General features: G+C 42.8%; 45 protein-coding genes and 1 long non-coding RNA gene across 91 annotated transcripts; 29 read left to right on the forward strand and 17 right to left on the reverse strand.

The window, feature by feature from the left end:
- Positions 1-1,326: 1,326 nt before the first annotated feature.
- On the forward strand, positions 1,327-11,699 carry setdb1b (SET domain bifurcated histone lysine methyltransferase 1b). Of its 2 annotated transcripts, none has more exons than XM_053843922.1 (25): positions 1,327-1,641; positions 2,296-2,499; positions 2,570-2,739; positions 2,910-2,953; positions 3,162-3,288; positions 3,363-3,524; positions 3,704-3,905; positions 3,981-4,054; positions 4,599-4,789; positions 4,959-5,088; positions 5,382-5,532; positions 6,169-6,282; positions 6,367-6,670; positions 6,747-7,008; positions 7,619-7,709; positions 7,802-7,918; positions 8,088-8,257; positions 8,389-8,607; positions 8,682-8,852; positions 9,527-9,672; positions 9,756-9,778; positions 10,000-10,118; positions 10,190-10,437; positions 10,524-10,612; positions 11,488-11,699. In XM_053843922.1, exons 1-25 carry the CDS (start codon positions 1,625-1,627, stop codon positions 11,603-11,605), a joined length of 3,663 nt encoding a protein of 1,220 aa, XP_053699897.1. In that variant the 5' UTR covers positions 1,327-1,624; the 3' UTR covers positions 11,606-11,699. The 2 variants fall into 2 exon arrangements, with proteins under 2 accessions (XP_053699897.1, XP_053699899.1); XM_053843924.1 differs by having other exon boundaries at positions 1,328-1,641; positions 9,759-9,778.
- A 624-nt stretch (positions 11,700-12,323) lies between these two features.
- Positions 12,324-17,036, forward strand: LOC128746697 (meiotic recombination protein REC8 homolog). The gene is made up of 16 exons (XM_053843925.1): positions 12,324-12,448; positions 12,989-13,057; positions 13,410-13,552; positions 13,617-13,689; positions 13,861-13,975; positions 14,040-14,127; positions 14,257-14,324; positions 14,400-14,478; positions 14,539-14,602; positions 14,661-14,835; positions 15,052-15,244; positions 15,371-15,523; positions 15,685-15,760; positions 15,832-15,960; positions 16,047-16,144; positions 16,749-17,036. The coding sequence occupies exons 1-16, from the start codon at positions 12,393-12,395 to the stop codon at positions 16,844-16,846; spliced, it is 1,677 nt and encodes a 558-aa protein (XP_053699900.1). The 5' UTR covers positions 12,324-12,392; the 3' UTR covers positions 16,847-17,036.
- Positions 17,037-31,589: 14,553 nt separating this feature from the next.
- clk2b (CDC-like kinase 2b) lies at positions 31,590-35,952 on the forward strand. The gene is made up of 11 exons (XM_053887923.1): positions 31,590-31,655; positions 32,210-32,300; positions 32,999-33,065; positions 33,135-33,251; positions 33,311-33,477; positions 33,899-33,993; positions 34,833-34,962; positions 35,027-35,109; positions 35,373-35,452; positions 35,523-35,613; positions 35,685-35,952. The coding sequence occupies exons 1-11, from the start codon at positions 31,590-31,592 to the stop codon at positions 35,859-35,861; spliced, it is 1,164 nt and encodes a 387-aa protein (XP_053743898.1). The 3' UTR covers positions 35,862-35,952.
- Positions 35,953-39,880: 3,928 nt separating this feature from the next.
- Positions 39,881-42,359, forward strand: LOC128771862 (complexin-3-like). The gene is made up of 4 exons (XM_053887682.1): positions 39,881-40,119; positions 40,960-41,280; positions 41,431-41,514; positions 41,632-42,359. The coding sequence occupies exons 2-4, from the start codon at positions 41,053-41,055 to the stop codon at positions 41,854-41,856; spliced, it is 537 nt and encodes a 178-aa protein (XP_053743657.1). The 5' UTR covers positions 39,881-40,119; positions 40,960-41,052; the 3' UTR covers positions 41,857-42,359.
- Positions 42,360-42,491: 132 nt separating this feature from the next.
- On the forward strand, positions 42,492-48,031 carry LOC128771861 (cytochrome P450 11B, mitochondrial). Its single transcript, XM_053887681.1, has 9 exons — positions 42,492-42,896; positions 43,178-43,333; positions 43,736-43,950; positions 44,721-44,924; positions 44,989-45,152; positions 45,213-45,379; positions 46,014-46,092; positions 46,164-46,385; positions 47,195-48,031. The coding sequence occupies exons 1-9, from the start codon at positions 42,601-42,603 to the stop codon at positions 47,303-47,305; spliced, it is 1,614 nt and encodes a 537-aa protein (XP_053743656.1). The 5' UTR covers positions 42,492-42,600; the 3' UTR covers positions 47,306-48,031.
- On the forward strand, positions 47,368-60,229 carry pklr (pyruvate kinase L/R). 3 transcript variants are annotated; one of them, XM_053887680.1, is made up of 12 exons: positions 47,368-47,491; positions 49,707-49,886; positions 50,760-50,851; positions 50,920-51,051; positions 54,249-54,435; positions 54,510-54,783; positions 55,298-55,448; positions 57,257-57,409; positions 57,489-57,655; positions 59,113-59,179; positions 59,883-59,997; positions 60,074-60,229. In XM_053887680.1, exons 2-12 carry the CDS (start codon positions 49,748-49,750, stop codon positions 60,178-60,180), a joined length of 1,584 nt encoding a protein of 527 aa, XP_053743655.1. In that variant the 5' UTR covers positions 47,368-47,491; positions 49,707-49,747; the 3' UTR covers positions 60,181-60,229. The 3 variants fall into 3 exon arrangements, with proteins under 3 accessions (XP_053743655.1, XP_053743654.1, XP_053743653.1); XM_053887679.1 differs by lacking the exon at positions 47,368-47,491 and adding an exon at positions 47,524-47,617; XM_053887678.1 differs by lacking the exon at positions 47,368-47,491 and adding an exon at positions 48,163-48,662.
- Positions 60,230-62,535: 2,306 nt separating this feature from the next.
- LOC128771808 (potassium/sodium hyperpolarization-activated cyclic nucleotide-gated channel 3) lies at positions 62,536-79,200 on the forward strand. 3 transcript variants are annotated; one of them, XM_053887576.1, is made up of 10 exons: positions 63,751-64,200; positions 71,118-71,324; positions 71,873-72,086; positions 73,067-73,102; positions 73,187-73,228; positions 73,963-74,181; positions 74,317-74,463; positions 74,531-74,771; positions 74,843-75,007; positions 75,113-79,200. In XM_053887576.1, the coding sequence occupies exons 1-10, from the start codon at positions 63,902-63,904 to the stop codon at positions 77,491-77,493; spliced, it is 3,951 nt and encodes a 1,316-aa protein (XP_053743551.1). In that variant the 5' UTR covers positions 63,751-63,901; the 3' UTR covers positions 77,494-79,200. The 3 variants fall into 3 exon arrangements, with proteins under 3 accessions (XP_053743552.1, XP_053743550.1, XP_053743551.1); XM_053887577.1 differs by lacking the exon at positions 63,751-64,200 and adding an exon at positions 62,536-63,352 and having other exon boundaries at positions 73,067-73,228; XM_053887575.1 differs by having other exon boundaries at positions 63,509-64,200; positions 73,067-73,228.
- A 4,682-nt stretch (positions 79,201-83,882) lies between these two features.
- zbtb7b (zinc finger and BTB domain containing 7B) lies at positions 83,883-102,470 on the forward strand. 3 transcript variants are annotated; one of them, XM_053887579.1, is made up of 4 exons: positions 83,884-84,192; positions 87,543-87,623; positions 98,419-99,482; positions 100,294-102,470. In XM_053887579.1, the coding sequence occupies exons 3-4, from the start codon at positions 98,425-98,427 to the stop codon at positions 100,913-100,915; spliced, it is 1,680 nt and encodes a 559-aa protein (XP_053743554.1). In that variant the 5' UTR covers positions 83,884-84,192; positions 87,543-87,623; positions 98,419-98,424; the 3' UTR covers positions 100,916-102,470. The 3 variants fall into 3 exon arrangements, with proteins under 3 accessions (XP_053743555.1, XP_053743554.1, XP_053743553.1); XM_053887578.1 differs by having other exon boundaries at positions 83,885-84,173; XM_053887580.1 differs by lacking the exon at positions 87,543-87,623 and having other exon boundaries at positions 83,883-84,173.
- A 1,178-nt stretch (positions 102,471-103,648) lies between these two features.
- LOC128772183 (NADH dehydrogenase [ubiquinone] flavoprotein 1, mitochondrial-like) lies at positions 103,649-108,971 on the forward strand. 7 transcript variants are annotated; one of them, XM_053888343.1, is made up of 11 exons: positions 103,689-103,750; positions 103,848-103,942; positions 104,018-104,100; positions 104,539-104,709; positions 105,018-105,201; positions 105,260-105,449; positions 105,517-105,729; positions 105,808-105,974; positions 106,042-106,123; positions 106,186-106,331; positions 106,431-108,971. In XM_053888343.1, the coding sequence occupies exons 1-11, from the start codon at positions 103,717-103,719 to the stop codon at positions 106,539-106,541; spliced, it is 1,476 nt and encodes a 491-aa protein (XP_053744318.1). In that variant the 5' UTR covers positions 103,689-103,716; the 3' UTR covers positions 106,542-108,971. The 7 variants fall into 7 exon arrangements, with proteins under 7 accessions (XP_053744314.1, XP_053744318.1, XP_053744317.1 ...); XM_053888342.1 differs by having other exon boundaries at positions 105,517-105,974; XM_053888341.1 differs by having other exon boundaries at positions 106,186-108,971.
- khdc4 (KH domain containing 4, pre-mRNA splicing factor) lies at positions 105,656-113,851 on the reverse strand. Of its 4 annotated transcripts, none has more exons than XM_053888335.1 (14): positions 113,693-113,851; positions 112,994-113,171; positions 112,787-112,915; positions 112,617-112,696; positions 112,497-112,549; positions 111,053-111,231; positions 110,755-110,966; positions 110,471-110,531; positions 110,322-110,382; positions 109,936-110,216; positions 108,358-108,504; positions 107,916-108,025; positions 107,752-107,840; positions 105,661-107,180 (listed from the first exon to the last, which is right to left on the reverse strand). In XM_053888335.1, the coding sequence occupies exons 1-14, from the start codon at positions 113,719-113,721 to the stop codon at positions 106,927-106,929; spliced, it is 1,863 nt and encodes a 620-aa protein (XP_053744310.1). In that variant the 5' UTR covers positions 113,722-113,851; the 3' UTR covers positions 105,661-106,926. The 4 variants fall into 4 exon arrangements, 3 of the variants coding, with proteins under 3 accessions (XP_053744309.1, XP_053744310.1, XP_053744311.1); XR_008416708.1 differs by having other exon boundaries at positions 107,112-107,180; positions 107,916-107,997; XM_053888334.1 differs by having other exon boundaries at positions 105,656-107,180; positions 107,752-108,025.
- A 4,614-nt stretch (positions 113,852-118,465) lies between these two features.
- uts2r3 (urotensin-2 receptor 3) lies at positions 118,466-119,605 on the reverse strand. Its single transcript, XM_053843601.1, has one exon. It carries the CDS (start codon positions 119,603-119,605, stop codon positions 118,466-118,468), a length of 1,140 nt encoding a protein of 379 aa, XP_053699576.1.
- Positions 119,606-127,718: 8,113 nt separating this feature from the next.
- Positions 127,719-139,373, forward strand: kcnj14 (potassium inwardly rectifying channel subfamily J member 14). Its single transcript, XM_053888245.1, has 5 exons — positions 127,719-127,861; positions 133,350-133,467; positions 133,674-136,355; positions 137,015-137,332; positions 137,565-139,373. The coding sequence occupies exons 3-5, from the start codon at positions 135,318-135,320 to the stop codon at positions 137,727-137,729; spliced, it is 1,521 nt and encodes a 506-aa protein (XP_053744220.1). The 5' UTR covers positions 127,719-127,861; positions 133,350-133,467; positions 133,674-135,317; the 3' UTR covers positions 137,730-139,373.
- A 634-nt stretch (positions 139,374-140,007) lies between these two features.
- myh14 (myosin, heavy chain 14, non-muscle) lies at positions 140,008-164,965 on the forward strand. 6 transcript variants are annotated; one of them, XM_053844231.1, is made up of 46 exons: positions 140,009-140,292; positions 143,147-143,327; positions 144,427-144,633; positions 146,052-146,208; positions 147,554-147,581; positions 148,474-148,588; positions 149,226-149,273; positions 149,513-149,524; positions 150,309-150,401; positions 150,479-150,542; positions 150,713-150,811; positions 150,906-151,049; positions 151,135-151,349; positions 151,429-151,581; positions 151,701-151,874; positions 152,142-152,315; positions 152,404-152,518; positions 152,786-152,854; positions 153,421-153,626; positions 153,712-153,833; positions 154,036-154,105; positions 154,183-154,343; positions 154,736-154,844; positions 155,444-155,575; positions 155,647-155,853; positions 155,925-156,062; positions 156,145-156,268; positions 156,351-156,522; positions 156,594-156,806; positions 156,885-157,029; positions 157,115-157,321; positions 157,482-157,586; positions 157,676-157,828; positions 157,905-158,153; positions 158,232-158,345; positions 158,793-158,891; positions 158,967-159,179; positions 159,257-159,418; positions 159,490-159,618; positions 159,699-159,787; positions 160,444-160,567; positions 160,646-160,854; positions 160,920-161,028; positions 161,798-161,970; positions 162,130-162,153; positions 162,721-164,965. In XM_053844231.1, exons 2-46 carry the CDS (start codon positions 143,160-143,162, stop codon positions 162,905-162,907), a joined length of 6,180 nt encoding a protein of 2,059 aa, XP_053700206.1. In that variant the 5' UTR covers positions 140,009-140,292; positions 143,147-143,159; the 3' UTR covers positions 162,908-164,965. The 6 variants fall into 6 exon arrangements, with proteins under 6 accessions (XP_053700208.1, XP_053700206.1, XP_053700207.1 ...); XM_053844233.1 differs by lacking the exon at positions 162,130-162,153 and having other exon boundaries at positions 140,008-140,292; XM_053844232.1 differs by lacking the exon at positions 149,513-149,524.
- Positions 164,966-165,988: 1,023 nt separating this feature from the next.
- LOC128771540 (uncharacterized) lies at positions 165,989-171,880 on the reverse strand. Its single transcript, XM_053886941.1, has 3 exons — positions 171,859-171,880; positions 167,169-167,358; positions 165,989-167,085 (listed from the first exon to the last, which is right to left on the reverse strand). The coding sequence occupies exons 2-3, from the start codon at positions 167,354-167,356 to the stop codon at positions 166,092-166,094; spliced, it is 1,182 nt and encodes a 393-aa protein (XP_053742916.1). The 5' UTR covers positions 167,357-167,358; positions 171,859-171,880; the 3' UTR covers positions 165,989-166,091.
- si:ch211-120k19.1 (uncharacterized protein LOC563199 homolog) lies at positions 169,716-170,530 on the forward strand. The gene is made up of 4 exons (XM_053886943.1): positions 169,716-170,031; positions 170,090-170,160; positions 170,231-170,260; positions 170,411-170,530. Exons 1-4 carry the CDS (start codon positions 169,716-169,718, stop codon positions 170,528-170,530), a joined length of 537 nt encoding a protein of 178 aa, XP_053742918.1.
- rpl18 (ribosomal protein L18) lies at positions 171,137-175,083 on the forward strand. Its single transcript, XM_053886942.1, has 7 exons — positions 171,137-171,202; positions 171,730-171,816; positions 171,893-172,000; positions 172,890-172,988; positions 173,063-173,186; positions 174,302-174,371; positions 174,956-175,083. Exons 1-7 carry the CDS (start codon positions 171,200-171,202, stop codon positions 175,029-175,031), a joined length of 567 nt encoding a protein of 188 aa, XP_053742917.1. The 5' UTR covers positions 171,137-171,199; the 3' UTR covers positions 175,032-175,083.
- A 203-nt stretch (positions 175,084-175,286) lies between these two features.
- On the forward strand, positions 175,287-185,663 carry sphk2 (sphingosine kinase 2). Of its 2 annotated transcripts, XM_053886938.1 has the most exons (8): positions 175,287-175,445; positions 176,819-178,240; positions 180,399-180,548; positions 180,631-180,725; positions 180,818-180,933; positions 182,202-182,405; positions 182,478-184,002; positions 184,106-185,663. In XM_053886938.1, the coding sequence occupies exons 2-8, from the start codon at positions 177,778-177,780 to the stop codon at positions 184,166-184,168; spliced, it is 2,616 nt and encodes an 871-aa protein (XP_053742913.1). In that variant the 5' UTR covers positions 175,287-175,445; positions 176,819-177,777; the 3' UTR covers positions 184,169-185,663. The 2 variants fall into 2 exon arrangements, with proteins under 2 accessions (XP_053742913.1, XP_053742911.1); XM_053886936.1 differs by having other exon boundaries at positions 182,478-185,663.
- A 348-nt stretch (positions 185,664-186,011) lies between these two features.
- Positions 186,012-194,393, forward strand: cyth2 (cytohesin 2). Its single transcript, XM_053886940.1, has 12 exons — positions 186,012-186,212; positions 187,405-187,555; positions 188,934-189,000; positions 189,087-189,205; positions 189,280-189,360; positions 190,453-190,565; positions 190,700-190,848; positions 190,927-191,038; positions 191,466-191,542; positions 191,626-191,697; positions 191,948-192,102; positions 192,186-194,393. The coding sequence occupies exons 1-12, from the start codon at positions 186,146-186,148 to the stop codon at positions 192,271-192,273; spliced, it is 1,251 nt and encodes a 416-aa protein (XP_053742915.1). The 5' UTR covers positions 186,012-186,145; the 3' UTR covers positions 192,274-194,393.
- A 277-nt stretch (positions 194,394-194,670) lies between these two features.
- On the reverse strand, positions 194,671-201,406 carry si:dkey-283b15.2 (neuronal pentraxin-1). Its single transcript, XM_053886939.1, has 6 exons — positions 201,136-201,406; positions 197,944-198,681; positions 196,587-197,079; positions 196,204-196,457; positions 195,508-195,687; positions 194,671-195,426 (listed from the first exon to the last, which is right to left on the reverse strand). Exons 2-6 carry the CDS (start codon positions 198,592-198,594, stop codon positions 195,217-195,219), a joined length of 1,788 nt encoding a protein of 595 aa, XP_053742914.1. The 5' UTR covers positions 198,595-198,681; positions 201,136-201,406; the 3' UTR covers positions 194,671-195,216.
- Positions 201,407-204,662: 3,256 nt separating this feature from the next.
- zgc:158689 (uncharacterized protein LOC791177 homolog) lies at positions 204,663-214,488 on the forward strand. The gene is made up of 15 exons (XM_053843737.1): positions 204,663-205,083; positions 207,071-207,210; positions 207,961-208,036; positions 208,103-208,189; positions 208,771-208,832; positions 208,908-208,979; positions 209,072-209,209; positions 210,157-210,309; positions 210,508-210,684; positions 210,846-211,434; positions 211,502-211,706; positions 211,795-211,854; positions 211,923-212,088; positions 212,164-212,204; positions 212,897-214,488. The coding sequence occupies exons 2-15, from the start codon at positions 207,163-207,165 to the stop codon at positions 212,967-212,969; spliced, it is 1,947 nt and encodes a 648-aa protein (XP_053699712.1). The 5' UTR covers positions 204,663-205,083; positions 207,071-207,162; the 3' UTR covers positions 212,970-214,488.
- A 343-nt stretch (positions 214,489-214,831) lies between these two features.
- Positions 214,832-216,096, reverse strand: ndufa3 (NADH:ubiquinone oxidoreductase subunit A3). Its single transcript, XM_053843738.1, has 4 exons — positions 216,069-216,096; positions 215,784-215,858; positions 215,083-215,160; positions 214,832-215,007 (listed from the first exon to the last, which is right to left on the reverse strand). The coding sequence occupies exons 1-4, from the start codon at positions 216,073-216,075 to the stop codon at positions 214,916-214,918; spliced, it is 252 nt and encodes an 83-aa protein (XP_053699713.1). The 5' UTR covers positions 216,076-216,096; the 3' UTR covers positions 214,832-214,915.
- A 44-nt stretch (positions 216,097-216,140) lies between these two features.
- On the forward strand, positions 216,141-219,908 carry tfpt (TCF3 (E2A) fusion partner). The gene is made up of 7 exons (XM_053888101.1): positions 216,141-216,328; positions 216,798-216,934; positions 217,057-217,179; positions 217,305-217,375; positions 217,463-217,532; positions 218,870-219,028; positions 219,098-219,908. The coding sequence occupies exons 2-7, from the start codon at positions 216,809-216,811 to the stop codon at positions 219,173-219,175; spliced, it is 627 nt and encodes a 208-aa protein (XP_053744076.1). The 5' UTR covers positions 216,141-216,328; positions 216,798-216,808; the 3' UTR covers positions 219,176-219,908.
- Positions 219,909-220,167: 259 nt separating this feature from the next.
- Positions 220,168-228,020, forward strand: cnot3a (CCR4-NOT transcription complex, subunit 3a). Of its 3 annotated transcripts, none has more exons than XM_053887529.1 (18): positions 220,168-220,310; positions 220,917-220,987; positions 221,752-221,819; positions 221,898-221,972; positions 222,053-222,142; positions 222,222-222,350; positions 222,464-222,559; positions 223,010-223,229; positions 223,309-223,442; positions 223,627-223,683; positions 223,968-224,874; positions 224,944-225,049; positions 225,124-225,265; positions 225,400-225,499; positions 225,601-225,793; positions 225,859-225,991; positions 226,059-226,184; positions 226,503-228,020. In XM_053887529.1, exons 2-18 carry the CDS (start codon positions 220,963-220,965, stop codon positions 226,599-226,601), a joined length of 2,700 nt encoding a protein of 899 aa, XP_053743504.1. In that variant the 5' UTR covers positions 220,168-220,310; positions 220,917-220,962; the 3' UTR covers positions 226,602-228,020. The 3 variants fall into 3 exon arrangements, with proteins under 3 accessions (XP_053743504.1, XP_053743503.1, XP_053743505.1); XM_053887528.1 differs by having other exon boundaries at positions 225,400-225,508; positions 226,503-228,019; XM_053887530.1 differs by lacking the exon at positions 223,627-223,683 and having other exon boundaries at positions 225,400-225,508; positions 226,503-228,019.
- Positions 228,021-229,125: 1,105 nt separating this feature from the next.
- Positions 229,126-232,832, reverse strand: prpf31 (PRP31 pre-mRNA processing factor 31 homolog (yeast)). Its single transcript, XM_053888200.1, has 14 exons — positions 232,685-232,832; positions 231,687-231,890; positions 231,552-231,612; positions 231,401-231,484; positions 231,230-231,327; positions 230,928-231,034; positions 230,689-230,858; positions 230,240-230,397; positions 230,091-230,180; positions 229,895-230,022; positions 229,755-229,827; positions 229,557-229,685; positions 229,388-229,486; positions 229,126-229,302 (listed from the first exon to the last, which is right to left on the reverse strand). Exons 2-14 carry the CDS (start codon positions 231,888-231,890, stop codon positions 229,192-229,194), a joined length of 1,512 nt encoding a protein of 503 aa, XP_053744175.1. The 5' UTR covers positions 232,685-232,832; the 3' UTR covers positions 229,126-229,191.
- Positions 232,833-233,213: 381 nt separating this feature from the next.
- lmtk3 (lemur tyrosine kinase 3) lies at positions 233,214-247,845 on the reverse strand. Of its 2 annotated transcripts, none has more exons than XM_053843712.1 (16): positions 247,424-247,845; positions 245,577-245,710; positions 245,044-245,191; positions 243,948-244,021; positions 243,645-243,763; positions 243,401-243,488; positions 242,808-242,956; positions 242,656-242,740; positions 242,460-242,581; positions 242,163-242,312; positions 236,429-242,093; positions 236,205-236,359; positions 235,850-235,983; positions 235,180-235,499; positions 235,025-235,106; positions 233,214-234,476 (listed from the first exon to the last, which is right to left on the reverse strand). In XM_053843712.1, the coding sequence occupies exons 1-16, from the start codon at positions 247,512-247,514 to the stop codon at positions 234,343-234,345; spliced, it is 7,650 nt and encodes a 2,549-aa protein (XP_053699687.1). In that variant the 5' UTR covers positions 247,515-247,845; the 3' UTR covers positions 233,214-234,342. The 2 variants fall into 2 exon arrangements, with proteins under 2 accessions (XP_053699687.1, XP_053699686.1); XM_053843711.1 differs by having other exon boundaries at positions 245,562-245,710.
- A 1,212-nt stretch (positions 247,846-249,057) lies between these two features.
- Positions 249,058-251,844, reverse strand: leng1 (leukocyte receptor cluster (LRC) member 1). The gene is made up of 5 exons (XM_053843792.1): positions 251,748-251,844; positions 251,281-251,451; positions 250,465-250,653; positions 249,999-250,285; positions 249,058-249,926 (listed from the first exon to the last, which is right to left on the reverse strand). The coding sequence occupies exons 2-5, from the start codon at positions 251,410-251,412 to the stop codon at positions 249,707-249,709; spliced, it is 828 nt and encodes a 275-aa protein (XP_053699767.1). The 5' UTR covers positions 251,413-251,451; positions 251,748-251,844; the 3' UTR covers positions 249,058-249,706.
- Positions 251,845-252,728: 884 nt separating this feature from the next.
- On the reverse strand, positions 252,729-257,999 carry tmc4 (transmembrane channel-like 4). 3 transcript variants are annotated; one of them, XM_053843787.1, is made up of 16 exons: positions 257,818-257,999; positions 257,521-257,707; positions 257,290-257,420; positions 256,974-257,123; positions 256,586-256,671; positions 255,703-255,848; positions 255,482-255,629; positions 255,046-255,204; positions 254,826-254,983; positions 254,609-254,729; positions 253,817-253,914; positions 253,573-253,756; positions 253,372-253,502; positions 253,097-253,252; positions 252,943-253,021; positions 252,729-252,871 (listed from the first exon to the last, which is right to left on the reverse strand). In XM_053843787.1, the coding sequence occupies exons 1-16, from the start codon at positions 257,858-257,860 to the stop codon at positions 252,797-252,799; spliced, it is 2,052 nt and encodes a 683-aa protein (XP_053699762.1). In that variant the 5' UTR covers positions 257,861-257,999; the 3' UTR covers positions 252,729-252,796. The 3 variants fall into 3 exon arrangements, with proteins under 3 accessions (XP_053699762.1, XP_053699763.1, XP_053699764.1); XM_053843788.1 differs by lacking the exon at positions 257,818-257,999 and having other exon boundaries at positions 257,526-257,638; XM_053843789.1 differs by lacking the exons at positions 252,729-252,871; positions 252,943-253,021 and having other exon boundaries at positions 253,125-253,252; positions 253,350-253,502.
- A 63-nt stretch (positions 258,000-258,062) lies between these two features.
- Positions 258,063-263,613, reverse strand: mboat7 (membrane bound O-acyltransferase domain containing 7). 2 transcript variants are annotated; one of them, XM_053843791.1, is made up of 9 exons: positions 263,533-263,613; positions 262,504-262,583; positions 261,873-262,002; positions 261,662-261,788; positions 261,437-261,596; positions 260,967-261,162; positions 260,275-260,427; positions 260,029-260,205; positions 258,063-259,965 (listed from the first exon to the last, which is right to left on the reverse strand). In XM_053843791.1, the coding sequence occupies exons 2-9, from the start codon at positions 262,577-262,579 to the stop codon at positions 259,593-259,595; spliced, it is 1,392 nt and encodes a 463-aa protein (XP_053699766.1). In that variant the 5' UTR covers positions 262,580-262,583; positions 263,533-263,613; the 3' UTR covers positions 258,063-259,592. The 2 variants fall into 2 exon arrangements, with proteins under 2 accessions (XP_053699766.1, XP_053699765.1); XM_053843790.1 differs by lacking the exon at positions 263,533-263,613 and adding an exon at positions 263,403-263,528.
- A 471-nt stretch (positions 263,614-264,084) lies between these two features.
- On the reverse strand, positions 264,085-265,918 carry rps9 (ribosomal protein S9). 2 transcript variants are annotated; one of them, XR_008416698.1, is made up of 6 exons: positions 265,866-265,918; positions 265,312-265,424; positions 265,116-265,238; positions 264,762-264,948; positions 264,524-264,678; positions 264,188-264,333 (listed from the first exon to the last, which is right to left on the reverse strand). XR_008416698.1 is itself a non-coding variant. In XM_053888049.1 (5 exons), exons 2-5 carry the CDS (start codon positions 265,406-265,408, stop codon positions 264,156-264,158), a joined length of 585 nt encoding a protein of 194 aa, XP_053744024.1. In that variant the 5' UTR covers positions 265,409-265,424; positions 265,866-265,917; the 3' UTR covers positions 264,085-264,155. The 2 variants fall into 2 exon arrangements, 1 of the variants encoding a protein (XP_053744024.1); XM_053888049.1 differs by lacking the exon at positions 264,524-264,678 and having other exon boundaries at positions 264,085-264,333; positions 265,866-265,917.
- Positions 265,919-267,047: 1,129 nt separating this feature from the next.
- rbfox1l (RNA binding fox-1 homolog 1, like) lies at positions 267,048-274,990 on the forward strand. Of its 2 annotated transcripts, none has more exons than XM_053887835.1 (12): positions 267,048-267,333; positions 269,933-270,163; positions 272,048-272,227; positions 272,292-272,345; positions 272,416-272,508; positions 272,580-272,649; positions 272,843-272,902; positions 272,971-273,106; positions 273,183-273,222; positions 273,302-273,369; positions 273,621-273,702; positions 273,773-274,990. In XM_053887835.1, exons 1-12 carry the CDS (start codon positions 267,247-267,249, stop codon positions 273,815-273,817), a joined length of 1,146 nt encoding a protein of 381 aa, XP_053743810.1. In that variant the 5' UTR covers positions 267,048-267,246; the 3' UTR covers positions 273,818-274,990. The 2 variants fall into 2 exon arrangements, with proteins under 2 accessions (XP_053743810.1, XP_053743811.1); XM_053887836.1 differs by lacking the exon at positions 267,048-267,333 and adding an exon at positions 269,297-269,303.
- Positions 274,991-275,059: 69 nt separating this feature from the next.
- Positions 275,060-283,624, reverse strand: leng8 (leukocyte receptor cluster (LRC) member 8). Of its 3 annotated transcripts, XM_053887832.1 has the most exons (15): positions 283,304-283,624; positions 282,833-282,953; positions 280,811-280,933; positions 280,614-280,691; positions 280,049-280,454; positions 279,757-279,922; positions 279,518-279,688; positions 279,201-279,446; positions 278,978-279,124; positions 278,613-278,907; positions 278,420-278,521; positions 278,286-278,354; positions 278,080-278,209; positions 277,798-278,005; positions 275,060-277,729 (listed from the first exon to the last, which is right to left on the reverse strand). In XM_053887832.1, the coding sequence occupies exons 1-15, from the start codon at positions 283,345-283,347 to the stop codon at positions 277,567-277,569; spliced, it is 2,469 nt and encodes an 822-aa protein (XP_053743807.1). In that variant the 5' UTR covers positions 283,348-283,624; the 3' UTR covers positions 275,060-277,566. The 3 variants fall into 3 exon arrangements, with proteins under 3 accessions (XP_053743807.1, XP_053743809.1, XP_053743808.1); XM_053887834.1 differs by lacking the exons at positions 282,833-282,953; positions 283,304-283,624 and adding an exon at positions 282,625-282,809; XM_053887833.1 differs by lacking the exons at positions 282,833-282,953; positions 283,304-283,624 and adding an exon at positions 281,970-282,488.
- A 2,482-nt stretch (positions 283,625-286,106) lies between these two features.
- cdc42ep5 (CDC42 effector protein (Rho GTPase binding) 5) lies at positions 286,107-288,454 on the forward strand. Of its 2 annotated transcripts, none has more exons than XM_053844212.1 (2): positions 286,107-286,270; positions 286,940-288,454. In XM_053844212.1, exon 2 carries the CDS (start codon positions 286,945-286,947, stop codon positions 287,818-287,820), a length of 876 nt encoding a protein of 291 aa, XP_053700187.1. In that variant the 5' UTR covers positions 286,107-286,270; positions 286,940-286,944; the 3' UTR covers positions 287,821-288,454. The 2 variants fall into 2 exon arrangements, with proteins under 2 accessions (XP_053700187.1, XP_053700188.1); XM_053844213.1 differs by having other exon boundaries at positions 286,108-286,270; positions 286,943-288,454.
- grwd1 (glutamate-rich WD repeat containing 1) lies at positions 288,140-294,586 on the reverse strand. Its single transcript, XM_053844211.1, has 7 exons — positions 294,344-294,586; positions 294,151-294,268; positions 293,050-293,212; positions 292,740-292,956; positions 292,512-292,657; positions 292,067-292,258; positions 288,140-290,084 (listed from the first exon to the last, which is right to left on the reverse strand). The coding sequence occupies exons 1-7, from the start codon at positions 294,555-294,557 to the stop codon at positions 289,776-289,778; spliced, it is 1,359 nt and encodes a 452-aa protein (XP_053700186.1). The 5' UTR covers positions 294,558-294,586; the 3' UTR covers positions 288,140-289,775.
- Positions 294,587-296,426: 1,840 nt separating this feature from the next.
- zgc:174888 (uncharacterized protein LOC558116 homolog) lies at positions 296,427-298,874 on the reverse strand. Its single transcript, XM_053844214.1, has 5 exons — positions 298,320-298,874; positions 298,017-298,123; positions 297,738-297,809; positions 297,503-297,649; positions 296,427-297,162 (listed from the first exon to the last, which is right to left on the reverse strand). Exons 1-5 carry the CDS (start codon positions 298,330-298,332, stop codon positions 296,821-296,823), a joined length of 681 nt encoding a protein of 226 aa, XP_053700189.1. The 5' UTR covers positions 298,333-298,874; the 3' UTR covers positions 296,427-296,820.
- On the forward strand, positions 297,537-303,024 carry LOC128746849 (uncharacterized). Of its 2 annotated transcripts, XR_008412600.1 has the most exons (4): positions 297,537-297,674; positions 299,682-299,742; positions 301,300-301,430; positions 302,177-303,024. It is a non-coding gene; the product is annotated as an uncharacterized LOC128746849 (long non-coding RNA). The 2 variants fall into 2 exon arrangements; XR_008412599.1 differs by lacking the exon at positions 302,177-303,024 and having other exon boundaries at positions 301,300-302,154.
- On the reverse strand, positions 299,525-306,356 carry flcn (folliculin). The gene is made up of 12 exons (XM_053844210.1): positions 306,204-306,356; positions 305,889-306,095; positions 305,560-305,706; positions 305,253-305,474; positions 305,006-305,172; positions 304,811-304,902; positions 304,558-304,721; positions 304,358-304,471; positions 302,540-302,663; positions 302,341-302,466; positions 301,335-301,437; positions 299,525-300,463 (listed from the first exon to the last, which is right to left on the reverse strand). The coding sequence occupies exons 2-12, from the start codon at positions 306,093-306,095 to the stop codon at positions 300,256-300,258; spliced, it is 1,674 nt and encodes a 557-aa protein (XP_053700185.1). The 5' UTR covers positions 306,204-306,356; the 3' UTR covers positions 299,525-300,255.
- On the forward strand, positions 306,348-336,532 carry ttyh1 (tweety family member 1). 5 transcript variants are annotated; one of them, XM_053844207.1, is made up of 16 exons: positions 315,613-315,972; positions 316,492-316,618; positions 319,900-320,064; positions 323,754-323,983; positions 325,503-325,614; positions 326,789-327,123; positions 328,817-328,912; positions 329,443-329,515; positions 331,713-331,788; positions 332,119-332,174; positions 332,247-332,339; positions 332,409-332,501; positions 332,566-332,705; positions 332,872-333,039; positions 334,164-334,242; positions 335,501-336,532. In XM_053844207.1, the coding sequence occupies exons 3-16, from the start codon at positions 319,930-319,932 to the stop codon at positions 335,582-335,584; spliced, it is 1,770 nt and encodes a 589-aa protein (XP_053700182.1). In that variant the 5' UTR covers positions 315,613-315,972; positions 316,492-316,618; positions 319,900-319,929; the 3' UTR covers positions 335,585-336,532. The 5 variants fall into 5 exon arrangements, 4 of the variants coding, with proteins under 4 accessions (XP_053700182.1, XP_053700183.1, XP_053700181.1 ...); XM_053844208.1 differs by lacking the exon at positions 315,613-315,972 and adding an exon at positions 316,102-316,372; XM_053844206.1 differs by lacking the exon at positions 315,613-315,972 and having other exon boundaries at positions 316,102-316,618.
- Positions 336,533-337,445: 913 nt separating this feature from the next.
- On the reverse strand, positions 337,446-340,262 carry josd2 (Josephin domain containing 2). 2 transcript variants are annotated; one of them, XM_053888079.1, is made up of 5 exons: positions 340,107-340,262; positions 339,779-339,907; positions 338,902-339,027; positions 338,516-338,710; positions 337,446-338,372 (listed from the first exon to the last, which is right to left on the reverse strand). In XM_053888079.1, exons 2-5 carry the CDS (start codon positions 339,898-339,900, stop codon positions 338,258-338,260), a joined length of 558 nt encoding a protein of 185 aa, XP_053744054.1. In that variant the 5' UTR covers positions 339,901-339,907; positions 340,107-340,262; the 3' UTR covers positions 337,446-338,257. The 2 variants fall into 2 exon arrangements, with proteins under 2 accessions (XP_053744054.1, XP_053744055.1); XM_053888080.1 differs by lacking the exon at positions 340,107-340,262 and having other exon boundaries at positions 339,779-340,083.
- Positions 340,263-341,989: 1,727 nt separating this feature from the next.
- ube2s (ubiquitin-conjugating enzyme E2S) lies at positions 341,990-345,703 on the forward strand. Its single transcript, XM_053888348.1, has 4 exons — positions 341,990-342,167; positions 343,164-343,311; positions 344,027-344,217; positions 344,300-345,703. The coding sequence occupies exons 1-4, from the start codon at positions 342,165-342,167 to the stop codon at positions 344,660-344,662; spliced, it is 705 nt and encodes a 234-aa protein (XP_053744323.1). The 5' UTR covers positions 341,990-342,164; the 3' UTR covers positions 344,663-345,703.
- A 2,755-nt stretch (positions 345,704-348,458) lies between these two features.
- On the forward strand, positions 348,459-359,194 carry LOC128746746 (protein shisa-6). The gene is made up of 6 exons (XM_053844027.1): positions 348,459-348,930; positions 352,074-353,927; positions 354,771-354,925; positions 354,992-355,057; positions 355,251-355,436; positions 355,910-359,194. Exons 2-6 carry the CDS (start codon positions 353,188-353,190, stop codon positions 356,833-356,835), a joined length of 2,073 nt encoding a protein of 690 aa, XP_053700002.1. The 5' UTR covers positions 348,459-348,930; positions 352,074-353,187; the 3' UTR covers positions 356,836-359,194.
- A 4,614-nt stretch (positions 359,195-363,808) lies between these two features.
- Positions 363,809-374,114, forward strand: si:dkeyp-69b9.6 (gastrula zinc finger protein xFG20-1). 3 transcript variants are annotated; one of them, XM_053887569.1, is made up of 4 exons: positions 363,837-364,227; positions 364,545-364,660; positions 365,926-366,560; positions 368,649-374,114. In XM_053887569.1, the coding sequence occupies exons 3-4, from the start codon at positions 366,335-366,337 to the stop codon at positions 370,967-370,969; spliced, it is 2,547 nt and encodes an 848-aa protein (XP_053743544.1). In that variant the 5' UTR covers positions 363,837-364,227; positions 364,545-364,660; positions 365,926-366,334; the 3' UTR covers positions 370,970-374,114. The 3 variants fall into 3 exon arrangements, with proteins under 3 accessions (XP_053743542.1, XP_053743543.1, XP_053743544.1); XM_053887567.1 differs by having other exon boundaries at positions 363,809-364,227; positions 365,926-374,114; XM_053887568.1 differs by lacking the exon at positions 364,545-364,660 and having other exon boundaries at positions 363,809-364,227; positions 365,926-374,114.
- A 176-nt stretch (positions 374,115-374,290) lies between these two features.
- Positions 374,291-381,080, forward strand: dbpb (D site albumin promoter binding protein b). Its single transcript, XM_053887570.1, has 5 exons — positions 374,291-374,800; positions 374,924-375,216; positions 375,598-376,029; positions 378,176-378,435; positions 379,106-381,080. Exons 2-5 carry the CDS (start codon positions 375,024-375,026, stop codon positions 379,319-379,321), a joined length of 1,101 nt encoding a protein of 366 aa, XP_053743545.1. The 5' UTR covers positions 374,291-374,800; positions 374,924-375,023; the 3' UTR covers positions 379,322-381,080.
- Positions 381,081-382,851: 1,771 nt separating this feature from the next.
- ntd5 (ntl-dependent gene 5) lies at positions 382,852-392,416 on the forward strand. Its single transcript, XM_053888239.1, has 8 exons — positions 382,852-383,174; positions 384,120-384,254; positions 385,256-385,447; positions 389,410-389,533; positions 389,924-390,000; positions 390,288-390,470; positions 390,673-390,870; positions 390,943-392,416. The coding sequence occupies exons 1-8, from the start codon at positions 383,108-383,110 to the stop codon at positions 391,023-391,025; spliced, it is 1,059 nt and encodes a 352-aa protein (XP_053744214.1). The 5' UTR covers positions 382,852-383,107; the 3' UTR covers positions 391,026-392,416.
- Positions 392,417-392,612: 196 nt separating this feature from the next.
- LOC128771977 (B-cell lymphoma 6 protein) lies at positions 392,613-397,779 on the forward strand. Of its 2 annotated transcripts, none has more exons than XM_053887917.1 (3): positions 392,613-392,668; positions 393,284-395,390; positions 396,978-397,779. In XM_053887917.1, the coding sequence occupies exons 2-3, from the start codon at positions 393,309-393,311 to the stop codon at positions 397,311-397,313; spliced, it is 2,418 nt and encodes an 805-aa protein (XP_053743892.1). In that variant the 5' UTR covers positions 392,613-392,668; positions 393,284-393,308; the 3' UTR covers positions 397,314-397,779. The 2 variants fall into 2 exon arrangements, with proteins under 2 accessions (XP_053743892.1, XP_053743891.1); XM_053887916.1 differs by lacking the exon at positions 392,613-392,668 and adding an exon at positions 392,677-392,907.
- Positions 397,780-400,787: 3,008 nt separating this feature from the next.
- si:dkeyp-69b9.3 (myocardin) lies at positions 400,788-419,733 on the forward strand. 3 transcript variants are annotated; one of them, XM_053888309.1, is made up of 17 exons: positions 400,788-400,918; positions 405,132-405,185; positions 405,642-405,771; positions 407,404-407,457; positions 409,666-409,718; positions 410,786-410,849; positions 411,358-411,477; positions 411,582-411,772; positions 411,874-412,014; positions 413,014-413,179; positions 414,214-414,352; positions 414,848-414,992; positions 415,066-415,635; positions 415,716-415,814; positions 415,890-416,027; positions 416,098-416,155; positions 417,313-419,733. In XM_053888309.1, exons 3-17 carry the CDS (start codon positions 405,717-405,719, stop codon positions 417,735-417,737), a joined length of 2,418 nt encoding a protein of 805 aa, XP_053744284.1. In that variant the 5' UTR covers positions 400,788-400,918; positions 405,132-405,185; positions 405,642-405,716; the 3' UTR covers positions 417,738-419,733. The 3 variants fall into 3 exon arrangements, with proteins under 3 accessions (XP_053744284.1, XP_053744282.1, XP_053744283.1); XM_053888307.1 differs by lacking the exon at positions 400,788-400,918 and adding an exon at positions 404,873-404,930 and having other exon boundaries at positions 405,007-405,185; XM_053888308.1 differs by lacking the exon at positions 400,788-400,918 and having other exon boundaries at positions 404,903-405,185; positions 405,646-405,771.
- Positions 419,734-442,743: 23,010 nt separating this feature from the next.
- pitpnc1b (phosphatidylinositol transfer protein cytoplasmic 1b) lies at positions 442,744-457,788 on the reverse strand. Of its 2 annotated transcripts, none has more exons than XM_053887798.1 (10): positions 457,490-457,788; positions 451,786-451,934; positions 449,742-449,830; positions 448,823-448,830; positions 448,665-448,736; positions 447,796-447,888; positions 446,289-446,444; positions 445,913-445,976; positions 445,748-445,834; positions 442,744-443,880 (listed from the first exon to the last, which is right to left on the reverse strand). In XM_053887798.1, the coding sequence occupies exons 2-10, from the start codon at positions 451,911-451,913 to the stop codon at positions 443,732-443,734; spliced, it is 846 nt and encodes a 281-aa protein (XP_053743773.1). In that variant the 5' UTR covers positions 451,914-451,934; positions 457,490-457,788; the 3' UTR covers positions 442,744-443,731. The 2 variants fall into 2 exon arrangements, with proteins under 2 accessions (XP_053743773.1, XP_053743772.1); XM_053887797.1 differs by having other exon boundaries at positions 457,290-457,784.
- Between the last annotated feature and the right edge of the window lie 20,606 nt (positions 457,789-478,394).

Below are 478,394 nucleotides of genomic sequence, written 5' to 3' on the forward strand. Positions count from 1 at the left end.
AAATAAAGGATATCTCATCTAATCAATTGTTATTTTATCAACATTTCATCAGGTGCAGTGTGATGGATGCAAACTCTGCTTTCATGTGCAATGTTTGGGATTGGATCCAGGACAATATCAGGAGGCACAAAAACCCAAATGGGAGTGAATATTTTCACAACTGTTGTTTGGCGTCGAGCCTCAACCACAAGTGGTAATGTCAATGATATGGTGATCATAATGGCTGTGACTCATCTCTCTGCTTGTTTACTTCATAATTGTTTGGTCACAGAATATACCATCTATTGAATATATATTAGAATTTAATCACAATATTTCTAAGAATAATCACATAAATAATAATAATATAATCAATGTAATGATGCATCTCATGCATCTGGTGCCATATGACTATTTCGGATAACTTTATTTTGACATTGACATTAATGCTATATTATTAGAACTTATTAACTTTAACCATAATAATTAATGTACTGATGATTTAGAATTATCAGTACTATTCATGATTAATATGTCAATGACTATATTTCTAACCAAACTTCTGTCTCATTTATCATGGGCAATGACAATATTTATTGTTGTATAGGATTCATTTGATCAGATGACATGGACATACTCAACAAATATTTGGAAATCAGAGAAATCATCATCAACAAAATGTTAATCATAAAAATATCAAGTGTAACATGGTCACATACATGTCTGTGACAGATGTTTCTCATGTCCCCTGAATATTCACAACTGTTGAGTTGTCCAATGCAGCAGCAACACGTTGCGTTCGGGTGACATCTATCCTTCTAGTCCAAAATGTATCGTATTTATTAGCGAAACACACGCATCATTCTCACGGTGTGACCGCAACTTACCGGAACAGGTGACGACAAAAAAATGTTTCATGAATTATGACACAGTAGCGCCACACAGTGGTACTTTCGCGTACAGAACCAAAACACCTTTCACACACAGAAACTGGGAACATATTGTCTAACTTAACAACACCTTTGGATCCTGATGGACACTTTTCCTGGAAGCTATTGAGGAAATATTAAAAATATATTATTAAAATATTAGTAATAGAAATATTAAGAGTAATATGGCAACATAAATGTCTGTGGCAGATGTTTCTCATGTCCCCTGAATATTCACAACACCTTTGGACCCTGATGGACACTTTTCCTGGAAGCTATTTAGGAAAATCTACGAAGACGAGACATTTGTTGACCGTGTTTAGCAGCGTTAGCGCTACTTGACAGATATTCAGTCCGCGATCAGCGAGCACTAGTCGGGGAGGCAACGGCGGTTGGCGGCGTTCGTCCAGGAGCGGATGTCTGTCAATCCAACCAACACCTTGCATTCACGTTTTTTTTCACACACAAGACCTTTAACGTTTCTTATTTCTTTAATAATGTAATAATGCCAGTATGTTTTAATAGTGTGTTGCATTTTTAAGTGATCTATTTTAGTTTGTTTATTATATCCGGGCAAACTAGCGGGGCGGTACATTTGCTGTTTCCTACAGCCGACTAACACCGCCCGATTCGACTACCACGGTGAATCACAGTATGCGCCCCATATTGTTAGCTTTGCGGTAGTTGTAGCTAGCATTAAGTAGCTAGCTCCAGCGATGGAGACGACTGAGCGGTGAGTGTGTCAAATAGTGGTTTCGAGACGTAACTTGGACTTGACGTGCATGTTTCATGGCTTCGCGATAACGCAAAGACTGCACTTGCTGACCCCTGTGGCGGTTCATCAATGCTGCAAAGCAGAGACTGGATAGAGCAACTAGCTCGCAGACATACGTTTGTAGAAACATCAACATTTGTCTGCTAAATACATGCATATCTGAGTTTTGCCCACCCCTGTGTCTGACTGGTCCCCTGCGGCCAATGTCATTTATTCCCTGCTTTTTTCTATTTTTTATTTTATGACATCTATCTGCTTCTTGTGAGTGATCGCCGCATGTTTGAATGAATGAAGCTCTACACTGTTGTCGAAAAACATGCTGCCTATTCAGAATTAGTTGTTGTTCTGTGCATCAAGTGATTTTACCAAAACTCTAAATACAACTTTGCTGCATCCTCATGTCATTGTACAGCGCTGGTTTGTGTGTTTCTTGTTGTTGTTGTTGTTGTTGTTGTTGTTGTTGTTGTTGTTGTTGTTGTTGTTGTTGTTGTTGTTGTTGTTTTAGGTTCACAGACTGACTGAGAACCTGAACATTTCTCATTGCTATATATACATTTAGACAAGCCATTTTTTGTCTTTGTTTGTTTTGGGATTTAATTTTTTGTCTCGCAGAATGGAAGTTGATGACTGGGACTCCAGCCTGGAGGAGGAACTTGGGGTTTCCCTGGATGAATTGAAGAGGTGGGTTGAAGAAGCAGTAGACCAGAGCGAGACTGTGCTGAAAAAGAAGGCTCAGCTGGTGGAGTTAGAAGAATGGGTGCAGAAGAAAGAGGAGGAGGAGGCACTAACAGAGAAGCTGATCAATGAGGCAAACCAGTGAGTTCCATCATGGTGATCTTAATACCAGTGTGCACAGGATGACCACTCAATCCCTGCTCTTTGTTAGGGCTGTATTAGAGTGTGAGAACCTTGTCAGGGCGACATATCGAAGGAATGGCATGGTCTACAAAGAGAGCAGCTCAGAAGATGAGGGTGGCAGCAAAGACATTCTGTCGTCAGAGGTGATTGAGATCGATGACGACGACGATGATGATGATGTCATTGCTGTAGGCTGTGGTAAGTCTCACATACTCCTTACAGAGGAGTGGTTTGTTCTCAGTGTGCAGATTTTGTTTGCTGCTCGGCATCTACAAATGAGCTTGAATGAGCTTTTAAATAATGTGCAGTGTCTGCCCTTTTGTCGTCTTCTGTGCCAAAAAACTGTCTTTCTTGTTTTTGCATATTAGTGGTTCCCCCGAAGAAACCAGTCACTCCTGTGAAAGACTCAGCGGTGAGTCTCTTTTGCCTCTTGTTGGTATTTCATCCGTTTCAGCATTGCAGTTTCCCGAGAAGTTTTTAAAATGGAACAAAATGAGCATATATCAGTTTTGCATGTGGGAAACATTGAAATAAGCTGCACACTAAATGAAAAAAAACCCTTTGTTTTGGTCATGTAGCTGACACATTTCGTAGACTTTGATCTTCATTTCTCTTGTCAGCTCAAGGAAGCATCCACTGCTCTGCAGAAAACCAGCCAGCAGGTTCAGAAGTTGGTTCACATGGTTACCAAAACAACACCAGTGGCCACGCTGCTAAGATCTCCAAACCAGACGTCGGCTCAGCAAGGTAGGAAGCTTTCTCTTTCCTTTCATTCCTGTTTGAATGAAGTTCTAAAAGTTTATCATTTGTCTTCCTGGCAGCTTCAGCTCCGGCTGTGTTCGTGTCGCACACCCAATCCCAGTCCTTGACCCAACCCAACCCCAAAGCAAAAGAAGATGAAATCAAAGTGGGAATGGCGCTTCTGGGAAAGAAACGCACAAAGACGTGGCACAGATCCTTGCTGGTGGCGATTGCTCATGTCGGTGTGTGACACTAATTTGTTCAGTTTTTCATTAACTTAAGCAGTATATTATGATGGTTTTGTCACAACCATGACATAATATCCAATATAATGGATCACAAGGTTTGTTTGGGAAAACTTTGTCATGATAGGAGCTGAATGTTTGCTTGAATAACAGACTTTTGTCTCCATTCTCCTAAGGAAACGGGATTGCAAAATACAAGGTTAAGTTTGACAAAGGCAAGAGTCTCCTCTCTGGGAATCATGTGGCTTTCACCTACAACCCCACACTGGAGAGTCTGTATGTTGGTGCCCGTGTTGTTGCCAAATATAAGGATGGGAGTCTGACATGGCTGTATGCTGGAATCGTCGCTGAGATGCCCAATAACAAGAACAGAATGAGGTGGTTGAACAGATTTAAATTCTGTGACTCTGTGTGCAGCAGCTTTTTAATGGAATAGTTTTTGCTGTGTTTCAGATTCCTCATCTTTTTTGACGATGGTTATGCTTCATATGTGACGCTGCCTGAACTTCACCCAGTGTGTCGACCACGTGAGTTACATCATATTTCATTAGTGTGAAATGTCACCTCTTTATTATTGTTCACCTCTTTCGTCCTCTGTCTGTCCTCTGCATGTGTCCAAACAACACTGAATTTATCGTAAAACGTCGTTACCTGAACTGCCCCACTGATATAAGTGTTTCTGAACTGGTCCTTTCCAGTCACTCCCATTGAAAACCTTTCTTTCTGACTCTTTTAACTCTTGTGTCTGTCAAACAAACTTCGTCTCAGTCCTCTCAATAAAACTTCCCTGTCACTCGCTGGTACTCTTCTCCCACAGATCACCCTGTCTCTCATCTCCACCCATTCCACCCTGATGGCTCACTCTTCTTCACTTCCCTTGATCTCGAATTGACTTAAAATCTTAAATCACAAAGGGTCTAAAATTTGGTCTTTGAGTAAAGGTCTGGATGATGACATTGACATCCTTTGTCTCTGCTGGGGAATTCATTTCTCATAGAGATTTGGTTGCTCTCATAGATTTGCTTCAGTGGTTAGCTGTTATTGACTTGCGTTTTATATTTTGCTGTGCAGTGAAACGTACATGGGAAGATATAGAGGACGCTTCCTGTCGAGATTTTATTGAGGAGTACATCACAGCGTATCCCAGCAGGCCTATGGTTCTATTGAAAGTGGGTCAGATCATCAAGACCGAGTGGGAAGGTACTTGGTGGAAGAGCAAAGTGGAAGAAGTTGATGGGAGTTTGGTCAAGATTCTTTTTCTGGTAGGTCTGTCGGTGTGGATCAATCTTTTGAAGACTCTATGAACTGTTCATTGTTGCAGTTTGCATCTCATTCTAAATTTGAAGACTAAAATGTCTCCATTGAAAGATGACTAGAGAAAGGAAAGCTTCTCTGAGCAACATGATGAAAAAGTGTCTGATTTTCAACCAGGATGACAAGAGGAGCGAGTGGATCTACAGAGGCTCCACAAGACTGGAGCCCATGTTCAACTTAAAGATGACCACAGCCAACACCCACGAGAAGAAGATGGCAGGCCAGCAGAGGACTCGACCAAACATGGGTATCAAAGGGCATCCATTCCACACCTCATGAGCACAAATACTTCATAGATGTGTTCACCTCTGGTGAGCAAATTCAATTCATTTCAATGGAACTTTGGATTAGAATGGAAGTGATTTTATTTTGTTGATGTAGATTTAGAAACTACTGACCTCAGGAACCGGAAGCATTGACTTGACACATCCTTATTATTATGATTGCTGTGGTAATCCTTTTGTCGTCCATCGACATACTGAAATATTTGATGCTGTTTTAACTTTGCATGTACTCATGAAAGTTTTTCACTTTGTACAGGTGCTCTCAGAAGTAAAGGCCCGGTGGTTCAGTACACCAGTGACGGCCATGTTGGAGCCTCTCCAGTCAAATCACCGCAAGCTTTGCCCATGCAGATCAGCACGCCACCTCAGCAGTCTACACCAATGATGTCTCAGCCCATCCGAATGGAGTGAGTGACCTTGGTCCATACGGTAGATCATATTAGGATTTTGCTGCCAGACAAAAGGACTCATGCCATGCACGGTGACTACAGGTATACGAGTTATGAGTCATACATGAGTTATATATATAGTTATATGAGTTTAAATCATAGTGCAAATTCAAATATGGCTCTTTTGCTCGACACAGTTTTCCCTGTATGTTGACTCAAATGCATGACTGAAGTTTGGCTCTCTAGATTCCTGCTCGGTTGTGTCACCTAAGCTCATTGGTTACTGTAGCAATTGCCTCATGAGCAGAGTCCAGCTGCTTCCTTGGGTGGTGAAAGTGAGTGATTGAAGTTTACTTCAGCAGGAACTCTTCGTGCCATGAATAATTTGTGATCATAACTGTGCTGTGCAGTTTTAGGGCAGTGGCTCTGATGAAAAGACAGGAAGCGGGAGGGAGGTGTGGCACGTGGAGAGACACAGTGTTGGATAATGGGTTAAGTGGGAGACAAAAAATGAGGTTCATCTTGTGAACGAGACGTGACTTAACAGGTTTAGGTGAAGGAGACTGACTAGTTGTGGCAACCCCTGATGCGATGGAGACGATTAAATGTTTTTTTGCATGATATGGTTGTCTTTCTATTCCCCCTGTTTTTCAGCAATAAACATCAGATGGCAAAGAAAAGCACGTCTCCCTTTGTGCCAGGAGTGGGAGGCACTCACGTTTCCAAAGTCACGCAGCCTCTTTCCACCAGTCCTGCTAACCTACAAGGGTACAATAACATGATCTTGGAAGTGTGGAATCTTTGAGAAACAACAGCAAATAACTTTTATTCTCTTTCTTTGTTGACCTAAAGTGGCAGAATATTAAATGCCACCAACAGCCCAAGCACAAATTTCACTCCCACGTTTCAAAGGCAGCTTCCTGCCATCGCTCCAGCACCCGCTTCCACGACTCACACTTTCGCCTCGGTCCCTCATCAGAAAGCCTACCAAGCCCCAACTGACCGCATCTTTTATATGGCACATGCTTGCCAACCAGCTTGTCTTAATCGTGTGCGACCATCAAAGTCCGACATCCACAGAGGAAAGAACCCCCTGCTGACACCATTGCTGTACGATTTCAGACGCATGACTGGCCGCCGGAAAGTCAACCGCAAGGTGAATGTTGATGTCCTGCTCTGAGTGAATGAAGCAATGTAAATAATTGCACTTTCTTTCTCTTGTCTTTGCACAGATGACCTTTCATGTGATATACAAAGCTCCGTGTGGGCTCTGTCTGCGTAGCATGGCAGAGATCCAAGAGTATCTCTTCAAGACCAGCTGTAACTTTATATTCTTGGAGATGTTCTGTCTCGACCCGTACGTGCTGGTGGACCGGCCCTTCCAGCCACAGAGACCTTTCTATTATATCCCAGACATCACCTATGGAAGAGAGGACATCCCACTGTCCTGTGTCAACGAGATTGATTCCACCCCGCCACCAAATGTGGCCTACAGTAAGAGACCCAGATAGAGACAGGAATGGCTTCATTTCATCAGTCACCTGCCTGGATTTGACATTTTGGCCTTTGCGACTTTGTTCTATTCTCAGCTTCTTTCCCACTCCCACCTCTGTGGTTTGTTTTTGTATTGGAGTTCATCAGGATCACAACATTACACTTTCATTATTGCTTAGTTCTTACTTTAACTATTCTAAAACTTCAGGATAGAAGCTCAAAGAAGGCTCTTCAGTGTTATGCAGCCAAGACTTGACTCATCTCCAAGGCACTTCCACCCTCATGTTTTAGCTTATTAGAAGAGATCAGATGGTCTTTGTCACAAGTACAGATTCAATTTAAGTTTTCCAGTTTAATCAATAAAGATTCTGAAAGTAAGTTGAAATAATCTGACAACCACAAAAACAAAATTGGTTTCTAATAGTCATGAGTCAATCTCAATGTTGAAAGAGTCTTGCAAACTCATTTCTTAGCTTTACCAGCGAAGACATCCAGTGTTGGTGAGATTTTGTGGTATGTCGTTTCTTCTGTCAGTGTTTCTTATAGCTGGTTAAATGTAATGGCAGAGCGTCCAGTGCTGTTGATCTGACCCTTTTTTTTCCCTCACAAGGTAAAGAGCGCATCCCTGAAGACGGAGTTTTTATCAACACCAGTGCAGACTTCCTGGTAGGATGTGATTGTACCGACGGTTGTCTTGACAAGTGAGCAAAGTTGTTTGCAAATGGATTTTGAATAGGATGGCTTGAAATCTGACCTTAATCTTCTCTTGTGTGCCATGATATCTAAACTCTAGGTCCAAATGCTCTTGTCACCAGTTGACCCTTCAGGCTACAGCCTGTACCCCAGGGGCTCAGATCAACACAAACGCCGGATATTTGCACAAGCGATTGGAGGAATGTCTGCCCACAGGGTCAGCCATGAACACACACTGTTCTTCACTCCTCCTCCCAGTGCAACTCTGGTCTAACTAATAGGAGAATCACTTCCTATGACCTTATGAAAAGATAGTTACATGTAGCGATGTAACAACCAATTTATCCGTCAGGTCCTTAGCATTTCTCTGTCTGTTTCTCCCGCAGGATCTACGAGTGTAATAAACGATGTAAATGTTGTGCAGAGAGTTGCACCAATCGGCTGGTGCAGCACGGGCTGCAGGTTCGACTCCAGCTGTTTAAAACCCAAAACAAAGGGTGGGGCATCCGCTGCCTGGATGACGTGGCTAAAGGTTCTTTCGTCTGCATTTATGCTGGTGAGTCCAGAAAGGCCTGCAACTCAGAACTGATGTCAACCTCGGCTTGTCTTCAACTGTTGCTATCCCTGATGGTGAGAAGAACATTCGTTGTCGAGGTGATGACTTACCGCTCCTTCCTCTTTTACCAGGTAAAATCTTGACAGACGATTTTGCAGACAAAGAAGGTTTGGAGATGGGAGATGAGTACTTTGCCAACTTGGACCACATCGAGAGCGTGGAGAACTTCAAGGAGGGCTACGAGAGTGAAGCCCACTGCTCAGACAGCGAGGGAAGTGGTGTTGATGTTTCCCGGCTAAAGATACAACCCTCCGCCTTAGTTTCAAATTCTGGCCGCCACGGAAAAAAAGGTCGGAAAGAGGTCTTTGATCTTCCTTCTTTGCTACTATGAGTGCAATTCTCATGGTTTTCTGTTTGATCTCAGCGCACAGCCCGAGCTCGTCTGGCGACAGCAACGGTGAGGACGAGAAAGATTCCAAGAGTGACGATGAAAGCGACAGTTCAGATGACACCTTTAGGAAGGACAATTTTTACAACCCCAGTTCAGTGTGGAGGAGTTACACCACGCGTGGTCAAGTCAAAGGAAACAAGGAAGGTAAGCTGGAGAGTCATTTCACAGCGATGTGTAGATAGATACTGTCATTTCTGGACTATAAGCCGCTACTTTTTTCTCAAGGTCTGAACCCGGTGGCTTATACCACACGGCTAATATATGGATTATTCCAGGCTAAACACCATCATGCTGCCAAAATATTGAGCCTCGTCACATCAAACCGATGACATCACAGGGGTTTTATTCACCTCAAAGCGGTCAAAATGCGCTGTTTTCACTCTCAAGTCTGGAGTGTCTCCTGGAGAAGTGGAGAGGAGAAGCAGCAGCTGAGACCAGCTGTTATCTCAGAACTTCAGACACAGGCGAAAACATTTTGAGCGTTTAATGTGAATAAAAGACATGAGGAGTTCATGATCCAAGTTCAGAAATTGCCGAGTTTGTTTCATGAGTCAGTCTCCATGCTGGACCCTGTTTTCCAAACTAGTTTGGAAGTGATCCTCATGCATTTTTAAGACGGGTGCACCACTAACCGGTGTGGCTATGTATGAACAAGATCTGTTTTCCTTCTTAAATGTAGTGACTGCGGCTAATATTCCGGTGGCTCTATAGTCCAGAATTTACGGTGGATAGATGGCCTTCATTCTTCCAGCTGTGGGGAAACTCAACCTGTTACAGCAGCCATGCTTTTAGTGCTTCACCTTTCCTGTGCACCCCAGGGAGCCAGGATAGCAAAGATGGACTGATTCCAAGCACCAGAGGAACTGATGATGAAAACCCGCCATCAATCCCAGAGGAGACTGGTAAAAGCAAAGTAGCTTCCTGGTTAACAAGCCAGGAAATGAAGAAGGTGAACAAACCTGAGGTAAATGTTTTCAAGAACCTCGGCTGACTCCTGGCTTTTTATGTTCTGTTGCCTCACGGATCCAATTTTTCTTTCTGTTTCAGCAGGATTCAGGTGATGTGAAAAGGTGACTTCATTTCCTGTTTCAAGTTCATATTTAATTTTGTGTGACGTCCATGGTGATGTTTGAAGACCAGATCAGTCCTACATCTCACATAGCTCTCTGCTATATGTGCGGGTTTCTAAATATTTCTCATTTCTGAATGATTTGAATTCTGAATTCTTATTTTAAAAAGTCCTCATCTTCACACTTCAAAAAATGTGTGTTGATGATGTGATTTGTTTTAGTCAACTGAAGTCTGAGATGGGAAAGAAGCAGGACGTGATGACACTCTCTGACAGCGATGACGTTCAGACCATCAGCTCTGGATCTGAAGACAACAAGGAGAAAGAGAAGGCTCCTCAGGGTGAGAAGGAGTCACTCACACTCCAGTCGCTCCGATCTGGTGTCATCACTCAGCTCTTGTTTCCTCTGTAGCAAAGAAGCAGGTCGCCGTGAAGTCCACTCGTGGCATTGCTCTTAAGAACAGCCACGGAATGATGGTGAAGACTGGCACACCAGGAGGGGGCGGTGGAGGACAGGCCGGTCAGGGGGCTAAGCAACAGGGACACCTGGGCTCTGGTGGCGAGAACGCTCCCAGAAATACTCGTTCCTTCTTCGACGGCGAGGAATCCTGTTACATTATCGATGCCAAGCTGGAAGGCAACTTGGGTCGATACCTGAATGTAGGTTTCCTCATTATTACTGTCCTTGCACAAGCATTACTCTACTCTTTTCTAAACCACACGTCTCTGTGTGCTTCTGCTTACAGCACAGCTGCAGTCCCAACCTGTTTGTCCAAAATGTGTTTGTGGACACGCACGACTTGAGGTTCCCATGGGTGGCTTTCTTTGCCAGCAAGTGAGTCTTTGAGTTTTCAGATGTTAAAGTTGTTCTGTTGATGTGTTGTTACTATTATATTTCGAAAAATGCCTCTAAGTACTGCAACTGCTCTGTAGCCATAATATCCCAAGTGGAGCGACATACGTAAGTATTGACTTTTCATACTGTAAAAACCTGATCAGTAAGAACTGTTACTGTTCTCGTGCCACATATCTGGTATGAAACTGCCATGAAGATGACTTTGTCACATTACTATTTACTTTGTCCTGCAGAGGCTTGTGTTCTCTGAAGAATACTGTTGTATTTTTAGTGACTATTTGAAACAGTGGTGAGATCGCTGGTTGTTTTAAAAGTAGTTGCTGCATTTCAACAGCTCAGAACCACGTGACATCACACTAATGTACAACTAAGACTCTGATTTGAGGAGCACTGTTTCTGGGGAGAAGTTCTTTCATCCCGCAGTTACGGTGTTGTCATTGTCTCAGATTATGTTGGACTGAATTGCCTGGAAGTGGATGCCAGTTTAAGAAGAAAAGCAAATTATACCCGACCTTGACAGTGTTTGGTCAGAGAAGAATGTCAGACAAGCCTCTTCAGTTATTTAGCCTGTGTCATTTTCTCCATCCAAACACTGTCTTGCTCTGGATATAAAATACGTCAGGCATTGTTGATTTCAAATCTATATGCTTTCAGCCTTCTCCATTACATTAGTGGCTGGGGCCAGCAAAGGAAAACATTGTTCCATTACTACAGAAATCCATACCAAACACCACCTTGTTCATGTTTATCTCCACTGGTGTGAATCACTACTTCCTTATCCAGACTGACTGGACACTGATGTTCCTGATAATGCCACCTGGTTGTCATTGAACTCATCCCTTTGTGTCCCTCAGGAGAATTCGGGCCGGCACCGAGCTGACATGGGACTACAACTACGAGGTGGGCAGCGTGGAGGGTAAAGTTCTTCTTTGCTGCTGCGGGTCCACTGAGTGCAGAGGTCGACTGCTGTGATCGGGGTCGACTCACCAAACTAATTGATCTTTTTTTATTTTTTATTTGTCACTGTACTTTTATATCATTATATTTCCCGGTTTGTCTTCTTCATCTGGTTGCAGCAACATTTGAATAAAATATAATTTCATCTATGAACCTGGGCTGCTTCCGTTTTGCTTCTTAAAATCAGCGGAGAGCTGAAAGAATGGAATCTGCAGTTTTTGGATCTGACCCACCTGAAACATGGTGTTTGCCAGTGTGGTTTTGAGTCACATGTTTTCCCTTTAAAATGTGCTTTTGATTTATCGGATCAATCACAGCATTCCATGACTGTGCTTATCGTTATTAGCTGTTACTAATACCTCCCAATTGTTACATTAAAAACTGCGTTTTTTCCATGGTGACTGAGTGGTTTGGGCCGGTGCTAAACTTCGAGAATGGGAAAATCTATAAATGTCTCGATTGCTATTTAAAAAAAACCCACACAACTAATGTCCATGAACTTCTCATATCCGACCAGGTGTCGCGAACGCGTCTTGACATTTCTATCCCCCGCTTGGTTTGAAGGAAAAAGAGCATACCTCCATGGGATGAAGTTCTCATGTCAACAGGTCATCTATTTTACTCTTTGTTGTCATTTCACTTCTCTTTTTCGCTCGCTTTGCGCGATGATTCTGAAACTGTACGAAGGTTCCTTGAAGACATCGCTCTCATCCGCCAATCAGATGCAGTGGCCCGTCAGTCGCCGCGAAACAAGTGAATAATAACGTTCTCCCTCAAAGGAAGCTCTTAAAAATCTCTGAAAATGTTTTACTTCCCGACTGTTCTGCAGCGACACAGCGGGTGTTTTGCCACAATATGGTGAGTTCATTTTACAGATCAAATGTTATATTCATGCCGCCTTCAGCAAAATGCGTCAAAACAGTTTCTACATCAAAGTTGTGATTAAAAAAAATAGTGGTCATGGACAGTGACGTGTTTTTTCTCGATATTATTGGTCAGAAAACCAGTGACTTTTGGAGCGCTACTTTTCTCAGGTAGTGGAGCTTCTGATTCGCTTCATAAAGCTTTCCCTCTCAGCCTCGCGCGCTTTTGCTATTGAAAGTATATCTGGAATATATCGCATTGAAAGTGGTCCACATTTGTTTAAAGGTGGACTACTTTCAACGCAAGTTCAACAATCCCGCTTGAATTTTTTGAAGCCGCTCGCTTTCACAATTTCAAAATGCCGCTCAAACTGGTCCGTTATGCTCCAGGTTGAGCGCGCCTGCAGCTCCGAGTTCAAAATGAGTTCATAAATGAGCGTCGTTTTCATGGCGCGCATTTGCTTTAGAACAAGAATGTGCTCTATTCGTGTTCTGCTCACAAGTGCGTCACTTCACGAAGTTCACATCTGTGCAGGCTGGTGGCGACAAAGGGCATCAACGTTCCCCGTCGTCAAATCCTGCAGGTCAACGTGGCCCAAACCTGGTATGAAGGCGCTTGACTGTTTCCACTGTGGCTGGATGTGCCTCTGCTTTGACTCGTCTTTGAAGACTCTGCCTGTCAATCACTGTTTTAAAGGACCTCCTTGAACTCATCAAAGATCACTTTTCGTTGTTGACCTTCATTCCATGATGGTGAAGGTCATTGGCTTTTGGCCTGTTGTAAACAAAACCTACCATCGAAGAAGACATGTTGCCACTGTGTACTTCACAGGATGTCCTGTTTTATGAATTGCATTTTATCAAATAGAAGCAATTCTTTGTTGTTTTTTCCTGCTTTATTGTGCTGTTTTTCTGTTTCTCTGACCCATTGTGAATGGAATCTTATACCTGTGAAGTGAAGACATCATGGACTACGTGCTGGAGCGGGTCCAGCCTCCCCGACCTGATCTTCCTCCTCCTCGATTTTCCCTCTACCTGTCCGCCCAACTCCAGTATGGCGTGGTGGTGGTCTACCACCGCCAGTGTACCATGTTTCTGGGTGAGTGAGTCCTCTCTGGGAGCATGAAGGATTTAGTGCAGGCTGATGACTGGTGATCCTTCAGAGGAACTTCAGACCTTCATACATCGCCTGTTCAAAGACAAAGGCATTCAACGGATTGACCTGACTGACAATGTGTGAGTCTCAAAGCTGGACGTGATTATTATGTCTTCATTTTAAATGTTTTTTTTTCCTCATAATTCAGTTCATATCCAGTGAAATATGAAGGACCATGCAAGGTCACATGGTACAGTCTCGCTGAAGACCAACCTAGTGTCCCTTCTGCTTCCCCTGCTGTTATGTATCAGACCACCGCTGCTGCTCAAGGATGCTCTGACCTTCATGCTGGAGACCGACGGAGCTCCTGACCCATTGTTTGGAAGGATGCATGACTTGATGCCCAGCCCCAGAACTGTCATTGAGGTAGCACAAATAGCAGCAAGAGATTGGGGGCTCATGGTGAACCTGGCCTTGGTGTGACTCCCAGATGGAGAGGAGCAGACTCAGAGAAGTTTCTCCTGAAGAAAGTGCGCTGATCCAGGCTAGTCCGGCTTCTGCTGTGTCCCAGATGAGTGGTAAGACTTGTGGAAGATGCTCTCCACACAGAGAATGAATGATGAGACCCTGCCGAGGGTGGAGGAGTCGTGTGTGGTTCTTTGCCTTGATCAAGCAGTGTTGCAGTGTCTGCATCCCACTCCTTACAGACTTCACTGCAGCTCCAGAGGCCATCACTCTCAAAGAGTCAGAGCCGGCCACTGTCCCTTACCCAGAGGTGACACCTGCCGATGAGGCTTTTCATCCCACGCAGGTCCAAACATGACAGATATTTTCCTCCTCCTCGTCTCAGTTTGCGGGCGATGAGCTCCCGGAGGGTGGGCAAGATATGGTCGACTTCCTGTTGGAGCAAGAAGATTTCTTCTCAGAGGGTGAGGGTTCAAGCCCTGAGCACTGTCAGAGAACCACACTAACATGTTGTTGTTTTGAAGAGAATGGAACTGAGACGGAGCAGAGAAAGGAGGGAACTGAAGAAATCATCACAGCCAACCAGGAGTGAGTTTGAGATCCACATGAGCAAACGTGTCATGGAAATACACCTTTGTCTCTTCAGTCCAGGGGCCACTCTGCCTGCTGTTGAGGAGACCACGCAGTTACCCCAGGGAGAGCTGGGTCTCACTGCGGAGCCCCCACGACCCCTGCCTGAACATCTCACCCAAGAGTCTCACCCCCCTGAGCCTCCCTCACCTGGAGCAGAGGGCCGTGAAACAGGGATACTGGAGTCACAGGTCTGCAGCTGCTTTGTTGGACACTCACGCACCCTGGCGTTCATCACTTTTCTTTTTTAAATCTTGGTCTTGCCAGGGAGAGGAGAATTTTCAAACGCGTGGTCAGCAGATGGCGCTGTCGTCATTTGTTTATGCAGTCTGAATCATCTGGTGAAACTACTCATGAATTTTCATATATTCCAGTGGAAACCAGACGGTCTGTCGTCTTTCTTCCAGGAGGTGGCTCCAACTGTGGTGAAGAAGAGGCCAAGGGAGCTGGTCTTATTCCCTACGGAGACGCAGCTCTCTTACCAGACCATGAAGGAGCAGATTCAGAACCCGCTGACTGAAACCAGATGTCCCCTGCTGCTCCCACCTCCGTCTCACCTGAGGATCCCGGCTGCAGAGCTCTTCAGAAAGCCCTGCACCTGTCAGTCAAACATTTAAAATCCTAACATTTGGGAACATCTCGTAGCTCTCTGTCACCCTGCTGTGGAGAGACAGGCCCAGCCTGTTCACCTTTCCAAAAATAAACAAAGCTATTTTTACCCTGCAGTCCTGTCGGAGGATGCGCTGTCTCTATGGAGACAAGCAGCCACCATCACACCTGTCTCTGCATCAGACCTGCCGGTCAGAGGCAGAGCTCCCGAGTCCAGTGAGAAGGAGAGGGCCACGAAGCAACAGGAACCAGAGGGACCGGAATTCTCAAGTAAACCTCTGAAAGCAGCTTGTCAGATTCATCCTCAGAAATATTGAGTCTATTTCAGTTTCAAAATGTGAATCTTCATTCAGTCACGCATGTTTATTTGGGTGCCGAGGTGAAAGGTCAGGGGATGAACATGACCTTGACCTGTGTCTTTGAATGTCCAGGTGACCTCTGTCTGCCACACATGGAAAGCTCCGACCCACCTGAGGTGTCCAGGGAGATGTTGTCAGAGAAGGGGGCGTACGTGACCCTCTCACATATTTGTCAGGATCATGGGTCAAGTTGTTGTTCACGCCAACATGTGTCAATAGGTCGGTCAGCTCCAGAACTGGGACTCTGCTGGAGGACATCCCAGAGATGACCACAGAGCAAGCTTTAAACAGTGAAAAGGATTTTCGGACCTCTTTATTTGTCCACCCTGAGACATCTGGATACCCCATGTAAGACGTGGTTAAACAGTCTTGCGTTTACTTTGAGTCTCTTGTGAGCGTTTGAAACCACTTGTGTTCTGTGTCTGTGTGTTCAGCCTGCCTGAAGACCAGGCGACACCTGTGACCTTCCAGTCTCTCCTGTCTCCGAACACCAGCCGGAGGACTGTCGCCAGGGCTTTCCGCAATCTGCTGGGTACCGCTTCAGTTGACTTCATCATGTTATCACCCTACCGCGTCAGGCATTCAGGAGGGGACACTGGATTTATGCCTTCGCATGTAGCGCATTTCCAGATTCATTCCCTGACTGTTGTTCAGTCACCATCATGTTCATCATGTTCATGTCTGACCATGGCTCATGTGGCCACTCCAAGCTCCCGTCTCCCACTGTCAGCTAATTCAGGCTAATACATCCGTCGAGGTTAGCATTAGCGTATGGGGAAACACCTCTTTCATTAGTCATTTCATGTCTCCAAAAATGGTGAATAATCTGTGAATCCACCATTTGTATTTTGGTCGCTGCTCATCGTTTATTTACTTAGTACACTTATGTACTTTTAGAAAGTGATGTTTTCATTCAAATGTATTTCCCCTCTTAAAATAAGTTGAAACATTCTTATTTTTCATGATATTTTTTTTGGCCCCTGACAGGAGTCACAGTATGTCAGTCGGCCCCACCGCTGCTCTACAGAATTCTCACACACGCATACACACGTAGATGTACCAAGTATTCTAACGGCCTTCTCTGTAGTTGCTCTGGAGGTCACAGCAGTCTTGTTGACTTGCCTCCTTGTGTGCAGGGATTGTGGAGAGCGGGACGGTGACGGTGGAGCAGACACAGCCCTATGGAGACATCATCATATCCCCTGGCGTGAGCTCCCAGTCTGCTCAAGTGTAGTCACCAGTTTCACCTCTGCCTTGTTTGAAATGTTAGCAATGTAGTTTCCACCTGAAATCAACCAGGTTTGTATGAAATTTCAGAGCGCAGTTGTTGATGCACTGTTTGAAGAGAGATAGGTTGTTGTTTTCTCAGCTTCGTGTGCAGTGAAGTGCAGTTCTGGTAAAAATTCAACTTCAAATAAAGTAGTTTTGAGCATAAATCTTGCAGCAGCGCCTCTTTGTCTCCACATTCAGCTGGACCACTCCACAGCACAGCCAGGTGTCGAACTGATGGCAGCATTGGCGTGCAACCATCTTCTGCTCTGATACCCCTCGGTCAGGGTGGCAATATCTGGTGGCTCGTCCGGGATTACAGCTAATCCCACAAAGATCCTAATTTGAAGTTCCTGAACCATCGTGCTACAACAGTGACTCCAGAGGTGAAGAGATGTCCGCTCTACAAGAACTGCAGCTTCACCAGTTGATCATCTCTGCCAACTCGGATGTGCTCTCCAAGCTGGCAGAGTCCATCAAGGATGACGTAGAGGAGGATCCACCAGGGGACAATGCTACCGATGCTGAACTCTATGACTTCATGGTCGACTTCTTGAAAAGCGACAGGTTGGCAAGTCTAGAGGACCAAGGTATGTCCATCCTGTTTGTCTTCAAAGATCTCATCGCAGAACTGCAACGATCTCCAGCACCTACAGAGGAGCAACAGGAGCTCTTGGAAGAGAATGAGTCGATTGTGGTACCATCAGCGGTCAACACTCAGGGGGAGAGACCATCAGCTGTGACTGGCCAGGTTACTGATGTGATTAAGTTGACAGATGTTGCTGCTTTGCTGCCTCACAGAGAATTCAAGATTCACAGCGCACAGATTTCTGACTGGGATTCTGATGTTACTAACAATTCACTGTGCAGGCAGATTGATGAAGGTTTATCTGAGAATTCTACTGAGGCAGAGGTGATTGGTGCAGTTCTAAAAATGATCAGAACTGGTACCATTCAAGATATGCTGATGACAAAAGATGGGCTAACTGTAGCTGAGCTCAAAGGTTTTCTCCGAGCAACTCTTACCAGACAAAAGTAGTGCGAGTTATTTCAGGAACTTAGCACTGCAAAGCAGCAGGAGAAAGAAAGCCCACAACAGTTCATGTACTGGCTAATGGGTCTACAACAGGGAGCACTGTTTGCCTCACAGCATGGTAGTTCAGAGTTTCAATACGACAACAGACTTGTCCATGGAGTGTTTCTTCACTTGTATCAGGGAACCACTGAGAAATATACATATGTCAGGCGAGACCTCGAACCTGTTCAGAATCAGAATCCAATTTATTGCCATGGTCAGTGGGGATCCCACCAACTAGGAAAGTGCTTTGGAATAAAGTGTTGACAAAAAAATATTATATAAAACAAAATAAAATGTGTGACTGCCGAGGGGAAGTAGCCGTTCGGGAGGTTCTGGTCTGGATGGACCGTAGCCTCCTGCCAGAGGGAAGAGGAACAAACAGTCCATGACCAGGGTGAGAAGGGTCGGCTTTGATCCGACCTGCACGTCTCTAGGTCCTGGAGACCTACAGGTCCTGAAGAGGTGGCAGGCTGCAACCGATCACTTTTTCAGCAGAACGGACGATGCGCTGCAGTCTGCTCTTGTCCCTGGAGGTGGCACTGTTGTACCAGACGGTGATAGAGGAGGTGTTCTTAACAAGACAAGCGTGACTGATGATTTTATTTTAGAAATCATGACAAATTCAGTCAGTGAAGAGGTGGGGAGACAAGCATGCCTAGGCCAGACTCACAAAACTCAAACAGTCACAGTCAATGCCACCCAACAAGGAGAGAAGCAACAGGTCGTTCAACCCTCACCTGAAGTCCAAGCAAGTGCTCTTCAAACTAAAGCTGAAAACCAGGCGAATCGCACAGCTATCCATGAACTGAGAGCATATGTCTCAGCCTTGGTGGCAAAAACCATTGAAAATGCCCTCATTCCCAGAACCAGTACTCTTGAACAGTCTCAAGCCAACTCAAGTAGTACCGTCCAACCACCTAAGTGCACCATGAAGGGGAAATGCCAGCCATGCTTAGCTCAGGGGACTGCAATCTGTAACCACTGTTTCAAATGTGGCCAGGAAGGACACAGAGCTGTGGGCTGCATGTCAAAGACCACAGCTGCGGGAGACGCACGGAGGTCACTGGGCAGGCACCACCAGTGACCGAACAAGCACCAGTGTCCCTGCTCACCGTATGCTGCCATGACTCCAACATAACAGCTAACCACCCACCACCATTGAAACACGGAGTAAGGAAAACCGATCATGTCGCAAAGCTGAGTGGCAAAAGGTGTGTGCTTACTTGTTACCTTGAAGGTGAAGCAGGATCGTGGAGCTCAGGTTACTATACTGGGAAAGGACTGGCTAGACAAGACCTCCTACCGAATAACCCATTAAAAATGACAGCTCTGATGTACCTTTTGAGGGGTGGGCTGAAATCATGTGAGAAATCAGAGGTGTGGAACACGGTCAAGTAGCTATCCACATACCCAGTCTGGTGAGTCAGAACTGTGTCAGCGGTCCAATACTGGGGTTCAGCGTAACCCAGGAAATCATCCTGGAGAGTCTGGAAAAGCCATGCAATGTCAGTCTCAGTGATCTACTAGCAGAGGCATTAAAGCTCCATCGAAACACAGCCAAAGCCATCGTCTCAGTAGTCAGTGAGAGTCCCGCCCAGAAAACAACTGAAAATGACACCATCAGAGGAGGAAAAAGAGGTCTCACAATTCCAAGTATGTGAAATAAAATGCCGTATCAGGTCATGGCCCAGGGGTGGCACAATGTTATTGGAACCCACCTTGGGGAGTGTGTTACCAGAGGGGCTGGAACTGTTTCCTGCTGTCGTTGACATACCACCTGGTGCATCTAAAACTGTGAAAATCCCTTTCTGCAACTACACAAGTCATGACATCTTCTTGCCACAGACAACTGTGTTAGGCTGTATTGAAGAAATAACTGACAGCAGGCCAGTAAACTTCTTTTCATCCTCCCAACCACTAGCAAAGTTGAACAGTGACAAACAGGCGTGCGCCGCACAAGTTGGTTCAATAAGTGCTCTGCTGAGCCACAGACACAACCAAAATGGCATCCACCTGTTTGCAGAGATCACTTGGATCGACAGCAGCAAGAGATGGTGCATGAAATGCTTTATGAGGAATCTGATGTGTTTGCAGTAGAAGAGGGAGACATAGGCTGTATAGCCAACCTGCAGCTGAAAAGTGCAGTGTTGTGAATCACCACCCTGTTCAGAAGTGTTACAACTCGATAACTAAGCCCTTGTATAAGGAGGTAAAGGAGTATGTGCAGAACCTTTTAGACAGAGGTTTTAATTCGCAAATCTGAGTCATCTTATTCCTCCCCAGTAGTTTGTGTCCGAAAAAGAGTCTCAGACTGTCGGGTTAATCATGAAACCATTTCAGACCGTCATCCATTGCCACGAATCCAAGACCTCCTTGATAGTCTGCAGGGCAATACTTGGTTCTCCATCTTGGACCATGGCAGTGCACATCACCAAGGGTTTGTGAGTGAAGAAGCCAGACACCTCACAGCCTTCATACACTTGTATGAATGGATACGTATATCATTTGGCCTAACCAACGCTCCAGCCGCTTCCCAGAGGTGTATGGAGAATGTGCTGGAAGGTGTCAGAGATGAATGCCGTGCTCCATATCTGGACGATGTCTTGTGTTATTCAGTTTCCTCTGAGGATACACATACACCACCTCAGAATGGTTTTCAGCCGCATGCGAGAACATGGCATCAAACTGAGAGCGACCAAGTGCGAGAGATTCAAAAGAGAAGTTTGCTTCCTTGGTCGGCTGGTGTCTGGAGAAGGAGTAAAGACTGATCCACAGGATTTAGCAGCGGTGTTGCCACTTAAAGAAAAAGAGCCTCGCACAATTGGTGATGTCAAATCACTGCAGGGATTTCTTGGATACTATCGTTCTTTTATCCAGGACTTTTCTGGACTCTCAACATTTACAGGATACACAGATAACAACCATCTGACCTATGTCCTCAGCACTGCCAGATGCCAAATGCTGTGGGACACAGATGTGAACTTTCAAGACGGAATGAAAGAACACACAGAGACTATGTCACCTGAGTTTGGATCTGCAGTCTGGCAAGGCAGCAAAGCAGTTCAAGAGAGTGATGTGCTGTGGGTCGCAGCCTCACAGTTTGATGGTGACAATGCAGATATTGTGCCACCGGAGAGTTTTTCGAGTGTTACACCGGAAAACATCTATGGCGCACAACTGGACGACCCAGCCATCATCGAAGTTATCTCCTTAAAAGTGGACTCCCAATGAGAGGGACAAAAGACACAGGAGGAAAGAGGCAAAGTGACTGCTGTATGAGTGGAATAGGCTGGTGGTGGATTAGGAGATTCTCTATCGACAGACTGAACAAAACAAACAGCTTGTCCTCCCTGAAAAGTTGAAACCCATGGTGCTGAAGACTATGCACAATGATATGAGCCATGTTGGCGCAGGGAAGGTAACGCATCTTGCTAGAGAGAGGTTTTATTGGCCCAACATGTGGGAGGACATAAAGAACTATATTAATAAGAAATGTGTTTGCATAAAACAGAAAGGTCCCAGTTTACCACAGAGAGCACCCGTGGGACACATCTCCACAAGCAGCCCATTGGAGTTAGTGTCCATCGACTGTCTTCACCTGGAACAAAGCCAAGGCTATGAGTACATCCTGGTCATTATGGCCATTTCACAGGCTCTGCACAAGCGTATCCAACAAAGACCAAATCTGGCAAAAGGGGTTCGAGAAACAGTCATTCAGCAGGCTGCAGCAGTATTGGTCACTCACGGACAACACCGTATCATTGGCATGGTAACCCTGTAGAGCAGACCTGGGCAAAGTGCGGCCCGGGGGCCATATGCGGCCCTTTTCCTGTGTTTTTGCGGCCCTCATGAGGTCGGACTAAAACTATACAACTGATAAGTAGTCATTTTTCGGACTATTTTTTGTCTTGTTTCTTTCTTAGCATTACTATTTCAAGAATGATTATAAGGACTTAAATTTCTTTTCATCTGCCATTTTAGTGAGTATTTTTTGTTCCTCAAAATACATGAAAAGAAAATTGAAAATATATATTCTAATTTCCTTTTAATGTTTCATAGATATTTTTGCTCTAGTTTCATTATTTATATTCAACTTAAATTGCATAATTGCCTAATAAATGCAATATTTTTATAGGTTTCATGCCATATTGCACTTAATATCTTTGCTTCCATTGAATGGTTCGTTCTTTGTTACGTAAGATTTTTTTTGTCCCGTCATGTTTCTTAGTCATCGCCGCCTTCCTTTTGGCATGATGGCCCCTCACTACTGTCACAGTTTATAATGTGGCCCTTTAGGAAATTTAACTGCCCACCTCTGCTGTAGAGAGACTAAACCGCGCACTCCTTCAGATGACGCGCACCTTGGAAGAGGAAAAAAAGTCTCCGTGGAAAGATCATCTTCCCCATGTTGTACATGCCTAGAATTGTACCGGGCATGAAGCCACTGGGTTTTCACCATTGTTCCTCTTGTATGGTTGAACGCCACCTTTACCTGTTGACTTGCTGTAGAGTCTGAGATACCTGATCGACAGACATATGCACAAAAACCGGCTGAGAGGATGCATGTTCTGCATATAAAATTGTAAAAGTAATCGTGAAAAACTCTCTGCAAAAGGCAAAAGACAACATGACAGAGGAGTGAGGGGTGTTGCTCTGCAGCCAGGCGACCGAGTGTTGGTTAAGAACATGGACAAAATACTCCCACCCAGGCCACCCAGGTCCTATTCCACTTCAATACTTTACCCCTAAACATCCTTACGACTCGAACTACTGCACTCAGGCATATTGACAGGTCGGCGACTCAAGTATACCACGTTCTGCAGACAATGACGGAGACATTCAATAAAAAGCAGGGGAGAGTTAAAGTGAAAAAAAAAAGAACAAGTGGATCAAAACAGACACCCCACACACATGTTTTTATTTTGTTCATTGTTCATTGTTGCATGGTGTGATGATGCTTGGAACGGTCAGCGTGTGGCGCCAGTGAGTTAGTTAACCGCCCGTAGGGGCACAGGCTGCAGAATAAATCTTCGGTCAAAGTTACCGCCTCTGTGTCGACTTATTCAGGTGGGTTAACACTCCTCCATGAAGCCTGCACGTGTACCAAAATAAGGGATGAGAGTGCTGAATGTGTTTGGTAAGATGTAACGTTTGTAACATGGTAGTTTCGCAGTATATCGTGGTCAGAGTGATTGATGCGAGGCTAGCTGACCGTACCGAGAATGCTGTCACTGGAGTTGTCAAAAGTGGAAGATGCAGAAAGTTGCATTGTGTTGTACATTGGAAGTGCCACTATTTTCTGTTCTAGACTGCTTTGGTCTGAAGTTTCTCTCTGTTGTTTTGTTTCCAACATGCCAAATTCTCCAAATCAGAGAGTCCACCACAGGCTCACTGCAGAATAAATCTTGCAGCAGCGCCTCTTTGTCTCCACATTCAGCTGGACCACTCCACAGCACAGAAGGTGTCGAACTGACGGCAGCATTGGCGTGCAACCATCTTCTGCTCTGATACCCCTCGGTCAGGGTGGCAATATCTGGTGGCTCGTCCGGGATTACAGCTAATCACACAAAGATCCTAATTTGAAGTTCCTGAACCATCGTGCTACAACAGTGACTCCAGAGGTGAAGAGATGTCCGCTCTACAAGAACTGCAGCTCCACCAGTTGATCATCTCTGCCAACTCGGATGTGCTCTCCAAGCTGGCAGAGTCCATCAAGGATGACGTAGAGGAGGATCCACCAGGGGACAATGCTACCGATGCTGAACTCTATGACTTCATGGTCGACTTCTTGAAAAGCGACAGGTTGGCAAGTCTAGAGGACCAAGGTATGTCCAGCCTGTTCGTCTTCAAAGATCTCATCGCAGAACTGCAACGATCTCCAGCACCTACAGAGGAGCAACAGGAGCTCTTGGAAGAGAATGAGTCGATTGTGGTACCATCAGCGGTCAACACTCAGGGGGAGAGACCATCAGCTGTGACTGGCCAGGTTACTGATGTGATTAAGTTGACAGATGTTGCTGCTTTGCTGCCTCACAGAGAATTCAAGATTCACAGCGCACAGATTTCTGACTGGGATTCTGATGTTAGTTACAATTCACTGTGCAGGCAGATTGATGAAGGTTTATCTGAGAATTCTACTGAGGTGATTGGTGCTGTTCTAAAAATGATCAGAACTGGTACCATTCAAGATATGCTGATGACAAAAGATGGGCTAACTGTAGCTGAGCTCAAAGGTTTTCTCCGAGCAACTCTTACCAGACAAAAGTAGTGCGAGTTATTTCAGGAGAAAGAAAGCCCACAACAGTTCATGTACTGGCTAATGGGTCTACAACAGGGAGCACTGTTTGCCTCACAGCATGGTAGTTCAGAGTTTCAATACGACAACAGACTTGTCCATGGAGTGTTTCTTCACTTGTATCAGGGAACCACTGAGAAATATGCATATGTCAGGCGAGACCTCAAACCTGTTCAGAATCAGAATCCAATTTATTGCCATGGTCAGTGGGGATCCCACCAACTAGGAAAGTGCTTTGGAATAAAGTGTTGACAAAAAAATATTATATAAAACAAAATAAAATGTGCGACAGCCGAGGGGAAGTAGCCGTTCGGGAGGTTCTGGTCTGGATGGACCGTAGCCTCCTGCCAGAGGGAAGAGGAACAAACAGTCCATGTCCAGGGTGAGAAGGGTCGGCTTTGATCCGACCTGCACGTCTCTGGGTCCTGGAGACCTACAGGTCCTGAAGAGGTGGCAGGCTGCAACCGATCACTTTTTCAGCAGAACGCACAATGCGCTGCAGTCTGCTCTTGTCCCTGGAGGTGGCACTGTTGTACCAGACAGTGATAGAGGAGGTGTTCTTAACAAGACAAGCGTGACTGATGATTTTATTTTAGAAATCATGACAAATTCAGTCAGTGAAGAGGTGGGGAGACAAGCACGCCTAGGCCAGACTCACAAAACTCAAACAGTCACAGTCAATGCCACCCAACAAGGAGAGAAGCAACAGGTCGTTCAACCCTCACCTGAAGTCCAAGCAAGTGCTCTTCAAACTAAAGCTGAAAACCAGGCGAGTCGCACAGCTGTCCATGAACTGAGAGCATATGTCTCAGCCTTGGTGGCAAAAACCATTGAAAAGGCCCTCATTCCCAGAACCAGTACTCTTGAACAGTCTCAAGCCAACTCAAGTAGTACCGTCCAACCACCTAAGTGCACCATGAAGGGGAAATGCCAGCCATGCTTAGCTCAGGGGACTGCAATCTGTAACCACTGTTTCAAATGTGGCCAGGAAGGACACAGAGCTGTGGGCTGCATGTCAAAGACCACAGCTGCGGGAGACGCACGGAGGTCACTGGGCAGGCACCACCAGTGACCGAACAAGCACCAGTGTCCCTGCTCACCGTATGCTGCCATGACTCCAACATAACAGCTAACCACCCACCACCATTGAAACACGGAGTAAGGAAAACCGATCATGTCGCAAAGCTGAGTGGCAAAAGGTGTGTGCTTACTTGTTACCTTGAAGGTGAAGCAGGATCGTGGAGCTCAGGTTACTATACTGGGAAAGGACTGGCTAGACAAGACCTCCTACCGAATAACCCATTAAAAATGACAGCTCTGATGTACCTTTTGAGGGGTGGGCTGAAATCATGTGAGAAATCAGAGGTGTGGAACACGGTCAAGTAGCTATCCACATACCCAGTCTGGTGAGTCAGAACTGTGTCAGCGGTCCAATACTGGGGTTCAGCGTAACCCAGGAAATCATCCTGGAGAGTCTGGAAAAGCCATTAAAGCATTAAAGCTCCATCGAAAAACACAGCCAAAGCCATCGTCTCAGTAGTCAGTGAGAGTCCCACCCAGAAAACAACTGAAAATGACACCATCAGAGGAGGAAAAAGAGGTCTCACAATTCCAAGTATGTGAAATAAAATGCCATATCAGGTCATGGCCCAGGGGTGGCACAATGTTATTGGAACCCACCTTGGGGAGTGTGTTACCAGAGGGGCTGGAACTGTTTCCTGCTGTCGTTGACATACCACCTGGTGCATCTAAAACTGTGAAAATCCCTATCTGCAACTCCACAAGTCATGACATCTTCTTGCCACAGACAACTGTGTTAGGCTGTATTGAAGAAATAACTGACAGCAGGCCAGTAAACTTCTTTTCATCCTCCCAACCACTAGCAAAGTTGAACAGTGACAAACAGGCGTGCGCCGCACAAGTTGGTTCAATAAGTGCTCTGCTGAGCCACAGACACAACCAAAATGGCATCCACCTGTTTGCAGAGATCACTTGGATCGACAGCAGCAAGAGATGGTGCATGAAATGCTTTATGAGGAATCTGATGTGTTTGCAGTAGAAGAGGGAGACATAGGCTGTATAGCCAGCCTGCAGCTGAAAAGTGCAGTGTTGTGAATCACCACCCTGTTCAGAAGTGTTACAACTCGATAACTAAGCCCTTGTATAAGGAGGTAAAGGAGTATGTGCAGAACCTTTTAGACAGAGGTTTTAATTCGCAAATCTGAGTCATCTTATTCCTCCCCAGTAGTTTGTGTTTCAGTTTCCTCTGAGGATACACATACACCACCTCAGAATGGTTTTCAGCCGCATGCGAGAACATGGCATCAAACTGAGAGCGACCAAGTGCGAGTGATTCAAAAGAGAAGTTTGCTTCCTTGGTCGGCTGGTGTCTGGAGAAGGAGTAAAGACTGATCCACAGGAGTTAGCAGCGGTGTTGCCACTTAAAGAAAAAGAGCCTCGCACAATTGGTGATGTCAAATCACTGCAGGGATTTCTTGGATACTATCGTTCTTTTATCCAGGACTTTTCTGGACTCTCAACATTTACAGGATACACAGATAACAACCCTCTGACCTATGTCCTCAGCACTGCCAGATGCCAAATGCTGTGGGACACAGATGTGAACTTTCAAGACGGAATGAAAGAACACACAGAGACTGTCACCTGAGTTTGGATCTGCAGTCTGGCAAGGCAGCAAAGCAGTTCAAGAGAGTGATGTGCTGTGGATCGCAGCCTCACAGTTTGATGGTGACAATGCAGATATTGTGCCACCGGAGAGTTTTTCGAGTGTTACACCCGAAAACATCTATGGCGCACAACTGGACGACCCAGCCATCATCGAAGTTATCTCCTTAAAAGTGGACTCCCAATGAGAGGGACAAAAGACACAGGAGGAAAGAGGCAAAGCGACTGCTGTATGAGTGGAATAGGCTGGTGGTGGATCAGGAGATTCTCTATCGACAGACTGAACAAAACAAACAGCTTGTCCTCCCTGAAAAGTTGAAACCCATGGTGCTGAAGACTATGCACAATGATATGAGCCATGTTGGCGTCTTGCTAGAGAGTGGTTTTATTGGCCCAACATGTGGGAGGACATAAAGAACTATATTAATAAGAAATGTGTTTGCATAAAACAGAAAGGACACATCTCCACAAGCAGCCCATTGGAGTTAGTGTCCATCGACTGTCTTCACCTGGAACAAAGCCAAGGCTATGAGTACATCCTGGTTATTATGGCCATTTCACAGGCTCTGCACAAGCGTATCCAACAAAGAACAAATCTGGGAAAAGGGGTTCGAGAACCAGTCGTTCAGCAGGCTGCAGCAGTATTGGTCACTCACGGACAACACCGTATCATTGGCATGGTAACCCTGTAGAGAGACTAAACCGCGCACTCCTTCAGATGATGCGCACCTTGGAAGAGGAAAAAAAGTCTCCGTGGAAAGATCATCTTCCCCATGTTGTACATGCCTAGAATTGTACCGGGCATGAAGCCACTGGGTTTTCACCATTGTTCCTCTTGTATGGTCGAACGCCACCTTTACCTGTTGACTTGCTGTAGAGTCTGAGATACCTGATCGACAGACATATGCACAAAAACCGGCTGAGAGGATGCATGTTCTGCATATAAAATTGTAAAAGTAATCGTGAAAAACTCTCTGCAAAAGGCAAAAGACAACATGACAGAGGAGTGAGGGGTGTTGCTCTGCAGCCAGGCGACCGAGTGTTGGTTAAGAACATGGACAAAATACTCCCACCCAGGCCACCCAGGTCCTATTCCACTTCAATACTTTACCCCTACACATCCTTACTACTCGAACTACTGCACTCAGGCATATTGACAGGTCGGCGACTCAAGTATACCACGTTCTGCAGACAATGACGGAGACATTCAATAAAAAGCAGGGGAGAGTTAAAGTGAAAAAAAAAAGAACAAGTGGATCAAAACAGACACCCCACACACATGTTTTTATCTTGTTCATTGTTCATTGTTGCATGGTGTGATGATGCTTGGAACGGTCAGCAGGGGGCGTGTGGCGCCAGTGAGTCATAGAGGCACAGGCTGCAGAATAAATCTTCGGTCAAAGTTACCGCCTCTGTGTCGACTTATTCAGGTGGGTTACCACTCCTCTATGAAGCCTGCACGTGTCCCAAAATAAGGGATGAGAGTGCTGAATGTGTTTGGTAAGATGTAACGTTTGTAACATGGTATTTTCGCAGTATATCGTGGTCAGAGTGATTGATGCGAGGCTAGCTGACCGTACCGAGAATGCTGTCACTGGAGTTGTCAAAAGTGGAAGATGCAGAGAGTTGCATTGTGTTGTACATTGGAAGTGCCACTATTTTCTGTTCTAGACCGCTTTCTCTCTGTTGTTTTGTTTCCAACATGTCAAATTCTCCAAATCAAAGAGTCCACCACAGGCTCACTGCAGAATAAATCTTGCAGCATCGCCTCTTTGTCTCCACATTCAGCTGGACCACTCCACAGCACAGAAGGTGTCGAACTGACGGCAGCATTGGCGTGCAACCATCTTCCGCTCTGATACCCCTCGCTCAGGGTGGCAATATTTGCCTCGCTTCTCCAGTGAGGCTGCTCTTTAAACTCGGATCCTTTTTGTCTCTTCTGCAGCAACGTTTGAATGTTTTCTGAATCCACTTTGATCAACCTCTGCATTGCAGCATGATGGGAAAAAATCGCACAATCTTCTGACTCTGTTCAAACTTCTTTCAGAAGATGAGGGTGGCAGCAAAGACCTTCTGTCGTCAGAAGTGATTGAGATCGATGACGACGACGATGATGATGATGTCATTGCTGTAGGCTGTGGTAAGTCTCACATACTCCTTACAGAGGAGTGGTTTGTTCTTCGTGTGCAGATTTTGTTTGCTGCTCGGCATCTACAAATGAGTTTTGTCAGCCAGGCAGGAAGCTTTCTCTTTCCTTTCATTCCTGTTTGAATGAAGTTCTAAAAGTTTATCATTTGTCTTCCTGGCAGCTTCAGCTCCGGCTGTGTTCGTGTCGCACACCCAATCCCAGTCCTTGACCCAACCCAACCCCAAAGCAAAAGAAGATGAAATCAAAGTGGGAATGGCGCTTCTGGGAAAGAAACGCACAAAGACGTGGCACAGATCCTTGCTGGTGGCGATTGCTCATGTCGGTGTGTGACACTAATTTGTTCAGTTTTTCATTCATTTAAGCAGTATATTATGATGGTTTTGTCACAACCATGACATAATATCCAATATAATGGATCACAAGGTTTGTTTTGTCATGATAGGAGCTGAATGCTTGCTTGAATAACAGACTTTTGTCTCCATTCTCCTAAGGAAACAGGATTGCAAAATACAAGGTTAAGTTTGACAAAGGCAAGAGTCTCCTCTCTGGGAATCATGTGGCTTTCACCTACAACCCCACACTGGAGAGTCTGTATGTTGGTTTCATTAGTGTGAAATGTCACGTCTTTATTATTGTTCACCTCTTTCGTCCTCTGTCTCTCCTCTGCATGTGTCCAAACAACACTGAATTTATCGTAAAACGTCTTTACCTGAACTGCCCCACTGATATAAGTGTTTCTGAACTGGTCCTTTCCAGTCACTCCCATTGAAAACCTTTGTTTCTGACTCTTTTAACTCTTGTGTCTGTCAAACAAACTTCGTCTCAGTCCTCTCAATAAAACTTCCCTGTCACTCGCTGGTACTCTTCTCTCACAGATCACCCTGTCTCTCATCTCCACCCATTCCACCCTGATGGCTCACTCTTCTTCACTTCCCTTGATCTCAAATTGACTTAAAATCTTAACTCACAAAGGGTCTAAAATTTGCTCTTTGGGTAAAGGTCTGGATGATGACATTGACATCCTTTGTCTCTGCTGGGGAATTAATTTCTCATAGAGATTTGGTTGCTCTCATAGATTTGCTTCAGTGTTTAGCTGTTATTGACTTGCGTTTTATATTTTGCTGTGCAGTGAAACGTACATGGGAAGATATAGAGGACGCTTCCTGTCGAGATTTTATTGAGGAGTACATCACAGCGTATCCCAGCAGGCCCATGGTTCACTCCAAGGACAAATTTCACTCCCACGCCATCGCTCCAGCACCTGCTTTTTCAACTTTGTTCTATTCCCAGCTACTTTCCCACTCCCACCTCTGTGGTTTGTTTTTGTATTGGACACAACATTACACTTTAATTATTGCTTTGATATTACTGTAACTATTCTAAAACTTCAGGATAGAAGCACAAAGAAGGCTCTTCAGTGTTATGCAGCCAAGACTTCATGTCTGACCATGGCTCATGTGACCACTCCAAGCTCCCGTCTACCACTGTCAGCTAATTCAGGCTCATACATCAGTCGAGGTTAGCATTAGGGGAAACACCTCTTTCATTAGTCATTTCATGTCTCTAAAAATGGTGATTAATCTGTGAATCCACCATTTGTATTTTGGTCGCTGCCCAGGGACAGTCATCGTTCTATTTATTTACTTAGTACACTTATGTACTTTTAGAAAGTGATGTTTTCATTCAAATGTATTTCCCCTCTTAAAATAAGTTGAAACATTCTTATTTTTCATGATATTTTTTTCGGCCCCTGACAGGAGTCACAGTACAGAATTCTCACACACGCATACACACGTAGATGTACCAAGTATTCTCTGTAGTTGCTCTGGAGGTCACAGCAGTCTTGTTGACTTGCCTCCTTGTGTGCAGGGATTGTGGAGAGCGGGACGGTGACGGTGGAGCAGACACAGCCCTATGGAGACATCATCATATCCCCTGGCGTGAGCTCCCAGTCTGCTCAAGTGTAATCTCCAGTTTCACCTCTGCCTTGTTTGAAATGTTAGCAATGTAGTTTCCATCTGAAATCAACCAAGTTTGCATGAAATTCCAGAGTGCAGTTGTTGATGCACTGTTTGAAGAGAGATAGGTTGTTGTTTTCTCAGCTTCGTGTGCAGTGAAGTGCAGTTCTGGTAAAAAATGAAACAAATCAAATAAAGTAGTGTTGCCTGATGAGAAAGAAGAATGTGGTTTATTTGAAAAAGGTATGTGCAGCGCGCAGTGAGAGACAGGTGTGGCAAAACAGAGAGTCGGGGTTAAGGAGGTGCAAGGAGGCGAGCAAGTGAGTTGACTGAAACTGGATCTCTCTCCTCCGTTGCTCCCCCTCCACACATCTTGATTCTGCTCTGAAGACGTTCTCAGGGTTGTGACCAACGTTTATTATTAGCGTCTGCCTCGCTTCTCCAGTGAGGCTGCTCTTTTAACTCGGATCCTTTTTGTCTCTTCTGCAGCAACGCTTGAATGTTTTCTGAATCCACTTTGATCATCCTCTGCACTGCAGCATGATGGGAAAAACCCAGCTCTATTCTCTCTGCCAAACTTTCCTGGACTGTATTTGCTTTTGTCTCCCTGTAAGTTTTTCTTTCACCTTTATTCTCCTTTCAAGGCTCAAGCAAGCTTTCCGTCCTGCATCGCACAATCTTCTGACTGTGTTCAAACTTCTTTCCTGGCTGCAGATGGTGTCTCCTCAGCGCCTGATATTAATTACTGTTTCAGAATGTAGTTGGAAATAGAGTCTCAGTGGGTTCGAAGAGCACAGAAGTCATTTGACATTTCTGATTAACCTTCTTTCTTAACAAGCTCTGCTTGACCTTTTGGTGTGAACTGACATTCCCCTGGATCCTTCAGCTCTGCCAGCTTGAGGGGCAGGTCCAACTATGATCTGTAAATGCTTTGTTTTTGCACAATACCACCATGGTGGCCTTTAACTGTCGTATAATGCCGATGTAAACTAAAATTCCATTGTGTCTGTCAAGTTGAATATTGAACCATTGTCGCCATGACAACCTCCGTCTGACATTCAGTACCATTTCAAGGCCCTTCCCACTCTGGATTCTTGCATCGTCATCATTTAACATGTTTTAAAAAATGACTTTCTTTTCACTTTTTTCATCTTCCTTTTTAGCGACATGGAGACAAAGCAGGAGCTGAAAGTGACCAAGAGACAGAAAGTGGCCACTTACTCTGTGAAACTGGACACGTCATTGAAGACAGATGTAAGGATCCAGCAATTCCCTCCACAATGTTCCAACTCTACAGGACACATCAATTTCATTTGAAACAATGCAACATCATCCCTGACATTGAAGAAAGTTACCTTTCCAGTAGATGCTGTTTAAACGTCTTCTTTTATTAAACCAGCTCGTTGCATTTACACCGCTATATAGACGATTTCATTTCCTTTCCTTTGAGAGAGAATTACCAATGTATTCCTCTGTCATTGTAGCCTCAATAACACATGGAGGTAGCGCAACAGTGGCCTCAAGTGGACAAAATGTAATAGACTGATTCATGAAGTCCATCGATCGGCTTGAGAAAGAATAAATAATAATGATAAAATTGAAAAACTAGGTAGAACAATGTCAGTTTACTTGTATGTAAAGATTCTTGACATATATTTTGGATATAGTACACTATTATTATTATTATTATTATTATTGTTGTTGTTGTTGTTATTATCATTATCATTATTATTATTATTATTAATGTATATTATCTGTACAGTTCATAGATAATAAAAAGGCTTTTATTTCATTCTTCACTCTAACTGATGCAAACTGCTCAGTTCCCATCACTGTTTGAAACGTTTAGAAACTGTTGGAGTGGTCCCCATAGCCGACCCTGCCCCCCCTCCAAACATGAAAAACGATTTTGGTCGGCATCACTCTCCTGTCGCACCTCTTTCTGTTTGTAGATGAGATCATGAACACGCTGGGTGAGGGGACCTTTGGCAAGGTGGTGCAGTGCATCGACTATGGCAGGTAAAAAAACAAAAACACAGTAGCAAAGAGGCCTGACTGTTGATGATTGTTATGATTTTAAAAATCCAGAGGAGGAAATCAAATCGCTCTGAAGATCATAAAGGACATAGACAGGTACAGAGAAGCAGCCAAACTGGAGATAAACGTGCTTTCGAAGATCAGTGAGAAAGATCCGGAAAACAAAAAGTTTGTGGTTTTAGGAAGCCAATTATGGTGCCCTTTTCCCAGTCTAACCTCTTCATCAGTCACTGTGTGCAGATGCTGGACTGGTTCACCTACCTGGGTCACGTCTGCATCTGCTTCGAACTCCTGTCCCTCAGCACGTTCGACTTCATGAAGGCAAACAACTTCCTGCCTTATCCCATAAGCCAGATACGACACATGGCCCAACAGATCTGCACCGCCGTCAGCTGTGAGTATCACACCGTATGGTTGTTTTCCTCCTGCTGCTGAATCACTAAGAATACAGTCAACTACTGTCACAAATGAGAAGAATAGGAGGAGAAGGTCATTTAACTGGCATATGATCCAAGGGCATGGTCACAAGTTCGCAAGTGTCAGCCATCAATATCCACCTTTCCAGAGCCTGGTCTTTTAGCCACTGCAGATGCAGATGTACCAATGCATCTCTTGAGCTTCCACACATCCTCCCTTCTCATGAACAGAGGCCCAAGGGGACTTGTCTCATTGTGTTTCTATCATGGCTTTCTATCTTCTGAAACACGCATGTCCTTGTCTTCTGAAGCTGTCCATACTTGATGCAGACCCCTTCAGGTTTTCTCTTGAAGCAGGAGAATGACTCCTGATGAACCAGCATCACCTCTTCCCTCCAGTTCTCCATGACAACCAGCTGACTCACACGGACCTGAAGCCGGAGAACATTCTCTTGGTCAACTCTGAATATTCTCTCATCTACAATCCTGAGAAGGTAAAACCGCTGCGACCAATCATCCCAAACACCACATGTTGAGGGCATGCAGTGCCCTTGCTACTTATTCATTTTACAGCATCCAAATTAGCAGCAAGCTGCGACTAATACTTCAGTAAAAAACACCCTCGTATTGCTTGTCAAGTTGACATGTTACGTGTGTTCCATTCATTGGTGACATGCACAGAGACAGACTGTGTGTGAGAGAAAATCCAAGCAGTAGTGTTGCCTTGAGGTTCAGTTCCAGCTTCTCCACCACTGTGGCCACTTTATATATTTGAGTGTGCGCTACAGTGTCACTGCTATGTATTTATATGGGGTGGAATTTTGCCAGAAGACGAGAGAGAGATGTTGTGTACAGCCCGAGCTTGGCCATCCTGGGGAGGCTCAGAGTAGAGCATGTCTCTTACGTCCCTGGTGGAGGAGTTCCAGAGACACGAGTCACCCTGGACAGATGATTTCTCTCTCTGTACAAAGACAAGATGTCACTGGAGCTGGACCGCTGCCACTGTGCTGAGATAGGCAGGTGTTCATAAGAAAATGGATGGATGATAGCGTCAATCATACACAGTCACCACAGGGGCTGAACTTTCAACTTCTCATGTCATCCATGTTTGTGGAAACGGTCTTTTGAAACTCTCATGCTCTCCGATGAAGGCCTCCAGACAACTCCAGTTAGTCCGTCTGCGCTAGTGTCCAGCTTGTAAATAGACAATCTCCACCATCCGTTGAATGCAGCGGTGGCGCTGCTGCTGTGTCTAAACTTGTCTTGATTCTATAGGAATGGACACAATCCCCTCATGTGGGCTGTATTAAGATGTGAACTTGTCATCTTGCAGAAGTGCAGTGAGAGGAGAGTGAAAGATACCACGGTCCGCCTGGTCGACTTCGGCAGCGCGACCTTTGACCACGAGCATCACTCCGCCGTCATCTCCACCCGTCACTACCGCGCCCCGGAAGTCATCCTGGGTGCGCTCTGGTCAGCTGTCAGTTGTGATCGGCGATGAAGGTTGTGATCTTGTTTCTGCCTCAGATTTGGGCTGGAGTCACGCTTGTGATGTGTGGAGTATCGGCTGCATGCTCTTCGAATACTATCAAGGATTCACACTTTTTCAGGTCAGGTCACATGTTTCACGTTGTAAGTGCAATTCAGACCATCGTGATACCTAGAACAAGATTTGAATGGAGACTACCATAAATATACCAATCTAATGCTGTCTCTAACACAAGACATGGCTCCCAAGCTGACTGCACCTGCCCATTAAAACTCCAGGTCTGGGGGCCAAATCCAGCCCACACATCATCATGTGCTTTCACTAAACGCCTTCAGTAGTTCAGTGTAAGATCTCCGTCTGATCCTCGCCTGCTGTCCTTTGCAGACCCATGACAATCGTGAGCATCTAGCGATGATGGAAAGAATCCTGGGACCACTTCCTCTCAGAATGATTCAGAGAAGCAGGTGAAACCCGCAGCCGTCTATTGCCCCACAAACACATTGCGCATCCGAGCCTTCTGTCTTGTTCCTCAAGAAAACAGTCGGACTTCCATTGTGGACGTCTAAACTGGAACGAGAACTCAAAGTCTGGACACTACGTCAAAGCCAAATGCAAAGCTCTGAGGGTGAGCTGAGGAATATCCAAAACGGCTGCTCACTTCCAAGCCTGCTGAGTTTCTCTGCTGGTGTTTTTCAGAAGTACTTGTTGACACAGGGGACCGAACATCACCTCTTCTTTGATCTTTTAGAGAAGATGCTCCAGTACGAGCCGTCCAAACGTACCGCTCTCAGTTCAGCTCTCCGCCATCCCTTCTTTCTCTATCAGCCCGGGAAGAGTCAGAGCTGGAGAAGCAGCTGCAACTTGAGCAGATGACAGTTCAACTGTGGTGTGTTCTGTTACATTTTGGAGACTTAAAAAAGAGGGGTAATGACATGGGGGGCTGGACCTCGTTGGAAAGGCAGTCTCAAACATTAAGACCAATAATAGGCCACTGAAACTGCATTCTTATAAACCTGGTCAGTTTTAGCATTTAACTCTGGTAGTTTCATATTTTGATAGAATTAAAATGTGTACAAAGTGACTTGTTTCCCTTTGAATTGGAATCATCAACGTGATGTTATCATCATGTGATAGATGAGGGCTTGAGCATGATGTCAGAAGACCTGCAGAAGGAGCTAAAGCTCTGAGAGACACACAGCTATGAGGGGACCAGTGTCTGAGAAGCTTCGATGCTGTGCAACACTAGATCACGATCAATGCATGTTGTCACCTGACACTACGTGAAAGGAGATGTATCTTTGTGCTTCGAGGAGAAGTGAAATGGTCCAATTATTCCCAGTGAAAGGCCCTTCAGCGACTGTTTCAAAAGTTTGGCCCTTGTGTGGTTGGGTTTGACACGCCTGTTGTGGGACCATCGATGAACTGAAAGTCAAGGGTTTCTTTACTGAGAGAAGTGCCAGACCCTGTAAGCAGGCACTGTGTGCACAGGCTTGTTGCACTTTTCTGCGGACCTTCTGGGGGCCCGATCATTTGTTTACCACCCACCAGTGTGCCTATGTGTGAGTGCTAGGCAAGCATTAGCCACACTTGTTGCACACGTGTCACATGTCCTTGCATGCGTTGTCACAGATATTCTCTCATGCGAACATATCTCGTCCCCAAATCCTCTCTAGGCCTTGACCTTCTCTCTGTCAGTGTCTTAGTGAGTCAGCAGGCTGTTCAGTGTGTGTATGTGTGTGTGAGTTCCAATTACAGGTGTTTATATTCACATAATGAGGAAAGCGTTTAAGAGTGTGAGCTGCGGTGTCAGTGACCGTGTGTCACGTGTTGACACTGAGCCACTCAGAATCTCTTAAGTGGCTCTTTGTGGTGGGATGACATGAAAGGTTGAGCTCTGCCCAATGATCAGGATTGTAAATCACAGTTTCAGTGTTTGCTGAATGCTTCAAAGAATTTCACATGTTGGGTTTGCAATGATGTTAAACATTCAGTGTGACCAACCACATTGACCGAGGAGGATCCATATATCTATATCTACATCTATATCTATATCTATCTATGCACAAAAAAAGCATCTGTCTGCTTTTGTTCAAGGATGTTTTTCGCTACACAATGGCCAGGGTTTCCACTACACTGAATGTACTTGAAATTCTTATAAAATTGAAATTCATGTACAAATATTTTCAAGACATTAAAAGACCTTTAGTTTAAATAAGGTTTATATAAAAACTTGAATATAGTCACCATCGTGATTTATTGTGCGATTGTCAAACTGATGCAAATAAACAATATTTTGTTGTTTAAATATATGTATTGGTCCATCATTTGATTCAGTTAAAAACCAAATCCATTCAAATTGAAAAATGTGGCTTCTTGTGACAAAGTGGATTCATTCAGTCGATCCACAATCGAATAATCCGTGTTGTCTATATTAAACTTTGCATTGAAAAAACAAGACTGAATCAGTCCGGTTTCATTTAAGAGCCATTATTTCTACCGTTATTTCAGACGTCTCTCATTCAGTTGTCCTCCCTCCAGGGAAAGCAGATCCTCAGTCTTCCATTGAGCTCCTGCTGAGAGGGCGTGGCCTCTTCTGATCCTGTTGAAGTACAGAGGTCTGCCTCTCAGATTTTATGTTCCACTCTGACTCACCGCCAAACAGGGCAAAAGAGTGAGCACAGAGAGTCAGGACATAAAAAAATATAAAAGTTGACTAAAATCCTGCTTCACATTCCGAAAATAGTATTTGAGTGTGACGCACAGCGACGTCACAGCTCAGCCCCGGCTCAGTAAGGACAACATCCACTGAATACAAATGCAGAAGCGTGCTCAATTGGAGTCTCTGGTGAAGGAACGTTTCCAACATTTGTTCTATAGAATGCATTTCAAAGTACATTATCAGTGATCAAGCACTCAAAGGAATCATGCCAAAGTATCCTGTTTATAACCATGACAGTGAAACGACATATAACAGGCTGGATTAAAACCTCTCAAATACAGTTATGAAGTGGCGCATGAGAGGATTTTCAGTATGGGAATTTATTTTTTAGGGTCTCTGAGTTGATTTAAAGGATTATTTTGGCTGGGTTTCCCCCACAATCCAGCTACCCATAATATTTAATGGGGGAAACAAGACAAACTAGAAGTGAAGGTGACGGAGGAGATTTCTCTCCTGGACAGTTTTAAACTAGGGTTGTTGGGATTCATCTTGTAGATCGAGGTATTGCTTAATATCCCTGCCATCCAAATATATTGATCAGTGCTCAATAATAGGAAATTATGCAGTGCGCTCCATCCATCCATAGACTTTATATACTTACGTTTTCTTCACTTTTATCGATGTACAACAATATCAACGTCACTCGATTGACAGCATACAGATGATGGAGTGGATGCAGGAGCGCGAGAAAAGAACTAGACTTTGTTTTCTTTACCTTGGAAGTTAGCCTCTGTTTTTTTTATTTTTTGTTCAAATATTATAGTATGGCTAAAAACAAAGGTGCGAATATAATTCTAAATTTCTTCTATCTGAATTAGTTGATTAATAATTCATACTTTAATATGATGATTCATATTTTATATGTATTGGTTGTTAGCCTATGGTCGCTGAGAAGTGCAAAACGCATTTACAAGCTTTTTGAAACAAATTTACAAACAAACACAAGCGTGCATATAGAGTTTGTAATTGTGTTTGCAGTGTATGGAACTTTTCCGATGACTCATGCGAAAAGGTTGGGGACCAAATTATGGACGTGATCCAGAAGTGGTTGCTGGAATGTCCCACTTGTTCCAATCGTTCCGACTGCCATTGGGAGTCAACTAAATGCAGCTGTTAAAACAAATTCACAAAGTCATTTACAAACTCTGAGAAACAAATTTAGACTTGGAGAGTTCAGAAAAAACACATTAACAAACTTGGAAAGACACTTACAAACTCAGGAAAAGTTAGTTGAAACAAATAATTAAATAAATATTTTTGAAATGTTTTGTGTTTCGCTATTTGTAAATTTGGTCCAACAGTCAATGTGTTTTGCACATCTCATTCTCCGTAGTTAGCTTTCTGTAAATTCAGTCTCAGGTGTCACTTCTTTTCCAACTAAAATTTGAATTGCCATTGATTGTTGACATGTTTGCATGAAGAATTTCTTTACATTTGATTCCCTGTCAAGAAGCAACCAGAGTTTTCACTGAGTGAATCTAACATCCAGGTTATTATTTCACGGTTACACAGGTTACCATTTTTGTCTTAACTACTGACTCGATGAAGTCACTGAATCGAATCATATTGTTCTAAATGAACCAACATTTTCCTTGAACTGCATTGGCAACCTCAAACCATGGTGTGAATCGAATTGTTAAAATGACTCACAACATTTCCCTTAAAATCCTTTTCACTTCATTAATTAATTCATTAAGGTCTCTGACACACACACACACAAAACATTGAAATTGTATGATGGTGATGTGTCACTATTAGTCCCATCCGGGTGGTTGTGACTGCAAATCAGAAACACTCTCACGGCGTCACTGGCGTATTTGTGTTTCTTCATTCTAAATCACAGTGTTAACAGTCAGGTGTTTCATTTCTCCTGCCTCTTATCAGCCACTTCATTTCCTGTTTGGCTGGTCTCATAATAATGTGTCCAACAACCTCTCGATAGCAGAACCAAAGCTGACATGACCGGCTCTTCAGGGGTCACCTGTTGCTCATGCGTGGAGAAAACAGATAATGCAGCTTTGCAGCAGAACAAAGGATGAAGACTAAGCCTGCGTGTGTCACTCACACTGACATCAGCCGTCGTTTTCACCACAAACACGTGAGTCATCGGGTGCATTCCCTGCCTGGCCTAATGAGATTTCCCTCATTAAGTCTGTTAAGCGATAATCTGAACAGAGGAGTCGCCGGAGCCGAGCAGAGCTGGAGCCACTTGTGGAGACCAGGACACTCAACTAGACGTGGGACGCAGCGCCAGGACAAAGGAGTGCACAAAACAACAACTTCCCGTGGAGAGGAAGGTGTTGACCGTCTTTCTGCTGGAGGAGAGAGACAGTCTGGCGGCACTGGGGGCCATCTGGAGCTTTAGGAGGGTTTATGCTGAGAGTCTGCAGCCAACTGTGACCACCTGCATGGGTGAGAATAATCCAGCCTCTCTGCTCAAAACATGACTCATATTGTTTCAAAGAATAGAGAAGCATCGAAAAAATGATGTGGCAGTGTCCAACACAAAATGCTCTGTGATTTATTCACTCGAATAAGAAATATGCGAGTGGATAATCTCATATATGTGGGAAAAGTTAGAATATAGATTTGAGAATCATGATTGGAATGTGAACGCAGTTGTGACACAGATCTGACTGTTCGAGGCTGAAATCTTATCTTGGCTATTGATGATTCTAGTTATCATGACGGTACTGTTGCAAATGTTGGGTCATTTTTGTCTTTACAAATTATGTTAAGAACATCTTTTATTTTCTAAATACTAACTAAGCATTTTGACTCAACTTTTAAATGTTCAACAATTGCTGAAATAATATTATTAAACAACATATGTTATAAAGAATAATAACAACCAACCTTCCTCTTTCATTCATCTCTACCATAGATAGTCAGTCTCCAACCTGGACACACCCATCCTCTTCATTTACCAGGTCCACGAACCTTCTCAGTTGCTCTCCTCTACTCACTTTACCAGGGGTCTCTTTCTCCATCATTCAACATCCACATGACTCTCTAAATGAGCACATGAAGAGGATCGGTGTAGACCGGCTCCCTGTTGGTCCTGGACTAGCTGGACACAACAACAAAACTTGTCCATCCTTGTCTGACAAGAAGTGGGGACATGGATATTGCCTGCCTGCCTCACTTCTCATGCAATTTTTTTTCTTATTGGGCAACGGACGTTAATTTGTACACTCCATTTCCAACTCCACAGTGAGTGTCTCATCTTAGAGTCCTCTGTGTCCTCCATAGGTCCCACTCTGATGTCACCCTTCTGCTGGATCTGCAACATGAGTGAAGAAGACACAGTCTGACTTCTGTCTAGGGAGTCGCTCCACGTCTGCCATGGAGTCTGTGGTGAGATTAAAGAGGACACTGAGGACACCCATCAGGAGGCTGACCAGCTGTGTGACCACGGTGAAGGAGAGGAGGTTGTGTGCCAAACGCAGGAACAGGAGTAGCGGAAGAGGAGGGTGCAACAAGTTGAAGAAGAGCCCACCCCCTCGAGCGGCATATGCCAAAGACGCTTCCATCATCCGCTCCTACCGGGCCGACTTGGAGAAGGAGAGGCGAGTAGACAGTGGCAGCGTGACAGGGAAAATTGAACCCTCTCATTCATGCTAGCGCTGAGCTCATCTCAATTCAGTGGCAACATGTGCAGCAGAGATAGCGCAGCACAGCATGAGTCTGCGGTATTATGTTTGTCTCTCTGGTTGCAGGAAGCAACGAGAAGCAACAAATACTCAGAAGAATGCAGAGCGAGCTGCGATGAGAGCTCACTTCAGAAGGAAATACAACCTCTCCGAGGTGTGTGTCAGTGTGGTGGTGTCAGTCATGCCATTTTTTAAAATGACTTTTTCAGTTATGTTGTAGTCTATTATAGAGATATGCAGTTGTGGTTGACTGTGTCTCCTCCTGGTGCAGAACACGAAGGATACCAACCACCTGAGGTCCGTCGGGGGGAAAGTGTCGCTCCCCCGCGAGCTGGCGAGGATCATTCATCCACAAACTAAGGCCAAGGACGACCGCTTCAACCTGCTGAGTGCCTTTCAAGGCCTCGGCCTTGGTGGTGCGGCTCTGAGTGGAAACAAGACCAGCCGGGCCACCACTCCCACACCAGCCCCTGTGCGTGCATGTAAAGTCATGTGATCAAGGGAAAGCACAGGCCCCTTCAGGGCTGCTACTCGCATGCAGTAATTCTGATTTTCAGACTGCATTTGAACCTATATCTTTGGAAACCAGCGCAAAAAATATCATAGCTAAAATCTCAGCTCAATCATCAACTGCCACACCAAAAGCACAGCAGTTACTAGAATAATTTCTTATTCCTGTGTGTAGTAGTTTCATCTAAGTTACTGCAGAGTTGCTTTGTTTAGAGTATATTCTTATTTATTTTGAATGAGCTAACTCAGCTCTCTCGATAGATCCACCTGGATCTTGTTCACAAGTGAGGGACCTCAGGGAACTACATGCACTCATGTATATATTATATTTGTAAATAATTCTCTGTGATGATATAATATTCCGCCTCCTGTTTGTGAGCCAAATGATACTGGTAACTCAGTATTATCTAGATAGTCTTTTTTCTAAACAGAATATCATCAGAAAATAGTTTCAACATGCTGTAAAAGAAAAACGTTATTAAATTTGTCTTTGCCAACTCAACTCAATGTCCTGTGTGTGTTTGGCTATTTGAGTCTCCCAGGCTGACGTACAAACTGTGTTGCGTTTCTCTTGAACTCAGAACCTCCAGTTTCATAAATCACTTGCTCTTATCTGTTCATCAGAGTGGAAGAGCGGAGTCAAGGATTTTCAGGGACACACGAGGAAGAGCAGCTGCAGGGAGCATGACAAGACGCTAGACGCTAGATTGCTAGGAACATTTCTGGGACGATGAGGAGAATCTATATGAGAGAACCTGGAGCATCCAGAAGCCTGCTCTGTGGACCGCAGAGGGGCCTGTGTGTGAGCACAGATGGTAGGAAGGTGGATGCCAGGAATGATAGCGCTCCAGTCTTTTCGGGAATAAGGAAGTCGAGTATGGATGGAGGAGTGAGGAGCTTCGAGGAGATCCCTCACACAGGAAGGAGTGGCTGGGTGAATTTAGTGAAATTCTGGAGAGAAGATCGCTTTCGTTTCCTACACAAGCACATGGAGAGGACCTTCAGCTCCCTCGGTCCAATCTACAGGTACGACAGCAGCTCAGTCAGATACAAAGAAATTTGCTAGAGGAATTTCCAGAAAATCATTTCAAACTCAAGTTGAAACGTCTATTGTATCTAAACTTGGATCCAGTGCCTGTTGCACTCAGGTTTCCTCCCTCAGTCTGTAAAAGGTTAAGTGGTGATTGTACATAGTCTGCATGCGTGCTATGGTGGACTACGAGTCTGTCTGAGTCTGATGGGACTGGCGTCTGCCAAATCTTCATCACCCTTATTTCCCAAATGATGTTGTGTTAATGTCTTTGTAGAGAACACATCGGCACCCAAAGCACCGTGAACATCATGTTGCCAGCAGACATCAGCGAGCTGTTCCGCTCCGAGGGTCTCCACCCTCAGCGGATGACTCTGCAGCCCTGGGCCACCCACAGAGAGATTCGACAGCACAGCAAAGGAGTCTTCCTCAAGTCAGTAACACCTTGTCTGAGGTCATTCCTGAAGAATAGCCACTAAATCAGTAGTTTTCACTGTCTTCTGAGACACAATATTCATTGACTGACCAGCAAAAAGCACCTTTTTAAACTCCTATTTCACAAGAGCAAGCCTGGTGTGATGTATATTTCCTCCATAAGCTCATTTAGGATTCAGGTCTTTCAAGGCTGTTGAGCTTAAAAGCTCATTCAGATGCAGGTTCTTTTGACTGTGAGAGATTGTAACCAGGCAACCTGTGCTCTGGTTCTTCTTCAGTATGAGTGCGTCAGGTTTTTCTTCAGAATGGCATCAACTTTTTCATTAAATCACACTCCTTTTGTCTCGGTTCCGACGGGACAAACGCGATGTGGGCCACATAATTAATATTCTCTCCCCAGGAACGGTGAGGAGTGGAGAGCCGACCGCCTCCTCCTCAATAAGGAAGTGATGATGAGTGCAGCGGTCAAGCGCTTCATCCCTCATCTTGATGAAGTGGCCAGAGACTTCTGTCGAATGATGCGAGCCAAGGTGGAAAGAGAAGGAGTGGGGGACAAGAGGAGACGCAGCCTCACCATCGACCCCAGTCCTGACCTCTTCTGCTTCGCACTGGAAGGTCATCATCACTCACGAAAACATCATGACTAAGAAATGCAAGCGTCGTGTGATGTCTCTTTAAGACCATAGGAATCTGAGAGGAAGGTTTCCGTTTTTGTTTTCTCAAGCAGCGCTCACCTTGAGCTCCAGTGGTCAGGACAGGGAGGAGGGCTGTACCCTCTAATTCAGTCAGTCGTGACTCCTAATGCACCACATAGAGGACAGTTTATCTGAGAGATTTCTTTAAATACCTATTGTGAAAATCAAAGGAAAGCTGTGGAAGGATCCCTGGAAAACATACGAAAGATTTGGCAGGTCAAGGTCAAGCAGGCACCTTTATAAATAGAGCGACAAAGCTGATGAAAGTCGCCACTTCCTCCTCCAGGTTTGCTGCCTTCATGTGCGTGATTGCAGTGTCTGGACTGACAAGTGTGAATTCCTGAGTGAGTTTGTGAGCACGTGTGCATGCTGGAGGAGGAGAGGAGGGGCAAGTTGATGACTTTGGTCATGCTTCCCTGCTCTTAAAGGACCACTGAATAAACACTCATCAAGCTTGAAGTCCAAGGGGAATAGCTGGTGCTGTGGTTTCAAATTGCTGTGGAGCATGATGAATGAATAACTATTTTTTTGGAGCCATCTGAAGAAGATTTACAGACAATATTAACATCAGTTCATGGATTAATTTGACCTTGAGCTATTCATAGGTTCCAGTTTCAACAGTAATTTCAGTGGCTGAGTAGCTCCCCATCATCATCTTCATCACTGTGCATCTGTCTGATCTCGGCCCAGCGAGCTGTCATGTCCTCTACGGTGAGAGGATCGGCCTGTTCTCCGCCTCTCCTTCTCTGGAGTCTCAGAAGTTCATCTGGGCAGTGGAAAGAATGTTGGCAACGACCCCGCCTCTGCTCTACCTGCCCCACCGCCTGCTTCTTCGCATTGGCGCCCCCATCTGGACCCAACATGCCATGGCATGGGACCACATTTTTAGCCATGGTATTGCTTAACACAGATCTGGTATTATAAATAGTCAAGCTCATCCTTCCTTCTGTTCTCATAGCCGAGGCGAGGATCCAAAAGGGGTACCGGCAAATGTCGCTCAAGACTGGTGCTGCTGGGGACCAGTTCACTGGAGTCCTCAGCCAACTGATGGAGAAAGGACAATTGTCTTTGGACAGAATTAAAGCAAACTTAACTGAGCTGACGGCTGGTGGAGTCGACACGGTCTGTGTGTTTATTGTGTGTGTGTGCCGTACACTTGTTTGACCTTCATGCTCTCTCCAGACAGCGGTACCACTGCAGTTTGCCATGTTTGAGCTGGGACGAAACCCAGAGGTACAGGAGAGAGTCAGACAGCAAGTGAGAGCATCATGGGCTCAGTGCGGTGGAGACGTCCAGAAAGCCCTGCAGGGGGCCAAACTGTTGAAGGGCATTGTGAAAGAGACTCTCAGGTGACACTCAACACTCAGTCAACAACAAAACACAATATTCCAGCTGTCATGGTGCTTCAGAACTTGACTGAAGTACGTGATAAAAGGTCAAATCTCGGCATCGTTGAGCACCAAACAATTTCTTAGAACCTTGTCAGTTTCAGTTGAAGGGCTTGGCTGCATTTTTTTGTGCGTGAGAGAGAGAATTATCAGGGGTCTGGCAAAGGATGCATTCATACCTAGAAGTGACTGTTCTCATAAAACTCTGACAATTTCTTTGCCCACATTTCCTTCACGAAAGCATCACATTTTGTTTTGCACTGGCAGGTAAACACATTGAATATTAAATTCATTTGAATTGCAGTGGTAAATATTTGATGACATTTAAAGCAACAAAGTAGGTTTGAAAGGAATCGCAGAGCTGCTGACTCTCAGCTGTCAGTTGAACAAGATCTCTCCTTGAGTGTCACTTTGAGTACAGGTGATGATGGAGGTGGATAAAAATAAAAAACTGGTCCTTAGATCAATAGCACAGTGGAGGATGCACGAGCATCAAGAGAGGCCACTATTCACCTCGCGGATATCAGAAATGAGAATTGATTGTCAGTCATGTGTCTGTGCTTGAGCGAGCTGTTAACATGAACACATCTGTCAGGTTGTATCCAGTGGGGATCACGGTGCAGCGCTATCCAGTCAAAGATATTGTGATCCAGAATTACAAGATTCCAGCTGGCGTGAGTGTCTATGTCACTGATGTTGGAAGTGTTTGGAAGCTTTTGAAATGATTGCATGAGTGTCTCCACAGACGATGGTCCAGGCCTGTCTGTACCCGCTCGGCAGGAGTCCAGCTGTGTTTCAGGACCCACATCTGTTTGACCCTGCCCGCTGGGAGAGCAGTGGGGAGGAAGGTGAAAGAGGAAGAGGAGCAGATGGAGCAGGATTCCGATCTTTGGCCTTCGGATTTGGTGCCCGACAGTGCGTCGGACGGAGGATCGCCGAAAATGAGATGCAACTTTTCCTCATGCATGTGAGTCAACTGAAAGGATGTCTACGGTAGACAAATAACAGTGAGGGCTTCTAGAACAAGGTGAGACTACTTATTGATGTTGAAAATATTGTGTCCAATAGTGTTTTCATATATATTCAGTTATGTATTCTCTTTAATGCCTAATGAATACATTATATATTGTTATTATGTTCTTCTTTCTCTTGAGAATGTTTCAGACCACTATTATGTTTTATTATTTTCACGCAAGCGTTCCTATTCCTACTTATAAAAAATAATATATGGGGATTTTAAATAATACTGGCAACCCCCTTGGTCTCAGAGCACGCAATATAAAACAAAGATTTGATTTTATTATCTTACTGTGACTAGACCTGATAGACTTAGCCATCGAAGACCATGTTCGCATCGCTTAGCTTGGATACTCTTTGCTTACCTTTTCAATCACAACTGAAAATTTCTCTTACATTTTTGTCCAATTTTACAATCCGTGTGCTCTTTATCAAGGGAATTAATATAACGTTTACCATAAGCACAGGCATAAAAACTGCATTGCTTTTCACAAACCATGTGATGTTATGAATATACAAAAAAAACTTGATGAGAAATTGTTAAAAAAAAAGAAAAAACATGACCCAAGAATATGATTGAATTCACATTTTTAAAAAAATGTAAACAAATAAATAAATAAATACATAAAAGAGAATAACGGACAGAATAGAATAACCTGAAAGTGAATGAACGTACACACTGTATACAGGAGAAAAACTTAGTTAGAAAAACTCTGATGATCAAGGTTGGTTGACATCTTTGTATACCTATCTATCCAGGTACTTCTGAATTTCCGGCTTGGTGTGACGTCCAGTGAAGACATCAGAACCATATACACCCTCATCCTGCAGCCAGAGACTCCACCAAGGATCACATTTAGCAGTCTCTAGCCACAACAATGCCTATTTGAAACCATTTATGCTTTTGAATTCTCGACTTTCTTGGACTTAAACAAGACAAACCATACAAGTCCACACTCTTCTCCATCAGATGGCGCTTAAACACATGATCATTGATCCATGAAAATGTTCCCAACTCACTCCCCAGTCTCAGTGGCTGCTTCACCCACCCGTCAGGTTTGTTCTAGATATTTCACTCCTCTGCCTGTGTTTGTACAAGCGAGTGATCTAGACATGCGGAGAGTTCTGAGGAGTTATTTCTTCACTTGTTGCTGTAAATTGATCGTGTTTCCCCAAGCCACAGTAAGTGAAGCTGCCACTCGAACTCAAGTGTCCCCCAGTGTGACAGTGAAGTTTTAAGAGCACGTAATTTGGCTTGTTTTCGGCTGTACTTTGCCTTCTGGGTGTAAAACCGCCATGGTCTTCTCTTATAGCCCAGTATACAGGGTGGTAGGACACTATCAGCAGTCCAGTCGGGTACAAAGGTCTGTTTGCTCTGCCACTAAAGATTTACACTCCCGGTCGAACCATCCGTGCGTGACTCTGCATGTATTAAAGAGTGGAAGTTAAAGAATGACTCATCAGTTTCCTGAGACCCACGAGCGATTAGCAGCTGTGCCCTTTTAAAATATCATTACCAGTGTTTATATTTGCTGAATTATAAATCAGGATTCATTAACCAGCGCCATCTACAAACATTGATGTTTGCTCTCACGATATTATAATTTAAGTAGCGTTGCTGTAATACTAGATCGAGGATTACAAGGTGTTTATCAGGTATAACCTCAATATTTCCGTGTGTTACCTGCTGTTTAGCCATGGAACAACAAACAAAGTGTGCATGATGGGATTTGTAGTCAATGAAAAATAGACATTTTTGAAATGATGTTGTTCATCATACAGTGTGCTGGGTTTCACTGACTTCAAGCTTGGTTCTTTTTACAAGACCTAAGCTAGATAGCGATGACATAAGAAACCGCTGAGGTGCGGTCATGGATTTGGGTCATTTGGGTTAATTATTACTACATCTTCAGCGATAGCGACCACTTACAAATGTCACTTTGAACTGCTGACTGCTCTGGAAGTTAGTTATCGAGGTATTGACTAAGAGGTTTCCAACTATAGTAACACAACTGTGTGGTGGGGCATGAACCCAGCCTTTGTCAGGGGGTGGAGAGATGGATAGGTGACACGGGTCGAAGGGTCGAAAGTGAATGACTGAGACAAGCTACAGCTTGTTCAGAACAGTCCATGAGGACGTGACACGGAAGAGGCGCTGGCGAGGGCCCTGAGGAGGAATTATTGAATAAAGTCAACAAGATTTTTGACAAGATGGATCCCAAAATGTGTAAGTTGATGGGGGGGGGGTACCCAGGTTGCTGAGGCTGCCCGGCAATGATTGGATTTGCTGGTATGATGACACCTCAGTGATTCAATTTGAACTCAACAGCGAGACCCAGTGGTCTCTGTGGTCACACCTTCGCCTGCTCTTCTCAGTGCTGCCTTTGAAACCTCGCACACTGGTGTTTTAGTCATTATTTAAACAATAGGCACCTGTGTGCTTCAGCTGGTGCGTGGATGTGTTTGTATGTGTCATGTGTCAAGAAGATCTCGTGCGAAACACAATGAGCAGTGTGGCAGAAGTGGGTCACCAGGAGGAGGTTAGAGCGACACAAGAAAAAAAGGAGCAGAAACATTCATAGGCTATGCAAGATGATGCCCAGACAAAGTCACGAAGAGGCTTCGGTGGCAAAGCTCTTGGCTGCATCACAAATCCAGCACACACATGACTCACATTGTGTACCTATTCTCCCGCCTTTCTCCCGTCTGTACTCTTCACCATTGACCTTTCCTCTGCCTGATTCTCTCCTCTATCCAGCGGTGAGAAGACTCAAGCTTAACTAACTGTGACGTCCCCTCAAATGAGTCCCATTGTACCAGCTCAAAGCTTTTAGTTCTGTTCCACCTTGCTGAACCTGGAGTCCATTATCTAATTGGCTATACTGGGAGGGTGCAGTGTAGAGAGGGGCCTGTGGGGAAGGTATTTCCATACCTGCAATCAAAAAGGACAATTCTAAAGACAAGAAAGCTTGCTCTGTATTCTTCAATGAAGGAAGAAGAGATTATCTTTAATAGTAACACAGAGCTGAAGACATTGATAATAAATATATACAAATATATGTCAATAATTATTGATTTATTATTGTGGTTTTCTCATCAAATGCTACTTTTCTTTTTCATGACGGTCTGAATTCATGAATCAAAGCATAAGCAGGCTTCATAAAGACAGCTTCAACCAGAGTTCCTCTACCTGCGGATTCGCTTGACCTGTTGACCCTGGGTGTTTTGGAGTCAGATTGACTCTCTCGCTCTCTCTCTCCCTGTCAATCAGCATTGTCAGTTCCAGTCCGAATCAGACGTTACTCAGACGTGATGACACTGCCGGACTCTTTCATCCAGCGACAGCAGCTGGACGCCAGCATGGCCGACACCTTCCTGGAGCATCTCTGCCTGCTGGACATTGACCAGGAGCCAATCACAGCACGCAACACCAGCATCATCTGTACCATCGGTGAGAAGATGTCTGTGCTTCATTATTTAGCGTTCTCCACTCAACTTGTTGGGTAATGCAATATTCATAGCAGCTTGGAGATATATATATATATATATATATATATATATATATATATATATATATATATATATATATATATATATATATATATATATACACACAACAAAATAAGAATTTAATTTAATTGAACAGTTTGCTCTCCAGACAACAGGGAACTTCTGTAAGTGCAGGAGTTCCTGGTCCACTCTGAGGCACATGACACGTGGCAGCTAGGATGATAACAACAACAACAAACATGGAGGAATCCCTGAACAAAAGCAAACAAAAGCATCTGTTTGCTTTTGTTCAGGGAGGTTTTTCACTACACAATGGCCAGAGTTTCCACTACTCTGAATATGCTTGAAATTCTTACAAAATTGAAATTCTTATACAAATATTAAGACATTAAAAGAGCTTTAGTTTAATATAAGGTGATATAACCATTGTGATTTATTGTGCTATTGTCAAACTGATGCAAAATAAACAATATTTTGTTGTTTAAATGTATATATGGGTCCATCATTTGATTCAGTAGTATACCAAATTCATTCAAACTGAAAAATGTGGCTTCTTGTGGCAAATATTCTTATATTCTTATACCAGCATAATGTATGTATGTATGTATATATATATATATATATATATATATATATATATATATATATATATATATATATATATATATATATATATATATATATATATATATATATATATATATATAAATACATACACAAGTGGTCATAATGTTATGACTTCTAGAAGTCAAGGACGGAAAAGATCCATTGCATACTGGGCAGATGACTCTAATGTCCATGAATTTCACCTCAGGCCCTGCGTCCAGATCAGTCCCAAAACTCCAGGAGATGGTGAAGGCGGGGATGAACATTGCCCGTCTGAATTTCTCTCACGGTTCACATGAAGTGAGTGTCTCGACTCGCACGCATCACCACGCTTCACTCACCACCTGGTTATTTTATGTTTGCTACAGTATCATGCGGAAACCATCAAGAACATCAGGGAGGCTGTGGAGACCATCACCTCTGACCCCCTGTACTATCGACCCGTTGCCATCGCCTTGGATACCAAAGGTCCGGAGATTCGCACTGGATTGGTGAAAGGGGTAAACATTTTCTTGCGTCAGGCATTGCTTTTGTGTCAAAAAATAGACTTACAGTTTTTGTTACTTTGTCGCATCACCAGTAGATCAGAGACGCTGAAGACCTCTTCCGGCTAAATCAGGCTGTAATATCTTGGTTCAATCCTGGCATAATGATGTTGTGAAATTTCCTCCAATCAGGATCTCCCACATAGTTTAACAAGCAATCACTAACCGCATGACTATGTTAAAAGGTTGCAGGGAAAATGGGGGTTTTTAACAGAGAGCCATTATTTAGGGCAATTACAGCAGTTGGAGACTGTCACCTGCTTGAGAATGATTCATGGCTGTCAGCAGCAAGCACTTCTAACTGACAAAGCCCAATACAAGTCAACTGGCTGAGGGAGCTTGTCACTCCAGATTTATACAGTTACTTTCCATTTGCTTCTCCAAATGTAGTCGTGGTGCTGCTCATGACAAAGAACTCATTTGTCCTTCAAGATAGCAGAAGCAACTTAGCAGTTTTATAGCTATTTCAACAGTAGCTTCTATCGGTGCTGAGTCGAATTCTCATTTTGATCTAATAGACTCTGTCAACGTGCGGTAATTAGACCGACCTGGGTCTCAGAGGTCATGATGGTACATTTAGAATGGAACCAATAGACATGTTGAAGCCTCCATGCCACTTTTCACTCTCACACAATAGCTGCGACGACACAATAAGAGCCCATGAATAATTCGGATTCAGTCAAACAAAAAAAAATTCTAGTTCAGCTTTAGTCATTTTATTCCTGCGTAGAGGAGGGAACCAAGTCATTGTCGTTGAGTAGGATGGAAGGGAGCGGGGCTCAGTGATGCGACTGTGTTTTTTCATTCTCAGTGCTGCTATTCGGTTCTGCTAAAAACAGAACCGAATAGCAGCACTTCATGTATTTAGAGAACGCGTTAAGTAGATGAAGAGATTCATCAATGTCCTTGACTGTGCTGGAGTGACGGTGGGGCATGTTGCCCAATTTTAAGCCAAACGATTCTAGATGTTCAGCGATGTGTGAAGCGTGAAGTCTACAAGGGGGCCTCTGGTGTTCCAATTCCATCTGTCCTGCAGCTTCTGTCTTTAAATTGAGTATCAAGTATTCCCAGAAGTGAAGTTGTAAAAAACTTTCAGGAGGGTGGAAAGATTTTTTTTCACCATTTAAAAAATGGAAGGGACTACATTCCTGAAACGATGGAATGCCACCTCATACCCCTCTTGTTCTTCGGGATTTTCATCCTCAAACGTTGCTCTCTCATCAGTACAGTGTATTAAATATACAAGTCTTGGTCTCTGGTGTCATGGCCGTCTACGGGATCAGACCCAATTGCTGGATTGTTGCAGGCTGACAGAAGACTCAGGAGATCGAAGGTAGATTTAACAAGGTTTATCTACAATTACGCAAGAACTCAAAAGACGAACAGGAATGGAGAACCAATGACGCAGATGCACTCAAGGTCAGGGGAAAAACCTGAAACAGAAAAGATGTGAATTATAAATCAAGCCTAACTAACAGGGAGAACACAAACGCATTTGGAAATTAACTCACGAGGCCAAATAAACTGAAAGCGCTCAGTGGTGGAAAACACACACACGGACGAACTATGACGGGAGGAAAGCAAAAGGTGAGTTATACAAAGCACTCACCCACAATCTAATACATAGAAACAGAAAACTGAGTGAAGAGAACCAACTAAGGAGAAAGGCAGAAAGAAGATCAAGCACGCACAGAATCTAGAACTATAAAACAGGAGCATGAGCGAACGTTGGGTTGAGAGAGAGTTTACAGTGAGGAAGCGAAGCAACCATCTGGAAGCGCAGACTGGAACCCAGGTGTAGAAATCAGTGGAGTCTGATCAGCGGAATGGGATCCAGCTGCGCTGCTGTGAAGCTGGAGAAAGAGAAGAAACAACACAGGAAATAACAAAATAAAAGCACAAGAGAAACAAAACATTAAAGCCAGATGCAAATCAACAACCTATCGCTTCACAGCAATACTGGTTAACCACCAGACGACTGACATGTCAAGAGCTCTAAATAAATATTGCACATAGACATTTTTTCTTTGTTAAAATTTGTCGAAACTAGACTTATTTCAGTGACAACAACAATAGTAATATGTTTGTGATGGGTGCCTGTTTTTCTGGCTTCAGTACCAGCCCCCCAAAATGTCTTTGCATGCACCTGTGGGAGGGCAGTTGGTGGCGGACGGAGTTTTTAGGTGTTTTCTTTGTTTTCTATAGATATAGATGTGGTTGCAGGTTTTACCAGCGTGTGCGTGTGCCATGTTATTGAGTTGATTGATGGCACACAGCCGTGTGGGAAACGGGGTGTTGGAGTGATAGAAGAAAAACTAGACTGTTGTTGATTCTTTTTTTTAGTTTTTAAATTACTACATTATATTTACTTTAAAAACACCATTCCTCCAGTGATGACCACAGTTTGTTCCAGATACTTGCAAGACAGATACTTACTAGAGTAGGTCTTGAGTCTTGTAAATCGGTTCACTCTGGACAGCTCTGGACAGCTCTGGCCACTGTTGCAGTTCTTTACAAACAGAATGATCCAACATATTGATCTCCGGGTCCCACATAGGCAACCAAGATAACAGCATTGCTTATTGATTGATCTTGACAATAAACGTGACCAGAAGCTGTCGGCAGCACACCGCTCCACTTTGCAACAATTTGAAGAAACATATCGGCAGCACTCAAAATCAGGTTGTCCTGCAGGTTGCATGTTTGAAACCCAAATGTAAACGTCAATAACTGAGTCACCAACTGACAGATAATGACTCCCAGCTAATGAGTGGGGGCGCTAACTTTTCCATTTTGTCACAGGAAGATGCAAAAGTTTTCTAATTTTGTGTTGGTCAAAAGCACTTTATATTTTTCAATTTCTAAAAATGATTTTATCTTGTCTTCCTGTCAACATATTTTAGACTTATGATCACTCAAGAAATGTGTTCAACTTCAGTCCAGGTCCACAACTAACCACTATTTACATAGTCGACTAGTGTGTTACCTACCGACTAGTCGTTACAGCCAGTCCTGAGATAAAAGAAGACGCTGTAATATGAATTATTAATACCATCATACATGACAGCTTCAGCTCCATGAGTCAGCCAGAAGGACAATTTTGCCAAGGGTTGAGTGAGTGAGTGTGACAGATTTGTTGTGTGTTTTTGCAGAAAGTAGAGGAGGAGGTGACGCTGGAAAAGGGCAGCCATGTGCGAGTGGTGACTGCCGAGAGTGACAAAGACAACACAGATGGTAGTATGGTCTGGATGGACTACCCCCACCTACCCAAGGTCCTGGAGAAGAACAGCAAGATCTACATTGATGACGGCCTTATCGGACTTAAAGTGGTAGAAATAGGTATCAGGGCTTTCATCACGTGAACACTCCTTCATCATGAAGAGTTCTGGCTCATCCTTTGTCCTCCTGTGCAGGTCCCGACTGGGTGGACACCGTGGTGGAGTCCGGAGGTGTCCTGTGCAGCCGCAAAGGTGTCAACCTGCCAGGCAGTGACCTGATTGGACTGCCGGCGGTCAGTGAGCGAGATGAGGCTGACCTGAGGTTTGGAGTGGCCCAGGGCGTGGACATGGTGTTTGCCAGCTTCATCCGCTCGGCCCAGGACGTCAAGGATGTCCGACGAGCTCTGGGGCCCCACGGTCGCGACATCAAAGTCGTCAGCAAGGTGGAGAGTCGGCAAGGACTCAAAAAGTGAGTGAATTTTTTCTTTTGTTTCGGTGCCGTCAAGATTCAACACAATGGCATTTTGCTACTGGATAGGTGGATCCAGGGAAGAGGTGGGTTGTGCTTCCAAAAAGGTGAAAGATTTAAAGTCTACTTTAAGTGAAAAAAGCCTAGGAAAATATTGTCTCTGGAACTAACAGTGAGGTTCTGACAGGAGGCCGCTAATGTCAGGCTGCTGTCAGGTTCAACATGGCCTCTGGATGTTGTGACTTGGTACCTGTCTGTGTGAGTCATAGCTGCCTGTTAATGTGCCTGACATTCATGTGCCACCATTACTCAAGTCTCTCCATAGCTGAACTCAGCTGATTCATTGCTTTAATAGTTGTCATATGGGATTAGGAATTACAGGAGGCTGTTTAAAGATTAATAAACATTTTTGATTCCGCGTCCTCACTGTTGAGTAAAACAACCTCCTCCAGATATATTCAAGACGCACTGAAATCCACCCGAAAGATTAATTGCTTCCCTCCTAATCTGTCAGTTTTGAGGAGATCTTGGCTGAGAGCGACGGAGTGATGGTTGCTAGGGGCGACCTGGGGATTGAGATCCCAGCTGAGAAAGTCTTCATCGCGCAGAAAATGATGATTGGACGCTGCAACTCCGCGGGCAAACCTGTCATCTGTGCCACTCAGGTCAGACACACGTATACACCCCCTCCAACACGAAGACACAGTGGTCACACCATTATGAGTTTCGGCAGCAGCGCCCCGTCTTTAGACCAGACTGGTCATCCAAATCAACTGGGCGCCTGGTGGATAATAGTAAATTCAAGAAATAGATGTCAGCATTACCCGCTTCTTCTCGCTGACATTTGCTTTAATCACAATAAAAGGTTATGCCATGAATGCCACTGAGTGGAGCACTTCAGCTGAGACTTTAAAGCATTAAAATTAGGGGTGAGATTCGATAAAAAAAAAAAAATCTAGAATATTTGCCACAACAAGCCACATTTTTCAATTTGAATGAATTTTGTATATTAGTGAAACTAATGATGGACCCATACAAACATTTAAGCATCAAAATATTTCAGTTTGTTTTGCATCAGGTTGACAATAGCACAATAAATCAGGATGGTGGCTATATTCAAGTTTTTATATCACCTTATTGAAACTAAAGCTCTTTTAATGTCTTACACTCTGCACTTACAGAGGTTCCCTGTTATCTGAAGAGCAAACTGTTAATTTAATTTAATTTAATTTAATTTAATTTAATTTAATTTAATTTAATTTAATTTAATTTAATTTAATTTAATTATAATAGTGTTGAATAAAAACTTCAGGGTGGAAACATACAGTAATTAACTGGCAAATGTCTCCAAGAAGGGAAGATATTCCACAGTCAGCCATCCATCCATCCAACATCAACAGTTATCTTAGAATCGCTGCAGCCATGTGAGCACAATCACTCCTCTATATTTGAAACATAATAAAAAGTAAATTGTTCCGAGGTTCAGTTAGCCAGATTACGTGTGGTAAATAAAGGCATTTCCTTTTCCGGAGCACTGTACCTGACGTACACAGACTATGTTCTCGTGACGTTACCCTGGATTTACATTTTTTTGGCATTTACCACGCACAGACTTTTACAAAAAATAGCATACCATACCATAGCACCATAGATCACAGTCTGCCTGAGGAGTCACACATCTAAATCTCACTACATATTTAAATATTGCAATGATTCTGCTTGTTGTCTTGTTGACGCACAAATATTTTCCTGTCCTCTTGTCACCTGCTGATTTCCAAACTCTATGTTTAGTATTTTATTTCTTTGAACCGGCCATGAAGTTAAGCTGTGGTCGTTTTAGCACGGAAACTCTTGTTGAAGGGGTGTTACGTCACTGTTGCTGACTCAGCCTGATATACATCTGGCAAACACACACTGATGGAAACAAAACCTTCACCATAACGCAAAGTGAAGCGAGGAACAAACGCTCGAGAGGAACAAACACACAACCCGCCTACATCCGTATGTTTAAGTTACGTAAAGACACATATCAGTGAATTAATTTCTGAAACACATTGAGGCTTTACAGCAGACGCACGATCCTGAGGACATGCTGAGTCACAACACTAGGTCTTGTCATGCTGTGGCTCTTGACTGAGAACGACAGGTTTGAGACCGAAAACCCCACATGCACTTAAACTCTCCGAAATTAGCTTAACATGAACGGAGAAACATCTTCTCAGCCAGTGCTGGAGGATTACTTTCCAACTGTCTGCCTTGGTTATTGACTCGTCATACCGAGTCTCTGCCTTGCCAATAATAATCTGTCACAGACACCCATGCATGCCGGAGTTCAATTATGCCTGTGTGCCTTCTGCTGCTGGCCGTTCATGCGAGTCGCTGCTGCATAAAAACAACCATGAGGAGCCTGGCTATATGATTGATGCATTCTTTTATTGGGTGAAAATATAAAATAAGCAAAGTGTGCCTGCAGATGCTGGAGAGCATGGTGTCTCACTCGAGGCCCACTAGAGCAGAGGGCAGTGACGTGGCGAATGCCGTGCTGGACGGAGCGGACTGTGTCATGTTATCTGGAGAAACCGCCAAGGGACTGTTTCCTGTCGAGGCGGTGGCTATGATGCACTTGGTTTGTCCCTCTCATCCTCAGCAATTCTCAGCCCTTCACTGTCTATAAGAGCCTAATGCTTCTTTCTCTCGGCTCTCAGATCTGCAGGGAAGCAGAGGCAGCCATTTACCACCAGCAGCTGTTTGAGGAGCTGCGTCGCCTGACCCCGCTGTCATCTGACCCCACAGAGGTCACAGCTATAGGAGCTGTTGAATCCTCCTTTAAGTGCTGCGCTGGAGCCATTATCGTGCTCACCACAAGTGGCAGGTGTGTCCCCCCACATACTAGTTGGATCACTGATATTTGTTTGTTTCCCTCTCTTATACTTTCATCCATTTTGTGTTGTTATTTAATTCATTGGCATTTTAATCTCTTTTTTTCCCCCTCATTTGTGGTCTTCAAAACCAATAACTCCCCATCACATTGCGTTTTACAAATCTTCCCATTCAGTTGACATTACCAAGTCAGTAACATACATTTGTAGGTTTGCTGGTCAAGTGCTAGTATTTACTACAAGGATTTTAATCTGTAGGAAGTGTCCGTATTGGTTAAAAGCAGCAGCATGATGGTCATTACTTGTGATATGTTTAACTGTGTTAGCTGCAGGCCCTCATTTGGGCACATAACTATTCATGTGGCCTTTTGAACCGACTAAATTAGGTTTCAATGTTTTGGCTCTTCTCAGCGGGTGTTGGGCCGGAATAAGAAAAAACGTCTGCCATCCTTCCCTTTGCACAGATTCCAAGAGGGAACCTCGTAAAAGTATTGCTGCTGTTGTTTACTCACCTCCACAGAGCCCGAGTTCTGTTGACAGAGCAGTTTTTCTCATCGTCTCCTCGTGTCTGCTCAAGTTCGAGTTTTGAATATTAAATGAAGCGCCGTAAACAGATGATGAGCTGTGAAATATTAAACAAGTGGAGCTACTGGAATCTTTCACAGCTGGTTACTGTATCCTGCTCATGACGTTTATTTGCATTCTGCCATTCCAGTTCAAGGCAATTTAAAGTTCTGCAGATGGGCAAACAAAGACACAACATTTAAAGATGAAAACATTTACGTCAGTGTAAAGAGATTTAAAATTGATCTGAAAAAGCCTATAAACCCGCGTAATAAGGATAAAGTTTTCCAAGCCCGTCAGTTCAGTACAGAGCAAGCAGAGGAAATACAGTTTTTATATGATACTTTTTCCCTTCTATAATTTCTATACCTAATATTTATTGGTTGTACTAGTTTAAAAAATGTTCCTGATATTAGTTCACTTCATTTCCATGTGTTTCCCATGTATTTATGGGTTAGTTTTGGCAATTATTAAACTGTGTATTATCCTAAAATAATTGAAGAAGCCAACCAGTAAGGTTCCTGGATGTGATGTGAGGGGGACATCTGGAGGGTATGTGTGACTGTGGTGGATGACTGAGACAGGTAAAGATGGAGGCTGATACAAGACCGATAGAAAACAAACTTTCTGTTCTTTCTCGATCCAGCAGCAGAATGATCTTCAAATGAACAATCTTTAAATTTTGTTTGTGCCACAAGCGTCTCAGAATTTGACGTCACACCTATTATTTTATTCATGCTGCAGCTGCGATCGTCTGTAGAATGAATGTGTATTTAATGAAAACAGCAGTTCATCTTCACATAATCGGCTCACCAGGTGCTTTGAAGCAGTCAGTTACTTCTCATCCATTCCTCATATATAAACATTATCTTCTACATTCCTGCAGGTCGGCTCACCTCCTGTCCAGGTATCGCCCTCGCTGTCCGATCATCGGTGTCACCAGAAGCCCGCAGGTAGATTCAGTAAACTGAAAAAACAACAAATAACAATTCAAGTTGATGAGTCACACCAGAATTAATGCGGGACGCTGTTCCTGCGTTGATAGTGAGACAGTGATGAAGGTGCACAGCACTATCCCCTTAATGGCTCCATTGAAGTTACTTGAAAGTTTTTATCAGTTCTACTAAAGTAGGCCACAAGTACGTGAGAGTCTTGCAGAGTTAATCCATAAGCAGAAGGAGCCTAGTGCATGTGCCTGGGGTGGGGTCAAAGCTCCAGGTCAGGGCAGCCCATCTGGACCAGGTGAGCACGGAACTGCATGACGTCGTATACCAACCTTTGACAGAAGAGGACTGTGTCGTCTCATGATGGTTCCGGAGAGATTCTGTGAACGGTTGACACTCAGTTCAGCCAGCCTTCAGAGATGGCTTTCAGTTTGCATCTGTGATTGTATTCTTTACTCACTCTCCGAAGCGTGTGTCTATTTGTGAAGGTAAATTGAGAGGTATGCCGTTTGGCTCAGCTCTGTCTGAATGATGAGTGTGCTGACTCCTCATGACGCCGATGATGCTCCATCTCAGATCCGTCTCTGTTGTGGCAGTGACATTTGAAAGTCTCAGCTTGATGCAGCCTGCAGGATCATATCACCCTTGAGAGGCAGAGATGACATGCTGACATGACAGTCTCTGTTGAGAACACGTCTCTTCCGACCTCCAGGTGGCCAGACAAGCGCAGCTGTTACGAGGTGTCTTCCCGGTGCTCTTCCACCCTCTGCCTGCGCCAGTGTGGGCTGACGACGTCGACAACAGGGTCAACTTCGGCATGGACATCGGTCAGTTGCTGGGCTTCCCTCTCCCCGTTTAGATGAGCTGCTCATCTCACTCTCTCATTCTTGTGGGCCATGACAGGTAAAGCCAGAGGGTTCTTCAAATCTGGAGACATGGTGATCGTGGTGACGGGGTGGATCCCGGGGTCTGGTCACACCAACATCATGAGAGCCGTCAATGTTCCGTGAAACATTTTAGACATTATTATACTGTGCTATTTTTATGAACAGCAGGACTCCATGCAAATAAAACTTGAACCTTTAAGCTTGAGCGAGACTCGTCTGAATATTCTGCAGTTCAACATCTCATCTCATCCCCCCTGCCTCGTGCATTCAGCCGTACCAGCAGCGCTGATGGTTCCCACTCATATCTTCCTCTGACACGACCCAGATGGCCCTATCTGCACACTGCTCCCCATAAACTAATTAGATATCTGCTTAATATGTTCAATTATATTCTACGCCCTCAGAATTTGACACCACGGTTTTTTGAATTCCCATCACAACAGTCCGACTCTTGATTTCATTTCATCACTGAAGCTCATTATCTCAGCTCACCCGTGTTTCATCTGGTCAAAATGAAATTCCCTCTCGCGCCACCCAGGTAGCACCAACACAGCAGTTAGCCCGGGTGGATAGACAGGTATGACAAGGGAGTGGCGCCATATCGATGGTGGTCGACGACAACATTGAGGCACTTTGTCTCAACCTGAAAAGGGCTACTCATCTGTTTGTAAGAAAAAAAAGAAAAAGAAACACTTTCTTTTCATGAAGTGCAGAGTCTGGTTTCAGTTTTTCTCGTGTATTCTCAGTTTTATCAATCTGCCAAGGGTGAAACAACATACAGCAACAGATTAATTTGAATGATTTCAGCATTATGAATATTATTTTGCAACTGAGCAAAAGAGGATGAGGAAGACTACTATTGAGGATGGTGGATGTAAAGCAGGGCATGATGAGGACAGGTGTGACCGGGGAGCATGCACTAGATAGGCTAAGGTGAAGCAGAATGACCTGCTGTGGCAACCTTCACAGGACATGGTGAATGAAAAAGAAGATCACGATGCTATCGCTATCATCCCCCTGTGATAACTGTCAAATTGAAATAGTGATATTGTAACCAGGTATGGTTATTATTATTATTAAAGTATTCTGGATCTGATCCAATCTACTGTATAAGACCAAATATCCACATTGTCATAACAATTTGTCTTTTTTTTTTGGCGTGTCAAACACAGTCTAGAGCCTACTGTTTGCTTAGTTTTTTTTTTAAATATGTCAATTTTCCCACCATGCTGCTGTTTTGCTATGTTGCTCTATCAATGCTTCCATAAAGCAAAGGCGGTTGTGCACTTCTTCAGTGGGGTGGTGTTTTTAGGTGTCATCTTAAAAAGCCCATTTATGCTCAACATTCCATATGAAAGGAGAGGAATGAAGGTTAGCCGCGGTAAGACGGAATATATGTGTGTGAATGAGAGGGAGCAAAGTGGACAGGTGAAGTTACAGGATGCAGAGATAAAGAAGGTGGAGGATTTTAAGTACTTAGGCTCAACTGTCCAGGACCATGGAGAGTGTGAGAAAGAGGTGATGAAGCGGGTGCAGGCAGGATGGAATCATTGGGGAAAGTGTCAGGTGTGATGTGTGACAAAAGGGTATCAGCAAGGATGAAAGTGCACAAAAGGGTGGAGGCAGACGTGGAGGTAGCACAGATGAAGATGCTGAGGTTCTCTCTGGGAGTGAGCAGGATGGATAGGATCAGGAAGCAGTAGATCAGAGGGTGTTTAGGAGACAAAGTCAGAGAGGCTAGATGGAGATGGTTTGGACATGTACAGAGGAGAGAGAGCCAGTACATTGGTAGGAAGATGTTGAGGTTGGAACTGCCAGGCAGAAGGTGGAGAGGAAGGTCAAAGAGGAGATTTATGGAGGTGGTGAAGGAGGACAAGAGGTTTGTAGGTTTGAGAGAAGAGGAAACAGAGGACAGGGGGAGGACATCCGCTGTGGCCACATGGAACACATGGAAGTATGTGATCAAGGACGATACCATCTTCTGAAATGGATAGGTACAATTTTGTACGTAATGGGAGCATAAATCGGCTTTTAAGCAGCTCACATCTGTATTGTCACGATGCGGCACAGAGCCAGACCAAAACACTAATTGCTACTGGAAGACTTGGAACAGCGAGACTAAAATTAACCATTTATTGAACACATAACAACACAAACAACAATCAGAAGTGAAGACGTCATGTCTGGTTGCTTTTTTAGCTTGAACACCGGGGTCATTACAGGTCAAGATATCATCTTAAATCTGCAGAGAATTTAGGAGCCAACCATCTTGCAGACCACATAAAATGACACTAGGTCCGGATTAGGTCACATCGTTTTAAAATCTTAACTTTTCTAAATGCATGTTATTCTGTGTTTAATCCGGAGGTTTCCCCTCCTCTCCGCCTCACCACGGGGATGACGCTCTCCAGCACCTGGGAGGGAGACGTGCGTCTTGAGCCGGCCGGGTACACGGCCTGCAGGGACGGATGATGCGGATGCGGATGCCATGGCAACAGGCCGATTGTATCCAGACCTTTATAAGCGCAGTTATTTATTTAATTTGTCATTTGCATGCGCTGCTGCGCGGGTCAGGACTGGACGCGCGTGTGCGAGGAGCAGACATCATCAACAAGTTGTTCTATTCGACTGATCGGGAAGAGGCTCGCGCGTGGACTAAGTGAGCAGAAGTGGGGAGGCGTGGATGCTCCGGATGATGGCTGTTTTGGGAGCGAACACATGACAAGTTAAACGAAGCCGAATCCTTCTCTGGCTGTTTGAGCGCCCCAGTCACGATTTCTTCACCGATGGAGGACCGTGTTTTCCAGCTGAGAATGACACCTGGCTGAGGGAAAACGTGGACTTGGCTGCGCGGTTTGTGTTTGTGCGTGCGTGTCACCGGAGGCGACTCACTGCCCCTCGGTCGGTGGGTGAGTTCTGCGCCCCGCTTGTCCATCAGCAGCCCTGTCTGCGAACAGCACATCAAATGTCCTTGTCGCTCATCTGACTGTTCGCGTCCATCACGTCTATTACACAATGACACTCGCTGCCAGCAGCTGATTTGGAAAGCCAGCGTGACGGCCACTGAGGGGACAGAACCGTTATCTACAGTACACCGGGAATCTGGAGCCGACATGACCGGCGTCGGGGCGCGCAGGGCGGCTGTGGGCAGAAGAGGGAGGGCCTCCGGCGGGGAGCGACCTTTCAAGGACGAGGAAGGAGGATTGATCCAGAAACATCTGTGAGGACAAGCGGAGCACGGAGGAAAGAGGGAAGGTGACGCTGTGTTTGGATGTCACATATCAAGGACACAGAGGTAAGGATGGACGTGGTGGGGGAGAGGGGGTGTGAGCTGACTGGAGAATGACCTCACACAGACAACTTCTGAGCACCCTCTGAATTTCAACAATCTCTGTGACATTTTTAACCGCAGTTTTTAACTTAAAATTCTTCTCCCTCTCACTGAGGTGGGATGGATGGGGTTGCTGGGGTTGTGGGCACTCCCAGCAGTACAGGGGGTTCTGGGGGTGACAGTCTGCCCAGGCGAAATGGAGGGGATGCAAAGAGGCGCAGTAAAGGCAGCCTGCCCTCCCCAGGGTACAGACTGTCCCAGGCTTCCCTGGAAGGTGAGAAGGGGTCCTTCAGCACTGACTGCACCTACTCAGGTGGACGTGGTCGTCGTCTCTCCATCATCAGCTCCTCCCCAAGAGACTGCCTTCCCTTTCGCTCGGCCGGCACACCATCCACTCCTGTGCCCCTCCCACCTCCTCCAACCTCCTCCTCCTCTCACCCTCCTCCCCGTTCGGTTGGTTTCGCCACAGCCCGGACTGCCCTAGCCTCCACCTCCTCTACTGGCACCGGAGTGATGGTGGTGGCCACAGGTCCGGAGACCACAACCACCACTGCCTGCAACACCACCACAGCTGGCACACCGGAGATGGTGGGTCCGTCTGTGATGGGCGGCTTCGGGATGGGGCTGGACGGGGAGGACTACAGCAGCTCCAACCAGAGCACCTTCATCCAGAGACAGTTCGGGGCCATGCTTCAGCCGGGGGTCAACAAGTTTAGTCTCCGAATGTTTGGATCCCACAAAGCCGTGGCCATGGAGCAGGAGCGGCTGAAATCAGCGGGAGCGTGGATCATACACCCATACAGTGACTTCAGGTGCGACACACATGACACAAGCTTCAACATCATATATCTCAAAAAGTTCCAATCTCCTTTTTAGAACGCCATACAAAAAGGAGGATGCAACGTCTTAGAGATTTTTTGGGGGGAAAATGCAGTAGATGCCTGTGCTGGAGTTGGATATGTCACAATAGAGTTAAAATAGAGTTTTATTTGTGGCTACCTCCTGTGACTCACTTAGACTGTTCATCAATGTAACTATTCTCTAAGTCAAGTGATAAGCAAGGTGCTGTGGAGATAGCGGATTGATGCATCAGTGGAGTCGGAGGTGACAGGCGGATGGAGGTGATAACACAATGGCCCTTCGCATGTGGCTGGTCAGGCCCTGCAGTAGCAGGTCTCCAGTTGTGAGATAGTGGGTGTAAAAATACTCCATGCAGACTGATTGTGGCGTGTTTGTCGTCGGGAAGTTAAGTCTCAGGGAATGGACATGAATCAGAAAGACAGATTTAGCCAGAGGGCGCTTCTCTGATTAGAGTCCTGGGATGGTGTCTAATTGGGTGAAAATGTTTACCTTGTTTTCAGAGGAGGCACAAAGCACTGAGCCCTGGCTTTAACGGTGCAAGTGTCTGCACGTGAAGCACGGTGAATAGCTGTGTAAGGCTCAGGGTGCAGCTCATTTATGGTGGAGGATTTCTAATATCATCGCTGACAGCAATTCCACAAACCAACAGATGCCTTGGAAGTTTAATCTTTAACTTACATCATATTCTAGACATTTCTGCTTGGTAACAGAGGTAAACTGAGCATATTTCACTGACTCTGGATCGCATCAGCGTTGACCCAACTTGCCGTCCGTCTGTCCCAGGGCCTCCTCCTCCTCCTCCCAATTGAGCATATGCTATCCATATCACTTCTGCTTCAGGTTCTCAAGAGGAAGCAAGTAGAAAGACCAGATCAGAGTAGCATCTGAGAGTCAAATTTAGGACCTGATAGACAGATTGCCTTCCTCAGTGGCTCAGACATCCTTCAGATCCTTGACTCAGTCAGCCAGGGAAAGAGAGCTTGGCTCTTGCGTGCCAGAAATGTGGTTCATTATAAGATTGTTTTTACATTCCTGGCTGGAATTACTATCCAATCTTCAATTGTTTCGCCCACCGTTATGACTCTGGACATTCTTTTTCAATTTCCAGTCATAGTTTGATGACGTCCACAATAGATGCCTTGACCCTCCCGGAGCTCCTGGCCCACTTTTCTCCAATCAGTCATGCACACACTCTCGCAGAGACTCTTTTCTATCGCCTGTCAATTTGAAGATCACTCTCAAGCGCCTTTGAGTCTGCTGTCAGGTGAAATGGTGAACGAAGGAGCACGGCACTTAGGCTGGGCCAACATGGATGAATGAATCTCGCTCCTTCCTGCTACCGTAGCATAACCATGAGCAGATATGCTTAAAAATATGAATCACCCTAATTATTCTGTTAAAGAATCTCAATGAAATTGTCATTCATTATGTATGCGACTCTAAATTATGCAGGTCAAGTGTGCCATGCATAATTCAGATGTCGAACTTTCCAGTGAACCTGTAGTGGAAGGCTCAAGTGGAAGTGTGTGTGGTCAAAAGCGAGCAGGAGGAAACACAGATTACTTCAAAAGCCCCTTATTAGTTTTCATCCCGCCATGACCTTGCACAAGAGTGTGCTTGTGTGTGTGAGAGTGTGAATTCGGAACCCATTGAGTCGGCTGATAAGCCTTCTGTCCTCACTTCATTATGTGCGGTGAGAACAGAAGAGAAGAATGACGTCCTCGCAGTCTTTCTTCTTCAATGACAGGCTGTTGGGAAAAAGTTTGTTCTTTTATCATGCTAGGATGTTGCTGGGCTTGGCCTCTGTGAATCAAAAGGCTAGTGGGAAGAGTTTCATTCAGTGACTGAAGGAAGTACGTGTTTGCTTTCCTCATCGTTACAGCCATCACCAGTCGACTTGATGGCGGGGTGTAAAATAGGGCTGCACCAATCGATCGCCGGGCCGATTTATCGGCACCGATATGGACATTTATGACGCCATTATGATGGGCTGATCAAATGACAAATATGATCTGATTTTCTATTATTATTTATTTTAATAAAATGCTAGTTATATTTATACATTATGAGAAATGTTATTGTGCTTTAAAAATTTGTAAAAATGACAAAAATGACAACGTTTTGTGATGCTGTAGCCCCGCCTGCAGAGCAGACCTGCAGCTGCAGACATGGTTCTACGTTACAACCGAATTGCAGATCGCAATGTTTTCACCCACGGACTATGACGCAACATTAAAACAAGACTTTTGGCCTCAAATCACTATGTAAAATTTGAGCGGTACCAAGAGGCTAATGAACAAATGTTTACCGGCGCTAACCTCAGGCGAAACCAAAGCTTATTGCAGGTTTATTATTTTGGACGAGCTGCTGAGTTCTGTTGTTGAAGACCGGAAATGCGCTACCTGGACCCAGATTCCCCGGACATGTAGTCGACAAAAAGAGGAGTGGTCTGTCAGGTAGTAAGGCAACATTCTAGCATTTAACAAGTGAAGTTTACGATGTGGGTTTGATCTGTTCATTGTTCATTGATGGATGGCGGTAAAACATAATTATTTTATATAAAGCACTTTGCCTTTTTTATTGATATTTATTTCCATTATTTGCATTTTTTATATACAGTGTTGTTTAGTATTATTATTTAGTAGGCACATGTTGAATTGAATCTAAAAAAGTGACTTTTGTTTGTTATTTAGTTGAGAAAAAAAACAAAAAAATTGGTATGGCCTCTTGGGACATTCCTATTAACTACATTTTGCGATGTCACTGTATCAGATCCAGCACTCACAGTTCCACCCCTCAGGTCACACTCATCAAACCCCTCACAGGGTGAAGCTCAGAGGTACCCATGAATACCTGCAGAGTTGCATCAATAATAATGAGATGAATGAATTCTGGAATGGGAGCCAACCGTCTGATGTCAAACCTGTATGTCACTGCGACGTACACATGAGTCTCATGCGGCATGATTGGTGGAAAGTTTCACAGAATTGACATCTGGGCAGCTGCAAAGAAGGATGCAATCACCAGCCTTGCACTTGGCATCATTCACAGTAGAATTAGTGTTTGGTTGGACAGCAGCTGAGCCACCTGATGCAGGTCACTTCTCCTCTCACACCTGTTCATGTTCGAGCAGGAATACTGATGAGGTCGCGGAGAGCAGCTTTGGCAGTACTTGTAATTCCTGCATGAGCGTGCTGAGAAGTTTGTGGTAGCACTTGACTTTGCTGCTTCAATTGGACTGTTACAATTCGCTTTTTGTAATGTTTCCACTTAGTTTTATTATAGGTGATCATGTGAGATGTCTGGCTCGGAGGACGACCTTCAATGCTGGGACACAATCCTTATGCGTGTGGTGTGGTGCGTTGACATTATCTGGACACACCACAGACCTCACAGTCATTGGCAGATTTATTTTTATTTATCTTCAAGCGTGAGGTCCCTGACAGATTAAAAAAAAAAACTGTAAAAACGGTAGTTGGATGTAGCAGTGGTGGACCCTGATCAGAAATGTACTGCTATTTTTTGTGGCAAATAATAAGGTTTCATGGCCAAAACAATAAACACGCTTATCAATCAATGTTGTAATCATAATTATTTATCACAATGATATCTGGGGAACATCTGTATTGTCATTGTTTTGCTTAACAATTTTCATTGCAAATATTGTAATCACAAGGTGCAACTCAATAGAAACAAGGAAAGACTAACACTGAGAAAATCTGTGAGGCCCCTGGATTAAACTATCCACCCAGTGATTGGTGACTCCCATGGCAGCGTAACTTCAGGTCACATGCTTGCTTGACTCTTGTCAATACTGTATTTGCACTGAGCCGGCACATGTTGGCAACAACACTCAGATATTGGCCTAAAATGACTATCTTTGGAACCTACACAAGTCTCGAATGTTGCCTTTTCCCGCAATGTTGGTGTTAGCCCACAACACATTGACCTTTGTTAGGGTCTGGGTCTTCCTTGGACGCTTTTGTCTTCCTCTGAAATCCCACAGGACCACAGAATGAATCGGTCAACAGGCTACTGATAGGCTTGAGTATTCCTACTTTCCTACCCATTTAAACTGGGAAACCTTCTGTGCCATGCCTTTGTCCCATCCCTCCCCCAGGTGTTGGAAACATACCTCCCATGTATCGGCCATTTACTTGTGAGAATGACTACCAAGGAACCAACATCCAAGAAATGTATTCCCTGACAGAGGAGTCTAATACATACTCAGAATTCTGGGTCTGCAGCTACACCTGACTCAGACTCAGTAGTCCGGTAGAGCGACAAAAAACTATCTGAGGTCTTGACCCCTTTATACACAAAAGATCTCCACGTGCGCTCCGTCCTCGTCCGATTGGTCCTCAGCTGTTGAGGTCAGTTCCGGTTGCTGGCTCCCTCGTAACCATGGTAACGATCACAAGACATGATCCCCTCCTTCGGACACAGGTGGCTCTTATCAGCACTGGAGAAGACGGTTCCTTTCCAGCCACCTCCGCCTGACCTGTCTGCTCAGACCTCCAGTGTCTGTTTCACTCCCATTGTACTCCATCTGTAACTTCTCTCTTTCTTATGCACACTCAACCACGCTCACTCTCCTCCTGTGCATCCACACTCATTCAGCATTCCTCCGTCTGTGAATAACCTCTTTATTAGTAGCACAAGCGATTACAACAATATTAATATAGTACAGTATAATAAATGCACAATTGCTATTGCAGGTCCACTTGTCTTTCTGTGCTGCTCCTTACAACCAAACATTATTGGTCAAGTGTTTTTGAAGGTGGGATCAACAAGTCTCCGTGTCTCCCAGAGGTCAGAGAGATGATGTGAATCATTCTAGATGCCTTATCAGTTCTCAAATGTACTATATTGAGCAAAAGACAGGTTGCAGGTTGCCTCCTGACTGAAACCCTTCTGAGGGTAGTCCTCCATATACTCTACCACCCTGCCAGTGGTGAAGCCATGCCCACGCTAGCGCATTGTTCCAGGGTGATCTGGATTCCCCCTCCACCAAGCCTGGCTCTTCTCTCAATTCCGCCTGCTGTAAAAGCTGCAGGTCACAGGGGGGTCATCTGAATCTCACAGGAAGTGCACTATTGAAACATGAGGTTTTACTTTTCCTGTTTGCGGGAGGTTTCACGCCCGCTAAGTAACTACTGTCAATTTACCCAGTGGCTCCAACTGGTTTGTGAAAATACTCTGTAGGACCAACAGCTAAGGAAGAAAATGAATAAATATTATTAGTGATAAATAATAAGGGGACATGATTTTAAATAAAATATTAAGTAAAGACCATGTAATTAATTTAAAACATAAAGCTGAAACATCAGGGTGGAGGTGCTTTTTTTTCTTTTTCTTTTATTTTCTGTCTATCAGTGCAAAACTCATTTTGTCTCCTTTTTTTGTCAATAACATCACAAGCTTATACGATTGTTCCACTTTATATAATCAATAAACAAAGGTCATACACTGAGCAATGTCCCACTGTAGATATATAATCCAGACTATCACCACTAGATAAATCATCATAGATGCCATGTATTGCTGTAAATAAGTTGGATTTATCAGGAGAGACAAATCTGTCAACACAAGTGACAGAGTCAGTGGGAAGCGACTGTGTGTGACTGCGTGATGACTCATACTTAATCTTCATCAGCAGAGTGGCAACGCCATACTATGAGGTCGGGATACTAAATCAGCGCTCAATAGCGATCGACCACAGAAGTATGTCGGCAGAGGAGGAACAAGTCAAAACAGAGGCAGCGTGTCATCAGTCTGTGAAAAGAGACAGCAGCAAGAGGCAGAGTTATCACATGTCATTGTGGATCCCTCCCTTCGCAATTTAATCAGGCTCACTCTGGCGGAGAAATACAGATATTCTTTTGACTCGGTTGCGTCATTCAGGAACCAATCGTCTAATGCAGAACATTTTCAAGGTCATTATCATTGCTGTCCTGCTGTCTTGATATGACAACATCTATTCATTGAGACGGAAATGATATTTTTGCCTCTGAGGTCTGTTTTTGCTTAAGGAAATCAATTTTGTTTGTGGCTGGATGTTCCATGCGACAGTTGACATTGACCATCCTCAGAAACTCAAATAAGATTAGGAAAACTGAGAGGGACATCAGGAAGTGTGGAAGAGAGACATCCATCAGTCGAGATAAGGAAGCATGCAGAAGAAATGTATAGAGCGACGGAGATAAGTAGACAACATGCAGGACCTGTAATGGACACAGTGATTTCTCCATGAATCAAAGTGACTGAGATCATATACTGGGGACACGTAGTGTTTCATGCTGTCTGCTGAAGGACACATCACCCCTTCCTTTTGCAAGTCTGCTAACCAGGGTCACTTGCACTTAATGCACTCAATGGTGCCTAAACTAGTACAGATGTTTATCTCTGCAGGTCAACCAAAAAAACTTGCTATAGCCCACTGATCTCCGATCATTGGAGACTGTGCTGTTGTCTATCCTGAGAAAACTCTTCTAGTGGAATAGTGAGGTGACCCGGGGCTACAGCTTGATCATCTGACTTGTCTGGATGAAGAGCTGACGTGGTTCGTCTTGGAGCTTCTGTTGTAATATCATTTGAGGCCACCTGATCTCTAACTTGGAGTCCAGACACCCTGCAGAGGAAACAGATTCATACCACTTGTATCTCTTATCTTGTTCCTTTGGACTCCTCTTAAATCTTGTGGCCACAGCTGTAGGTAGCTCAGCTGGCTAAGTGAGATCTTTGCCCTTAGGTTTCAGTTTTTGGAACATTCTAAAGACCCATGTGAAGAGGCTGCATTGACTGCTACATTAATCACGCCATCAACATTCTGGAAAACACTGCTTGAATTGTTTTTTTCCCTGTTCAGGTTCTACTGGGACTTGCTGATGCTGTTGCTAATGATGGGAAACCTGATCATCCTGCCAGTGGGCATCACCTTCTTCAGAGATGAGAACACGCCATCGTGGATCATCTTCAACGTTGTGTCCGACACTCTGTTCATGGTGGACCTGGTTCTCAACTTCCGAACAGGGATTGTCAAAGAAGACAGCACTGAAATCTTGCTTGACCCAAGGTCGGTGTATGTAGCAGTATGTGCGTGTGTGTCTGTGTATTCCTTGTGTAGCTATACTTGTGGGGAGCAATTCTTGAAAACACACCTACCTGCACACCTTTTTGCTTTGTGGGGATTTTTTGGTTGTATACCACAAAGTTAAGCCTCAGTTTGAGGTCATTGTAGTTGAATTTGAGTTTGGTTCAGAGTCCTGGTCAAGTCATTTGTTTTGGTGGTTAGGTATTGAGTGAGAAGCTGGGAAAAGCATTATGCAATGGGAAACCTCCAAAAGTCCTAACAAGGATATAAATAAAGACATGTATGTATGTGCTCTTGTGTGTGTGAGTGAATGAGTGTAGAATTGTCAGATTATCCACACTCAAGAAAAGAAGCAATGGCAGCTCTCTCCTGTCTGTGGTCCATGTTGCACTGTGCTGTTCAGCCAGGGACAGCTTGACTCACACACGTGCTGAATATTGATAGACTGTGAAATGCCAGGCGCATTTAAAATTCTAGCCACTAAACTATTTTGTCGGATTTCAAACCTGGCTAATCCTACTCTCTCTCAGGGCCATCCGACAGAACTACCTGAAGAGCTGGTTCCTGGTGGATTTTGTGTCCTCCATTCCGGTGGACTACATCTTCCTGATGGTGGACAGTCTGGACTCTGAGGTCTATAGGACAGCTCGGGCACTGCGGATCGTCCGCTTCACCAAAATCCTGAGCCTGCTCCGACTCCTGCGACTCTCCCGACTCATCCGCTACATACATCAGTGGGAAGAGGTGAGGAATGTGGCGCTAGAGAGCAGGTGGCTGGATTTGAAAGGAACTTTGAAGGTTGTTTTTTTTTTTTTCCTGTGGCAGTTCTTTGGATATCTGCATAATCTCTAAATGTTGAAGATCTAATGCCTGGAGAAATTGCGCTCAGGTGTGATAAATCACTGTTACATCTTTTAAAAGGGGGGCAAACACACAAGCTCAGTGTAACTGACTGCAATTTAATGCCACAGCTGCATGTAGATGCCCCTACAATACTAGTAGCTATCTTAAACACTCGTTGCATGGATTGAAACAACACAGTTACAACATTTTCAGTGAAGACCACATTTGCTGAAAGACGAGGAAGTTGGCATGAATGTCTGTGGCTTTCTTAGAATAGTATATGTTTGTTATATGGTCAGACTCTTTATCTTCACGATAAGTCTGATGCCGACTCATTTTTATTATTAAAAATCCATCCATTTTACACTGGCTAGCTGGCTGTCAATGCTGTGTTGCAAGGTATGACAGTTTAGAAATAAGAATTAAGATGAAAGGAGAAATATAATGCATGTTATTTTATTAATATTTATACCAGAAAACACTTTTAATATTTTTTTGAATGAACCTTTCCATCCTACTGTACAGTAAATGTGTTTCAGTATTCTGTTCCTTCTCTTCAAAATATAAAACAATGCGTGGGTCATGGGTCACTTTAACAGCTAAAAGATTTAGAAGATACTGAGTAATTATTTGGTCGTTATTGTTCCAAAAGAAGAAGCTTTAGAAGCTACCAATTTTGCTATTTAATTTGGTAGCTGCACTATAAAGGGCATTGAGGTGTATTTCTGAGAGGCCCTTGACCAACGTTAGCACCCACTCACTGACACAACAAGGATAGAGTGTATAACTTTGTCATGAAATTATGTAATTCTGATGGCGTTTGTTCTGCTTTTCCTTCAACATAAAACAGACGTTTAAATCCTGTCTTTGGACATTTGCAGATTTTTCACATGACCTATGACCTTGCCAGTGCCATGGTGAGGATTGTAAATCTGATCGGCATGATGCTGCTGCTGTGCCATTGGGATGGATGTCTCCAGTTTCTTGTCCCCATGTTGCAGGATTTCCCCCCTGACTGTTGGGTTTCTAAGAACTTAATGGTGGTGAGTCTGGACCAAAAACTGAATTTTATTTGCCGCTCTGCGCCAGAGTAAAGGCAGGGAATAAGCTGCATGGTGATGAAACGTTAGTTTTCCGACTGAGATCACAACAAAGACTAAAGCTGTGTCACTGTTCCTTATTTAGGTACGTCTGTAGGCAAAGCAGTAGGAAAATCTCAACGCATCGTGACGGCACACAAACGCTCAAGGACTCTCTTCTGGAACTGAATGTTTCCATCACGTGCATGCAGACATTTGAACAGGGACAGTGAAGCGTGCGCACCAGTACACAGCTGTATAAACAGCTGACTCATGTCTCAGTTATTGCCGTGGTGACTGTTGCTTAGCTGTCGTATGCTGGGATTCTCCCTCGAGAAAGCTCCTTTTATCTGGTGGACAATTACCATCCATGGCCTTAGAATCTATCAAATTAGGGCTCATAAGCGTCTCAACACCGAACACACACAGGCTGGTTTATTTTGAGCTTGGGACTATTTGATAACACATTTCAGTTGGAGCATTACGGGCTCTTTGGTCACATTATGTGAAGCCCACGCAAGACACTAATCTTTTCGGAAAGCTAAGTAGGTCGTGACAGTTTCATTGCTTCTCCTTTACATGTTGTGATCGCAGTTTATTTTTGTCAAATTGGTGTCAGAATGTAAATATATGTACGACGTATTTCAAGGGAAGATAACAGCTCATCCTTACAGGCCTGTGTTCCTGCTCTCACACAGAATGACACGTGGGGCGTCCAGTACTCCTATGCTCTTTTCAAAGCCATGAGCCACATGTTGTGCATTGGGTACGGCGCCCAGGCCCCAGAGGGCATGACTGACGTGTGGCTCACCATGCTCAGCATGATCGTAGGTGCCACCTGCTATGCCATGTTTATCGGCCATGCTACCGCTCTCATCCAGTCACTGGATTCCTCCCGGCGACAGTATCAAGAAAAGGTGAAAATTTGCTTAATGGCTCCTCCCTTACATCTTTACACTTGCAGACTGCAGCCTGAGGGTCAATTGATAACTGCTTAGATGTGTTGTGGCCACTGGGGTAAAATGACTTGAGTCCTCCTTATGTTACTGCAGTACAAGCAAGTGGAACAATACATGTCCTTTCACAAGCTGCCTGCTGATGTGCGACAAAAGATCCACGAATACTACGAACACCGTTTCCAGGGGAAAATGTTTGATGAAGAAAATATACTTGGGGAACTCAGTGAGCCGCTGAAGGAGGTAAATTGAACACAAAGATCATGGTATGTTTTAAACACGAGTCTCAAGATGAGTTTTCTTTGTCTAGGAGATTGTCAGCTTTAACTGCCGCAGTCTTGTGGCCAACATGCCGCTGTTCGCCAATGCGGATCCCAACTTTGTTACGGCCGTTCTCACCAAGCTTCGATTTGAAGTTTTTCAGCCTTCAGATTTTATCATTCGGGAGGGCACAGTGGGACGGAAGATGTATTTTATCCAGCATGGGCGAGTCAGCGTGCTGACCCGAGGAAACAAGGAGACCAAACTTTGTGATGGATCTTACTTTGGAGGTAAAAATCGATTCGTGTTCTCTGGGGATTTCTCCTAACTAATGAGTCCTTGCCTCACCATCATTCTCCAGAGATTTGTTTGTTGACCCGAGGACGGAGGACTGCCAGTGTCCGGGCTGACACATATTGTCGCCTGTATTCCCTCAGCGTGGACAGCTTTAATGAGGTGTTGGAAGAACACCCGATGATGCGACGTGCCTTTGAAACAGTCGCTGTTGACCGCTTGGACCGGATTGGTAATGTTATATCTAAATAATGCATTCACTAATACAGTCATGTGCTGCTTATAATCCCTTCCTGTGGCTGCTAATCTAAGTTTCCTGGCTGGCATTTTATTGCAGGGAGAAAAAACTCCATGCTCCTCAGGAAGTCATCTCAAGGAGGTTCTCTTGGAGGCACCATCGGTCGTGGTGGAGGTCGAGGCGGAGGAGGCCCAGGTGCGGGTGGTGGCTTGGCAGCCAGCTGTCTGGGATCCTGTGACAGTATGCTGGTGCAGCAGATTGTCAAACATGACAGCATGCCTGCCATGCAAGATGCCATCGCAGCTGCAGCAGCAGGAAGAAGCGGAGTCTTGAGTGGAAGCGGTGCTGTATCTCCAAGACCCCGCCCTGTTATCTGGGCCCCACTGGTCCACGCACCCTTACAGACTGCAGCTGCAACCAGTAACGTAGCCATTGCCCTCATGCATCAGCAGCAGCAACAGCAACAGCAGCTCCAACAGCTGCAGCAGCATGCCCTTGGAGGAGCTTTTTTTCTGCCTTCCCCTCTAATCTCTCCATCCCCCTCTTCAACTTTCCCTCTATCTTCTCCTCGCGCCCCTGTTTTACAGCCCCTCCGGCCCTCTGTCAGCTCCCTTATTGGAATGATGGCCATGGGAGGGATGAGTGGTTTACCCCCAAGGGGATTCCCTGCATCCCCATCTACCATGGGAGCACCCAATGGGTTGACGTCACCACCAGTTGCCAAAACTCCCTCCTCCTCAGTTCCAACATCTGTCCAGCAAGGACGGGTTCTTCATTACAATATTCTTCCCTCGATGATTGGTGGGTCACTTGGAACCCCAACACCTGGAGCACCGCCAGCGACCACGATTCCCAAGGTTTCCACCACCAACTCTCCCACTAGTTTGGGTGCCTCAGCAGATGGAAACACACCTATAACAAGTCAGCAGGGAGCTAAAGAAGCACTTTTGCGTCATGGGGTAACTAGCTCTCAGGGTCTACCTGCATTAGGAAGGCTTACCCAGGAGGCCAGGCTGCTATCTGCCTCCCAACCAACCTTGCCTCACCGCTCCTGGGCTGGCCTCCAGCCTCATCCACCTCTCCACCGGAAAGCCTCTGGAGGCAATTTATTGTCAGCTCCTTTCCTTGCAGGTCAGATAGCCAGGGGTGGAAGTGCAGGGGTCTTGGCCTCTCATGTCCCTGTACAGCTGGTGACACAAAATCCCCAAACTCAAGTGCCCAATATCATTCCCACTCAGCCTTCTCTTGCACAAGCTGCCATTACTGTCAATGTGCCACTGCACTCCCAATGTTCCCCACATGTAGCGACCATCCCCACAGCATCAGCATCGCACATGCCCCCGACAGTGTCCTCCTCTTCTCCAAAGCAAACTCCCCTCTCTTCTGCACCCCAGTCACCTGCACCCACCCCCCCATCTCCTACACCAATGCTTGCACAGACTCCCCGGCCAAAGCCAATTACAGTGAACCCATCAGGGTCCTCCTCACCTCCTCCAAACTCCCCCTTATCCGGGGCAACACCCCTGTCACTTTCCTCAACACCTCGCCCGAAACCACTTGGTACACCTTCTCCCCGCTCTTCTTCCCCCTCGCCATCCTCAACACCTCCTCCCTCTTCAGTTTCAACCCCTGTTCCATCACCTCAAACATTTGGCCCAAAGTCAGTCAACCCCTCATCCTCTCCCCCATCTTCGTTAGTCACCTTGCCAACACCACATCCACAGAGCCCAAGAGCCAAGACTTCCTGCACAACTCCCTCTGCATCACCTAAGTCTGGTCCAAGTCCAGTCCCAACCCCTATTCCCTCTCCAACTCTGACTCAGACCACACGCACTCGCACCAGCACTCCACTGCAAACTCCCAGTCAACCCCTCTCATCTCTTTTCACGGCAACCCAAACACCCTCTCAGATCACCACCCCAGCACAATGTCCACCTTCAACTATTGCTCCATCCAGTTCCACATTGAATAAATCCCAGTGTGCGACTCCTTGTCTACAGCCCTGTGTCATGAGCTCATCGAGGAGTTCTCCAACTCCAAGCCAAATACTAAAACAAACTCCAACCCAAACAACAGCTCCTCTCACGATAGCTAGCACAAGTTCTCCTACCAAAGTGAAGTTCTCCGTTCATCCAGTAAGACTAACTTCTCCCATTCTCATTCCAAACCCCTCGGTGGGATTCAGCCACACAGTAAACTCAGCCCCATTGACAAGCTTGGTCCAACCAAGTAGCTCGACTGCATCAGTACAACCACTGAAGCAAAACTCCCCCATCACAAGCCCCTCTAGCAACTCCTCCAAACTTCAGAAGCCGCCCTCGACACCCAGCACAACCACTCAGGCATCCGCAACTGCACCCAACCCCTCCACCCATGCGACGACAACTGCTAACACAAACACAGGTACAAAGGAACCCCAGCTGACACTTGCCAGAAGAGACTCAGAAGGACTGAGACACAAACTGCCTGCCAACATGTAAAAAACTGACACGCAATTTAATGCAGTAAGCAAAAGCCTATGTTGAGTCGGGACGCAGACCATGCTCATGTTTGTATTTACTCTAATGTGATTGTCGTTAAACAAAACTCTCTGAGCCATCAGTGATGTACTCAATGGACTGCTGAATTGACTCAGTGCACAAGAGGTTCCGGTCTACTTATTGCAGTCATCATTCTTTTCTGACTCTCGTGTACTTTCCCATCTGTATCTTTTTACGTCTTTTTCAGAATTTTTTTTTCCAAGGCTTGCTGTAACGTCTACTTCTCACTCCGCAAATATGCTTTCACGTTGGGGCACAACCAGTTTTTGTGGCATATAAGACTTCTATACTGGCAACTGCAGACTTCTTTTTCTTTTTCCAAGGCATTCCCTCTTTTGGTGAAGGTGCACCAGAAAATGATTTAGAGAAAGCCTTAATTGCTTAGCGACAGTTGTGCACAGAGCCTATTTTGTCGTGCTACACAGCAACACAGATTGTGAGTCGCGACTGATGATGGGATGAACGTGTATCAAGATTACTGTAAAAAAGGAGATGATGAACATATGTAATAATAGCTTAGAGTGCTAATGTAGTAGACAGTTGAATCAGCAAGCAATATATGTGAAACACCAGAGACTCTTTACTGTAACAGTAATCCTTAAATTGCATAAGAAAATATTGATGGGGTTTTCTGCAAAGTGGTGTCCATTTCAGATGCAGGTCATAGAAGAGACACTTTCAGGTCCTAGGTTGCATTCCATCTTTCACCAAAGTGTAATACGTTATCATGAAAAAATATGGATAACTATGATAATTATATAGAGTTCAAAATCACTGTAAAGTTGATATAATGTGTCATTTTAAACAACTAGGAGCAGTGCAGTTGTGGTTTTAGTCGTCCAAAGTGTTTGGTGCTTAGTTATTTGAAGACAACTTTCGAACTTCTTCAGTAAATGGTGTTTTTTTTATGGTGTGACACGTCGCTGCCCTACTCTGTACTCTGGCCCACTTTGCGTTACATTCAGGCCTTTGTAAATAAGTGCTTCTTGCTTGGTCTGTCTTCTTCACCGCTTTTCCTCTTTCATCATTCTCTGTCCCACCGCCTTTCATCTGAATTCACACCTCTCGGCTCAAACTGTTTTTTTTTTTTTTCTTTGACACTCACACTCTTTCTCTCAGCTTCCCTGACGCTTTGCTCTCTCCATCAGCCTCCTCTTGGGTTATCAACTCGGTTTGCCATTTGCAGTGATGTTTGATGTTTTGTGTGCGTAGCAACAAGGCATTTATGTCTTAATCCTGATACCATGATGCCTAGACAAGTAAATATATTAAGGACCAAATGTTTTATTTTTATTTATCACAGCTTTGGCTTCAAAAAAACAAAAAAAGAAAAAGAAAATGTGGAAATGATTGTGATGAGTGACTCACTGAAAATGAGATTGATGAATGTGGCTATGATGATGACAGCATCACCAATAGACATGTAAAAATGTATTTATGAATAAAGTGGCTTTAGATATGTTTTATGCGTGTTCACTTGTCTAACTTTTGCAGTGTGATCCGGTCGTGGGTCGGGCAGAAGGGGGAGGTTGGATGAGCTGCGATGTTGGACCAAAGTCAAGAGCCTGCATATCTGAGTCTGACCCTGGATTTGCAGTAAGAATACGTTGGTGACGAAACAAGCATGAGAAGTGAGCATGTAAAAATACACTGGAAATTGTAGGAAAATGAAGAAGCTAACATGCAGATTGGATATTGAAATGAAGTGGCCGATTATGTTCTGATTACCCCGCTCCTGCCAAAGTGGGTCTTGACACAGTATTCCCCGAGAGATATAGCCGAGGGGCTGAATCTTGATCACAGCTGCTTCAACGTTTCAAGTACTTTGATGCAGTCATGTGGGGCGGTTCATCCGACACACACCTGCCATTTCCCCAGTTCAACTTGACAGTGGAGAGAAAATGGAATGGATTAGTGAGTGTTTAACAGAGGTTTGAATTGAGGTGGAATCCCTTTATGAGTAAAAACCAACTGTGTCAGCACTTCATGGATCTGAGGTCAAGTGCAGGACCGTGTTAGGAGCTTTGGATTTGAGAAAACGGCCCGAAAACAAATCCAAAAACACCTGCATTTTGAGGCTGGTCAAAAGAATAGGTCAACATTTGCATGAAGCTTTGCCATTCACAAAGAGACCAATTGTGAATACAGTGGCACCTCGTTTTTTGAACGTCCCGGAATTCGAACAAATCAGAGTTTGAACAAAAATTTTGAGATTTTTTTGCTTCGGATTTCGAATGAAAATCCAGAACTTGAACGCCCCTGAAAAAAGCCAGAAAAAAAACATAATGTGCGTGGACCGAACAGCTGACCCACGATATTGTTATATTGTGTATAACGCAGCCTCTGTATGCAGACGTGTCCCATTAGCTACATTTACTGACTGTTTTTTCTTCATATTGAGGTGTAAAACCTTTCCTGTCTCCGCACTGGACCATGGTAGAGTGTCACAGGGAAGGTGCTCGCTCTCCACACCTCCGAGGCTGGAGCATGCACTCCAGGGTTTGATGTCCTGTTGTGGGCTGGAGCTGGGACAGGGATGAGGCGAGTCTGGGACAGAGTGTTACTTGGCTTATGACTTTGTCACAGCCAAACTGCACAGAAGCACACATTCAGAGCTGGACACGCACCGGGCACCTCTTCACTTCTGGAGAGACGTCACTCACTGGGCAACCCCTCCCACTTGCAGCAGCCACACACATAGACGAACAGCGCACCTGCAGCAGACAGTCTACATTCACTCCTACAAAAGCCTGTTTTAAGGCTCGGAACACATTATTTCTTTTTCCATTCATTGTAATGGGAAAAATCAATATAGATTTTGAACAATTCGCTTCTGGAACAGCCGTCTGGAGCGGATTGTGGTCGAGAACCGAGGTACCACTGTACATGAAAACAGATCCCAGCAATGAGCGAAATTAAACTTCTCAATATGTATGCCTACACAACAATTTCTATAAAATACTGGTGCTACTACTTGTGTGAAATACTGCAGATTTATGAAACACCATCTAGGACAGACCTTAGCAAAGGGTCAAATACGGCCCTTTGACTGTATTGATGTGGCCCTCCTGGAGTCAGAGTCAAACCATAAAACTTTTTGTCCTATGCAATGTTTTTGTTCATTATGATGCACCTGAAACATAACCTTCCCATTTGATTATTTTTCTTCATTGTTTGTCTTTTGGAGTATTTCTTGTCCCTTAAAATACATCAGAATTGAAAGTAGATTTTGAAATGTATGAGACACACCGAGAATCTTTCAATGGCAAGCGGTCTAAATTAAATAAAACACAACAAACCATATTCTGTCCATTTTTTTTTTTTTTTTTTGTGCAAGTGTCATTTCATAATCACACGATGTCATCACTTGACTTTTATTTTCAATTTTCTTTGGGTTTGCAGCCCCTCTCAACGGTCACAATATATCACCTGGCCCCTTAGGAAATTTCATTGCCCACCTCCGATCTAGCATGACTTCTGGACCGTACCTGATGAGCGTTCCAAAAATAGCATCACCAGAAAGAGAATTGTCTGGCGGTCACAATGGAACAGTAGCAGCATCTGCCGGCAGTTCAATGTCCTACAACCAAATTATGCGCGGTAATAATGTCCACTATTTGTCCATAAATAACAAAATTAACCAACTCTGTTTTAACAACTTCAACTTTAAATGAAAGCTAAATAACATGGGCTATATAGATAGCTATAATATTTCATTCAATTGTAATTTTGTGAAATAACTAGAGTGACCACTAGATGTCAGCATAAACGTTCAATAAAGCTCATTGCTGCGTTTCGCTGGCAGGAATCGAAGTGGAGCAGTTATGTCACAAAAAAAAAAAAAAAAAATTAAACTGAACCGAAAGTCCCAGGAGGCTTGAAGGTTCTTGATAACCCCACATGTGTTAAACTCACAGCTTTGTTTTCCACATTTTACCTGGCAGCACAACCACAAATCATGCAGAGATTTTAGGTTAAGGGGGTGGTAAATGGTGGGCTGACTGAGCTTACCACAAAATTATATATAGACTTCCTGCATGTAACTTCAAAGCCCTCCTGCAAGCACACCTAGAGCGAGATCAGGACAAACCTTGGGTTTAATAGAGCATGGTTATTCCCATACTAAGAACCGCATTAACCAACATGCTCAAAATGAAAAGTTACACTGAAAGCTTTTTAGTTTTAATATGCTGACATTGTTTTTTTTTCCTGATTGAGGTTAAACAGACAACAAAGAGTCGGAAAAAGGAGCTTGTTTCTCTAGATTTTCTGTTACACACTAAGTCATGTCACTTGCTAAATAGTGAGCAACATCAACCTGTTTTCTGTTTTGGCGATACAATGAAACTACCAGAAATTGTAAGGCAAGAAGAAATATAAAAGCAATTTGGGAGACATTCAAGCGCATGTGAGGAAGGACACCACAGCAAGGTTCCAAAGACTATGATTGAATAAAACCATGCAGAAAGATCAAACCAGAATGTTCGTATGATTACATAAGTATTTGAAGTTCTTTATTGTGTCCACTAAACAGGCTCTATGCAGGCGCCTTCTGTCTGACAGTGACTGAATGACCATAGAATCAAGACTGCTGGCTTTAACTTGTTACCCCAACTGAACAGAATTTCTTTTATTTAGGAGCTCAACATAGAACATGTTGAGCTCCTAAATTTTTTGATCCCAAAATGTGTCATTGGAAACAGACTTACATTGAAACTATACCGAGTCTAGTCAGCATAGTCACTGTCCTTTTGTAGAGCTACACACACAATACGGACTCTGTTGGTACATCAATTATTTTTAAGGAGCTTGGAGTTCGACTAGATTGCTTTTCGGTCCACTGTTTCTTGTAAACCATTCCTTCAATGGTTGCATTATGGGACTCGTGTTTTGAGTGGAGAGTACTTACCATCTCAGGTGAAGTGACAAGAGAAGTCCTACAGCTTGTGAATGTCTCATAATGTGCCTGGTTTGACTTTGAACCACTGGACACCGAGACAAATACAGATACTGTACATGGTAATTTCAGTGAGACTGATTCAAGTGCTCTGCTGAGATGCTTCAACAGATGGATTCCATCTGCTTGTGACTGTTTCAAGCTCATTGCACTCTCACTGTAGAAAAATTAAGCGTCAATGTTGTCTTTCAAAGGTGATGACACTTGGCAGTGCGACTTTGTGGTTGATGTGGAACAGCTACCCACACGGTCGCACTGTTTTTCCAGATACTGTTTTGTTCATGTTGTCAGGGTTGCTCATGGTTGTTCATGTTGTCAGGCTGCTATAAATCAAACAGCTCACACTTTAGATTAGGGAGCATATATTACCATAAATAAACCACTTACTAGTACATGTATTAGTGGCATATTAGCCAGTAATGAATCATAAAGTACTCTTTGATGTCTTGTTAAGCCTGAATGCATTTTATCCAGGAATTGTCATCAAAATTCATTCTAAAAAGCATCGTAATTACTGATTACTGACCGCAAATAAGGAAGTAATTTGCTTATTTATGTCGATTGAAAGTGTTTCTATCAAACATCTCCTGAAGCTACAGTATACTGAAGGTCTCTTTTCCCTTTGAAATGGAACAAAACCTCAATAGTAAAGAAAAGCTCCACGTACAGCATTATTATCTTATTTCCACATATACATATTTATTTATGCATTTCACCAATTTATATTACTCATTGACTGTAAATACATACATGAATACGATCCACAAAATAATGCAAATGTGTCCAGATAACCGCACCACCTCTTCTTCAATCGATCATATAAAAATAAATATTGACTAAATTGTATGAAACAATTAAGAAGACATGTGGTATAATAGTTTAGACAATTGTCGTATTACTTGTCATGGACGTTTACAGTGTATTACAGAAGACAGAAGTAAACATTCTTTCATATTCTCACATTGGTTTGTGGTTCCATATGTGACAAGGTTGAATAAGAATATTTAAACTATTTCTCATTGTAATTATTAAATTAGAATTCTAATTAAATATTCAAATTCTTATTGCAGACCTATGATCAGTTCTGACTTAAAAAAAAAAAATCCTTTGTTCAACAGAGTTGAATACAACAGCTATGGGTTGATCTGATCTACAGTCTTCGACTGAAAAGTGAGAAGAATTTTATTTATTGATTTTTGGAGAAGCCCTCCGGGGTAGAGCAGGTGCACCTACCGAAGATGATACAGGTGGTCCTGCTCACCTCTCTCCTCCTCCTCTGTCTCGCTGGAGCCGGACCCTCCCTCTCCTCCTCCCCCTGTGCCCTGCCCACCCCGGCGGTCTCTTCTCCAGGCTGTCAGAGCCAATCCGCGGCTGGGTGTAAGTAGGGCAAGCCGCTTCCTGGTTCTCAGAAAGGAGGAGCTGGGAAGTGGAGTGGGCCAGCTGAGACAGCAGGGGGCTCAGAACTGCCCAGAGAGCCGGAGGTCCGCACTGAGACCGGAGCACGGGGATTCAAGCAGTCAGCGAGTCGAGCTCAGAAGACCTTCAAAGTCGCTAAAAAAATAAATAAATAAACAACAAGTAAGAAAAGAAGTAGCCGGCAGGGTGGGACACCGTAATCCAGGAAGCGGACACCGGTCAGGTGGGAGGCGACGAACCAGGACAGGTGAGACGCCGGCGCTCAGGTACATTCTCACCGCGATTGTATGTTCTGCGCGCAGCCAAGCGTGCTCCCGGTGGCGCGTCTGTGCGTAGCTCCGGAGCCGGTTCTCCTCCTCCTCCTTCTCCTCCTCCTCTTCTTGTCGGTGCGTGGGGTCACCCGGGGACTCGAGTCCACGTCACGGGTGTTCAGTTCTAAACTGCTATAACACAAAATGACACGCAGTCACAAGGCTGCCCCTTGCTTTTGTTTGTTCTCTTTGGGCTTTTTTTTTTTTTTAATAATAGATTGTCCCAGGTGAAAGAAGCCACAGGGTCGACGGGTCCATTTGTGGATCCTCTCCTGCAGCTAATTATAGCCAAGAACACTGGCTGATATCCAAAACCTGACCTGCTCTCACGCACTCCGTACCTGCATGCCAGACACTGGATCTACAAGATGCACCTTTGAGAAATATCAGGGGGCTGTTAATTGACTTCGTCATCCACCAACCTGAGGCACACCCAGAGTTTATTGTGATCCACCACCCGGTGATACAATAGGATGTTCTCAGGCGGGTCACCCTGCTGCCTACCTGCCATGCCAGTGGGCTTGGAGCAGGCAGTGTGTGTCGTTACAGAGGTGGATGAGTCGCTGACTCGCCCCTCCGACAGACCGGCCCGACTGGCTCGACTGGCTTGGGTTTGGTTTCCCTGAATTAGCCATTGTTATTTGGTAAAATCCACAACCACACATGAAGGCAGTTGAAGGTGAGCTGGAGTCAGAACCATTGCTTGAAGACTGGCTTCTTTAACTGTGCTGAAACTATACGAGTATAACCTCAGATTGGAGACACGCTGATGCTGAGCTTTGATCATGCTCCAGGGGAACATAGTTGTTCAGTCACCTCTTTCATGTGTTGTTGTCCACATGTGTGAGAAACGTTTAGTATATGTTGAACTGCTTTCAGTTTCAGATATTTAGATTAAGACTAACCAATTTAAATAGTGTAGGCCTTGAGTTTTTCAATCCTTTCATGATCGAGATGCAGCTCAATAGATATCTTATACAAGATACAGGTTTTCAAAAATTTCCCTTACCATATATGATCAGATACAACAACATGGCCTGCACTGTGCTATTTAATATCACCGCTCATCAATGATACTGGATGGGACAGACAGGGGATTTGTGTCTTCACATACTGAATAAGTGTCACTGTGTGGAAACCATACATGCCTGTGTAAACACAAGTCTCCTCCCAACTTGTACTTCCTAAAGAAACCAGGACCTTCTTCCAAGATGTCTGAACTGAGTTTGTGTATAGTTAGTTTCAGTGAGCGTTCCATCCAGTCTGTCTTTTGTTCAAGTTGTATTTCGTTCTGCTTGTGAGGGCCTAGAATGAAGCAAGACCTGGTGAATATTCTATCAGTTTTCACTCAATAAGGTTGTGTCTCAGATGAGGTTGTATAGCGCACACTGATGGTGTAAACAATATTAGTGACAGTAATGACAGCATAGTAATGACAGCATAACAACACTGCAACTCTTCACCACCAGTTGTAATACCTCTATCCCTGACAATAAGGAGTCCATTGGAATTTTTGTTATACATTTCAACTTGTGTTTCAGTCCTTTAACTATTCATTTATCCTCTTGATGTTACAATTAAAAGTTACTCATCATTAACTTTCCCAAATAGATGAGCCTTTGTCTTTCAAAGACATCTCATCTGAAAAAGGGAAATTGACACTTCTTGTTGAGGACCACCTGAATGTTAAAGTGTTCTGCAGCAGAAGTCTACATCAAATGCTAATGTTTGAGCTGTCAAAACAAGACTGGTAATAGAAGTGAAACACGTCACCTCTACGGATTTAAAACCTTGCTGCTCTTTATCTGGCCTAGATTTCAGACGTTCGGGACCCTATGGGATCCTGGTAGGGTCTTGTGCTTCTTTTAACACCTCTAATGGTTCTGACATTTCAGACTTGGACTGGTGGATAATGGGGCATATTTTCTGATCTTTATACATACATACATATATATATATATATATATATATATATATATATATATATATATATATATGGCGAAACACGTCACCTCTGTGTTTCGAGAATCTGTTACCCACCCATCAGCCCGCTGCTTCACCAGTGACTGCCAGTGTCATGTGAGCAAAGTGTTCACATGCTTTCTCATGCCGGGACAATTCGCCACACATGGAGGAGCCATGGTGGTTTAGAAATAAAGTCTAAATGCTAGCTCTGTTCCAAATCACCAATATAATTGGACATCTGTGCTTCATTGCCCGTCCTGATCTGACCTTCATGCTGATCTGGACTGGCCTGCTTCTTGTAGTTCCTTCATTGGTGGTTTGGGAAACACAAACACTGAATTATTTTACGGTGGTTTCTCAACTCACTAGAATACATGTGCTTTTGCATAAGTGTGTGCACACACGCGTGTGTGTGGATCTATTCAAAAGACACCAAAAAGTAAGTGCTTAGTTTCTGTTAGTCTCTATTTCTGTTGTTTTGTGTTTTTTAGAGTAGCGTCCATTCCACTAACATACAGTTACTTTGGTTATGTAGCGAAGTATGATTCATGTGTATTTATTCTCATGAGTTTGTGACTTTAGGGGGAAAAGAACGCTGTAGAGCTGCTGCTCCTCAACACAGCCAATGCTCAGGCTAAATGAGTAGAAGCAGTCTAAGAAAAACGCAAGGCCAGGTACAGAGATTTTGTAGAACAACAAACTCAGCGAAAACAAGAGAAAGCATTTGTACCTCACCAATCATCCATTTGACCTGTAGACTACTTAGCTGGCCTGCTGTTTGCTTCAAAACAAACTGCGCTTCACCGTCTCACCAAAACTGTTTGTTCTGTTGTTCACAAACACAATCCACATTGTCAAGCAGTTGCATTTGCAAATAACATATCTTCAAAGAATATTTATTATGATCTGCTCAACGGGTAGAATTTAGCATGACAAACTGACTTGCCAACTAGCTGGCAAGTTCATGTTTGTGTAACATTCATGCATTTGATATGATTGACACATGGTTGGTTGAAATTACCAATGTATGATGTATTTGTATTTCTTATCTTAAATAAAAGTATAGTGTTTTGTGCCAAACTTTAACTGGTGTCAATAGAAGTAAACTGATGAGAAGAAAAGATTTTGACATAATATGTAGTCTGTGGAGTTGATTCTCTTCACATGGTTGTCTAACAGAATGTTTTCTAACAGATTTACAGAGAAATTATTGTTGGTCTGTAAGAATAGAAAAATGCACAAGGATGTTTTTATTGTTTTATTTGTTAGCTGGAATGCCAAATAAAACATTCACCGAAGGACAAAATAATGTAAATATTTGTTTGTTTGTTTGTTTACAGTCTAACTTCTGAACATCGGGCAAATAAGCTGAGAGCGACGGGAAACAGGGACTCAACCTCGTCTGAGTTTATGGACAGAAGGTACGAGACTATTTATTCAATGTTGTCATCAGTTTTGCATTAGAGCAGGTCCTGAGCCTAAGTCAACTTCATGTTATCGATTGATGCCAGTGGGGATAAAAACCAATCTTATGATGTGATAGTCCCCCTGTATCCTGTTTCCCCATAAGATTTGTGGCAGGTCTATGTAGGTGATGCCACTTTAAGTGTACATTGTATTGCTAGCTTGTTGACGTTTCTGCTGATGTCCTTCCCTTGTAGTTGAAGACATCGGAAGTGAATGTTAGTATTGATGGATGGAAGGGAAGGTTGGTGACACTCAAAACTGTGCACTACTTTCACTTTAGAGCAATATACTTTTTGATAAGCCAATGACCATTAGACTGACTCCTCACTTTTATTGAGCCTTGCTTCGTTGAAATTGCTCCTGTAAACATCCGTACTGTTGTGTTCTTTGCAATCTCTTTGTTTTAGCAACAAGCTGGCAACACGATAGTTAGGCACCTTTGTAATAACAAAGAATTGGAATGTGTTTTTAGATACTTTACTGAATACTTGATATCTAAATTGACATTTTTTTGACTTTGAGTTGTTCAAGAGGCCAAACAAAAATCAGCAAGAGTAGTTTTGGACTGGCAGCCTTGATTCTTGATGTGTTCACTGAGTGGATTTATGACCTGAATCTGATCTGAGGTCAAAATATACATTGCAGCATCAGACATGTCTGTACTGGACTGATATACTGTAGGTATGTGTCTTGTTAGGTTCCTGTACTGCTGTAGTAAGAATAAAAGGTGGACCAAAGGTATCCAGTCGTCATCATTAGATATGGGATAAGGCGCTCAGTCATCTAAGAAGGGCGAAGGGCAGAGCTGGTGCACCTCTGCAGGAAGAGCCAGGGAAAAGCTGTCCAACTCAGTCCCATCTGTATCATACTTATCTGTGTGCTCTGGCATCAGAGAGACTGGTCTTGAATCTTTTAATCGGTTCATCAACATAATCTTTCCGGGTTAATTCAATTCTGAGGTGAATATCAACATTCTGTCATAACCAGCCAAGCTTTCACGTGTGTACCTGGAACTTCCTGGTGCGTGGGGGGAAAACTGTGCTGAATGAAGTGGTCAGGTGGATAAATATTTTATAGGCAAACTGGAAGTTAACTCCTCTGTGGTTTGTTAGCTGCACACTCAATAACTGCCATAAAGCCATAACAGGCTTCAAGAAATTCCATGAGGGAGCTTTTTGTCATGCTTGTTCTTTTGAAGAGCCGATAAACATCAGGGATTAATTCCTTTTAAGAGATTAGGAAGCTCTTAAACAGTGAAGCACTTCTCAGTGTCAGTTTGCAGATAATGCTTACTGCACTGGCTGTAATTCACAGTTCAAGATGATGGTGGAAGTGGACGTTGCAATCTTTGTATTTGATATTTCATTACTAAAACAGGATTATCATCGCATTAAAGTGTTACACTAAGGCTGTCTTTTTGCAGTCGATGACGATGACGTGTTCCTCCTGAGTTTTACAGTGAAATATTCTGTAATTCAACTGAATGTTAGACATGATACTTTTCATTTAGAAAGCATTTTTAAGCATGTTTATTGCTGAACAAAAAGGCGGAACACCACGCTGTTGCGCACTAGAGGATGCCCAAGTCAATTCATTTAACTTTCATTCGCCCAGAATGCTGTAAATATCTGATCGATAAATTAGCAGAGAGTGGCAGCTCATGTCTCCAGTCCATGAGTTGAGATTGTGTGTGGTGTGAATGTAAAAAGCCTATATTTCATGGCCCCTCTAGACGTGGAAGAGTGCGGTGGGCGACAGAGCATGATAGATCATCTGACTGTGGCCAGGGGTATGTCCGGTGACTACCATGTGTCTTTTCAAATAGGGGGAAGTATCTGGAGTGGTCTGTCAGGCGGATGTGAGCCATGCACCAGATCCACTGTTCAAAGCGCACATATGCTGCCTACATCACAAACTGCTATGATGCGGACAGGTGATCCTGTTCAAATCGTGTCCGCTTAAGGGCGATTCATTTTCACACAAATCACAAGACCACAGTTTATTGGAGGTTATGTGATGCAACATTGTTGCTGTCTGATTTTGCCTCTTACCATTGTGTCAGTAAATATGTTTATCGTGTGAATGAAGCCGTTAAGAGTATTCCATATCTACTGTCAGAACTTTGCCACATTTGAGTGTTAACCCCACTCGATCTGTGTCAATAGAGGAAGTTGTGTATCTGCCATTTCCTCTTTTCAGTCTCCAGTTCCTGGTAGCCCTCCCTCGCTCTCGACCACCAGCCACGGACTTATCAAAAGGTGGTTCTCTCTGCTTCCTGTGAACAGTTATAGTTAGACGCAGTGCATTTGTACATCTGTCCATACAGCAAACCAAACTAGGAAAGATGAGCAGTCAAACAACTCAAAAAGTCACATTAAGTTCAGTTTTTTGTTACCAATGTTTTTACATGGAATTGTACATATTTTTTCCGACACTTGCGGTAACTCACCGCCTCATACCAGCACCAGGTCAGGCGGTCAGCAACGCCCTCAAGATGATTCAGAAGTTGATGAAATTTTTGTCATGCTTTCAGCAGTTTTAGCAGGCTTTCTGCACTGTCTTAAGAATAAAAGCACAGGTCAACTGTTACAAGAGGTAGAATTATAATGCTGGAGAACTGCACCCTGACAGGTGTAGCGATTGTAAACACCTTTAGAAATGTGAAAGTAGAACAGTTGACAGTGACATTGACAATTTTTGGAGAATTTGATTTGAAGTGACAATACGGTCTGGAGACCCATGTCATGTGAACGATGTGTCAAAACAGAAGCAGAGATGGTCTTGCCAAAATGACATTTGTTGTCTGGTTTGGGTTGAGGCACAAATGAGTCATCGTCTAACGTGTGCATACATGCCGTTTTGTGGTGCGAATGGCTCATGTTCCAATTTAGTGTAAATGTCACTTGTCATCAAAATGTTTCTGTTTGTCTTGCCTTCAGTTTTTTTCTGTGGTGCAAACTATCTCTCCATCAGGTTGTGTGGTGGGCCATTTTACTGAATACAGGAAGAAGGAAATTGATCGGGATCAGTTAGGTTTGCAACACTTGTTGGTCTGAAGCTTTTGCAATATCTCCCTCTGTAATAGGAGTTAAGTGTGAAACAGACACACATTGTCCTGTGATGTGGCAACAAGTTGTTTGTATAGGATTAGAACTCGAGTCCTTTAACTCAAAGATGTTTTACACCATGTCAACAGTCGTCTTCTGCTCAGGTATAGAACATTTAATTCATGGTGTCATCAAATTGACTCTATATAAATATTATTGTTACATTTATATTACTGTTATATATAATATATGATATATACCATATATAATATTATAGGTTACATATGTAACAATACAATACAATATATATATATTTATATATATTTATATATATATATATGTATATATATACATATGTTTATATATGTATATATATACATATATAATATATATATATATATATATATATATATATATATATATATATATATATATATATATACATATATATATATATATATATATATATATATAAAACAACAAGACTCTATAAATATTATTGTTATATTTATATATTATTGCTATATGTTGTTATATATAATATACATGGTATATACCATATCTAATATTATAGATAACAATATATCACAATCATATATTGATCATATATTGACTTATTTATGATATTTATAATAGTTAAGTCAAAGTCAAAAAATAGCTAAGGGTCAGACATAATTTAAATAATCAAAAATCTCTTCAACTAACATGCCTCTTTAATAATTCATCAATATTTAGCGCTTTTCGTGACCTCTTTCAAACATTTCTGGTTGTTATGTAGTCCAAAAAAGGAGGTCATGTTTCCCTTGACTGACTGAACATTAGTTAAAGGGGTTTCATATCATGACTTTCTCACAAACACTACGGTGCGTGCGTGTTTGTTCGTCTTGGGAGGGGGGGAGAAATGTTGACCAGATAAGGAATTCAGAGGGGAGAGAAATGTGTGAAACCGCACTGTCATCCAGCCTTCTCTTTAATGTCTGTGTTCTCCATCTCTGGCTGAAACTCACTTTTGGTGACGCTAATGATAGTGAAGGCTGTGGCCACAGCTAACACACACACACACACACACACCTGCAGATGCTGGTTCCTCTGGTATTGGTTTGTTCACGCTCTGCCAACATGTTGCGGAGTCTCTCACTCTCTCTCTCTCTTCTACCTCCTGGTTCCTCCTCTCTGGTAACGTTACCTCTCGCCTCTTGTTTCATGTCGCCTCTCTAACACAGATTGTTGAAGGCTGGACTAGATTTTCTTGTCTGTACCTCTCTCAGCTTTATCTCTGAGTATATCTCGACACCCACTCCTATTCACGCTACCTCGTTTCAGTCTCCTCCGCCATCCTGGGATTTTTCAAATTTCTACAAATGTGTGTGTGCTTCTGCAGAAGACAGCATCCCTCCCCCTTCCTTGTTGCTCACCTCAACTCAGTCTCAACACCTCTTTCCAACCACTCCAGCTCCCGCACTTCCTGTGTGGCTGCTGAAATACGTGGCGAGAACTTTTCCGCCCCAAGGTTTTTCTTATCCGATTGTATTGAAATGTTTCATGACTATGAAGGCTGATGTATCATTGTGGCTTCCTTTGTTCCATGATGTGTGCCTGTGTGTGCTGCGCTGTCAAGCTGTGATTTGAAGCATCAGTGTCATATTTGGGGTTGTTTTGGTGAATTAGCATTGCAACATTGTGATGACTTTTTTTTGTTTTGTTTTTATTCTTAGTAGGTCCAAAGCCAACTTTCCTGACTCACTCACATGCTTAAAATGTGGAAGTCCTCTGCGCCGTGGTGCAGCAAGTCCCTCATCATGGTGATGCTCCATTTTGAAGTTTTTGCTATACACAGTTCTCCCCGACTGAAATCTCTGTGAACGAGATAGCACAGCGCTGAAATGATAATTTAGCTATGATCATACAATGAAGCGTATCATAGATGCACTCCAGAGCGATGTGTCTGTCATCACAGGCAGACATGGAAGTCAGCCACACTACTGAGCCATATCTCATTGAACCAGTATTAACCACGAAAGACACGATACGGTGACGTCACTATCCCTCCGTTCTCCGCTCCTGTAAAGCAGGAACTCTGCATATCATAGAACAATCCTGGTTTCAGCACGGAGGTTACAACGCCAGCTAACATCCATTATGAGGTTAGGCTTAGGACAAAACAGCTTGGACTGTGCCTACTGACTGGTGTAGGTAAAATATTTTCACAGACGTTTCTGCCCACAACTGATGATGTCTAATATATACACAAAAATGTAGTTGTAACATTTTGAAGTTTTGGTGACGGGTGTTGTAGTAATCAAGATTGGTCTTGGTGTCGAGACTGATCTCAACTCCGCTCTTTTAGGTTCTCGGTCTCAAGTGCATTTTTACTGTGTCTCGGACTGGGTAGACTCTGGATTTCTCGGGAGAATGGTGCTGCTTGTTCCAGCTGACACGGATCAGTTTGAGACTCCTTATACAAATACAGCCTTGGTCTTTCTCGACCTCGACCTCCAAAAATCTTGGTCTTGTTTCAAGTGAAGTGCAAGTGAAGACGTTTTTTAGAGAAGTGCTGAAATGTTTTGATTGTGTTTAATAAACTGAAAGGAAAAAGTAGTGCGAGCGTAATGGCAACATCAAATACAATATAGGATATACAACTGATGAAGTACTACAATAAATATATAAACGGCACAACCTAAAAGTATTTTATATTTAGTTTTATGCACCAAGATTTGGGTATCTTCACTGGTAAAGCAGCATGCTGTGAGCAAACTTTCAAGTTATGGTTATTATTTATTATTATTTTTTGTGAGTGTATACATTACACCCCAAACTTCAACAGTGAGCAGACGTCAGCAGTGAGATGCAAATGACTCTAAATGGAAAAAATAACTGCATCAAACGTCATCAGTCGTCAGCAGAAATGCTCGGAAGACCCACCTCGAGGGAATTTGAAAACTATTTCACCTGCAGCGGCTTTGTTTTCCCCAGTAAGCATACTGCAAGAGAATGGACAGTCTGTCCAAACAGTGAAGAAAGCACCAGCGCATAATGAAATAGGATCAAATATTGGTCAGTTTTTGAAATCCCGTCCTTACACACATTTTATTTACCAGACTCTCTTTGACGTCTCAACTTCCTGCACCTACATACATTATCATTACCAGCTGAGATGGCGTAATAAGGGATAAGTCAGAGGGTTGCAAATCTCTGCCTCATTAACAGAGAAATTCTTGTTAATCATATTTTTTGCTGCCAATATTTGGACTGCTAAAAAGAATGGTGAAACAAAAATCGAAGAGTGCAACCGCCCTAATGCTTTATCTTTTTTTTCATCTCAAATTTGGTGAGGGGTTGACACAGGAGCTCAGTGAATGTTGTGGTTTAGAGAAGAAAAATGTTTGTCACTTTTTTTTATATAAAAGCAGTTGAGAGGAAGAATGACAGAATCTAGAAACTATCATGGCTCTGACTGTAGTGCTGTTGTGGGGGGTTTGGGGACAGGGGCCCTTGCACTGCCAGCCAAATGAATTATGTAGTGCGATCTTGGAACTAAAACCTTCTGCACGCATGCGTTCGTACACACACACTCACACACATAATGCCCCAGTCAGCTTTAGGACACGCAAAGCCTGAGGGAGAAGGAAACACCAAATTCTTCTTGAAAAATTTGGAGTGAATTGTGGCAGTAATCTGGTCGAAGCAGGTGGAGTCGCTGCTCAGTCAGGTTGTGTTATAAGAAGGCGTGGATGTTTTAGCTTTTGTGTCAACATGTGCAAAATTGTTTGCATTCTCATTGTGTGTGTTTGCCCTCTTTATTTTTCATGGCTACCATTTCCTGAGTTTCTCCACTACGTCCATATGAGTAAAGAATTCAGAGGTGAAAGTAGGCAGAGGGACATGCTTTTGGCCTGTTTCAAAAATAGCTGCAAACAATGTCCTGTAAATGTGTAATAATGCAGTCATGGCTGCAGCGATTGTAGTGAGAAGGAGACACACAGGGAGTGCATTTCTCACCCCAATTGTGTAATCTAGCCAAACAACGTTTTCGTCATTAACACTGACAACAGTACAGTTCCATAAAATTGCACTGTATTGTATCTATTATTGACATTGAAAAATACCCAAATTCATAAATGAAATTCGAGATAAGTGGACAGACAAAAGCAGAACTCTCCTTACTATCTGGGATCACACTCACTCTCTCTATATAATTCTCCTCAAGGTATCGCACAGGTAAATACATAGTGGAATCGTCAGCATATGTCAGCTATGATGTTCTATACTGGAGGCCCCAGAATGTGTTAAACTTCTGTGAAATTTAAGTTTAGTTCTGTCACTGCAAACTCATCACACCCAAGGTGTCAGGTGTTACCAACACTCTTTTAAGCTTGGTTCATAGTTCCACTCGAACAGAACAGAAAACAACACACAAACCGTTGAGAGGCATAAATCATGACAATTAATGCATATTTTAACTATCTTTGTAGGAGTAATAAAAACCGTGTACTCGATCTTTCACGCGCTACACATACAGCCGTCGGAAAACAAATGACATCAGACTTCGCCAAAGCAGTTCACCCTCTCCCTTGCACCCGCAGTTTTCTGTGAATGTCATAGTTTCCTCTTTAGCTGTGCAGCTTGATATAATTGAGGTGGACTAGGAAACTTTTGTGGAAAGTTGGAGACATTAAAACAACATGTCAGAGCTGCAACAGCAACTCCATGCATATATTTGATAGGCTTTCACAATATAAATGACGAAAACTGTGTAGAAGAATGCACCTTTATGTGGAGCTTTAGTCACTGCTGCCGCTCTGCTTTTCCTGGCACAGTTGTGGTGGAGTCTTGTGTCCAGTTCCTCTGTGATAGAATGTATCGACACGTCATGATGCCAGGGAGAGTAAACCATTCCTGCCCGTCCTGAAATCCTCTCCCAGGTTTAAAATATAAAATATTGGTTTTATACTTTGTAGTTAATTACAGAATTCAAACAATGTATTCCGAAAAACTTGGTATGTGTCTCAACATGTCATGTAAGACAGCAGTTCCTTTTTATACTTGAAAATGATTTGAAAAGTGTTTCGAAAGAAACGCAGCCATTTTCTGTGCATGTAAGCGACTTTTGCATCTCAACTTCCTCTCTCTAGTCAACATTTGGCCCAAACCACATCAGTGGAGACAGCACTCATCCAAATACGTTCTTGCCATTTTAAGAGCGCACATTTTCAGTAGCACTCAAGAGTCACTTGGTTTGTGTACGTAGTTAGAAGTAGCATTTCAAATAGTGTCTTTGTTTGGGCAGTCCATCTATACAACTCTTGGGGGCAACCATGATGAAAACTTACTGAAAACTTTCATAAACCCCATGGACTCTTCACATGATCACCGTTGCGGTGTGTGACAGAAGTGGTTGGACTCAACTGGCTGAAGATGAATTGCATGTGAAGCTTAGTAGCCTCAGACCTATGAGATGACTCAACTGATCTGTGTCCATCATTTCTAAACAGGACCTCCCACAGTGACACTGTCTTCCACTGAGCTGTGGTCCAGGTCCAGTTCTTCCATTCATAAAATTCCTTCTTTTGTCTTTGTGTGTGTGAGGCATCAATTATGATTCATTACATCGACATGAGACCTTTTTTTTGTTTTGTAGTTCAGAATAATAACTCTTGTTTGATGCCATCCGTTGCCTTTAAATCAATCAAACTGTTCCGTACCTATAGTGCTCCGCTGTTACCCAAGACGCATCCTGGTTGCTGAGACGGATTGGTTGTGACGATCGGAAATTATTCGGAAAATGGGTCTTTGAGTTTCTGCAGAGAGAGTGGGTGTGTGGGTGGTATTGAGGGAGGAGTAGCAATCTGCGCCCTCTTTTGATACAACAGGAAAGCCAGCGACTGGTAGAACTTGCCAAAGAAGTCGACTTGTGACATTTACGGTGAGGGCAACGCTCTGACGGAAGATTTTCAGTGAGCTAAACTAAGGAAGCAATGACACATGCTTTTCTCCGGCTGCCAGTGCCCATGAGCACAGGAAAGGTAGGGCTGAGTCTCCACTGGTGGGTGCATATTAAGTTTAGAGCTGGAAGAACGCTTGCGTGGGGTGAAAGTGACTTTTTATGGAAGTATATAATAGTTAATTCATTATTTGGCTTGGGTGGAGTTTGTCTTCTGGAAATGTCCTGGCACTGAGGTCGCCACCAAACAGGTTAAATCCAACAATAGTGGGTGGGGGGAGTCATAGTTTTACATGCAAACTGTGCACATGTGTATCTTGTGTGTTTGTGTGTGTGTTTTCAAAAGGTGTGTGTCGTGGAGCAGGTTAGTCTGGTGACTGTACCATCGCTGGGCCCTCTGGGCACTGTGTGAACACTGTCATTGGATGGCTAGGGGGCTTTCAGTTGCTATGGGAGGGAGATGACTGGCAGGGAGGGGGAAGTTGTTTGTGGAAAATCTGGTCCGCTCAGGTGTGAGGGCGTGTGAGATAGTGTTAGCAGGTATATTGTGGCCAGGGTAAGGTGCAAGCTTAGAGAGCTTAACAAGGAGCTGCTGGGTCTTATTACCAACAGACGAGGTCCTTGCTCGGCAAGTCAACATAAGGAAAGTCACCGAAGTGAAATAGCAAAACCACAATGCTCCATATTTGATAGTATCGACAAGCAGGAATAAACACAGTGATCTGTGGTTATCAATTTTTCAGTTTTTGCATGGTTGTTTAATAAGATGCCAAACAGCTTAAACATTCAAACATCCAACATGCAGTGCCTTTTCTATGTAAAGAGGCTCAGACTCTCCCAGGACCATTTGGATTCAATCTAACCACCATCTGTCCTGGGTCCTCTTCTCCGTTGTTCATGCCCAAGCCACTTCAAGTGGTTCAGTACTGGATCTCCTCTGGATTACTGAGCCCATCACTTTGTCTCTGAGCTGCAGTTCAGCCACCCTGTGGAAGGAAATAGCTTGGTCCTTTGATCAATATCCAGCACTCGTGAGCATAGGTGAGAGGAGAAACCAAGATCGACCGATAGTGCTGCACTGGCAGATAGAATGTGGTTGTTTGTCAAGCTGTTGCTCCTCTTTATGGCAAGGAGGCGGTTATGTAGTTGAGAAGCCTGGTACCCTCTCTCTTCCTCTCCTGATTTTGCCTTTATGTCATTGGCTGTCTCTCTTCCAAAGGTATTTTGATCCAAACAGCTAATGCTATAAAGCGAATTAACCTACTGCCCTGCAGTTACAACACCAACATTGCATAAGCCTGTGTTCTTTCCGTATCATCGCTATCGATCACATCTCCCCGCTCTAATGATGACGCCGTGCTGTTCTATATTCAACCTCCTGCAGCCTTCTGTCCCCGCGATGCTTCCACCTCCATCACCTCTACCTGATTTAGTAATCTGGGGAGAAAATACTTTGGGATTGGCAGAGGATGAGTGGGAGCAAAGCGTCTACTAAGCCTGAATTAAACTGTTCCTCACGTGAAGGGAAACTCTTTCACAGAATCACGCTGCCTATGTTGTTCATGTTTGTTTTAGAAGATACCAGAATTCATTTTAAATATGAAAATAAATACACAAATAAAGAACTGCTTGAGACCTAATTGAAGAGTAGCTGGTAAACAAATCTGGAGCCACATTTTGGGACCACTTCCACTTTTATCAAGTGAGTTATGTCCACCTGATAAACCCTGATAAATCCAAAATTGTGCTTTCTTAAAGGTGGTGATGTCTCCTGGCGAGGACGGTCTGATCGGGATCCCCTTCCCAGAGCACAGCAATGAGCTGTTGTCACACCTCAATGACCAGAGGCGGACAGGTCTCCTCTGCGATCTCACACTGACCTCTCGGGGCGCACGATACCCCACGCATCGTTCAGTCATGGCTGCCGTCAGTCTCTACTTTCGCCGACTGTTTGGAGCAGAGGAAGCTGGAGGTGAGGGAGGAGGAGGTTTTAGTGTGTGTCAGCTGGACTGCGTGGCCCCAGATGCTCTGGACGCTCTCTTGGAATTTGCGTACACTGCTACTCTCACCATTCCCAGCTCTGGAATGAGGGATGTCCTAAAAGGAGCTCAGCTTTTGGGCATCCAGTGCGTGGCTGATGCATGCAGTGACATCCTGGGGGAAACGGCAGAGGCAGAGATTGAGATGGCGGAGCAGCAGATCAACCAGTATGCAACTCCTGATTGGAAGGTGAGAGAGAATGGAGGCGTGAAAGACTCCAGGAGAAAAACAGGCAGGAGGAAGATGAGAAAGGTTGCCTCACACCTCATCAACTCCTCAGCGTTGAATCTATCGTCCGCTTCCCCTTTTTCATACCCGTCACCGTCTTCTGACAGCGTTCGCTCGCTGACGTCCACCCAACCCCCGAGTCCAGATCAAGAAGACCTCTGCCCCAAACCAAGGCAGAACGGGGATCCTCAGCTTGTCAGAGAGCCTGGCAGGGGGGCAGCTATGAATGGAGGGATGCTTCACTGGTTAAATGAACCCCCTCGTATCGCCCAGCCTCCTCCAGCCAGCATGTCACATGGGAAGCTATCTGAGGACGAGATGGAGGGATTTGGCGCCGATGAAATCATACTGGAAAATACTCCAGTATCGACAGCCGTGTCTGAACGAGAGGAGGCCACACCAGCAGTAGGGAGGAAGAGAAAGTCTCAAACCCCTCAGCAGTGTCCTGTTTGCCAGAAGATCATCCACGGAGCAGGAAAGCTTCCTCGCCACATGAGGACACACACCGGAGAGAAGCCCTTCCAGTGTACAGCCTGTGGAGTACGCTTTACTCGGTAATGAGCCTTTTTGAAATGCACACTGTTGTCCTCCTTAAGCTTTGTCTGTCACTCATAAACGCCATTGTCCAAACGCCAATTTCCACCCCAATTTTTTTTTTTTTTTATCTTCACAATTCAATACACTTTTTGTGATGGAAATACTCTTGATTGTAATGTGCTCGATTGGACAGCAGGTGGCAGTAGCCACAGAAGTCACTCTCACAACAAACTCACTAGCCAGCATCTCTTCCTTCTCACAGAGGGATGTATGATTTGTGCATATAAATGGCATTTCCCAAGAATTTTACTGAAATCTCTTCATCTGAGTGAATACTTGGATGGACGGAGACAAACGCTGGCGATCACTTCATCCATGCTACTTGCTCTGGATGAGCTTGGTAGACACGTATGACCACCAGACCACTTTAGCTCTCCTGAGAAAACACCCATGTAGCCAGCAAAGAATGTGGTGTTCCTTTGTTGAAATGGCGAAAAACATGTTAAAAAAAAACAGCCATATTTTCTATATCAATGGCTTGGTGTTTCCCTGTTGGTTAGATAGATAGATAGATAGATAGATAGATAGATAGATAGATAGATAGATAGATAGATAGATAGATAGATAGATAGATAGATGGATAGATAGATAGACAGATAGACAGGTAGGTAGGTAGATAGATAGATAGATAGATAGATAGATAGATAGATAGATAGATAGATAGATAGATAGATAGATAGATAGATAGATAGATAGATAGATAGATAGATAGATAGGTTAAATAGGCCAATATTGAGGTCCTATCTCACGCTGAATTTCTCTTAACAGGAATGATAAGCTGAAAATCCACATGAGAAAGCATACAGGAGAGCGCCCCTACCCCTGCCCACACTGCTCCGCCCGGTTCCTCCACTCGTACGACCTCAAGAACCATTTGTCCCTCCATAGCGGCGCGCGGCCCTTCGAGTGCCTGCTGTGCCACAAGGCGTTTGCCCGAGAAGACCACCTGCAGCGTCACCGTAAGGGCCACAGTTGCCTGGAGATACGAACACGCCGGCCCAAGCATGACACAGAGTCTGGGGATGAAGGAGGAGTCGATGGTGCGATCCAGCAGTCCAACCCTCTGGAGTCTCCGTCCATGCAGGGCCGCTCATCGTTGTTCCTTCCTCAGGCCGTATTGGATGGCGCAAGCGGCTCTGATGCTGTTCACTCCATGATCTTTCAGGGGGATACTGAGAGAGAACGAGCTCTCAGCCTGCACGCCCTCGCTCAACTTGGTGCCCACAGGCTGGCAAACTACCCTGAGCTCTTCATGCGTGGTCTGGATATGCGAGGGGGCAGGGAGAGAGACGACAGAGGTGCTCTTCATCTGCCACAGACACCACACAATCGGTGGGCAGAAGAGTCACTGGAGGAGACTGGAGCAAAAAAGGCTCAAGAGGAGGAATGATGAATGGTGTGTGTCTGTGTGGTAAATAGTCCACAGTAAAAACATACTCAGGTGGCTGGACTCAATATTGTGTGCTGCTTATATATCAATAGCTCTTTCAAAGGTTTTAAATTATGTAATAACAAAAAACGGGTTTAGGAATCTTATAAAAGTTGTCCACAGTTAGTCTTTTAAAGATTGTCTTTCTGATTTTATTCTCTGCTCATGCAAGGCATGAATGTTTGCGGTTTCTGGGTGCTTTTCACTATGCAACTTAAAATCCAGAGCTGCAAGACCTGTTGCTGATTCATGTCGCTGTGGGCACCTGATGTCCTCTGGTGGCTCTCAGCGGAATTGCAATGTGACCATTCTTGGGTTTTCTTGGATACCAAGGTATCAATTTAAAGTTGTGACATGGAGATGGTGAAAGTCAATTACAGCCAAAATTGGGGTTTGAAGACTAGCCGACTTGTTTATGTTTAATCCCCGAAGAAGCCTTTTCTGTATTCCAATGTTGAGCTCTGACGTGAGATAACAGCTACTGCTTTCTAAAATTAACATCCCGGCGAGGTGCTACAGGAGATGCCCCATTCATTGTATTTATTTATTTATTGTTTATTTATTGTGGCTTTCTGCTGTTCTGATGAATCAAAAGTGGGGCGCAACAAGGCTGTATAATGATCAAGTCTTCAAATAACCAAAGTTCGAAATTGCATTCTTAAATGCAGCCTTTGCACATGTCTTTCTATAAACATTCCATTTTGAAAACAGAAAATAAGGTAAATGTAGCATCAAGATTGTTTTGGTATGAGTAGCACTGCTACATCTACAGGGGCCAATGATTTGTTTTATTGTTTCCTTTCAAACATTTGGTTTCACCCTGGGTTGATTGGTTATCAATATGAAAGCAGCATTTTGTGTTTTTTTTTTTTATTTGCTCTGCAAAATCCTGCAGGGTCGGTGTGCACTATGAGCTTCTTTTCGTGTCATTTCTGTTTTTTCAATTTGCACTATGCGATTTGAGAGGTGGTCGCCTTTTATCTCTCTGTCATTGATGGCTATTAACTCCCTTGGTACATTTTCCAGTTTCTGATCCACGTAAACAATATTTCCAAATCTAAATTCATTGAAACCTATTACTCATATTAGTCCAGATATATATTTAAATATATTTATTAAAATGAAGATGCCTTAGATTAATGTATGTGTATGTGTGTGTGTGTGAACGCGAGAGAGCGAGCGACCGATTCTCAGGTAGCGTCGAGCAAAGCATTTTAAAATGTCATAACCAAATAGATCAGGGCTACGTCATCATGTAAGGGACCAGTGGTGTCAGAACTTTATCAACAATTCAGTCTTATTCTCAGATTGTTTGTGCGCATGGTAGGGAGCTTGTGAATGAATGAGATCATACCAGCAAAGTGAATGTTTTATTTGACTTTGGTGAAGGGACACGGGGTCCGGTCTGAGCAGACACCCCACTATCAGGGATACATTTTTTTCTTTCAGTTGTTGAGTGATCTCAGATATGAATCCATTTCCCAACATTTTGTTTCAGTTCAAATAAAAAAATTAAAGCAAAACTATGATAATGTGTCTGCGTGCTTTTAGCCAGTCTCCATAAAGTGTTCAGGTAATCATTGACGAAAGCAATATTCTAGGAAGGTATTTTGGTGCCTCCCTGGAACTGATACTAGAGAGGAGACTTCGACCAATAGTCAAACCTCGGATTCAAGAGGAACGGTGTGGTTTTTGGCCCGGTCGTGGAACACTGGACCAGCTCTAGACCCTCCATCGGGTGCTCGAGAAAAGGGGAGTGTGAGATTGATAGACAGGTTGGTGCAGCGGCAGCAGTGATGCGGTCACTGTATCGGACCGTCGTGGTGAAGAGAGAGCTGAGTCACAAGACGAAGCTCTCGATTTACCGATCAATCTACGTTCCCACCCTCATCTATGGTCACGAGCTTTGGGTAATGACCGAAAGGATGAGATCGCGGATACAAGCGGCTGAGATGAGTTTCCTCCGCAGGGTGGCTGGGCGCACCCTTAGAGATAGGGTGAGGAGTTCGGTCATCCGGGAGGAGCTCGGGGTGGAGCCGCTGCTCCTCCACATCGAGAGGAACCAGCTGAGGTGGCTCGGGTATCTGATCTGGATGGCTCCTGGACGCCTCCCTGGGGAGGTTTTCCGGGTATGTCCTACTGGGAGGAGACCCCGGGGAAGACCCAGGACTCGCTGGAGAGATTATGTCTCCGGTCTGGCCTGGGAACGCCTCGGGATCCCCCGGGAGGAGCTGGAGGAGGTTTGTGCGGACCGGGAAGTTTGGGCTTCCCTGCTCCGAATGCTGCCTCTGCGACCCAACTCCGGATAAGCAGCAGAAGCAGGAGGTATTTTGGTGTGAAGATACTGGACAGAGAGGGGTCCAGGCGGTAATGGCCAAAGAGGATTGACTGGGACGGAATGTTTATTTCACCCAAACAAACTGTCGACAACATAAAACATATACAACATATAAAAAGTACAGTAACTTGCTGTTTTATTTGTTTATCTATTTGTATTTACGTCGTCATTTCTCTACCTCATGTTTTTTTTAAGACTTATTCCATTTTTATTACAAATAATCGCGAACCTCCGTTTGAATCACGTGATACATGCTAACCAATAAAGGAGCGGAGTTATTCTCCGCGTCACAGACGCAAATTCCACTTCAGTGTAAAGGCTGCACTTTGTGACTGTATTTTTGACGCCAAGAGCGAACAAAATTGTGCAAACGTGCGTCCATTTTCAGTCGTCTCATCTCACATGAACTTGAGAGCGGTGGGAAATGCGTACATGCTTAACCATCTTATTTCATAAGGGTGAGCTAGGCACATTAACTAGCACTGCTTATGAAATTTCAACGATGAATGTAGTTGAATAAATAGTCTTGACATTGCATCATCTCACTCTCACAAGTTAGTTCCGCTGGCGGAAGGATGCTGACGCGGCGGGTGTTCTGCAGCGCGCTGGTGAGTCAGGTGACTCGGCGCCTGTCGTTAAGCACCGCTCAGGTAGGACTGTTCCTGCGGTTTGATATCAAGTTTTAAAAAGCCAACTTATATCCATCCCTATTTTTCTTTTGTAAGGAGACCAAATTGAAGACCAAATTTGGTCCGCTGAGCGACCAAGATCGAATTTTCACCAATCTGTATGGTCGTCATGACTGGAGGTGAAAGTTCTTGTTTTTATCCAGCAGGTTGTCTCAACTAGCCTGTTTTATTTATTTTTTTCAGCAAAGAGAACGTACAAAGTGATCACATGTATCATGCATCAATCACTTTCGTATTTTAAAAAAAACTAATTTGCCACATAATATCTGTCTGTCACACAAAATGTTTAAGTCCACCACACTTAGAACCTATTATTATTTCATATCACATGTCACATTACATTGGTACAGTGTGTGCAATATGTTTTAAAAACGGTCTTTGTTCATTTACAGTGACTGAATATAATCATAAAAGTACGTAATAATAGCTCCAGTTGACAATGTCTGACACGGCTCTTTCCATAAATCATATTTTTAGCTCTACTATATGTTTTCAAGTATGACTCCTTTCGTAGTGAATCTAGGGAAATCAGGAAATAAACTGCCTATTGCTTTCAGACTCAAAGGAGCTCTGAGACGAGGTGACTGGTATAAAACCAAGGAGATCATTCTTAAGGGTCCAGATTGGATCCTGAATGAGGTGAAAATCTCAGGACTGCGGGGCAGAGGTGGAGCTGGGTTTCCAACGGGCATGAAGTGGGGCTTCATGAACAAACCCAGTGATGGCAGGTAGGTTTTGCTCTCCATATGTACTTATCAATAATGGATATTTCAGGTGGTAATTGTTGATCCTTACTGCAAACAGCCTTTGCTGTTGCTGTCGAGAGTGAAGAATCCTTGTGTCACTGTGACTGTGGTCGGTCACATTTTCCCACCACTCAGATTTCAGTTCATCAAGTGCCCTTCATACTCATACGCTGTTTGCATTCCTCACTCTGGAACTCAGTGACCTGTCCGATGCTTTCCATGACCACTGGAGATGGTCCCACTTTTGACCTATACCTGTCACAAACCATCCCTTCCTTGGCTTCCCTCAGGCCGAAGTATTTGGTGGTGAACGCTGATGAAGGGGAGCCTGGGACCTGTAAAGACCGTGAGATCATGCGCCATGACCCTCACAAGCTGTTGGACGGCTGCCTGCTGGCGGGCAGAGCCATGGGCGCTCGGGCAGCCTACATCTACATTAGAGGAGAGTTTTACAACGAATCGTCAAACCTGCAGGTACATGAAGAACAACAGTTGCTGAGTTCTCAGTGTGGTAGAGTTTCCTTTTTTTCAGGTTGCCATACATGAAGCGTACAGAGCAGGCTTGATAGGAAAGAACGCATGTGGCTCTGGTTATGACTTTGACGTGTTTGTGATGCGAGGAGCTGGTGCTTACATCTGTGGGGAGGAGACGGCTCTGATTGAGTCTCTGGAGGGCAAACAAGGAAAACCCAGACTCAAACCCCCATTTCCTGCTGAGATAGGTAATATCAGGGATATTCACTATACATGGTGCTGGCCAGTACTAACTGTGCACTTTTATCCCTGCAGGTGTGTTTGGCTGCCCAACTACTGTGTCAAATGTGGAGACGGTTGCTGTGGCACCTGCTATCTGCCGCCGAGGGGGGGCTTGGTTTGCCAGTTTTGGGAGGGAACGGAACTCCGGGACCAAGCTGTTCAACATCTCTGGTCATGTGAACACGCCGTGCACAGTTGAGGAGGAGATGTCGATCCCCCTGAGGGAGCTCATCGAGAGACACGCAGGTAGAGGCACGTTACATTCTGCCTGTTGCCTTATTCATGAGCTCATGACGTCCCCCTTCTCTCCTGTGATTGGTTCAGGGGGTGTCAGGGGCGGCTGGGAAAATCTTTTAGGAGTGATCCCAGGGGGCTCCTCTACTCCGATCATCCCTCGGCATGTGTGTGATGATGTATTGATGGATTTTGATGACTTGGTGCGTGCAGAAACAGCCCTAGGCACCGCTGCCGTCATAGTCATGGATAAATCGGTAAACAGCTTCCTGCCCAGTTAAACCCATGATGAAGTCTCATAAACTTAAATCTATTTAACTGCAGACTGATGTGATTCGCGCCATTGCTCGTTTAGTTGAGTTCTACAAGCACGAGAGCTGCGGACAGTGTACCCCCTGCAGGGAAGGTGAGGAACTGCAGCAATGAGTTTCACACTACAGAGAAACGTAAGGCCTTGTGTTTCTGAAGGAGTACACTGGATGGACAGCATGATGTGGAGGTTTGTGAAAGGAGACGCCGCTCTGTCAGAGATAGATATGATCTGGGAGCTGAGCAAGCAGATCGAGGGCCACTCCATCTGTGCCCTGGGGGACGGAGCCGCCTGGCCTGTGCAGGTACCATCAGTGCTGTTGATAGTGACAGCCTGCTGGTTTGCCAATGGTCATGCCAAACTTGTTTTAACTCCTGGTTTAAACCTTCTCCTTAATTCTCAGGGACTCATCAGGCATTTCAGACCAACAATGGAGAGTCGCATCGCTGAGCACAACAGAAAGCACACACCCAGAGAAACAGACATGAAAATGATTTCAACACCCTCACGCTAAAATCTTGCAAAAGACTTTGCAGTGGGTTACTGAGCATTTTTCCCCAATTATAAAGAATGGAGTTGACAGAAACAAATTTGTGTTTATTTCATGAAAGTTGCTCTGACTACACACAAGTCAAATGTGTACAAAAAGACCAGTGGTGTACGAGTGGAGCTGAAATAGTAAAGAAGTTCAGTATGACTTTAAATCCAAAGTAAATGCTGCACAACATCCACCCCAGGCCCTGTCTTTTCAAACCGCTCTCCTGATAACTTGGAAGTGTTTTATGAGAAGTCCTTTCCATGAGTTTTAAAATGACGGCCAAAAAAAGAAGCTCAGGATCAAACCTGGAACATAGTGTTGATGCATGTCGTCAGTTCAGGCTCTGATTGAGAGCAACCGCTCATGGTGCCATCCAGAACGGCATCGGCGGTGGCTGCTGCTGTTGCTGCTGCGGCGGCGGCTGTGATTTTGGACGAAGAGCTGTGGGAGGGGGACAGCGATACCCCGGTGTCCAGCCTGAGGTCGTGGATGTAGGGGGGGCTACCACAGGGTTACCTGGCCCTGGGGCTTTAGAGCTGGAGTGGTCTTCCTCTTCATCAGACGAATCCCCGCTGTATGCTACCAAACCTGTTTTCACACGCTTCACTGCAGGCTCTGAATAAGTTGAGTGGGGAGACAAGAACAACAGGAGAAAGAGAAATACAGGGCAAAACAGCAACACATCAACATCCGTTATTGAAACAATCGGGGAAAACAAGTTAAATTGTGCATGTCAACACAGGAGAGGATGGAGGACCATCCGAAAGCAGTCAGTGGATGGTGGGGGGTGACAGCATGAGGGCCATCGCATCGAGTGGCAGGACAGTCATGCCCCCAAACAGATCCAGCATCACCCCCAGAGATACATGGAAGAGAAGAAAAACACAGAGGAAAAGAGAAAAACACAAAAACAGGAGAGGGTGTCGTTAGTGGGGAAAACAAACCCAGACTGATGATTTACTCAGAGCCGACTGCTAATAAAAAACCATTGTTTTTTTTGTCAACAAACTAACTTTAGTTTCAAAATACCAGCAGCAAAATAGTAAAAAGAACGTTAGTACAGGTTCAGTCCAAGGGTTCCGTTTGCCTCTCTACATTAGGCTACAGTGAGCTGGTCCCTGCGAGCTCACTAAAAACTGTGGAAACAGGCAGGGTGACTTATCCCTCCACATTATAGTGCACTTACCCACAGAGCCTTGCGCTGCCCTCCTGTCTTCTGGGATCTTGGGTCTCACCCCGTTCACCGACATCACAGGTGGAGGCATCAGCTGCCGACTAGGGAACACAGCAATGTCATCTACATGCCACAGTCCGATGTCAATTGATGGTGATGGGAAGGCTTTGCTGTACCTGTTCCTCTCACTCTGCAGGCCAGAGGAACTCTGTGGTGGGGGTCTACTTGTCTCCGGGCTGCCCACTGAGAAGCCTGCACCTAAATTAGTCATATGAATGGGTCCATGCTATGAGCAGAAAAACACACAGTTGCCATTAGCAGACATCCTCGTCTAGACCCTCACCTGTCACCTCTTTTTGAAGCTAACTGCCACAATATCTAAAGTACTTCACTGTATCAAACAGTGAAAGAATGTCAGTGAACAACTGTCCACAGTGGGCATTTGAATTCTTTCAATAAAGACAGGCTGCACCATCAAAAGTACTTTCATAAGACCTTGCTGGTTCGCTCCCCACTCTTCTGTCATATGAGAATCAAGTTCAATTGAAGTGAAAGTTGCTTTTATGTCATCAGGCAGATGTAAAAACAGGACGTTCAACCTGTAGACGTTGTGATTACCTGATATCCCAGCAGCCCACTGTCCCTCTCGTCCGGCACTTCCTCTGTAAAGCGACGCTTTTGGGGTGCGCTTACTGGCACAGCAGGAGGTGGAGGAGCTTTGGGAGGAGCTACAACTGAAGAAACGAACGGCACAGGAGGAAGAGTCTGCAAGAACGGCAATGTTACTTTTTACATGTTATTAAAGCCATCAGCAAACATGGTGAGGCTCATTCCTCACAAGTGTCACAGTCCAAACTAGGGATGGGCAATATGGACCAAAAAAGTTATTGTGGTAATTGTTGTAAAGTCGGCGATCACGATAGTTATCACGATAAATGCATTATTGAGTCGTCTGTCTGCTGTATCTCATGTCTCTCAATAGACTATGGACCAGTCTGTACACATTTCCTAGATGCTATTGAAGAAATATTAGAAATCATGTGAATAAAATCATCATTTAGTCATATTCTATTCTCCAAATAGAATCATGCTAACCATCAGTCCTTTGTCTTGTGTGATGAAAAACCTTTTCACAATTCTCTCTCCTAAAATTTTTCATTGCCTAATTGAAGATTTCACTAATACTTTGACCCATCACAATTTGTTGTTGTTCGCAGAAGCGCCAGGGCAGTGGGAGACCTGCATGTGTTGATATGAACCAAGGCAGACGACCGCGTCAGAGAACCTATGAGGACCACTCCATCTAATACAATAAACAGGGATCCAGAGATTCAGAGTCGACCAGTATCATTATCAAAGGTTCAAAACTATGATCGTGAACCAAAGTCCACCACACTCTCCACAACTGTCACACGCTGGTGTCGGCTGTCAAACGCCGCGGAGCTGGCGAGCGCGGCGGGCCGTCGTGGTCTCATCATGTTCATGTATGCAAGTCCAATGCAAAGATCGAGCCGCATATTTATCGACTTTATCGTGAGATGCAGAATTGTCATCGTGAGGATTGTGTTTGATGGTATATCGTGTACGATAAGTTATCGGCCATCCATAGTCCAAACCCAAATAAAGTCCAAAGGAAGTCAATGCAGAGTAGCTGAGATGTAATGGCAGGTGCCAGTGTACATGCTAAGCTACAGGAACAGACATATCAATGTCAATTATGGAGCAACTCCCCATAACAGAAAAATGGGTGTGGGGCAAAGGGAATGTGATTACTGGAAGTGCTTCTTCTGCGTTATAGGGCGTGTTCCATGACAGAGCACAAAGGAACAGACAATTATGGCAGATGAAGCCTCCATGAATGAATAGGCAGACTGCCCTCACAATCAGACACACGCTTCCGGTCAAAAAAGTGCCAGATATCGACAGACTGGCTAATGTAAATTTTGTTGAGCACTTGATTCAGAAAGACATTTTGGTTCCTTGTGTGACTGAGTCCGCTGCACAGGACCAAAATCTTTTCACCTTTGGTAGAACAAATCATTAAAAGAGACACCATTCCACACACATAACCAGGACTGAGTACGCTGAGTAACTTTTCCTATTAAAAAACAAGCATGTAAGAGGAGTACACTGAATAAACAATGGCAGGATCAGTTGGCAAGACATGTTGTGGGTGTGACAGACGTCGATTCCTACCTGAGGAACGGGAGCAGGACTTGGCACAGGAACTGGAGCAGGTGGTGGTGCTGGAGCTGGAGCTGGAGGGGGTGGGAACTGAGGAAGAGTAGCTGGCGGGACAGCTGGCGGTAAAGGAGGAGGTACTGAGTATGGTGGGGGAACAGGTAGTGGTTGAGGTTGTGGTTGAGGATGAGGATGAGGCTGAGCTACTGGCATGGGGTAGCCTGGTGGGTAACTGGCCGGGGGATAATATGGCGGCTGAGGGGGCATCCCGTTCACCACAGGAGGCTGTGCAAAGCCTAGGATAACAACAAGAGACGGCATGCCGTGCATCAGAATTTCATTTTTGCTTTTCTTACAATCAATGTAATATGATATGACATGACATGATGTGATGTAAATACCTTGTTGTGTTGGCATCATCGTGCTCATCTGGCTGAGGAAGCGAGAATATTCTGCATGGACCTGATGCATGAGATCATTCATAGTGTTTGTAAGCCCGAGGTACAATCCAGTTTGCAATCACAATGTGATGAAAATGTTCACTACTCACTGTTTGAAGTAGGTTCTCACACAAGGTTTTAGCGGCTGCAAGACCTTCAGGTTTAGGATGACTGAGAAAATGAAAATAGAAATTAACATCTTAGAATTCCAACATGATGCTGAACACAGTTCGGCCAAATGTGCACAGAAAATAATAGCCAACTCAGAATTACAGTCCTCTATCAGGGCAGTAAAACATTAACTGACATCAATATCAATCCGTCACCGACTGAGATAACAGCATTTCAGTTATTCATCATCAAGTAATTTCTTGACATAAAAGGTGACACCCACCTGATATAGATGTACATGGGTTCAAAGGCCTCTCGCCCAGACGCAGGCTCCAAACAACCCGATCCTTTCCCTCGGAGGAAAACTTTGGCTCCAGTTTCAGCCTGGATATGCTGCAAGTATGAGCAGGCAGGACCCTCAACTCGCTCTTTCACCACAAAGCCTGGGATGGCATGTTCCAGACCCACAAACAGCTTGTCTTGGACATAATGCATCTACGGAGCAGAAAAACAAGGAGGAACATAAAAATGCTCTGTTCTCAACAACTTGGAACGAAATTATTCATCAAAGCTCTTCATACCCCAGACTGAAAGTGTGGTTTGTGGTGGGTCATGGGAGGCAGTGAGGGCGGAGGTTGGTTGTGTTGCTGGTAAACGGTGACAGCCGCCCCACTTGAGGTCAAAGACGAAGATGTTGATGAAGCTGTGGCTGCTTTAACAACGCCATTTGTGATTATCTCCTTGATTTTATTAACCGCTCCTGGGAACAGAAGTGAGAAATTGATTCATGATGCATTATCACTCAAAGCATATGTTTTAAAGAGCAACTAAAGTACTGATCTGAGTGTCTTCAAGAGTGTTATATGATGTGATTTGTTGGTTTAAGGTTACGACATAAACATCCACGTTAGCAATTGTTGGGTGTGGTATGTCGAGGCTCAGACCGGTGATCAAAAGCACAACTCTGTGCTTTAGATGGGCGACATCTACTATTCTTGGGATACAAAGAAAGAACATCTCCTAAAGAATTTTATTGTTACTCAGAGACTTGCTTGTTTAAACCAGAAATCTGCCAGAGGAAGCACGATGATGATACTGTAGCTCCCTGTCAGTGATTGCTATCGCTTCAAGGGTTCTTCCTTGACTGTCAGTGGAACCCGTAAGGGTAAATTATTTTCTCGGCTCCTGAATTTTTTTTGAGGCAGGGCCACCAGCCATTTCCACTGACTGATGACATCTGATACGTTTACCTTTTTAATTTACAGACAAGAAACAGCAGAACCAATCTGTTGTAGCTCGCTGTTGATGTCTGGGATAAAACATACAAAACAATGTAAATAAAACATTCAGAAGTCACAGCGTGTTGCTTTCCTTCTGATGTCACTATACACAGATGATGAGATTAATAGCAAGCTTTATATTGATCGCACAAAGAAACAGCAAAGTATATTCACATTAAAGCGCTTTCGAACACTTTCGAAACGCTTCACATGTCATAACAAAGAACATAGCTAATGTATTCACTCACACCATTATGTGAATATATTTTCATATACGTTGTTCAATACACATCTTGTCACTGAATATGTTGCCGGAAGCGACATTAACAAACTTCTGAATGTTTTGTTTATATTGCTATGCATTATTTTGTCCCAGACATCAATGAAACAGAGACTTGGCTCAGCTCAGTGTGTCTCTCTTTCACTTCCCTGTCTGTCTGTGATGACAGACACATCGCTCTGTGGTAAATTGGAGATCATTTACCTACAGTTATTATTGTACACACACTACTTAATTGACACTGAACTAACTCAGTTGAATCAGACATTACATCTCTGGTCTGACTCAAAGTAGACAGTCTCTGCTGGGGGAGATAACTTAAAGCAGTAACTTCAATACAGAGCATCGTGTTGAGTGACTGACTGCATTATGGAGAGGAGAACTTAAACATCTGATACGCATCAGTCAGGAAAGTTGGATTTAGACATTAGTTGCTCTTTCAATTCAAAGCTGAAAAGAACTTACTGTCAACAAGTTCCCGTGTTTGTCCTTGAACATGCAAGTACAAAGGCCGATCCCTGCATGATATAGGAAAAAAAATGATATCAACAAAACGTGGTCAAAAACAAATGATTGGTGTATTACCCTGGTAGAGATTTCCCCTTCTCCTCCGCAGTCATGTAACGACCTCTTGTTGAGACAGCTGCGCCACTCACTTTACTGATCTACACACAAAAAGAATAATATTTAGAATAAGAGCATGGATACAGATGAGCAATGACATTATGACTACTACTGATATTACAAGGGAGAACCTCGTCTTGTGTTTGTCCACGTGTCAGAAGATTCCGACAGGTTATCGGGACGTCATTGATCTCAACTTCTGCAACCACCAGGTCATCTTTGGCTTTAGCAGGAACCGGAGGCTTCCCAACACCCATTAACTGGGAAATGTGGAGTAAAATGAGTGGAGTGAAGAAAATAAATCACATGCTAATTACTGAGCATTAAGGGTGACTGACCTTCTCTGTTGGTCCTGTGGTGCAGATCTGAGAAGGCTTGAGTTTACCTTTAGCAACCAACATGGCATTAATCTTAGCTGCCACAGCAGCAGCAGCATCCAAAGCCCCAGTGGGGGCGGCCTCCGCCTCGGCCATCCCACCACACCCAGGACCTGGCTGGTCCCATTTGCTGCGGCGGCTACAATTTGAAGAATAAGATGTTTGAAAAAATGTCATCAATACGGTATCCACACCAGCCACTTTCATGTGTTGTATCGCATGTTAATGTACAGTAAGGCACCACCACGCGGCAACTATAAGTACTTCAACAGGTTTGGACAAGAAATGGGCCAAAAACAGAAAACATCCCAGTAATAGTTCTACAGATGGAAACGAGGAGTTAAACTGGACAATGGATAGAAGTATAGCTGTCGAAGATCCATCCATCCATGGCACACAGGAGACCACCCTCATGACAGAAAGTGTCACAACAGTTCAGAAGAGCGATATGTAGCATGTTCCACTCTTGTCTTGGATTCAACAATCTCCACTCATTTCTATCCGACATGACAGAAATCGTGGCCGTTAATAAGAAATGTAGCGCCTCACGAACCAGCGTGCACCAAAACAACAAACCACCATGATTACGTAAATAGGCTAAGAAGACTAGCTAGCAACGGTTCACAAGAGTACTGTAGAACGTCTTCATAAGCGACTTACCCGCCGTTCTGGTTCCCACAGTATGACATCAATGTCCTGTGGCGCTTTCTGTACCTTATTTCTGGTTCACCAATATGCCAGAAATCGCCTAGTTGTCTTCAGCAGAACGTCAAGTGTGTTTCTCAACGCCGCTGTCGACGACTACTGTTTCCGGTTCCTGTGTACGCAACTCTACCACTAGAGGTCAGTAGACACCACATTAAAGGCATTACACTGAGACATAACCCTCCCGATTTGTTTCTAGCGTCGCTAAAATCATGAACGTTTTTCCATGTTGTCGACGCTTGTTATGGTTCAGAAGAGAGTCGTTATTGCATAACTGTACACTATAGAACAGTCAGGAGGCTCTTTGTCTAGTACGGAATGTCGTTTTTGCAATGAATGTCCATGTTTGTGGACAGTTATTATTAACACACATTACATTGCAGTGACAAATAATAATTCTGTCATAACTAATATATGTCAGATTTCCATGTCTCATGAAGCTGCATGTGCTCCAGATTAATTCTCCAAACTTGAACAGAATGTTCTTTCCTGTTTTGTTTTCATTCAGGAGTTCATTCATGTCTTTGTATGGGCTTGTGTTCCTTCTGATGTTGTTGTCGCCGCATTACAAGATGGTGCAGGAACTGTCCCTAAATTTGGCTAGTTGATCTACATTTTACAAAACAAAGTACCATGGCAGTGAAAGACAAAAATGCCATCTGTACATATGTGGACAGGGGGACATAAGAAGAAAAAAATGTGCTGTGGTCAGTATGAAGCACCAGTACTAGTTTTCTCCAGTGAAAGTTGTGATCGTAGTTTTGGTTATTTTGGTAGTCGCTCAGAAACAGATCTGTTGGTTCAAATGATGCAGTCTGTCTCAACCAGTATCATAACGTCCTTGCTTAAACTGAGTCTTATAATAAGCAGCTTGGTAATGAAAGAATAATTTTATTATCATTATTGTTGCTATTATATTCAGAAGCCATTAGACATTAAGCATTTTGAATGAGTGCTGCGAAGCATGGGAGTGGGTTGGATATCCCAGTCATCTCTTCTTATGTTCTGTATCTCGAAGCCTTGTTCTGACAGGTAGAGGTGTACAGTTTCTCACCTCCCAGGATTGCAGAGACACGGCCAGGTGGTGCAGGTTACTTTGGAAGGCGAGACTGCTGTGTGGGGCAACTCACAAACAAATACAGCTATAGATGTCTCCTTTTCCTCTGGCCAAGTTAAAGACATGCATATCTTTCATATCTTACTATACACTTTCTTTCTTTCTATTACTACCCAAAATGTTGGACGTGGAACAACCAAGACAAAAGATTTGATGGCCAGTGTTTGGATGTTTCTGCTGATGTCTGTTGGGACAGATGCAGGTTCTATTAGTTAAATTGGATTCAGAGGAGGCCACCTCCTTTCGTCCAACCATTTTCCATCACTCATCTGCAGTTGGACTGAGTAAAACCCTGGCATTCCCAGGTCAACCATGGAGGCATAGTCTCTGTGGTGTGTCCTGGGTCTATTGTGAGACCTCTTCCTTGTTGGATATATCCCGAACACCTGAACAGGGAGGCATGGAATCCTGACCAAGCTTACTTAAAGAACAACTGAAGAATACCTACTGCTGTACGTCCAACCTGGACAATAAAGTTGACGATAAACTTTGTCTCAGACTTGTTGAGTCACACTTGGCTGACAGAAACCAAATAATTTGCGAAAAAGCGGAGATAAGATCCTTCCTTACACTCGCGTTTGTTTACCGTTGCTATGGGATGTTGTATTGTAGCTACACAGTGAAATGGAAATATGTAAAGTTCACCTGTTAGGGCGAGCTGATTTGCTTGACTGTGGCATTCAGATGAGTGAGGAGTCAGAAGGTCAGAGGAGCTTTGACGCTTGAGCTGACAGGGACCACTGTTTACATACAGAGTGCTGTGAGAGGAGGCCAGTGGGCAAGGGGTGAGAGAAGAGAGATCAGCAGCAGACATGTCATATTTACTGTCTTTGCTAGTAAGAGCCCATGTGTGAACCGTAATGTGTATGTTGGTTGATGTAACCTCCGGCCTCTAAGACACACAAGGCCAAGTCTCGCCTGATCCTGTCGGTTGACGCAGTGGTGTGAATCCAGAGGAAGTGACGGGGAGGCAGTCGTCTCATGGTGGGTTTGCCATCGGTTAAACAAAGAGTTACTGTGACAGCTTTGCTTTCGGTGTTTGCTGACAAACCAGAAATTACAAGCAAATTTGACAAACTGTCAGTGTCACCACCCTGTGAGCCTGAAATGTATGTCAGCGGAAGACGTCTTCTGAAGCTTAGAATGTTGGTCCGAGGGAATTGATTGAAGGAAGGAAAACAGATGGGAAGAGTGAATCTAAGGAAAGCGGGAGGAGGGGTTGAGGAATCTTTTTTGTGCGTGTCTGGAGAGAACGGGAGCCTCTCATACACCCCACAGCATGAATCTGGCCTGGGCTGCAGCCTCGTCTCGCCTGCACAGCAGGACGCTTTCCTGAGTGGACCGCCCAGGGGAGGGGCACCTGCGCCAGCCGTAGACACTGGTCAGCAGCAGGGCCCGACAGGCGGGGCACATACTGCCAGGATGGAAAAGATGTTTGATGATTCCAGGAAATGGACATGTGCTGAATTTATGAAACCTCAGGTAGAACACGGGGACACTTCCAAAAGAAAATATTTGTCCCCCTGTCTCTACCGCCAGACTCCACCTGCTCTCAGGGTGAAATGAGAAGCTTCTCTTTTGTTGGAGGATAAGAGTTATGATTGGAGCGAGAGATGATAGTGTTGGCAACTACAAAAACAAACAATGAAAGGTTTATAGATTGACTGAACTGAGACAATATTTTCCATTCATTCAGACAGGCTGACCAAACAATATCTATTTAAAGTTTATTAAATGATCAGTCATCCAGGGAGGATTTCATTATCTGAAATATAAAGTTTTTGAATACACAAAACCTGTCTCCTGTGAAGACATTTTAATACCCCCGCCACCTCTGAGCGTCGTTGTTGGAAAAGTTTGATCACAACGTCTTCCGTCATTCTGGCCTGACCTTGGATCCAGACTCCACAGGACCCAGCTCTCAAAGGAGACTGATGCGTTGTCTGCACGGAATTCCTTTTTACACGGCAAATGCACTGCGAGGTTCTCTGTGAAAGGTGGATGGATATTGCATTAGCTTCACAACAGAGGAGCCTCCTGTGGTGTGACTGCGCAGGGCTCCTCAATAACTGCAATGGGAATGTTCAGCTCAGAGGTGACTGGCCAGGTAAATGAAAACACATGCTGAAGTTTTCATCACACTAGAAACAATGAGGTTTGATTCATAAACCTGTGGTTGTAGGTACTGTACATCTTTGACTTATATAAAGGGGTTGGACAAAATAATGGAAACACCTTATAGCTTTTTTAGCTTTAAGGTGTTGACATTATTATGTGATACCATGCAGGAAAACCTCAAGTCTGTGCCTTGTCAATTGATACTTTGGATGGCGAACAAAAGTACTACTAACCACATATTTTGTTTTGGATCATCATTTGGAATTCTGCACTTCGTATGATAAAAGCAGGTCACGGTCATATTGCTTCCAATACAAACACCGTGAGAGAAATTAGACTGGAGTCAATTTCAAACTCATCAACAATCCAAAAATACTAAAAGAAATTAAGTAAATAATGAAATGCCCTCATGAATTACTTTTTGGTTACTATTCCTGAGTGGTTTTCAGAGGGGAAATTATTATGAAGTGCTGTTGCTCGCCCCATTTTTTGGGGCATTAGAGGCTCGAATAATCCTCTCACTACTTAATTTTTGAGTTGCTTTTGTCTTAATGTTAACAGAAAGAAACTTTTTGTTTCAGCTAACTCTTCATTGTTCTCATCTGTTTGGTCCACTTTTCTCATCTGTGCTCCTTTAGTTGAAAAACTCTTGCCTTGTGTGTCAGGCGGCAGCAGCAGGGTGTGTGCTGCAGCACAGAGCAGCCTTTCAGTTAGTGGAACTCCAATACGCCGTTACTATACACTGAGCAGTGAGAAAATACACAATCATGTACTACCTGTCACACATGCTGAGTGCAACGGGAGTTTTCTCATATCTGCACAACCACCATGCAGAGAAGGACACAGTGTGTAGTAGAAAGCATTGTTTATTTAAAGCATTTCATGATTATACACATTTATGGCAGCAACAGGTACGATCATGCAAAGCATTGCACAATCCCATAGAGCAGATATATCAAACTCTGTGATATCATCACACGTGTTCTCATCAATGTCCTCCCACCACTCTTACGAGTCCCATTATGCATGGCCTCAGTTGAAGCTAAGTATATGTCTTAAAACTCCAACTGTGATTTAGATTGTAATTTTAATTTCATATGCATGTACTAATACATGTATTTATTACGGCTTTATTACTGCTGCTCTTGCAGCACTAGCTATTGAACTTTTCAGGTAGAAGTGCATCAATGTCTTTAATACTTAAGAATTCTGCGCCATTGAACGCAGTAATGCTGTTGATAGATGAGGCAAAGACTGTTCCTGCATAAGCAATTTCATTTGGTTTGCAAAACCTTACTATGGTGACAATGGAGAACTGCTATTCAGTTGACTGGGATGATGACATCAGACAATGGTGATGTGTTTGTATTTGGGTCAACAAACTGATTGTCATCTCAGCAAATATCTTTCATGCCATGATTTGTCATAATGACTCAAAGTGCTTCAATTTTTCTGTGAAGTATACACATTTACACCCAGATGACTCGCACACCTTACTGCACCGGGCTGCTCTTACGGCACAACTGATTTGCTGAAGTGAATGTTGGCCGATTGCGTTGTCGTTTGCCAGTCAACAGCGTGTAGAAGAAAGGATTCACACACGAGTTTCCGTAAGTCAATCCTGTCAGGATCCGGTTCACAGTCACCTGCGTTCCAACTGGGACCGTCCGCAGCATGTCCGGTTGATACAAAGGTAGCAGCTGCCAGATCCAGAATGGGAGGAAGCAAGCCCAGAAGGCCAGGACAATTCCCAGGATGAGGAGCAGAACTTTTGGTTTAGGGGCTCGAGGAGGACACGCTGAACTGCTCCCAGTCACCCAGGCAGGTTTGGTCTGTGACACCCAGTAAAGGCGACCCAATGTAGCATAAAGTGCGCCGATGGCTAGACCAGGGCCCAGAATGCTTGTGCAGAAGAGCACGCTGAGATAGGCCTTGGAGCTTTGCTCGTCCCAGGCTGGTACACAGAGCTGACCCTCCTGGTCCTCCCCGTCCTCCAGGTGTAAGGTGATCATCATGGGCAGGCTCAGAGCCACAGCCAAACCCCAGGCCAGGCTTACGCGTAACAAACCAGAGGAGTTTGTGGAGGACGTGTGGAGGGGATGAGCCACTGCCCGATAACGATCCAGACTCATGGCTGTGAGGGTGAAAATGGAAGCGTGCATAGTGAGGAGGTCCAGGCTCAAGAGGAGGCGGCAGCCCAGCTCCCCAAATGCCCAGCCAGATGCCAGGCTATCATAAACTATGAATGGGGCGGTAAAGAGGTAGAGGAGGTCTGCTAGAGCCAGACTCAGCACCTGCAGGTGAAGTGAAGAGGAGGAGGACGGGGGTGTTGGAGACGAGGAGGGAGAAGTGGAATTGGTCAGGCAAGACGGTGCCGGGATTCTGATAAAACAACACTTCAGGCCAGAACCACTTCTTCTTCTGCTTCTCCTGCGCCTGAGGAGTAGGACCAGGGTGTAGAGGTTTCCAGTGATGCCCAGTAGAGAGAGCAGGGAGAGCAGGGAGCAGAAGAGAGCGGTGGAGGCCCGGCTGGGTGAGGGAGAGACAGAAGGTGACGGGGAAGAGAAAGAGAAGTTAGGAATCACAGGGAAGGTGGACAGGGAAGGGGGAGGTAGAGAGCCTGAGGGGTCCATAGTGAGGGCCTTTGTCGTGTCAAAATGCCGAAATTAATCCCGGTGGTTCTTCCGTCTACCAGAGGAAACTGTAATAGAAGATCAAGAGCAGGAAACTATCAATTCATTTGGTCATTTTGTGCTGTGAAATTTACTTAGACAATCAATTGCTGAGGATAAAATTAGAACCACTTATATATTTCACACTGACGCTTTACAGTATGTGCTGCGTTGATGTGCTCCGGCAAAGCTGTCAGACTTTTACAACTCCTTGGGGGCGTTTGTGGTTTCAGTGAAAGTGATTAATTTTGTAGAGAAGGGGTCTCTAAGTAACCCAGCAGCTCCAGACTGAAATCTGTTCAAGGGCAGTACGCAGATAAACTTTGGTCAAGGAGTGAGTTATGACATGCCTTGGAATGGTATATAATCATCAGAGTGGGTTCTTAAATTCGGGTTATGTTCTTGGTGTATTTTTGTTAATGGTATTTGAATTAAATACATATTTTCCGCTGAGGTTACATTTTTTTTTTTTTTTTTGTGGTACAATTTATGTCCTCGTGCGTAAGACAGGGCTGTATGCTGTCGGCCTGTGATTTATTGTCGCTGTGTAATCTTCTGCAACATCAAAGCTCACAGGAAGGGGTCACACAGATCCAACCAGGATGACACATGGTGACCCCAGCGGCACCAGGGTTAAGAGCTACTGTTGAAGAGAGGAGCAGCAGTCAGACCCCCACAGAGCTTCAGGCCTCAAAACGTTTACCAGCTTACCTTGAATAACTGTGACATAACCTGACAACAACTTCTGCATGTAAGATAGCTGTTCAGTTAAACACAAATCTTTTCCCAAATCTGGCAGCAAATGTAAACTGTGAGGCACAAGGATCCAAGCATTTTGTGTTCTACTGTACTGTACCACCAAGCTAGAAGAATATGATCTATGATAGAGAATATGATATACATTAAAAATCATCTTTGTAATTCTTACCTTAATAAAGATTTGGGAGGGGTATTATTCCATTGATTTTGGATTTGAAAAAGAGTTCCATTTTGAAATGCCTGTGAAGATCCAGTTAGCTTTCTCAGTTTTTGAAAAAAATGGAGAGGATTTTGGCTTTCAGCGCCCAGACCACACTTTCAAATCGAAGATCTGAATTCCAACTTTGTGGCTGAAAATCTTCTGTGTTTTCAGGTCCTGTCCAGGGCAGCGGTGTCTCCTCTGTGTGGACTTTCGAGTGTCTGATGAGTGCGTGCGGTGTGTGAAGGGAAAAAAGGGGGTGGGATGTGATGCTTACGAGGGGGGTGATCCTAGACACCACGGCACTTTAAGACACTGACGCATAAACATTCATTAGGGTATTTAGTAATGTAAGATAAACAAGTAGTTAGTATACAGTGAGCAGACTTGTAATTATTGCTGACTCAATTGACTGCGACCATGCAACAATATTGCAAATTATTATACTGTTATTATTAGCGGAACAACTTTGACAATGACTCCAAAGTGAAAATAAATAAATAAATAAATAAACAATAATCAGGTGACTCTTCAATGAAGTTTATTAGCTGGGTATGGTTTAGTAATATCACAGTCCTTATGTCCTTATGATTCAGGAATAATTGAATGAATTACAAGTAAAGTGTCAAAAATTAAATGTGATCGTTGTTGGTTTCGTGTGGGAAACACAGTTTGAGAAAACATGCTTCTTCACACGACAGGCAGGATAGTATTGTATAGTATTGTAGTATTGTAAATAGCATTGAAAACGCAACATGACGTTCCATCTTGATAAAGACAGAAACCAAATGAAATTTCCACTGTGGTGCAGAGCTTTCCAAAACTACTCTCTTAAATTTTAGATTTGTGAAAGAGGGTGAGAGTGATTAGACCTACACTGATTTTTTTTTTTTTTTTTCGGATTTAATCCAAGGTTAACTGTGTTTTGCCAACTTTCCAATGACTTTAATGTGTGAAAGCTAGATATAAATCTCATTTTGAACTTGCTTGCTGCAAAAGACTCAAAGATTCAAACCATAAATGGAGTGAGGATTATGTTTTGGCGTGCAGTGAGGTTTCCTTAGGTTACTCACATGACCGCAGCATTCATGTTTTATGGCCACCATTTTTGGAATGATGGATTTATGATAAATGCAACTAAAATAAAAGGTTGATCTCTGGGGCCTTTCATGTTTTAATGAAGTCATCTTAAAATGATGATTTTTATTAGACTCTCAGAAGCCATGGGCAACACGAGCCTTGAAAATTGCAAGGGTTTCCTGGTGTTTCTCATTCCTTTGCTGAGCCTCAGTTCAGACAGTTTGAATGAAACTTTACATGTAACTCTCTAGAAGTGTCTTTGACGTATGAAGAATGATGTACTTCAGAATTAAATGAAACAGCCAAAATGGTAGGTCAAAACACTTGCTTGTTGCTGCCTCTTCCTCAAAATGCTGATCTGCCTCTTCCTGGGCACAGGTGAGAATGAGGCTGTGAAAAGAGGTCCCCCAAACACCTCAACAAGCTCTCCTCTTAAGAATTGCGAGTCATTCCCCGGCATGCAAAGAGATAAAATCTCCCAGTCCGTCCAGACTGTGCCCGAGGGTCTTCTTAGAGGTTGAACATGCCCGGAATACCACACCAGAGGGTTCCAGGAGGTACACAAGCTAGATACCCTACCATTTCAACTTGTTAATACGAAGTCATAGTAGCTCTACTGACAGTGTTGCTCACCTCTGCGCTGAAGGAGATCCTGATCAGTAAAGGCAGCTCCACAGAATAAAGACGTGGCTTCACCAGTCAATTGAGAGCGCTCAACATTCTCACAACTGCTTGTCCCACCTTCGTGCTGTAGGTGTCTGGAAAGTGGCTACACCGAACCCTAACCTCCATTCAGTGACAGGATGAAAGATGATGATCAGCAATGCTATTTTCTGCGTCCATTGTAGCATTGTAAATCATTTCTTACTTGACGTCCAACTGTATCATGACCCAGAGTTATATATAGAAGAAAATGTAAAACTGATTTTCCTGCTGAGCTTGGACCGCGTGTGAGAATGTTAAGTGACTAACATTTATCAGTGCGATTTGTTGTCCTTTTATAACTAATGTTCTTTAGTTCTGACCCAATGTCAATACCACCTTGACTCATGCTAAAACGAGCACCCTCTTCCCCGCTGAGGATTTATACGATTGTGTTGTTCAGAGGGATTCAGAAGGATATTAATTACCCACTAAACTTGCCTGAATCAACAGCCTCCATGTCTGAGCTTCAGCGTAAGCTGTAATAACCATCCTGACATCACAGAACAAACAGAAGTTTCTGCAGTTATCAGAGCCGCTCACAGTCGCCTGTTATCCACTAGGTTGTTTTTGGCCGTCCAAATGTTCAAGCCACAGCTGTGGTTTTGCCAGTTTCAGGAGGCTGAAGTTGTTGGAAATGATTTAGATGTGACTGGCCGCAGTATGTGCACGGTGTCGGCCTCATGTTGGTGTTGGGGTTTCCACTGCATGCATGTGCTGGCGCACCCAAGACAGACAGACAGGCAGTAAATACGAAAGGGACTGGATGGTGGAGGGGTGCACATGCCTTTCCCCTGTGGTGTGAGGAATTCGAACAAATACCTGTCACGGGCATGCCAAAAAGACAGAGGGGTGAAGGACGGAATCACGCTGCATCATACAGTACAACCAAAGTAACTTAGTACTGCTGCGAGAAGAAAAGTTTTAAAGATGTGACGTGATGCGAGTCCAGGCTCTGACCAAAGCAGCACTTCAACATGCATGCACAGGCAAAGGGGAGTGAAAAGGAGAGGGGTCCAGCTTCAGTGATGTTTATTTGTCAGAACATCAATCTCTGTCTGCACAGACACATTATGTAATTACGTTTCTTTGAGCTATGGGCTGTTGTTCTGGCGCTTTGAACCGCTGAGCATGTATTTTTCTCCTCTTAATTAGCTACCATCAATCAAAAGTATTCAAATATAGGACACATAAATATTCATGCACAAAATGATTGCAAACATCTTCATCTATCGAATGCGCCCACTGACACCTCTTATGTTAGTTCAACGCAGTGCTGTGCAGACTATAGAGTTCGTCCAATTTTAGCAGAGCAGTTTTTAGCCTAGAAAGGTACTGGAACAAGGCATACCTCTGCCTAGCTCTGATTTCCTCCCTCCCTGAGGGTTGCACACCTGATAATGTGTCACTTCTTGTACAGTATTTCATCAATATAGTTTGTGTGAAAGACTGTTCGATTTCACAACGGGGCAGTAATGCTAAAATGCCGAAAAAGCGCACTGGACTGTGAATGGGGAAAATATTGAGACGTAACGTGTAATTCCAAACAACCACAAATTACCAGCGAAATCAAATCACTTGTTAAGTTATCCAGTTTCCACCCAACCCTGAAAGTTCAATTCTGTTTACAAACAAATAAACAAACAAATTAAACAAAGCCCTGAATATAAATGGTAAAGGAAAATACATTGTCAAGTCAAAGTTGTAACTTAACGACAATTTCATGATACTTCTGTTTTCTTACCAAACTTCCTCCTGTTGTAATATCATATAATATAATATTTATGAATGACAAAACCCTATGTATGAATTACATAAAGCTCTCTGTAACCCTGATAATATCATTAAATCCAATAGCATCTATTTAGAGACGAAACTATCAATCATTCTCAACAGTGTGAACATCAACTATATGTAAATAACCAAATTAAACACAGAAGAACAAAATTTAAACTCACTCCAATTTGATATCTGGTCTTCAGTTTGCCCTCAGTTAAACAACACATTTTCTTTTTTTTATTTGCAAACACTGGTCTTTCTTTCTCAGGGTTCAAGGGGACAAATTGATCTCTGAAAAAATTGAAGGCTGACAAAACTGTGAGCAGTCTTTCATGAGTCTTAATAAACTAACTACATAAAAAAGTTATTTTGATGAGTTGAGCTTTTTCATAAAACAACCTCAATATATCATAGAACTGTGTTCCTCCACTTACTCCAAAGAGCACAATTGACGACCAGCAAAGATCATTCCACTTTGGACAGTGGTTGGTTGTCACAGCAAGTCAGACTCTTCCACTTCAGCCTTGCTTGTGCATCCTCCCCAGTCACATCTTTTTTTGTTATGAATATACGCTCTCTCTTCATCGCTAAGCCACTTCCTAGAGACTTTTTCTTTCTTCCTTTTGTCTGAAGATACTACTCTCAGGCTTCTGTTGCTGTTATAAACCTGTTCAAAACAAACATGACAACAGTCAGTTGATGTCACATATTTATATCTGAGAATGCACGCAGTAAAACACACAAACAATGATTATACTCCCAAACTACTGGTCCTTGAAGAGTGCTCTGGGGAGTAAAAACTATTCTGTCACCTGTATGAGGAAATGCTATGTTTAAATTAAATAGAAACGAAAAAGTAAAGGCGTACATATGGCCATAAAAAAACTAAAAATGCCTTCAAAGAATGAGGTGACAAATGGTCAAAGCCGCTATATCCCCATTCAGCGGGTTATCACCACAGTGTGATAAATGTCCTGTACATAAACATTACCACCGGGCTTACCTTTTCCTGGCTGCCCTTGCTTTCTCCATTCTCTTAATTAATTTGCTTACCCAATTTCTGAGCAAACCGACTGACAAACAGCCCGCTGGTTGGGATCATAGCCTTGATTAAATGGGCGGACGTTTCCTCGCGTGACAAACGATTGTTGGAGCACGCTGATTCACAATGTGATGAGTTATTGATCCCCTCTGACTGTCTAGTAACTGGGACTGCATGAGCACTTGCCACTTGCTGCTTCCCAAACACACATTAGCTGTGTGGTGGTACAAACTCCATTCGACCTTCTGACCTGTAATGAATTGTCTTATGTTCTTTTATTCTCTATCGGTCTTCCATGGTCCAAATAGGATAGGTGTTCTGCTTTCAACACACGATGGCCTCCTGTGAGAATTGTGGAACATGAAAGCTACCATGCAGCACAAATCATACTAATGCATCGCCAAACACCATAGAGGAGCCTGTTTATCTTTATTGGCTTGAGAGACGTTTGCTTTATTCACTGCTGTTAGTTCTTCTGAGTCCTCATGTTATAGTCACTTTGATTTTTGGTTTCTAAGCTTGACACACAGAGCGGGCTCATGCTGTACTCAAAATCAGAAAACTTTATTAATGTTTCCTCCTGATGATTTCAGTCATTTGTTTTGATGTCATGAATGGAGCTGAGGACATCACAGGGAAATAACGTCAAGTTTGTATTTGTGTACTCTTGTTAAAGATGAAAATTTGATCTTAACTTAAGAATTTTTTTTCTCAATGTACATATACTGACATTGCTTTTTAACACTTTTGTTTGAGTGATGTTTTTTCTGTCTTTGGACATTAACCTGAAAGTCATAAATAGCACCCTGAGGTGTGAAGTTGTATTTCAGAGGCCTGTAAACAGCTGTTTCACGTGCCTTGTAATTTAGAAGTAGGGAGGCCAGGTGTGTTGCCTGTAGTCAGTCTAATGATGCTCTCATCCACTTTGCTGAACAATAAAGGCAGTCACTTTTATCCAATGTAGTCTAAAACGTTTGCCTTGTCCATCCTAAAGATTGTGACAACCTGCCCACTGGTGGCTGGTCACCGCTATTGCATCCACAGATGACTGCAGTGAGGCAGAGCACAGCCTGCCAACCTCAACCTGGAGCAGCTCCAGGACAGCTGAGGGAGGAACTCTGCTGTCCTGACCCAGCTGCAGAGCTCAGTTACATAAACACAAGTCAACAAAATCAATTTTCCAATATACTGCTCTACACTGGATAAATCATTCAATGTGCAACTGCAGGGAAACAGTCGAAATGTTGACTAAATGGTAAGCGCTTTGCAATTTCAGCTTCATGCGGTTTTAAACGTTATTAACAGTCAAACTAGAGAACAATAGCAGGAGGACATTCTGCATTTTTCATTGTTAAGTCAACGAGTAAACATCAAGTATTTTTTAAATTATATTGAACCAACTCTTGATTAGATTTTAACATATTCAGATTTTTATTTTGAGGCATTAACAGACATTAAGACGAAAATAAAAGGGAAAAATACAGAGAAATGACCAATCCCTGGGCCTACATTTACAACCTCTAGGTTTGGTGCCACTAAAGTGTTTGTTTGGGGGAAAATTTATAATGACAAAACATTTTGTTGTCATCACTGTGCATTGTTCATAAATTAACAATATCAATAAATAATTTAACAAACATTTTATGAGCGAAATATCAAATAAATATCCAATAAGGAGTGATGTGCTGAAAGTTGGATTAGGTAACACGGATTAGTGTTATAGATATGTTGGGAACCATTCTGCGCAACACTGTGTCAAACTACAATTTTTTCATTCATTCATATTGCTCAAGGGTTTTACAGCTTACAAGTTGAACCCTCTTTATTTAATTAAATCTGTGCTTAAACGTTGTTAGGATGACTCTGGTTCAATTTCATTGTCAACCCTTGTTTCTTTTCAAAGCTAATGTCACCATAGGTTTTAGTGCTGTGACAAGGATTAAGTGAGATTAAGTAAACACACGCATCATCTGCTCCTTATTGTCACCCTCACTTATAGTTTTTGATGAATATATTGGTAATCCAATACATGTTGTCTGCCCATGAAAAGCATGCACACTCCAAAATATGTGCATGTGTGAGTGTGAATGTATATACAGTATGTGCCTTGATACACTGGCTGCCAGTGCAGGATGTCCCATTACTGGGATAGATTCAAGCTTCCTCCAATTGAATTGCACAAAAAGAGTTTTTAAGACGAATTTCTATTTATACAAATGAATACATCACATTCATTGCTATTCATACATATTTTTTTTTTTTTTTTTTTTTTTTGCTTTTGATTACCTTCTGAAAAGGTATTTGTTTTGTTGACAGTTGTTTAAAATAAATGTCAACTCAGCAAATACGGTTCCCTTAACAGTGAAAACTAACACTAGGAGTATTTACACGAATTTAAAACGAACGTCCTGGAAACTGACCCGGTTGTCATGGACGGCGGATGACGTGACAAGGTGACTGCTGCAGCCAGAGACGGGCGCGAGCGCTGTCACTTCCTGATGGCTCGCGTGCACTTGACACCGGCATCGGCAGTCGCGCTTTTCACTCTAACAAACCTTTTAGTTGACAAAGTGCTTGTTTGTTTTTCTTCTCGATATCGTTTAACTGTCTCAAAGTGGAGGAACCGTGGTGATGAGAGGAGAACGAGCAGCATCTGGTGAGTGCAAACTTAACTGAAACACGCGCAAAATGTCAGTCAGTGTCGTACGTCCTTCACCGTTATCCATTGTATAAGTAGTAACAAGTTTGGACTGGAAGAACTATTTATTTAACTTGAATATTAAATCAAGAGCGCATTCTGTTTCCTTGAAAGTATTTACATTTTTGCGTTAATGCCTATTATAATGTTTATAGCTCACCGTTAACTTAGCTATTAATCGTTCAGAAGCATATCTAAAAAATCCAAAATATTAGAATAAACCTTTCACAATGATATTTTGATTAAATCATCCAAACCATGCTTAAAGTGATGTGCAGAACATATATAGCATGTATTAATACTCAGACATGGACACCTCCTATCAGAAAATATATTTATTGTCAAAATATATTTGTAGAATTTGACCTTCCAATTGTCATCTTGAAGAAGAATATTCTGCATCAATGGGTTTATAGGGATTATTACACGATATTAATCCGTTTCGTTGAACAAAAATTAAACAAAAAGCTAATTGTCCCATTACTGTTAATATAATTTTAAATGGTATTTTCACTTGCATTTATCTTGTCATATATATCAGTTAATAGTCATATCACCACTTTTGTTTTTAACTACCAAACCCATATATGTTTGCATTTAGTAGACAAGATGAAACAGACCTCTGACCATGTTACGGAGCTCATCTCCACCCATATTGTGATTTTCACAATATTATTGTCCTACATTTATTTTGTTTGAAATTAGATCCTTTATTGTAGTTGATATATAATGGATATAGTGAAAAGTCGAATATAAATCGGTAGAGCTTACATGTGGGCAAGATGACGATGACTGTGCAGAATCTATTAGGTTTAAATATCCATTTTTTTGCAAACAGAGCTAGAGGTAAAATTGGCCAAAAATGTAACCCCCTTGACAGTAGGAATAATATATATATATATATATATATATATATGATCAGGACGGAAAATATTGCTATGCGTGTGCTTTTGCAGCCACTACTCAATGTATTACCTATTTACCGAAGTGTTGTGAGACAGAAACCTGAAAATACATCAACAACACAGTGGAAAGCCACTGCTTTCCTCACCAAAGCTGCATCTTCTCCCAAGGTTATTATATTAATTTATAAAACAGTCTATTTGATCAGTAAGTTCCCATTTTTAAAGTAACAGAAAGTCAAACGCTTTTGCAAGATTGTTTTGTACTGAGTATTCAGAGCTATTAACTCCCAGATTAAAATTTGGCCATCGCAGCACACTGACCTCGACCTCTGAACAGCTGATGGACGATAGCAGGGAAACCGTTTCAATTAGTCCCCACCGCCAGATTACAAAACTTGTTAGCGCTCTCAACAATTGAATAAAATACTCCAACAATAGCCTGAATATGTCTGGTTTCTAAAGTCATTGGTGGTAATGTCATGGTGTCTCTGCTTTTTATTATCTTTCTGATGCCACCTGACCATTATTGATCACATTTGTTAAAAGCTGTGCAGCTGCCTTAAATGTGTAGGATAGGATGAGTGTCAAGCTTCATACCGCTTTGTTTTTTTACTCTGATTTGTATTTGTTGTTAATGATTAATAAACTGTGTTGCTATAAAAAATGAAGCTGACACAAACCTAGTCCTTTTCAACCACCACTGATCAATTGAAAGTATTGATGATTCCATATTTGCATCATGGCCAGCGAATGTTGTGGGTCACGGCTGTTTTGGTCCATGTGATTCAGCATGTCTCTTCACTTGCATATTTATGACGGCCTGCATTTGTTCAGCAGCAGATTCTCACTGTGTTTGGGTAAAGCTGTTCTTGTTTTGTTTGAATAAACATTTAATTGTTATGCTAGTACTGTTGTACACACCATCCAATGCTTTTGCATGCATGCTGAGACATGCATCATTAATAAATCAATCATAAAAAATGCATTTTGAGAATTATATTCATTTTCCTTGTTATACAATATTAGTGAAAAAATTTAAGGAAGGCTTGTGGGAAAACATAAAAACAGAAATCAGAATGTTCCTGCATGGGAAAATGGAGGTTGAATGTAATTTTCAGATAACCCTGTCTGCCTGGATAACACCTTTAATATTTTTCAGATAATCTGAATAGAAAGAAGTCAATAGATGTAGCATGCAGGATAAAAGATAATAGTGTGAAATCCACGTGGAAAGAGATAGAAATCTGTTCAAAGGGATTAAGGGATTAAGGTGTGTGTACCAAGCATTTTTTATTGACTGTCTTAAAAAAACAAAAGATATTTTGTATACTTTATTGATCACAAACTGAAATGTACATTAATCATTATTTTTGCTTTTATATGTGTCGAAAAGTGTGAGACAGATAAGTCTCCCTGCTGATCGTGCACTAACGTGAAATGACATAGGGCTGGGCTAGCAGCAGAGAAATCCCACAGGTTTGGAACACTGTCAAAATCAATAAGAACACAAATAGCTGATTGAATGTAGTGATCTAAACTTTCGGTTTAGATAATGGATGGTGTTCTCTCTGCATATGCATCCATCTGTGTGAGTATTGATGCTCAGGTTCATGGGGTGACACCCATGAACCTATATATATATATATATATATATATATATATATATATATATATATATATATATATATATATATATATATATATATATATATATATATATATATATATATATATATAATTGGAACTGGAATTGGATCCAGATACCTGAATTTGGATAGCTGCTGGAACCGACATCCCTCTGACCCGACACCAGAACTTCAGAAATTAGTCTTAATTCTGTATTAGTAAAGGCAACCTGAGTAGAATAAGTTAGATGTCCTTTATCCAGAAAGCCTTTATAGACTAAAGATAGCCATAGGGTTTAATGTCACAATACTGTGTTTGAGAACCATAAGCTTACCAGATGAAACTTTTTGCTCGCATGCAGATCAGCCTCACTCGACCATCTTCGCTCTCATGCATGGGCTGTTAGCCAACACTGCGCTCCGTATAAACGCTACATTTACATGCACATTGGGTTATAACTGACTCAAAAATATCATAAATGCTGTGCTACCGTAGAGTGAAGTGATTCCATGCAGCGGTCATGTTCGTAAGGCAAGCTACAGCTCATGCTGCTGCAAAAGTCATTTAGTATACTGGTACACTAAATGACTGAAAACTGTAGAATGGATTTGAAAATCCATAGTATGATCCTTCAAAAAGACTGGTATCAGACCCAATACTGGCAATACTTGATTGGATTGGTCCCATCCCTGTCTTGGATGAATAAAATAGTCACACGACTGAATTACTGAAGTCATTTTCTACACGGCGATAAACCTGTCTGGACAGAAATTGTGCCTGACGGGAAAATTCTGTGTATGAAGTCAAATAATTTACACTTATAGTTTGTTGTAGTAACATTTGCTGTGTGGAATTTATTTACGGTGACAGCTTAAATGAACACTGTGGCAGATTCAATCATTTCCATCAGTGCACAAATGTGTACTGTGCAAGATCATTTGTGAAATTCGAATGAAAGTTACAATAGTTTTACTGACACAACACAGCTTTCATTGTTGTTAAATATTAATAAAACACAACTACATTTTTTTATTGGCTTTTTATTTTTTATGTTTTTTAAGTCTATATCTCATATTTCCTACTGCTGTACTATACATGAAAAAATTAATTACAGTGCATTTTCTGTACATTCCAGAGAGCTACTTTACACTTTCAGAGTTGCTTCATGAGAGGTCAAGCTGAGATATCTGCCACCTCACCTAGATTAGATTAGTTTACACAAGGACACGTGGCCTCTCACGTTCCCTCCATAGCGTCGCTTTCCTCATCATCACCTACTTCAGCTGTCAACACTTGTACTACAACACTTGATGATACCAGATTTAAAAGTCTGCCCTCCTGGTGGGTTGGCATTGAAATAAGTCCACCAAGGTCAGTATTTAATGTCAGACCTGTAATTTAATTGAATGCTTACTGACAGAAACTATCTGCAAACTTGACAACAGCCTTTGCTATTTATCTGGTGTGAATGTGTTGTGTAATACACAAACACTGCTGGGAAAAAGTCTTTGGCCTGATATATTATTATCTGCTTGTGTGTCACGCTTAAATGTTTCATACCATCATATCATCAAACAAATTAAATTATGGCTAAATGCTTTTTTTTTCTAGGGGAAAACCACATGGACCTTGTGATTGCACACAAACTGCTTTGTGCATGAACAATGAAGAAAAGAATGAATAATACTCCGACCCACCATCCCCACTTTGATGTGCTTTGTTGCACTGTGCATTTGTTTGTAACTCATATTTAATTCTCAGAATTGCATGATTCAACTTCTGTTACTGGATATGGAAAATAAGGAAATTCAAATTCTGATGTTTTTGAGAGAGCTCAGTAATCCGGGTCATCACGCTGCAAGGTTTTGAATCAAGTCAACTGGACCGCTATGAGTAAAAAAAAAACGCTTTGTCTTCTATCCAGAAGGCTTCGTCTGTTCGGGTTAACTGGATTGAAATCCACGCTGAGATCAGACAAGCTGGATGGGCAATGATGGCAATGACAATGACACATGAAGTCATCATGACAACATTTCAATACAATACCTGGTCATCACCAACACACTTGCCCACCAAGCTTGTCTGATATAGGCTTGGACTCCACCCCATCTCACTCTTTTTTCTTATGGTGCACCCTTATGCGCTATCGAGCCTGAAGTATTTCACTGAAGTTGTCTCCCCTTGTTTATACAACAATATTTGTCAGTGAATCTACACCGAGGTGGAGGAGGGAGTGATGTTTAAATCATCAATAACATGAAGCATTTGGAAAAATAAAGCAAACAATAGTAATGCATCATTTGTATTTAATGTTTTATTGAAAAAAACATGAGAGAAAAAAATACTTCTTAAGTCTGGAACAGTGCTTTTGGTTAAAAATAAAAAATCATGATGGGCCTTACTGGGCCATGTAGAAGACCTCATTCACATACTGTACGTCAGAAACAGTGGCGAACACAGATCCGTCCTCTTTATTGAGGACCAGCATGACCAAGTACAGTAGTCCAAAAACTAAACGTCTGACCAGTTCTTAGAAATTCAAGAATTAATGAGCAAGTAATTTAGACTGATCAGTTTGCAAAAGTTTTCAAGTCATTTCTTAAGCTTTGGGACAACAGTTAGATCATTACAAATGCATTTAATGGTTTCATGAAATATATATTTTTTCTTTCTTTTTGTAACAGATCTATTTAATTTATTTCCTTTACAATATTGTGCAGACTTTTAAAGTCATTTATTTATTTATATTATGTTTTTTTTCTTTTTGGTGTCATTTTTTTATCACTTGATATTATATTTATATCTTTATACTGCTATATTGAAAAATATCACAAATTTTAGCTCGTTTTATAAAATTTCATACTGATACTGTAATGTAAATTGTTTTCTGAAGGGTGATGATTTTTTCTTCATAGGCTCCTGGATTATGTTTTACTACAGCACTGACTGTGGCCACTTCCCTTTCCCTTTGTACTGGACCAGTTAAAAAGATGTGATGAATGAAGACCACTGAAACAATGTACATGCCAAACTGTAAGTATTCTTTCTGTATATATTGTGTACCAGCCAAGAGTCAGTAGAATAATCAGGTGAATTTGTTCATGATTTTAATGCTGACAATGAAAAAATGGTTTTGCATTTATTGTTTAGTTTTGTGAAACACTGTAGTGTTCCTGTAGGTATTGCTTGAACTTTTGTGTAACTCATGGAATTGTATCTTCTTTTTTCCCCTATCCAAGAGTAACAAGTGTTGGGTCAAGACAATTGTCGCGCTGATGGACAAAGACGAGTCAAATAAATAAATTGGAATATGGAGAAGACTTTGGATATGCCTCTCTCCTTATATGTTGGAAGGACGTATCAACAGCGACGATGAACCCACATGATACGTCTCACTTCAGGAGGGATCTTTTGACTCATTTTCATTTACTGTAGTCAACTTTGTCATTGTTGATTTAAAAAAAAGGTAAATGAACTCGGTATCAAATCAGCTTCAACTTAGTTCTTGAAGTGTTGATGAAAGAAGAAAAAGTGCTGCTGTAGTTATGACTGCAGGCTGTATGCCAGGTGAAAAGCAAACACATGCACTGAGTTTATATATTTCTGTCCTGTCATGATTTGGATTTAAACTATTTTGTAATAATGTATTTCTGTATTCTTTTTTAGTTCACATCAGTACTATGTCTTGCCACTAGAGCATATGTTTGGAGAGTCTCGTGCTTGGTAATTCCAGAAAGATGCACATTCATGCCGGACGCGTTGCTTCCCATCCCTCCAACTTCAACAACTTTGTCTATCAAGCTGACCAGAAAAAGAATTCGAGGTTTTGCAGGTGATCTGTACACTGACCTTTTTAAGATTATATATTACATCACAATCTTGGTTTTACCAAACAAAAACAAATGTATAGTCCCCATTTCTTTCCCTCTAACTTGCTCAGGTGTAAGTGAACTAGCAACCTTTGAGGTATGTTGGCTTTGCTAGATAGGATCTATTGGAAGCGTTCAGTGTTTTGCTTCTGAAGAATTGTTGCAGAAGTTTTCTAGTGAATGAAATAGATATAACAATGACTGTCAAGCACTTATTCATACTATCTAATACAGAATATGAAACTGTCAAAGCGGTGACGTGATTGGACCACAGTTCTTTGCAGAGACGAACACAATTTATGTGTTTTGGTTCAATAGTTTCTATTTAACTAACTACCTTTGTCTTTTCTTCTTCATGCCAAAACCAAGGTTATTTTCTGGATGAACTTTGTAAGAATTTGCATGCTTTTTCTCTTTCTCCTTATCAGCAGCATGTTCATGTTTTCATTGTTTGACCGAAATTGTTGTCTGTATAATCTGTGTAGTATATCTACTGTCTTGTATTTAACTGTCTAGTGTTTCATCCCTAACCATCATCCTCTGTTGTTGAGTTTATGCCACTGTTTTGAGGTGTATCCTGCCTGCATGTGTTGTTTCTATTCATAGGAACCATAGTGGCCCTGCTATTGAAGGTAATCTTTCAGAGTGAGAGCCTAAGCTGACTACAGTTTTAGCGCAACATGCTTTGCTGAAGTTTCCATCGAAGGAAATTGAATGTAAATCAACATGTGTGCTGCCAACGGTTGCTGCTGACAACACATTGCAGAATAGACTGTTTTCAAGACTGAAGGACTATTCTGGGACATCTGATGGACCAGTTGCATGAAACAAAAGTGTCACCTGGTTATCATGTGGACCTAAATCAAAGTGTCAGTGAGGAATGAGACTCTGGTTCACATCTAACACATTGTCATCCCAGTAACACGCTTCTAACTCAATGGATTCGTAATTGTTTCACAAAGCACATGGACTGAGTTTTTTTCCCCAAAAGTAGCAGGAAGCTTGCAGTAAACTATGGGGGCTGCGCGTGTCAAAAGGCGCTTCAGTGCTGTGGTGGATGGGCCAGTGGAGGAGGAGGAGGTCATGAGGCTGGCTCAGAGTGCTGCAGATACAGCCAAGACAGGAGGAAGCCCAACAGGGTCAGGTACTCCGACCAGTCCCTCTCCAACCCACGCCCTGAATGGCAAAGCTCTGCATTTTCAGAGCAACAGTCACAATGCACGGAGGCAGAGTGCCACTGGAGAGTCAGTCCATGGAGATACATGGGAAGAGAGAGCAGAAATGTGTTCCGGCCTAAGGAGCGGAAAAGGAGGTAGTGTAGGGGGAAGAGGAGATGGTAGGTCATCATCAGACCGGAATTCACTCTCCTCCCCCTCCACTATGAGCCATCGGCGCAACCGGTGCTCAAGCCGTCGGCCCCGTCAGCGCTTTGTGGGCAAGGACGGACACTGCAACGTCACTTTTGTCAACATGAGCGAGAGGGGCCAGCGGTACCTCATTGACCTCTTCACTACTTGTGTAGACATCCGCTGGCGCTGGATGCTGGTCATCTTTACCCTCTCCTTTCTTCTCTCCTGGCTGATCTTTGGGTTTGCCTTTTGGCTTATTGCCTCTGCGCATGGGGACCTCTATATACAGCTCTCCCCCAGTTCAGGACCCTCTGGAGAGGGCAGGTCTGTGGCAGAGATGGATAAAGTGGCAGTGGTCGAGGAGCCGTGCTTCCTCCAGGTCAACAGTTTCATGGCAGCCTTTCTTCTCTCCTTGGAAACACAAACATCTATCGGTTACGGATTCAGGAGTGTAACTGAAGAGTGTCCCTTGGCGGTGGCGGCGGTCGTTTTGCAGTGCATTGTGGGCTGCATTATTGACGCCTTCATCATCGGGGCAGTGATGGCGAAGATTGCCAAGCCCAAGAAGCGCAACGAGACACTTGTGTTCTCTGAAACTGCCGTGGTTGCATTAAGAGATGGAAAACTCTGTATGATGTGGAGGGTTGGAAACCTACGCAAGAGTCACCTGGTAGAAGCACATGTCCGGGCTCAGCTGTTGAAGGTGAGCAACAGAAAATTAAAAATGGTCTTAAAAATAGAAGAAATGCTACATGTTAATCATTTGACTCAAAAGATTACGTCCTCAAGGGTTGTGATGTAGAGGTAAAGAGAGAGCGGCCATCTGGCTTGGTATTCTCTGGTCTGTCATTAATATGAGCTTGTTTCTCTCCAGGTTAGGAAGATTTAATACGGATTAACTCCCACAGTACTCACAGAACGGAGTTCTATTGTTATTTATGATCTAATTATCTACTGTCTGTGGTGCTTGGGCTGCCCACACTTAGGTCATAGCGGATTCTGAAGTTGTTGTCTGAGTTGTTCATTGTCAAGTTTGTATTTGTGTGTTATTGACCAGTGTGTATATTTGTATGTGAGAGGTTGAAATTCTACTTTACCAGCTCGCAGTTCACTTAGGAAAGCATAGCACTCTTGCCATGGTGATATATAGTAGAAGCATTATATACTGTATATAATAGAAGCATTGAATATAAAGCCAGTATGAGTGATGAGCTAAAATATAAATGGCAGGATTACAATTGCGCTATCAGGCAATGAATGTGTCATTTGAGTGTAACAGCAGGTCCTCACTCCCTTCAGACGGAGAGAAATGTTTTATTTGCTACTTGTTATTTATCTTTCCTCATCCTTCTTTTCCAACAGCCAAGAGTCACTTCAGAGGGAGAGTTTCTACCACTGGATAACGTGGACATCAATGTTGGATTTGATACTGGCACTGACCGCATCTTCCTAGTCTCACCAGTGACAATTGTCCACGAGATCAATGACGAGTCTCCGTTCTATGAAATGGACCGTAAGACTCTGGAAAGTGACTCTGAATTGGAGGTCGTAGTCATACTAGAGGGCATGGTGGAAGCCACAGCCATGACCACACAGTGTCGTAGCTCTTATCTGGCATCGGAAATCCTGTGGGGACATCGTTTTGAACCTGTTCTCTTTGAGAGGAAGGAGTGCTACCAGGTAAGAAACAAACTTGTTCTAAAAGAAGAATATTATTTTCAGTAAAACAAGGAAACCAGCTCATTGGTTTTGTAGGGTTTCCAAAAGACAGATTGTTTTGTTCATTGGTACATAATCTATACAAATACAAATATTTATTTTTAGGATTTCTCGTTATTTACAGAATTATTTGTTTTCCCTGATTAGATAGGTGAAGTATTTAAAGCAGAGGTATTTTCTTTTGCTTTTTCAGGTTGACTACTCATTCTTCCATCGAACATATGAGATTCCAGACACACCCTCATGTAGCGCTAAAGAACTGATGGAGCAGAAGTACCTTCAGGACGCACGCTTGTCCTTCTGCTACGAGAATGAAGTTGCATTGCTCAATAGGTCTCCAGATAAGGAGCCCAAATGACTTATGGGATCAGATGTTGACTGAAGGATCAGGGAAAAGTGTAGGAAGGACAGGAAGAGGTTGGGACAGAGGGGAGCCATGGAAGGGAGCTTGTGTGGAGGTAATATACAGTAAACTCTGGCTGCGAAGGAATGACTGAACTTTTCAGACTTGCAGGTAAGCTATAAGTTAGTGTTGACTTTTACACTACGATAGGCTTCATGTGGAGTTGTCTGATTGGCCCTGGCAATCTTCAAAAGCTGTAAGCTTTCTTCTTATCTACAACTGGCCCATCATCACCCAGCACAACCGCGTCAAAAGCCCGAAGGAGGTCCAACACCGCCACCAGGTGGTAAAATACAGCGATTACGTGCAACAATTTGTCATTGATGTAATTTTTTTTTAATGGATTGTTTTTATTTTTTTACGGTGAGTATGAAAGGTAAATCACACAATGTAAAGATATTAAAATATTAAGTCATTTCAAAATTATTCATATGGTGACTTAGGCTTTGCAAGCACAAGAACTGATTAAATGTAAAAACATATGTCAACATGCAGCACTCTATGTTACAAGTAATCACGCATTTTTATTTTTGTTTGATTTTGTTTTGTTTTAGATATTAGGCACATCAGTTGATTATGTATTCCACTAGAAAACTGTTAGTGTCATTGTTTTGGTTTGGTTTTGTTCTTTTCTGTATTGATATCCTGATCAGCATTGAGATTAAATGTTTTGTAATGCTGTCTGTAATACATACATATTGAACTCATCACAGATACTATTTCAATATGCAATGGCATGACTTTTATTGTGTCATTCTGATGACAAATTGTGTGGTCACGATACAAAACAAAGGCACCTCACTGACTCTATAAATAAACCAGAGAACACTTCATCATCCATGCTATTTTACTAGAAACTGAGTAGAATGGATGTAATATTTCTACAAATGTTAACATTGATCTTTGCATCAAAGTGACCATTCTATATTTTGATGCAATCATGACATGTTCTCTGTATAAACTTATTTAAACTGTCCTCTGAAAATGACAATGAATTTGGTTTCTTCTGATTAGAAATTTGTTTTTGCCATTTTTTTCATGGGCACATTGAGTTCCATTATTTCATAATAATGTCTGATCCCAGTTTAACATGCTCAGATTATTTTTTACTCAACATTTGATCAGTTCATTTTTCCAAGATAATATACAGTAAGATTACCTCAACTTGTTAAACTATCAAGCTAATATTTCAATCTACTAATCAGTGTTGTGAAAGTTTCCTGCTCTTGTAGGTGGTATAAATTAGAATCTTTATCAGCAGTAAACATATCAATTGTTGGTGTCTTCCTATACACTGCTCTTTTATGACCTATGCTCTATTTATAGGAAGAGTGGTGGGTCACTGCTTGCTTGAAATGTAACTTGAACCATCGGTTTGATTTTCAAGCAGTTTTCCAAACTGCTCTGCAGCAATGTCAGTGTCAAAATGCGAATGGCTGTTTAACCATCATCATTGCGTCACTGACACAACGACAAAACTGTGTTGCTAAAATCAGTTTAGTTTAAATACTAAGCTGCACAGTTTAACAAAATACTGTGGTCATGATGAGTACACATTAATTATATATTGCAACATGAAGATTTATGCATCTCTTTCGTTTGGAGTCATTATAAAGCACTTTTTCTTGTATTGATATTTTAAATTTGTATAAAAAGGAGACTAAAAAAGCCTTTGTTATTGTGTTTTACTGTTTTACATTTATTCCTTGTGCTTTCTCTGGTAGGTATGATTTGCCATTTCAGGCTAAAACACATCCACCAGCCTGAAGCCAGTTGCTAGCTCACAAAAACTCCACCCTATTAAGAATGAAGCATAGGGAATGCTTTAATTGTCTGCCAGCTCCAGAGGCCCAGCAGACTGGAACACAGGGCCTTATGCTCCACATTACATGTCTGCAGTCAGTTAGACTTAACCCCCTCCAGTGTTGTGTCTTGACGCGGCTTTTTAAAATCTGAACTGGGGTCTGTAGATAAATCGATCACTCGTAAACAAAGAGCGCGCAAATCTCCTTCCTTCAGCGCGAGACTGCAGCACTGTGGCACCTGCTACGGCCGTCTGATTGACTTCCAAATGCGTCAGTCAACCTTAGTCCCGCCCAGAAGCTGTCGTCATTCGCTACAGGCGGACATCTTTGCTGTTGACTGAATGCAATTGGTCACCGCACCCGGTTCACGGCCTCCACAGGGCAGGCGTTTCCGACTGAATGCAGGGGGAGGGCTCACCAAGCGGTTGTAAATGTTTATTGGAGTGTTTCCTCGCTAATGCCCCACTGGAACGCGAATCCGAATCTCTGGTTGGTCTTGTAACCGGAAGAGGTCCTCCTGGAGTGAAGCCGCCGCCTTGCCCTCACTGCTCGCGTCTCGACGTGAGTGCGGCTCTGCTGAGAACGGTGCAATGATAAAAGCCGCATATGCGGTAGCTTCCACACCTATCTGGCAGCAAAATAGCCCACAACTAGTCTCACAAGAAGCTCCTCGCACCGCAGCCTTTAACCACGTCTCAAAGAAGAAGCCCAAGGTAACATCTTTAATTCCCTTGCTTGTGATGTGTTGTAACGTGAAGCGATCATATTTTTTTCTTCAGCTGGCTAACGCTAGGTTAGTCCAGTTGTGGATTGATATTGAAGAGGTTCCTGGAAACCTACATCGGTTAGATCTACACCCATGGCCTTTACTGAAAATTACCTTAGGAACAAGTCAGATGCTATGTCAACTGAATTATTATTTATTATATCGCGACCCGTACTGTAAACCAGTGGACGTCCACCTTCATGTCTTATTATTCTCATTGCCCTCCGTCCACCCCATTACGAGTGCTGTAATAATGGTTTTATTATCTCTGGTGTCTCTGTACTTGGTTCCCACATGAATGCGGTTCACGCAGTCAATTAAAGGGCTGGGGCTCATGTGATTGTTCGTGTCTTCTGTTCAAGGTGTGGTTATTTTTATTGTATTGCTGGTCGTTAAAAGATGTGGCCTACGTCAGAGACGCCATTACCCACAAAAGCAACGGTTATTCATTAAAGTCACTTTGATTCTCAACATCATGAGCTAAGTCTACCGTGTCCCCCCCGCCCCTTTAGCGCGCACGCACAACGCACAGACACCGGTGGTACAAGCATAAAAGACACAGGACCCCCTGCAGTGGATGACCTCGGTTCAAATTCAGTCTGTGTTGACTCTTGATACGGAGGTTTTGGCTGGTCCTGCTGCTGCAGATGGAGTTTACTGGTCAGTTCTATGTGAGTTTATGCTCTTTGTCATGAGCCTTGATTTAGTCCATGACAAACAAGATAATGTGAGATTAGAGAGACTATGTTGGTTGGAATGCTGGAACATTTCTCCCACTTGACTCAGGGTGTTTAATATAAAAATATACAAAACAATCAGTAAAATGGAATTGAATTTCTATCAGCTCTTGTGACTGATTCATAGTAAGAAAGAAAAACATTTGAATGAAACGATTGAATGTTATAGTTTGTATCACTTGGTATGAGAGGCAAAATGTCCTGGTTGATGAGTCTTTTTTTTTTTTTTACATTTAGACTCACCAACTTCTAAATTAGTTCCAAGGATTACAAATGATAATCCTGTATTTGCAAACAGCAACACGTAGTAATGTTTGAGTAAGTGTTTTAGGTTTAGGTTTATTGGTAATAGGTGTCCTAGTCAAACGTGTTTCTCAACCAAATTCATCGGTGTATATTCTCTGACACCATCAACTAGATTAAACTAAATTAAGTGAAAGTAATGGAACCTGGTTTGCTTCACTTATTTTAAAATTAAACACAATTTATTTCTCCATCTTTACTTATTATAGTTCCACATTTTTATCATGTAATGCATTCTGAAGAGATTTGACCAACTTGAAGTATTCAAAACTTGCATCTTTTAGGCATGTATGCCAAGTTGCTTCATGCCAGCAAGAGATGACATATTTTCCATACTTGCTGGCTGGGTGGTGGCAACCCTTTTGTCTGAGTGTTTATTCCACACCCAGGGTCATATTGTATTAGCTGTTATGGAAGAGACAGGCTGTGAGACTGGGTCATGAGCAGACACAGCAGAAACAACTGTGTTGCATAGCAGGAATCAGGCCTGATGACATACCTGTCGAGGTATGGAGACGCCTAACACTGAACACACAAACACTGACACATGCACTCACGCACCATTCTCACCTGCACATATGAATGTTGTATAAAAAATAGACTCCTCCTTTATTACGAGACATGAACTGATCCATTGATCCAGTCAATAATTTCAAACATTTCTTTTTCGTTTACTAGCAGATCACAGAGGTAGGTCTGGTAGATGGCGAGGCGTTAAAAACATTCATGGAATGTTAAACAAAAACCCTTTCACATAACTTTGATTTTTGTTTCTAAGCATGTGTTGTACATGGTTTATCATGTGGTTTGAGTGATTGTAACAGGAAAACTCTTCATTCACTAAATATTCTTCAATAGTATTTCAAAAGGTGGTTGCTTTGGGTTGGGTCGCCATGGTTGTTTTGTAAAAGTGCCCTGGTTTTGACATGTATTCATTTTAGCTTAGATTTAGCTCACCAAAGATACTTTTATCCTCTACTGTCTTTTTCCCCAATCCAATTCTAAATATTTTCAACCCTGAGTAACCCCATTTCAGGAGTCAAGGAAGTCTACAGGGAGGCAATTCAATTATTTGTATATGTTATAGGTTTCTGGTCAAAAGGCAAACTAGTTGAAGCCCCCTTTGTTATTCTAGAATTTGACATTTTATTGTCCAATTGAATAACCATTAATGATCATTGAAAAAGAAGTCGCAATTCATTAAAAGTCATAACCAACCCCATGAGAACTGAATGAATTAAATCAGTTTATGATTTTCTATCTATTTGTGCTGCCCGAGTGTCAATGTCATCTGATCTTGTGGTGGATTTACTGAGGTCTACTTTTACATTTAAGGATCAGCATCATTATCTCCCTCTTCATTCCCTCTGTCAGAGTTTGGACAGTACTTGGCTTTTGCATTATGGGCGAGGTTGAGAGATTTTTGAGAAGAGAAGTCTGGGCCTATTTGTATCTCCTCGCCAGTGGTATCCTACTTCGCTCTACTCCCTCAGTGTTTCTTCCCCTCTTCTGTCATGTCAGTTTACTTTGTTGATTGATGAATCTCGCTGTTCCTCCACCCTTCCACTCATCCAGTGTCTCCATTGCTGTTTCTCCTTGAATTGTCATGTTTAACAATTAGGCCACCACTGGTCTGATATCTGCCAACAGTGGCCTGCATTTCACTGTTGCTTGTTCTTTATGAAGTGTGCGACTACTATGACCCTGAACAAACAGCGTCACCCTTAAAATGTTGACTTTTGATTCCATTTTCTCTTCTAGTGCCAGTAGTACCATGTCCAGGTCAAAGGCGGGTGGTGTAAATGATGTCACCCGCTTTCTATCGTCTGGGGCTGGACCTGGGTCACCCACTTCCAACCCGACAGCGTTCTCTGCTGCCAGCCAAGCCGATTGGGCGGCTAAGAGGCTGGTATGGGTGCCATCAGAGAAGCACGGCTTTGAGGTGAGTTTGTGTGGCAATGATGATTAAAAATGGCTTAGTCAGTCAGTGGTTTTGATGTGGCAAAGAATACATTTTCATGTCAATTATTATCGCCAAGTGTATGACTTACGTTGAAGGTGTGTCAAACAGGGATCGCCAAACAACAAAGGGTGTGTGAAACTTTGCCCGTTATCATGTTTATTAGCATTTATATGCACGTGACAAGGCATTTTTCTGCTAAACTTTGTTTGGATTGTGAAATATAGCCTCTCTTGTTATTATTAATAAAATCACAAGACAGCCTTGATTGTTCTTGTGAAGTGTGTAACCAACTGTATTACGTGGCACATATGTATGCAGTGTGGATTTGATGTCCTATTGCAAGTTCCAGCTTTTTTCTCCTTGTAAAGGCCTTTTATGAATAGAACAATTGTTTCCTTCAGCCTCTAACTGTTAAAGAGGCTGTAGCAGAAACACTGACTTCACTTTATATCATGATTTGTCAATGACACAGTGAGGCATTTTAATCGTACCGCATAAACACGCTCCAGGAATGTGCTTTATATTCCTGTCGTTGAGTTCAGCGTTTTCACTTTCATGTGGCTGTTTAAGGCAGACATGTGAGTCACTGAGCTGACCATTTGTGATTTCTTTTCTTCCTGTTTGGCAAGTTGAAAACCCACATAAGAGATCCTTGCTTCCATTATCTGACACTCTCAGGTTCTATTTTTGTCCTGTGATGGACACAATAATTCTCTGAAGTCAAGAGGCATTCTGTGCAGGCTGTCGTAGAAAACGTTTTAAATTTCAGTCCCCAATTTTGCACTGGGAATCCATCTTCTCATGCATCGATCTTTTTTGTTTTCAATTCTATACTTTTGAAATTGTGTTTTTCAAATTCTGATGTGTATATTTGTTTAGTGGTAAATTGTACGCCTTCAACATGTCTTATTTAACCTCTTATTATTAGCATAACTAAAGCACAACATTCATGACCGTTGATTGCTGTGTTATTTCAGTATGATGGCACGACTTGTGAATTTGTCATACTGGTAGATATAAATATATCTATGCCATCACCTGCCTGTTATTAAAGTCTGCTCATTCTCTATCCTCACAGTCAGCCAGCATTCGCGAAGAACGTGGTGATGAGGTGGAAGTGGAGCTGACGGACAGTCAGAAGAAGCTAACCCTGTCCAGGGAGGAGGTGCAGAGAATGAACCCTCCACGCTTCAGCAAAGTTGAGGACATGGCTGACCTCACCTGCCTCAATGAAGCATCAGTTTTACATAATCTGAGAGAAAGATACTATTCAGGATTGATCTATGTGAGTATGCAAAAAATAAGTAAGTCAAGACATTTTTGAAATGCCACAACTAGTGTAAGCAAGCGTTGAGTGACCACATTTAGTCTGAGCCGAGCACATGCTTCTGTTCGCAGCTAGAGCTTTGGTGCATCTTGTGTAACTGATACAAGCTGGTAAGAGGAGTGGGGGGTCAGTTTACAAACATGTTGATAGATCTGTTGGCTGCCATACCACTCCTGTTTCTGCTTCTGTCTGCACTGGATTAATGAGTTGGACAGTAAAAGAAATCCATAATGGTAACTACTAAGCTGTTACTACATAAAGCAGCAACTAGACTACTTTGCTAAACTTACAGCACCAACTTTTTTTTTTCCAATATGTTTTTTTGTCACATCTACTGTTACTTATAGCAGCTACAACTACAACTATTCCTTCTGATTATTTCTAGAGCAACTACTAAAGATTCTACAGCGCTTACCACTGCGCTACTATACTACTACTACTAATGCTACTTTTACTAATGGAGTTATGATGACAACTGACAAAACGTTGTTATGAAATAACTTCATAAAAATTAACCAATAACTTTAGCTTCTTGATTATTGATTTCAAGTCTATTTAAAGCTTTTGGGATCGCAGCTGTTACTCCGTCAGTTGTCCCTGTCTACTGTTCATAGGCGGCATCTGTACTTGAAGAACATGTCAACGTTATGCTAGTAATGTCTAACTGGGGTTGCTGACCTAACTATCACAGCACATCGTATTAAATCATTGTGCCTCTAAGGCACTCACGTAAAGGAGTAAATAAGATATGTGTTCATTCCGTAGTTCTCCAAAAGCACCAGATTCATATCTTGCCACATCAGTTTTCTTTCAGTGTGCCATCATAAAAAGAAACAAAGAACAGGTTTTCATTGTTGATAACCTAGCAGAGAAAGTGAACAAACAGAAACCAGGAGAACTAGGGTGGCCAAACAAGAAGACTGGACAAGCGTCCACTGCATTCCTGAGCAATGGGAAGTGTCTTTGTATATTTCAGAGCTGTGACAAGATAAGATAATACTTTATAGACCCTCATGGAAATATTGTCAGAAGCACCATTGAATCTTGGATTAGTATTAAAACAAAGTAGCTGTGACGACTGTAAATTAATCTATCGATTTGAATGATTATTAAGTGTAATATGGCATTATAGCTTTATGTTTCGGATCATTGAGCTCTTCAGTCAAAGGCTTAGCAGGCTGCTATAAAGTTTAATGGCCTGTGGCGTAAAGTAGCACAGTCTTGATTCAGGATGTGATGTGCTGAGGGTGGTGACATTCTGCCACAGTAACAGTGCATTCTGTCTGATTTCTGTTCTTAATGGTCTCCTTTCTTTTTTCAATATAATTCCTCATGAAACGCTAATTATATTTGAACTCAAAATGTGTGTGTTCCAGACGTATTCCGGCCTGTTCTGTGTGGTCGTGAATCCTTACAAGAACCTGCCCATCTACACAGAGTCCATTGTTGAAATGTATCGAGGTAAAAAGCGACATGAAATGCCTCCTCACATCTACGCCATATCAGAGGCTGCCTATCGGAGTATGCTACAAGGTACTTAACACTATCTTTGACCTTTGACCCCCGTTTAATGTGCTGTAACAAATTCATATATCTGCTATCAGCTGAGCGCTTCTGGAATGTGGCACTGAATCTTTTTGTTGATCTTTGATCGCAGAGAGTCTATTGCGAGTTCTTTTTGTAGGCGTGTGATTCTGTTCACACCGTTATCAAATCACTGAATCATAAAAATCCAGTTTTCCCAGCAGAATTCAGGGTGTGACACTCGCACTCAGTTGGTGAAATCATTTGTGTTTGCATTAATCATGATGACTCATGTTTTACTAGTTGCAACAGAACATGTCAGACATTTTTTTGGTCTTAACTGACAGTGAGTCTGTGCCATGAAATGGGACGTAGAAAATTCCCAGCAACGACTCTTAAGCAGTTGAGGCTGATTGAGCAATGTATCTGCCCCAGGGTGTCTCCCTAAGATAACACGACAGGACAGATGAGGCTCGGTGACTCCATGGCTGCATGTCTACCCTGCATCACCCCAGAGGCAGACTGACACTGTGCTACTGCACTGATTGAACCTGTAGGACCAGTATGAATTCTTCCTGGCTCAACGCGTGGGAATTCCTGAAAGAAGTACTCGTAATGTTGCAAACAATGTCCACTATTGGATTCTTGTGGTGTGGGGTAAAGGCTGTCTGGACAGACCAGTTCTGCCTGCGGCCAGCTTCTGTCTGCTGCGGCAGTTAGTAGAACAGTGAGTGACGCACCTGCAGGCAGGGCTCAGTGAGACATTAAACGTCAGAAGTGGTGGGCAAAACTGGTCCAACTCTACACACATGAAATATGTATGAGGGGTGAGGTGAAAGTGCTTATCGATGAGGTAGCATGTGTGGAAGCACTCAGAATCAAGCAGTCAGTGAGTCACATCAGTTACCTCTCATGTTCCCATACGATGCCAAAGTTGTTGCCGTTAGTTTGTGTTTGGCTGCACTCTGGATTGTTGTAGGTATTAAGCGTTTGGGATGAATGTGTGGCCCAACCTGTCATCCTCGTCCAACTGACTACGATCAACGTTAATGAAAACACACGATGCAATAGGTTGTTGCCCACTTTCATTCTTTTCCTTACCAATGGCGGTGAAGTTGGAGTTTACAGTAAATTGAAGATCACTGATTTTCAGAACTTTACATTTTGCCTTTGCTTTTCCAAGTAAGAGTCACCTTGTAATCGAGTCTGTTATGCTGTCATGAACTGACTCATGCTACTCTGCAAATCAGACCTCAGGATATCTGTTATCTGTGTAGTATATCACATGACCACATGTTCCTCTGGAGTGTTTGTATTTACACATTTATACATTTTTTTTAATCTTTTTTTGCAGACAGAGAAGATCAGTCAATTCTCTGCACGTAAGTATGAAGTGTGTCTGACTTTGTTGCTGTCTATCAGAATTCACTAACGTGTTAGTGTTATATAGAGGGCAGGTGTGGCGCAAGTAAGTTATGCCTGTATCTGTCTTTCAGTTACAGTTACTTTTTGGCCTACAAGTAAAAAGTAATAAGGTTGAAACATATACTTTCTGCATCTTCTGCATCTCAGGTGTCTTCACTACAATTGGTGCAACCAGCACAGTTACACGTAGATGCTGGTTACACACATGCATAGCTACCTATTAAATGTCTTTCAGTTTTGGTAACTGATATGATGTTCCAGAAAACTCAAAATGGCATTGGAATGCCCAAAAGCATTATTTATGATGATGAAACATGCTATCTGGGGCAAGCTCTTTTTTAACCCTAAAAGTGGCAGGCCATTGTGACGTAATTCACATGGAAGCTTGACTGTTTTCCACATGTTTCAGTATGTGCAATGCTCTCATATGTGCAAGCACAACTTGGCTATAACACATTGCTGGCTTCAAGGCTCTGTAGACAGATAGGGTGTGTTGTCCGGTCATCTTGCCTTCCTTCCAGACTTCCTGTCATTGTCTTCATCCTCTGTGACTTCAGGTTGAAGGCCCTCTTCATTTAAATTCTTAACAGCTGCTACTTTTGTCAGACTTCCTGTTCCCTTCCAAAATCAACAAGACTGATGCAGGCTTGATTTCCACATGTGTTTTTTGTTTGGAATTCCGACTTTTAAACTCAGCGCATGACTAATTTTATTGTAGCCCACCTGTTCCTCTGTGTCTGTTCGCATCAGCGTTTGTTCTGACCAAAGTGAAACCATGTGTGTTGCACTCCAGTCATTTCAATTTGGGCCTAACTTTTAATGTGCTTTTGCTTGGGTTATGTGTTTCAGTGGAGAATCTGGAGCAGGAAAAACAGAGAACACCAAAAAAGTCATCCAGTATTTAGCTCATGTTGCTTCATCTCATAAAGGTGGCAACCTGGGGAGAAGCAAAGACGCTCTACAGGTAAGTTGATGTTCAGGGAGAAGCATGTGAGAGAAGGAGATGTGGATTATATCTTCTACGACTGGTTTGAAACCCAGGAACCAACGCGTCCAGATGACCCTTTGTTATGCTATAATAGCTCATTATACAGTAAATACTCTGTTATACACAGATGTATTTGTGAACAAAATTGTGGTTTTAATGAAAATGAATGCCAATAGCAATGAAAGTGCAGTCATTTCCCTTTTTTTCATACCCCCAGACAGAAAATGAAATATGCAAACCAAGGCTGATAATACAAAGAACGTTTCCACCCACTCAAAAATATGCTTGTCGAAATTCAAATGGATTCATGCATAAGAGGCTGAGTCAGAGCCATAATTCATTAGGTGTCATGAAATAGTCCAGAAAAAAATATAAATGGAAATGCTGTTGAAAAATCTGAATTCATTGTTCTAACTGGTCTTTTCTGTGCTGAGCGCAGCAGACATCTCAAGGCATAGTCATAGTTTCTGATCTTCCTGGTGTTTCATCTTCCTGTTGAAGTGGGTTTTCTCCTGCAATCTCTTTTATTGCGTTTTCTTCAACTTGCCTTCCTCCTTACTTCCTTTCCTTTGGTTATCTTCCACTCCATTGTCTCTCTTTCCTGCATGCTCAGATGGACGGCTCTAGGTCCTTAACAAGAGGCAGTACACTGGTGAACCGGGTGAGTTACCTCCGTCCTCCTGTCCTGTCCCTTTGCTTTTGCTCGTACATTTGTGCGTCTGAGTGACCTCCCTGTTGTCCCTGACTAACCTACTAAAGTTGTGTGAGAGTCAAGCTTCAGATGTCTGATTAATTTGTCATCATTGTTTTTGTCTCATTTGTCTTTTTTGTTTATCTTTTTGTTTACCCATCAACCCACTCTTTTCCCACCTAAAACTCCATTTTCCTCAAAACCATCAGAGTATTCAATATGTGAGTATGAAAGGGTTAACCAATGGCGACATGTAATCAAGTTTGATTTACATGACTCTATGGAGCCTCTGATATAATGTCACTTGTATAGTTCTTAACACAGCAATAAATGAAGCATGATAATCTTGAGGGTTTTGCTTTCTATTCAATTCATTAATATTAATGAATTTTCAGTGGTGCTTTTTTATTTCGCAACACATCAAGCTGCACAGGTGTATGTACAGTATGTGTTTGTAATGAGGATGCTTCCACGCTCTGCATGCATGTCAGAGGGTACAAAAGGTGCTTGCTTCTCTTCATCACAAATGTACTACAAAGTAGCACCTTGTTTTGCTAGATGAATCGGAAACATATGAAAGGATTTGACATACACTAGATAATGTAAGTTTCTGATATAGCATCAGTGGTGAGTATGAACATATTTCTGAACATTGTATTTAGTCCAAATTTGTTCTTGTTTCTTTTGGCTTGCTGTCATAATGACAGTTTTAGTGTTGACTAGCAATCCTACTCCTAGCTGCATTTATAGTGTTAGTAACCTATAGCACCTACCAAATAGCTTGCTTGTCCTCTTTGCTGTGCAACAATGATAAGATTTGCAAAGTTCACATGTGCATGCTTCCAAGCTCAGATTCATGTATCCAGCTTTGGGTTTACTATTTTTTGCCTCAAAATCAGACTTCTGTTTTGCGGTGCTTGTCATGCTGTTGGTGATTCACGAAAAATAGCTTCTGCTCGTACGCTTGTGTTTCAAAATGTATGTGACTTCAAATGCTTTTTTCAGGGTGAGTTGGAGCGACAGCTTCTACAGGCTAATCCAATATTGGAAGCTTTCGGCAATGCTAAGACTGTGAAGAACGACAATTCCTCTCGTTTTGTAAGAACTATATGATTTTTATTTTGTGTGGGCATCAGTACAAAAGAGACCTGCTTAATGTGTGTTCACGTTTTCAGGGAAAATTCATCCGCATTAATTTCGATGTGGCGGGGTACATCGTCGGTGCCAACATTGAAACCTGTATCTTTTTGGAAGTGAATTATTTTCTGGACAGTCAGAGGTTATTATTGCAACCGTTCATAGTCACTTTCATGAAATCATTGTTGCTTATGTGAGTGGTGTGTTTTGTCATTAGGAATATTATGAAATATCAGTGTGAACAATATTACAGACCTTTACTCTATAATCAGACCTCCTGGAAAAGTCACGGGCGACCCGTCAGGCCAAAGATGAGCGGACGTTCCACATCTTTTACCAGTTGTTGTGTGGTGCCTCAGAAGAAGTGAGATGTGAGTTCAGACCCACTTCAGAGTGATACCTGACAAAAATATCCATCTTATAACCATGTAAAAATTCATCATCTTCCTGCGCTTCCATCCTCAGCTGACCTGCTTTTGGGAACCGCTGATCAGTACCGCTTCCTCAGTGGTGGCTCCATCCCCGTTCCTGGTCAGAGTGATTCAGAGAACTTCACCCAGACAATGGACTCGATGGCCATCATGGGATTCAGCCCAGAAGAATCACATTGTAAGAGAAGTCAAACTGGACTTAGACTTTTGCATTTTCCTTTTTGAGTGTCTCAAATTAGCCTTCTGTTTGACCTTCCCCGCAGCAATGCTGAAGGTGATCTCAGCTGTACTCCAGTTTGGGAACATCACATTTATGAAAGAGAAGAACCATGACCAGGCCTCCATGCCTGACGACACAGCTGCTCAGAAACTCTCCCACCTGCTTGGAATTAATGTGTTAGAGTTCACACGTGCAATCCTCACCCCGAGAATCAAAGTTGGCCGCGAGTATGTGCAGAAGGCTCAAACTAAAGAACAGGTAACTTGAATGACAGGTGCACTGTCTTCGCACTGAGTCACTTGGGAAAATAACTAATACTATGACCCTGTCCATGAAGGCCGACTTTGCAGTGGAGGCCCTGGCTAAGGCCACGTATGAGCGTCTGTTCAGGTGGTTGGTGCACAGGATAAACAGAGCTCTGGACCGACGACAGCGTCAGGGAGCCTCTTTCATTGGTATCCTAGATATTGCTGGATTCGAGATCTTCCAGGTTTGTTTCCACCTCACCTAAACATCTGTTTAAGCTGCTGCTAGGTTACTCTATACCTGAAGATGTTTCTCTCTTGCTTCCATAAGAGAGTTTCACTTTTGCAAATGTCCTCTCTGCAGCTGAACTCATTCGAACAGCTTTGCATCAACTACACCAACGAGAAACTGCAGCAGCTCTTCAACCACACCATGTTCATCCTGGAGCAGGAGGAATACCAGAGGGAAGGCATCGAATGGAACTTCATTGACTTTGGCTTGGATCTGCAGCCCTGCATTGACCTCATCGAAAGGCCTGTAAGTGTCCAGCATTGAAGTTGTTTGTACATACTGTATTGGTTCACATTATTGTGTTTAGCTTCGAAGACACTGCAGCATTAACGCCAAGCGCCAAAACGAATAGTATCATTGGGATGCTTTACAAGACTGAAAATAATCTTATTTCATGAAGATGCTGCTGTATTTTCTCATTTTTCTCAGAATTGTAGATAGAGTCTTGGACATAGGAGTAACTATAGCTCACGTCTAGGTTGTAAATTAAATGCTGATTTGTGTGTTTGTTAGACCCACCCACCCGGTGTTCTGGCCCTCCTGGATGAAGAGTGCTGGTTCCCTCGAGCAACAGACCGCTCTTTTGTGGAGAAACTGTCCAATGAACAAGGTGCTCATCCTAAATTCTTCAAACCAAAGCAGCCCCGTGAGGAGGCAGATTTCTCCATCATGCACTATGCCGGAAAGGTATCGCCGATTTTTCTGAAGCATGCTACATTTTATATCCAGTCGGACTAGTACTTGAGCACTGTATTCCTTCCCCATTTCCTTTCAGGTCAACTACAAAGCAGCTGACTGGCTGGTCAAAAACATGGATCCTTTGAATGACAATGTGGCTTCTTTACTTCACCAGTCGTCAGATCATTTTGTCTCTGAGCTCTGGAAAGAGGGTGAGACTTATTTGTGTCTTGAATAAACTGTGGGCAATATAACACATATATTAACTATCTTATTCTTATAGTGTACATTGTTTACTAACAGACTGTTTTTCTTTCTTTTCATCATGCAACTACTCTTGCTATCTGTTCTTCTATGTTTTGAACTACCTTGTTTCCTTGCCCTCCTCTCCTGGTTCGGTGTTGTCTTTTATGTTCAAACTCATTCTTTTTACTCTCTTCCTCGTTTTTCTCCCCTGTCTCTTCTGCATCCCGTACCAGATATTCAAACTCTCCCTCGTGTCTACTTCTTTGACTCCTATGCCACAATACAGTCAAATGGCACAGACAGTAGGTTTCTCTCCTCCTCTCCTGCACATACCGCCGCCCAGTTTGTCTAGTCATTTTAGTGTGTGCTGTGGTGTAAACCTTTCAAAATCTGTGTTGCTTTTATTTTCAATCTACAAAGCTTTATATTGTTGTTTTGTAGAGTGTTGCATTGTTGTATTTTTTTTCAAGATGGCTGCATGCATGTCATTTGTCTCCATTCTGGATCACATTACGAAATCAATTTGGCACCTTCTCCTGAAGACAAACAGGAGTCATAATGTGATCTTGATTGAAGGTGAATTGTATGTGAAAAACTCCATGACTGTGACAGTTTGCAGTGATGTTTTTACAACACATCTCCTTGCCTGTTTCTACTTGTCATATCAAGCAGGTTTGGCTAGTACACAGTTGTTTTCCCACATGCCTGAACAGGGCACAGATATAGTTAATCAATGTGTTTTAATATTTTAACATTTTAAAAAACACAGCTGTTTACCCACCTTGGATTTCAGTCACTTAGAGCTTCACAATTTTGTGGTTTTGCTCCATATAGCTATGATGAAATTGAAAGCTTTTTTTTCCTTTAGTGGACCGTATTGTCGGTCTGGACCAGGTGTCGTCTGGAGAAAGTACTGCACCAGTTGCATTTGGCGCATCAGGACTTAAGACAAAGAAGGGAATGTTCCGCACAGTTGGTCAGTTGTACAAAGAGTCCCTCTCTAAGCTAATGGCCACCCTGAGAAACACCAACCCCAATTTTCTCCGCTGCATCATTCCAAACCATGAGAAGAGGGTGAGATAATAAATATATAAATATGTGCCTCATCCATTTAATGTTCTTTTTGTTAGTTTGTTGACCATTCATATGTTTGTTTCAGGCTGGAAAACTGTCACCTCATCTGGTTTTGGACCAGCTGAGATGTAATGGAGTTCTTGAGGGAATCCGCATTTGTAGACAAGGCTTCCCAAACCGGATCCCATTCCAGGAGTTCCGACAGAGGTAAACTTCTGTGAGAATAGAAATTGAGATTTGTGCACGATCATGAAAAAGGGAAAGCTGTATGTTGTCAGAAAGGTTTGATCGAGGGAAATTTGGGAATACCTTGTGATGTTTCCCATCACAGGGACTGAAAATATTGGATGTGAGGTACACCACACCTTTGCTCATTATTGCCGAACTCAAAAGTCAATTTTTCCACCAGGTATGAGATCCTGACTCCAAATGCCATTCCTCGCTCTTTCATGGATGGCAAACAGGCATCGGAGCTGATGGTGAGTTACATTTTAGGATTTTTTAAATATTCATCTATGTGCCTATGGTAAAGATGATGAAACACATTTCTCCTCAGATTCGTGCTCTGGAATTGGACCATAACTTGTTCAGGGTGGGTCAGAGTAAAGTCTTCTTCAGAGCCGGAGTCTTGGGTCACCTAGAGGAAGAGAGAGACTTGAAGATCACAGATACTATCATCCGCTTCCAGAGTGCTGCCAGAGGTTTCCTTGCACGCAAGTAAGAACACCACCAATCTCTTATGTTGAAGAGGGAAAATTATAATTAGATGTCTTACTTAGCATTAATTATGTAACTGTTACTCAATAATAATTGCTTTCGAAATGATACATTCTGTAGGGATGATTTGATTCTCTGTTAGGACCTTGTGCTTACTGCAGTTCAGTTTTTCGTCATTGATGCATTCAGTCATTGAGTGATCTGTGCATTAACATATTAAAACCATTTGTCCAGTCAAGGGAACTATTAAGGAAAGATGTGATAAAAGTGAGCAAGTGAGAAACTATTTCAATAAATCGTCTCACTCTTATTTTGTTGTTGCTTCATCTAGGGGTCAGATTCTGATTCTGCCTTGCATGCCTATTCTATGTGTAATCTTCATTGTTTTCCAGAGCTTTTATGAAGAAGCAGCAGCAACTGAGCGCTCTGAGGGTGATGCAGAGGAACTGTGCTGCCTACCTTAAACTCAGGAACTGGCAGTGGTGGCGACTTTTCACCAAGGTAAAGAGGTGTTTCGTCCATAAAGGCATAAAACTAGAAATTTATTGACCTCTATTTCAATTGTTGACTTGTTTACAATCATGCTGTATAAGTATTAACCGTGTTAATAAGCTAGGGTGCAAATCATTGACAGGGCTGCATCTGTTAATGATATGTGTAGTAGTAACAGTAGATCCTACTTATCATAATTATTTTACGTATGACTTGTTTTGTTGATGACAATCAAATGTCTGTATTCTAATAACCTAGCTTATAAATATGCACCGTTCATAAATCCTCACAATGTACCAGTATGAATGCGTTGGCACGTGCTTCCTTTTATTTTTACAGAGGCATCTTCGCAAGTAGACAATGTGGTGAGAGAATCCGGCAACTGAAGTGCATTGCTGATTTAATAGGTTTACGATTTATGTTTAAATAGTAAGCTATGTAAATCCACTCCTGAGATTAAAGCTAACTCCTGACCTAAAGAGAGGGTGAAGTCACAATGCCTATGCCAGTGGTCATTGGACAAGAGGCAGGAACACACCTTGGAATGATCTGGAATTATTTAAAATAAGAAAAGGAATTAAACGTGACCTTCCACCTCTGTCTGCCAGGTGAAGCCACTGCTGCAGGTGACGAGACAAGATGAGGAGATTCAGGTCCGAGAAGCAGAACTGCAGAAGGCAAAGGATCAACTGACCCGTGCAGAGCAGAACTTTACTGAGCTGGACAAAAAGCATATTCAGGTGCATGATCTTGTTTTACTTCCGATTTTGTGATGCTTTGACACTGATCACTTGTCCCACCAAAATTCTAGCTGATGGAGGAAAAGGCTGTGCTGGCCGACCAGCTGCAAGCAGAGGCAGAACTATTTGCTGAGGCCGAAGACATGAGGGCCAGATTGGCCAATCGGAAACAGGAGCTAGAGGAGGTGCTGAGCGAGCTGGAGAGTCGACTAGTGGAAGAGGAGGAGAGGGGTACGCAGCTAACGAACGATAAGAAAAAAATGCAGCAGAACATACAGGTGAGAGAATAATCAGAATTTAAACATCAAAGTGAAAACAAACTGACCAAAAAGTGTTTTTCAATTGATAGGACCTGGAGGAGCAGTTAGAGGAAGAGGAAAGCGCAAGGCAGCGCCTCCTCCTGGAGAAAGTCACCCTGGAGACCAAAGTGAAGGGTCTGGAATCTGATCTCATGAGTGCAGTGGAACACAGAGACAGATTCAGCAAGGTTGCTATTCTCAGAAGCCATATCCAACCACTGGAGGCTGCATTTGTTGTAAAGCCCAAACTTCTCCACTTCTTCTGTGTAGGAGAAGAAGCAGTTGGAAGAGCGCTTAAGTGAAGTCACAGACCAACTCACTGAAGAGGAAGAGAAAACTAAGAGTCTGAACAAACTCAAGAACAAGCACGAGGCGGTTATTGCTGATCTAGAAGGTGAAATGAATAACACTGACATCACATGTTTTTGTACCAAAGACAAAAAGCCACATTCTCAAAGCTATCTGAAACTTTGCAGAGCGTCTCAAGCGTGAGGAACAAGTCCGTCTGGAGCAAGAAAAATGGAAGAGGCGGATGGAGACTGAGTCAGTGGAGGCCCAGGAGCAGCTCACTGATCTGGGCATGATGACCGCTGAGCTCAAGGCCAGTCTAACCCAGAAGGAGAAGGAGATAACTACTCTCCAGGGCCGGTATGGAGCAATCAGATTTAACATGCTTAAAAAAAAAACAACTCTACAGCAGTCATTTGTGACATCTTCAGGTTGGAGGAAGAAGGTGCCAGACGTTCAGAAGCTCAGAGGTCTCTGAGGGAGGCCTTGTCACAGGTGTCTGAGCTCAAGGAGGAAGTGGAGAATGAACGTGGAATGAGAGAGCGGGCAGAGAAACAAAGGCGGGATTTGGGAGAGGAGCTGGAGGCTTTGAGAACAGAGTTGGAGGAAACTCAGGACACCACAGCAGCTCAGCAGGAGTTGAGGTCAGTTAACTATCAACTCATAACAATTGTTAGTAGTTGGTTTTATTTTCTGAGCTCCACTCACAATTCTCTGCACAGGTCTCGCCGAGAAGCAGAGTTGAGTGACCTTCAGAGATGTGTTGAGGAAGCAACGCGTCGTCATGAGTCCCAGCTGTCGGAACTCCGTGTTAAACATAGCGCTGCCATCGACAATCTTCAAGAGCAGCTGGACAACAGCAAGAGAGTACATTAAACCTTCTTATTTAATTTATTAATTGTCCACTTAATGTTTGCACGTCTCATTCTCATCTCGGCCTTCTTTCTTTCAGGCTCGTCAATCTATGGAGAAAGCGAAGGCAGTGTTGGAGGAAGAACGGCAGAGTTTAACAGCAGAACTTAAGAGTCTTCAAACCAGTCGCATGGAGACAGATAGAGGTCGTAAAAGGGCAGAGAATCAGCTTCAGGAACTAAACGCTCGCCTTACTCAAGCTGACAGAGAGAGGGAAGAGAAGGAAGAGAGAATGCACAAGCTGCAGGTACAACTTATGCAAAGACTGTCTGTTTCTCATCACATTTGCAGATTTGCTTATAAATGATATGTAACATTCAATTCCATCCACTGTACTGTGTGATTAAAAAAGTATGTTTGGGCTTCAAATCATAAACATGTTTTATCAATAAATCTTTTGTTTTCAGTGTGAGATCGAGTTGCTTTCAGGAACTGTGTCATCGTCTGAATCGAAATCCCTTCGTCTTTCCAAAGAGGTCAACGGTTTAGAGAACCAGCTTCACGATGTCCAGGTAAAAGGGTTGGATTTATTTTTTTTAACTCTCCTAAGGGAAAAGCACAAAAATATTTAAGGAATTTGTGAATGTTTTGTTACCAACAGGAATTGCTACAGGAAGAAACACGGCAGAAGTTGTCTCTTGGCACTCGGATCCGAGCATTGGAAGAGGAAAGAAATGGACTGATGGAGAGACTTGAAGAGGACGAGGAGAGAGCTAAAGAATTCACCCGTCAGATCCAGACTCTTACTTTACAGGTATACCACAGTCTCCTGCATTTGTATTTCAGCAGTTTGTATACCTAAACCACTTGTAAATGTCTTTCCCTGCCAGTTGGCTGAAATGCGCAAACAGTCAGAGGAGGTAAACTCATCAGTGGAAGCTGGAGAAGAAGCTAGACGGAAACTCCAGAGAGAGCTGGACACTATAACCCAGAGGGAGCGACAGAAGGAGGAGGAGAAGGAGCGAGTGGAGCGGCAGAGGGAGAGACTCAGAGAGGAGATGGAGGACATCAATGTGGCCCTTCAAAGGGAAAGACAGAACTGCAGTGCTCTGGAGAAGCGACAGAAGAAGTTTGACCAGGTGTGGTGACAAGAAAATAAGTGTGCTTCCTGGCTACATGTTCCCAAAGTGTGTTACGAATACTTGCTTACTTTTCAGTGTCTGGCTGAAGAAAAAGCTATCAGTGCCCGTCTCGGGGAGGAGAGAGACAGAGCAGAAGCAGATAGTCGCGAGAAGGAGACTCGATATCTGTCGTTGTCTAGGGCTCTGCAGGTACTGTGACTGATTGCTGGAAATGTGTTATATGTACATGATGAGAGTCACTGTGTCAGTATCTCTGCTCAAAAATGTAATTTTGTTTATTCATAGACACACAAAATGTGTTATATGTTTGTAGAGCACTCTCGTCCACTGACATCACAGGCAAGGGGAGCCATAACTAATATGTAGTGTGATTTAATTTGGAGCAAGACTCGTGCTGCAATCGGACATAAACACTGTTGCTGTGGGAACAGCAACATGTACTCCTAGCTACTTTATAACCATTTCAAATCTCCATTATCATTTTTACACTTTTAGTTTTAAGTTTCAAATTGTGATATGAAACATTGGAGTGAAGCGATTGTTTTGTAGCGTGTTATGAGATTTTGGCCATAACCGCTGGTGGAATTTTCACAGTGGGAAATGCTAACATTGTAAGACTTGTGTTCGTCTCTGTAGGAGGCCCAGGACCAAAAGGAAGAGCTGGAACGAGCCAACAAACAGCTCCGTCTGGAGATGGAACAACTGGTAAACCAGCAGGACGACGTCGGCAAGAATGTAAGACTTTAAAAAGCCAGCATTGATAGAGATTTTTTGTGGGGGTCGAGAAGTCACCTTTCTTTCCACGTTCAGGTTCATGAGTTGGAGCGTACACGTAGGACCCTTGAGACTGAAGCCCAGAACCTGCGTGTTCAGACCCAGGAGCTAGAAGAAGAACTTACTGAGGCAGAGAACTCAAGGCTGAGGCTAGAGGTCACCCTGCAGGCACTGAAGGCTCAGTTTGAGAGGGAGCTCAGCAACAGTGAGGAGAAAGGAGAGGAGAAGAGGCGAGCTCTCAGCAAACAGGTAGACCTATGAATATTTTGTGTGCTCTTGCTCTATTAATATGATCATAAATTACCATTAACCTCTTTTTTTCCCAGGTTAGAGAGCTTGAGATCCAGTTGGAGGAGGAGAGAAGTCAACGTTCCCAGGCAGTGACATCCAAGAAACAGCTTGAGGCTGAACTGCAGGAGTCTGAGGCTCAGGTGGAAGCATCAGGCCGTGGAAAAGAGGAGGCAACCAAGCAGCTTCGACGTTTACAGGTGCAATATAAACCCCAACCATGAACAAGCACATTTTTAATGCTTAAAAAACACCCATCTGCTCTTGACAGGGTCAAATGAAAGAACTCCTCAGAGAACTGGATGAAACCAAACTATCTCGGGATGACATTATTGTCTCTTGCAAAGATAACGACAAGAAAATTCAAACTCTCGAGGCAGAAGTTTTGCAACTGAGTGAGGTGTGTGATCTTGGTGATTGATGTAAAATATATTGATTTAACAGTGTATTCTACATTGTCACTGGCTTGCTTCTCTGTAGGAGTTGTCAGTGTCAGAGAGACAAAGGAGACAAGCTCAGCAGGAGAGAGACGCCATCGCTGATGAAATGGTCACCAACAGCTCTGGGAAGTAAGTTGCACGTTCACCAAACTGCCTAGTGTTTGTTGACCATTTTAAATGTAGATTTCCAGTAATGTTTTAGTGTATAGCACGTAGGCATGCTCCAATCCTCTGAGTTTTTGTTGCCGATCACCAATACCAATCACATGGATTGACAATTAATTTGTAATCAAAATGATGAGACCTTCTGTGTACATGATGTGAAAACATTAACCATTAAATCATTTTAATTCAGACACGTTTTAATATACCTCTTCAAAAAATAGAAAAAACTTGCAGAATGCAGCAACTATTCTGTCAAAAGGACAACTGAAAAACATTTAATTTGATGTGAGATGTTGCAGTTTGGTGAGTCTTTTGAGACTTTGCCATGTCTGTGAAATATTTACATACTGGCCGCTTGTGTCCGAGACAGAGAGCACTGCATTTCTGAAAGTTTCCACTCCGGACATTTTTAAAAGTTTCAGATTCGGGTGGCTGACGAATGCTGCACCCGACTCCAAAATGGCATTCACCGGTGACACTGAAATTGGCAGATCACAATCATGACCAGTCGATCGGAGCATGATGACCATAGAAGTGGTGGCCTGGCTACCATTTCACTTCCACAATTCATGTGTTTCACTGAGAACAAATGAGTGAATATGTTTCCTACTGACCCAAAGGACCGCTCTTTTTGAAGAAAAGAGAAGGCTGGAAGCTCGAATTAGTCAGTTGGAAGAGGAAGTGGAGGAAGAGCAGACCAACTCTGAGCTGCTGGCTGAGAGACAGAGGAAAATGACTCTGCAGGTGCGCAATATAGAACAGCTTACCAATTGGCCATTTCACTCGTATTGACTCATTGGCTTGCTTTGGCGTCCGATCCAGGTGGACACGCTGACTGTGCAGCTACAGGGCGAGAGAACGCTGGCCCAAAAGGCCGAAGCCGCTCGGGATCAACTGGAGAGGCAGAACAAGGAGCTGAAGACCAGGCTGGGGGAGCTGGAGGGAGCAGTGAGGGGCAAACACAGAATGAGTGTGGCTGCCCTGGAGGCCAAGATAGAGTCAATGGAGGAGCAGCTGGAGCAAGAGAGACAGTAAGTGAAATGAGAAAAGACGGTTAATCGTTAGTGTGTGCCTCAAAAATAACCTCTCCATTCAGGGAAAGAGCCATCGCAAACAAAGTGGTCCGGAAGACAGAAAAGAAACTGAAGGAAGTCATGATGCAAGCAGACGACGAGAGGAGACATGCAGACCAGTACAGAGAGCAGGTAGATAACCAAGGACATCTGGCTTCATGATCAATTTACACATATATTTTCATCTTTCCGCCACCTTCAATCCTATGGTCATGATAAAATAATACAAGTTGCTGTATGATTTCAATTATTTTGTTATTGCACAGTTTCTATTACAAGCAAGATGCATGATACTCTGTCACTTGTCAAGTTCTCTGTGTCTGTTCTTGTCTGAGGGGAGCACAGTGGTGGACCACAGACACTTTATACTATTGCTGGTTAGATGAGGATCAATTAAACAGTATTCCAGGGTTGATGAAACAGTGTCCTCAGTTTAAAATCAGGACACTGTTTCATGAGACCTCATCTACAATCATTACTTTATACTAATGGTAGCCTCCAAATAAAAGCCATATTCTGGCCGGTATGTGAGTTGGGCACCATTGCTGTATTCCACTTTTGCTTAGAGTATAAAATATTGTTGAAAACGTGAAGAATATGAGTTATATCAAGATTTTCTCAGGAGCCTCATTTGCTGGGGATTCAGACCAAATGCGCCTAAAATGTGTATTTTTGCAGCCCCTTTTATCCTAATCCCCCATGTAATCTGAAAGTATGTTGCAGAGAGTGCATGCTAAAATTTTAATCTCACTGCCTCTGCCTTCCTCTCAAAAACATCATCAGTGAAAATCTTTTCGGATTTGATTTGCTCTCAAGAACCATCTGCCTGCTTAGATTCACTGAGTTGCTCTGCCTCTGTCTCTTTTCACCTTGTTCCACTCACCTGTCTCCTGTTATCCAGCTGGATAAGTCCATGGTGCGACTGAAGCAGCTGAAGAGGCAGCTGGAGGAGGTGGAGGAGGAGAACTCGCGCTCCAACGCCCAGAAGAGGAAACTTCAGCGTGAGTTGGAGGAGCTCAGTGATAACAGCCAGACCATGAACAGGGAGATCTCCTCGCTGCGCAACCAGCTCAGGTACCCATGTGCAAGTGTGCTCCTGCCCGCGACATATTAGTCTCATCACATTTGTTTTTGTTTAACCCCTTATTAACTTTGATTTGTTTTGTTTTGTTCTTTCGTTTCATCCATTTATGTCCATCTAACACTGTCTGTCTGCGTCACTCCAACACTCAGCGTCCCTGAATGGAGATCCGATAAGTAGGTCACTGTGTTTCATCTGTTATGTTCATTTTTGTGGTGTTTGTCATTTTATTTTCATCTTGTAAGTAAGAACTTACTTTCCAATTTCCTCACGTTTGTTCACAAATCCTACTTAATGTTCTACATTTATTATGAACAATATTATGAAGAAGGTTTTTATAATGGAATTCCCGTCAGGATTTACATGATAGATACTTCTGATTGCTTTCCATGTAAATATCATGTGGACTATATTTGCTGACCACAATATCAGAACGAGATCTCATCACCTCCTAAAGTGCATTCTGTTCTTCACCATCTTCCTCCAGTCCTAGCTTCTTGTGTGGAATGAAGCTCTCCATGCTCTTTCTTTGTCTGGCTGCAGCTTACGTCAAATATTCTGCAAAAACAGAAAATGCTTTTGAACTCTTTACATTTACCGATAATGTACAAAACAAATCAGTAAATGAACTCCAGGGTGTGATCTAAGCGCAGCCATCGTGTGGTAACTAAGAGCATCAGAAGATATTGAAAGTGGGATTGTGGTGTTGCAGCAGTTTAAATCCAGACTCTCTCCTGGTATAGGCGTGCTCCTCTGCCTTTGGCCATGCGTGGACGCAGAGCACTGGTGGACGACTTCTCTTTGGAGAACTCTGACTCCGAGGAGATCCCTCCCTCTCCTACACCATCTTCTGGACTCCCAAGAACCCCAACTCCATCCTCAGATCTCAGCCTGGACCCTTCACCTTACAGCCTCAACAACGCAGAGTGACACACTCGCACACAGACACACACCGTCTGGATGACAGCTGCACTGACAGAATCTGTTATAGCTCGATGCTTATATGATTTTCCTTGGTACAATAGGACTTTTGACAAAAATTGAAATTTGGTCAAAGCAACAAGTACACTAGCTAATGTAGAGTTGATATACGTTAACATGAACAATTAACAATTATTTTCCATCAGTAAGTAACAGTAAGATTTGAAAATAGCAGCGAGAAGTTATTTGATTTTGTGTTCCTTCATAGGAGCTTTTGGAGCAGTCCAAATTCAAACACTAACATTGACTGTGCTTTTCAAAACATCTGGCAGTTTAGCCAAAGTAGGAAAGGTAATGGCAATATGAGGCTACATAAACTCACAGTGAGGAACAAGGGGAAGTTGTCATGACATTCTTCTCTTCTAAATCAGTTTAGATAATAAAGAAATGTCTTCTATTGTGAGTCTGGCCACTTTCAGCTGAAGCCATGTTTGCTAGCTATCTTCACTAAGGGCTGCAGGAGGAGGGTTGTTCAGACAATCTGTAATAACTGACATTTTGACAAGTTTGGCTTTTTTAGTAAGAAAAACAAAATCAGCAATAACTTGAAAAATACTTGACAGTATTGTGTGATTTCGATTGGCTTTGACAGTAAGACTGGCTTCCAAATGAGTGGTTAACTTGCTTCGAGAGACTTGCTTGTCTTCAAATGCTGCTTCTGGACTTTTTAGTGATCTCAATATGAATCTCTCAGTAATAGCAAGATGTTTACTGTATGAACTGTAGTAACTCTCTTCCAGACTATACCAGCGATATGAGACTTGTCTGGTGTCCTAATATAGTCTCCCTCCAACTGGGCCTCTGACTTTTTGTATACACAAGAACAAACAGGCAGAAATCTTGCTAGACTGACGTGTTTTTTCCTGACAAATGTTGTGTACATTGTAACTTTCACTGTGTAAATCGAACAAAGCTTTGTAGGCGTACGGATGAGACAAAAGGGACGTAGGGAAGTAGCAAATGTAACGTAGCTGTAGACTAGGGTAGGTGATGGAGACAGATGCCACTTCGGGAGCTGTCAGTTTATGCTAGTTAGCAGAAGCACCGGGGTTTCGTTTTTACCCTAAGTAAGAATACCACTGTTGCAACACAAATTTTTAGACACGCTGTGTTTGTGAAACCGGAATTTTCCCGCATGGTTTATCATTTGAGCGATAATCGTTTGCAAAGCCAAGACATGAATGTTTCGTTGATGCTTTAACTTCTCAGCGGTGGATATTTCCCAAAAAGCAGTCCTACTGACCCCGTAGTTTTAGTAGTTTTGATCCTCTTGTGAAAGAAATCAAGGCCAACTGTCCAGTTTGACAGAATGTCAGACTAAAGACAGGCGTGGTCACCAATGTTTCTTCATTTAATCTGAATGTTTACTTTTGATTTTTTCGTATTTATGCCAACTGCTGAGCTCATGCCAGTTCTGGATGTCAAACCAAACGTGACATTGCTGCGACGAGTCTGAGAACTTATCATTATCATTGTTCTGTGCTATGATTGACAGCTACAAGATCAAAAACTACTACTAACGTCACCCTGTGACTTGTTTTTTTTTAATGCTCGCATCTGTAAAATTACTTTATTTTAGTAATATGCAAATGAGTTTGTTTGAATCTTTGTTGTTTTTTTTTAATGATATTCTGTGATTGCTGCACTTTACACACCACCAGTGGAGATAAACCGGACCTTTTCTGAGTATCAGTCTGCTTTCATGTCCAAAACTGCATCAAGCCAAATGGGTTTGTTCAGACATCATAGATGTGAGGTGATTGGTTCATGCCTTGATAGACCAAAATCTGATAACACATGACCCCAACGGCAGAGTTGAGGTAACTTGTAGCGAGATAATGAGGAGGCCGGTGCTTCTCAGGGGTGATGACTCTGCTCATGGCTACTGTGCAACTTGAAACTATTTTGAAAAACTGTTTTATTGTTAAGCCTTTTTTCCTTTTGTTTATGATGTAATTATAAAACATATGACTGGGGTTAACTTTAATATATGTGGCTGGTTTTGAATTTGTGCCTCCTTGTTTCTTTGCACACACACACGCACATGTTATGTTTTTAGGATTTGTGAGGACATTGACATAATGCTTTCCCCAGCCTCACCCCCTAAACCTAACCATCCAAAACAAATGGCTCGCCTTAACCAGGGCCTAAAGCAAACTGAAATTCAATTACAAGGGCCCAGTTATTTTGAAGTGTTAATCCTCAAATTGAGGCTTTACCCTTGTCCCCACAAATAGCCCCATATAGCAAAAGGTCCCAACAAGGTTGTGTCTTATATCTTGTAGCTATACATGTTCACAAGCACAAACACACACAGGTTCGTATTTCTATCCTTGTTTGGGGACACTGAGGTTCCTGATGCAATAATGCTTTCCCCAGCCTCTCACCCCTAACCTAACCATCCAAAACAAAAGGCTAACCTTTACCAAACTTAAACCTTAATATGGGGACATACTTATTTTGTTTAAGTCGTCATCCTCAAATTCAGGGTTAAAGATGCTAGAACACTGCTAAGGTCTAACTAAGCCAAATGTCCTCACAAGAATAGCTGAATCAATTACACACACACACAAAAACTCTACATTGTTTCATTCATCAAACGTTATTACTGCATTACAATAATACTGACCACTGCCACAGCACATTCCTCACATTGCTCATGCTCACCCAAATTGTAGTTTTGTTTTTTACCCGATCGACACCTTTTCGATTAGTAAATGTGATGACCTCACTTGGACAACAGGTGCCATTTTGCGCTATATGGAGGATCCTCAAACATCTCCCCCCACCTTCCATTCAGAGGTGAACTGTCCCCTGAAGCCTCACGGCGCCCGGGGCTCCCACTCCCCTTTCTCCAGTTCTACTGTCAGGAGTTAGAGTGACTGTCATGTGTTAAAACTACACCCGAATAATGCGCCTGTCCAGCTAGTGCAGTGCGGAAAAAAACCACTGATCATGTTACACGAATAATTAAAAGACAGATGAAAGAGATTGCAATATTTAATGAATTTTAAACACACTTGTCTCATAAGTGTGAAGTCACTTTGTCGATCTAATGCAGTCATGACATAGTAAAGCAATCACAGGAAAAATAAAAAGTGATATACGAGGCAAACACACATGGACATATTAATTAGCAGGTACAAGATCCGAGGATGTCAGTGGACAACCAGTCGTCCTCACTGGGAAGTCTTGATAGAGGTCGCGACTCGTGAGCTTGACTTGAAGCAGGAAATGACTGAGCAACTCCCTCAAACGGTGTCAAGGTCTGAATATTTACAGAATTTTGCATCATACAGGAATGACGCTCGGGGACATCAGGACTGGGAAATGATGCGTGGAGTTGGTGGTTGGTCCAATGCTGAACCTCTACACTGCCTTCACTACTGATCCATCCCACATCGCCATGACGACCTTCTTCACGCTCAGACCAGAGTTGGTTCTGGACAATGTGTTCATATGCCACCTCAGGTGTGCTACTGTGTTGTCCTTGAGTGTTGTCAGCCAAGTGGTCAGTAAATGCGTCATCACTATCATAAGCAGCGATGCTTTCAAAGTAGGCATCCACATCAGGTTCTAACTCTTGACTGTCCAAACTGAACAAGTCCAAGATGTCTGACCAGGAACTCTCTGTCATGCTCCTCTGACTGCTGAAGGAACCGTCATGATACATCTGAATGGCAAATTCACAGGACGGAAAGGACAGTGGAGAAGTAATGGGTGCAGCAACAGTATTTTGGCCACACATGTCTTCAAAAACATGCAGGGTTCGGTCTTCTGACAGAGAGATTCCCTCATCAACATGTGAGCATTCAAGAGAGCTGGTCGATTTTGGATTTTCTTTTGCTCTTTTTTGTGACTTTGGTTGTCGCTTCCAAAGATGTCCAGCGTCCATCTGTTTCTTTTCACCCGGGTCAGTGTGGTCGGAGTCATCTCCATTGTGTGCTTTCTCAGTCAGCGTGTTGCTGTGGTGCTGGTTAACCAATAAGTTACCAGGTAAACGGACACCTGAAGTCGTGTCAGCAGACTGTTTGGTTGAGTCAGAGCTGGACGATGTTTGAACCTCGCTGCTGCAATAAAGTGAGGACGCCAGCCGATGATTGGCCGCCTCAATGTCTGCAAACTTTCTGTTTGAGAGATGAAAGGACTCTTTTTCACAACTTGTGAGTCTGAATTGAGTCAGGACATGAAAGCTGATCATGTGACCTACCGCTGGATCATGTTATGCAGGAAGCGGCGATGATTAACCTGACGCTTGGATGGTCTGTTCTTCCGAGGCTTCTGAAGGGTGCGCATCATGTGACCGGCTGCTGAAGTCACAAATGTGTACAGATCCCTCCCCCAGGGGATGCCTCGCTCCAGACCAGGTTCAAGGGTCACTGAGATTGCGGGCCTCATGGCTGAAAGACAGAATTTTGGTGGCCTAAAAAAGAGTTTTCTCAGTTTATGAAACTGTCTGTCTTGCAGAAAGCTGCTTACCTCCAGTGCACTGTTTCAGCACGACTGATAAACAATATGCCCAGTGTTGCTAAGAAACTTAACAAAACTTGGGTCCTTCCTGTTGCACCAGAGAATTTCTGGCTTATGAAGTCAAAATGATTGAGTTCATCAGAATTTCTTTAGATGCACGATGTTTCTGTTTAAAATGCTGCTTTTATTTATAATTGTACTATTAATGAAACAATACTTGCTTTCTGTCCAACAGTCACCATAGATAATGTGGCCCCTTCGGAAATTCAACTGCTCATCCAGGGACGATGACACACTTACGTAGTTTCAGTTTGATTGTAGATAAATAAATACACATCAAATAAAGCAATTAAATTATATAAAGGCAAAGTATACACTTTTTGCATTTATGTTCTACTCTTATGAATTATTTTTAATCTCCATTTTTGAAAAACGAACTTCCAGTTGAACTATTACACTATTATTTCATTCTTTACTTACATTAATCTATTATTCTGTCAATCTATATTTTTCTCTCTCTAGTGGGCTCCAAGCATAAAAAAACAGCGCTATTAATCATCCCTAACAGCCGCCTATATTGAAGGTGGTACTTTAAAATAAGAAGATCCTTTATGAATCTCTCAGGCGGGTGACTTCATCATTACAGCTGCAACGTTTAGAGTACACATCAAATATTTCTAGGCGAAAATGGATGGATTTTGACGCTAACTAAAGTGACTCGAAAAAAAACTTGTGTAACGAAGTTAGTCTGGTAAAGAGCTTCAAAGGATTATAACAATTAAATAAAGTAAGTAATGATATGGAAATGATATTTCTTAAAAACTATAGGGATGTTTCACTCTGTCAATGAAGAATCTGTTGTTGTTTTTTGCTTGCTTGTTTGTTTTAAGATGATCGAATTTATTTTATATCAAGTAAAGCTTTTGTTGTGTAAATGTTTGTAAATGTATGGAGAAAGGAAAGCAGCTTACCGGAACTGTGCCGCGTCTGTCTCGTCCTCCAGCCAACTGAGGAGTCGCTGAGAGGGCTGGCGTCTTCATACCGAGCTGTGCGCTAATGTCACTCAGACAGATTAAGTCAAGAGGCATCGTCCCTCTTTCAGAATTCAAACACTTTCTCTTTCTCTCCCCTGCGTCATGAAAGGACGCCAGCTCGCTGCCCTCACTGACGCCGGAAGTGGGAGCGCAGGACGGGCTAATTACCAGAGGAGTCAACGGTTTGTGGGCGCGTGCTCACTATTGTGATGGTCACAAAGAGCCGTTTGCTAAATAGAAGGAGGCACAAACGCCGTGGATAACAAGCCCTCAATTGATCTGCTTAATCTCTGCTCCTCATTATCACATTCTCTGTGGGAAGAGCTAAGATGGTTGCTAGTGGCTTTAATTGACCTTTCCGTCTCAGCCGTGCCACTAACTGGAGTCAGTCAAAGCTGCTGGTTCAACTCTTATTGTGTCGCTTCTGTCAAGGCTTGACTTTTATTCAGCTCATCATTTGTTCATCTCATTAGAATTCACACTGCAAAGTGATTGGGGAAATGTGCTACACATGTGTCTTAACCCCACACTTTAACAATTCCAACACCCGCTCCCTTCACAATATACAACTGAAATAGTTGTTTCATTATCATGAATATTGTGCGTAATTGTGATTTGTGCAGATGTCCATACTAAAATGAATGTACACCCCAGTCGAATCTAAATCTGTCCTTCCATTGCTCACATTACTCTACCATCACTAGTATGTAGCATACGTCTTGTTCTTAACCATCTCTTGTGTCGTTCACTCACTCCTTTATTTATTTTTAAATAATTTAATTATTGTAGCTCTCACAAATCTGGTGCAATGCCAACAGAAATAAAATGCTCCAAACATTTCTATTTGCTTCTACACAGCTAGTAAATAAGACCAGTCCACTTATCTATTTATAGTGAGAGGTCACATGTGCTTGTAGGTTTGGTCTCAAGTCTGTAGGGTGAGTTGAAATGGCTGTTGTTTTCATTTGTCAAATTAAATATTCTCCCTATCAATCTAACTAGTCATTTACTTGTTGCATTACGGTATTGAGCTGAGCACATGGTGTTTTCTCAGTCCTCCTCTGCATGCTGATAAAGTCTCCTGAGGTAGACTTTGAACTTTAGAGAATACTTAGCTCTCCCTGGTCTTGTAGAGTCAATCCAGAACAACTGGCTTTTTAAGTACTCAGAAGAAAGGTGAGTGAGGTTTGAAATGTTCTGTTCCACTCTTTCTTTTTAATGGACATTCCTCATTTATCTGTGCAGATTTCACCATGCACAGAGCCTGGGCTGCTTTCAGAGCACACCCGTACCTTAGTAACGTGGTGGGTTACACAGTCTTGTTCTCCTCTGCCGACCTCTTCCAGCAGAGCTTTTTGAGAGGGGAACAACAACTCTCTGCAGGGATCGACTGGACCCAGACTGCACGAGTGGCAACTGTTGGCTTCTGTTTTCATGCCAACTTTAACTACCACTGGCTGAGGCGGCTGGAGAGGATGCTCCCGGGGGGTGGGATCAGGGCTGTGGCAGCAAAGGTGGTGGTGGACCAGCTGGTAGCAGCTCCTCTCACCATCAGTGCTTTTTACATTGGTATGTAATGCATGGACCCTTGCTTTTATTAGTGACCTGACACATGTTTATTTTTCAGGTTTGAGTGTTCTTGAACACAAAGAAGACGTGCTGGAAGTGTGGAGGCAGAAATTCTGGACTTCTTATAAAGTATGATGATGATGACGATGATGATGACAACAATGGTGATGATTATTTTCTGTCTCCTACTTTGTTCTAGACTGGTGTTGTATTCTGGTCAACAATGCAGGTGAGGAAAAAGGCCATTATTATTATTTTGACTGCTAAAATAGGTTGCATCAGTTTCCTTGCATTATCCCCACTGACCATGACAATAAATCTGATTCTGATTCTAATAAACATAGATTTTTCTTACTGTACTTTTGTTTCATCTTCACAGGCCGTTAACTTCTCTCTGGTCCCACCAGTTGCACGGACAGTATTTTTAGGAGGTGTTGCTCTGATTTTCACCATCTATCTGTGTCATGTTAGGCAACAACATGACAACAAACCTGAATAAATGTGGTCTTCTGATGTTATTTTGCTTTGCAACTGTTTTCATTGCTTCATGCATCATGTGTCAAATTATACCTGTGAGCAGCTTTGTCTTGTATCCATGTTGAATTTGTCTAAAATGCCTTGAGTTGGTGCTGCAATTCTTCATGCCTAATACATGTAATAATATTCTTGTCCATATATCTTCTTAGTTTTTCTCCAACACCAGCTGATTAAAACAATAAATTAAAATAATTACCATTCTGTGTCATTATGATTAAATGTAGTTTACTATACTTATATAAAGCATACACTATATAAACTATTTTAAATTAATTCGTGATTTAAAAGAAATGTATCTAAGTCCCGCCAAATGAAGTTTGCACTGTCAATGGTAATTTAGTGTTAAGCCAAGTTTTTAAACCTTTGTTACTAAAATCCCTTTACAGCTAAAATATAGTTACATTATTTTGTGGAAGTATAGCATCAAATAAATGATTTAAAAACATTTTTATTCGTTTATAAAGATATTCTATTCCGTTTTGCTTTCTCACCACTAGTGGCGCTGTCATAAAGCTGTGTACCAAAGCACCGGAAATGAGTGTTCTTCAGCCAATCACGAACATGGGATGTCAGTTGAGTGTTTATCGCGAGACCTTGGCTCTTCCTTTTCCCTTTTCGCTCCGAGTCCAAGATGGTAGGTAGCTTTAGCAGAAAACGCTACACATATTGCATGGACTATCCTCGATCATCCTTGGTTTCTGAGTCGTTATAGTTGTTCTGTTCATTACGCCCGTCCCACATAGCAGCGTAGCACACAATACATAGACTATTTCGGTGAAATTCTATCCCTAAACCATACTGAGGGTCACTCTTCGTTCACGGCATCGTTGTCGTCAGAACAACTGTACAATTATAGTGGCCGGCACAAACGGACTTTTTAGGCTCATTTGAAGGCGTTACGTTAAAGGGTTTGAATTAAGCACTTGTATTGCCGATGAATTACACTTCCAAACTTGTGAAAACGGTCGTAAGCAGTAACTTCTGTCTCTGCTAGCTAAACTAATGTCAACGTGTGAACCGGCCCGGTAACATCCCTCTGAGATAGGAACACTTCACTAGCAATGTATTTAAGTTGACAGTGCCCTGCTTACGTCCTTTTCATTACGACCTGCAATAAGTTGCGAAGGTTCGTTTTGAATGTAATTATTTTTTGGTCGCCAGGGAGTCGACATCAGACACAACAAGGACCGTAAGGTGCACAGGAAGGAGCCTAAGAGTGAGGATATCTACTTGAGGCTCCTTGTCAAGGTATTATCATCAAAAAAACATGGCTAAACAAGTACTTGCTACCTGTAGTGTTGATTGTCTTCCTTTTGTTCAACAGCTCTACAGGTTCTTATCCCGTCGTTGCAATGCAACCTTCAACAGGGTTGTCCTCCGGAGGCTCTTCATGAGCAGGTCCAATAGACCTCCCCTCTCCCTGTCCCGCCTGGTGAGTGTCTTTTGTTTTCATAATCAAAATAACATAGGAAAGTCATATTTCCACCTGATCTCTTGGCACCATGGAAACATGGTTGTTCAACCAAAACATTTGTGTAGCATGTTAAAACTAGCCTGAATCCACTCTTGGCTAGAGATGTATCATCTACTGGCATTCGCCATTAATTTTGGTTGTGGGTTCTATAAATTACTTTAATTTTTTTTCCTCAGCTGTGTCTTTCAATGTTGTTCTTACCACCTATGGAGAAGTATTAATTTTATTTGATTGGTTTGGAATGCACTTGCTACGATATCTATACAAACTTTGAGTGACCTGTTCTGGCTACCGTTTATGTGCTTTTATGTTAAACTGGACTTGAGTCAGATTCAAAGGTGTTCTGAATCGTTTGTAATGAAATATATGATGGTCTATCGACGGCCATTTATGCTCACTTTAGATTACCAAAGTTTGATGACACTCCAAAACAAACATGGGGACTGTGGAAGTGTTATTGATAATGTACTTTTTGCACGAAAGACTAAGTCAGGATTGTAGGGTTTGGTAAGGCAGTAAAATATATCGCGGACAATTTCAGCCATTAACTTTTTTTGCATCTAATTAGAGCTACCTATCGGATAGTAACCGCAACACTGCCCCCATGGTTTCCGATGGTACTTCTCTGTTTGGTCTGTATCCGTTAGCTTTGTGGAAACGTGCAGAAATACCAATGAAATTAACGCGGAGCACGGACAGATTGCTCCGTCCGGATGCGTACAAAACACTCGGCATAAATAGGCCTCAAACGTTTTTAAGTGGTGAATTGCATCCTGTTCAGTCCCACTTGTGATAGTTGGATTTTATTTCAAGTTTTGTTGGGCTCATCTGTGATCTGTGTCCTCAGATCCGCAAGATGCGGCTGGCTGGCCGTGAGAACAAGATTGCTGTGGTTGTGGGAACTGTCACTGATGATGTCAGGATCCAGGATGTCCCCAAGCTCAAGGTAACATTCACCTTGCTGAATACCAGTAGATTCTCTCCCAAATTACTGTTAACGATGCTGTCGATCCAACACAGATCTGTGCTCTGAGAGTGACAGACGGTGCCCGCAGCAGAATCCTGAAGGCGGGTGGTCAACTGATGACCTTTGACCAGCTGGCATTGGCTTCTCCTAAAGGACTGGGCACTGTTTTGCTGTCAGGTAATGTCATGTATTTGGTCCTCCACTGAAGAACACAACATAGGTGCATTTGTATTCAGTTATTTAAAATTGGTATATTGACCATCTCAATGGGGCATCTGGGGGTGAAGTGCGACCTATTATGGGACTGAATTATAGGATGGCGCAAGAAGGTGTTACCTTAGTGGTCAATTGTAGGACTGGGATGTATGGCAAAAAATCCTTTTCATGTGTTCCTAAATTAAATTGGTTGATGAAATGTACTCGATTTTGGTTTCAGGCGTGTTATGAGAGCTCAATGCAGCGACAACAGAATGCACATGCTACATTGTCAGTCAGATTCAGAACATGGCGACCCCATGTGGTCAGGGAGTGCACGGTTTATCTTTGGCAAGGTCGTGATTGAGAAACAGGCTGACTGCCTATACAAGTAAGATCCAACTTACACCCGGGATCGGTTCAGACCTACCGGTCATAAGTCGGATTGGACATATGTGGAATGCCATTCAAAGTAGCCGACGCAAGGGTTATAGGAACTACTGTCGTGGTAGATGGCTGTGTGAGAGTGAGATGTTGGGATACTGTGCTGCTGTAACTGTCGTACGCGATGCCAGGCTGCTATGTGCTGCGGTGCCAGACATTGAATAAAAAAACAAGCATCTGCTGGCCGTGGTCATAAGTCGAGCAGGTCGTAAGTCGGTTGTTACTTGTAATTGAAATGGACCACAAATGTTCACAATAATGATTTTATAATTGCCTAGCCCTAGTTTAATGTCTTGCTGAAATTGTTTACAAGATGGATTGGTTTTAAGTGATCAATGTTGAATGGAAGCAGACGTTCTTGAAGACCTCAAACAATAGCTACAGAAGGAGCTTACTAACAGGAAATTTAGCTGTGCCTTGTGCAGAAGCGAATGTTGTGTAGGCTTATTTTTAAACTAATTCACTTGGAATGGGTGAACATTGTCGATCCCACTTCAGTATATGTTAAACGTGACATTTCATCTGGCTACCCCTGCAGATAACTGTAAAGACTTGAAAATGCATAGTTGGACACCTTTTGAACAGCAACTGGATATATTCTAAAATGTTTGATTTCTATTTGTCATAACTTTGTAATGGTAATTGGTCTACAGGTCCCCGCAAAGGCAGGGAGGTGTACAGGCACTTTGGAAAAGCTCCTGGAACTCCTCACAGCCACACCAAGTACGTTGGCTCTGTTTATTTCCTGTTGGTCAAAAAACTGGCACACTTGCCAATGTATTTTCATATGTTCATTGTTTCCATTATCTATGTATCAGACTTGGGCAGGGCTATATGGGGAAAAAGGTGTCCATGTGTCACACATGGACAGACACATTTGTGTGTATTTCAGTGCCTTGAGTTCATTCAATTCTCTTAAGATTTTGAGGCACTTGTGGTTTTGGTCCCCTCTCTCCTCTGATTATTTTATTGGTGGTGTACATTAGTGGTTTATTATACTTGTGCTATTAAGAGTTTGCCCAATTATTTATCCTACATTTACATGGTTTTCCACTTAACATGGTTTAATCCACCCTGTTTGGTAGAACTAACTGCTTAACGGTAGTTGGGTGTATAAGAGGGGCTTGTTTTTCCGTTTCATAGTTTTTTTTATTTATAGTCATATTGTGTTTTTTCCACAACCCCTTTTCTATAAATACTCAACATATAGTAACAGTTTGTTGAAGAGTAAACTAACATTGCTGCTGTAATACCCAATTTTGATTATTGTGTTTATTTAATTTTAATGCAAATATTGTCTCTTTCAGGCCCTATGTTCGCTCCAAGGGCAGAAAGTTCGAGAGGGCTCGTGGTCGCAGAGCCAGCCGTGGCTACAAGAATTAGTTGTCATGTGTTTTCCATGCAATCTGATACAAATAAAGAGATTGGCTGTCCATCAATGTTGTCAATGATTTATTGGGAGGGTGGATTGTTTCTTATTTACTATTGGCAACCAGAAATAAATCATGTCTTATGGGTTGCCCCTCCAACTTGCATTGTCCATTTAAAGCCATTCTGAGGCCAAAAATGTGTACGTCACAAATGTTTGTGTAGAAATGGTCTCGCCAAGAGGGGAAAAGTGACTCGTCCAGGAAGAGATGGTCTGTCGATGATTGGAGAATGTCGGTGGGTGTTGCGATGTTTTCGTTATCGCCATTGGACTTCCTCTCCGCCGCTCAGAGCTGCTGCTCGGTCTCCCAGACGCTTCCTGCTCCGGCCAGCTACACACTGTCGCGCCAACATTGGAGGCAAGATGAGGTAAACTTACGTGATAAATGTCAATTTATCGAATTCCTGATATTACTTGATCCTAAATCAGTCACCGAAGTGTGAGTCGGTTCGTCTACAGCGGTTGCGGCAGGCTGTTCTTACGTTACCTCACTTTGCTAACGTTATCTTCACCAACTTATCTCTGGAAAATAGCTTCGAATATGTCGGTTCGATCGTTGTGTTACAACCACCTGGATAGGAAGATACATTTGACGGCATCACACTTATTGAGATACGCTTAGGCAAGCAAACAGATAGCTAATGCTAGCTGATAATAGTTGACAATAGCTTCGGGCGATGTTAGCTCGTGTCTGCGGCTACGGTTTGTTTTGCAACTGTTACTTTTTTGCGATGCCTCAACACTTAGTAAGTAATCCCTTTCTAGCGGACGTGTATTTTTTTGTAACTGAGCTTGCTAAAATAAGTTAGCCAGCTAACAGCCTGTCAGCTAACTCACTTGACGTCGGTTAAACTTTAAACAGAGCCTGTCAAACACGAGCAGCTTGCTTGCTAAAATATTGTATTGTGTATGGCGTTAGAATGGGTTCTAGAAATACTCCCGACAACAAAACAGCTCACCCAAAATATCACCAGTTCTGTCAGCAGACTCATTGTGGGACAGATTTGGCCAGCTATTATTATTATTGCTGGGTGTCGCCGCCCTGAGACTCAAGGACATGAAAAGGTGCAACAATGGCATCAGTCAGGTCTTTTCTTCACCCTGGTGTTATCGTATCAGGACATCAGCCAGCCGAGATTGTGTCTGAAGCACAGCTTGCACAATGTTTCCATGTTGTTGTAAAACTGTGATTAACGGTGCCCATCCATTTATGCCTTTGACGCATTAAAGTTCCAAGTTAATCAAACTGAATACAACACGCTACTAATGGGAATTTACAGCACCCGACAAAGAAGTCAAACGAAAATGTATCTTTCACATATTCACATATCGTCATGTCTATAAACAAAACTCTGCTGTGACTGTCATTTTGACTCAGTCCAGCCAAAGTAGTGACAAACTTTACTCATTTTAATCCGGTCCATCATAATTTACCTGCTGGACAAATCCATAAGCTTTTAAAGATGTTTGATATAAGCAAGCCGCCCCAAGTGTTTCAGTCAAACTAGATAGATGATGCCTTTCAAAAAAGCTGACTCAAGACAGCATTGTTGAGGATGCGTGATTCTGAGTCATGAAGAACATCTCAAATAAGGTCAAGGGACACAATGGATTATGCATTGCTTCACCCTCGCACCACTATCTCTTCGTCTTATCATGAAGCTAAGCATATGATAATATGATAGTGAATTGTTGCTGTCAGCTTAAATGTAAACCATTTTTATTATTTATCTTTGCACAGGAAAAGAGACTGTTGGGAGGGAACGTGAAGCTTCACATATAGACTTTACCATGCCTGAGGACCTACCTGGAAGTTGCATGTCTTACGTTTCCCTTTTTGGTTTGGCCTTTTGGTCCAACTGTTCAGTCCTCCCATGTTTGTTTAGGAGAACAGAGGCTGCAGTGTAAGTTAAGATGAAACTTAGTTCTACAGCCTCCCTGACTGCTGGACACACAGGCCATGTTATCCCTCCCCCTGCCTTCTTAGAAAACTGCAATAGATAGATTAAATAAGGCTTAAATCATATCATATTTTTGTGTAATTTATATTTTGTTCAAGCACTTCAAATGCAACATATTCTGTATAGATTTTGATCGTTTTCTAATTTAACAATCACTGCCTCCTTGTTCTACCAAGCTGTGTTCACGTTTTCAGTATGTAGTGGATTGTTGTTTTCAGTGCATCTTTAGTTTTCTGTCTGCTCCATTTGAATAATTAATTTAAAGAGTTTTGTCAATATTCTAGCTGCTGTAATTGTGAATAGCTTCACGTTTCTTTGTATTTTGTGTTGAACTCTCATAGAGAAGTCTTATTGAAGTGTTTGATTGTTGATCTGAATGGAAATTTGACTGGAAGCAAAGTGTCAAGGTCACCCATTCTTAAACTCAAAGTGACATGGGAGATTGTGACTGAAGGGCTTGTCTCATAACTTGCTCAATCTTGACTGGACGATCTGCTGTCAACTGGATATGTTTCTCAAGTCCAATGAAGACACCTCTTAAGCTGACACTTACTGCTTTTTGTTGGACATTGTGTCATGAATAACTTAGAAAGGATTTTTTTGATTTCAAGGACAAAATTCCTGAAGTGAGATGGAGTCTTGGTTGACTGACAAGTCCTCCTACCTGTAAATGTGGACCTGCTTTCTTCAAACTTGTTAAGACTGTTCCTTTCTGTAAACCTCCACCTCAGAAGGAAGGATGCGTTCCCCAGAGCCTCTCAAATCTTTCCCAGCAGAGGCCCTCCTTCATGGCCAGTTTGCCAGCTGGGGGTCTGGCAGTAACAGCAACAATAACAGCTGCCCCAACAGCCCTGGTGGTCCTGGGGTGCTCTCCCCAGCTGCCTCACCTACTCCAGCTCCGGCCTCGAATTATGCCTTGACTCTCACACACACCCACATACATATCCAGCGCCTTTCACCTCGGCCAGGAAAGGAAACCCGCCTCCTGCTGCCGTTGTCCGAACTCATAGGCTGCAGCTGCCCTCGAGCACCTGCGCCCCCTCTGCTGGTGCTCTACTGGTACCCGCCGGGCAAGCGACGGAAAGGTGTGTCCCGTCGTAGGCAAGTGAGGGCCTACCTGGCAGAAAGCAGGCCTGAAGCTGAACGGTGGTCGGCTGCAATCCAGTGTTTACTCAGAGGTGTGGCGGTCACTGCTGAAACAGGTGAGTGTTTTCAATTCACCATGGATTCTGTTGTTTGCTCATGTGTGATGTGATTAAGTGCCTGTGAATAACCTGCCTGTCAACGGGTTATTGTTCACTGTATGTGTCACAACAGCGAACAGGGATGGATCATGAACTGGTGTTGACTGCGGGTCGGACAGTGGCTTGTGCAGGTTCAGTCGAAATGGTTGTTGCGTCAGTTATTCTTTGAATCAGTGATGGTCTGCAGTGTCACCCTTAAAATGAGAAAGAGGGAATCAGCATCAAATCCGAACATAGGTTACAGTGGAGGAGGTTGTCTTGGTGTTGAAACCCCTGACAGGAAATGCACGACACAATAACAAAGGGAGACAAACTCTATATTCAAGATAGGCTTCAGCGTAAATGAATTAAATTGTTGCATGTCTTGTGTTGCTGTGCCGCTGCAATGGCAGCAGCACAGATCGTTGAAGTTGTTCTGGTATTATTATTGTGTCTCTCAACAAATTATTAGAGGCAAGAGAGCTGGTTAGAGTCACCAGACCATCAGACAAAATCCATGGTGTCACACTACACCTGTGTGTGTAGAATGTCCAAGTTTTCCAACAACCATTCTGCCAAAGGTGATTTTCAGTTTGTAGATATTCTGATCTCCAGGATCCCAGGAGGAAGACATGTGGGTGTATTTACATGCTTTTGTAATCATGCTAAAAATAGTCTCAACAGTTTTGACCTCCAGCACATTGGTGCCAACTGTAGTTTAGGATGTTTTAATGATAATAATTCAGCGAGGAACAAGGGGGATTATCACTAAAAGGCTTACTCTGGGCTGTGGGATTTGTAATCCAAAGAATTTTGTTTTGATCTATTTTTGTTTTTCAGTTTTATAACCTCTTGTGGCTCAGTAGCACATGAGTGCATTGTCAGTACACCAGAAATGTGGCATGCAAAAACCGTGTTCACTCCAACTGTGTTCACCTTTTTCTCACCGATGCCTTTGTGTCAGCCACCCTAAACAACATCTTCCATGATTTCCTGTCTCCTTCCTTCTGCTCTGAGATTTATCTCAGGCCCTTTGAAATTTGTAATCGCTATCGTTGGTGTTCCTGTTTTCACCTATCACATTGTCTCCTTCCTGGAAAGCTGATAACTCGTCATTTTGCTCTCACCACTGGTGTTTAAGACAATTCCAAACTGGGTTTCTGGCATTGTTTTTCCTTTTCCTCCTTCCTGTGCTACAGTTATGCGTCAGATGAGTCACAGCTTTTCTGACTTTTGATGGATGTCATTGTATTTCACTGTGGTTGATGTTATTGGTGCTCGTGTTCAGAATGTTGTATTAACCAGGATGATCTGAGAGTGCAGATTATCACAGTGTAGAAGAATTTAGCCACAGCTTTCACATGAGACAGTAATCTCTGTTGTCATTCTCACCCACACGTCACAGATAATTAATGTGATGCTGAGACAGCGGAGGCAGAAAAGGTAGACTGCTGTTTTGACTGGACATGTCAAAGTTTTTCTCTCTGTTCATCCTCTAGAACCAGAGCTGTGCACATTTCCAGTCGGACAAAAGCTAATAATAATTCTAATATATATTATATAATATGTAATTATATATTATATAATGATATATATTATTATTATTTATTTTTATTTTATCAGTTTGTTTTATTATTTATCAGTTTCACAATAGCACAATATAAATCACAATGATGGCATGTTTCAGTTTTTATATCACCTTATTTAAACTACAGCTCTTTCAATCTCTTAGTCTTGGAGTCTTGAAAATATTTCAAGAAGAAGATATTTTCAATATTCAATATTTTCAGTCTGAAGAGTCACTTATAAAACTAGCCAGCTGCTGAGGCAACACCTCACCTGCAGACTTAAAAAAAACTGTTGAATTATAACAACATTGTTGAGAAGCGAGATACACTGTAAATAAAACCTGACTGTGAAGAGCAGTAGATTGAATGTGCATTGGATTAATGTTGAAATGAGTTTGAGGGTCACAAGCTTGTTCTGGGAAAAGCTCTTCTCTTGTGTGTTTGTTTTGGCAAATGCTCCAAAAACCTTGAACAGGAAGATATTTGTTGTCTGTCAGTATTGGTTTGTTCGGCGGTGCACACTGGATATGTGAAGATTTTACTTGAATTTGTTGTTCTCTTTCACTCAGAGTTTTCAAGGAGTCTCCTTCCCCGTCCCAGGCGACTACTGTTATTGGTCAATCCCTTCAGTGGGAGAGGACAAGCGATGCAGTGGTGTCAGACACACATCCTGCCAATGATCAGAGAGGCGAACATCAGCTACAATCTCATTCAGACAGGTAGACACATGGACGAGGACCATGCTGGGGGCCCTGAAGGAGCACAGGGTGATTTTCTTTTTTGCCTTCTCCCTTGTATCAGAGCGTCAGAACCATGCCAGGGAGCTCATTAGAGAAATCTCTCTGCCAGATTGGGACGGTATCATCATTATCTCTGGAGATGGTCTGCTGCATGAGGTCTGTGTTCTGTGAGCTCAAATCTATTGAATTTGTTGAGACCCTGACTAAAACATTAAATGCTATTGCCTGTATGCTTTGTGTTCCTCAAGGTGATCAACGGGCTGATGGAGCGCCCCGACTGGGAACGAGCAATAAAGACGCCAGTTGGCATTCTGCCCTGTGGCTCTGGGAATGCCCTGGCTGGATCCATCAACCATCACGCTGGGTAGGCATGGTCATTGGAATGAAACTAATGAAGTTCATAGTTCACAAAGATGGTGAAAAATGTTGAATGATCCAGAAACATGTAGCATTGGAGCTTCATACCTGTCTCCTGTTTTTTTTGTTTGTTTTTTTACTGTTAATCAAATTTTACAAAGTACAGACATTACATTTTGAAAATGATACATACAATGGTTTATAACATGTGTAGGAAAAGAAGTAAAACAATAAACAATAAAATAAAAATAAAATACATACACAGAAAAACAATGGGATTATTACAATTTATAATTGCGATAAAGTTGGATTTCTTTGGTGATAAATGTTCCATTTTGTCCATCTTTTTGTGTACAACATAGTTTTCAGTCTCAACACAGAGGTCAACTGCTCCATCTGCCGTATTTCTTCAATAATGTCAGTCCAACTTTGTATATCTGGTCCATCAGCATTAGTTGCAAGCATCAAGATTTTAAATAAATGTTGATCACTTGGTTGCACCCTGGGTCCTTAACAATGTTACATTCAAATATCTCCTTATTTATAACATTGTCCCAGAATGTTTGCATTTTAGTACAGGTCCAAAATATATGTGAATGAGAAGCATTCATGCGTCCACATTTTCTCCAGCATTGTTGTGGTTTTCCTAGTTCTTTGCCTCTCAAATGAAAAATCTAATCAAGGTCTTCCAGCCAAATTCCCTTCATTTTCTTGAAGCTGTAGTACTGTGTTGTGTATTGCACATTGAACACCATTCTCTTTCAGATATTGTGATTTCCAACTCCTGTTCCCATTTTGTTTTAACATACAGTGTGTTTGTACCGTTGTTTTTCTGTAAGTCCCTGTATACTTTAGAGACTATTTTTGTTGGCACTTCTTTATAAGCCTCTACAAACACCTGAACAATTTCATTTCCTTCACAAGAGAGTTTGTGTCTATTGTCAGTGTTGAAAAAATATCTAAACTGCAAGTATCTGAAAAAATCTTCATTGTCCAATCTAAACGCTTTCTTAATTTCCCCAAATGTTTTAAAGTCGTTGCTCTCTACAAATTGACAAATTGCTGTAATCCCTTTATGTCTCCAGTTATCAAATGTGCTATCTAATTTTGCTGGCACAAATTTTGAATTTGAGGATGGCCAGATTAAAAGTTTGCAGTCATCATCCAAATGATACTTTATAGTCACATGTTGCCATATTTTAAATGTTTAAATGCTGTATTATCAGGCTGAATTTATGTTCGCAAACCTGCTGATTTTGTCCTTGTGTGTGTCAGGTTTGACATGTGCCTTCGGGAACCTCTCCTTTTGAATTGCTGCTTTTTGTTGTGTCGTGGTGATGTTCGACCGATGGACCTGGTCTCCGTGACGACAAGTCCCGGTCCTTCTAGCAACAGTCACCCAGCAGGACCTCGGAGACTGTTTTCATTTCTCTCTGTTGCCTGGGGATTTGTTTCTGATGTGGATATTGAAAGTGAAAGGTGGGTGGAACCTTTTTAAATATGTGATGCTCCCAATGCAACATTCACCAATCGCCACTTCATTCTTGTCAGGTATCGGGGCTTGGGCTCCGCTCGCTTTACTCTGGGCACGCTGGTGCGCATCGCTTCACTTCGGTCCTACAAGGGTCGACTGTCCTACCTACCTCCTCCTGTGGCCACCTCATCACCAGATGCCACACCTCCTCTGCCGAGGAGACCCTTGTCCCGTAGTATCACTGAAGGTCTGGAAGGTTTCTGCAGAACTCCCATCCACCGCACTTGCTCTGACATGGGCATCAGTGAACAAAGGAGTTTACGAAGGGGTGAAGGAGAGCGTGAAAAAGAGGAGCGGCAGAGAGAAAGAGAGAGAAGACGGGAGAGAGTCAGAGGAGGAGGAACTGGGGTGGTGAGGGCCAGCAGCTTGATGGAAGACAGAGAGAGGGAAAGGGAAGGGGAGGCAGAGATGGAAGCTGAAGAGGAACAAGCTGGGACCTGTTCTGAGAGGTCCGGTACAAGTTCTGAGTCAACAGAAAGGGAGGAATGCGGCATGGAAAGGGAAGGCATGTTGGATGGAATCAGGGATGAACCTGAAGATGACTTGGAAGAAGAGTTGAGAAAGGATGGCAAGCTCCAAAAAGGATCTGATGAAGGAGAAGCATTAATGCCTTCAACAGAGTGTTTCAATTACCAGGATGGTCTTCAGGAATATCGGCATTCCTTGAGAAAGAATTCGGCTCCCTCCAGTCAGATAGTCAACACGCTTTACAGCCAGGAGGTGGATGTGGGATCCGACACCACGTACAGGGTGGAGGAAGTGGACCTGAATGGAAGTTACTACCAGAAAGAGGCCTACCCTGTAGATGTTGCACGGGAAAGGGCTCTCACCATTTCTTCTCCCTTTCGGCACTCTCCCTTTGCCTACAAACCCCGAAATGTCGATCAAAACCAAAACACATCCCGGCCTAGGCCCATCTCACTGCTCCAGCACTCCCACTCGAACTCCCTCCCTCCAAAGCTCCCATCCCTCTCTCTGTCACTTTCTCCTACGCCTCCTTCTTCTCCATCTTGTGCCTCTCCACACTCCTCATCCTACCTCGCGCCACGTCCCAACACCCCTGGTTCCTCCTCACCCTCGTCATCTTTACGCACACCATCCTCATCTTTTAACTTTGACATTGCAGAGCCAGCAGGACCCCACAAGAACCGTCCTTTATTCTCACTGCCTTTAAATCTCCCAAATGATGACTTGTTGCCCCCGCTTGAGCAGCCTCTCCCCACCAGAGACTGGGTGACCATAGAGGGGGACTTTGTCCTGGTCTTGGCCCTTTATCAGAGCCACCTTGGAGCTGACTTACATGCTGCACCACAGGCCAGGTTTGATGACGGGCTGATCCACCTGACCTTTGTCCGGGCGGGAATATCCAGGGCCACTTTACTCAGACTGTTTTTTGCCATGGAGAGAGGAACTCACCACACTGTCAGCTCACCCTACGTGAGCCACGTTGCCTGCAGGGCCTTCAGGCTACAGCCTCTGTCCACACGGGGGACACTCACGGTGGACGGAGAACTGGTGCCTTATGGGCCACTTCAAGCACAGGTCAGAATAAGGGGCGCAAGCACCACAAACAAAAACGTCAAACAACTCACTTTGTGTTTATTCTAATGTGGTTTCTTTATTCATCTCCTGCCTTTCTTCACAGGTTCATCCTTCACTGGCCCGCCTCATTGTTGGTGATTCTGGAGTGAAGATAACCAGATTCTAATCAGGGATTGGTCCAGCTCATTGACAGCACTCTACTGAATTATGTAATCTGTTGCCATGTTTACTTTGGAGAATCAACGACTTAAAATAGGCTGGAATGCAGAAACTGCTCTCCAGAGGTTTAATATAAAGGGATAACCCACCGAGCCACACGTCATTGGAGCAGGGCCGCAGGGATTAATCTGAAAATGGATGAAAATGCGCCTGATTGCACAGCTGTTGGATTACGCTCAGCGTAGCCTGAAGCATGAACACTGCACAGCCTGGGATAACAAGAGGGAAGAAACTATTGAATGTTTGCATTTTGGGCAGACGGCGCATGTGTTGTATGTGTACATGGACGCATGCATGCCAAGATCTGTTTTGCCTTATTGTGAGTTTGAGGGAATCAGTGCTGACAATGTTAAATTATTTCTGATCACATACCATTTTTCCATATGATTTTGACCATACCTGTAAAAAAAAATCTCAAATTATAATGCCTTATCTGCCATTGGAGCGTGTAGTTTAATAGTTTCTAATCGCGACACTACCGCTAGATTATTTATTGTGAACTTCCCAGCAGTGTCTGTGTTAGGCTACTGTCAAGATCACTTTTATCACTGAGGGCACTACCTATCACTGAAGCGGCAGAAGAGAATGTGGATGCAAGTAAAGTAACAAAAAATTTGTATGCACGTGGTTGAGTGAACCAGAGCAATGATACTGTTGAACGGTGATCATTACTGACATTTTTACATAATCTTGGTTTTCTTGGCCAGTAGATGCACAATGACGATGTCAGACATAGTACACTTTGCAACATGTTGAACATGTAAAGTCAAAACCAATCAGTTGCCAGTGAGTTTAGAATGTTTACGCTCCTCTACATTCGTCATTAGCTTGCCTGCTGCAGACATCCACCATGAAACCACGTGTCTGTTGTCCTGTGTGTTTTGCACCAGTAAGATGAAGCGGCACAGGATTCACAACACTAGACTGCTGCAATACTTTGATGCGTCTTATGAATATAAGTGTTTTGTCATAGGAAATAACATGCTAGATGAAGGCTTTTATTACACAATTATAAGGGATTGCATTTTGTGTTTTGAATAAAAGGCCAAAATAAAGAAGGGGAAACATGTTGATTGAAGTTTGACTGTGAATAAGAGCTCAATGGAGATAATGTGAGAAATAAACCAGCAATGCTTTCAGCAAAAAGCTTATTTCCACTGAACAAATCATCCATGGAGTGAATTCAAATATTCCAACTTGGAGAGTTGCTTATTTATTAGTACAATAATCTGCTGATCTTCTTGGTTGTAATGGATTTATAAGAGCATGTGCAGCTCCTCAATCAATGAGATTGTGTCAGACCTGCTTGAGTCGCCACCGTACTGTACGTATGTCTTGGTCATGCCTGGATTATTAATGCCTTTGTATTATAAGCCTGTGCATTCTGGCTGATGATGATGTTCAAACATGAAGACACAAAATTGAGTAAAGTCACTTTGCTCAAATGCTTCTTTCTTTTTTTGTTCCAGTGAATGGTTTTCATTAAGTATTCTCGTTGTACTTCTCGTTGTAGTATGTGTGAGTCCTTTTAATTTTAAGGAGGGACATATATTTTTGAAATTTGAAGTAATTGTAGTAAGTAAATATTACAAATGTGTCATCAATTAATACGCCATATTTAATTATGAATACAGATATCTATGAAGTCTATCACACAACTCTCAAAATATAGTTTCCAGAAGCCTCAAAATGTATTCAGCAATGACAATATAGTCACATTACGCTGAACCATGTATTATAGATAAGATGTGTTTACTGCAGTGGGTTTGTTTTGAAAAACAAGTGACCGGAAGTTACTAGAAAGCGAGCCAGCGCTTCCGTGTCGCCACCTTCTTTGTCTCCGGCCCTCCGACACTCGCCGTTGTCTGTATTTTCCTTTGCCGTGGGGATATATTTCAACATATATCCATCATTTCTATATTGAATGACAGTCGACTCTGAAATATTTATGCCTAAAAATAAAGCACCAAAAATGGATGACCTGGACTACAGTAAGTATGGCTAGCTTTGGTTAGCTTAATAGCTAGTAGCTCAGATATGTCAAAGTTATTTCTGATATTCATGTAATCATTCTGGCTTATTTTCTAGTTTGTATGTGACTATTTTGGTCTAAGTCTTTGTGGTCAGCGTGAGACACTCTGGCACGTAGGGTTATGTTCTGACGGACGATTAATATTGATCGGTAGCTAATGTTTCAGCTAACCTCGATGGACATTTAACTCATTGCGTGCCACGGTTACGTGCCGGTCGGTTTTGTACGTCTTGTCGTGTCTTGTTTGAATGAAACTAAACGTACGGACTCCAAGACTGGTCTCTCCGTTGTTGGGATGCAGGGGTCTCGGCGGTGGGCGTGGTGCATACAGTATGTAGTGTGTGTTGTGCAGGGTTCACTTCGGTCCTGTTGGGAAAGGACATTTCTTCATTGTGGGTTGAAAGACTGAGTCACTGCTCAAAATGCTCTCTAATATAGTTGTCAAATATAAAGCATCTGTTCCAAATTGAACATTTTTGCGGTTTTATCACGAGTGTCCCTCCACCATTTGGAATCATCCCTTTAAGTACCAAGTGTTATATTAATTTATCATATTTTTAGGAGGCTATCGAGTTTATGTTTGACAATTGCGCTGAGGTTTTAGCACTTGTTGATCCATAAACTGCAAATGAGCTGAGCCAGAATCTTAAGTGCTCAATTTTACCTCAACAAGCCTGAATGAATAAGGTCAGTGGAGGTCAATTGTGGTTCTCAGGCTCCTGAAAGAATGATTATTGAGATTGGTCATTCAGCTCTCTACAAATCACTTGAAGCCTGCACTTTCAAGTTGAACATCCAGACAAGTCAGTCAGCCTTATCTCATTTGTTCTTCACATCACTTGTATATTAGGTTGTCATTGTGGTTGTTTTTGTCACTGCAACTAAATTATTAGTTTAAACTTATGAAGGAAAAAACAGTGTCCAATGTGCTTCAATCCATCCTTGACCTTATTTCTCCGACACATAATGTGATGCTGGCCAGATCTTTCAAGGTTGTTTTAGTATTGTTGACATCAAGTCTGGTTAGTCTGTTTTTAGAATGATGACTCATGCTCAGTTAGCCACACCTCCTTGACCTGTCTGGTATGGTAATGTTTTTTTTTTTATGCAACTAGCCGTAGTAACACAGCTATTTGTTTCTCTCTCTGCAGTCCCAGTAGACCTGAGCCCAGAAGAGCGCTCTGAGCTGGAGGACATCCGTCGCAGAAAAGGCGTCCTGCTGCAGGAGATCCAGAGGCTCAGAGAGGAATTGCGAGAGGCCATTTTAGAGGTGGAGGGGCTGGAGAATAGCACAGAGGGGAGGTGAGACACTGATTTTTGCAGCATTTTATTAATTAACTCATAAAGGCCTGAGAGTGATCTTAAAGATGTGGATGGCATTGAAGTTTCTCCATTCCTCTTCTTTTGCATTGTCCTCCATAATTTATTTTTATTCAACTATATCACAGCAATAATAGTCCCCACAAAAACTTACCCAGCTCAAAAAGAGACTTATATTTTACAGTAAATATCTGACTTATCTTAGGGGCTTTTCACACTGTGGATTCTGTCTCGTGTGGCCTGAGTTTGATTCACCCCCACGAAACATGAAAGAGTGTTGTCATGTTTATTTAATAAAAAAATAAAGTAAAAGTAAATAAAATAGCAGAAATAAGCTGCGCACTAGGGAGCGTCTTGATTTATCCATGCCGCTCGCACAACAAGTTGAACAAAGTGAGAGAGATTACTGTCGATTGAGTAGATATCCAGATGTCAAAATGATCAATGAATAGTCTGGTAATCTTCAGTAACTTCAGAAAAGCCAGCATCTTTCCTCCCTGCTGTTCTCCTCAGGGAAGCAGCAGTTGCAACAGCACAGCAACAGATCCTAGCATTATTAATTTATGTCTAAATCGGTCTGTCACTCAGATGTTTATCAGCCTGATAAAGGCGAAAACACTTCAGTCCCGGACTGCTGCACAGTGCCCCCGTCCCCCGGCACCAGTGACCCGCAACTGTGGCTGCACGCCTCTGTGTACTGGGAGTTTGCGAAGTTGTTTTTGAACAATGTTGTCCACCCAGACAGCATTCAGACCCTTTACTACTCCTCATTCATCGTGTTTGTACTGTACACGTAGTTTCCAGCTTCTGAGTCGACTGAGGCAAGAACCTAACCTCAGTTTCCTGAGACAAGGTGCAGCTCTCCAGCCGGGATCAAGTCCACAGCCAAAACCCGACTCGCTTGTGTTCACATGTCAGACTTTTGAGCCGAACATACTTTGTTGCAAGACAGAGTGTGCTGTGTGAAACGTCCCTTAAGCTTGAGCCAGTGTTCTTCACCACTGTGGGCATTTTAACATTTTTAGCTCACAACAAAACCCATTTATCTTTTTGATTTGATTTCATTGTCTGAGTCATCATCCTGGAGCAGTGGTGGTACAGCATTCGGAGTGAGAGTTTGTTTCTACCTTTACATCAGAAACCTGCTATTTCACACTTTCTGGCTATGTCATGAACTGCGAGTAAATGTTATGTGGAAATGGACAGAAGTGAGGACCTTTCCTTGAAATGGTGAGGTTCTCCGTTCTGTGTCAGGCACTATGACGATGCCTGCAGCTTCTCCATGCTGCTGCTGATCATAATGTTATAACATCAATCATTTAATTCATTAGTTATCCCATTACATTTCTCCCTTCTGCAGCAAAACTTTACAGAAAAGTCGGCATGTTGCAATGGGGAGGAAAAAATTCAACATGGACCCCAAGAAGGTACAAATCAGAACCGCTTTTTTGCAGTTTGACTGTACTGTTTGTCTGCTCTGCTGAAATGTATACTGCTCCTTGTTTGGCTTCAGGGCATCGTGTTTCTCGTGGAGAACGAGTTGCTGAGACACACATCGGAGGACATTGCTCAGTTCCTCTACAAAGGAGAAGGCTTGAACAAGACTGCTATAGGAGATTATCTCGGAGAAAGGTGCTGAGACTATCACTTTTGTTGTTTCAAGTCTGAATGGTCAATGATTCCAAGACCTTGTTTTTCTGCTGCAGGGATGACTTCAACATTAAAGTTCTTCAGTCTTTTGTCGACCTTCACGAGTTTACTGATCTCAATCTTGTCCAGGCCCTCAGGTAAATTCAAATAATGAGCCTTGTTGTCAAAAGTATTGTTACGAACCATAATGTGAACATTGATATTATTATTATTTATGTTTCACAATTTAATTGAATAATATGTTCATCTGCGATTCGCAGAGTCCTGATAGCCAATCAGAGTGTGATTAACTTACTATATATCAACCACTTCCCTCCTATAATTTTGACACGAATTCACAGATTTTCTGTAGTTTATGATTCTGTAACCTGAAGGAGCTGATGTTATTACCTCCTCTAGGTGTCAGTAGAGAGCTCTCATGGTCAACACAACCTAATTCCAGCCAATATATCAAATGGACCACTTGTCTTTAGCCGTACCTTGTCCCACTTCTCAACTGCCAGTAAAAGTAAAATTAATAACAAAACTGAAAGTTTTTCAAATCTGTATAATGTAAAAAAAAACAATTAGTGAGATAGCCTTATTTTTAAAGCTTAAATAGCAGCATCTTCATGTTCAGTAATGAAATGTAAAACAATAAAATGCATGAGCAGATTAACCCATCCAAAATGTAAGCTTCAAAATGTGAACTCCGATTTCATGTTTTGTTTTTTTTTGCAGTCAGTAGTTGAATACTGGCATGCTTGACAGCAGCTCCCTCTTTCATCAACTGCTCGTCCATCAATATGAACACTAGTTCATGGGAAAGAGAGGTAGTTTTTGGCAAACATGGCAAGGTCAGAAAAACAACACCGCGTTTGCAGGCACAGCCTCCCACAGACGTTTATTTTTCGTTTTATGGTTTGGCAATTTGGTCAGATTGCTGAGTGCTTTGGGGTGTCTTACCCGCACAGGTAATTGTTTTTCCTTCTAAGATTTAGTATCAGTTACGTTTGTACGTGCACTGTCCATTGACTCCTCATAATTAATGACAGGTTCCGAAGTGTCTACTCTGCCTGATCAAAGTTGATTTAAAATGTATGAGTCACTGTAGTTGATGACCTGAACAACTGACCACTTTTGTCCACCACTATATGTGGGATTATGAGTTAAGGAAATAATTTCTGATTTCCAAAACTCATATTTCCATTTGTTTCCTGGTGATATCACAACCTCCTCTTCTGCTGCAGACAATTTTTGTGGAGCTTCCGCTTGCCTGGTGAAGCTCAGAAGATTGACAGAATGATGGAGGCCTTCGCTCAGAGATACTGCCACTGCAACCCAGGCGTCTTCCAGAGCACTGGTAAATATTGGAAGTTGGATGTTTTTTTTTTTGTTTTTTTTTTAACTTGGGGTTTAAACTGCAGCTAGTGCTTCAACAACTCTAGACTATAATAAGACTGAATGTAAGCTACAAAACAATGAATGTTTTCCTAGATACATGTTACGTGCTGTCGTTCGCCATCATCATGTTGAATACCAGCCTCCATAACCCCAATGTGAGAGACAAGCCAGGCGTGGACCGTTTCATCTCCATGAACCGAGGCATCAATGAGGGTGGGGATCTGCCAGAGGAGCTGCTCAGAGTATGCTGAGTTTTGTTGGCTTTAAGTTGAGTGTTTCGCTGTTCAAATTGTCTGATCAGTGGTGCGTCTATATTGAAGAACCTATATGACAGCATCAAAAACGAGCCATTCAAGATCCCAGAAGATGATGGCAACGACCTCACACACACCTTCTTCAATCCAGACAGAGAGGGTTGGCTCCTTAAACTTGGTGAGATCATCACATGACAGTCTTGATCTTAATAATCAAAACATTTTGATGGTTGTGGTGACGGTGGTGTGTTCTGTACTACTTGTTGTTCTACGGTGGAGATGCTGTCTGAGTCTTCTCCATGAGACCAGACTCACTTTCTTGTGTGATCTCAAATCTGTTCTGCATGGCAGGGCTTTTGATCTCAAGTGTGACTAATATGATCTCCCCTTCCCCTACATTTTGGATTTCTCTTACCCACTGGCTTCTTCTAAATCCTCCACCTGCTTCTTCCCTGTGATTTCTGCCCTCTGCTGCTGCTGTTGTTTTCTCAGGAGGTATGTAACAACCGGCGTAGTTCCAGTTAGAGTTGTAGCATTGATTGTAGAGGAGTTTCTCTTAATATAAATCCTCGTGTCATTTCCTGTTTGCTCTCCGTTTGTTTCAGGGGGACGTGTGAAAACCTGGAAGAGACGGTGGTTCATTCTGACGGACAACTGCCTTTATTACTTTGAATACACCACAGTGAGTCTGCAACAGCCTCTCTCGTGCTTAAACTTTGCAGTTTTGATAGATGATAGAAGAGATATTCTCGTTTCATTTTAAAGGACAAGGAACCCAGAGGTATCATCCCCTTGGAAAACCTCAGCATTCGTGAAGTGGAAGATCCGAGGAAGCCTGTGAGTTGACACTTGTTCCATTTGTAAAATCAACATAAGAAAAAATAGGTGATAATATGTGGAGTATGGAAAAATATATGAATGATGTCAAGTTATTTCAAATAAATTAAGATTTATCCTAGCTACACTTCTAGCTTGTATCAAATCATACTGAAACAAATGACATCTTAAAGGCCTCTTCATTAACTTCATTTGAAATTTTTTCACCTGGATGTGTACTGTACTGTAACTTGAGGGTCTTGTCCCACAGAACTGCTTTGAGCTGTACATCCCCAACAACCGCGGTCAGCTGATCAAGGCATGTAAGACGGAAGCGGACGGACGAGTGGTGGAGGGCAACCACATGGTGTATCGCATCTCAGCCCCCACTCCTGAGGAGAAGGATGAGTGGATTCACAGCATCAAGTAGGTGTTTACTTGCACACATGCAAGTCTTTGAACATCATTGTGGTTTTGCTACCTCTTCTGATTGACCTTCATCTTTCCAGATCTGCTGTCAGTGTCGACCCCTTCTATGAAATGCTCGCTGCCCGTAAGAAACGTATATCTCTGAAGAAGAAGGAAGAACAACCATAGATGCTTCCAGATAATTATCTTTCCCCATTATCTTTATCTCCTCCCTGAACTGGGAGGCAAATATTTCTCCCTGCTGATGTATCTCCATACATTTCCTGAAGTGCGTCCTGTTTCTCATGAACAGACTATTTTCTTTCTAGTTAATGGACCTTAAAACGTCTCATTCGTGCTGGAGAAACTCACCTGCTGTGGCTGCATTCTCTGAGATTCTGTCTGAAGAGAACTATGGTCTGAGGTGACGCTGATGCCACAGTATTTGGTTAGTTTTCCATGCTCATACTGTGATGTCAGCAGCTCAGTATTGGGGCTTCCAGACAGTTTGTTCAGAGTAGCATGCAGTTTTGGTTTAATTGTTGCTACTTTCATCGATGAAATGCCTTGTCCTTGGTGATGATGAAGATGATTCCCCTGCAGGATAATGTGAATTTACTTCCAGAACTGCTGTGCTGGTTGACCAGGATTTGAGGAATTAGTAAAACTTGCTTAAAATGTATTTAGTGGCATTTTACCACCAGAGTTGCTTTAGACACGAAAGAGGTCCGGTGAAGTACGAGCTCCGTTCAACTTCACTAATGTCATGTATAATGCTGAACTGGGCGGTGATGATCATGAACTCCTACAAAAGAATCATCTCTCTTCTCTCACCTGTAGAGGCTTCAGTCCACTACTGAGAGATTTTCTTAGGAAGGCAGCTCAATACAATGTATACAAGTTCTGTACATAGATCTTAGCACATTTGTTTACGATACACATAGATGATTTAATTTATTGTTTATTTTTGTTAATGTTTTGTACGAGCTATTGTAGGTGTGCATGAGTGATGCAGCAGGCAAAGTTAGTTAGCATTGACTAAAGGGAGGGGTGCATTCATGTGGACGTTCATGAGCTGATTGGTCCTTGTTATTATTATGTATATGTTGGTACTTGGGTGATCAGGAGAAGCACAAGCATTAACTGGCCTCACACTGCGTCCGAGCTTTAGTTTCCCAATGCCTCTTGATTGTCTGTGATTTGCTGCATGTCTGGGGGCCAATACAGATTTGAACTATTGGTATTTGTGCTCTTGAAAGGCTTAATAATAGTTGCATTTCCTGCTGAAGTAGAAGAGTGGAGGTTTGGGTAAAATGAGTTTACAAACCCAGTAAACATTTGAGTGGGCTTGTTGCAGCTCTCATGTGACGTTCTCTTTTAACAGCGACGCTCAATCTCCTCTGCTGTTACCTTCATTATGACCACCTGCCTAATATCTTGTCACTGTCCTGTTTGAAGTCTGCAGTTGCTTTGTTTTTCTGAATCGGACCAAGATTAAAGTCAAAATAGGTGCTGGGCTCTATGGTTTTGAAGGGACCTTTCTGCTTTTAGGAGGATTTTGGAGGCATGGATAAGTGCCACTCTGAGCTCATGAACTCCTTCCAAACCTTGGGACTCAGTTGTTGTTAACAGGGTTGCTTTACAAATTGCAGTGTGGATCAGGCATCAGTAGTATACGTAGTGTCTTTGCTCATATGAAGGACCAAAAGAAAGAACGCAGCGACCCAAAAGATGGTACATCCAGTGCAGAAGTACGACTGGTTGAGGATTCTGTGCCGGACTAATGATCTGATGCAAAGTGACCTTTCAGTTGTAGCTGTGGGAGTGAAAGAAAAAGCTTAACTAGTCTGGTGGTCATAATGTTAAACCCATGACGTGCACCCTTAAACTGTAACCTCCAGTTCATCAGCTGCTCTTGAGTTACCCTGCATCTAATGTTGCCTTTATTCGTCTCGCTGTCCCTCCAAAAAAAGTGAGCACCGAGCATCACAAACCCTGTAGTGCTTTCCTGCACGACTGGTGCACCTTCGCCCTACGGACATTCTTGAAGTGCAAAGTTGCCAAAACCACTGTGCGGATATGAAACGCAAGAAGAAAGAAATACTACTGAAGACAGAACCTGAATGCTAATCAAATGAACACTGGACCTTTGGATTGCACCTCTTTTTGTTTGTCATTGAGTTGTATTTTATTTATTTCAGTGTCTGAGGTGAAGATGGAGAGATCTTCTATAAATGTAGCAAAAAGGAAAATGACAAAAGATTGGTGCCAGTTAAGTACTGTCAGAATAAATGTAAACACATGATCGACAGCCCACTGTTTTTGTCTTCATTCCGAGTGTTACCTGGGGACAAGTTAGTGTGTGTGTGTTTGTGTTGTCGTGTTGATGTTGTGGGATGTTGGTCTGTCTTAGCTTGTCTGGTTGTTGACCTTCCATGGATGTGTGTGTGATAGGCCTTTATATGAAAATAACATTTACATTTACTCTGGTATAATAAAAAATAAAAACAGACATTTAATGCATTTTTCCAAATGTGTTTTAAAAAAATGATTATTCATTCATTTTGCAATCGGTGACAACTTGGCTGTGACTAAAGTTCTTTTAATTTCTCAAAGAAGAAATACATATTTAATGTCTTATTTATACACAAGTTAACGCTAATACAAATTAAAAATCATCCAATGACAGTCAAGGCCTGAACATGAAACAAAAGATGAAAATGACATAACACAATATGAGCAAAGTACTTTAAAGCCTAAATATGTTTGACAGATATTTGATGTAGATGTTAATTAAGTGCATATTTCCATTTTATGAACGTAGTAAAATATTGCTTTTATTTGGATGAAAATGTTGGAATATGCTAAAGTTGCTAACACTGTCAACGCCTGGCTACTTTCTTTGGTGTTTTAGCTGTATGACCGGAGTTCTTCCAAAAGAGTCCAGGCCAGAAAAACATTCATAAACACAATGACAATATGTCAAAGCACTTACTGGGTCGGTAAAAAAAAACCTTGGGATCTCCTCTAAAGTCTTTAAAGAGAGAAATGACACATGAAGAAGTGTCCTCTCATATGAAGTCACTGATGATGAAGGCATCAAGTGTTGTAAGGGGGGCTCTCTGTCCTTCCTCAGTGACAGGGGTCAAATGCGTACTGGGTCACGCCTCCGTGCAGCTCCACCTCTGTGTCTGACCAAGAGATGACGTCACCTCTGAGGTGGCTGCCGCAGGATGCCAGGCTGTAGATGTCGCTGGAGCTCAGGACGTGAGACCACATCTGCAGGTCTGACAACTCGCCCACAAAGGACTGGGTGGCGTCAAAGCGACCGCCGAGAGTGTCCTAAAGGAAGGTTATATCAGTCAGACTTCAAAAATTAGATGAAAGACAATCACCGGTGATCCTGTGGAACACTTTCTGTACCTGCTCTTGCCCCAGGATGAAGACCCCTCCAGGTTTGATAGGATGCCAGGGGGATAAATTCATCCCAGAGCCCCTCTGCATCCCGTCCTGGTAGGCCTCCCAGTGACCCTCCCGAGTGGACCAGGTCACACACACGTGGTGCCATTTCCCATCGCTCACCGTCAGGGGCAGAGTCACAGCCTGGGATGAGAGAAGAGAAGGGGTGAGTTACTAGCTGGTTATTATCAGCACCGCCTCCACAGCCCCCATGAATGAAGTTCTGGCAGGGTACAATGTGTGAATGTGATGCCGTGAACTGTGGCAAATCTCTGGCATGGTTTAGAAAGTTTGACTGTAAAAAGAGGAGAAACAGAGTTTCAAAGAGCAGAGCTAGAATCAACCAGGACCTAAATATCCTCCTCTCCTCTTCATCCTGTTTTGGCCAGGATTCCAAGTCATATTTGTTTGTTTTTTTAAATGTTTTTGTCTTCTCTAGATTCCTGGCTACTATTCTTGTCCATCAGCAGCAGCAGACCACTGTAGTCCGAAACATGTGCTGTTCTTGTGGCCAAAAAAGTGATTTGAGGTCATAACTGTCTGCCTTTACGTCTCTTAACATCTGCTACAGGTGGATTCTGGTTGTCGGTTGCATGACTCTCAGCAACCCTTCCCTTGTTTCCACATCCCAAGCTTGACAGATGTTCTCCTCTTCCTCACCTTGTCATCGATGAGCAGCTCCATGGGGTTGCTTCCCCACTCAATCAGAACCAGCTCATTGGCCTGCCCCGGTGCAGAGTAGGAGAAGGGGGTCCCCATTCCAGGCCCCACCCCGGCCCGCAGCCACAGACACAAGGTGAGAGCAAAGATCTCCTGCAGCAAAGTCGTCTTCACTCTCCCGTACATGTAGTTGGTCCTCATGGGGAAGCTGATCTGGAAGGCGTCTGGATTGTGCATCCTCTTCCTGTTGGAGCCTGAGTTGAAATGAGAAATGAGAAAATGAGTTTTATTAAAGCCAAAGTTGGTCAGCTATTTTGTAATAAATGTATTTACATTCGCACACCAGAGTCAGTAAATGTGTTAAGGGTAAACAAGCTGTGCACCTGCTAGTTGGTTGAGCATCGTCTCCAGCTTGTTTGGGTGGAAACCGCTTTGGGACCCTGAAGTGTGTGAAAGGTAGCTCTGAGCGGCCGCATCATTTCCATGGTGACCATCATCATGGTGACTGTCGTCATGGTGACCGTCTTCCTGGTGACCTCTGTCCTGTCGCTCGTCCTCATGATGGCTGTCATCATCATGGTAACTGTCATTATGGTTGTCATGGTCACCCTCTCTGTCACGATGGCCGTCGCTGTGGTCGTCGTGGTTGTGGCCCGTCTCGTTCCCTCTTTCACTGAGGCCGATGTGCTCGTCATCCATGTGGTCGGTGGAGTGATCCTCGTGGTCGTCATGGTGATGGTCATCGTCATGGTGCTCTCCGTCGCCGTGGTGGCTGTAGGGGCTGCTGCTGTGATGCAGCTGCTCCTCCAGAGTGCTGATCTTCCGCTGCAGCAGCTCCTTCAGAGAGCTGGAGTAGGTGATGGACGTGTTCCTCTTCTGCACGCAGAGAAGAAACAACTCAGGCTTCAACTTCAATACTACTTTTGGAACTAAACACTGATATGAAGCTCCCTATTTATTTCCTTGAAGGAGATTCTGCTGCGGAGTGACTTCTCTTCCTCTCAGGTGATCTTAGTTTCATCCTGGAGCATGACCTTCTGGCATCATGCTGCATCTTTATTTACCCGGATAAATCTGTGACGTCTGTTGGGCATCTAGTAATTGGCTTTGTGAGATTAAATCATCGATAGTTCCTCTGTCGTGAGTCGTAGAGGTCCAACGGCTTCATTAATCTGTAAACAAGCCACTGATGCCAGCGGCGCCGCACATGGAACAAGTCCATATATGGTCACGACAGGCACTGATGTTGATGCCTGACTTCCATCTTACGGACCTGGAGACCATTGAGAGGAAGACCGAAATTTGATGATCATCAAATTCAGATTTCTAAGACAAAGTTGATTTGAAACGCTTATTTTATCCATCTTTTCAGTTATTTATACTTTTGGCAATTTTCTATAGATTTTTACAATTGTTGTTTTTTACAAATGTTCAATTGATCATTATATTTTCCTCTCGACATTCTTGGCTGCATTTTTTCATGTTTTTGTTCAAATATTTCAATTATTTTACTCGTCTATTCATATTATATATATATATATATATATATAATACTTTTACTCAACTAAGAATGACCTCTTTTGAATCTGTTCATTCAGACCAATTTTAACTAATTTTATCCATAAGTATATTTACAGTCCAGTTGAATACAATTCTTGCTTTGTATTCCCTCATTTTATTGTCTCTTTAAAATAAAAATCTGAAGGGCTGCATGATGGAAAGTAGTTTGCTGCTGCTCACCTGCAGGTTGTTGAGTCGCTCCTTCAGCGCCTGCAACATCCGCTCCATCTGCTCTGGAGAGGATGACCCCTCCCCAGATGTGGCTTGTTTGTCCTTCTCCTGGTGGCTGCTACTGTGCCCCCCGTCATTTCTGTGACCCCCAACTGAGAGGTGATGTGGAGAGTCAGGTATGAAGTTGCCGTGGTAACCTTGGTGGTTGTTATGGTGGTCGCTGTCGGCATACTGATGATGACCCCCAGCTCCAAAGTGATGCGAAGACATGCCGTGTTGGTCCTCGTGGTGGTTCCGACCGAAGCCCTCACACAGGCTGAGCTTGGCGGTCAGCTCCCGAATGGTCTCTCTCTGATCCAGGATGGTCTCCTTCTGCTGAACCAGGCTCTCCCGCAGGTGAAGGATAGTGGCTTTGGCCTCTTCACTCGTGCCCCACCAGCCAGCAGGAGGTGCACTTTGATGCCCTGATCTACTGGAGCCACCTACACTGGCACCATGCGGGGGGAAGCATGCAGGGTCTGCATCCACAGGCAGGGGGGTGCACACAAAACGAGGGTGCGCCCCGTAAACAAAGTCTGAGCCTGACGTGGCTGATGCAGAATTGAAAAGAAGCGACAACAGCAGTGGGACAACAGTGAACCTGAGCTGAGAGATCAACATGATGCTGGTCCACAGGTCAGTAGACTGAGTTGTTCACGTCAAAATGTGAAGTGCTTCTGGGGGCAACTTTTGCTTCAAAGGTCAAATCTGAAAGAACAACAGAGATTTGAACCCCAAGATTAGCCTTGTTTACCAAACGTCATGCACACAATGTCCCTTCACTTGATGCAGCTCAATATATATTTATCTGTTTTCTGGGCGAACGTGAATAAACCCTGAAAAAAGGACGCCCAGTGTCTGGAAGTTTATTAGAAGAACGTTTTCAGGAAGCAGTTCAGTTCCAGACTCTGACACCATTAACCTCCAACAATGTGCCAAACAGCTTGAATGTGTCCAGACGGATTAGCTAAACTACGGTGAGTGTTGAGCCAGCGTCAATGTCACGACACTATGAACCCAAAGGTCTCGTGATGTCTCAATAAGCTGAGTTCCTCCAGTCCTCCACTCAGCTGGTGATAACCTGAAAATCCAGCTTATTGCGCTTCACTTGGCTGGTCTTTGACATGCTTGAATGGAAATCAGTGCAGGCTATAAATGCTAACAATGACAAACCCAGCGTTCACCTGTGCAAGATGGCAGTGCCTCACTTGTATTAACAGTAGCCTAAAAATATCATCAACCTGTCACAAACTGTTCCTACCACTGTGAGATGACATGACGCACCATTTTACATTTTTTTAACAGCATGCAAAATGTTAAACTAGCCACTTAACATGGAGAAAAGTTTATTTAATATTGTTAATCAACCTTTTTTCCACCACTAACTCTTCAACTTTATTAACTTTATTCATCGTAAAGTTACATTCTGTAGCAGTGTCCTTCTTTGACTTGCACTATTACGACTGTATAGTTATATACATTTAATTGATAACGTTTTAATATTATTGAATATTGTTGTTATTATTTTTATCAATATTTTTTATAATGTTTGTAATCTATGCTAAATAAATATTGTGGATAAATATTAGTTTTCCAATGGTCCAAAACTATTAAGTTATTGAAATGAAGTTTGCCATTCCCAGATCCAACCTGATCCAATTGGACCTTCAGAAAGATCATTTACCAATTCATCTATGCATTCATGTATGTTTCCAAATTGTATTTAAGCAAATTTTCATTCATTCACTCTTTCATCCGTGGATAGCCGCCACAGTTCTCTTTGCCATGCTGCTGCAGATGTGTCTCCTAGACAGAGTTCTGAATCATCTCTGTGTTCCAAAGAGCAAATATATGCATCTTAACTTGGCTCGCTCCTTCTCTGTGGAACTTTACATCAATGTTTGTTTCACTTTATGACAACGATGAATTATTTTATTCATAACTATTGGGCCTGAGGGGGCCAGATAAAAAAGGAATTCATTATTTATTGGGACACCGTGGCAGAGTCAAACATGCAGGATTGAATTTATTTATGTTTGAAGCTACCCATGCCTACATTGTCGCCACAGGAAGTTGACCCATGCTGCATTCAGCTGGGTCGGCATTTTCAAATGGCACTCACGTGACACAAGTGCGGACCTCACTCGACCACCTGTTGCTGTGACTGTGTGTGTGTGCAAACGTGCTTGCTGCTCTCCTGGAACTAAATGCTTCTAGTTCTTTTCTGGTGCTGTGACAAGCTTAGAGGACGGACAGATGGTGAAGCTTCACAACAGTGTTTAGCTAAGTTCATTACTGCCTACAGGTCACTTCATTAGCCCGATTGCCAGCATCTTTTTCTCCGTTCTTATCCTGAGATAAGTGGGCTTCCTTGGCCTCGCATGCCCCTTCTGTGTGTCAGTGTGGTAATCCTCGGTGGTCACTGGCGTTGGTCCTGCACCATATGGCTGTGGTGGACGCTTAACCAGCACGATTAACAACTGACATGTGTAGTTAGACTCTGCAGCAGAATTACAGACCGCTGCTGCATTTGTAAACAAAATGGGGATTAAGAGCTTTAGGATGTTGTCTTTATTGAGACCAGAATAAACAAAGAGGAATATTACTATTTCCTACTAATTATTTTTGGATATATTTTCTCTCATTACATCATTTCTTTTATTTTCCCTTCAGATAGAGCATCATGAAATATAACCATTAGATCATTAATGCTGTTTACATGAGATTTCTGCTTATAGAAATTCACATTCTATATCACACATTATTTAGATTGTATTAATAATAAGAAAAAAAAACAATTTATAAATATTTAAATTCAAATATTGTTGCAATAAAATCTGTTCATTTGCACCTGATCTGAATATGAAAAAAGGAAACAACATGAAAATTCAATAGACAAATACAGATATAAAATATAAATATATACACAAATATAAGCAGAAAATTAACTGAATGAATGATCAGGTGGCTTGAGAACAAAGTACTGTCAATATTTGTTTGACTGTAAAAAGTTATTTAACATAATGTTAAGAAAAACTACTGTTTTAAAGCATAGCCTCACATTCAACTAAAACAATGCTCCTGGCCGTTGGTGTTAAATTCACATTCAACCACAACATGTTATAAGTAAAACACAAGTCAAAATACAAATTGATTTCCTACCTCAAGTTTCAGCGTGATACAGTTGCTGCTGGACCTCACACACACTGATCAGCTTGAGGGAGATTTACTCCAGAGGAGAGCTCATCTTCCGTTATCTCTTCAGCATTGTCTCATCCTCCTCCTCCTCCTCGCCCCTCCTTCCAAGCTCTCAGAAGTCTCAAACTCTTCTCGGGATTTCTATCTACCAGTTCTTTGTACCTGAGCTTGTTCTGTCCTGACACTTGCAGGTGCTGTGACAAAGTGTGTCTGGATAACTTCTATATGGTCCTTTTAACAATGGCCTCCCCTCTGGTCCACGTCACGTTTAAATCTCCGCGCAGGAGGTACTTGTTAATTCCAGGTCTCTTCCTGTCTGCTGGTGACAGCAGCAGATGGCGGCTTCAGGGTCAGAACATCACACTGCACAGGCATTAGTGGTAATTACTGAACCACACTTGGACTTGATGACTTACTGAGACACACTGGCGCCAGTTGAGTTTCAGAATCTCACCACCGTCTTTCTTTGTAATATATGTAAATATGTAATATGTAATATGTAAATGAACCAGCATCTGCTTTGATACCTCGGCAGTAGTTACTGTGGCCAAGGCATGGCCAATGGATGTCAGAGCTGGAGGAAACATCTGTGAATAAGAGGCGTCCATGGTGGGTGCTGATGTCTGAAAACATCTAAAATATAAATTGAAATATACACATACTGACAAAAAAGAAGATCAGGGGCTATTTCACTACAAAATAAATGAATGAAAACAAGCAAAACTATTTCAAAAGATCAAATAATAACAATCATTATCCGCAGTGCAAGGATAATTCAAAATACAAATGTTGTATCCTGTTAAGCAATAATAACACCAGTATATTAAAAAAACACAACAACAAAAAAAAAACAATAATAATGTCAAAGAGCTCACTCAAGTTACTGTACAGTTATTTGAATGAACATATATTGGAACATATGAATGATGACTGATACAGTGTTCAGAATAAAATAATGATAAATATTAATACGTATGACACATCCTACTGCGAAATTCATGAAATTCCTGTGACTCAGCCAAGACTTAACAGGGAGTCAAACCGCTACAAGACGTCTGATACCTTGATGACGTTTAATCCGGACTGGAACCAAACGACTCCGAGAGAGAGCCAACTCGTGGTCACCTTGACATTCCCAAAACACAACACTTGGGTGGACATTGGAATCTGATACAAATTTCTGTATTTTCAAAACAACAATTCCAAGTTCTAGTTTGCCAAAATATGGACTCTCGGGTGAATAGGTGAGACTAAGTGAATTTTTATAAAAGGGGATTTCATATGAGAGGAAGTGTTCTTTGCATTCAAGCGGGAATAACATTCTAAATTATAAATGAATTATGATGAAGCTAAATCATCAACAAAAGTCATATGTTTTAAGGAAATAAGTCCAAATATCATTCATCCTCTAAGAGAAGACGACTTCAGCACCAAAACACAGCTTTCATGGTCAGCTTCTTTTAATAATCTCATCTACTCTTGAATTACTCTTTGAATTTTGTTCCCCATAAACTTTTTAGATATTGTGAGTTTTCCGATTCATTCTGCACTCTAATAATTTATACTTGGTAGAAAGCTTGAACCCTGACCTCTGTAGGTCGTGGTATCAGTTTCTTATGCAGGTCACATACAAGTTAGACATAAGCTACATGGCTGATGAACAAGTGTGCATGATAGATGTCTCATTTTACATCAGTAATGTAACACGCCAGACGTGATCAAGTTCAGTGTCAACGGCAGTTCACCATTAGTCTGCACACATGCCGCTTGCGTGGAATTAACCTGGTTTAATTGATTAGTGTTCATTGAATTAGACTGGATTCATTTGACTCCTTCACACCTCCATAGCAAGTTGCAATTTCTCAGTCAAGGCGAGAACATGATATGTTAAAGGCCGACATGGTGTGAGAGGCATGGGACACTCTGCACACACTCAGGAAAACTAAAGTGAAACGGACTGAGGTTTCCACAGAAGCTTCCTACTCATGAATGAAACATTATTAAAACTTACTGAAGATTTTCCTGACGTCCATACAGAGTAGTGCACACATTGGTTTGCTCATTTCCTTTCTTTTGGATTGGAGTGTTTCTATAAGTATTCCACCTTCAGGAGGACAGGAGTTCCCTGTCCCTACATTAGCATTTGCATGGACAGAGACGATATACATCTGAGATTTGTATCGTTCTTCTCCACCTCCCCACCCCTAGAGGGCCGCTAAAAGTTTTATGTTTTACACCTCTGGGCCACGAGACGCTCAGTTTTAATACATAAGCCAAGTATGGCGGCAGTATTGCGTCACTGAATTGACTTGACAGCTGCAAATCTGTGATAGTGATAGTGACGCCCGACAACAATAAAAAAAAAACTGTTCATGAAAGCAGCTGTTGCAGCAGTTTTGAAAAAAATTTTATGGCGATACTTTCATTTAGACTTGACTTATATTTTCTTCGGAGTTTAAATAAAATAGATTCTTTTTTATTTTATGATATTTAGACATGGTTTTCTTAAATTTATTTTATTCCGAATTGTATACAGTTTTTCCAATTTTCTCAACAGTTTGCACCAAGTGTGTGTGTGTGTGTGTGTGTGTGTGTGTGTGTGTGTGTGTGTGTGTGTGTGGTTTTTTTTTTTCTATAGTAAATCTGATCAATATGACTTGCACCTGGTTCCGCTGCTGGTTGGACTTGACAAATAAATATCTTTGCGATGATCACGTGGCTTCATGTCGTTTCACAAGGTTTTGGTTTGTTTACATGCAAGTAGATTGAATATGGTTATTGATCACACATTAAATCAAGAGTAATGAATCAGTTCTATTACTTGAATGGGCCCCGGGCCCATTTATTCCGGGAAAGGTTGATCCCGTCATCAAAAAGGATAAGAACCCCTGATCCAGGACGCACGCACTGAGGCGATGAAGTCCAGGCGAAACTCTTCAAGGAGAAATGTCTCCCTCTGCTGGTAATACATCGCATCTCCATGGTTAAATGAAGTCAATCGATTGGATCGCATTAATAATTCCGGTTTATATGTGTCGTGTTGTATTAACAGGACGAAGGTTAGTAGTAAATGACACAAATAATAATCGTTCTATATGGATTATGAATAAATGACAGTATAATGTAGGGTGAAAAAGGAAAACAAAATGTTTTAGTCCGTTTTTTTAACGATTTTTTTCCTCACGGATTCAGCTATAAAAGCTGTGGATTTTTTACGTCATCGGTATAAACCAATGAACGGAATAACTTCATGCCCATTTTGGTCGAGTCTCTCAAATTTAGGAATTTCGGTCTCAGAACTCTCCTGTGTGGTGTCAGGTCAGGAGAGAGCTCGGAGACAGCACTTCTAAAAGTGAGCAAGCCTCCTCTGAAAACTACATTTCAATTCCTTCAGACCTCAGTGCAGCTTTTGATCCCGAAATTTAACTGGACCGCCACCACTAGTTCACTAGTCTTCAACACGTCCGGGGTCATTATTCTCCTGCTGTCCCGCTGCCATTCAGCAGAACTACCGTCAGCTCATTGTTATGCAGGCCGAGTGAGGCAGAGGCGGACTGGGAGGCGGACTGGCGCTCAGGGCCGGGGAGCTTGCTCGTCTGTCGGGAGGAGGGGAGGCAGAGCCCGGCTCTCTGGACGGATCTGTAGCGGGCGTGAAGGCATGTTGCTAATCGGCTCAGTAATGAGGAGCGGTACTGGACGGCACAGAATATCTGACCCCGATCGCTGTTTGTGAGGGGGAGAGGGGGAGAGAGAGAAAGTGAGCAGCATGAGAAAAAGAGGTGGAGGCAGATTTGGAGCCCGCAACAACCCCCACCACCTCGGAGAGAGGGAGAGTAGCCCCACACAAGAAAAGAGGGGCTTCATTAACCAACAGGAAGCGTTTATGGTGCCCGACAATGTGCCAGATGAGAGGTAACTTTCACTCTTTCTACTTTAACGCTCTCCATCGCAAGCTCCAGAAGTTCATTGTTTTTGATATTCAAGCTGATGTGATGATGCTTTGTGGTGTTGTGTTTCACTTTCAACGAAAATATCATCACTTCCACGCTGTCGAAGTTCGGTTTAACCGTCCTTTGAATAAGTTTGACTGAATTATCTCAACAGATTGAAGATTTAAAGTCAAAACAGCTCCACTGCGACACTGTTCTCACAGTGTATTTGGGGATGATGGTCAAGACTTGACTAAAGGCATTTTTTGAACATTAAAAGCCATAGATCTTTTTTATTTGTTTTATTTAATAGTTTTAGAAATTAGAAATGTTTCAATAAAGCTCCTTTTTTGTACGTTTGTTTAACTTATGTGACTCTTAAAATGACCCATTTCAACAATAGTCCAACCTGAGTACGTGAATTCATCATAGCAAATGCAATGTTCTGTGCTTTATTTCAGTCAGAGATTGCATATTCTTTCGTCCCTCAGAATTATTTCAAAGTATTGTGTTCTTTTAGGATATTTTCCCGTTTCTTGCCTCATTATTGAACGTTTGAAAATACTCTTTCACGTTCCCACACTCATCTTAAGTGGATTAAATTAATGAATGCACCTTCTGTACCAACCACCTGCAGGACTTTCCTCTCACATCCCGAGACAAACAGGACTTTATGCCTCAGGGAAACACACTGTGAGCCCAAGATGCTGTAACTTGTCACCATCATTTTGAAAGGATGAGAAAACTCAAAACTGGCAGAGAATCTTGTTATGAATTATTTCTCTGATATGGCTGCCGTCGCTCTCTGCACACTGTCTCGCCTCTAATGAGACTGCAAGTGTTGTGTTTGTGTCATTTACCATTAGCTGATCTGGGTCAACATCTTCTGTTTAATCTCACTGGAGTAATAAAGTGGAATACTCTTGGAAAATAGTCTTTTGCTGTCTAAAGCAGGCTGACGCAATCCTTCACCCTTCTGGCCTGTATCTTAAAAACAATGATGCAATAATGGTCAAACCACCTTTTTAAAATAGTGTTTGAAAACAGTCATTCCTGGTTTACACAAATCTGAGGTGGATGTGTGTATTCATCTTCCATTTCAAGTTGCTAAAACTAAAAGTCTGAGAATAGAAGACAACATCTTACGTGACTTCCTCTCTCTTTTTTCTAGTCTCAATCTCCATGAGCTACTGTTGCGGTGTCCTCTGTGCGGCTTGTAACATTCTAAAAGGCCAAATTTCATTTCTAGGCATAAATAGGATTGAATTATTTTCCTAAAAATCACAATGGTGGTGGTGTATGTGAGCACTGTTAACCGCTGGCCAGCTGACCAGGTCCAGTAAAAAGTGGTCCGAGCATATGAATGGATGAACCAGCAACATGTCATGGCAGCTAAGGCTGATCCCAGCGGAGATAGTTTTAGAAAAACTCCTAGTTCTTAATGCTAATATGACTTGATACTTGTGTTGTTCCACTGTCATCCTGTCCTGTGAGATCCCAAGAGTCATGGAGCATGGGTTGACATTTATTATTCGAGGCTTCTCCCTATTCTTCTTTGCGTCTTCACTTTAGATTAAACTGACCTCTCTTCTGTCATGAACACTGGTAGATTACTTTCCTGTCTAGTGATGTTGAGGATTGTCTTCATCCATTGCTTGACAGGTGTGACATTAGTATCTTGTTTCGCATTATTGTTTACAGACTAGAGACTACTTTGCTCTGTTTGTCCACTGGTATTGGAGATTCATGCATGATTCATCAGAACATTCTTGTTTATGAGTAATTTTCATTTGTGTTTTCACATATCTGTCAGGAATGTGCTGCTCATCCTTCCTTGACTGTTTCAACAAGACACATCAATCCTAGCATTGTTTATGTGTGTAGATGTTAAAGGTCTCTGAGAGTCACCGTAGAAGACGCAACGTTCTGCTTTGAGTCCTAACCTCTCCGTGTCACTGTTTCTCTCATAGGTGATTCCAGCTCTTTGTGAATTAGATCATCCAGAACGTTACACAGGAGAAAAGCCATAATTGCTTGGGGGGGAAAGCGTGATTGAGGAACAATGTCTCGAACTGAAGAAGTCAACAAGATGACCGAAAATGTGTACAAGGTATCCTCCATCTCCTTTATATAAAAGCCTGGGTTCGATCATCTCCTTGTCCTTGCCGAGAAATTCTTGGTTCCGAACATGTCATCTTGAAATGTTGAGAATTTCTGTTGAATTTTATCTGAAGGCCAACGTTTCACAACAGTCCAAGGCCACAAAGATTTGAGCCTTGTTGATGACTTAATGGAATTCTGTCTTTGCTTGTAGCAGCTGCAGGAGAGGGAAGAGAGGGAAGCTTCTGTGAAGCAGCTGTGAGACCTGCCCTCATGAATGGTTTACTGAAAGACAGTACGAAGAGTTAGATATGTCAGAGACGAAGATGCTACACCTGCAAGAACAACAGTGACTGTAGTGGAGAGGACGCTCACAGGGATTTCAGAGATAAAGTAAGGGAGCTCAAATGTTTTGGGAACAGCGAAGAGAGAGAGGAACTAGGTTGGAGATACCAGTTAAAAGGAGTAGAGGAAGACAGCCACTGAGGTTTATGGAGGATAGGTGTGACTAGAGAGGACAATCCAGATACTGTATGTTAAGGTGGTGGAGACTGACTTGCTGTGTCGGGTCCATGAATCATTTTGGATTACAACAAGAAGACCCATCACGAATGAAACCATGAAATGCAATGAAATATGGTGAGGGAAAATTGGTGCAGTTAGTCATGGATATCAATAAGCAACGGGTTTAGGATTTACTTGAAACGAGTTCAACAGAATAGGATTAACCATGAATGAGTATTGTTCTCCATCCACACAGGGGATTCTGGACCAGTTTAACCCCAGCTTGAAGAACTTTGTGACAATGGGGAAGCACTACGAGAAAGCCCTGACAGGTTTGATCCTCTAGGACGGACCGGGTTTCCATTCAAGGGTGTCAATGAAAATGTCTCCGTCTGCAGGAGTGACGGTGGCTGCTAAAGGCTACTTCGATGCTCTGGTCAAACTTGGAGAGCTGGCCAGTGACAGCCAAGGCTCCAAGGAGCTGGGTGAGTGGTCATGATGGCAGATTCGGATCAAAGTTTGAAAGGTCCGTGTGACAGGCAGAGTGAAAAATGCTCTCCGGCCTCATGAATGTGTTAGTGAAGGAGGAGATGAAGACAAGAGAAGAAGAGGAAATGTTGGGAGTGAGGAACAGAGGGGAAGGGAGAGAGTAGGGTCATTGTTGGGAGATTAACAACACCACATGATCTCATTGTAATGCTGAAAACAGCGGGGGAGGCAGGCAGGCAGGCAGGAGAGTCGGAGGGCGAGATGCCAGACACACATACTAGCGCTGTGTGCTGGCCGGTTTGTTAATGAGAGACTCAGTCAAAGCGCCCAGTTTGGGAGTGTTTTCACTGCTCTGCACTTAACATGTAGGTCTGTAGTTTTAAAGGTTGAAGCCCTGACTCAATGAGACCAGAATCCCACAGTCGTGAGTGAAAGCAGGAAGAAGGCCAAACAATAAGGGCAGAGATACTGGTGCACAAGAGAGCCATGCTGAGTGATTGGAAGGACACCAGATGAATGAAGGAAGGAAGGTTCCATTCCAAGAGGACTAAACATGTCCAACTGTTTGCTCTCACAGGAGACACGCTGTTTCAGATGGCCGAGGTCCACAGGCAGATCCAGGTGCAGCTGGAAGATGTGGTAAGATGTGGACGAAAGTGTGATGATGTGAGTCGTGTCACGAACGATAAGACGCTTATTGTTTTTCTTCAACAGCTGAAGTTGTTTCACTCTGAGCTGCTTGCACAGTTAGAACAGAAGCTGGAGCTGGACATCAAATATCTCACGGTAAGCAAACTTTATCTATCTGTAGAGATTCTGGAGGAAACAAACACAATCACATGCAAAGTCATTAGTGTTGATGTTTTGTCTCATCACAGGCAACGCTTAAGAAATATCAGAGTGAGCGAAGATCCAAAACGGAGTCGATCGAACGCTGCCAGTCTCAGCTGAAGAAGCTCCGGAGGAAGAGTCAGGGCAGTCGTCATCCAAACAAGTACGGAGACCGGGAGATGCAGGTGAGAGAACTTTGGCCTTGGCGCTTTTCACTGCAGCACACTCGTGCAAAACACATCCCTGAATGTTGCACTGGCCCGGGATTATGGCGCAGAACTGAGCTCACACTTATGAGGGAAATAGGTCGCTATGAGTCAGATTACTGCAAAATCTGCCTCAGCTGATTTAGGCGCTTAGAGAGCAAACGTCCACCTGAGGACAGAGAGGATTTGAGTGTTTGCTGGGAGAAATTGGGAAAATAAAAAGGAGGTGGTTTCTTTATGGGGAAAGGTCAAGATAACATAAGAGGCAGACAGGAAGTGATGTCACGTACCTTTTACAATTAGCAGCTAAGGTCAGGTTTATTTTGATGCTTTATTATTTAGTCATTTAAAAGTATCTTTCTTCTGATAAAATTGACAGTGTCTCCTTAAGTAGTTGTCAGTAGCTGTTAAGTAGCTGTTTGCAGCATGTCCCTTCATTTGAAGCACCACATTTAATAGTCATTTAGTAGCAACAGTATTTTATTACATTGTTTTATTATATTTTATTATTTACTAATCTTTGATGAGTGATCAGCTACAAGAGTACCAACGCTATGATTCATTCTAAAACCCAAAGGGTGGGTGGAATTTCTGTACTTCAGATATCCAGATACCTGCTGACTGAACCTTCCTTGCCTGTAGTCGTGTAACAAAGTATAGATTCACTCAAACATTGTGATACTTCATTGCGCAATGTTGTATCTGTATTTTTGCTGAAATATCGCAATTGTGAGCAGTTGCATTGGTATTTTAAGTCAGCTGTATTGATGTTTAATACATGTATACTTACATATGCTGCTGCATTTATGATGTGTTTAATACTATTTAATCATTTTAACACATCTAAATGTTAAAAATGTGCTATAACTACATGTAATTGGTACAATGTTTTGGAATATAAATGCAGATCAATGTTTATTTTTCAGTTTGTGGAGTTAATGAGTCGTCGCCAGGGCGAGCTGGACGCTCTGGTTGCTACGGGTTTCAGGTCAGCACTCACTGAGGAGAGAAGACGCTACTGTTTCCTGGTGGACAGACAGTGCTGTGTCACCAAGCTGCTCATCAACTACCACTCCAAGGTGAACTGTTGTTGACAATATTATAGCGAGAATGTAAGCGGTTGATTTTTACCTCTGGGATTGGTGATGATAGAAGTTGGGACTTAATGTAATGGACCATCAAAATTTTGTTGGGGACCAGATATCTTTGAATAATGTGATGGACTTGCCATCCTCCCTTTCAACTGGAGACTACCACACTTACAACTTGTCTTCCAGGTGAGGGAGCTTCTGTCTCAGAAACTGTCGTCGTGGCAGCAGTCGTGTTCTCAGCCCACCAAACTCCCGGAGCGAGCTCTCAATCTGATGCGCCACACGGCGCCTCAAAGTTCAGGGGCCACCGGGGTTGCCGAGGTCCTGCGTAACGCCAAGATTGGTGCTGCTCAGCCAGAACAGGTCAGAACACTGATCAAATCCAAACCCCTTTGTTCATATCATACATTGAAATTGTAGTATTCAGTGTTACGGGGTGGTGAGGCTTAAAGGAAACCTGAATATATTCACAAATATAGAGCTGAGTCAAGTGGACCCACACATGCTCTCTGACCCCCTCACAGAGGCTGTCTGTCCAGGAAGTCCAACCTCTCTTAAATGGAGACTCCAGTCGCTCGCAGCAGCAGCAGTGCTCACTGCCCTCCTCCTCCTCCTCCCAGAGTGACACTGGACCCCCGCAGGGCTCCCCTGTGACTAGCTCATCATCCTCTGCAGGTGGAGCTGCTGGGGGATCCTCTCAAGGTGCTTCTCCTCAGCACACCACTTCTGCTGTGGACGCAGACACCAGCAGCAGCGTCAGTCCCACCACATCCAGCGGTTCTGCCCAGCAAAGCTCCTCCCACTTGGTCACCAACACCTCTAATCTCTCGCCCTGCCTCATCCCCTCCACTGTGATGTCTCTCAGTCAGGTGTCCCCCACAAGCAGTATGACCCTGGCCATCCCCCACAGTGCCCCTCACAGTCCCCCACTCCCTCACAGCGCCCCACTTTCCAGAGCTCTGACTCCTGTGCAGCTGCTCCACCAGCAGATGGGGCTGGAAGGATCCAGCGCTTCATCTCATCCCTGGCTGCTGAAGTCTGCAGAGATGTGTGCCACTGCTACGCTGCCACTGCCCAGGAGGCCGGTCAGTGAGATGAGGCTGGGCTTCCAGGGTAAGAGCTCCAACACATTCCTGACTCTGTTCTGGATTCTTCATCTTCTATTCCTCCTGGGTTCCAGGTTCGAGTCTTCCCAGGATAATGGGTTTGTCCGGACCTTCTCGTGTGGAGGCCATGTTTGCTCACTCACCTGGAGCGTCCGAGGGCAGAGCAGCAACAGGAGGAGGAGCTTGCTTATTATCCTTCCTGCCTGGTGACATCATTACCCTGCTCATTTCTGAGCCCAGAGACGGCTGGCACTATGGTCAAAATGATCGAACTGGAAGGTAGAACAGCTGATTTCCACTATTAACATGAGCTTATTTACATGGTTTGTTTCAGCATATAATTATTTGCTTTGCCTGCCCTCAAAAGGAAAGGCTGGTTCCCCTTCTCTTACACTCAACCACAGCATAAGACGGAGAACATGGACAGGTAGGCCATCGGTAAATATATTTCAAATCACCATGTTGTCCCTTCAAACATTCTCAATCTTCCTGCAGCCCTCCGCTGCTGTCAAAAGCCAACAGCACCAGTATGAGCAAGCTGGACAAACTGGTGTCGACTGTTCCCGAGCTGACACCAGAGTCTGAAGAGGAGCACATGCTCCCCCCACAGAGGGTCAGCACCTTCCGGCCCCGCCCATACAGCATGGCCGACACCAACAAGGTCAGGATTTAATCTAGACACCTTTCCGCATTCATTCAAAACACCATGGTCCATCCCTTATTTGTGTCATTTCAGATCTCTGCAGAACTGGTTTCCGCTCCTCCCTCGCCGACAAGGTAGAGTCAGAAACTAGGTTGTGCATGTGAAATCACGTGCTATCATTGTTGTTTTAGACAGGTGTCAAAACCAACCTGCCAAGTCATTTTCTGTGGCCTGCAAGTGCTCGAGTATAGTTGGCTTCAAATGAAAGTCAGGACTACCGACTACTGTGGACAGAGATTAAAAGAGTTGAAGAGGAGAGTGCAGGGAGGGTGGAGTGGCAACTAGAGTGAGAGAGAAGCACTATACTAGACAGTATGGAGGCCATGATGTACGGTTTGGAGAGCCCTGACACAAGGACCGAAACATTACATTAGATTAGATATCCTTTATTCCCACAGCAGAGTTGAAGATCCTCAGGTTTTAATGGGGAGTGACAGTAAAGATGAGATTAGAATGGAGTATGTCTGAGTGACAGGAGACGAGTGAGCAAGGAAACTCTTGTGGAGAGGACATGGGGAGACAGGGAAGATGTTGGACCAAGAATGAAAGAGAAGTACCGGGAGGGGAAGTCAGTCCCTAGTTCTGTGTTTCAGTCACGGTCCGGGGTCATGATATCTATCTATCTATCTCTCTCTCTCTCTCTCTCTCTCTCTCTATATATATATATATATATATATATATATATATATATATATATAATGGGAACATTGCAGTCTCTCCATGTTTTGACCCGATATTCTCATGCATCGATGTATGTGTCTTCCAGACCGAACCCATTCGCTCACATTCGCCTCAGAAGAACTGTCACCAATGACCGCTCTGCTCCCATCATTGAGTGAGCGACCCTCCGTGCTGTCCGCTGCACCTCAGGTCCTCTCGTGAAAGCAACGCACAATGTCGTCCGAACTGAAAAATCCCTGATGGCTTGTATAATGAGAGGATCAAAGTTTAATATCAATGATCATTATGTTTGTTTAAGGCGGAAGCTTTGTTGTTAGGAGTGAATTGTTGGCTCAAACTAAATCAGTTTGTTAAAGAGATTAATTAGCTTTTAATTCTGGCTGCAATATAACAGGACTAACAAGTGTGGCCTTTGTTTGGTGCAATGTCTCTTCTTAAATGCCATTTCAGTGCTGTAGCTAAAATTAGATCACAACTTTGTCAATTCTCTCCTAACAGAAACACAGTTGTCTCAGATGATGGGTTGTTGTTTCTGCGCTGTTTGTGTTGTTATAGAAAAGCTTTTTGTGCTTCAAGGTTCTATGTCAAAGTGTAGTGATTTGTTTTGGTCAAGTGACACGCTTTTGTGCTTGTGTTCTACTGTGAATTAATGAATCTTATTAACTGCTGCTGCAATATTTAAGTTTGGAAAAGGAGTTTGATGTACAGGAGAACAGAACTTTCACAGCTTCATATCTTCAGCCTTTCCCAGGAAAGTCCTGGTCTGCAGGCCACATCCAGTTTTAGGAAACTACCCTTCCCACTCCCACAATATGCAATGCAATGGTTTTCAGTTGAAGCTCGTATTACAAGCCTAAAAAGACCTAAAGTAACATATTGACTCACCTACACTCAAAAAGTTGAAGGTAAAGATGAGAGGTTGACGGCTCAGCAAGAATGGCGAGAGTGACTGTGTGTTTGGCATCGTCTATAAAGTTTGATACTGTGGCTTTTGAAGAGCTTTATCACAAATTTGGCTTGAGGTGAGTCATGTAAAAACTAGTTAAATTTAGGATCCCTTGATGGAAAGGAAAACTAAAAAATTTACAAATTTCTCGTAGCTTTAAACCTCATTAAATAAATAAAAAATGAACACTGACTAATGGAAAATAGCTTGAGTGAAGAGAACTATAGCATTCATTAGCGACACCTTAAGTGCACCGTAGCCTTAAAACTTAGCTGTATGAAGGTGTCATGCTTTTTGGTCGACCCCTGAGCTACACAAAAACCAATCCCATGTGTTTCTGTGATTGCCATATGAAGGAAGGATTGTTGATTGAGCAGAGGGTTTATTGCAAGTTTCGGAGGTTAAAAAAAAAGAATGTTTCACTGTTTGATGTTCAGGCTTTGTTTTGAAATTCAGTTAACCCCAAATTGTAAGACCATTGTAGATTATCCCAGCTGTGCTAGATTGACTGGGGCATGGAAGATGGTGTGAACGATGACGTGAGTTGAGTTTATTTAGAAAGAGATGATGAAAGTGGAGGACGGAGAATGAAGAAGGTTGAGCAGAGTTTTGGTCAGTTGTGTTTTCAGAAATCTAATGTTTGATTTTGCCTATTTGTTGCCACCCTGCTGGAAAAAAGACCTTTCTAACATGGTATCTGTGAGCAGAGGTTAATAAACCTGCCAGAACTACCCTGTGTCGAGTCATCATTGTTCCACAGATGAAAGACAAACGTTACATAGCTCCCTTAACACCACGTAAGTGCACTAACACTAACTCTTAAGAGTTTAATACTTGAGTGAAAGAATTAGTTTTTAACAATCTGATTAACTGTTGCTCAATGTAAGCGGCTTGGAAGGGCAGAGCTAAATCTTTTAAAACCTTTATGATCCACCCAAATATTGAAACACTGACACGCTCTATGACAAGAATATTACAGTTGTGGGTTTGAATCTGAGGGATATCTTAAATTTGAACCCTGATCTATACATTTTTGAGACAGTGAAAATAAAGAATTGAACACAAAAGTTGGATTAAATAAACTAGATTTATTGAAGAACATTAGCAAGGGGATCACATGTGAAGAGAGACATGACAAGGACCGACAGCAAAGTGAATTCAGAAGTTTTTCAACCATTCCAACTTGTTGCCGATGGGATCACAGGGGTGTGAAGCAACGTCAGGCATGTTGCCATCATCTCGCACAGGAACTGTAGACAGATAGGGAAGAGCTATTCAACTACAGATCGAGTGGCTCTTGCAACAGATCAATAGCGAGCGTTTACCTGGATATTGGTACGGCACTGCTTCATTTAACATTGCGGAATACTTTGTAAATGGACTGATGAACGGCAGGACCATGCCTGAAAAAAAAAAATCAACATCAGGATAGAAATTCATTTTAGGGACGCGCCGCACATTCAGCTGCCAAAGGTTTTTGTACAATGTTAGTTTTTCAAGAAAACAGTCTCTCATGTACCCTTGTTTGACAGTTAACATACAGGCTCTATTAATCTCTGTTTTGAGAAAACTATTACATTAAAATAAAGTCATAGCTTTCTGTACTTTAGCCAGTTCTGAATAGTAGTAAATAGTAGTAAAAACAATCTTTTCTCAGGCCAGCCAGCCTGTATGTTGGGTGAAGTGTGACATTTTGTTTTGATTTCATTTAAATATACATTGTACACTGTTGAGATGTCAGTGCTAAATAAATATTTTCACAATGTTGTAATTGATTTCCAGTTTGACGCATTGACGCTACTTAATGTAACTGCAATGTCTGGATTTCAGCGAGATATGCTCGAAGTCATAGCTATTTGTGCTAATAATTGATTGATCTTAACAGTAGTAGAAGTTTATTTCAATCCCACGTCAAAACATGCAACAATAACCCATCTCAATTTGATCACTACTATTCTCGGCTTCGGCCAAGAATATTGCATCCGTTGCACGTTTTCTTTTTATTTTTTAGCAACAGCCTACTCACCTAGAGCGCCGATAGTGCAGGAGACGAGGATGACAGGCTCCTTGTTCCAGGCATTCTTTAAGAATGCGCCGATTTCTGAGCAGAAAAAACGTTAAACATTAGCCGTTAGCAAGACGCCAAGGTCATACACCTACGTCTACCGAGGGAAAACATAGCCTGCCTAAAACATCAATAAAGAAACATTGGTGCATTTAAGAATATTTTTGTTGATTGATCGCTTTCAGATTCTCCACAGAAACCAAAATTAGTTTGAAGTCAGCAACCGAACAGACAAGACACACGTACTCGCCATGTTGTCAGACGTAGACGCGACTCAGAGGCTCATGGGAAGTGTAGTCTATCTGCGTATGACGTATAATTCCTGCGTGTGTCGCATGTAAATAGTTCATTTTCCATTGTTTTTACAGACCTCGCTGTCGACTTTATTTCTACTCTCTTTGCTATGTTGTTATGTTGACATGAAGGTTTTGTGGACCTATTTCTTGTGATGTTGTGCTAACGTGTACATTAACGACGATTCAGAACAGACGACTTTTTTGATCACTGTGAGTATGGATGCGTTTACTTAGCCGAGTTGTTCAGAGCTTAAGTGTTAACTATGTAAGTGATGAATGCGCTTATGTTAAATTATGTCACTGTAAAATATGTTGTTATATACAATATATTACCGACCTTTCATTTTCATTCCAATTTAAAGAATGCTCAATGAGAAGTCACTGACCAAAATATCGCACATGTTTCAACCCAAGTCGATAGTTTCATTTTGATTTCACCCGCTTGACATGAAGTGAAGTTATGGATGAGATTAAGTGTGATGAAATGTGCGTCTTGGGAGAACATATAGAGTCGTCTGAACTCGTATACACATCTGATACTCAAACAATAAACCGATGAACTGATGGTTTGCAGCTAGAGTTTCTGCGGTCATGCAGATGCTTCTATGGGATTTATGCCAGGTTTTAATAATTATTTGTCGTTATGTTTACTGTCATTTGCACTGCCCCATATCTCCAGTCTTTCCTCGGATGATGGAGGATTTTTCTGGTTTGGCGCTCCCCCCTCTTTTTGGAGGTCACATCCTGGAGGCAGAACTGGAACCAGATGGTGTTGAGCTGGATGCAAGGGAGTTAGAGACAACAACCACGACTGAAGTATTATGTGTAGCAATCAATCAACAAAAAGAAACAATTGATAATTGCATTATTGAATATATTGCGGCAGTCTTTTTGCGTGTTTGTCCTGAAACACAGTAACAAGTGTCCATTATCTTCAGGTGGAGCTAGGCCCTGCTGGTAGTGAGCTTCTGGAGAGTAACACTCAAGAGGATGACGAGAGACGAGCTATCGACAAAAGAAAATACTTGGCCCTCAATAGAAGGTGTAAAGAAATCGAGCAGGTGTGATATTTGACATTTTTTTAGCGTTACACCTCCTCCTTTGGCATTTTCAGTGTGATTCATTTACAATGGTTTGAACAAAGGTTCATACAAATATGACTGTGCTGCAATGTTTTGTTGACCAGGTAAATCAGAAAACCCTTGGCCGCCTACACCAAATACAGAGAATTACACGACGCTTAAAGAAGGAGAGGCGGTAGGAAATCCTTTTCCTCTCGATTTATTATATACTTCCATGCAACAATGTCTTCTGAATACCCCACAATGCCATCACTTTTTACAGGTTCCTCATGAAAGCCCTTGATGCACACAGAGATGACTATCGAAACGCTCAGCTCACCATCCTTCTGGAGGTAAGATGTACTACCTATAGTTGGAGTGCACTGGTGTCAGTTTTATGTAGGCTTTACTAAAGGTGTCTGGTACTGCCATAATATGAAATATAATAATGTACGCAGGTGTAAAGTTTTGAGTGTGAAATTTGGATTCATACTGCTATATTTTTCTACATGGTCTCCACAAACTTATTCCACCTTGCAAGTATTTTATCCCTGGTTAATAAACTCATCATGTCGGTCACTTGACCAAAGTGTTTTATCAGCCTGAGAGAGAGGTGGAAGTCACAGGGAGCAAGGTCGCAGAAAAAAGATGTATGAGGGAAAAGTTAGCAGCCACACTCTCGCACATACTCGACTCCACCAGTCTGATCCTACATGAAATCGGTAGCTAAGACAATGAGAAACATCAGGAGTGACGAATTGTACTAAGCAGTCGGAAAAAATATGCGAGACTCAAGACGTTTTGACACCCCCTCGTAGTAATGCAACATTTGGAAAAAAAATAATACAATTGATGAGTGGCTCGGGAAACTCATACTGCATAATTTCCTACATTCTGCGATTGTTAACCTTGTCCTCTTTATTTGTGGGAGACTAATGCCGTCACTGGCCAAGAGGCGCTAACTTGAGTTCGTCTGAATACTCTGAATAACAAAGTAGTTCCCTGCTCAAAGTGTTGAATCTCTGTGATCTCACAGGTAGACAGTCGCCGCTGTCACATGAGCACAATGTCATAGATATACTGAAACTAAGTGTGTCAACCTGTTGGAGTCCGAAAATTCACACTACTTTAAGAATTGTTTCCTTTTTCTTTGTGCTGGTGGCACCTTTTTCTGTGTTTACTATGTTTTAACTTTCCTGAGGGAGTTGTGTTTCAAGTTTGTGGAGTTCTCTATTGGCTGCAGTGACTGCAGCAGCTTCGGTGGGACGGGTTTGGCTGGGCGGAACGTTCAGTAACCTGTGGATTGGCGATATCCAGAGTGCTGGTTAAGGTTAGCAATTTCTATTAGATGGATAGTTTTAGGGTGAGAGGCTGGGGAAAGGGTCTCCACAAAGATAGAGAGAGAAATGTGTGTGTGGCTTGATGCCAACAGGCTGACACATTTTAGTCCACAATTCTATAAATGGTCATGTGAGAACTCAAAAAGACATGTAAATCTAGTTTTCATGGAACACTGATGTCCAATGGTGGGAAGAAATATTGCATTATGTAAGTGCAAATCATGTCACCAGCACTTAAATGTGACAGTTTTGCATAGTACCAGTATGGATGTGAATGTTCACTACATATGTATTCATGGTAGTAAATTGAAAGTGGGGCAAAACACAGCAAAAAAGTGTATGTTTTACAGGAAGAATCTGCAGGACGTTTGGATCCAGCCTCTGCAGCCGAAGAGGATCGACTCAATGGAGTGTCTGGTTCTGCCTCATTGTCCAGTTTTCATCCTGCTGTGGGCCCAAAGAAGAAACGACATCGGGTTCCACGACCGGAAAAGGATAAAGATCAGCAAGTATGTTTCACTTTTTTAAAGTTGGAATCAAATGTTTGAAATTATTACTAAATCTGTGTCTGTTTTTAGCAATCTGAGGCCAGCACGTCAGGGTTGGCAGAGACACAGTTTGGAGAAATGCCCAGCCCAGCCTCTCTATCACATTGACCTGCACTTCTGACCTCAATATGTGAATATAAAGCCAGTTTCACAGAATCTGTGAGCAGATTCAAACCTGTAACAAACCAGATGTGGTGCAGCTTTTTTATGTTGCTTGTTATTAACTGCTGTTATTCATATGTTGACATCAATTGTTTATTTTTAACCATCCAATTGTTTCCAATTATCAGAGTTTTGTTTGCTTGTTACGTCCATGAAAACAAGACGAGACACAAAGAAAATGCTGGTCATGTGGCCATCGCTATAATAAATGCAGTATGGTTGACATGGTTGACAAAATGTAATGAGATTTATAAAATACAAACTACAGCGTCTCTTTTCTGCCAACAAAATACTCAAGCAGTATTTTGTTTTTGTTTTGGGTCTGCGTGTAAATATAAAGTATTTCACATTTTTCCTCCGTCATCATTTGATTTCTTGGAAACCAAAACGGATTACAGGTTCAATCTGGCTGTTTTTTTTCCCTATAAACGAATTGCATTTCTACAGAGAGTGAAATACAGTTTCTTTTTTGTGTCTTAAGTTTTTCTTGACCCCAAACTCTGTTGTGCTAAACTGACCCAGACACATTGGACACTAATAATGTTTTTATTAGTCTGATTATATGATCATATCTCATGCCTAAGAATTTTGATTTATTCTTTCACAGTTTCATGTTGTTACACGTTTGTGAAAGTCACATGAATACACTCAAATTGATTGCTATTCATGAATTACGCCTTGTATAAATATGGGCTTAAATAAGATATTGATTTCTTTCTAACTGAGCTATTTCCTTTCATTCTTTTTGTCCCGTGAAATAAAATGCGGTTGCGGTCAACCGGCTTCAGCGAGACCCATTTTGACAACTTGGTCATAAATAATAACACGGCTGAGCCAATGGTCGGTTTTATTGGCAGCGGATGTCACCTAATGACAGGCGTGTCGCTCACCCAATCAGAGCTCGTGAAATGGAATTAGGGCTGGCTCACTACGCAGAGGTGGGCTTCGCGCTAGCGTCCATCTTCAGCTACATTACTGAGCGAGCTTGACGGAAAGAAAACACAATCTTGAAGTAAAGAACACTTTCTGGAACTGCTTTCTGTAGCACCTGGGACAGGACAGAAGGACGCGCATATCTCAGGTAATGGCCGTGAGCTACGGTGAATCGATATGGACGTCGATACCCAATTTTTCTCTTTCTCCTAAATTAGGCTAACGTGATAGCTCCGTAGTTAGCCAGCATTTATGCACCAGTTGTCTTGTGCCACTGTTTCAATAATCTCCAATTCTTCATGAAGGGGGACACCATGGGACATCACACGAACACTACACTTGATCGTCAGGTGTCGATGCATTTCCGTAGAGGTTCTCTATCACCCTGCTCTTCGCTAAGTGTTTTGGAACGGGCCAGCTAGTAATCGAGCGAGGTGGACGAGCTAAGCAGCTGGCTAGCGTCATTGCTAGCTGGCTGTGTGGCTAACTTTAGCTTATGTCAAGCTTACTGATAAAAATAGCAAGACCCATTGCAACTATAAAATATTGACAACGATATGATGTGTCTCCAGTAGTTATACTCCTTTATATATATTCACAGTTTACGTACTCTTTAGATCAAGCATTGACAACTTCTAGCCGTTGTTAGAGTCATTTTCAAAGGACTTGGAGTTGGTCTTTCCAACATCCAACTAATTTGACCGCGGTGTCCTACAGTTGTTAATTGTTTGCTCGCTGTTTTTTTAATGCTCAGACAACTTCGTGACAGACGGAATGTGGACAGTGTCGTAGTCAGAGCCATGGCTGACAAGAGAAAACTTCAAGGTAAGATTTGGTGCAGCTGTCATGTATTGTTGTACTGCTTTCATCAGTGTATCTGTTCGGTGTGGAAGACGATGCATGTGTTTGTGGACCTATTACAAGACTACTAAAGTAGTTTATCTTGTTTATCGTCTAAGCTTGAACACACTACCGGGTTACTTTTTGTCAAATATTCCACATCTTATTCAGTCTCATAAACTCATGGCGTTGCTGGCAATTCTAAGGGTGAAAGTGGCCATTGAATTATTCTTCAATTGTTCAAGTTCAGTTGATTATGACTGAACTAAGTGGCTCCTTGACACCATTAAGTAGAAGCACTTTTTACCGGTGTCAAGAGCGCTTTCAGTTTACAAACCAGTTATTCAACCTTTTAAATGATCACTATTACAAAGGCTTGTATATTTCTGAGCCAAATGTAACCAGGTGATGAGAAATGGATGCCATAATGCTGGAAAGGCTGTGATTATAGTAGTGAACTTTTTATCGGTGACCGCAAATTTACATTCATCACAAAATCTCATATCTGAATTCGAATGCATGGACAGTCAGGCTATCGGAAACTGCTTGAACACTAGGTAAACACTGCTTTTACCAGTATTTCGAAGCCTGCTGAGTAGTTTTTTTTCTGTAACTTAGACCTCTGTACTGAGCTGCGCGCCTTATTTCCATTAATAAATAAAATCACATATTTTAATCATCTATAACAACATTTGATCCTCAAGCTCAAGCAATATTGTTGCATGTATTAAAACTTTTCATTTCTAAAGGTGAGATCGACCGATGTTTGAAAAAAGTGGCTGAAGGTGTAGAACAGTTTGAAGATATCTGGCAAAAGGTAAAAGGCTGTTTCTCATTTAAATGTGTTCTTGTGCGATGCTAGTAGTTGTTACATCCTCTTGCTCATCTATTTCAGCTCCATAATGCAGCTAATGCAAACCAGAAGGAAAAATATGAGGCTGACCTCAAGAAAGAAATCAAGAAGTTGCAGGTGAGATGGGTTAATGATATTTTGCACATTTTCCCCTCAATAATTGTGTAAAATATGACGCGTTGTTTAATCTTTCCCAGCGACTGAGAGATCAGATAAAGACATGGTTGGCCTCAAACGAGATCAAAGACAAACGGCAGCTAGTCGAAAATCGCAAACTCATAGAGACGGTAGGATATTATGCTGGACTTAAAGAATGAGGGATGTTGATAAGTTGGACTGTTAATAAGTTGTCTGATTATGTTTCAGCAAATGGAGCGATTCAAAGTGGTGGAGCGAGAAACAAAAACGAAAGCGTACTCAAAAGAAGGTTTAGGCCTTGCTCAGAAAGTGGATCCAGCTCAAAGGGAGAAGGAAGAGACAGGGCAGTGGCTGACGGTGAGATGTTCTTTGTTGACAGCAATTAAGATTTGGTCACTTAGTCCATTCAAGAAATGATCTGTTCAGTGCATCACAATTGATTGTTTCTCTCTTTTTCTTTTTCTATGAAGAGTACAATAGACACGTTAAACATGCAGGTGGATCAGTTTGAGAGTGAGGTGGAGTCTCTCTCTGTTCAAACAAGAAAGAAAAAGGGTGATAAAGAGGTAACGTATCCTGCCTCCTCATTTGAATTCTATTTCACTCTGCGTCTTTGTTTGTTTACCCCTGCCATTTATGCTAACTGCACACTAACCTGATAAAACTCCCTCCATGCAGTGTTTAAACGGCAATAGATGCATATTTAACACTTTCCAGATTCTGATTCTGATTTCTAATTGGTACTTGAATATCTAAAAAAGGTAGTTTCATCACTGTTATAATTCTCCGTAATCCTTCTTATCACAGGGAGTTAGATTTCTTTCCTTTATATTACTGTATGGTTAAACAGATTGCTTGTGGGTAAGATGTCAGTGTAGGAAACTAAACAACAGTCAGGATTAAAAACAACTGTGGTAGTTTTTTTTTCCGTTGCATCTCTTAACCTCCCAATTTTACATGCATCTAGAAGAGAAGTATCAGTTATGCCTGTCACGATTCTCGCTCCTGTTTTGCAGAAGCAGGATCGTATTGATGAGTTAAAGCGGCTAATTGAGCGACACAGGTTTCACATTCGCATGTTGGAAACTATTTTACGAATGCTGGACAATGACTCGGTGCCAGTGGATGCAATCCAGAAGATCAAGGACGATGTTGAGTACTACATAGATTCCTCCCAAGAACCGGACTTTGAAGAAAATGAGTTCCTGTATGATGACTTGGACCTAGAAGACATCCGTGAGTTGATCCGAGATCTTACGATTTCCCGCTTGTTGGTTGAAATGCTGAATGCCTTTCCACTGGTCTTCTCTCACAGCTGCAGCTTTAGTTGCCACTTCTCCATCAGGTCAAGGCAACGTTGAAGACGAGATGTACCTCCACTCCAGCAGCACTCCCACTTCTACCACGTCCTCTTCTCCCATCCCTCCATCCCCAGCCACTTGCACTGCTGTAAGTTGGACTCAAAGCTGAGATCTGGGTCGCTGCTACATTTTTTTTTTTTGCTAGTACCCTTTAACGTGTTTGCACTCACCTAACCCTCCCGCAAGCCCCGTTGTGTTTATAATCCACTGGCTAGTTTGCTGCATCAACATTTCCAAAGTGGATTGTCATATCAAGGTATCTCCTCCTATAGGAGAACTCAGAGGACGATAAGAAAAGGGGACGGTCGACAGAGAGTGAAGTTAGTCAGGTGAGAGGCTCTCATCTGTGCTGTGTCAGTAGATGAACAGTTTAGTGCGACATTCTTCACCCCTGGTCCTGTAGAGTCACCGTGGCTGGAGGCTCTGCCTTCCAGGCATAAAGACCAAGCAAGCTTTTCTCTCTGAGGGACCATGGTTGGAGACTTCTGGTTTGGTTGTATTTTCTCCAGCAATGTTGGGACTGTGATGGCTTTGCTTCACATGTTGGACTGCAGGGTTTGTTTACTGCTGACAGTCTATCTGATGTCCCTTTCACGTGCTTTCTCACTTTCAGTCACCTGTGAAGAACGGCGCTCCCTCCTTGCTCTCCTCCTTCTCTTCCTCCACCACCTCGGGCTCCTCCTCGGCCTCGTCCCTCGTGTCCATGGCCAGTGTCGTTGGGGGTATTCCACCAGTTCCTACGAGCAGCAGTCTAATAGGAAGCTTTAGCAGCGCTGTGCAACAGCATCAGCATCAATCTGCACAACCGCAGCAACAACCTCAGAACCAGCAGCAGCAGCCACCTCTGACCAAACCATCAGCTCCCTCGAACAACACCCCCAGTCCACCCAGCAACCCGCTACTCCCGGCCTCCACCACCCCCTCTCTCCCCACACCCAGCACACCTATTTCATCTGCTGTCAACTCTCTGTCTCAGCCTACTTCGGGGTCCACACCAGGATCCAGCTTGGGACTTGGATTGGGGCTGGGATTGAGCAAAGGTGGCATGACGGGGACCAGCACTGCCAACCAAATGTCAGGATTGGGCCTGAGTGGCCACCCCACACCTCTAAATACAATGGCAGGCCTCATTTCAGGATCCACTCCTGCACCTTATGCTCAGGCTGCGGCATCTGGTGGTTTAGGTTTAAGTGGCACCACCCAATCCAGCATTTCAGTGGAGAGCAGCACTTCTATCACAACCTCTGGCTCCAGTGGAGTCACTACCAACGGGGCAGGGACGGGGCTTGGTCTGCTGGGTTCCAGTCCGGCCCATAGCTCTCTGAGTGGCAGCATATTGGGTTTAGTTCCTGGGCAAAGTGTCACCCCTGGTGCGTCGCAGCTGCCCCCAAGTTCAGTCAGCACTACACCAGGAGTGGTGGGTATGATGGGAGGAAACGGAGGAAGTGTTGGTGTGGTCGGAGCGGTGAACGCCACCCCTGCGAGACCGCCCAGTGGACTGAAGCAGAACGGAAGCACAAGTACGTTCCAGTCTGCCATTCTTCTCTAATGGAAACTTAAGTGTTTTAACCCCTTGGTCCTGTCCCCAGGCTATAGTGCCGTGGTGGCTGAGAGTTCCACAGAATCGGCTCTAAGCACACCCAGCCAGTCACAAAGCAGTCAGCCCTCTTCTCTCAGCTCGTCCACCAGTCAGCAGTAAGACCTTTCTCCTCTTTACTCTCTGTCCCACGGCTGCGGCTCATGGGGCTTCTGTTTCTCACCCGCCGCAGACTGGACAATGGCCCCAGTTTAATCAGCTCCATCACGCTGCCTCCAAGCTCTCCGTCACCCTCGTTTTCGGACAGCACACCTGGTGGAGGGAGTCTTCTGAACGGACCTCATTCGTATACACAAGCATCCGATGGTCTGAAGGTGAGAGGACGCTGCTCCTAGAAGTATGAAATCACTTCAGGCTGCTTTTCCATGTTCAAGTGTTGCATCTGTAGCACAACCCGAGCCTAATCTGGTTTATTCCACTTCCACCGCTCTCTTGTTTGGCTCCTCAGGCTCCTGAACCGCTCAGTTCACTGAAGGCGATGGCCGAGAGAGCTGCTCTGGGCTCAGGTTTGGACGGAGAAATGTCTAACCTGCACATAACGGACAGAGGTCGGAATGGTCAGACATGGCTTTTTCTTTGTCGCGGTTTCGCTTCACCTCAGATGTGACGGCAGCTGTGTGGCTTAAAGTGGCTCCTTGTCTCCCTGCAGACATCTTCTCTTCATCAGCACCAGGTACACCTTCTGCTCCTCAGCCGTCTGTGTCAGAAGTCAGCATCCCACCCTCACTTGGGGTGTGTCCACTGGGCCCCACCTCCCTCCCCAAAGACCAACTGTACCAACAGGCCATGCAGGAGGCAGCGTGGACGCACATGCCACACCCCTCCGACTCTGAGAGGATCAGGTGACCAGCGTGATGATCATTTATCACTCTAGGCTACGGACTCTAACCCCACTTCTGTTCTGAAGGCAATATCTGATGAGGAACCCGTGTCCCACCTTGCCGTTCCATCACCAGATCCCCCCCCACCACTCTGACTCCATAGAGTTCTACCAGAGACTGTCCACAGAGACGCTCTTCTTCATTTTCTACTATCTGGAGGTGAGGATCCTTTCCTGGGTCTGCTCCTGGTCATGTGTTCTAAATGCTGTCCTCTCTTGTCTCTCAGGGCACCAAGGCGCAGTACTTGTCTGCCAAGGCTCTGAAGAAGCAGTCGTGGAGGTTTCACACCAAGTACATGATGTGGTTCCAGCGGCACGAGGAGCCCAAGACTATCACTGACGAATTCGAGCAGGTCTGTCCAACAACTTTATCTATTAACCCTCGTGTCCGAAGGGCCTTGGATCGCCATCCAGTCTGCTTGCCTTTTCAGATCTCAGGTCCATAGTGGCCCTGTTGGTTGGAATATGTCCGATTGGAACACTAGAGTGTGTGTACAGAAAGCCTGTACTCCAGACACGAGAATCCAGTAGCAACACCATGTTTGCTTCTGACTAGTTTGTCCTCACTCTCGTTGCGTTATCTTGCAAAGAGTCTTACTTTGAAGAGCAGCTCATGTTAAGATTTCATTGAACTTTCTGCACTCTCATGTCGGTCTGTGTCGCTCCTGCAGGGCACTTACATTTACTTTGACTACGAAAAATGGGGCCAGAGGAAGAAGGAGGGGTTCACCTTTGAGTACAGGTACCTGGAGGACAGAGACCTGCAGTGACGGACGAAGGGATACGGACGGACAGAAAGACAAAACATACTGCTGTTGACATTCCGAGACTGAACTCTAAACTGTGGATAGAGATTGTGATGTGTAGTAGAAACCCTCTCTGAAAAAAAAAGTGGAGGCTGGTGTCTGTATAGGCTGCGTCTCACGCGAGGCCCTCAACGTTTATCCAGCGTTGCGCTCTTGACGACTTGGCCCCATGGGCCCGCTCAACCACAGCGCTGCATGAGCCGAGAGGACTCGCTGGAGACTTTGCGTTTGTGCCTGTCTGTGTGCACACTCAGTATGTGGCATTAGGAAGCCTCCCCGTGCATGTTTCTCATGTTTTCTTTTGCTTTTTCCGTTTCAACAAGATTCTCTGTACCACCGACCCAACATGAGCCTGGAAGCCTTTGACTTGACACAAACAACTTGGGACTTGATTGTTGATGATACTGCCCATCATGTATTTACTGTGATTTGGTGGTCAACAAAGGGGAAGTAGAGTGGATGGTTAGCGATGCTGTATAGAGGTGGCTTCTGTTAAGACCTGTTATGCCTGTTAAATGCGTTCACTGCTGGCGAGCAGCTGCCACTAGTTGGACGCTGCCGCGGCTGATAGAGTAGGCTGAATTTAGAGCGACCACAGGGCCTCTCCCTGTGACAGGGACAGAGTCCTTATTGGACATGGATAAAATTGCTATGCAATTGAACTGGTCTCTGACTCCCTCTCTTTAATGATGGTTTGTGTTTAAGTTCACCTGTCCAACATCCATGTTGTTCAGTTTTGTTTTGTTTTCTGGGGGGGAGGGGTTGATTTGTTCTGGAGTTCATGAACTTGATGTTTATAATTTCATCTCTGAGGAGTACACATCTTCCTCTGTGTACAAAAAAGAACCTTTTGCATTTTACCAAAATGATTTGACCATGGGATCCACCTTTTTTTTTTTAAATAAAAATGTTTTAGTCATTAAAAAGAATCTACATGTGTTTGCGTCAGTGTCACTTATTTCTGCTGTTGATGTTAACTCCACAACACCGACCTGAGACTGCAGGTCCGGTCCACTCCCAGTGAATGTGCACTGAAACTGTTTACATGTAGAACAACATCCAAATCTACAGTTCTGCTGGGACACGAAGAAACTTGGGTCACTTGTGGAGCTTAACGTGGACTGACTTTGATTTGCCGCACTTGTGAAAATATAGCTCTTATCTTTTTTTGTGCAGGCAGTGAGGTTTTGAAATAAATCCAAGACAACTTTGCCTTCGATAGATTCTATTTTCAGATGGGGTCCAGGTCTTCACTACAGGGGGAAGAGTGTCCATTGGTAATATTGCAAAAAATGTGAATTTCCAGTCATTTACAGTTTGTTTCCTCATCTCAGTTCTGCATGGGAGATGTCAACAGGGTTATAACAGGATTGTACAATTTCAATAAATACTTTTAAGAAATGACATGATGGCGTCCTGTAATTGTTCATGTGTTCAAGTAACTCCACAAATGTTCTTGTAGGAGGTGAAATACAACTGGTGAATGAATGTCTTTGTAAATTCATCAGTTCAGATATCATATTCAGATCACAGCCTGACTGGCTGTGATCTGAATATGGCTGTGGCTATTTTTGATGGTAAGGAAAGCCCTTTGGCAGGTTGGGAGCCTCTTTTGTACTTCAACATTTCCTGTCCGGGATTTGTTTCATTTCGTTCACATCATGAGAGAAGAAGGCCACATCTACTACTTCATACCTCAACAGATCTTTTGGTTCTAAATTATTTCAGGAAGTTTATGGAGATGCTAGTGTCGAAACCAACTTGGTGATGAGAACTCAGAATGAAATTTGTGTACTAGTGGTGTGAGATAAGTAGCTGGTGTGTGGGTTCAAGGTCAGGGTAGGTATTTTGGCAACACTTGGTGTCAGAAATAGGATGGTGTGCAGGTGTTTAGTAGTGAGGGGTAAATGGGGTACATTGAGACAGTATTGCAGGGTTGATGAAACAGTCCCAATTTTCAGAGGTTGCTAGTTGGCGTTCTTGGTTTATAAATAATGTTCAGGTTTCAGTGAATTAGTTGTTCCAAGTCCAAATATTTTACAGCAAACAGCACCATCTAGTTGCCACTGAAAATCAGGTCTCCGTTTCATGAGACCCACTGCTGCATCGCCAAAGGAGGCAAGCAATAAGGAATATTGAATGACTGTTGCACGTTCAGAAACCTGCTGAGGTCATAAGATAAATGATTCACTCACATGTTAAACATGTTCAGCATCTGTGCTGTAACTGTGTCAATCTACACTCTAGTTTACTTACAGGTCTCAGGAACTCAAAGTGGACTGCTTAACTGACAATAAAATAGACAATACAGTTCTTCTCTCTGCTCCTCAGATCAAGTTGATGTTGAAAGAATTGTTTGATGTGGAACTGAAATAAATAGTCATTCAATGGTACAGGAGTAACTTAACCTCTGTTGAGGAAGCAAGGAGATGAAGCACAGTGATAGACAACCAGGGACATGAGGACATTTTGTGTAAAAACGAATTTAATTGTAAAATAAAGAGAGAAAACACAAAAGTAGATCAAGAGAACCTAATTGACAGTTGAAGCGAGTTCACATCTTCTCCTTCTTGACTTTAAGGAACTCGGACATGTTGGAGAAATATTTCTGGTTTGCTTCAGCCACCTTCTTCTCTGCAGCCTGAGGATTGACGATCTCTAATCCCTGCGGACCACAGAACAACAGTTGTGACTTGAAATAAACCCGTCTGAGCACTGTGGCTCTCCTCGCCAGCAGCTGGTCCACTTGCCTGCAGAGGTGTGAAGGCCACACTGGAGCTGGTTCCAGATGAACGGTCCCTGACGGTGGACTTTCCTCCGTACGTCATGCTCTGCTTCTGCAGTGTCCTCTGATGGTTTGGAGACACAGAGGAGGAGTTAGCTTCAGGACGTTTCTCATCATACTGGGTTCTCATTTACCTGCAGAGACTTGGAGATCCTGGCTTTGGTGGCCTCGTTGACTTGAGCCTGCCGGACTCGTCCACTGCCGCTTTTCCCAAGCTGACCCAGACTGAAGCCTAGATCCTCCTGGTAGGCGTCGTCTTCAATCTTCAGAACAGAAAGTGACTTCAGAAACGGTGGTGGTCAAAGCAAAAATGAAGACATAACTTCACTGACCTCTGCAAAGGTCATCCTGTTGGCGTGTTTCCTGATCTCTGTCAAACCCAGACGCTCCTTCATCTTTCGATACCTTCAAGAGCAGGGAAAAATCACCACATTTTGAGCGTGGGCATCCAAAGATCTGCCGTGTCCCTCACCTTCTTCCTCCTCTTTTCTTTCTCTGGCCATCCAGAGGTGCAGGCAGAGGTTTGACCTGCTTGACTGGCGGAGGCTCCTGCCATTTATCAAACTTTCTTTCGATTTCCTCTTTGACGTCGTAGCCGTACTGAAAGACAAGACAATGGCACGCGACTCTATAACCTTCACGTTAGGAGTTGACCATGCAGCGCTCACCTTTCCATCGAGACTCTCGTGAAAACTGTCCACCCGAGCCGCCAGCGTGCACTTGGCAGCAACCAGTCGAGCCGCTTTTCTGCGGAGGTCCTGGAACGTTCAAATCATTACAACGGTCGCAGTTCATAGATTTCAGCTAACAAACTCACAGGTGGAAGCGACTGAACTATGTCGCAGTGATAGATGAAGCCAGTGTGTGGCAGCAGTGAGGTGCTGCTGAAGCCAGACAGGGTTCTCCTCTGAGCTCCCAGCAGCATCAGATTGCAGGCTGGCATCTTGGAAAGGTTAGTGAGGCCTCCTGCGATACCTGCACAAACATACGTTCTAAGCCTAAATGGAATTCTTCAGGTAAAGAAGACGACAGTTTGCTTTCAGAGGTTTTCAACTAGCAAAAAAGAGCGAGGAATGTTTGCAGCTTGTGCAGCAACAGGTTGCACGTTCAAATCCAAGCGTCTCAGCCTAGCAGCCTGTTGAACCACAGCGCCCTCTGCTGAACAGCTGATGCAATTGCATCCTAACTTGGTTCATTAGAAATGATCTGACAGTCATGTCACTGCACAGTGAGTGTGTATGCGCCCGTCTATGTGAAAGGACTGACCCATGATCTTGGCAGCAGTGGAGGCTCCGACGATAATGGACAGATTCGGGGCGATAAAGGACATTCGGGACTCCACATACTCATATATGCGATGTTTGGACTGGTTCAGCTCCAGCGCCATGTCACAGGCCTCCTCCAGCTGCTTCAGCTCCTCCTCATTCAGCATCGTCCTGAAACCACCATGAGCAGAGGATGTCAGTGTGGTCAAATCTGAGGTCTACAATCACAGGCCCACTCACCCCTGTGTGGTCGACGCCGTCACGCTGACCACCATGATCGTGGCGTTTGTCAGGATTTGCTGCAGAGTTTCGTTGTTTTTGCACTTTTCGAGGTTGTTGCCCAATTCCTTAGCAAACATGTTAGAAGACGTCCGCTCAGTGAAATCCAGAGTTACCAAAACATTATGAACACTTGAACAATAATAAGCAAGTCACCCTGCACCCCGAATCACTGGGTGTGGGGTGCCCCAGTTTCCAGTGATCAAAAACAAACGAGGAGAAGAAGAAGAAGAAGAATATTCAGTCCCCAACCTCCAGCTCACCTTGACCGTGCGGATATAATCCAGGGAATCTGGCACCAGCGACTCGAGCTCTGGGAATCTCTTGGAATATTTGTCCCGTGTGAACTTGTGAATGATATCTGATGGAAGAACCGGATTCATCAGATCCACGGCACGTCATTTTATGATTCTGATCAGAGCAAAGTGACTCACTGAGTTCATTGTCGATCTCGACTGTCAGATTATTGGCTGCAACAATCAGCCGGTACTCTGGGTCGGCTTCCACCGGGCCAGAAACTGTAGACAAAGTAATGATAGACATTGTGAAACGCCCCCTCCCCTTAACTTCAATCAAACCTCTTACCTTCAGAGTTTTTGCGCTGTTTCCCAACATAGTCAGAAATCTTATCTATGATGTCTGAAAACTGTCGAGTAAAAATAAAAATGAGTTGATGCGATTACACGGGCCTGGGAATGTCACCTGTTGGATTGAACTTGCCTGTTTGCTGTTGCGTAGTTTGGCGATGGCGGTCACGCTCTCTGCTTTACTGTAGTCCACCTCCATCTCCTCTGGGATGTCCTCCAGCCCCCCTTGTGAGGTCTCGCCATCGCTCTCCTCTCCATCTTCTTCCGGATACAATCCATCCTCACCCTCATCACCGGCCTCTTCCAGATCGGCCAGAAGCTCATCTGCCAGAGACATCTGAGCAAAGTTCTGAATTAAAAAGCCAAACTACACATATCAGGGTTGGCGAAAAGGAGCACAGGTACGAGCTAAATATGGAAACTTCTTTAAAATTGTTTTGAAAAATAGCGGTGGGAAATAAATTAAATATGGAAGCCAGTTATCCCCAAAGAGAAGAAATGAAATGATGCGCCTGGAATAATAAAAGATTCAAAACGTGGCAGATAAAATTATTTTGGGAAGCGATGATATAGTACATCGCAGCTCTATGGGGCTGTCTCACGTTTTCACCAATATCCGAACTGAACTGTCTGTTTAGTTATTTGTCAAAAACCACCACGCAAAAAGTCTTCTTAAATGAACCTGATTGAGATCCTATTAAAACTCCTGTCATGCTCTGGTGAACTGTAACTGTTCAGAACTCTCTGCCTGCATAAATATGAGCGTATCCTCATCGCAATGCGCTGTTTGTGCTGAACAATGCAAGTCATTTAGTGGCACCTGTCCTTCAAAAATACGGATTTTCAAAGCGTGTACATTTGGGATACGTAGTTTTAGGATTGTTTTGCGGTGATGGCTAATGAGAGCTGTGGATCTGAAGTGAAACGCTGATTAAAATCCACAGACAAAAATAACTGACCCTTTCGTGACTTTAAGTTAAAAAAAATCGTCTCCCATCTTATAGAGTGCGCATTGATACATGAAGCACAGATCAGTAGCAGAATCAATGCGACGTTAGCCTGACGGAAGCAAGCTAGCACGTATTAGCAATTAGCAAACATGACAAAATCAATACAGAATCACAAACCTACCTTGAGATTTAAATCTCACACAGAAAAATAAAAATAAAACCGAACAACCGACTCGTCGGCTGAAAACCCCCACAGTTGTGAAAGGCGTTTGTGCGTGAGTGTTTTCCCCAGTACGTTCGAATCGTCGCTGAATAAATGCGTAACCGATTCGCAAGGGTTTCTGGGTAAAGTAGTCCGACAGAGAACTTGTTAGAAATGTCAGTATTTTAAGGTGTCAAATGTTTGTGGAAACAATTCCCGCTGGTGAGAATTAATGAAAGGATATGTTTGGAAATGATGGCACGAGGAAATCACTGATATAATCTGGTACTGGCAAACTTGTACTGCTCCCATTGTGTTTGAAGAAAGCAAGTAGGGGCCACACTCTTCCGTATAACTCCCAAAGAAAGGCCCCTCTGGCGTCCACACAAAGGCCAGTGAAAGTTGTGCTCCAAAATGGCATTTGAATCGAGTTGCATCTTCATTTGATGACTTTTTTTTGTTGCATATTCAAAGATAGAATTGACAAACCAAAGCAAAGAGTCCACATTTCAGGTTTTTATTTCTCCTTTTTGTACATGATCCCTGGAAAACAACTCTTCAAACGATACAGCTTTTAAAAACCAACATTTAAACAGACTAAACAAATGAGCTATTTGGATCTTGACTGCATGATGGATTGTAATTAGTATTAAATGAAATAAATGAACAGATTCACAAAGAAATGGAGTTATTTACGGATGGAAGGCGTCTTTTGTTTCATGCTAAGCTACATTTACTGTCTTTAAACAATGTAAACTAATGAGAAGGTTGCTAAAATCCATAGACACTGGTAAATAATGAAACACTACAGGACATAAATCCATACAGATTGGCATATATTCACAGTTAAATTATACAAAATACCTTTTTTTATTTGCAGTTAAGACGATTGGGAAAATATTTTCGATTTATTTGATATGAAGATCTAAGAGAAAATAAATACATCCTGTCTCAAACAAATTAAATTACACAAAATTAAATACTGAAAACCAATAAATATTCAAATAAATACATTCAATATACAACAGAATATTTTAGAACTTAATTGATAAATGAAGTTGCCCAATTTCCCGTGCAGTCTTAGAACTGATGAGCAAACAGCTTTAAATGTTATTGTATATTTGTGTGTAATGACGTTTGTACAAATGTGAAAGAGTACTGTTGAAACGTGAAGGACTTCTCTCCGGACTGCTGCTGAGACGTCCGACTGCAACAGAAAGTTGAATAAAGAGGACAGGAAAGTTTAGAGACACATGAAGGGCAGAGGTTCTTTGCCACAAACCAGCGGAAACATACAACATAAAAATAAATAAATAAATAAATAGAAGTTAAGCTGGTACACAGTAAGACTCCAACTGCATAGCCGACAAATCTCTCTCAGATTTTACAAACATCAGAGCTTCTCTTCCGTTTCCAAAGATGTTTGTAGCCAAATATCAAGGCGGGTGGGAGCTCGTACAAAATCCTGTTGCTGGTAAAACCTGGAAAACGTCCAGCAGCTGCTGTTTGTCCTCGTCTCTCAGTTTCCTGATCCATAAAAAAATAGCCTCTGAGTGACCCGCTGGTTCTAGGGGTTAATTCACTGGCCACTTTCAGAGGGTTCAGCTCTAATGGTTCCCATGACAACACCCGGAACATCACACTAAATGGGGGTCATTGGCAGGGCTGACAGTGAAACGTGACGATGTCACTGGATTGGCTCCAACTGGGGACCTCGCTTTGAATGATGACTCATCTTTCCGTTTGGATTCTTTGCTTTTGTTTTTGGGCCCTGATGGAGAGACAAAGCAAAATTATAAAGACACAAATGACATTGTCATTCCAGAGACTGCTGACGATGACCGATAAAAAAAATCAGTTTAGTAATTGAGTGCCCCAACATTTGTGGTGGAGAACATGTATGAAGTCATGACTCCATCCCAGATGATCAGAGAAGGCAGCATCACATTAAAGGTAGAGGTGAGCATGAGAAAACCTGAGAAGAGGGGGACCCGGCAAATCTGAATAAGCCGTCACATCTCACATTAGAAAAACAAAGAAGGAATGGTTGATTGTTAAAAACATTTCTTTCAAAAGAACGGTTCCTCTATGAAGTTTTATTTTAGAAAGGTCATGAAAGAAAAATAGTTTTAGGTTTGTGTGCTGCAGCCAGTGGGAGTGCACAGAGAAGTGAAGGCTGAGGCCGCCGTGACCCTCTAAAATACGGAGATTAAGTTCATGTGACAGAAAGCTGAGAGGCTACAAGGCTCAGGCTCAGAGGATTTCATATCTGCAACATGTCACAGAGAAGATAACTTCAGCTGAACATGTTGAGCTCACCGTGCAGCTCCAGCTTTGTGTTTTTTGAGGCAGGCGTTGAAATGGTGGGCGCTGAGGACCTCAACTCACTGGTCGGAGTTTCCTGTCGCAACAAAACAATCTGTCACCTTCCTCTTCACAAGGTTCAACAGAATCAGTTGAACAAGTGAAGCTACCTGATCAAACATATATATGGTGACATCATCGAAAAAGGACACGTTCCGCCCTCTGTACTTCTCTCTCTCCATTTGTTCCTTAGGTGACTTGAGGAGACTTCGCAGGCCGACACGTTTGTCAACATCGGTTTCAGTGACGACGATCACCCTCCGGGAGCTTTCGTCTTCTTGCTCGTCATCATCCTCGTCGTCCTGGTCACTTCCTGTATGCAGACCTCTCTGTCTCCCGAGCCGGCTTCCGATCCCTCCGTCACCTTTGGAGGTGAGGGGGAGGGTCATGGCGAGAGGCGGGAGGGCGAGAGAGAGGCGGGCCAGCTTTGCTGCAGAGAGGAGAAAGGAAGGGCTGGTCATCCAGATGGTCAACAGTAGTCAATCATGCATGCAAGATTCCACTTCAGGTTCATTTCACTAATTTAATCTAGATTGAATTGTCATGTTAAGTAATGGTTTAAAGGTGAGTTGAGGATTCCATTTGAAAAGCACGTCTGAATGACATGACATGATCAGGTCTGCCAGGAAGGCTAGGTGTTGCTGTCTATCTGTCGTAGCTAAATAACTCAACAACAGTGCAGTGCGATACATTGCTGTCCTCGACTCTACATTGATGGTATTAGCAGGTATTGAATTATAAGACGTCTGAGGAGAAATTGAATTTCAGAGTGAAGCCTACCTTTCATGGCCTGGTTCGCTGTAGGCTGAGATGCTGGAACGTCAGGCGGTTCTGCTACTGTTACCGACTCAGCAGGCGCTGCTTCAGGGTCTGAGTCTGGCTGGATGTTTGCTTCGTTGTGCTTTTCCACGTCACTGGAAAATAAATGAATTGGGCAACGTGGATATTACGACTTTAAGGACGTCGGGTCTTTTCTTCTCTAAATAGAGGGGTGTTTCTTTGTTTCACAGGTTGAGCCTACTATCACTTTTCATCCTGCCATGTTTACTGCCCCATGACCTCCACAGGGTCCGCCCTATCCTATCATCAAAAAGTTACATGAATAAGTGCTTCCAGTAAAGTTCAGTCGCCATACCCGTTCTCTTCATTTGGCTCATTCTCAGAAGTGCTGTTGGCTGAAGTCTCTTCCCCCCAGGGCCGAAGCGTCACAGTGTCCTTAACCGTCGCACCCCACAGCACATTGGTTTTCACATTTTCACTGAGGGAGAACTGCAGCCTTTCCTCACACACCTGGTTGAAGAGTAAAGCTAGTTTTAAGACGATGGTTAGTCATTTCTCCTCTGAGAAAACCATACTTACCTGCATCATGAGCCCATTCTTTGTGGTCATCTTGGACACTGACATCTGATCCTTCCCATCAGACATCGGCCCACTCACCAGGGCTTCTGCGTCCTCTTCATAACAGGGTTCCGTCTCCGGCGTCTGAATCTCTCCAACTAAAGTCTTGTCCTTCTTGAGGAGCTCCTCTGACGTTAAGGAGTCTTCTGCGTCATTTGTTGAATTATTTTCTTTTTCATCTGAGGTTTTCTTTAAAGACTCCAGGAGCTCCAAGTTTCCCAGGAAAAGATCTCCCAAACTCTCTTCCTCGTCCCCAGATATGGAGCACAGCTGCTCCAGCTTTTCAAAGTCTTCCAAAGGCTCTTCGTTCATATCTTTCCACTCAGATATTAACAATTGTGGAAGAGCGTTAATGTCGTGAGTTGGTGGCAGTGGTGGGGCTTTTGTTTGATCCAGGGTCTTGCTTTTATGTTGACCTCCATCATCATCAGATGCTTTAATGTCTCGGTCATGGACTGATGAGGTAAGTTTGGCTGTCTCTTCGTTCTCACCTTCTGGAATGAACGCTTCAGCGTCTGTGCTCGCTATAAAGTCTTCCACGTCAATGTGAGTGATGAAGTCCTCCACGTCTGTTACAGAGGGAGGCGGACTTGGGAAGGAGTCATTTAAACTGTCCAGCTTCTCATCCTGCAGGTCCAGGTCAATGCTGTGAGGGGGACTGGGAAAGTCCACTGAGCTGAAATTGTCTTCCTTTGAATAGACTTCTTCGATCACCTGCACTTGGACATCACTTGGCTCAGCATTGAAATCTGGACCCTCTTCTCCATCATCGTCCTCTTCATCCATGACCCTAAATCCCACTGCACTAAACCATGTGACCGTTTCAGACTCTGTCTCTTGGACATAGTCCAACTCTGAATCGATTTCAGGAGGAGGTTCAGTAATGCAAATATGGATACTTGCACCTTTGCAATTACTTCCAGTCATCAAGCTTGTTTCATCGTTGAGCTGCAAAGAGCGTTCCATGTCTGAGTGATTCTGACACCAGCTGTTGAAATTTTCATTTTCCTCTGTGTTGTCTCTGACTGACGAAGCCGTCTTTGATTCAGATTCTGTGGCTTCTTGATCTGGGATTTCAATATTTTCTATTTGATGGACTGAAATTTCCCTGTCAGCATTTTCAATGGAAATTTCTGTAGGTGCAATGTTCTCTGCATTTTCCTCCTGCTGTACAAATGCCTCACCAGGCTGGTGTTCACCAGCATCGTTGGGGATGACCAGTTCTTTTTCCGCGATCGTTCCTTGAGTTTCATCATTCCATGTTTCTCCGTAGTCCTCCAACACAGCCGGGTGGGGTTCCCTTCCTGCTCGTTCATCATTTCCTTGAGTCTCCCAGAACTCTTCACCCATGACAAGATGCTCACCAACTTCCCAGGACTTGCCTTTCCTGGAGACAAATTCACACCGCAGTTCTTCATCTTCAGTTCTTTTTTCTGGAGAGGCAAACTGGTCATTCTCCTCGGGGCACACGAGCTGATCTCGATGGCAGTCAAGTTCTTCTCCAGTGAACCTGTGGCTTCTTTTTTGTAAATGTAGCTCTCCTTTTGTCACATCCTCCTCCTCCTCACATAACACTTGAACGGGGCATCTTCCTGCTTCTTTCAGAGGCGACTTCTCCTTCATGGCATAACTCAACTCTGCAGCTGCCAATTCCTTCTCTGTGTCCTGCTCAGCCTGGATCACTTTCTTCTCTTTTAAGTGGACATCTTTATCACTGACGTCTTCTCCCCAAGTGGCCTGAGGGAGATCCTTTACCCCATCATCCACACTCATGACCTCTTTTGACTGGATAACTGTATCATTACTAGCTCTGGAGTTCTTCGATAAACAAGGCAATTCAGATGACTCCATAACCAAATGTATGTCAGTATCCAAATGTTTTGATCCATTATTTTGAATTTCCAAAATTCCAGCCATCCCTTTGTTGTCAGAACATTCACCATAGTGTAGATTCTCTGTATGATTCTGGTGTTTACAATCAACTGCCTGAGAGACAGCATTGTCAGGGCTTTCATTCATACACTGTTGTGGCCCTTTTATTGGCTCCTCATCGATTCTTGAAAACAAGCTATCAATGTAGTCAACACAGTCTTTGGTCTGTAGAGGATCAAAAAGTACTGTTGTTTGGCCTGTTACGTGGAACACACTGGAGTCATCTCTGTGCAAGGGCCCGATCTCTTTGCCTTTATCTCTGTCCTCCAGAAATGTAGAAATGTTCACGTCTTTATCCAGGGGAGTTACATTCATCACAACAGAATCGATGGCTCCATTATCTGATGACTGTGTCCTGCTTCTTAGGGGGCTCTTGGATGACAACTCTCCCTCCTCTTCAGTTTCAGTTTTTTCTTCAATTCCGGTCAGAGTGGCACGATCACCTCCTCGACTGTTCCCTGCCCTGGAGGTTATAAGCCCATCACTGTTCCTCCTGTTTATCCCTTCACCTTCCCAGTCGCTGTCTGAGAAGTAGGCAGAGTCTCTGTGTGGAGTTTCATTTCCCAGAGCCCGCCACCCTACATTCCCAGCCCCTCCCCCTGTCCATGAGTCACCAGGGGTGAGGCCATCGGTTGAGCTGGAAGTCATCGGCGACAGGACCGAGTCTGTTGGGGTGATGAGGGAAATGTCCGAGGATGGGTCCCAGTCTGGAGTGGGTGGACAAGTGTCAGGAGTGGCTGTCTTTGCCGCTACATGGTAATCCTGGGCAATGCTGCTTTGCTGTTGCAGGTTTTCTCCATCATTCGATTGAACACCAAACCACTTGGGGTTCGTGGGAAACTCCTCATGCTTAGTACCAGAATCCCTAGGACTGATGGCCTGGCCATTCGCGACAAAATGTATTTTATGAGACTCAAACGCCTGCTCTTTTGTAGTATCAAAGCCTTGATCATTCGTAATAGATGAAGAGGAATCTTCACTCAATTCTCCTCTTGCTGGTAATGCAGGACCATCCACGTCATCTTCCTTACCGGACACCATCTGGCTGTGCAGTAGACCGTTTTTTGGCATGATTTCAGAAAACACAATCTCACTTGATTGACAGTGGGAGTCAGCCCGATCATCATCACCGTCCTGCCTCTGTGGTGTAACAGCATGTCCGGACCCAATATGAAGGATAGGGATCTCAGGTCTTGTGGAAACTTTAATCTCACTGCGTTTAGCTCTCTTTGTCACTTGAGCATATATGGCCTCAGTTGGCGTCTCATCCTTTCCTCTGCTGCAGGCTCGTATGGAGCTTTCAGACTGAAAGCTGATGGTCTGAGTGGATTGCGGGTCAATGCATATGGACTCATATTCAGGGGAGAGGGGAGTGGGAGAGATGCCCGGGTCTACCTCTTTCCTGTTAGTGCCAGCATTTTGCCGAGAAATAATTTCTGTCAGAAAGGTTTCAGCTGACTGGATTTCTTTTAAGAACTCCTCTCTGGTCATTCCTGGTCTTTTAGAATCCTCGGCAGGCTGTGAGGCCTTTTCTTCCTTTTCAAGTGTGGTCTCAGAGAGGAGCGAGCGGGACCTGCGGATGCCTTTGGAATAGGCTGCTTCAGCTTCCGTGTCTGAGGGAAGGTCTGAGGAATATGCATACGGCTGCAGTCTGGATCCAGCAGGGTACAGATATTTCACCGGATCATTGCTTGGTCCAGACTCTGTTTCCACGTCCAGCCGACCCGTATCGATTTCTGTCAGAAACAAATCCCTTTGGAAGGAATCTTTAGTGACTGTTTCCTCTTCATTGTCCTTGGTTCTGGGACAAGGCTTCTCTTGCCATGATGTTCCCTTTGAGCCATACTCTGTAATCAAAGACCGGGAGCGACGCATCCCTCTGTTTGGATGGAGCACATTTGCCCATCCATCCCCATCTGATTTTTCTTCTGTCTGTTGAGTCCATGAGCTCTCTGACTTGGACGCGTTAGATTCAGTCACAGTTGATATCTCTGTCAAAAACAGATGCATAGGGGACTTTCGCGCAGCAGCCACACGCTCAGCATGAAGTTCAGCATCTTCCCTCCAGATAGCCGGCAGGATCGTGTCGAGGCGGGACTGGGTCCGTTTCATGCCTCTGGAAAAGAACTCACTCGCAGTGGGATCGGCGTCCTCAGACAAGCTGGAGTGTGCAACTGTAGTCGCACTGCTGGGTTTGTCTGGTGACATGAAGGGAGAGTCATCTTCGTCTGAGTACGTAGGACTGGATGAGGACTGCCTATCCATCTGGGGTTGGGGACGAGGTAAGTTACGATAGATAGGCCGCAGAGGATTTTCTCGACGTTTGGGAGATTCAAAATCCTTTGTACATGAATGAGAATTCTCCTTGCTGTTGTGCATCGACGTGTGTCTATTGGAAGGCTCACTGTTAGGCAAATCACAGGTTAGTGGGTCTCTGCTGGATCTTTGCATTTGTGACAGACTGTACTTTGAATAAGTACTGTAGTTTGAACAACTTTGTTGTGATTTGGCATGAGGAGGTAAAGGTGGTGGGCACATCTGAGGTGCAGGGTAGATGGGGTGGCTGGACGGAGGCAAGGATGGCGATAGCGATGGGGATGGAGGTAATGTCTGTCGGGATCGATGGAGCCCCAGATGATCCAATGTTGAAGTTGGAATTGGATCTGTCTCTATTTTCCCACCAATAGTATAGTGAGGAAGTCCTCTATATCCAAGTGGAGGGGCAGGGAGGGGCCGCGAGTGGAGGTGACTCGATGACGCGGACATAGAGCGAGGTTTGGGAGGGAGAACCGGTGCAGGAGGATTTGCAAATGATTTTTTATTTGCATCAGTCTTACTCCTCTCCTCTTCCTCTTCATCATCACCTAAATTCACGACAGAGAAGTCAGTTACCCTGCTTGAAGTGTCTCTGAACTCGGCCACTCCAGTGTTGGGGACTTGGAGTTTGACTTCACTAGATCTCACTGTCTGTGTGCTTTTATCACCAGGACGCCTATCCGCAGAACAGTAAGGAACTCGATCCTTTCCTAACAAACCACTGCGGATCTCCACCAGCTCCATGTCTCCTAGACAGTCAGCCTGAAAGGATGACTGTGACCTCATTTTCAAAGTTGGGGATTGATCCTGGGGCGTGTGTTCCTCCAATCTAATGTAGTATTCACTTGCAAGGGAGGGGCTTCTTGCACTTATCACAGGGACGACTGTTGGAGTGTCCAAGGACTGCCTGTGGTTGTTGTTCACTGTGGGGATAGATTGTGGAGGGGGAAGTGGTTTGTAGCCTCTTCTGGCATGGGCTTTCTCCCAGAAATACTCAAAGTTTAAGCCCTTGCTAGTTTCCGTAACTGTGAGGATATCATCTAGCTCAGAGGAGGACGGTGTAATTCGGTTGCCAACAGGGTCCAACAGAGGGTAAGAGGAATCCCTGTCCTGCCTAACGTAGTCTTTCTCCCGCTGCCGCTCATTCAAAGTCTGGAAAGCATGTGGACGGAGCAAGTCCCAGCGTCTTTCAAAGGACTCCTCACTTTCTCCTCTTCTTCCTCTGCTTTCTTCATACTCCTCTTCCTCATCCTCTTCTCCAGTGCTCCCCCTTGCTATTCCCCGCTCCGCTGCCAGAAGGGAGGAGAGCAGCAGGAATATCTCTGCGACACAAGGGCGCTGAGAAGGAGGAAGCCAGCAGGACTGCATAATCTCGTACCTGAGAGGGGGAACAAAGGCTTGTAAAGCTTCGTATGTAGAATTACAAGTGCAAACAATATTTCCTAACCAGTAATCTGCATGGGAAAGTTTGAGTCGTGGCTGGGCCAGTGTGATTTGTCGCTCCCGAATGACAAAGGTCAACACCTCTTCATCGCTCAGATGTCGGTGAGGCTGAGAGCCAAACTCAAACAGCTCCCATATCACCACCCCTAGCGACCTGCAATTCAGAAAAAGTCATGCTAGTTATTGAAAGTAAAATTACTGATGATCAGGACAGAAGCAGCTGACTCACCATCCAACATAGTAAGTAAAAGGAAGCACTCAATCCTTAAGATGGTAGTACAATAATACAATAACAACCCACCAAACGTTGCTGGTCTTAGTTTGGTCGGTGACAATAAGCGACCCTCTGTACTCCTCCAGCAGCTCTGGGGCGATCCAGCGCAATGGAATCCACAGTTTGTCTGGTGTCAGGTAGTAGTCCTCCTGCACACATGATGCTTTTAGACTGAAATATCATAAGCATGTTCAAGCTTCACAGATTCATGGATGTAACCCACTTTATAATGGTTGTGGGAGAGTCCATAATCGCCGATCCTAACAGTCAGGTCTGAGGTCAGCAGGCAGTTCCTCAAAGCCAGGTCACTGAAACAAAAATACTAATTGAACCTACTAGTCCATTATTAGGAATAGTATCTGAACTCAGATTGACCTGTGAATGTAGTTGTTCTCGTGAAGATGCAGAAGACCTGAAGTGATCTCAAAAGCCATGCGCTGCAGAGTCAGTAGGTCACGGGTCGGAAGGTCAGGGGTCATTCCATCTGACTTACGCTGGGCTCGCAGGTACCTCTTCAGGTCGCCCTTCAGAAATAGGCCAGAATGATTAAATTCAGTTGTTCAACTGTGTTCCAGAATACACTCATTCACAGAGGGTGTGTGTTTATTGGTGGAGCTGGGTAAGCATCTGCAAACACGTAATGTAATGTAACAAAACTCCCTTTCTAAATAAATTCTGTCCCAACTCTACAACTGCAGTCAGCACTGTAGTGCAGACGAACGTCCATACTGGGTACTCACCCACTCACTAAAGACATGCCTGGATATCTGTCATTACATTAACATGTAATACAAAACCAGGAAAGCATTGAGACAGCACATACTTCCTGAGTATATTTCACATTTCTTTAAAAACAGAATACAATCGAGCCAAAACTTTGATAAACAAACATTGCCGATCACATAACCTCCACAGCACAGGTAAAAATATCTCCTATTCCAAATGTAAAAAGGCAGATTCCCACTTACCAACTGGCAGAACTCCATAACCAGGAGGAAAGGGATGCTCTCACTGCACTGGCCCAAACACTGAAGGATGTTGGGATGCTTAAGGCTCCTGACGAGAAAAGACAACGCTTTAGTTCAGAAGTGAGTAAACACAAATTAATTCTGCCTCATTCTATAACCATTTTTCTGGACATCGGTCACATCTTAGTTTAGTTAGCTGGTTGCCCTATTAAAGGCTTGATTTCAAAAGCGAATTATGTCTCACCTGTAAGGCTCTGACTCTGCCAAAAACTTCCTCTGCTCAAGAGGGCTTGCACTGACCCGAAGCTCCTTCACCACCACCTGAGAGGAGCTGCAGTCGCAAAGGACTTCAGCCAGAATCACCTGCAAGAGATTGATGGGGAACAACATGGAGAGGCGCCAACAGGAAATGTACCGGCAGTAATGCTGCGGTGAGTTACGACGCTGGGCCGCTGCCAGTTATAAATAAGAACACATTAATCCAGGGCTGTTTATGAAGGCACTTCTGTTTAAGTGGCAACACAAAATGGCAACATCTGAATCTTACCTTCCCGAACCAGCCATTTCCTATTTCCTGCAGGTAGTTTAACGTGTGTCTTTTGAAACACTGCGACTTGGAGTCTGTGGAGAGACAGAGCATATGATACATTATATATAGCTTAGACAATGTTTCAACACGTGAAGCAAAATGCTGCTCCTTCCGAGAGATGGATTCATTCATGAATGCTTATTATACATTAAAAAATGATTTAGAGTTAAGTAGAAAAAAAAAATCTGATTAAGTATTTGACCATCCAATGGATGCTAAAAAGACTTGTCTGTAACAACATAAATATGAAAATACATGTAGAGGCAAAACTGAATTACAAGCAGGCTCATGTTGTTCAGACTGTCCTCATCAAACGGCAACATCATTAATGGCCATTGTACTCATTTATTAAAGCAGCTGTGATGAATGCGATTTTAAACACTATAAAAACGCATGTAGTAGTTTTAGTACACAAAAACGCAATATTAAACTTTGACAGTCACATGTTTAAACACAGATCGTCCACAGACAACTATTAAGTCATTTTCCTATTGGGCGGCTCTTCTTTGTCCCACCCCTCTGACTGCAGTGTGTGACGTGGGAGAAAATACTATTAAAAAAATGTTTTCTGGAAATTACGGTTACACTTTACATCCAGGTTCTCATCAAGGAATGATATAACATGCTATCGAGTGATGATCATCCTCCCCAGAAGAAGATTTCTGCTGAAGATCTGCACTTCTATTGGGGTAACTGAACCCCCTTTCTGAAATGGTGTGGTTCTGATTTTCGTTCCAGCCAAACATGCACATAGTGGTTAACCTGGGAGGTGTCAGCTGAAGCAAGCAGAACCAGACTGACAATGAACTGATCACAGTCTTCATACACCTGGTCGGTGGAAAAGTGTCCTCTTCATTGGTTGGAATAAAAACCAGCACGCACTGTGATCCTCTGAGGACCAATTTAAGACCCTTGGTTTAGATGCTCTAGCCTTAACTTGCGTTGGTGTCAGCAGTGCAGAGGAAGTAGGAGCCCTCCACCATGAACCACCAGCCTTATCTACAAAATAGTTTTCTAATCTCAACATTTGTGGCTATTACACATAGGGTTTTACCTCCACCGTCCTGTAGGGCAGAACAATTGGACCGGTCTCTGACTGGTAAGGTGTACACCTCAGGGAGGGACGGACATGATGAAATGCTGTCCTCCTGGATGGGACTGGACCCCCCAGAACACTCTTCCCCATCGGCATTGTCAAACTCCTGGTTAGGCCACAGAAGCCAAGAACACAGATTAAAGAATCATGACGTAAATATAGTTGGAACATTAGTGAGTCTGTTGCGAATGTTGCAGCAGATTTCTTTATTATTTATTTTATTTGCTTTCTCGGACGAACTTCAAGAGGTAGTGACTGACACAACATGGAAACTGAAGTAAAAATGTGAACAATATTATGCGTGACGATGATGTGGATCAAATGGTTCACTGGGTGTGCTATTTTGCAACATCAACATTAGAGTCATGCTTCCGTCTCCTCTCTCTCTCTAGTGCACAGTTCAGTATTCATCAAGTCAAACCTAAATATAACACACAAGCAGTGAGCAGAAAAAGAGAGGTGAATAAATCTCTTACATGTTGAAGACTTACATTGAACCCCACTCCTCCTCTTTTGCAGCACAGACAGGTGAGGAGCAGCAGAACAAAAGACACCAGTCCGGAACAAGAGATGAGGATGACAACATAGGTCGGGGGAGAGAGGGAAGCTGCCCGGGTCTGAGAAACTAAGAACACACAAGCGGGAAAAATATTTTACATCGCTGTTCATTTGCTTTGTGGTTAGATGCATTTATTAGCTTGGAGTCAATGAGCACAACACTTGTAAACCTCAGTGAGGTGGCAGTGCAAAATCTTGTTCTGAGAGACAACCTTTAGAACATGGAGGTGCACCCCAGCAACCAGTTGACTTCAGGGGATATTTAGAGGATGAAGCAGGGGTGGGACACTTAGTCCACTATGCTGAAAGTGATCTGTTAAACAGTAAAGAATCCAAGAATGCAAGTAGGAGAGATTACCATTCCAGTTAGGAAGAAAGCATGGGGAGAAGGAAACATTGGAAATAGCATTCCACTTAGGTAACACGGTTAAGAAGCAGGGGAGTTGTCAAGTAGGTAAAGAAGGAGCGCTCAGTGGGAGGGGGTGGCAACTGGAAAAGAACGACTCATATCAGAAAGGTTCAGTACTCAGGTAAGAGAGGGAGGGATCAGCACATTTGATATTTGTACCTCAAGTTGGTCGATTGTGGGAAGTGTAGCATCTGTAGGAAAGAAAAGTGGTAGTGCAGGTTGGTTAAATACCCTTCAGTTGTCGGCTCGAATTCCAATCTCATAGCCAAAATAAGACAGAGCAGTGGATACAGAGGGTACCTATCCTGTGTTAGCAGACATTACCCTAGCAGTTTTAGGACAGTAGTAGGAAGCCATGTTTGAGTCAAACATAAGCTTTAGGAGCCACTGAATAGACTTTAAAGTGTACTCTTAACAATTGAACACTATATTTGTCAAAAATGTGGTGCTCTATCTATTAAATGAATGGCCTATTTGCAAAATATTGCATATTAAAACGAATCACAGTCAGCGAGACCTCCGTGCAAATTAATAGCTACTATCAGAGGGACACACTTTGTGAACCCTGTTACCAAAAATATTCCGAAAGGACATCTCGGTGCACATGCTGTTGAGGAAGTTTAGTGCCAGAACACCCTCTCTCCCTCATAAATATAAACGCTCACTCATGAGGTCAGGATGATACTGTAAACAATGCATGCATAAATTTCAGAGTGACTTTAATCATTCATGGAAATCCTAAAAATACATTCCACTATGAAACCAATGACACAGCACTCATGTACCAACACCTCATCGCATGTGGTAATGTTGACAGTGACATAGACGAAGGCAGAAATGAGGCTGGCCCCCTAAGATGTCAGTAGGCCCCATAATACCAACTATAACGTCTGACAGAACAAGTGGACTTTCATGTTTCCCTAGACAGACGTCCAGACAGACTCTGAATATAAATAGGACTCTATCACAGGGCCTATTCCCTCAGCCACCAGCTCCAATCAAAACAATACTCCACATTTCACAACCACAAGCCACAGAAAGGGGGAGAGGGCATTTTTCGGGGGGAGGTAACAGCGGTGGCATAAATCTGACCCATAATCTAGACCTGCTAACAAGAAAAAGAGCGATTTGAATCCAAGGAAGGACGGCCTATACCATCCTAACATCCCCAATATTTCCATTGTATCGCGCAAATATAAAAGGGGGGACCCTTCCCCTCACCCCTGCTTCTATTTTCACAGAGTCAGTCCCTGCAATAATATTTCGCAGTGTGTTACAGGGAGAAAAGACACACAGGCCTCTCATGACTACATCACCCTCCTGTCTCCAGCATCCCTGTCAGTTGATCAACCCTCCTCCGACTCCTCTCACCTTCTCTCTGCGGGGCTCCGAGCGCTCTCTCCGGGCTCAAGTACGACATGATCCCCGCCAGCACCACCATCACCCAGCAGTGTGGCCGCATCGCGTCCGGCCCAGCAAAAACAGCATCCGAGCTACGGTGCCTACGGTCCTCTGTCCCGTCCTCCCCGCCACGGTCTACGGGCTCTCGCCGTCTCCCCCTCCGCGGTTCTCCTTGTGATAAAGAGCGTCTCCTCGCCTTCCTCCCCTCCTCCTCCCCCTCCTCCGCCTCTAATCCGCAATTAAACACGGTGTGTCAGAGTCTCTATTGTGCATCATCAGCTCGCTCCATCGCCGACATCTAACCGCCGTTTCTTCGCTGAAATCCGTCTTTCTGCTCCGCTCCGGCGGAGATGGAGGAGTCTATGTTTTTCTCCTCCGCCAGCCTACGTCACACTCACACGGCGCGCATTGTCATGATCCAGCTCCACCACCATCATCATGAAGCTAAAAAAACCCACCATTATATTCCCGCAGGGCGCTGATGTGTAAAGGTGGAATCCTAAATTAGCCTTTTTATGTAGCACATTTTAATGTCACACCTTTAAAAACGAATTGATTATATACTTAGATCTGTTGTTGAGTTAGGGACTTACAGACTTCTATTTACCAAGACGCTCAAGTTTAGGGATCTAAACTCAAGTCCATGGCCCTCACAAAGCAGAATAAGACAGGAAACCTCGCAATGAAAGCATTCCTTCCCGTCTGATCAGAGAAGCAATGACAGCAGAACCCATACTGGTTCAAGGGTTCCCTCATCTTAAGCGGCCCTCATCTTTTGCCATAGAATCTTGTGGAACGACACCACAAAAGCAAAGTCCTAAGTGTAATGGATGATGCAAAACATTATCAACTGTTGGTGGGGGCTGGGCTTCCCGTCTGTTTAGCGTCTTCCCACATGAGAGGTCAGCCGATGTGGCTCTATGAAGCAGTTAGTCAGGCTGCCGCCTGTGTGTCTACATGGTGAGGTGTTTCTGGGCGTGTCAAACTGACACAGGGGTCCAGGACAGATACTGTTGGGACATGGAGCATCTCTTCTTGCAGATTCAGATGTTCCAGAGTGCAGGATCCCTGGACTAGATGGCACTTAGGACAACTTAGGACAACTAGCAGACACACTGTTGAGGGTCTGGGTACTGTCTCATAAGGGGTCAGCAGTTCTACATTATAGTCAGTGGCCAGGCCAAGACGGTCTTTAAAAGGATTAGATTCAGTGCGGGATAGATATGGAGGCTGTTCGTGCCTTGCTTTCTATGAGAGACTATGAGGGTGGCGAAGAAGGTGAAGATCTGGTTGGTCTTGAAGGAAAGGTGTTCAGTAGTGGTAATGTGTTCTCTAATCCTGAGGACCTTGTAGACAAAAAAGATCAGGAATTTGTCAATGAATAAAAGAGTGGCAGGTGTAACAGAATTAATAAGACCTGCAAATGTAAACAAATTCCCAATGTGAATTGCATGATCACCAATATTTCCATAACTTGCTACATCAAGCTAATATTAAATGTACAGTTGACATAAATACAACTTTGTCAGAAGAAAGTATCAAATGATTACAGTGAACTTGATCAACACACACACACAGCTGCTTACTTGCTTCTACTATCAAACATTCCAAATAGTCCTCCAGTTTACACTCACTACCAGTTCTGTGACTCCGGCACTCAATATTATACAACACTATGTTATATAACACCTTCATACACCGTTAAAAATGAACCTATTGACCATACTGTAGATGCGAAACGCAACACATTGAACCATATATATATATATATATATATATATGGTGGTTGTTCTGCACAGAAAATATCAGAAAGAGAACGCGTTGTGCCCATCAGACAACACAAAAATTTAATTAAGTTAAAATAAAAACAGATTCATTGCATGTTATGACTTTCGTGAAGACTTGTAGATGACAAGCATGATACAACATAACACGTTGGCTGGTGTGATGAAATAAATGACAGTGAGCTGGTTCCTCTCAAAATCACACTTGGCTCTGTAAAGCCATGTGTCACCCTTCCAGGGCCAGTTTATGGTTGAAGACAGCTTGAGCTCCTATGAGGCCGACCATCTGTTGTCCTGACGTGTTCATGAGGAACATGCTGCTGCAGCACAGGAGACACATGATGACCCTGACCTGGATGATTAGCTCAGAAGCAAGTGAGCAGAGAGTCAGTCACCTGGATGGCCAATACATACAACTAGAAAGAAAACATTCCTCCGTGTTGAATGTCATTTTAAGAAGACGGACAGGTCATGATTTTAAAATCTCTTCTCTCCAGCTGTCCCGATCCCGCCTCTGCCTCTTCCTGGCTAGTTCAGGGAAGTAAGCACTGTTGTACGGTCGTTCTCTGTCGTTCAGCTCCATCCGTGGATCTTTTTCCTTTCTGTTCCTTTGAGCCATGAGTGCTTCAGCTCTCCTTCTTTCCTCAGCCTCCCTCTGCAATCGCTCAGCCCGCAGTGTCTCAATAGAACTGGAAAAAAAAGGTTGAATCACCTGTTAGATGACATTCATGGCACAAGGATAATTCTGTCAATGACATTACCTGTCTCTGCTGCTCTTTTTCACTTTGTCCCTTTTGTCCTTTTTCTTGCTCTTGTGTTCCTTCTTGTAATGAACCCCAAGGGCTTTCTTGATGTCTTTAAGTGGGTCCAAACTGTCTTTCAGTCGACAGTCCCTCTTCTCACGCTCCTCCTCAGAGATTCCCTTCTTCTTATCACTTTCTTTTCTCTCCTCTTTTTCCGTGCTACCTTTCATATACCAGGGCGTGACCTCTGTCCCCGGCTGGGGACCAAGGGACACAAGCAGGCCGATGGCCCGCTCCTGCCTCTCCTGCAGGGACAAAAACAAGTCTGAAACACAAAGGCAAATCCTAAACAAAGAAACAAAGCATTCTTCGCAAGATATTTGTATAACATGAACATATAACAATTAGCAAGCATTTGAAAGTGTAAAAAAATCAATTTAACACAAGTATAGAGGAGAGGTTAACATGTAAAAAAGATATGTACCTGCTCTTCTTTCTTCTCTTTGAGATACTCCTCATTTCCCTTCTTTTCTGAGGACTCTTCCAAAGGAAAAAGATTGAGATGTTCCAGCTCTCCATTCTTCTGACTAGGTCCTGCTTCGTCAACGCCTTCCTTTTCTCCAGCAGCCTGTAGGGCAATTCTGGCTTTCTTTCGGAGATACTCAGTGCGAGCCTGCAGAACATAAGAGAGGGAGAATTGTCAATGAAAAAATCATGATGGCGTTCAGATTTTCACTGAAAAAAACAGCTTCATTTTGAGATGTGTCACAATATAAAACATGGTGACAACAAGTGGACCACAACCATAGAAACCAGGATGACCACCGGGAGCACCTTGTCCAGTCCCTGTACACTGACACCAACGACAAAACATATTCATCTATAATAGGCATTTCAGTAAAAAGGAGTTGGGTTATTCCCAATCGACAGCTAAACACATACTTCTTTTCTTTTGCCCAACTTTTTTTCTCTGTAATGTACGTTTGCGTAACCCTTTATTTACCAGTTTATTGGATTTAGTAAAGAACCGTCTACTGGACAGGACTGCAGAGAGTTTATTCTGAAACATGATGGAGGAGTCACGTTCATAGTGACCCTCAACACAACACATTTGTTTCCCTCCTAAGGACTGTAAAGTTAAAATTCGTCATTTTAAGTTACATATTATGTTTGAGTGAATGAAAATAACTGGACGATTCTGAACAGCCAATCGATCAGTTGGGGACAGTTTCATGACGTGTACCAGTGGTCATACTGCTGCGGATGACTGCCGATGACTTCATGGCAAACGTTACGTCACCTCTTGCTCAGCTCGTTCCACGCGTCTCTTGGCCTCGCGTTCCTCCGCAGCCGCTTGCGCTTCATCTCGACGCACGCGTGCGACGTTGTCTTTGTTGCGCACGTGCCAACTTTTCTTCGGCAGGATGTTCATTGTTGTTGCAGCTAAAGTTAGCAGCTAGCTTAGCATGGACTGCAAACATGGACCAGAAATACAAAGTTTCTTGATTAAATACATTCCGAAATCGACTCGCGTTTAGAGACATATATTGAGAAAAGGAACGACCAATTAAACGCCTTTTTAAACAGAGAAAAACAGTCATAAAGACACCGATGGTGTTAGCTACCTTCAGCCTGAGCTAAATCCTGTCTATCGTCACAACTTAAATTTGCAATCGCAACAACCCTCCCCACTCAAGTATCACGATACTTAACTGTGAACACAATTTCGCTCCACCAGTTCGAGGAAAGCAAAGGAAATCACCTTACCAATAGGTAATCAGCTGGCTAGTCCCAACACAGTTCCAAACAGGAAGTTGGCACAACTTGTCACAACATGATCTTTGCACTAGGTGGCGGTATAATCACCGTTTCACCTCAAGCCTTTCGGCGATCTACTTCGGGCAAACGTCATTGCTGTCTTACCTATTATATTCGTTATTATAGACAAATGTAGTGACGGACTTATAAAACTTCAGACCGAGACTTATCGAAATAGTTATGAATGTGCTCCCAGGTGTGCATCTGAGTGTGTGAATGGTGTGTGTCCTGTGATGAACTGGCGAAGAAGTAGATCTGAAAAAAGACATTATTATGATTATCATCATCATCATCATCATAATCATTATTATTATCATTATTATTATTATTAGTAGTAGTAGTAGTAGTAGTAATAATAATAATAATAATAATAATAATAATAATAATAATAATAATAATAATAATATGTTGTTGTTGTTGTTGTTGTTTATGATGGCACGTTATTAAAAAGCATTTTCCTAGTTGGTGGGATCCTCACTGACCATGGCAATAAAGCTCATTCTGATTCTGGTCAAAGGAAGGAAGAGTGGAAAGCGATAGACTTGTGGTGGACCCCATCAAGAGTGGGTTGTTGATATCATAGCCGTGAGGAAAGACTGCAGAACATTGGGACGTCGAAATGTAGTCATCGCAGTGGACCCATTTAGTCCATGGGTGGAGTGTAAAGCATCTAAACAAGTTGAAAAGGACCAGGAAATTCAATATACTTTCGGCTGAGTTGGACCCCCTGCTAGCGGCATTTGATGTGTGTTTTGAGCCATGTAGCCATATTGGTTCTGTCTCTAATACTTTTTTGTGACTCAACTCCTCAACAGCAAAAAAAACCTGTTTCAGGGAAGTCCAGAAAAGGACAAGATTTTTTTATTTTCTTTTAGAAAAATCACAAACCACACAATCATACCCTTAATTAAATATTACTCTATTTATTTCATTGACACAATCACAAATATATTGTCATCTAAATGTTGTGTTCATGTCATTTAGAGTCAAGTGCTCCTTTAATGCACTGGAGTCTGATGCAGGCGGCTCAACTCCTGGAGCTGCTTGACCAGAAACTGCTTGTCACGACCCTCCTGCGAACCATCTTTAGGTCAGTATTTCACTCACATGAAAAGGGAACATGATTCTTTCATCAAGGACTTACCAGTTTTAGCTGAGCTTTCAGCAGTGATACACTTTTTCCATAGACAGAAGCCAATGCTATGAAGTAACACATTACCACACTGTAGGTGATAAAAAAGGTTCATTTACCTGAGGTCATTTGCACATGAGTCAGTATATATCCATGAATGACTGACCATGAGAGGGAAAATAATGGGATGGAGAAGGCTTGAGAGCCAATGAAGAACAGAAACTCCTGCGCAACTTCAGGAAGTCCATCAAAAGAGGTTGGAACAACTGCCCACATGCTTGGGAAGGAGCGGAAAGGCCCACAGCCCATGGAGGGATGGATCCTGAGAGGAAGAGTTATTAGATCTCACTGCAGAGTCCAGATCACAACACGTGCAGTTAGACCTCAACAGATAATTTAAAGGTGAATCTGATACGTACATTGTATAGACACAGTACTCACACAGCTACACTGTAGATCATGACCACCAGGGACAAGGCCCAGCCAAACAAAAGGACCACCAGGAAGAAGAACGTAGACGTTATGGAGCGAAAGGTCTTCTGGGCAGGACGGCAGTTATAGAAGAGTGTAATCTACAGACAAGAGCAACTATTTCAGTCACTGATGTGTAAGACAAAGTGATTAATTGATGATTAAAATGACCTTTTTGCAGTAGAAGAGGATGACAAACTTTATCGTGTTGAGAAGTGGCAGCAGAGGGCAGAAGAGAGCTCCCGCCCACACCACCGTCTGACTATAAACCAGGCCCAGCACATTGGAGGACACCTCAAACACCTGGCGACCCATAAACTGAGTCATCTTGTTGGGCCAGTTGTCGACCAAAATCCTGAACACATGTTAATACATCACAAGGGTGGAAGTGTGTGGACTTGTGTGGACTGCTAACCTGCGTGGAAACTCCACTAAGACCAGAACAGCAACAGTGATGAGAAGGTCAAAAAGAGTCAGTTTATACATCTCCTGCCCCACTCGGGTCTCCCAGCACTGAATATGGAAAGGTACATTTAAGGGAAAGGTTAAACAACCAAACATTAATATGATGAAAATGTTTAAAAACAAAATAATGACAGCAAAACAGGGAAAACAGGTTCAAATTAGCTATTACGTTTGTCTATAATTGAAATGTTTATCATTGTTATAACTGGCTTAACAATTGTATTTATGAATAAATATTGTCATTGAGTGGAACGTTATAGAGCAGAGATGGGCAACTAAATTTCTAGTGGCAGTGACATCACGTACTGGCAGTGTTGTCAGAGGATGTCAGAGAACTGTTATTAATATAAATCAACGCATGATGGGGGCGAAAAGATGGATTACAGTAAATAAAAAATGCAACACTCGAATTAATTCAGATGAAGCAAATTGCATTTGTACGCGAAAATGAAAACACACTACCAAAAATCAGAACAAATATTTTTAGCTCAAAATAAGGACTAAATAAAGAAATAAAAATAGGGTTAAAGATATAAATACAGATCTTGCCCATGTCCATAATGGATTGGATTAGATAGCCTTTACATGAAAATGAGTGGTGGGAACACGCAATATGACTGATTTGATGGCATCAAAATATACTTTATTTAAATTAGCGTCAGCATACTGTATTGATTTACTAGATTTGCAATGATTCACTGAAAAAACAAGGAGTAGCTTTCAAAGGACTTGACACATTTACCTGGTAAAGTTCATGGTTGTACCCGCACAGTTGGCAGTTCTCTGTAAATCCAGCGCAGGTGATCTGGGCCCAGAGAGAGTACAGTAGAACGCCTAAACTTACCAGACGCAAGAAGACAGCCCTGGACACAAGATCATTTTCATACAACATTCAATTATAGATATAACTGTAGGTTTCATATTGTTGGATTAGATGAAATGGAACTGTAAACACTAACCTCAACAAAGACACGATGACTGTGGTGCTGGGCGAGTACTGCTCCACGTGAGCAATCTGGTCACAGAGCAGAGGGACCAGGAAGTTCCCGGTGGTGATGACAATTGATGGGAGGTACTCAAATATGAGCCCCAGAATCCCACCCTCACCACTTCTCTCCTGTGAGGCAGAGAGACCTCACGTTTGACCTCAGTCAGGTGACATGGTGGCGAGAATATTACCTGACTGAAAACGGTCGCCCTGAAGATGCAGTAGAAAGCTGCGATGATGAGTCCGAAAGCGAGCAAGGCTGAGAAAATCCGAACAGAGTATAAAAGAATTTTCCTAAATGTGTTCAAAGCAGCGTCCTTTTTCTTCAGTCTCTCCTCCTCCAGCTCCACCTAAAGGACAAGCGCATAAAAGGTGGGTGAAAAGAAGAACATTTTGAGCAGTGACAACCATTGTTGAGATGACAGATTATGGTGCTAATGACCGATTATGATCAATAAACCCCATAATCTGCCGTTGATACATTGTCTATCCCAGGTATGCAGGTGATAGGCATACGTCTACCCATCCACAATCTGTCAGGCAGTTACACTTGCACTTGTTCCCGGCTATTTTCACTGTTCCTGAGGCGTCCTTTCTTTCAGGACCAAAGCTGTCACTGTCTCTGACCTGCAGCCAGTAGCGTATGCTGTTCTGCTTCAGTTTAGTGTCTCTGTCTCCAAGGAAACCGTAGTCCCAGCTGGTGAACACAATCATGCTGTAGTTGCCTACTGCGCTGCCTCCCGTTGCCACGGCAACTCGAGCTACTGACCCCATCCTGTAAATGCAGCGGGACAGGACGGGCTATGAATACAACATCAACCATTCTCTGAAATCTCTCAGCGACTGACCGAGTGATGATACAGAGGAGACAAAAGGCAAAGTAGAACACGGCTGTGAAGAGGTAGGCCAGCGGGATGTTGTAGGCAAAGCTGTTGTCTCCAGCTATTGTGTTGCTGTAGAAGCCATAGAACATGTACCAGTACTCCATAAACCCCTGAGAAAGAGATCATCACATGTATATCAAGTAATTCAGTTATGGCAGTATAAACTATAAACATCACGTGTATCAAATATTGATCAAGATCTGCTCCCAGATATATAAAAACTGACAGTTTGTGTTGAAAAAAAAAGCACAATATACACAATACACAATTACACACTTGAGTACAATTCTTTGCATTGAACCAAGCTCTTAACTTTTGATTTAATTTATTTTAAATGAAAACTATTTAAATTATATTTTCCCATAAAATGTGGTTCATTAATTTTTCTTTTTCCCCTTTTCTCATTGCATTTTCATGCATTTTTTTCTCTAATGAGAATTCATCTTAAAATGCTTCTTATTATATATCAATATATTTTAGTGTATATATTGACTTCTTCAGTTTATTTATGTATTTTTTTCAAATACGTGTGTGTGTGTTCTTGTACTTCTATGCACTTAGGTTTAATTTTGGTGCAGAGTCATGGTTAAGGCGAGCCATTTGTTTTGGATGGTTAGGTTTAGTTTAAGAGGCTGGAGAAAGCATTATGGAAAACCTCACAACACAACAAGAAACCTCACAACGTCCCCACAGGGTGTGTGGTGCATTTTATATGATACGACCCACAACAGACCAATGAATGAACACATTAACATTTTTGAATTTATTAAGCCTAAATTACACCATATTGGTCAATGTATAAAGTAAAGTTACACAAAAATAAAATATAAAACTAAAGCAGTCTCACCGTTCCAGAGAGTAGGTCGAGGAAGTAACTGTAGAAGACCAATAGCCCTGGAGAGCTTGGGTTGTAGTTCCTACATTCCTTGGGCCCTAAATTATGCAAGTTCATATCAAACATCCTCAATAAACTGGAGCTTCAATAGTTTCTCTACAGATCAGCTTCTTCAATAGTTAAGGCCATGTTTCCACAATGTATGAAGCAGCTGCAGGGGTAGAAACTAAACTTAAAAGCAGGTTAGAAGAGAATATAGGGAGTGAAAAAACATGACAAAACAAAAAAAGTCAATGACTCACTGACTTTATCATCATGGACCCCTTTTGATAAATATGGACCATTGAAGGACCAACAACCTCAAGTTGACACAATGTTATTGACAAATAGGTGTCAGTACCAGTGCTGTTCACGAGGCTCGACTCCTCAGATCTGAAGATAATGCTGGGGATCAGGACAAAGCCAGCGATGAGCAAAAAAGAGATGAAGTTGAGCATCACTAGGAACCGCAGGAAGAGGAAGTAGGACTGAACTCCACCGCCAAAATTCCCTGTGGATGCAAGACATGCTGAAAACATGATAAAACTAGAGCTGCTCTTCTTAAGGTGTAGTTCACATGAAATCACCAATGAAGCATTTAACATCAGATCGTGCATTCTCCTGTCCTTGTGGTAAACTCAGTACACTCCAAATAAAACACATGTAATCTGACTTACCTCCAATCTTCTGCAGAGATTTCCTCCACAGAGTGAAGAAGTAGCCGACTTCTTTGATGTTGTCTTTGACTTTGAGTAGATATCTGGCCCGTCGCTTCACCCTTGAAGCAGTCTGCATCTGCTGTGCATGGCTGGAATAACATTAAATGCTGAGCATCCAAACAGGTCGAACATTGCTTGAATTGTCTGAACCGGCCATTTTGAATTGAAATTATTATTTATGTTTTCTACCGTACAGCTCTTTTCACTGCCATCGACAGAGGGATGTTCCTAAGCTCCCGGTCTGGTTCACTGAGACCTTCTTCATCCTCACCCTCCACATTGGCGTCTGAGCTCCAGTTGAACTGAGGGTTGTTCTCATTGGACCATTGAGATGAGCGCCGTTGCAGCACCTGTGGGCCGCTTGAGTAAATAGAACCTGGGCGTGGTGCGGGATGAAGCAGAGAAGACAAAGCTGAGAGTAAACATCAACAAATGAAAACACAACAAATGAATAATTGGGTTGAAAACACGTTGTTGGAGACAAACCCTCTCTGCCGTCGTATAGAGAGTCTCCTCTCAGAGATTCCATGTCCTTAAATCCGCAAGTCTCTTCTCCAAACTCCTTTGACGCTTTCTTCCAACAAGTTTAAATTGAAAACCTGATGAACACAAAAGGAATCCTTGTATGTTGTCTTTAATCTGTCGGCTCGCCACTGCTGGACTTCACCCCCTTCATAAAAAAAAAAAAAAAAATCAGGCGCTCAGGTACTTCCTTGAGAGAGTTAACCCTTTATTGACCAGCAAACCGGCTTTTTTACATCAATGCAGCCCCATAAAAAGCAGAAGAAGAACCTTAAATACTGCAAGGAAATAGAATGCATTTACATTTTAGCTGCAGCACAGCATATTCTTTTCATCCAAGCGGGTAAATACTTAAACAAGACAAGAGTAGAGAATGACGTATGAGGTGGTTTTGTTCAGGGACCACAATTTGTTGGAAACAAAACAAGACAGATGAAAATAAAAAAAATCCTTTAGGAGCCTGAAAAGCAGCGGCTTATAGTTGAATTACTAATTCAACAACAACAAATTGATTGAAACAGTGTCACCTATCTATTAAACAGGCAGCTAGTTTGTAATGTAAACCACGTTGCACTCTTCAGTCTAACATTTGGTCTCGTTTAAATGGCAGTGCAGATGTTTTGGCAGTGAAATACATGAGAGAAAAGTTCCAGCTGATTTTTCTAAAATCAATGTCCTTTCAGATAGTGAAATCAGATGAACAAAAACATAGGCAGGAAAACAGGATAGGTCCATGACACCGTGGATGAGATTCACATTTGTTGGAATGTTGCGGTTAGACAAATGTAAACAACACCGTTTTATTTTGCATTTAAGCTCAAGCTGTAGCTTTGCATTAGTGCAAAAGTAAAGCATGAGGATGCGATCAGCAGCCACAAACCAAACCTGACTCCTTATTGGGTTAGAAAAGTAACATTTGTCTCTTATAAATGTTCACAGTGTTTCATATATGGGGTGAGATAGAAGCATTTCCCTCCAATGAGAGAAAAGCGTGTTCTGATTTATGTCATAAATTCATGGTTTTCAAGGACTCAGTTCAGTATTTCATGAGCCTATGGTTAACATCAGAGTTTTCCATGTGGGCATGACTTCCAGACAGCCACACTTCACTGAGGAGTTTATCGTCAGGGTAGCCAGCAGGGAAATATTCCTGGTCTCCAGCAGCTCCAGACTCACAGCATGCTACATTACCAGACAGTATAACAGATGTTGTTCAATTGCTGGTCGAGCAACTGATGGATTAAATGTTTTTATTTTAAGGTAGAGCACTGAACCAGCTCTACTTAACTTTAGTATGAAAAAGATTTATTTTGATTATTCAATTACAATAACTCATTGAGGGATTATGTTAATGGGCATTGAACACTATAGAAGCACAAAAATATGTTGATCTATGCACCTAGTGCAACACTCATCACCAAGAACCTCCATTGTGATCCTGAGCTTATGTCTACAGATTCAAATACAATATGATCGTTCCTGTGTCAATTATTAAAATGAGATTAACTAATAATAAAACCTCTCATTACTCAGATTCATTTTTATTGAGTCCCAATCCTAGAATGTCTGAATCCTGAGCTCTTCCCGAAATATTCCGAACTTCAATGAATCCATATCCCCCGTAGGAAAGCATGATGATTTTATGAGCACACAATCTGCGAAATATTCCTGGACTTGACAACAGCAAAAATAAGAGTCTGGATGTTTCCAAAAATATATCTGTTCACAGTAAAAGCCATTCATTCAGTCTTCTTCGTCTTCCCATCTCTTGTCTCCTCCCTGTCCGCTCTTTTCGTTCCCTTCAGGGCTCGGCCCACTATGATGCAGCACACAGCAATGACTTGCATGATGAAGTAGATGGACGACCAGTAGTTGATGGTATCGGAGGCCTTCAGCAGCACGAAGCCCATACACATGTAGTCATAAGCCCGCATCTTGAGGAACCAGTGGACCCAATCGAAGACGTTCTGACCTTGTGGACCAAGCTTGGATCGGACGCCTGCCTCCATGGCAGACTCGGCAGCGATGCAGAGAGGTATGGTGAGGAAAGACAGGTAGTACCCGGGGTGAAGTCCGTGCCAGTAGGCACTGATCAGCATGGTCCAGCCCGCCCTGAGAATCCAGCGCAATGAATCAACAGTGTTTGATTTTAAGGGTTCAGATATGCAGCCTCACCTGAGAGTGTAGGCTTTGAAGGGAGCGTTAGGGTAAATGTAGTGATGGAGCCACCACTGCACCGTCATGTTCCAGTATCTCATTCCATGTCGCACCTTCACACAGAAGTCTGTGTTGTAACAGTCGATGTTCTGGATTGTTTTGAAGTCATATTTCTCTCCACCTCTCGGATCCGTGCTGCCATGGGACACGCATCATGCAAACTATAAATGAATGCTCCAAAGTCAGATTGAGGAGAAAATATACCTATAGCTGACGGTTGGGCCTCCACCTGGTTTACACAGAGCACTCTCAGGGTAGCAGCCCAGACCTGCACTGATGCAGCCGGCCTCTGCTCCGCACCATGCGGCATAGAACCGCATCCTAAACACGAAGAACACGGCGATCATGTAGAAGAACCTGGTGACAAACAAACATTAACAGTCAAGACTGAGTCAGCAGTCAAATAAAATAAGAGGCAGGTGTTTTTCAGAAACAGATAAAAAGGATTGCACCAAGGTTTATTACATATTATAAGGTGCGAGCATCGTCGCTGAGAGGTTAAAACACTGTTAAGAACTGGAATTGCATCACTGACTAACTCTTAGGTGAGATGCAACAGTTGACTTAACCACTGAGCAGCGACAGGTTCTGTGGCTGGTACAACAGATGAAATAAACCCACAGTCTGTGTTGGATCACGCTTTAGACTCACTGATCGGATCAGTTTTTCTGATCACCAATAAAACAAAACCAAACAAACAGTGGCAGAGCAGCCCTACTCCCAAAAAACTAAACAGAACTAAACAATAAAGACGAGACAGACAAACAAGGAGAACGTTTTTTTTAAGACTAATGAAATGATGTCAGTGAAGCCTCCTCTGGTGGACCGTACAAAGTCAACAAAAAATGTGTCACCAGCACTTCAATGGATGCAGCTGTCAACTGTCATTGCAATACCTGAAGAAGAAGTTTCGATCCAGAAACTCTTCAGAGCGAACGTAAGCCAGAGGGAAGAGGGAGTTCACAACCACGAACAGGGCTCCGAACACAGGAACTAGCTTAAGGCGCTGCAGACATGGATCCCAGCCTGGGAGCTCTCGTGGGCACGGCTGCCTCAGCCAGTCAGAGTAGGTCTGGAAGCGGAAGAAGGGGCCTTGGGGCGACAGAGGAATGAGATAAAGGGATAAATGCAGAGTTGGAAGAAGCGAGACAATTACAAACAGAGGTGGAGGATGATGGTTTTTTTGGGGGGGAAAGGCCATAGTTACATTATTTTAAGTTAAAGTGGGAACGACATGAACTCACACAATAGCGGAAATGTAGCATAAAGTGAGACAAAAAGAGACAACAGTTAGATTCATGCAAAATAAAACAATCATCAAGGCAGAATTACAAACGTGCAAAAATCGTATTCAACTCTGACTCACCGGTCATTATACCGATGTAACAGTAGCTGTATGACAGTAGGTCGTAGAACGAAAGCTCCTCAGCCAGACACCCGATGACAGGCGACTTTGTCTCAAAGGAGCTCACCTCCTTCTTCTTTTCGGAATGAAAACTCTTCACCTCGTTGGCAACACTCACCATCTGTAGAGCACAAATTTTTGCAACTTTCCAAGGTGACACCCTCCATCAGTAGAACAGTGTTGAACCTTGAGAGTGAGCAGGAGCTGGACAGCGTTGGCAAAAGGAGTTGGTGATGGCAAACCAAAGGAGGTGACCAGCCGAAAGAAGAGGAGGTAGAGGAAGGTCCAGGCCAGACTCAAGGCTGGAGCATACCTTCGGAGGAAATAGATCCAAAATGACTCCTCTCTCATTTTTACAGGCATTCATTTCACCTGTCTAGCTGGGAGAGCCACTCACTGCCAGCTGCTCTTTATAATAATCCATGTTCCAATCACCGTCACCAGAGAGTGGAGTGTGTGGAAGTGACAGGTGCCGATGGTGATGGAAAGGCCCACAAGAAGGGCAGTCACCTGCTTTGCTGATGGGCCTGAAACAATAAGGAGGGCCAATATTTATTGTCACGTATATAGGAAGACTTAAGGGTATGAACATTCTAGGATCAGGAATAAGAGGACATTTAACACCTTTTCTGTTGCTAGGCACTAGAGGTAAGCCTTACAGCTCTGGGAGTCTGGAGCATTTCTTTTCTCCTTTGATTAAGGGGTCACTCTATTTGCAGAATGGAGACCCCTACAAGTGCCTGAGTTTATGAACAGAGATAAGGGAAGACTGTTGTTGTAACCACACTTGCTAGAAAGACCAATCTCAGTATGAAGGACAGTAGGACCTCGTTCAGCAACCACACAATTTTATATATTTAACTTGAAGAAAGATTTTATTTCTTATCATTATACTCCATTTTGCTCTTTGCATTTTCTATTCTGCCTCAGCAAAGAACATTCCATAAATCATCCTTAAAATGTCATTGTTGCATGCAGTTATTCTCAAATTAACGTAAATGCAGGTACAGTATGAAAATGGCACTTACTGAGGAAGCGGAACAGAAAGCCCACAGGAATTGAGGCAGCAAGGATTCCCAAATACACTAGTTCATCAGGAGACATTGTTCTGTAGTCAAGAAATGAAGGTGAAGACGCTGTGATTTCTGGGCAAAAATAGTTTCACAAAATGAAATACATCGATATAAAACAAGGAAATAGTGGTAGGTTTGGAAGACAAGGCTTCATAGATAATACTTCTCAAAATAATTATTCAACCACAGTGTAAATAAACTTAAATGACAAATGATATGACATTTACATGTTATAACACGGCTAATTTAATGTGACATTACATACAAGTCAGTCAGTATTTCTTATATAGCATAGTATAGTTCTCAACGCTCTCTCATTCAGGCAGTATTGCATTTGCTCATTACACACAGCTGTCTGGACACTTCCATTCTGTTGGTTGTCAGGTGAGATGCTTGCCTGTACTGAAACCAAGAAATTTCACCTTTTCACCTTATATCAAGCTATTTTTTGTTCTCTCCGTTTCCTTTTCAGTGTTCACAATGAATGTTTTTAAATCCTCTCCGCTGTTGGCAAAATTTGTGTCATCTGCAAACAGCAAACATTACGAGAAGAGGAAGTTTCAAAAAGCAGCAAAACCTCCAAGTGAATTAAAAGGAAGTACATCTCTGTTATCAAATTCCGATACAAAATGTTCCAGATATTAAGTTCACGTTTCCAAGCCAATAGCATTTCGTCCAGGTCAATAAAAAAGGTTGTACTACGGTCTCTCAAGTGAGCAATATTTAAGCATACGAGCAGATAGCGACATGCAGAACGCTTGGAGCTTCGGTTTACTTTCATAGTTGGCGTGTTTGATATGGACTGGGTTTCAACTGACAGTCAACAGTTTGGAGGATGTTCAATAATCACCTACCCAGTTGCAAGTTGCATACCGGGCCATTATTAAGCTCCAATTTGATGCTTTTCAGCGGTCGATTCAATGAAACCTTTAAAGAAAAGGTAGCCGTATGATGAAAACAGAATGCAGTAAAGGTGTGACTTACATTTACCGCTGTTATCGTCAGGAGACGCCTATCGAACTAGTTACTTCCGGGTTCGTTCAGACTCCTCCCACGGGATGTACCATTCACAAAACAGGTGTATTGAACAAAAACTGAAATTCAGCGACCGACGTGATAGTGGAGGATGAATTAGTCGGTAGTCAACCGATGTTGTCTAGTGGGACAATAGCTCACATGAGTGATGGGCCTATAGACTGACAGTTTGCCGATTTGTTCCTACAAGGCAGTCAGCCCAGTTAGTTCCGGGTAGATCAAACGGCGCGCTGTCGCAGCCTACTGCCGTCAATGTGTATCACCTTGCGCGCGAATGGATGACCCAGCGGTTTGAAAGCATTTCAGTCAGATCCATTTACGTTTCAAACATAAGGTAATTCTGCTGTACTAGATAACTTGCTATTGCACAGGAGTACAGCAAGACAGATTACCAGTCTAATATGCATTAGAAAATGCTAGTTTTGCTGTTGATCTTTAGTCAATGTGTTCATTGACTAACATTTTTTGGAAACTTGCAATACAATAAGACAGCCAAACATATCTGGTCTGACCAACAGTTTTATTGAAAACTCAACAGGAAGGAAGTGAAGACTTCCTGGTCAAGCTCCTTCTTAATCTTCCTCTTCATCGTCAGCTCCACCTGCACCACCCTGGCCCTTCTTGCTGTTCTTTCTCTTGACACGGCCGGGACGTCCACCACCGTATGGAGACCTCAGAGAGAAGTCAATGTGCTTCTGGCTATCCAGGCGAACCACGAAGGAGGGGATGTTCACCACTTGTTTACGAACACTTAAAAAGAAAAAGGAATACGTTGAAGCAGATTCAACTTTGTCATCACATCTTCTACACCACTGAGGCTTCATTGACGAGGAATTCTTGACACCACAGACAATCTGACAGTGAATCTTAAATCATCAGCCTGATAATTCACTTTATATGTTACAAAGATCAGTGAAATTGCCCGAGGTGCAATCCGTACCTTCACAGCCACCACAGTGACCCACAGTCCAATCACTCGCCGGCTGGATTGGCTCAGGGCAATATCTACTAACAAGGTATACGGCTTTGATACCGAATTGACCTTGATGAAAGTATAACTGATCTCAGCCGAGTGTGTAACACACAGGTGGCCCTCTGATGGAAGAGTAAGCATCGATAGGTTTGATCCCCCACAGTTTGATAATGGCCAACTCACTGCAACAGAAGTTCATACTTACCGGATGTGCCTCTGACGGATCAGGACACGGGCATGGTGGATACTCTTGGCAAGTCCAAGCTTGAACACCTGAGTCTGCAACCTCCTCTCCAAGAAGTCCTCAACCTTCAGACCCAGGATGTAATCAAGCTTCATCTTACCCTCATCCAACACACCGATTCTCACCAGACGTCTCAGCAAGGCATTACCTGTAAAACAAACATCAATGAGAGAAAAGGTAGGCTCCAGATCAAACAGGATCCAGTTTGTTTAGTTGGCCTCATTGACGAGGAATTCTTGACACCACGGTTAATCTGACAAATTAAGATTAAATCATCGGCCAGAAAGAATGTAAAAAAAAAATAATAATATTTACCCTCGAACAGACGTCTGGGATCCTTCTCATCTAGAGTAAGCAGCTCTCGGGCAGCCTTACGGATCTTGGCTAGGGTGAACTTAACCCTCCAGACCTCACGCTTGTTTCTCAGTCCATACTCGCCTAGAAACAAAGGATGTTAAGAGCTGTGTAGATCTGGAAAATATCTGCCAAGGCACATCAAAGCACAACATACCAATGAGTTTCAACTCCTGATCAAGACGGGACTTCTCAAAGGGACGACGGGGGGTGACATAAGTCTTGCGACAAACCCAACTCCTGGCAACGGGCATGGCGGCCTATTTGTGCCTTAAAAAAAAACACAAAAAAAAACATTAATTCCACTTCCCAGAAACCATCACGCGGGAACCACTTTATAACGTCACTAGTTTGGTCATTCACAGCACAACTGAAGTACTTTATTCCAAAACTCATGCCGTGCGATATAAAACTTATTTAACCTACATATAAGAATATTTTAAAAAACACGTCAAGTTTAACGTGAGATGTCGCTTAATCATAAGCACACTAGTCCATGTATAGGCCGCAGTGGCACCAGACCACGTTGCTACATGTGGCTAGCATGAGCGTAGCAAAATTAGCTGTCACAGCGCTATGCAAACTAGCGTACTTCTCAACCTCGAATGCCCTAAAATAAGAAAAAAGATCTTTAATGTGGTATAGTTCGCGTGAATAGCTTGAAATAAACGCGTATTAGTACATCTCATGTATGAACTGCGCCGCGCATACCTGCTTCTTCCAGGCTCGCGGTAGTAAAGAGGAAGTAAAAGCGTGCTGTCGTGGTTTTATAAAGACGGCAAATGAACTCAATATCCCAGAGTCCTTTTCGCTCGGACGGAAATCGTTCAATTTTTCCAGCGCTCCCTGCTGGTTATATGAAGCATTGCACACAAGACCGCGTAAAACGTCAGGACGTTTGACTGCAGATGTCAGTTTTCAATAGTCACAAAAAAATACAGGAATGCAATGTAATCATTGACTATATGACCATATATATATATATATATATATGTTTTGATTCTAGTGATTTTAACTGGCTGGTCATATAATATCAAAACTGTATTCATTTTCACTCCCCTTTCATTACAACAGGTATAAATCGTTTTATTCTTACTTGGAGTTTTAGTGTTACTAAAAACACGCACATGACAAAAGCTTAATTTTGATCATCATTATAATATAAAGCTTTTTTTTTTAATTGTGGGAAAATATTTTTAGAATATTCTACGTAGAAACTAAAGGCTATATTTTTACTGAACAATTATAGAAACATTTTGGTCTCATGATTTTAAATTGACCGTCAAGGGATTACTTAACATACAGTTGGGGTGTAATATTGCCGCTTGGAATAACACGTCTCCAAGTGTAGTGGGACATGTTGTAAGCTGCGTTGAAAATAGGGGTCACATCAGGAACTTCAAAGCTGCTGCATACAAAGAGGCAAGTCTACAATACTGTTTGAATATGGACGCACTTCTTAAATATCAAATAATCACTCGTACATAATTGTTTTTTTAATTTATGTATATTAAGAATTTAGATAAAGAATCCAATCTTTATAAAATATATGTGAAATCCTTGGCAGATCAAAATGAAACACATTCATGACAGCGTCTTTACACATTTCCGTAACAGGTGTTATGATGTTTCTACAAAGTTTTGAAATTACAAAACAGATGTCGCTCTGTTTCTAACTGGAATATGTTTGTTCAAGGTTCAGAGGCTTGTTGATTTGAGAAGTAAGAAGAAATCTTGAGTGACACAGTGTTCGGCAGCAACAGGGTAAAGTGGTAAACTCCAGGAGAAGGACATAGGTGACTATTTATAATTCCCTGAAATGGGACCCTGAGCATGTGTTTCTGTCCGTCAGGCTGCTTCATCAGCCTGTGGACACACAGGCACTCACTTGCTTTCTGTTTCACTGCTCCACATCCTGTAATTCTGGACAGGACATTGGTGATTTTTTAAAGAGACTTTGGTGTGATAAAAGCTTACACCATCTTGGATCTTTCTTCTTTTGGGAGTCTCCTATTTTTTCTTTTTCACCCGATTGCTGTCTTGAACTTTCAGTGGTCCCTGTCCCCCCAACTCTGCTTCTCTTCCTTGGGCTATGCTATCTTCACCCACTGTGATCCTCCAGCCTTATGGACTGCCTGTCTACCCACAGACAACCACATGCTACCCTGGCATAGTTCAGGTAAACCCCTCTTTCCGGCGTTGTCCGTCATGTCAACATTGTAGCGTAACCAACCAGTGGTCTGACCCCGCAAGAAGTGACACTTGAGAAAACTCATTCATTGGAGCTATTGACATGACTCTCCGTATACCTCAATGTAATGGTGCTCATTTAGAAAGCCACATGCAACTCAGTTGTCGTGTATGAAACTCACATTTATTGCAATTTTATGTTGGTGACATCAACTCTCATGCTGTTGTGAGAGTCACGACATAGAATTTATGCCTAGTGTCTGTCTAGTCTTCTGTGAGAGCCCAAGTGTCCCTGACATGCCACTAATGCCACCGTACATCTGCTATCTCTACCTTGCCTCTCTGCTTCACACCAGCTGTATTTTTAGTCCAGAACAGATAATCACAGTGAGTTTATCTGGTTCTCTGTAATCAGCTTCACTTTAAGAGGTGCCTGTTGCACATACACACACTGAACAGATCTCCATCCGTACTTTATTAATACAAGTGGAAACAGTTGGGCAACCTGAAGCAACACAGATGCAGTTCAAAGCCAAAACAGAGGGGAACAACAACACTGGAATTTAAACTATTATGTTGTTGTTGTCGATGATGTCTATGTTATTGTCAGTTATACTGACAGAAACTTACCAGAAGCAGAATAGCACAGTCATAACACAAATCCTCTCCTTGTAGATTCTTTCAATATAAAAAGCTGCTGTCAGTGTTCCTGTTCAAAACAAGCCGTTAACTTCTCAGCGGATGATGAGTGTAAGCAAGCATTACGCAACACTTCGACAACAACCGCCGTCGCACGAAAGATTTCATGCAAATTATAATTCATTTGAAATCATAATTTATATTGTGTACCATTTATGCAGAAATGTAAATATAAATCATTTACTGTCCATTTGGGATCAGCTTCTTCACATTTGGCCACAGACTTTCTGATTTAGAAGTAAATATCTTTTGCATTAATTTGTCCATTTTTGGGTGGTTCTGTATGTGGTCGTTCTGTTCGGACAAACGACAGAATCCAGGAAGGAATGCTGTCCTGATACTTTCACATAAGAGATAAAATGTTATCTAGACGGCTGCATTAAATGCTGTTGTTGACGGTTGTGTGGAGGGTTAGTCTGAGCTGTATAAATCGCTCTCATGTATTCCATGAGGAGTGTCAACAGAGAATCCTAACGTCCCTTCATCACTATCTCGACACCTTTTCCTTAAAAGACAGCTAAAAGATGCAATGACAGACATTTATACAATCTCCGTTTGCTGCCTTCATCATCCTGAAGTGAGTGTCGGTGTTCCAGTCAGGACAACTCAATGAGTTAAACCAACCATAAATAAAGAAATTACTCTGACACACTTGAGTTTTGTGGCGCAGTCAAGGTACGAAACCTGTTGTGGTTAGCTGGAATCATGTAGACCACATGTACCACATTAGTGGTCAGCATATGTGTTCATGTCACAGCAGCTGTCCCTGCACGCACCTGGTGCAGAGCTGTAGACCTCTGACACTGAGGCGACAGCTGCTGAGGAAAAGAGCCAAATGGCTAGTTTTTTTCCTCACCAAAGGCTGTCAGGAAAGAGGCTTCATTCAGTCGCTAAAAGATGAGCTGAAAGATGAGTGACACCCAGGCCACACAGCTGTTGGATGCAGCCAGGTGTTGAAAGAGTCAACAATAGCCAAGGGGTGAGGATCATCTCACACCCAGTGTTTGGCCAGTGGTCATAATCCAATGGCAAAGAGGCACGGAAATGATGGAGGTATGTGAAGAGGGAGTGTCTAACAAGGTGACAGTCAGTTCTAAATGACCACAAATAGAGCGACTTCTTGTTCTTGCCTGCTCTGGTGATGATTTGGTTTGATTGGAGGGTGAGTTGCACTTATGGCAGGGGGTGGGAGGTCTGCAGCATTAAAACATGCAGCAGCTGATGCACAATAGAGCAGAGGGGGAGAGAGACAGAGCCGAGGTAAGAACATTCTTTGTTGAGTCCAGCATTGGTTGTATGTTATGCTTCTACTGGTGTTAAATGCATTGACAAAACAGATCTACTTTTTTTTTTTTTTTTAGTTCTTTGTTGTGTTTTTCTTACCAGTTAAATAGTAAAATGAAGAGAAAACTTTTGCTTGGTGTTTAGTGAGCACACTATGTTCACAATGTTGCAGGATGTGTGGATGAAAATTATAACTCATCCTTCCTTTCAAATGTCCACCTTTTGAGCAACATTTTCTTCAGACCATTTGAAGACATCAAGTTTAATACTTATTGGCCGCTGGAAGGAGCTATTTTAGCTAGACAATAAAAGGTTCGCTGCAGCACAGGGTGTTGTCACGTTTTGTTTTCCTTCTGTTTACCGCAGGATGGGTTTTCGTACTTGTCCAGCTGTTTTTGTAGTTAGTTCTATTGGATTCTTAAATGTTCATTATTTTCTTTTGCTCAGTGGATTGTTGTCCATAGACCTCCTTCTGTGGCTTAAATAACAACTCCGGGACCCTCATTCTTAAATGGTCAGCTCTCAAAACACACATGAGGAGTCACATGATGCTTGGCTTGATTTTGTTTACTCCACTCACATGTGATATGTCCATTCTATCTTAGGGGGCCCCAAGCCAGGAGGCCGGCCCCGGCACTGGTGACCCGGCACTACCTCAGGTCTATGCCCCCTCCTTCCCTCCGCCCGCTCCCGGTCAGCCAACATCTGCTGGCCGTCTGCCACCTCTGGACTTCGCAACTGCTCATGCCAACACTGAGTACTCTGAACACCCCCAGCTCCGAGTCTACCAGGGCCCCCAGCACGACGGGACAGAGACGCTGACCTCTGGCAGTACGGTAAGAACCTAAAATGACCAGGGTCACCGCCAAGAGTGAAGAAGCTTATATGTCTGTATCTCCTATGTGAGGAGCAGATAAGGTTGCTGCTATATTTAGAGCTCCTCCTCCGCTGTCCTGCCCATGTACGGGAATGTCTGACACCTGACAGAGGAGACAGCTGAAGGGGATCTGTTGTTGAAAATAAAAATCACTTCTGCATCCGTCTTGTGTCGTATTCAGGTTGTAATAAAACAGATCTCATTTCTGGTATGCAGGTCTTCAGCCATTGGAAAATGAAATCTTGTGGTTTTCTATGTTGACTCAGTAGCATCCTTTCAGTCATGTGGATGGCTGCTATGGCAGCACCTGCCTCTCTAAGCAAATAACTTTTTTGGATTGAAAGTTTAAAACACAATTTAAAGTTCAGTCTTTTTATCAGCATTTTTTCTCCGCATGTTATAGAAACAGTAAAGCGCAGAAAGTACAGTCAGTTTGTCTTTTGAAGTAAAAATTGGGACAGTACATTCTAGATGTGATCAGGCCAATCTTTATAAAAGATGTATTTTCTGAAAACACTCCATCTCTCAGGCATATCTGAGTTCTTGATGTTGAACTTCTGCACATCCTCAGTGATGTTTCTTGTGGCCACATGTATATATTCTATCACTAGAGACACACACGATCCTTGCTGGGGAAAGTTGAGACGTCGCCATGGAAGGGACGGTCAAGGCCGACCAGATGATCCCCTTTTCTCCCCCCCAGAAATATCATGCAGGTCCAAACTGAAATCTGCATCGTGACATGAAACCACCACAGACTCAAACCCTTTGTCCGTCTGTGTGTGAGCGTGCGCGCGTGTGTTGCCCCCCTCATCTCTCTGGTGTGTGTCTGAGTGAACGTCCATCCTCAACTTCTAATTATGCCCCTTGACACATGACCTTTAACCCCTGGCAGAAAAGCAGCACCTTGACCCCAGAATGACCCTTGTGAAGTTTCATATTAGCTTTCTGCGCACTTTCTTTGCTTTTTGTAATTGTATCTCTCCACTGATGCACTGAGGCCTCTGTCACTGTCTTGACGTGAGACTGCTAATAATTCTTTCTTCACACCAGCACATCCATAACCACTTTTTTTGCTTCCATTTTGACTTTTTTTTTTATGCTGAAGCTCGCTGTTTGACGACAACATGAAGTTTCTTGGTGACATTTCTTCTCTCGTAATGATTTGTTTTCTCTGAATCTAGCGCACATCTATGAGCCAGGACTAGCATCGTGGTGCATTGTGGGAAACTGAATGTTCCGGCTCACTGGTCCTTGAATTTGTAGTGCATGGAGCAAATATATAGTAAATACATTACTTAACTGTCTGGCGTCTAGAATATGGAAAAATATATATAAAATATCCATGACATTATGACCACCTGTAGTAGACCTTGGTTCTTGTGATGTGTAGTTAGCCACAGGAACTTGTCTGATGGATCATATCAGTGTGTGCAACCTTCCTTCATCTTTGAAGAGCTGTGGTTTTGATGGTTGTTTGGCTCATTGTTAATGCCATATGTTGAATCAGAGTGACACTAAAATGTTGATGACAGCTTATTTAGGTTCTGGCACTAAATAACTGGATCAAAACGTCTCAGGTAGAGACCCTATGCAGGCATGTTTTCGCAGAGCCTGACTAAAATGAAGACCCTGTCACGCCTCCTCACATTTGCTTGCGAAGGATCACTGGATGCTGAATGCTCTTTGGTTTGGATCACTTGACCTCGTGATGACCGTTGTCTAATGCCATGATGTGATGCGGTTTTACATCAACGGGTTGATATTTAAAATATTCACTGACCCCCATGTCTCTCTCTGTGTTCTCCGTGTTTGTCTTCCTGTTTCTCTTTCTCTATGTCAGGAAGACCCTCTAGCTCCTGTCAGCTCCGACTCTCAGTCTTTGAATGGTTCCGTGCCCTCCAGTGGTGGAGCCGGCAGTGGGAGTGAAGAGGAGGCCACGGGGAAGGCGCAGCCGAAACGTCTCCACGTGTCCAACATCCCCTTCCGCTTCAGAGACCCCGACCTCCGCCAGATGTTTGGGGTAAATGCCAAATATTCCTGCAAATAATCGGAATATATTCCAACACGTACTTATTTTCTTACAGCAATTTGGCAAAATCCTTGACGTAGAGATCATTTTCAACGAGAGGGGGTCTAAGGTGGGACTTTAAAAAGTGTGGTCGTATTTAAGGGAGCAGAATGTCTAAAACAACTAGTTCAATCACACAGGGCTTTGGGTTTGTCACCTTTGAGAGTGCAGCAGAGGCTGACAGAGCGCGGGAGAAACTGAATGGAACCATTGTGGAAGGAAGGAAGATTGAAGTGAGACATTCAGTGACAGTGCCGGTATAGTTTGAGTTATCAAACTTCTTATCATCTCATCTTGATCTCAGGTCAATAATGCCACTGCGAGGGTCGTCACCAAAAAGCCACAGTCAACGTTGGTAAATGGCGATATTACAGGTCAGCAGCCTTTGTTCCCCTCAAACCTTTACACTTTATCGGAATGTGATCTCACCAAACTTGTTTCTAATAGTTGCAATTGTTTTGTGTTGCTTTGACCCCGTGTTTTTTTTTTGTTTTTGTTTTTTTGCTGACTGATGTTCCGAGGTTGTGCTGGTGATTGATCGACCTTCAACTTTTTTCTTTGACATAGCCTCAGGTTGGAAGATCAATCCAGTGATGGGAGCAATGTACGCCCCTGAACTCTACACGGGTGAGTAAAATGAGTTTATAGCAACGTCACCCAAACGCTTGAATTGCTTCTCCTGTGTTCCTTTGCAGTTGCCAGTTTTCCCTATCCTGTAGCAGCACCAACTCTGGCCTACAGGGGCTCTGCCCTGAGAGGTCGAGGTCGAGCAGTTTACAACACAATTCGCTCTGCTGGAGCTACACCTGCGGCCGTGCCCGCCTATCCAGGGTACATCCTCCAACACCAAGACACATGACTGATGTTAATAAAGATTCTAACATCAATTCTATGCGCCTCTTCTTAGCGTGGTGTACCAGGATGGACTTTATGGAGCAGAAGTTTATGTGAGTAGCTGCGAGTAACTTTTAATCTTAGATACAAAATGGTTGTTTTGTATGTCTTAACGTTTGTCTCCTCTTCCAGGGAGGATATCCAGCTGCTTACAGAGTCGCTCAGTCTGCATCTGCAGCTGCTGCCACTTACAGTGACGGGTGTGTGCTTTCTCTTGGAGTGAATTGAGATCAAATGTGTTGTTCACTTCTGTTCAAAGTGGCTTGAAGACACTTGTTAGAGATACGATGAGCGAAGAGTCTGAATAAAAATGAATATTGTGGAGTGTACAGCTGCCTGATCCCGGACGTCCTTGGACCAAAGCAGTGACCATCGTGCTTTTGTCTGGACTGGCCATGGCCTCTGACAGTGAACCTGTCATATTGACAGAGATGTTTGTGGTTTTGGACAGATATGGAAGAGTGTATGCCACAGCTGCCGACCCCTACCACCACTCTGTGGGTCCGACAACAACATATGGTGTTGGAACTGTGGTAGGTTTTGTTTGAATGTCTGAATTTATTTCCCATGTGTCCACTTCTTACACTCCACATCTGTCATCAGGCCAGTTTGTACAGAGGAGGCTACAACCGCTTCACCCCGTACTGAGACGCCTGGCGAGTGTCGAGAGCTCTCTGCTGGCCTCTGGCTGATACATGGACGCTGCTGGACAGGTTGTGAGATCTTCAGAAATCTCCATGATGATAGCTCCTCCAGAGGCAGACTGAGCATGCTGAAGATGTACATACTGATCGCCCCTATTCCGGACACAGGTGGAGAACACAGGGGATGGCTAAGTGTATAGACCTTAACTTAAAGCCTTAAAGTAAGGGGTTTGTTTTATGCATTTGTAAAGGATTGTTTTGTGTGTCCATTGTGAAAATGTGATTTTTATGAACATTATGTCAGTATTTCACAATTCACGGGTCGAATTTCAGAGTGGACGGTACATGAGCGTGCGAGTGATCAAGTGTGTGTGCTGGACTCATCTCAAAGGCAGCTGTGACACTGCTTCAGCTCCTTCATCATAACCACTGCCTCAACCACTCCTTTGTTTATAAGCCAACTGTTTTTCATTAACAATCTACCTCTACTGACCGTGTTGCTGCCTTAACATGTAGTTATCTTCCGCAAAAGGATTGTGACCAGTCTGAAAAAGCGAGTCCTCCACTGATAAAGTGAATGGATGGAATACAGTAGAAATTAACCTTTAATGAAGTAGCAATAATATGTTGGGACTTGAAGCTGAGACTATCATTTTAAGAGATACTTGAGAATGAAGGCGAATTCAAGTGAACACGTTTCACAGAAGAAGCAATACTACGAGTGCTGGTAGGATTTAAATCATTACGTTCCAACAGGTAATGCTTTGCAGATGAGATGAACTATTTGAACAGGCAACATGTGTCCACCATAGCTCACAATCCTAGTTTTCTAGTTTACTGCCATCAACATTTGTTACCACTGGATGTTGCACTTTCTGCTGTGTTTACCTTTAAATAAACTTTTTTTCTTAGCTTCAACCTTCTAGGTTTTTAAAAACATTCTTATAATGTATATCTGACTTGCCTGTCCCCTGCTGTTACTTAATTTTCTTCTATTTAATTAAGTCTGTAACCTTTTCATTTTCCTGCATGCATCTCAGTAGCTTATCTTTGCTTGACTCACTCTTTTTTGCTACTTTAATAAACACCTTTCTTCTTGCTTCTGTCGCACAATCAAGTGATTTCCTGAGCTCAGGACTTGTTTAACTGGGAACATGGTGTCACAGGTGCCTTTGTCTTCACCATTTCACAATAACATGTTCAAACAGACTCAGATTTGTGCTTTTTAACGAATAAAACAAAACAATCACGATGCTTTTTTATGTTTATTATTTCAATCAAAAGATCATATTCACAATATTTACAAAAAGGCAATTACTCAACCTACACCAACAAAGATGAGGATGGGAAAGAGGAAAGGGGTGCAGCCGCCATACAATACTTACTAGAGATACTAGTCAACATAGGAGTGATGAGGGGAGATGATGGCAAAGCAGGACAGAAAGAAAGAGAAAGTGAAATGAAGACAGATGAGAGATCTGGGGGGATTAAAAGTGAAGTAGGAAGAGAGATGATGATGATTCAGCAGGGGGAGCACAAATACTGAAACAAGTTAGGCAACGGGAGAAATAAACATCAGAAATGACTGTCGTTAGTCGTCTGAGGTGAATTATCTACAACAAAAATCAAATTAAACAGAGCACACTGGAAAATGAAAGGAAAACATTGCATTATGGGAGCACATCAACACTGGCCACATCAGTTACTTTCAGTGGTAGAGTCAAAACAGGACGTCGTACGTTTGGCAACTTTGTAGAGTATAATAAAAGTTGCTTCACATGAGTAAAGAACCTGAATAGCTAGAAGAGAAATCTTGACACAGGACAAATGTGAAGGTCTTGCAGCGAATTTCATATATACTAATCAACAACCTGAAATTCTAACACGTTAAAACTGAAGGTTTGATTTTGGTTTATCTTTGAGTGACCGGGTCAAAAGATGTGGCTTTCTCACAAGTCACGTTCTCCGCTTGGGTGTCTGGGGCGGCAGCAAGGAGAATTGCTCTGATTTTCTCTCCGTGTGCTCCTGCAGTGCCGTGGTGAGCGGCTGAAGATGGTGAGTAGTGAGGGGAGGGAAAAGGACATGGGTTGGAGGTGAAAGAGAGAAGAAGACAAGTTGAGATAATCAAACACATATTCACATCAGCTTCACAGTGTTGACATCGCCATCCTGTTGCGGAAGCTATTCACTTGGTGATTTCATACAGAAACTGCTATTGACTCAAGCACCGTTGCATTTAAATAAAGCGCGTCGTCTCTGTATAAAAACCAGTCAGCAGCGCAGACCTTACAGTCATACATGGCTTAATGTGGTTTCCCCTAAATGGAGAGATGCCCTAGCAATGCTCTGTTGGATGACATCTTGGCCTACACAAAAATTATTTATCAATTGTACAAAAATATATACTCTTCAGATACACACGACTGTACAGCTGTAGCAGATCGATGTAGTCTCAAAATTCCAAATGTACTTCTATCAAGAATACTGTTCCAAATCCAAACATCAATAAGCAGAAACCTCTGCAGCAATTATAAGAATTTCATAATTGTCAAAGAAAAGTTGAATTTTCCCAATTGGTCCACACTTCTAGAAACAAAAGGGATCTCATGAAATAAAATATAAACTTTGGTTGATAATTTAGGGTGCTCCAAGTTCTGTAACATAGCAGTGGTTACTATGTGACAAAGACTCAGGTTGCTTCGCACCGATTATTAAAATAGCGCCACCATCTGTTTAAAAATTGTGAAAATGTTTCATTTGCCATCCTGGTGCAGCTCCTGAGCCTTCTGTTAGGCAGAGATGTTTGGCATTCCTGGTGTGCCACGCCCAATGGCACCACAGGTCACCAAACGCACTTGGAAAACTTCAGAATCCATCTTCCCGTCGAGCTCACGTTCCCTTACCAGCTGTGCGAACATCAGACAGGAGAGCCAGATGTTGCATACAAACCACTCGCCAGGATTCCTTCACGATGATGACAGCTTCAGCTCTCAGGACTCTCTTCAACTTGGACGCTGGCATTTTTCACAACTGGACCCTACTACTTCCAATGATGGAACTTCTTCTGTGTAGTGCAGGGACGGGATCTGCAGCCCCACTGCTCCTGTCCGCAGACGAAGGGACGGCAAAGTCTTTTGCAATGGTGACCAGGATTTCTTTCATGCCTTCGGCAATCGGGGATGAACAGCTAATTACTGCCGTCAGCGGGGAACTATCTCAAGGAAGCGGGGGGTTGAATGGATGGGAACAGCTGGTACAACCCAACGCTTGTTGAGCGAGGTGGCGCTTCTTCAGATAACCCCAGACTGAATCAGTTTTTAGTGGCAGACAGAATGTCGATAGACTTCTGATTTTCAGCATCAAAGACTTGAGGAGCTCCATATACTCTTTACAAGAAGCAAGGACCAACTCTTCCCGATGGTAAAGCTGTTGACTTGAGGAAGGAAAAGAACATAACAGAACACTGTTAGCTGTGACATCTGAAGGTGGTAATGGAGGGATCGGTGACGTCTGCTTGTGTGATCTTCAGGCCGTTTGGTGTGGAGATGGAGAGGAGTGATTGACAGCAAATCTCTCACTTTCTATCTAATGGCATTACGTTAACTGGCTGGTGTGTGATGGGTGAGCGTGTGAAGATCATTTCTTGTTGAACTCTGAAACTGCAAAATCGGTAGAATGAAGACTTTCTTCCTGCTGAACAATGTGTGAAACAGCTCCACTAGAACCTAACTTTCTACTCTGAACACCCCCATATCATGAGGTAGCCAATGCAACAGTGCTATTTTTACAATCTATCTTTGTAGGGTCCGAGGGAGCAAAGGTGACACCTAGGCCAGTAAGAAACTCCATGCAGGTCTCTAAACAAGGAAAGCCAAGGGTGGACTGCACATAGTCCACTGGCAAGTCAGGCCTAAACCTGTGAGGAAGGAAACAACAATTTAAGATTTGACTGGACTGAAAGATAGAAGATAAGAAATGTCTTACGTTTTGACTAAAGCACGCAGGGCAGCTATTCTTTCCCTCTCTACGAACTTGTCAATGAGGTATGAAGCCATTCGCGGGGCTGCAAGATAAAGCTTAAAGAAACGCCGATAGTTTCCCAACGCCCAGGCAGCACGCAGAGAAAGCGCGTGAGCCACACACTCATCTGCTCGCAGCTCCGGTGTCAAATACACCAACTCTGTGGTCACATCTGAAGGCCAGACATATGGACATAATTAAAATGTATACTGGAGTGTTCCAGCGATTATTTGAAAACAAACTGACCTGCTGAATTTTTCGTGAAGATGTAGTATATTATTCTATACGCTGTGAACTCTCCAATGTTCTCAGAGTGGTTGTCCTTATACAGGGCTTTCAGCTGCGTCTGGCACTGGTTGAACTCTTCATGGTCTCCCTGAGGCCAATAAACACTTGTTAAGTCTCAGCAGGAGCAGAGGACAAATGTATGATGAATCTGACAGAAGCATCACCTTTTCCAGAGCGATGCGTGCATGACACTCGTACACTTCGATTGTGAAGTCAGTACGAACTCCTTGGACCTTCACAAGAAGGCACATCAAGACAATTAATTCAAGGACGAAAAAATAAGATGCATTAAACTAACCGTCAGGTCCTGTCGTATAGACTTCATTTGTTCACAGGCATAAACGTAGTCCTGGTGACTTTTCCAATGGAGTTTGACAGCCTGCAAAGACTTTCTTAGAACCTGAAAAACAAAACAGAAGCAGTTCTGAGCATGACTTGGGGAAAAAAAATACATAAAAAAAAAAAATGAGAAAGATGGCAGATTAACACACATGGACAGGCCGCACAGTGGAGGGATCAGGGGCGCAGGTGAGTCTCAGATAAGGCTTCGTCAAGTCTTGACAGGTTCCAACAATAGGACAGTCCTCCCAATTGAGGCTCTCTTGAGTCCCATCTGGCAAATCCAGGTTATTGATGGTGAGGACCAATGGTTCTTGACGAAGCTGCTTTTGGAAGCGTGCGGCTCGACTCTGTTTTTTGGCCTCTTTGTTGGGATCATGGAAGTCCAAACCAGCATTTCCACCTTTTCTTTTCTTACCTGCAGGTGAGCTGGTATCTTCCATGTTCCTGGGACATAAAAAGTCAATGTATTAGACATCTCACCGCTTCAGTTGAAACGCAATTCATTTTTTATTACCGTCTCCCTCTGTTAGCTTTTCCTCTCCCTCGTCCTCCACCACGCCCCCTATCTCTGTCATTACCACGACCACGTTTTTGCGCACGCCTGGACAACGGCGGTCTGAGTTCGCTGGTGATGCTACTGTCCGACTGAGAGCCAGAGTCACTGAAAAAGGTGAAAAAGGTTCGAATGTAATGCAGTTACAGAAATGTGACACATTTTTGCCTGTTCATTTTCTCACCTGTGTCTGTGCCTCTGGTTGCTCCGGTCTTTTCTCCTGCTTTGTGTTGGGGATGGTGAACGGGAAGATGAGTGTGAGGAACTTGACGATGGACTCCTTTGCGAAAAGATGTTCCTGTAGTTTCCTAATCTGTGACCAAGCCCTCTGCCCCGAGACGCTGCAGCTGTGTTTCCACCACGGCTGACTGTCATCTCCATGGTCCTCTGAAAAGAGACTGCTTCCCAACGAGACGGCTTGGCCTTAAGACTGGGGAGAAAAATAAAAGCTTGAGTGAAGGTAAAAGCATGATGACATGAATGGAAACTTGTGGAACCTACTCTGGCAACGGTTCTTTGGTCCAATCAATTGTGTAAGCAGAACCATCCTTAAGTCGGTCCTGCAGGACTTCCTTTAGCACCTTCTCTGTGCAATCTTTGTCTTCTTCTGTCTCACATGCTGAGAAGCATCGCTGCACATATTCTTTCATAGCTTGAGGCCAATCCTGCGGTCTGTGCACCACAAGACACAAGTCTCAATAATTGCATTCAATATGTTCAGGATTTTGATCACTGCCAACCTTGTCTGAGCTGCACCAGAGGCAGTGTTGGAAGCAGAGGGGGCAGCATTATTGAGTCCTGCAGGCTGTTCCTCTGTTGGGAATGTGTCACTGGAAATTTGGGAACACTGAACCTGATGAGGTCTCTTGGCAATGTTGAACTTCACAGCGGCTGTTCCAGGTGCTTCTGCAAAAAAGTCAAGAGGGTTTTATAACACCTGGAAAAGATTTCTGAATTGTAAAAACCATAAAATTTTAGCTGTCAATTTTGTAATCATTAAAAAAAAAGAATAAATAAAAACAAAAAAATTACGTTTCATGCGGTGCCAAAGCTGCTGTCCTTGAGTCTGGTTTTTGTTCTGTTCCCCTCTTGCCGGACCTTGGACATATTGATTAGCTTGTGGCTGGGAGGAATTTTGTGCGTGTTGAAAATGATTCTGGCTCTGAAAAGCCTGGGCATAATTGGGTCGTCCTTGGGAATGATTGTATTGGACATGAATTTTGTTGGGATCCCCAGGGGGATACGTCATAGGTTTTTTGGAATTGTAAGCATTCGGTGAAGGGGGTGGAGGGTACTGGGTGGTGGGAGGAGGGGGGAGAGTTGCGGGAGGGGGTGGAGGGGGTTTATCTGGGCTCTGAGGAGGTTGAGAGGTAGAGGGGGTTGGAGGTTGAGAAGGGTAACTTAAAGACTGGTCATCTATTCCAGGCACTGGGGGAGGCTGCAAAGAGGAAAAAAAAAAATCATTCTACTTAATCCACACTAGAACGGACAAATTCCATCATACATGTGACCTACGCAACCATGTGTCTTGTTTAGGTATCCTTTATTAGTCCCACAGTTGGGAAATCTGAGCAAAATGAATAACACAATAACGTACCTGGCCACTGGAGGCTGGTGCTACAGGATAAGATCCTTGTGGTACAGCATACTGATTTGGTGGATATTGACCTCCATACTACAGAAACACCATGAAATCAGTTATTTCATTAAAATACATGCAACTCACATTGTATCGATAAATCAAAAGCGCACAGCTTGTATTGTCAGTGCATATTTAAAAATGTCTATACTCACAGATGGCATAGGGTAGTAGTAGTTATATGGGTATGTGTACCCTGGATACTGCTGCTGTTGCTGCTGGTACCACTGGTAGTATTGTTGCTGCTGCATGGTTGAACTTGTCACGGGAGGACGAAACTGACAAAACAAAAATTGCGATTTAATAGATTCCAAGGCACATTGTTCACTTAACAAAAAATAATGTTTACTCATGCTCAACTTAAGATTCCATGTTTTTGATAAAGACAGAACTCAGCACTGTCAAAATTCAGAACAGACCTCAGCAATTGACCCCTCCATGTGCTGGGGTTAGGGCAGGTCAATAAATCGATTTTTTTTTAATCAGGATTAAGATTATGTCTTCGACCAATTATGAAAACGTGATAATCGTCATGAAACGATTATTTAGCCCAAACGATGCCCTATGCCTCGTCCCCGTGAGACAGGGGTGATAAAATCAAGCGCTCCTTGTCATTCATCACGTTGCAGAGATGCAGGAAAAGTGCTCAAATATAGAAGTTTTATAATCAAACGAGTGACCTCATGAAAAATGACTAAAAAAAAAACTTGGAATGACAAATCACATCTTACAACATCAGAACCACAGAAAAATCTATGCATCCCAGTCATGTGCCTGCTCAATTCAAAATATTTTCTCGTCTCCACTGTTCTCCAAACACAGAACATGCAGATTGGATTTTCTGGAGAGAAATATTAAACATACATGATGAAAGTTAAATATATTATGTATATTTTACAGATAGCTTTGTGGTAGTTCATTGTACAATCCAGTCTGATTATTATATTTGCCAACCAGCCCTAGCTGGAGTGGTGCAGATTTTTGTTCCAACCAGCTAAGCACACACTTTTACCACTGAGGTTCCAGCTGAAACAAGCAGCAAAAGACTGACAATCAACCGATGATGATTTCTTCCAAACATTTCTTGGTTGGAACAAAAATCTGTTGCACTTCAACCCTTCGTGGAACTGATAACACACCCTTGCTTTAGAAAATGGCATTGTTAGCATATTAATTTTTGTTTCTTCTACATTGCTAAAAGTGATATTTAATGTTAACCAACACTTGTCCCACCAAGCGAAAAAAAAACAAAAACAATCACATTTGGAAATGTAATCTGTTCCACAAGTTTAGGGTAAATTAAGGTACAAATACCTTAAAAATGTTAATACAAGCATTGTTTCTGGGTATGTATATTGCACCCAATCTGCTCCTGACAGCACAATGAGATTTCCTAAACATTGCAGTTGGCAAGATCCTAAAATAAAGTTACACCAATGGTTATTTTTAAGCTGAACAAGAGGCAAAATGCAGCCACATTGACAAAGTCCACCACTGTCTTATAATACCAAAATGGTAAGTTTACTTATTAATATCATCTAAACAAAATGTACACATACGAACACTAAAGACATCTGAATTTTGCATCAAAGCCTATACATATGCTTTATTACATTAACAATTCATTAGTTAGAGCGAAAATGTATCTGGTACTGGTAGCAGTATTTTTAAACTACCCACATCACTATGGGCCACCATGCTAATGCAACTGCACATTGTGAGAGAACACATTTCAGAAGTGAATGTGAGAGGAGGCTGTTCTAATATATAACAAAAAAAAAACAGCTTCCATTTATTGTAAAAACTTCACTTCTCATCATTAAAGCAAAATCTATCCCTCAAACTACCACCAAGATATTAAAAAGGTAAACATTAAAGAGCAATAAGTATTTCGTGGTTGAGGATCAGCACATTTAAAAGACTGGATTTCAAAACAGAATGGGAAGAACTACAATACAAGGCATTTCACCTTAACCTATCTTGATCATCCTCCCCAGTCGCAGGTACCCTCTTCATGGCCTCATTTACTGCATCCATGAATCATTATTAGTCATCTTCGGCTTTTCACCTTTTGATATTCTCCATGCAACATGTTTGCATCACAATTCATTAAAATAATACCAAAGGCTTGAATAATTGACTTAATAACGTAAGCATAAATGAGTCAAATGTATTACCTCTGCCACCTGGTTAGCTTTGGCAGAGTTCTGACTTTTATTAATCGAAGCAAGGGCTTGTCTGGCTTTCTCCCACTCTGGGTTTTCATGTACTTTGCTGTCATCAGAAGTTCCATACAACCTGCAAGAAACAATTGAGTGTTATACAATTTTAGAACAAAGACTAGGTCTGCAACGTGTAATAGAAAAACGTAGGCGTCATTGGATGCACTTCATTACATTAGTATTTAGACACGCCTTTATCTGAGGCTTAACCAAGACTATTAGGGGTCCGGCCTGGATGGAAGGCATATATGTACGTAGTTGAAGCACAACTTGCTCTCCAAGCAGCTCAAATGCACAGGCCCAGTAAGATAAAGTCGTCAACGGCGTATTAACACAGCAACTAAAATTGTGTTACGACAACACTCAGCGGTTTAGGGATGTATATGTGTTTTCGACAATAGGCCATTTAGTGTCAGAAAGACCTACCAGTTCGTAGTTGGCGTTACTTGTTGTGTTGCGTTGGCCGCCATTTCGCCACACTACCGAGTTAGCTCAAGAAGCTAACGTCGGGTCAGGGAAACCAAGCTAACGTCGTTTGCTCCCAGTTGCTACAGATAATAGGAAGAAATCCGACACAGTACCTCTGTGAACAAGATAAACTAACAACCTACCGTTTACCTTATTTACTTAATATATCACATCAACACTTGATGATACCAAAGAAATAGGAAGTGAAATTTAGCAAAACCGCTTCCATCGCCGTGAGCCAACTTATCAAGACTGCTCCTACAAAATGGTAGCCTTCTGAATTGTGACACAAGGGGGTTGACCTCCGCTCGCTAAATATTACGTCACTAACCGGACGCGCATCCAATCAAATCTTAGTATTTCTTTTCAACTTGATTTCATTCGTTATTTTTTGTGTCAGTCAAGCGAACGAGGGCGGATCCATGTTGCGGATAGGGACGTCAGCGAAATCCGATAAATAAAAACAAAATGTATATTTGCATTGAATTAAAATCGCATTATGGCTGTTACTGAAAGATAACTTGTGTGCACTATGTTTAAGTGTTATTGTTTTCGTACAAAAGACACTTGAACAGAAAAAAAATTTTTTAGATTAGATTAGATTACATTACATACATAGCCTTTATTCTTTCCACAATGGGGAAATCCGACTTTTTACAACAGTAAACATAGGACTTAAAAGACAAACACTGGATATTTAAGATGTACATAAGGTAACAGTATACAGTTCCACACTTACCTGGTGTACAAGTGAACCAAAATAGCTGCTTCTACACATGAAGAAGAAAGTGCTCTAAGGGGATGTCGACTGTGTATGAAAATGACAAATATCTAATGTATTTCTGCTGTTAAAAATATCTAATGCAAAGAAGTGTGTTCTATGTAATCTGGTTAATTGCGTCATCACACATGTATGTGAAGTATTTGTGACAACACCTCACAAACAATGACTCACTGCACTGTGTTGTTATAATGAGTATCTGCCATGCGGGAAGCCATTTCTTTTTTTGACCTTTGCCAGGAAACAGGATGACCCTGTTCTATTTCTATTATTTAAGACCATCTTTTTAGTTGTGTGAAGCTAGTGATTCATAAGATCATGATTTTGATTCTCTCTACCGCCCTTAAAAATGAGAAGGGCTGAAAGGTGTCTGACCACATTGACTTCATTCCTACAATGAGACAACTGATTCTTGTGTTTCCAGTCAAGCCTGTCAGGAATTTCATCATTTATTTGTCTTCACTATTCATCATAATCATAATCCTAAACTTCCATCAATATTTGTTTATTCTTTCTAAAAATGCAGATATTAGTTTCTCTATTTACTGCCTGAGTTAGCGTTCAAGGGTTGATGGAAGTAGACAAGTAGTAGAGTTGTCAACGGGAACTACCAGAGATCCCAGGGAGGCATTTTAAAGTAGTGGTGAAGGCAAGTGATAAACATCATATTAAAAAAAAATCTAAATATAACATCTGCCAAAACTGACCTAGTTATTATTTTTGTGTTTTGTTTTAACCTATTTGGATTGCACAACGTATATATGGTAACCATACGGGATATAATGAGTTTTCAAGAATGTACTGTTCAATAATATACTGTTAAAATATGGCCATCAAGCCAACAGACACAGATTAAAGTAGCCAAAAGAAATGTCCTTAAATGCAGCATCGGCATCAAACCCATGAAATCCCATTTTCAATTATTACAAATGTCATCAACAGCGTCTTGGAGAAGAGCCACTGGTTGTCCACTTTGAAAAAGGTGGTATTGAAAAATCACAAGCATTTCAACAAGCATGCTCTTAAGGATATTAGTGGACAAACATGTCAGAGAACCACATAACAGCAGGAGGACCAGATGGTCTTCATTCTTGTTCAGGAACATCTCAGTGTGGAGCATGTCAAGTGTTTCTGAAACAGGGATTAAAATGCACCTGTTTGATATCTTGTATTGGGATCGATGGAAATTAGTTGGGGAGATAAATATTAAATTGATAAGGTCATAAGAAATAGACAAAAAATACATAAAACCCATATGAATGAGATTCCAAACACACAAATGCATGATGCCAATTGGTTCTGCTGTCAATGATGCAATCCCTGTGGTGTAGAGAGACTGCCAACACAGGATCAAGCTCTAGCCTCCTTTGGATTAAGGACATCTTCATTTAAAACTTTCTGGTGCAGAGAATGTGACTCAGTGTCACTCTGCTGCCGAGCCATGGATGAAAGCCAGGACTGCTGTGGCAGGTTGCATACACAAGTCAAGTACTATGTCAAGTCATGGTACAAATAAACCAAGAGGAGTGAGGTCCAATATCTCGTTATCATCTTGTTATTTTATATTGTTACTGGAGTGGATGAATCCAAAGGAAACTAAGCAATGTCAACTGCTATGACGAATTGCAGTGACGTCATAGGTTGTCTTACAACACTAACATCTCTATAGCCTAATTCTGCTTCAAGCGGAATGTATCTGCGAGCGGAAACACTTTTTGTTATTGAATACAATTGATAAAATGTATACAAACTATCGTCCCAACGCTCTACAATGCAACAGGTTGTTATTACGTAATCGGCCCATTTACATTTCAAATATATAAATATATATATATATATTTTTTCTAATTGAGTGTCATAATCCCTCTGAAATTCTGGTTTAACTGCAGCAAGCGATTTCACAGGGGCTTCACGTGTCTGTGGGCGACAACTAACCAGCGCAGAGAGACGGTGAATCCAGATGTCCAGAGCAGCCTCCGCGTCACTTCCTCGTCCATGCCCATCCCTTTGGAAAAAAAAAGTCTCACACTGAACCGACGGCGTGAAAAAGAACGAGGGAAAGTCGAGAAGGCAACCTAAACTAGCTGAAATTGTTGTGAAAAGTCATTTCACTGAGGAGAAAGACTACCGAACTGTTCTTCAAAGTAAGTTTTCTGGCTCTCTGGAATGTTTTGGTGTCGATCAGACTTCAGTTGAACTACAAATGCTGTTGTTCTTTCGTCTTTATATGAACGTTTCTAACGTCTAAATGGGACGGCTATGAATACGTTTCAGTATTATCATGTCATTATTGTTTCATTATTGTCAGTTTAAATTTGGATTGGGCCTGTAAAGCCTCTGTCCGTTTATCATCTAACAACCGCTCTAACGATTTGTTGGTTGATTTATTTTATGTGTTTGCTGCTGTGTTTTTATTAGCTTGACGTTAATATAATGTGTAATCGTGTGAATGTTCATATTATTTATAGCTGAAATCAAAATGTGTCAAAGAGGCAAGTTTTATGAATCAAGAAAGCTACATTTTTGTTTGTGTTCATACAGACGCAGATGCACACACACACACACCCCTGAGGGTAGAGAAAAGTATGTGCTAGCGTTGCATGTGTGTGTTTCAAGTACATGTCCCAGCAAGGCCTTCACAGCCACACCAGACACTAAACGCTCCTCGGTTTCCCACAGTGTTGCACAACAAGCTGTTAGAGTTGAAGACTCCTGACCGGATCTTTTCTGCATTCTTCCTAACTTGTAGCGTCGCCTGTACAGTCTTGCTGTCTGTGCTGATGTGTGACAGCATGTGAACTTTGTTGTTTTAGCAGATATGCCGCTTCACAAATCATCCCGGGCCCCCCGCCTGGACCCCACCATGATCTCAGCCCCGCTGGGTGACTTTCGCCACACCATGCACATTGGAAGAGGAGGTGACGCGTTTGGTGACACCTCCTTCCTGTCCACGCTTGGTCCCAGACCACCCAGCGCTGACCTTGGGGGTCCTGCAGGCCCTTCATCGATGGATTCTTCAGTGAACCACCTTCAATCAGAACCACTGGACACCACACCAAACAATGAATCTGAGCATCTGGAGTCAGTGTCATCGTTGACTCTGGACTTGGATTTGGATCTTGGCCCCTCAATGCTGGGAGATGTACTCGGGGTGATGGATGGATTGAGTTTACAGGATGATGTGTTCAGTACCAAAAACAGCGTGGCGTCAGAAGAAGCGAAGCAGATGGGTGACACAGAGCTGTCTGTTAGCATACAGAATGGGAAGAACTTTGATGAAAGCCAGATGGGAGACAGCAGGGTACCAGATGTGAATGGAATCAAGACAAAGGGTCTGCGACCAAAAGTGAGGTTCAGCGACAAACGAGAGGAAATAATTCGACAGGCATCTGAGGAGGATGAAGGTCAGGAGTTTGACTTTCAAGATGATGATCAGATGGAACACCATAGCCAGGGGATGGCTGAGGTTGAGAGGGGCTCGGGTGTGGTCAGTCAAGGTGAAACAGAGTTCAACAGAGGTGATCTGCCACCTAGTCCTGCCTCCTCTCATAGTTCGGAATACGAGGGAGTGACCACATTGGACAGGAGACTGGACAGCGTCCAGTCAGAGACTGATACAGAGGATGAGGAGGATGAAGGAGTGGGGCGAGGATATACATTTGAAGATGAGTTTGATGATGAAATTGGTTTATAGGATGTTTTACTGTATTAATATTGGAAATGTGGGTGTCAGTTAAAAGAGAATTGGAACTGGAGTACAAGAGTTGGAGTGGCTTGAAGATGCTGTTGCTCTGCTGGAACATAACTTCTTTTTCATTTTCAGGAGTATCTGACCAACCAAAGACTCATGAACACAAGCAGCCATTGTTCAGACAGTGAATGATTTGTAGCACTTTTTCTTTTATTATCCAAAATGCTTAAAATGTTTTATTGACCAAAAGGTGCACAACAGCTGCACCAGGACAAAAGGAGAAAAGAAATAGTTTTAAAAGTCTTACTCTACTTTGTGTTCGACTTCTTTTATAGAAATCACCACAAAACCTTGTAAAACGACTGTGAACTTTTCACATTCCGTGTCTGACTATGTCAGTTGTGATATGTCTAAGCAAAGCAGCTTGGTTATTTAGCATGTTTTCATACCAAAGATTTTGTTTGTGGCTGCTGGGATGTAAATAACATTACGGTTCTTGTTTTTTCTTGTACAGTTTCTTGTTTGTCATGCTGTTACAGGGATTCAACATTGTGCTAAGACATGATGACATACCAAATGATCTTGTAAACATATGTTTAAGAATTACAGAAAATAAAACAATGAGATTTTCAAACAAGTGCAAGTATTTATTCACAAAAGGAAACTGCTGCTTGCTCAATGAAATATTTCCAAATACTGTTTGCTGAAATGTACACAAAAGATTTGTGAAAGATTCTGAAATATGAAAGATTTATTCCAGATATTACAGTGGCAACCCTGCAGACACAATCACATGACCCAACTGTCACACTGTTGTCAGCTGAATTAGTTATTTCTGAGCTTCAATAAGCATGTGATTACTTGTTACTTGCTTGAGACCTGAAGCACCAGACCACAACAGAGTCACACAGTGGAATCTAACAAGAATAAGACCAGTGCTTTTGAGAATGCTTGTTTAAACTTAAATAATCTAGATTTGGAACAGTGAAACTAGCCTAGCTAGGACCTGCAATCCTAGAGAGGGAACAAGCAGCACACCAAAGATATCAGTGTATCAGTGTAGTATTATTGGCTATTGCTCTCTCAGCAAATATTAGCACTTTTCAGTTATATATACTGTATATTACATGACACAACAGCTGAGGGGCCGAAGTATCTGCATTTTACTCAACTCCACAAAAGAGCAGCATATTATCAACGGCAAAAGAGAAACTCAAGTAAATTCAACTTCTTTTATTGTGGTTAAGTGTGCTTGCAAAAAGACGCTCACGTATTGGTGAACATACAATGCTTAAGGAAATGATGCATCCATCAGAAACAAAGAGCAAAACAGAAAACTAATAGAAAACATTTCTGTACACAATAAATGTGTATTCACACTGACATCTTCATCATTCAAACTCTGACAGTCTTTACATATCTTTAGTGTAAACATGTAGTCATTTACAGGAATTATCTGAGTCTAAAAGTGACAAGTCAACTGAAACTTGCTTTGTATCTCCACAAAAATTCTTTCCGTATGGGGTACACAGATATGCATGTCTCTTTTTACTCTAAAAATCATTGAAAATATTTGACATAATTGATGAAAGATTCAGGACTTCCTAGATTTCTTGGTACGTGCTGGGCTGTCTGATCTATACTTCTTCCGTTTCCTTTATCAAACGAAGTAGGAAGACTTGAGTGCTGGCCACCACTATAGACCCCTTACTAAAGACTGCAACACATGCATATCTTAATTGGCAGGCGAATGACACCGGCAAAGCGAAGGTATTGTGCCACTAATAAATTGAATTGTCAGTGTTGGCTAAATAGCGAAATCAGTGGTGAATAACTGAGAAAGTAACTGTACTGACAAATGTAAAATCACACACGCTGATCACGCACACTCGCACTCAAACAAACAGAAAGTCGCTCTCCAAAGAGATGCAAAAATAGAAAAATTCTTTGCTGAAACTTCACACAGATATAGTCCTAAACACATTAAATCCAGACAGGGCGGTGGAGATCATGGTGCCCGTCAGCTGAGGGTGCCAGTGAACCTCCTTGATCTCAGACTGGCCCTGGTGCAGGAACAGCAGTTGTGGAGGCAGGTCCTTCATCCCCTCAGCCCTGGCTCCCACATCGCATGACTCCACCGACAGATCCCACTGACTGACCACGTCATCCGCTCCAGATGCTGCAAACACGCTAGAGTCCACAGGGTTCCACTCCACTGAGGTGATGGGGGCACTGTGCTGCTTGAAGTTGGCCACTGGCTTCCCTGACTGCAGGAGAAATGAGGAGATAAGTGCTGATACACCACCATGGACAAGCATACAACACTGGTTTCTTGATTTGCAATATGTCAGTCAAGTTGAGTGACTATAATTGTTGTTATAATTGATTAAGGATGAACAAAATACTGGACTTGTTTTAAGAAGTCTATAGGAAGGATATAGAGTATATGTATAAAGAAAACAAAACAATTTCTTCATCACAAATCACCCCTAACATTTACATTTTTTTCCAGTTTGCTCACAACATTTTAAGATCAAATTAAGATCAAAACAAGTTGTTTTCCAGAATCAACAAACAAGCCCCTTATAAAGTAGACAAAATTGTGGCCAATATTGGGGTGTCACGTAGAACCTACATGTGGAGAACTCACAGCTAGGTGTCACTGTTGAGCACCAAGTAGCAGTTGTGAGTGCACCATCCTTAAATGGAGGATGACCACTTGTTGACTGAGAAAGAATTTTTACAGCAATATTAAACATTATGGTTAATTACATATTTTCCGATTATTACTTTTTTTTCACCGTTCCATTGGTTTGTTGCCAAAACCAAGCTACATGAACAACATGCGGGGCCATGTAGTGTTTGAGTAAACAGCACTTATTTATGGGCATTTCAAGATTTCTAAGAGAGACCAGTTTACATAGTGAAAGAAAGGTCAGTAACCAGCAACAGGTCCAAAACAGGAAATTTTGTTAAAGATGCCAGAGCTACAGTATCTTCGTGTAAACAGTAGAAACCAAATAGATGTTTGATGTGACCACCCATAACCATCTCAAACATAGTCAGCATCAGAACTTTGAGGTCATAGACACCAATGTAATTACGCTGAGTGATGGGAATATTTGCTAGTTGGAGATGTTTAGAAAATAAAGTTCAGTGGTCTGCTAAGGAGGGTGAATCAAGTCGTGTTCAGAAAAGAGCGCTGGAGTGGAAACAGTGGAGTGCTTTGTTGTCTTAAGGATCTGATGAAAAACGATTAACACTTCACAGGGGAATGCACTGTTTACAATGACATCACCAAGAGATGACCTTCGATGACCACTGACTTGTGCTCGCTGAGCAGAGTGAGCGTTTTTTTTTCAGCTTCAGCAGCTGTCATTGAGGTGGCGCCATACATACGGTGTAGTGTATGTTTGGTGTAGCTGAAAATGAGAAACTAAATTATGATTTAAAAAATTATAAAAAATAAAAAAAAAGACTTGGGGCTGGGCGACATCTTTTTCAGAAACAAAATGTTCCGACTCTGAACTTGATTAAATTGAGTTGGACCGATCATTAGCAGCAGTTAATGAGTAGCGGAATGGAATCTGATTCAACACTTCCACACATCGGGGAGAGCTGATAAATCTCATTTTCTTGTGTTTTACGGAAGGTAAAAACAGAAAAAGACAACATAGTTTGACGACTACGATATTTCTCGTTTTCCTAGATGAATTACAACCTTTACCAGGTCTGGTGTTATGAACCAAAGGTGTAAATATGTTCTGCCTATGGTTTAATTTATCATCGGTAAAACATTCATAACTTCCATCCAAAGATGAGAATGTCAAAGTTATGAGCACCTCATGTAAGTTGGGCTTTTTTCATGACTCTACAGTACCTTTGTGATGCATTGGTTGATCCAGATCTACATTCTGGTTGATGTTACTCTACTTGTCTTCAGCTCAAGCAGCTGTTTTCACTTTCATACAGAAAGACAGCACTGTCGTCCACTAGATTAAAGTAATTGTGTGTTTTAATATTCTTGTGTGGACCAACATCTAATAAGACACTGATCTTGTGAGGACATTTTGGCTGGTCCTCACACAAAACTAGAGATAGAAGTGTGTGTGTAATCCTGACCAATGTGTCTCACAATGACTAGCGAGACATGTTTTATCTGGTCATTACTTACCACCACATAATCTTGTTTTATGTGCAACAAAAATACAATTCATTAATATGTACCAGGATGATGATTTTTGCTTGCCTTAAATTGTCGCAAGTCCCACACTTTCAGAAGCCCATCGTCCCCTCCAGACAGGAGAAATGGTTCGCTCTGGTTCCAGCTGATTACATTGACGTCTGACGTGTGCGCTTCATTGGCTGAAAGCATGGAGTTGGGCGGGGCACGGATATCCCAAATACGGATCGACTGATCCACTGAGCATGAGGCAAAAACCTTTAGCACAAGTAAACAAAGATTAGATATCCTGATTAAAGATTAACAAGTCCAGAACTGCACTACAAAATCATTAGCTCTTTGAAGTGTGTCACATTTATGTACAGAATCACTTTCGGTGAGTCATTCATTGACAGTTATCAACATGCACTGTACGTAAATGAAAAGTCATGTAGCTGTGCAGAAACTTTCAGTTTCATTTCATCCAGTAGTAATGGAAAATGCATTAAAATTGTAAAAGACATGACCACACCGTGGCTTCTGTTGGTGACCACTGCAGATCCTCTACAGACTTGGTGTGTGAGCTGAAGGGTCGCTGGTCAATCTTCCATGAAGTGCCACCTTCCTGTGGCTCCCAAACATGGATGTTCTTGTTACAGTCTCCACTAACAAGCCGACCTGTTGAATCAATGCACTTATGGTGAGGAAAGGAGTAAATCTACTCTGTGGAGAATACTGTAAATAACATGTTGCCACCTACCAGGTACAACAGGGGACCAATCAATAGCAAATCCTTCAGTCATGTGACCTGAGAAACTGAAAAGAGCCACGGCTTCTTTCTGTTGCTTGAGAGAAAAAAAAGCTGCCATGGCAACAGAGCTGTGGACTGCCTCCAGCTGAGGTCGGAGGTCAAAGATTTCTACTTGTCCTTTTTCTGACCAAACAGCAGCCAGCGACTGATCGCCACGCTGAGTTACCTAAAAGGGAGTGAGAATGTGGTAGTGACATCAAATGGTGACGCAGCAAAAAATTAATAGATTCAGTTTTCATTTTTAAAATAATGTACATACTCTGACTCTGTTTATGCCTCCATAATGAGGCATCATGGCCAGCTCCATCTGAGGCTTTTTGTCCGCATCTTCATCCTCCTCGTCGCTTTCCTCGTCACTGCTCTCCTCCTCCTCATTATCTTGCTCAGTTCCATGAAGATTGTACATGCGCATGACCAGAAGTCTGGAAGAAAGAGTGTGGCTTCCTTATTTACAGTAGGTTCACTCTGAACTCCTAAAACATGTAATGGAGCATGTTGTTTCAAATTTAAGGATCAATTTACAAAAACATTTTTTTCTCAATGTGGTTGTTACCCTACGTTTTATTTTCCATTTCAATGTCACGGTTTTACTGCAACTACAACTCGAGAGGTCTTGATCACTTAAATCGGCTGGATGGGGATCAAGTTTGCATTTGACATCTCTGGTGCATTGCAGTCGATCAGAAATGCTGTATTTTATTGCAATGTTTGTTGCAATGTCATTGACATAAATGGATTGCCCGTGTAATGCGACAGTATACATCTAAAATGCAAGATCAGCCAAACCTTGCCCACCAAACCATTTTCTGTTAAAAGCTCGCAAGAGGGCCATCAGGCGTTTTCAGAGCAACCATTTATCAAAAATGTATCCTTTAATTTTTGATGCAGAACAAACATTCCAGGAAAAGTGAAAAGATACACATGCTGCTAGCCTTTATTCTTCCCACAATTTGGAGAATATGTGTTTCTGCTTCATAGAGAAAAAACAGGGTAAATTGTATGCGTCAGCGTGGGTGGGGGTAACTGGAGACCTTGTTTAGAATTTGGACTAATGGAATAATGGATGGATGAAAAGTGCATCTTACAATTTCGCTTGCCAGTTTAGCTTCAAATTAAACAACACAAAAAACACTACTTAAATAAGAAAATAATGCAGGTTCTGCTGCAAAGACCCTATCACATCTAGCCGTCTTTATGTTACCAAACATTAAAACAGAAGACCAGTCACTCAAAATGGCAAGTGACGTTTTACTAACGTGCGCATGACGAAATATTAGAGCGGCTTGGCTAAATGCAGACTCATAAGCATAGCACATGCATTAAAGAAAACATTGACGTAATAAGAGGTGTAATAATCCACCTGTTGGCCATTGCGGTCTCAGCCTGGGTTCCCGCACACAGAAGCATTGAGAGAGGATACTGCTCCCTCTTTTCTCCATCACCATCTTTGATAATGTCGAAACTTAGACAAGGCGCCCCTATACACAAAGATAAAGAGAATATAAGACTCGGCACGACAACACTCTGATTTCAGGTTTGTTGTTGTCACTCGCCTGTCTGACACTCATGGTACATGCGGTAGGCAGAGCGGTCCATCTCCAGCTCCTCTCCCGGCTGAAGTGGCTCAATTCCGGGCACGTAGACTTTCTTCTCGTCCCCTCCTTCCTCCTCCATCTCCACTCCTTCGTCCTCGTCGCTGCCATTGTCGTCCATCTCCTCCATCTCGCCTCCTTCTTCAGCAAACGTGTCTTCCTCGGGAGCAGACATCTTGGCAAAAGCGCACTTCCGGTGAGGAAGTGTACCACGTGGTTTAACCCCCCGTCCTACCCCACCTCTCCCTGTTTTCTTGTCTTCCCACCATTTACGGGAATCCAGCTGCCATTTGAGTCTGCCGCCAGGAAAGATCACCGAGAAAGGCTGTCGGTATTTGCATCAAGGACCCAGTTGAATTAAAAAAAAACCGAGCAGTTGACACCAAAGAAGATAAGTTACTGTTTATGTGAATACTCTTGTCATAAAGTTGACAATATTCGATGTCATCATGCTAATGGTGACTGATTTCACCATTTCGGAAGTCAGCTGCAGGCTGAACTCTTTGAGTTTAGGCCATCTGCCATTTAGGGATCGCACATTCATATGCCCCGAATCGTTCTTGGGTTACTATTAACCCCTCAACAGGTTGGTCACTTACTAGATTTAACATATGCAGCCAACAGCAATTAGTCCCAAACTGTGAAATATCTAGGAATGGACAATCAGTATCTCAGAGAACAACATCGATCTTATAACCATCACAATATTTTTGCCTATATTATCCACCTTAGTATGCAAGAAACCATCAGAGCAAATATGGCTTGAATGAAGCATCATGAGTGGATCAAATTGGCTCAACAGATGGGGAATACAATGTGAAGAATCCCAGTTAGACATCCGTTTTCAAAGTAAGTAAATAACAGGTTGGAAAATTACTGATATAGGTAATGTAACGAATAATCAGAGTTCAACCTAATGGTGTGCTGTAATAGTCAGGATCAGGTACTTTTAGGTGATCATTTATCAATCATTGCGGTGTGTGAGCCAAAGTACACGTGATGTATAGTGTAGCCTAACCCCATGGGGTGATGACTCTTTGGCTGAAGGACCTCTTCTCGGTCATCTTTGCCAGTTTGATCACCCTGTTGGTGTCATGCACTTGTCAGCAGGTGGTGTAGAACATCTACAGCAGTCTTCTGCTGACGTTGAAAGACCTCACTGACCTTAGTTATGCCTTTGCTCACTCCTATTGCCTGCCAACAATTATAAATGTTTTTAATCTTTCCCATTACACACACACATATCTGTGTGTGTGTTTTTTTTTCTGACTCTGAATTAGTGGCTCAAACAACTTCCTAGAATTGAGATTTGTAATTGAAACCTGTCGCCTGTTTGCTCACTTGTCATGAGTACAAGCCACTGTATCTTAGATAACTTCTGATGAAGTGACTCACAACAATACAACAATACGGGATGGAACAAGTCAATCATTGAGGACAATGTTCTCCTCCCTATTCTTGAATAAATAAAACTCAAATCAAACTACGTTTATATTGAAACTGAAGAAAAACGACTGAAAAAAGTACTGAAAAAAGCTAGGATTTGGTTTGTATAATCACTGCTGCCTCTAAGTTACTGCTGTTGATTTTCTGCTATACAAATTGTCACATGCTTAAAGAATGTTCTTGTCAAGAACGTCTGGTCCCTAGCATCAATTTCAACTGAATCTGAATGTTACTATTTTGGTGAGACAGAAACTTTCTTTTTCCATTCTGTTACAGGACATGTCTTTTACTCATTACGAAACTACCAGAGGGGTCTTCCAAGGACAATAGTGCACACTGCATGCGTGGGTGTGTGCGTGCAGAGGCAAGTATGAGCTCTAAACATGTGCTCTCTTTCTCATGTGGATCATATTTTGCGTTAAACCATTTTAGGAGTCCCGTGCACGGTGCATTCCTTCCTCATCCCCTGTTCATCCTTCAATTTTAATCTGAGTTGGCAAAACTGTTGACACAACGCAGGCAAGCAGCCACAAACCTGTGTTTCATCAATTTCAGCTTCAAAGTTTCGATCACCTCCTCGATAAAACAAATACACTGCTTATATCTAAATGGCTTTAATTTACAATTGTATACCGAAGTAAAAGCCTATTAACAGTCATACATAACATTCATTGTAAACAGTTCTCATCAAAAATACGATGGCTTATGTGCATTGGCAAGGTCAGCACTGATCTCTTAGCACAAGGAGCGTAGCTAGCTGGAGAGTGGAAGGCTGTACTTGTGTGATATTACCGCGCTAGCACTGGTGGACAGTGAACTTCAGCTACTTTATTCAACTTTGGACATCAACTGCAACCTGTGCATGTCACCTTATATTAACATTAGTTAGCTTACTGCATAACAACATGTAGACATAGATATAAGAAACAATCATTCAGTGCCAGGAAATCTTGCATTTTTGTGTGCATTGTTTAGAAAAAAGATCCCTTTTCTTACTGCAGCCACCACCAGTATAGTCTGAAAAGCAAAGGACTCCAGAGAGAAGCTGAGAAGGACGGGCATCTGTTGGTTAGTGGCAGTGAATAGTCCATGATTTCGAGGTCTTCTTCCTCAATGCTGCTAATTGCACGAGTGGTTAAAAGTCTTGCCCTCGATGGGCTGTAGTCCTTTCTTTCAACCATTGGCGGCAGAGTGGGGAGGGGGCAAGTCGTAGTAGACTGTAGGCATCCAACCTTGAGCCACCGGTTGAAAAGATCTGATGTTAACTTAAGGAGCTCTTCCGGAGAGGATAGTAATGCGGGAAACTGGGTCAAGTCCATCTCCTCCCGGAACCTCTGCGACATAAAAGGAGCAAATGCTTAAAACAGTTCGTATTCAGCAACATGTACAACCCTCCCAAGTACTTGGACATGTCACTAATCCCTGTATTTCCTCCCATCAATCATTAACAGAAATTTCTCCACCAAATGTTTTTTGTCCTTGATTGCTTGTTTCCGTTCTAAAATTAGCTGATCCGCACATCTTTCTTTTCCGAACTGGTTTGCAGGAGTTAATAGAGCTGTTCCTGAACACTCAGGATCCGTTGTTTTTCACTGATCTAGTAGATTTGTGGGCATGAAATTAGAGTGCATTGATGCTCCCTAAGACATATTTGCATGGATGGATTGCACGTACCTCTGTGTTTACATTCTTCTTTATGATTTTTTCCAGTGTGTCTCTCAGCTCCTGCACCAAGGAGTGATTTAGATGCTCGTCCCAGAGGTTTCTGAAAAGTACTTGCCAGGAGTCCAGGAGGACGATTGCAGCAGGAAACACACAACACTGCAGGAAGAAAATCACATTCATGGTAAACCCTTTCCATATCGCACCTCAGCATTAAGGTAATTGATTTCCACAGTCATAAACTCACCGGATCAGTGTCACAAAGCATGCCTTTTGTGTAGCGATGCTCTACATTGTAATCTTTTGGAAACACGGTCCGCTACAAGAAAAAAAAAATCAGATTACTGATTGTAAAATCATCATTATAATTACATATTAACAAATGTAATAAACGAAATACTAGATCACTGAACACGGTTACTGACAGTAAATATAAACTGAAACTCATTCACTTTAAGAACAGCGCTCCAAAAAGTTTTATTATTGTTATTGTTATATTACTTTTATGAGAAATTTACCAACTTACAAATCCAGTTGGGTTCGAGTCAAGAGTCATTTTTAAGTTCTTCACAACCTCCCAGTCAAAGTCACATCCACCACATCGGACAGTCAAGAATGATAGCAACAGCAAAACTGTGAGAGAAGAGTGGACAGGAAACACATAATTAGTGGAAACTTTCTGCGGTTTGTCGGCTTGAAACAAAGTGCGCACCTACTAAGAAACATTACATCAGTTCCTGGTTGAAGTTGATTTTGCAGTGCATTCTGTGACTCAACACGAAACTGCAGCGACTAACCACATTGACATCAGAATACTATGTTGCCTTACCTGGCAGTGACATCCTTTTATCTTTCTGAAAATGGACATTTCTCCATTTCTCTTGTTGAGAGCAATCAGAGTCAGAGGTTCCTGTGTCAGTCCGTGAAAGGCAAAGTTTACTCCTCCCTTGTGGTCTATAGGACTTTGACTGTGTGCCTTGCTGTGCCTTCTTCTTTAAAGCTTGATAGTCAGTCTTCGTGTTGACATCCCGTATACATTCCTTCCTTTGGAGCTCCTTTGGTACTTTCCAGCAAAATGCCTCATTTATCCGCTCACGCCATCCCGCTCTCTCACTTTGGATTTTCCCACTTAAGCCTGAGTGGCTGCAGCTTTTTCCCTTATGAAAGCTTTTGTTTGATTTTGTTTTCTGTTTCTTTATCTTTCCCTTTTCACTCAGTCCCTGCTGACCTAGAAGCTTTCTGAACTGCCTAATTTGAATCGCTCCTCTCGCCCTTCCTGAATAAAGACACTGGTCTCTTCTTCCGTGCGTCTCCCTCTGGCCACTGAATCCTCACTCACACTGAGGCGCTGCTCAAAGTGAAAGTGGTCTGCCGATCTTCTCCCTTTAAGTCGCAGCCCCTCCCACCGCCACACGTTTTACCTCATTATTGACCGACCCCGCACCCACCCCCTGCTCCCCAGTTTTCCTGACCCCATCCTCCTCCCCCTCCAGTGAGGCTTAGTCATGCAATTGGAGCGTATGTTTTTCATTTGGACTCTCCCCCACACCTCTGCGCCTGTCTATCCCATGGTCTTTATCCCGGCTGTGTCAGGACGCAATGTCATCCTGTTTAATCATCCCATGATCTTTCTCTTCTTGTAATATTCTGACAAAACAGGATTGCGACATTGCTGTGCCAGAACTTGCAAGTCATACCATGCATTCATTATCAACAACTGTTCAAACGGTCTAATGCTCATGGCTCACTTAGCCCCCAATAAATGCCTTCAGCAGGCTCATTAACAGACGGATTCCTTTTGAAACATTCTGTCTTGTAGTACACCAGGTGTTGAAGCGACTGAGGATGAAGACAAAACTGGAGCAAAGGCTTAGCTATTCCAGAAGAATCATTAACTCACAACCTTCTCAGGTTATGCGCTGTTATTTCGTTCATACATATACACCCAGTGTCGTTTTCCGATTTCCACCAAGACATTTTATTTTCCGAGTTGTCAAATAGAATACAGATTTGAAGCAGAGCAACCAAGTGCCTGGAATGCTTGAAACAAACTTGTAAACTTCAACAACACCCCCTGCGTAGACTTAAACAAACCCTTATGTAACTTTGCTGAAGTTTGCTGCCCAGTAAATAAAAGACAGCGAGCACATAACTGCAGTATGTTGAATAGCTGACTTATGTTTTTGTGTAGGAGCAGCTCATTAGGAGGCCAGACCCGTTGATGTGGTCGTCGGCACTGGACCGGAGCTCTGGTATGCAAACATTATGTACATTTTAGGACACCAGACAAAGTGTTGACTTACACCCATTCAGACTTGTTGGCTGAAGGCCACTCGGACAAGTGAGAGGGAGCAGATGGAGGAGTGCAGCTCGCACTCATTCACCACCAGATGGTGCCAAGGGAGGAATAAAGAATCATAACACTTGATTTAAGAAAATGAGCAAAGCAGTGCAATCACACCTTTAATAGCAAATGAAACCGATATGGACATGTTTGTACACAGTAAACCCCTTTGACATATGAATCCCGATCTATTATGTAAACCAAAAATGATAATCAGTGTTGGATAACCATCTGGGTACAGAACATAATTACTTAAAAGACAACAATAGATACGCTACATCCTTTGTCACATTCATTCACAGTCCTTTTTAATTCCCCTAAAAGTCCCACATAATCAACAAAAATAGGGTTAGATAAATAGTTTCACTTTTCATTCCACCCCTTCACTTTCAAAGTGCCCATTCAGCTCTTCCAGCTCCTGTCACTGGCTGGGGCTCCTCTCACCCCCGAGAGCAGCCGTCATGAGATGGCTCTTGTAAGTTTTACTAAGTCCACTTATCCAGAACTTGAGGAGTCTGACGTTGTCCTCCTCGCCCGGCCCTGTGGTGCCAAGGAGGGCCAAAATCTTCTGTGTGTCCTCCTTGGATCGTTGGTCTACTTTGGAGAATTTGAACAGCACTTTGACTTTACTGAAAGAAATATATTCGTGGTTAGGGTTCACACAGGAGTGAAAGCAAATAAATAATTTGGTAAATGTTGGTTTAGTTGGGTAATAAATTATTCAGGTTAGTGATTATTTTTCCTATATGCATCTGTTTTTATCCACTTATCCAAGGTTTGGTCACGTTTCCAGGATAACTGTAGTCTCTCCAGCTCGTCCTGGACCCGCCCTCTTTCAGTTGGCCTGGAATCCCTCATCAGGGAGGCATTCGGAACACATGCTGATTAGATCCCCAAGCCACCTCAACTGGCCTCTCTTTGTTGGTTGAGGAGCTAGTATCTGTCTCTGTCTCGAAGGGAGAGTCCAGACGCCCCATGGAGAAAATTCACTTCAGCTGTTTGTATCCCAGATAAGCCACTTTTTGTCACTACTCAAAGCGCCACTGTAGGTGAGCGCAGGAATGCGAAACAACTGGTAATGTTTTGGCCCATTTCTATCTTCCCTGGGACTGACCAATGCTATCTGTTATCTTACCTAAACAAGATACTAGAACTCCCCTGCACGGAAAATGATCCATTTTCTAAATTGGCAAGAGCATTCCATCTTCTTCAGATTGGATGCCAACAGACTCAGAGTAGCTGCTCATTTGAAACATAAATTAATTCATTTTGTAACAAATAAAGAGGGATGAACTTGTGGTTGAATTCATTTGAAATGTTTGTTTTATGTGTGTTTATATAATATGTTAGTATGAAATAAATGCTGTCATCATTAAACCAGCGATCAAGTAAACGTGTAGAATAGCCCAGTGAGAGCATGGTCTGCCCTTATTCCAAAGCTGCTGAGGAAACAAATGTTTTGCAGAACGACTTGTCAAGCAACAAGAGAATTTGACTCACTTCATCCACTCCTCCTTCAAACACAGCAGACAATGGGACACCACCTCCACAGACAAATTCTCATTGGACAGTGCCACCTCCAGTTTGTTCAGTAAGGTAGGTCCTGGGAAGAAGTTAAATACTTGTAGTAGCGCCGTTGCAGTGTTTATGGATGCATTGTGTAACCATAACTGAGCCAGTACTCCAATGTTTGGGAAAGGGTGGGTCTTGGGTCAAGGGAGAACACAGTGACATTTGGAGCTTCCACAGGAACAGATCCAACATATTTCTAAACTAATTAAGTTACATTTGGGGCTGAAATGATCTCAATTTGTCAAAAAGGTTTGAGAATGTATTTCAGTGTGTAGCTCAAAACGAATTTTCCCAGTTAAATGTGTAGTCAGTCTTAACCAGCAACTCACACCCTGATGTATTAGCTAAGCATTTCAGCAGTTCCTTCACTATCTGCTGGTTTTATGTAACCATAAGCCTTGGCTAAAAGTTAAGGACCTCCCTTTGCAGAGATATTGCCTCCAGATAAATGCATCACATTGCATCACACTTAGCTGAGCTTATTCACGTCACTTTTGTGCAAAAAGTAGGGTTTGTGTCTGGCTGCATTAAAAGGAAATAAGATGTTGTCCACTAGTAAGAATGTTGGCAGAATGACCACAGGAACAAAGATTTGCTTATTCCCATATAAAAGTGTGAAACATATGCCCAGAATCATAATTTGGGGTAAAAAACAGGGAAATCCTGATATTGATATAACCCAATTAATATTGGCAACAGACGTGACTGGATGTCAATGAAGTATATTTTTTGTTTGTCAAGAACATAACCATCCTTCTTTCTTTCTTCAGTGAAGAATATCAATGTTACTACTGAATAAGGGCACAAGATTAAAAGCAAGCCAACTATAGCATTAGAATACAGATGAATGGAAAACTTGGATGAACTCAATAGCAAAATTGTTTGACACTGTGAATCATTTTACATGACAATAAAAAGTTGAGCCATCGCTTACCTTTATCAGTGGGTTGCGTGCTCGCACTAGTGATGGAAAACTGATAAGCAGAAGAGATTGCCTCTCCATCTACAACAGAATTCTGACTGCCTGGGTTGGAACTGACATCCACCAACACTGAAAACTCTACAGGGCAAACAAAGATTGTGAAATTCAATTGAAGATATATATATGTTTAAAAAGACACTCATTGTTCTACCTGAAGAGCTGACGTGACTTGGGATGGATACGTCTGGACTAAGACCCAGGAAGTTGCATTTGTAGGCCTCCTCATACTGAGAACTGTATGGCACAGATCGAACACAGCCAACAGGTAACAGGGACTGATGGGAGAAAAACAGTGAAAGACAATTACCATAAAACATTTCCACATTTAAAACTGCCTCTGGTGGAAACAAACAGCCCCGCAGAATGGTTACTTTGCTGCCTCTTGTGGTAGAGGATGTCACTTCCATGGTCAGGAAAGATGCCAAACTAAAATACCACACTCATCACTTGTATGCCACATATGAGTTGCGTAGGTGGAAACTGATCCTGTTCGCTAGAGGTCTGCTATGAATGCAATCAGCTTCAAATGACTTGTTTTAATGGGACAACACCCCCACTTTGAATGTCTGCTCAGACTTGTCAGGGATCCAAAAGTACTACGACACTAAAACAATGAGCTGAGGAACTTGGATTTGGGATGAGCTTTGTGAAATGTCTTTCAGCTCAGCAATGTCTATCTACTTAAAATGAGACATGACTACGGAAGGGGCTGAACTGAACAGGATAGTCTGCAGATGGATGAGGATGAGCGTTATGCTGAGGGCGATAAAGGACAATTCTCTCCATCTGCTCCCTGAGGAGCTGCGGTGGCTGAAGGTCTCTTTCAGCACAGAATCATCCAACCACGAGCCTGCAAACATTTTGGTTGTTCTTACAGTCCATCTGCCATCAGAGCACACAACATTCCCCTCTAATAGTCTCAGCAGCTAAATGCAAAATAATGTAATTTTTCAATTTTGACCTGGAACAGATACAGCAGATAATTCAGAATCGACACATGTAAATGTCTTACAGACACATATTCATGATCAACTTCTGTCATGTGAAAATTCCCTGCATGTGTAGAAGCGCAGTCATATGAAACCTGCTCTGCACATGTGAAAACATTTCTATAGGAGAACTCATACATTACACCACCCATGAGGACATATCCCCTACACACATGCACATCTCCCCTGCACACACAAGTTCTTGTCCTGACATGTGAAAAGTGTGAGAAATCACCAGCATTCATTCACATTTCAATATATTTGGATTGATGTTCTCTGACGATGTATGTATAATAATAAATGTTTTATGACCGTTAGCTTTTTAAAAAAAATGCAATATAATATATAATTGTGGGAACACCACCAAGAACCTGATATATATATACATATATAAATGACTCTTTAATGTGAAATTGTTATGTTGTTATTATATCATGTATTACAAACATCAATGCACATCCTGAAAAGGAGTCATGACCTTGTGTTCCCCCCCAAGAGCTTTATGTATATTGATTTGTTTCTTTTTTTTTTCAATCCCAAAACACACTTGTCAGTAAGAATCGGCAAAACAGTGCAATGAAAAACAAAAATAGAAATGGCATATCATTACCGTTGCCGGGAAGAGTTTTGGTGGAAACAAATAAACCTTTGATGTTTGGTTCGTGTTTAAGTTGTTAAAAGAAAACAGAAGCAAGTACAGGCAAGAAAGATACCTTTTCAAGGTGTGGAGTTGAAACACCAAGCACAGACAGGAGTTGACATTTTAACTTTTTGGCTACATGACAGTTAACCTTTACTCTCCTTGTTTATATAGAACATGATATCAGAATAAACAGGAACTATATATTTATATTGCTGTCACCAGATTTTCTTCCAATATTACTGAACTAGAATATGTTAAGTATTCTTCAGGACGATGCTGTGATTGTGGAGATTAAACTTATTATATAACAGATGTGTACTGAGTGTCAGTTTTATACCTTGAGGACGATGAAGGCAGATTTGATGAGACCGGGGTCAGCACTTCTCCATATGACCTGATTTCCCATGAGCACATGCCATGCTAACTGCCGAAATTCAGCAACACCAAGAACCTACCAAAAAATACCCCTGTTACACACCAACACCGCAGCAAATGTGAACTATTAGTTTTGCTGTGTTAAAATATCTCTTTTTTTACCTGTCTCAGGTGTCTGAGTGACCTGAACTTTGGATCAGGCAATTCATCCAATTTGGCCTCATCAGTATGAAAGTCGTGGCCCAGCTCGCTTTCTGTTTGGTGCCAAAGTGGCTTAGGGCCACCTCCATCTGCTCCCTCCCAGCAGCTCATTTCCTCGTCTTGCTCTATGGGAAATTATTATAAACGAATATAATTACTTGTCCACTCTAACTAAAGAGCACTTGCATATGCACAAAAAAATGTTTCTATGCACCAGTCTGTCTCTCTATTAGCACCAGTGTATCTTCAGTTGGGGCTCCTTCGAGCAACTTTTCAGTCAGACGACTGCCACAGGCCTTCAGTAACCTGCCAACAGGTGGAGTGATATGTCATTGTTATATGTCATTGAATGTAGCGCAAGCTTAAAACAGCAAATGCTGCGTGTGGTACTACTTAAATGTCTACTCACCAACTAAAAGAAGAGTGGAGGCTGGCCCAGAGGTTAGTATGCTGTGTGAGAGATGTAAGTGACCGAGCAGCGTTCCCGCTCCTTTGGTGTGGAAAAACTGCAGGTGAGAACGCACTGTTCATCCGCATGGCTCTCTGGGGACACACTCCTTGTTCGCTCTCAAACACCTGATGACGCACAGTGCCAGGAAACTCAGGAATAGTTATTCACAGAAATGACAAGATTGAATTTAAAGTGTACATCATACCTTCAGGGCTGTGCTTTGCAGACTATGTATTGTGAGTTTTAAGTGGCGTAATAGGAAGGGCCAGGAGTTGATGAGGTAGATCCGGTCCATGGCAACCATGACAATACTGTACCAGCGCTGGAATCCTCTGGCAAGACTGTCCTTGATGAAGAACGTGTGTGAAAACACAAAGCCATGTTGCTCATCTCCAAAAAAAATTGGCCCTTCACGTCCAGGGCAAACCTGAGAAGTCGAAGCAGTAAAAACAAACTTAACACCAGACATAAGTGTATCGGTATATCTTAAATGCACAAAGATAATGCCTTACCTCACAGCTCAGGCTGCGAACACAAGCCTGGCGAACCACGCTGAAGAGCTGGGACTGTCTGGGGTGTTGGTGGCTTAGAAACCGAATACCTGTCTCATCATCAATGCTCACAAAACCTGGGTGAGAAGCAGGTAAGGATCGGCATCCCTGGAAAAGACAAATGAATATGCATTATTGCAATGAACTGCATGCGCAAACAAAACGTGAATGCTGCAAATATTATAAAAACCCATACGAGCTTCAATTGGAAATTGTGATTTAAGTTAAAATTAAAGTAAGTAGTTTCTACAGTAAGCCAACAAAAGTTAGAACTTTCCCATTCCACCCACCTCACACATCTCGCCTCTCTGAGAGGCTGAAGTGTTGGCTCTCATCGTCAGTCCTTCACCCTCCCTATCACCATCTCTTTCCCCGGCCAGGGAAGCCCCTGTCTGCGAGGAAGGATCTGGGGATGGAGGGTGCAGCGCCTCCGTGCAGAACAACGTACGGGGACCATGAAGTTCACAGAAGTGACAAAGTGCCACCAAGGCGTTCATCTGCGCAAAGCCAGACATACAGCGCCGTGGATTTAGGAGAAGTTAGATTCAGTAGGAACCACCATAGTTCATTTTACTTAGTGATCCAATTACAAATTTGAGCCTTACCTTTAAGTTATGGGTTTCCGAAAAATAAGCTGTCTACCATTACGATCTAAATGTCATTCCACTCGTCAAATTTAAAACAGGCGTTACGAAGCAGGTTTGTTTCGCTCCTGGGCTACATCTGCTAACTCAGTTGCTAGCTGTGAGTCATGTGACCAGAAGTCACGCGCTGGTACTCAGATGACGCATAGTTGTTTTCACCGTCGTTTTGACATAAATTTAATTAAAATAGGGACAAATCTCGCTCAGTTATAATAGCTTGTCAAGATTTCTCATATTTTCTGAAAAACTTTTAATTACCACGGCATTCAACGTAATGTAAAACTACGTTTCCCAGAATTCCACGCGGCACTAACGTCGGGTGAACGGTCTCGAAGATTGAAACGAATTTACTGACTCTCGTTGGTAAGACATACATTTGAGATATATCAGTAGTTTTGTTTAAAGCATTGTTTCGGTCTGTGCTACATTGTTTTTTTCTCTCGAAACATTGTATGTATTATATCTTTAGCTCCCACCTCACTTCCGCGTTCCCTGAAGAAGTCTTGAAAAGATATAAGAGTTATAGTTAAGCCCACACGGGCAAATTCTACAACCTTAAGTGAAGGGTCAGGTTGGTGAGAATTATTGTTTACTGAAACGTGACTATTGTCCACACAGAAGCCAAGACTCATCCCTAAAGAGCCATGGAAGTCAAGGAAACCCAACTCCAAGATGGAGCTGCTGGTAAGGCATTGAAAAAATGTTCGATTTTTGTCGGCATCCATGAAGCACTCAAGATGCAACTAATTCTCAGCAAAATAAAAGAGTTTGCCTGACAAGGAATGGATATAGACACACCCAAGACATCCCTCAGTTATTGGCTCATTACCTGGCTATGCAGGCGTCTGAGGAATGGAGTTTATTTCTCGTTTACATGTCTCTTGAGATCACGGACGCCATGGTCTGCTTCTCGCTCTAATCTTAAGATCACTCTCCCCTGACTAATTCTTAATGTAATAATTAGGTGATTAATTGTTCATAACAACTTCTTGACTGAACAGTATTCATGGGATCCAAGAAATGCTGACTAAAGTGTGGAGCAGTCTGCGGTGGAAGCAAGTAATAATGAAACTATTTGGCTGGAAAATCGCATTCGATACACTTGTCTGGAAAAATCATTTGAGGGTGGCATGTCTGTGCTTATTGGCAACATGGGTTTTGGGTTGGACATTTATGTCCATTGGCTGAGACGCTGACACCTGTTTCGCATTTGGCACGAGTATCGGAAATGGATCTGTAATGACTGGTTACTGCACCTGTGCCAGCTCCCAAGTTGCAAAATATAACAATTTGTCATCTGGCTTTAATCATATGTTTGCGGTCAGGTGACCATATTTTACTTAATCTTCATGTTCATTGCACATCTCATTGAGAATGAGGGAATCAATGTTTTTGTCTACATTGTGTCATACATAAGCAGTGTAGCTTATATATAGGTATATTGTGTTAACACTTGTGTCTGGCAGTGTTTTAATGTAAGGTATGGCATTAAAGAAATGTTAAATGTGACAATTTGGTCCTATTTACCAGATTATAGTCCCAACATATTACCCTTTTCAAGTTTATTCAATTCATTCAGCACCTAATGCTGACAGTCATACACTGCCTGGCCAAAAACAGTCACCACCTGGATCTGGGGTTGCTGCAGTTGATCAGGTCTAGGTTCAGCAACATTATGTGCTCAAAGAATGAGATTTTTTTCTTCCCTGATGGCACAGGCATATCCCAAGATGACAATGCCAGGATTCATCTGGCTCAAATTGTGAAAGACTGGTTCAGGGAGCATGAGACATCATTTTCACTCATGGATTGGTCACCACAGAGTCCAGACCTGAACCCCATTGAGAATCTTTGGGATGTGCTGGAGAAGGCTTTGCACAGTGGTCAGACTCTACCATCATCCATGCAAGATCTTGGTGAAAAATGAATGCAACACTGGATGGATAAATCTTGTGACATTGCAGAAGCTTATCTAAACAATGCCACAGCGAATGCGTGCTGTAATGAAAGCTAAAGGCGGTCCAATTAAATATTAGAGTGTATGACCCTTTTTTTTTGGTGGAGACTTTTTTTTTGGCCAGGCAGTGTATTAGTAGCTTTTATCTGCTTACTAGTCTCCAAAGTAAGCGTTGTTCCTGTATCAAACTCTCACAATGACATGACTGAGATTAAAAAAAAAGATTTTATAAATAAAAATAACAATTAAATAACGTAACATTTTGTCCTTTAAAGAAAGATCCAATTGAGTTGATTGAATTTTAATCACATTAAAAATGAATATAAATAACAAAAATAGACGATGCGCAATAATACTAGATTATAGAGTCAAAAACTGTTGGACTGAAATTCACTTCGTATGTGTAAGCTTACTGTTACTACAACCAATGTTTCTTTCCTCAGAAGCTACAGGAGGAGTCCAAGACAGAGGCGGCGTGTGTTCCTATTTTCTTAAAGGAAAATGTCATTTTGGCCACAGATGCCGTATGTCTCACAGGTCAGAACGCCTTAATCAGATTTGCGAAATCATTGACCGCTATATGCTATATGCTATATGCCTGTTGTTCTCAGTCATACCCATTTGGTAAATACATCTCCAGAGTGTTTGGGAACTGGCTGCTTGAAAAGCTTTCTGACTAAGTCTGGGTCAAACATCTGTCATCTACATCTCCCAAATTTTTCAACATTAGGGTCTGGCCTCCCTAAATTGGACCCCACACTTGACCCCAAAAGCTTCCCCTGTGATATACTCAATTCTGATTATATCCTTTCCCCTCATTCTCCAATTTCAATATCTTCATCTTTGACTCTTCTAAAGCTGCTTTATGTCTTTTATTAGGCTCTTCATACGACGTGTGGACAACTACACATCAAACTGGGGCACATTATGTACTGGTACTGTTACGTAGTGCTGCCCCACAGACAGGAGAAATTAATAAGAAGTGTAATGTAGGCTGAAAAAAGTAAAAGACAAACAGAAAAAGAATGTTACCAATACAGATATAATTAAGTGTGATAACACATTATAAAATGGGTTAAATGATTACAAAGTACTTTTTAGATTCGATTCGATTACATAAGATGTCCTTTATATACATTTTATTATGGGATCTTTTTAAATCCATAAATAGGTGAACAATTAAATTGTTAGTAGTTGATGAATAACTTGTGTATCTGTTATGTTAAGGGAAGATGAAATGACTGGTCACATGACCGGGTCTGGTTACAAAACAAGCATTTTTAAATTCATAACATACAAATAAATCATTTTTATTTTTGAAATCATCTTGAAAATAAAAAAGAAAGGAAAAAAGTGAATCAGCTAATATTTGAAATAGGTATGAGAAAAAAAATAAAAATTATTCACAACAGGGTTTTAGGTTCTGTGTTGGACACAATTTTAGATGAACACTTTCATAGTTACACTCTGACTTCATGAGGACCACACCAATACAGGCAAAGGGCCGCATGTACCTCTGCATTGTACAGTTCTGCTTTACACCATGCATCATCATGACTGGTCTCACTCCTGACTAATGAAGTCTCCTTTTCACATTGGGTGATATTCTTCTATCATTAGTCACAACTTCTTCCTGCCGTCTTGTGATTCACACATATTCTGGCCTTCATTCCTCCTCCTCTCCAACTTCTCTACCACCTCTTCATTACATTCACTGCAAATCCGTCCGTCATCAGTCAACTAACCCTGACCACACCTTGGAAATTCCACCCTGACCTGGTGACTCCTAATTCGACTTCATGATAAGTATTTAAAGAAACATTTCTCATTGAGTCTCGAAGACGTGTCGCAGGCAACTGAACACAAACTTCTTACTAAGTAATAAATACAGTGACGATAAACATTTCTTCGGAAGACTGAATCATTTAGACATCTATCTTTGCACTGTGTGAAGAATGTGTTCCCTAATGGGAGTGATCAAAATTCCAAAGAAATTGTAATAACTTGACAGCAAAGCATTTCACAAAGTGCTACGCTTGGTGAACTGGTGAGAGTTGAAATTCCATTTTAGGTGTCTTGTCCTCAAAACTATTGTTGCTATCAGATTAGAAAATATGTTGCTTTTACTAGAAATGGGACGTGATTAAGAAAACAAAAATTAAACAGTTTTATAAGTAATGAATCTTTATTATCACATTTTAATAGTTGATACCAGAAGTGCCCCAGTGATTAGTGAACTCTGCTGCAGTGCGCAGAACAACAGTTTGCTGCTTCTATCCTGGCGTCTATCACTGCAATTTCATCTGGTCTCCTTCATGGTGGATGTTTTGGTGATGATATCACATTGTATAATGCAGTGCACCTGGAACTCTCACTCTGAAAAATGTTCTCTGCGAAAGAAAGATTATGTGCTGTTGATGTGTGTTAATTGCATCAGTTCACTATTGTTTTTTTTAATTATTGCTTTTTTCTTTTATTTTCTATTCCAGTGACCCATCAGTTGATCATCAGGAAGCTGCTGCTCCCACTCAGAATGATGAACAGGATGGATGGGAGATAGTGAAAAAGAAGAAAGCCATTGGGAAGAAATGTAGGAAATCAAGAGAAAATGAAGAGACAGGTCTGTACATGTTCGGATGAATAGCATCAACTTTAGTTTGCCTGGTTTGATTAAACATGCAAGTCCTTTTGTATTTTCTTTAAGAGGTGAAGAAAAAGCCTCGGATGCGCACTGCGAATGATGTTATTTCCCGGATTCAGTGGGATCCATTGTTGGATGAGGCGGACTTTGTCGTAGGCTACGTTGATCGTTACCTGGGCGTGCTGGAGCATCCATTCTCTGAGTTCAACTGGGATGCCAACCCCTGCGACTGTGATTACACCACTGAGCTCGTGCTGCCCAGACACAGGATCCAGTACTTTACCTACAGAGGCCACCGTGTCTGGGATCGCCATAGCCGGACTGATAAAGTGTTTGGCTCCACTGGTCAATCTCTGGCTCCCCCCTTTGGAGGGGAGGAGGAAGTGAGGGGTGAGGGTAAGCTCCATATTACACACCTCGTTGACAGAATTCTGAATGCTACTTTAGTCCACTTAGATGTTAAAGAGGGAAGGGATCCAGAGCCGACAAGTGAGAAGCAGCAACCACATCTGAAGGAGGAGACTGGGCTGAATATTCTCAGCACAGCAAAACAAGCTCCTACATGTAGAAACTTAGCAGCTGAGGAATCCTGTGATGATGTGGAGAAAATGGCACACAGGTCAGTCTTTACCATCAAAGTTGTAAACAACACAGAACCAACATTTCCCAGTCATCGCTCTCTTAGTCACAGTAAAATCAAAGAATACATTTTTGTTCTTCAAAAGAATAGATGTTTGTTGTCTACAGTCTACATTTACTGGTATTGTGGTTATCTAAACTGCAGTCACATGTCGACATGTCGATCATAGTTTCCAGAGAGATTGACAAATTCCATCCTTCTCTTGCTGAGTAACCAATGGCTCTACCCCCAATCTACAGTTAATGATCTCACTCCCTGTTTGGGGAGACTCTGTACACACTTGATCTTTTTATATATTTTAGTCATGACCTGCATTTCCTTGCCATAGATAAGTGGTGTTCATTAGTTTTCTTGCGTGCTACTTCTTTAAATGACCAGATCTACCTGACGCCGTGTTTTTATATTGTCTTTAAAAAAATCGGTCGCCCCTACTTCCTGTTGAGACCTCTATGATAGTTGACGTTGTGTCCAGTTTTTGAAGACACCATCTTAAAAACCTGAACAGTTTCTTGATTGAGCCATCTCAGGCAAAAACAAAAATGAGATAACCTTTGTGTGATAATACGATGAATACTGAATATGAATACATTTAATTTAAGATTCAAATGTCAGGCCAATTGCATTCTTTGAAATGCAGCAATATCCGTTTATTATTGCACTGTATTGTATGTACGTATTTCGATATATTATTATTCTGCTTGTAAACTTAGCTGAGGAAAATAGCCATTCCCTCAAAGGGATCTGACATGTCCTGTGTGAACGTGGAAACAATGTTATTTTCAGTCATCTGTACGTTTAGTATTGTATTAAAACTAAACCCACACTTTCTAATCTGATTCAAAAAGATTATATTTATGTGACAACCCCCTCCGATAAGATATTGAATGTGACTTAATTAATCTTCATCCCCGCAGTTTTTTTTTTATCACAAATTTTACTGTTTTATGTAGTTTATTGATGTTGTTTTGAAGACTTACTTAATAATTTCCTTTGTTTACTGTGTTTATTTTTTACTCAATATTGATTTCATATTTTATTGCTTTTGCAGAAATAATAATAACTACAGCCAGATCAGGTGTAAAGTAGCATGAGCAAGCTTGTGATTAATACCAGTTGTCTCTAAATAGCATTTTTATTGTAAAATATACTAGTGTAGGCCGTGTGTTTCTCTGACTGCATGTTGATACTACATATGGAAAAACACTATCATGGTTCCTACTGAAAAATTTATTTTTAATTGTCTACTTTTAATCTAGCCTCGAGGCAGTGACCATCTCCTCTTCCAAAAGTGAGGAGACAGAACAGAGGCCTGGTGGTCGACCTCCTAAAAAGAAGCCCACACACTTCATCACCTTCAAGGCCAACACACCTGCCATCCTCACTGGCTTCCAGCAGCTTCAGAAGGAGATGGTGTCTCTGCTGCCAGCCTCAGCCCCCTACTGGCAGCCAGTCTCCTCCCTACATGTCACCCTCTGCCTTTTAGTACTACGGGACCCGGCTGAAGTGGCGGCCGCTGTCGAAATTCTCAAACGCTTTGCCCAATTTCACCGCAACCCTCCATTAACGTTGAGCTTCCCGGTCAAGCTGAAGCATTTCCTTGGCAAGGTGTTGTTCCTGAGCCCACAGCCTCATCTGGCCTTGCGGCAGTTCAACAATGGTCTTCAAGAGGTCTACAGAGAGCAAGGGTTTCTTCACAGAGACTCTTACAACCCGCGCTATCATCTCACTCTTGCCAAGGTAACTGACAACTTGGAGGAGAGGATGTTTGAAGGGGTGAGACATCTGAAGGTGGGGAAGGGTTTGGATTTTGGCCGTCTGCCAGTAAACAGTTTGCACCTTTGTGTGGTAAATGCTCCTCCTGTCGATGACTTTTACAATGTTGTGTGCACTGTCACTCTGCATTAAAAACAAAAAATCAGAATGAGTAACTGCACCTCAGGGACCTATATAGCTGCCTGACATTGTTACACAGAAAAATGATAAACAAAAGTTCAGTTTTCCTCATGGGTTGGAGGTCAATACTACATGCAACGATAGGTACAGAATAGACTAATACAGCAGTGTATGAACAGCCAATCAGGCTGTGTGTATTAAATAAAATGTAATACCCAAGTCAATGAGACACTTATAATAGGTAATACACCGTCAAACATGTTTACAAACTGAATTGGTAAGGTGACGTGATTTGCAAGCTCAAATAGGTCGTACATCCAGGCACTCATCCTGATTAAAGTGAATGGAAATAGTGTGTAATGTTTCAGTTCCAAACCAAACAAGTTATTGTTCCCTGATGTTAAAGAATTAAATGAAAACACACTTTGTTTTGAAGATATTCAGAGATTGTTTCCCTCTTCATTGCATCCTACATGCTGTCTGTAATAACACAACTTTTGGCCTAGTCAACAGAAGCAAGGATTGGTGGACTATAAGAAAAACTACACAACAGCATATAACTGTGGGTGACGTTGAATGTTTCTTTACTTAATTCTACTTTGTCTTAATCTTGACTGGAGACACGCGAATGTAATGTAATGTATAACTTATAATCCTAGCTGTGTGCTAGCGTGTGGAAATGGTGGCGACGTGTTTGGGGAAAAGTAAAGCTGCACTTTATTTGTGACAAAAATCAAATCATATAAATGTAATTTCAGCATGGACTTAAAATATACTTTTATACATGATTGTATTGTATAAATAAAAACCTTACATAATTTATTTTTATGTAAACTGGTTTTGTTGTTGTTTCTGGGTTAATATTTATATGGTTTCTACAGGGATTCTTTGTGCTTTATTTGTTTACCGCACCTTTCCTCGCAAGCTGTAGTTCAGGTTTCATAATTTCATTGTTCTTGCTACAAGAAAAGAAAATGATCACTTATCTACATCCACAAGGTTTTATCTGCCTGCAATAAATATTCTCTCTTAAATTGTTGATGACGGGAAGAGAGTTTATTTATTTCCTTCCAGCTGTTAACTCGCCAATCTGTGCCACATAATTTATCTAATCGCTGTTGTGTTACAAACTGCCTTCACCCAATTGTAGCTGCAGATATGAATTATTGAATGTATTTCACAATGCAGTAAGTTGTGTTGTTGCTACACTGATACAAAATTTTGTGTAGCATAGCGCATGTTGTGTCAGGTGGATTTGTGTATTGTCTGCTCATTTCGTGGATTGTTAAGTTTTATGTACGTTTGTTGTATGTATTGTATCTTCTTTTGTATTCTTCTGTTTTGTGTTAAAGAAATTTCCTCTCTGAAAGAGATTTTCCTAATCTTTCTGAGATTGTAAGGCATTGGGTTTTCATTAGTAGGTCACTTTGGCTAAGCACACAAACACACACTACGACTTCTGTCAGTCCCGTGCATCATCTTTTCTTGTTGCTTGTGTTTGCTTGTTTCATGTCTTGTTTGGTAACTTAAAGCCCATCCCTGTTGTCTGAGCGTGGTGTGAGTGGTGTAGTGTCAGTTGTGTTTTGGAAGTCTTTGTTTTTTTTGTATCCCTTTATTCAAGTGCTTGCTTTTGGCCATCAATGTTTTGTTTTGAGAGTCTGAACTGAATGGCATATCAATCTCCTTTACAATATTCATGGCTGATTTTACCTTAATGCATCTGTGGTTAGCTTCAAAATCCATTGTCTACACCACAGACTCATAACTCATCGGCTCTCCTTCTCTTGCGTCCACCTTCCCATCTTCGCTTGTGATTTCTCTGTCATTATTGTATTTTGTGTTTCACTTAATGTATTGTGCTGACCACAAGAAAGTAACCTCATTTTCTGTATGTCTAATATTGAAGATCATGACAGCAAATAGTTGAATCAAGCACAAGTCACATTTGTACTTGATTATTACTTATTGGCCAGGCTCTACAAGTATTGATCACAATGACTCTTAAAGTGAATAATAGCCATTGGTATTGTTCATTGAATTGATTGTGAGTCTGGCATGTGGTGGTAACAATGATGGACGTACGCATGTACATGCTATACAGTCAGTAACTGTGCTCCCTGTCTCTCAACTGTTTGCTCCTCGCTCGCCTTATCTTGTTGCCTCCCTTCCCCCACTCTCTTTCAGTGACACAGAAAAACCAGTGCTGCCCCCTCCCTCTTTTTGCCGATTCCCTTCTGCCTACTTTCTCCTCTCACAGACAAACAACATACTGTTTTGACCAATTTCTACTCAATATCCCAGCCATCTCCTCTCTCATCCCTCATGCTGTGGCTGGTCAGTGGACCATCATTGATGCTGCAGCCTCCACTGGAAACTGGTTTTGCCTACAAATCCATTGCAACTCCCCCTCTATTCATTGTTCACTCCATCACTCTTGCTCACCCTCCTCTTCCTCTCAGCATCACTCCCTGGGAACCCGCTTTTTTTCCCCCCTTCTCTCAATGTTTGCCGCCTCTCGCTAGCTCACCCCCTCTCCATCCCTAAATTTCATGCCCTCATATTTGCTCTCAACACCCTGCAGGAGTTTTGCATCACACATGTGAGTGGATTTAAAAATCTCTTTTCATTGTTGTTCAGCACACTGTTACTCTATCTCGCAGTAATCTGGTCAAGGTTCAGTCGGGCTCGTCTGAGCTGAGATTGGTCGGAATGTTGGGTGGATGTTGGTGGGGGTCGGTCGTAGACGTGTGCCTCTGCATGGGGGTTAAAACCTGTTAATCCCCGATAACAGATTAATTATCTTTGGGCAATATCGTGTTGTGAAGTCGCTGGGGTGTTAAGCTACAACGGGCTACAATGCAACGATAAACAGTCTCTGAGGGGTGTCTCCACAATCTTAATCTCTCTCCCTCTCTTTCACTCACCCACACTCTCTGCTGTTTGCTTGCACTCCTCTCCATCCATCATCACAAGCACCGCTCCACTGTCACCAGGCGACTGTACAGTTATTGCCTATTTAATATTTCAATAATTGCAAGAATTACCGTCAGACCCCTCCCACTGCCGTCTGTTTTTTTTTTTTGACACACTTTTGACATGTCTCCCTGCCATTTTTCAGGATGATGTTTTTCCAAGAGCATCAAACGATGGTTGCTGCCAGGATACCTCTTTGAGTGGGTATATATTACAGCATCGCCGGCGAAGAGACGACACAGGAACGAGGGAGAATCCTTCGACTATTACAGGTAAGGAACACACCTACTGTTAATGTTCATGCATTCATTTAATCATGCATCATGTATAATGTTGAATTAAATTCCTGACACGACAGTAGTGGAATTTACCATCTACTGCAGCAGTGATGCTCTCACAGACTGAATAGAATTTTGGTCATTGTTATCTAATGGATATTCTCGTCTTTTTAAATCTGCATGAATTCTAACCACAGTGTGTTTGCTGGGTATTTATCTACCTGTCATGATGCAGACGTCAAGCATTGACTGACTAATGAGCTACATTCATTCATAGAGAACACGGATCTACTTGGCATTCACGCTTGCAAATGGATATTAAATCTAGGAGCTGTGGATTTACAATGTAGACATAAATGCAAATACGTTTAACCACATTTTAATTCCTATAGATCTCTCTCATTTGTGCTGGTTTAAGTGCTCGTCCTATTGTGGTTGGGTTGTTGTTTTAAAATGCAAAGACAAGTAAAATGAAAAGATATGGATTATGTTATGTGTTTAATAATTCCAGTGAGTGGGATTTGTGCGATGAGTGATGGCACTACTGCACTGCTTTCTCTGGCTTCATCACAAAATGGCCTTTTTTCTGTACATTCACCTATCATGGAGTCGCGTGATCTGCAAGTTATGCTCTTCCAGTTGAAAGTCTGCAACAACAAATTCCTCACAGAAGGGTCATACGATTGCTGCTGCTCCTCTAAATAACAGCAGTCCCATAGATTTATTATAATATCGTTTTTTTCTGTCTGTTGCGCAACAGCACAAGGTGCGAAAACAAGGTGGCAGTAGACATCATATCTGTGTCCCCCCAACACACACACATACATCCACAGCGTCAGGACCCAAACTTTGATCCTACATTTGTCACCTTTATTCCCTCTCAGTCTGACCCGGTTGAACAACTTGCTGTATAGAAGACAGTTGCTGATGATTCATACGTTATTTGGATCTTTGAAAATGCGGATGCTGAGAAACACTTGCTGCAGCTGTTTCACTGACTTGGCCTATTTTTTATCTGTCGGCTTTTATTATTTATCATTTGTCTGTAACATTCCAGGGCTCTTATGAAGTATTCCCGAACACACAAATGTTTATGCTGCTTGGTTTTGGTTATATTCTGCACTCATCTTGTGATTCTAGTAAGGTTTTGTTACTGTAGCGTATTTCTGTCCGAAATGTTTTTGTTTTCTACGGTTGAATGTTTTGCCCCTTATTTTTTATATATTTATTTATTTTTACTATTTATCTTCCAAACCATTAGTGACAGAAAATTCAAATTATTGTTATTTATTATGTATTCATTCATTTTATTTTGTTTCCTTGATGACAACTTTGCTAATTTTGGTGGTAATTTCTTGTGGGGAACTTTTTGTGACAGTCACGGTCAGTTGTGTCCACTGACCCAGGATTCATTGCGTTCTATTTCAGTAGTTTTTTATTGTTGTATTTTTCTATGGTCAACAACAGCAATTAATATTGTGTGCTATTTGAATTTGATTGCGGTACAATGGCGTACCATGTGTGTTGTAGCCGATTCCCTATTATCAAAAAAGGTTTCTGAACTCAACGTTACGCTACATTTCCCACAGTTACATCGACATTGTGCCTTCAGCCATAATGTGAAATACAGAAAAATGCTTCCTCATCAGGCTCGAGTTTTAACAAAACTACTTTTCTGAGCTTTAAAACTGATTAATGGTTCCCCTAGACCTTAACCGGAGACTCTGCTGGAGTTCAGCAATAGATGTAGACAATGTCACAGCCTCGGTAGAATCTGGTGTCACCAGCGATTTGGGCTTGCCTGAACCATTATAGTGGCTGTGTTGGGCATAGAATGCAAGCTGTCACTGTACCCAGCTCCAAGCCTGTCCTGAACATGAACAACTTTTTGTAAAACAGACTTGTCTGTTGTTCCTGTGTTGATTTGTTCTTTTGAATAAATAGTGGCGATTAACCCAGATGGGGTTCAGTTTAGGAAATGAATTAAAAATAGAACCCTTTTCGCTGAATCGTTGTGTTTCCAGCTCCATTCTGGTTCTCATGAAAGGTTTTCTGTGCGCCGATAATTTCTCCACAACAGTGAAGCTTTGATTTCTTTCATCGAAGACAGTCGAGCTGTCATAGGGTACGTCCCTCCCTGCTATCACCCCAACTGCTCTGTCATTGTATTGAGGATTCCGCTCACTGTTTTTACTAAGCAGATTCACATTCAGACTGCATTTCCGTCTATGGTTCAATTTTGCCGTGCACTTAGCAGCAACATGATTTCTGTTTGAAATCTTGTTTCTGTTCTTGTTTGTCCTCTTTATGTTTGACACTATCGCTACTGTGGAGTAGCAACAGCAATCCTCTGAAAGAAATTCAATACATCACATATTAAAATGAAATAATTCTTTGATCAATACCTAGAAGTACCTAATTGTTATCTGTCAAATTGGAAGCTTGTTTAGGACCAGTCAGGTAATGAAAGACATTTACATCATCATCAGACATAGTGACTGATTAAAGCCTGGCTTGTGCATACTGATATATATATTTCTACTGCCTTAATCTGTTAGTAATGTAAAAATGGTTGGTTTAAAGGATGACTCATGTTTGAAATATCAAGATGAAGTTGAGTTTTCAGGTATCATTTCTCTCCCCTCTAATACTTGAGGGGTAGTTGGTGTTACAGTAATATTGTTACAATAAAGATTTCCAAAAGACAAATGAAATAACCAAAATGACATAATCAAATACTTTGAATTAAACAATCATGAAAAGAACTTTTGTTCTATAAAATGAAAGTGATAGCATGAGTGGTCCAAGCGTCACCAAATAAATGCTCTGACATAAACACATACCGTATAACGTACCAATATGGAGTCATGGGAATCATAAACTAATCAAAACTAACGATACATACAATGCCCAAAGCCGACTGCATGTGTGCCAAGTTGTTTTTGTCTTGATACCTGCCTGTGGACCTTGTGCAGTACTTCACTTAGTTCTGGTTAGTCAGCTGGTTGTTTTGACGACAAATACATCTCACCACATACAAAGCAAAGCTATTTATCTTTCTAGCCTGTATGGGCTACAAGGGACAGTAAAAGATTTAGTGAAATGTACTCTGATTTCCGCCTAGAGTAAATATGTGTGACCTCTTGACCCGCCATCTCTTGGATGATCTGGGCTCATAAATCGACACTCAGAGTTGGAGCCGACACTGGCCTGCATCTGTTCTCTGCTGCACACTTTTCCCTGCTTTACCGTTGCATGCTGCTTTCTCCTCTCAGGGTGGAGGAGGGGAACTGTGGTGGTAGAAAATGGCTGCCATGGCAACGGTACCCAGCTACAGTCCATCGATATGGGTGAGAATGTGTCACGCCCTCCCACGGCTGGACTTCACCATGCAAATGAGGGACAACGTCTTTGTTCCAGAGAGTTGGGAGTACCAGCAGGTAGGTCATGCCTCTGAGTTGCACACTCACACACACACACACACACCAGATATGTGATGGACCATGTTGCTATGGTACAAAATCCAAATATTATTTCAATATTTCTAAAGTACGCTGGAAAGCCATATTATAACGATTACAAGACATTCTCACTCCAAAAGCAAGTGGACTTTTTTGTATGACGTTGACGCAGAAGTCATCCATACACACTGCTTGTTGACGCAACAGTCTTTTCAATTGGATTGTTTTCATCTCCTGTGGCATTTCCTGTTCATAAAGGGTGAGCATTTGCACTGCCAAATTTTAGGGGTATATATGGCACCGGGCACATTTAATTCTGATTTGCATTTTCAAAAATGCAATGGTAGATAGGGGAGCTTCTGCACCTGACTGTGGGAAGACACAGTCCATTTGCAACACCTGGAAGCTCTCGTATAACCTGCTCTAATGCCAGTCTCTTAGTGTTGTCAGACATTTGTTTTAGTCTCATTTAGTTCTAATGCAGAACTGGATGTCCTGGGAATGGGTTATGATGAGCTGTGTGATACCCCTTGCGTAAAATGTGATGGGTGACTTCAGCATCTCAAACCAACTGAAGGCATTGGCCAAGTCTAGGAAGGTTTAATGTGTCTAAAGGCTTGTTCAAGCATCCTGAGAAACCCCTTATATACAGAAGAATCAACCAGGTCCAACCATGCCTTCTTTATCTTCACCCTGACCTTGTTTCCTAGGCTGGAAGATGTTTTCCCAAAATCCCTCGTTTTATATGCTCACTCGGCGGAATGCATACATACATTGCATACATTGAAAAAACCCCACTTACTCAAACTGAACCTTGATGTTGTGTATGAGGTTGCTACAGTAGCTATTCTTCCACAAGACGTGAGTGTAAAACCATGGTATCGGGAAACACCCAACATGCATCAAGAAAGATACACATAAGCAAACACAATGGTGTCTGGACGACTGTGCACTTCAACTACTATCTTAAGTTCAAAGCCTGCTCTGGGTTAAAGTAGAACGAAATGTTAACTTTGACAGATTTTCTGATTAACCTTGGTGACTAGTCAAAGTGCACCTCATGATTTCTATGTTTAGTTTCACAGAATGTAATGAAGTTGACTGGTTTTGGCAAATCATGTGGTCTAAAAGTTGAGTCTCTTCTTGGAATCCAAATCTCTTGAAATTATTGAAAATATAGACCAGGTTTAATTTGCAATACAGATTTCAGTCAAATCTTTTGGACTCAGGATACGGCAGAGTTGCACCTCTTATTTTTCATTATGGAATGTGGGCTCTACCCAATGGACAAGAGGATAGTGGCGCACTATTGCTTCAGATGACTTCCATTTTATCACAAATTGAGTTACACAGCACTTACAGCTGAAAGTACTAAGTCTTCCTGTTGGTTCCATTTTGACTCCACTAAATCTGAGCCCATGGTTCACCCTAACAAAAGGGTGGGATGTGAGGAAAGCTCCTTCCTCATGAGGGGTGCAAGTGTTTTGATTATTTTGAGTATTTTGGATAAGAGTGAGTTGAAAAGCAATGATTTCCTTTCAATTCAACTCGTACAAAGTGAGGTGTTAAGATGTCTCCTGGACACTTCTCTAGTGAGCATCTCTGCCAGGGAGGCGGCCCAAAGGTCGACCCAGGACCTGATGAAGAAATGACATCTCTTGATTGACCTGGGAACACATTGTTATTTGCCCAGAGGAGTTGGAAGTAATTTTAAGGGGAAGGGATGTCACGACCCAACCTTCGATAATTGGTGGAAAATGGAGAGTAGCCTGGATCAGCACCTCTTCGTCTAGCATTGCTTTGTTCTCTTGTTCAATCAAAAATGTTTTTTTTTTCTAATTTCCACCTTGTCTTGATGTTTTTAAAGGTCATTACGCCCTGACAGTGCACCTGCTGCTGTGCATGCAAATGCTCTGAAACTAAGCGCAGTGTGGTATGAGTTGGTGCAGAAGAATCAGGCGCTTTCATGCTCGGCCGCTTCATTCTGCTGCACAACATGAGGTTTCATCAGCAAATGCAAACACTGCTGCGATTCTCGGTGCATGTTTGTGACTCGCCTCTACAAAAAGGGGGGGACAGACAAATTATTCTCCAGCACAGAAAGACAAAAGGACCGAAAGTGCTGAGAGTGAAGGGGGGGAGGCATAGCGGGAATGAGTAATGCGAAGAGGAAGCTAGCGAGAGAGAGAGGGAAAGAGAGGCAGGGAATGTATTTAAGTAGGTCACAGATTATTAATAGAGATTCAGTGGTGTGGATAGATAGAAAGACCGAGAAGAGTGGAGTGGGGGAGAGGAAGAGAGTGGGTATGAGGGGGATGGTGGGCGAGAGAACAGGAGGTGAGATGGAGAGAAGGTGGTGGAATGAGGAGCGACAGACGGGCAGATGGACGGGGGATAATACTGATATATGTGGTGCGGCAAAAATGCATTTCAGTAATGTTGACTTTTTGACACAGAGCCTGATCAAATGCGCATATGGATTAGAGGCATTAACCGTCCGCCATACTGCTTCAGATGATCAACAGCATAACGCTTCAAAAAAAGGCCCAGATCAGATGCGGCACTAATCTATAATATGGGGAAACTAAATGTGAAAAATCATACTGTTATCTTATTATTCAAGTTCTGCAGCAATCGTCTGCTTGGTCCTGGCACCTCAAGGTCAAAGGTCACACCAGCTGTCAGCAAAGTTTACTCCTATCGTAGAGATTATAAGATGTGACGTCTCCAGCGCTCCAGACGTCACTACTGGGTCCAAACTGCTCTCTTGTCTATATGCCTCAATGTTGGGTACCACTCTGTTTTAAAAGAAGTGAGACCAAAACCGAATCTAACCTCTCATTCTACTGCTTTCCTGCAAAATAATGTGAGTGTGAAAAGGCTGAAGCTAATAAGGAAATTTAGAATTTCAGAAAATATGTAATAAAATAAAACATCTGGTAAGGTTAGCACAGGCTAGCAAAACTGAGTAAACGTTAAATTATGTTCTTGACATTCATTTGAGAAAACTTTTTTTGCTCTCTCATAATAACGTCTACATTATATTCTAACGGTGTCTGGTGCCTGATGGACCCGGAAGTGAGTGTGGTCGTGTCAGACTTAACAACCGCATTAATGAGCCAACTCTGTCTGAGGACACCACTTAAAGCGTGCTCTTCCTTGTGGTTCATGATAAAAGTATTGTCTTTACTAAAATGTTTTTCAAATGTAGAGTTGAGTGAAGAATCCAAGTAGGTTTAAGGCCTTTTTGAGTGTGCTTTGCTCCGGTCTGACCCTAGCACAGGCCATGGTGACCTCAAAGATGTGTGATACATGTTGCCATTATCAGCTAAGGGCAGCCAAAGATCATCCTCCTGCTACTAGCTTATCTTCACCAAGGTACCATGTCATCAACATGCACATAAAACATATTAATCACAAACATTTTCGTAACACCGGGAGCAGCCCAGAAGAGGATACAGCATAGTAAATTATCTGTATTACGTTGGTTCGAGGCTCAGTTTTTTGACACAACTTTCAGTGTCTGGCCCTGAGTAGTTTTGTCTACTCATGTGTTGTTAGTCCATGACTCCAAGTCTAAAGTAATAATGTCACCTGGCTGTTTCCTGATTTGAACTCAGTAATATATAAGCACTTCTGACACTTGTGAATTCTATGTCCTCTTCCAGACCCTGTTAATCTTGTCCAGTCTCTCAGCCATCGCTCTTGTCATTTCCCTGTTGGTGGTGCTCTCCTTCCTCATACACTACTGCTGCTGTCACCGTGGCGATCGGAGCGACGGCTCAGAAGAGGAGGAAGAGGATGAAGATGGCAGCACAGGCCACGGCTACAGCGGAAAGAAGGGCCGGAGTATCTGCTGTGTCACATGGGTGGCTGTGGCATCTGTCACACTGTGCTGGTGAGAACTCGACACAGCATTATTGATAACAATTATATCAAGTGATCATATGAGGTGAAAATAATACTTTAATCTTTAAGCCCGGGATGCTTAACAAATATTGGGCACTTGCTAACATTTGTATTTATTAGCCTTATACTGGGTTTGAAATAAATAATAATAATTAATAATAAAATAATCCTCCAGAGCTTGTCTAACTAAAGGTCCCTCTTGCGTGGTTGTGTCATAGGAATGCATTGCATTCTCGTGACGTTTTATTTTTGCATGATTCTAGTAAATTCTCAGTTCAGCAGTAGTGTGAATAAAGTTGCCGAACAATTTGTCATAGGGCATTAGTCTGAAAACTTTCAGATGCAGTTACAGCAATGGCGTGAATCACTTCCTGTCACCTCCAACGTCATCATCATCATGTGCTGCTTAGTCTCTCACACGCCGACCAAAGTCATTGGAGGAGAAGTTTGGCTGACAGCTGTGGGTCATGCTGCTTGTTTGCCATCTAGGCCTCTGAGTGTATGTGTGTGTGTGCGCGAGCGAGGTGATGATGTCAACTCATCCACCTACACTGCGTCCGTCATTTACCCACCAGTGTTCCCTTTAGATCATGTAGTCATCTTGTCTCTTCCCCTTCTGGTCTGGACTGAACACAGCGATGCTGCTTGACATCCATCCAACAGGCGTGTGTCAGAGAAGGACGACTCAGTGCACATCGCAACTCTGAAGTCTAAATCTGTCGGTCATTCAGCGTGGTGTAATAAAATGAAACGGCCGTGCAGCTCACTCCTCATAGCTTTCTACACCTCCCTGTCTGAGGCGATAAAGCTTTGTCACAGAATGTGCAGAGATCTGATTTCAGTTATAATGACGTCATTATATGTATACAGACTCCACGTTGATGTGGCTAATGTCTCCCCCTGATGGATTGCAATGTAGTTCATGTTTCCTTCTGGGGTGCTGGAAGGAAATCATAAACTCTCCCTGAAGTCTTTCCCTGCAGATGTTTGCCTTCACTCAACCTTGCCATGCTACATGTGGCTGCCTCCGACTGCACTCATGTTTGGCTGCTCGAAATGCAAAGCACACAGAGATGCACATTGCGTCTTTCCCCCTGCTTTCTAATCTGGGTCACATACTTTGCAGGAGATTGGGTCATACCATTGTGCTCGGGTTTGCGGGGATTTGATAAACATCTGGCCCAGGCCTTAATCTGAATGTTTGAATTTGGTAGTGATGCGTAAACATGTTGCAACATTGCCAATACTCACAACTAACATTTTGTTCTCAAGTGTCCCCCTCCAATGTAATCTATTTTTATCCTCCTGCGTGCAGCTCTTGGTACTCCCATCGACAGAACGCATCTCGCATCTTGGCCAGCTCTTCTCTCTTAGTGTCACATTCATTTAAAATGTACATACACTCCGAATAAAACATTTATGCCATCTCTTCGACTCTTCTCCCTCATACACACACACACACATATCCTCCCACATTGTGCTCATGCTTCTTTTTTCCCTCTCTGCAGTGTTGCCATAGGCATCGGTTTCTATGGCAACAGCGAGGCTAATGATGGGATGTATCAGTTGACCTCGTCTCTTCTCACAGCCAATTACACGCTAGCTTCCATTGATTTGCTGGTGAGTGCTGCTCTATGCAAGTGAAATGTCATGTAGAATATTCAACTGGTTTTGACAGTAATGGTGTCAAAGTGTGTGTGTGTGTGTGTGTGTGTACACAGTAGGTGTGTAAGTGTGTCTTCATAAGGGGTGGATTCTAACTGTGAGAATGTGGGACACAAATGTGTGTCCTTTTTCTTTGGTTCAACAATGATTTGCTTTTACTGTCTGCTTTAGTCTGAATATGTAGGAGACAAAAGTATATATTTATACACCACTGTTGAACCACTAGAAACTCTCGCATGTCTAGATCCTCAGCTTACGTCTATTTACCAGCTTTTTATATTGCTAGTTTAATAGTGTAACGCCGTGAGTACTTATTTAAGCCATAAGTACTCATAGAAGCCATAGAAGGAAAAGCTGTTGTCATTACTCAAGTTCATAATGAATGACAAACAATTTGCTCAAGAGTTTTCTGACCACAGTTGGAGGATGACAATGAAAGGCACACACGTTTGATCAGTTTAGGCAACTTAAGTTTATTTGTTGTTGACAATACTGTGAGCCTTTAAATGACCCTTTTTTGACTCTTGATACCAGAAAATCTAACATTACTCAGTTGAAAATACACATTGTCATGAAGGAATGAAAACATTTCAAATGGTTTTAAGTGCATTTAAATCTTTGTATCTATCTGTATCCATCTACCTATAGTTACATTATACTACTGCGCTCTGCTGATCAAACAGCTTTAATATCCCTTGTGCAGTGCTTTTACATAATTGACAATTAAAATAAAATAAAATAGGGATAAATTTAAGACCATGATAGCATCACACTGTCTGGTCTGTTCTAATGAATTCCTCAGGCAGATCAGTCCCACATCAAGTTGCCTTGACAGTGTAGCTCTGTCATCTTTAAGTGAGGGGCAGGGGACCACCTGAGGATCCAGTATGCTTGGCTTGCTCGTAATGGGTCAGAACTTCATTGATATTGCATGATGCCAGCCAAGGTTAAGCCTTGAAAGTCATCACTATAATCTTTGTCATATAAAGAGTTAGCTTGGTGGACAGCAATGAAGGAAACTGAGTGGCTAGACAGTACATTTGAGATTGACTGTAAATCATCTGTGAATGACAGTGACGTGTCATTACTGCTCTCCACTCCGTCCTCCTCACTTGCATTCTCTCCAAAGATTTCCGACACAATTAGTGGACTGCAGCTGTCAGTCAGCGGCCCCCTCACCACCATGGAGGAGCTCTTCACTGGGAGTAAACCTTTCCTGGTTTCCACACGGAACTGCAAGAGGTTGTCTGAGAATGTCATCAACCTGCTCTCGTCCATCTCCCTGGGTCAGTCCAGCAGCGACGCAGGACTCAACGACAGCAACGTCAGCGGAGTATCCATCGTGCCGCTGACCCCTGTCCCGCCCTCTGTGGCTCCAACAGTGATGCCCAGTGGTGGCCTGATGCCCAGTCCATTCTCACCTGGCTGGGCCGCCAACACGCTGATGGTCAATGAAGATTACAGGTATGACCATGGTGGCTTTACAGAGAAGCTCTACTCAAACACTTAAAAAGACAAATGAGAACATGAGCGGAACTTTTCATAATATTCTGTCGTTGTTAAACTAATTTTAATCATAATCTCTAGCTCATCATGTCATGAAACGTGCCGTAAAGTTGATATCTTGCGATCATGTTAATAAGAAATAGACGAGTATTTTTGTGTCAGACTGCAGCTGAGGGCCAAGCTTTTATTGTTTCCATCTGTACATTGAAATAGTTTTCATCAACAAACCATTCTTTCTGTTATGTAAGAGACACTGATCTGTCTGGATTTAGTTTTGGAAGCTTCTCATAAAATAAGTTGTGTAACATTCTTCTAGACTCCACTCGTGTGTCTCTTGGTACTCGTTTGTCTATTTTGCTAACACGGTCGTTGAATGTGTATTTGCTTCAGTTTTAGTGAATCAAACAGCTGGAAATTGTTGTGAGGTTGTTTGTTCAGTTGAACTTCATGACTGCCTGTAATCAGACGAATGTGTTTTCTCCAGAACGCCTCCTTTCACAATCACTGACGTGCACTAAAGTATGGACTGGAAATGCTCTTAAAGCTTTCATACAGACACACAAGTAGACTCACTTCTGTGGACACATTTCTGATTCCCAGGACACTGTGGTACTGATAAGCTGAGTACCGAGTCAGAGCTTAAGTGAGGTGAGTCATTTACTGACCACATACAGGTTAGCCACAAAATGGTGCCAGTAATCTCTGTCTAGAGCTCACTTCATTCTGACCAGCACCACTCCCTGACTCCTGACAAGAGGTCACATCTGAAGATGCTTTCTGCAACTTAAGAGATGATATCAAGATGCACCGCAATGGATGGAAAAACTGTGACAAAGCACCGCCATAATGCCGCCATCCTTCCTCCTTTGCCCTGTGGTCCACTTCAACTTACTGCGGGCACATGCACATCAACCTAACTCTATCTGGTAGCCATAATATTACACTGGTACTCTGCTTTATTGACTTTGTTTATTTGTTTACATACACCCCAAAAAGATGGTACACAGATCATGTGAGTTAAATTTCCCCTCTATCATACAGCTGTTAATCTGATTTTTGAAAGAGAAAAGTTTGCTGAAGTGTGGTTCTGTTTGAGGAATTCTGTATCAGATAGACAGTGCAGCACACGTATGAGGACAGTCAGTGGTGAGGTGTGACAGGGAGACGACACCTGAGTGAACCGGGTTTAACCCTGTCCCTCACATTCTCTAACCGCTCACTCTTTACACCCGTCTCATGGTACTGACCACTACAGACAAGAAGGCAGGTATAGTTGCAAAGATGAAGATGATATGCTTTGTTGCTTTTGTTCCCTCTAATACTGGACTGCACAAAATGACCAAAAAGCCAAAGAACATTTAGCTGGAGGCATCAGATTCTTAAAAGGGTTTCACAGTCCCAGCCTCATATGACAAATAGTTGGTAATTGATTTTTGACTGTATGTTGGCGCAGAGAGAAGCTTTTTCAGGTCACTCCAGTTCCTGCTTTTATTATCCGAAAAACCTCCATATAGATTAATTAGAGGCCCACTTCATCTATAGGGCTCCGTATGAATGGTTGTCTGTCTTGCTACTGGCGCCTCTCCCCCGTTGCCGGAAGTGTGTTTTAATGTTGACGAATTAAGCCAAGTCTGCTGTCTGTATTTTACAGGTGGTTGTCGTACGTGTTGCTGCTGCTGCTCGACCTCATAGTGTGTCTGTTCATTCTACTTGGTCTGGCCAAACAAGCACGCTGGCTGCTCATTCTGTGAGTACACACACACACACTCACTCACCTACTTTGCTCCACAGTATATGTTGGGGCCTCACATCCCCTGGAGACTCATAAATTAAATTTTATGTCTCATTTTTTTAGCCTGTTGGAAAGAAATACATAAAAAACTCTGTTTTTTTAGTGATGCTGTGCTTTTTAAGTTATGTGGTTTGGTCGAGCATTTTTGTATCTACTACTCTTTTAATTCTTAAGAATTAAAACACAAATTAAATGGACATGTAAATGAATGGATGTAGGAATTAACATAAAGGTAAGTAGTTATATAAATAGAAAAAACAACATCCATTTTGAAGTTTTTAAACAATGAATAATGAACTATAAAATGGAAATTTAAAAAAAGTTGCATTACAGCGTTGAATCACGCACTGTTCTCACGAGGGTTGGATAAATTAAGACCAAGGGCTGCAAGAGGCTTGTTGCCCTACGTTTCCTGGATCTTGCCAACACATTGATCTTCAGAGATGTAGCATACGATGGTGGTAATGTGTGTTCTCTCTCCACAGGATGACAGTTCTGGCCTGGCTGGCGCTCTTCCTCAGCTGGGGTTCGCTGGGTTTGGAAACGGCCACTGTGGTGGTAAGTAGAACTGGGAGATGGAGGGGTGAACTGGGGAGTCAATGTGCTTGGAAGCGAATGGGTCACTGTGATGGAACGAAATGCAGTTTTGTGTGCATGACTTCTGTGGCCACTGTGCTCGTCCGGCAGTCTCCTTGAGCAGGGGTTCTTAACATTTTTGACCTTGTGGCCCTCCTTTTCCAGAACAAATGGGTCCGGGCGCATTTAAGGAATAGAATTGATTGCCAATTTCTGATTTCAGAATTACTGATTTCATTTGTGTTCAATAACCATATGTGTAAACAAACCAAACCCTTGTGAAATGACATGAAACCATGTGATCAGGGCAGATATTTGACATTGAAAAGTCCAACCAGCAGCAGAACCAGGTGCAAGTCATGTTCATCAAATTTGCTAAAGAAAAAAAAATACCTAGGGTGCAAATTGTAGAGAAAATTGGAAAAACTGTAGGTCATGACTAAAATTCTGAATAAAATAAATATAGTAAAACGTCAAAATATCCCCCCAAAAAATCTAAAGAATAAAAGTGAAATGTAAATGAAAGTATCGCCATTAAATGTTTTAAAAACTGCACCAACAGGTCAACAGTTTTTACTGTGGGGGTGGCATCACTTTCTTTATCATTTTTTTGTCCAAGAAATTTTCCATAGCTAGTGATGTTCACAAATTTGCAGCTGTAAAGTCATTTCAGTGACACACTACTGCCACCAAATGTGGCAAGTGTATTTAAACTGAGCATCTTGCAGCCCAGAGATGTAAAACAAAAAACTTCTTACCAACCCTGTAGGGGGCACTCGTGGCCCTATGGTTAAGAATCACTGTCCTAGAGAATACTGCAGTCATGGCAGAAGCCCAGAAGTACATGAAAATGGGACAGAGATTAAAGATTCAACGTGCCTGTGCACTAGTGAACAAAGTGTGTTTGTGCATGTACCTTGTGTTAGTGTGTTTGTGGCAGTGTGGGGGCGTTTGGCTTGGAACTTGGAAACCAGACGACGGTAGAAGATGAAGAAAAGTGCACACTGAAAGAGAGAGGCAAACTAAGTGCACAGAGATGGAGTTAAAGTGAGGGATGATGAGTGTGTAACTTCACAGAGCCTTCAGTTAACTTATGAGCTCTGACAACTGACTAAATACTGCAGATTTTGGTCCAAACGTGCTGATTGCTGGACTCGTTTGTCGAAGACAGACAAAGGTCCTTTACAGAGAACTCTTCTGCTTCACATCGGTTTTGATGTGTAAACCACTATCACTGTAAAAAGAAGACGGTTGTCTTTCTTGTATTGTTTTAGCTTCTGCTCCAGCTTTGGGTTTTGGTCGTCTGTCATTGCTGTTAGGTTGTCCAGTTCCCTTTGCTCTAAATCTCAGTGTTTCAGATCTGTTCTTGGGAGGTGCTCCTCAGCTAGCTAACCAGTTGTTGCTTGTAGCTACAACTGTCGGGTCACAAGAGTATCGCAGGACATGTAAAGATACACACGCACACCTATAGGCCATTTTGTGGCTGTAATTGACCTCTTTGTTTTTGGGTTGTGGGAGGCTGTTAAGTGCTTGGAGTAAGCATGTGGAGAACCTAAAAACTTTGTACTGTCCTGTTGTCTGTACCCTATAAGTGACTCTTCATTGAATAAAGGTTTCAGACAAATAGACCAAATTCAATCAACATAAGTGGCCAAATACACAATATCAGGATACTTTTCTCAGCAGTGACATTTACCAGAAACCAAAAGTGCTTTGTGCCTGTCAGCTTTGGTCAGCGAGGGTCTCTGTGGGGGAGGAATGTTTAGATCAGCACTGTGTGAGAATGCGGCCTGTTTAAGAGTCTCTGTGTCTTGCGGAGCTGGCAGGAGACATCCCAAAGCTTTCGGGTACCACACAGAGCAGCTCTGTCTCTGGTCACTGACGGGGAAACAAAGGGACAGCTGTGGGTTCAACCGCACTTTTCACATGTTAGCTTCTCCACGCTGCTCTCACTCCCTCTTCTGGTGAGACCCCTGTAGACAGAGACAGTGGGAGTATACACAGACAGGAGAGTGTAGCAGATCGATATGTGCCGCTGCCCCGCCGGCTGTGGTCAGATATCTGAGGAGGTAAGTGTGTCAGTCGGTCAGTGTCTCCACTAACCTCTCCCCTGTGATCGTTTTCCTCCCCCCTCCTCCTTTCATCTCTCGATTCCATCACCCTCTTTCCTCCTTGCCAGGCTCTAAGTGACTTCTGCTCTGATCCAAACACATTCATCCTGAACTCTACTCAGTTCACCGGTGGAACCAGCCCAGGTATGCCAGAACCTCCTCACCCTGCTTTGCCAAAGCATTATGAATATCTTAGATCTTGAATCATTTTCAAAAGGCCAGAGAAAAACAGCAATGCAAAACTTACTTCAGTCAATTTCCATCTGGTTGTGATGTCGACATGTCCAAACTGCACCATCTACTGAGCTTCACTCCTGGTTGTCCATCGTGTAACCTGTTCATTTCTTCCACATCTGGTTGACTACGCTGTGAAGCAGCTAAACAAGCGGCCGTTAAAAGTTTTTCATACAGTAATGTTACGACTCATCTGTTTATGAATGTCACTTTCAACACTATGTCTGGTGTCTCTGTCAGACGTGTTGGATTACTACTTGACCTGCAACCGGCGCATGAACAGTCCCTTCCAGCAGGTACACAGGCTGTTTGGACCAGTATATCTGGAGCTATTTTGCATATTAACTTGCTCCTGTTGTTCCCCTCAGCTGCTGACTCAGTCCCAGAGGGCACTCTCCAACATCCACACTCACTTGTCCAGCCTGGACCGGAACGCTCTCACACAGTTCCCCAAAGCTGAGGTTCATAAATGGACTTCTGGAATCAGCAGTAGCTTGTCATTTTTACACTGTTCCCTTACCTCTTCACAGAAATCACTCAGGGAAGTTCAGCAGATTCTCAATTCCACTGAGGGAAACTTCCACCAGCTGGTGGCGCTGCTGAACTGTCGAGGTCTGAACAAGGTAATGCAAGACTGAGAGAGCTGGAATAGAAGAGTCGGTCAGTAACCTGTGTGTCTCCATGCAGGACTACATCGACTCGCTGAAAGGCTTGTGCTATGATGGGATGGAGGGATTGCTCTACCTCTCCCTCTACTCCTTCCTCTCTGCTCTGGCCTTCACTGCCATTCTCTGCTCTCTGCCTGGAGCTTGGAGGAGCTTCCCAAGGTGAGGTGTCAGGAATTGATTTTTAAAATGCAATGCTTGTATTTGAGTGTAGAATAAATGGTAATGTTACAAGTGGTGCTTCTCTCTGCCCATGGCTTTAGTCCTAAGTGCTTCAATATGAGTTGTGAGTGGTTTTGGCTTCATGTTCTCCTACTTTGTCTTTCAGCGAGTCAGAGGAATACGAAGACTCAGACAGCGAGAGCGAGGACCCCTTCACTTCCCATCAGGCACGTAGACAGCCGGCCTCGGGGTCTCAGCGAGGGGCCATGGCCCCCTTCTATAATTACCCGGGGGCCGGGTGGACACCCCCATTTTCTAGTGCGCCGCCGCTCCCGTGAGTAACACAGACACACAGACACAGAGACAGACAGACAGATTGTTGCAGATGTTGCATGAGGAGAAGGATGTTCGAAGAGTATAGACACAGTGACAGCTAGTGGTCTTGAAGCAGCTACACTCCAGCACACAGCAACACACAGATTTCAGCCAGGCAACAGAGAGGCAGTCACACTCTCAGGCAGGCTTTTAGCTAGGAGGGCGTCTGGGCGTCTGCAAAACATGAAAAAATGGACGCCCGATTCTCGACTGTAGCTTGGCAGCTAGATGCCGCCATATACCAGCGTAATCTAGTGGCCAAGCTACGGTCGAGAATAGTCTCAGGACATTCACAGAGCTGTCAGACTAATCACACTGCAGACAGACACACAGACAGGTAATGTGGACGACAGTGTAGGCAGAGAAACAGACACAGCTCCAGAGTTCTGTCTGTCTGTCTGTGTGTCTGTCTATTTGTCTGTCCGCTGTTTCAGGACAGACGACGTAGGCGCGCTCGTTCATTTTCACAGATCCTCGTCTCAAATGGCGTCCTGTCTCCTGACCAGCAGTAGACCACTGCTGTGACGGGGGGAGGGGGTCATTGGCGAGGCCGCGCTCGTAAAACCCTGGCACCGTGAAGCTCAGGTTGACGATAGGTAACCCCCCTCACACCCTCCTGCATCACTCTCATCGCTCTCCTTGCTTCCAGCTTTGCCCCCCGATCCGCCTTTTTTCTTTCTCCCAAGTTGACCATTTAATTTGAGACCTTCTTCCTTCCCTCCCTCACTTCAGTTGCTCAGCTCAGTTAGTTCTCTGACCGATTTCACCGTGAAACATTAACACTTAGGTACCAGACTGACCAAACTACGACTCACGTTGCAGCGGTCCACTCCTCTGACAGGATGTGCAGCTCTTAACAGCGCCACCGCAGATAAACACTCCATTAGAAGTGCATCTCCAGTCAGGAGTGGACTCGCTGGTCGTTTGTGTTTTTACACACCAGATTTCTAACCACTCTCTCTCCTTCTTCCCTGTTCCCAACATTCCCTCTCTGTGCTTCTTGATGTGCCTCACCCCTTGTCTTCCTCTTCTCCGTTTTCCTTCACTCCTCCTCTCCCCTTGTCTCTTTCTATCTCTACACAGGACTCCAAACGTTTCCTCCAATGGCAACCCTGGCTATGAGAGCCTCCCCCTGACTGACAGGCAGTCCCCACCCCCTTCTGTGAGTTCCTTTGTTTTTGTGACATCATCACAATCCATCATTGATCACTGCAGCCATCGCTCCGACCACTAGCGGGTGTCACGTCGTGGCGGCCGCTCGCACTGCTTTTCAGGGTCAACTAAATTGATGTACACAATCGTTGTTGTGAGTAGAAATCATGAGAAGGCCCAAAATAAGTGATAAGAATTTCCCTCCTGGAGATTTGGATTTGGAAACGTGGTTTCTTGAGTTCCTAAATGTCTTTGCTGTCAGGGTCTGTCGTCACGTTCTCATACTTGTCACAAGGCAAAATTCTGTGTCAGACATTGTGAAGCTTCAGGGAAAGTTTTGGTTGAACTGGGAGATGGCTCTTACTACACATCTACACATCTCTGGTTTACACACACATGTTTGCTTTTCTATCCTCATCGGGACATTGTGAGATTTCTCATTGACATAATGCTTTCCCCAGCCTTTCCCCCTAAACCTAACCATCCAATACACATGGCTAACCTTAACCAGGACTCTGAACCAAACTTAGACCTCATTATAGTGACCAAGTTATTTTGAAGTCTTCGTCCTCAAATTGAGACTTAACCTCGTGGGGACCAGCCAAGTCCCCACAATGTCATATGGTTCTCAGTGTTTTGTCATCCAAACCATCCAAAACACATAACTCAATTATAATGATTAAGTTATTTTGAAGTTTTAATCCTCACATTGAGCTTCTGAACCTTGTGGGGACAGGCAAACCTTCCACACAAGTAGGTTTGTTTCCAAGAATTGGTCCCCACAGGTATAGTTATGCAAGTTTCTCTTAACCAAATTTAGTCTCCACAAGGACACACACCTGGACACCTCTGTTGCTCATAACACAAACAAGCCTGTACACTGTCCATGGAGACACGCAACATCTCTGCAGTTAAAGGCGTCTCAAGCATGACGTGCTGCTCACAGCTCCATGCGCATACACTAGCTTCAGTTGCTTTGTAGCACACCCACACGCGCCACTCATCATGTGGTGTGGTGTGTGCATTGTACAATTTCACACTTTTGGTTTTTGTGAACTGGTTGGCCCCTTTGGGTGTCAAGATGTTGGTTTGAGGTTCATCACGCTGTGCTCAAGAAGGTTTTGAGGTCCCTTCATGATCTCTTCTCCAGACCTCTCTGCTTGAACATCACATGCTTGTTGGAATAATCTGAGTTCTGACTATTAACATGGTCTCTTTTTTTTTTTTTCACCCTCCTGCTTCCTGCTGCCGCTGATCTGGACCTGCAGTACTCTCCCAGCATGCTGACTGGATATGGGGGAGGTCAATCACACCCCAACCCCTCCCATTCAAGAAACCTGTACTCACGTTAATTTTTTTAGGAAATGTTATAAAAAATGTTTAGTTTTCATATGAATGGACACTTTACTGAGATGAACTAATCTAAAAGAATGCTAGCTGTCAAATCAAAGCTGATAACGCCACCAAGAATGAGCATTTTTAGAGGCACTTAAACCAGAGAGGACCTGACGACGCTCAGGCTGGTAGGACAGCTGTGAAGGTTCCAAACTTCTTGGTCCAAATAACCCCCTCGTCTTTGTAAACTGTGAAGAGTGGTGAGGCAAGTCAGAGCGGTATTACTACGTGGTAGTTTTCTATTCTTCAATGTAACAGTACCACCACTTTATTCCAAGTTTTTTTTATATTCATATATAAATATATATATATATAAATATACAGTATATCTATATAAATATTGTTGTAGAGACACACTGGCACGTAGCAGCACAACACATTTCTTTCTGTGAATGCAGTTTCCTGAACTTGCTTTTTTTTATTCTTTTTTTTTCAATACGTGGCAAATCTGTATTTTCTGTGTACTACCTTATTCTGTATATCTTACTGTCTATAAAATATTCATCAACCTATGCTCTTAAAAAATACTTGAGGACTACCAAGACCCTGTTTTGATGATCAAATGGAAAACCACAACTGCCACTTTGGAGTGGAAAACTACAAATCCCATGCAGGTGACAGCAGGTACATAGCAATAGGATCCTTGCTACTGACACTGCAGTAGCTCTACCGTAATGAGCAATAATACTATGTATAGCACTGGGTTCCTGAGGTCTCTCAAAGGTGTTTGTGTATATATGTTATGTTTGAGATTTCATGAACGTCGCCATCCTCGCCGACTGACCTTGTTAACCCTTGAGTTTGTATGGTCTTATCAATGCTCCTTTTGAATGGCATCCTTTTTCACTCAAGAGTCTAATATGAATAAAATTAACTTCAATACCCTGAGCCACTTGTGTGCTTGCTCTTACACTTGAAGCAGACCTGTGTTGTCCTGGTGGGGAGTGCTGCCAGACCAGTGAAGGAGGAAGCCTTGGATGGAGACCAGAGGAGCAAGATCAGGGATGGGAGGGACCAAATGGGTTTCCTCCACTTGTCATGTCTTGACTCTCCCTTAGAGACAGGCTCACCCGAGAGATGCTCACAGGAGAACAAAGGGATGCCACCTGGATGAAGGTTTGGAGTGGACTCAGAGATTGTGTCATGTCTCTGCCATCCAGGAAGTAAGATAGCATTCCCAACAATAGCTGGGACATGGCTCAGGCTTTGCTATTATCTTAGCGCCTTTTATGTGCCAGACCTCAACCATGGAGGCTCTTAAAAACAAATATACACAGAGGTTAACCTCTTAGACCAAAGCTTTTGTCTGGTGAGCTTTTTAAAATTCTGTCCTTGTCCATGCAGCGCAAAAAGAGCCCTTGCGGAGGGTAAAAATCAGATTAGAGATCTGTTGATCTTCGGTTACTTCTACAGCTGATGCCAAAGACAAGACAGGAGCTCACTCACCTAGCATCAACGATATATGTCAAAACAAATATGTCTTTGTCAGATAAAGAACAAGCATCCCTCTTTGGCATTAAAAATAATGTCAATTTTACACATCATCAGATGGCAGTCATAGTTATGCCTTGTAATATCCATTTAACTTTTCAAGGAACAAACCAAATTGTTCAGTAAACACATTATCATATTCACAATATATATGAAGTCAATCTAATTTTAATTTCATCAAAACTACATTTGAAATTGTATCATTCAGAAACACTTTATTAACAATTAGTTAAAATTACAATCACCTATAGACTTTTTGAAAATGATAATAGACCTAGGGAGTGTGAGACCCATCCCTTCCAGTGAGAAGGAAACAGAGTCAGTGGGTAAAAGAAATTCAAAGTTTAATATAAATTAAGTTCCGGTGATTCACTTAGTGCTCCCAGATTTTTGGATATGCATAGATCAAGAGACAAGACACGACACAGAGATTGTAAACAGTCACAGAAAAGAGTCGCCTGGCATGTTATTAATTAGCTCTGAATCACGACGAAGAGCGATACACACATTAAACGTGCTCGAACTCCAGCTACGGTGGACACACCAAGTGTTTAGTACATGTGCTGTCTTGCACACCAAAAGTATCCCCCACCACACACGACAACCTTACAGGAGTCTCTATACTGAACGAACATGCAGTGACGCCAGACTTCTCTTTCACAATGGCCGACACATGGAAACAAGCTGCTCCTACAGGTCTTCTCTCTGCTGTGCATAGTCCAAGACGAGACTTCGTCTTGATGTGAAAACTGCTACCGGCGTGACAGTGGCTCTGAATTTGGCCACTGAGGGAAGCTTATTAGTGAACTCAAAATTCTCTCCAAATGAATGCTTCATTTCTGCAGTCGTGCCTACGAGCTAACAGAAAACGTCCATCACTTCTCAAGTAAAAAAATATGAGGTTCAACCAGTAAACTCAACAGTGTCACCCAGTGTCTAAAGTAAAGGGTTCAATAACCAGACTTCAAATCATACATCAGTCATTTCAAAGCTGGTAACAATCACGAGGCTTCCCATCAGACGGACCCTCCCTTCTCTGCTGCTCTTTGGAATATCTTGCTCATTTCCCTGAAGGCTCCTCCAGAATGAGGCGCTTGCTTGTGTCCTCCTCACAGAGCAACTCTGTGTTTATGTTTAAGTCATTCCTTCTTGGTGTTGTCGGGGATCAACCACGAGCCGTCCTCCTCCACCTCCCGCCGGACCACCAGCAGCATCTCTGCCACGTCCTGAGAAAGCTGTTCGCCGAGAAACAAGCTGAGGGAATGAAGGCAAGGGTGAGAAAGACAAAACAGTGGCGAAGGAATCCAGCAGTCACAAGGTGAGGTCACTTCCTCGTGCTGTGACTCACACACTGACCAAGTCCTGACAACTGCATCTTTCATCAGACACATTCTTACCGTAGTTCTGCTTCTCCTCCAATACAGACTGGACTTTTCAGTTTGGAGTCCAGGTTGTAGTACTGACCATTGACTTGACGGACAGCTAGCCAGTGCCGCCTTCGCAGTGGCAGCGACACGAAGCCGAGTGAGATGCAGGAGGGGACGTTCAAGATGAAGCCTTGCACTTTAGATACGCAAAGACTCTGAACAGTCCTGAAACACACAAAATATATTTTGATAGTTTACATTTCCAAATGATATGGTCAGTGCATACACTCCCATCAGCCTTCTTTGTCCTGAGCTGTCTAAAACCTCCTGGACATTTCATCATTCCTGTCCTCACACTCTCCACCGTCTTCGCACTGACCCGTTTTAACCATAGACATGGCTTTGGTTTCACTCACCTGCGTTTGTCCCACCACACCGCGGCCAGTTCGCGACTATGTAGTGCTGCCATGATGACGTTGACGTCATAGTTTCCTGTGCCCAACATGGACCGGTGAGGGTTCACCACACACTGAGGAGCCAAGCTAACAGAGAAATGAGTTCGACATTTGTTCAAACCATTGAGCATTCTTCTAAACACATTTTCATGCCCTTCAAACTTCAAAGTCAAAGTCGTTCTATAAGCAGCTGAAACACAATTTTAGCTCCACTGTTCTTCTCCTTTAGCGTCACATTAGATGTGGTTCTGCTTGACTCATGTATAAGCACAAATAATGTGAGACCTTTGAAGACACTTGTGTTTGCTAATGCCAGTTGCCTCTAGGTTACTCAAGGTTTAGGGTGGCAAATGCAAGATAGAAGTGACACGTGGGAAATAAGCTTTAGCTGCACCGTCACTTGAGATAAGGCAAGAAGCTCAATGAGTATATATTCTTTCTCTAGATCTCAGGGTAACATGAGTGCTAACAGTCTGAATGAAGACACCGCAAAGATTTGGCATTATATTCAAACTAAGGCCATGTACACCTGTAGTGACAGCGTCATATGGATCTTCCTCAGGAACACAACCAGGTGACAGCAATACACTATATTTCTGTAGAGTGTTAGGAAATTATTCTTCAGCAACACTCTTAAGTCTTCGTGACTTTTATGGTAAATAAACCCAAACATCAGTTTATTATTTTCACCATAGCACTCTTATGGTTTTGAATAGGTAAAAAAAACTAAGCTTAAACACAACTCAGTTAAGCTACAGCATCAAAACGGTATCATTTTCAATGAGTCCAATCCACACTTGCTGTAACTCAAACATGTTTCCATGAAGCCTTCACTCACCGCTTACAGATGTCATCGGCGGTCTCCTTGGTGAACACCCGCTCCTGGAGCACGTTGTTGAGAGCATGGATCGCGCACAGCTCCAGTCTTTGCTTCTCATGGAACACTCCTCCGTCGCTCATGATAACGCTGCGAGCACACACGAGGAACCAACCACGGTCAGAGAGAGGCTACAAACGAGAGGCTAGCGACCGAAGCTAACTATCACGCATGCTACTGCAAACAGATGGTTCAGATTATTCTTGCCGTGCCCGAGGTTAGCCCCTATGTTCAATAACAACGCCGACTGGTGCCAAACCTCAACGGAACACAACGATAATGCGCTGACCTGCTGATGAAGCGCTTCGCCGTTAAAAAAGATGCTGGAGCCTGACAGCAACATCCAGGACCGGAAGCTGCTCGTTGTTTTGTTGCTATGATTGCCACGCCCACTCACGGCACAAACGTTAGCTTAAAAATACATTTTATCTTTTTTTTAATTATTTTTTTAAATCATGCTCTTTTGAATTGATCCACAAGTCTGTTTTAGAAACGAGCACACGATGGACTTTGGCTCGTCGAAGAGGATGGAAAAACACAACAACTGTTGTGTTGAGGCGCCCTCAGGTGGTGAGAGGGATTAACTACAGTAGTGCTTCTCTATCTTCAATTCACTAGTTAAGTACATTAAGTACATTTTTCAATCATGGATATGCGTCATAACCATGATCCCTTCCTACATTGTCAACCCAACCTTCAGATCATAGAGGACAGTGACAAGAGATTCATTCCGTTTTGCTGCAACCAATTTCACCCAGAGACAGATCTGAACACGTTGTGGACAATGAGAATGATTCTGTCTCGGGAATGTTCGTATTTGTATAGTGTCAGGAGATACAGTTAAGACATATTGAACATAAATGGATACTCCTGCAGCCTCTCCACCTCTCCTGATCTCAGTCTATTACTCTGGATTGACCACAAACCCCAACCCCATTCTGTCGTTCTTCAGCTCATGTCCATTCCTATTCACTCCATCTCTCGCTGCCACATCTAGCACCCCACCTTTCAAACATAGCAAGCAGGAAGTGGCTGAGGGGCGATGTGCCCTAAATGTCCTGCACAACCCACACACTCCTGGCTTCCTCATACAGCTCTGCATGTCTCCAGCTCGACAAAAACTGACCTATGGTATATGGTAATGAACAAAGCCTGAACTTCTCTGTACCTCTCGATCAACATCCTCAGAGCAAACATTTACTTTTAACCAAATAATCTGAGTCATTAATGACATTACAGCTTCACAGATGAAGGTGTCTGGAACAGACTTGGAGCGTCTAAAAATAGGAGACAAATGTCCTGTTCTGCTGGATGTTCAGCTGGTAGTAGGCCAAGACAGGAACGAGCATGGGTTTCTTTAAAAAAAAAAAAAAAAAAAAAACAAGCTTAATGTCTCGGAATATGTCACTGTGAAAACTACCTACGGATGTTTTCAGAGCTTTTCAATCATAACCATAAATAGATGTGATGTGTCAATGCACAACGCAGAAACAACACCACAAGATTTGACGGAAATGATGAATAAGTAGAGGTTTGTCTTGGCACTAATTTTCTCATTTGATTCCACGGGGTGTGCGTTCACTGCAGCTTAACAATTAAAGACGACCTGAATTGTTGAATAAACTCACTGCAACTTTGAAGATGTAGACAGGTCACATTTCTGAAATCCTGCTGAGCGTGTTTAGATTAAAGCATAACATTATCAACATACAGAAGAAGTTATTTCTTAATATTGGCTAAATAGTCAGTGAGAATACAGTTGAATCCTCTATCTGGATTACTCTTTTTTAAATTTGTACTTGCACTGCTCTGCATATTCCTAAAGCAGAAATTTAATAAAAAACACTGACTGTTCTGCCTAACATGCAACCTATTCTTACATGTATTACTGTTTCCAATTTGCCTCTCTATATTATACATAAAGCTGGTCATCAAAACACAATTAGATGTATGGGCGTAAACTTCCTCAGATTTATTTGATTTATATTTCGCGTATGGCCATTTCTAGAGTTTTTCAAACGAGCCTATGGCTGATGAAAACGACACACGTCCTGTCTACTGATAGGCTACTTCGTAGGTGGCCTTCGCGAGCCTCGTAATGCTACGCTCTGATTGGCCCCGTTTGTCTTACGCATCAAGCAACAATGTCTTTCATTGGTCAACGCCGATAGGTTAAAGTGAGAGTCGTATTTTTGTTCCTGTGTCACCAAAGGGAAGAAAAGAATAGTGCAACAACCACAGCGCATTCGGTCGGGACCCATCCAAAATTGAATCTCGTCATTATCACGGAACATTTTTCTCTCATCTGACGTTAACCAAACACGTCTTACCAGTGTCGTTGTTGAAGATGGTAAGTTGCTTAGCTTCTTTTAGTGCTAACGGCTAATTGTTGCTAGCTTGAGCCGATTTGGACTGTCGAGTTAGTTTGACAACAATCGTGTTTTTTTTGTTTGATAACAATCACATTTTCCAATTTCTCTACTTGTTGTGCCAAATGTACTACTTTTCACAACGTGAAAGCGCTTGACTGCTTCGACTGTCGCCCAATCCGAAGCAAGCTATCGTTGCTAACGTCAATGAAGCATCGACTCTTCACAAACATCGAACAGAAATTGTTGTATTAACTGTTCCCCCACGGACGGTCTTTACGACGGTACACATTCCATAAGCAACACCATCACATCCCGACTCTTTGTTTGTTTTAGTTTCAATATTTAATCCCTTGTCATGCAATCTTCAAAATCGTGACTCCAGAAACGATCAGTCTTTCGGGATGACGCTTATCATTCCATTTAATTATGTGGTAACAACGGACTTTACAATGAGGTTGTCGGAAACCGGCTGAATGCCAACATACTGGTCGATAAATCTTCGATTATTATGCTGCTCATTTACAAACCTCTCATGATGGAGTAGTACCTTGCATTTTAAACCGTGATTTTCCCGAACATCTGCTGTTCAGTTCCACTCAGAAAATGTCAAGTGTGAGTCACTGTTACTAATCTTAAATATTTATTGTTGAAGGAAACCAAACATTTAATGTTCTGCAGAACCACGGTGATGCTGCCGATATTAGCCTGACAACAATGTTCCAAGTGGTGGCTACCTGGTGTTGCTCCAGCAATAATGTCACTGCCTTTCTCACTCTCTCACCTTAAAAATTGCTTTTCATCTTGCTGAGAAATATCTATGTGGTTTCCTTCATGAACTTCATGGCCATCCTCCACAATAATAACATCATTCTTTTTGTCATTTCTCCATTACTTTGCTTGACATTGTTGACTTCATGATACTTAAAAAGTTTTTGAAATATTCTCAAGCTGATCTATTGACATTTCCATTTCAGAACTCCAATGTGGAGAATTTGCCCCCTCATGTTCTTCGATTGGTATTCAAAGAGGTGTCAGCGTTGGCAGCCGACCCCCCGGAGGGAATTAAGATCTATCCCAGTGAAGAAGACATCAGCGAGCTTCAAACAGCCATTGAAGGACCAGGTTAGTTCTCGAAAGCTACATCCTATTAGGGCTGTGAACTCAATTGAAGTTTGATTTGAATCATGAATGGAACATCATGATTTAGAAAATATCATATTCCTGATAAAACCATTTTGGTATCGGGGATCTTGTTTGCCTGCTCAGCCCCCACCCAACACAAACACTTGATTCACATCTTGAGAGTGTTGTCGTTTTTTGATGTGTAAATGTTTGGCGACTGTTGCCTGTCCTGTTTATTTTATTTTATTTTTTTCATTTTTTCTCATTTAAAGCTCAAGCTCACGACTCAAAGATAGTTGCACATGCATATTGATATCTTTTCTCTTAGAAATAAATAGAAAGTTTTATAAAAGTGAATTCTGAAATCAATGATTACATCTTTTGTGAATAGAACAATAGATGTCACAATAATATAATATACCACATGTTAGACAATATGTCTGGGAAAAGAATACTGCTGCAATCCAATCCTGGATATGTTAAGTCTGTTGTTACATGTAATACAGCCTGTGCCATGACCGGCCAGCTCATTTAAACATGATCATTTATTGTGAATCATTTTTCTTAAAGAAAACTTGATCAGACACAGGCACATTATTGCAGGACTCAAACAATAAACATGTGCTGTCACTTTTTTAATCTGCCGATTTGCTGAGTCTGCAGCCTGATTGTCAGGCCTGACAGCAAGTGACATGACTTCTTTATGTTACAACAGAGGGAACTCCGTTTGCTGGAGGCGTTTTCCGAATGCGTCTTGTCCTGGGGAAAGACTTCCCTGCTGTTCCACCGAAGGGTTATTTCCTGACAAAGATATTTCATCCGAATGTGGGACACAAAGGAGAGATCTGTGTCAATGTGCTGAAGAGGGACTGGAAAGCTGAACTTGGCCTCAGACATGTCTTGCTTGTGAGAAACATTCCCATTCATGTTCATCCCTGTCATTTGTTTATAAAGGTTTTAATGCGTCTTCACTGTTAATGCCTTGCAGACAATCAAGTGTCTTCTCATCCACCCCAACCCAGAGTCGGCTTTAAATGAGGAGGCCGGTCGTCTCCTCTTGGAGGACTATGCTGAATATGAGTCTCGTGCCCGCTTGCTCACTGAGATCCATGCCATGGCTGGTCCGGGTGGGACCTCTGGCTCAGCCCAGGACCTGACCGACGGTCCCCAGCCAAAGAAGCACGCAGGTGACCCGATGAAGCGGGCGGGACCCAGCGCAGCAGCCGTTCCGGCAGCTCTGGGTAACGGAGCCAGCGGTGCCAGCACCACCAGCAGCAATAACAATAGTAGCACCAGTATCGTAGCAGGGAAGAAGAAAGCAGATAAAAAGCGGGCGTTGCGGCGACTTTAATATGTTGTCATCTGTGTGTGTGTGCGCGTGCGTGCGTGCGTGTGTGTGTGCGTGCGTGCGTGTACATATATATATAAGTATCTCAGTGTGCTGATATTTGTCCCCCTCCTTTTGTTACCTCCCCAGACTCCAATTTCTACTTTTAAACCTCCCCTTCAAGACACCAGTTCAATATCATGTAAGCAGCTCAGTACTTGTGAAGCTGATGATGGTGTTGGGGAAAGGATGCCTCCTCATCATGAAATATTCCCCGTCCAAGCCTTATTCTGAATTAATTCCTCAGTGAGCTCATGCCCATTAGTGAGTCTCACCCACTTTTATGCAGAAAGAGCTGAAACACAACTGCAGCGTCTTCTCACCGCTCCCTTCCATGCTGCTGTGATGGTACCATGTACCGCTAAACAGCGTGCGCTTCAAAAAATAATTAGGGTTCAATCTTCTTCAGGGAGAGGAGTTGTGTTCAGTCTCGCAAATATTTATGATCCGATTGGGTTTAGAAAGCTGATCAAGAATTCCCAATTTTTTTTTTCTATTTTTCTAAGTGGTTTCACTGTAAAGTATTTCCTAAAGCTGTTTTTATCGACATGTCCACATTCAGAGGTCCCATGGTTCTGTGTGAACACAAAGACTGCGTGTCAGGGATGCAGTCCAACTGCAAGAGTTCATAACTGATCTGTCTTTGTTTGTATTAAACATACAATTATTTTAATCGACCACCATTTCCACTGCTGTCTCTGCTCTCTTGCACCCCCACCCACCGAATACCAGCGAAGACATCAGTGTGAAGACTTCCATGTGTGATAGAAATGTCCTCCCTAGCCGTTGCACTGGCAGTGTTTCCTCAGCAGGTTTTTCTCTCGGTGTTGAATTGCATGCAGAGCGTACATTTCCCAGGGAAACACACTGAAGCTCTGACAAAACCGGGATGAAAACTTGCTGCCAGGATGGTTGCCGGTGGAAACGGCAGGGCAGATGTTTTTTTGTGTCCATTTTAAATTATTTAAATTAATAAAACATTGAAATACGAGAAGTGAAACAAATGAAGATGTTGTTCTTTCTGGTTTCCCACAATGGCCGTATAACAGTTTTGGCTTTGAGGTGTGTTACACTAATGAAGTTGCAGATGGCCAACTATGACCACGACGAAAACGGGGACAATGAGCCTATATAAGTGAGCCTGCTGAGAAGAACAGATTGGACTTGGAGACATTCTAAGCAACACATTGTAAGAGCACATGAGGATTCTCTGATACTCGTAATTCACAGAATTCAAAGGTGTCGCCCACAATCTTGCTGGAGCACAGCCAGTTTCAGTGCCACACATAGGAGTCTGCAGCAGACTTCTGGGATGAAAGCTACTCGAGCTGATAATCACACCTCAGCCGCTTCCTGTTATTGTTTCGCGTCTTTGATCACTCATCTATTGCTGAGTCTGTGCTTAGCTGACTAGATTTTCCAAACTACCCCTGTTATATTGAATCTGGAGCGAATAAAATATGAATTCCTACTGCAGGTGGTGCCAAAATGGTAGTGCCCACTCTCGCTGTCAAGGTTTGTTCATACAGGCAGGTAATAATGACAGCAGGATTTTTAAGTTTTTTTTTTTTTTTTTTTTTTTGAGGTTTCAAGCTCAAAGCTATTCTTCAAATTTGCAGCGGTTTTTGTAGCTTAGCATCACAACAAATATGAGGTTCTCATACTGCGAAGTGTTTGTCATTTTCAAAATACATATACGCAAGTTTTAATGTCTCATAATTTGTACAGAAAAGCAGGGAGTACCTCAGGTGTTTCTTGTGTCACTACTGACAAAGACGCAACACATAATGTAGTGCTCTAGAGCTATTTATTTCCCAAGAGAAGGCAGTCTGTCAGTACGGTTTCTTCATGCTCCAAATCAAGATCATATATTTTTGAATCCACGCTTTCGACACAAATTAACATTGTGTGAGGCTGTTGTTTATTGGCACCTTTTATGGACCCTGTAGATGACAATATTAATATTGCCATCTGTAGCAGACACAAACTCACAGTAGTGACAGTATTTCCAGCTCGAAACCATGCGTTTCTCTACTCCCTACATTGTTGTTTACGTATCTTTGCGTGTCAGTATATTATGTCTATATATATATTTATATCTATTTCTATATCTATAGCTATCTCTCTCTGTCTCTCTCTCTCTCTCTATATATATATATATATATATACATATATACAGTGCATCCAGAAAGTATTCACAACGATTGCCTTATTACGAATTGAATAAATAAATCTCTTGTCTAAAAATTGTACACACAATACCCCATTATTCTGAATGTGATTTTTTTTGCAAATTAATTTAAAATAAAGAACCAAGAAATAACTATAAACAACCTTGTTTCCACCAATCATTCTTCAGATGTTTCTACAGCTTAGTTGGTGTCCATCGGTGGTATGAAGGGCAAGAAGTCAAAGAGGCATCTGAGGGAATCTCTGACCATGAGAAACAAAATCCTGTGGTCTGATGAGGCAAAGATTGAACTCTTTGGCGTGAATACCAGGCATCATGTTCAAAGGAAACCAGGCACCGCTCATCACCAGGTCAGTACCATCCCTACAGTGAATCATGGTGGTGGCAGCATCATGCTAGGGGGATGTTTTTCAGCAGAAGGAACTGGCAGACTACTCAGGATAGAGAGTAAGATGAATGCAGCAATGTGCAGAGTTGCGTCAGTACCACTCTGTGGATGTCCAGCCAGAATCCAATTGAACATCTCTGGAAAGATCTGAAAATGTCTGTACACAGGTATCTCCAATCCAACCTCTCAACTGGTGGATCTTAAAAAGTAGTGCCATGAAGAATGAAAGAATGAAACTGTCTCAAGATAGCATCATTGTAGGATCATATTCAAAAAGACTTGAGGCTGCTGCTGAAGTTGGATCGACAAATTATTAAGCAAAGGCTGTGAATACCAATGTAATATATATATATATATATATATATATATATATATATATATATATATATATATATATATATATATATATATATATATATATATATATATATATATATATATATATGGTACAAGACTGCAAAGTCTTGTGGGCCTCCTGAATTTCCCTAATGGTCCAGATTTGGTCCTCAGGCCTTGCGTTAGACTCCACAGAGAAAGGCCAACCTGGCATATTCTGTGAAGAATGGTTGTCTTGCTCCTGAACCTCAATAAACATGCTGCCAACTGTGTGATTCTGATGTCTAAAATCGGGTTGTATTTGTGTTGGCGTGTGTCGATCTACTGCAGAGAGACGGATTGATACACTCAACTAATCTCTTTTTCTGTTCATCTCAGCAGCTGCATCCACACAGTGAAAGTTTGTCCACCGCCGTGGCTTCTAATGACAGACTGCTTCCTCCCACTCACCTGTATAGAAATAGCCGCCGAGCAGGCAGGTGATGTTGAGGGCCTGCGATTCCTGGAGCTCTGGGGAACCCTTACATCTCCATCCTTTTTATATCCTCGCCTCTCCAACCTGGAAGGATCTTAAAGGGAAACTGTAATAAAGAGGGGAATAAAACAGTCCTGCGGATGAATAGAAGTGGTCATTGTGATGGTGGAATCTAATTGACAGCTTCATTCAGCAGAAGCTTTCGCACCAATCCTCTTCTTCCCCGTTTTCATGGCTTTCATAATTGCCACCAACATAATGACACAGTTGCTGTGGCAACCGTGTCTCAGTGTGTCTTTTGCTTCCCCCCACTCCTTTTCCTTTCTCTTTCACACATATCCACTTGCAGCCTCTGAGGGTCTCACTCTGCATTTACCTGAGGGGGTGTTCGCAGTTGTTTTCTCACAGGCAGATGAGAGTCCGAGTCTACTCCAAACCGTTTTGTCTGAGGGGGAATTAGGGCCCGCAGGAAGAACGCCAGGGAGAGATTTGAGTGGAATGAATGTGAATCCCGTCAGTTGTAAAGGCCTGATGCCCGTCAGCATTGAGCTTCTGACGGACCAATCACAGCGCTCCCTCACAGGCGGACCTCCGTGAGGCCAGTCGCAGTTAGGCGGTGTAACCTATCGCTCAGAAAACATGACGGGAGCAAGCATCAGTCCGTGTAAGATGCGGAAAAGTTAATATCGTCGCCTTCCGATCAGTTTGGCAGAGGCGGCGCGCGGCGATCCGAACTTTGACGCGCATGCGGCAGATGATGAAAATGGAATTATCCACACGGAGACAACAACTGCGGCTGTTCGCTCGGAAACTGTTAGTGTGAGAGCCGTCTCCTGAACCAGGTAAGACACGACACCATGCACCTTTCGCTCTGCTGTACGTCGTGTCGGTGCGCGTCTGCGAAGATCGAAACGGAGTTCATCACCTTTTCTCGCGTCTTCGCTGTCAATCATGAAATCTGCGCCACAAAAAAAAAAAACAACTGCACGACCAGGGTGGACATTTTCACATGCCTTTATCAATCTCTGTGCTGAGAATATTGGCGTAGATACACCCACTCGCACTTCTTATGCGTGGAAGTCATGACCGCGGGGATCGTTTATTCTAAGTTGCAACTTATTAACATAAAGGAGCTGTCTGGGTGATCTGCGCAAAGTTACTACGCACCGAGCGCATGTTCTCCTGGCGTGGCAATCCAATGGTGTGCAATGAGAGGGGGGAAAAAACATGCCATTTGGTTTCAATTCCAGCTAACACCTGTTGGAATTGTTGCATGAACAGCTCGGCTTTGTCCTTCGGAATGGTGGTTCTGTTGGTTGATCCATCCAATTTGAATGGCGATTTTAATGAATGCACGAATGCGTCCCCACCCCCCAATATATTACTTTTAGATCATCTTCAAGTTACTTTCCTTCATTCACTTCTCCTGGTTGTCAGTTTCAGGCATGGATTACATGGCGTCAGGTTGGTCTCCATGCAGACGACAGTGTTGCTGCCTTGTGAATGATGGACAGATGTGGTGGAGGGAAGGAAATGAAGCATTTTTCCGTTGGATTTTGCCTTTTCTCCTTCACTCACACACAGACAGAGCTGCATTGCTATTCTGAGAGTTAGCTGCCTCAACCCACGCACAGAATCTGAGAAAGAGGGAGAAAGGGGAGGGAGGGAGCAGCAAAGGGAATAAAAGACTCAGATTGAGGTGCACAGAATGCCCACCGTGGTCTCATAAAGCAATTGTGAAGATGTTATAAATTCATTCTGGAGCATGGCGGTCCATTGATTACTCCTGGCTTTGCATGTGTGTGTGATGTGCTATGCTGTAAGTGCTTGGAGAAATGTACTTCTGTGCCACCCACACACAGCGCCCTCCCACTCACGGTCGTCTCTGCATCCATACCTCTGGCTCTGCACGCTCGCCACTATCTGCCTGGTTAGGTACCCTGCATTTATCCCTGTGCCCATCTCATCATCATCATCATCATCATCACCATCATCATCATCATCGTCTTTCACTCGGTAGGAGAGAACAGACACACTGACACACTCTCTCCAAGTACAGCAGAACTTAAATTAAAAAGACATGGTTCCACAGTATGTAGACGCTCTCAATAGCTCGGAATATTTCTCAAAGCCATGTTTTAGCTGGTTTTGGTGTCATTTAAATGCAACTCAAAGCAGACCGTTCTTCAAAACACATTTCTCCATGTGACACAATTTTGCAGAACGTTGTGTTCTTCTATCCCACCCCGCAATCTGACTCCTTATTATAGAAAAACCTTTTCGTCCTTTTTATCATTTGTGTGTTTCTAAATAATTTAAAAAGAATTCCTTGCTTTCACCTTATAACAATGAAAATTGGCTTTTGCTTTCATGATACGGTTTCGTTCATAACATTTTCACGTGGGTTGAAGAGGAAGGTTTTTGTAGACAGATTTTGGCCTCTGCAGGAGACCGAACAGGTCAGTTTCCAGCTGACCAGTTTTTCACTATTATGGGATGTATCTTGTCTTCACTCATAAGTGATGTCTGGTGAAGCAATTAAACCCTCACAATAGAAAAAGAACGGAGCCAGAAGCCGACGTGATTCATTTATGATTCATCTTTTCGTCATGACTCGGGTTTCTTCAGTGCTAGAGATTGACCTTGGTGATCTTGAGGGCTTTAGAGTTGAGCTCCTGCTACTGTTAGCTTTGGTTGCACAGTTGGTTGTAAGACCAGGATTGCTGTTCAGCTTAATAATAATCATTATACTTATTATTATACTAGTAATATTAATTAGGCAAGTTTCCTCGTGAAAGAATTTTATCTGAAGCTATTTTTTTTTTGCTGACTGCTATGATAGTAGGTCGCCTGAAACATTTGAGCTTGCCAAACGTCCAAAACTACATTAACAGACATTCATGAAAACAAGCAAGTTCCAGTCACATTGCATGTGCAATTTCCTCGGGACATTTAACACTAACATGTCCTGCCACTGGAGTGCACTGCAAGGATAGAATGTGGAGAAAGGAGAGTACGTAAAAATTGGCATGTTTGGGATGTGAAAATGTGTACCTGGTACCAGCACCGCCCTCGATCCACTCTCGAGTTAATGCGTCTGTACGCTGAATAATTTGATGATGGTGAAGATTACCGGATGCTCAATAAACCCAGTCAACCCGCCTCACTAGAAGTACCAAACATACGCCCCCAAAACTGAGGATCCTGCAGCTGGCTGGTCTTCCACAGCACAGGAGGTAACAGCCTTTCTCTTCATCAATGTGCTGCTGGGAGATGAGATGCAGCCAGCATTGACCTCATGGTGAAAGAACCAAACCAGAGAGCAGGAGGCTGGATGATCATCCAAGTGTAGTTTAATGTTTTGTATGCATACAAACAGCTACTAAAAAAATAGAGCAGCTGAGTTGAGAGGAAAATCAGTGCTGAAATGGATTTGTGATTGGACATGTCCACACCATGATGCCCGGGGAAGAGGCGGGCGGTGAATGCCAGTGAGGGAAGAAGGGACCTGAAGGCACCAATCCGAGAGGCTGGATGCTTTCAAGGTCTTGCCAATTACATTCACAGCAACTGATAACAACAGGCTAAATATGACCAGGAATCAATACGAAAATATACTTATTTTCTATACAGAGAATTTGGTTAAGTAGTAAAATAATACCAAAGCCAAATCATAGGAGCTTGAATAAACTACATCACACTCACTAGGGGCTCCTTACTATTATTAGCATGAACAAACTCTGAATAAAAAAAAGCAGAAAAGGTATCTCTGACTTCAAGCTGGTTTCAAGTTTGGTGACGACAGGAAATCAAACTGCAATACACAACAAAAACCACTAGACGTCACTCTCACTGCTGTGCATCCTACTGGTTCTGATAAAAATAAAGTTAATTTTGGTTACTGTGAAGCAGATCAAATCTGGATGTGAATTTGTGTGCTCATTGTTGATGTTAATGTTTCTTGCAACTGTTGCTTGCATTGCAGTGAACGTCTGCCTGACCAGCAGCTTCGATCAACACCTGAATTTGAAAGCCATTTCGAGAGGACTGCAAACATTCTTTTCAACTCTCCAGGGGTAAAAGGAGCACGTCCCCGACACAACTGCCGCAGCTTTCAGCGTCCCGCCTCCCCATCCGTGCCCACATTTCTGCCACAGATAGGAACGTTTTGATAATTACATGGAATTATAAGTTTCCGTGGGAGAGGGCTCTGCCTCTGACACAATCGCTTCACACATTTACATATTTCTCATCAAAAGTACGATTCTTTGAACCTCCACAGACAAATCAGGGATCATTTCACTTGGCGACACATGTCAAATGGAGAATGTGTGTAATTTCTGACGCAGACAGATGTGGCTGTGGGTGCTCTTGTTCTTTTCTGACTAGCACGCCGGCGCCCCTTTCTCACCCCAAACATAATCACGGTAACATGTCGGGGGAGGAGTGATGCACCTTTTATAACCATAGAAAAGATGGAGCTGCATATATAGAGATGAGGAGTGACGAGGTAGCGGGAGGGAGCACTTTGATGAGAAACCGAATCATAATTTCAATATTTCGCTGAGCTAACTAAGTGCCAACTCTGAGTGTCTTTGTGTCATCAACCTGGACTAAAGCTGATGGATCTAAACCTGGCTGTATTGGAGTGTAGAGTGCTACTGAGATGTGTTGATGTTCACTCTTAAAAAAGAACACCATTAAGAGAAAAGCCGAGCAAGAGTACAGAACGTGACATTAGTGACTAAAAGCATGAAGATTGTCGTTTTCAAGTCAGAACATTTACACAGCTGTGGCCTCTTCAGCCTCTCAGACTATTAAAGAGCCTTCAGAGGGCAAAAGATGCAGCCGTTACACCGTCAGGGTTCCCGCCTACAGGTGAATTAACAACATTTTAATACCATTAGCCGCTTCCTTTATGACCTTTCACGCAATTTTACAAAACAGGTCTAAATTCTTGTCGCCTGAGAATCCTGAATGAGACATCAGTGCTCGTCACATGACACCTGAAGCTTTGATTATAGTAGGTTAGACTGCAGATCCAGCCTTGTAGCTGCATTGACTCAACTACAGAAAATAGCTCTCTTAGTCATGTAAAAATGACGCCCACGATCAATCTCCGACTCCTCACTGTCTCACTGCTCTCCCTCCTTTCTGTCTCACTGACCACCTGTGTTGAGAGCTCAGAGGCGCCCCCTCCCCAGCAGACTGACCCCTCAGGGAGATTGATAACAGCGACACCCCCCGGGCCTTTACTTCACCTTCTTGCTCTGCAGTCCCATCAAAGGCCAGCCAATCTCCAACGAAAACCCAAATCAAATTCTGATACTGGTGATGGAGTTTTAGAAGCGCTGCCGAGACCGCTGCCTCAAGTCATGCTTTCCAAGAATGTCACGTCATCCGAGGCCCTGGCACCGCCCTTGGGTGCGGCCCAGGTGGCACCCCGGCTGATGGACGTGTGGATGGATGTATGTCGGGGTTACTATGACGTCATGGGACATTTTGACAGCGCCTTCAACTGCTCCAAGGATACCTTCATCTACTGCTGCGGCACCTGCCACTACCGCTTCTGCTGTCCAGACAGCAGTCAGCAACTGGATCAGGACCGGTGCCGAAACTACGACTCCCCGGACTGGGCCAAGCCTCCCACAGACTCCGTCATTCTACCAGACGACCTGGGTACTGAACCAGATGTCGACCCCCTCAGGCAGCAGAGCCACAACACTGGCCTCGTCATTGGAGGGGTGGTGGTGTTCATGGCGGTAGTAGCTGCTGGCATCAAGTTGGTCTTCAACAAAGTCCAGCAGGAAGCCAACCAGAGAGACATCAACATGCCCCGGTGAGTTTTTAGATTTCATGAAGTGGCAAGTTGCAAACTGATGAAGTTCATTCTTCAAGACATTTACATATCCAACCAGAAGAGACACTGGACTACACCCTGCAGAGTTAAAAATATGAGGAAGATGTCTTGAAACCCATTTGCTTGACATCAGTGAGTGCTTGTGTTCGCACATACTTTGGGAGGAGGCATGAAGAAAAAGAATGTAGCCAAGGTTGAATGGGTGGAGATAACGGAAAGGGCTAGGCAGGAAGATGAGTTGCACAGTTGAGGTTGCCATTGGTTATGACTTGGAAGGACAAGATAAACAGTGTATGCCAGGAAATATGTCAGTGGAGAAATTTGAAGACAAAGATGGTTTGGTGGAACAGCGGACAGACAATGTGGTAAATGAAGATACCAGACGAAAGGAGAAGGGGAAGACATGGATGAGATAAACAAGGTCATGAAGAGGACTTTTGTGACCAGGGAGGATGGTCAATGTAGGACCACGGAATGACCACGGAAGAAGATGCTTTTGGAGTACAGTGGTCACCATTCCTATTGGAACTTCTGAGTCAGAACGTTTTAGTCATTGTTGCTACCTGCTGAGTTAATCTTCTTGGAACACTTTTGCTCGTGTATTTGAGTCAGTACTGGAACACGTACTGAGCGGACAAGACACGAGGATTAGTATATGCCTTTCCAACAAATAGGGTAACCCTTGATATGTTCTAACCACTGCAGACAGGAAACATAAAACAAGCTTCAGTATTGGAATCAAGTGTGCAATGTATTTAATGAACTTTGATGCGTTATGATGGTATTCAGTCGTGCTAATTTATTTATAACCTGCTTCATTAGAGCTCTGGTCGACATGCTGCGACACCAGTCCAGTCCGGTCCAGCAGGATGAGAGGAATAACAGTGTCGCTCTGACTGTGGGTGATGGGCAGGGAACACTGGGGAGACCTCCAAAAAATCTTTATGCCCCAGGACTGCCAAGCAAGGACAATAGATGTAAGAAAGACATTCATTTGTTCGAGCACTAGGACTTTCTTTACAATATGTATGGTACTGTTGCAGTGGGGAACCTGCAGCACAACTTCATCCACCCCCAAGGATCCAGTCCCAAACACACAGCAACTATTGGTAAGAAAGTCCTCTCAATAATATCTCACCATTGTCTGCTTCATTCAGATGAAACAAACGCTTCCAAACAAGGATGATGATGCGTTGAAAGGATGCTAAAAGCTGTCCTGTGAAAATGAATCGACAGTGCGTTATATCCAGTGGAGCAAATCTCATTTAACACATGTTGTTATATCCCCATGCTCTCCGAAAGAACGCACCCCTCGGATGAACAATGCTCAGCTGGCAGCCGGGGGCACGCTGCTGTCCAGTAAACACAACAACACCAAATCCCAGCCGTCCTTCCACCACTCGCTGCACAACCTGGCTCAGCTGCCTCCTTCTTATGAGAGCGCCACCAAGCCAGAGCTCAACAGATACTCCTCGCTCAAACGTCTTGGTAAGTACATGGCAACAGGAAACTTTCAGAAAACGCTTAAAAAAACATAATCTTAACCCTAACCCTAATCTTAATCACTGGTGCCAGCTTTATTCTGGGGTGAATACATAATACTTATTAATTCACATTCATATTACTCTAGATGCAGTTCATGAAATCAATATCTAATGAAGTCATTCTCCTGACTCATCTTAATTCACAGAGAAACAAATGAATTGTGCTTGTTTTTATAGTCCACAGCCTCAGGTTGCTTGTTAGATTGTAATTACCAGCTCATGCGCTAACGTCGGGAATGTGAAACTCCAGAAGCAGACAGCAATATGACTGGGCTGCAGCATAGTTTTGTTAACTCTATTATTAATAGTAAAAAGCACTGCCACAATGTACAGTAACCATGAGCTTGCCACGATTGTTTTGAGACACATCTGAATGCCAATAGGAATATAAATGCATATATACTTTGTGTGCTCCAGAAAAAGGTCTTGATGAATACTCATCTGGCTACTGCACCACTAAACGTCGACCCCACACGGCCCAGCCAGCTCTCCAGTCCTCCCAGCACCACCTACATTGGGGTGGTGACTACACTCTCAGCGGCAGAGGAACCCTGCCTAGACACGCGGCCCGTCCATGGATCCCACCACCACCATCAGGCATGCCTGCCTCGCCCACCCCAAATCCTTACCCTCTGGATCCTCCAGAGTCACAGTACAACCCCAACTACGATACCCTGTCCAAGCCCAGGAAAGTCAAGTCCACAGACCAGCTGCTCAACATGGGCGACGTCCCTGGAAACACTGGTACTCTGTCCCGCATGTCCAAGAACCAGCAGCACCAGTACTATAAAGCCATGGCCGCCTCAAACAAAACCTCCAACACACAGACTCTCACCCGCAAGACCCAGGATCGTCAGGAGCGACAAGATCGGATGCTCATGTCTCCTGACCACTTGGAGGAAAGGATGGGCGGGGTGGCAGTGGTGGATCCATATGCTCACACTGGAGGTCCAGTTCCGACTCTTCCGCGCCAGCAGAAGGCCCAGTCTCAGCAGAATGTCTGTGCTACTCCCTCCCTGGACCGACACCACATGATCAAGATGAACTCTCATCCAACATCCGGGCGTGAGCAGGAGAGGAACCCCGGCATGACAGGCCACATCAGTGGAGGAATGGGCTGGGCAGGGGAGATGCCTCCCGCAGGTGTAGTCATGGGAACGGGAACACTGGGAGGCCACAGCGCCAGGAGAATGGCCTTCGCCGCGAAGAGGCAGAATACCATTGAGCAGCTACACTTTATCCCAGGAGGAGGAGGAGGAGGAGGAGGAGGAGGGGGGTCGGCAGGAAGCAGCGGAGGAAGTCAGGGGATCAGGACGGGGAGTAAAAATGAGGTGACAGTGTGAGGTTAGTGCCTAATGTAGAGTTCAGGATTAAATCGATGTTTAACTATTAGAGGTATAACTACAAGAACTAAAGCATTAGAGCAGCGTGTTAGTGTCTCGGCTTCTCAAATTGACGTCAACTTGTAGTCACATAGCTTAAATATGAATACACAGTTAAATATGGAAATATCCGTCTTACAGCCTGCATCAGCCATATTTTCTAACAGAACCTGCCATATACAGCAGTGCCGTTACGTGTAGACAGAACAAACTGGACTGTCTGACAAGATCCATTATTTGGTTTTGTATGTTTGTCTAGATGTACTCAGGAGCCATATTAGATAGGAAGCGGAGAGTGACATCACAGAGTTTTATTGGATCCAAAACCCTGATGGATCGTCAAGCTTCTCTGCACATTAAAAGGGAATTTAGTGGATCTAATTGAAACTGTGTGCCTGCTCATGCGTCGTGGAACTGACTTCCTGCGGACCATCATGTGTTTGGATCAGCAGAGCTGAACTCAAGCCGGACACACCTGGCAGGTCTCAACCTGTCGTCAAAAACTGCGGATTCGCCCCTGTCCCATACTGATCTGATGCCTGGGTTGCCTAGTTTATCCATGTGACCTTAGATCGCTGACGGCACAGGACATGAGCGTCGCCCCATTTTTCAATCAGGACCTTAATGCAAAAAAAAAAGAAATGGGCTACCAAATAATCTAGAGCCATTGATGAGACCTTGACAGAAACATACAACGTCAAATCAGCAAAGGACACTTTGCTTCACAGAAGACAAAGAGATGGTTGCACTTACTGTCCTTCAAAGCCATTTTAAGGTGATACCAAGAGAACACCTCAGGGGAAGCTGGTCCGACAATCACCCTTTGACCACAAATTAAAACCACCGAAGTCTTGTTCACTTGTTTTGGCCGGATTAGAGGGAGATTAGGACGCCCTTCCCACTGACTCAAAGACTTTTGCTGTATCATAATGCACAAAAGAACGCAACAAGGAATCATTGAAGACCAGGCTTCTCAATACTAAGGGCTATCCTATCCTATATACTGTAGTGTGTGATACCTGTGGTCCATATAGAAATGCTATCTCTCTCTTGATTTCGTGTTGATATTGTCGTATTGAGTATTAAAGTGTACAAACTCAAGCACACAGACACAAACTTTGCACATATCCGCCCCCCAAACCCTCACCTCCTGACAGGGTCAAATGTATCTCCAGGTTTACATTCAGCAACGGTTTAGTCACAAGAGAACGTTTTTATTTTTTGGGAGGAGAATGGCAGAATGAGATCGACAAGGTGATGGTTTGATACAAATCTACTTTTCATTTGGACTCTATACACAGTACTAAATGTAGTTGTTATGAATATTATGAAGTGTTATGATTAAGAATTATTATAACTGTCATGGTTATTATTCAGAATTATCTTATGGTGTGATGTTCCTTTACTTGGTGGACTATGTGGACTAAGTGTTTATTGTTATTTTGATAACTAGTACTTTTATTAGTAGTTCTTTCTCTCTCTCATACATCTGGTTCATAAATTCAGAGAACATTCCAAATCTTGATGCATGCGAGCTCCATTTACTCTCCTCCAGATGTTTGTACTGTGCCTAGTCATCAGCCTTAGAACACTATAATCTCAATTGATGCCACCCTGATATCAGCAGCCTTCTTAATATTGTTGTTCAGGAGATGGCTCGGTTTGGGTCACTCCGAACCTGACGCCATAATAACTCTGTGTTTGTATAAATGTTTGTCACAGCAGGATGGTGAGGGACCTTATGGAAGCTTTTGATTGCAGTATGTTTTTTCAGGGAAATTGTTGGGACGATGTAGAGTAGATTTTATAATAGAGCCCCAAAAGGTCTGTAGCAAAGTCTGTACAAGCCCATAAGCCATATCCATCATTGAAGTCACACTTTGTAAAGTGGTTAATCTAATTTGTGCAAGTAATGTATTTTGTAGAGCTCGTACAATCAGAATATTTTCTGTGCTTTCTTCCACTTTATTTTGAGCATTCAGATGTGTTTGTATTTAATGCCTTGTACAGTGCCATTACATTTTTGTCCTTCTGCTGTCAAAAGTCTTCACAACTGAATGGAGACAAGCTGGAGTTGAGAGGGAAATAAATGAAAACGGTGTGATTCACCTTTATGAATTCATGATCGAGATGATCAGAGAAGTAAACAGGGGCAGTGTAAGGATGGGCATTTTGTTTGGTGAAGATGGATCTATTTTCATGCTTATATATTTGAAAGCGACTCTTTTCTTATAATTCAATAAATCAAAATCCTTGGATACGGCAACAAATTACTAAAATAATTTGTTTAATAAAGTTGGTGGGAAGCATTTTTGTCAGTTATTTGTGTCAAAACTGGTGTATGTGGGATCAATCTTTCAGAGTAAGGGAGGTGAAGAAGAGGGCGAAACATGATGTATGGTTGAGGGAAGATAGCCTCTTACTGTATTAAATGAGAGACACATTTCCCTGAAGTGGTAAACTGCATCACCATCCATCCGAACTGAAGTAAAGAGAGGCTCAGAATAGCCTCTCCCCATAAGCCCCCAACAACTTTTCTGCGGCGAATACTGTACTGTGGTCCAGTGAATTCTAACATGATGCCACAGACTCTAAATACAGAGGATGACACTATCCTCTCCCATCCTCTACAAGGGAGGTCATACACCAATCAGAGAATACCGGTATTTGTCTTTTGGTCCAAGCTCACGACTACGTGTGAGGGTGGGAATTCACCAACAAATGAACAGGTTTTATCTTGTCATCCTTAATATTTCACATATTTTACTACGAAGCAAAACACAAAAACAAAATTATAAACACCACTTTGTAATTCAAATTGGATCCAGTTAATGGAACTCAATTACTGAAATGGACTAAAATGCATAAAATAAATAGAAATTCTGTGAACATTCCTTCAATTCTCAATTATAAACAAGGAAAAACATTGCTATAAATGATAATAAAAAAGGCCCTGCACACAACAAACAAATAAAGGACAGCATTATTGTTTTCAAACTACTGTATTTCAGCCTCACTGCAAGATTTATAGTGTGATGGCGTTTCTGCCATTTCTCTCCTACATTATGTTACAACTGTAATTGCACACAAGTGTCTTATGCAGGGGTGGCCAACCAGTCAGAGCCACATCCTACAAATATGTAAGGCTGTAAGGCTCACCTCACACAGCTGGTCACGTGACTTCGCAGCAGTATAGTGGTTAAAGCACATCCCAGTGTATCACAAGGTTGCTGCTTCGCTTCTGGCATATGTCTCTTGTGCATGTATTTTTAAAATTCATACATTTTAAAATCGGAATATCAAGTGGCGTCGATAGAAATGTGTGCTATCTTCTATATTTTGTTATATATATATATTTTTTTTACGTGCCTCATGTCACCAATAACATCACCCGAGTCTGTGTTATGTGAGCGACGCTGCAGACTGGACAGTCTCATCTTCACTCCACTGAATTAAACAGACTCCACGATGATCCACAATGAATAATAGGTGAAACACATGCCATACGTTTAGGGAATGACAAAGTGAAACGTGGAACTAGGTCATGTTAAATCGTGGATCTGATGACGGTCTTAGGACCGTGGCTCACATCGGCATTGAACGTGCTCTGAGCCGGGGGGCGGCGGCTTGGAGCACATGCGGCCAGGTTTATTGTTTATGTTCCAAAGTTAAACTCATGTCACAGTCTTTGAACAATATTTTGATATTTTGTTGGAATAGCTCTTACTTTTTCGTCTTATTTCCTGTATAAACAATCATCTGAATAGCAACTTGAGCAAAATTGCTGCCAGTTCGTAGCTCATTCTGTAAAGAGCCGCATGAAAGTGGGCAAAGAGCCGCATGCGGCTCGGAAGCCTCAGGTTGGCCAGGCCTGGTCTTATGTTTGTTTATTTCTATCTCTATGAATCAGCCTCATGAGACACTGGTGATCTATCCGAGGTTGAAACCTCCACCAATATCAGCTGGGGTTGTCTCCAGCACCCCTGAGACTTCGAGGTAATCACTATGAATACTGTAAATGAATCATTCCCAGGAGACACACAAATGCATCTGCACTAACAAATGTCACACTTCAAATAGAGACCATGACTACTGGTTGCATCATTCAGGTAATTCACTGAGTAATTTGGGGGGAATAGTTTACAAAACAATGACACGAAATGCAGACATTGGACGCAGCAGAAATGTTTTCTAGATGTTATTTTGTTCTGTGACAGCAGCAGTTCAAATGAGGCCCTGTAATGTCCAAGCTGTAGGTGTGTTCACTGTTTTTCACAGCCCTGTTCTGCAGGACACCAAGTAACACACCGTGTGTTACCTCAAGTTTCAAGTACCATCTCCAACACTTCTTACTCAGTTCCTTTGGCCTTCCATGAACATCCTACATTTGACTACATTCACCACATATTTTGAGAATACTTGACCCAACCTTGGACGGACCTCTAACTGCCACAGAAAATCTTAACAGTTAACAGCTAATTCAAATGTCAAGTTTTAAATGACGTGGAGATATTCACCTTCAGTTGCTTGTACAGCTTTTTTTTTGTGCTTTCTTTCTACTTTCGTCTTGCAGAAGAGTTTACCACGCCTGATATTAACACACCGCTTCATCAGGGGATTCCATCAAAAAGATTTTAAAATTCATTCATGTACACACAAATAGTCCCATCTATGAAAGGTCAACTGGGAGTCAGCTCAAACAAAAAGGGCCTTCAGTGACGTGTTGTGTGTACCGATATGTTGTGATTAAACCATACATGCCAAGGCTGCAAGGTCAGTGAGTGCTGAGTCCTCTGCTCACACCTCCATACCACTTCAGTCTTGTTTTATGACTTTGGATCCTCCAGGTAGCAGAGCCAATATTGAAGATCTCCCGTGGTTTCATTTATTGCTGTGAGACTTGCGAGCACTCAAAAATGAAAAAGGGAGTGTAGGGGTATAAATATATGCGCAGGAAGAACACAATAGGAGAGCAAATGTGGACTCTCTCTATCTATCTATCTATCTATCTATCTATCTATCTAACTATCTATCTATCTATCTATCTATCTATCTATCTCTGTCTGTCTGTCTATCTATCTATCTACCTGTTTGTCTATCTATCTATATCTGTCTGTCTATCTATCTCTGTCTATCTATCTATCTATCTATCTATCTATCTATCTATCAATCTCTGTCTGTCTATCTATCTATCTTTCTATCTACCTGTTAGTCTATCTATATATATCTATCAATCTATCTCTGTCTGTCTGTCTGTCTGTCTATCTATCTAGCTATCTATCTATCTGTTAGTCTATCTTTCTATCTATCTATCTATCTATCTATCTATCTATCTATCTATCTATCTATCTATCTATCTATCTATCTATCTATCTATCTATCTATCTATCTATCTATCTCTGTCTATCTATCTATCTATCTATCTCTGTCTGTCTATCTATCTATCTCTGTCTATGTATGTATCTATCTATCTATCTCTGTCTGTCTGTCTATCTATCTATCTCTGTCTGTCTATCTATCTATCTCTGTCTGCCTATCTATCTATCTCTGTCTGTCTGTCTATCTATCTCTGTCTGTCTGTCTATCTATCTATCTCTGTCTATCTATGTATGTATCTATCTCTGTCTGTCTGTCTATCTATCTCTGTCTATCTATCTATCTATCTATCTATCTATCTATCTATCTATCTATCTATCTATCTATCAATCTCTGTCTGTCTATCTATCTATCTTTCTATCTACCTGTTAGTCTATCTATCTATCTATCTATCTATCTATCTATCTATCTATCTATCTATCTATCTATCTATCTATCTATCTCTGTCTATGTATGTATCTATCTATCTATCTCTGTCTGTCTGTCTATCTATCTCTGTCTGTCTATCTATCTATCTCTGTCTGTCTATCTATCTCTGTCTATGTATGTATGTATCTATCTCTGTCTGTCTATCTATCTATCTCTGTCTGTCTGTCTATCTATCTATCTCTGTCTATCTATGTATGTATCTATCTCTGTCTGTCTGTCTATCTATCTCTGTCTATCTATCTATCTATCTATCTATCTATCTATCTCTGTCTGTCTGTCTGTCTATCTATCTAGCTATCTATCTACCTGTTAGTCTATCTATCTATCTCTGTCTGTCTATCTATCTATCGGTTCAGAATAAGACACATAATTTCCAACACGGCTCAATCCTGATTAGCACCACTAAAATCAAGGAAGCTGCTGAAAGTACTTCTATGATTGTAATGATTGGAATTCCTTTCAATAACGTAGCCATGATATGCAGTAGTTCACCGGTCTTTCTTATTATTGAGCTTTTCATGGGTTCTTATGGTGCTACAAAACCAAACGTGGTTCAAATGTCTAGAATTATGTGGAGAAACTAGACGTACTACCCGCTGCCTTTGGGTATTTAGGCATTTTTCTTTCAAATGCATGTTGTTTATTGGATCTCTCTCAGAATCTCAGTCCCACAACAATCGAAGCAGGATGGATGAGAAGCAGCTCCACCATGGTCGTATACTTGGAGTTAGACTATGATCATTTCAGTCCATGCATCAAGTTTCTGCTGTGCAATATGAATAGATATCAGGCCAATTCCAAATGCGATCAACAGATGAACACAAAAAGGGGTGAATTATGTGAAGTCCATGAATGAGTCTTAACACAATACCTTCTGTTGTGCTTTACATGATTGCTGTGCTTTGTGTGCCACATCCACTCCTGACTCAGTGGGATTTGGCTCCTGGAACGTGCAGTATATGCAGAGTATACTGTGATACAGAACTGTAGAATAGCGGTATCTAGCATGCACCAATACAGTTTAGCCAGGTCAAATACAGCGTGCAGACTAAGTGACCAAGCACGGAGTCTCCTACGAAAATGGAGGGCAGTGCGTTGTGGTGATTTACCATGATAAACACTGGAGTGGGTTTAATGTTTGTTTACGGGAGCGCAAACCCACAACACACTGCCGCCATCAACCCGAATTGTCCGTCAGCCCCGCTGGTGATACCCGGAAATATTACAGGGCCGGAAAGGACCGATGTTCAGGGAGCACACGTCACTCACTTTTACCCAAAAATATTACCACCGACCACCCCGGTCCTCGCCGACGAGCTCAACTGCTAAAGGAGCCCAGTCGGTGCACGCGCCAGAGCCCCAGGGCATGAATGCCGTGGCGACCGTCGCCGTCCATTTGTGGGGGATCGTCTGGCCAGCCCTCTGAAAATGGCTAACGCCTGGAAAACAGCACGCAAGAATGGAAGCAGGCGGCAGCCACAGCTAGGCAGCTCAAAGGCGTGACAGGCCTCATCCATCTGCAGCGGGGCTCCACCACCTGATGTCGAGGTAAACATGCTCCGAATGCAAAAATCATCTAACTAGCATTAGCATGGTACCTGCAGCGCTTGTAGCAACTAGCTGAGAAAACGGACAGGGGGGATGCTAACATTAGCATCAACGCGTTCACGAACGGTGGGACAGCGAGTGGCTCCAAACAGATGTATAGGTTTTAGAGGTACATTTATTTAACGGGAAAGTTTTGCATTCGCCGCCTTGCGATTAGTTAGCTCTTGGTGGAAGCGAGCAGAAGCGCAGCCGTTGTTTCTCACGCCTGAGCCGCCAATGTTTACATTGTGTAGTTTCACACTCGCCCTTCTCTGCAGGAGAAATGATTCCCGAAACAATCAGAGGCTGTCAAAAAACGATCATCTCTGTGTGAGGGAGGGAAGCGCGTCTGCAGGTTGAAGGGATCGATGAGAGAACTCAGTTCGGATGTGAGGTGAGCAAATACAAACATTATCATTCTTCCTCGCGTGTTCAAGTGCGGCGAGGCAACTTCTTGTTTTGATATGATGAAAAGCCATTGAACTTTCTCTCTTCATTTTATTGACAAGGTCCCTATGAAATAGGAATTTTTGCCATCCAACCGCCTCATTATTAGCTTCGATATTAACTATATAAAATGGGAGATAATGATATTATGTAATATAAACAATTTAACAGTAAACACAATATAATGCCTCTTGTTATCTTTTGTTCGTTCAGTCATTTTCTTCGTGCACATTACACTCACGGACATTTAAATATAATTATATGGTGCTCGTATGTTAAAAGGCAGTTACATTATAATTGTTATTATCTCAGAATTTGCGAGAATATCTACGGACATCAAGGACATCATGCCACTAATGTTCATATGTTTTATAAAACCCTTGTCCTCAGTCCTCAGAAACCCAAATTTGAATTTTAGGGTAGTTTTCCAGCCTGGAATACAAAGTTTATACTTGCTCATGATAATCCCATGGAAGTACTAACTCTTTTGGAAAGTGATTTTGATCTTTTTCAGGATTGTTTTTGAAGCGTTCTAGTTTGAGTTCTTCTTCATTGAACTTTTTCCAAAAGGTAGGGTGAGGACTGACATCTCACATGGACAGTGTTTACTTTGAAACACAACTTTTGTTCTCCTTTGACCCGACTCCATTTATGCATTATAGTGACATTCTTCAACAGTAATTCCCTTTTAATGACCCACAAGCTTTTAGTTTTGGTTTGTTATTTTGTTGATATTTTCTAGTTAGAAGCAACATGCTTCTTGAGATGAAGACTTGTGAGTTAAGTGTGAAGCAATGCATAATAGAATTACAGAATGTAAGGTGAGCAAATGTTTTGTATTCATTCTTCTAGAACAAAATCTTCAGCATTCATGCTACAGTACAGAGCGACTTGTCTTTGAATGTTGTTTTTTTAAGACTCAAAGAAGTGTTATGATTGAAACTACTGTACCATCCTGCTACCACTAGGTTATGCTTCGATGTGATATTTTTAATATTATCTGCACTATGAGCAAGAAATATATTATCAAATTTTATCAGTTTTGCTCCAAGAAATGTGTTTTTAGATGCAATTCTTCTCTTTTATAATCTTTGGTGTTAAAGTTGCTGTCATAGTTAACCTGAACCTGCAGATTAGTAGCCAAATACTAACCAATGTTTAACAAACATCCTCTTGCCACAATGACTTACATTTTTAAATTGTGTTTTTCAGCTTCAGGAACGTCTTGGCTGAACTCAGAGGTGGAATCTTGCTTAGAGGAAGGAAAATGTCAATGCAGTAACTCTTAATGGATACAACAAGATGACATTTGAACTGCGTCTCAGCAGAAGTTTTTCTTAGTTAGACGGAACTTACCACAAAGACTTTTCTTTATGTCATCTTCCCAGCTGCCCCAATGCTTTTGGAAATAATTTGCGAGCAAGCGGGAGTAACATCAGCTGAATTGTAGAGTTCCAAGAGGAGATCTGTAGAGTCATCAGACTTTGAAATAGAGCCGGAAGAAACTAGCATAAGCATCTTTAACCAAACACTTGATGATCAACAGTTGGTGTTTGAATTGTTGATCCGCTCCTAGCTCTGGAGGTTTGACTCTGCACCCCCATATGCCAGTGAGTGGGAAATGTTCCAATTTGGAAAGTACAATTTGGACATTATAGAGATGTTAAGTGGGCACCAGGCTCACCAGTTCAAAGGCCTTGGCTTAGATCGACAACTACAGCATCAACAGCAAGTCCAACTTCACCAGCATCAACTTCAACAGCAGCAGCAGCAGCAGCAGCAGCAAGCTGAGTCATCTGGAGCTCTTCTGTCTGGACTTGGCTTGGGACCCCTGCAGGGGTCAAGAGGTAACGCCTTTTCTGATTCTGCCTCCATTTTTGCCAAGATGAGTGCCCCTCCTCCCCCACCTTTACAACAACCGCCTTCCTCATCTCAGACCTCTCGTTCAAAGTCAAGCAAGATGAGCAGCAGCAGCTCAAGCCACTCTCCAGGCTACCCACAGTTCCTGCGCTCTTTCCACCCGTCTGAGGCAGCACTAGTACAGGACCAGTTACATCCAGGTGTAGGCCGCTTTGAGCACTTTGCTGGGGGAAGTAGCAGTAGTGGTAGTGCTGGGGGCTTAGGAGGATTAGTAACGTCAGCACCTCCACCCCCTCCTCCTTTACATCCTGGGCTCTCTGTTCCTCAAGCATCACCTGGCCACTCCTCTCCCTCTCCTTCCCCTTCGACCTCTGTGGCCACCTCTAATAACCCCTCGAGCAGCAGTGCAGTCAGCTCTTTGGGTCACCAGTTGGTTGGTGCCCAATCTGATGCACGAAGCCTTCACCAACAGTTTAGTTGTATGTTAGCTGCTAATCAATATTTTCTTTCTGGTGTGCCAGCCAATGCAAGTTTAGAGCAATTTCTTGTCCAACAGGGTACCCATAATCATTTAGGGCTTGGTTTAAGTCAAGCAGGTGGGGAACCTAATACTAGTATAGCTCAACCTCCTGCATTGCATTCTTCACACTCACATGGCCACACGTCTACACAGCAAGCCACACAACAGCCAGCCCAACAACAACAACAACAGCTTCCACCTCATACGCTTTCTCATTCTCACGCACATTCTCATCCCCACCACCCACTCCATCCAGGTTCTCAGCCTTCATCACTTGGTGGCTTTGACTTCCAGGGCATCCCTGTACTGTCATCTAATCAGATAGCTTCCCTCATGCAGCAGGATGCAGGTTTACCACTTCCTCTGCCACTCCATTTATCGTTATCGAAGGATGATGGTAAAGGGGAAAACAGTGGAGGAGGAAGTAGTCATAGCAGCAGTAGCAGCAGTAGTAGGAGGAAAAAGGCAATGGCAGGCTACTTGCCTCAGAGAAAGTCAGATAGCACTAGTAATGGTGGCAATAGCCACAGCAGCAACTCAAGCACAAGTAGTAGTAGTAGTGGCCTTAGTCAGCCACCTGCTTTGATTGGAAGTGGGGGTAGCATGTCAAATTTGGGTAGAGACGCATCCTCTCTACTTGCTGCATCATCGTCATCCTCATCAGTGGTATCTTCGTCCTCCTCTGCAGCTCCCTCTTCCACTGTGGCCTCAGTACTTGTTACGAATAATTCTCACCTTTCTAAATCTGATAACCATAGCGCCATGCAGCACAGTAGAACAGAAACGGACACAGAGCCCCTTTATAGTTGTGGAGAGTGTGGAAAAAGCTTCCCCCACCTTTCCAGTCTCCGCAGGCATATGCGCATGCATGAGCCTACTGCAGCAGGTACTAGCAAAAGTGCCAATACAGGCCCAAATCCTGTCCACATTAAAACTCAGACAGACCCAAGTCTCCCTCATTCGACCCAAGACAATCCCCAACCATCATCCAATTCCTGCCCGAGCCCAGACAAAATATTCAATTGCCCTGATTGTGGCAAAAGTTTTAAGAAAAAAGGGCACCTTTTGCAGCATGGCGTATTACACTCATCGGCTCGCCCATATGGCTGCTCAACCTGCTCGCGGGCATTTAATCGTAGAGAGTCACTGACACGGCATGAGAAGATACATGAGGAAAAGCCATTCAGATGTCCAGCTTGTGGTCGTGCCTTTCGTGAGAGCACCTCTCTACTCAACCATGCTGCCTCAGGCACCTGCGGCAAGCCCGGTAGGGGACCCAGACAACGAGGCGGCAAAACTGGGAGTGATGGTGAGGACAGAGTTGGGGGAGAGAGTGGAGTTGGTAACGGAGGAGGGGGAACTTATCAAAGCAATAGGGGGATTATTTATGGGAAAACTGAAGAGGATAAGGGTTTGATAAATGTGGTGGAAGCTGAACAAAAGTCAGGTTTAGGATGTGATGAACTGTTTCAGTCTGCAAGGGGAGGGAATTCAAATGACAGAGACAGAACTGATACTAAATACCCCACTGACTACTCTCGGAATCGTTACACAGGCTACCATGATGATCACCGTTCTCAAGGTAATCCATCTCCATGCTACTCTGGTGCCTCCCCCTGTGGAAGTGGGATGGCCGGCCCAGCTCTAAGAAAGGCACCCTTGGCCCCAACACTTCATCCCCACTCTCAGAGCCACAGCCAGCACCACCATCCTCAGCAACAACCCCATCTGCCTCTTTCTTCTCTTCTGGATGACTCGGAGGATGATGTTACTAGCTCAGTCAATAATGCAATCTCTGCCATAACGGCGGCCAGCGACAATGGAAATAGAGATGATAGGGGAGATATAATTGGAGGCCTTCTTGGTGGTCTTGGCTTAGGTCCATTGGGCTCTCCTTCATCAACGACTGGCATGGATAAGAACTTCAGAGGTGGTGGGAACCAGGAGGCAATGAACAACAACCCACAAAATCCCACTGGAAAGCCAAAACGCCCCCGGAAGCCCAGAGCTAAAAAAGATCCAACAGCTGATGGACAGCTACCAAAGCGTAGGCAGTACACTCCCAGAATGGGACCTGGTGGACTTCCACGCACTCACCTGTGCAGTGTCTGCGGTAAGGGGTTTGCACGTCGCGAAACTTTACGCAGGCATGATCGCATACACACTGGAGAAAAGCCTCATCACTGTACTGTCTGTGGAAAGTATTTCAGAGAAGCTTTTCATCTCAGCAAACATCAAACAGTCCACTCTGGTGCGAAAAACTACAAATGCAGCATCTGTGGCAAAGAGTTTGGCTACTCCCAGAGTCTACGGAGGCATAGCAAACTTCATCAGAAAGGTGAAGTGGAGGAGGTGCCCACGACACCAGCTGAACAGACCCTCAATAGCTTTAACCCCAACCCTCAATGTAGCGTGGCCCAAGACAGGAGCCAGAACCAAGTCCCCAGCACCTCATCTTATTACTCCTACCCTCAAGATGTCAAGCCACAAGACAGTAATCCACAGCCTCCGCCGCCACCTGAACAGCATTCACAGCCACCACCACGACTTTACACCTGTGCTATATGTTGGAAGTCGTTCCGTCATCATTTCCACTTGACTGCACATCACCAAACCGTTCATGGAGAGGGAAACGAAAAGCTCTTCTGCTGCGAAGTATGTGGGAAAGCTTTTGCTTATGCCAATAGCCTGACTCGACATAGGCAGTCACAACATGGCATTACCCGCACAGACCAGCCCAACACTCAAGAGGGCAATGAGGTCTCAGGAGACAACAGAACTGCCGAACAGGCGCAGTCAGAGAACGAGGCAGCCACCAATGCTCTGCTCCAAATGGCTCCATCTTCAGAAGAGCATGGGGCACAAAGTCTAAGTGTTGTGACTCAAAGCCACCAGATGGCCCCTCCACAACCACCACCTGGCTATTCTTCCCTCTTTTATGATACATCAGCAGTTCACTCCTCTGCCTCTAGCAACCAGTCCTACTCGCAGCCTTTGCCTCCAAACTCAACAATTATGCCCCCGCAACACCCTCACTCACCTGCTGGGGTGAAAGGAGAGCACATATATCCAGCTGGATCCCGTAGCCGCACGCTCCACACCACTGCCCCGTTCCAGCCCCTAACGGAACTGCCATCCACTGAGCATCATCATCTGCATCATCATCTTCATCACTCCCACCATCATCCTCATCATCAGTTAGTTGCCCAGTCCCACCAAAACATTGACTACAGCATCCAGCCATCACATGACGAAATGAGACGGCACAAGAAGAAAAAAAAAAAGTCCGACAGGAAGGAATGGAGGGAGAATAAGTGGGAATCCCCAAATTTAGACAACCTCTACGGGGGTGTCAAGAAAAAAAAGATAAATTGTACCGTAAGAGGGCAATTTAACAAAAAACAAGGTTCCCTTCGCCTGACAATCCGGCGGGGGGGATCAGGTGGTGGTGGGTATAAGCTTGTTAACACTGGAGGAATGAAGGTTCAAATCCTATCATCGCTGAAAGTTCCTGTGAAACGTTTTGGATGTCCAATATGCCCCAATTCTGTGTTTTCTCGCAAAGCCGGACTGCTTGTCCACATGGCGGTTAAACACCCAATAAAAGCTACGACTGCTCTTGAGCGCCTTCAGTGCTGTGTATGTGGAAAGCAATCTCACAGGCCATTGGCAGCCTTCATCCATCGGTCAGTCCATCGTGCCAGAGGAACTTTCTCCTGCCAACACTGCAGTGCATGCTTCTGGAATGCTAAACTTCTCAACCGGCACAATGTTTCCTACCATCGAAGGGCTAAGGGATTGCAACAAGGAAATTCCAAAAAGCTTTCAGACAGGCCTGAAGGAGAGTCGGACCCACTGGGGCCATACAGATACTGAGTACCCATATTTCTGTTGTGTGGCGAAAGAGATATTTCAAGTAAGACCTGAGGAGAAGAGAAATGTTTCCAGGTGTCTTGTTTTGGCATCAATTCTGTTGACTATTAGTGTGTTAAGAACTACTGTAGAGCATCCTGTTATGTTCAAATATTCTTCCAGGTTGTATTGGGAGGCATTTTAAAGATGTGACTGTTTTCTTAGGATCTAACCCCTTAAGTGCATTGACACTATGCTTTGCTGACACTGTGCAGTTACTAGACAGATTTAGGTGAAAATACCTGCTAATGTATCTCTGCTACCTATATCTTACTATTATCCCTACTACACCGTTTGCTGTATGATAAAGGTCTCTGCTGTGTATTTTGTCTTGTTGTTCACTTAGCATCGAGGTTCTTTTTATGTAAAGTGCATTAATTAGAGTTAGGGACACGGGGAAAGATATAACAGTTTGTCAATGCATGTTTGTTCAATGGTCACGTTTTTTGCTGAGGTGATATCACTCTTACAATATGTGATGACTTATACAGTATATCCTCAAAGGTTTGTGGTGTTCACTTGATTTGAGGGATTTTCTATGGCCCCTGATGATATGTCAAAGGTGGCTAGTAATAACTTTAAATACCCCTGTCCTGCCAAAATGAAGAAAGTCATAAAAAGCCTTGTTCATTATGTTATTTTATTTCTAGCTTTTATACCAGGAGATTAAAAACAAGTGGGCTATTACAATGTGTTAATATAATGTTATTTGTATGCTCCTTTTTAAGGGTAATCGTTTCTACAGTAAGTCACGGTGTGTTAAAGACATGGACCTATCTCAACGTTGCAATGTTGCATTTCATGTATTTATGTATGTCATGTCACTATGGTTCTCCACTGCGGTCTGTTGCTCATTAGCAATCCTGTTTTCCAACATTTTATCTCCTATTGGCAAACCATGTTTAAGGTTCACACCATGTTTCACACCTTCCAATTTTTGTTGTTTTTGTTCCTCAAGATAAAATTTTCTAGTTTAAGTAGATTTCTATCACGATTTACTGAAAGTCAGTAGTTGATTTCATTAATTAATAAATCATGAGTGTAGACTTTGTTTCCTCTGGGTTTTATATTAAAATGTGATGAACTTCACCTATAGTTTGGAATTGTCAGCTTTATCCATTTCATTTTTCCTGTTGGGTTTCGACAAAAAAAAGGTTATGCAAAGTCAGTCCCACCGTTCTTCCACTAGGTGGCAGTGAACAACACATGTAATGTAAACATGTTCCTGTGTGGAGTTCAAGTCACATGGATTTGTCAGTGACAGTAGGTAGGTAGGTAGGTAGGTAGGCGAGGTTTGTTTTCACCCATGTCTGATTATAAGACGCCCCTTGGCTTATCCAGGTTGTATTGTATGACTTAAATTCAGCATACAGTTGAAGGTTTATATTAAAACTGTGCGAAGGACAAGCTGGTGTGTGTAATTATAGTTATGATTTTGATGACACTAATCTATATCAGCCTGGATACACTTGCTTTAAATTGTACAGTGTCTGGGCTCATGTCTGAGTGGTTCAAGTGAGGAAAAGTGTCACAGCAACAGAGTTGTTTGCTGATGGAACCTGTCCATTTACATTGGGATTTAAGGCTGGAGTGTATTTGCAGATCTGAAAAACTGAAACTACAAGTTTGTTACCCTTTTTCTATGTTTGAGCATCAGAGCTATGCCATAGTCTTGATGTAAGAAGGTCATTAGGACTCTTTCCACCGCAAACATAACCTGTAGTAGCTTATGTTGTTCCATCTATTTGTATGTCTACATATAGTTACCATATAATGATATTTGGAAGGTCAGACATAACTGTTCCATTCAGTCACTTGTCTTATACAGCATGATCAGTGTCACGTTAAAAAACAAAACGACATTTCAGATAGAAGGTGGTTGACTGATCTAATACCCCAAAGTAGCACCTTGAAAAATAGGTATTTGTTCGTAGTTCTCGTTCTTCAATATTCAACATCTACTCTTTAAATCAGGGCCCAAGAAAGCTGTTGCAGCTAGAATCAGCTATAGGATCTGTTCACGTTGGCCTGGTTTTGCTCTTAATATTAAATCTTATTTACCTTTACCTTATTTTCTACTCACTGTCCTGGGGTTTGTGTTAATGTGAGAATGACTGTTGATCAATGGTTGAAAATACTATTTAAAGAAGGCATGCAGGTCAACATAGCATTGTTCACATGCCGGCAAAGTGTGGACACCTGTTAGAAAACACACTAGCTATTATTAAATTCCTTGCCAATTAACAGTCAAGAATCAGAAATTATGATGTTGTTGAGAGTGATCTGTAGTCAGGTTTAGCAACACACTAACTAAAATAATATTGTTGATTATATTAAGTGACAAATGACAGCAGTCCACAGTTTTGCTACTAAAGACTATGGCGAATATATTGGCTGAACTGATGTTATCCAGAAGGCAACAGACTCTGTGTGACTGTGTTTATTGCCCTGAGCATGGGATGTACACAGAAAGTACACAGTGTTCGTCTGCACTGTGGGTTCCCCATGTGCTGCTCAGTAACTCAAGTCCATCAGCTGTTTACATGTCGACTTGTGTCCGCCCCTCTACGGGACAAACAGTAAAATTCCTGCGTCGCGCTGCCACGCATGTGCTCTGCGAGTGTACAGTGGAGCGGGCCACCCTCGCGCCTTTCCTCGCTCCTGCTGTCACGCGGCAGGGGCATGCACAGGGAGACTCCTCGCGGGCGGGTGTGTTCGACCTACTTCTGTCCAATCAGCGCCACTTGCGCGCGGGCCGACCGGCCGCGGCGACCAATCAGCGCGAGAGCCGCTTCGTCTGGCTTCGTCCCTGCGTGTCAGGTACACGTGAGCCTTAGCTATTGTGCACAGGCGGGCAACGTGCTGGAGAATTCCTGTCTCCAAAAAAACTCTCACGTTTTCTCTGGATTTCAAGGAAGTGAGTAAAGCCACGCTACCGTGCACGTCTGGCACTGTCAGCGCCTGTGTATTGTAAAATCCCAAATGCATTCACCTCGTAATTCATTTTTCATACGTCTGACAGTTGCTGTGTTAGTGTTCAACCTTTCTCTCGGTGAGCATCTTAAGCCCTCGTTTGGTCCATAAACACACATGGCTGACTGTGTACCTGTCAAAGTAAAAAACATCCTTCCCTCGAGTTGTGGCACGAGAGTAGGCGCGTCTCATAAATAATACTGTAAAAGTAAGCGATCAATCGGGAGCGGCTAGCCACGCCCACGTCCCGCGGCTCCGTTCGCTTCTGCTGAGCTGACTGACGTCACGTGAACCGCTCGTGTCCGTTCCAGCTGAGAGAGCGAGGATGGTCGGACGTGGCCGTGGCGCGGCCCGAACACCAACTCAATCCCGTGCGCCCGTGACTGGATCCACCGGATGCAAAGAAAGTAGAGACAGAGAAGGAACTCGACCCTCCTCCACCCGTCAGCTCACTAGAGAAACGCCAACACAACTTGTCATCTGAGCAGCGCGGCCGCAGCTCTCGTCGCCGCGTCTTTCTTCCACCGTGCAGATTAGTTTGTTTTCACCGATTTTCTTTTTTCTTTTCTTTTTTTGCTTTTACGCACGATTTCATCGACACCCACTCACGCCAGACTGCAACATCGGGATTTACTACTTTTTCGTCCATTTGCCACCCGTGCGTTTTTGTCGTTGCATGGACAATATTTCCACTTAGATGGTCGGACTGTCCACCCCCCACTGACTTCCCGGGAAGACTCACTCGCTGAACTCTTTTAACGGCAATGGAATACTTTGATGAGAATATTTCTGCTACGAAACAAGCGTCTTTGAACTTCTGAGGTAAATAACTGGTTCACATTTTTTTGACTACTTAATTTTGTGAACATTATATGAGAATTTGATAACTCATTGCCAAGACGTGCACGTCTTTGATGAACTTCCACCTCTTCCCCTCCTCTGCAGGCACAGACCTTCAGCATTCCTGTCCTATTAGTAGGTGCACAGTCCACTTGGCCTCAGCCCTTCTAAGTACCCCAGGTCTCTCTGTGACCCTGTCTGGCCCATGATGTCCAGACAGCTCTCTCAGCTTCCCAACCCGGACCTCCCTGCAGGTGCAAGCCCACAGTTTGGAGGTTGCACTCAGCCTGCAGGCTCAATCACAGGGGCAAACCTCAACTCCATAGGGGGGCTGAAGTCCCTCCTTCAGCACCCTGTGAAGGGTGACCAGCGTTTGAAAAGTCCCTGCGATGTCAAAGGTGAGGTTGATCATGTGCACCACTTTACACAGGCAATGTCAAGGCATGTGAAAATAACAATCATGACCTCTGTTGCACCACGTGTCCCAGAGAGATACACATTTTATTATTTATTTATGCCACCTCTAATTATACAGCATTGAATGTTTTGCTTAAGACCATTTGAACTCCAGTATCCTGCTACATTGAAGATAGTCAACGGTTTATGAGCTTTCAAATGTCATTATAGGCCCTTGCTTATATTGCTGTGTCATCAGGAATTACTACGTAAGCTTGCATGCTACTTGGAGATCACCGTCTTAAAAAGTGTATGAAGCCCAGGTGGAACATCTGGAGGACAGTGAACATGGAGTTTTAACATCATTCTTTTGTGTATGGCAGACAAAGACAGATCCCTCGACCTAGACGAGGACACCTTGGGAGTGTGCTCCTTACGGAATGGGAGTGGAATTGGAAACAACAACAATGGCTGTGGAGGAAATGGAAATTCCAACCAGTTTTTGCTGCCTATGTTGTGGGATCGAAGCCTACCTGCTGATGGTGGGCTCTTCCAGCTTCAGTACATGGACTTGGAGGAGTTTCTGACTGAAAATGGAATGGGCAGCATGCACAACAACAACAGCTCCAGTTCGGCCCAAATCCCCTCACAAAGCTCCCAGTCGGCGGTACCCAACCAGAGCTCCCAGTGCCTACCGTCTTCATCGCCATCGGGGGCTTCTCCAACACCATCCTCTTCCTCGTCCTCTCCATCTCTCATCGGTCTGGAACTCGCTCAGCCTCATAACCTGACAGGAGGCAACGACTGTCTGCATGGTGAGTTCATCAGCAAGAGCCATTTTGTTTTCTGAGCTGGATGATGAAGTGTTTGCATAGTTTGGTTCTCAACAAACCGACAAACACACAGCCCAATCAAGACTAAAGCAGAAAAATAACAAATGCCAAGTGAGAATGAAAAGGTATCTTGAACTATAATGCTTTAGTTGTAATGTATTTCTCTCAGCATTCATAGGGTCTGGTGAATCAGCAGCACCAGAGTGTAAAGGCCTTGGTGATGAAGCATTTTTGTCATGTGGATTTAAGCTGAAGGCAGCAGGCACTGTCACATGGCTCTACATGCAGCTCAACAGAGCAGTAGGAGCTCAGAAATGGCTGCAGAGCAATGACAGAAATTTCCTCCAGGGCTAAAATCTGGTTCCTTTACCTCTTGTAAAGCCTTCACTGGCATGTAGTGGAACACTTTGAAGACACATTACAAATACAAGTATATACATAAAAATATTTGTCTTCAAAGCAGAGTAAACTTGCTTATGTAGGGACATAGTTGAGCAACTTACAACAAACAAGAATAGGGTGATTCCTAATAGGACTGATGAGCAAAACAGGACAGGGTGACAGCGAGAGAGAGGGGTGTTGTTGAGTGTTGTGGCGTGTCTTTAAATCTCTCCTCACTTCACACGCCACGGCCATGTGCACGAGTAAGTACACGTGCAACAGAAGAGGCTAGTGAAGTGAGAGGGACTGGAGGCTGGCCCAGCTGACAGTGAGGCGGAGCTGTGCTCAGTCAGGACCAATAGAATACCCGAGAGATGTTTCCACTGCCTCCTCTGGACTTCAGAGTGAATATTTGAGCCACAATGAATGACACATAGAGGGCACTTATCTCTAACATTACATGTTTTGGGGAGAGAAGCAGAATACCTGAGCACTTGATTCTCAGGGGAACATCATTTCTGCATTAATATTGAATCAATACTCCCTGTTTATTATTCAATATCTCAGAAAGTTGGTTATTCTGCGGGTGCTGAACTCATAAATAACTTGTGAATTCCACATGGTCTATACAAATGAATTACCCTGGACCTCACAGAGCTCAGAAGTGACCCAGCTTTATCCCTGGGTAAATTTTGTGTTTAAAATCTGCTGTGTTTCCCACTCAATATCCTGTGAGTACAGACATGCAGACGTTGTGTTCAAACCATGGTGGACTTCATCTTGGAGTTATCTAGAGAAATGTTTTTAGCCGATTTCCCCTGTGGAATGTGGAAGTTGTTGATAATGCGGCATCATGTCACATCATGTACTGTAGATGGCAATGCAGATCAGCTCCGCTTTTCTTCATGCCACCGTACTAGCTGTTGCTTCCAGAGCCTGTGATTTGTTGTCAGTTCAGGTTTAGGAGTGAATGAACTTTACACGACTTTCTTCTCTTTCACCTTGTTATATATTGTACCTGGCTGCAGAGTGGGGGTGTAATTGTGGCTTTTATTTAGATTTGTGTAATGCGACTTGTGGTGGTTGTTTATGGAAGTTTGGTCCAGAGGGTTCATTGCACCTTTCAATGGGTGAGTGGAGGGGCGGAGGTGTTTCCCTATGCTGGCCTCACTTAAAGAAACTGGTTTCCAGGGGAGGGGTGGAAGGTTACATAACGCTTCCAGATGTACACTTTTGCTTTATTGGAATTTAGTTACGTTTTTCTCAAAGTGGTGGTTGACTCCAATGATTGAATCTTCTTTCATATTCAACTTGTTGAGCTGCCTGTTGACACATTCCTGATACATTACAATTAACATACATTACATTGCACATTTGAATTTATCATTCTCCCTGTCAGCGTTGGCTGCATTACTCATGGAGAGGAGATCGCATGTAAATCCATAACCAAGTGAGAATAACACTTCATGCCCGCAAACACTAAAATATATTTTTTCATTTAATTATTAAATCATTGCAGATTAGATGCTGACTGTGTTGATAAAGACTCAGAAATAGTCGATTGTTCTTCTTAGAGCCTCTATTTAGTGTAGAGAAAAAGCTGGTTAACATTTAAGCTCTTTGCTTCCACCTAGTGGCCGTCATTGTAAACCGCTTTCCGAATCTTAAAATATATGGTCGTTAATTTAAAAAAAATAGTTATTTGTAAAACAGCACAGTAACCCTGGCCCCTCTGTTTTATTTCCAGGGAGTCAGACGAGTATGAACGACTCCTGTGAGTCACCATCTTCCTCCTCGTCTTCTTCCTCTTGTCCACCTTTGCTGACACCCACCAGCAGCGGGCCCGATGTCTGTATGTTTGACATGGACCCTGCAGACATAGCTCTGTCCAGCGACTCTGGGCAGCACAGCTATGACCCCAGGAGGTCTACATTCAGTGAAGAAGAGCTGAAGCCACAGCCCATGATCAAGAAGGCACGCAAGATTCTGGTACCTGACAACATGAAGGTGAGCAAACGCAGGGTTACACCACACCATGAACTGCTTGCCATGGTGTATATTTATCGTGCTTTCAATAAATCACATTTGATATTACATTATGTTCTTGGCTTTGCTGGATCATAATGAATCCAGTGTTCCAGTATATATATTGTAAGCAAGACATGGTTGGAAGTCGAGTCTTTCGACTCATGTTGTACCCTCAATGCATGGGTTTTGGACTGTAAAACAACATTTTAGTCAAGTTTTTCATTAGAAAACTTGTTTTTAAAATCAACTTGCCATTGCCTTTGTTCCAGTTGTTCAAAATATGATTTAAAAAAATAAAATGATATGTATATGTTTGGTAGAAGTGAAGTCTTTTACCAAACCATGTCAACTGCGAGAATGATTGAAGCACAGAAAAGCAAAAGAAAAGCTGTTAATTCTACCCTACATGGTACACACTGTAAAACTAATTGGCAATTTCCAACTATTAAAAATGAAGCTGAATACTTGCCATGTCTGATTTAGACATCAATAGCTCTCAACATCCCACACTCGGCCATGGCCAAAATGCCCACATGGTTCTAACTGTTGGAACACGATCCTTACTCAACTTGTCATTCATGGTTTATATTCACATGTTTCTGAAGAATGCATGATTTAAAATGTCATTATTTTTACTGCCTCTGCGTAGGACGAGAAGTACTGGACCAGGAGATATAAAAACAATGAAGCAGCGAAGCGCTCCAGAGATGCTCGCCGCCTCAAGGAGAACCAGATCTCTGTCCGCGCTGCTTACCTGGAGAGAGAGAACGCCGCCCTGCGTCAGGAAGTGGCTGAGATGAGGAAAGAGCTCGGGCGTTGTCGTAACATCCTTAGTAAATATGAAAACCGCCTCGCCGACCAGTGATGCAAGTCCAGAAGGAGTAAGCTGGATAAAAGACTTTTTGACGGACAGATTATGACAATGAGGAGGATGATCATGAATGTATCAGAAGGAGGAGGAGGAGGTTTGTGTCGCAGCTCAGGTGTCTTGTTTTGTTGAGGTCTGTGCTCTTAAAAGCAATGGATGGAGAACATAATTTAATAGATGAAAGATGTGACTTTTAAGAGTTTTGTTATTGGAGAATTGTATATTTTTATAATGCGATAAATTAGAGGGAGAGCAAATTTGAGAATAATTTTGTATATTTTCTATATGACGGGGAAATGCCATGGTTATATCTTTTTTGTTATCGCGGCATCATAGAGAGACATAGATGGGTATTTTTCCGCTTGATTCTAACAATCGAGATGCAGCTGCATGAGCAAGGATGAAACAGTTGTAATATAGGGAGCTGATTTATCTTACAGTTGTGGATTTATATCTTTGTGTTGTTTTTTTTTCTCCTGAAGCACTTATTTTCTTTAGTCCTGGGAATGGGCATGCAAGAAGAGAGTTGGAGTAACACCAGGCTTGTACTCTGCATCCTTTTATTGTTAAGTTTATCCCCATCTCCCTATGATATGTTGTATTTTGGACATTTCTATGAGATTGTTATATATTTCTTATGTCCATGCTTTTGCCTTTTTCTCTATATCCTCTGCCACCAAACTGAAATTGACTCAGTTGATTGAATTGTGCTGGAAGCTTTCTGAAAATCGTCACGGTGACTCTTCTTCCCCTTATCTCTCCTCATCCTTTCAATACTAATGCTGTTTCTCGTTCTTGGCTTCTGTCTCCTGTTTCACGTGCACCAGTCTCATCTTGAAGTCAGTGTTGTCACGCATCTAACCTCCCAGTCAAATCACACTTCTAATGTTCTTTATAAGCACATTTGATTAGAGGGAAATATTCTGTATATTTGATGGGCTATTTTTGTCAATGGCATATTCCAGAGGAGAGGTGCGATTTCCTCGCTGAGCGGAATGTTGTTAATTTCTCAGATTTCTGGGAGAAATAAAAGCCAAAATTTTCTTGTATTGATTCTCAGCTTGTTGCTATTTAGTGTATTTTTCCAATAATTCTTTCTTACTCTTCATACTTTTTCTGTATCTATGAACTCTTATGTAGCCACGACTTGTACACAGGGGCATGGTTCACTGTAGTGATGACAGGGGAGTGTGATTTTCAAATCTCACCACATCGAGGAGTCACCGTTACCGCTCATGTTTTTGATTCCGATGATCCCTATTATGTCAATGAATGGTTCTTCTTCCTTTTGGATGAGCTGTGGAACCTTGAAATATCATCCGCCATCTGTGTTTCCCACGAGGACTTTTCAAATGGAAAGAAATCCATCACTCTGGTATTCCTGACTTGGACATTTCTGCATTGCTTCTTTCTCCCGTGGACACAACTTTGACTCTTTTATTTCTATTGGATCCCAGCCCAGATCGGTGGTGAAGCCCACTTGCTTCACCATTGACGATGGCGTCTGCTCCCAGCTCCGTCGGAACAACGCGCAACATCATCCTTTATTTCAGCCTCTCTCACCTTTGTCAGTGGTTGTTTGCTCTCCCGACAGGATTTAGTCTCGAATATCCTCACAGATGTGATTGATTCATCTTGTAGTGTCTCTAATTAAACTACAGCTGCCCTGCAATGTCACCAGTGTCCATGGTGCACAGCCCAACAAGTGCTGGTTATATGGATGTAGTTGATATTTTCCCAAAACACCAATAAAAGATTGTTCTCATTCACTGTTATCTGGTCTTACTTTCCATCAAAAAGAACTCAATCGGGAGCCTAAGTCACGCCCATTTACTTCCGCCTCACGGGACGTAAGTTGACAAAGAGTCAATGCAGAGATAAAAGTTATTGATCTAGCTTGAAATATGTCAAAGATCTCACATATGATGTCTGTGAACTTGAAAGGTACATTTATAATGGCCAGAAATTTACTTAATAATAACTAACAATGTTCAGAGAATCAAGATTCTGGTTGAATTTCTCTTAAATCCCAAGCCCATACAGCACTCAGGCTCGATTGCTGGTGTATAACATCCATGCTATTACTACAAACATCCAATAATAACGTCATTGATAGCCAACCTTCAAGCATTGAAGGTTCAAATTATCTCACAGATTAGCCAGATATATAGTTCAACATAACATAACCCCCATGCAAGGATTTAAAAAAGTTGTTTTTCTGCATATTTTTTTGCAGATGTACTGACTTGTACCATACTGTATTGTCCTGTACGCTTTTTTGATGATGTTTGCTTGTGGATGCAGATTTCTATTCTACTGCTTCTATTTGTTCTCATTTCCAGTAAGCAAGGGTAACCTGGTCAGTCCAGTTCGAAAGGTCGGGAGATAGCAGACACAGCTAAAATGCAACTTTTCAGGCAAGTTAGAGCAGTGCACACCTTCTTAACCTCCCTGATCAGGGTCATCTCCTGACCATTTGGAGCCTGACACAGTGATTCACCTTTTAGCTGCCTGTAGAAACAACCTCCCTGTTGCACTGAAACATGTGAAACCCCCCCAGCTATGTCCATATTGCAGGCCTCTTGGTCTCCTCTCATTAGTTTGGCTCTCCTTAGATTTCTGCCTGAAAAACAAATCCACGATTGCCATGTAGCTTATTCCTTCTATTTACTGAATGAGGCAAAATGAGCTGAGAAAAAAAAACATTATTAATGAAACAAGCAAAAATAAATAAAGAATACAAGGGAAATGTTTTAGTAAACCAGAAAGTAGAAGTATACATTTAAATACATAATATATATGTCATTAAATGCTGATAGTTCCTTTTTGTATGAAGGGTTTCAATATAGAAACATAAGTGTTGTTGGACACACATGGGGGTACACAGATTTCCTCCTTGATACGAGTTGTGTACATTACTTACAAAGGGTTTCAGACCTTTAATCCTCATCAACCCAAACCCAACAATGTCCTTCTTTGTGTTTATGCTTCCTCTTCAGAGCTAAATCAAATTGAAAACAGAGGATGCCTTCCAACTCCTCATCTCACCTTCTTTTTCAGTGGATGTATTTGCTAGACTCAAAACATTAATGGGCAATCCATTTGAAGACAGCATTTGTTTTAGGATCAGGTGTGTTTATTAATCTATCAATGGAAAGCTTTTCAGCAAAAGTGTTCTATATCACCTTACAAGCATTTTCTTCATTTGAAACTGTGTGATATTGGGTTATAATTTGACAATTATTAACTAAAGATTAAACAAAGTGGTGACACTCCATTTGGTTCTGAGGTCCATCCCTGCGCAAGGTCATCCACCCTCGGTCACTGGACAAGTTTTGGCCGAACATAAAACTTTGATGGTCCCCTGCCGTCTAATTCAAATGAAGGCGTTATTGTGCATCTCACACCTCCACCGGATTGCAGTGGTGTAAAAAGTCAATGGTGGACTTCAAACATGACTCACACTGAATAAAATTCCTGAGTTGATTGTGCTTACGTTTTGTTTACTCGTGTTTGTTTGGCCGTGTGCAGACGTAGCCGCCTACTCTCCAGCATCCTTGTTAACTGCTGTATCAACAGAAATGGGTGAAAGGTTCTCCAAACTGGAATTTTTCTCTTTTCCCAACGCAAACCAGATGTGTGCTCCTGGGCTGTACCCTGCCTTTGTGTCTCTCACTCCTTCCCCTTCTTTACCTCCCCCCACCCTCACCCTTTGTTCCTCTTCCTTTAAAATGCTGCGGCTGCACGGCCCTCCCTTATATCGTCTAAAGGCCGGCTGAGAAGATGCACGGTGCACTGCTGCTTCTGTCCCTGTGGGCTCTGACTGGCGCTGTGGCCCCCCAACCTGCCGGTAAGACCCTCTCCATCATCCAGCTAGTGCACTGAGCAGCAATGCTGATTGGTAACTTCATTATTCTGAGCTGCTATTCAATCGTGAATTTTCAATGAATGATGCCGGCGCAGATATGGAGATAGCCCTTCCTGTTTGGAACCCAAACAGTTGTGAAGGGGCCTCTTTAAGAGCTGGGGCCTTGGTGTACAGTAGCTTTGCCACAGTGTTATTATGTCTTACTATTGAAAACATTCAACATTAGCTACATTTTCATTGTTCATCTGACATTTTTAGGAATGACGAATTAGGAAATACATTACACATCTGCCATTGCCCAGCTGGTGTAGTTTGTACTTGCCATTTATTGATCTTTAAAAGAGTCAATGACATAAAGAAATTGGGCATGGTGTGACAAAATATTCAAAGTATTGCAGTCCTGCTCTTTGCGTGTCCACTTCTCACCAGTGTTTGTCTATTCCCATCATATATTTGTCACCAGAAGCTATAGCACTGGCCCTCAGGCTGATGTTTCATGCCGTGCTAATCCTCACGGTACAGCACGTGTGTGTTTGGGGTGAAAAAGTGGTCACATGTGTGAATACAGTAGCACACATGTTCTTATTCTGAGAAATGAAGAATGGGGAGCCCACCCGACTCCCCACCCAAGTGCTCTGTGGGTGTAGATGTTGGCATGGATTGCGAGGTGGGCGCGAGCCAAATCACAACAGGAATGTAGAATGAGTTAAAATTTAACAGCTTTGGTGGACAACGTTTAACAGACCACCCACACCTTGATGACTCTCCACATGGAGAAAAACATTTGCGTGTTATTGTGGCCCTGAATGCTTGTAGCTTCCCACAGGCCATTAACAAAGTCCAGGTAAACAGCAGGTCATTAGGATGTGTGTGTGTGTGTGTGTGTGTGTGTGTGTGTGTGTGTGTGTGTGTGTGGTGCTACAACAGGGTCCTGTCCAGAGAGACTGCTAGGAGACGAGAGAAGGAGAAGCTGCCCACGTCCCTGCAGGACAGACAGAGATTGTGGCAATAAGCGTCAGTGTCTGTGCGACGGTCAGTGTGGTCTCAGCTGTGTGGCTCCAGGTAAGTACACATGTGGACTCCCCGCAAGAGTCACTGTGGGGTCACTTGTGTTTGTGTGTGTGTGTAAGCAGCTGTGTCAACAAACACATTTGAGGAGAACAGTTCAGACGAAAGTCTAGTCCTTGAGCAGAAGTCTCTTAACTGTCCCTGTGTGACCCAGAGGTCAATTTCATATCAACACTACATGCAATCTTGCTCTAGTTTCTATAAGTTTATAGTTTATTATAGTATACTTTTTTTACTTACAGAAGCCATTTTATACATTTGTTTTGATAACAATTCGCTTTCATTGTTTTTGTAAATAATTTTGGATAATAATAATAATCATCATCATTCGTTTCATCAGTATTATTATTATTATAAGGTCTCATTTATAATTCACATTAGTCCACTCATAAGACACCATATTGCATTTACCAGGCTTTATAGAGGATGTGATGTTTGTGTTTATCAATCATGACTAGTGACAAGGGTTTGTTAAATATTGAAAAGTGTAAAACTTGAGAAATTACCTTTATTTGTATTAACATTATACAGTGTGCTTAGGTTAAGAGTTTGGTTTTTGTGTCCCATGCGTGAATGGAGTTTGATGCCTGACTGTTATTGTGCTCTTTAATTTAAAGTTTGGAATAGTTAGTCATTCCATGACAATATACATTTTTTCTATAGTTCGTTTCCTCTTAATTTTTCATACTTGTTTCTCTCTGTGTTCCCCCTTCACTTTTGGTTATGTGACTTTAAATGAGTTAATATTTAAGATAAAAAATATTTACTGTAGTTTTTAATCATTTAAATCTATGAAATGACATTTAGTTTTACAATTATTTGTTTGTATTTTAATCATGATGAAAAGGTGAAGGACACCCTGGGAGGAAGTCTATATTAGGGCTCATAAAGACATTCAATCCAGTCAAGTACCACATCCGTCCTCCTTTATTAACACCTCATATTTTTGAGAATCCTTCTCTAAATCTCTCTCCTTGCTGCCCTCCCCCCCACAGGTCGTACTTGTCCTTGGCCTCTGCCCTCCAGTGACAACGCTGTGGCTCGTCTCCTCTCTCCCACTCACTCCTTCTCGGCTCTGCTCGAAGTGCGTTGCAAACCAGGCTTCATGCTTCCCAACGGGCTGGACACCACTATTCGCCGTTGTCAGGGTGACCGTCAGTGGAGTGGCGACAAGCCCGTCTGCACAGGTCAGTGCCGGACTCCAGAAGACCATTACCTGTTCAGATCATGTGACCAAGCACCACTGACAAACAGACGTAGGACTTAATCCTCAATGTTGTACCAGGGTGAGTTGAGGAGCGATTACTGTATTCAAATATAAAGCCGTTATGTCATGGTGCTGACAAAGATGAACTTTCCACTGTTACCATGGCAACCAGGGACGTGCTGCGTGAATGGTCATCTGATGGTGTCAAACTGCTTTGATCTGAGCGTGTTTGTGTTTTAACATTCATAATATTGTCCCTTCTGAGGCAACATAAACACAGAAGTACTGTAGACTTTGAAGAATAAAAGAATAATTATTCCAAATTACCAAATTAAGCATGAACTCACATGGGAAAAAAAAACTTTTCTATTTTTTGAATCAACATTTATTTCAGTGGTGGGACATGACATAAAAAAGTAATGACACTTGAATGAATCTGTACACAAAATTAAGCACATTATTATTATTTGGGTTTCACTCTCCTTCATCGTGGATGTTTTGGTTGTGACACCACATTGTATATGAACTGGTATGTGGTGTCACAACCAAAACAAACTGTAATACATCCATCAAAATGAAGTCCCAACTCTAGTTCATTTCGATCACATTCTGTTGTCATTATTTACTTTGTTGTTGGAGAGCGAATGAAGATTAAAAGAACAAAACCGGTGGCAACATGTTTCTCAAAAGACAACATGGTAACACTGCACTTTAAGTATTACCTATCATACAGTATTAGTCCATCAACAAGACATCATCATTTCTCAGGTTTCATTGAACATGTTATGAATGTTCAGAATAATTCATGGTAGCAGTAACCCCCCTAACTCTTTTTGTCATACGTGGTTATGAATATTCATAACATCATCTATAAAGCCTTATGAATGCATAAATGAATGTACCAATAATGCATGACAGATGAGACCTTAATATAAGGTGTAACTGAACACAAGCCTGATGTACTGTAATACTTCTGACTGACGCGAGAGGTGGTGGACACCCTTGCTTCTGGACAGACATCCACTCCAACTCACAATAAAGTCACTTCTGCATGTCTTTGGGAGGAAACAGGATTCCCAGAAAAGCCTCAAGCTGGAATAGATCCAGCAACTGTGAGTTCAAAATGAGAACTTCCTCCCTTGCGCTGTACACATTGCCTATGTTTAACATCAAGGATGTCAAATGCAAATCCACTAGATTTGTACATGCATTATTTGGGTTCTACACATTTTTTAAATATACTTCTAACAAGCTTTACCTGTTTCAACAGACAAGTTATCACCACCTTAAAAATGAAGGAGCCAAATGCAAATAAAGAGCTGTGTATACATAAATGACGAATGAATACAATCACAAATACATCATTTTCCAACAAGCCCAAACCTACATCCTTTTCATCTTGTCGTAAAAAAAAAAAAAAGCCTCTTAAACAAATCCCACACATTCATTGAATCATGCACAAGTTACATGTATGTTGTTACAGAATATCAGGCCAAATATTGAAAATGCTGGAGCATCCTCACTCTCTTTGTCACACATTACCTGTATTTGCTTCCATGATTCTTCTCCTCGGTGAAGCCTGATCTCACAGGTGCTAGGATTTAATGTCCGGATGACGTCTCTATTTCAGAAATTAGAACAACAGGAACATGGAACCTCCGTGCCTCATCGGGACATGTTTGTTTCCTCGCTCCTCTCTTCCCACCTAGAACACAACATCATCCTCATGTTCTTTCTGACTTCCTTTAGCTGGCATCATAAGAAATCCTTGTGCCAAAGGTTGTGTTTCATACATGACACAGTTTGCATCACCTCTTATGAGTCCTTGAACATGCCGGGTGCAGGCATCAGCCCGTTTTACTGCTCTAATTCTCGCACGGCATCCTCTCCTGCTGAGAGAGGGTAGGTGGGCTGAGTGTTTTGGATTGTGTTTTTCTTGTGTGCAAAGCCCCTTTATGGTTGTGGAAAGGCAGTGGGCGGCACACCTCTGTCAAAGAGGCGCTGAGCCGTGTGCACTTGCTTCGAGGGACCGGGGATGCTTGTGTGTGAGTTTGAGCCTCCGAGTGGAAGACATGGCATTAGCAATAGTGAATTAGCTCTCAAGTGCATGTGTTTAAAATGTCTGGGGTTGAATTGTTTGGAGGCTTGTATGTATAGAGGCTACTATGTTCGCATAGGTGCGTTCATCTGAAACAGGTTTTTCTGTGTTAGTTGTGTACATAGGGGATACTTGTGTCACAGTCTCCACATGCTGGTGTGTGTGCGTGGGCGACACATCACAGCCAGGAGAGTCAGAGTACTCTGTTGCTCATGCAGCTCCAGGCCTTTCTGTTCCCTGCTCTCTTCTCCTTTGCTCTCCTCACCCCCTTCTCCTCACATCTTTTTCTCCTTTCACCATCTTCTATCTCAGCCTCTGATGAGGTTCTCTCTTTACAATGGGAACCAAGGATGAGCCTCCTGCCGGGGGATGTTTCGTTTGCGGTGGATCGTCTTTTATGTCATAAAGAAACGTGGCTGGACTTTGATTCTTCTTTTATTGCTCTGATTGAATAAAATCTTTTTTATTCATTTTTAATAGATGCTGGATAACAAACAGCTGCTTCACTGCTCCGCCTTGTGTGGGTCGCACTGGCAGAGGAGCAGTATATCAAAACAGAATTCAGCTCTCGGCTCTCATCCGCAGCCAAACAGTCGCGTAACTCTCCCATTGGCCCCTTTACATTTTTATATTAATGTTCCTCTTCTCAGATACCTAAGTCAGCCCTTAGGCAGGATCCGTCTCTCCCTTTAAAGTCATTCTTGGCTCTCCAAACCTCTGCTTTTTACAGCTCAGGTCACTGCGGCCCGTCTCCAAGCACCACTCTCAGTATTTATATTTCTATGGAGTGTGAAGAGCTCAAACTTTCCCTCACCGGCACTGCGAGGCGTTACACAACCACACAATATAGATTTGGAGGGTTCACCTTCCTCTCCAGCTTTGGAGTGTTATTCAAGATACACTTTTATAACTCGAATAAAATGATGTGCCTTTCATTCTCCCTGCACAGTGTGTCATCATTAAATATGCGTATTAGAGTGACAAAGACATGACGTTTTACTTAGTAGTTGCTTATTAGTTATTTGCTGTCACAATGGTACTAGCAAAGTTTATAGTTACTTAGAGTGCTTATATTTGTTAGAAAATAAACAAGTGGCTGCAATATCAGCTTATGGTTAGCTTATTAAGTACTGTAGTAATTTGAATTTAATACATTGTAAATAACGACTCACTGTCATAGGAATTGTTAAATTAAGTAATGTTTGTAATATTATAGTGCAGATAACAGTAAAGGGCTTCATAGAAAAAGGAATAAAAATGGTACCGTGAGCACAACTACCTGTAGTTGTATTACTTTAAGTAGTGAAAGTGATGTAGAAACAATAATGGAATCAGTGGAGAAACACCCTTGCTGTTGTAGTAGAAGCGGCAGAAGTATTGGTATTAGTATGTAGTTGTAAAAGTAGCTGTTAACCCAACTGTCAAGTACTTAAAGCTGAAAACATCACAAAAGATGAGGCCGATGTTGTATTCGATGTTGGCAGTGCTTGTAGTACTTCTGTAATGGAGTTGTGGTATTACCATTATATCTAGTGGAAGTATCGAGTTATTAAGTAATAACAAATAGAGTTGTTTGATTTACTTCAACTGCTGATGTTATCTTTGTTATCTCATCTTATCCTGACCAGAGGAACTGTTTGAAATAGTAAAAGCAGAAACGAGACTTGTTGCTTGGCATTAGTAGTGGACAAAATATTCAAGCAGATTATTTTAATGCTTCTGTCGAAGTTACTAGCAGGAGGACCAGTTGTGAAAAGGTAGAATTTGTGTGACAGTACCGTGTACCTTCCCTCCCTGTCAGTGAGCCACACTCATGGAGCTCGTCTTTTCCCTCTGATTTTCAGAAACTCAGCCGTCGGAGCCTTCTTTGGTCAGCAGCTGCCCTCTACCTGAGGAAGTGATGGACACCTTCATCATTCAGGGCGACGCTGCCGTTGGAACCTCCATCCGCTACAGCTGCCTGTCAGGGTGAGCGCGTGGGCTCTGCATACTGAAACCTGAAAAGGTAGACAGTGATGGAGGAAGTGAGAGAAGAAGTGTGAAGCCGATGGAGAGAAAAGCTTGAATAGGTGTTGGGAAGCGAGGGAGGATGAGCGATGAATGGCAGGAATTCATGTTGATCTCCTTGCTGACAGTCTCTCCATTGAGCTAACTAGGTCATTACAGACTAATCTTCCATTGACTCATGCTGAGTCACGCGCTGGGCTAGATGAGTGGATTAATCATCTACAATTTAGATGGAGAGGCCTGGAGCCGAAAAAGAGTCTTATTTACACCTTATTTCCCATTTTTAAAAAAGCCCTTTGCATTGATCTAACATGGTCGTGTCGTGACACGTGTGTCTCCTCTGTGCTGCAGGGCCGGCATCGTGGGCAGCAGTGAAAATTTCTGTCAAGATAATGCAACCTGGCAGTATCCTCACCCCATCTGTGAAAGTAAGTCAGCAGTGTCTTCTATTTGCCTGTCCTGAAGACTGGTAGAAGAACAACTAGATGAATGTAAAGTGGCGTTTGAATTATTATAGCAGTGTGTTGTGCAATATTTGTCTTCATATGGGTTAATGATTAAAATAAATAAATGGAAATAACGTCTGTATGGTGTTTTACTGCCATCTAGTGTGCAAAAGCGGAACGACTATTAGAATTACCATAGTGACGGCGGTGTTTTGGCTGACTAGGACCAGTATTCGGGTAAAGGTTGACTGATCGTCTGCTTCTTTTAGAGGTATACTGCCAGCCTCCTCGGGAGGTGGAGCAGGGCTACGTGGTGGCGGTCCAGAAGACTGAATATGAAGTGGGCTTCGACATCCATTATCTCTGCAAAAAGAACTTCCTGCTGGATGGACCACAGAAGGTCACCTGCCTGCCCAATGGCAGCTGGAGCGCATCACCTCCCCACTGCAGAGGTGAGGGCAACCATGGAATCTTTACATGACTACTTACATACACCTTCCACCGTTCATCCAGCTTGAAGCCATTTCGAACTCAAGGGCTGTGTAACTGATTCAGTACTCACACAAGCATTTACTCTGGAAATAGAAATGGATCTGTATTATAAAGAGGAAGAAGCTCAACCTGATATAAAGAGTTTTGTTTTCCACCCCGCAGCTCGATGCCTCATTCCTGCAGAGAGAAGCCGCGTGCTGATTGGAGGACAGAAGCGCTGGCCGTTCGACATTACAGACGCCATGGTACATCATGGCGAGACTGTCACATTCTTCTGCAAGCATCCTCGTAAACAGTGCGGCTACACCTCAACCCAGGTCTGCCTCGATGGAAAGCTGCAGAGTCCGGCCTGCTACCTTGGTAAACCTTTGGACTTTGGGCCACTTGTTGGCTGCTGAAATATTCACGTTTATACATCATTTTTCCCCTCAGAACCCACGTGGCTGCAGTACAAACTCTTCCCTCACCGGCTGGTCTCAGAGATTGATGCATGTGAGTCGGGTGATGAGGAGTGATGACTTCCGCCGTCCGACCTCCACCCACACAGCCCTCTGCCACAACATGAACACATCCTGACGAAGACCAGCACGCTCGCTGCACTGGCAGGCGAAGCTGTCTGACGGGATGAGCCTTTGGCATTTTTACCATAGCCAAAGTTTTGAATAGCACCTGTATATGTATGTCTCGCTGAGTCAATGACAACTGTTTCCATTGCCCGCATGTCTCAGGGCTGAAGGTTGCAGTGACGACAATGCAACACTATAATTTCCATGATTTAGCATCTGGTTCTATGGCAGCACTTGCTGCTCTTCTAAAGTAACAGCGTATTGTTATCACTGGTACCATCAGATAAGCTACTGTAGCTTCAATTGTCTCCACTCTTGATGCTCTCACATGTTTATATCAGCTCCAGCACCAGAATTGCAGAGATACAGCAGCTTGACCCATGTCCTCCCACGACTCATTTAACTTTTAGTCCTTGACTGACCTTTTTTGGATTCAAAGAACACACCTGGACTTTGGTTTGGCTCTTTAAATCATGTATCCTTACTCAGTTGGAAGCTCTGAGTCCCAGTCCAGGTGTATTGTAGTCAAAGTGTGACATACAGCCATAAAGATAGTATGTGTACAGCCTCAGCTTATATTCATGTTGATGTGTCAGACTATGACAACTGACAAGGAGATGGACTGTGGAGCAATTTCTGGTGTGTAAGGCCATCAACTTTGTTTGCTAACATTAGCAATACGTGTTATAAGTGCATTTAAACACACATGATTCCGCTTTAAAGCGTTTTTGTTTCAACAGTGTGATCAACTCAGGGTCCCTCCCACGGCTAAACCAGAGGTGTCCAGGCATTCTTATTCATACTTGAACACAAACTTAAGTGGATAAATATACCGATCACCCATCCCAAGAGGCATCGACATTAAAGATGGTGCTGCACGTCCTAATCATCTGGATAAAGATGATAGCTTCTGTTTTTGTTAAATGATTCTTTTTTAGGGAGTCATGTCACATCAGGTCACATGATTCCTTATTGCATTTATTTCACAGTCATTTCCTGTTGCAATACAACAATGGAACCAAAGGAAGCAGACATCTTATTGATACCCTTGGGAAAGGTTACCTGGAGTCACCCAATGGGCAGCAGGAAGTTGTCCATTGGTGTGGTGGGAATGTGGTTGTCCATCAGTGCGTGGTCTGTGCTGACCCGTTCCAGTGTGACCCATGTGTAACTGGGATAGATTCCTGAATAACCGGTCAAGTCACCCAACCTTCAGCCTCCAGACGGCCAACAATATCTTCTATTTTTACTGAGTGACTTGCCTCTTCTTTCTTTCTTTCACCTGCCCAGACGCATCAAGCGTGAAGTCTAGTAAGTTTGAGTGGTTTGAAATAAAATGTCCAAACACATGCTATGGCTGACTCCAGTTCATCCCCCACTGTCTGCCTCCTTCCTCGCCCTGTCTCACCGATTGTTCCTCAGGCTGCAGGTTCAACTCCACCATAGGCTGAACATTGCTCCTGGTGGGACCCGGTAGGCTGCGACGCCATAGCAACTCCCCCTGACCCCTCCCCCCCCTCCCTCACCATTCGCAGCATCACCCTTTACACCGCACAGACATATTTGGTCCTCCGGAAATATCCACAGCTCGGGTAAGCCAGCGCTAATGCAGCGACTGTATGGGTGGATCAAGTTAAAATGCAGTTTCCGGACACATTAGTCGCGTCTTTGACAGCCGTAGTGGTCTTAAAATAACGGCCCGATGGGAAAGTTTGTCCGGCAGCCCGGTTGCACTCTCGCTATCTCGGACCTTCGGCTCTAAAATGGCTGGCTGTGGGTCCGAGCTGGATCCGCTGCAGAGAGGAGGATCGGATCCGAACCACGACTGCTTGTAAATATACACGTTTATCTCTGATATTCAAGGAGGACGCCGGTGTCGCAGGTTCGAGCGCGCACCGGGGGGTACTGACATCTCGCACCTCGGACTGTGCGTAATGGCGTCCTCCTCGATTCCAATTGACAGCCCTCCTGCGAACATTTGTGACTGTAAACGAGTCATCTCCGACGTGACTGCTACTGTAAATGACCGGCTCCGTCAGGCTTGTGAATGATGAAGCTGTCAGATGGTGATGATTTTATTTGCTGTTAACTTGACCCCAATAATCGCCACTCCAAGACCATTCCTAAACAGAATAGTTTCAGAATGAAATGCACTTGTGCGGCACTATATTTGACCTCTTTATTGATATTTGTAATCCTCTTTATAGGTAATAGAATTAGGCATGCCCCAAAATGGATTCTCAGTTGGCTTCAGTCCTGACCAGTGGCAGTCTGGATGTCCAAAATGGCAGCCGTTGTTCAGGAGGATCCCTGCTGGTCACCCAGGAGTCCCCACATGCAGAGCCCTCTCCCCGAGGTCCAGCAGGTAACCACCATCCAAGCTCTGTCAAAACTATCAGGCAAGATGCTGTGTCAATCAACGGGAAAAAGCCAGCCATGGGCGGGACTTACAGGCCGGCCTCTCAGGAAACCAGCAGGAGTGCTGGGCCCATGCAGCCAATTAGAGCGAAGACTGCTGGGACGGCTCGACACAGTCAACCAATCAGGATTAAAATTGTCGTTCCCTCTCACTCCAAGCCTCCAGTCAGAAGCTCTAACATGCTCCTCACCAAAGACTTCACTCGCTCAGCATTCAGCCGACCACTACTGCTGAAAACTATAAGAAACAGTGATAATATCCCACTACATGCTGTCAAAAAAGAACAAGACATCACTGAGGTAGCTCACCCAAAGACTGAACCCCTCTCCTTGGAGGACGAGAGGCATGAGGAGTTATTGGACGCTAAAGTCATCCACACCGATTCATCATCAGACACTTTATCATCCAGCATCAGTGCAGCTGAAATACTGAGTCAACAACGGATCAAAGAGGAGAGCGTCGGGGAAGAGCTGGAAGAGAACATACCACTGTGTTTGCAAGAAATCTACTTGACGTCTTTGGGGTCGGAGGAACAGACAGAACCACTAGACTTGAGTTTGCCCAAGAAAAGTGAGAGCAGAGAGGAGAGATATGGATGTTTTTTCGACGATTTCGGTTTTGAAAGCTCGCTGATAATGGAGGTGGATGAGTACGACGGGGAGGGAGACAGAGATGTCGTGGAAGAAGACAACGAGCACTCCCTCTTGTCTGCTTCTTTCCTCTCCTGCTCTGTGGACACGGAAAACCATCTTTTTATAGATGACCAGGGAATCCCGTACACGCTGAATCAGGAGGGAGTCAAAGTTCCACAAGTTGACACTTCCTCCTCATATCAAGTGGAAGAGCAAGAAGTGGATAGGAAGGAGTCTTCTCATCCAGAAGCGCATCAAGCGCCCAGCTCAGTCCAAAGTTTAGAAGTTGCACTCAAGGCACCATGTGATTCTCCTGCACCTGCTGCTGATAGTGATTCATCTCCACCTGACAGCCAGATGATGATCACACAGATCCCGCAGACAAATATTCCAGAGCCAGAGGTAGTTGTGTCCAAACCCAGCAGGATATCAGTCCAGAGCCAGCCCCTGCAGATCCTAACAAGCCCTTCGTCTAATGCTTCCATTCTGCTCGTGTCATCGTCCCCTCAGCTCTCCACTGCTCCTCTCTCTCTTCCTCTTTCTGTCGCTCCATCTGGTGCTTCCACCCCGATGTTTCTTCTTCTTTCCTCTGTTGCTTCATCCACTGGGGAGTCTACCTCCACCCCTATTGCTGTTCTGGACCCGTCCACTGGTCAGCTGTCGCAGATCACAGCAGCTTCTGCCCCAGTCTCTCTTCCCTTAACTGCGTGTCAGGTCAGCCCTCTCTCCTCACTGAGCTCCAGCTGCCCTCCTGCTTGCCTACCAGGACTGACTCATGTCAATGCCAGCTCTCCCCTTACTAGCCCTCCTCAAAACGATCACACTCCCCTCGGAACTCAAGCCATATCTGGAGGAGACGACTCAAACGAAAAGCCATCGACTGCAACGCCAGCGGCTCCATCAACGGAGACGCAACAGGTGATGGACGAGCCCAACTCTGAAACTGAAACTTCGAACTCAGAGCATAAATTTGACACAGAACAATTACCCCTCAATGACCACATTTACTTTTCCAACGCTGCTGCATCTCCATCTCTGAATCTCTCGCCGGGCCACATGGACCCCCAGGACCAACTGGAGTCTCACTCTCCATCAGGGTCGCCCAACTCCCTCGCCTCTCGCAGGGTTCTGTACTGCCAGCTGTGTCCACGGGTCTTCTTTTACCTCTCTGACCTTGAGCGCCATGCCATCACACACTCTCAGAAGAAGCCGCATGTTTGCCAGCAGTGTGGAAAAGCCTTCAAACGCTCCAGCCATCTCCAGGTCTGTGCACACACCAGCACCAACAAACAGCATCTAGGTCATTTAGAATGTGTATTAGAATCTCAAATGGCCAAATCCAAGCCTACAGAGTTAGCTCATTGACAAGATGCCGACTGTTTGCCATTCACCGCAGACTTATCTACGTAGAAACCCTGTGCTAGGCCTGTCACAATAACTAATTTTGATAGATACAGGGTATTATTTTCAAGAATATTTTCAGACAAAATAATCCATCAATATTTTGTTAATGTAGCAGTAATAGCTGGGGCTGTCAGTAGGTTTAAAAAAAATAAAAAAATTCAATTTTGGAAAAAGAATAATCATGATCTTTGAATGTGTTTATAAACTGTTGCTGCCTCTGTATTTGATTAGGCAAACACAAAACTATTCATTGAGCTATGTCGTTTCAAAGAAATTAGTTTGCCAGTCAGGTGATTTTATTATTTTTTAATTTATAAATTAAAAACGAGTCGGACAAAAAAATATGATGCTGTTTGACAGCCCTAATAATAACACTTACACACTCTTTCAATTGTCTTACAGTTTCAGAAATGCATTCATACTCGGCCAACATAAAAACCACACTGATGTTGTGATTTTTGCCTTTGTAATTATCTTTATTTCTACAACATTGTTATGTGTTCCTGTTTCTCCTTTCGAGTGTCGCTACTTACTGACGGTTGCCAAGCTCTGCTTTCAAGAGGGTTCACTCTGTTCATTCCGCGTTGCTTTAAATACGCCTGGAGATGCATGTACGACCGATGCAGAGTGAATCCTCCTGTCAGCGGACGAAGATATGCTGCAGCAGCAGTGGCGCACAGGAGACGTGCAAATTCAACGCGAGCGTGCACATGGCCAGCAAAATGACCAGGGTTATTTTTTATAGTCATGACAGGCGTATCCTGGCCTTGATCTGACACTTTTAATGTCACAATTTATTTATTTATGATTTATTTAAACTATTGGACAATTAAACTGGGAGCATTTCACAACTCCAGTCACTTCATTGCTTACACTATTCTAATATTAGATTGTCTATGGTTGAGAACATGGTCATCCATCGCTAAATCCCGGTTACTTGATAAAGATTAACAGGAGAATAGTGACTAATTATTAAATAGCCAAGCACTCAGGGAGCGCCAACCTCCGACTAGCGGCTCACATCCACTAGAGAATATTATGCAGCGCAATATTATTTGTTCTACATTTAATTTATCAAATATATCCTGACTTGTATTTCAGCCTGCTGTACCACATAGCAATAGCTATGTGGTACAGCACGTTGCAGTCGTATTCTAGAATATGCTTGCACCACATGCATTGGAGAAGCAGGCAGTTGCTGGAGATTGTACTGCTGCTCTCTAAACAGAGAGAGATAATGCACCAGAACTACGCTGTAATGGAATCAGCTCTCCCATTATCAATATGTCCTGAAACAGAATTTGAAATTGAAACAGACAATTTCCTCCGGGGGACTCTCTCATATGTTCTGCTATGATCCTGAATTCAGCTAGATCAGTTTTGAACATCTGCTAAATCACTTACAGACATAGGTTTGCTCCTAAAAACATATTCTTCTCTGCACAGAGACACAAGCACATCCACACTGGCCAGAGGAATTTCGTGTGCACCATATGCACCAAACGCTTCAGGGAGGCAGGTGAGCTTCAGCGCCACCAGAGGGTCCACACTGGAGAGAAGCCCTACCAGTGCCAACTCTGCCACACCCGCTTCGCCGAGCGGAACACACTACGCAGACACACCAAACGGAAACACCCGTTCCACCAGGCAGCCATGAACATGCTGAGCGAGAAAAGCGACTGCAGTGGTGCAGCGGGAGCTCAGGAAGAGGAGGAGACGGCGGAATGGTACAGCTCGACTGTGTCCAACTTTGACAACTATGACCTAGACATGGAAAGTTAAAGAAAATGAGCACTTTCTTTATTTATTTTTATGATAATTTATTTATTTAATTTGACTAAATGGGCCAAAAAACAACGAGAGGACTTTAAATTTGGTCTGAGTTATATTAACTAGATCTGTCTTAAAATACATATTTATATAAGAATAAAAGTTTTCTCACAATTTATGGTTGGATCTTATATTATTGCTTAGAATCTTATTGTTCATACAATCCTTTGCTCTGTTTGTACATACATGAGAGAAGAGCGGCACTTCTGCACTAACGTGTGAAAGATATAATCAATCTTTCGACAACACTGTGAGTCATTTGCACTTATATTCCACAGGAGATGCTTTCTAGTTCGAGGATGCCTGTTGAATTGTTTATGTTTCATGCAATTGTTTTGACCAAACATTTTGAGTTCAATGCTATACTTTAATGTGAAACATGTTAACTTATTAAATTTCCACCTTAAAATATGTGGTGTTTTCTTTCTACTGTTTAAATTAATGAAGAGCGCACATGACAGAGACCTGATACAATGGTGTTTCACTAAAATGTGCAAATATAAACATGTTATTCACACACTCAGATTCAAACATTTGCTTTATGAAAAGGTCTATGATGCATCATTAGTACATAGGACATCATGATGCATTCACAAGGCTTAGAAGGAGGAAGGAAACTTGATGAAGCGTCCATTTGTCTGGTGAGGGCTCTCTTATCTCCTTCTGCGAAGAACACATTGATAGCAGAGTGGTGAAACATTGTTGTGGTATGGCGGTTCAAATGAACACCAAGGTCTTGGTCAATTCTAAGGCTGTGCCCTTGCAACTTGGTCCTCTCTGTACTCTGCCTCTTAGCTCATGTCTTGCTCCACCTCACCAAAAAGAGAATGGTTAGGTGCTCTCAATTTTGTTGCTGGTCCTTCCTAAAACTGAACCAGGCTTTTCACAAACCTGCTCTGCTGGTTTGTATCGTCAGGCCAGTCTATGAGGTCTAACTCCCATCCACTGTGCTCCAGTCCAAGGACTTACATATTCCTCACGTGAGAAGAGGCACATATTCTCCTGACAAGACATTAGAGCTTGTTGGAAATACACCTCCCATGTATCTCCGTCAGTCCGTTTACTTGTGAGAATGACTACTAATGGGAATTGTGCACTTATTATACTGTACTATATTAATATTGTTGGAATTGCTTGTGCTGCAAATAAAGAAGTTATTCACATGGACTGCTGAATGAGTGTGGAAGCAAGGGAGGAGAGTGAGTGTGGTTGAGTGTGCGTGAGAAAGAGAGAAGTTACAGATGGAGTACAATGGCGGGAGTGAAGCAGACACTGGAGTCCTGAGCAGACATGTCACTTGTTGGCAGGTCCAAGGTCACAAAGAGGAGGAAAGGAACTATCTTCTCCAGGGCTGGATGGAGCTGGTCCCGATAAGAACCACCTGGGTCTGAAGGAGGGGAGCGTATCTAGTGATCGTTGCCATGGTTACAAGGGAGTCAGCGACCAGCACTGGCGTCAAAAGCTGAGGACCAATCAGATGAGGACAGGGCCCACGTGGAGATCTTTTGTGTATAAAGGGGTCAAGACCTCAGATAGTTTTTTGTTGCTCTGTCTGCGGACTGCTGCTAAGACTAAGTCAGGTGTAGCTGCTGACCCACAATTCTGCATGATTTTTAGACTACTCTGTCAAGGTATACATTTCTTGGATGTAACTTGTTGGTTCCTTGGTAGTCATTCTCACGAGTGAACGGACATGCAGAGATACACCGGGGGTGTATTTTCAACAAGTTGTTCATGTTCATATTGTGACCTATGACGAAGCCATTGTTGAAGCTGAGGCATGGAACAGAGATTACAGATAGAAACAAAGTTGGAAAAACTGTTTCAAGGTCTGTTGTGCTGAAAAGTATGGTAGATTCATCAACATCACAATTTGACCTGTTAAAGGAGTGATACTTATGGATATGGTTCAGTTAATATTGACCATGGACTGTGACATGAATTTCATTTGATTTTACATCCACCTCTTGGTGAAGAATGTCACAACGCCTTGGGGTGCTTGTACACTGCCTGTATCTCCCAACAAGTTTGAGTATCAGAGGCATATCTTTGGTCACTGGTGCTGTTATTGAGCATCGCCACCACATCAGGTACCTGAGAATGTTTCTAGTGGCAGGTCTTAGGGCTATGACAGAAGACAGATGGCTAGTCTTGAGAGATCTGGACACTGTGAGGAGATTTGGATTCTTGCCTGCTCCACTGCTGTGGGATCTTTGGGAAAGAAACAAACAAAAATAAAACCCAGCAAATGTCATGTCTGTTGACCTATGTCCCTAATGTGAATATAATCTTTGGGCGACATAGATTTATTGATCCTAGCCAGAGCAGTTTCTTCTTCAACTCTGTTTTATATTCAGTAGTATTTTAAGGCTCGTTTTAATACTTGGCTTGAGCTGGAGATGTGTCAGAATGAAATTACCTTGAGGTTGTTAAGTGTCTCGCTCTCAGTCATACTGAGCTTATTAAGGTCGCTCTGATGTTCAGGTCATTATTCCAGTACTGATCTGTCACTGACGAAGAGAAACATTGACCCAAACCAGATAGCCTTAATTGACACCTCTGGGCAGTTGCCTCGCTGAGACTTCAAGGCCTGCGATGCATATTCAAGTCAGTGCGTGGGTTTGAGCAAAGTTATGGCAGAGGGCTCGAACAAAAATTACACAAAAGTCCTCTCTGTTGGTGTGTGTGTGTGTGTCGGTGACTACAAGCGTGAAGGGGAACATGCAGGACCTGAGTGTGGCAGTGGGCTGAAGTCATAAAGGTTGACCCAAGAAGATTTAATGAGGAGCCCAGTATGTTCCAGTTTTTTTCTTTAACCTTTGCCATTACATCACTGCTACGATGGGTTAGCGACGCGTTATTTTTGCATACCAGAGCCAAAAATGACAGATGTGATCCAGCCAGGACGGGTTCATTTGCCTGTCATTACAGATATCAGCCATGTGAGGGCGCGCTTACACTGAAAATGTTCGCCCTCAGAAATGGTGGCGCTGAACGTGAGCTATAAGTCTTGCAAACGGTTTTTATTCCTCTACTTTAATTGTCTGAAAAATAATGGGCGTTGTTTTAATATAGTTCTGTGTGTAGATTTATCTCCAACTTAATAGCTTTAACTCAACTTGAAGTGCCCCGGCCGTCTTTCAAACATGTATTCTCCGTCACGTATTCTATGAACAAGGTGCTACAGGCTGTATCAGCAGCTAGGGGTGAGAGGTGTGGGACACCCTGGAAAGGTCACATATTAGAGTCACAAATTAAGCTCTGTATGTGGATCGTCGGAGGAAACCCACGATAACTGAGACAACACACACAGAATGGCCCAAAGCCAGAGTAGCCTCAAGCCTGAGTCACTTGAACATGTGACTTTGCCGTGAGGCTGTAGCACTAGCTACTACCCTGACATGCAGCTCTGCTCCGTTCACAAGCCGGCGAACGCTGCATGAAGAATCATAAGATAGAAAGAAGATGTAATCACTCCATCTGGTTCAGAGTGTGAAAGAGAGTCTCCTGCGAACTGGACATGCCTGGAAAACTCCAAAATGCCCAGCCAGCTTAAGGTATTTATTGTATACCCTATATATATATTTTTGCCACAATGCAGTGTTCACTCTTTTGACTTTTCATCAGTGTAGCATTATGTGAAATTTGGCTGAGATAAACTGGTGAGCCAACAAGTTCTATTTAGGTCCCTCGTGCCCATAGCTACAAAGAGAAAGTGAATGTGGCAGAAGGAGAAGGTTAGCGCTAGGAAGGCCTCTTCTCTCTCTGCAGACATAGTGCAGGATTAACACTGGGAAACCGAGTGGGAGGGATGAGAGAAGCAGGTGCTAACCACAGAGGGAGTCCCGCTCTTAAGGCTGCACTGTAGCAGTCATTGGGGTAACAGCGGTACCAGCAATTACATCACCTTTGTGTCAATATTGTCGCACTCTTGTTAGTGCTGTTGCCGATGCAGTGACCGAAACAAAGTCAAAGGTGAGATTTTATTGCCATGGGAAACACAAAGGGGGTTACAAATGACTCTATTGAGAGCTGCTCCCTACTGATCTAGAAAATAATGGTTCCCATGAGGTGCACGCGGAACTGTGTTACTAGAATCATACCACCATTTTTCCACTTCTGATATATATATATATATAAATTACGATTAACTAATTACAACAAAAATGCGTTACAATATTTTAATCGCAAGAAATCGTTTTAGTTTAATTTAATTAAATTGAACAGTTTGCTCTCCAGACAACATGGAACCTCTGTAAGTGCAGGACTCCGTGGTCCACTGATCACACTGATGCCCAAGACACGTGGCAGCTGGGATGATAACAACAACAACAAACATGGAGGAATCCCTGAACAAAAGCAAACAAAAGCACCTGTTTGCTTTGGTTCAGGGATGTGTTTCACTACACAATGGGTTTCCACTACTCTGAATGGACTTGAAATTCTTATAAAATTGAAATTCTGATACAAATATTTTCAAGACATTAAAAGAGCTTTAGTTGAAATAAGGTGATATAAAAACTTGACTGTAGCCAACATTGTGATTTATTGTGCTATTGTCAAACTGATGCAAAATAAACAATATTTTGTTGTTTAAATGTATTAATGGGTCCATCATTTGATTCGGTAATATATCAAATTCGTTCAAATTGAAAAATGTGGCTTCTTGTGGCAAATATTCTTATACCATTAAACTGTGATTTGTTGAGATTAAATAATCTCAAATTCTCTCATTAATTTTTTTTTTTTTTTAATTGAATCCCGGGACACGCCAGTCACGTTTTCAATACGCAGGCAGCTCACGTGTCAAGCTGCCTGCTACACGGCAGTAAATAACATGAGGAGAGAGATGCACGTTTCTAGCTGAAAATACAGCCACTACTTTGAGTAGTGGTCTCTAGTCTCTGCTATAGATATACGGTATTAACCCTGCAGGGTCCACCAACGCGCAGAAATCACCGGTTAAAGAGAGCGAAATGAAGTTGCCTCACAAATGTGTCCACAGTGAGGACTCAATGTACCACTTTTTTTAAATCCTGTTGATAGGTCAAGTTAAACGACACTTATGACAGGAATTTTATAGATTTTTTTCTTTGGTGCAGGAAGAAACGGTACTGATGTGATGTACTGATGTTGCATTTTCTCTCGAAAGTCAGAAACGATCCTCAGGCGCGACGGAGCGTTGAGCCGAGTAACAGCAGCCATTTTAGTGCAACTACTGCCTCCAGATGGCAACACGAGACGTGACACACTGAGACTTAAACTTCTGCCTGGTAGTTTAAAAAAGTAAAATAATAATATAAATAATGGGGCATTCCCTACAATTTATTATATAAATAACAATATATCACTTTGCTTTGTTTTTCATACTTGTTGCTTTTTGTGTGTGGTTTTGGCTCCAATGGGTCAGAATGTGTCAAAGTAAAACATTGACTGTACATTCATATAACTGAGATTGTGCTAAAAAATGACCCCTAACATGGAAAAACTCTGGACCCCCAAGAACTCCAACCTCAAAATTGACATAAAAGGCAATGAGAGCAGTTGTCGGCTGCCAAATGTGACTTGACAAGTAACTTGTAATCTAACTTAGTTACTTTTAAATTCAAATGAAGTAACTACGTTACTTTTTGAGGGAGTAATCAGTAGTCGGATTACTTTTTCCAAGTAATTGTGGCAACACTGTGTGCGAGTGAGCAGTAGCGGTGAGAAACTAAACAAGTGAATAAGGACATTCAAACCCTTCCCAAATACGCATCATGCTAGAGAAAACTACCAAAATATAATCGCCACGTTAACCCGAAAATGTAATGAAAATCCATTCACAACTTTGAGCGCAGCAGTTGACAAACCAACATGTTCTGGCAAAAACATAACTTGTTCTTTGGAGGTCATTACATGAAGTTAGTCCGCTGTGTGTACAAGGAAATGGAATCTCATCAGTCTGCTGCAGTTATTCAACACTACCTCGCTGGGGGCCACGCAGCTCTGTGGAATGACAAAGCATGGCCATAAAACACTTTCACCGCAGATGTCATGCCACCAATTCAGTTTGTGAGCCACCAGGTGGCTTCCTTCACTGGTCACTGACTCAACCACAGAGTCAGATAATATCATAAATTCTAATTCTATAAATACCCTGGATTGTTACTACATAGTTGCTCCTGACAATCCTGTAGTTACTGATTATTAAAGGTAAACATTCAGCTCCAGTGACCAAAGTTTCTTCATGTCAGTGTCAGCGTTGTTCAGTGAGTTGAGTCCTTTTTATCCATCTGGTTGTTAAAACGGGAGTAAATCACATTTGTTCATCAAACAACTGGATGTTGCAGATAGAGACTTGAGATCAGAGCACATTTCTAATGTGACTTTTCAGAAAACTAGAGGTCTGAGGCAACTCTTCTCATTACATTTTCCCCCTGAGAATGGTGATGGCTTTTACCCAAAGTGTGGCCATCATCTTAGCATCTTTCCAGCCCTTGACTCTCATCTGGTGAATTAGACTAGCACAACTCACTAGTGCATCGCTGTGTCTGCTGAGTTGAGCATTGATTTGTCCCAGAATGCTGTAACCAAATTCTCCTGCCAGCTGATAACCACAGCATTTGATCTCCTGACATGCAGGAGCTCCTTCTTGACATGTATCTCAAAAGCTTTTGATGACTTGGCCTTTTTTTGGGAGAACACCTCCTGGTCATCTGGGATGCACCCAGTGTCAGGATAAAATGTCAGCTGTGGTCTGCGCTTGCCCTCTTTTGGTGTCAGAGTTATAAACTTCTGGCTCTCTGATCTTCAACTTTTGTGGTCTCTCCTCTTGTGCACCCACCAGGACGCCCAGTCTCCCTCTCTCTCTCTACCGTGTCTCTGACCTGCTGAAGCAGCACACACTGACTTGTCTGTCAAACTGAAGGAACAGGTGCTCAGACGACCTCACTTCCCCCACCGTGCCCACCACCCAACGCTGCACTACTAAACTACAGCACACATGCACAGATGAAAAGCTCACACGCGCAACTTGCTTGATGGGATTTTTGGGTTTAAAGAAAAGCCACTGCTGAGACTGTATGCTGACTTGGTGACCTATGACTCTGTAGTGTCACACACACACCGGCACATTTGCTAAGGCAGCACTAAATCATTTTAAGAGGCTGACCCAAAGGTGTTGTGAACGCAGCATCTCCGGCTGCACTTCATGATTTGATGTCCAAAACACTCCAGGGCCTTTTTCCCTGTCTTGAAATAAAACCTGTCTTATCCTTCTGTCACTTTTCTATTGGCCACATTATGTCCTCTCCTTAAGGGAGAGCGCTAACTCCTCTCCTGACAATGTCACGTAGAACTAACAGTTGTCATTGTTGTTTTCCGGATTTGATCCCCAATCGGTAAGCAAATGTCAGAGGGGGAGTGAAAGCCTGCTAGGTGTTGGGGGTGTGTGTGTGGGGTGAGAAGGGGGGGGGGACAAGGCCGTGGAGGGGGAGGGGTAAAGTTTCACAGTCGGTCACAGTTGGCACAGAGGATCCAGGTTGCAGAGGGGAGGACAGGAAGAGGGGCAGAGAGAGTGAGGCAGAGGTAGAGAGAGAAGGATTTAGTGATTTTCCATCGTAAGTAGAGGAAGAAACCACAGATCCTCTTCTCGCACCTTCAGGAAAACAACAGCCGAATGTGGAAGAAGAATGAAAAAAAGGATATGAAAAGAACATGAAAGAAAGAAGTCATCATTAAATACATTTCTCTCTTGCCCTCTCTTCCTCCATCTCGCACCTCTCTCAGTTTCATCTTAAATCCACTCAACTTTCCCCCGGGGACTCAGTTCTCTTGTTTCATGTAAGTATTCTTTTTCACTCTTTATTCTCAGAGCTGTATTTTTCTATGAAATATTTTCTGTTCCGCACATCAATCACTTGTTTGTTATTTCATCAAGTTATTTTGGAGAAGCGCCTCTCATTTAAGTGAGGAGTGAGGAGGAAATTTGTCCTTCTTCATCTGCTCTGTGATCGTCTGGGGCTGTGTGGAGTTCATGTTTGTCCGACTGTGAGTCTTATTCCTGTGTCTCACAGACTTTGTGGAAATTTCCTGGTCTGTTTAATCCTTGTTACTTCTGTGCGTGTGGGTGGGCCAGTGTGTGTGATTCGTGAGGCCTGCAGAAGCTCACTGCAGTGTTGCCTGCAGGTCTCAATGGCTTTGTGTGCCTTTATCAATATCAGTGAGTGTCTATCAGTAGATTAACAGGCATCTGTCTCCCTCACTCTTCTGCCACCTCTGCTCTTTACATTCCCACAGACAGAAGAAGAGGTCTCATTCCTCCTGGCAGACTGACACCAGGAATTTCCTCTTTCTCTCTGTTCCACTGCCGTCATGACGCTGCTGGCCTCCGAGAGGTCGCTTCTCATCCGGAACAAGTTCCGCTCAGGTGGGCAAACCCTTAAGGCAGCTGAGCCTCAACTCAGCCCAATTAGATGGAGACGGATTTATTTTCCCACAGCAGCGGCTTTGCATGTCAGGTATAATTGGACACATTAGCATCAATAGGCAGCATGGAAGTGTTTGCGCGGGTTATTGGCCAGTCAGTCACATGTTCGACCGAGTGATCAATAGAGTCAGTGTATTGATCACGGTGGATTGATACCCCACTTGCGCCAATGTCTTGAATGGAAATGAGCAGATTCACCAGGGGTTAATGAGTCTCTCTGACATGGAGACAATACTGATATAATATATTTTGTTACTGGACTGAGTCACCGCTATGATTCAGTCAATTAAGATTATTTAAATGACAATACTGGCCACAAAGGAACTGGTTTGCAGGGGAAGATGTCGGAGGACACTGACATCACCAGACAGAACACAATGAAGTGACTTTTAACTTTTTCTCAAAACTCAAAAGTTAATGACTGTGGCAACAAAAGTATGGCATTCATGGGTGTCTAGAAACAAACATGGCACAGATGATCTACTTCTCTGCAAAAGGAAGTTCGGTATATTCTTCAGAGTTTTGTAAGTGGACAGGATTATTCATCTACAATGTCTTCTATGAATTTTGTGGTGATGCACTGAGCTGCTCCAGGAAGTCTAGGGTCCTGCTCACAGGCAGCTCTTGGGAATGTCTAGTAAAATGGAAAGCAGAGGAAATGACATATAGGCTGTCCCCGAGGTGTTCAACCACCTGCTGGAAAACGTGATTCTTCAGGGCAGCTGCGCCATCAGACGTCCTGTCTGAATGTGCTGCTACTGTGTTCCACCTAAACATTGCTCAAGTCTGAGAGTAATAACTGATAACTACTAGCTGATAGCCGAGTAGGTGTGTTTGTGAAAAATATCAGTTACAAAAAAGTGGGAGGATTTTAAGTGAAGTGAAGCTATTATTAATAATAATATTGTTTAATAACTTAATTGTGTAGTTTGTGTGTCATGATCTTTTGTTCCCATTTGATATGAAGAAAATGAACATAGACCTGGAATCTGTGTAAAATACAGGATTGTGTTTTGAGAGTTCCGAGAGGCAAGCGAGTAGGAAGAGTATAGTTAGCTGCATAAATGAACATGACGTGAGCCAGAGACGCATGAGAGGCTCGTGGAGAGAGCGGGACAGCTGAAGGGGGGAAGGGACCAACAGAAATAGACACACTGAGAGATAAATAGTTACTCCCCTCAGCCCCTCATGCAGACACCCCACACTCCCGCGCTACCACCCCTGTGAGGTCTCCAGTCATGTCCCATCCAACATACAGGCTTTTTCCGTGTGCTATACCTTGCCTCACCTGCTCGCGTCTGTGTAACGGCATGTGGCATGTTGAGTGTGTGTCTGCTTGCAGCAGGATCTGTAATCTACAAGCTCTGCAAAGTCATGTGGTAACATAAGAACCAGAGCATATCATTTAACCGTGAGTGTGGGAGTCTTAAATGTGATTTATCTACCCAGATTATCTGTCCCTCAAACAGGTGATGTTATTCTACTGAGAGAAAAGTGGAAGTAACTGTTTCTATAATTCATATGGTAATGAATTACATGTTTGATCACACAGACACCATTTTTTTCTTTCAGTGCTGCAGTTGAGGATTCAGAACCGGAGACAGAGTGAGATCAATGCGGACTCTGGCAAGTTTTTAAATTTTGCTATTGAAATATAGGATGGTTTGCTGTGTTAGATTGTTTGCCTACCTACCAATCACAGTTACATGACGGCTCAGAAAACAGAATTATTCCGTCATTCCAGCTAAGACTGGCATTTTAAAATGCATTTATACGACTTAGTCTGAAGGAGACAGAGCAGGATTGTGAGTTAACCATGACAAAAACCTTAAAAGGCAACACAAAGGGAGGGCGAGAATGAGAACAGAACTCGACGTAATAAAGACTTGACCTTGATGAAAACAAGGCAAGATGATGACTTGACAAGACTTGACTGGACTAGACGATGACTGGATGATGACAATGACTAGACCAGATGTGACGAGACAAGACTTGGCTTAACTTGGCGAGACTATGACTTGACTTGACTTGACAGGGCAAGGCGAGGCAATGACTTGATGAGACTGTTTCCTGACTCGACATGGAGACTTGACTAAACTTGACAAGAAGACATGTCTTGGAACACCAGAAATAAACAACCTGACTAACAGATGAACGAAACAGAACTTGTGAAGCATGTCAGACTATGCCTGAATGTAGCCGTTTAGCTCGACTGTGATACGACTGTGCCTGCGCAAGCTTCCTTTGTGCCTTAGGAATAACTCCTAATAACATTCGATTCTGTTCAGTGGGGGTCACACACTATCAAAAGCATGACTCTGTATCATAAATATTTAAGAGTGATATTAAAGCCTAAAACCAGATTGGACTGTAGTCATAGTCTTATCAGAACTCCTCTTCAGAAATGTATGAATTTCAAAATTGAATCCAGAAACCTGTCGAAGGATGCTCTGCTCCACTGTGTTGACTATGATGACGGCTCCAGTGCTCAGATGGTGATGGCACCTAGTTTATCTGAATACTGAGTGCTGTATGGTGGTCTGAAATGTCTGTCAGCCGTGTTCTTCCTCTACTAACAGTTGAACTGGAAAGACTGAAGAGCTCACGGCGCCATCCCGTGTCACAGAGGTGTCATAACTCAATAGCTCAGTAATCTCTTGGATAATATCAGGAGAACATCCAGCAATCATTTGTCTGCGTGGAACCGTAACTGACCGACTGAACCACCTACTCTGGTCAAAATACATTAACCTATCTTGCTAGATTAACTCCCACCCACACAATCCTAGTTCCTTCATCTGCTGACTGACCAACCTGATGACGGCATTAGCGCAGGTGTGTCGGCACCAATAGGTCAAACCCTCAATAATCTACATTATAGTGTGGGCTGTCGACTGTTTGCCAAAAGGTTTATAAAGTCCGGGTTAAAAAGGTCAGCCGAGAATTGAAAGGTGACTGGTTCGATTTAACATGTTCCAGTTACGAGTCTTAAACCAAAAAAAGATGCAATTGAGGTTTACCTTTGTAACAAACTTTGCTCAAATAAAAAATGAATTGGCGGATATGCATATCTCACAGATGATGGAACGACAGGAGGTGAGATTAACAGGAGAATCTTATTAGCAGCATTTGGTTCTTTTTTCCCACCTCACTGTGGAGAAAAATAACTCTGTCAGAAGGCAGAGCTGTCTGATATTCAGTCACAGTTATGAACTCTGGGTTAGGAAGGAAGGATGGTGGCGGTCAAAATGGGTGTCCATGTGGATGTGGTGCACTGAGTCGATATTTACCTGGTTGCCATTCAGAGGCAAAAGTCTGTGAGTTGGAGGCCTCAGGGGCGAGGAGGAAGTGAAACTGTAGTAACCAGTCAAGGGATGATTTGATAGCAGGAGCAATTTTTGATTGACGTCATGTCCCCCTGGATGCTAAGTATTAATAAACTCTACCCTACTAAGTCAACTGTGTATAGCACATTTTAAAATGATGGCTTCGATGGGATTCAAAGATGGTACACTTGGAATGCAGGCATGCACTTGGCGAGAAAACGTCAAAAATAACAGTGCACTTTTAGAAATCATCAAAAAAGTACGAGGGGTGACTCACATCCAGAGACATTCTGCTCCAGCACAGGTCTTTTGCTGTCTAGCAGTGTCGCTCGTCGTCTCAGATGTTGTCTGAGGCCTGTGGGGGCCTGATACCTGTTGACTCCAAAGAGATTCCCGATGTTTGAGAAGCTGACAAGCGAAAAGGACTTTGTTGCTGCGCCTGTGCAGCTCCATTGTGTGCTATACCAAGCAAGCATTTTTCATATCTAGTTTTTGTTTGCCCCAGTAGGGTTAAAAACAGCAGCCTCCCAGAAACCAGAGAAGGACCAGGGTGAAGCTCTGGTGAGTATATTTCCCAAATGAATGTTGCACTTATCCAGCACCATCGCAGAGTCAGAAATAATGTGAAAGCATCAATGTAAATGCTCTGCTTCACCAACTACAGAATTATGTTTAGGTGTCTACATATACAATAAAAAAAAAACATTCTAACACTACATTTGCGCCTCCTATGAAATTTGATTAATCATCAGTACCTCATAAAAATATTTGTTGTCAGCATACAGTTTTTCAAGATAAAGATATTTTCAAGCAAAAATGCACCTCACTAGAAGTACAATTTTTTCAGGTTTCACAGAATCTTTAAATGCTCAGTCAGACATGGCTATAAGTTGTGTATCTTTCCATAATAAACATGACAAATAAATTGATGATTAAACATTTGATTCTGACATAAGAAAATATTGAGCATTTGTCTTATACTAGTGATCTCGAATGCAGTTTTGTCTTGACTCGGTCTGGAACTGGGTGGACTCTTTCTATTTCTATTTACGACCGTTCCAGACCGACAGAGAAAACTGACATAGTTGTTAAACCCAATTGGTAAAAGAAGGATTCTAGCTTTATATATCTGGGGGCCACAGTGGGTGCCGTTTTTTGTTCCTAAACAGGGCGATATCCAAACACCAATAAGGTGTACGAGGATATGTATGAAGACATGTGCTGCACTCACTCTACCTCCAAATATCTTGGTCTTGTCTTGGTCTCGATACTCCCCACCGCCGAGAAAATAGAAATGAGTGCGAGAGGAGGCTGAGCCCCTCAAAGTTGGTTATTTTCACTTTGTTGAGCTGTTTATGAGCAAAGCTCTTCAGTTTGCCCAACTTGAAATCCGTCTTTGAGCAGAACTATTTACCCCTTTCCAACCTTGCCGCTGTCATCTAGTGTCTGTGATCTCACTTCCCAATTAGCTGTAATGAGGTGTCATCTTCCCTTTCCTTCACAAAATAATATGTTGGTTTTATTTGAGAGAGTTCACCCTCCTCAGATATGTCTGTGCCACGATAGATGTTTGCCCTCGAATCTACGTCACAGTCTGCCTGGTTGTGACCTGCTGTTTTCTGATGCAGCACCGAGCGGATGATGCCACACAGAAGTTGCCCCCAAGTGGTCAGAACATTGACACTGCACCAGGTGAAGCTCACTCTCCTCTTCCATCTCACCACACACTATCGCCACCCACTCCCCTCCCCCACGTACACGCACGCACACACAGTGCATTTATCTCTTGGGTGTCATAGTGGAATGATGTGACGGAATGAAGTGTGTAAATCTGGCGACGGCTCTGCGTTTCATCAACGTCCGTCCGTGGAGACGTGTCCTTGCTGCACACCTTATGTCTTATGTCTAATGTCAGGCATTAGCATCACAGAGAGCTCTACTCTTGATATTTTCTCCGTGTTTAATGTTCCCTGTCTGCCCTTTTATTAACAGTGTGTGCATATTTTTATTATTCAAGGGACCAGGTTCCCTGTGGGCACTGGTGTTACTATTTTTGATGCCTGTGTTGTTTTGAATTTTGTCTGATTGCTGGTGGCATCACATCACAATTGCATCTCTTTTTTCCCTCCATCACACCCTCTTGCTTGTCCCCTTGTTCCCACTTATCCGCACCATTGCTCAATCTCTCTCTCACCTCCAGATAGCAGAGTATCCGGAGCCCAAAGGAAGAAGAAAACTCGACAGGCTCAGGACCTCGGTGAGAGGATACAACATCCGCCTGCAGATCAACAGCACAAACACACTCTGCCCTTGGAGAACTGTGAGTCCCCAAACATCTGCATGCACCAGCAGAGACCGGCGACCGTTTTTTCCAATCCACTCAGCTCGACTTTTGACCCCTACCTTCACATTTCATTTCCTCAGGCCCTGCCTCCTTTCAGCTGTCCTCTGATGTCTTCGAAGATGACATGTCCTCCAGCTCCTCCTCTTCACCCAATGAGCGGCACTGTGTGCACCAATCACCGGCCTTCTCCTTGCTACCAGGGCTCTCCGGCGACCAATTGCTGAGGGAATTCTCTGCTGCTGGTCAACCTTTCAGTCACAGTCCTGCTCAGGTGAAGAATCAATAGTTAGAATAAAACCAGCCTACAAATCAGCTTTATTAATCGCATAAAATAAAACCCTGCAAATGTTAAGACAATCTAATCCCCTGCAGTCTGGCTTGCCTCTGCTCCCGGCAACCGAGGGCATCAGACAACCAATGTGCGTAGCAACTGGTGAATCAAATGCCATGGTTACCTCTGGGAGACCCAATGGGATCTTCCTGACTTCTCCAGCCACGCCACTGCTGCCAAAGGTAAAGTGAGAATCTCTCAGCATTGCATCATCGCACATGAGAGAAGTGAGTGATGGAACTAGAAAAGCACTCAGAGAGTGCCGACCTCCACCAAGCAGTTCAGTTCCATTTAAAATGATATCGATGACATTTAACAGACATATTCGAAATCCTCTAGTTGCACAGCAGGTGGCAGTAGCATTCTGGGACTCACATACAGCAAACAGGGCTGAAAAGTCGGGAAACAAACCCTTGAAGAGGTATCAGACTGATCCCCCTCCTTGGCAGTGGTGATAAGAGGGACAACATCTGTAAATATTGAACAGATTAAACCGGTTAACACTGTATTGGATTTTCATTTTGTGAGTCAAGTTTCCAGGGAGCTGAAACCGGTTGCCGTTTCATGATGGTTTCAATAGTTATCGAGCAAATAATGTCCCTCCCCAGACTGGGAGGGTCATGGTATGCCTGGAGAGACCATCCAGAGCTAGTTCAACGCATCTGATGATCAAGGGTTACTTTGTGCTTGGTGATTGGACTGAATGATAACTTTGACATCTTAACATGTTGTGATTGATATGCACATTCGAGCGTTACACTTCAGCTGTATTTGTGAGTGTATTTGTGATGACGTTTATGAATGAATTTGTTTCAAATTTTAAAGTCATTTTGCCTGCTGGAGTCGAAGTAGCAGCAGGGTGGTCCAATATTTGTTAAGGTACACATTGTACTCCGCAGCAAGCTGCTCAGCATCCATTACTGTCAATGTGTACCTCTGGGGGGAGTTTTGCATTTGCACCACAGGTTAACACATTCATAAAAGCAGCATGACTGCATGTCGCTACAACCACATGCTGTCAACCGAAGGCATTTGTTCATTTCATGTAAGAGTTTAACCTTAACAAAGGTGAATCGCTGGCAAATGACAGCAGATGGAGAGACATTCTCTGTTTTTGAAAACTTCATTTTCCGATTTTAAGATCCACCAGTGCATATGGTCTTTTTTTTGTGTCTTTGCAGACAGCACGGCCTTCTACTCCCACCTGTTCTCCATCGTTGTCAACCCCCCTCACGTTTAACCAACTCCCCCATCCACGGAAAACCAGGGAAACCAAACCCAAGATGAAGAAACTTAAGTATCACCAGTACATTCCTCCAGACCAACGTGGAGTGTCAGGAAATGGAGGTACGCTTTCATGGCTACTGCATGTTGTTGATTCCATGGTTTAATATACATTGTAAGAAGAATAAAAAATAAAAACGTTACTGCTGTAACCATAGTTTCTTGCTGAGCTGATGCACGTTTGGGATTTCATCTTTGAATGGTGTTGAAGTGCAACTAACCAATTTGAGCGTCTTTTAAAACCTTCTTTAATTTGAAATATTTAGATTCGAAAATGTGCACCCTGAAAATGACAGTGAAAAAACAGTGGGCTGTGTTCTCGTAGCCTCTCGTTCAACTTTTTTAAAGCAATAACTTCAACATGGAGCGTCAACATGAGGGACTTACTGCATCATTGAGAGGAGGACTGTAACATTTGAAACGTATGCGTGAGTCAGTTGGATTTGGAACCTTAGTTGCTCTTCAAAGAGGGAAACATTTGTTTCTTGTGCCACCGACTGTTAGAACTGTCAGGAAACCTGAAGGGTCTTGCTGACGAATTCTGCAGATACAAGTTGGTGATCATCTACGATCATCACCTATTGATATCAAAAAGTGTTTTTCATCATTTTTCACGAGGTTTTTTCCAGATAATCAATCCTTCAGTTGTATCCACTTTGCCGCTCTCTGTGTAGTCTCCTCTGAGTTCAATACAGGGTTGTGAATGACTCATAGGGTCTTGATTTATTCAGCAGTGCTGGATAAATGAGCTTCATGCACAGTTGTTTTCACACTTGTATCCAAATCAAAATCCCTATATAGTTTCTAAACTATACAAGCTAATGTCACAACATTTCAGAGTGCTGCATATGTCTGCTGCTGTGAAGTGTGTGTGAGAGAGGTGAGGGTGGATACATCAGTTTGTAATGGGGCACTACTGCATAAGTCGTGACTGTTCAAAATGAACAGAAAAGATGAGAAAAAAAAATCTGGGAAAGCTGCACCCAAGAGATTCGTGCAACTTCAGTGGATGGTTTGTGTTGTCAGCACGCCAGTCCATAGCCACATCATCCTCTGTGCTAAGACACAGTAACTAAATCCTCTATTTTATATTTCAGTGGGAGGAGCCAAACAGAAGGGCCCTACCACAGTCCAGCCTTTAGACAACCTCCTCAAGCAGCAACAGGTTTTTCTGCAACTGCAAATCCTCCAAAGCCAGCAACAGCAGCATCAACAACAATGCACGCTTGTCTCCAGGTACCAGCCAGTGTGCTGTAAATTCTTATGTACTGTCCATACGGAGACGCTACTGTCATAAAAGTTTTGTGTCAGATGGTCACTGGAAACACAACCTTTTGAAACTGGTTCCCAGAGTTTTATCTTTGTATGCAACTATGTGAAAACTTGATGCCTTAAATTGTGGCTCAACAGCGGCCGTGACGTTTTGCTTCACAAGTATGTCTCATTCTCCATGCTATATACTGTCAGAAACCAAGAACTACTTGGACGCAAGTGCATGCAGTGACTAGCGATTTAGACACTTAGCGTGGACAATTTATTATAAAAATACACTATACAAACAGGAGGAACAGGTCAGGACTATGCAACACATTTCCAGTGGCTGGACACCTATACACAACATAGCTGGATTTTTTCCCCGAAACAGATTGGCTAGCTAAAGATGCTTTCTCGTGTGGACAATGCCATAGTCATCCTTGCAGAATGAGAGGTAACCATCTTTTTTTGCTCTAGTGGTGACTGCAATGACCTTGGGAAGTCCTCTGGAGCAATGTCATTAAACCCTCACCCTGATGGAGCCACAACAAATCACACACCTGCGGATACCAACCCCATGTCCAAACCAGAACTCTTGCCTGCTAACCTTGATGACTTGACAGTCAGTAAACAATTGAATCCAGCCAACCAACCACACAGACTCATGAAAATCATCATAATGTCTACCTTTCCAGGTATCAGAGTTGAGGCAGCAGCTTCGAAAACGGGGCCTCCCTGTCTCGGGAACCAAGCCTACTCTACTGGAACGTCTTCAGCCCTTTCAGATCCCCCAGGCCTGCCTTGCCCCTGCTCCACTCTGCCAGCTAGGAAACAGTATAAATCCTCTTAATCCCTGCCATCCAATAGCTGCCAACCGGAGCCCAAGCTCTGGCTCTGGACCGGACTCACCAAGCAGCAGTCCAAACCAACAGATATACATTCAGGATCAAAGTGTCCCTCTTGGGATTCCAGGTGAAACCCGTAATGGTATTCCGATAGGTTTCTCCAATGTGGTTCCAGTCAGCCTGGCAGGTGAGCAGTGTGGTCTTACCAACACTGTGTACATTGCACCAGCCAGTACTGCCTCTGGAACGCCAAGTCCCACTCTACCAATGTCTTCATCGTCACCCTTTCATGCTGGGAACCTTTGGCGGACAGATAATGACCAGCAGCATCAGCAACAGCAGCATGAGCTAAGTGTGGAGCTGGAGATGAGGGAGAGAATACGGACCCGGCCCAGAGACCGAGCCGCCAACAACAATGAGGTAAGAGACATATTCATTGCATAGTGGGAGGTATGAACGCGAAAGGTTGTTCAAAATCAATGTTTTTTATGTTATGCCAGTCTTGTGGTGGATCCCTACATCCATTCCTGCAACAGGATCCTGGATGTTCCAATGGGAAAACAGAAACCGATCCCTCAAGAGAAGTGTTGTTTACACAGGTAAGCAGAACTTCACGTTTTTTCAAATCTCCTACCTTGGCCTGTGCTCATTGCCCTTCTCTGTTTTTGAATCAGGTGTTTTGTAGCCAACCTTGTCACGTGATTGACCAGAACTTTGAGTTGCCAGTACAGATTACAGCCAGCCCTGATCAAACTGCACCCACTGTCCGAAGTTTGGAAGAAGAGCTGCAGGAGGCCATCCAGAAAGCGCAGGTGAACACCTGACATGAACGGTTATGACTGCTTCTTAAGGGAAAATTTCAGCATTTTCTTATGTTAACAGATGGACCCTATGCAGTCAATTGATGACATATTGGATTCAACTGAACTGTACTCAACTGGTAAGTTTAAGGGCGGTTTCACACTGCAGGTTCTGTCTCGGGTGGCCTGAGTCCGATTCAGCCCCTTTTCTCCTAAGTTGGCAGCACTCTGCACAAAATAGCTGGTTTGTGACCCACGACAAAGCACGTCTCAAGGAAGTTGTCATCAGTCGGACGACAACCTTTAGCTTGACTATTGTATTTATTTGTCAATTCTTAACACTACGAGTCCTCGTCGTCTGAGATATGAACTGATGACGGACCTCTGTCATGGCTGTAACAGAATGTGGCATTTCACAAACATGAAAGAGTGTTGTCATGTTTATTTTACAAGGAAATTGTGGCTGCGTAATACAGAGCATTTTGATTGATTCCAGCTGCTCTCACAACATGTCGAACAAAGTGAGAGAGATTACTGATGATGGAGAACATTTTAGTCACTGAAGTACAGATCCAGATGTCCAGAAATGCAGAAACGATCAATGAACAGTCTGGTGATCTTCAGTAACTTGCAGACAGCTGTGCTGAAGCGAGATCACAGCAGTGAAAACAGTTACTGTAGAGCACTGCATTATTCTTTTAAGCAAATCTCTCTGTGAGATGTTTATCAGCCTACTAAAGGCGAAAACACGTTATAAAACACACGGTCACATTGTGAATCCTGGACTGCTGCACTGCGCTCCCGTTCCCAAGCACCAGTTTCCTGCAGCGGTGGCTGCACACCTTAGTGTTCAGGGCGTATGAGAAGTTGTTTTTGAACAATGTTGTCCTCCCAGACAGCAATCAGACCCTTCCTTTACTGCGCAGCATTTATCAGGTTTGTGTGGAGTCGTGCTGTACTAGTACGCTGAGTCGCCTGAGGTTAGCTCACCCCTCGTGGATAGTTAGAGACAAGGTGCAGCTCTCCAGCAGAGATCAAGTCCGCGGCCAAAACCCGGCTTGCTTGTGCTCACGTCTCGGACTTCTCAACATGCTTTGTCTCGAAACAGAGTGCGCAGTGTGAAACCACCCTAAAGAGCTATGTGATTAAAAAAAAAAAAAAAAAAAAAAAAAAAAAAAAATATATATATATATATATATATATATATATATATATATATGTTACAGTGTTTTGTGTTGTACATTTATCTGACGTTGAAGTCAATATTTTTTGCTGACAGTACTAATTGTTCTTCCAGATTGTACCAATATGTCGGATCCAAAGTCACCCAACCACCAACCCGTTGTTCCAGCCTCTTCTCCACTGCCCGATCGATCCCAAACATCTCCTGAGGTCACTAAAGATGACATCCCCATGCCCTCACCCCTTTGCTCATCCCTCTTGCTGGAGCTCCCGCCTTCTCCCGCTGTGATTGCCCCAAGCCAAACGATGCCTGCCCCCCCGCCTCCACGAATTTGTTCCTCTCCTCTGTCCTCTGCTGCCAGAAAGTCACGGAAGCGCCGTGCTCCGTCGACATTTGACGCTGCAGACTGGCTTGAAACGCTGACATCTGGCTTTCGACCACTTACCCCACCGACGGCACCGTTTGTCGAGACTGACTTCAGTTTGGATTCAGATCTGAATGTCAACCGAGTGTTGGATCTAATGATAGAGCAGTGGTGAGGACGATGAATGCAAACTGGTTTGTATGTGGCTTTAGTGAATCGAAGGAAAGCACTGTTTTTAGAAGAATGTGAATGTTTGCACACCTACGAGGGCACAAAATCCATTCATCCATCCATTTGAGTCTGGTTCCACGCAATGTCGAGAACCTGACTCACTGGGAAAATTGGCTCAATCCAAGCTTTAATGTAGCTGCACATACACACTACAGAGCTTCTTAAAAGCACTCTGCCGTGCTGGCAAACCCATCAGCGGATTTACACACTTGATCGCAGAAACAACGAAAAAGCTGGTGACATATTAATCTAGAGACAGTTTGTGGCTTCACTGGGAGAATTCTGTTTCTGACTTATCTCCAAAACCTGTTGTCGTACTGGGTTGAAAGTAGCCCCTGGTGTTGACTCACTCATTGAGTCTCAGCCATTCGTAAAGCCCATTTAGAGTGTGTAAAGCCAGGCAGAGCACACAGCTTGTGTGTGGCTCCAGACCTTAACCCCGGTGCCAGACACACAGTCGGCATGCCGAGAGAAAAAGCTGGCTGCGGCTACAAACAAGCTGTGTGTGTGTGTGGTCATTTTCAACCTAGTGTGTGTGTGTTTAACATGTCAGTGTGTAACTGTGCACACTTTCAGGTTTTTTGTTGAACTGGTCAACATGAACAATCCCATGTCTACTGACTTGTACTTTACGGTGTGATCAGTGTCAGCCTGTGTGTGGCCGATGTGAGAAGAAGTGTATCTACGATCCAACCTTCCAGCCCACTTTCGGTGCAGTTATACTGTGTAATCACAAGAACAGCCACATTATATTGCACCACCAGTAGCGCAATCAGGGAACTGCCACCAAAAATAGTCTCCATACATACACAACAATCAGACAAGTTTCCTCATCAGCCTGTTGAAGTGGTTGGTCATTTTGTTCTCTGATTAACCCCCAACTGAGTCTGGCTCACTATTTGGAACCTGAAGTGAGACCAATGAAGCCGGAAATAGCACTTGCTGTGAACACTAACAGTCCGCGAGTGATGTGTCTGACCATTGGAGAATCTTATTTCAGGGTTGCTCTTCCTACTAGGCAGGAGAAAAACTGGAGGTCAGGTTTGGATGGAGAAAATCTAGACTTACGTCATGTACCTGTGAAGCGGTGCCCCTGAAGCCCAATGTCTGACGCCCGCTCTGTTTGCTGATTTTATGTGACCAAGATGGATTGTTTTGATTGGTGATCTTACTTTTATATGGAAATTGTTTTGTTAATTTATTTGCTTGTGTAATGAAATCCAAAGCGTGATGACCCCCTTACTCAACTCCATCATCCATAATGAAATAGCCATTACTACATGCTGTAGTAGAGACAAGAACACATCGACAGTCAGTTTGGCGAGTAGTGACTGGCCTGCTCTGGAGGGAGAGGAACTCTCCTTATCAGATGAATCCCCGAAAATCGTGCGATTTTGCTCATTTTCATGTCAGTAGGGTGTGTGCAGGAGGACTTGTGTAAAGGGCACAGCTTGTGACAGATGTGGGGTCACACTCTGTCCATGTTTTTCTATGTAAATCTTGTCGTGTCACCAGCTGCCAGCCTCTTTCTCCGATGACGTGCTGCTGTCCTGCCAAGCAAGACAGTGGGCAAATTATTGGAGCGAGAATTTGTCTTTGTCAACACAATAGCTTTGTGATGAGGCCGCTATTGTTCGGCTTTTACAATGTAGACAATAAGAAATGCAGCAACATGTGGACGGGCGGCCATGACAATCATGGCAGTCAATACATTTTGCATGCTGCAGACAAAAAAAAAAAGCCTCGGCAGGAGAGTATGATGCGACCTCCTGTGACTTCCATTGCTTTACATTATCCTTTTGTTATTTCAATTTCCTAACATGCTGCGTTCTTTCCTGTTCCTAAGACACCCCAGACGAACAAACATGCACCTCTGAGTCAATGGATGAGGTCATCTGGTTGCCACAGGAGCATGTGCTGCAGTCATGTGCCTTTACTTTGTGAACCGTGCAAAATGTTTATTTATTCTGTAACTTATTCAAAATCACGACATAAAAATTAAAGTCTTAATAGATTTTCTATTTCTCTTGCATTTCTGTTGAACAAGATACTCAGCTCGGCTGTTCTAAAAATGTTTTTATTTGCTTTGAAGACATTTCACAGGGCACTATGATTCAGCACTTTTGACGCCTAGTGAAATTCGTGCCTTCCATATGTGAGGGGATTGTGACACTGACATTCATGGTAGCACTTATTCCACATTAATCCAGGTACCAGTGGGTGAAATTAATGACACAAAATACCTTTTATTTTACCACAGGTTTGCTGGGCTGAGACCATGTCAGCTTCCTCCACATTCACCCGACAGTGACAGAGGTTACACAACGGCCCAGAAATGCATGCAAACATCGTAGTCCGACTTAGTCCGACTACTGGAGAGAAATACAAACCTCTTAGCTGGACAACATGACCTGGATCATGTGGTTAACAGCTGGACTACGCTAGCATGTAGCCGAGTAGCTCACCTTTGACCAAACTGGGTGGTGTGCAGCTGCGCGAGTTTTAGCTCGCAAACTCATAGAGCACATCACAGACTGTTGCATACAGAGACAATACAATCTCCTGAATATTTAATGCTATTCAGAAACATGCAAGTTTATTCTCAAAGCCTGCAGAAGGAAGCGTGTTTGACGATGTTGACAACTGATGGTGTTGAACCATTGCTCTGACACCGGCGTCACCCCTCGTCTGAGATGAACTACTGATAGTTGCATGTAAACCGGGAGAAGATGACACAATCGGACTTGCTGTCAAATAACCACTGTTCACTAAAGTGGTGAAAATAAGTCCCTGGAAGAAGCCACTGATGATGAGGCCAGGAAATCTGCAACAATGGAGATTCAAACAGCAAAAACAAAGAGATAATACGACAGATAAGAGAGCCATGGTAAGGGAGGTTTTAAAAAGAAGGGAAAATACTAAAACTGTAACTAAAAACTGCCAATGTAAAGGAGGAACAAAATGCAGGGCAACATCTCAGTGGTGCTTTTCCTACCATGCAAGAAGTGGAACTGGAGAACCACAAAGAAATATCAAGTGAAAAAAGTAGAGTTGAAACTGAGAAGAGATAGATAGGGAGAGTGGCTACGGCAAGAGCAAAGATTGTGATGCTATTCTGTGCCAGATGACATGGAAGTTGATGATCCCAGGCTCACAGAGAAGCTAGTCAAGGACAAGTCAAGGATCATACAGTTATCAATTGATCACGGCACGTGTGAGAGAGCAAGTCTGAGTGGTTGTAGATCTATATGTGTCCTGTGATGAGTAGCGACCTGCTCAATCGTACGGAAGTAAGATGGGCTCCACCACAAGCCTTTCTAGGGCATAAGCAAACCTAAATGAAGAATGAAATCATCATCCATTTATATTGGTCTGTGCCTATTTTAGTTTATTTTTGGCATTGGATTTCAATTCTAAAACAAATTACGGTCTGTCACGTGTAGAATTTCTCAGGTGAAGAAGACAGCAAGGACTTTGCACCATATTACAAATGGAGGGAGCTGTGCCTCAAAACCAGACGCCCTTTAATATCATGGTATTACAGTACTAATGTCTGGTATCCCCTGAAACTAAACTGCAGTACTCTTTGTCAGCTTTGTTAGACACTTTTATTATGTTTTAAACATTTATCCATGCTTAGGTGTTATCATTAACTGTTATGATAACTGTATTATAACATAAAACCAATGTCACATACTGCTTGAGTAAGAAAATAAAAGTGCCTTTTTAAAAAACAAAAACAGAGTTCAGTTAAACACAAGGACGTAAATTTTGAGGTGCCTTTACTGGCCATGCTCTAAATCTTTTGGTGAAGCTGTGGTAGAAGGAAAAAAAAAACAGCTCTGCATGTGTGGTCGACTGGTGACGCTTTGCAAGGTGTTGCTGAAGTGCTTGATCTTAGTTTTGCAATGCCTACACACTTTACATCCAGCTCTGTGTTTTTGGGCAATTGGTATAAGCCAAAATGACGCCACGCTCAAGACTTTTGCAAACCAAACGCCGCCATCTCTGTTTGGGTATTTTTCCTGTGTGTGTCCCTAAACATGTGGTGATGTCAAGACATTGTGTTTAGTTGCTTAGTAATTGTTTAGTTTTTTTTATTTTAAATTTTAAAGAAAATCGGTTTTGGGCCCTTTTAAAACAATTATGAATCTTTTATGAATTGATCATTCGGCACACCCCTACTCAGACCCTAACTAAGGAAATCACAGGTGAACAAATGAAAACAACTTTCATTTCTACTTTTAATCCAAACTTTAATCAAATGTATTATTTGTGCATAGATAGACAATCAGTTTTGTGTTTTTAAGTTAAATGTATAGTGACCATGGCAAAATGATTCATTGTCTGGTCGAAGATTCATTTTCAGAGACAGGGATGCAAGAGTGAGTTCTATTACTTAATATAGTGCCCATCTGTTGTTGTTACCTGTGCTGGAGACTCAACTGCATTAACACACAGACACACAGGATGAGAGGAAACCTGGTCTTCGACTGATCCACCCAGGGGTAAAAGTGTGTTTCCATACTGGTAATTCTCAGACCATAATGAGGAGGCCTCTGTAATGGTTCGCTCCTCTTTCCCCACATGGGAATAAAGGTGTTTCATATGTAAAGCAGCGGCCTCTCATTCCAACACTGGATGGTTTGTGTGGATTTCATCTGCACAATTGTTCCTCATTCTTTTCTCCTGTCCCCGCGGTCAGGGTTCGGTGTAAGACAGGGAGGTCTTTGATCACTCACAGTGAGTGGTTCGATTTCTGGGTGAATTATTCTTTGCAATCATGAAGTTTGAGAGCAACAGCAAAAGGAAGTTAATTTCTCAGCTGCCACCTCAGCCCGAGAGCTGGTGATGGCAGTAGTGGAGCGTTTAAGGCCGCGGGTGTAGATGCTATGAAAGAAAATCTGTCAAATCCTCTTTGCTATGTAAACTATGGGGTAATCACATATTGGAAGGACGTTTTTTCGGTACGTTCTTGGACTTGTTGGAGGAAACTATAGTGTCTTCTGTCATTAGGTCCCCATTATCAGAATCAGAATCAGAATCAGAATCAAATTTATTGCCATGGTCAGTGGGGAGCCCACTAACTAGGAAAGTGTTTTGGAATAACGTGCAGTCAAAAATAAAATAAAATAAAATAAAATAAAATAAAATAAAATAACAACAAGGCTGTTCACGAATTCAACAGTCTGACGGCCGAGGGGAAGAAGCTGTTCCTCTGACGGGAGGTTCTGGTCTGGATGGACCGTAGCCTCCTGCCAGAGGGAAGAGGAACAAACAGTCCATGTCCAGGGTGAGAAGGGTCGGCTCTGATCCGACCTGCACGTCTCTGGGTCCTGGAGACATACAGGTCCTGAAGAGGTGGCAGACTGCAACCGATCACCTTCTCAGCAGAACGTACGATGCGCTGCAGTCTGCTCTTGTCCCTGGAGGTGGCACTGTTGTACCAGACAGTGATAGAGGAGGTGAGGATGGACTGGATAATGGACATGCAGAACTCCACCAGCAACTTCGTCGGCAGTCGTAGTTTTCGTAGCTGCCTCAGGAAGAACATTCTCTGCTGGGCCTTCCTGATGAGGGACCTGATGGTTGGCACCCATTTGAGGTCCTCAGTGATGGTGGTTCCTGGGAAGCAGAAGGAGTCCACAATAGGAATGGGAAAACCAGCCAACATGAGAGGGGACAGAGAAACTGTTACTCTCCTGAAGTCTATAACCATCTCCACTGTCTTCTGGGGGTTGAGCTCCAGGTTGTTGTGGCTGCACCAGGACACCAGCCGCTCCACCTCCCTCCTGTAAGCCGACTCATCTCCATCTGAGATGAGCCCGATGATGGCGGTGCATGTGGTTTTTAACGCGTAGACATAGATATTCTGTTTCAATATCAATAAAAACTGATACACCCTGTCCATGGTTATGTAATGTTATTTTTGAAAACATGGAGATGATCTGTAGCTAAACTTTCCTCCTTCTTGGTTCACTGTGGTCCCAAAAGGGTCACTGCTAGGTTTCTAGAAGGGCATGCTCTGTTTGTCATGGATTTAGTATAGATATTGGCTTTTGAATGTGACTCAATTTGACAGCTCTACCCAGCGTTTTAGCATCCTCCTTCCATTTGGGGCGCTGTTGGGCCAATTTACTATTTAAGACAATGAAAAGCTGATATCTGGATTTCCACATTTTCATTTTCACTGATGGGACAACAGCAGTTTTCATGCTGTGGAATTGGGAGTTTCACTTTTAAAAGCATGGCAAACCAACTTGGCATGCAACTTCATTGCAGTGCGATGAAAACGTTTTAGCAGAGTCAATGCTTCTTTTGAGTGAAGCCCCGATCAATGAAAACATTGGTGCCTAATGTCTGAATTAACAGGGTTTCTCCATGTTTGAGTGGAGCCCACACATCAGCCTGAGTAATGCTCAAGGTGAACCATCCAAATGTGCTCCGGGATTCCATAAATGGACGAAGCAGCTCTTTGCAAAAGCAACTGTGTATTGGATAGCTGTTTTCATAGTACATATATCACCCATTCATACAGGCCGGTAGGGATGTCTCAGTAGTTGACCTTCTGGTTTCTCTCACGTCTGACAGAGATAATTTGACTGTGTCCCAGGTAAGACTGGGCACACAGCTTGAGACCTGCTGATAAGAAATGTGTGTGCCGCTGCACTGATGGCAAAGAAAAAACACAAACATTGTCATGATTACTGTTTCTTAATGACTCACATTTATTTTCGGATTGTTCCACTGCAGCGACACATTGTCCAATTCCATCGATAACAACAAATTATAATGAGGAACTGCACCTAAAGAGGCCGTGGCTGAGAATGGTTGAATTATTAATCAGAGTTTCCAGTTCCACTGTGTCTCAGTCATTTACACCTCCTTGTGAATCGTGTTATCACTGTGTGCAGTAGTGCTCACTCTCCAGTCGTGGCTGTGGGAGGTTCTCATCCCGGTGGATGTCTGGCTGCTGTTTTCTCAGCTCAAATATTTCTAAATCTGGACGTTGACAGGATTTGCACATGACAGGAAGCAGTTTTATGTCACAGGAGAAGAGTCTCTCCAGTTTCTCTGAAGCTCAAAGCGCTGAAGGCTTTGAGGCGCAAAAACACAGATTGAATTAAATTGCAGCTGCTCATCTTTGTTTACACTTCTGAGAGCTGTTGAACTTGAATTTTAATAAAATGCTCACGCTAGTATTGCAACCTTATAGCACCTGTATTCTCTACTAAAATTGCTACTGTAATATATATATATATATAATCTCACCTAAAAATATCAGAGAAAACTCTTCAATTGATGCTATTTTCTGTTAATTGTATTATATTATGGCATCAAATAAAAAGACTGATACATACAACAAAAAAGTTCTTTAAAGTTGTTGATTTATTATTATTATTATTTACAAACTTGAATAGGTACAGATCCAAACATGTCATTTTGAGCGCCCCTTGAGAATATCCCCTCAAAGCAGAGGTCTGATAGTAAGAACACATTTCTGAGCAACAATAACACTGAACACTGAACTGAACCTGTTGCCTATTGTGCCAAATAATTAAAGAAATGAAATAGATCCATCAACCACAGTACAATAAATAAGCACATCAAAAGTCAAATTGTCAATCATCACAAAATAAAGCCCTGAAATAATAGCAACAAATCACTTCTCGTATCCTACAGAGGCCATAGTTACTGGTAATTTTCAGTGCTGGTCTGATTTATGCCTGAGTGACTCCCGTTTCATCTAGATTCAGTCATCACTCTCTGGTGTCGTGATCAGTTACTATTTGTTATCTTTCAGTTGCCTTGGAAGTCTGTAGAGGGCACTACAGAGGAGTTCAGCCACACGTCAAGATCCTCTCACTGGTGCGTGATAATGTGGTTCAGCCCAGCATTAGCATCAATTTTAACCCCTTGCGTTGTGTCTGCAGTCATAAACACTAACCATCACACAACAACAGTTTTAGCCCTGGTCTGATTCTGCAGTAAAGGGCTGCTTAAATGCTACAAACTTTACCCCTGATGATGTGCTGATGTACTGTAACTGAAAACTCTTTCTCATACCTTTAAGCATTTAAGTCATATGCATTTAACTACATATAACGTTTTTGGGGTTACTAGAACAAAGTGCTTTCAGATCAAGTGCAGCTGCTGAAAGATGTAATGTAAACATAAGATCAAGTCATTTTTCTTCTCTGCAGCAGATCCCGTTAGAGGGCTTGGCACATACTCATAGAACTCAAGTAACATTCACGTAACTATCTCTCCTCAGCCATTAGATTAGATATGCTTTATTAGTCCCACAGTGGGAAACTTGTGCTGCTTCATTCCATCATCCAAAAAATGATTGTTATTATTCTTGTATTATGCGATGTAGGATCAAGTACAGTCATGATGAAGTGCAGATAATCCGGATAGATCACAGCGAAATGTTGACAGGCTTCTATGTTTTCACTTGGTGGTCTGTCTTCATGCAATTTAAGGAGTAACATCTGTCACAGAGGAATCAGAGGTCTGCTGGTCTCTGGCTTGAGGGGGGGCTAGAAAGGATCTCTGTTTTAGACCCGCTGTTGTGATGAGAATTTCTGAGCTCTGTGCTTCAGCCAAAACGCAAATAAGTGCAGTCATTCTTCAAATCATTCTTCAGTCTTTCGCAGATGTCTCCAAATATATATGCTCACAAGTAACGGAGCAGGCATGGTATCAGAAGGACGATGGCATTTGTTTCAAAAAACGTGCATGACGTTATGAAGAGTTTTCAGCTGTGGAAGCTGTAAATTATTAAAACGCTTGCAGCAGTGTATGCAGGTTGCTGGAAGATAAAAAAGAAAGGCATCTTCTGTCTGTTTCTGTCCAGAAATGAATGTCGTGAAAGTTGTTGCCACAAAGAAATATGACGGGCTGTTTGTTTGTGGAGCGCTCAGAGCCACGTAGGAGATGTAAGGTTCCCAAATTTATGTTGATGGGCGGTATTAAATCTGCATCTCTGATTTACGATCTCACCCCAGTGAGTTTTGATTTGAAGCTGTGGTCCTTGAGCCTGCAAATGTTTGGAAAGCTTGCCCCACTCATTGTCCACAACCCCATGTGGCACATGAATGCATGCAACAGTAGATGAACTCTGGTCAGTGTCTTGAGGGAGAAAACTAGTGTAGAATCTAGATTAGAGTGCAAAGGATGCTGGAAACAAAAGTTCTTTGCACCACCATCGCTTTCTTCCAGATGGAACAGCAGCCCAGAGGCTTAATAGAAAGTATGCCTACCTTGAAATTTTTACAAGCCAGCTGCAGGCTTAGGAGGGAATAAATATAGACTACAGTTTCCATTATTGTGGTTTAGTATAATATAAAAAATGAAACCCAGAAGCTTTCACGGATTGTATGAATATTTTATTGCTCTATACAAGGATTTAATAGAAAAAAAAGAGCATCTTTAACACAATTTGTAGCCGTTATTCTAATGACTTCTAAAACGGATTTTAGAAGCCAACAGTGTAGTATGTAAATGAATGTATCAGTGAACTGGTTTTAATGAATACGTCAGGGATTCTTTGAAGCTTTTTTATTTTTTCATTTTGTCAACATCGGCAGCGAGGTAGAAGAGTAAAATACAGCCAACAAAAGGACAGTCGATTTGGTTACAACTGGTACATGAAACAACTTTCGGTGTGCAATGTTGCCATTCAGTTCAATTAACTATTAATGATACTAAGGGAATATCTGCATGAGAGATGCAGAGATGCATGAGATTAATTCAGCAAATACCGGCACACTCGTCTTTTCCAGTGCCCAGAGTTCAGCTCATTAAGAGTTGGCCTTCTGGGCTCCACACTCTTACAGCTTTTCATGGGCAGCATTACCAGACCCAGAGGAAGGTTTGTAGTTGAAGGGCTGAAGGTTTCATCGATGCTGTGCCAGCAAAGGTTCTGTCATTGACGGGTTGCAACACATCCTCGCTCCCATGGCGTAATATATTGATGTTGGGAAAGTGGACTTGTGCTTAAGGCCGATATTTTCACCGCTCTTTGTCATGTGAAAGAAAGAGGTTGGGGTGAGAGTTAAACATGGGATGGCACTCCTTTCACTTGTCATGCAATAATATGCCACATGGCATATCAAACCAGTGTATTTCTCAACCACATACAGTAAAGGGCTATATATGGCAACTGACATCCATCATCAGTGAAGACAGCTTCTCAGAAATGAGAAAAAGGTGGGCTTTATGTTGACATTACTTGAAATCTAACTTTTGACAACCCGAAAATGAGTGTAATATACTTTAGATTTAGAGAATATCTTGTTACATGACGTTTAAAATTTAGCTTTTCAGAGCCTCCAAATAAGTGATACACACTAAAAGCAAGTGTAAACAGAAATCACGTCCAGAAGAATGGACTTTTTTTTTTTTAACATTATTTAGCAGCAGTGAGTCAGGGTTGCTCTTACATTCAACTTAACAGGACAGAATACTGAACAGATTTTCATTTCCAGTGACATAATAAATAAATAAATAATTCCGCCCTGTCAGTGATTTGTCAAGGCACTTGTATCGTGAAATACTGGAGCGTAATTGAAAGAAATTACAGTAATTTATGTAATTAGCTTGCAAAAAAAACAAAAAAACTAAATAAGAACCACGTACTCTACATTCCCAAACATGTTAAATCCATGCATGATGGGTTGTGATATGGCTGTATCTGAATAAACTTTAAATAAGAGCCATAATAAACACTTGACTTAAACAACTTGAGTCTGTAACTAAATCTTAAATCAAGATTTATTTTGATGAGACAGGGGAAGAGATGCAAAATATATGTTAGCCGTTATTGACCTTATTCTAAGATTTGCTATCTATTATAGACAGACAAATTTAAGTGGTTAGTTGAAAGTCCAACCCTAGAAATAAGAATTTCATGCTTAAAAGATGATACATTATCAAACACTTCTGAAAAAAGTTTTATTTCATCTTATTAAAAAAGTCATAATTTGCTGTGCAATTCACAATGGCTGCCACCTACTGACGTCGTGATACAGCCAAATCAAATGAGTGAGTTCACTCCATTGTAAGTTGCCTTCCTTCGTCTGAGGTTTGATTCCTGGACTGGGAGCTGGGCGAAGCTTGCCTGGTGAATGTATCGCCTGTGAATGTGAATGCAGAAGTGACTCCGACTCTCTGTTATCGCATTATGTCGACATGAAGAACATGTTGTCAGGTCTGAGATTCGTATCATGTCAGCATTCCATCACCTTGATCGTGTTAACATACAATCCAAGACATGGCAAGCCGCCCTGTGTGCACAGTATCAAAACATCTGCCCAGCTGTGCTTTATCCAGCAGCAACATTCACTGAAAATCAGATAAGAGCACCAGCAGTCATGCATTCGTGGTGAGTCATTTTGCTGCAGCAAAAGGTCTCCACCGAGTTCCAGTCTGGGGTGTGTTTAACTTCCGCGTAGCTCCCCGCTGTACATCTCAGCGACAACTGGTGTTTGAGGTCAAGTGTCAATGACAGCTCGCTCCTGCCCAGGTGGAGAGACGGTAAGCCCAACCTTGCCTCCAGCTGATGCCGATTTCTTAATATTAAATAGAAGCAGGAAGTTGACACGCATCTGAATCAGTTTGTTTCTTACCGCCAGCATTGCTTGGCTGAGATGAGCTGCTAGGTATGCTCACCCTGTGGCAATGCTTCATCCATGTTAATGAGGATCTAGGAGCTCCCATCCCTCCAAGGTCATACACACTGTAGGGATTAACATTCCCCTGCATCCTTTTTGCGTATGCTCCGAATGCCGCCAAAAGAGCTCGCAGATTAGATTAACCTTGTCACATATGAGATTCAGTCCATACAAACCACCCTCCTTGTTTGACATAACCTTTATCTCCGACTCCAGATGTGGCTATCCCTCTCACCCGTATGATCAGCAGCGCTGCTAAAGTCTCACCTCAGTGTCTAACAGGGAACTGCAGCTGATGGAACATCACACAGCAGCTCAATTATCTGCCTTATTGTGCTCTTGCAAACAGGTAATAGGAGCTGTTATCCTGAGAGTGGCTCTCGCTTCATTTCTCCTTCATTAGCTGGTGGAGAAGATCAAGCAAGAAAACAGCATGGATTGAATTTCTACTACTGACTGGATTTAGGAAAAGCTGTCAAAAGAGCATCTAAAATGTATCATCAGTCTCAGATAACTGAACAGCTCTTCAGTCTGACTCACTCATCCCAATGAGGCAGACATTCCAACTGCAGAGGCGGCTGATCATTGAACTCACAGCCCACCTCCTCTTCACAAGCTCTTCAGCGACCACTTGACTTCATTGATGTCACTGTTTTGCAATTTAGCTCAGGACTTGGGCTCCTCTACAGTAGAGAAGCGCTCATGAGATCATGAGTTCGGAATCATTTTTTTTGGAATGTGTGTTCATACGTCGCTTTCCTCGTTTGAGAGTTGATTTGTTTATTTATTTTTTCTGCGTCTGCCCAGGGAAATCAGCCGCTAGTTTGCATGTCACACCTGTGTGAAGATCACGCAGAAGAGAGACCAAACCAAAGCCTAAATCCATAGAGAACATGCCACACCTCTGAATTCTTTTTTTCGTTGTGACATCAGACGGAGTCTCTTCCAGGATTAGCCACGTCTTCTCAAACCCTTATTTCATTTGAGCAGTCTTATTGCAAAGACGCCAATTCTGCCTCCTTAACTCCGTTCCCTCCCTCCCCCCTACTCCAAAGGAGAGACTGCCATGCTTGAACTAATCTCAAAACCCAGAACCAAATCTTACACTGTGGCGAGCTGGAAGTGTGTCAGGGGAGATTCTGCTCCCTCTACCTTCACAAGCAAGTCAACCAAGCATGTCCTCCACTACCTTCAATGAAAGACACACATCGCTCCTCTTGTCTATTTCACTCTAATCCAAATGGATTTGCTGGGATGAGGGGATGTCACAAAAGTCCTGAACGAAGGTCCCAAACTTGTTCCAACATTCATGTTTTTCTTCTTCTGCCCAGGTTAAGAGTTTGCCGGGTGTATACTCACAGCAGATGAGCCTCAGCGAGGGAAGGTATCCTGTTGTGTGCTGTCAGACCAGCATGGAGCTCAAACAGCTGCTGCTGCACTTTGTTGCATGTGGACTCCATCTTCATCTCTACAGGTGCATCAAGCTGAAGGGTCTGGTCATTGCAGAGATTAATTTCAGCGCCCAAGGACACTTGAGGCAAAAGAGTTGGGGGCTAGAGGGGGCTGCAATATGCTCCGCCCGCATCACGAAACCTGCACCAGCTGGATTAGTTCAGACGCTGCACCTTCATTTCACTTGGAAACATAATGAAGACGCTGCAGAGATGAATAAAACTCTAAAGCTCAATGTTTAAAAAAGACAAGTGGATTCATCTGTCAAGATATACATGCATGATACTGAAGTAATGTGCAATTCAGCAGTTGCAGTTCACTGTACCTCCAGCTCTTGGCTCCAGGGTTTACATGTAAGCCATAGTGGCGACCATGCGACAACAACGAGAGTCACCACGCCTTCAGAATAATGATGTCTTTTTAAAAGATGCACTCTCACGTGATCACAAGTGATAAAACCAAGTGGAAACAAGCGGAAAACGCAACAAGCTTCATGGAGGTGCAGATCATTAAGGTGGTTTTAGGCCTGTTTACAATGAAACCCCCCCAGAAAGAAATGTCAGAATAAAATGGCACGAACACAAAGCCATGGATCCCGTCCAGACGTATAAGGAGATGGACTAGCTGGCTGAATGATTCACTTATCAGGTAGGTATCAGGAGACGTTTCTCATCTATTCAATGAATGTCAACACATCCTCTTCTGCAGTCTCATTTCTGTATCATTCAGTTCTGGTTTCCAGTTCTTCCGACTTCCTCTCTTTCTACGTTGCATTTCTGGACGTAAGAGTTGTGTCGTATATAAATGTACAGTGGGACCACTCAGATCGGAACACAGCATCGGACCATGGAGTGTGAGAGCAGGTATCTGCAAACCGTGATTCACTTGTGCAGCATGAGCAGCAGTATGAATTATAAAAAAATAAATAAAAAAAAAAAAAAAACATGCCCAGCCTAAAGATTAAAATCTAACAATTTCATAGCCATCAAATTAGTAAATACCAAAACATCCATTGCTTCCTTGCTTCTTGGTCGGTTCGCTTCTTTATTAGCTACATACACAGGCCATGTCAGGAACAATCTTATGACACACAAAGATTTTTGATCATAAAAATTTAACATTTACGATTGCGAACCCTGATGGTTTTAGCAGCTGTTTACCACAAAACAGCCAGGCTGCAGACCTCACTCAAGCCCTTACATACAGCATCCAGACCCTCAAGCCCCCTTTCCCAGGCTGGATGGACCCTTTAGCGGCTTGAGAGAGGAGGCAGAGGTCTTCGGGAGAGGGGGTTGAGAGGTGAGGTTTTCAGCCTAAAAAATAAGTAACCGCAGACCACAGGAGTTGTTATTTAGAACCAGTATGGCTAGGCCACTAGAAGATGAATGCTTTCTACATTGTGATTCCAGAGCTGCATCAAAGGGAAAAACAAAATCTTTTTGATGCCTCCACTTCTATTTCTGTGTGTAACATAAAAAACAAAGACAAAAAATTTGTTACACTTTGTTTGTCTGGATTACATGAACCCTCAAGCTATTTTCCACCCTGTGTACTGCATTGCACTCCCGGTTGTTGGCTGCAGTTGCCCCAAAACCAAAGATGTGATTCACTCCAATTCCGGTCCAACTTGCACCCAGTGGGGCTTTTTCAAAAAACTTACACAGAAATGAAAAAAGCTGTGTATGAATTTCATATGAATGCTCAGTTATTAGCCGACATTTCTTTAGGTCACCACTTAAGCCCGTAACTAAACTAACTGCACGTATCCATATGACTCACTGTGTGGGAGGAGCCAGACACTATTTTTTCTGATGAGAAACTCTTAGAGTGGAGGGCATTTTCACTAGAAAGCCATTGTCGAACAACGTCTTGTAGTTGGTGGAGCTCACAGAGATCATTTCCAGTTGGATGTGCGTGAAGGGGCTGCGTGCAGACACATCACAAGCCCAGCAGTATTTTACAGACCTGGATAACTGTCTATTTCACAGAAGTAGATCTGAGCTAGCGAGTAACAGACCCTGCAGAGATGTGGATTATGTGGACAGACGTCTTCGGTGCTTCCCTTCCCCTATGGTGTCTCCTTGTGTTGGTCCACACACACTGCCCGCCGCCCTTCGATACCACAGCAATCATTTCTCTGTGCATCCCACACGACTGAAGCATGGCTCACTTTTTTCTCGCCTCCCTCCACTCGCCCTATCATCAGTGTAAAATACCTCACCCCTGCAGACAGAGACAGATGGAGCGAGCAGCAGCAGCCGCCTGCTCAGCCCCAGTGATTTATGCCACGGTAACAGGGACCCACACACACACCTATGTGTGTACGCATACAGTTTGCATGTGATCATACATCAGAGGATGAAATTTCATGCATAAATACACACAAGGACTCGCTGGTGACACAGAGTTGAACGCGCAACGGCACCTGTCCTGTGTTAATGTTAAATGCCAACTGTCCTAGCTCTTCTTAAAAGGACATGCGCGACGTTAAAAGCGGTGGCACCAGACTCTGACATCATTTGTCCCTGTCTATGACAGTTAAAGAGGAAATGCTGCAGGCACATTCTCACCTCTTAATCTACCTCACCGACGTGTCAAACCTGTGAAAGAACCAGGTATATGCTCTGCTGCAGCACAGGAATGGAATAAAATGCTCTTCCCTTTAAATGTCAGGCAAGAAAAGCAAGAACGTTTTGTGCAGCCCACAACGCCGCAAAACAACAGCCACACCGCAAGAGAATGTGTTTGTTTATGTCTCCTTGTGGTCAGGAGAGTCAGTGTGGAGTTGCAACATCGACATGCATGCTATACACTGATCAACAATTTGCCAGAAAGGTCGTTGTACACAGTCTAATCACACACAGACAAGCAAACACAAAGAGTCTTTTAATATTAACCCTGTCGTCGCAGAAGACGGGAGGTCATGCTTCGGAGAAAGGCTGAAGAATTTGTCTTTGATGGAAAAAGGGTAGGGCGAGGATGATGGAGGGAGGAAGGTAGTGAGCAAGATAAAATAAGGGAGGAAGGGAAGTGGTGGAGGGGAAATCGTTTATCCTCCAGCCCAGGTAAGGGTGACCTGTTTGTCTCTGTCGGCCTCTGTTACTCCCCTGATGTCTCTATAATAGGGATGTGAAGCAGAAAGACACGACGGCACAACCTGGCCTCACGGCTTCCATTCACTCCACTCCGCTCGGATAACTTCTGGGAATTCACAGAAATTTCACCAGATTAACAAATTAAAGACGGCGTTTGTTTTTTTCTGAAGCTGGCGCCGCTGTCTTTTTAATACCGCGGATGTTGTTTGGCTCTGCGCGCTCCTGGCTGTTATTAATCACAGTAATTACATTTTCCTCACTATTCTTAGTTCGAGGAAGCTGACTGAAGAGATGAAATGCGTAGCCACATTTCTCATCTGTCCCATCATTTACAAAATATAAACTGAGACTGTTTATCTGCAGATGATCAGGATGCAGAACTGTAATTTAGACTGAGATTCCACTTCAGTTGGTCACTCCAAACTTGACCCCGCTAGCTGAGCTCTTATTTGCGAGCAATGCTGCCATACTGACACTTAGTTGAGGCCTTTATTGAATCAACACGTTCTCACCTGGAGTCAAATAAGAACAATTTTCAAGCGGTCTTCTGCATCCATTGTTGATGCTGCAGTCAGCTTTCTATGTTGTTTGGAACAGGGGTGTCACGATCGATTGCACCACCTGACCCACGTTTGGAGACAAGTAAATTTACTGCAACATCGCAGGCAGATGTCACTGTGGAACGCAAAAGTTCCCTTGAGGATAGCCAATATTTGATGCTTTAGGAGAGAGAATGTGTTGAACAAAAATGTACTTTATTACTTGCAAGACCAGGTAGCGATTGGAGCTTTTTTGGGGGGAAATTCTCACTTCCGTGGCGTAATATATAGACATTAGTTCAGTGTTGCATTGCATGTTGAAGCTGAAGTCAGCCTTTCCGTGTTGCATGTTAATGGATAAATGTTTGAATGGAGTAAAAACAGGGGGGTGTGGGACACGTGTCACGAGGGAAAGTCGGAGTGCGACGTTTGGAAGCTCACTTCACTGAATTATTTTGGATGCCTCTTGCTATATATCACAGCCATTTGAGGGGCCTTAAATAGCAATTGACTTGTCACATGTAGAACGAAAGGCAACACGGATTTTGCATGTTCTCCCCTCCGGGTTCTCCGGTTTCCTTCCACAGCCCAAAGACATGCTCACTAGGTTAATTGGACACGCTGTGTGCATCTGTGTGTAAATGGTGTGTGTGTGCCCCTGCTGGGATAGGATCCAGCCTGCAACCTTTAACAGGTCTCACACAACGCACAGTCCACACTGCCCCACCTTGAATGACACAGAAGGACGTTCTTTTAGTCCATTGAAACACCTATGTGAAACATTCAACACGTAAGGCCGCCTTTTTCGTCAGTATAGGACGCAGTCCACTTTCGATATATTATGCCATGGGAGTGAGAATGAGTTGCAAAATGAGTAATATCCCATGGTTTATCTAACCCCAACCTTTGTCTTTCTTTTATGATTTGCACTGCACCCGCAATTTGCAGAATAGCACGCACAAGTCCACCTTCCTGACGTCAATACGTGATGCTTTTTGAATGGAAAACGGAGGTCATGGCAGAGAAACATGCTTTATGTCTAGCAGCAGGGTGGGCCCCAGGATTTCTTTCACAGAGGGTTAGGAGTACTCGCTGACTGACATTGTGAGTCACTCCTGACTGCATGTTAATAAAAAACAGCAGGACGCTTTTGCAGTGGGGACCACCCCCACTGCACAACTGGTGGGATGGATTGGACAGAATGTTGCATCATTTCGGTGTATTAGGGTGTGTAACTTGAAAGACCCTCTATTGCATTGATGGACACACTGGTAATAGCAGCATAATAGTTAAGGCATGAAATTAGGAAACCCGTGAAAAGGGGACACTTCACAGTTAGACAGAAGTTGACAGTGAAGTTAAAAAGTAAATGGACATGCCAGGCCAAAACAGTTCGATTTAAAATATCCTGGAGTAAGAAACCTCTCAGGTGAAGTCAGCGATGCATTTTCTGCGCCTGTTGTCCTCAGCTGATAGTTTGTGAACTGTGGTGGCTCACCTGCGTTCAGCACCGTGCAACCATGTTCACTTCACAAATTGTTTGATTAAACCTTCCAAGCGCTGTTGTAAGTCTGTTGAAGACTTTCACAGGAGCACGACTGACTCATTCGGAGAGGCGCGTCGCTGAGAAGAAGTTGCAGCATCGCTATTTAGTACATTTGATTAGTTTCTTTAACCAAGCTAGAAGACGAATCAGAAAGAAGGTCACTGCATCAATTGAATTGTAGATATTTGTTACAGTGTGATCAAGTGATGGGTTTTGTTTTTTATTATTTCTCAGCAAATCTCTTTCCCAGGCACTCTGGAATCTGTTTTTTTGTGAGGGCATTCCATTGAAGATTCATCATGTTCAGTCATAAAATCTGAAAATATTCCAAAACCTAACATGATTGATGGCTGTTTGCTGTGTTTACTAATCGTACAATCTGTTCCCTCAGAAGTTAAGGTTTTTTTGAGCTCAGTTACGGTTCTCTTACAGTCCACTCGATGCCAACACATTTCCTTTGGTACTGCAGTAGCGCTTGATGGAATACAAGCCTAAACTTCTGCCTTGCATTGCAGGACTGTGCTGCTAATAATGGATGGTGTGAAAATATGTAACGCGCCGTAAGCTGTTTGACTGTGGGATGAATGTGGCCTGCAAAGCTGTTCTCAGATGGCTTGTGGGCATTCATATGTTTACAAAGTATTAGTTGAAAATGCACATTAAACAAATGCTACCGCGCATAATCAATGCATCATATGCTTGATTTGGATTATTGGATAAGAAACATGTAGTGGCCATACACAGTTGTGTTTCACATGGAAGAACATATAATGTTGAAGAAATGCAAGAATGTAGCTGTAGTGCCAATCATTTTTCAAGGTTGTGGAACTATGTATGTATAAAATCACCTTATATCGTCTACAATGTTGGTTCTGCTGAATATAAACACTAAATGAGTGGAAAACTGAGGAGGAAACAAGAGGGACATACTGTCGGCTGATCCATGTGGTGTCGATGTAAACAAGCGGCTGGATGTTCTCACTGCACCAGTGACTGCTTAAGCCTGTTCTTCTGCACCAAAGATGTACTATAGATCTTCATAAAAATGGCTGGACTAAGTTCAGACTGGAGGAGACATGTTGTCCTCTGGAGAGGTCATTGCAATGCTGGCAGTTTTGAGGAGTCGCCTCCTACACGTGTATCATGAGCCCTGAAAGTTTGTCACAAAAGAACTGACAGCCATAGCCACACTTTCCAAGTGAAAACAAATATCAACATACCAAGACAGTGGAGAGACGTAACAGTGTCAAAACTGGTCTGTCCCTTTACAGTTGTACTATGTTTTTTTTTTTTTTTTACTACAGCATTAGCCTTTCAATCCATGTGCGTTATATATATCGAAATATTAAGTATGTGTAAATTTAATATGTTATATCATTCACTGTCATATAGCCGACCGAGATCTTGAATCCTTCACATAATGGTGAAGCTCTGAGTCACGTCCAGAACGATGCATTCTTTTGTTAGCAGGTATGCGATGTATCTCTGTTAGGTGGGTACGTATCAAAAGTATAAGCTTCCATTGCTATCGCACTACTGGGCAGCCATTGGGCCAAATAGCAGCTTACCTTCATACACAGCAAGTGTCCACAAAACATAGCTGCTAAATGAAGGTGATGCGGGCAAACTTACCAGAGGAAGATGAATTCTGCTTGATATCTGAAGCAACCCAATACAGTCTGCGAATAAATGCTGTTGATAGTGTATGACTCCTGGCTAGGCAATATTAATGAGAAGGGTTGGATCGAAAACTTATTAGGCTTTTTGGCTGCGCTTGTGCAACGCTGCTCATTACCAGCTCCGGTGGCAGAGCAGCAAGAGGAGCCGCAACATTCAGAAGGCTAAAGAGGACGTTGGCATTGGTGCTGTCTGCATCCTTTTCTCATTGACGGTGATGACTCATTCTGCAATCGGACTGTTTTACTGTCACACAACCTGAGATACTCAAAAGCCTTTTACTTGGGCTGCCAATTAAACTTCATGTCGTCATCTGCATCGTATTCACTCTTTTTCCTTCATTTCAAAGGACGTCTTGTGTTCAGGGGCTTAATATTGTTATTTTAGCTTACAAAGCACCTTTTGTTGCTCTGCAGAATAATGCTTGCATTACCGCGCGGTGCTCTTTTTTTCTTTTTTTTTTTGCCAATAATAGAAGAATAATACAATAAAGGCTTCCTGTCGTGGGCTTTAAGTGGTTCCTGGGGAGAAAAGAGAAAAACGACTGCAGCTGTGTTGTGTGTTCATCTGAGAGAGGAAGTTTTGTGGATCAATACAGGTATGAATGTATTCTAATGTATTCCTCTTTTAATTCAAATCCATCCTCACCTCTTAGCAAACAGATGGTGTTGCTGGCTGCATTGACTTTTATTTAATTAATAGTCATAGCGGGGCAATTAAAAAGAGGAGGCGTTTCGCACTTGCTGATTTAGATATTTAAAGCACAAAAATTCCCAAGGCCCTAATTGTAGCGCATGCGATTTCATGTGATTCATTCCCTTTGTTGTTGATCTTGAAACAGCATCTAGAGGGAACAACGTGTGTGTGTGACCACGTCCCTATGTGCAATTCATTACCAACCAGAGCAGCAGTCGCGGGATCAGCTGCTCAGGAAATGAAAACACATGGAGCCTGCAGACCCCTCTACAGCCCTCCGTTGGCAAAGGCAATTGGTCTCCAACTCAATTCTAGAGGGAGCTGTGTTCACAACCCCATGGTAATCCATATTCACTTTCTTAATTGGTTCAATTAGTTCTCCCAGATACAGTAGTTTTACACTCCGCTTGGCCTCAGATAAGGTCCAGTTAATACTAGGCTGGGGTTACAAATGAACGTCCCAGAGGTGAGGACATATACTCTGAGGATTATCTGTCATTTATTTGGTCGAGTGGGCCAAAAAAAAATGGAACGCTGGTCGTGTCGTGTAGCCACCTGAATCATTTGTTCATAGTGTTTTCTGTGATCCGCTTCAGTCAAACTTAACCTGGAATTTGACATTTTAAAGGTGGCTCCTCGGGAGGGCCTGTGCAGACTCTTGTCATCAATACAAGATTTACATAAGTCAATCCAAACCTTCTGGCTTATATAAAACCTCTAAACCCCTACACACACGTTGAGAACAGATGTTTCATTTTCAGTATTTAAATGGATAGAATGCTTACTCAAGCGTGCTAGCTAACTAGTTCTGTCTACAAAACAATCAGAAACAAACCCAATTCCAGATCTTGGGCAGCAATTCTTTCCTACTTACCACTGCTAGCTTAGGGTCACAAGTAGAAATTCTTCCACCTCCCTGAAAGTCAACCAGTTAGGATTTATTTTATTATATATTCAGTTTGTCTTCTTTTCCTTTCAGCTTCTCCCTTCAGTGGTGGCCACAGCGGATCATCTTCCTCCATCTCACCCTGTCCTCTGCTTCCTATTCTCTCAAACCTACAAACCTCATGTCCTCCTTCACCACCTCCATAAATCTCCTCTTTGACCTTCCTCTCCACCTTCTGCCTGGCAGTTCCAACCTCAACATCTTCCTACCAATGTACTGGCTCTCTCTCCTCTGTACATGTCCAAACCATCTCCATCTAGCCTCTTTGAGAAATATTCAGTTTGTCAATGAGTCATAACGGTAGAGTGATCTACTCTTCATGAAGAATGGTTCACAAAACCATGTCCAATCTTGTCTTTCCTGGAAAGTAATGTGATTAAATTGCAATTAAATACATGAATTAACATATTTTTACTCATCAAACAAAAGATACAAGAATAAAGATTGTTTTTTAAAGGAGGAAAAAATGAGGACAGCCTATCTTCTAATAACTAGTTCTACCCCCTTTGGCTGAAGTAGCTTCAATGAGACGCCTCTTGTAGCCGTCTCCCAGTCTCTGACGTCGATTTCAGATCTGAGTTTGCCCCACTCCTCAATGCAGAATTCTTTCAGCTGTGAGGCTGTAATGAAAATTTACACGCTGCCATCCTCTGTTCCACTTCACACAGGCATCAGATTCCTCTGCTGTGTTCAGATTCATATTTCAGTCATACAAAAACATTGTAAAGTTGAGGGCCCACTACATTTATAACCAGATAAATAGGTCATATATGAGGGCACTAAACGCTATCTGGTTTTGCTATTTCTAGTAATTCCATGAACACATTCAAAGCAAGACTCATGTTCAGGTTTCAACAATAAAGAACCTTTCAGGACAGGTAATCTGACTAATGTAGACAATGTTTTTGTATTGAACGTGAAGGTAGCAATTGAATACTGAAACCAATGTCCTCCTGTGCTCAATGATGAGTTGTGTCTCCACAGCAGAGCCAATACATCATCCAGTTATTTTGGAGTTTTCAACCTCTAATTGAGGCTTAACTTTGTGGGGTCCTTCCAATGTCCGGTCCTCACAAGGACACTGTTTTGTCAAGAACTGTCAAGAAGTAATATAAACCAGCCCACAAGCACACACACGCACACATACACACACATTCAGGGATTAGGCAGTTAAGTCAGTGACATGGAATACTATGTGATCTAATGGTGCTTCTAGCTTAATGGCAGAGTTAAACATAGCACCCACAGCAGGGAGCAGTTTGAAAGACATGGCTCGAGACACACATGCACATTAAACAAATAAGGCCGCTGCATTAATGGTGGTCTGGTGAAAGTGGCACTCATATTGATCTGCACTGTGGTCGGAGGAAATGTTATTAATGTGGAGCAGAAATCATCTACGCACACAGACGTTCTCCTCTTCTTGGCGTGTCTTACTCAGTGAAACATTCTTTTTTGTTCAAAATTCAATTTCTGGATTGATTTTTCCTTTTCATTTTCATGTTCCCTCCCTTTCTTTTCTACTTGCACTACTTTCTCTCTATTTCTCATGAGCCCAAAGGCACCCAGCTCAAGGTTCCACATGAAAGCAACGACTTGACAGCAGTGCCGCTGACTGGCTCGGGCTTTTGAGGGCCTGTGTCTTTCCTCTACCAAAGTATTTGTGGGCTGTGATGGGCAAACTGGGAAAAGAGGGATGATTCAGTGCTACAGAGTCAGGATCTATGATAATTCACCAGTGGGAATATTTCCATATAATGAACACAGTACATCTTCTTTAGAGACCCTCTTGTGGAATGAAGATAAGGAGAAACGGAATGGGGGGTTGAGTGGGGGTGATCGAGGCAGATTACAAAGCAAAAAGGACAAGAAGAGAAGCTGAGGAAGAAAAGTTGAGATGGTAATAATGAGAGAGAAATTTTAATGGCCGAGACAACGAAATGGGAGCAGTAATGTTAATGCTGGTAGTTTGTGTTGGTGCAGCGGCACTTGCGAACACTCCTGGCTGTGTAGAGCACTAGCTCTTTCATATCAGCCTCCTGCTGCTGCTGGAGGAAGGAACGCAGGAGACAAAAGCGGTGAATGAACATCTGACTGTTTGTAGGAGCGCTAATAACAAACTGTCAAGCTGCTTCTTGATTTTTAACAGATTAAGGAAGCCACATAATGAGAACTATTTAGTTCACCTTTCGGTAAAAGCTGTCGATCAGCTATGCATTTTTCACAGAAAAGTCAAAAGTTTTCCTCAAATGCTGTGATGGCGCAATGACTGATGTGCAACAGCTCACCTCCCTGCATATGTTCCACTATTCTGTACTTCAGCTGTGGAAATCCCTCCATGCTTCACAGACTGGTTTCTTCTCACTTCTCATGTGTCGCTGGTTCCACCTGGTGAACGATACATGCGGTTTCTCCAGTCTTCCAGCTGCTGAGCCATCTGAGCAGGTCGATGACCAAACATGCCACTGAACGCAGCAACTGAGTCGTAGGTATAAATGATGTTTACTGTGAAGAAATCCTGATAGCACGCGAGAAGTTAAAAATACTTGGAGCGCTGTGCACGGGCCCATCATTCGCGGGGAGAGCGAAAAAAAACACGTTTTACTTCCATACAACTTGAGGCGCAGGTGTGGATCATGCGTCGCGAAGCACCACACGCGGGGTGTGGGAGTGCGAAAGGTGGGGGCTTGTGCTGAAGCCCACTTCACTGAACCACACTGGATGTCAATTGCTATTTATAACCCTTTATGTTACTCACCAGAACTAAAACACACGTCAGTTTGAAGGCCTTTAAATGGCAATCTGGCACAGTTTTAAGCAGAGATTGAATGGCTTGCCATCTTGTAGCTTACCCTAACCCCAACACTACACTGAAGGCTGCCTTTTTCATCAGTGTAGTACGCAACAGGCAAAAGGCAACTTTCCCACTTTTCGACAATATATGACGCCATGGCAGTGACGATATGTTGCTTAAAGCACAACCAGGCTGTGGGAATTCCTCCAGACACCTCCCGACAGAGGGGTTCTGAGGTGTTCTGATCATGAATCGCCTGAGGAACTGAAGAGGATGACGCTATTTGCTGAGACTGTGTCACCTGATTTGATGAGTTCAACTTCACCTTCTTGAAGATGCAAAGTCTCTGGACAATCTGCACCTTCTACTCACGTTTGCGTAGTGTCTGAACATCAAAATGTGGCTTTAACTGAAATGGAAAATAAGTTAATTCAACAGTCTTATTTTAACATTTAGCTGATGCCATATCATGCACACAAGCTGGAGTTGAATTAAAGTCTTCAAACATTCATTCTTTCTTTAATTTATTTGTGTGACAACAGAGCAGTGCCGTGCAGTTCTGGGTATCTAGACACGAGAAGCTTCTGCTATGTTTGATATGTTGTTGGTTTTTTTTTTCAAAGAAGCTGGCTGGCTGAGGAGCTCAACATGTTGCACAAAACATGTTTACTCACACAGACAAAGAGCTGGTACGACAACAGTTTATGGTGTCATTGATTATATCTGTAAAATCCAAAGTTTCAGGGTACGATTACTGCCCTTCATGGTGAGTGAAAACAACAATATACGAGAGGACGGATCTTTCAATGACATCATGAGGGAAGACAAAACAACATACAGCGTAGTTAATTAGCCTAGCTAGCAACATTTTTCATAATGAGAAACCTTCTTATTATCCGAATAATCCTCTTCTAAAATCAAGTCTGTCTCATGTGAATAGTCACATCATTGACCCATAATTGAAGTTTAGCTCAGGCTTGACCCGCTGGCCACCCTCTGCTCAGCGATCAAGGAGCCAATGCGCCGCCTCAATACCTTCCCGTCAATACACCTGGTCTGACCTATTGGCTGCAGCGCAGAAAGTGAACGGATCCATAACATCGACAGCCTTCTTCTTCCCCTCTGCTCTCTCATTAGATCCACTCTATTAAACTCCTTATGCATCTGTCTGTATGGTGCTGGCTGGGGGCTGGGAAATAATCATAGAGCCCTGCTGGTGGTCGCTGAGAATCACCATAGCTCTGGAACTCAAAAGAAAAAAGGCTGGAATGTACTGCATTCATTTGGCGTTGGGAAAAAAAAGGGAAATCTCAGCAGAACTGGTGTTTTAACAGGCACACGTGTGTTTGTGAAGCGTGTTTTCGCTTTTAGGTCCCTGCTGTAATATGGGAAGAGCGAATGTATGTTCTAGTTTATGTTTCATCTCTGTGTAATAAATGACACCGCGTGTGGTGCTAGAATCAACATGACACCATTCTGTGTGTGTCCACATATGCCGAGTGGGTTCTTTAGTCGTCATTCAGGGGTTGAGTTGAGTCGCATTGGACTGGAAGGCACGGATAGGTCAGGCATGGCTGATGTTGTTACTCCCATCTTCTTCAAGGAACGCTCGTCTGTCACCGAGATGGAGCGGGAGAACACTGGGCGATGAGACGCGGCTGTCCCTGAGAAGTGAAAGTCATTTTTATGTCATCCCTTTAAATGTTTGAGTCAGAACATGGAGAAGACGATGCACCTGACAAAAAGCATCAGAAGAAGAGGCAGAGTGTTTGGTTTTATCCTACTGAAGTACTGTCCTGCACTTAAGCAGATCCATAATTGATATTCGACTCACACTCTCCACTTTTATTAAACACTCCAGAGTCAATTATATCATTTACCTCTGTTATAAAGGATGAATGAAAGTCTTTCTGAAGCAGATGCGGTACGTGACACACACAGAGTGCACATGCACACTCACTGAAAGCCCCTGAAGCTGCAGAACTCAGTCTTTGATGTCTTAGACCCAGATTGATGTTCAGCAGTCCAACCAGCAGGTGGCAGGTTGACCACATATGCAGAAACACACCTACACATACATGGATGCGGAGAGACCCCCATCAGGACTGACATTTGCAGCCAAGTGCTGCAATGGCCAGTTATTTATGTTTAGAAGGAGGCTGATGGGAGTTTCAGCAGGCAGCTGCATTACACTGTTTATCAATCTGACGCAGTGGCATTATCACCTCTGCTATCCCATAGTAGCCCACCTCCACACATCTGTCTCTGCTCCCCCTCCCTCACTTCCTACTGCTACATGTGTGGTGACAAAACAGTCATTATTGCTTTTCTTTGACTTCTCCAATACTCAGCAGGGAATATCTCCGGCCACATTTTAGGACAAAGTATCATTCTCCTTGTCAGTATTAACTAGCACGGCAACAATGTTTGGCAGCAGTTAAAATGGGTGTGTAGAAATCCTTTAATGTTCTGGATCAAAAGCTGAAAAGCAAATGCTGTCTTGCAGCTGCCAGTATGTTGTGTGAGGGGGTGAGTCGCTGCATGTCCAAGAGCGGTGAAAAACAGCATCTGTAACGGCTGAAATCCTATGATGAGGACATGCGCCCCACTCATCTAGAATCCTGGTCTTCTGTTTGAGGCACTTGGATGTGTTTATCTGAATGTCTTGGATTCCCCCTCAACCCAACAGAACCATTAACGCTGTTTAGTTTCTACGTAATTTAGAACCACTAATAAACCTCTGCATATTTTTGGACGGGTGTTGACGATAACGTTACATAGACATTACATGGATTTGATCATATTCTTTCTGTACAGTATAGATCTATGCTGATGCGTTGACAGCGGTTCTCTTTCCACACACACTCACAGCAATGAAACTAGTCAAATGTGCAACTATGCATGATGTGTCTCTTTACCACACACCTTCACGAGTCTGTGACGTCATACACTTCACACTTCACTCCTAGATTTTGCTTCAAGTTTGCTAAGCACTAGATGCAGAACCAAATAAATGCGTTCCAATGTCCAAATGTGAAGCGACAAAGCCAAAGAATGTCAAAGATTTGTCTGAAAATTCCCCAAACAATCATGCAAAATAGATTGTGATGAAATTGAAAGCATTTGTTTGACTGATGAATATATGAAGGAACAGTGGGTAGACACTAGGAGAGCATACAAACACTGCACGGAGTGGACCTAGTTTGAAACTCATTTCACCTCTGACCTTCTTGCTGTGAAGCAGCAGCACTAATCACTGTAATGAAATAGTGGTATTATGTTGAAATTTGTATTCAAGTGGAACTCCATTTTCGCTCCATGTTTCCTCAACAGTCCTTCTCACAATAACAGATCTCCTAATCTTCTTTGGAATTCCCCCGTACATCTCTATCTCACTCCTCTTTTCATCATGAGATATTTTCTTCCCTGTTTCTCTGACACCCAGCAGTAATCTCTGCCAGCCCATACTCTCTCCCCTCCATCTCGCCTGTGGTATTTCTGTCCAGAGCAGGTCAGAGGCAGCGGTCTCACCTGAGTTGTTCTGACTGGATTTGACTTTGCTGTTGGTCTTCTCTTGCATCGTCTGCTCGAATTCTCTCACCTCCTCCAGAGTCAACCCTGCAGGAGGCAGACTTGTTTATATACGGTCTATATGGTGCAATGTAAGTAGAGATTTGGAAGGCAGAATTGACCCACCGTGCCATTCATCCACCCATGCTACTGCTTGTCGGTGACCAACCAAAAGGATGTCCTGGATAACCTGTAATTGACAAAAAAAATGAAGTTAGAAGGAGCAATATTATCATTTCTGGTTACCAGACGTGCTCAGTATATAACACTGCTTTTCTAGCTTTAAGGTGTTTCCATTATTTTGTCTAACCCCTGTGTGTATATATATATATATATATATATATATATATATATATATATATATATATATATATATATATATATATATGAAACTTAGACAACAAGGATAGTTCCGCATTATGTGGTGGTGATATTCAAGTGATTCTACTCAGACATTTGTGAAATACAGATTACATTACATTACACAAAGTAAAACTCTCACTCTGTGCAGAAACTCTTCACTTCTGGTCTGCAAGCCGTAGACCTCAAAGCTGCACTGCACTCTCTTGTAGGAGCACATGATGGGCGTGTGGTTTTTTCTCCAGTCTTTCTCCAGAGGCCCCCTGCCTGTTTTACTGGACTTCCAGCGACTCAGATCCTGCACAGTATGAACACAGCATATGTAGCCTGCTTTCTTCCATGTGTTGTTCTTACGTTTATTTCATTATGCTGTGTTTGTTTATGAGCCTACATCTGCATGGACGAGTGTTTATCTGCATGCGCCAGCCGGAAAATTGACCTTAGTGTCGACAGTCTGTCGGTGTGAAACTTTGCTGAAGGAAGACGAAGATATGCAGCCTGGGAAGGTTGTGTGGCAGTTTTACTGATGTAGATGTTTCAAAAGAGAAAAACCAAAAACAATGCAGAACTGCCAAAAGCAGTTATTTGCAGGTGAAAGCTGTTCATATGTAAATTAGAATATTCCAATTTAGATGCCCAAATATGAATGAGTACTTATTTCACAGAATGGAGCGACTGCACCAGGATCTTCACAAAACAAATGGTGTTTGAAATCACCTCAAAGGAAATCAGTTGTGTTCTGTGTGATTTCAAATCACTACCAACGATATTCATCAAATCAAAACCGAGTCAGCATATATGAAAAATGTCAACAACCAGGTTTCCTGTCTTTGTTTGAAGCAGTGTGACATGATTTTTGTTTTTTGGCAGCTCTGAATTGTTAAGTCACATCTGAATTGTAGTTTCCATGTTGCCGAAATATACTACTCTCCTGGCACTGAACTATTAGTATCTCACAATTCAATTTTGCTTTTTTAGGCCACCATGTGATTCTAAATGGATTTTAAAATTCAAAACAGTTTTATTTATAATGATTTCCGATGTGACTTTTGACCATCTAATCTGCTTTGCAAGACAGAATGACATGTATTACTTAGTTATTATGTCTCAAACATGTATCCATTGTTCCACCCATCCATGGAATTGTTAAACTATTAAATAAAAGCAATGAATTTTTACCATTTCAGTCACAAAAATGAAAGTACCTCTTTATTTAACAAACAATTTCAAATAACCATGTTGCCTTTTAAACTCTGAGCCAAGTGCCTTCAGTGGAGACCATTCTTTGAGTGTCTTGGTGAAGCTGTGACATAACTCTGGGTTATGCCTCGCAGTACGAGCCTTCAAGAGACGCCACACTCAAGCCTTTTAGTGAATCGATTTTAGGGCACACCCAGACTAATTTTGGAAAACTGTGCCAAAGTCGTGAGATTTTACTGTGTCTTCACCATCTTTTTATTCCCTCGCTCAGGAATTCAATTATTCCTGTGGTCTTTGATGCTGTTCCCGACTTGGCCTTTCAAGCAGATGACAGTAGCTGTGCAGACTCTGTGCAGAAGTGTATTGACAATGGTTCCTTCATCAAACTGTTATTTCAGTAAACAAACATTTATTTCCTGTTTGTATGCGCTTCAAGGCTCAGCACCCACCTCTGACTCTTTATAGTGCTTTTCAGGGATTGGGTCGTTCAGAATATCCAGGTAACTCACGTCTGCCACCGGGGTCGGTTTGTCCCCAAACACCTGCAGGCCAGCAGATGGGGAAGGTCATGTCGTATAACAACACACGTACACACTCATGCTCGGTCACTCATTTGAAGGATCAGAGGATAAGCAGGGATGAGTTACAGTGTCGGCGACCCACTGAGGTCACACACCACAATACTGCTCCCCACAACAACATCCAGCACACCACAGAGGAGAAGATCAAAAAGAGGAATGCAAAAATGTGGCTAAACTGACTGAAAAGGAGGTTGTGGTGGATGGAGAACAGACACCTTGTTAAAAACCTGCTCCTTTCATAACTTTGTATGGCTCTGGTTTTTGTCTCTACAGTCTGATGGAATGTCTGCTTATATTGCTCTGACAACCTCCTGTTGTCTCTGATATCCAAATAGAAGCACAAACCCTTGAGCGTAGATGTGCTCAGATTAAACACAACTGCCTTTGTTTGGTGCAAACAACATCCAGAAGCTGGACTGTCCACATTTCTCCCGCTCTCGACATGTTGGGTCATGTTGCTTGACTGTTTCCAGGCTGCAGACAACAGCAACTAGACGTGAGGTGTGGGAATCTCTCGCTGTTTATGCTCGTTGGCCTCAGACAAAATACTGCATGGCGACTGAGCACGTCCGGTTTATAGATCTGCCAATACTGTATTCTGTTCCTAGCTTGTTTTCCTCGTACCTGCCTCATCAACTCACAGAACATTTTATTTGCAGAGTGAAGGGAACTGTGATTTATCTCCTTTCTTGCGTATTCTCTCCCAAGCTTTCTACTCACATCTTGCTCATACTCACGTTGTCATTGCTGCCGTTGTTGTTCTCAAATCTGGTCTCAATGCGAATGCTGAACTTGGGAATGAGTGATACCTGCCGATAAGAACAAGACCAGATAAGAGTCACAGATACCGGAAAAGGCGAGAGTGCTGATGTACAGTAAATGATAGAGTCCTTACCGAGTATTCTGCTCGGCAGCGTCGTTCATGGAAAAAGGGAGAGGTGGGTTAGTTAGTCGCACACGTGTGGAAACTCACCGGAGAATGCGTGCTTACACACACGCTGCTAAATATTTGATGACACTCGGAAAACCAGCTGTTATAAGTAAATAAGTTGTGTATTATGCATAAAGAGGTGAAAATGAGCTGACACATGGTCGCAAACACTGAATAACAAGCCAGATGTGAATGGGATGGGCGGCTCTGTTTTCTCCAATCAGCTGACATAACATTTGTGTTGCAGTCTCTTATTATCACCTGACTGAACACAGGTTATCATTTAGCACATGATGATGGAATGAGCTTTGTTTGGCGAGTATATTTTAAAGGGCTCTGTTCAAATTAGGTGTTCGTCAATGCTCGTGATGTTCCACCGACTAAGATTCATTTATTCATTCATTCAAGATTGACTCAAACTTTGTCTAAGTATCTATTGTATACTGTATGTTGCATGTGCTGTGTTTGCTGTTTTGGTGTTGAAACACCCAGGTAGCAACATGACAGAAGCACCGTCAGCTACAGAGTATCAACATATTCATCCAACGTCCTGCGCGCCAGACAATACACACTCTTCCAGCAGTTAGAAGGGCTCGTAAATATAGAATTTCTTTATTCTGGTTTTGTTTTTTTTTTAGTATTTTTTTAAATTTCTTTATTAAGTTAACTAAAAAACTCAAATGTATTTCTTCAGATTGTTGAAGTTATTGCTACTACTAAATGTGCATGGTGCTCATATCTTTTCTGCTATATCTCTATGCACAATATGATCCTTGAACATAAAATGATAAATAAATAATGAAATCCCACTTGCTTCATATAGAACTGTATCCTGGCTGATTTTATTGTAAAGATGAAGAAGTAATTCAGTTTATATAATGACCTGTGATGGTGTATGGGTAGAAGTTCCAGGCCTTCTCCACGACGTAGAAGAAACGTGGGACCAAAAGTTTGGCCCAGGATGGCAGCTTGCTGAAACCGAGACAGAAAGTGAGTCTGGTAACAGAGCGCAGAGCTCAGATGCTGCTCTTTCACCCTTTCAGAAGGATCACCTGAGGGCAGTCTCACCACTGACTTCATTTGCATGACTCATTCACATTTACAGCTGCGGTGAGGAATCGTTTCTCCAGTCTAAAAGTTACAAGTCAGAACAAGTTGGGGTGGGAATAACCTCCAACAGGAGTGAGCTATTTTAGAAATCAAGATAGTGTGAAACTGTAAAAGAAGGGTGTGTGCTGGTTAAGACGCTACGTAATACTCAAGAAAGGCTTTGGATCAAAGAAACTGTTGGAGTTTAATTCAGTGACGGTTGGCACAGGAGTGTGTGTGTGTGTGTTTCAGTTAAAGTAACCCACTAATGAGAACTCGGAGAGATTAAGAAAATCCTTCTCAACATTTCTTTATGTCTCTAAGACTTTATTTTTTGTATTAGGTCATGGGTTTATAGTGGTTATTAGCGAAGGAGCCGAGGTTATTCCGGGGTAATGAGTGAGGAGAGATTAAGACCGTAGCAGGAATTTTGAATTAAATGATTATGGCTTTTTTTCCAGTCTCATTGGATTGTCATAATTACAATTCATTATTTCTTCGACTGTCAGGGCATTCTTACACAAATGAGGAGAACATTCTGCACAATGCCAGAGACAACAGAGTCGCTCAAGGATTGTTGGACGCGGCAGTGATCGAATCATGTTGTCAGCATTGTTTAAGAGAGTCATTGTAAACACTCCAGTACAAGAATGTGAGCAGTCGTTGTAATTGAAATCAAGGTGTTGAGGATCATTCCTTTTTAAAGCAGAGTTTTTGTTCCTGGTACTTACATATTTCAGATGTCGGTTTTCAAATCAGAAGTCTGTCGCGTACTGTTATATTTCAATCATCTTTCCTTGTAACACGCAGACACATTTCTACATTTCCTTCTACATACCTCATGATAAAAGTCTTTTTTTGTCTTGCCCTGTCAAATTATAATTGTTTAAAAATATAATGTTTCCACCACGAAAGTATATATATATATATATATATATATATATATATATATATATATATATATATATATATATATATATATATATATATATATATATATATATATATATATATATATATATATATATGTATATATATATGTATATATATATATATATATATATATATATATATATATATATATATATATATATATATATATGTATATATATATATGTATATATATATATATATATATATATATATATATATATATATATATATATATATATATATATATATATATATATATATATATAAAGACAGAAATAGAAACATTATTTGGAATTGTATTCCAACTCTCATATTATATTATATCAATATAGCAATACAGCATATTTGTATTATTCCTTTTAATTCCTTTCGATTCCTAATAAATACAAATAAAATACAGGAAGTGTTTGTTCAATACACATCGTCCCTTTTTAAGACTAAAAAACAAAGGGGTGTGGACTGAATGTGAAGTTGTTTATTAACTACTCAGTAAGCAGAACAGCGACCTCAGCTGCCGTGCTGTATTCAAACTCTAAGTGGCCATTGTACCAGGAGAGGAGGCGGCTGTCATGAAACATGAAGTAAGCAGTATGAATATTACATAAGCGCTAGACCGTTTACTGTTATTACTTTGAGTGACGTGTTTACCCAGGGCATTTACGCGTTCACATACACAATGATCTCACGGAAAACTGAAACTGAACTCTTGATCTCAGTCAGGGCAGTTAAAGTGCAGACTACAGACTTGGACTTTACTTTTGGAATTTGTTTTTTATTGCTGCTCGGCTAGATATGCATATCTCAGATCCACAACACTTAAAGATTAAAGTTTGCTCCAGTGACTTCCATCATGTCTCACGTGGCGACCTGAGAGCAGAGGTTGGATATTGACATCTTAACAATACCTGCTGAGGTAGATTCTCTTCTCGGTCACTTGTCCCAGTCCATACTTGGGGTGGTGATCTGGCTCGTTCCGAACCACTTCCACTCCTTCTCCTCCACCGCTCTGCTCACAGCTGTGCTTGCTGATCATATACAGCTGCCCGATCCTGTACTGAAGCCAGAGAACATGCTGGTTATGCTCATTGAGCTGAGATTTGACGGAAGAAAGGGAATAAATACATGAGCTCTTCAAATATTTGTGTATTTCATTCACCACACTGCAGATGATGAAGTCATCATCTGGGCTGGGATTAAAAACCTGATGCTTTTATGTGCGACCCTTTTTTATCATAAAAAATCTAACATTATTTTATTTGTCTTTCTAAAGAAATGATAAATATTAGCTATCAGCACTTTGGTAAAGACATTGCGCTATTTTTCTCTCCCTACACAGGGTGTAGACAACTGTGTAGACGGAACATATTCAGTAGTTCGAGAGCCTCAGATGTTCTTTTAAGTTTTGGAGCAGCAGTGTAGTGAGGATGCCCGGCTTTCCCCTCTACAGAAACCTCTAGCTTGTTTGGCACGGGGACTACAAAGGTGTACCCGGGTCAACGTTGAGAACCTATGGCCCAGGATCTCATTCCACCGCTCCAGGGATGCGCCCTAGAAACATCTGGACAACCTGTCCAAAACTCACGACCTCAGATGTCAGCAGAAATGTTGTTGGTGAATAGAGAGCTCTGTCTTAACCATGACAGACCACCACTGAGCTGGAGATGATCCCCCAAGCTGTCTGGGGATACCACTCTCTAGATTCTTGATCCGGGAATGAGAGGAGCTGATCCCCCTTCCCGTTAGGTTAAGAGGCATTCCTGAATTTTGAATGCGCAAGATATCCTTTGAAACTCTGAGTTTGACATGCCTTGTCTTGTGTCATCAGACGACTGGGTCAGGATTTCACGCAATTAAAATGGATAGTCCCTAATTTACCGTATTTCCTTTAGACATATCTTTATGTTTGATGAAGGGCCATCCAAATAAACAATTTTGCCCATTGCTTTCTGTCAATCCCGTTCTGGCACGACTCAGTTGACGTACTGATAATAAGCAGAAGTCACAAATCCCCAGAAAAGTGCACGTTCAGCTGGAGTTGCCGAGTCTGGTCTCGTCTCGACAGGCACTTTATGCTGCTGAAGAGCAAGCTTGTTATTTGCTCTTCATTGTTTAAATAGTCACTGGCTGTGTATAATGATTTCCCTCCAGTGACCATATCAGACATCAAACCCTAATTGCAGTCAGTGAGCGTGAACGTGTAGCGTCTAATTTAGGAGGTGCAGCACCGGTTTGTGCTTGATGCTGATGAGATGAGTGTATTTTTCTCCTCTGGAGTGGTCTCCTCCAGGAAATTTAGTGTCGCTGAGCCATTTACAAAATATAATTTTTCCATGATGCCGCTGCTCAAACATTTCTCTTGATGCTGCTTTGAAGTAAATTGTGATGGGAACAATGTCTCTTTGAAGGAAGACGGATCCTTACGCTGGAGACACTTTTGTCAGTCCAATTTCTCTCACACTTAAGAGAAGAGTCAGTCCTGTCGACACAAGAACCGAAACTGAAGGCACATTTATTCCATCTCCCACAACAAAGATTCATATGGTTCAAAACAGTGAGGCTTTATGAGCATTCTTATGTTGACCAAGGGTCTGCACGCTGGAGCAGTAATCTCTGGTATGACCTGCCAGGTTGAAGTGACTTTATGATTACAGGAAATTAAAACTTGTGCGTGGTTGACCTGATTTTAGCAGAGCCATTTTGAGTTTGGGAACCTCCCGCTTTTCTGCTTCACTCTGTGACGGGAATCAGGAACTGACCGCCCACCCAACTGGAGAACCTGTTATAAAACTGAGTACTATTGCTTCTATTGTCAACACTTTTATTCTTGCCATTGTCGTGTGATTACTTCAACTGCCACTATAACAGTACTTCTAATGCTGTTGAAAACTTCTAATTCTAAAACTGTAACTACTACTGGAACCCATTCTCACTCAAAAGGAGTCAACAAGGGTTTATCTTCAAGTGACTTTTGGTTTGGATGAAAAGTCTCCTGTCACTACTGATGTCACTTGGTATATATTGTATAGCACCTTACGTGACACAAGTGACTTGTTCAAGACACTATCTACCAAGCGACACTTTGACTGTACACAGTGAAAACAGCGCCAGCCCTTTGCCAATCCCAACCACGTCTTTCTGTTATGTCATGCAGTGTGCTTTAGTGGGAAGTCCAATGTGTCAACATGCAATACAGAAACCAAAACAGAACGCAAAAGTCACTCGAGGATAGTGCTGTGGTTATCACTAACGGAAACTGCTCCCTCACTGTTATGTTATTAATATTATAACGGTAATTCTTTCATGACCAATATCAACAACACTAGTTATTTAGCCAGTAGTAGTGAATACTTTTGTAAGGGTGTTTATATCTGACATAAATGTACTGCTACCTGTGCAATAATAAAAGATAAATATACTGAGATGGATATGATGAAAATATTCACATAATTGTGAACAAATATTTAAAAAATACTATGTTTGCAAATGCAAGAATCACACAACTAGAATTTACTTTGTATTGGTTGTTTGGCAAACGTTGATGACAGAGTCTGCTTTAAACTTGACAGTCTCGAGTAATGTCAACATTCTCCTACACAGTGATAATTAAAAGCCATAAATTCAGGTGAGCTGCCCCTTCGCTTCAGTATGTTTCACTTGGATGTCAAAGCCGAGGCACAGAAACGGGCGGTCAGATATCGGGCAACTATCCTCTGCCCGACGCAGCAGAGCACTCCTTCTTGTTCCAATTACTGAAGGTTGTCAACATTCAATATTTACTTATCGAGTATTCATGAAACCTAATTATTCGTTACAGCTAACAATGTCAGAGGGAAAACTGCTGCATACTGAAGGGCATCACGTTGTTCTCTGAGCAGCCTCTTACATCATTTCTAACTCTTGTGAGGTGGAGGTGGCTGAGACACGGTGACTCTGAAATGAAAGTCACCTGGCGGTGACAACAAATATGTTTCTTCTTGTTCCTGCTTGCAGCGTTTTTATTGTTAAGGGTGATTGATTAGCGACTGACAGTTAACGGTTGTTACTGTGATACAAAAGATGTTCATCGGTCGATACTCAGAAAATTGCTTATGTTCTCTGCTACTGGTCCTACTGCTCTTACTTCTACTACATCTACTATTAGAGCATCATCTGAAGCTGCTTCTATGACAACTGCCACTGCTGCTAACAAATCCTACTAAAAACTGCTACTCATCCTTCTATAAATTGTTAGCCTCACAGTATAATGGCCTCATAGTTGCCTCAGTCATAGACATTAAGGCAGGGTGACGCAGAAGTACTACAGTAGGAGAGAAAAGTTGAGCCAAAAATGACCTAGGCAATTATGCTACTACTGTAGGCTAATGAAATACTACTTTTAACACTATTACATCAACAGATACTTCTACTACAACAACTACCGTGACAACTACTACTACTACTACTACTACTACTACTACTACTACAGTACACTACTACAACCACTGCTACTGCTACTACTACTACAGCACTACACTTGGGGTTTTTAACTGGAAGAGGTCAACCCTGGTCTCCTGACTTAAAGTAGCATTTCTCATTTCTGTTGCTTCAGCATTGTCCATGACAGATTACACTCACTTCTTAAAAATGTTCAAAAATAAATGTATAACTAAATGAAGGGACAAAGTTGACTTCGGCAATAATCCTATTAGATTCATGAAATTCTATCAAAACGTATATTACGTTTAACATGGCTACAGCAACTGTTACCTCTCCTACTACGACATCACCTACAATTACTATCATTACTATTGGTACTACTACCAATTGTAGTATTACTACAACTGCTGCTACTACTACTACAGTACTACACTTAGGCTCTCATTTCAACTGGTATAAGTCACTCAATCCTGGTCTCTTGACTTTGGAGCTGATCATCATTTCTAATCTTCCATGACTGTTTACAATAGTTTTTTGAAAATGATAGAAAAATGAATAAAATATATAAATAAATGAACGGACAAAGTGAAGCAAATAAATGACCAGACACATCTTCTGTCCATCAGCTGAGTGTGGTTTCAAGAGGCAGGCGGCTGACTTTGTGCAGCATAATAATAATAATGGTAAATTTGATTTGGGGACATAAAACAAGTGTATTATATTGAAGTTTAAACATGGACCCTTTCTTGTAAGTTTCAGTTCAGGATTTCTAGATCTGACCCAGAGTAGGAACTGTAGGAACCATTCTTCTCAGAAGGAAGAAATTCAGCTGTTTTCCCACAGACTGAAACGGAGATCCCCCAATGTTCCCAGGCTGTATGGAGTTTCACAAGTGGATATTTAACACCCTAAAATCAACACTCCTGTCGTTTTGGCTCAAGTGTGGCGGATTAGACTCTGCTTCAAACAAAATGTTACGCTCAGGTGAAAGAGGATTTGCTGTGAGCTGGAGTTTCTGTGCGTGCATGCACTGATACTGTGAATCCTATTTTGGATAACTATTTGTCACTGTCATTGTTGTGGTAACAGCTAGAGTGTTGAGGACAGCACAAGGTGATGGGAACACTCCCCTGTCATCAAACATCTCCTTGCTTGTCTCCTCGTCTGTCTAAACGGATCTTTTATCATTATTAAATTGGCAGGAGTTTGAGTTAACACTCACAATAACCAGTGGAACCAGTTTGTGGGTGGCAGGGAGAAAGTCAGCAAAACATTGTGTGTCCAGCTGATGACTACAGCCCGACTTGTAATGTCCTACATCGAATTAAAGTTTCATTTTAGTCGACTGCAAGGAATATCAGTAGCGTTTCCTGACCTGCAAGCCTCTGCCTGCTAGCTCCTTCAGCACCTTTCCGACTCATTGCATTCCAACATAACTCTTAACAAACTGATAGGAACACTTGAACATAGTGCGATTAGTTCAGTGAGACAGTGTTTTCTCTGGAGCTGGTCAGGTGGCTTAAGAACATTTGTAAATTCGAATGCACCTACAGAACACCAGAATGAAATTGCTTCAAAATTATTACAGAGTTATTACAAATTTGAAGTTTCAGTATTGAAGGTATTTGCAACACAAACATTTGGTCAAATTACACCACCCAGGCTGAAAGATTCTATCTCAAACAGACACAAACACACACATGCATTGTCTGGCAAACAAACGCACACACCCATACGCTCACACACATACACACATTTCCAGCTGTTTTTTTATTTTTTTCTCAGAGATTCTCAGTCACACTCCCCCTTCACACTGATCACATGACTCACACTGCAGCCCTCTCACTCGGCTTCACAACATGACACACATACTTCAGGCAGAAAGAGTCGAGCCTGATAGAACAGATGAGTATTTTTGGAAAGCCGAGAATGAAACTAGTGGATCCTCAACACCTTGAAATTTAAAGTAAGAACTGCGTGTAAACTCACTTACCTCGTCCACAGTGAGAGGCATGCAGACCCGGTACTCTTTCATCAACATGGTGCCGTGGAACTTTATCTTTGTGACCTGCTCTATCTCATCTGTATACACTCGAAAAGTGTTCAGTGCTGCTCTTTGGTAGTTGTTATGCGGGTGTTTGGTTCCTGTCAATGAATATCTTCAGTTTTTAACTCCCCACTCATTCCACACACCTCATATCCTGGAACCTGGATCCTCCTCAAACGCCTGGAGCTCTGACTTGCTTTCTGTTTACCTTCTGTCACCGCAGCGGAACATTAGTGGTGAGAGTTCAAACTGACTCTACCTGCTCTACTTCTTCCGCTATTCTCTTTGTTTAATTCTTCCCGAGAGTTCTCATGTGTGTCCTGCTCCTCCCTCCAACATCTGTGCTCTGTGGGAACTGACAAATTCCTAAGCATGTAACCTTCATATCTTTATTATCTTTTGACCCCCCCTTCCCTTCTCCTGCTATAGTATCCACTAGCTCCACGCCCAGTGTGCTTAACTGACTCTTCACCTGTGTCAGCTCTACCTCAACCTCTCCCTCTGATATCTCTGAAACATGAGACTCTTTTCAGCACAAACACTCTGTCAGCTGTCTGTTGGCCATTATGCAACAGTTCTTTAAAACCAGATTTTAAATCAAGATCACTCCTCCACATGAGACAAGAAAATGTAGTCGGGGTGGGCCGCTGGATTAAATATTATCTAGCAGAAGTTGTATTAAGCGCAGTGACAGAATCGCTTACATTGTATTACCTTGTGAACTTCAGCTGGATTTAAATAAATCTGTGTTTAGTCAATGAGTCAATTTTTTTTGCTCCCGACTGTCCCTCAGTAATGGCCCACTTAACCCTTTGTCTGCACTGACAATACGTGACCTCAGTAATTTCAGCAAAAAAGGAAAACTGATGAGACAAGACAATCATGTAGCGATCAATATACACATGACTCAAAAGCTCAAATAAAGGTGCAGGGTTTCACACTCATTTGTTGGGTTTTCATTTGACAAGGTCAGCGATGGAACTTGAATGTTAATGAGTGTGTGACCAAGGAACTAAAACGCCTGTGGCAATCTATCATCGTGTTTCCTGATAACTATGAATAGACAAATACATGGTCATAGAAATGAACTAAAGGATGACCTAAACATTTGCATTGAAAAGTCTAAACGTGACCCTCTTTATAAGAGTGTGTAGCCCCGGCAGGACAAGTTGGTAGTTGTCTGTTAGTCATTTCTGAAAATTCAGAGCTTTGTTGATGACAGCTTGTTTACACTGTACATTCTCTGACTAGAAATGTATTGTACTTGCTTGACACAAACATCAAGATTCCACTGTACCAGCCCAAACCACTGTACTGTACTGTAGTCTGTCTGTAACTGTTGCTTCCTGTGTGTCACTTGTGCCTCCCTGTTCTTTGACAGCCTAACAATGTGTTATCTCGGTTTAAAAAAAACCCAGCAACAACAACAACACATTGTCGTCATACCTAAGAGCAGCATGTCTGGCCAGGGGTCATTTGCATCTCAGAATCAAATTTAACAAGGAGAGAAGTATCTGCAATGAAATGATATAAAATAAACGTCTTAGCACAAGGGTGGACCAAAGCGCTTGGCGGAAATTTATTTGTTGAGTTGAGTTGTCTGAAAGCAGCTGCATTTTCATATGAAATATAAAATTTACAAGGAAGCAATGTGAGTCTTTCGCTCAGTTGTTTACATGAAACCTTTTCATTCAGATCATGTATATTTCTTATACTTAGAATGGTTTATGTAACTGTAGATACAGGGGGGTGTGCCTACATATCAGTATCAGAATATGAAAAAATAAACTTTCAGCAAGAAATGTGATTTTGTAATCTTTATTGGTGCCTTATGGAATGCGCATGTGAGCAGACTCGCACAGTATCATGAGACTATTATGGAATACCTACACAACTAATAAGGCAGGCAGTCACTGTACACTGAAAATGTACGGCACCTACACGCCCCCACAACCTGACTTCGATGATGTGCGATGCTCTGCTGTTGATCCTCATGTTTACACCATGGATCTGCTGCTCTGCACCAGCATCTGGAAATTATGAGACGCTATGGAGAGAGAAACATTTTTATTATTCACTGGTAGCTTTAGTGTTTCAGTCATGTCGCTCAGGAATTGAGTCACAGCAGCAACATTGACCGAGCAGCAACGCCCAGTGCATAAAACAAAATATCTTTTAACTTTAAACACAGTAAATTAAGGTGAATGATGTGTCAATGTACATTTTACTTTCAAACAGGATCACGAAATAACCTTCATCTGGTTCCTCAGGTGCGCCTCCGTGGTCCCCTCTTTTCTTCATTCTGAAACAAGCAGTCGATAAAGTTTTATTATCTGGGTCCGTTGCAGCTGCTTCCGCCTCTCAGTGGATCCCGGCTCTCCTCACTGGCTGAATCACGGAGTTCGATCTCAGATGTTGAACGATAGATGCTTCTACAGTTGCCTTTGCAAGAATGAGCCTCACAGTGTTGTGAACATTGCCATCTGTGATTACAATTTCGCTGTTACGCCACAGTCTTTTCTCATAAACAAATGAACGTGGGGGGCGGGACCGAAGACCCAGCTTTACGACAGCTTGCATTACACTCATTTACCAGCAGTGCCGCCTAAAGCAAACATTCGAAAACTACATGTTACCGCTTTACGAAGAAATAAAAACATACTCATTTATGTTGCATTGTTAATTTTTTCGGACACAGTACCCTTTAGGTCACTAGCGTGTGATACGAAGAGAAAATAAACAAACAACAGTTGTCCTCGTTACTAAAATGTCCCTGTTGTCCTATTCTCCGTTATTTTTAAGTAATGTCATTCAATTCACACTTTGGTATCCTCCTATCCTAGCTGCACTTCATCTTCTCACTTTGTTTCAAGTCAGCTCCGGAGCCCCCTTAGTTCAAAGGGATGACTTCAAGTGATGAACAGTGAGTGCCCTCTGTCTTAAGGGTATTGGGACACACTACGTTTACTCATGCACACACAAAACTGAGTCTTCCTGCAACCTTTTCTCTTACTTGTTCCATCATACTTACTCTTCTCCTGCCATTTCCTCTGACCAATTGGTCTCACCTGAACTGGGCCTTGGCTCAGAAATGGCCATGGCATGACAGTGATGCTTCATTTACAACCATATCACTGATGTCTGCTTCTTAGCTTTGGACTATAGAGTCAACACACTTCCTCACCGCCTCCCCCTGATCCTGTCATTTTGAGTGCTTTTCTGCTTTACCTCCATTTCACGCTCTCCCTGACTCTACAGCATCACCCGAACAAGGCGCTGGCTGTCAGAGTGTCACACCATCATCTCTGTCAGTCAGTTAATACTTGGACAATTTAGTCAACATCTCTCCAAAAGAAGGGCTGCTTGATCAGGACTGTGTGGATGGGGAGACAGGGCTGCTGGATCTGCTCCCCCTGCTGGTGCTAGGATTGAGTAATAACAGCCTAATGTAAACACTCAGAAGACCATGTCCTGCCACGGAAGGAAGGCAAATTTCCAAATTTTTCTTTGGTCTGGAAGTCAGGCCTTCAAAATTGACAGAATTATGAAATTTGCAATACTAGAGTATTACCTCACAAAGGGCTTTGAATGGCCACACAATTCCACACAAGCTAAATGGTGATATAGCTGTGCTGTTTTCAAATGATTATTTTATTTTATTCATTTTTTTAAAGACATTGCAAACATGATCTCATTTCCATTGGCAGCTGATTCAACCGTTTTATTTTAAGACACATATTGTGTCTTAAAGGGGACCTATTAGAATCAACCCATAAACATATGGTGAAGTGTGAAAGAACAAGGTTCATCTAGCTTTAAAAATAAGCCTAAATAATACGCTACTGCCTTCGTGTTGTAAGCTGTACAAGTGGCTGTACAAAGCCTGTTCATGTAACTCACAAAGGATCATGGGATTGATGATGCACTTTAATGGTGGCTAACTAGTGTCTAGTAGTTTGCTGTGAAGGAAAGGAAAAAAAAAACAAAAACGTGCCTACGGTTCATGCAGCAGACAGCGAAACATGAAGTAGTTAGTTTTGAAATGCAGCAAAAGTCACTTGCCGTGATGATGCACGAGTAAGTTGTGTATTTATTAACAGGCTTCTTTAAGATGCTTTAAATGCTCTGATGTCTGATATTTGTGATCAAATAAAACTGGAACGGACTCACAGGCACAGCAAATGATGTTTGAAGTTCTTTGTAGTCCACCACAGTCAACAGAAAGCTTTGAATAAGGTGGCCGTTTTCCAAACTTCATCTTGTTATTACGTTGAAGTTACCAACATTTCAGATGTCATTTTGATGCAGAGTCATCTATTAGTAGTGAGATTTGATGACTGAAGAAGTAAAACAGAAAACCGGTCCCCTTAAAAGCTTTGTACAGAGCAGATGTTTTGCTATGTAGGGATCATCTGAAGTGGCCAGTTTCTGCTCATTATTTTCTTTGTATTGTAAATGTGAGTGCAGTAGTCGAGCTTGTCTTTCCTCACAACTTTGCTATTGTCGCCACTGCCGTGAAACCGGGTGGGGGGAAAATCCTGTTTGGTTTGCTGCTACCTTATCAGATCAGTGTTTGAGAAGGAAAGCCACTTCAAAGAGAGAAGGTGTGTGTTGCTTGCCTTTGCATCTATATGTGCCTCTGACGGCAGACACATGGCAGCCGGACGAATGACTGGTAGCAACAGAGACATGTATTGAACAGCTGATCACCTCATTGATCACAGTAATTGATTATGTAATTGTAGTTCCTGGCTTGTTCGGGAGCAGGGTTAATAGTAACCACAGCGAACGTGGCGACGTGCTTGGATGACTGGTCCTGCGATCATGCAGGTGACCAGAACATTGGTGTCTGGATTGATCCACACGCACTGAGGCCAAAGATTTATCTAGCGTCACTATTGAGGATGACTGTGACACACTCACAACATTTATGCATCAACACATTTCTCATCTACTTACAACATTTGGGTTGTATCTTTATTTGAAACGGCGCTGTATTTCACCAACTTATCATGACTTTTTTCATGTTCCAATGAAAAAGTGTGGTTCTGCAAACCTCTAAATTGAAAACAAAAAAATGGTAACAAAATAATTCATCTATTACATCAATCTGTGCTCGGCAGGTTGGCTTCTTGAAATGCATATATATATATAGATCTAAATCATTTTAAAATATAATCAATTGCTTATGTTAATAACAGAAAAAAATGTGGTTGCATTCCATCACAGCAGACTTGATATAAACGTGTTTTCTGTGCTTTTATAATAAGAAACACCCCATACCAACATCAACACCAAGCTCCAAGAAACAAAGCAGCTGCTTATGACGGAGTCAAGCAGCGAAGCAAGGAACCATCCAGCCATGACTGTGGTCCAGTGTTAGGAAACAGTGAAGGGAAATGGAATGGCAGGATGACAAATTTTTCCAACCCACTGTCAAAGCATCTCAAGCCATATTGCCACTGTTAAATATGAGTGTTCTGTTGTTTGCTCATTTAAATAGTAGCAGGTTCAGCCACGACTCATTTAACCTGAAGAACCATCTGAATGGCCGACACACAGTAACGCCTGACAAAAAAGGGCTGGACTGTACCAGACCTCAATGTTATTCATATATAATGGCTTAAGAAGCTGACAGCACTTCATGAAGGCCTAGCAGTGCAGATGAACCAGTTGCTGAGGGATGAGACCAGCTGCAACGCACTTGTCTTCCATTTCACTTCTTCGTCTTGATGAATTTCTTTCTGCATGTACTATAAAATGTGGTTACTGATTGGTTGATGTCAATGATGATGACAATGTCTTCCACATTTTTGTTACATACATGCCACTTGAAACATTCTGAAGCAGCCGCCCCAAATGTGTCCCGTCTTGCACTCCCATGATGTAGTCTGACAGGTTGTTGCACGTCATCATCTACATTGACTTCATATGTTTATGTAAAGCCATTTTTGTCACTTTAATCACATTCACAGTAAAGCAGCAATTGCGATAAGCTTGTGTCAGTTATTATTACACTCTTACAAAGCCCAATTAATGATTTAATTAGTTAAATAATAATATTGGTTTTTACATGTATATTTAATGTTAATAATATTCAATAAATTGAGAAAAACCTTTATTTCATTTTGGGATTTAACATATTTGTATTACACATAATTCTCATTGCAAAAGTAAAACTCATTTTAAATCGGTACTTTTCGTGGTTAAACTTTACAAAATGAAGTGGAATGAGCATCGAAACGTGGATGGGTCCATTTCCACGGCGAGTGTATTTGAGCAGCATGAAAACCTATCAGCTGGGAGGGGGTAAAAAGGATCATTAGAGGATGGGCTGACTGCCATGGCTGCATTACCGGCTCTTTCAATCTCAAGGTGCGGTCACAAGCCAAGGCCAAAGGTTCTCTGCTGTCCTCTCCGAGCGTGTGAATGATGGATCCCCCCCAGTCCGTGTTTGGATCACCACTGGATCTGAGTGGTCACACAGGAGCTTTTTCATCTTGCGACGAGGCGAGTTAGATTTAAAATGAGGTATTCAGCTCGAAGTGGGTGACGATTTATGAGCCGAGTGTTGCTCAGTCGTGAGGAGCGGTAAGTACTGTGCACCTGCTAGATTTAAACCATCCCTTCTGCTCCATGGTCGACACTCCTCATATCCCTCTGATCTCAGTTTAAAGCATTACAATTGAGAGTATTTGGGATTTAACAGCTGTGAGCAGAACACGAGAGCATGGAGTCCTTCTTTCATTGTGAGATCAATATTCCCACATCAACCTGGAGAAGGCTATACCTGAAATAAAAGGCTGCCATCACCTTCACCTCGCTGGGGTCAGAGATAAATAGCCAGGTATAGCAGCGAAGGAACACTCTCAGATCAGGACCACAGAAGCTACAAAGCAGCAGATGTGCTGGCTCAGTAAGAGGGTCTGTCGCAAGGTGCAGCTCTTTCTCCTTTTATTGGCCTTGTACGTTGTCAAGTATCTTCTCACTGTGCAAATCAGTCTTTAATAGTTGACAGTGAGTGGTTGCGAGCCCAGGTGTGCTCCTATTATAGACTACCAACCCTCAGCCTTAACCCTCTCCCAATTAAGATGCTGTGTAAAGGTTAGATTTTTGTATCTGGATGATTGTATGAAAACCATCCATTTCATGAGCTCTCAAAAATCTGTCAAGCTGCATTAAAAAGGATCACAACTCTGAATTGAATTGTCATGAAGTACATAATGCATGCTTTCTGTGTCTTTTCTTTTTAAAAAATGTTTACAAGGCAATGACCACTATCCCCATGTCCAAAACAGAACACACAATAATACCTTTTTTTAAAACATTTTTTAAATATAATTATTCAAAATATGTCACAGCACATATACCTACATGATATAGTAATAGTAATGTCTAATATAGAGGTCATGGTTTAAGCCTGTCCTGCAGTTTCACGTACCACACGTTGTTCTGGCTACTGCAAAGTTTCTAAATTATGGAGAACATGGAGAAATGTCCAATTAATCACCAAAACTTCCGGAAGATAAGCCGCTACTTTTATCTCACGGTCTGAATATATATATATATATATATATATATATATATATATATATATATATATATATATATATATATATCTTCGAACGTCCCGGACTTCGAACAAATCAGAGTTTGAACAAAAATTTCAAGATTTTTTTGCTTCGGATTTCGAAAGAAAATCCAGAACTCAAACGCCCCCAAAAAAAGACGGAAAAAAACATAAGGTGCGCGGACCGATCAGCTGACCCACGACGCGCTTCGTTATTGTGTATAATGCAGAAACAAAAGATGTGACAGGAGAACATTGCAGAGTTTGTTACGCGAGTCAGCCTCGATGCTGGACTCCGTTATCAAAACTAGTTGAGAAGTGATCCTAATGCATTTTACTGACCTTTGTACTGTGCAGACAGCACCACTGCACCCACGTCTTATAGACTTATGCATGAATCTCTTTTCCTTCTTAAATATAATGGGTTTTATTCCAGTGCGCTCTATAGTCCAGAATTGACAAACCCATACATTCTCATAGTAAATTGAGGACATTTTTGTGTGCACAATGTCCCAAGTGGAGTGTACCCTGTCTGTGATGGGATGATAACAAAATAGCACTATCTACTGGTTTACTGGAGGAAATAGCAGTGGTGCTGCAGAATTGAACTGCAACATCCTTTCCTTCACAGTAGAAGCAAAGATCTGTGTGAGAAAAAAAGAGTTGTCTGTCTTTGTGATGGTGTGTTCAATGTTGGTTGTGCGAGCAGCCATCTTCTTTATGTTAAGCTGTAAAGCTAAGTCCTAATCTGCTTGTAGGCGAGTATCAAACTGGTGATAAGACATTGATCGGGTCAATTCCTTAATTGATACCACTGGAGGTTTGGCTTCCAGGGGAAATGTGGTTTCTCTCTTTGTGAATCTATGTACGCTGTTTTTTGTGTTAGAAGTGAATCCCCCGAAGACCGGCACGCGCTCACTTATCCTCATCTAATTCTGATCTTGTGTTGTCAAACTGTGTTCCGGAGGGAAAGGCATGCACACGCTCACGGAGCAGAAAGGTCTTCCTAAGGATCCAGACAGCGATCCCACCCTCACCAAACTGCCTTCATTACATCGCTGGCACAAGTCTGTGTCCCCGCACATGGATCCATGTAAACACGCTATCACACCGTGGCTTCCTGCTTCAGTAATCTAGTCCTTGGGGTCTTCCGTCCAATTATAAAAAAGAATAATTCATGGCTGCCTTCCTTCATATTCATGAGCTCAGCATTATGAAATGGAGCCATACATTGTTGTACACATGTTCCCAGATGAATTATAGATGTTATTTGACATTGTTGATTGTTCTTAAATGACATCATTAATCAGAAGTAGAAACAACTGTGAACCCTGCGAGGATGACGGGTGGAAATGTGTCTGCAGAGCCAGCATGCGTGAAGATGAAGAGTCTCTCTATGTGCTATGGAGAGGAAAGGGGAACGAGTGAAGATGTTGCGGGCTTGGGATGCACCCACAAGACAGTGTGCATGTAAGGATGAACCAGGACTATCAGAGGATGTGAGGAGCACACAGGCTGAAGTTGAATACCGACGTTTCACACCAAAGACTGAGAGTGATCAGGAGACAAGTTGGAGAAGGGGCTGGTATAGAATGGATTAGTGTTGGATTCTTCTATTTTTTTTCTTGTCTTTTTTTGCACACTCTCCAGCCCTTCTCTTTCTCGGTTCCACACTGCAACTCATAGAAAATCCAATAGCCACTCTCGCCCTGCATCTGTGTGACAGTGAATAAAAAACGGACTCTGGCACTGAACTCACAACTGGAGTTGACCTAAAGCTACTCAAATGCCTTAGTGTTTTACAATGTGTTTATTGACGTTTTGTTCAGTTGTAACAGTAACATACTGTTGTAACATACACACATTTGTGCTATTACTATTCTAACTTCTAACACTGCAAGAACTCTTGTAACCGGTGCTACTGCACGTCGTAAAGCTAACCGTAACTCACTCATATAACATCATTGCAATGTGGACGCTTTTTAGCGTGTTCACGCTGCTGAACACATTAACAAACACAGACATCAACATCAACAAAACATTTTCTCACCTTTAAAGGGTTACGTGAAATGAATACACGGCATGATGGTGCTGTCTACAGGGTCGCTGTGTAATGGTCGCACGGCATCACACCCCCTCCCACAGCCAATGCACCACGAAAGCAATTCATTCACAGGACATCGATTTCCTCAACATTATTATATTATATATCTGCATTTGTAAGCATCTCTTTCCTTTTCTTTGTAACTTACACTGGGATCTGCAATGGTAAGTCATGACGGAGATGCAGGATATTTCAGTGTAAGATACTGCAGTGCCTCAGATGTGCTTGGTGTTGATTTCGGTGTGGCATAGGCCTTTGCAAATTGTGGGAAGTGGTTAATAATATTCATATCATCTGGAAATCACCAGCAACAAGTTCAAAAGGCATTCTCTTGGCAATACTAGTGAGCAAACAGTTCTCACTCCCAGAGCATCGCAACTGTCTTCAAGGCACTTGTGCATTGTTTTTTTTTCATGCTGAAGCAGAAACCAGACTTTAGTGTTGCATGTTGAGGCATTAGGCATTCAATTGAAGCACATATTCTGTTTGCCGCGGGCATATCCTTGCGTCACAAGACAGACAGAGGTTGTGGTTGGGGTTAGCCATTACCTCTGTATACTAAGATGTATCACTTGGAATACAAAGTTAAAAAAATGACTTTGTGTTTCAGTCACGGTGGCTGGGAGGAGAGCCGCGTAAGGCGCAACATATACCAAATGACATCTACATTGAAGTAGTGAGGAGATTGTCTCCCCCATGGGAGCCTTATCTCATCCATCCCATTCACTCCTCTGCAACACCTATGTGTGAACATGCAACGTAGAAGGCTGACTTCGGCATCAACATGAATCTCTAACGTCACTTAAAGATAGTCCAATACCTTGGGAGTGAGAGTGGGCTGTAGGAACGGTGCTCTGGCTTCCCTACTTCACAACACCTTAACACAAGAGCTGTGCTCGGACACAAACTATTCAACTTGTAGTTCCATCTGGGGCCAGAAAAACCTGTCAGTCACCAGTCAAGTTTTCTCTGTGCAGTGATGCCCCATGCCGTCAGGCAATGTTTTACCACTGTCTCTTTCTTACTCTGGATCAGGGCTCACCAACATGACCCAGAAGGCTACCATTGGTTCAGTACACACTTCTGAAATCGCAATATATCATGGATGATAAATAATTCCCCTTTCAAATACTTGTCTCATTGATGTCTTTTCACAATAATTAAATATGGTGTAACAAAAAAGGAATCACAAAATCAAAAATAATAAGCTTGCTATTACATGAAAAATTAAATTATTATCATTAATAATGGTTTATACATTTATAATATTATTAATTAATACCCCCTTGGTCTCTGCAGCTACCTGGAACCACTCCTTTATAATTGTATCCGCTTTACCCCTACACTCTTTTTGCTGTGTAGCAAGAAGTTGTGAAGAACATAGACTATAGGAGCCTCCCAAGCCGTAGCTGTTCTGTAGTAGTTTGCACATTTTCATCTTTGAATATTTTCAATCCTTCTCCAACAGGCAGATATCTCTGCACTGAAATTAATACAATAAAATGATGCATTCTGATGCGAATTTCTCTCTTAAAAATGTTCTAATAGCTCACATTCCATCAAACAACGAAGCAAAATACCCATGTTCGATTCAGAAAATAATCATTAGCCGCAGCCCAACTTAACACTATTGTGATGTCAAGACATGGGACACAGATTTAATTCCCTATTCCCTCCAGACGGTCCTCTATACATTGCTGTGGTACCCATGTGTTTGGTATGCCGGTTCCGCGCATGCATAGCAGTATCGATACCATTGCGAATTATTTTCTCATAGTTTTCGAGTATTGATACTTTTAACAACCCTACATAAGATGTGACAAGATGGTGCTTTCATCCATAATGCCAGTGAATATTCTTTACTAAAAGAAAAGAGACCAAGAGCCTGGATCAGAGTGAACAAAGGAGTTGTATTCTTGCCGAGAACTGTGAATGGTTATGTTTCTTCTGGTCATTATTATTTTTTTGCACAGCGGGTTTGCTGTGTTTTCAAATATAGAAAATATTTTTGCAATTCTAACAAATGTTTCATTGTCTGCTAGCCATTCGATTGTATTCACAAATGCATAGACAATGCCAGCCAATTGCGGCCAATGTCAGCTAGCAGTTCAAATGAACAAATCCACAATTTCATGAGCATCACGAAATTGATCACAACTGTGTCTGCGGCACATGCAGGCAAACAATGATCCTACCCAGGGCAACTCAGAGAACAGGTGTTCTAATTTTTGTTCAAGGAAGACTGGCTTGTTGCACTTGAAAATAAAGTAAGAGGGCTTTTACTGTACATCAGGGACTCCGTCTCGAGACCTAGTCCGTTCTGCTCAAAAGTCCAAGATGTGAACACAACCCAGGCTTTTGCCAAGCACTTGATCCTGCTTGGAGAGCTGCACGTCGGTCGGGGAAGCGCTGAGCAGGTTGTGACATTCTTGCCTCAGGCGACTCTGAGTGCTAGATATTGGAAACGACGTAAGCAGCAGGACTCCACACCAAACAGGATGTTTGTGAAACAGCAAGTTTGAATTCTGAACACTCTCTGGGCAGTCAACATTATTCAAAAACAACTTTGAAAACTCCCAGACCACTGAGGTTTTTGCCGATAACAGTGTCAGTCATTGAACAGCGTAGCATATACACATTTAACATCAGTGTTTTCTCACCCGTAAAAGGAAAAGTGAGACAAACACACTGACACAATGTTGTTGCCTTCAGGTTTGCTGCGTAATAAGTGTACCGCCGGCCACACGCCCTGTGACATCGGTCAGGCATGGAACGTAAAAGCAATCAATTTATGGAATGCTGACCTCCTACACATTGCAATACATAACTAACATATGTAGATTTGATACCTGAAAGCCAACGGGAAAAAAAATCCCCAAATCACAGAGCTGCTTCAGCTTCAACTTCATTAGATAGTGACCCTCCAGAGGAATGAGTTAGACAGCTGGGGGATCAGGGCAGAAAGGAAGTTAGACATGTCACAGATCCCAAATCCTGACATATTCAGATTCAATGTGCTGATTGGAGCCCTGGTAGATGGCGCTCCCAGACAGTAAAAAGATCAAATTAGAAAGTTTGCGTGGAAAAACATTACAAAGATTAACCGGAAATACTGGGCACATTAATGCTCACAATACCAACCCAACTGTGTTTGTTGAATGACAGGCTGGTGTATGAAGTGAGAGAGGATGAAACTGGAAATGCACTCACAAAATAAAATCAAAATAAAGGACTACAAAAATAGTGTTTCACCCGCAGTGAGTATTAGAGAGGACAGCTTATGGCATTTCATGTTTGTGTCGAAGTGTCCGCAGTGCAACACCATCACCTTTGCCGAAGTTTAGTTTTACAGTAAAGCTAAATGTTGCTCCTATAATCAAACCTCACATGCTAAAAGAGTGCCTCAAAAAAAAAAAAAAAAACCAAAAAACTCTTGTCTTTAAAGATGAAGAAGTGGGTTTTTGGCTGTGAGGGCAAGAGACATGCATTTGCCTTCCCTAAAAGTGAAAAAACATGCACAGGATGACAGTTCTGTGGATTAAGTTTGGTTTAGAAGAGGCTGCACAATTGGGCTGCAGGAGGAGTATCAAAGAGTTTTCAGACTTGGCAGACATGACCCATCAGTAGGGTTGGGTACTGGACTTTGGTTCTTTTATGGCACCACCGAAATGTCTTCGGTAGTAGTGAGTATCAAAAGTCGCTCAGTTATTCATTGACAAACAGAGACTTCAGCGATGCGTGTTCACATATACACAAAGGCGTTTCAATGGATTAAAAAAACATTTTCAGGCAGGGGTGTGTGGGTGCTTCGTGGATCAATATATATAATTTTATCATATTTTTGCTGCTCTATTTCAATGTCCAAGATTTTTTAACATCACTTTTAGTTGCAATGCAATGTACTCATTGGACTTTTAATAAAGCTCAGTCTTGTTTTCTCTCATCTCAGACATCAGGGGACAATTAAAAATATTCAATAAATGAATCACGTGAGCCTATTAAATTATTTATATGCCCCCCTTTTTTTCATCCATCAAAACTCCTTATTCTGCAGCCCTCAGCAGCAGCCTGCTCCGTGTCAAATCCTCATGCTATCTATCGATGCAGCCACCTCATGATCCAGCTGGGACTCCAAAGTCCTGCCTGTGGCCACCAGGTCACTTCTTGCCTCAAAAGAAATACAAACTAATGAGTGCTTAAAAGGATGCTGAATGCAGCACAGTGTGGCAGTCTTGGAGTATTCCCTGCAGACGGAGGTTTGTTTGTCTAACAACATCCTCACCAGATGGAGGAGTTTGCCAACCACAGTGAGGGGAAACAACAGAACCGTAAATATGCTCAGAAGCATGCTCAAATAAAATGGCACCCCTGGTCAAAGTGAACACAAATAAAATGGGTTTCATATCAAATCTGTTTTGAAAATCTCTTGTACGCTTTTGACTTCTGTTGCCCGCGGACCTTTGATTCCTTCCCCTCATGTACCCGCTGGCTGCAGTCGATTCATCTTCGTGGCTTCAGAGTTTCACTTAGCAGAGTTGCAGAGTGTTTCACAGGGCTTACATAGGAAGAGTGTAAAAGCCCTTTCTATAAACCAGGGGTCAAACCCAAACATTTACTGACGACAGACGTGAAGGAGAACAGCAAGACTGTGCCACTTTTTAATGAAGTTTTTACTCTGATTTGCGCTTTATTTGCGTTTATTTGGCACAAAAATTATCCAGAGAGTCCTTTTCGCATATTGTATGTATATTGAAAGTGGACTTTTGCCTCCAATACTGACACTAAAGTCCAGAGTGTCGTGTGTTACATTAGGTTTTCATTTGAAGCACCAAATCCTGATGCCCTGGGCAGTGAGTCACATAAGAGAAAGACAGAGGTTGAGCCTTTCATTCTATTCGCGATTCGGTCTGACTTGATACTGTGATGCAGGCCACACATTTACAGCAGTGATGTAGGGATCCAGAAGCTTCACTACCTCTGGCAAGCTGCTTCAAAGAGGAGGAGAAAGATCTCAATGCTATTAAGCAACGTTATCTACTTCATTAACAGCAACAAAAAAAAACAAATCTTGACGTCCTCGTGTAGGTCATACATCTAAAATGGCTTTTTTCATTCACGCTTTAACAGCGTTTCTTTTCAAGCCATGTAGCCGATGCAACAGTCCTGCTTGTGTATCCTTCATGATCACTGAAGCATCAGGGCTGTCGATGCAATCACCATAACCCTGAGGCAGCAGCTGTCTTCCAATATTTAATGTGTTCAAACACAGAGCTGGTCTCCAGGGCGGAGCCCTCTTCTCCACACTTCTCATTTCCTTTTGGAACCACTTCTGATTCAGGATTGTATGTCCACATGTCAGATATGATTTTACAACATGTCTGTCATGTGTATAACCATTCATTAATGAATGTTTAATACACATTTGCGACAAGGTTCACTGACATTAGGACGCAGTCACGACATGCTAATACACTGGTATACACATGAGAGTGATGTCCTTGTTATGTAATTTAAATTAGCGTGGCTAGGAGTGTGAAAACATGGTGCATCATGACTAACACACTGCTGACTCTTGAATGAGTTACACATTGAGCAGCAGCAGGAGTATATTTTTATAAAAGAGATGGTGACTTCACCTGGAGTAAAAGATGAATGAGATGAGTTCCTGAAATCATTGACACAATTCAAGGATGTCCAAAAATGCACCACATGTGCTGAAGTATAACTGTGCGAAAGTCTGATTTAACCCACTGGTGTCACTCTTCAGGAACCTCTCATACAGTACATCTTCTACACAGCACCTTCCTTCTCTGTGCAGTCAATGGAAAGCAGTTTAATTAGAATGATCTCTGTTTCAGAATTTTCGTTGATCAATTAAACACATTTATTTTCAGTTGTTAACTTCAAGAATTCTTCATTCTTTCTGCCTCATCGAACCAGTGGGGCAATATGTCTGAATATGTCTGAGTGCCACTGTCCGTGGTGCTGAAATCACTCAGATGAAAGTGGTCCAATGGACCCCTGACATGTATTGTATATTGTATTCACACTGCCACAGTAAATATAGGGGATCTAAACAGAGGAAGCAGTACTGTGAAGGTGATCATCATCATCCTCATGTCAAGACTGAAATGCTAATAGTCTTCCAGCAATGCTAGCACTCTGTGACTAAATTCTATAAAATAAAATAAAGGGACCATGTTGGCTGAAATGCTAACCCTAAACTCAACACCAATGGATAAATAAAATACATAATAATTACAGAAATAAATAAATATTCTAGGCATACTTTTTAAATCCTCACATCTTGATATTTGTAGATTAATTTCCATTCAGACTGAAGCCAGTCCCACCCCCATCTCCTACTACGGCATGTTCCTTTGTTTCAGAGCTAAATACGAGTGGGAAATGGACATAGTTTTGCAAATGATGATGGCTGTTGGGCTTTGGCAAGTTGATGCCAAGTGTAGTCCCTGAATCAGTTGACTATCTAGAGAGGCAGCCATGCTGGGGACTGACTCATCTCAATCAGAGGCCATGGTTCTCCACAGACAAATAGCAATGACCTGAAATGACGGTGTTGCACAGGCAGTTGGACTGCAGCAGTCTCATCGATCTTGAAGATGTTTCATTGGTCAATCGTGGTGGGTGGATGTGGCATCTAGCTACCAGTCAACCGAGCCTCAAATCCAGACACAAGTGGGCAACTCTCAGGGTGAATTCAGATCTGGTGGGAACCTGGGAAACAGACTCACAGGAGAGTTCAATCTAGCATCTTGTTTCCAACTTGGAAGAAAAAGTAGAACAACGTAAATCAATTTTTAATGAAGATATTAGGTTAAAAAGATGCGTGTCTTCTCTTCAATCCAGCCTTACACAACTAAAGTGAGTGGAAGATATGCCGGCTTTGATAATCAGGGAAGCTAAACCCCAAACTCTTCCCTCTGATGGATGTGAAATACCACAGAATCTTGTCAGAAGCAAGTTACAGCTTCTCAGTCAGCGATTCGGCTGATTCTGCAACTGAGTGTCATAAAAATAACTAAAAATCCATTTGCATACTTTGGAGCGTTCACATACACATGTAGTACCCAATGTGAGTGTGTTGGTTCCCACAAGATTATGAGAGACTCTCAATTGAATGTCAGATAAGATAATGTTAGTAACTAATCCGGCATAAAAGCAAGAACTTTATCAACTCGATTTTGCATGTCTGTCAACCAAAAAAACTGCTGACTGAATAGTTAGTTTATCATAGTTGCTAATAATAGTGAGGACTGTTGTCATGGAATCCAGAATCCAAGCTGAGTTCACTCTCCATCCGTGATAAGAGAAAGGCATTGTTTGATTGTTAGCACCTCCCTAAACAGATGCATAAATAGAGATAGGAGAACGTCAGATTCTAACAAACAACCCAAACCAAACGCTGGTACGCACACACTCCCGGACAGTCAAATGGGGTGGCATGCAAAGAGGAGCGCAGTGCTTCATGTGCATGTGTACAGAGCAAATAACGCCAATGTGTGGAACACAGGAAAACACATGCGTGTGCACACACACTCACAGGAGTAAATACAGCAAAGACGCATTCCATCACATGCTTCATAAACCCTAATGTTACCATTCCAATATGAAAAGGCCCGGGGCGAGACAGAGAGGGAGCCCACCGTGGAGGCGGGAGGACAGAGGCGAGCACATCGCCCCGCTGTGATGATGAATTGATTGATGAATGCAAATGAAGATGGATGCATGTGACAAATACAGATGAAGAGTACAGTGGCGTGCGTCCCCTTTTCTCCAGCAAAAAATATGAATATCTGATGGGTATCTGGCCTTTTATTACCTCCGACATTTAGCTGAACCAGATATGGATCTTTTATCACAAATCATGCGACCAAAGAGGGAGACAGCATTGGGAAGAGCACGGCACCCATTATCCTGAAGCACCTGGAGCCTTGTTAGCATACTTGGGCCTATTTCCAATCTTTATTATCACATGGAGTGAGGCGGGCCATCGTGTCCGCCCAGATGGATGGAAAAAATGTTTGCTTTGTTCATACCAGGAATATGGCTCACACTTTCGTAAATGGTCCCACACATGCATTCATTGATGCTAACTTGAATGACCACAAATACTGAGAGGAACACACCAGATCATGCCACATCTGTTTTATTGAACTTCTCTTGAACTTTTCCAGGTCACCTGATTTATACACTTTGACTTCAGTGGACCAGCCGGCAGTCAGTCATAGGAAGACAGCAAAACTAAGTTGCAATACAGCGTGAAAAGAAAAAGAAATTTATTTCCAACAGTTGATAAATTCTGAAAACTATTTCAATTTCTTCTGATCGTGTTTTTAAATCCTCATTATTTTAGGCCTCACATTTAGCATTGACATAGCCTGTTAGCATAGCAACATTGTTGTCTTTTTATACAATCATGACAAAGCAATTCTTTTTGCTCCCTTCCACTTGAAAGAAACAAGTGAAAAAAAAAACTTTTTTTGTTTTTCATTTTAAAAGGAAAATAATGAAAGGAACCACACGTGTCTTAAGGATTCACAACTTTTTCTTTTCAGGCGGTCGTCTTTTAAATCTCATTTAACTCTCATTTTGTTTCATCCATGCTAGATAGACTTCCCTCATGCCTCATGAGCAACTTCCTTTGAAGCAGCTAAACTGTATTTTCTATGCCTGAGACAATGTTTCACTGATTCAAAAGCTGAAGGAATTATGGGCATGTAAGGCAATTTCATCTGACGTAACGGAGGAACTGTCCATCTCAAGAGATTCCCTAGTTCACTTGCATGTGTTCAGGAGGAGGAAACCAGTGTTCTCAGCAAAATCCTAAACAAGCAGATCTCGCCTTAGTTAAGTCAAAGCTCCATGTGAAGCTTCTGTTTGATCTTGGTTGCAGTTTATAGCTGAACTGCGTGTTCATTAATTATGGCTCGTCCTGGACTTGACAAGGACACTGGAGCCAATCCCAGCTGACTCTGGGTGATGCATGTTTTTGGACAGCAGGAGGACACAAATATGCTTGTTGGCAATCTCACAAGAACATCAAACAATGCAGGGAGATGGAGGGAAGCGGTCTCAGATGTGAGCACTGCAGGGACGCTCATGATAACAAACAAGGCTAACACAAAACCTTACCTTCTCATCCATGTCACTGATGTTGGACTCAATCCGGAAGACTTTATACCTCTACACCTCTTGACTCTTAGTTTCAACTTCTACAGTACAGTGTACAATGATATTATGAAATTATGTGGTCAGCCATCTATTAATACGCAGCAAGCTAGAAGTACAGATGTGTCTGGAATTGGACTCCTATTGAGCAAAGCAATTTGAATATACTTTACATTAGCCACACCCATCGAAAATTCTGCCGAACCACATCCACTCTGCTGTGATTGGCCAAGAGGAAACCTTCAGCCTGCCTCTGCTGACAGCTGTTGTCAGGACCACTTCCATGTGAAACTCACGGAAGCCCCACCTCCTCGTCAGTCTGTGTGCTTGGTTGTTCAGAGATGAACATACGTGGAGGTCCTGCTTTGGTGGACTGGAGAATAGGTTGCAAATTGATGTCACCTGAGCGTCTCTGGACTCAAAACAAACTTATAACCATTACAGAGGGAGGGGAGTCCAGTGTTTATGCCAGAATCTGTCTCCAAAGTCAATAAACATCTGAGTAAATGGCTGAGACATGGCACTGGACTACATTGGAGATCATTTCAACTGGACACCTTGTGTTAGTAAAGAGCATAACAATGTCAAGAACTGAATTAACTCACTTGAATCACACATTACAACAGATGCAAAGCATCAGATCAGAGATGCCACAGCTCAGTCTAATAAGTAGGTGGGGAGGTTCAGCACTCGTTTAATTGTAAGCTGTTCACTGCATTTGTCTATTATTGATCCATGTTTGTTTACTCTCCTCTCCCCTGCTAGCCATGATGGGGGTGGGTGCATGACTACGAGATGAACATCACAACGTTGACCACAGTTCTATGCAGAGTGTAGCCCGACTAAGGCAATAGCTTCAGTAAATCCCTGAGTGCTGCAGAGAGAAAACTAAACTACAAACTACAGAATAATATCAGCTTGGTGATTAAAAAATGATCGGTTGGTAACGTGGTGGTAATGTCGTCTCCTTAAACCAGAAAATCTAATCCTCTCGAATCAAAACGACCGAGTGAAGCTGGTGGAAGGCAAATTTACACAAAATAGAGGTTATTTAATTCTGAGTTATGACCATTTCTCTAACACACTTACACATCTGCCCATTGTTATTTTCCTTTGTCAATAATTTATCCCAAAATACATTTATTTTTAAATCTATATTGCAGTTTGCCTTATTTCTCTAATCAAAAGTGTCTTTATTTATTAATTTCTTACTCTTCCTTTTTTCTTTTTCACTAATCCAAGATATATGACATGTTTATAGTCTTCATTTCATACAGTAATGAATAGTTAAAATGGGAATTTTGAGAAAGTATCGTTTTTGTCGAGCTTCCTCTCTCTGCATTTTCTTATCAGGTCCTTGTTTCAGATGTTTAGACTAGATGTTTTGCCATGTAATGTTTATCTGTCTCAAGCTTTGTTTATCTTACTCCATCGAAAAGAAACCATTCTTCATATACTTTGTTTTCTACCGTATCAATCCTGAAGCTTTGCACCGTTCACATTTGATCTGACGGTATTCTTCACATTTCATGTGTAAAGCATTGAAACTTCGCGCCACTGATAGACTCTGGAGTACTGAGACACTGATTCCGGAGGGAGATATGGCCGCGTTAGATTCTTGATTTAAAAAAAAAAACCCCAGATCTGTTATTGTCGCAGAGTCACAGGAATGAATCTGTGTGGGGGAGGCGTCACATGTGAAATCCAAATGGAACTCTTTTTGGAGATGGAGAATAATGCAACAAGTCTATAGAAGCTTAAGGTGATGTAACACTCGTGCACTGTGTATCTGCGTGTGAGTCAGTCACTTATTGATGATGGCTCAATTAGATGGAACAGAGGTGTGTGCCCATCATTTCTGACCTCTGCCGGGTGAGACAGTTCTGTCAATGGGGTCAAAGTAGGAGTGAGGCGTTGTGTTAAACATGGTTTGTTTAGGAGAGCAGTCAGAATGCATGACACACACCTTCTATAAATGAGGGTTGAACAAACAAGTTGCCCTTTCGGGACCTCTGCGGCCCCAACTGGAAAAGTAGGGACAGGTCACCATCATAGGGTGTAGGGCACATATAAAGTCAGATGACCACTCAGCGAATATTCCATAAAATAACACTGCAGAGTTTTAATACCAAGAGTCTGCAAAGTAATTTCCATGCATTGTTGTCCAGCATCTCTCTCATTCTTT

The sequence above is a fragment of the Synchiropus splendidus genome, chromosome 15, assembly GCF_027744825.2.
Source record: "Synchiropus splendidus isolate RoL2022-P1 chromosome 15, RoL_Sspl_1.0, whole genome shotgun sequence".
Taxonomy (NCBI): domain Eukaryota; kingdom Metazoa; phylum Chordata; class Actinopteri; order Syngnathiformes; family Callionymidae; genus Synchiropus; species Synchiropus splendidus.

Excerpts from the sequence above, each read along its gene's own strand:
- setdb1b (XM_053843922.1), top strand. Across the intron at positions 7,919-8,087 it reads GAGGAATGTCTGCCCACAGG|GATCTACGAGTGTAATAAAC; the intron begins GTCAGCCATGAA and ends TTTCTCCCGCAG. Across the intron at positions 9,673-9,755 it reads AGAAGGTGAACAAACCTGAG|CAGGATTCAGGTGATGTGAA; the intron begins GTAAATGTTTTC and ends TTTCTGTTTCAG.
- LOC128746697 (XM_053843925.1), top strand. The coding sequence starts at position 12,393 with ATGTTTTACTTCCCGACTGTTCTGCAGCGACACAGCGGGTGTTTTGCC. Across the intron at positions 14,128-14,256 it reads TGCTGTGTCCCAGATGAGTG|ACTTCACTGCAGCTCCAGAG; the intron begins GTAAGACTTGTG and ends CACTCCTTACAG. Across the intron at positions 15,245-15,370 it reads CTTCAGAAAGCCCTGCACCT|TCCTGTCGGAGGATGCGCTG; the intron begins GTCAGTCAAACA and ends TTTACCCTGCAG.
- clk2b (XM_053887923.1), top strand. The coding sequence starts at position 31,590 with ATGGGAAAAACCCAGCTCTATTCTCTCTGCCAAACTTTCCTGGACTGT. Across the intron at positions 33,252-33,310 it reads AAAGATCCGGAAAACAAAAA|TCACTGTGTGCAGATGCTGG; the intron begins GTTTGTGGTTTT and ends CCTCTTCATCAG. Across the intron at positions 33,994-34,832 it reads TCATCTACAATCCTGAGAAG|AAGTGCAGTGAGAGGAGAGT; the intron begins GTAAAACCGCTG and ends GTCATCTTGCAG.
- LOC128771862 (XM_053887682.1), top strand. The coding sequence starts at position 41,053 with ATGGAGTCTGTGGTGAGATTAAAGAGGACACTGAGGACACCCATCAGG. Across the intron at positions 41,281-41,430 it reads ACTTGGAGAAGGAGAGGCGA|CAACGAGAAGCAACAAATAC; the intron begins GTAGACAGTGGC and ends GGTTGCAGGAAG. Across the intron at positions 41,515-41,631 it reads GGAAATACAACCTCTCCGAG|AACACGAAGGATACCAACCA; the intron begins GTGTGTGTCAGT and ends CTCCTGGTGCAG.
- LOC128771861 (XM_053887681.1), top strand. The coding sequence starts at position 42,601 with ATGAGGAGAATCTATATGAGAGAACCTGGAGCATCCAGAAGCCTGCTC. Across the intron at positions 42,897-43,177 it reads TCCCTCGGTCCAATCTACAG|AGAACACATCGGCACCCAAA; the intron begins GTACGACAGCAG and ends ATGTCTTTGTAG. Across the intron at positions 46,093-46,163 it reads ATTACAAGATTCCAGCTGGC|ACGATGGTCCAGGCCTGTCT; the intron begins GTGAGTGTCTAT and ends GTGTCTCCACAG.
- pklr (XM_053887678.1), top strand. Across the intron at positions 50,852-50,919 it reads TCTCTCACGGTTCACATGAA|TATCATGCGGAAACCATCAA; the intron begins GTGAGTGTCTCG and ends TGTTTGCTACAG. Across the intron at positions 51,052-54,248 it reads GCACTGGATTGGTGAAAGGG|AAAGTAGAGGAGGAGGTGAC; the intron begins GTAAACATTTTC and ends GTGTTTTTGCAG.
- LOC128771808 (XM_053887575.1), top strand. The coding sequence starts at position 63,509 with ATGGATGGGGTTGCTGGGGTTGTGGGCACTCCCAGCAGTACAGGGGGT. Across the intron at positions 71,325-71,872 it reads GAAATCTTGCTTGACCCAAG|GGCCATCCGACAGAACTACC; the intron begins GTCGGTGTATGT and ends ACTCTCTCTCAG. Across the intron at positions 75,008-75,112 it reads TGACCGCTTGGACCGGATTG|GGAGAAAAAACTCCATGCTC; the intron begins GTAATGTTATAT and ends ATTTTATTGCAG.
- zbtb7b (XM_053887580.1), top strand. The coding sequence starts at position 98,425 with ATGTCTCCTGGCGAGGACGGTCTGATCGGGATCCCCTTCCCAGAGCAC. Across the intron at positions 99,483-100,293 it reads TGTGGAGTACGCTTTACTCG|GAATGATAAGCTGAAAATCC; the intron begins GTAATGAGCCTT and ends TTCTCTTAACAG.
- LOC128772183 (XM_053888338.1), top strand. The coding sequence starts at position 103,717 with ATGCGTACATGCTTAACCATCTTATTTCATAAGG. Across the intron at positions 104,710-105,017 it reads AACAAACCCAGTGATGGCAG|GCCGAAGTATTTGGTGGTGA; the intron begins GTAGGTTTTGCT and ends GGCTTCCCTCAG. Across the intron at positions 105,202-105,259 it reads ACGAATCGTCAAACCTGCAG|GTTGCCATACATGAAGCGTA; the intron begins GTACATGAAGAA and ends CCTTTTTTTCAG.
- khdc4 (XM_053888334.1), bottom strand. The coding sequence starts at position 113,721 with ATGTCATACTGTGGGAACCAGAACGGCGG. Across the intron at positions 110,967-111,052 it reads AACCACACTTTCAGTCTGGG|ATGCATTATGTCCAAGACAA; the intron begins GTATGAAGAGCT and ends TCTGCTCCGTAG. Across the intron at positions 110,532-110,754 it reads CCCATGTACATCTATATCAG|TCATCCTAAACCTGAAGGTC; the intron begins GTGGGTGTCACC and ends TCATTTTCTCAG.
- uts2r3 (XM_053843601.1), bottom strand. The coding sequence starts at position 119,605 with ATGGACCCCTCAGGCTCTCTACCTCCCCCTTCCCTGTCCACCTTCCCT.
- kcnj14 (XM_053888245.1), top strand. The coding sequence starts at position 135,318 with ATGGGGGCTGCGCGTGTCAAAAGGCGCTTCAGTGCTGTGGTGGATGGG. Across the intron at positions 136,356-137,014 it reads TCCGGGCTCAGCTGTTGAAG|CCAAGAGTCACTTCAGAGGG; the intron begins GTGAGCAACAGA and ends CTTTTCCAACAG. Across the intron at positions 137,333-137,564 it reads AGAGGAAGGAGTGCTACCAG|GTTGACTACTCATTCTTCCA; the intron begins GTAAGAAACAAA and ends TTGCTTTTTCAG.
- myh14 (XM_053844231.1), top strand. The coding sequence starts at position 143,160 with ATGTCCAGGTCAAAGGCGGGTGGTGTAAATGATGTCACCCGCTTTCTA. Across the intron at positions 152,316-152,403 it reads TCATGCACTATGCCGGAAAG|GTCAACTACAAAGCAGCTGA; the intron begins GTATCGCCGATT and ends ATTTCCTTTCAG. Across the intron at positions 161,971-162,129 it reads TCGCTGCGCAACCAGCTCAG|CGTCCCTGAATGGAGATCCG; the intron begins GTACCCATGTGC and ends TCCAACACTCAG.
- LOC128771540 (XM_053886941.1), bottom strand. The coding sequence starts at position 167,356 with ATGAGGCCCGCAATCTCAGTGACCCTTGAACCTGGTCTGGAGCGAGGC. Across the intron at positions 167,086-167,168 it reads CTGCATAACATGATCCAGCG|AAAGTTTGCAGACATTGAGG; the intron begins GTAGGTCACATG and ends TCTCTCAAACAG.
- si:ch211-120k19.1 (XM_053886943.1), top strand. The coding sequence starts at position 169,716 with ATGCACAGAGCCTGGGCTGCTTTCAGAGCACACCCGTACCTTAGTAAC. Across the intron at positions 170,032-170,089 it reads CATCAGTGCTTTTTACATTG|GTTTGAGTGTTCTTGAACAC; the intron begins GTATGTAATGCA and ends TTTATTTTTCAG. Across the intron at positions 170,161-170,230 it reads AATTCTGGACTTCTTATAAA|ACTGGTGTTGTATTCTGGTC; the intron begins GTATGATGATGA and ends ACTTTGTTCTAG.
- rpl18 (XM_053886942.1), top strand. Across the intron at positions 171,817-171,892 it reads ACTTGAGGCTCCTTGTCAAG|CTCTACAGGTTCTTATCCCG; the intron begins GTATTATCATCA and ends TTTGTTCAACAG. Across the intron at positions 172,001-172,889 it reads CCCTCTCCCTGTCCCGCCTG|ATCCGCAAGATGCGGCTGGC; the intron begins GTGAGTGTCTTT and ends CTGTGTCCTCAG.
- sphk2 (XM_053886936.1), top strand. The coding sequence starts at position 177,778 with ATGCGTTCCCCAGAGCCTCTCAAATCTTTCCCAGCAGAGGCCCTCCTT. Across the intron at positions 178,241-180,398 it reads GGCGGTCACTGCTGAAACAG|AGTTTTCAAGGAGTCTCCTT; the intron begins GTGAGTGTTTTC and ends TCTTTCACTCAG. Across the intron at positions 180,726-180,817 it reads GAGATGGTCTGCTGCATGAG|GTGATCAACGGGCTGATGGA; the intron begins GTCTGTGTTCTG and ends GTGTTCCTCAAG.
- cyth2 (XM_053886940.1), top strand. The coding sequence starts at position 186,146 with ATGACAGTCGACTCTGAAATATTTATGCCTAAAAATAAAGCACCAAAA. Across the intron at positions 189,361-190,452 it reads AATCTTGTCCAGGCCCTCAG|ACAATTTTTGTGGAGCTTCC; the intron begins GTAAATTCAAAT and ends CTTCTGCTGCAG. Across the intron at positions 190,566-190,699 it reads AGGCGTCTTCCAGAGCACTG|ATACATGTTACGTGCTGTCG; the intron begins GTAAATATTGGA and ends ATGTTTTCCTAG.
- si:dkey-283b15.2 (XM_053886939.1), bottom strand. The coding sequence starts at position 198,594 with ATGTTGATCTCTCAGCTCAGGTTCACTGTTGTCCCACTGCTGTTGTCG. Across the intron at positions 197,080-197,943 it reads AGCGACTCAACAACCTGCAG|AAGAGGAACACGTCCATCAC; the intron begins GTGAGCAGCAGC and ends CTCTGCGTGCAG. Across the intron at positions 195,688-196,203 it reads AGCTGCTCATCGATGACAAG|GCTGTGACTCTGCCCCTGAC; the intron begins GTGAGGAAGAGG and ends CTCTCATCCCAG.
- zgc:158689 (XM_053843737.1), top strand. The coding sequence starts at position 207,163 with ATGTCTCGAACTGAAGAAGTCAACAAGATGACCGAAAATGTGTACAAG. Across the intron at positions 208,980-209,071 it reads TGGACATCAAATATCTCACG|GCAACGCTTAAGAAATATCA; the intron begins GTAAGCAAACTT and ends GTCTCATCACAG. Across the intron at positions 210,685-210,845 it reads GTGCTGCTCAGCCAGAACAG|AGGCTGTCTGTCCAGGAAGT; the intron begins GTCAGAACACTG and ends ACCCCCTCACAG.
- ndufa3 (XM_053843738.1), bottom strand. Across the intron at positions 215,161-215,783 it reads CTGCACTATCGGCGCTCTAG|GCATGGTCCTGCCGTTCATC; the intron begins GTGAGTAGGCTG and ends TTTTTTTTTCAG. Across the intron at positions 215,008-215,082 it reads AGTGCCGTACCAATATCCAG|TTCCTGTGCGAGATGATGGC; the intron begins GTAAACGCTCGC and ends ATCTGTCTACAG.
- tfpt (XM_053888101.1), top strand. The coding sequence starts at position 216,809 with ATGATGGAGGATTTTTCTGGTTTGGCGCTCCCCCCTCTTTTTGGAGGT. Across the intron at positions 216,935-217,056 it reads AGACAACAACCACGACTGAA|GTGGAGCTAGGCCCTGCTGG; the intron begins GTATTATGTGTA and ends CATTATCTTCAG. Across the intron at positions 217,376-217,462 it reads CGCTTAAAGAAGGAGAGGCG|GTTCCTCATGAAAGCCCTTG; the intron begins GTAGGAAATCCT and ends CACTTTTTACAG.
- cnot3a (XM_053887528.1), top strand. The coding sequence starts at position 220,963 with ATGGCTGACAAGAGAAAACTTCAAG. Across the intron at positions 224,875-224,943 it reads GAAGCAGAACGGAAGCACAA|GCTATAGTGCCGTGGTGGCT; the intron begins GTACGTTCCAGT and ends TCCTGTCCCCAG. Across the intron at positions 225,794-225,858 it reads TCCGACTCTGAGAGGATCAG|GCAATATCTGATGAGGAACC; the intron begins GTGACCAGCGTG and ends TCTGTTCTGAAG.
- prpf31 (XM_053888200.1), bottom strand. The coding sequence starts at position 231,890 with ATGTCTCTGGCAGATGAGCTTCTGGCCGATCTGGAAGAGGCCGGTGAT. Across the intron at positions 230,023-230,090 it reads ACGAGAGTCTCGATGGAAAG|TACGGCTACGACGTCAAAGA; the intron begins GTGAGCGCTGCA and ends CTTGTCTTTCAG. Across the intron at positions 229,303-229,387 it reads TGGCCTTCACACCTCTGCAG|GGATTAGAGATCGTCAATCC; the intron begins GCAAGTGGACCA and ends TGTGGTCCGCAG.
- lmtk3 (XM_053843711.1), bottom strand. The coding sequence starts at position 247,514 with ATGCGGCCACACTGCTGGGTGATGGTGGTGCTGGCGGGGATCATGTCG. Across the intron at positions 245,192-245,561 it reads TCAATGTAAGTCTTCAACAT|GAGTTTGACAATGCCGATGG; the intron begins GTAAGAGATTTA and ends TGGCCTAACCAG. Across the intron at positions 242,957-243,400 it reads TTATGGAGTTCTGCCAGTTG|GGCGACCTGAAGAGGTACCT; the intron begins GTAAGTGGGAAT and ends CTATTTCTGAAG.
- leng1 (XM_053843792.1), bottom strand. The coding sequence starts at position 251,412 with ATGAACATCCTGCCGAAGAAAAGTTGGCACGTGCGCAACAAAGACAAC. Across the intron at positions 250,286-250,464 it reads AAGAGAAGAAAGAAGAGCAG|GAGAGGCAGGAGCGGGCCAT; the intron begins GTACATATCTTT and ends TTGTCCCTGCAG. Across the intron at positions 249,927-249,998 it reads AAAAAGAGCAGCAGAGACAG|TTCTATTGAGACACTGCGGG; the intron begins GTAATGTCATTG and ends TTTTTTTTCCAG.
- tmc4 (XM_053843787.1), bottom strand. The coding sequence starts at position 257,860 with ATGGAATCTCTGAGAGGAGACTCTCTATACGACGGCAGAGAGG. Across the intron at positions 255,205-255,481 it reads GCATACGCTACTGGCTGCAG|GTGGAGCTGGAGGAGGAGAG; the intron begins GTCAGAGACAGT and ends CTTGTCCTTTAG. Across the intron at positions 254,730-254,825 it reads GTCATCGTGTCTTTGTTGAG|GGCTGTCTTCTTGCGTCTGG; the intron begins GTTAGTGTTTAC and ends TCTTGTGTCCAG.
- mboat7 (XM_053843790.1), bottom strand. Across the intron at positions 262,003-262,503 it reads CTTTCTGTTCCGCTTCCTCA|GCCCATCAGCAAAGCAGGTG; the intron begins GTAAGTGCCATT and ends TTATTGTTTCAG. Across the intron at positions 261,789-261,872 it reads ATTATAAAGAGCAGCTGGCA|GTATGCTCCAGCCTTGAGTC; the intron begins GTGAGTGGCTCT and ends TTTCCTCCGAAG.
- rps9 (XM_053888049.1), bottom strand. The coding sequence starts at position 265,408 with ATGCCCGTTGCCAGGAGTTGGGTTTGTCGCAAGACTTATGTCACCCCC. Across the intron at positions 264,949-265,115 it reads TCCCAGACGTCTGTTCGAGG|GTAATGCCTTGCTGAGACGT; the intron begins GTAAATATTATT and ends TTTGTTTTACAG. Across the intron at positions 264,334-264,761 it reads ATCCGTCAGAGGCACATCCG|TGTTCGTAAACAAGTGGTGA; the intron begins GTAAGTATGAAC and ends TTTCTTTTTAAG.
- rbfox1l (XM_053887835.1), top strand. The coding sequence starts at position 267,247 with ATGCTATCTTCACCCACTGTGATCCTCCAGCCTTATGGACTGCCTGTC. Across the intron at positions 272,509-272,579 it reads TGGAAGGAAGGAAGATTGAA|GTCAATAATGCCACTGCGAG; the intron begins GTGAGACATTCA and ends TCTTGATCTCAG. Across the intron at positions 272,903-272,970 it reads CGCCCCTGAACTCTACACGG|TTGCCAGTTTTCCCTATCCT; the intron begins GTGAGTAAAATG and ends GTTCCTTTGCAG.
- leng8 (XM_053887832.1), bottom strand. The coding sequence starts at position 283,347 with ATGGCGGCCAACGCAACACAACAAGTAACGCCAACTACGAACTG. Across the intron at positions 282,954-283,303 it reads GTAACGCCAACTACGAACTG|GTTGTATGGAACTTCTGATG; the intron begins GTAGGTCTTTCT and ends TGTTTCTTGCAG. Across the intron at positions 280,692-280,810 it reads ACTACTACCCTATGCCATCT|TATGGAGGTCAATATCCACC; the intron begins GTGAGTATAGAC and ends GTGTTTCTGTAG.
- cdc42ep5 (XM_053844212.1), top strand. The coding sequence starts at position 286,945 with ATGCCGCTTCACAAATCATCCCGGGCCCCCCGCCTGGACCCCACCATG.
- grwd1 (XM_053844211.1), bottom strand. The coding sequence starts at position 294,557 with ATGTCTGCTCCCGAGGAAGACACGTTTGCTGAAGAAGGAGGCGAGATG. Across the intron at positions 292,957-293,049 it reads GAGGCATAAACAGAGTCAGA|GTAACTCAGCGTGGCGATCA; the intron begins GTATGTACATTA and ends ACTCCCTTTTAG. Across the intron at positions 292,259-292,511 it reads GGTCACCAACAGAAGCCACG|GTTTTTGCCTCATGCTCAGT; the intron begins GTGTGGTCATGT and ends CTTGTGCTAAAG.
- zgc:174888 (XM_053844214.1), bottom strand. Across the intron at positions 297,650-297,737 it reads TGCTTTGTGACACTGATCCG|TGTTGTGTGTTTCCTGCTGC; the intron begins GTGAGTTTATGA and ends TTCTTCCTGCAG. Across the intron at positions 297,163-297,502 it reads AGAAGAATGTAAACACAGAG|AGGTTCCGGGAGGAGATGGA; the intron begins GTACGTGCAATC and ends TTTATGTCGCAG.
- flcn (XM_053844210.1), bottom strand. The coding sequence starts at position 306,095 with ATGAACGCCTTGGTGGCACTTTGTCACTTCTGTGAACTTCATGGTCCC. Across the intron at positions 305,173-305,252 it reads TGCAAAGCACAGCCCTGAAG|GTGTTTGAGAGCGAACAAGG; the intron begins GTATGATGTACA and ends GTGCGTCATCAG. Across the intron at positions 300,464-301,334 it reads TTGAAGGAGGAGTGGATGAA|TAAAGTCAAAGTGCTGTTCA; the intron begins GTGAGTCAAATT and ends TATTTCTTTCAG.
- ttyh1 (XM_053844207.1), top strand. The coding sequence starts at position 319,930 with ATGGCTGCCATGGCAACGGTACCCAGCTACAGTCCATCGATATGGGTG. Across the intron at positions 325,615-326,788 it reads TAGCTTCCATTGATTTGCTG|ATTTCCGACACAATTAGTGG; the intron begins GTGAGTGCTGCT and ends TTCTCTCCAAAG. Across the intron at positions 332,706-332,871 it reads GCTTGGAGGAGCTTCCCAAG|CGAGTCAGAGGAATACGAAG; the intron begins GTGAGGTGTCAG and ends TTTGTCTTTCAG.
- josd2 (XM_053888079.1), bottom strand. The coding sequence starts at position 339,900 with ATGAGCGACGGAGGAGTGTTCCATGAGAAGCAAAGACTGGAGCTGTGC. Across the intron at positions 339,028-339,778 it reads GCCGATGACATCTGTAAGCG|CTTGGCTCCTCAGTGTGTGG; the intron begins GTGAGTGAAGGC and ends TTTCTCTGTTAG. Across the intron at positions 338,711-338,901 it reads GTGTGGTGGGACAAACGCAG|GACTGTTCAGAGTCTTTGCG; the intron begins GTGAGTGAAACC and ends TGTGTGTTTCAG.
- ube2s (XM_053888348.1), top strand. Across the intron at positions 343,312-344,026 it reads AACAGCCATTGAAGGACCAG|AGGGAACTCCGTTTGCTGGA; the intron begins GTTAGTTCTCGA and ends ATGTTACAACAG. Across the intron at positions 344,218-344,299 it reads GCCTCAGACATGTCTTGCTT|ACAATCAAGTGTCTTCTCAT; the intron begins GTGAGAAACATT and ends AATGCCTTGCAG.
- LOC128746746 (XM_053844027.1), top strand. The coding sequence starts at position 353,188 with ATGACGCCCACGATCAATCTCCGACTCCTCACTGTCTCACTGCTCTCC. Across the intron at positions 354,926-354,991 it reads GCCAAGCAAGGACAATAGAT|TGGGGAACCTGCAGCACAAC; the intron begins GTAAGAAAGACA and ends GTACTGTTGCAG. Across the intron at positions 355,437-355,909 it reads CTCCTCGCTCAAACGTCTTG|AAAAAGGTCTTGATGAATAC; the intron begins GTAAGTACATGG and ends TGTGTGCTCCAG.
- si:dkeyp-69b9.6 (XM_053887567.1), top strand. The coding sequence starts at position 366,335 with ATGTTCCAATTTGGAAAGTACAATTTGGACATTATAGAGATGTTAAGT.
- dbpb (XM_053887570.1), top strand. The coding sequence starts at position 375,024 with ATGATGTCCAGACAGCTCTCTCAGCTTCCCAACCCGGACCTCCCTGCA. Across the intron at positions 375,217-375,597 it reads AAGTCCCTGCGATGTCAAAG|ACAAAGACAGATCCCTCGAC; the intron begins GTGAGGTTGATC and ends TGTGTATGGCAG. Across the intron at positions 376,030-378,175 it reads AGGCAACGACTGTCTGCATG|GGAGTCAGACGAGTATGAAC; the intron begins GTGAGTTCATCA and ends TTTTATTTCCAG.
- ntd5 (XM_053888239.1), top strand. The coding sequence starts at position 383,108 with ATGCACGGTGCACTGCTGCTTCTGTCCCTGTGGGCTCTGACTGGCGCT. Across the intron at positions 384,255-385,255 it reads TCTCAGCTGTGTGGCTCCAG|GTCGTACTTGTCCTTGGCCT; the intron begins GTAAGTACACAT and ends TCCCCCCCACAG. Across the intron at positions 390,001-390,287 it reads TCCTCACCCCATCTGTGAAA|AGGTATACTGCCAGCCTCCT; the intron begins GTAAGTCAGCAG and ends TGCTTCTTTTAG.
- LOC128771977 (XM_053887917.1), top strand. The coding sequence starts at position 393,309 with ATGGATTCTCAGTTGGCTTCAGTCCTGACCAGTGGCAGTCTGGATGTC. Across the intron at positions 395,391-396,977 it reads AACGCTCCAGCCATCTCCAG|AGACACAAGCACATCCACAC; the intron begins GTCTGTGCACAC and ends TTCTCTGCACAG.
- si:dkeyp-69b9.3 (XM_053888309.1), top strand. The coding sequence starts at position 405,717 with ATGACGCTGCTGGCCTCCGAGAGGTCGCTTCTCATCCGGAACAAGTTC. Across the intron at positions 407,458-409,665 it reads TGAGATCAATGCGGACTCTG|GGTTAAAAACAGCAGCCTCC; the intron begins GCAAGTTTTTAA and ends TTGCCCCAGTAG. Across the intron at positions 414,993-415,065 it reads CTAACCTTGATGACTTGACA|GTATCAGAGTTGAGGCAGCA; the intron begins GTCAGTAAACAA and ends CTACCTTTCCAG.
- pitpnc1b (XM_053887797.1), bottom strand. The coding sequence starts at position 457,337 with ATGTTGATGAAAGAGTACCGGGTCTGCATGCCTCTCACTGTGGACGAG. Across the intron at positions 446,445-447,795 it reads AGCACTATAAAGAGTCAGAG|GATCTGAGTCGCTGGAAGTC; the intron begins GTGGGTGCTGAG and ends CATACTGTGCAG. Across the intron at positions 443,881-445,747 it reads ATCCAGTCAGAACAACTCAG|GGACAGCCGCGTCTCATCGC; the intron begins GTGAGACCGCTG and ends TTCACTTCTCAG.